Raw genomic sequence first — 576,716 nt, forward strand, 5'->3', positions numbered from 1 at the left:
GGAATGCAGTCTAAAAGGGAAAGTAGCATGGCAGGTAACTGAAAAAAAGCAGAATACAACTACATAAGCAATGAAAAGCTAGATTTCAAATACAAAAAGCAAGCAAAAGTCCGAACAAAATGCTTGTCTTCATTATGAACCACAGAATACAAAAGCAAAGAGGTTTTTACAGCCGTTATACAAAACAGTGGCCAGACATCACTTGGAATACTGAGTTCAGTTTTATGTGCACTACCTTAGGAAGGAGAAACTGGCATTGGAGAAAATCCAGCAACAATTCACCAGGATTGTAACTTGAATGAAGGAACTTAACTGTGATGACAATTAAATTTGGGTTATATACAGATGAGAGGGTTAAGGGGTGAACAGATTGAAGTTTTTTTAAAAATCAACAAGGTTAATGGGAAACAATTCTTCCCTCTCAAAGGGGAATCATGAACAAGGAGACATATCTTAAAATTCTGATCAATATCATTTACAAAGAAATCTTCAAAAATGTTCTTTTTTCTCACAAAGGATTATGAGAACATGGAATGCACTGGCCCATAAGGTCAGGGTTACAAACTCAATTGAGGTGTTTAAAAGTGCCATTAATATTTAGTTGAGAAGAAAGGTTGTTAGGGGATATAGAGAAACGACAGAGAATTTGGGTTCAAAAAATAGAAATGCCATGGTGGAGCAGGATCAATATGCTGAGTAACCTGCACCTTATATACAGACATATAACCTGTCAGAATAAATTGAGATTACTGTCACAAACATTTTCATTAAAAATGATCCTTTATTTATAAATGAAAATGAAAAAGCCATAATGTTAACTATTATTATATATGTAATTCATAAGACAGATCCCACATTTAGGACAAGTTCACAAGAAAAAGGAGAAGCATCCAGTTCAATATTTGTGATAGGCTCTGTGATGTTAAAGATAATATATCTCTCACCCAAAAAGGCCTTCTGCAAGAAGCAGCCAAATGTCATCTAACTGACCACAAATAGGACCCATTCTCATTCCTGTGCCACACAAAGCTTTTTGATTCCATGGGTCTCACCATGTTAGGAACAAACTTAAACAACTTAAAAACTACTGTGGCTGATTACCATTGGTAATAGCTAACGCTGCACAGATGAGCAATTGAACCTGGGACCTTTCCATCTCAATAACTCTGTATCACATTACTCTGGGACATAATGCACTGTACTGTCACTAGGAAAATCTTTTCTCAGCCATTGTTCTCCCTTAATTTCTTGCTGGGCTCATCTGGTATCTTGCTGAAGTGGACATTTTTCATGAATGAGCCATGGTGTAACTATTTGAACTGACGAGCCTAATACATGAAGTCGAGCAAAACTTGCTGGGAAGTTAGGGGCGTAGTTCGCAAGTTTTTTTGTGATAATGAAATATACCAATAAATAAATACATAAGTATATAATTAAAATATAGCTGGTTGTTATGAAATCAAGTGAATTTTAAAGCGTCACAGTCTTAAGTTTAATTGTTGGTTGCAGAAAGGAAGTGCAAACCTAAATGCAGGATTAAGAGAGCACATCGACGGTGCAATGGGTGTTACACCCAGTAGTTACACCGCCAGGCCGCAGCAGCGCTCGAGCTCTCGTGCCGTCCATTTGAGCAGAAAGTTGCCGTTTTTGCACATGCGTGTTGTGTGAAAGGTGAAAGGGCAGAAGTGCTGGACTCTGACGAATCAATCGCTTGTTCACCGACTCATTCGGTCTTTACAACACAGAAAAATGGCCGTAAAGAGCAGTGGTGAAATTGTGAGGCGATCCGGCGTGATTTTGAATAATGCCGCCCAAGATGAAGCGGCGCTTCTGGGCACCACGGCTGACAGCGAGGCTGCTAAAGGTGACGGGGGAAATGGTGCGTCCGGGGAACGCGAGGCAATATGATTAATGTTGATAAATGCGGGTAAATGGAGTCTGTAGCGAGGACGAGAAGATCTCTCAGTCTCTGGGAGCAGGACTGGAGAGAATTGGTCGAGTATGGAGGTTACTAAGGTCTGAGTGAGTGTTCAGCAGCTTCTCTGATGGGGAGCCATCTGATGCCAGCAGCTCAGCTTAGGGTCTAATAGGAAACAGTGACCAGTAAATGGAGTTTATGATGATGTCTTTGATGTCCCCATTGTCTAGGAGGAGAGTACAGCCTACCCAAGGGTGGGTGTTAGATAAGTAGCCTGACAGTACAGTGGTCAAGAGATGGATTGGCGAGGTCAAGCTGGATGCCACTGAAATACATAGTTTGTCTGGCAATTTATATTGCGAAGGGGCAGTATGTAGATGGGAAAGCAGGAAAGTTATATAGTGCCTTCACAACCTCAGGACATTCCAAATTCTCTTTTAATTTTGGCAGAGGCGAGTGAAGCCCAGTAATGCTTGATGTGGCCTGACTGGCTCTGGTGATGGATGGTTAAGCCAGTTGTATACTTAAGTTTGTGGTCAGAAATGACCATGAGAGAGGGGGCATGAGATTAGAGAGGCTGAAATAGTTGGTAAGGTTGAAGGGGTGGTGGTGAGCAGGGAGAACAGGAGATTAAATTCAGAGGAGAGAGGGCAAGTGAAGCGATGATGGAAATTGCAATAAGTTGCTCAGTGCAGTGACTGGTGGAAGAATGGAGGAAGGATATCTTGATGAAATATATACTACGGGGAAGTGATGGACAACAAGGATTTTAAAATAAACTTGAGTGGATTGAAACAAGGTGAAGTGCCCAAAGGAGAAGATGCTAGATGAATAGGCAGAGAGAACAAAGTGTTATTTGGCATTAAAGACCATACCACCAGCACAACAGTTTAGGTGGAGCAGTTAATGATAAACATACAGTATCTAGGCAGGGAGACTTCAGTAAGGGACAAGTTGTCACCGACCATGAGCCAAGTTTCAATCAAAGCTGTAACATCGATATAACCATTTACAATAAGGGTGTGAATTATGCCTCTAAACCACTCTTTGGATTGGACATTGAGATGAATTTGGGAGAAAGTTTAGGCAGAAAATCTTGAGGGCACTTTTACCTATGGTAGAATGACAGAAGGGAAGATATCAAATAAGTCCAAAATCAGAAGAATGGAAGGTGTGAACTATGATGTCCAATCATTTGAGAAATTATAAGAATATTACTTAATGTTTAATGAAGCTTGTTCTGCTTAACTTTGGCCACCTTCATTTGAGCCCTATGTTGATCCTCATGTGTTCCAGTACTGGCGTGTTGAAGCCTTGCATTGGAAATTTTCCTCAACATGCCAACACCTACTTCAAGTTCTTTTGAATGGTTCTAGTGATTGAGACACATGACTCCAATCTCTTTCTGGTATTCATGTTGTAATATTTCCAGCAGTTCAAAATTCGTTCTAAATTCAAGAGTCTTAGTATAATGGTCTCTTGTTATCAGGCCAGCCTGTATGCAGGTATGGTCAAATTCAAATCATAGCAACATTGGACTTAAGAGCAGGAGTAGGCCATTCAGCCCTTCTAGCCTGCTCGGTTATTCAATAAGATCATGGCTGATCTGATTGTGGCCTCCATTCCACTTTCCCCTCTGTTCCCCCTGTCCCTGCCCCTGGCCCCTTGACTCTCTTGTCTATCCAACTCAGCCTTGAATAAATTCATTGACCCAGCCTACACTGCTTTCTGGGGAAAAGAATTCCACAGACGGACAACCCTCTGAGAGAAAAAAGTTACCCTCATCTCCATCTTAAATGGGAGACCCCTTATTTTTAAACCTTGTCCCCAAGTTCTATTCACCCCAATAAGAGGAAACATCTTCCCAGTATCCAACCTATCAAGTCCCCTCAGGATCTTGTATGTTTCAATAAGATCACCTCTTATTCTTTTAAACTCTAATGGGTATAACTCAACCTTCAATAAGATAACCCCTTCATCACAGGGATGAACCGAGTGAACCTTCTCTGAACTGCTTCGAATGCAGTTATATCCTTTTCAAATAAGGAGACCAGAATTGTACACAGTACTCCAGATGTGGTCTCACAAGGCCCAGTACAGCTGTAGTAAAACTTCCCTACTTTTATATTCTATTGCCATTGCCCTTGCAATAAATGCCAACATTCCACTTGCCTTCCTAATCACTTGTGGTACCTGCAGACAAACTTTTTGTGATTCATATAACAAGAGCCACCAAGAGGCACTGTGGGCCATTAGCAGCAGCAGAATTGTACTCGACCACAATCTGTAACCTCATGGCCCAGCATATCCCACACTCTGCCAGTATCACCAAGCCAGGGGATCAACCCTTGTTCAATGAAGAGTGCGGGAGAGCATGCCAGGAGCAGCACCAGGCATACCTAAAAATGAGGTGTCAACCTGGTGAAGCTACAACACAGGACTACTTGCATGCCAAGCAGCATAAGAAGCAAGTGATAGATAGAGCTAAGTGACTCCACAACCAATGGATCAGATCTAAGCTCTGCAGTCCTGCCACATCCAGTCATGAATGGTAGTGGATATTTAAACAACTCACTGGAGGAGGAGGCTCCACCAATAACCCCATCCTCAATGATGGGGGAGCCAAGCACATCTGTGCAAAAGATAAGGCTGAAGCATTTGCAACAATCTTCAGCCAGAAGTACCAAGTGGATGATGAATCTCTGCCTCCTCCAGAGGTCTCCAGCATCACATATGCCAGTCTCCAGACAATTCAGTTCACGCCACGTGATATCAAGAAACAGCTGAAGGCACTGGATGCTACAAAGGCTATGGCCCTGACAATATTCCGGCAATAGTGCTGAATGCTTGTGCTCCAGATCTTGCCACACCCAAGCCAAGCTGTTCCAGTACAGCTACAACACTGGCATCAACCCAGCAATGTGGAAAATTGCCAGGGTATGTCTGCTGGTTGGAGTCATACCTAACACAAAGGAAACTCTTTTGAGTTACCAACAGTCACAGATTGCAACTTCTTTCGAGTACAATCACAGTTCTTGGTTTCCGGGAGTGGGACATGAACCCACAACCCTCTGATTCAAAGGCGAGGGTGCTATGAACTGAGCCACAGCTGACACCAAGATGGATGTGGTTGTTGGAGGTCAATCATCTCAGTTCCAGGACAACATGGCAGGAGTTCCTCAGGTAGTGTCCTAGGCCTGATCATCTACAGCTGCTTCATTTAAAAAAAAAATTTGTTCGTGGAATGTGGGCGTCACTGGCTAGGCCAGCATTTATTGCTCATCCCTAATTGCCTTTGAGAATGTGGTGGTGAGCTGCTTTCTTGAGCTGCTGCAGTCCATGTAGTGTAGGTACATCCAAGTACTGTTATGGAGGGAGTTCCAGGATTTTGACCCAATGACAGTGAAGCAATGGCAATATAGTTCCAAGTCAGGATGTGAGTAGGGGAACTTCCAGGTGGTGGTGTTCCCATGTCTCTGCTGACCTTGACCTTCTAGATGGTAGTTGTTATGGGTTTGGAAGACGCTGTCTAAGGAAACTTGGTGAGTTCCTGCTGTACACCTTGTAGACGGTATATACTGCTGCCACTGTATGTTAGTGCTGGTGGGAGTGAATGTTTGTGGGTGGGGTCAAATCAAGAGAGCTGCTTTGTCCTGGACGGTGTCAAGCTCCTTGAGTGTTGTTGGAGCTGCACTCATCCAGGCAAGTGGAGAGTATTCCATCACACTCCTGACTTGTAGGTGGTGGACAGGTTTTGGAGAGACAAGAGGTGAGTTACTCGCCGCAGGATTCCTAGCCTCTGACCTGCTGTTAAAACCACAGTATTTATATGGTTAGTCCAGTTCAATTTCTGGTCAGTGGTAACCCCAGAATGTTGATAGTGGGGGATTCAGTGATGGTAATGCTAAGGGGTAATGGTTAGATTCTCTCTTGTTGGAGATGGTCATTACCTGGCACTTGTGTGGCGTGAATATGACTTGCCACTTGTCAGCCCAAGCCTGGATATTGTCCAGGTCTTGTTGCATTGAAACAGGGACTGCTTCAGTATCTGAGGAGTCATGAATGGTGCTGAACATTATGCAATCGTCAGTGAACGTCCCTACTCATCCCCAACCTGAAAAAGACCCATTTATCCCCTCTGCTTCCTGTTAGCTAACCAATGCTTTATCCACGCTCATATGAACACAATTTCCCCTTCACAAAGCCATGTTGACTCTGCCTGATCACATTATCATTTTCTAATTATCCTCCTATAACCTCCTTAATAATGGATTCCGGCAATTTCCCTATGACATATGTTAGGCTAACTGGCTTATTGGTTCTTGCTTTCTGTTTCCCTCCTTTCTTGAATAAAGGTGTTATATTTGCTATTTTCCAATATGCTGGGACCCCTCCAGAATCAAAGGAATTTTGGAAGTTTATAGCCAATGCATCTACTATCTCTGCAGCCACTTCTTTTAAGATCCTAAGATGCAGGCTGTCAGGTCCAGGGGCGTTGTCACCCTTTAGTTCTAATAATTTTTCCAGTATCTTTTCCCAGTGATGGTAATTATTTGAAGTTCCTCCCTCCCTTTCACCCCTTGATTTTCAAGTATTCTTGGGAAGTTTTCTAAGCCTTCTACAGTGAAGACAGCCGCAAAATACTTTTGCCATTTTCTTTTTTCACATGATGAATTCACCAGACTTGCTCTCTAGAGGACCAATTCTCATCTCAAGAAAAGACCTTATTGAGTGTTATGGCAAAGTGAATGGTAAACGCTGAGCTGTTCAAATCCCAGAGGGAAACTTGAAACAACTGCCACAACTATTTTTACAATTTGTATATATTTCGAGATGTGTGCCTTGAATTCAGTAGTAATAAGACCACCTGAGTCTTATACGTTTCTTACACAACTAAATTAAACCTTTATTAAATTTTTTTAAATGATTTTAAGCACATACATAGGTTTAGAAATTACTACTATAATAACTTCTAATCCCCAGTTATTCTGACTCTCAGTTACACCTCTGTTAAGGCAACAGTAAAACAAGTGATAAAAGCAAAAAACTGCAGATGCTGGAAATCAAAAACAAAAATAAAAATACCTGGAAAAACTCAGCAGGTCTGGCAGCATCTGTGAAGAGGAACACAGTTAACATTTCGAGTCCGTATGTCTCTTCAACAGAACTAAGTAAAAATAGAAAAGAGGTGAAATATAAACTGGTTTAAGGTGGGGGGGTGGGACAGGTAGAGCTGGATAGAGGGCCAGTGATAGGTGGAGATAGCCAAAAGATGTCATAGACAAAAGGACAAAGAGGTGTTGAAGGTGTTGATGTTATCTAAGGAATGTGCTAATTAAGGGTAGAAAGGTCAAGCAAGGTACAGGTAGCCCTAGTGGGGGTGGGGTGGGGTGAAGGGAACAGATCGAAATAGGCTAAAAGGTAGAGATAAAACAATGGATGGAAATAGGTGGGAAAAGAAAAATCTATATAAATTATTGGGAAAAAAATGGGGGGGATTGGAAAGGGGGTGGGGATGGAGGAGAGAGCTCATGATCTAAAATTGTTGAACTTGATATTCAGTCCGGAAGGCTGTAAAGTGCCTAGTTGGAAGATGAGGTGCTGTTCCTCCAGTTTGCGTTGAGCTTCACTGGAACAATGCAGCAGGCCAAGGATGGACATGTGGGCATGAGAGCAGGGTGGAGTGTTGAAATGGCAAGCGACAGGGAGGTCTGGGTAATGCTTGCGGACAGACCGAAGGTGTTCTGCAAAGCGGTCACCCAGTCGGCGTCTGGTCTCTCCAATGTAGAGGAAACCGCATTGGGAGCAGCGAATGCAGTAGACTAAATTGAGGGAAGTGCAAGTGAAATGCTGCTTCACTTGAAAGGAGTGTTTGGGCCCTTCGACGATGAGGAGAGGGGAAGTAAAGGGGCAGGTGTTGCACCTTCTGCGGTTGCATGGGAAGGTGCTGTGGGAGGGGGTTGAGGTGTAGGGGGTGATGGAGGAGTGGACCAGGGTGTCCCAGAGGGAACGATCCCTGCAGAATGCCGCCAGGGGGTGTGAAGGGAAGATGTGTTTGGTGGTGGCATCATGCTGGAGTTAGCGGAAATGGCGGAGGATAATCCTTTGAATGCGGAGGCTGGTGGGGTGATAAGTGAGGACATGGGGGATCCTATCATGGTTCTGGGAGGGAGAGGAAGGTGTGAGGGCGGATGCGCGGGATATGGGCCGGACACGGTTGAGGGCCCTGTCAACCACCGTGGGTAGAAAACCTCGGTTAAGGAAGAAGGAAGACATGTCAGAGGAACTGTTTTTGAAAGTGGCATCATCAGAACAGATGCGACGGAGGCGAAGGAACTGAGAGAATGGGATGGAGTCCTTACAGGAAACGGGGTGTGAGGAGCTGTCATCGAGGTAGCTGTGGGAGCCGGTAGGCTTGTAATGAATATTGGTGGACCGTCTATCACCAGAAATTGAGACAGAGAGGTCAAGGAAGGGAAGGGAAGTGTCAGCGATGACCCATGTGAAAATGATGGAGGGGTGGAAATTAGAAGCAAAATTAATAAATTTTTCCAGGTCCAGACGAGAGCATGAAGCAGCACCAAAGCAATCATCGATGAACCGGAGAAAGAGTTGTGAGAGGGGGCCGGAGTAGGACTGGAACAAGGAATGTTCCACATCCCCCCATAAAGAGACAGGCATATCTGGGGCCCATGCGGGTACCCATAGCCACACCTTTTACTTGGAGGAAGTGAGAGGAGTTTAAGGAGAAATTGTTCAGTGTGAGAACAAGTTCAGCCAGATGGAGGAGAGTAGTGGTGGATGGGGATTGTTCGGGCCTCTGTTCGAGGAAGAAATGGAGAGCCATCAGACAATCCTGGTGGGGGATGGAGGTGTAGAAGGATTGGACATCCATGGTGAAGAGGAGGCAGTTGGGGCCAGAGAACTGGAAACTGTTGATATGATGTAGGGTGTCAGAGGAATGACAGATGTAGGTGGGAAGGGACTGGACAAGGGGAGAGAGAATGGAGTCAAGATAGCAAGAAATGAGTTCCATGGGGCAGGAACAGGCTGACACGATTGGTCTGCTGGGACAGTCCTGTTTGTGGATTTTGGGTAGGAGGTAGAAGCGTGCCATCCGATGTTGGTAGACTATCAGGTTGGAAGCTGTGGACGGAAGATCTCCAGAGGAGATGAGGTCAATAACAGTCCTGGAAACAATGGCTTGGTGTTCAGTGGTAGGGTCATGGTCCAGGGGGAGGTAGGAGGAAGTGTCTGCAAGTTGACGCTCAGCCTCTGTGAGGTAGAGGTCAGTGCGCCAGACAACAACAGCACCACCCTTGTCAGCAGGTTTGATGACAATGTCAGGGTTGGACCTGAGAGAACGGAGTGCAACAAGTTCAGAGAGAGACAGGTTAGAATGTGTAAGAGGAGCAGAGAAATTGAGACAACTAATGTCACGCCAACAGTTCTCAATGAAAAGTTCAAGAGAAGGTAAGAAAAACAAGTAAAACAAGTGGATTTAAACAGACCCAGGCAAAGAAACATGATACCCTGAACAATCCAATTCAAAGTGAGCTTTCTTAACTTCAGTTCTTTTTAGACAGCAGCTTGAGGCTTAGATGCCGGAGGCTTTTCACCCTTGTGTTAGATACACAGCCTTCTCTCCTTTGTACATATTTTCCTCTTTGAAAGCAAATTCCCATAGTTTCACTGTCTTTGGACTTTCCTTCCCTAAAGCATATTAGTTGCACAAGTTTGGTTTTTCTATCGATTCACCAGCATCTTAGTTAGTCTTGCTGTTGCCAATCTTTTATTTTATTTCCAGATCTGTCCTAAAAAAACACTGAACTCAAATTCACAAATGGCCGCGGTGGGATTTGTACTGACATTTTCTGGGTTCTTAGTCCAGGCATGTAGATTATTAATCTAGTAATATAACACTTCATTGCTGTGCTGTAACAATGGTAGATGTCTGTGCAACTTTTTTATTGCCTAGAAACAATTTGGGCAACTTCATGCCCATTCTATCTGTGCTGTACCACACTTGTGAATCAATCTGTAAAGAACTTTTATTCAAGATTTAGCAGGACAGCCATTTTGAGCTAGTTTAACTGATTTCACGTTGCAATAATTGTCTTGATTTATCAAATTACACAGTTGGTGCTTCAGTGCTGCAATGCTCCTAGCTGGTATACACATTTAGGAGAATCCCAAACCATACTTGAAATATTTTGGTGTACACTTATTTGTATGCAATATTGAACAAAGAGACAAGGATGTTAGATTATCAACTACAACAACAGCTTGCATTTATAAAGTGCCTTTAATGTAGTAAAATGTCCCAAGGTGCTTTGCAGGAGAGTTATCAAATAAAATTTGACACTGAGCCACATAAAGTGATATTAGGACAGCTGACCCAAACCTTTGTCAAGGAGAGAGGTTTTAAGGAGAGAGGGGGAGAAAGAGAGATGGAGAGATTTAGGAAGGGAATCCCAGAGTTTACGACTTTGGCAACCATGCCTTCAATTGCCTATGGTGAAGTGATTAAAATTGGGGATGTGCAGAAGGACATAATTGGAGGAGCTCAGAGATCTCAAAGGGTTTGATGGGACTGGAGGTGCTTAGAGAGATCAAGAGGTGCAAGGCCATTTGGATTTGCAAACAAGGATGAGTATTTCAAAATTAAGGCATTGCTCAACTGGAACCAGTGTAAGTCAGTGAGCATATGGGTGAAGGATGAATGGGACTTGGTGTGAGTTAGGATATAAGCAGCAGAGTTTTCAATGAGCTTAAGTTTATGAAGGATGAAAGAAGGAATGCAGGCCAGGTGATGATTGGAATAATTGAGTCTGGAAATAACAAAGGCATGGATGAGGGTTTCAGTAGCAATAAAGTTGATCATCAGTTGTATGGTCTTCCGTATTCCAGGAATGCAATTTAGCTCCCTCCATTTCTGTCCCTTGACTTCTGATTATGGTTACTTGAAATAGTTCCTGTGTGTTTTCATTCAATATTATGGCCTCTATTACCTGTATCTGTCAACAGCTGAGATTCTTGATCACAAGACTCTGAATAAACAGACATGGGAATAACACCTCATGAAATTGTGGTATAGAGCTTGCAAAAAGATTGTCCCTGATGGTTTTTTATTAATTCCATGAACAAAATTCAATCACACGCAAAAATAAATCACACTTTGTCATCCATCCATTTGGAGAATTTCATTTTACTTGAGGTTACACTAAATTAACAAGGAAGACTATGATTACTACAGGTAATCTAATAATTATAAAGCTGTGATTTTAGATTAAATTAAATTGTGGGAAATTAGGTGAAATCATTACAAGTATCATGCTAACTAGTGCTCAAACCTCTGAGTCAAAAGGTTCTAGGTTCAGGACTTGCATAATCAAGGCTGTCACTGTGCAATAGTTAGGGAATGTGTTAAGATCACATGGTGGCCAGCGGAAACATTATCAAACATAGCCTGAAAGCCTACTTGAAGAAAATAGGCTTTGACCTCAACAGCTGGGAAGTGTGTATACTGGACTACCCATGATGGCAAGCCCTACTTCATCAGGTTTTAAGCAAGGCTGCTGACGAAAGCCGAAGAGGTGAGAGCAAGAAGAAAGCTCAAGCATGTGCGCAAATCCTCATTAACCACGGAATGAGCAACTGACCAATGACTGCTGAAGTGAAATGTTGACTTTGTTTTTTTCCCCTCTTAATGCTGTTTCTCCCTTAACTTTTTACTTTTCCAGCTCCTTTACCTTGCCCTGACTTCACCTCTATCTCTTACAGTCTCTCTCTCTTTCTCTCTACCTTTCTTTTTCTCTCTCTTGCCCTCTCTTTACCCTAGGATTCCGTGGCAAACACCCTCCTTGCTCCAAGGGAGTGCTGCATTGCCAGAGAGAGCCTCAATTAACCAACACACTTGTATAAGGGTATTTGCCTGTTTCAATCGTTCAGATGCATGTAAAAGATTCCATCACATTGTTTGAAGAAGCACTGATCTGGCTGACATTCCTTTGTAACTGAACTGCAGATTCATCTCATTGCTGTTTGTGGGCTTTTGCTGTGTATAAATTTCTGGCATATTTATCCCGATATTTGACAACACTTCAAAAAGATAATTCATTGGATATGAGAATTTGGAAGGTTTGAGAGATGTGATAAGTTACTTTCCTGCTTTTTTTCTTTCTCTTTAGAGGAGGCTACAGAGCTAAGATAGGAAGAAGCTATGGAAGGATTTGAAAACAAATGGGACTATTTTAATATAGAGGCATTGTGGGCCAAGAACCACTGTAGATCAGCAAGCACTGGTGATGGTTGAATGGGAGTTGATGTGAGTTAGGATACAGGCAACAGAGTTTTGGATGAGCTTAAGTTTATGGTGGGTTTAAGGTGGGAGGTACGTCAGCAGACTTGTGAAATAGTCAAGCTTGAAGGTAACAATAGCACCAGTGAGGATTTCAGCAGATGATGAATTGTTGCAGGGGTGGAGATGGGAAATGTTATGGAGGTGGTAATGGGAGAGGTTATGGAGTTGAATGATCAATTTGGTTACATGAGATGCTGAGTTTGCAAATAGTCTCAACCTCAACAGGGCAAAGGATGGAATCAGTAGTGACTAGGGAAGGAGTTTGTGGCAGGGATGAAGACAATGGTTTTGGCATTCACAATATTTAGTTAGAGAAAATATCTGCTACTGGAACACTGGATGTCAGATGAGCAGCATGATAAATCGGAGACAGTGGAGGAGTCATGAAGTTGATGGCGATGTGGAGCTGGGTGTCATCAGTGAAGACGTGGATCTTGACATTGTGATTTTTGGATGACGTCGTTGAGATAGAAATCTTGAAAAATGACGGTGCTTTTGTTTATTCAGGCAAGTAAGAGATCAAATTTCGAACAGGCAAACTAATAACGTTCAGTCCTTCAGGTTAAATGTTATGTGCACAAAGTATCTTTCTCTGTACAAACCCACTTTGACAGCCTAAAACATCCAACACTGGTTATGCTGAAGCTGTGACTGAAAAAAGGCAACTCTTAAAGAATTGACATATAATGAGTATGTGGATTGTTGAAGACATTGTTTTAGAATAACTTGTCTGGGAAAGCTGTATCCGATTGTATTCATTCATTGTAAATCTTTTAAAAGTTCTCTTGTGTGAGTATCATTTTGAGAAAGTCCCTGACAAAATTGTAGAATTGGGGAAAATACACCTTTTTTATTCTACTACTGCCATAATATCTGAACTAGAATCCTGATGTTGGAAAATGAATAAGAAAAAAAAATTGCAAACATCGTTAAAGCAAATCCTCAAAAAGATTTCTTGTTTGGTGAAATTTTACTTGCTCTGAAGACCATATGATATTTTGCCTAGTTATGTGATCCTACTAATGATTGGTTCCCTTGAATATTCTATGAATGTGTCAGACATGTCCTAGGTTTTAGTAACACTGTGGCCAACCAGGCTTTGGCAGAAGTTTAGGGATCATCCTCTGGTTTTCAGAAATGGAGGACTGTTGTTTGGACAACATTGGAGAAAAAAAAGAGAAAGTGAGAATAAAGGAGAGATCATTTTGGTTTTGTGTCACTGTAGAAATGAGATTTGGCAGAACTTTGAGGAAATATGAGGTTTGTTGAATTGGGAAATTGAGTTTGAGGTTTGGTTCGTTGGTGATTTCCTGATATTTCCAAACAGAGAGTGTAAGGGCCAGGGCACAGACCACTAGACGTAGGAGCAGAAGTAGGCCATTTGGCTCATCGAGTCTGCTCCACCATTCAATGAGATCATAAGTGATCTGATAATCCTCGACTCCACTTTCCTGCTTTTTCCACATAACACTGGATTGCCATACTAACTAAAAATCTGTATCTCAGCCTTGAATATACTTAACGACCCAGCCTCTGGAGTAAAGAATTCCACAGATTCTCTACCCTCAGAAGAAATTCCTCCTCATCTCTGGCTTAAATGGGCGACCCCTTACTCTGAGATTATGCCCTCTGGTCCTAGACTCTCCCATAAGGGGAAACAACCTCTAAGCATTTACCCTGTCAAGCCCCCTAAGAATCTTATATGTTTCAATAAGGTCACCTCTCATTCTTCAAAACTCCAATGAGTACAGGCCCAACCTACTCAAACTCTCATCGTAAGAAAATTCCTCCACACCCAGGATCAACCTAGTGAACCTTCTGTGGACTGCCTCCAATGCCAGTTTTTCTTTCCTTAGATAAGGGGACCAAAACTGTTCACAGTATTCTAGGTGTGGTCTAACTAGTGCCTTGTATAGCTTTAGTAAGACTTCCCTATTTTTATATTCCATTCCCTTTGAAGTAAAGGTCATCATTCCATTTGCCTTACCTATTACCTGCTGAACTTGTATGCTAGCTTTTTATGATTCATGCATGAGGACCCCCAAATCCCCCTATGCTGCAGCTTTCTGCAGTCTTTCTCTATGTAAATAATATTCAGCTTCTCTATTCTTCCTGCCAAAGTGCATAACCTCACATTTTCCCACGTTATACTCCATCTGCCAAGTTTTTGCCCACTCACTTAACCTGTCTATATCGCTCTGTAGATTCTTTGTGTCATTCTCACCACTTGCCTACCCACCTATTTTTGTGTCATCCGCAAACTTGACAATAGGACATTCACTTCCCTCCTCCAAGCAATTAATATATATTGTAAATAATTGTGGCCCCAGCACTGATCCCTGTGGCACTCCATTAGTTAAAGGTTGCCATCCCAAAAATACCCCCCGCCCACCGAGGGTTTCAGATCTGGCTTCAGTGGTTTCTAAGGTTCCAAGGGATCTTTAAATATTCAGTTCAATGTTTTGTTTTCCATCCCTCTCCAAAGTCCTTGAACATGTTGTCATCTCTTAAATTTGGTTCCAGCTTTCCCAGAACGCCATGTTTGAATCCCTCCAATCGAGTTTTTGCCCTACCACAGTACCGAAATGGCTCTTACCAAAATCACCAATAACATTCTACGTGACTGTGACGAAGGTAAATTTTCTCTCCCCGTCCTTCTCAACCTGTCTGCAGCCTTTGACATGGTTGACCACACCAGTCCCTTTCTACTGTCTTCCAGCTGAGTGGGGCTGCTTTCACATGGTTCCCTTCTTATCTATCTAATCACAGCTAAAGAATCACTTGCAATGGCTTCTCTTCCTGATCCTGCACCATTACCTCTGGTGTCCCCCAAGGATCAATCCTTGGTCCCCTCCTATTTATTATCTATGTGCTGCCCTATGGCGACATCATCTGAACGTTGTTAGTTTCGCATGTACGTGGATGACACCTACTCTACCTCCCCGCCATCTCTCTTGACTCCTCCACTGTTGCGAAATTATCAGACTGCTTATCTGACAGAGTACTGGATGAGCAGAAATTTCCTCTAATTAGATATTGGGAAGACTGAAGTCATTGTTTTCGGTCCTCATTTCAAACTCCGCTCCCTTACTACTGACTCGATCCCTCTCCGTGGCAACAGTTTGAGATTAAGCCAGTCTGTTGACAATCTTGGTGTCACATTTGATCCTGAGGTGAGCTTCCGACCTAGTATTCGTGCAATCTCTAAGACCGTCTGTTTCCACCTTTGTAACATTGTTTGCCTTCTCCACAGCTCATCTGCTGAAACCCTCATCCATGCCTTCGATACCTCTAGACTCAACTATTTCAATACATTCCTAGATGGTCCTCCACATTCTACCCTCTGTAAACTTGAGGTCATCCAAAACTCTGCTGCCCATGTCTTAACATGCAGCAAGTCGGTTCCCCATCGTCCTTGTAATCGTTGACCTACATTGGCTCCTGGTGAAGCAATGTCTTGATTTTAAAATTCTCATCCTTGTTTTCAAATCCCTCTGGTACCACATCCCTTTGAGATATCGGTGCTCTTCTAATTCCTGCCTTTTGTGCATTCCCAATCATAATTACTCCACCATTGGTGGCCTAGACCCCAAGGTCTGAAGTTTCTCCCTACAGCTGTCTCTCAAACTTGATTTGCCTTCTTTAAGACACTCTTCTTAAAACCTACCTCTTTAATCAAGCTTATGGCCATCTGACCTAATGTCTCTTTATGTGGCTCAGTGTCATATTTTGTTTTATAATGCTCCTGTGAAGCACCTTGGGGCATTTCGAGATGTTAATGGTGCTATATAAATATAAGTTGTTGTCGGCATTTCAACTTTATATGGTAAAGCATAGAGGCATTATTGAGGTGCAAGAGAATTGTTACACAGGGCATGTCCAAATTGAATCATAGAATGTAATATATTGATAGATGTATATTTTAATCTCTGTATTGTCATGGAAATTATTTCTAGAATGTCAGTTGATTTTAATGGTTCTGAATTTTTCTGCTAATGATCATCATTTTGTACTTTTAGGGAAAACATCATTGGAGGGAGGATCAGCCCGGATGTCTATCTTTATTCTTCTTTCTACCTTCTTCTCGGCTGCTTTTATTATGTACCTAGTATACAGGAATTTCCCAGAGCTTGATGAGTAAGTATTTGTAAAATTGAAAGGAAACCTACTTCTTCCAAGCAACCTGCATGTATCATGTTAAAATGCCTCAAGAATTTCATGCAATTAATTACTTTATGCAATGTATGCTGTTTCCATAAGCAAGTACAGCAATCCTTAAGTGCCACAAAAAGCAAGAAAATAAATTACAGTAGATTGTATTTATTTTTGTTGAGATGCAACTGGTTAACAGCACACTAGAATGTCCCTCTTCAAGCAGTAGCATTGTATCTTTAATGTAAAATCTGTATAGGCAAACAGTGTATTTTATCCAAAACTAAGTCTATTTGTCTGTTTAAACAATGCGCTATTGCAATAAGTCTACAGAATCTACTTAAAAAGAATTTCTATGAATCACAGAAAACAGAACTTGTGATAGAAACTGGAGAAATATCTCCTGATTAAAGGCAGGGTGAATTCACGAGCAAAATACATGAATAGAGGATAGTTACACAGGGATAATATATGTAAAATAAATCCCAATCATTTACAGTTCTGTGTTTTCTAGTTTGATCACTGGGGTACTTAGCCAGAGCGGAGATGCTTGGTTGGGAATAGTGGTGTCACTGTTTGCAGCCAAAAGAAATTTTAACTGAATAATGAAATGAGCATCTATTAATGGCTGTATAATGTGAAATCCATTATTTAGATACACCAAGATCCTTGAAAGAATATTCATGAGCATTTCTCATGTAACTTTATTCCAATATGTAGGTCATCTTCGTGTTGAATCCTCTGGCAGCCTTCTGTCTGGTGAGACGATGGTTTATGCCTTGGTGGTCAACTCTGCGCTAAACATCACCTGGTGGGCTCAGACGTCCCATTCTGGTATTGCAGTCTCTGCCACACTTGCTGCAGATGAAGGCAGTGGCCTGAGACGGTGCGAGATTCACTGGCCTCAGTTTTCTCTGGGCCCTCTTCTCAGCCAGGTGGGCTTTCTGATTCTCCTTGTCTCTTCCAACGCCCCTCCGAAGAGTCACTCCCCAGAGGTCTGGCCATCAGCTGCTATCTTCGAGTTGTCTGTGCCAATGTCACCCATCTTCACATCTCGTTTGCAGGTGTCCTTGTAGTGAAGGTATGGATGTCCAGTAGGCCATGACTCACTGGCCAGTTCACCGTACAGAGGGCCTTTGGGCATATGACCAATATTCATCCGATGAACATGACTGAGGCACGACAGATGTCAATGGCTTAGTAATGAGTGTATATTGTCTGAATTAACATGCTCCAGGATCTCTGAGTTGGTGACCTTGTCCTGCCAAGAGATGCCAAGGATATGTCTGAGACACTGAAGGCGGAAACTGTTCAGCCTTTTCTCCTTCTGGGTCTCACCACTGTTGAGGAGTACACTGAGGACGCAGGTTTGGTACACTTGCAATTTGGTGTTCTCTGTTGTTTCACAATCTTATTTAGCTTGGACATAACAGCTACAGCTTTTGCAATGCACGTATTGATTTCAGCATGAAGTAACAGATTGCTAATGATTGTGGATCCTAGATATATAAAGCCATCAACAACTTCCTGTATCACATTATCGATGCTAATTCATGATCATATTGTAATGTCCTGGACCATGACATTTGTTTTCCTGATGCTGATAGTCAAAGCAAACTCCTTTCAGGCGTGAGAGAGTCTGACCATTTGCCACTGAAGGTGTTCCTCGGTATGGATTGCTATTGCAGCATCATCAGCATAGAACAGCTCTCTGAGGACTTAGCACAATTTTGTCTTGGATCGTGTCAGATGCAGTGCGAACAAGATTAGTATTAAGGCTGCATCATAAGGAAAACCATCATCCTCTGCAAGAATTGTTTAAGATCAGATGATGTAGCTCCTTTGATAGCTCAATGGGTAATTGTACCACCTTAGACTAATAACGTCTCAGCTTGGATTCTTGATTTGTGCGGAGTTCTGGCAGCTCTGATTACTGCTGTCAACCTTAGTATGCCAAGGAGGATAAAAATCGACCTGGCATTCATCTCCTGATTTCCATTCAATGACCCCTGCTGGCAAGGTTCTTTGAATGTTGGATGAGAACAATCACTCCTAAGGTTATGATGTTCCCACAATTAAGTGGCTTATTTTTGAAGTTCAATCATGACAAATGGTCAAGAAGGAGAGTTACCAGAGAGCTATCAGCTATATTGGAACAACACCCCAGGATGAAATATTCAATAATGTCCAACTGTTTGTATACTCCTGTATTTTAGCACTTATCCTTCATTTATTCTGGTTCTTAAGTGATGCATTTTCAGTCGCACATATTCTCAACAACATTCTCCATATGAATTTAGCAAGTATCTATGTTTATGTTGAAAATTAAATTCTGAAAAATCAGAAAGTTAATTAAATTCAATTAACTAATCCTACACTGGTTCTGTCCTGAAACATTACCTTTAATTCCTTGTCCCCATCTTCAAATCCCTCAATGACCATGCACTACTCTATCTCTGCAAATTTCGGCCTTGAATTCATGTCCACAATCATCAGTCTTCCAAACCTGTATTTTTGGTGCAATCTCTGCCCCTACCTTTGGTGATAGACCCAAAATCCTATCATTTTAAAAATCCTGTCCAAAACCTTTTGTCTTCTGTTTCTTTATTTTTAAAAGCTTTCCTGAAATCTTTATTTTTCAAAAAACCTTTGGTCACCTGCCCTAATTTTCACACTGTGAATCAATGCTGGCTCATATATATGTATATATATTTTTTCTTTCCTCTCCCTTCCTTTGTAATACCCCTTTGGAATGTTTTCTATGCTAAAGACAATATATAAATTAATTATAGAATCATACAGTACAGAGGGGACCATTTGGCCCATGGTGTCTGTGTCAACACTTTGAAAGAGCTATCGACTTAGCTCTACTCCATTGCAATGGTGGAGGCTGTTTGTTTGACTGGTTACTTAGAATTGGGTCTGCTCATATTGAAGGCAGTGTCCCTTTCAATTCCCCACTGTCTCAACCCCCCCGCTCCCCCACCCAACACCAACACCCCATATATCTCCATCACTATCAATCAAATGCAACAAAGATTATTCATAGATGTGATTCAAAGAATATAGTGTGAGAAGCTGGACCATCAAACAGAAAAAGGATGTACTATGGGAAATCTTCTAAAAACAAAAATGTATTCTTATAAAAAATGTTATTTTCTGTCAAGAAATGGCATTCAAATAATGTTTGCTGCAAAGCTGCTCATTAACCTTGTCATTCTGCTTTTTGATCTTGTAGAGAGGAGCAAAAGACCATTGTAATTCCTAAAGACATGGACGATGCCAAGGCATTGGGAAAGGTTCTTTCCAAATACAAGGACACCTACTATGTACAAGTATTAGTAGCGTACTTTACCACATATATTTTGTATCCTTTTACTTGTGATCAGCATTATGTTTGCATAATAAAAAGGTGGAGCACTATATTAAATAGATGCACAACTCAAAAAAAATTAGAAATGTCCTTGTATCCTATGTACTATGGAAGACTGCTTGGGTTTATGCTCACATAATGTGCTCTTGATTTTGCTGGTGCTACTTGTGGAGGCATAAAACAGATGTGAGACAGATACACACAAGGAAGGAAGGAAAAATCAAAAGAGAGTCAACCTGTGCTTCATCTGTAATTCTTGGCATTAGACTAAAGTAGTTATGGCGAAGCCCCCAATGCTAGGGAGTAATTGTGAAGGGAACTGAAAGCAGGCAAAAAAAAATACATGTAAATGGCTTGGAAAAAATATAGTGTATCTCCTGTTCACATTGCCCTCTGTATAAAAGTAAGATGACTTCACTTTACAGATGAAGGCTGCAGAATGTTCGAAAAACACATTTCACTGTTATTATTAGCTAGACTTCATGCAGATTAGCATAGGGACCTTTGAGTGATTAATAGACAACGTCAGTAGAACATTTTTGTTTTGCCTCCTTGATGGAAATTATGGTAGATCCATTAGCTCAGCTTATGAGGTTACCTTTTACAAAAGACTGCAGGAGCAGGGTGGATATTAGTACTTTTCTGGTTTAATATTGCATGGAACATATTTATTTACTTTGCCTTTGAAGAATGTCTCCTGTGTTTTAACTTGTATATACAGCATAATATTTGCTGGAGAGTGTTTTCCCTGTTGGAGATATGCCATCCTCATGCAGGATAAAATGATTGTGTTGTCCACTTTGTCTCCATTATTCATGTATGAGCCTGCAGACTGAATATTAGTATGCTACTTGACTGCAAACAACCACATGCACGCTTTCGGCAGGAGTTGCTATAAAATGAGCAAAGGCTGTAATAATGGCTGATTTCATTTTCTCCTGAAGCCATGGCACTGACACCAATTGTAGCACCCTGTTGCCAACTGACAAATCAGTTAAATCAACACCGACCAAAGAGTGAGTTTCGTCTGAATTCTGGTGGTGTAGCTTTTTTCCCCTGGTATAATGGTAACAACTTACAATTGTAGAATGGTCATAGAGTGCTGTTAAATAAAATTTGACACCAAGCCACAGGAGATATTGGAATAGGTGACCAAAATCTTGGTCGAAGAGGTAGGTATAAGGAGCACTTTAAAGAAGGAAAGAGGACAAGAGAGGTTTGGGGATGGTTTCCAGAATTCACAGCTAGGCAGCTAATGGCATCGTTGCCGATGGTGGAGTGATGAAAATCAGGAATGGACAAGAGTCTAAAATTGCAGGAGGGCAGAATTCTCTGAGGGTTGTAGGGTTGAGGGAGGTTACAGAAATAGGGATATGTAAGACCATGGAGGAATTTGAAAACAAGAATTGAGAGTTTTTAAATTGACAGACAAAAATTGCCAGACTGAGTGTAAATGTCAGTCAGTGTGTACAGAGGTGGTGGTTGAATGAGACTTGGTGAGAGTTATGATATGGGCAGCAGAAATTTGAAGAGCTCATTTATGGAGGGTGCAGAGTGGTTGGATGGCTGGAGAACATTGGAATAGTTGAATCTAGAGGTAACAAAGGCATGGATAAAGGTTTCAACAGCAGATGAGCTGAGGTGAGGAGAAGATGGACAATGTTAAAGAGGTGGAAGTAGGCAGCTGTGATGATAGAGAGGATGGGTCGGAAGCTTATCTCTGGGTCAAATAGGACGCTAAAGTTGGACAAAGTCTGATTCAGCCTCAGACAGTTGCCAGGGAGAGGGATGCAGGCAGTGCCTGGGGAACAAGGTTTGTGGTTGGGACCAAAGAGAATGACTTTAGCCTTCCCAATATTTAATTGGAGGAAATTTTCTGCTCATCCAACACTAGATGTTGGTGTGACAAATGAGAGGCAGTGGAGGGACTGAAAGGGTGTGATGGTAGAGCTGGGTGTTGCCAACATAGATATGGAGCAACACATCCTCCTTGTTTGACAATTGGAGTTTGTTTTGTCATTACTCTTGCTGAGTTTCAAATCTTTCAGTGCAAACTTTACTTTCCCTCTGGGGAACACTACTATATGTTTCTCACACACTGTTTGTGTAAAAAAGTGAGTTAAAATGTAGTTAATCATTTCAGATATATTTGCTTGTAGGAATGAGTGTAAGTAGAGAAGTACAGGACAGTCTTGGTACCAAACCTCTTCCCTTAAACTGGAAGAAAAAAAGGAAATAATTAGCAATGATGTAGCACCTTTCATGACCCCAGGATGTCCCAAAGTGCTTTACAGCCAATAAATTTATTTTGAAGTATAGCTGCTGTCTTAATATAGGGAAATATTGCAGCCAATTTATGGACAGTAACATCCCACAAATGACAAGGAGATAATGAATCTGTTTCAGTGATGTTGGATGAGGCACAAATATTGGCCAGGACTATGGGGAGAACTCTGCCATAAAATCTTTTACATTTACCTGGAAGGGCTGAGAAGAGCTTGGTTTAATGTTTTATCCAAAAAACTGCATCTCAAACAGTTCAGGACTCCCTCAGCTTGGACAGTGTGTTCCAGTCTCTGGAGTGGCAATTGAACCCACAAGCTTCTGCCTCCAAGGCAAGAGTACTACCACTAAACCAGCGCTGACAATTTTCAAGTGCTTGTTTTTGATTCTCACCCTACCCCTTAGATGATGTGTCAGGTTCACTGTTTAAAGCATGCTACCACGGGGAGTACTGATTGGTGACCAGTTGTTTTCTCTATAGAGAAAGGAGAACTGCTCTCCGACCAACTGGTAGAGGATGACACAGGAAGACTCGAAGCGGGCAAGGCAGTGACTGCTTTGTAAAGATCTAACCATAACGCAGTTCTCACTCTACAAATATCAGCAAATTGTTTGAGGCACAAGGAGATCTATTTTTCCTTTATCTTGAGCTTCTCCCACTCATTGTCTACAAATTCATTGATTACTTTGAGATTCTCAAACATTATTAAAATCTTTTAATTTAACTGTCTCCACTTCATGATAAGGTTGTGATTAGCTGTTTAAGTTGCATGCCTAATGTTAACTTGTGATTTGTTCAATGTTCAGGTCATTGTTCCAATATCATCACATGACTAAAACACTGATATTGAGAACAGGGAACCTTTTGTGATTGTTTGTTCTTGTTGATATGGCGAACATTTAAGAATACATTAGTGGCAGTTGCAGGATATTTAAAATGACAGGATACGTGATATAGTGCAGCTGCGTGAATTTAAGATCTTGTTGCACAGCATACCATATTTTGCATCACAATAATCCTTGACCATACTCTCTCCAGTTTACAGACTTTTGCCATACCAGGTTCCATATTTCTTAGCATCCTTTCAGGGTTCCTGTACCCATTCCCGTTAGCCCTGTTCCTCGTCTGTCTGGTAAGCTGATAAGAAAATAGAATAAATTAATTGTTGCTAACATGGAACGAAAACCTGTTCTCACATGCTAGAACTGTATAAAACACTAGATAGACCGCAGCTAGAGTACAGTGTATGGATTTAGACACCACATTACATTCACACCAGAGAGGCTACAGAGAATATTTCTGGGAATAGAGGCTTTTTGCTAAGAGAAAACTGTGGATAGGTGAAGGTTTTCTTGGGAACATAGGAGGCTGAGGGGAGATTTATTCATGACAATCATATTTTAATAGCCTCTAGCTTTGGTTTCCTCCACAAGTCTACCCTATGAAGCATTTCCATAATTTTAAAAGATCTCTATCAGGTCACCATTCAGTCTTCTCTTTTGTAGTGAAAAGAGTCCCCAGCCTGTTCAGCCTCTCAGGACAGGCATAACTTCTCAGTTTTGGTATCATTCCAGTAAATCACACCTTCTCCATTGCCTCTGTATTTTTAAAAATAATATGGGGACCACAGCTGTTCACAGTACTCCAAGTTTTTTTTATTCATTTATGGGATGTGGGCGTTTTTTGCCCATCCCTAATTGCCCTTGAGAAGGTGGTGGTGAGCTGCTGCCTTGAACCGCTGCAATCCCTGTGGTGTAGGTACACCCACAGTGCTGTTAGGGAGGGAGTTCCAGGATTTTGACCCAGCAACAGTGAAGGAACAGCGATATAGTTCCAAGTCAGGGTGGTGAGTGGACTGGAGGGCAACTTCCAGATGGTGGTGTTCCCATGTATTGCTAACCTTGTCTTTCTAGATGATAGTGGTTGTGGGTTTGGAAGATGCTGCCTAAGGAGCCTTGGTGAGTTTCTGCAGTGCATCTTGTAGATGGTACACACTGCTGCCACTGTTCGTCAGTGATGGAGGGAGTGAATGTTTGTGGAAGGGCTGCCAATCAAAGGCTGCTTTGTCCTGGATGGTGTCAAGCTTCTTGGGTGCTGTTGGAGCTGCACTCATCCAGGCAAGAGGAGAGTATTCCATCACACTCCTGACTTGTGCCTTGTAGATGGTGTACAGGCTTTGGGGAGTCAGGAGGTGAGTTGCTCGTCGCAGCTTCTAGCTTCTGACCTGCTCTTGTAGCCACAGTATTTATATGGCTAGTCCAGTTCAATTTCTGGTCAATGGTAACCCCAGGATGTTGATAGTGGGGTATTCAGTGATGGTAATGCCATTGAATGTCAAGGAGCGATGGTTGGGTTCTCTCTTGTTGGAGATGGTCATTGCATGGCACTTGTGTGGCGTGAATGTTACTTGCCATTTGTCTGCCCAAACCTGGATATTGTCCAGGTCTTGCTGAATTTGGACATGCAAATCTTCAGTATCTGATGAGTCATGAATGGTGCTGAACATTGTGCAAACATCAGTAAACATCCCCACCTCTGACCTTATGATGGAAGGAAGGTCATTGCTGAAGCAGCTGAAGATGGTTGGACCCAAGGCACTGCCCTGAGGAACTCATGCAGTGATGTCCTGGAACTAAGATGATTGACCTCCAACAACCACAAACATCTTCCTTTGTGCAGGTATGATTCGAACCAGTGCAGAGTTTCCCCCCTGATTATCATTGACTCCAGTTTTGCCAGGGCTTCTTGATGCCACACTCAGTCAAATGCTGCCTTGATGTCAAGGGCAGTCACTCTCACCTCACATCTGGAGTTCAGCTCTTTTGTCCATGTTTGACCTACCTAAGATTGTATACAAGGTTAACACAACATCTCTGCTTTTCAGCCCAAGAAGTGAACCCCAGTGCTTTGTTTGTTTTTTGAATGGCCTTTTAATATATGTTGCTGCTTTAGTGATTTGTTATCAGTACCCCCAGATTCCCCTACTCCTTACCTCTGAGCTGTATGTTAAATATAGTTATTTGTCTCTTTATGGTGCATAGCTACACACCACCTCTCTGGTCTATACAGGAAAGCTATCTAGGACGATGTTTCTTCTCTTTCCTGCACTTGACTTCTGTTGTAAAGGCAGTGACTCATGGAGTATGATTCCAAAAGTACAGTTTGCCCCAAGTAGTCACTTTTCATTTGTGAACAGAAACAATTAGCTTTGAAAAGTGATTTAATTGCACTGTGTGAAATCATAACTAAACCCAGTTGTTTCCTTGTGCAAAGTTCACTTGTGCAAAGTTCACTAGTGCATTTTCCAACAGGAAATGGTGATTAAGAATGATAATCCTGATTATTTTCCCATCTTTTCCATTCCCAGGGCACTGAGGCCGATTGTAATTCTCTGGCCATTTCCATGGCTGAGAGCCAATGCTGAACAGACAGGAGATCAAAAGTTATGTGGGACTTTCTTGGTCTGCATGACCTATAAACATGGCTTCCCAGCAGCTGCTTTTAAGTAGAGTTGGGCAATTTAACTTTTCACTTGTAGCCAGCAAGATGTACACTTCAGAAACTGACAGGGGCAGTATAGATTCCATACATTATAAAAGCAGTTTGTGCACCAGTGGTTACTTTTTTTTAAAGAGAGACTTTTTGTCTTTTGCTAAATCTCTCCTTTCTGATTATTCCCTGTTAACTGTCGCAGTTCTTAATCTACCTTTTTGAGGATTTTTTTATGCTCAGATTTGCAGCTAGAATTTATTTTGATTATTTAGATATACTACTATTGATGAAACTGGCAAAGTTCAGGCAGAATAATTTGGCAAATAATGAAATTAAGCCCAAACCATAAGAGGATTAGAGATCTTGAAAATGCTGTATGCTTATATAACTTTTTCCTGCTTTAACATTATGCGTTTAATGCTTTAAGAAAAAAGTATTTGTATGTCTCCTCTATATTCCATGTATTACGATTTAGGGTAGCAGTTCAATCTCAAAGCTTGCTTTATAAAATATGTTTAATTTCTGCAATTTTTAAATATTTGCTCTCTTGTAGAGAGTTGGCATGAACACAGGCTGAATGGCCTCCTATACTTCGTGTAACTAATTAGTACAGAGAAATTCATTCTGGGATTTGTGACTTGGTTTGCTAGAGGGGAGGGATGGGAATATCTTGCCCAAGAGCCAGCAAAACAGTTTCAAAGCACTAAAAGAAAAGCAAAATACTGCGGATGCTAGAAATCTGAAACACAAAAATTGCTGGAAAACCTCAGCAGGTCTGACAGCATCTGTGGAGAGAAAGACTGAGTTAACGTTTTGAATCTATATGACTTCTTCAGAATGAAAGAGAAGTATAAATGTGGTGAAATATATACTGTTTATATATACTGTTTAAGGGAGGTGGGACAGGTGAAGCTGAATTGAAGGCCTGTGATAGGTGGAGGCAAAGGAGAGGTTGCAAAAGATGTCATAAACAAAAGGTCGAAGGGGTGTTGTTAGTGGTGATACTGGCTAAAGGAGGTGCTAATGGTGACATTAAGAGTGGAAAGCAGGATGAGCAAGTGATAGATGACCCTAATGGGGTCTGGGGAGGTGAAATTGTGGGGAGAAAAGATCAAAATAGGCTAAAAGGTGGGGATAAAACAATGAATGGAAATAAATTTTAAAAATAATAATTGAAATAGGTGGGGGAAAAAAATATATAAAAATTAAAAAATAAATTTTGAAAAAAGGGGATCAAAAAAGGGTGAGGATGGAGGAGAGAGTTCATGATCTGAAGTTGTTGAACTCAATGTTAAGTCCGGGAGGCTGTAAAGTGCCTAATCGGAAGATGAGGTGCTGTTCCTCCAGTTTGCGTTGAGCTTCACTGGAACTAATCAAAGTTCTAATTCAAAGGACTAATTGGCCTACTCCCGTTCCTATGTTCCTAAATGCTTTCTGTAGTGAAGGCAAGTTGACATCAATTTGAGTTGTAAGTAGCGAAATGTAATCACATTGTGAAGTAACCGTTTTTTGAAATTATTAATTCAATATGGATTCTGTTTTTTTTGTCCAATCATTGCAGTGTTCTGGGCTTGGAGCTTCCTTCTGCTACATGCTTTCATATTTAGTTGGACGACCGGTTGTTCATAAATACTTGACAGACAGGGCAACAAAATGGTCACAACAGGTAACATAACTCTAATTTTCAGTGATTTATACTTGAGAGGTTCCACTGTGAGTGAAGTTAAATAATGTGAAGTTTAAAAGAAAAATGCTAAATAATGTAGCAACTGAAGCTTGATTTTAGAGTGATTTTATAATGCCAGATGCTGTTCTCGAGGCTTTAATTTATGTTGTGGGGCATTTTGTTTAGCATATACTCGATCTTCTAAAAGCACTTGACTTGCACAGCTGTATCTAAAGTCATTGTTTGGCATCTTATCTGGGTTGCTGTATTCCCCACTGACTGATAGATATAGATGTACAGGCCAGTGAACTAAAGAAATATATTATTATCCTTTACTAAGCAGGCATGAGTGTTAGCTATTCAATCCCCTCAACCAAAAACTTAAAAAGCAAAATACTGTTGATGCTGAAAATCTGAAACAGAAACAAAATGCTAGAAGCACACAACAAGTCAGTCAGCATTGATGGAGAAAACACGCAAGTTTACATTTCAGGTTTGGACCCTTCAAATTGAAAAAAATGGGGAGAAATTATGTTCTAAAACAACTAAACGTAGAGTGGAATCAGGCCCAAAATAATGTGGCAGATCATTTCAGTTCTGAAGAAGGGACTACATCCAAAATGGAAACTTGCCTGTTCCCACCAACAGATGCTGACGGACCTGCTGTGTTTTTTGAACATTTTCTATTTTTGTTTCATGGTTGTTTCCCTTGAGCATTAATCCTGTTGACTTTTTAGTGTGCATTGCCTTGTTTACTTTGCTGACAACCTCAGGGCTGCCATTCCAGGCTAAATTAATGGAAAATTAATGTCAACATTTATTCATGGTGATGAGATAGCGATACCAAAATGCATCTTTTATTTAGTTTAACTGAGAGATTATTGGAAATTAATTTGCTTTTGTTTAATATGTTTGACTAATGCTATTTTAATCAGTATTTTTAAGATGCAAAAAAAACCAATGACAGGAAAACCTTCAAATTTGGAAAGAATATTTGCTATGAATGTTCATGCCTAGTAAATTTCAGTCAGACAACAGAATTTATTGTTTTGATCTCCATTTGAGGCAGACTGCATCTACATAAATTGTTTTTTCTTGATCTTTAATGGAGAGTTGTTAAATGTGTTATAGGATGTTCCCCTAATCTCAAAGTTACAAATTGAAATCCCAAGTTAGGGTAGTAAGATGGTGCTAAATGTTGGAGCTCTAACATTAAATGACAGAAGTAAATCTGCTACCTGATCTGAATGACCTGTACAAGGGAGGTATAATAAAAATTACAACATCTCAAGCAATGAGGGAAGATTAAAGTGTGAGTCATGACTGATGGTCTCTAGGGCCTCCTTTCAGAAGGTTGGCGGGAGACAATAGTGGCGTTCTGGAATAGGCTGGCTTTCTATCCTCTTAAACGCAGCCAGTGGGACTGAGGATAAGGATAGGTTAAAAAGAAAATTACTTCAAAGGACAGTATTAAAAGAAAATTGCAATATCGAGTGATATTTGAAGTTATCTGTCAGCACTAGGTCAAATACCATTTCTGAGGTTGGAAGGAAAGAGAGGAGGAAAATTTAGAGTCTTGCCCTGCAGTAGCATGTTGGAGCAGTAAGCTACGGGCTCATTCCAGATACTTTACATGACCAATGGCCACTGTTGCCCTAGTTATTGTAGGTGAAAGGGAATGCACATAATATGGAAGTTTCCTCAAGGAAATAAAATGGATGCGTGAAATTATTTGGTTATACTTTCATGTGTTTTCCAGTGATGTGTCATCAGGGGAGGTCACCAGTTCACCTATCGTGACATGAGCAAATATATAGCTGGTATATTGAGAATGTAGTCTATCAAAGGTGTCACTAGTCAGTGATGCTTTGTTCTGTGTGTAGTGTGGCAATGTCATATAACTTAAATCTGTTATAGACTTGTTAATGCAGTTATCTTTAAAGAAGGGAGTTCAAGAAAAGTATTCATGTCTGAATGTAGTGGACTGCAAATTGTTCACATTTTGCCTAATTTGCATTTTGTTTTTATGAACATTTTCTTGCAGGTTGACAAGCACAGGGAGCATCTTATAAATTATATCATTTTCTTGAGAATAACACCTTTCCTGCCGAACTGGTTCATTAACATTACCAGCCCTGTAATAAATGTACCTCTGGGTGTCTTTTTCGTTGGCACATTTTTAGGTAAGTCTGTGTTTTCATCGTGAGTCATTTTCTAAAATCCCATTAATTCAATTTTGAAGTAAGAATGCTAAATCTTGTTTTTTTTGAGGGGGGGGTAGTTATTAAGTTATGCAACTCAATCTACTGCACATTTCTGGTATTAATTTGCTGTCTTCCTATTGAATGCTTAAACCCACACCCTGTGAGTTATTTAATGACTGCCAACCTACCACGTGGAGAACAAAGGTAACCTTTCTTTAGATTTGAGATGGCCCTAAAGGGAAACGTGATGATGGAAGATTTAAACCATATTCTCCATGACGGAGGGTGGAATTTTCCATTCTGGAGACTGCAGTGGCGGGCGGGAAAGTCAGCATGATTCCTGCTGGGTGGCAGGGCAGGTAGACATGTGCGATCTTCCACTTTTCAGCTCATTAATTATGCATCCATGAGGAGCGAGTAGAATCTCGTGGAGGGGTAGGCAGGAAGTCGTCTGTCTTGCCGTTACCTCATGGGGTCAACGGTCCTGGCGCATATTTAAAGGGCACCCAGACAGATATTCACATATTGCAGACCAGGAGCTCTCAACTACTCCTCCAGAGTCCTTGCGTCCTCACTTGTACTGGAGAATCTGGCAGACCACATCCCAGGACATATGAGGGCACTTCCGGCATTGCCTTTCACTTGTCTGTAGATAGGAGCATCACTGGTGATACACCATGGTCGTGCCATTGTTCACCATTGCAGTGGAGCATGTTCACCAGCCTCTTGACCTTCTCAAGGTCCCGTTACCTCTTGCTGCTCAGGCCCTTGCTCCTCCTGGCTCCCTGTGCCAACCTGCAATGGGCCCTTCTTCTCCTCATCTGGATGAGAACCATTACCAAGTCAGCGTTGCCAGCATCCTGCATCATTGACGTCTCAGTGGATGCCTGAACGAATTGAAGTGATACACTAAGTGAGCACATCTTTTACAGGTTTTTCTCCATCTCAAAGCCAGCTGGCAAGTGCTTAGTCCTTCACCAGGCTTCCATCTAGACATGGCATCCCCCTCCCACTACTCCCAGGTAAAGGACACCCTGGAGGACCAGAGGTAGATATTCCTTGCGTTCATACGTGAATGAGTATGGAGACTTTGCTCTTTGATAGGGTAATGAGACCCATGTGCAAGAAGCCTCAAGCGGACATTTTTTCCGCTTGTCTTCACTACCCTCGAAGCTCTATAGAGAGACCATTGCCTTGGCAGCATTGAAAGACTAACCGCATGACCATTCAATGGGAGGATGGAGGTTTGGAGCCGCAAATTGACTGCCCTCCACCAGCCGTGCCCCTTGGAGGCTTTCCGCTTCCCTCCCTCCGTCCCTGCCTCTGACTGCAGCCAATGGAAAATGGCACAGAATGAATGCAGCTCTACACCTTACTGGGACCTTAATGTTATGAGACCCATTTAGTCAGGAACAAACCTGCTGTAATACAGGCTTCACCATAGATAGGAGAACACATGAGCATCTTTGACATCCAGTTACTTCATAATTATTAGGGTGTTCCTTTAGTAAGCCACGTGCTGACCTTGAACTCCACCTACCCGAAAAGATTCTCCTCCCACCTCGAAGGATCGCACTGACTGACTGCATGGTCAAGGTCAGTTGGGAAAAATGGTGCCCGCACCTTTCAAACTTGTGCTACCACCTTCTACCCTCCCCCTGTCACCCACCAACTTCTCTCCAGTCACCATCGACCCACTCAATGTCACCATTCCTCTTCCCCACTGTCACCCTGGACCCTATCATGATCTACCTCCACATGCCTTTCCTCTCCTGAGAACCGACACCCATTACCGTCCCCATGCCCACCCTGACCCTGCCGCCTCTAGGCGTCCAAACCACCTGTCTATTCCCCCTCTGACTACCTCGCACACCCCTGCCAAATGAGACCTTCATCTACCAGACTTTCACCCTAGACCTGTCGCCCTACCACATCCCACTCCTCTCTCTGACTGACTGTTCCCTCCTATCAGTTCCAATGAGTTCTCCCAACTTTAACGCTCCAACTCCTCTGAGTTCTCTCCCTCCACCCCCCCCCAACAGACTCCACCGTTGATGCCACCCTCTCAAGATGCTCCCCTCTCCCTGGACATTCTCAGCACCACTTCCCCGGACACCCTCCCTACTCCCCCACTCTTCCCCGGAAAGACTGCCTCCACTGTCCAACCTTTGCTCCACTCTTCCACTCTTTCCCCCACCACCAACTCCCCTCTCCAGCCTTTGTCTGCCTCCCTTGTCCAGCCTTGGTGCAGCATTTGATAACTTCACTCATATTGAGTGCCGTTATGCGAGGTCCCCAGGAAGGAGAAAGCAACATCTACGGATTCCAAAGTCGTGGAAGAGGTGAGTTAGCCTGGTGCATGCCACTTATACATAGTCGTAAACTGAGCATTCTAAATTCTAGCTGGCGGGGAACTTAATTTAGAGGGGGAGCTTATTTCCGGTGAGGTGGCCTTTTAGTGAATGTGCATGTGATGCTAATGCATGTAAATAGGGTTCCCAACATTGTTCGTCGGGAAGCTCGACCCACTTTTAACCTGCCTTGAAAGTTAGGAGAACACAATTCCAACAGTTTATCCCACCATCAGGAAACAATTTGGTGGGAGGCAAAAAATCTAAGTGCCCCCCGTCTGCCATGATGGGAGTGGAAAATTTTGCCCAGACTCACCCAGTCTGTGTTTCTAGTGGTTGTGTTGATTATTAACTCACCACCCTAGTTCACTGATAAAATTTGGATGGATAGACCTGCAGCTAGTGTCCTAACTGGGAGGCTGGTCCTGGCTAGAAAAACAGCAGAAACCTTGCCAATATGATGTAGCTTAAACACCTGCAGCATCCCTGAACAGCTGTGAGACCCCTGAGACTTGGTGTTTGCACCAGAGTTTTCTGGACTAAGTATGTGGAATATCTCCAGGGGAAAGAGTGTATACTCTGTATTGCCCAAACAGAAATTCTATTGGCATGGATTTCTCAGTAGCTTGGTTTGGAGATTCTTGAGTATGATTGGGGTTGCATGTCAGTTATCTGGGTGAACAAAAAGAAAATGATTTGGGGTATTAAGGATAGGGGTATAGAGTACATGATTAAGCATGTAATCAATTTACATAGAACAGTAGTTAGGTCAGAGAGTACTATATGCAGCTTTGCATATGCTGTTATCGAAGGAACATTAAAACTATAGAGACTGTTCAGCGTAGATTCACCATGATGATGCCAGGGGTGGGAAATTATAGTTATTTGGAGAGCTTTTAGATATTAGGACTATTTATACTGGAGGAGAGAAAGTCAAGAAGAGATTTAATTGAGCATTTTAAAATTATGAAGTGCTTAAACGGAATGAATAGAGAAAGACCAATTCCTGTGGTTGGAAACCCCATCTACTTTCTCAACTCTTATGCTTTATCTGTCTTTTCTAATCGTTCTTGGGACGTGAGTGACACTGGCATGGCCGGCAATTATTGCCCATCCATAAGTGCCCTTGAAAAGTGGTGAGCTGTCTTCCTGAACTGCTGCAGTCCATTTGATGTAGGTATAACCACAGTGATGTTCGGAAGGGAGTTCCAGGATTTTGACCCACTGACTGTGTAGGAATATAGTTCCAAGTCAGGATGATATGTGACTTGGAGGGGTACCTGCAGGTGGTGGTGTTTCCATGCATCTGCTGCCCTTGTCCTTCTCGGTAGTACAGGTCATGGGCTTGGAAGGTGCTGTCGAAAGAGCTTTGGTTTGTTGCTGCAGTGCATCTTGTAGATGGTACACGCTGCTGCCACTGCGTTGGTGGTGGATGGGATGCCAATCAAGTGGGCTACTTTGTCCCGGATGGTATCAAGCTTTTTGAGTGTTGCACTCATCCAGGCAAGTGAACAGTATTCCATGAAACACCTGGTTGTGCCTTGTAGATGGTAGACAGGCTTTGAGGAGTTAGGCAGTGAGTTACTTGTCACAGAATTCCCAGCCCCTTTAGCCACAGTATTTATATAGCTCAGTTAACTGGTTCAGTTAAATTTCTGGTCAATGGTAATTTATCCAGGATGATGATGATGGGGGAATTAGCAATGGCATTGCTTTTGCCCATCAAGGGGGAATGATTGGATTCTCCCTTGTTGAAAATGGTAATTGCCTGACAATTGTGTGGTGCAAATGTTACTTGCCACTTATTCGGCGAAGCCTGTATAGTTGTTGCTGTATGTGGATGTGGGCAGGACTGCAGAGCTTTAATCTGATCTGTTGGCTATGGGATAGCTTGGATCTGTGTGTAGCATGCTGCTTCTGCTGTCTAGCATGCATGTAGCCCTGTGTTGTAGTTTCACCAGGTTGGCATCTAATCTTTTAGGTATGCCTGGTGCTACTCCTGGCATGTTCTTCTACACTCTTCATTGAACCAGGGTTGGTCTCCTGGCTTGATGATAATGGTAGAGTGAGGGATATGCTGAGCCATGAGGTTACGTGATGTGGTTGTTGAATACAATTCTGCTGCTGATGACTGATAGCACTCATGGATAACCAGAATTGATCTGCTAGATCTGTTCAGAGTCTATTCCATTTAGCACGTTGGTAGTGCTGCACAACAGAGGATGTTCTCAGTGTGAAGACAGTCTTCATCTCCACGTGGACTGTGGAGTGGTCATTTCTACCAATACTGTCATGGATAGATGCATCTACAACAGGTAGATTGGTGAGGACAGGGTCAAGTATGCTTTCCTCCTTGTTGATTCCGTCAACATCTACTGGCAGCTGTGTCCTTAGAGCTTGGTCAGTAGGAGTGCTACTGAGGCACACTTGGTGATGGGCATTGAAGTCCCAAACACTATGTCCATGCTATTCTTCCAAGTGGTGGTCAACATGGAGGAGCACTGATTCATCAGCTGAGAGAGGATGGTAGATGGTCATCAACAGGAAATTTCCTTATCCATGTTTGACCTGATGTCATAAGACTTCATGGGACCCAGAATCCCATGAGCCTCTCCGTTACACCTGTATGCCACAATGCAGCCGTGTCTGGTGGGCCTGTCCGGCTTCTGGTACAGGATGGTGGTATCCAGGGATGGTAATGGAGATGTCTGGGACACTGGCTGTAAGGTATGTTTCGGTGAGTATGACCATGTCAGGCTGTTTGTTGACTAGTCTGTGGGACACCGCCCCAATTTTGGCAGTCCCAGATGTTAGTGAGAAGGACTTTGCAGAGTTATCTGGGCACAGTGTTCTTTTGTCATTTCCCATTCCTAGGTTTATGCCACGTGGTCCGACCAGTTTTATTCTTTTTTGACTTTTCTGTAGTGGTTTGATACAACTGAGTGGCTTGCTAGGACATTTCAGAGGGCAGTTAAGAGTCAACCATATTGCTATGGATTTGGGGGCAATTGTAGGCCAGAGCAGGTAAGGACACCAGGTTTTCTCCCCTGAAGGACAGCAGTGAACTGTGGAAGGAAAGCAGTGAGCAGTGAATGGGTTTTTACAAGAATCTAGTAGTTTTCATGATCATTATTAATGAGACCAGTATTTTATTCCAGATTTATTAATTAAATTTAAATTCTCCCAGCTTCTGTGGTTGGATGTGAACTCGGAGCATTTTTATGGGCCTCTGGATTACTGGTTCAGTAACATTAACGCTCTACTACTGTCCAAGCGTGATCTGTTCTGTGTCAAGACCAAATTCAAATTGAGAATTTTCCTTGTCAATTTTATCACAAGTTTAATCTTTGCCTCCTTCTTCTATTTTGAATCCCTCCTCTTCCTCTTTGGCTTCCTAAATGTTCCAGCCATTATCAATGCAAACTTCAGGAACAGTATCGCATAGAACACATAGGAGTTACAACACAGAATCAGGCTATTTGGCCCAGCCAACCCCTGTTAACATTTATCCTCCATAAGAACAGTAGATCTAATCACATCTAATCAATCTGTTGTGTTCCCATGTCAATTCAACCCCTTACCTTTCATTTACTTATTCAATCAAAGCTTGAATGTTGACCATTTCGGCCTTAACCAGTAACCCAAGAGTGAATTCCACATCCTCACCATTCTCCATGTAAAGTCTTTTCTCCTGCACATTGTTTTAAACCTAATGCGCTTAATCTTTTAATAGTCCTTGATTTGCAACTTCTTGGTTACTGATACTGTCTACTATGCCATTTTTTTGATCATTTTAAACAACCCTAACATTGTTCTATAACCTGTCACTCAAACTAAGAAAATGACTCAATTTTCAAAGTCTCTGTTTGTACAGTATTCATATTTCCTCATACTGGCAGGAGCCTTGTGAACCTGCATCATTCCCTCTAAAGCCTGAATATTCATCCTATCATCTGAAACCAAAGTCACAGGATTCTTAGACACTTATGGTTTTATATAGGCTCCTTACCTCTTGGTTTTTGTATTCTGTACCTTTTGATAATGGAATTCTAAGTTTTTATTAACTCAGCCTTATCAACCTGAGATGCTGCCTTTAATCTCATAGACGTCTACAGCACAGAAGGAGGCCCGTCATGTTCGTGCCAATCAACAAAGATCTGACTACACTAATCCCATTTTCCAGCACTTGGCCCATAGCCCTGGAGGCTATGGCAACGCAAGTGAATATCTAAATACTTCTTAAATGTTACGAGAGTTTCTGACTCAACCACCCTTTCAGGCAGTGAGTTCCAGACTCCCACCATCCTCTGGGGAAACAATTTCTCCTCAACTCCCCTCTTAGCCTTTTGCCTTTTACCCTGAATCTATGCCCCCTGGTTAGTGACCTCTGTACTAATGGAAAAAGTGCCTTCCTATCCACCCTATCTATGCCCCTCATAACCCTGTTAATGCCCTGTGAATCTGTACTCCCAAATCCCTTTGCTCTTCTGCAGCACTGAACCTGATTCCATTCAGTATATCATTTTTTCCACCTCAAGAATCTGCCACACTTTAGCTCAATTTCCCCATTTATCAATATGCTTTTTGCAGCCACCTTTGGTCATCTGGGGAATGAATTGTGCCTCATATTTTGACAACCTACAAATTTCAACAATACTTCTAGGTCCAAATCAAAATCATTGTACACTGAACTTAAGTGCCACTGGAACAGAAGCTCATTTTGTTTCTTCCAGGAATCCTGTATTGACCTCCAACTGTTGTACGCCCTTGGGATTGCTTTAATCAGCACACACCAAGGATTGAACCTGTTCTGTATGATATAATATAACATCACAATATATTTACTCACTAGGCTATTCAAGTTTTTTGTATTTGTTCCATGTCATGAAGTGTATTTAGTTTGAACTTATTCATTACTCAAATGTTGAGTTGGGAACAACCTAACAGCTCTCTGTCCTGTTTATCCCTTTGAGAAAACTAATTTTTGTAATATTACTGATGGTGTGGTTAATTGAATCATATTATCATAAATTGGAGCAGGTGTAGGCTATTCATTCCTTGAGCCTGCTCCGCCATTCAATATGATCATGGCTAATTTTCTGCTTCAACTCCACTTTCCTGTCTACTCCCCAAACCTCATGATTTCCTGAGGGACCAAACATCTATCTGTCTCAGCCTTGAATATACTCAACGATGAAGCATCCACAACTCTGGGGTAGAGAATCCCAAAGATCTACAACCCTTCTGAGTGAAGTATTTTTCCACATCTTGGTCCTAAATAACCCCTTATCCTGAGATTGTGCCTCCATGTTCTGGATTCCCCAGCTACAGGAAACAACCTCTAGGTATCTACCCAGACAAACCTCTCCAAATTCTTGTATGTTTCAATAGATCACCTCTTATGCTCTCTAGAATTGAGGAGAATAAGCCCAATTTACTTGACCTTTCATCAAAGGATAACCTTCTCATTCTAGGAACCAACCTTTGCTGTACTGCCAAGGCATATACATTGTTCCTTAGATATAGGAATCAAAACTACATACAGTACTCCAGAAGTGGTCTCACCAAAGCCCTATACAATTGCTGCAAGACTTCTTGTTCTAGAATCTAGATAATTTTGGAAAGTCATAACCAGCATATCTACTACCTCTACAGCTCCCTCTTTTAGAACCCTAGAATGCAGGCCATTAAGTACTGGGAATTTATCGGCTTTTAGCCCCTTAAGTTTCTCCAACTTTTTTTCTGCTGATATTAATTACTTTGCCCTCCTCACTCTCTTATTAGCCCCTTGCTTACCCTCTCTTTCTGGTATGTAATTTGTGTCTTCTAAAGTGAAGATAGATACAAAATAGCTGTTCATTGTCTCTCTACAATTTCCTTATTCCCCAGAGTTTCTTCTGTCTTTGCCTCTTAAGGGGCCAACTTTAGCTATTCACTTTATATACCTGTACTCAAAAGCTCTTACAATATTTTTATATTCTGGCTAGTTTACTATCATTCTATTTTTTCCCTTTTTTAATCAACTTTCTGTTTACCCTTTGCTGGATCCTCAGGCTTACTACTCTTCATAATATTATAAGCCTCTTCTTTTATCCTAATGCCACCCGTGCCATGCCAACTTCCCTAGTGAGCCATGGATGGAGCTTTCTCTCCTGAGTTTATCTTTTTTTAATGGCATGTATTTTTGTTGAACATTTTGAATTGTTTCTTTAAATGTTCCCCACTGTTGATGTACCACCATATCTTTTGGTCTGTTTACTTAATCAGCCTAAGCCAGATCATCGCTCCACACCTATGTAATCGACTTTAAGTTTAAGATTCTTGTTTTGGGCTTGAGTATATGATTCTCAAACTTAATATGGAATTCAACTGTACTATGATCACTTTTTTCCAGAGAATCTTGTACTATGAGATTACTAATTAACCTTGTTTCATTACACAATACTACATTTAAAAAAACTTTATTCCCAGCTGGTCCCACATGATTTGTTCTAGGAAACTGTCGCAAGAGCATTCTACAAACTCATCTTCCAAGTTACTTTTGCCAATTTGATTAATCCAGTCTACCTGAGGCATAAAGACTGTCATGATTATTACATTGCCTTTGTAACAAGCTCCAATTATTTCTTGCTTAAAGCTCTGTGCAAAGGTATAACTGCTGTTAGGGTGCCTTTAAGATCCTCCAACAATTGGTTTCTAATCTTTGTTGTTCCTAATCTCCACCCATAATGATTCTACTTCTTAATCTCCTGAGCTAAGATCCTTTCTTACTACTGTCCTTATGTCATCCTTTATTATCAGGCCACTCCTCCTTTTCCATTTTGACTGTCTTTTTGAAATGTTGCATACCCTGGAATATTTATTTCTAAACCTTGGTCACCTTGTAACCACATCTCTGTAATGGCGATTAGATCAAACGTTTTATCTCTGTGTCACTAATTTTCCCATCTTGTTACAGATGCCCTTTAGGAAAAAATATCTTTCAAATATCAAAGGTCCTATGTGATGATCAGGCTGCTTTTCAAGTTTCAAAGAGGGTTTTATTGGAATGGGTACCGCAGACCTGCTGTTTGTTTTATTGGATGATGGAGGTGGTTTTGTGTCTGATGCCAAGTCCTATCAAAGTTGCATGTGGATCTAAATTAGGATAAAGCAAAACCGAAATTGTAGAACCTGGGTGATTAACAGGATTTTAATAACCAGTGTCACAGTTAAATTGACTCTAATGTTTTATCAAATTTTTTTCCAGTGCATAAATATGAACTTTTGTTTTATCTAAACTGTGACATTGATAAGCTAGTAAATTTGTATTAAGTATAACTGTCACAGATTTTTCTGTCAGCAGTCTTGCAGAAAGTAACCTCTGTGGTGTGGATTTCACCTTTTCCAATGTTAGTTTAATTTTGGCACCAACTATAGGGGATCTCTGACATCCAACAACAGTGATGTTAATACCAAGCAGGCTAAGGAGCCAATCACAATAGTGAATTCTCAAAGCTAATTAGAAAGTGACAAGTGGGTTTTATTGTTTGCTTTTTATAACATTACAGAAATAAAGATTGGAACATACACATGCAGAATCAAAACTTTACAAAAAGAAATTTATGATTAAAAATCTATGGATTTTTTAGCATGAGATGGAGAATTGTGATATTCTACATATATAAAATTAGTTTATCATGGCTAGAGAGGTTGGTCAGCACTATTTATAACTTAGTATGGCATTAAAAATTCAGTTACACCTCATTCGAAAAGGTGCAACTTTTTCAAGGGTAATTTGATAGTAGGACTAATAGCATAAAAGGTGGATGTTCATTTCAGTGATCTTTTTAAATCAATTTTCACCTGTGAAGACTTTAACAGCGTATCCTGTGGAGGAGCGGGAATCACTGACCGCAACTTCTGGATTTCCACATTTAACTGGGCATGTCAGGACACCAGAGCTCACTGTCAGTTTTGCAATGTAGTGGCAGTGAACGCTGACAGTTTTGCATCATAAAGACTGTAAAATCCAGGCCTATATGTCAGTTCATCTTTATTAAACCTGCCCATAGGATCAGGCCTGACTTCTCTCTGGAAGAGAAAAATTCAACCGTTTTAAATGCTGCTGTATGAAAATATGAGCTTGTAAGATTGAACGGTAGTTAATGCTGCTAAGTTTAAAGATGCTTCTTGCTGTTTGTTGTGAGCTCATGTTTTAAAATAAGCATTTAAAATTGTTGTGTTTTATACATTTTTTCTCTTGCACTGCATCCCATAATAGAAGAGTTGGGTAAGATTATTATTTGTTTAAATGTCTACACATTTGTAGACATTTGTGCATGCATACATCTTACACATGTGTAAAAGCACCTTTCTATTGGCATCAGGAAATAGTGTGCATTTAAAAAATTACTATTGCCACAGTTTTAGTCTAACTCTAGCAACTTGGTTCTCCCCCTTACCTTCCTGATCCCTCCCTGCTCTAGTTTGCTCCTCTTTTTGAAGGTTGATTTGTGTTGGCTACAGTTCCATCCCCACCCAAACTCCTCACACAGCTATACTTTGTTTATGAGCAGTGGCAATATCTGTGTAGAACATGAACATGCTCAATCTTGTCCTTGCTTAACATCTCTGCTCCCTACTTACTGGTCCAGTGAGATTATCTGATTCAGTACAGATCAGGAATCAAACCTAGGATCTTCTGGTCTGTATGGCTAAATACTTATCCTTTTGAACAACATACACTCATTACTAAGCCAACAGCATCTTTGCTGACTTGGCCGTGTTTGTTGGATGGATGATGGCTATATACCCAAAGACCATCTGTACAGTGAACTGGCTACTGTGTTATAACCTGCTGGACATCCATAAATCTGCCACAAGGGCACCCACAAGCGAGATATGAAGATGGCGGACATTAACACAAACAACCTAGAGTCAGTCACTGACGGCCGTGACCTCTGGAGGCTGGCTGTCTGGAGGGGCTTTGTAAGAAAAACGGAAAGTTCAGCTGGCTGGGAAGAGAGCCCAGAGAAAAGAGAGGCAAATCTGGCACCTCCTCAGGCCACTGTGTTCATCTGCAGCAAATATGGCAGGGACTGTCAGGCTGGAGTGGGACTCCTGAGCCCTACCTGCAATGTTTAACAGAGTTAACCACCAAGGTACAAATCATTGTTTCACGAGATGGAAACCTGCCAAAGAATTACCCTTCTGTATGTTAGTCAAGCAACCTCACCAATTTGCTTTATTATCAGTCCCATCACTGTTCTTTTCCATTGTAAAACTTCCATTGAATGAATCAGGAGCCTTTTTGAAGCTTCTGTGTTAGTGATGATCCAGAATCTGGTAATTTTTCATGTTAAGGCAGTGGTTGGATGCCTGTTCAAGGGAATACTTTTCATCCAGGTGTTTTGCTTACTGAAGTGATGGTGATTTCTAGTATGGCTCTCATGTTCTAGTTTTTGCATTCTAGGAGACCAGATGAACCACTCTGTCATTGGAAAAGCTGATTTCAGTTCCCAGGCATGTCTATGCTGTGTTCTGTCACTAACTTCTGATTTATGGAGCCAGCAGTGCTATTAAAGATAAAACTAACTATCCTTATAAATTTAGCTGGAGTGACTATCCAGTTTTCCAAACTGCAAATGGTTTGCACAGCACGATTCAGTCTGATGCATCTTTCTATAACATGATATCAGCAAATGGAAGTACAGGGGATAGGATAATTCCGTATACAACAACACCTATAATTTATTTGGCATTTTTAACATAGGAAGACATCCCCAAGCATTTCACAATCTAACAATAATTGACACAGAGCTAAAGAAGGAAGTGTTAAGAGGGCAGACTGAAAGCTAGGTCAAAGAAATATTTTAAGGAGAGTCTTAAATAATGAGAGAGCGTGGAGACGTTTTGAAGACCAAGGGGGAAGTGGCTCCATAGTGGTAATATCACTGGACTAGTAATCCAGAGGCCCAGGGTAATGGTCTGGGGACACGGGTTCAAATCCCACAATAGCAGCTGGTGGAATTTAAATTCAATTAATTAATACATTAAATTAATTTTAAAAATTTGGAATTGAAAGCTAGCCTCAGTAATGGTGACCATGAAATTAACATCGATTTGTTGCAAAAACCCGTCTGGTTCATTAATGTCCTATAGTAATGGTGACCATGAAATTAACATCGATTTGTTGCAAAAACCCATCTGGTTCATTAATGTCCTACAGTAAAGGAAATCTGCGATTCTTAGCTGGCCTGGCGTACATGTGACCCCAGCAATGTGGTTGACTTTAGCTGCTCTCATGGACACTTGGGGTGGGCAAAAATTGCTGGCCTTACCAGTTATGTTCACATCACATGAATAAGTAAATAAAAATGCCAAGATTGCTGAAGGCATGGCTGTCCTTTGTGGGGCAAAGAGGGTGGAATATTTGTAAATGGCCAGTATTGGAGGAAAGTAAAGACCTTGAAGTTTGTAGGGTTCTTTTTGTGAAAAGGGTGGAGCGAGGTTATGATGGGACTTGAATACAAAGATTAAAATTTTAATTTGATGGAATCTGGGATAGGGAGATAAAGTGGATCATTGAGAACAGATGTTGGGTGAAAGCGTATTGGTGCAGGATATAGGCAGCAGAGTTTGGATGAGCTGAAGCATTTGGAGGGAAGGATTTGGGAAGCTGGCCAGGAAAGCATTGCAATAGTTCATTTTGGAGATGTCAAAATCAGGGATGAGGTTTCATCAGCAGATGGACGAGGTAGGGCAGGTGATGTGATGGAAGTGGCAGCGGTGGCAAGCAAACAACATTTGTGGTGGAGATGGTAAGGGTTTGTTGGGGTCCCAAGATGCAAGCTTTGTTTTTCCCGGTGTTTACCTGATGGAAGTTTTGACTCATTCAGGACACACAGGCTGGCAAGGCAAACAATGGAGAGGTCAAGAGATGTGGTGGAGAAATAGAGCTTGGGTTTCATCAGCATGCATGTGGGACCTGATGCTACATCTTTTGATACGGAATGGCAATTTGCAGATGAGGAATAGGGGAGACCAAGGATAGATTCTCAGGACACTCCAGAACTGGCAGAAAGAGAAGCTGTTGCTGGAGATGTTCTGGCTATTGATTAAATGAGAACGGGACTAAGTGAGGGCAAATCCATTGAGGTGGGCAACAAAGGAGAGGCATTGGAGGAAGCTGCTCTGGTTAGTCATATCAAAGACTGCAGAGAAATTGCGATCAACAAGAAGAGATCGTCCCGAAATGGTCAAAGACATTGTCATTTGTGGTTTTAAATAAAGCTGTTCTAGTGCTGTGGCAGGAGCAGAAGCTTGAGTGGAGAGATTCAATCGTGGACTTGCAGGAAAGGTATGCACTGATTTGGGGGGTGACAACATATGGTCTTTGGAGAGAATGGTAGGTTGGAAATGGGGCAGGAATTTACAAGGACAGAGGTAGAGTGTAGGCTTTTTGAGTAAGAGTTGAGACGGTAGCAATTTTGAAATGAAGGGGGGCATTACCTGAGAGGAGGGTCCATTTACAATGTCAGCCAGCTTGATTGCTTTCTTCTGTCCTTTATCATTCATCTTCTTTCCAAACAAACTTTCTTTGTCCACCCCTAAGGAAAAAAAATGCTTAACCCTTGTCACTTGCAGGGAGGCGATGGCATAGTGGTATTGTCGCTGGACTAGTAATCCAGAGACCCAGGGGTAATCCTCTGGGAACTAGGGTTCGAATCCCACCACAGCAGATGGTGGAATTTGAATCCAATAAAAATCTGGAATTAAAAGTCTAATGATGACCATGAAACCATTGCCGATAGTCATAAAAACCCATCTGGTTCACTAATGTCCATTAGGGAAGGAAATCTGCCTTCCTTACCTGGTCTACATGTGACTGCAGACCCACAACAATGTGGTTGACTCTTAAATGCCCTCTGAACAAGGGCAATTGGGGATGGGTAATAACTGCTGGCTGAGTGACGCCCACATGAATGAATTATTTTTAAAAAACGTTAAAATTGCACTTTTAAACTACCAGCTCACTTTTCCAGGAGCATCTTGGAGTGCAAAGAAAACTCTTCACTTCTGGATAGTCAGCAGTTTAGTGTGAATTGAGAGAGCAGGAGATGGTCACATTACCTATGCGAAGAGGTAAGACGGAAACTAGCTAAAGACTTGGGTTCAGGGCTGGGATAGGGGGTCCTTGGCAGATGCCTGACTTCCTTGGTGAGTTGAAGGGGAAATGCTGCAGAGGCAGCTGAATGGATGTTTTCAGTCTAAATGACAAGTTAATGAGCTCATTGTACTTGTATTTAGAAGTGAGGGTAGAAGGGCGTAAGAAAATGGTTGATAGTGGAGAAAACAAGGGAGTTATCTTTGCAATCCAAGATGATGCTGGAAGAGTGAGTTGGTAGTTTAAAAGTGCAATTTTAAAGTGACGTGGGGTAAGGGTTTTTTTTCTCTTAGGGGTGGACAAAGAAAGTGGGTTTGGAAAGGAGATGAATGATAAAGGATATAAGAAAGCGCTGGCCTCGTATGTGCCTGAAATAATAGGAATAGGACGCCCTATGAGACGACAAAGCCCAGAGGGTGGATGTGAGTTTAGGTAGGAGGGATTAACTGGAGGAAGGGGCTAAGGAAGGACAGAAGGGCAGTGAACACTGAGGAAAGAGGGCTAGGGTGAGCTGAGGTGGAGATTGAATTCACCTAGGATGAGAAATTGTTTGTAGAGGTTGTGGGAGGATATCAGGGATAATATATTGGTGAGAAACTTGGTGTGGTATTTGGGTGGACAGTAGATAATTTTTTTAAAATTCATTTACGGGATGTGGGCTTCGCTGTCTAGGCCAGCATTTATCGCCCATCCCTAATTGCCTTTGAGAAGGTGGTGGTGAGCTGCCTTCTTGAACTGCTGGAGTCCCTGTCAGTAGGGAAACATTGGAAGGATCAAAAACAAGAGGGTACAGATTTAAAGTAATTTGCAAAAGAAGCACTGGAGACAGTGGGGAAGAAACTTTTTCACACAGTGAGTGGTTGGGATCTGGAATGCACTGCCTGAGAGTGTGGTGGAGGCAAGTTCCATAGAGGCATTCAAAAAGGAATTGGATTATTTTCTGAAAAGGAAGAATATGTAGGGCTACAGGGAAAAGGCAGGGAAGCAGTACTAGGTACATTGCTCCTATGGAGAGCCAGCGCAGACATGATTGGCCAAATAGCCTCCTGTGCTGTAACAATTCTCTGAGGAGAAGGTTCCAGTGAAGAAATGGGAAGAGATGTCGTGCCATGCTGCTCTTCTGCCCACTTCCACCCTTCACTTTAAATAACGCATGTCACAACTTAGGTGCTTTTATACGGTAAATCCTGGAGTTTGGGCAGCATGAAAGCTGATGGGTGCTCTTTTGCCTGTATTTAAACAAAGTAGAGTTGGTAGTTTGCACATGTGTACCAGCCATATTGCCAAAGCCATTCAGGAGTGGGTTGGTCCAGGAACTAATTAACATAAAGACTCTCGGCAAAATGGTGTAGCTGGGTCACTTTCCTGATTTGCAAACCAAAGAGGACCCTATTGTGAACACACCTGTGGGAAAGCCAATATCCCACTCCTTGAGTTAGAAGGAAGTGATAAAGTATGGAAAGGCGAAAGCCAAACAAATATTTTTAAATTGTATACCCTCAAGCAAGCACATTCCTTTCAAGGCAATTAGGTTAATTTTGGCTTTGAAAAGGCAATGCTAATGCAAGCTGAATGTAGACTCCAAAGGATTAAGCCTTATCTTGGCATACAGATGTTTAACACACTTTCGAGCAATTGGATAGAGATCAAGAAAGCTGGGTTTTCTGCCATCATGTCCTAGAAATACTGAACTTCCTCGGTGCTCTTCTCACTGCCCTGCCTGAGATTTGCTAATTCAGCATGGACCTGGGTGACTTTTAACTTGTATGGCTTAGTATACTCTTGGGGAAGCATTGAATCAATGTTAGTCAAAATAACCCAAACCATTAAAATATCATCAAAGTTCAAATGGCCTGGATATTTTAGGCTACTAAAGAAAATCTTGAACCAGCTCCTTTTTGTTTCCCTTCAGGTGTAGCACCTCCATCGTTTGTGGCTATTAAAGCTGGCACAACCCTTTACCAACTTACCACGGCAGGAGAGGCTGTTTCCTGGAATTCTGTCTTCGTTCTCATGATTTTGGCAATAGTCTCCCTCCTTCCAGTGTTTTTTCAGAAAAAACTGAAGCAAAAGTTCTCGTAACCAGAGCACAATCTTACATCTTGTCTCAAAATTTGCCTTTGTTACCTTCAGTTACATGGGGCGTAGTGAATGTCCACTAAGTGGGATTGTAGTAAAGGTTATATTTCAGAGATAAATTACTTTTAATTTTTTTCTAATTAATGTGCTCACTTCAAAAATGTGATTTACATCTTTTCTTTGGTCATAAAATTTTTAGTTTCCCTTTTCATTCCCATTGTCTAGTTCATGTACTGGATGTTGATTCGAAAGAATGTATATGGCTTGTCTGATTTTCTGTTTATTCTTCACAATGGAATTTGTTGCAGAATGTAATGAACTGGACTGAGCACACAATGGAATTACAGCAAGCTATTCCCAATTCCAAATATATTTTCAGTTCACTTCCACAGCCTTTCATGTTTTAAACACAAACAATGTGCTGTGGTTGCATGTAATAGAAGCACTTGTGCAAAGTGATTCAGATTTTAAAATTTACTATCTGCAATGTTATGCCTGTAACAGTATTAAGAACATTAACACTGCAATAAACACAAATTCTTAGCATATTATTTGTATCATAGATGTTTTTGGCTCCTAAATGGTTACATAATATCAACTGTTTTAGCATTCTGGTAAAATTATTTATTGGATTGGATGGAGGCTGGATCTTTTTACCACTTCTGTGTTCACTTGGCTGAGTGCTATTTGTCCATTTTTAATTGGTATAATATGGATATATATTCTAATTTTAATAAACAAGTGTCTGTAAAGATCTTTCAGAACAAGAAACACATGCCTTAAGTGCATTGTAGGTAACTACATGTTTTCTGAAAATGTTTTTTATAATTTCTGTTCTGTACCGATGGTAGTAATAAAATGCCCTCTAGGTGGCATGGTGACTCTGAACACCTGGTATTATCAAGTGTAATAAGGTATGCTCCATGGTGAATTGCTTAGTTATTTGGAGGTGCTATTAAGTAGACACTAATGTCTCCCCACAGAGTCATGGTTGGGTGGAGGGTGGGAGGGAACACGGAGGTAGGAGATGAAAGAAATCCAAGAGTCATAGAATTTCGGGCTCGGCATGATGCCGAACTCTTCTTCCGCCGTCTTCGTCTCCGTGCTCACTTCTTTGGGCAGGAGTCCTCTCCCCGTTCAATGGATCCTTTTACCCACCTTCAATATTCTCCCTCCACCTGGACCCCTCCCTCTGGATTCTTACCTTCTCTTGATCTTTTCATTGAGAACTGTCGGCGTGACATTAGTCATCTCAATTTCCCTGCTCCCCTCACCCATTCTAATCTGTCTCTCTCTGAACTTACTGCACTCCGTTCTCTCAGGTCCAACGCTGACATTGTCATCAAACCCACTGACAAGGGTGGTGCTGTTGTCTGGCGCACTGACCTCTACCTCGCGGAGGCTGAGCGTCAACTCGCAGACACTTCCTCCTACCTCTCCCTGGACCATGACCCCACCACTGAACATCAAGCCATTGTTTCCAGGACTGTCACTGACCTCATCTCCTCTGGAGATCTTCCTTCCACAGCTTCCAACCTGATAGTCGCCCAACCTCGGACGGCCCGCTTTTACCTCCTACCCAAATTCCACAAACAGGACTGTCCCGGTAGACCGATCGTGTCAGCCTGTTCCTGCCCCACGGAACTCATTTCTCGTTATCTTGACTCCCTTCTCTCTCCCCTTGTCCAGTCCCTTCCCACCTACATCCGTGATTCCTCTGACACCTTACGTCACATCAACAATTTCCAGTTCCCTGGCCTCAACCGCTTCCTCTTCACCATGGACGTCCAAACCCTCTACACCTCCATCCCCCACCAGGATGGTCTGAGGGCCCTTAGCTTCTTCCTTGAACAGAGGCCCGAACAATCCCCATCCACCACTACTCTCTTCCGTCTGGCTGAACTTGTTCTCACACTGAACAATTTCTCCTTTAACTCCTCTCACTTCCTCCAAATAAAAGGTGTGGCTATGGGTACCCGCATGGGCCCCAGCTATGCCTGTCTCTTTATGGGGTATGTGGAACATTCCTTGTTCCAGTCCTACTCCGGCCCCCTCCCACAACTCTTTCTCCGGTACATCGATGATTACTTCAGTGCGGCTTCATGCTCTCGTCGGGACCTGGAAAAATTTATTAATTTTGCTTCCAATCTCCACCCCTCCATCATTTTCACGTGGTCCATCTCTGAAACTTCCCTTCCCTTCCTTGACCTCTCTGTCTCAATTTCTGATGATAGACTGTCCACCAATATCCATTACAAGCCTACCGACTCCCACAGCTACCTCGACTACAGCTCCTCACACCCCGCTTCCTGTAAGGACTCCATCCCATTCTCTCAGTTCCTTCGCCTCCGTCGCATCTGTTCTGATGATGCTACCTTCAAAAACAGTTCCTCTGACATGTCCTCCTTCTTCCTTAACCGAGGTTTTCCACCCACGGTCGTTGACAGGGCCCTCAACCGTGTCCGGCCCATCTCCCGCGCATCCGCCCTCACGCCTTCTCCTCCCTCCCAGAAACATGATAGGGTCCCCCTTGTCCTCACTTATCACCCCACCAGCCTCTGCATTCAAAGGATCATTTTCCGCCAACTCCAACATGATGCCACCACCAAACACATCTTCCCTTCACCCCCCCCTAGCGGCATTCCGTAGGGATCGTTCCCTCCAGGACACACTGGTCCACTCCTCCATCACCCACTCCTCAACCCCCACCTATGGCACCTCCCATGCCCATGCAGAAGATGCAACACCTGCCCCTTCACTTCCTCTCTCCTTACCGTCCAAGGGCCCAAACACTCCTTTCAAGTGAAGCAGCATTTCACTTGCATTTCCCCTAACTTAGTCTACTGCATTCGTTGCTCCCAATGCGGTCTCCTCTACATTGGAGAGACCAAACGCAAACTGGGCGACCGCTTTGCAGAACACCTGCGGTCTGTCCGCAAGAAAGATCCAAACCTCCCTGTCGCTTGCCATTTTAACACTCCACCCTGCTCTCTTGCCCACATGTCTGTCCTTGGCTTGCTGCATTGTTCCAGTGAAGCCCAACGCAAACTGGAGGAACAGCACCTCATCTTCCGACTAGGCACTTTACAGCCTTCCGGGCTGAATATTGAATTCAACAACTTTAGATCTTAAACTCCCTCCCCCATCCCCACCCCCTTTCCGTTTCTTCCCCCTCCCTTTTGTTTTTTCCAATAATTTATATAGATTTTTCTTTTCCCACCTATTTCCATTATTTTTAAATCTATAACTGTAATACCCTGTCAGTCTTTCCACCCCACCCCCACTAGAGCTGTACCTTGAGTGTCCTGCCATCCATTCTTAATTAGCACATTCTCTTAGATGATACCACCACCTTTAACACGTCTTTGTTCCTTTTGCCTGTAACATCTTTTGATTATCTGCTCCTATCACTGCTTGCTTGTCCCTACAACCACTCCCCCCCCCCCAACTTCTCTCCCCCCTCAACCTTAAACCAGCTTATATTTCACCCCTCTCCTAACCTCAGTTCTGCGGAAGGGTCATGAGGACTCGAAACGTCAACTCTTTTCTTCTCCACCAATGCTGCCAGACCTGCTGAGTTTTTCCAGGTAATTCTGTTTTTGTTCAAGAGTCATAGTAGGCCACTGTTGTTTTGAGAATATCAAGTTGCGCTTTGGAAAGGCATGTAGTGGAAGGGTGAAGATTTCCTGCCTAGTCAAGAATTGAAGTATGACTAAAGGAATCCAATGGAGTAAGGAATATGTACTTTGAAGTGGGATCATAGAAGATAATAAGTGATGCTTGAGAATTTGCAATACAATTCTGCTGTCTTTGTATATCTTGAACAGTGAACGTGAATTATCATTAATTAACAAAGTATTATTGGTTCACTTAAAAATGCTGCAAAATATTCTGTGGAAGCAATTTTCAAGTTCTTGCTAATTTATAATTCTTACACTATGTCAATCATCATCATCATCCCACTCATTGTTTTCAACAATTGCAGTTTAAAAACCAAACAAAATCAGAATCCTTGAAATATATAGCAGGCTTATTGGCTTCTGTAAAAAGGAAAGATATTATTTCTGATTAGAGGTTGAAATACTAGCTCAGCTTATCACTTTACTGATGCTAACAAACCTGTTGTCTAACACCAGCATTCCCATTTTTGGGAAGATATTGAAGTCAAAAGCATTTGCCTTTCAAATTCTACATTGAACGCGGTAAATGTAGAAGCAGTTCCATGTATGTCACCACTTGCAAGGAAACTTTAATGCAAATCTGGTATGAGCAGATACAATTCTAGAATTAACAATTTTGTGCTATTGATTGTCACTTCCAAATGGATCAGAATTGTGAATTATGGACAAAGTTTCAAGGTCGCCCATCATCACTATATCTGTTCAGACACTTAGTTGGAGAGGGGGAAGCAAAGTTTTTAATTCTTTGTAATTAGTAGTTTTATTGTAGCCTTGACCTGAATGGGTGAGGAGCCCTTGTTGGTATTGTTAGTGTTATAATGAAGGTTAGCAGGCAAATGTCTTACTGTGTTACTCAACAAACTGTCAAAAAAAATGCAGTGAATAAAAGGACAAGATCATAAGAAATAGGAGCAAGAGTAGGCCATTCAGCCCATCAAGCCTGCTCTTCCATTTAATAAAATCATGGCTAATATGATTGTGGCCTTGCCTCCACTTTCCTGCCTGTTCCCCTTAAACCTTGACTCCCTGTAGATCAAAAATCTGCCTAACTCAGTTTTGAATGTATTCAATGACCCAACTTCCACTGCTCTCTGGGGAAGAAAATTCCAAAGACTAACGACCCTCAGAGAGAAGTTGTTCCTCCTCTTCTCTGTCTTGAATGGGGGACTCCTTTTTAAACTGTCCTCTAGTCCTAGATTCCTCCATGAGGGGAAACATCCTCAGCATCTGCCCTGTCAAACTCTCTCAAAATCTTATCTTTCAATAAGATCACCTCTCATTATTCTAAATTCAAATGGGCATAGGCACAGTCAAATCCTGCTATCTGAAAACTGGCAATGTCCAAAAACTGGACAATTTCTAAACTGCCATTGAGTGAAATAACTTACCGACTGGTTGGTCTAGGTGCTGCATTCGTGTGGTGCCACATTGACTAGTTATTGGCTTTGCAAACCTGTCTTTTCCCATGATCCGATTGGTCTGAGGGACCCTTCAGCCAGCTCAAACCATCCGACCTGAAAACACGCAAAATCTGAAATCTGGCACAGACTCGGTCAGTCCCGTTGCCAGTTTTGAGACAGTGTACCTGTGTAGGCTCAACCTTTCCTCATGAGACAATCCCTTCATCCCAGGAATTATTTTGGTGAACCTTCTCTGAACTGCTTCCAATGCAAGTATATCCTTCCTTAAATAAGGAGACCAAAACTGTAACTGTACTCTAGGTGCATTCTCACCAATGCCCTGTACAGTTGGAGCAAGATTTGCCTACTTTTATACTCCATTCCCTTTGTAAAAGAGGCCAACATTCCATTTGGCTTCCTACTTGTATGCAAGTGCTTTGGTGTGGTGCAATAGCTCATGATATGCCAAGAAAATTTCTAAAATTACCACATGTTGTGCTACTTCCTTCCTGTGTACTAGGGTATTGCTAAAAGTGTCTTGAAGTGTCAAGTTAAGGTTTCTGGGCATTTATTTTCAATCACTTGCCCAAATAACCTAAATTGCTATTTTCACATGAGAGAGCTTAGTGTCTGGCCATTAAATTTCTCTGTCAATGCCAGCCTTGAACTGCCTTTATACTGTGGTAAAATCCATCTTAGCGTTCTTGACTCCAAATACACGTGTCCCAAAATATTAAAGCAGCTTGCGTTTACTGCTGGGCAACACGTGAATGTTGCGGAAGGTCTATTTGTATGGTTTTCCACAATCTCACTCTCCATGGCAAGCTCACCTCAGAGAGGAAGTGCAAGATGAAATCTTGCTAATATGCTATGACTGTCTGTTTTATCATTCACAGTCTTATTATGAACCCAAAGCAAAAAAGTAAAGTTTAAAAAATATCCTGAGACTTAAAAAATAAATATTGATCAAGAAATATGTTGACTAGAATAACCTGCCTCATGCTTAATTTTTATATTTGGTTTTGAAAGAAAGCTGGAGTAAATTGAACTACCTGATATTATCATCTACTTATCTCTTAATAAAGCACAGATTTTGATCAGAACCACTTGAATCATATAAAGCACTAATTAGATGTCTATATGTTAGCACTCTCTGTGGATTTCCTGTTTATCCAACAGCATTATGGGTTAATTTAATTTGACAAAAGTAACATTTTGGTAGCTCATTTTGGGGTCTGTTCATCTAAATTCTATTTTTGCGAACACAGCATGAAGTAAATGTTTTTATGTAGAAAAATAGTAACTGCCCACCTCATAATAAGGCATCACATAAATTATGTATCCCCAGCACTGCAACAATTGTGTTTTTCAGATAGGTTTTTAAATGAACAATGAATAAACACCTTATTTCTGTGCCACTGAAGGATGAACCTTACACTTTTTCTCCCTCTCAACAACTACCTGCCACCAACAAGACCTGTGATATCCTCCAACATTTGCAAATCATATTGAAGTCACTATGGAATATTAATGTTTGCTTTAAGAGCAATATCTAAGTTAATTTGTTAAAGTTAGAGTGCATGATTTTGGTTATTTTAAGAGCTCACATCACAGCCCCCCTGCCTTCTCTCCAAAACAGTTGTAGTGTAAAAGATAAAGTTTAATGACATTTTATTAAATAGTATTTCAAAAAGCATAACCATGTAAAATACAATGTTATGTTTGAAACAAACTTGCTGAGAAGGAAGTGGAATTCTAAAATTTTCTCCACTGCTCTCGTGAAAGATGCAATTCACACTGGGCATTAAGCAATCATTCTTCAGATGTGAACTTTTTTTCGTTCATGGGATGTGAGCGTTGCTGGCTAGGCCAGCATTTATTGGCAATTCCTAATTGTCCTTGTTCAGAGGGTGTTTAAGAGCCAACTGCTGTGCATCTGGAGTCACATGTTGGCCAGACCAGGTAAGGACAGCAGATTTCCTTCCCTAAAGAACATTAGTGAACCAGATGGGTTTTTATGACAACTAACAAAGATTTACAGTTGGAATTGGATGGAGCCATATGGCATATGAATGGGTCTCACAATGATCAATTCACTTTGTAGCTAGGAAACTGGGGTCAGATTTCAAGTGCCAGAAAACAATGATTTGATCATATTGTTGCTAGTTGCGAATCCAAATCTGATAAACTAAAGAATAAAATTCCTTTTTTAAACTGTTTGTTTCCCTTCTGTGTTCTTTGCAATGCCCCATGCTTCTAATATCATTTCCCACTCAGCTAAGCTTGTGTCAAACTATTTTATTTTCAAGGTTTTGTTCATTCTGTCCATCACTCAGAGATACACAAAAGGGGCCTGGGTGACTCGGGTTCTTTTCTTTTTAACCTTTGCCTGGCACTTCCCCTTAATATTAGTACCAAAAAAGAATGAGAAGGGAACTGCAGGTGAGATACCAAATGCAAGGACTAGTCTGTTATCACAATGGGTACTGGCAGTCTTTTGGTACTATGCCCAAGTGGCCATTCATGTGTGAGACTAGGCAGTGTTGTTGGGAGGATATTTTGCAATGGAAAAATTGCCAAGTGACCTACTCCCACCTGACATCCAAACATACATACTATAACAAATAACACTGGATACCAGACAGGAGTGAGAGTTCTTACTGATTTTTGCTTGGAGACCATGAAGTTAATTACAATGCCTCAGTTAATGCAGTTAACTAAAAATCATCACAGAAGAGGAATGAAATTTGGGACATTTTGATCTGTGCAGCTTGTTACTTTAGTGGACCATTGGTGATTAATTCAGGGTTACTAATCAAACGGCTCGAGAATCAAATGGGTTTGATCTTCACACTGTGGAGTGTTAGTTCCACGAGGTTTTCTTGATGTTCCAGTGTAACCTTAGCACAAATTACACAAATTCTATCCACATCTTCATGACCAGGTGCTTTAATAGTTTAATGACGTTGATGTTTTTTAAAATCTAAAAACAGAAGATGAATGCAGAAGAGGAAATCCATTTGTTTATTTTAACTCAGCCACTCAGAAGATAAACTTTAGTTCTATCACCCAATCCCATAGGTTGTTGACTAGCATTAATTTTGTCTCTGCTCTTTTTCCTGTAGGTTTATTTTAAGTGTTGATTAATGTAAAGATGAGAGAGGGCTAAAGTTTCCATAGTGTGTTCAGAAAATTTTTTTACATCAGTATGTTTCCAGTCCAGAGAGGAAGGAACCATTGCTGGATTGCCCTGCAATACCCATTATTTCAGCCTGTTCCTGCCCCGTTGACCTGATTTCTTCTTATTTTGACTCCATTTTTCTCCTTTTGTCCACTTTCTCCCTAATTCCATCCATGATCCTTCCAATGCCCTAGATATATCAACAGTTTCCAATTTCCTGGCCCTAACTGTCTCCTCACCATAGATGTCCAATCCCGCTACACCTCTATCCCCCACCAGGATGGTCTGAAAGCTCTCTGCTTCTCCCTTGAATGGAGGACCAAACAGTCTCCATCCGTCACTGCCCTCTGCCATCTGGTTGAACTTATTCTCACATTGAACAACGTCTCCTTTAACTCCATGCACTGCCTCCAAATAAAAGGTGTTGCTGTGGATACCTGTATGGGTCCTACCAAACCTGCCTTTTTGTGGCATATCTGAACTTTCCTTGTTCCAGTCCTACTCAGGCCCCTGCCCAACCCAACTCTTTTTCCCTTCATTGATCTCTGTATTAGTGACAATTCCTGCTCGTGGCTGAACTGGAAAATTTCATTGATTTGCTTCCAATTTCCACCCTTCTCTGACTTTCACACGGTCCATCTTTGATTCTTCCCTTCCCATCCTTGACTTCCCTGTCTCCATTTCTGGCAGTATGCTATCATCCGATATTCACTACAAGTCCATGGTCTCCCACAGCTACCTTGACTACCTCCTTCATCCCCACTTCCTATAAAGACACTCTTTTATTTTCCCAGTTTTTCCTTGTCCATCACAACTGAATGATGAAACCTTCCAAACCAGTGCATCTAATATATTTTCCTTTTTCCTCAGCCAAGGAGTACCCCCACACCCCCACCCCACCTTGGTTAACAGGGCTCTCCACTATGTCCGATCTATTTCATGGGCTTCTGCTTCCTCTCACTCCCAGAACCACGAAAGAATTTCCTTTGTTCTCACCTTCCACCCCACCAACTTCTGTATTCAATGGATGATCCTCTGTCATTTCACCCAGCTCCAACTTGATGCCACCACCAAACACATCTTCCTTTGCCCTCCCTTTTCAGCATTCTGAAGGGACCATTCCCTCCATGACACCCTGGTCAACTCGAGTCACATCCTCCCTTTCCTACAGTATCTTTCCATGCAAGAACAGGAGATGCAACACCTGCCCATTTACCTCCTCCCTTCTCACTATTCAAGGCCACAAACACTCCTTTCAGGTGAAACAGCGATTTACTTGTACTCATTTCAATTTAGTATCCTTTATTCCATGCTCATGACATGGTCACTTCTAGTTTGGACAGACTAAATGTAGATTGGGGGACTGCTTTATGGAGCACCTTAATGCAGTCTGCAAGCATGACCCTGAGCTTCTGTAGCTTGTCATTTCAATTCTCCACCTTGCTCCCATTCTGAGGTTTCTGTCCATGGCCTGCTACAGTGTCCCATTGAAGCTCAACTCGAGCTAATATGAAAAGGGAATGCAAAAAGGGAATCCAAAAGTCGTCTTTAGGCATATAAATGGTAAAGAGATGGTAAAAGGAGGAGTGGCACTGATTAATGCCTATAAAGCAGATTTACGCATGGGGGCAGGGCACTGCTGAGGTACTAAATGTATGCTTTACCAAGGAAGAAAATGCTGCCCAAGTCATTGTGAAAGAGGAGGTAGTTCAGACACTTTGGGGTGAAACATTGATAAAGACGAGGTATTGGTTATTATGGCTATACTTAGGGCAGAATTTTCCCCCCATTGTTGGGGGGATGTTCAGGAGTGGGCGCGTGCAGGTGCGTCTCCGATCAGCGCCCCCGATTGGGGGCGCGCCACCATTTTATGTAGGCAGGCGTGACGTCCGCCAGGAAATGGTATGCGCTCCCTGTGTGGGCAGGGTGGGATTCCCTAAGCCGAGAGTGTGCGAAAGAGTGCACTCACTCATCTCCCTGAGGCTAAGTGCTGCCTCAGGGAGATCGGCTCCAAATTAAAAAATGTTAAAAATAGAAAAATAAAATTTCCCTGACATGTCCCCTCATATGACACTGTCACATGAGTTGGGGACATGTCCTTCACTTTTAGTTAAACTTTTATTAAATTTTTAAAAACCCTCATGAAACCTCATCCCTTAGCTGAGGTTTCATGCTTTCTCTGAAGCCCGCCAGGGCTCCCAGCCTGCCCGCCAACCTTAAGGTTGGACGGGCAGGTCCATTAATGATGTAAATTACTTTTTCAATGGCCTCAATTGGCCGTTGACAGATCGGTGGGCACACAGCTGGATTGGTGGGCACACAGCTGATTCGGCTGCAACCCCACTGATCTGAAAATTGAAATGATGCAGGGTGACATCGGGAGTTCCACCCGACATCATCCCACGTCATTTTACACGTTGGCGTGCGGGTCCCGCCCCCTGCTCGCCGACTGGGAAATCCTGCCCTTAAAGTTTTTAAATTATCAGGACCGGATGTGATGCATCCAAGGGTATTGAGGAAAGTAAGGGAGGAAATTGCGGAGGCACTGTCCATAATATTTCAATCCTCCTTAGATACATGGGTGATGCCAGAAGACTGGAGAATTGCAAATGTTACACCCTTGTTCAGAAAAGGGTGTAAGGATAAGCCCAGCAACTACAAGCCAGTCAGTTTAACCTTGGTGGTGGAAAAGCTTTTAGAAATTATAATTTAGGACAAAACTAACAGTTACTTGGGCAAATGCTGGTTTATTAAGGAAAACATGCACAGATTTGTTAAAGGTAAATTGTATTCAACTAACTTGCACAGAAAAGATTCACGAGAATGGTTCCAGGAACGAGGAGCATCAGGTAGTTTGATAGGTTGGAGAAGCTGGAGTTGTTCTCCTTGGAAAAGAGAATATTTAAGAAGAGATTTGATAGAGGTGTTCAAAATCAGGAGGGGTCTGGAAAGAATAGGTAGGGAGAAACTGTTTCCTTTAGCAGAAGGATTCAGAACCAGAGGACACCAATTTCAAGATGAATGGCAAAGTAAACAAAGACGACATGAGGAAAAACTTTTATGCAGCAGGTGGTTAGTATATGGAATGCATTGCCTGAGAGTTTGATGGAGGCAGATTTAATTATGGCTTTCAAAATGGAATTAGATAATTATCTGAAGAGAAAAAAAATACGGGCCTGCATCAGGAAAAAGGCAAGGGAGCAGATCTAGGTGAGTTGCCCTTGCGGAGAGTTGACTGGACACAGTGGGCCAAATGGCTTCTTTCTTTGCTGCAACCATTCTATTATTCTGTGGTTTCATGTAAAGAACTTGTCAAGTGTTGTCAATAGTCTAGAAAGTTGAGAGATAGCATTGTAGCTTCCAATAAAGATTGGCAAGCATAGCTGTGAGAAATGGAAACAATCAAGGTGATATTTCCAACTTTTTCCTTTTAGCTATATTTCTGTTCTAAATTGTATTTGCTAATTTTTTCTTTATTTTGTATTTTTGTGCAAAGCTATTAAATACTTAAGCCTTTTGAAAAAATTAACACAATTAATAAGCCCGATAACCTCAGTAGTATAATGTCTGCTGAGCTCAACAAAATCCTAGATTTCAGTTTCTTTCTGGTGTCCAATTATACCATTAGGGCGATCAAATTAGAAATGTTTACAGCTTTGTTTTGTGATAGTTTTGGAAGGTCAATCTATTTTGGGCTAAGAAAGCAAATACTTGCCTCCTAAATTATATATTTGGTCTGTAATTATGTCACTCGACTGATTTACTGAGGGAAAATAAAGGTCATTTACATTGAATTTACTTCCTAAAAACTGCACCTGCTGTCATGAATATTATAGATGGTATTGCAACTTGCGTGTTTTTTTTAAAACTTCAACCTCTATAAAGTGCACGAAATGTAACCTATATTGTTTCTTTTTTCTCACTAATTTTCTTCCTCCTCTCCTGAGGGTGTTGCCCACTTGCTGTGGTATGGTTCAATAGGAGCAGAGCTGGTAGTAAATTCAAGTAGTCATTCTTCCTATTGTTAGATACCCTAGTTATTTGCCCCCTCTTACATCCACTTACTGAGACTGCATCCTTGCCAACTTGCCACCTTTCTAACATTCCTGCTTCTAATTATACTCCTACTCAGTTCCACACCAACTTGTTTCTGTATTTACTCATCCCTGTCACCAATCTGACCCTAGTTCATGCCTGAATTACCTTGAGGTCAATTTGTCTAACATAATCCTTGATCACTGAAGGAAGAAAATAATGAATTTGCATTTCCATTGCACCTTTTTGAGCTCAGGAGGTCCCAGATACTTTACAGCCGAATAAGTACTTTTGCTGTGCAGTAACTGTGGTTATCTAGCCTCCACTAACTTCAATTTATCTAAAACATTGTATTCTTCATCACTGGCCCTTCATTATTCCCACCATTCCAAACCCCACTGACTCCCTATGCCTCAGTGAACTGACTTCAAAATTTAATCCTCAGTTTCAATTCAAGAGGGTGAGGGCAATTCTGGATTTAGTTTTGGGGAATGAAGTTGGGCAGGTGAAAGGAGAGCATTTTTGTGGTAGTTCAAGATCAGTTAGCTTTAGCACAGTTATGGAAAATTACAAAGATAAAATAGGAGGAAAAGTTCTAAATTGTGGGAGGGAGGCCAATTTTGCTAGGCTGAGCAGTTGATTTAGCAAAAATGGAATGTAAGCAGCTATTTGAAGGTAAATTGGTGTCAGAGCAATGGGGGCATTCAAGATGGAAATTCAGGGGGTTCAAGGTAAACGTTCCCACAAAGAAAAAATTGGGGCAGCCAAATCTAAAGCCTCCTGGAGGACGAAGTGCATAGAGGGTAAGATTAAGCAAAAAAGGGAAGCTTTTTTCAGGCACTGTGAATGTAATACTGTAGAAAGAAGAGTATAGAAAACATAGGGGGTGAAATTATAAGGGAAATTAGAAAAGCAAAGAAAGGGCATGAAATAATACTGGCAAGTAAAGCAAGGAAAATTCAAAGATGTTCAATAAGGACATAAAGAGTGAGAGGATAACTATGGAAAGAGTAGGGCCTATTCGAACTAAGGTAACCTATAACTGGAGGCAGAGGATGTGGGTAAGGTTCTTCATCAATATTTTGTGGTTGTCTCCACAAATGAGGGGGCCAAAGATGGCTATGCCCTTCATAGTTAGGGAGGAAGTGTGTGAAATATTGGATGAGCTAAACATTTGTAAAGGAGAAGTATTAAAGGGTTTAACATCTTTGAAAGTAGATAAATAACCAGGCCCAGATTAAATGTATCTCAGCTTGTTAAATGAAGCAAGCAGGGAAGGAAATTGCAGAGACTCTGACCATCACATTTCAATCCTCCCTGGTTACAGGAGTGATACCAGAGGATTGGAGGACTGCCAATATTTGTACCTTTGTTTAAAAAGGGATAGGATAATCCATGTAATTATCGCATTTGGCTTAACTTTGATCATGAGCGAATGATTGGAATCAATTTTGAGGGACAGGGCCTTCATTTAGAAAGGCCTAGATTAATCAAGGAAAATCAGCATGGATTTGTTAAGGGATGGTCATATCAGGCTAACTTAATTGAATTTTTTGAGGAGGTGGCAAGTAGGTTGATAGGACAGTGCAATGGATGTGGTCTACATGGATTTTAGCAAGGCCGTTGACAAGGATCCACAAGGCATGCTGGTCAAAAAAGTAAAAGCCCTTGGAATCCAAGGGAAGTGGAAAATTGGGTCCAAAATTGGCTTAGCGGTAGAAAGCAAAGCGTAATGGCTGATAGATGATTTTGAAACTGGAAGCTTGTTACCACTGGGGTTCCATGGGGTGCAGTACCCTCCCTTGTTTTTTGTAGTTTATATTAATGATTTAGATTCAAATGTAGGGGACATGTCAAAGAAGTTTACAAAAATTCATGGTCATGTGGTTGGCAGTGAGGAGGAAAGCTTCACACTGCAGGAAGATATAGGTGGTTTGGTCAGTCTGGCAGAAAAGTGGAAACTGGAATTCAATCAGGAGAACGTGAGGAAATGCATTTGAGAGATGCAACAAATCAAAGGAATACACAAGAAATGGGAGGATACTGAGTAGCATGTAGGAACAGAGGGACCTTGAAGTACATGTCCACAGATCCTTAAAGATAGCAGGACAGGTTGATAAGGTGGTTAAGGAGGCATATGCAATTCTTTCATTTATTAGCCGTGGCATAGAATATAAGAGGGGGAAGGTTATGCTGGAACTATACACAACACTAGTTAGACCACAGCTTGAGTACTGTGTACAATACTGGCCACTGCATTACAGGAAAGATGTGAATGTACTGGAATGGGTACAGAAAAGATTTACAAAGATGTTGCCCAGACTGGAAAATTGTAACTATGAGGAAAGATTTGATAGGCTGAGGTTGGTTTTCGTGGAACGGAGGAGACTGAGGGTAGTTTAATTGAGGTGTATAAAATTGACCGGCCAAAATGGACTGAATAGGGAAAACCTGTTTACCTTAACAGAGGGGTCAAAAACCAGGGTGGGCTTAGATTTAAAGTAATTGGTGGAATGATTAGAGGGGAGATGAGGAAACATTCTTTCATCCAGAAGGTGGTAGCAGCTTGGAACTCACTGCCTGAAAGGGTGATTGAGGTAGAAACTCTCACCACATTTAAAAAGCAGATGTCTACTTGAAGAGCTCTGGACCTCAGAGCTATGGAATTCTATCTTGCAGGGCTACAGAACTTGTGCAGGAAAGTTGGATTAGGCTGGGTAGCTCTTCACGACCCGTGGAACGATGGATTTAAAGGCCTCTTTCTGTGTTGCAAGTGTTCTATGATTTCTATGAATTACACCATGGCCATATATTTTTTACGACTATACATCCATGTACTTACCATCTGCTCCAATATTACTGACTTCTCCCAGTCACCTGATCCTTCAACGCCTGCACTGTGGGCACTCATTCAGCTACAATAGTTCCAGGCAGTACATAGGAGCATTTCAAGCTAAATTTGATACCAAGCCACATAACAAAATATTACAGAAGATAATCAAATGCTTGGTCAAAGACATAGGTTTCAAAGAATGTATTAAAGAAGAAAAGAGAGAGAGGTTTAGAGAGGGAATTCTAGAAGTTAGGGCCTCAGCAACTGAAGGCATGGCAACCAAAGGTGGAGTGATTAAAACTGGGGAGGCACAAGAGGCCAGAATTGGAGGAGACCGGAGTCCTGAAGAGGTTACCAAGATAAAGAGGCAAGGAGGAATTTGTAAACAAGGATGAGAATTTTAAAATTGAAGCTGGGAACCAATGTAGGTCAGCGAAAACAAAGTTAATTGGGTATACTGTATGTTAGATGGAGGGAAAGCTCCATCTGAATATCGCAATGACATATCTTAATCCCTGATTTTGTTGTACTTTTAATGAATTTTTAAAAATGTATGCCTCAGCCTTCACTATTCACTTCTGTGATATAATGTTTGAAGAGTTCTTCAACCGTGTGTTATTGCACCCAGAGGGGTGAATGAACTTCTGAAAAAGACTTGTGTTTATACTATATTTACGTCACATGTCTCAGCAATATTTCATTTTCTATTTTTCTGCATGTAATTTCTGAAATTTTTTTGGTAATTACTATGACATGATGAAATATTATGGGTGAGATTTTAACTCACTCAATACCCATTCGCTTACGCAGAGTTAAAATAGGGCCCTATATAGAAAATTATTTTCTATTGCTAGAATATGGTTCCATGGATGCTAGCAGACTGTCAGTAACTTACTCAGGAGGCCATTCTTCGGAGAAAAAGAGAAAATTAATTAAGAACAGTTGGCCAATATTTAAGTGTACCAAGAAACTAGCAATTCCACTTTTGTGAACTGGAACCATTCGAAGTGCCCAAGTTATAATTATTTGTTGTCAAAGACTGAACATAGTTTTATTTTTAGCAAAGTCTATAACAGCATGTAACATTAACCTTTACAACAAATAATTAAGACATATTTAGCAACTTTGAAATATACATCTTGGAGCAGCTTAATTACCTGTTCTATTCTTGTGGATGGAAATTATCTATTTACTTACAGACATCAAAAATATCCTTCTAATAGCAAGATTTGTAAGTGGATAAAATTCAGTTGTAACAATGTTAGGACAAGATTAGGAGGTTAGCTCATGGTTCTGATGAAAGGTCATCGACCTGAAACATTGGCCCAGATCTTACGTTCCCCGGAGGTACCCTGGAAGATGCACTGGGTGACCCCTCTGGAAGTCCCTATGCAAGGACTACACAGGTATTACCCAGGAAGCTTCAACTTCCACTGGACAATGACCCTGCACCTGGAACCATCCGAAACTCCGATTTAATTGGGAGATTTTGGGTGATTCTGACTCTCTGAGAAGAAGGATTAAAACCACTTCTAACTCCTGGGTAACTATGGTACTGACCACCACACAACCCCCTCCCCCAACCACCTAACTACCCCCACCCCCCAACCATCTGACCCCAAGCCCCTGACCACCCAGCTTACCCCCCACCCCCCCATCAACGCCAAGTGGTCCAGGTGAGAAATGTGTAATTCCAGTCCATGGTAAGTGAAAAGGAGCGTTGTGGCAATCTGATGGTGATTGCTACTCCATGAAAGATTCAGCCCATTATCTCTTTTTCTCTCTCCACAGATGCTGCCAGATCTGCTGAGTATTTCCAGCATTTTCTCATTTTATTTCTGATTTCCAGCAGTTAATCCCATCAGCACATCATAAGAAATAGGAGCATGAGTAGACCATATGGCACTTTGAACTTGCTCCACCATTCATTAAGATCATGGATGACATTTGACCTCAATTTCACTTTCCCTCCTAAACCCCATACCCCTTGATTTTCCTAGAGTCCAAAAATCTCAGCCTTGAATATGCACAACTCCTGAACATCCACAGAATTTCAGATTCACAACCCTCTGAGTGAAGAAACTCTTCCTCATCACAGTCTTAAATGATCGGTCCCTTACCTTGAGGCTATGCCCCCTTGTACTGAACTCTCCAGTCAGGGGAAACAATCTCTTAGCATCTACCCTGTCAAACACCCTCAGAATCTTACAAATTTCAAGGAGATCACCTATCATTCTTCCAAATGCTAGAGAGTCTAGGCCCAATCTACTCAGCCTCTCATTGTAGGAGACAACCTCCTCATCCCAAAATCAATCGAGTGAACCTTTGTTGCACTGCCTCCAAGGCAATTATCTTTCCTCAGATAAAGAGACCAAAATTGTGCACAGTACTCCACGTGTGGTCTCATCAAAGCCCTGTACAATGGTAGCAAGACTTCCTTACTTTTATACTCCATTGAACCCTGCAATAGAAGCCAACATGCTATTTGCCTTCCTAATTGCTTGCTGTACCTGCATACTAACTTCTTGTGTTTCATGTACGAGGACACCCAAATCTCACTAAACATCGACATTTAAAAGTTTCTCACCATTTAAAAAAATGTTCTACTTTTCTACCTAGCATAGAATCATAGATTAGTTACAGCACAGAAGGAGGCCCTTCTGCCCTACATATCTGTGCTGGCTCCCTGCAAGAGCAATTCAGCTCTTGTAGCCCTGCAATTTTTCTCTCTTCAGGTGCTTATCCAATTCTCTTTTGAAAGTCCCAGTTGCCTGTCTCATCTGCCTCCATCAAACCCTAATTTCAAATCCTAACCACACGCTACATTAAAAAAAACTTTCCCTCACTGTTAGGAGATAGAGACAGTTTAAATAAGTTATATTTGTATTTATGGGTGTTAGGAATGAGTTTTAGCTTTAATGTTTAATGTTTAAGTTTGATTTGCATTTCTGTATCTGTGTGTGTTAAGAAAGGTCAAATTGAGTTTTAGTTTCACTTTAAAAGTTGCTTGCATTTCTAATGAGAGTTTTAAGACTGTAAGCTAAATTTAGCAAACAAGAGGCGAAAAAATACTGCTGTTGCCTAGCAACAGGTGTCCAGAGTGGAAGATCCCTCCCACAGACACACACAAACAAGAAGAGAAACAGCAGTTTTGATTTTAGAAGCTGTTGGCATTTGGTTGATTTTGAAAGTAGCTGCCAGGAGAGACTAGAAAAGGGGACAAGCTAAAGAAAAGACCCCAAAATCCAAGGGGGTGCAACAGGAGAAAGTCCCAAGCAGACCTTCTAGTCAAAAGAAGGACAGGAACCTGGGAAAGGTCCTGGTAAGTGAAGTTAAGATTGAGGGGCAGAGAGAAAGGCTCCAAGCTTCAGATTTAAAGAGACAAAAGCTGCAGAAAGCAGATTTAATCTGAGAACAACTTGCAAGAGTCTAGAAGGTCCAAGAGATGGCTGAAGGTCTGTAACTCATTGCTATGGGCACGTAAAGCATTTGTGGTACTATTGACGGTTCAGTCGGTGAGAGAGAGTGCGTGGAAGATGGCTTGAATGCTTGCGGTGACCCAGGGAAGAGGAACATCAGAAGGACAGTTCAAGCCCTGGAGGTGAACCCTTGCAGAAGGTGTCTGAGAGAAAGCATCAGTTTGGGAGAAGATTCCAAAGTGAGTTCATGGGGAGTGGAGATTGGAAACCCTTGTGTGAAAGACGGAGTTCAGTGAGACTGGTTGGCTCACGGTGTGACAAGCATCTGGGGGGGAGTTGAGAGATCCATAGCATCTGGTTGAGGTGGCATCTGTCACTTGGTTTCAGAGTGTGGTGTGTCTGACCACAGGGTGCCTACTGTTTTACATGGGTTGTGTATTTACTGTGAACATTAAAATATAAGAAAGCTTTTGAAACTTGTGTTATCCTTACAAATCTGTATACATCTGTAAAGGCATAGTTGTGGGTGAAGGAGTAATATAATATAGTTCATCTTCTCTTGTCAAATAAATGTTTTATTCTTTTTTTAAAAGTTCATCAGCTGACTCCTGTGACTCTGTTCAATAGCTACTCTCCACGTATCAAAACAAACAAATAAAAGTTAGGATCTATTAAGCTGGGTTCCACTCTGTGAGCAGGCTTGTCCAGGGGTAACTTCAGCTGCGATCGTAACACTTATGACACAAAAGTGAATGACTTCACATTTCCCCACATTATACTCCATCTGACTCCTTATTGACCACTCCCCTAACCTGTCTATATCTCTTTGCAGCCTCTTTATATTTTCCTCAAGGCTTGGTTTCCCACCAAGATTTGTATTGTCAGTAAATTTGGATACATTACTCTCAGTTCCCCCATCTAAGTCATTCATACAGATTGTAAATAGCTGAGGCACAAGCACTGGCCTTTACTAGCGCCCCACTAGTTACAATATCCCAACTTGAAAATGCCCCGTCTATCCCTACTCTCTGCTTCCTGTCATCAAGCAATCCCCTAACCACGCTAATATATCAACCCCAACCCCATGAGTCCTTGTGTGATAACATTTTATGTGACACATTGGCTGGGAATTTCCACTCCCGTTCACGGCGGGCAGGAGCAGAAAATATTGCGGGAAGGTCAAAAATCAGTTTTACGGTGTCATAAAACAAGATCGCAAATGTGCGTTCCAGCCAACAATGCCAGGCGGCGTTTCCTGCCGTGGCACATCAGGAACGTCATTTTAATTTTTTGCATGACATTATATGGTCTCCTTGCCAGAATCATCCCTCAACACTGGATCATCCAGGCACGTCAGCATGCAATTAGAATGATGTGTTTCACAACACTACATAAGCGATGTGCACCTAGCGACGTGCACTTTGCTCCTCACTTCGAGGTTAGTTCGCCTACCCTACTTCATGCAGTTCTCACGGGAATCAACCCCAAGCTTTGCAGCCAAGTCTCTATCTACCAGATCAGTGGTAAGGCGGGGGTGGCTTTTAATGGGCTGCAGGCCTAGGCCTGAACTGGGGAAGGAGGGCAATTGGCCTCAGGCAGGAGAAGGGGCTGCAAGGCTAGGCCTGTACTGTTGGTTACAAGTGGGAAGGTTGCACTCAGACAAATGACTGGGGGGAGAGTGCGGTGGAGGGAGGCAGTATATGTTGAACATTGTAAGTTGCCTCAAGATGGGGGTGGGTGAGGTTCACACGGGCCATAGGCACATCCACTTCAAAATGTTCAGGGGCGAACAAATGAATATGCATCAGGAGCACACAGGATCAAGGAATACAGGAAGTGAATGGGGAGGTCTGTGAGGGAGGGAGACCTGAATGTAAAGCTCCTCCAGGATGATGGGAGGGGTTTCCATACTCACACAGGGAGGGTCCAAGCTGGTCTGGCAGTGGGAGTTCTGCACCACTATCTTCCAACCTGTAGCGATGGTGCAGTACAAATTTAAAATGAGGAGAAGCTCTGCTGCTGTGGGGGCCTGTGGGCAGATTGGAGGGTAGCTGCATGCATTGGCGTGGGGTGGGTTGGGGATGCTGATTAAAGTGGCACCCAACTGAACTATGCATTGCCAAATAAGGAGGGAGGCACAGCTGAGACATGTTAGGAGCCTTTCAATCACAGTGCAGGGAATCAGGAAAGTGAAGCAACGATGCCCATTCATGCAAGGCTAATCCTGCAGAGTGGCACTAATCGATTTCCTTGTTTTAACCCCTGGAAATTCCCCAGTCATAATGAACTCCAGAGCAATTGGGCAAATGGACAAGCTCCAGAAGCCTGTCAGAAAGTTGGCGTTGGACGGTTCACTGAAGAGAAGACTCAGGTCCCCCTCATATAATCCCATTTCCTGAATAAACGTTTACCTCATGCTTATTCCCAAGACTGTAGTATTAGAGTGCAGTGAATTAAACTCCCAACACCTGGGCTGAAAGCAGCACAACAAGCGCCTGGCCAAAGCAATCTCATAGCAGTCGGTCATGTTGTTGTGTGGAGGGGGGGAGGCGGGGTGGTTGGGTTGCCTTGATACACACTCCACACTAACCATCATCTCAGGAGCGAGCACTCTCCCACACAGGAACAAAGCCCTTGAACCCACTTTCACTGACAAGTCATTAAGAGAAAGAGGACCTTTGGAGACTAATGCTGACACTTGTATGTTTCTCATTGATATTGTAGATAGGAGACCATCAGGAAAATAGAGGCTGGATTTATTGCTGCCTGCATTATCGCTTTCAGACAGGAGAGAAGAAGGAGAAGATTGTGATGGAGGCACCTGGATCGCCAAAGGGAGGAGCAATACCTTCAAGACCAAGAGCCAGCAGGGCCTTTTCCAGAGGATGGGGCTCACAGAAACATGGTGCATAAGCAGCTCGCGAGACCCAGGGTCTACAAAACTCACGTCTTATCTGCAAATGAGTGAGAACCAGTGTCGCCGATGGCTCAGCATGTCCACGGATCTGGGGACTCATTTGCCACATTCGCCAGGAATTGGTGCCATGGTGACTGGGAGAGAACCCATTGCCGGTGGCTGTGAAAGTAATGGCCACTCTGAATGTCAGTGGCTCCTTCCAGGGTTCCATTGAGGACCTCTGCGGGATCTCTCAAGCATCCACGCACAAAAACATTCAAGAGGTTACAGACGCCCTTTTTGCCAAGGCCCACAATTATATCAACTTTGACAGAGACCAAGCCAGGGAGCCAGACCTCTGGGCTTTGCTGAGATTTCCAGATTCCCACAAATGCAAGGTACCATCGACTGCACTCATGTGGCTATAAAAGTTCCCAGGCACTCCAATACATAAACCAGAAAGGTTACTACTCACTCAATGTTCAGCTGGTCTGCGACCATAAGAAACTGATCATGCAGGTTTGCGCCAGGTAACCAGGACGCATCCACGACCCATACATCTTGAGTAGATCGCAGATCCCAGATGTCTTTGAGGGACCACACAGGATCCAGGGCTGACTCTTCGGTGACAAAGGGTACCTGCAAAGTGGCTGGTGACGCCCATGCGGCAGCCTCAGACTCCTGCAGAAAGAAGGTACAGCAATGCTGATGCTGCTACCTGAGTATTGATGAAGCACGCCATAGGCATTTGAAAAATGTGATTCTGATGCCTGGACAGACCTGGCGGAGTACTCCAGTACAATCCCTAGAGGGTCTCATGGATCATCGTGGCTTGCTGTGCGCTGCACAACCTGGCACTGCAAAGGGGAGAGAACTTGCCAGATGACGAGATGGAGGAGCTGTACATCCCTTCCAATGAGGAGGATCTCGAAAGGGATGAGGGTGTTGAGTTCAAGGAAGCCGAGGTTGCAGGGGCAAAGGCCATAGCACGGGCCGGATGAGGCAGGTGTGCGCATGAAGCCCTGATAGCCACCAGGTTCCACCAGGAGGATGAAGAGTTGTAGTGAGTATCCCTTGGACAAGTGCCCTCCATCATGGGCCAGCATGAGCACCAGCGTTGCTAATCCCCTTATTTAGCCCATGCACTTCAATATGAGAATAGTTAGACATCATGCTCACATTGTCCAGATCCTTTGAATGATGATTAGCCCTCGACAGCATGTGTCCTTGCTGAGATGAGGTGCTAACTGGAAGAGGGTGTCCCAGCAGCAGATGTCAGGAGGTGATGCCTCTTCAAGTGTCTCTTCAGCATACAAGAGTTGCAACTGCACCTGGCAGGAAGATATAATAATAATTCTCATAATGTGATTGGAATTTATTATAAAATAGTGGTATCTGTGTCTATATGTGTGTGTGTGTGTTTGTGTGTATGTGTGTGAGAGAGAGACTTAATTGGATTAAAGGCAGCTGGTCTGAAGGCTTTGATGTTTTAGAAGAGAAGCTCGGGTTGAAATGTTAAGTAGGTAAACATAGAGGTAAAGGGAACATTTGCATTTTAAATAAACCAGACTAGATTGTTTCCAAAAGAAGGAATGAAATGTGTTACCTAGCCAGGTGAAGTTTACAAAGAGTGTGTTTATTTTTCCCAAAGATTACTGGTAAAACTTAGTGCTATGAGAGATTTTTATTATCAGAAAGATAAAGTCCAAAGACATAGTGAAACAATGGGAATTTGCATTCAAAGGGAAAAATATGTATGAAGGAGCAAAGGCTGTGTGTAAGGGAAGGCATTTTTAAGATCTAACAAGCGTGAAAAGCCTTCAGTATCTATGCCTCAAGCTGCTATTTTCAAAGAACTGAAGTTAAGAAAACTCACTTTGAATTTGACTGGTCCAAGGTGCCACATTTCTTTGTCTGGGTCTTTTAAAATCTATGTGACTTACTGTTGCTTTAACAAAAGTATAACTGGGAGTTAGATTGATTAGGAGTTATCATAGCAATAATTTTTAGATCTATGTTTTGTGCTTAAAAATCATTTTTCTTATTAATAAATGTTTAATTTAGTTTTGTAAAAACCAATAAGACTTGGTGGTCTTATTACTATTGAATTTAAAACACACATCTTGAAATTTATACAAATTGCAAAACAAGTTGTGGCAGTTGTTTCAAGTTTCCCTTTGGGATTTGAACAACTCAGCATTTACCAACGGCTGTGCCCTAACAATAATATTAGAGGGAGAAAATAAACTTTGGGGGTAAACTAGCAAGTAATATAAAAATGGACAGTAAGAGCTTCTTTAAATATATAAAAAGGAAGAGAGAGGCCAAAGTGAACATAGGCGCCTTAGAGAATGAGGCTGGGGAAATGATAATGGGGAACCAGGAAATGGCAGAGGAGTTGAATAAATACTTTGCTTCAGTCTTCACGGTAGAAGATACTAATAGCATTCCAAAAATACTAAATAATCAAGGGGCAAAAGTGGGGCGGAGGAAATAAATACAATAACTATCAGTAGAGAAAAAGGGGGGCATTTTTGGGATGGCAACCTGTATCTAGTGGAGTGCTACGGGGATCAGTGCTGGGGCCTCAATTAGTTACAATATATATAATAATGACTTAGATGAGGGAAGTGAATGTACTATCGCCAAGTTTGCAGATGACACAAAAATAGGTGGGAAGGCAAGTGGTGAGGATGACACAAGGAGTCTACAGAGGGATATAGACAGGTTAAGTGAGTGGACAAAAACTTGGCGGATGGAATATAATGTGGGAAAATGTGAGGTTATGCACTTTGGCAGGAAGAATAGAGGAGCTGAATATTATGTAAATGGACAAAGACTGCAGAAGGCTGCAGCACAGAGGGATTTGGGAGTCCTTGTGCATGAATCCCAAAAAGCTAACATACAAGTTCAACAGGTAATAGAGAAGGCAAATGGAATGATAGCCTTCATTTCAAGGGGAATGGACAGGGCCCTCAACTGTGTCCAGCCCATCTCCCGCGCATCTGCCCTCACACCTTCCTTTCCCTCCCAGAACCATGATAGGGTCCCCCTTGTCCTCACTTATCACCCTGCCAGCCTCCGCATTCAAAGGATCATCCTCCGCCATTTCCACCAACTCCAGCATGATGTCACCACCAAACACATCTTCCCTTCACCCCCCCAGCGGCATTCCGCAGGGATTGTTCCCTCCGGGACACCCTGGTCCACTCCTCCATCACCCCCTACACCTCAATCCCCACCCACGGCACCTTCCCATGCAACCGCAGAAGGTGCAACACCTGCCCCTTCACTTCCCCCCTCCTCACCGTCCAAGGGCCCAAACACTCCTTTCAAGTGAAGCAGAATTTCACTTGCACTTCCCTCAATTTAGTCTACTGCATTCGCTGCTCCCAATGTGGTTTCCTCTACATTGGAGAGACCAAACGCAGACTGGGTGACCGCTTTGCGGAACACCTTCAATCTGTCCGCAAGCATGACCCAGACCTCCCTGTCGCTTGCCATTTCAACACACCAACTTGCTCTCATGCCCACATGTCCGTCCTTGGCCAGCTGCAATGTTCCAGTGAAGCTCAACGCAAACTGGAGGAACAGCACCTTATCTTCTGACTAGGCACTTTACAGCCTTCTGGACTTAATATTGAGTTCAACAACTTTAGATCATGAACTCTTTCCTCCATCCCCACCCCCTTTCTGATCCCCCTTTTTCCAATAATTTATAATTTTTTATATATATTTTTTAATATATATTTTCCTTTTCCCACCTATTTCCATTATTTTTAAATGTATTTCCATCCATTGTTTTATCTCTACCTTTTAGCCTATTTCGATCCCTTCCCCCCACTCTACCCCCACTAGGGCTATCTGTCACTTGCTCGTCCTGCTTTCTACCCTTAATGTCATCATTAGCACATTCCTCAGCTAATATCACCACCGTCAACACCCCTTTGTCCTTGTGTCTATGACATCTTTGGCAATCTCTTCTTTGCCTCCACCTATCACTAGCCCTCTATCCAGCTCTACCTGTCCCACCCCCCCTTCAACCAGCTTATATTCCACCTCATTTCTATATTTCTTAGTTCTGATGAAGAGTCATACGGACTCAAAACATTAACTGTTTTCCTCTCCGCAGATACTGTCAGATCTGCTGAGTTTTTCCAGTCATTTTTGTTTTATAAAAATAGGGAAGTCTTGCTGAAGCTATACAAGGCACTAGTTAGACCACACCTAGAATACTGTGAACAATTTTGGTCTCCTTATCTAAGTAAAGATATACTGGCGTTGGAGGCAATCCAGAGAAGGTTGATCCTGGGTATAGAGGAATTTTCTTATGAGGAGAGGTTGAATAGGTTGGGCCTGTACTCATTGGAATTTAGAAGAACAAGAGGCGAACTTATTAAAACATATAAGATTCTTAGGGGGCTTGACAGGGTAGATGCTGAGAGGTTGTTTTCCTTTATGGGAGAGTCTAGGACCAGAGGCATAATCTCAGAGTAAGTGAGTGCCCATTTAAAACAGAGATGAAGAGGAATTTCTTCTCTCAGAGGGTAGTGAATCTGTGGAATTCTTTACCGCAGAAGGCTGCAGAGGCTGGGTCATTAAGTATATTCAAGGCTGAGATAGAAAGATTTTTAATCAGTAAGGGAATCAAGGATTATGAGGAAAAGGCAGGAAAGTGAAGTTAAGGATTATCAGATCAGCCATGATCTCATTGAATGGCAGAGCAGACTTGATGGGCTCAATGGCCTACTTCTGATACTACATCTTATGGTTTTATGGACACAGAACCGCAGGGTGAGAGACATTCAAGAGTTGGACATTTAAGCGCCAGCACAATAATGTGGCTGAGCTTAGTCAAGGTGGCAAGGTGCTCCCACTTATTGCTGAGCTTAGCAGATGTACACTCTGAAAGTGGAAACATGCTTGGCTGACAGCAGCGCTCACGAACTCTGAGTATGGGCTCATTGCATGAAAACCCTGCCGAGAGACAGAAAGCACATGGAGTAGCAGGATATATGAGCCTTCTCCATGTGTGGACACATCTCTCTATGAACATTACACCTTCGCCTTTCAAGAATGCAGATGAGATAGGAGAACACCTTTGCCTCAATCTTACACAGCCAAGAGTAAACATGACATGACCCTGCCAAGCATGTGAATGAGGTTCGTTGCACAAGCACACTTAACATTAAGTTGGAGGGATCAGTGACATGGAGAATGATCTGGAAAAGGGACACGTTTGGTGGTGATATGGAAGTACACCGTGCAGACAAGAGACCCATGAGAGCGACATTTGTGATGTGGCGGGTGGGGGGCCAAGGTGTCTCATGTGATTGGCAGTGACACAGCTCATCATAAGAAGGAGGCACACACAAGAGGAGGAGATGTGAAATGAATGCGATTCCATTTACATTTGTGTACATTTTATACATGTTATGAATACCCATGCCATGGTAGTGCTCCTAAATCTTTTAAACTTTCCTAACCCTACCGCTATGTCTTGGTTCTTCCCTGACATCCACAGTGGAGGTGGAGGCAGCCTGATAACTGCTACGCCCTGTTGTCTGTGATGACCTTGGCGGGTGTCCTCTGGCGGGCTGAGACCTGGAGAGTACCGGCTGCTTTCGGTGTCTTGCCGTGGGGTAGGTGCACTCTTCTAATCATGTGGAGCTGGAGGTGATGGGGTCACAGGAAGAGGGGGTTTGGATCTGCCAGAGAGTCCCGGAGTCACCTAGCTGGATGGCCCTGGGGTTTCCAGCTGCTGGTCCTCCTCCCTATGGGTGCCCTCGGGCTCCTGGCTGACCCCATGAAGAGAAGGGGATGCTGGAGTGAGATCTAGGTGCCCCAGCCCCCACCCCTTGCTTAGCCACTGATGGATGCCATAAAGGGCTGCAGCGATGGAGTGCTGTTCCTGCAATGGTGCAGGACTGATGTACTGGACCAAGGTCTCTGCACTGGTAGAGGATGTGCATGAGTGCTGTGATGGGTCTTCTGCTGTGTTGTCCTCTGGTTCTTCATCCGAGGTGTAGTCGGGGCTGGAGCTGAGGGCCTGGCTTGTGGATGGTCTCGGGAGCTTTCCAGAAGTGCCAGTGAAAGAAGGGAGAGATTATGAGTGCATGGCAGGCAACTCTGAAACAGGACAAAGCATTCACAGTATGGTTGTCTGATGGACGAACTGGTGCAGGATCCTCACTTGGGTGTGCGCCATCCACCTCACCATTGGCACAGGCATGGGTCGACATCCTCTCCAGCCAGCTCTATTGCAGTTTTCAAACACGTGAGGACCTTGATATCGGGCACTCCACCCCGGTCTGGAACCTCTCCCTTTTATGGTGTGCGAGCTTGTCCTGCATGAAGACAGACGGAGAGAGTGTGAGCAAGACACATGCCAGGGCCAATGATAAGGATGCCTGGCGCATGTGGGTGGTGAGTGGAGCCATGGACAGGATGAGGACACAAGCTCCAGAGGAGATGAGGCCAGATGGAGATGTGAGGGTGTGTGTGAGAGTGAGTGGTGATGTCCCTTGACCTGGCAGTGAGTGAGATGGCAGTGAATCTGTGATGGGCTTGCGTGTGTGTGAGTTGAGAGCGATGAGATGGTTGGCTTACCCTGGCGGAAAGATGAGATCATTCATATCATTCATCCTCTTCCTGCACTGGGTGGCTGACCTCTTTTGCATGGTGTTGGCACTGACCACCGCTGCCACCGCCCCCCAAGCCAGAGTAGTGACCTTGCTGGACTGCCCGCAGCCAGAGCAGGAAACATGGACAATGTTGTGCAGGGGTGCCATTTAAATGTGACATTTGGAGTGAGGGAGCGGAGAGCTGACAGCAGGGTGAGCGAATCAGAGGCTGCTCACCAGTGACCTGCCGTGTTTCACATGTGCGCGTGCATAATTAATGAGGTGGGGAGCGGACAATACGGCGCAAAAACCTACCAGTGGGTAAAATGTCATTTTTCACACCCACTCCCGCACTTAGTGCAATGGGGGGAAATCCCGTCCATTGTCGAATGCCTTTTGGAAATTTAAATATGCTACATCCACTTGTTCTCCTTTGTCGATCTTGTTAGTTATATGTTCAAAAAAATTTTAGTAAATTTGTGAGACACAATTTCCTTTTCATAAAACCATGTTGATTCTGGCTAATCATGTGATTTTCTAAGTGCTTTGTCTTCAGTGCTTTTTCTTCAGTGCTCTTTAAAAATAGATTCCAGCATTTTCCTTGCAACTGATGTTGGGCCCTATTTTCTCTCTCTCTCCTTTCTTGAATTATGTTGTTATATTTGCTTACTTCCAGTCCACTGGGACCATTCTAGAAACTAAGGAGTTTTGGAAGATCACAATCAATGCATCCACCATCTCTTCAGCCACCTCTTTTAGAACCCTATGATGCACTCATTATGCCCAGGGGTTTTGTCGACTTTTAGTCCCATTAGGTTCTCTAGCACTTTTCCTTGACTGATATTAATTACTTTAAGCCACTCCCCTAAACTGTTTATATCTCTTTGCCGCCTTTTTGTATTTTCCTCAAAATACAGAGGAAATTGGTTTCCCATTAATTTAAGTATACTTTTTATCAAAAATCAAAGATCAAAAATATTTGCTATGTTTGTCCATCTTGAGGTACCACCTTGTTCTTCTTTCTGCCTGAGAAATGCCCACCTCTCCCGGTGGGGCTGCCAGCCATCCCCAACTGTAGACCCTCTGACTGGGCCTGCAGCATCAGGAGCCCATCCACCCACCTTTCTTAATTGGATGGCAGGTGAAGGGGCGACCAATTAGGAGGCCGCCTTGCAGAAGATTGCTTTGAAATGCACCCTGAAGATCCGCGTGGGATCCAAATTCAGGAATGGTTCTAACTCCTAAAGAAAACTATCATCAGAAGATTCTATTCTTTTTGTGGCCAAAGCAGATTTTCACTTGCTAAATTATATGGATCTTCTCCAGCCACTGGCAAAGATCTGGTGGCAAGCTATAACTTAAAACTATTTGTGTGCAAGTTTGAACTTGCACAGCTGCTTCTGTGTTGTTTCACTGTCATAGAATCCAGATTGTACACTGCACCTGGAACCTGAGGCAATATCTGTAATATAGAATCGCTTCGAGTAATATAAGTGCAACAGAAAACTCTCTGGGACTCTCTCCTCCAAAACATTATTGAGGCAAGGTCATTGAAAATTTCAGAACTGAGATTTATAGATTTTTGTTAGGCAAGGGCATTAAGGGATATTGAATAGGTAAATCGAGTTAAGTTCAACCATGATCTAAATTGAATGGTGAAACAGGGTTGAGGATGACTGGCCTACTCCTATTCCTAGAAAATAGAAGCAGCTGGTATCAATCATGAGACAGTGCTGCATTTTCAGTAAGTACCTTTATTGCAAGGATGGAGCCTGGCATTCTTTTAATTCTGCATGTTTTTTGACAGTTAATGCTTGTTGCCAAATCAGATTCAAGCCCTACTGTCAAGTAGTAAGGAAGTTTTGACAAAATGAGATATGAAAAGCTCAAAGCACTTCCCTAACAAAAAATCCCTCTCTTTTAATGCTACTGAAATCTGTGAACACTGCAGTCGAGTTGTTTTTGACACAATGACGTTTCCTTGCTGTTTCTGTTAAACATTACTTCATTCTCAGCGTTGTCATTCTACTATTTGTTTTCTTCAAAATATATTAAAAGAAAAATATCAAAAAATGAATAATTATGATTCAAAAACTGTAAAGCCTGTATTATGATCCCCATGGGGGAACTGTAAACCAAAATAACCAAATTTACCAAATTACCCTCAAAGAAGGAATTACCAATAAGATTTCACATTTTGCAACTTTTACATCAACACAAATCTGAATTAATGTAAATTAAACATGAATTAACAGGCAAATGATACTTCAAATAAAAAGCTAAATTTCATTTTAAATAGTCAATACAACAAAGATACATCTTATGCAATCACAAGCATCACTCGCCACACAAATGTGCCATTACATAGTTACATAGTTCCACGATATGCTGCTCTTTATTCATGCAGAGTTGGTGGGGTCCTGTCCAATAACAACTTTCACCTTTGGGTTTCATGGGTAAAATTACCATCAGCAAGACACACTTACACAAACCCTTTCTCCCTTGGGTCACAATAGTCCTGATGGCTTAGCTGTACAGAGTTCCTTTTCAAACAATCAACCAATTACACCCCAATTCATGGTTTGGCCACTTCTGGGAAAACACACAGCTCTTTAGCATCTCTGAGCTACTCATACAGCTTTCCAGGTTTTAGACCTTTTTAGTCAACTTGCACATTGCCTCCTGTCTCCTGTCCTTTTCTGCCAAACAGGAAAACTGACCTCTTCCTGAGAGTGATTTTCTTCTTACGATAATTCTCCATGTTTCTCTTTCTGTATCTGTTTGCTTTCTCTTTGTGTCTGCATTTGTGCACTAACCGCCTTCACCCACCAGTTCCTCTGCTTGTAGCTCTCCTTTGTGTCTGCCACCCACATGGCTTCTTTCTTAATTTCCTTCCTATTGGTACTGCTTCCTGGTCAAGGGCCAACAAGTCACATGGACTAGTATTTCCTATTATCCAAGAAAATTATAATTGTTTCTTTTACAATTGATGCAAACTTTTAAAAGTAATTTTTAAACATTCTTTAAAACAATTTTAGATTCCACAGACAAATTATAAATTTTCCTAACTGCTGTTTTTAGGTTAAAGGTCATCACAACTGTGCACTTGTATCTATAATAATAGGTGTGCAGCTGTAAAAAATGACAAAGCTTCTTACTTCAATTGTAATTGAATTGTTCTCAAGTAGGGAGTAAAAAATAGTGACTTAGTATTTGTGGAAATGTTCAAACTGTTCAGTACCAACTAAAGAATATTTACTAATGAACTGTTATGTGCTATGTCACAAATACAAAATAAGCACAAATAAAAGGTTGTCAAATGGCACCATCTGGTATACCACTAATCTATACAAATCAGGTGGCTGTAGATCAATTCCTGGTCTGTGTTGATTTTGTGGACTGCTCACAACACACACACAAGAACCTAATGAAAATCTAAAATACGTTAAAAATGTCAAAGGTTGAAATAAAGAATAAAATAAGCAAATATGGCTGGTAGCTCACCAGGTTTATCAAGTGAGTAGCTGAGTCAAACAGCAGAAAGATCCCTGATACAATCCCCGGGCTGCCATAAAGTTTGTTGATCTCAGCAGGTGATGATAGAGATGCTACAAATAGCCTGAAACCCTGGTTTAAGAAGGGGGAATGTCGATTCCTCATTACTATCCAGCTGTTCTTACTGGAAGTATGCATGTTTGATGTTGATCAAGAACTGGATCAATCTTGGTTATCATGTTCCTAAAATAGAATAGCTTGCTGGCACTGACTGTCACAGCTCAAACTTGAATAATGGCACTTGGATAAGTTATCAATGAAGATGTAGAACTGTACCCCAGGAAGGATTGAACATCTTCAAAGAAGGAAAGGAAGCTAACTATCTAGACAGAAAAAAAATGTAGTTGCACTTTTTTAACATTGGTATTTCCTGTTCTAAGCAAGAACAAATAGAATAAATTTTTATGTTAACAGCTGTTTTGGAAAATTGACATAGAAGTCATCAACTATTTGATGATAAGCTAAACAAGTAGTAACAGGAGCCAGGTTTTAGAAGGCTGAATAAAAGGGATGATAAGCAGGGCCGTTACAGATTATTATATACACTTGCTGTATGTTAAATATCTGAGCAGCATTAAGGAAATTAAAAATCCACTGGCCTTATTTGTTTGTACGTTCTTCATTTGTTACAGAAATTTGAAATAAGGAATCAAACGTCCTGTAGGTGAAATCATATAATACAGGACAATTTTGACTTTTCAATGGATCATGCTGTTAAGCAAATACTTTGAGTATATATCAGTTTGCCTCACTACTGCCTTTTTGGTCATTGCTATGTGGGTTGAGCTTCATTCCAGAACTTGAGCACATAATTCAGGCTGACATTCCATTGCAGTACTTGACAAAGTGTTGCAGTGTCTGAGGATCAGAAACTTTGGATGGAGCTTTAAACTGAGGTCCTATTTACCTGTTTAGGTGGTGTTAAATAGCCAATGACATTTCTCCCCTCATATGAATTTAATTGGGTTTGTTTAAGTTTAAGATTTTTGTTTGTGATTGGAGAATGTTGCTGTCAAACATAACATGGAATTCAATTGTATTATGATCACTAGTTCCCAGTGGATCTTTTACTGTGAGGTTACTAATTAATCCTGCCTCATTACACAATATTATATCTAAGATAGCTTTATAGTTAATTGGTTCCACAATGTATTGCTCCAGGAAATTGTCACAAAAACATTCTATAAATTCACTTTCTAAACTACTCTTGTCAATTTGATTGGTCCAGTCTATATGAAGGTTAAAGTCCCCAACAATTATTTCCTTTGTTAGACAAGCCCATTATTTCTTGTTTAATGCTCTGTCCAATAGCAAAACAACTGTTGGGGGGCCCATAAACTACTCCCACCAACATTTCCTAAATTTGCTTGTCTTAATCTCCACCCATGCTTATTCTACTTCATGATCTTCTAAGATAAGATCTTTCCTCACTAATGTGCCAATATCATCCTTTACAAGTAGGGTTGCACCTCATCCTTTGTCATTCTGTCTATCCTTTCAAAATATTATTTGTTCTGAAACATTTATTTCCCAACCTTGGTCACCATGTAACCATGTTTTTGTAATGGTGATTCGAACTAAGTCATTTATTTCTATTTGTGCCAACTGGTTCATCCATCTTATTGAGGAAGCTTTGCGCATTCAGATAAAGAGCCTTTAATTTCATTTTTTTACTACTATTCCCTGCATGGACCTTATGCATTGATTCACACTTACTGTTATATTCTGCTTGTTTTTACCCACCTCACTAAACTGTTCTGTTACCTCCACTTTTCTCTTTTGTTATGGACAGGAGGGGGATTAATTTAACAGCCCCGATTTCTCCACTCACCACCCATCCGTAAATAGAAAGGTGTTTTGATTTTGATTTCCTCCTTTATAAATGGTGGCATATTTTCCCAACCCCTCAGTTTTGGGGTAATCCAATTGTTATTAACAAATCTGCAGCAAACTCGAGATAGGGTTAACTAAGAAGGTTAATTTATTTGCACACACACAAGCACAAGAGGAGAGGTCACAACATAGCCTCCTTTTTCACTCATACAATAAAAGAAAGATGGAATAGAGAAAGAAAGGGGTATACAGGGCAAAAACCACAGAATACACAATATTATATCTAAGATAGCTTTATAGTTAATGTTCCATGTGAGTCCAAAGTCCAAAATCAAAGTCCAATGGTGTATTCTTTCACAGAGTCGGCAGGTTGAAGACTGATGCTGGTTAATTCACTTTTCTACTAGAGATGACTTCCATGATAGAATAGGCACGTAGAGATGAATTACCTTTGTAGGCGCTGATACAGAAGTTCATAGGTTCCAGTAGAAATAGTGTTGATTGGGCGAGGCATTTAAACCTGGACAGAGCTCTGGTTCTGCATACTAGATGGAAGATGCAGACCGCTATGCAGCTCTACAAGGCAATATTACAGTTGGAGGGGTCACGTGACTCCAATCTCTCCACTTTGGCTTGGACAAAATATGTATATTCCTTCGTCTGGATTCTTGAGATTAGTAATGTTTCAATCATTAAGGATTTAAAAAGAGATTTCAGGATCCTTTGTCCTGGTAGTGTCTGTTGACCAGGCCTAGCCTCAGAAATGTACAATTCCCTTGGAATTTGGTCTCTATAGTCACCAGGTCATTAGCGTCTCCTCAGAGGTAATGAGGTTGCTGCTGTTCTGAATGGCAGAAAGTTCCTTTTGCCTCAGTCATAGCCAGCCATGGTTTCAGTCATTTTAAAGCATTTGTTCAGTTTTTTTCTAAATTATAAATTAACCCTGATGATATACATATTCTATAAAAGTATAGAGTGAAGTCTTAGCCCTCTGACACTTTGGATTTATAAATCTCCCTTCACATGAACCTGAACCCATGCCCCTTTTTTAAATTTAAAACTCATCCGCTGCTCTTGTTATACGATTCACCAGAACACTGGTCTTGGCCTGATTTAAGTGGAGCCCATCCCAACAGAACAGCTCTCTCTTTCCAGAGTACTGGTGCCAGTGCCCCATGAATCAAAATCCCTTCTTTCCACACCACTCTTTGAGCCACCCATTTAATTCTCTAATCTGCTTGACCATATGCCAATTGGCACATAGCTCAAGTAACAAAGCAGCGATGATTTTTGATGCTCTGTGTTTTAATTTGCACTATAACTCTTCAAACTCTCTCAGCAGTACATTATTCCTAGTTCTACCTGTGTTGTTGGTTTCTACGTAGACTATGACAACTGGATCCTCCACCTCCCACTCCAAGTTTGTTTCTAACTGTGAAGTGAGGTCCTTAATCCTGGCACCAAGCAGGCAATACAACCTTTGGAGCTTGCTGTATTGGCTATAGAGAAGAGTGTCTATCCTCCTGTCTATACTATCCCTTATTGCTACCACATTCCTTTTCACTCCCCCAACTTGAATGGCATCCTGCACCACAATGCCATGGTCAGTTTGCTCATTTACCCTGCAGCCCTTTTCATTCACACAGTTTTCAAGCACATTGTACTTGTTGGTCAAAGCGAAGGGCTGAGGTTCCTCCATCAGTACCTGCTGAACCTTCATACATATATAAAAACAAAAAACTACTGCGGATGCTGCAAATCCAAAACAAGAACAGAATTACCTGGAAAAACTCAGCAGGTCTGGCAGCATCGGTGGAGAAGAAAAGATTTGACGTTTCGAATCCACATGACCCTTCAACAGAACTGAGTGTAGTTAGGAGAGAGGTGAAATATAAGCTGGTTTAAGGTGGGGGGCGGGGGGAGAGAAGTTAAGGGTGGGGTGGTTGTAGGGACAAGCAAGCAGTGATAGGAGCAGTCAAAAAAACAAAAGGGAGGGGGAAGAAACGGGGTGGGGGTGGGGGAAGGGAGTATAAGATCTAAAGTTGTTGAATTCAATATTCAGCCCGGAAGGCTGTAAAGTGCCTAGTCGGAAGATGAGGTGCTGTTCCTCCAGTTTGCGTTGGGCTTCACTGGAACAATGCAGCAAGCCAAGGACAGACATGTGGGCAAGAGAGCAGGGTGGAGTGTTAAAATGGCAAGCGACAGGGAGGTTGGGTCTTTCTTGCGGACAGACCGCAGGTGTTCTGCAAAGCGGTCGCCCAGTTTGTGTTTGGTCTCTCCAATGTAGAGGAGACCGCATTGGGAGCAACGAATGCAGTAGACTAAGTTAGGGGAAATGCAAGTGAAATGCTGCTTCACTTGAAAGGAGTGTTTGGGCCCTTGGACGGTGAGGAGAGAGGAAGTGAAGGGGCAGGTGTTGCATCTTCTGCGTGGGCATGGGGAGGTGCCATAGGTGGGGGTTGAGGAATAGGGGGTGATGGAGGAGTGGACCAGGGTGTCCCGGAGGGAATGATCCCTACGGAATGCCGCCGGGGGGGTGATCTCCACCCCTCCATCATTTTCACGTGGTCCATCTCTGAAACTTCCCTTCCCTTCCTTGACCTCTCTGTCTCAATTTCTGATGATAGACTGTCCACCAATATCCATTACAAGCCTACCGACTCCCACAGCTACCTCGACTACAGCTCCTCACACCCCGCTTCCTGTAAGGACTCCATCCCATTCTCTCAGTTCCTTCGCCTCCGTCGCATCTGTTCTGATGATGCTACCTTCAAAAACAGTTCCTCTGACATGTCCTCCTTCTTCCTTAACCGAGGTTTTCCACCCACGGTCGTTGACAGGGCCCTCAACCGTGTCCGGCCCATCTCCCGCGCATCCGCCCTCACGCCTTCTCCTCCCTCCCAGAAACATGATAGGGTCCCCCTTGTCCTCACTTATCACCCCACCAGCCTCTGCATTCAAAGGATCATCCTCCGCCATTTCCGCCAACTCCAACATGATGCCACCACCAAACACATCTTCCCTTCAACCCCCCTGGTGGCATTCCGTAGGGATCGTTCCCTCCGGGACATACTGGTCCACTCCTCCATCACCCACTCCTCAACCCCCACCTATGGCACCTCCCCATGTCCACGCAGAAGATGCAACACCTGCCCCTTCACTTCCTCTCTCCTCACCATCCAAGGCCCCAAACACTCCTTTCAAGTGAAGCAGCATTTCACTTGCATTTCCCCTAACTTAGTCTACTGCATTCGTTGCTCCCAATGCGGTCTCCTCTACATTGGAGAGACCAAACGCAAACTGGGCGACCGCTTTGCAGAACACCTGCGGTCTGTCCGCAAGAAAGATCCAAACCTCCCTGTCGCTTGCCATTTTAACACTCCACCCTGCTCTCTTGCCCACATGTCTGTCCTTGGCTTGCTGCATTGTTCCAGTGAAGCCCAACGCAAACTGGAGGAATAGCACCTCATCTTCCGACTAGGCACTTTACAGCCTTCCGGGCTGAATATTGAATTCAACAACTTTAGATCTTAAACTCCCTCCCCCATCCCCACCCCCTTTCCGTTTCTTCCCCCTCCCTTTTGTTTTTTCCAATAATTTATATAGATTTTTCTTTTCCCACCTATTTCCATTATTTTTAAATCTATAACTGTAATACCCTGTCAGTCTTTCCACCCCACCCCCACTAGAGCTGTACCTTGAGTGTCCTGCCATCCATTCTTAATTAGCACTTTTCTTAGATAATATCACCACCTTCAACACCTCTTTGATCCTTTTGTCTGTGACATCTTTTGATTATCTGCTCCTATAACTGCTTGCTTGTCCCTACAACCACCCCACCCTTAACTTCTCTCCCCCCGCCCCCCACTTTAAACCAGCTTATATTTCACCCCTCTCCTAACTACACTCAGTTCTGTTGAAGGGTCATGTGGACTCGAAATGTCAACTCTTTTCTTCTCCACCGATGCTGCCAGACCTGCTGAGTTTTTCCAGGTAATTCTGTTCTTGTTTTGGACCTTCATACATGCCTGACTCACAGTCACAACCTCCTGTCCCTGATCATTAACCAGCTCTAAAATTCTACCTAACCTAAGCATATGACTGCCTCCTGGAACAAAGTCCAGATAGCTCCCCCTGCCACTTCCTGATGCTTCACAATGTCTGTGGTTCTAACTCCAGCTGAGCAAGTCTGAGCCAAAGCTGCGCATGCCACAAACACCGCAGATATGATTGTCCGGGACTGCAATGCAATCCACAGATTCCCACATGTTGCAGTCATGGCACACCACTATCCCTACCATGTCTGCCTAACCTTATTTATTTAATTATTCAACTAGTTGTCAATTTACACAGCTAAATTAATAGTAAGTCACATAGATTAGAGACAATCGAAAAACACTGGTTACTGGAGGTTGAAAAATGGTATAAAAAGCAGCATGTTTTTCACCTTCTGCACTAAAACCCAACCTGAACCAAATGTCCAACTTAGCACTTGTTCCTCATTGCACTCAGCCCTTGTCTCACTCTGTGCTCCCATTCTGTGCAGTAGCAAAACCTTTCTGCTTTTATAGAGGACTGATTACTCACACCCAAGTTGCAACTGCTAACATAGCTTACTATAGTAATTAACACCTATTCAGGCAACAACTTTCAGTTGATTGACAGACAACTGCCACTGTCATGCAGTTCCTGTTAAACTAGGTTTCTTAACTAGCTTGCAGTTTTAAAGTTCTAAGTCAGAGTCTGACTGTTAATCTAAATTATAGTTTGAGAAAAAATTACCAGAGATTTCCCACCTGTACCAAATTCCCAATTTAGCACTCATTCCTCATCACGTAGTCCTCGTCTCACTTTGTGCTTCCATACATGAATAACAGCAACAAAAATTTATATTTGTATTGTGTTTTTAAAATAATGAATGTCCCAAGGTGTTATACAGGAGCATTATAAAATGAAGTGAAATAAAGGCACTGACCCATATAAGAAGTGTTACGATCCTTAGCCAGACTTGGGGACTTGGGGAAGGTCCGGTTGGGGACCAGAATGTTTTGTTTAAAGTAGTTAAAGGTTGAAATTCAAAGACACCCGCTTTTGGAATAAAGCCACAAGATGCCACCATGGGTTTTGAACAAACAGAACCAAAATTTACTATGCAAGTTTAGAAAGATAAAACAATTTAAAATATGTATCTTATACTCTAACATTCAGGGTAATTATGAGGTACATGTGAATTAACAAACTATGGTTGAACACACCACACTATAGAGTAAATGACAGATGCAACCAAAACAGAGTCCATAGATTTCTCACAAAATCAGCCAGAAGATAGTCCCACTGTGAATCAACTAATCTCACCGAAACTTTGTCTTTCTCACAAAGAGTTTCCAATCTACACCTTTGAAGATCCTGCCCTGGAATTCTCTCCAAACGTCTCTCCCACTCAGATAGCTTTAACAATGGCCCAACTCACAGGGTTTCAATCTTGCCTTCCGTGATGCCTTCCCCCTGGATTCCTGAATGACTCAATACTAGCTCACAAGCATACTTTCAGATCTATGGCCATGCCAAGCAGAACACCACTTCGCCAGAGGGGTACCTTTGCCCCAACAGCCCACAGTATGGAGTTAGTCTGCTAACTGCAGCTCTTTATTTAATTCAGAGTCTATTTCGTTTCTCCTTTCTCCCTTCTCACAAGGTTATGAGGCTGATTGATATTACAGAGAAAGAGAGCGGTGAGACCATGGACAGACTTGAAAACAAGGATGAGAATGTTAAAATCCAGTTATTACTTGACCGGGAGCCAGTAGAGGTCAGTTATCACAGGGGTCACAGGTGAACAGGACTTGGTGTAAGTAAGGTCATTGACAGCAGAGATTTGGATAACCTGAAGTTTCTGGAAAGCAGATTGTGTGAGACAAGCCAGAAACGCATTACAATAGTCAAGCCTAGAGGCAAAAAAGGCATGAATGAGGGCATCAGCAGCAGATGACTTGAAACAGGGCAAAGTTGGGCGATACTACATAGGTGGATATAGGCAGTCTTAGTGATGGCATAAATATGAGGCTGGAAGCTCATCTCAGGATCAAATGTGACACCAAGGTTGTGAACAGCTTGATTCAGGCTGTTAGCAGGGTGATGGGAGGAGTCAGTAGCTAGGGAATGGAGTTTGGAGCAAGGATGAAAGCAATGGCTCCAGTCTTCCCAATATTTAATTGGAGGAAATTTCTGCTCATCTAATATATAATGTCAGATAGACAGCCTGATAACTTACCAATGGTGGAGGAGTTGAGAGAGGTGGTGGTGAGGTAGAGCTGGGTGTTGTCAGTGTACATGTTAAAACTAATGCTGTGCCTTCAGATGATGTCACTGAGAGGTAGCATGTAGATGAAAAATAGGAAGAGGCCAAGGATAGATCCTTGAGGAACACAAAAGGCAACAGTGCAGGAGAATGAAGAGGAAGCCATTGCAAGTAACTCTTTTGCTCTGATTAGATAGATAAGAATGAAACCAGGTGAGAGCACTCCCACCTAGCTGGATGACAGTGGAGAAGCATTGGAGGAGGATGTTGTGGTCAACTGTGTCAAAGGCCGCAGACAGGATGAAGAGAACAAGGAGGGAAAGTTTACCTTTGTCACAGTCATGTAGGATATCATTTGTGACTTTAATAAGATCTGTTTTGGTACTGTGGCAGGGCAGAAACCTAAGCGGAGGGATTTAAACATGGAGTTCCAGGAATGGATTTGGGAGATGACAACACATTCTAGGACTTTGGGGAGGAAGAAATGTAGGAGATGGCACAGTAATTTGTGAGAACAGTGGGGTCAAGGATTTTTTTTTTTGAGAGGGGTGATGACAACGGATTTAAAAGGAGAAAGGGACAATGCCTGAAGACAGAGAACCATTTATGATATGAGCTAACATGGGGTTCAGGAGGGGAAGTTGGGTGATCAGCAGTAAGTGAGAATAGGATCAAGGGAACAGCAGATGGGTCTCATGGACAAGATGAGCTTAGACAGGGTATGAAGGCAATAATAGAGAAACTAGAGAAAGATTCATGTTCAGAGCTAGGGCAGGGGTGAGTATTAAAGGATGTTTGGCCAGATGGGCTAGCAGAAGGGAGGGACATGACAGAGTCATCCAATTGGATTTCTCAATCATAGTGACAAAGAAGTCGATGAGCTCCTTTGGTTTGTTGGAGGTGAAGGTGGAGAGGATAGGGGAGAAGGGTTTAAGAAGATGGTTGCAGTAGAGAAAAAATGTTGGGGGTTATTTTTGAGAGAAAAATGTTGGGGGTTATTTTCTGTCATGACCATGGATCCTATCACCGAATTACTTATGCACATATTGAACTTTTAAGTAAGACATGTGTTTTTAAAAATAGGACATACCAGCGACACATGGGAAACTCACTTAGGGCAACTAATCCTGTTTGGATTACTTGACCAACTAGTTCAGAGGGAATGGGATGTTGCACCTAAAAGGTGTGACACGGCCTACTTCAGACAGAGGCACGTCAAAGGAAAAGATACAATGCAAACTGAACTGTAATCTCCTGTGGTGGCGGAGATAATGGAAAATGATTACCATCTCAGCCGAAACCACCTTCTGTTGAGTTATATCCCAGACTGTGAACAAGAACTGAGTTGAAAAGAAAACAGATCTGGGTGAATGATATGTTTGTTTTTTTCCCTTTCAGAGATACACAAGAAAAGAGGTTTAAACAAGCCAACTGCAACCCTAGTTCTGTGTGTGAGTCTGGTGTTCTGTTCTGGAATGTGTGTGTGCTGTGAAGGTCACAGCTGAAGAATTCCAATTGGGCATCTCTGCGCTTTTAGGTAAAACAAAACTCCCTGATTGCTGGAAGCAAGTCACAAGTCAGCAAAGCCACAGTCGAAAAGGAAACAGGACAGCTACTTTCAGCTAACCTGTAGCACCAAGAATCTCTACACCAACAGCTCAACTGCCAAAATCAGTGCTGCCGGAATCACCCCAACTTAACAGCCATAACATTTGACCATCTACACCTCACGGACAAGCCAAAGGACTGATTTGTATTTTTTTAACTTTTACTTTTGGACTCAATTTCTCATTTCTAATCTGTGTGTATGCGTGTTGCATTTTAATTCTTTTTCTCTCACATTTTAGTAACTAATAAACTCACTCTTCTTTTTAACTCAAGAAAGCCTGGTTAAATTGGCTCTCTTTAAAACTTAAATACATTTGGACTGGGAAAAGGTCCACGAGGGAAAAGATCCTTCTTAAATTAGCCTTGTTGTGACCAACTGAGCGAGTTAAAGGAGGACAAAGTGCCAGAGCAGTAAAGCTAAAGTATGATCTGGTGATAAGCGCCATGATAGGCTGAGTGCTAGAAGGTGTAGCCAGGCAAGGAGGCTTCATTAAGAGGGAAGGTGTCATCACCTCTCAGCCAGGTTTCTGTTCAGGTCATGATGTCAATGCAATCATCAATAATAAGTTCATCAATGGCAAAGGCCTTGTTAACAAGTGAACTGCTAATCTGGAGGGAGATGTGTAAAGTGAGAGCCGATCTGCTAGCAAAGTCCAGAGAGTCAGCAGTGGAAGAGGTGAGTTGAACAAGGAGAAAGTTAGTAAGAGGGCACATTGGGCGAGAAGGTCCACAAGAGAGTGTGATGTGGCAATTGAATTTCTGCTTATAATTTGTGCCAACGCCGAGTGCCTCAAAGACTCTGTTAGAGGACGACAATAGGGAAGTTGTAGGCTTATCTAACAAGAAGCCAAGTCTGGGATGCTGGCTAGAGAACCATAAGTACTGAACAGTTGGGGTAAGGAATTGGGAGGCTTGATTTCCTGAAAGTGAAGAAGTGAAAAGAGGTATGACAATAGAAGAGAGATTAAGAGGGGTAAAGAGAAAAGAAGTTAAAAAGAAAGAGCAAGAGTGGAAATAGATTGATGGGCTTGGGTCCAGAGTTACAGCCCAAATGTGCATGCAGATGGATGTAGAGAGCGCTCAAGTTACATAAGTCTGGTTACATAAAAATTAGGGTACATAAAAGTATGATAGTAAATGGAAAGTTGGAAATAAATGGTGTTAAGAGGAAGAAGTCTAGAGTTCAATTCAGGGGTTCTGCGGTGGAATAACAATGACACAGGTAGGGTGGAATCAGCATGAAGCATCAACGAGCTATTGTCCAAGTTTGTAGACAGGTGAAGCGAGTGAATAGCGGTCATAAACTGCAGTATTGGAGAGCTTCCAATTTTTGGGCTACTGCAGTCAAGCATGAGTTAGGATGGAGTGGGGGGCATGAGAAGGAATATGTGGCAGGTGAGTTAGTAAAGAAACAACAAACTTAAAAAAATATTTTAACTTATAGCAGAAAACGAGTGAAACAGTTATAGGAAGTGGGTCTAGTTAGCCAGGGTTCAACTCAGATTCAATGTTTTATCTGTATTCTCACAGACATCATTGTCAATTTCATGTTGCCTCTGACAGCCAATGTGCAATATTATCCAGATTATTATTTACAACATCAATAAATAAGAAGAACAGGAGAAATAAAGCTGCAGGGGAAATTAAGGATTTATTTTCTATCAGTGCTTCATAGTCACATTGGGTTTTTCTGCAGATCACCCTTTTATCTGTATTATTCTTGTAATTGCTTTTGGGTCTAAAGATTCCCTGTACATTTTGTATATTATGTGCATATTATATATATGTATGTAATATATTCATGTATCAATTGTTATTAATGGTTATATTATTGTTATTTGTAACTTTTTGTTTACTCTCAAATAGCTTCTCTGCTTCCTTTTCTTTTCCAGTTACTTTATGATCTTCTGTGCTGTTTATGTGTATTCCTCTTCTGTTGTTTCCCCTCTGATGTTATTGTTTTTTTCTTTTTTTCGTCTTTTGGTCTTTCTCACTCTCATACCACTTTCCCTTCAGCATGGATGACCAATGATGTGGTTCTTATTTCATGCCATTTATCTGCTTGATCACTGACGCCTAATGTGTCCATCCTTTTTTTTAATCTTTGTGGGTGACACTGGCAAAGTGATACTTAGAGTACATACGTTGTTTCTCTGAGGGTTTCTCATAGTCAACTAAATCAGATGGACTGGACTCACATGTCTATCAGACCAGGTAGGACTGCCAAGTCCCTTTCCTGAAGGACCCAGTTGGGTTTTAAATGACAGCTTTCATGGTCATATTTACTGGTTCTAGCCTATAAAATGAATTCAATGTTTTAACTTGGCATGGTGGGATTTGAATTTATGACATTTGGGTTGCTGATCTACTATGTTATCTATTCAACTACTTACTGTACCTAGGATGCCTTGTTTTACTTGTACCTCCTGTTACACACAAGATTGGTTATGAAAAGGGTCTCAGAGGCAGAGCCATCCCAGTCACTATGAGTTCAAACTGTTCCATTCCTATTTTTAGGATTTTAAAAATTTGTTCATGGGATGTGGGCGTCGCTGGCTCAGCCAGCATTTATTGCCCATCCCCAATTGCCCTTGTTCAGAGGGCATTTAAGAGCCAATCACATTGCTGTGTGTCTAGAATCACATGTAGGCCAGATTAGGTAAAGACTGCAGATTTCCTTCCCTAATGGACATTAGTGAACCAGATGGCTTTTTATGACAATCGGCAATGGTTTCACGGTCATCATTAGACTTTTTTAATTCCAGGGAACAGGTGACTACCGGTTTGCAGTTATATATTCTTAATTCTCTTTAATATTCTCATTGCAGTCAGCTTTATCATTCTATGTTGTTCACTTAAGATAATTGATCACTGGCTTTGTTGCTCTGAAATGGATCTTTTTTCAATAGAATGGGACAGATTATGGGGCGATATGCCAGAAGTGTTTAAAATTAAGGAAGAATGGGATGGGGTAGATATAATCCAATAATTGAGGCCAAGAATGAGGACCATGGATGCAAGATTAAATGTAAGAGATTTGGAACAGAAGGCAGGAGAAAATTATTTACAGAGTTGTGAGACCATGGCATTCACTTCCAGGATAAGTGGTTGAGGAAAAAACTATGCTAACATTCAAGATTAGATTGGATAGATGGATAAAGGAGGGTTGAAGGGATATGAGAACAGGGTGAGTAAATGTGATTTATGCATAGAGGGTAAATGTCGACATGGGCTAATTGAGACAGAATAAACCTGAAACAACAGAAAAAGCTGGAAAAACTCAGCAGGTCTAACAGCATCTGTGGAGAGAAAAACAGAGTTGACGTTTCGAGTCTGTATGACCCTTTTTCTGTTTTTGTTTGAGACAGAATAGCCTATTTCTACGTTATGAATAATGTTTAATCACACGGACTAATTCTTCCCTCTAATTTTAATTCCTGTATCCTGCGCTTTAATTGATTCTACGTAATTTATTTTTCCTAGTTCTAGGCTAGAATTGAAATATTAGCAACAGCCAAGTCTAACAAGGGCGTAACGAATTAATTTATACACTATACACAAATCGGCAATATCAAAAATGTTAAATATAAATAGTTCTTATAAGAATTTTTGTCTTTTCATTGGTACGTCCTTATACACAGATTGCTCGATGATGAGTAATGCGCAGTACAACATCATTAAAACTGCATTACCGAATCCGTTTTTGGAATTCAAAAGGGGAGAAACAAAAGTAACAAAAATCAGCATTTAAGCAGTCTTTATGTAATGAAGGGAAATGCTGTAGTTTCCATTGAACCAGAGATGGACGAAAAACATCGAGAAATGTGCTTAAATTCCTCTTTCAATAAAAGGGTGTTTTTTTCTGTCTGGATCTGCAATGCAATTATGTCACGATTGATAGTCTGCTGGCGGATGAAAAAAATCATTTCTGCCAATTTACAATCAAGTAGAAAATTAAATGGGTATAAATTTGCATTATAGTTTTGTTAGTTTTTTTTCTGCAGATGGAGAAGGAGTGCTGATTTGAATAGTAGTATTGAGCTGAAGTAAAAGATAAGAAATGTGTGAAGAGGGGAGGTGGTGCAGTCTCTACGAGGCGGGGACTCGTTGCCTCTTTAAGGGGTGGTTTGTGTGGCGTAGCCCAGCATGCAATGCAGCACCGCTCTAACGGCGCTGGCTCGAGCTGTGATGGAAGTGCCGTGCGCCCGCGCTAGCCCGGGCTGAAGGGGCGGCGCGAGCCGGAGTGAGAGGGAGCTCGAGCCGGGAATCCAGGGCCAGTGGCCACCCGCTCGCCGCTAACATGACCGCTAACAACACTACCGCCGGCTGCCGCTTCGCCGATTACTTCGTCATCTCTGGTCTGGACATCGAGACCGGCTTGGAACCGGACGAGCTCTCGGGTGAGCGTCTCTCTCGTTTTTATATGTTATTCTCAATCTCTGTCTCATCACTGTGATTGGAGCCGAGGGAAAGCGGAAACTTCAAACCTCCTAGCTCCTGGCACATTAAAAATACACGGCCACTAATATTTCAGGAGAAGTATTTCGGAATCCGAGCGAATAGAAGACAAGATTTGAATGATTTGGTAGCTCTTTTGGTCCAGATAAAAGGCAGCGTTATAACCATCTACTGTTGCAGGAAGTGATGATATAGAACTGCCTTTTGACAGTTCGCAATCCCTGCAAATGGAGTTCGCTTTGTCCACTCTATTTTACAGCATCACTTAGTTTGATATTTTGAGCCCTGTAGTTAGGCACTTTCATTTGTGCGAATATTTATTAGCGAGCAACATAACATATAGTAGTTATTTGTCGCTTTAAAAAGGATATTTAAATATAGTAAATATATTTAATACTATCTATAGTCTTTAACTAGTGGTACAATTGTAAACAAAGACATTATGTTTAACGTACAGCACCATATATAGATTGCATTAATTCACTATCTTAATATCTTAACTTTACATAGATACGAACACCATCTTTGTGTGGTTAACAGTTTCCTCTTTTGACCATATTAAATAGGTCATATACTATCTCTTTTAAGTGATTCACAGGGCTTCTGGTGGCTCTATTTTAAACTATGACCTAGTTTTACAAATTTTGAAAGCATTTTGAACAAAGTCCTGTTTGGTGCATTAAAGTCTAGCTATTGGAAATACAATTAATCTTGCTGCTGATGTCCTATGTTTTTGGATATGAAAATGGTACAGCAACTAGTTGCTTTCTCTAATCTAATGACTCATATTTTGTGTGGAGTTTAACACACTTCTAATTTTAATATTAATTATGTGATACAAAAAACTCTTTACCATACTTCTAAGTTTATCAAGAACACCAGATTTTCTTGACTTTTTTGCAGATCCATATTTCAAAAAGTGTCTTCAATTCTCGCACTGTTGCATCAGTTATACCTCCTGTGCATGAGCCCTCCCAATACAAAGAACATAGAATCATAGACTGGTAACAGCACAGAAAGAGGCCATACAGCACATTTTTCTTTTACTTGCTTTCAATCAGTTAGCTAAATGAAAATGTTCTTTAAATTTCTAACACTACTTGTTTATAAATGAGTAATACGGTATGGAGGCATGCTCTTTTCTGAATAAACTCAAACTTTTTGTTGTGAAAAATGCTACTGTAGGCCTCAAAGGATTAAGTGCTGCAGTCTGAGCAGAAAGTATCTTTGTGTTGTAGATTGCAATGTGTGTAAGTTAATATGATAGTGCTTTCATTTTTTTGGTATGTTTTGAAGATTAAAATTTTATAAATCTAATGAAGTAGTTGCACAGTTAGTTCTTCCCTTGCATATGCATAGTGTTTAGTATGATTAAAGTTGCTTGAGGTATTTGTTATTTGGCATTGTGGGTGCTGTGCATCAGTGTAATCTAGACAGTCTTGTAAACAATAGAGAGATCCTTAGAAAAGGGGCGGAGGGTGGGCTTGAATCGTCTGCATTCAGATTGTCCTTGGGGTCCTTCCACATCATTTCCTCTCAAGCGAGGCTCGAAAAGGATGATGTCATTGTTACTGAAATTCTCAGGAAGACAGCAATGACTGTATGTTTCTCTTGGGATGCTGCATAGCCAATCCTGGCACAGACTTTGGTATTTAGCTAAAATGTGACTTTGGGGATGAGCTTAGAATATGACTGGAATACCAGTGCCCCAAAAATTAATAGTTTCTGAGTGAACGCATAAAACTGCTCTTGATTTAAACTAGTTTGAATTAAATGCTTTAAAATGTGTACCAGTGTATTCCTTTTCCTGTGCATCTCTGTTGCTAGTTCATCTTACTATGCATGGTGATTATAAATAAAATATACACAGTATAACCAAGCCCCTATTTTAATTCAAAAATTCTGTTAAGAAATCAGTGCACAGACGTGTTTACCAGCTTTGGTTTCTTTTGTCAGAGTATTAATGATTTCAAGATACATTCTTTTATAAATTGCTTCTGCATATTATAAGACATAAGGCATAGGAGCAGAAATTAGGCCATTCGGCCCATCGAGTCTAAGTTTCTCAACCCCATTCTCCCGCCTTCTCCCCGTAACCTTTGATCCCCTAACCAATCAAGAACCTATCTATCTCGGTCTTAAATACACTCAATGACCTGGCCTCCACAGCCTTCTGTGGCAATGAATTCCATAGATTCACCACTCTCTGGCTAAAGAAGTTTCTCCTCATCTCTGTTCTAAAAGGTCTTCCCTTTACTCTGAGGCTGTGCCCTCGGGTCCTAGTCTCTCCTACTAATGGAAACATCTTCCCCACGTCCACTCTATCCAGGCCTTTCAATATTCTGTAAGTTTCAATCAGATCCCCCATATCCTTCTAAACTCCATCGAGTATAGACCCAGAGTCCTCAGACGTTTCTCATATGTTAAGCCTTTCATTCCTGGGATCGGTCTCGTGAACCTCCTCTGGACCCTCTCCAGGGCCAGCACATCCTTCGAGATACGGGGCCCAAACTTGCTCACAATATTCTAAATGTGGTCTGACCAGAGCCTTATGAAGCCTCAGCAACATGTCCCTGCTTTTATATTCTAGTCCTCTCGAAATAAATGCCAACATTGCGTTTGCCTTCCTAACTACCGACTCAACCTGCAAGTTAACCTTAAGAGAATCCTGGACTAGGACTCCCAAGTCCCTTTGCACTCCAGATTTCTGAATTCTCTCCCCATTTAGAAAATAGTCTATGCCTCTGTTCTTCCTACCAAAGTGCATGACCTCACACTTTCCCACGTTGTATTCCATCTGCCACTTCTTTGCCCATTCTCCTAACCTGTCCAAATCCTTCTGCAGCCTCCCTGCCTCCTAAATACTACCTGTCCCTCCACCTACCTTTGTATCATCTGCAAACTTAACCAGAGTGCCCTCAGTTCATTCATCTAGATCATTAATGTATAAAGTAAAAAGTTGTGATCCCAACACTGACCCATGTGGAACTCCACTAGTCACTGGCCGCCACCCTGATAAGGACCCCCTTATCCCCACTCTCTGCCTCCTGCCAGACAGCCAATCTTCTGTCTGTGCTAGTACCTTGCCTCTAACACCATGGGCTCTTATCTTACTGAGCAGCCTCCTGTGCGGCACCTTGTCAAAGGCCTTCTGGAAGTCCAAGTAGATAACATCCATTGGCTTTCCTTTGTCTAACCTACTCGTTACCTCCTCAAAGAATTCTAACAGATTTGTCAGGCATGACCTCCCCTTGATGAAACCATGCTGACTTTGCCCTATTTTATCATGCACTTCCAAGTATTCTGAAATCTCATCCTTAATAATGGACTCTTAAAATCTTACCAACGACCGAGGTCAGGCTAATTGGCCTGTAATTTTCCGTCTTTTGCCTCACTCCCTTCTTAAACAGGGGGGTTATATTAGCGATTTTCCAGTCCTCTGGGACCCTCCCTGACTCCAGTGATTCTTGAAAGATCATCACTAACGCCTCCATTATCTCTTCAGCTATCTCCTTCAGAACTCTGGTGTAATCCATCTGGTCCAGGTGATTTATCCACCTTCAGACCTTTCAGTTTTCCTAGCACCTTCTCCTTGGTAATGGCCACCATACTCACCTCTGCCCCCCGACTCACTTGAACTTTGGGGATGTTACTCGTGTCTTCCACCGTGAAGACTGAGGCAAAGTACCTATTCAGTTCCTCCGCCATTTCTTTGTTCCCCACTACTACTTCTCCAGCGTCATTTTCCAGGGGCCCAATGTCCACTTTTGCCTCTCTCTTACCCTTTTATATATCTAAAAAAACTCTTGCAACTTCTTTTATATTACTGGCTAGTTTATCCTCATATTTAATCTTCTCCCTCCTTATTTCTTTTTTAGTTGTCCTCTGTCGGTCTTTGTCGGCTTCCCAATCCCCTGGTTTCCCACTGCTCTTCGCTGCATTGTATGCTTTCTCTTTAGCTTTTATGCTGTCCCTGACTTCCCTTGTCAGCCATGGTTGCCTCGTCCTCCCTTTAGTATGCTTCTTCTTCCTAGGGATGAATTTTTGCTGTGTCTCCCAAATTACTCCCAGAAACTCCTGCCATTGCTGTTCCACTGTCTTTCTTGCTAGGCTCATCTCCCAGTCAATTTTGGCCAGCTCCTCCCTCATGCCTCTGTAGTTGCCTTTATTCAACTGTAATACCGTTACATCTGATTCCAGCTTTTTCCTCTCAAATTGCAGGGTAAATTCTATCATATTATGGTCACTTCCTCCTAAGGGTTCCTTCACCTTAAGCTCCCTTATCAAATCTGCCTCATTAGACATCACCTAATCTAGAATTGCCTGTTCCCTAGTGGGTTCCACCACAAGCTGCTCCAAAAAGCCACCTCGTAGACATTCTACAAATTCCTTTTCTTGGAATCCACTACCAACCTGATTTTCACAGTCTACCTGCATATTGAAATCCCCCATGATCACTGTAACCTTGCCTTTCTTACACGCCTTTTCTATCTCCTGGTGTATCTTGTGCTCCACATCCTGACTACTGTTCGGAGGCCTGTACATAACTCCCATTATGGTTTTTTCACCTTTGCGGTTCCTCAACTCTACCCACACAGATTCTACATCATCTGACCCTACGTCATTTCTTGCTATCGATTTAATTTCATTTCTTACTAACAAAGCAACCCCACCCCCTCTGCCAAGCTGCCTATCTTTTCGATAGGATGTATATCCTTGGATATTTAGCTCCCAGTCCTGATCCCCTTGCAGCCATGTCTCCGTGATGCCCACCACATCATACCTGCCAATTTCAATCTGCGCCACAAGCTCATTTACCTTATTTCGTATACTGCGTGCATTCCGATACAATACCTTCAGTCCTGTATTTCCCGTCCCCTTTCTCATTGTCGTCCCTTTATCTGATGTGCTTGAAGTTAGATTCCTAGCCCTTTCCAAACACTCTGTCCTACTTTGTGTTCTGGAGAATTTAATAGCCTCTCCTGGGCTCTCCTTTCTTTACAGTTTTTTCATAATTTTCCATGAAGTTGAATCCACCTCCTCACACGCTAACATGCTGCTTTGTTTCCCATTAGTCATACTTCTTGGAGTTTTACCCTTCCCTTCTCCCCCACTTTCTAGTTTCAAGTCCTGTTGACCACCCTATTTACCCTTTTCGCTGGAACATTGGTCCCAGATCGGTTCAGGTGGAGACCGTCCCAAAGGTACAGATCCCTCCTGTTCCAATACTGATGCCAGTGCCCCACGAAATGGAACCCCTCTTTCCCACACCACTCCTTTAGCCACGTGTTTACTTCCCTTATTCTCGTGTCCCTATGCCAATTTGCACGTGGCTCGGGTAGTAATCCGGAGATTATAATCCTTGAGGACCTGTTCTTTAATTTAGTTCCTAGTTCCTGATAATCCCCAAACAGGTCCTCTTTCCTAGTCTTACCTATGTTATTTGTCCCGACGTGGACCACAACAACTAATCCTCCCCCTCCCTCTCCAATATCCTTTCAAGCCGGTCAGAGATGTCCCTCACCCTGGCACTGGGCAGGCAACATACCATGCGGGACTCTCGATCCTGCTTACAAAAGATGCTATCAATTCCCCTAATTACAGAATCCCCTACAACTACCACTTATCTTTTTTGCTCCCCCCTCTTGAATGGCCTCCTGTGCCATGGTGCCGTAGTCAGCTGGCTCAGCCTCCCTACAGCCCTGTTCCTCATCCACACAGGGAGCAAGTACCTCGTACCTGTTGGACAAGGTCAAGAGCTGAGGCTCCTCTGTTCCTGAACACAGGATCCCTCTACCTGCCTCACTTGCAGTCACACTCTGCTGACCCTGACCACTGACCTAATTTGAGGAACTTAATCTACCGGGTGTGACCGCCTCCTGAAACAAAGCGTCCAGGTAACTCTCCCCCTCCCGGATTTGCCGCAGCATCCGGAGCTCCGACTCCAGCTGATCAATTCTGAGCCGGAGTTCCTCCAGCAACCAACACTTGCTGCAGGTGTGTTCACTGCGGCTCGCAATGGGACCTGCCAGCTCCCACATCGTACAGCTACAGCACATCACCTGCCCAGCCATCTCTACTTAGTTAATTAATTTATTAATTAGCTTGCAGTGTTTCTTTTTCAAATTTGGTGCAGATTTCCTACCAACCAATCAGGTCACAGCTTTCCTGTGATGTCACTTTTTTAGTTTTGACTTCAGTTACTTTGTGCCCCGAGGTCACCGTTCCAGTTCTCCTCCCTCCGAGTCTGCTCCCTGGAGACAAGGCTGCGAATCCCCGAGGTAAGCTAGATTTATACTCACCGCTCTGGTGCTCCTCCCTCCGAGTCTGCTCCCAGGATTTACTCACCAATCAGCTGCTTTTTCTTTAAAATCCACTTTCAGAAGAGTGTCCCTCGCAGGTCTGGTGCACTCCTGAAGGCACTGCCTCTTGCTCTCTCTTTTTTTAGGTTTGAGGAGGAGGGAGGGATGGAAACACTACAGCAATGTAATGTTTGGGACTATTCCGTTCTTTGACAGTGGGTCCTCCTTGATTCCCTCCTGAGTCGCGGTGTCTGCGGTGACTTCTCCCAGAATGCTTCAGTCCCTTCTCACCAGCGCCCTCTGTTGGATGCTCTTCCTCCTGTTGAGTGCAAGAGTCTATTCGAGTTATTTGGAAACAAATATCAGCAATAGTTCTACAGTGTTACTTTTAATATGGTGCATTTTGTATTTAGAAGAAAAGGAAAAAGTTTTAGAACTCATGGACACTGGCACCAGTACTGAGACAGAAATAAACTGTACTGTTGGGACAGGTTCCATCTGAACTAGGCTATTGCCAGAGTCTGAACGGAAATGATAAATAGGGCGGCCAAAAGAACTTTAAACTACTACATGTTGGGGAAGGGCTCAGGTGGAGAAGGTAGTATGTTGCAGTAATAGTTCTAAAACAAATGGAAGGGAAGAGAGTAATATAATAATCAAAAGCAGGCACTGCAGGTAATGGGAAAATTTAAAAGATGAAAAGTGATTTTAAAAAAGGAGGCAGAAGTAAGGAATGTGTCAGTAAAACATTGGAGCAGAAGGACAGGATAGGGTTGTGTAGCCCAAATAAGTATTCTTTACACAAATGCACTGAGTATAAGGAACAAATTGAACGAATTTCAAATGCAAATTCAACTTGGTGGGCATGGTATGGTAACCATTATCGAGACATGACTATAGATGGTCAGGACTGAGGCTAAATATATTAGGTTAGAAGATAGGGAAAATGGTAGTAGGGAACGAGCAGCCTTGGGCCAAGACCTTTAGGGTGGGGGGCGGGGCCTGCTCGCCGATGTGGGATGACGTCGGACGGAACTCCGAATGTCACCCCGCATCATTTCAATTTTCAGGTCGGTGGGGGCACAGCCGAATCAGCTGTGCGCCCGCCGACCTGTGAACGGCCTCTTGAGGCCATTTAAAAAATAATTGAGATAATTAATGGACTGGGTGGGCAGGCCGGGAGCCCTGGCGGGCTTCAGAAAAAGCATAAAACCTCATCCACAGGTGGGATGAGGTTTCATGAGGGTTTTTCAAATTTAAATAAATGTATGCTTTAAATTGATGGACTTGTCCCAACTCATGTGACAGTGTCACATGAGGTGACATGTCAGGGAAATTTTATTTTTGTATCTTCACCATTTTTAAATTTGGCGCTGATCTTCCCGAGGCAGCACTTGGCCTCAGGGAGATGAGCGTGCTCTCGGCTGAGGGATCCCCCCCCCCCCCCACCCAACCCCGCGCAGGGAGCACATAGAGCTCCCTGGCAGATGTCACGCTGGGTGGGCCTCAGTTGGCCCACCCACGTAAAATAGCAGCGTGCCTGCTGATCAGGGGCGCCGATCAGAAGCGCCCGCTCCTTCTCTCTCTCTCTCTCTCTCTCTCTCTCTCTCTCTCTCTCTCTCTCTCTCTCTCTCTCTCCCTCTCTCTCTCCCTCTCTCTCTCCCTCTCTCTCCCCAACCCAGTTCAGTGCAGTGATTTCATCCAGTGCAAGCTGGCAAGTTTAGCATTTATTACCTATCTCTAATTGTTCTTCAAAATGGCGGTGAGCTGCCTACTTGACCTGCTGCTGCAGTCTATGTGGTTTAGGTATACTTACAGTGCTGCTGGGGAGGGTGTTCCAGGATTTTGACCCAGCAACAGCAAAGGAATAACTATATATTTCCAAGGTGGTGGAGTTTCCATGTCCCTGCTTTTCTTGTTCTTTTAGGTGGTAGAGATCATGGCTTTGTGAGGTGCTGTCAAAGGAGCGTTGGTGAATTGCTGCTGTGCATCTTGTGGATGGTACACACTGCTGCCATTATGTGCTGTTGGTGGAGGAAGTGAATGTTTAAGGTGGTGGATGAGCTGCCAGTCAAGCAGGTTGCTTTGTCCTGGATGGTGTAAAGCTTCCAGAAAGTTGTTGGAGCTGCAGTCCTTCAGGCAAGTGGGAGTATTCCATCACACTCCTGACTTGTGACTTGTAGATGGTGGACAGGCTTGGGGAGTCAGGAGGTGAGTTACTAGTTGCAGAATTCCCAGCCTCTGACCTGTTCTTGTAGCCACAGTATTTGTATGGCTGGTGCAGTTCAGTTTCTGGTCAATAGCAATCCCTAGGATGTTGATGGCTGGGGTGTTTGGAAGGGAGAAATGTAAAACAGCTATTAAGATTCCAGATTTATGTAAGGCTAACTTCAATGGAATGAGTCAGAGACTGTCCACAGTAAACTAGACAGATGTTAATGGGTAAAATGACAGGAGATCAGTGTGACATGTTCAGAAAATAATTTTAATGTTATACAGAACCGGTTTATACTTCTAAAGGGCAAGAGTTCGACTTGTTAAAAAAGCCAGCGATAGACAACTAAAGAGGTAAGAGACAATACAAAACTAAAAGAAAAACTATACAAAAATCCAAAAATATTATAGATCCTGGAAAATGGCAATGGAAGGAATAGAGGAGGGTGTCAAAATAGATAGTAAGAGCTACAAAAGGAATTATGAAAAGAAACTTGCAAAGGATGTCAAAATCAACACAAATTTTCGCAATTATATTAGTAAAAAGAGGGTGGTCAGGAGTAATGCCAGCCCCTTGAAAACTGGTAATGCTAATATTGTAAATGAAAATAAGGAATTAGCAGACAGATTGAACAATAAATTTATGCCAATACAAATAGCAGAACACAAGGTTAGCGTGACAGACATTTTAAAGAAACTAATATTGAAATGGAGACCGTGACTCACCAAAATGATTGTAACAAAATAAGTGCTGAAGATAATAATGGCCATAAAGAGTGACATATCTCCAGAAATAGATGGTTTCCATCCCATGTTTTTAAAGTAGGTAGGTGTGGACATAGCAGATGCCCTTCCAAAGGTCTCTTGATTTAGGAACTGTTCCTTTTAGATTGGAAAATTGTGTATGTCACTATGCTATTTAAGAAAGATGAGTAAAGGAAACCAGGGAATTATAAATCGATGAACCTAGCACCTGTTATAAGGAAATTACCAGAATGTTGTCTGGGCTGGAGAGTTTTAGTTATGAGGAGAGATTGGATAGACTGGGGTTATTTTCCCTGGAGCAGAGGAGATTGATGGGGTACATGATTGAGGTGTATAAAATTATGAGGGCATAGATAGGGTAGACAGGAAGGAACTTTCCCCCTTGTTGGAGGGATCAATAACCAAGGGAAATAGATTTAAGGTAAGGGACAGAAGGTTTAGACGGGATGTGAGGAAGAATTTTTTCACCCAGAGCGTGGAGGGAATCTGGAACTCACTGCCTAAAATGGTAGTAGAGGCAGAAACCCTCATAACATTTAAGAATCATTTAGATATGCACTTGCGATGCCATGGCATACAAGGCTATGGGCATAGTGCTGAAAATGGGATTAGAATAGTTAGGTACTTGTTTGACCGGCGCAGACTCAATGGGCCGATGGGCCTTTTTCTGTGCTGTAGACCTCTGACTGTATGAGACTGTGTTTAAGGATGTAGTGATTGAACATTTTGAACAGAGAGAACCAACATACATTTGTAAAAGTCATGCCTGAGGAATTTGATTGAATGTTTTGAAGAGATAACAATAGTAGATAGGGGAATGTCTATGGATGTTAATTATATGGACTTCCAGAAGGCATTTGATAATCCCTTATAAGGGACTGTTAGCTAAAGTTGAAACTAATGGAATTGAAGGCAAATTGTTGACCTGATTAGGTGATTAGTTGAGTGGTAAAAGACAGAAAATAGAGATAATGGATGTGTATTGGGGCCTCAGATATTCGTTCAATTTATTAACAATTTAGATGAGGGATAGAAAGCCACATATCCATGTTTGCCATTGGCACAAAGACGGATGGCATTATAAGCAGTGTAGATGGAAATTTAAAATTACAAGAGATACTAATAGATTAAGTAAATAGGCTAAACTATGGCAAATGGATTTCAGTGCAGGCAAATTTGAGGTCATCCACTTTTGACCTTAAAAGGATAGAACAGGGTACTTTCTAGACCACAAGAAATGAGAAACATTGGAAGTTCAAAGTGAGTTCTGAAGAAGAATCATATTCAACCCGAAACATCAACTCTGTTTCTCTCACCACAGAGGCTGCCGGAGCTGCTTGAGTATTTCCAGCACTTTGTTTTTATTCTGGGTCGTCTAAGTACATAGATCATTAAAATATCATGAGCGGATACAGAAAATAATCAAACAAGCTAATGGAATGCTGGCCTTTACATCTAGAGGACTCGAATAGAAGAGGCAGTGGGGGTTGGGAGTAGTAGAAATTATGCTACACCATACAAAAGCTCTGCTTAGATCATACCTGGAGAACTGTGAGCAGTTCTGGCCACCATTCCTTAGGAAGAATGTATTGGTCTTGGAGAGATTTACCAGATCTCTGGACTCCAGAGGTTAAATTACAAAAAGAGATTACAGAAACTAGGATTATATACCCTGGATTTTGGAAGATTAAGGGGTGATTTGACTGAAGTTCTGAAGATATTAAGGGGAATATATAGAGTAGGTAGAGGGAAACTATTTCTGCTGTCTAGGGCACCATCTAAAAATTAGAACCAGACATTTTGGGACTGAAGTTAGGAAGAACTTTGACATGCAAAGCATGATAGAGGTTTGGAACTCTCAGCAAACAGCAATTGAGCAGTTGGTCAAATGTCGATTTTAAATCAGTGATATATTTTTGTTATCGAAAGTTATTAAGGTATATGGGACAAGGGCAGGTGTATGGAGTTCGGTCACAGATCAGCCTCAATCCCATTGAATGGCTGCAAAACAGGCTCTAGGGGCCTTTTTCTATGTTCCTAGAACTCCTCTCATAGCAAGCCTGCCATTTTTAGCAGTAAAATGGGGTATAAGTTGGCGTATCAGTTTGGCTTAGTAGTTTAAGGATTCAGGTACCATTCCAGGAACTGAGTCTTTGTTTGCCTTCTCAGGTAGACAATAGTCCCAAGGCACTATTTCGAAGAACAGGGAGTTCTCTCTCATGTCCTGGCCAATATTTATCCTTCGTCCAATGCCACTATCTTGCTGTCGCACTGTTATTTATGGAAGCTTCCTATGTGAAAACTGGTTATTGCATTTGTAAAACACTTTTATCTTTCCTACAGCATTTTCTTAATGTTCACTATGTAATTGACTTGGTCTCCAAGTTTAAGCTTCTCCAAGCCAAGTTACTAAGAAACTTTAAATTTTTGTTTACTTTGTATGAAAGCACACATTCTCCTCATAAGATCATTCTTTACTTACTTAAATCCAGAGGGTTTGGGTGCGGATTGGTGGAAACTTAGATACCCACAAGTGTGTATTAAGTGTTACGATCCTGTTATGGACCATTAACTTTTAAAGAAACAATCTGGACACCCAGTAATTAACTGATAGAACTATGTCACAATATTCTACCTTTTTAACAAAAACAAATGTTAGTGTATATATAAAGAGAAATTAAACAAAGCAAGCATTAAAACTTATAGCGTTCTACTTTTTTACTCCCCACAAGAATTCCCTTATCCTACAAAATCTTGAAGGTTCATTCAGTTTTCCTGGGACCAACCCCAAAGGTATGCCAAACCTTCTGGAATTTACTTTAATTCTCCTTCGTATTCCACCCTTGAGGTACAAATTACGTGGGGATCTTTCCATTAGCTATGGCTAAGCAATCCACAAATTTTCTTCAAAGACTGTGACTGTGAACTCCTCAGCTCCTGGCTCTGGACATACATAGACTGTTTTTTCCCAGTCTTCTCCTACAGCTTCTGTACTTCTCTTTCCAAGCTAACTATTCAACCTGACTGCTTTCTGCCACAAGGCTCTGTGAGGACCACTGTAGATTTCTTCCACTAGCTGCAAACTAGAGTAAATCTTCCAGCTGTGCAATCCAAACTGATATAGAGCCACACCCACATTCCATGTGATGAACAATGAAGTTAGGGCTTCACTTCAAGCAGACAAAATTCTAATTGACTATTGCTTCCTGTTGGCGCTCTCCATCTGGTGAGATGCAGCCTACATCACGGCAAAACTGCAACTGCCTCTGCCTGTTCCCAGACTGAACTGCTGGCTCCTTTCTTCTGTTTGCAAACATGCACAGATAACTTAACTTAAACAAAATAACCCTCTACCCCCACATCCTGTTTCCATTACGATGTGGTACGCTTTGGGTTGGGCGCAAACAGAAATGAAAATGAATTAATTTACCTGCAAAACAGCCCTTTGATTCTGTAATCCACATGAATAATTTACATATTTGATGGAGTTTTATGGCTCCCTCTTCCAGAATTGCTGGCCTTGTTAAAGAACTCTCTTCTTGATGACTTGGTTTTACCTTATTTTGATCTGAGGACTACATTCATAATTTAAATCTTTTACTAAAGTAAGGGCAGACCTTCTGCCTCCATTACAAGCCCAGAGACGGCTTATTCATTATTCAAGTTTAACATTTCAACCTCTGACCTTGTAAGACAAACATAGATTAGCTTTTAACTGTAATTAACTCCGAGATTGTTTGAATTGCATTTACTCCAGGTTGTTTATCAGCTTCTCAATCAGATGCCCCCATTTTTTACAGTTAAAACTTTAATCCTTAAAACTAAGTTATATTCTAAAACATATGAGTAATGATCTAGATATTCGCAACCAAAGGAAAGGCTCAATTAATCAAGGGAAATTGTGCAGGTTTTGGACTTACAAATTATAAGTTTTTTTTGCTGCTTGTCTAGCAAAGACCATCCTACGCATTATAACATTAGCTTGAAGAGTTATTTGAATCTGAGTATAAAGGTTTCCTTTTTTGAGTACCCTCAATTTCTTCATAACACTTCATTGCTCTCTCCTGTGAGACCAGTTTCATGCCTGTTTTCTCAACTGTCTCTGGGAGCTGAAAGTTGCGGTTGTGCCTTGGTGACCAAAACTGCATGTGCTTACAAATCTTGCTATTCACTGCTTGCCAACAATTTGGAACATGAATTTCTTTGTCCTTATTTGCATTCCAGTACAGACTACTACCACCCAGTATACACGTTACTTTTGTATAACTGCTCTGTGTCATGATTGGTGATGGTGTTAAAAATCTCAGGAATGAGACAATGATGGGCCTTGCCTTTCAGGGATTGGACCATGTTTTAGTGTCAAATTATTTTCGAAAACAACAACTTGTATTTATATGGGGGCTCTAATGTAGCAAAAATGCCCCAAGGAACCTCATGCATGCCAAAGAGCTAGGTTTTAAAGAGCAACTTAAAGGAGGAAAGAGAAGTAAAGAAGTGGAGAAATTTAGAGAGAGAATCCCAGAGCTTGGGGCCTTGACAGCTGCAGGCATAGTCACCAATGGTGGAGCAATTGAAATTGGGGATGTTCAGCATGGCCAGAATTAGAGGAGTGCAGGTTTCTTGGAAGGTTGTGGGGCTGGAGGAGATTCCAGAGATAAGGAGCATGAGGCCTTGGAGGGATTTGAAATCAAGGATGAGGATTTTAAAACTCAGGTGTTGCTTGACCAGGAGCCAGTATAGGTCAGCTAGGACAGGGGTGATAGGTGAACTGAACTTGGTGCAAGTAAGGACACATGCAGCAGAGCTTTGGATGAGTTCAAGTTTATGGAGAGTAGAATGTGGGAGCAGCCCAGGATATCTTGGAGGGTTTTGGGGCTGGAGGGGGCTACAGAGGTAGAGAGGGGAAAGACCAGGGAGAGATTCACAAACAAGGATGATAATTAATTGTGCTACTTAACCAGAAACCAATGCAGAATTGGGCGTGAGTTAGGATGCAAGCAGCACAGCTTTGGATGACCTCAAGTTTACAGAGGATAGAATGTGGGAGGCCAGCCAGGAGTGCATTGGAATGGTCAAGTCTGGAGATAACAAAGACTGGATGAGGATTTTGGCAGCAGCTGAGCTGAGGCAGGGCATGTTGTGTTATTATATTTTACATATTAGCAAGTGCACTCATTTCAATATATGATAATGTAAATAGTTGTCATCACAGGGTGTGATGAAATGTCATGTGATGCAGTAGCTACCTTAGTTAATCTGCACATGTGTAGCAGCAGTAAGAAGAAACTTCCTTTAAAGATCTGTGTTCAACCTCTATGTCTGCCCTTCTAGAAAGAGATAATGGTAGAGGTAGTGAGCGGACAGCATTAAGCAGCAGCTGAAAACAACGATTTACATCAGAACCAAAAACAAAAATTGCTGGAAAAACTCAGCAGGTCTGACAGCATCTGTGGAGAGGAAGGCAGAGTTAACGTTTCGAGTCCGTATGACTCTTCATCAGAACTAAAGAGAAATAGAAATGTGGTGAAATATAAGCTGTTTAGAGGTTGGGGGGTGGGGTGGGGGTGGGGTTGGACAGATGAAGCTGGATAGAGGGCCAGTGGAGGCAAAGGAGAGATTGCCAAAGATATCATAAACAAAAGGACAAAGGGGTGTTGACGGTGGTGATATTAGCTAAAGGATGTGCTAATGGTGACATTAAGGGTAGAAAGCAGGATGAGCAAGTGACAGATGGCCCTAGTGGGGGTGGGGGGAGGGGTTCGAGACAGACTAAAAGGTGGTGGGAAAAGAAAGAGATAGTTCGTGACCTGAAGTTGTTGAACTCAGTGTTAAGTCCGGAAAGCTGTAAAGTGCCTAATCAGAAGATGAGGTACTGTTCCTCCAGTTTGCATTGAGCTTCACTGGAACATTGCAGCAGGCCAAGGATGGACATGTGGGCATGAGAGCAGGGTGGTGTGTTGAAATGGCAAGGGACAGGAAGGTCTGGGTCATGCTTGCGGACAGATTGAAGGTATGATTTATATCCTGTGTATTAGAAGCCCTACCTGAAGCACTGTGGCTGGATCATCGTTTTCACATCATAGCTAGACTGTGACTAGTGTAACCGAGGCGTACTCCTGGTTTTGCAAGAGCCAGTAAAGATTAACAGCGGCAATTTCATCTACAGAGTTCAGCGCAGCCTAACGTTTTGGGGTGCATTCCTTCTCACCATCACATTTGCTAACCTTGATGCCAGGGCCCCTCCCGTCAGCAAGCCAAAAGCCTGGGCTGCAGCAGCACTGCTTGGGATGTGGCTCCTTCTCAGCTCTGCAGCCATTGCATTTTGCTGCAATTCCTAAAGCAACAGTTGGTCCTTCAGGGAGAAAAGAACAGAAGGCTGAGGCAATGTCAGCAAGATTTCTGAGATGGACTGGAAAGCATCCAGTGTCTCAGGAGAGCTCTGACTGTTTAGACAGAGCATTGAGCTACGCTTCCAAGACCACGAGGTTGTGGATGTGGAGACACTAGCTATACAGATTAGATTGCCATTGGAAATGAAGGTTCGTGCAGTATTAATGCCTCGGGCATGTCTGAGAATGACCAGGAAAATCTGGCAAAGCTATGGGCAACATTGGAAAATCGGTTTAAGATTAAATGAATTTCAGGGTACACCACCTGGAATTCATGCGGTACAGACAAAGCCAGCGAATGCCTAGTCAACTTAGTTAACCAGTGCAGGGAAAAGGCAAAGGAATGTGATTTCTTTGGCTGATTTCTCAGGGTGAGTTATGGAGTTGGCTACCGTTTCCATCCCCAATGAAACTTTCCAGAAGGACCTCCTGAAAAAGCTGAAAGGACACAGCGTGGAGAAAATATTACAGGATGGGTGCAGATATGAGTTAACTGTCATAGGGAGACAGTATTTGCAAGCCTTAGGGTCTGTAATGTCAGTAGGTACAATATCCAAGGCACCCAGGCAGAACAAGGTGTGTGGTAACTGTGGACTCTCCCATAAACTACAAAGACGCCTGGCATATACCAACACATGCAAAGCCTGCATGCTTAGTGGTCACAGGGCCAGCTTTGCAGTATATCCAGCAGCGGGAATATGGGAAGAAGCCAGAGAGGACAGCATTCAAACCACAGAAATATGCCACCCAGAGGCAAGAACCCTCCAGGAATTGCTGAAAGCACAGACCCATACATGAAACGGGGGAATGTCTGATGAAAGTGGATGAGGTGGATTGAAGTGAAGACGCTACAGAGAAACAATTATTTTGTATGTTAATCTTCGTGGAACAGGTCAGTTCTTCTGTTAACAACAGAAGCTTTCGGAACGCTCTAGATTGTTTGCCCCAACGAGCTTGGCAGACATAGATTTGAGCGTGAAGGTTGACGCAGGTGTAAATGCCAACGCTCTACTGTTCTGCATTTTCAAAGACGTACCACAAGGCATGGAAGTCTGTGGTCAAGCCCACTAGCTAAAGCTTAGGGCATATGATGGTTTGACAATAAAGTGCCGTCGTTCCCTAGTCCTGGAATATTCAGGAATGGTCTACTCGGATGTTGTACATTGTAGATGTATCAGGATCAGCGGTAGCAGGCCTGCCAGTGTGCAACCAACTTAACATGATCAACATCTATGAGCTGACACAGTCTAAGGACCACAGCAGTCAAAACAGATGCACACCCACAGAATCAATCAGGATACCTTTTTATTGTGCCAAAGATGCTGAAGAAACAATATGACTGCTGTGTTCCTTGTGTTCCAGTTCAAAGCAGTGAGCACCCAGAGAAAGAGGAGCAAGCCAAGGATAAATTCTTGGGGGACACCAGAGGTAATGGCATGGGAGCAGGAAGATAAGCTTTTGCAAGTGATTTCCTGGCTATGTCCAGATAGACAAGAGAACCAGGCGAGATCAGTCCCAGCCAGCTGAACAGTGGTGGAGAGGCAGTGGAGGTTGGTGTGGTCAGCCGTGTCAAAGGATGCAGACAGTTGAGAAATCAAGAATGAAATAGTTTACTTTTGTCATAATCACATGGGATGCTATTTATGACTTTGAGACCTGAGGTAATTTTTATCCCAAATTAAGACTAACACAACAGGGAATTGTTTTTTTGCAGTGTGGAATCTTTTGTTGCCCTTTAATGTCAGTTGAGTTAGACGAAAAGCTATTTTCTTTGGTGTTTAAATATTATACATGATAATTTGGTAATTAACGTTTTTGTCTAATTGGTTTGCTATTTAAATGAATTATGACCTCGTTGGCAATGTTTTAATTTTCATTTACATGACTTAGATCCAAACTCATAGTTAAGCACTATGTACATGGATAAAATATTACCAAAATGGAAAGAAAATAATGTGCATGGAAATTCAAAGACTTTAGGGGGCCTTGATTGATAATAAATTGAAGCTGTCACAAAAGTACTAGGCGGCAAGTCAGATGTAAGAACAGAAAATGCTGAAAAGCACTCAGCAGGTGAGCTGGAGAGAGAGAAAGATAACCTGTCGGGTTGATAAGATGCAAGTAAAATTCATTATTGAGCTGAAATAGTGAGGTAATCTTACCATTTTATAATTCATTACTGCAACGGCATTTAGAATATAGTGTACATTTCCACCACACAAAAAGGGTATCGCAGCTTTGAAAGGTTGCCGAAGAGAGCAACCAGAATGATTGAGGAGATAGAGATTGGATTATGAGGAGCGATTATGTAAATTGGGCAGGTTCTCAATGAATAGAGAAGGTTGAGAGGTGATATGCTGCTCTTGGGATTCTAAAGAGACTAGATGATGTAAACCATGACAAGCTATTTCACCTTGTCTAGAACAATACAACCAGAGGACATTCCCTGTGCTTGAAGGAAGAGACAGTGGAAGCAATTAGTATTGATTCATTCAAATGCATATTTGATTTCTTTGAGCAAATAGCATTTTCGTATATATGATACATTATGTGAGTAATGTGAGACAAGGCATGTGGTAATTGTAGCATGCTTGGGAGGAAAAGGGTGACTTTGGGCCTATGGTTCCCGAAGCTCTCTACCACTCGGTTTGTTGTTCACCAATGATAGCATTCAATCTGTATCAATTAGTTAACACTTATCATTTGGGGAAGAAAAACAAAAAGATGAGGTATTCTTGAGAATTTTATTCCTGTTGTGATTTTTTCTTATTTGCAAGCAACATTTTTTAATGTCCTGAAAAGGCCCAATATTGTATTTTTCCTTTTTAGGAATCTGCATGGCATCTCACATTGGAATTGCCAAATGGTGTTAAGTTAGGGATAGTTTATAACTATCATTTGTCAAGTCTAGGTTCTAAGCACAACTGCTGTTTAAAAGAGCCAACACAGGAATAATGGGCTGAATGACCTCTGTGTTGTAATTTTCTCTTATTCTAGGTGCTAAAAAAAATCTCCAGTGTTTGCTGAATTGGCAAAGTTTTTGATGACAAAATTAAAGTGAGCAAAATTTGACTTTTCTGGCAGACTTATGTCATATCCTCCTAACCTTGATCTCAACCATCAAATGCCCATTTGGAAAATTCACAACTCTGCACAAAATTTCACACCAGCAATCTTTTTATCTTTTCTGGGATTCCTAATTTGTGTTGTATTACAGACGGTTTTGTTCATACTTATTGAGATTTCCCTTTGTTTACACCAAATCCATTTTAACTCCAAAGAAGTGAAAAACTAATGTATTTATGATCTTAATCATATATATTTGCGTATCTATGAGGAACTGGGTGGAGACTGCCTTTCACAACTAAGAGTTTGAGCAAGGCAATGTGCTAATTAACTAATTAACTAATTAACTTTGTTGCATCTTGGTCTGTTCTGATGCTTTGAAGTAATCCCAGATTAGGTACATAATAAAATTTGCGGGGTTGGTCAAATTGAAGAAGGTCGGATATGGAAAATATGGAGTTTTAAGGTTTAATGATGTTTGATAAATAGGTTACTGCACCTTGTATTTGGTATTTTTCTTTGCTTTCCAGCGAAGAACCAATTGTACTTTTTTGTACAATTGCAAATCTGTATCGGTGACTTGGATGAAGGGACCAAGTGTGTCATGGCTGGATTTGCTGTTGACACCAGGATAGGTAGGAATTTAAGTTGTCAAGAGGTGTTAGGGAGTCTGCAGAGGGATATAGATAGGTAAATGAGTGGGCAAAAATTTCACAGTTGGAGTACAATGTGGAAAATGTGAACTTGTCAACTTTGGCAGGAAGAATAGAAAAGCAGTATACTATTTAAATAGAGAGAGATTGCAGAACTACAGAGGGATCTGGGTGTCCTGGTACATGAATCACAAGAAACTAGTATGCAGGTACAGCATGTAATTAGAAAGACAAATGAAATGTTGCTGTTTATTGCAAAGGGAATGGAATATAAAAGAAGGGAAGTTGTACTGCACCTGTGCAGGGCCCTGGTGAGACCACATTTGGAGTACTGTGAACAGTTTTAGTCGCCTTATTTGACAAAGGATATAATTGAGTTAGAAACAGTTCAGAGAAGGTTCACTTGATTCATTCCTGGGGTGAAGGGCTTATCTTATGAAGAAAGGTTGAAGACGTTGGGCCAGAAGAATGAGTGGTGATCTTATTGAAACGTACAAGATCATGAGGGAATTTAATAGTGGATACTGGGAGGGTGTTTCCTCTTGTGTGCAGGAGCGGGGAGCCTAGAACTAGGGGACATAGTTTAAGATATGAGGTTTCCCTTTTAAGATGAGGAGAACGTTTTTTTTTGAAGTTGTTAGTATGTGGAATTCACTTCACTGGAAATTGGTGCTGACTCAGATGATGATCCCAGTGGTGCAGTGCAGACAGGGTGAAGAAGATGGAGGCTAGATCCAGCAGCTGAGAATAGGTAAATATACAGTTACTGCAGCCATTTCTGTTACTTGAAGATAACATTGGATCAATGTCATCCAGATCGTCATAAACAGAGTTGAGGAGGTTCTGCAGATGTGTGCCATTTTTTTGTGAAAACCGTGCCCATGGACTTGGGTTGGTTGTGCATTGCTGTAAAGTTAAACCTCAGAAAAGGAACTGAAATTCTTCGTGATAGAGGACTTTTTAATGGAGATTGAAGACATGTATGCTGAGTGGACTACCAAGCCAATTTGTAAGATTTGTCTTAGTTGTATCTACCATTTAATGTGTAATTTATAGCTTATAATTCATGTTTAACTTTGGTTGATTTTGGGTTTTGGAGTGTGGGTGGATATCCAAGATAGTACTTAGTGTTTGCTTTGTTTGACTCTTGTACAGTAGTAATTCTTTGTTTTGAATCAGGAATCTTGAATCACTCCTTTAGTAAATAACTGGGATTTTGGATTTCTTTTTGTTTTAATAGAAATTACTGGTCTCGACCCAGATCATAACAAGTATATCAAAGAGATTGCAAGGAAGAATGTTAGAGGATAAAAATCAGAATTTCAAACAGTTTAAGAAAATAAAGTTTGACATACCTTGTCTGTGTTTTTGTCAATTCTCTACTTTGTTAAGAAGCTTGCACCTTTCCTACAGGAAACAAAAAATGTCTCAATTAAAAATAACATTTAGTGGAAAATAGAGACCATTGTAAGTGAAGCAGAGACATGGGGGAGGAAGTGAGAAAGCAGGCTCTGATGCTGGAGTGCTTTCGTACAAGTACAGAAGTGGTCAGACTTCCTCCATACATTATAGAGCACTGTTTTTTTTTAAAAAAAGGAATTCTGTACTACCCAGCATAATTCAAGTTATGACTAGAGTGCTATTTGAATAAGATGACTTTTTAAAAAGATGCTCCTTGGCTAAATGTGTCCTGATAATGAAAATAAATTAAAATCAGAATAAAGATAAATTAATCCTGAAATAGAGTTGCTATTCCCAGTATTTGAGTCATTCTCTCTCTTCCCCTTTCTTGACTTCTCCATGCAGCTTCTAGATTATGCCTTCAGATGTAAATAGTGTGATTTTTCTTTTTATTGTGTAAGTTTCTTTCCCCATTATTTTACCCAATGCAAAGTATTACAAACAAAACAAAATTGTTTCAGGGCTTTAAGATACCTGAACTGCATTTAGTCACTCAATTTCTATTTTCTCCTGGGTGATTGCTATTTTCAAGTTAACTTTTTTTTCGTATTTATTGGACAGTCCAGTCACCCTCGCTGATTTGCAGCAGTTTGAGATCCTTGGGAGTAGGAACTATAAATACTGCACTATTAAAGCTGGGTTGAACCTGTACTATGTCAAATATAGGATGAACCTTTTGAAGGGAAAATGGTGAAGCACAATGCAGGACTGAGCCAATAGCTGGCAAAAGTGTGAATGTGTTAGAATTATGCAAGTTGAATGGAAGAGCATTTCTTCTCCCTGGGAAGTTAAATAACTTTAGTCAGTTGTACATATTAAGATTTTTGCTATTGTTTTGCCAGTGAACTTTTCAGTGTTTTTTTTTCTGTCACATATTTTTCTTTTTTCACTGTTAGGATGTCCCCTTTGCGTTTTCCCTTTCCTGAAGTCATTGAATCTTTTGGAGTCCGGTTTCATGGGTGTCAGCTGCTGGCCGGTGCCTTGGCCAAGTTATTTTTCTATGTTGGTGGGCTATATGGCTGCATGGATATTGAACCTGGGGCCTGCATGGTTTGTATGGCTCATAAGACTTGCCACCGTTACCAAATGAAAAACAGAAAACGAGCTTTATGTTTTTGGCTATCAGGTTTCCTTTGTCCGGCGAACGCTAGCTGCGCCCTTGATATTAACACATTAGTTGGTGCTTGAAACAATATAGGCAGAGAGACTGATTAGTTGAACAAACACTGGTGGTTTATTGGAATTAAGAACAGAGCATTAACACCATGTGTGCTTCTTCAATCACCTCCAGCTCTAGACTTAGTTACCCAAAAAGCCCGTGCTGTATAGCGATTGGTCAATACAGTCACATGGTCAACTAACTACATTCTCTTAAAGGTACATAGCACTCTACTTTACATCATCACTCCCCCTTTACTTGAAAGTACAATTGACAAGTATCACAACATCCCAATTATTTACATGAATAACTATTTACAAGTCAAGTCTCTCAGGAGGCTTCCTCGGACGTGTCGAGCATCGTTGCTCAATGGCCCCGGCTGGTTTTTCTGAGACCCCCTTCTTGGGTCAACTGTCCACCAGGCTCCTAAGTTTGTGTCTTTGACCTTCCCAGGTCCAACAGGCCCCACTGGTGCTTCCAAATCGTGGGACATTTCTTCCACGTGCGGTGCAGACTCAAACACAAATGATGATGGCATTCCTTTTTGTGGAACTGTCTTCTCTTCTCTTCTCTGGAGATGATCCACTTGTCATCTAATTATTCGGCCGTTTACTTACACATTATAGGAGAGAGGTCCTGTCACAGCACTCATTTCGCCTAATAGCCAACTGGGCCCATCTCCAAAGTTCTTCGTGAGAACTGTGTCTCCCACCATGAAATTTCTTTCATGATTATGGTCATCATGTATAGCCTTCTGGGCCTCTTGGCTTCTCTCCGTCCCCCTAAATTTGGCTTGATAAGAGTTAGATGGATGTGGACTCGTCTCTTCATTAGTAATTCAGCAGGGGCAATATCAGTGGTCGTGTGTGGCGTTGTCCGGTATGCGAACAGGAACCGTGACAATCTGGTGCTGATGGAATCCCTGTCCAGCTTTTTCATTCCGGACTTAAGTTTGGACTGCCCGCTCAGCCAAACCATTAGAGGCAGGGTTATTCCGTTGTGAACCTGTAGAACTCCCTGCTGGCAGATGCAGTCCCGTTGTCTGACACGAGCACCTCTGGTAAACCATGCACTGTAAAACTCTGTCACAAATGGTCTACAGTGGCACCAGATGTGGGTGACCGAACTTCGTATACATCCATCAACTTGGAGTGGGCATCTATTAGTAAAAGGAACATCGTGCCCAAGAAGTCGACGTGGAGGCGCATCCATGGCCGCCCCGACCATTCCCAGGGGTGCAATGGAGCTAAGGAGGGTAGCTTTTGTACCTGCTGGCATTGAAGACAACTTTTGACTAGGGTCTCTATGTCCGCGTCCACCCCTGGCCACCACAAGTAGCTGCATGTGAGCATCTTCATCCTACTAATGCCAGGGTGAGTGCTATGTAATTCGGCTAGTAATGGCCTTCGCCCTCTTGGGGCCACGATAACCCTTGCTCCCCAGAGCAATATGTCGTCCTGGCAGGTGAGCTCATATCTGCAATTGAAAGAGGGTTTCATGTCATCAGACTTTTGGCTCTCCTGACCATCCGTTCAAGACCTGTTCCCGGACATGAGATAAAAGTGGATCTCGGCTTGTCCACTCATGGGTTTGTTTGGCCTGGACAGGGGAGAAATCCAAAATATTTAGTACTAAAACAAGTTCCTGGGGAATTGGGACCTTCACGTTGCTATCTGACGGGGGGTAGCGGCTCAGCGCATCAGCATGTGCGATCCGGCTTCCCAATCGGTGAGTAAAAGTATATTCGTAAGCAGCCAATATCAGTGCCCACCTCTGGATGCAAATAGATGTGATGGGGGGGGGTATCGCCTTATCCTCCACAAATAATCCCAGCAGAGGCTTGTGGTTGGATATAATGTGAAAATGGTGACCGTGGAGGTATTGATGGAATTTCCGAACACCAAACACAACAGACAAGCCCTCCTTCTCATTTTGAGAATATCATCGCTCTGCAGCACTGAGCGTGCGGGATGTATAGCCAATGGGTCGTTCAGAGCCATCCGATGTGCAAGTACAGCCCCAACTCCATAAGGGGATGTGTCACAAGTGAAAATCAATTCTTTCTTTGGGTCAAGGTGGACCAGTAGGGCCAATGATCTTTGTAATTGCTTTACTTTCAGAAATGCATCCTGGTGCGGAGCTTGCCAAATCCATTTATAGTTTTTCTTAAGCAATGCATATAATGGAGCCGATTGATAGATTTGGGAGGCATCGCCCATAGTAGTTTATCATGTCTAAGAAGGCCTTTAGTTCTGTAGTGTTTCTCGGTGCAGGTGCCTTGCGAATAACCTTGACCTTTTCTTCCATGCGATGTAGGCCCTGCATGTTGACCTTATGACCCAAGTAAACTACCTCTTTGGCTTGGAAAAGCCATTTTGCTCACTTCAAGTGCACCCCCGGTTGTGAGAAGCGTTTCAGCACCTCCTCCAAATTAGCTAAGTGTTCTTCGTCAGTTTGTCCAGTGACTAAGACACCATCCAGATAAACAATGACATGGGGCAGTCCCTGAAGCAGATTTTCCATGGTACGCTGGAAAATAGCACATGCCAATGAGACCCCAAAGGGTAGTTGAGCATATTGATACAATCCTTGATGTGTATTGATGGTAACAAATTCCCTATAGCCTTCTTACAACTCTACCTGCTGTTAGGCGTGGCTCATGTCAAGGTTTGAATATGTGATGCCCCGTTCCAATTTCAAGTATAATTTGTCAATCTTTGGTATCGGGTGTCTATCAATTTTGACCACTCTGTTTACAGTTAACTTAAAGTCATCGCATAAGCGAACACTTTGGTCTGGCTTCAGTACAAGTACAATGGGTTCCGCCCACTTGGAAAATTGCACCGGTTGTAAGATATCCAGTTTTTCCAGCCTGTTTATCTCGGTCTCGACCTTGTCCTGTAGAGCATAAGGGACTGGTCTGGCTCTGATAAATCTGAGATTTGCGTTAGGGTCTACGTGGATTTTGGATTGTAGCCCATGAATCCTTCCTAGCTCGTCATTGAAAATGGAAGCATACTTTTGTAACAACTCCTGTAAGTTTCTTGTTCTGATTTGAAAAATCTCAGCCCATTGCAATATAATCTTTTTGAGCCAGTTGCAACCAATTAAATTGGGGCCTGCCCCAGCTAGGGGTAAATTTGCAGACTGATCCCCATACCGGACCAGGACTTGACATATCCCTTTCACTCTTATTTCTTTACCCGTACATGTTTTTAATTTAGTGTCCAATTCTTCCAAACTTAAAGGATAGACTCCTTTTATTCAAGTGTCTGAATTTATGTTCTCCTATGACAGACACTGATGTCTGTATCGACCTCCATCTTGATGGGTTGTTCATTGACTCTAATGACTACCTGGATTGGCTCAGTTCTACCCACTTTCAGGTTGTATAATGAATAGATGTCATATTCTGGTTCCTCTGGTTCTTCAACGAGACAGATTTCGTGATTTCTACCTTTGTTTTTAAAATGCTGTCTCAGCCTATCTTGACAGTGCCGCATGATGTGACCATTGCAATGGCAGAAAAAGCATTCTATATTTATGAACTGTCGATCGCCTGCAGGCTGCCTGGATGCATTTCTCTCATTTTAATGTTGTGGGTTTTCACTGTAGTACTATTGTTCTTCAATGGTCTGTACATTGTGGGCGTTCCCTGCCTTTCTACAGAGTCTGACGTTTTTGCGCCTTTTGTTACCAGTTTTTCCCGCCCTGCAAGATGTATATTTTATTGCCTCTGAGGCTCTAACAGCGCTCTCCATGGCCGTTGCCAATTCTAATGCCTTACTGAAGTCTAGATTAGTTTCAGATAGCAATCGATTTTGAATAGCATCATCCCCGATTTCTGCATATCAATTGGTCTCTCAACATGTCATTAGTTGAAGTTCCGAACTCTCAGTATTCAGTTAATTCCTTTTAAAGCAGCTACATAGACAGTGTCTATGTATTTAGTGATGTGTAATGAGGCAGATTTGATAAGGGAGCTTAAGGTGAAGGAACCCTTAGGAGGAAGTGACCATAATATAGAATTTACCCTGCAATTTGAGAGGAAAAAGCTGGAATCAGATGTAACGGTATTACAGTTGAATAAAGGCAACTACAGAGGCATGAAGGAGGAGCTGGCCAGAATTGACTGGGAGATGAGCCTAGCAGGAAAGACAGTGGAACAGCAATGGCAGGAGTTTCTGGGAGTAATTTGGGAGACACAGCAAAAATTCATCCCTAGGAAGAAGAAGCATACTAAAGGGAGGACGAGGCAACCATGGCTGACAAGGGAAGTCAGGGACAGCATAAAAGCTAAAGAGAAAGCATACAATGCGGCGAAGAGCAGTGGGAAACCAGGGGATTGGGAAGCCGACAAAGACCGACAGAGGACAACTGAAAAAGAAATAAGGAGGGAGAAGATTAAATATGAGGGTAAACTAGCCAGTAATATATAAGAAGATTGCAAGAGTTTTTTTTAGATATATAAAGGGTAAGAGAGAGGCAAAAGTGGACATTGGGCCCCTGGAAAATGACGCTGGAGAAGTAGTAGTGGGGAACAAAGAAATGGCGGAGGAACTGAATAGGTACTTTGCGTCAGTCTTCACGGTGGAAGACACGAGTAACATCCCCAACGTTCAAGAGATTCGTGGGGGCAGAGGTGAGTATGGTGGCCATTACCAAGGAGAAAGTGCTAGGAAAACTGAAAGGTCTGAAGGTGGATAAATCACCTGGGCCAGATGGATTACACCCCAGAGTTCTGAAGGAGATAGCTGAAGAGATGGTGGAGGCGTTAGTGGTGATCTTTCAGGAATCACTGGAGTCAGGGAGGGTCCCAGAGGACTGGAAAATCGCTAATGTAACCCCCCTGTTTAAGAAGGGAGTGAGGCAAAAGACGGAAAATTACAGGCCAATTAGCCTGACCTCGGTCGTTGGTAAGATTTTAGAGTCCATTATTAAGGATGAGATTTCAGAATACTTGGAAGTGCATGATAGGGCAAAGTCAGCATGGTTTCATCAAGGGGAGGTCATGCCTGACAAATCTGTTAGAATTCTTTGAGGAGGTAACTTGTAGGTTAGACAAAGGAGAGCCAATGGATGTTATCTACTTGGACTTCCAGAAGGCCTTTGACAAGGTGCCACACAGGAGGCTGCTCAGTAAGATGAGAGCCCATGATGTTAGAGGCAAGGTACTAGCATGGATAGAAGATTGGCTGTCTGGCAGGAGGCAGAGAGTGGGGATAAGGGGGTCCTTCTCAGGGTAACAGCCGGTGACTAGTGGGGTTCCGGAGGGGTCAGTGTTGGGACCACAACTTTTCACTTTATACATTAATGATCTAGATGAAGGAACTGAGGGCATCCTGGCTAAGTTTGCAGATGATACAAAGGTAGGTGGAGGGACAGGTAGTATTGAGGAGGTGGGGAGGCTGCAGAAGGATTTGGACAGGTTAGGAGAATGGGCAAAGAAGTGGCAGATGGAACATAACATGGGGAAGTGTGAGGTCATGCACTTTAGTAGGAAGAATAGAGGCATAGACTATTTTCTAAATGGGGAGAGAATTCAGAAATCTGGAGTGCAAAGGGACTTGGGAGTCCTAGTCCAGGATTCTCTTAAGGTTAACTTACAGGTTGAGTCGGTAGTTAGGAAGGCAAATGCAATGTTGGCATTTATTTCGAGAGGACTAGAATATAAAAGCAGGGATGTGCTGCTGAGGCTTTATAAGGCTCTGGTCAGACCACATTTAGAATATTGTGAGCAATTTTGGGCCCCGTATCTCAGGAAGGATGTGCTGGCCCTGGAGAGGGTCCAGAGGAGATTCACGAGAACGATCCCAGGAATGAAAGGCTTAACATATGAGGAACGTTTGAGGACTCTGGGTCTATACTCGATGGAGTTTAGAAGGATGAGGGGGGATCTGATTGAAACTTACAGAATACTGAAAGGCCTGGATAGAGTGGAATTGGGGAGGATGTTTCCATTAGTAGGAGAGACTAGGACCCGAGGGCACAGCCTCAGAGTAAAGGGAAGACCTTTTAGAACAGAGATGAGGAGAAACTTCTTTAGCCAGAGAGTGGTGAATCTATGGAATTCATTGCCACAGAAGGCTGTGGAGGCCAGGTCATTGAGTGTATTTAAGACCGAGATAGATAGGTTCTTGATTGGTAAGGGGATCAACGGTTATGGGGAGAAGGCGGGAGAATGGGGTTGAAAAACTTATCAGCCGTGATTGAATGGCAGAGCAGACTCGATGGGCCGAATGGCCTAATTTCTGCTCCTATGCCTATGTCTTATGTCTCTCCTTGAAGCCTATTCCTTGAATTGAATTTAAAACGCTGCATAGTGACTGAGGGCTTTGGCTTCAGGCAGTTTTTTACAATGTTTACTAATTCGTTGAAAGTCGTTTTATCGGAGGTGCTGGGTGATGTGACACTGCGGATCAGGCCACACGTTTTGCTCCTGCATGAGGACAAAATCGCCACTGCGTTGTCCTCCCCTGCGATGTCATTAGCAGTAAAGAAGAACGCTAGGCATTCAACGTAATGAGACCAGTCATCGGAAATGGGGTCGAATAGTTCAAGATGTCCAAACTATGGCATACTCGATGACTAAGCAGACTATGCTTTCAAACAGCTTTCAAAGTAGTGGCGAAGTAATGTAGCTGGCTTACCGTGGGTTTCTTGCTTGCTATCAATTGATCTGATTTATCCTCGTCGCCAGTTTTATGTTATCAGGTTATTTGGTTATCAGGTTTGCTTTGTCCAACAAATGCTAGCTGCACCTTTGATATTGACACATCAGTTGATGCTTGAAACGATATAGGCAGAGAGACCGTTTAACTGAACAAACACTGGTGGTTTACTGGAACTAAGAACAGAGCACTAATGCCATGTGTGCTTCTTCAATCACCTCCAGCTGTAGACTTAGTTACCCAAGAAGCCCGCGCTGTGTAGCGATTGGTCAGTGCAGTCACATGGTCAATTAACTACATTCTCTTAAAGGCACATAGCACTCCACTTCACCACAACCTTTTCAATTGAAGGAGGGAATCATTCAAGAAAATGATTTGTCACCAGAATTTTCAAAATAACTTATTTTTTTGAAGAGTCATTTCAATAATGTCAAGGTTCCAACATTGGTTCAGCAACCACAGTAAATGGTATGCCAATGAGCAATTCTGACCAGCAACCCCCATTTTGTGCTGAGTTGATTTCAGCTAGTTGGTGCTGGTGCTGCATTTGACCTCTGTGTCCTTTTGGTGGCGGAGCAGGGGGACGGGGAGAGTGTGTGCGGCAGGGGTGGGTGAAAGTAGGAAAGGAGAAGTCAGGATTGATCACTATAGCAACATGCTCATGTATGGGCATCAAGATAGTTTCTTTTAGGCTCCACTCCCCTGCCCTCTGCAGTCAAACAGTCTCAAATATATGAAGAATTATCAATTTAATGTGGTATGTGAGGGCTGCTGGTGCTTTTGGAACTGCAAGTTCCATCATGACCCAATGTTTTCATGACAGTGTGGGAGAAAATTAAGGAAGGGAGAGAAAGGCTAATGTTACGTTTTCTAGGCTTAACTATGTTACTTCCAGGTCACTGCACATGTGAGCTGTACTGCAATGGAAATCAGTGCTTTGGTGAAACCATGTATGCAGATATTAGATGTGTATTCTTCTAAATCCTGCCTTGTTTAGTCATAGTTTTGACATGGGTATTTATCTTTTCAACAGAAAAAAGATTCAGAGCTGGGGAAGACAGAAGTTAATTTAGAATTTAAAGAAAAAACAAATAAGCCAGAATTGTGAAACTGTTGAGTGGTGGGGAGCTTTGATAATGCCTAGCTGATCTTGAAATTGCTGCTGCAACCTCCTGTTTATATAGGCTTCAGTGCTGAGTGTTGTCATTTCAGTTCAAATGTAGTAATTTTGCACTGAGCAGCTGTTAATGGTGTCATTGTGCTCTGATTCATCATGTGATGTTGCTACTACTGCTTTTTATTGTGCCAAGTAGCAGACTCTGAGAACCTCATTGGTTTGCGATGGGAGATGGCTGCCTGCTTGTTCTTGACCTAATGGGATATTTAGATTTTTTAAAAAAATGGATGATATAAAATTTTTGACAATTCAACACTATGCTTAGTCAATATGTAGGTATTAATTTTAAAGTTCCTCCTTTTAATTCTCATCACAATGGTTTATACTTATGTCTGCAGTGAATGTCTAGATTTTACATTGAAATGCAGAAGTTTGAGGTTTTGTATAATACTGTGTGCTTTATGGGGGCATGTTCCCAGTCTACCTGCCTCTGCTCAGCAGTTTATGCCATTTGTTAAATCGGAGGAGTGGCGATGGTGGGTCAGGGAGTGGGGAAGGTTGTTGAATGGAAGGAAGGGAGGGATGGAGGGAAAGTGGAGGTGGGGAAGGAAAAGCTTTATAGGCCAGCCTCCCAGATTATAGCTTCTGTAAACTTGAGGCCATCCAGAACTCTGCTGCCCTTACTCATGCCAAGTACCGTTTATACATTACTGCTGTGTTCACTGACCTACATTGATACCTGGTCAAGCAATGCCTGATTTTATAATTCTCAACTTTGTTTCCAAGTCCCTTCATGGCCTTGCCCCTCCCCATCTCTAGAATCTCCTCCACTGTCAGAACCCTCTGAGATATCTGCGCTCACCTAATTTTGAGCATCCCAGATTTTAACTGCTCTCTACCATTGGTGGCTGCGCCTTCAGCTGCTTAGGCCTTAACGCTTAGAATTTCCTCCCTTCTACGCCTGTCTATTTCTCTTTCCTCCTTTTAAGACTCCTTCAAAACCTACCTCTTTGACCAAGCTTTTGCCCATCTGCCCTAACATCGCCTTGTGTGGCTTGATGACAAACTTTGTTTGCTAAAACTCCTGTGAAGCACCTTGGGATGTTTAATTATGTTAAAGCCGTTATATAAATACAAGATGTTGTTGAAGTGCCATCCAGTTTGAGTATTGCGCTTCTCTTAAGAGCCAACTATAAAGTGATATTACTGGTAGAGCCCTAGAGATCAACTTATTTGCAACCACACTCTTGGATGAGGTTGCTACTCAGCACAGAGATTAAAACACAACCTTGATTGAGAGAATGTTTTCTTAAAATTATATTCTTCCTTCTCTTCCTAAGTTTTAATGCTTTACTTCATTCTTTTCCCCTATCATCTAGAAAGTAGTGTTGGACAAAAATTAGACAGATACATCTTTTTGGTTTTGATTAAGTACTGGGATCTCTACTCTTTGTGGTACAAGTCTCATTGAATAGTGCTGCAGTGTTCACCGAGTTTATTTACTTACTGCTGAGGCAACAGTAACACTGCAAAAGATTAAATTAATTTTCACAAACCTCAACTGTGATTAATAAAACCTTTCAACTAAAATAGCAGAATGTCATATTTTTAATAATGAGCAGCATTCTCATTTCACCTTTTGTGAATAAAGGGAAATATTCTGACCCTTGCAGGTTGAATGAAGTTGTTGCTGTAGTACATTCGTGTGCTGAAATTAGGTGCAATTTGTGAAAGATTTCTTAGGAACAATATATAGCTTGAAGTTTAATTTGTATTTTGTGTTTGGGTGTTAAGAAAGGTGAAACCTGGGTTTAGTTTCATTTATAAGTTTTTGTGAGCTGGGTGCCAGGAAGTCTGGGGCCCTGTTTGTATTGATGCATTTAAATAAGGTTTTACAACTCTTGAAGAGATGGGTTACCAAGAGGTCAGTAGTTCAGTGAAGTTACAAAATAAAGTAGAAAAAACTGTGCTGTTGCCTAGCGACAGGGGTCCAGAGATACACAGAGTGACAGCAAAACAGAAGGGCGGTCAGTTAGTATATGTATACCAGAGAGTGCAGGCAGAAGGTCCAATCTATCTAATAAGAAATCTTGCAAGTGTGCTGGGGAACTGAGTTTACGGAACTCATGCATTTGTTCTGAAGTTGAAGTAATAGCGAGTTTAGATTGTGGTTTTTGGGGTGTCTCAGGGAAAGACACTAACTGAAGAAAAGCATCTAGTGAATGCTCAGAAGTCCGCCAGAAGAAACTGTTTGAAACCAAGCTAACACAACAAGAAAGCTTGGTGTTGGGACAGTGGTAAATCTTCACTGGTGTTTTGTGTATGTAAGGGTTGCTGGGATAAAATGAATTGGAGTTTGAATCATTTTCTGTCCAACCTTTTTTGTCTAGTGAAATATAGTTCATTTTTTCTTGTTTAATAAACATTTTATTCTTTGTGTTAACTGTATATTGGCAGACTCTTGTGAATGTGTTCAGTAACTGACCTCCATGGTTTCTTTAAAAAAGGCAAAGTTCGGATCAACCTAGCCAGTTTTTGTTCTGGGATCTGACTTATCCCAGCTGTTGTCAATTCTGGACCATAACAAAGTGAGGGCTCTTGTAAGATTTTTAAAATCCTTGAATTTTGGTGGGATCTGTGAATCCTTAAGGAAACAAGTACATGGAGGTACTGGGAATAGGAACAGGATTTGCTGTGAAGTATATTACATGGGCTGGGATTTAAAAATTGCTCTGACTGTTGCTAAGACTTTTCTGGGAGTGGAAGATGTAACAGATTAGTGAAATCCTTGGCTAAGGCTAAGCAGAGAGAGTGAGCAGATAAATTGGAGGTAGAAATAAAAGCAGGATTTTGTAAGGATGATATGATCAAAGTAATTAACCAGAATTTCGAATTAAAAGAGGAGATACCTGAAATTGGTGTGTCACAGCAAGAGGCAGCAAAAATTCAGTTGAAAATGAAGTAACTTGAGATAGAAAAAGAGATGAAAAAACTTCAATTGGAAGAAAAAGAGAGAGGAAAAATTTAAAAAAGCTTGAATTCAAAAGAAAGAAGAAAGAAAGAAAGAGTAAAAGAAATGGAAAAGAAAAAGTTCTTTCTAATTGGAAAAGGAGAAAGAAATAGAAGCTTGAGTTTCAAAGAGGGAAAGAAATCAGACAATGTACCTTGGCTAGAGAAAAGCTTTGAATAAAGGAAGAAAGAGGAGATAGTAGCTCAGAGGCTGATGCTGATTCCACTGAGGAATTTGATTTAACCAAAAAGCTTCATTTAGTGCCTAAATTTACAGAGGATGGAGTTGAAAGATATGTCACCTCATTTGAAAAGATAGCTGTGAAGTTGAAGTGGCCAAAAGATGCTTGGACCTTTAATGTTGTCAGGTACAGCTATGAGTGTGTACATTAGTCTGTCAGAGGAACAGTGTGCAGACTATGAAGCAATTAAAAAGGCAATACTCAGTTCAATGCTTACGAGCTTGTTCCTGAAGCTTATCAATTAAAGTTTAGGATCATAAAGAAACCTAATCTGATATTTATAGAATTTGCAAGAGAGGAAGGAAAGATAAATGGTTTTGATCACTGAAGCTATAGAAAACTTTTGAGAATGTGAGGGAAATCATAATTATGAAGAATTCTGAAACAGTATTCCAGTATCCATTAAGACTTATTTAGATGAGTGTCAAGTATCAAAGATCTGAGAAATGGCAGTTTTGGCTGATACCTATGATATCTCACACAGCTACATGTGGTCATATGGGAATCAACAAGGAAACTGGAGGAGTAGAAAACCTGGGATGGAAAAGGTACTAGCTCTAGGGAACAAACAGAAGGACGCCAAAATAATAAAGGACATAGGCTAGAACCTAAATGTGATGTAAAGGGAACAATGTGCTTTCATTGTAATAAGACTGGACATACTAAAACCAATTGCTAGAAACTAAATGGGAGACCTACTGCAGTGCTCAAGGAATCCTCAGAAAAGGTGGTACCAGGAAAGGAATTGGGTATTAAAACTGTAGCAGTGGTACAGGTGAAATGTGTTCTCTCAGAACCTACTAGGAAGGAGGATATGACTCAGGATAATCAAGAAAATCTTTTCTTGATCACTGCTAAAGAGAGTCGGGCTACCAGAGGTTATGGCTGTTTTATCTTGAAGAGAGATGTGTTTTCTTACTCTTCCAACAAAATAAGTAAACCAAGGCTCCTTAGACAGCATCTTCCAAACCCATGACCACTACTACCTAGAAAGACAAGGGCAGCAGAGTGATGGGAACACCGCCACCTAGAAGTTCCCCTCCAAGTCACTCATCGTCCTGACTTGGAAATATATCGTTGTTCCTTCACTGTCGTTGGGTCAAAATCCTGGAACTCCCTTTCTAACAGCACAGTGGATGTACCTACATTACAAGGACTGCAGCAGTTCAAGAAGGCAGCTCACCGCCACCTCCTCAAGGGCAACTAGGGATGGGCAATAAATGCTGGCCCAGCTAGCGAAGCCCACATCCCGTGAATGAATAAAATAAAAAATTATGGAAAGGTTTAAAGCTTTTGTTTATAGAGGAGAGGTATTCCCTTATTCTTCTAATCAAGGAGGCAAACCAATGAAGATATTAAGAGATACTGGGGAAAGTAAGTCATTGATGCTGGCTGATAATAAAATTTTGTCTTCCGTGGGGGCTAATAAAGGAAACAATATTAATTGGAGGTTACAAACTCATCCCATTATATAGAGTTGGATTAAAGAGTGACTCAGTAAGTGGAGAGGTTGCAGTTGGAGTAGTGCATCAAATCCCTATAGAACGAATTGATTTTATTTTGGGGAATGACTTGGCCGGTTCAAAAATATTAGCCTCATCGAGGGTGTTGGAACAATCAGTGGAAGTGAAAGAAACTGAGATGCTATAGGACGAACATCCTGGATTATTTCCTGACTGTGTTGTGACTAGATCTCATACCCATGAAAATTAGAAAGGAAGAGGAGGAAGCTATACAAAAGGGCAATGATGTAGAAGTTGTTATCTGACACTATTTTTGAAAACTTTAGTAAAAAGGAGGAAGGTAAAGAAAATGAGGCTCACATGTTTAACCCATCCTCTTTAGTGAAATGCAACAGGTTGATGCTGAGTTGAGAGAGCTATATCAAGTCCTACTCCGACTGAATCAGAACCAATACCTGAGTGCTATTACTTTACAGACAAAGTGCTAATAAGGAAATGGAGACTGCCTCAAATACCAGCCGATGAGGAATGGGCAGAAGTTCATCAGGTGGTTGTCCCATCTGGGGGTATCGTAACAAAATTTTGAGTGGCTCACGAAATTATAACGGCAGGTCACTTAAGGATTAGGAAAACGTGGGCTAAAATACAAAAACATTTTTATTGGCCAGGATTACATACAGGTGTGTGGTTAAAGTGGGGAAACCCCAATCATCAATTAAACCTGCACCCTTAATTCCGATACCAGCTTTTGAAGAACCGTTTAACAGGGTCTTAATAGATTGTGTAGGACCCCTACCTAAAATCAGAAGTGGGTATCAGTATCTTTGTAACAATTATGGATGTTTCAGTAAGAATCCCTGAAGCAGTGCCTTTGGGGAAAATTACGGCAAAAATGGTAGTGGAAAAGTTAGGTAATCCATACCTTGTAAAGAATTGAACTAAGGAGATAAAATTTGAGCCTTGATCTGATTATATGTCACAAATATTCAAAGAAATAATGAATAATTTGGGAATAAAACAGTTTAAATCTTCAGCTTATTATCCACAATCACAAGGAGCATTAAAAAGGTGGTATTAAACTTTAAAGATCATGATTAAAGCCTATTGTCAGGAATGTTCTAATGATTGAGATAAAGAAATTCCATTTTTACTGTTTGCCATTAGGGATGCCCCTAATGAGTCCACAGGATTCAGTTCTTTTGAACTGATTTATGGGCATGAGATGAGAAGACCCCTTAAATTAATTAAAGAAAAAGTTATAAACCAAAGTTCAGAGACTAAACTTTTCACCTATGTGTCACATTTCTAGGAAAGATTAACCAAAGCATTTGAGTTGAGAGCTATATCAAGTCCTATTCTGACTGAATCAGAACCAATACCTGAGTGTTATTATGTAACAGACAAAGTGCGAATAAGGAAATGGAGACCACCACAAATACCAGCTGATGAGGAATGGGCAGAGGAGGTGGTGGCATAGTGGTATTGTCACTGGACTGGTAATCCAGAGACCCAGGGTAATGCTCTGGGGACCTGCGTTCAAATCCCTCCATGGCAGATGGTGGAATTTGAATTCAATAAAAACCTGGAATTAAAAGTGTGATGACCATGAAACCATTGTCGATTATGGTAAAAACCCATCTGGTTCATTAGTTCCTTTTAGGAAAGGAAATTGGGTCCTTACCTGGTCTGGCCTAGAGCAGATAAAAATGCCAGAACTCAAACTTTTGTTGCTGGAGACCTGTCTCTGGTGAGACATGATGAACCATTAAAAGCAAGGTTCACTGGATCTTATCAAATCAAAAAAAAACTTGATGATGTAAGTTATATACACTCTAGACAGGAGGAAAAATTCAGCAAGTGTCAGCAAATTCAGTCACGTTAATATGTTAAAGCAATATTATGATAGCGAAGATAGTCAGGAGAGGATTGTGTTTACAGTAGTAAAAGAAGTAATGAATTAAAAATATCAGAGCAATTTGAGAATGAATCAGAAATCAGATTGGAAAACATGGAGGTGCTTAAAAATTTAGATGTAATATTATACTATCTTCCAGAAAATTGTTGAGATGGCTATTACAAACTCATAAATCAATTTGTGTAAATAGGCCAGGGAAAACATCTTTGGCCATATATGATGTTAATGTGGGAGATGCATCAGCCATAAAGCAACATCCTTACAGACTCAATTCAGAGAAGTTAGCCCATGTGAAGGAAGAAATCAAGTTCATGATGAAAAATGACATTATTGAAACGAGTCACAGTAACTCGAGCTCACCTATTATAATGGTACCGAAGCCAGATGGATCACAATGATTATGTATAGATTATTGCAAATTCAAATTGGTAACAAAGGTGGCTTCATCTCTGATTCCATGATTAGAAGACAGTATTGAGAAGTTTGGACAAGCAAGGTTCGTTACAAAAATCGATTTACTGAAGGGATTTTGGCAAGTTCCATTGACAAGTACGGCCAAAGAAAAGTCAGCTTTTGTAACCCCAGGTGGACTTAATTAATTTAAAGTCATGCCTTTTGGAATGAAGAATGCACCAGCAACTTTTCAAAGATTAACCAACAAAGCCCTTGAAGGATTATGCAACTGTGTTGTATATATTGATGATTTAGTTGTGTTTAGCCAAACCTGGGGGGAACATTTACAATTGTTTGATCAGTTACAAAGAGCCAATTTGGTCATAAACTTGGCAAGAAGTGAATTTGCCAAAGCAAAAGTGTCTTATTTGAGCCACATGATGGGACAAGGCCAAGGAGCACCTGGAGAAGCAAAACTAAGAGCTGTCTTGCATTTTCCAGTGCCTAAGACAAAACAAGAGATTCTGCGGTATCTAGGCATGAGTGGATTCTATCGGAAGTTTATTCTGAATTTCAGTACTGTATAGCTCCTTTGACAAGCTTGTTTAAAGAAAGGCTAGAAATTTGAATGGACAGAGGAGTGTCAGAGTGCTTTTGACAGCTTGAAAGCTGAACTGACTACCACACTGGCTTTAGCAGCATCAAAGTATACTAAGCCATTTAACCAGGCTGTTGATGCCAGTGACATAGGTGTTAGTGCAGTTTTACTACAGGAAGATGAAATGGGGACTGAACGGCTAGTCAGTTACTTTTCTTGAAAGTTAAATTCTTTCAGCAGAAATGCTCAACTGTGGGGGGAAAAAAGACTGAGTTTGGCGTTGGCTCTACAACATTTTGAAGTCCAACAATCCTGCAGAGACTGTTCTGTATATGGACCATAATCCTTTAACCTTTTTAGCAAAGTTTCGTACCAAGAATCCGAGACTATTTCATTGGAGTTTAATGCTGCAACCATACAATTTGAAAATCATTCATGTAGCAGGAAGAGACAATAACATAGCAGATGCTTTATCAAGAGCAAATATGGGGCAACCAGAATGTCGTGATCAAAATGGACTCGTGTAGAATATGATTTATCTGAAAAAGTCCTTGTGTATTTGATGTAAGTACATTGTTATTAAAGTCTGTATAAGTAAAATAGAGATAATGATAAGAGGAGATTGTAATGGAAAATAAAAATGCCTCAAAAGTGCCTTTTCAACTTTTCTTGTGGGGAGGTGGTAAGAACAATGTACAGATTGAAGTTTAATTTATATTTTGTGTTTGGGTGTTAAGAAAGGTGAAACCTTTTTTTTGTGAGCTGGGTGCTGGGAGGTTTGGGGCCCTGTTTGTATTGATGCATTTTTAAGGAGGTTTCACAACTCTTGAAGAGGTGGGTTACCAAGGGTAGTTTAACGAAGTTGCAAAAAAAAAAAACATAAGTAGAAAAAAACTGTGCTGTTGCCTCGCGATAGGGGTCCAGAGAGACACAGAGACAGGGAAACACAGAGTGGGTTTGTGTGTGTATACCAGAGAATGCAGGTAGAAGGTTTAATCTCGCTAATAAGAAATCCTGCAAGCCTGTTGGGGAACTGAGTTTACGGAACTCGTGTTTGCTCTGAAGTTGAAGTAAAAGTGAGTTTAGATTGTGGTTTTTGGGGTGTCTCAGAGAGATACCAGCTGAAGAAAAGCATCTAGTAAATGCTCAGAAGTCTGCAGGAAGAAAAATGTTTGAAACTGAGCTAACCCAAGCAAGAAACCATGGTAAATTTTGGGCTCGGCCTGATGCTGAACTCTTCTTCCGCTGCCTTCGTCTCCGTGCTCACTTCTTTGGGCAGGAGTCCTCTCACCGTTCAACGGATCCTTTTACCCACCTCCAATATTCTCCCTCCACCTGGACCCCTCCCTCTGGATTCTTACCTTCTCTTGATCTTTTCATTGAGAACTGTCGGCGTGACATTAGTCGTCTCAATTTCTCTCACCCATTCTAACCTGTCTCTCTCTGAACTTACTGCACTCCGTTCTCTCAGGTCCATTGTCATCAAACCCGCTGACAAGGGTGGTGCTGTTGTTGTCTGGCGCACTGACCTCTACCTCGCGGAGGCTGAGCGTCAACTCGCAGACACTTCCTCCTACCTCTCCCTGGACCATGACCCCACCACTGAACATCAAGCCATTGTTTCCAGGACTGTCACTGACCTCATCTCCTCTGGGGATCTTCCTTCCACAGCTTCCAACCTGATAGTCGCCCAACCTTGGACGGCTCACTTCTACCTCCTACCCAAAATCCACAAACAGGACTGTCCCGGCAGACCGATCGTGTCAGCCTGTTCCTGCTCCACGGAACTCATTTCTCGCTATCTTGACTCCCTTCTTTCTCCCCTTGTCCAGTCCCTTCCCACCTACATCCGTGATTCCTCTGACACCTTACGTCACATCAACAATTTCCAGTTCCCTGGCCCCAACCGCCTCCTCTTCACCATGGACGTCCAATCCCTCTACACCTCCATCCCCCACCGGGATGGTCTGAGGTCTCTCAGCTTCTTCCTCGAACAGAGGCCCGAACAATCCCCATCCACCACTACTCTCCTCCGTCTGGCTGAACTTGTTCTCACACTGAACAATTTCTCCTTTAACTCCTCTCACTTCCTCCAAATAAAAGGTGTGGCTATGGGCACCCGCATGGGCCCCAGCTATGCCTGTCTCTTTATGGGGTATGTGGAACATTCCTTGTTCCAGTCCTACTCCGGCCCCCTCCCACAACTCTTTCTCCGGTACATCGATGATTACTTCGGTGCTGCTTCATGCTCTTGTCGGGACCTGGAAAAATCTATTAATTTTGCTTCCAATCTCCACCCCTCCATCATTTTCACATGGTCCATCTCTGACACTTTTCTTCCCTTCCTTGACCTCTCTGTCTCAATTTCTGATGATAGACTGACCACCAATAGCCATTACAAGCCTACCGACTCCCACAGCTACCTCGACTACAGCTCCTCACACCCCGCTTCCTGTAAGGACTCCATCCCATTCTCTCAGTTCCTTCGCCTCTGTCGCATCTGTTCTGAGGATGATGTTCCTCTGACATGTCCTCCTTCTTCCTTAACTGAGGTTTTCCACCCACGGTAGTTGACAGGGCCCTCAACCGTGTCCAGCCCATCTCCCATGCATCCGCCCTCACGCCTTCCCCTCCCTCCCAGAAACATGATAGGGTCCCCCTTGTCCTCACTTATCACCCCACCAGCCTCTGCATTCAAAGGATCATCCTCCGCCATTTCTGCCAACTCCAACATGATGCCACCACCAAACACATCTTCCCTTCACCCCCCTGGCGGCATTCCGTAGGGATCGTTCCCTCCGTGACACCCTGGTCCACTCCTCCATCACCCCCTACTCCTCAACCCCCTCCTACGGCACCTCCCCATGCGAACGCAAGATATGCAACACCTGCCCCTTCACTTCCTCTCTCCTCACCGTCCAAGGGCCCAAACACTCCTTTCAAGTGAAGCAGCATTTCACTTGCATTTCCTTCAACTTAGTCTACTGCATTCGTTGCTCCCAATGCGGTTTCCTCTACATTGGAGAGACCAAACGCAGACTGGGTGACCGCTTTGCAGAACACCTTCGGTCTGTCCGCAAGCATCACCCAGACCTCCCTGTCGCTTGCCATTTTAACACTCCACCCTGTTCTCTTGCCCACATGTCTGTCCTTGGCTTGCTGCATTGTTCCAGTGAAGCCCAACGCAAACTGGAGGAACAGCACCTCATCTTCCGACTAGGCACTTTACAGCCTTCCGGACTGAATATTGAGTTCAACAATTTTAGATCTTAAACTCCCTCCTCCATCTCCACCCCCTTTCCGTTTCTTCCCCCTCCTTTTTGTTTTTTCCAATAATTTATATAGATTTTTCTTTTCCCACCTATTTCCATTATTTTTAATGTATTCCACCGATCATTTATCTATACCTTTTATGCCCTTTTAGTCTTATTTCACCCTACCCCCACTAGAGCTATCTGTACCTTGCTTGTCCTGCTATCCATTCTTAATTTGCACATTCTTTTAGATAATATCACCACCTTCAACACCTCTTTGATCTTTTGTCAGTGACATCTTTTGGTTATCTCCTCCTATCACTTCTTGCTTGTCCCAACAACCACCACCCCCCCGCCTTAAACCAGCTTATATTTCACCCCTCTCCTATTTTTACTTAATTCTGTTGAAGGGTCATGAGGACTCGAAACGTCAACTGTACTCTTCTCCGCCGATGCTACCAGACCTGCTGAGTTTTTCCAGGTATTTTTTATTTTTTGTTCAAGAAACCATGGTGTTGAGACAGTGGGCAGAATTTTGCCCTTGATTGGCGGGTGGGCCCCACCGGCCTGGCGGTGGGCGGGCAGCTGATCGCCGCCACCAAAACGGGCCCCGCCGCCATTTTATGTGGGTGGGCCAATTAAGGCCCGCCCAACGGGCCGCCCGATGGGAAGCACTATGCGCTTCCTGTGCGGCGAGGGGGGGGATTCCCCAACTGTCAGAGTGCACTCTTTCGTGCATGTGCGTGAAAGAGCGCACATCTCCCTGAGACTAAGTGCTGCCTGAGGGAGAGTGCTGACAGTGTTTCAAACTTTAAAAATAGAGAAAAAAAATTATTAACATGCCCCCCTCATGTGACAATGTCACACGGGATGGGGCATGTTAATAAAAAGCACAAAAACTTTATTAAACTTCTTTAAAACAGACATGAAACCTCATCCCGCCGGTGGATGAGGTTTCATGTTTTTTTGAGAAGCCCGCTGGGGCTCCTGGTCTGCCCGCCAACCTTAAGGTTGGATGAGCAGGGCCTTTAATTGCATTAATTATCCTGTCAATGGCTACTGACAGGTTGGCGGGTGGACAGCTGATTGTGCTGTCTGCCGGCCTTCCTGAATATTTAAATGGGGGCCCCACCCCCAGCTTGCCGACGGAAAAATTCTGCCCGGTGATAAATCTTCACTGGGTTTTTGTGTATGTAAAGGTTGCAGGGATAAAAGGAATAACGTGAGTTTGAACCATTTTCTGGTATCTGTAGTGAAATCTTTCCAACCTTTTTGTTTAGTGTGATATAGTTAATTTTTTCTTGTTTAATAAACGTTTTATTCTTTGTGTTAACTGTATGCTGGCAGACTCTTGTGAATTTGTTTAATAACTGACCCCCATAGTTTTTTTAAAAAAAAGGTTAGGATCTAGCAAGCCAGTTGTCACTCTGGGATCTGACTTGTCCAGTATTAACATCAGCTGGGATCATTACAGATTGTCCTTCCTTACTGTGTGGCTGAGATTAATTTAATCGAAGATCTTTCCCTTGCCCTGTAGGATGCTTCTATTGGGCTACTCATTGCAGGGGAAATGATACAAATCCTCCAACTCTTCTCCTCTCCCTTCCTCATTCAAAATCATTGGGGGAGATTTTAACTCGCTCAAAACCCATTCACTTGCACAGAATTAAAATTGGGCCCATTGACTCTGTTATGCTTCGGAATAGCATTTTGATACCTCATCAAAGTGACCATTCACATGTGTGAACCTACACATTGTGTTGGCATCTTATTCAGCTGTTGAGGGCCGAGTCTGACCCTGTCTAAAATATCATGTTCTCTGACAAGAATCACTAGTGATCAGGAGTGATCATCTTAACTGAATTTTCTTCTCCCATTCCTAGCCCAGAAGTGCTGAGGCCAATTGTAACACCCCTACTGTTAAATGGCTGTGAACAGGAATGTACACTCAAAAAATGACCAAATGTGAAGTTTGGATCTCCATTTCTGATACACAGACGGGATGTGCAAATGAAGTTAACAACTTGACAGCTGCTTACACTGGGCACTTAGCATCTTTGTAAAATGTGCAAATTTGTACCCAAAGCATAACAGACTGAAAGTAGTACAACAGCTACTGGCAGACAAAAAGACTTGCTTTCATCATTTTATTGTTTTTATAATGGTCCAGTGAAAATGGAATGATGTTAGAAAAATATATTTTAAAAAATGTTAATAGGACAGTGGTTCATTTTTATTTAATTACTTGAAGCCTAGATGAGTGATCTGAATTCAGTTTGTCAAAAACTTTCTTCCAGCCACATATAATTTAACTCTGCTGGAAGTGGATGACAGTCAAGTAGAGAGGTGGACTACTCCAGTAGAAGTACCAGTCTTCATTTCTAGATGATCTTCTGATGAATGTATTTTAAGGGTTTGTTATTAGTCCATGTGATGATGCTGTGGATAATCTGGTTTAATCTAATCTAATTTAAGATGTCGTTGCTGTTGGAAACAACCTTGGTTATTATAGAGATGGTGAAAAGGCAAAAAAAGTCCAGTTAGATGGTTGGACCCTTTTTTATCTGTCCTTCATAAGTAATCTTTTTCACTTGCTTACAACATTTCTGTAGCAATGGCAGAACCTTAATTTTTGTTGGCTTTTATTCATTATGCGTTCCATTATGGCTACGTTTGTGGCACTGCAAAATTACACAACACATGTAAAACTATTATCTGTAACATGGAGCACTTAATTTGGAAATTGGTCTACAATTGTATATTCCAATTAAGAATGCACACTTTTTGATGATTTACTGATTCTCCATCAAAGCTGTTCTTAATTAAGAGTAATAAAAATGGATTTAATTTAATTGACTGGTAACTTGAAGAATTGCAATGTTGATTTATTTCGTTTTAGCTGTGTTGATCAATAAATGAAACATGTATATGATGCCTCAAGAAGTTTATTTAGGTTAGCTAAACATGACTTTATCTTTTGTAAAATCATGCTGATTCTCCATAATCAGTTTAGAATTTTCACTTATCCTTTCCAAGATAATGGATCTAGCAATTATGCCACTACTAATGATAAACTAACTGACCTGTGGTTATTTGGTTCTGCTCCTTCCTCCTTTTTGATTGGTAGTGTATTATTTGCTATTTTTTTGTGTTCTTCCAGAACTAGATAGACTGGAGAAGCTGGGGCAATTCTTCCATGAGAAGAGAAGGTTGAGATGAAATTTGATAGAACCATTCAAAATCATGAGAGAGCCGATTGGCAAAAGAAGCAATAGAGACATGAGGAACAACATTTTTTACACACTGAGTGATTAGGATCTGGAATGCACTGTCTGAGAGTGTGATGGAGGTGGATTCAGTCGTGGCTTTCAAAAGAGAATTGGATCATTACCTGAAGAGGAAAGATTTTAAGGCTATGGAGAAAAGGCGGGGGTGGGTTGGTGTTACTAGGTGAATTGCTCTTGTCAGCACAGCCACAATGGGCAGAATGGCCTCCTTTTGTGCTGTGACCATTCAATGATTCTATGCTGATGACACTCATCTGTATCTCGCCACCACCTCCTTCGACCCTCCTGACTCTAAATTGTCCACCTGCTTATCTGAAATCCAGTAGCAGAAGAGCAGAAATTTCTTTCAATTAAATATTGGGAAGATTGAACCATCATCTTTGGTTGCCACCACAAAATCATGTCCTTTCCATGGCAACTGCCTGAGGCTGAACCAGACTGTTCACAGCCTCTGTATCAACCACCGTTTCATATTTGACCCTGCAATGAACTTTCAGCCACTTATCTACTGAGACTGCCTATTTCCAACCAAAATAATATTGCCCATCTATGCCCGTGCCTCAGCTGTTCTCCTGCTGAGACCCTTATCTATGCCTCCGTTACCTCCAAACTTGGCTATTCTAATGGACTGCTGGCTGGCAACCCACATTCTACGTGCCGTAGACTTGAGGTCATTCAAAACTCTGCTGCCTAAGTCCTAACTTACACCGAGTGCTGTTCACCCATCACCACTTGTGTTCTCAGACCTACACAGGCTCCCAGTTAAACAATACCTCGTTTTAAAAATTCTCATCCTTGTTTTTAAATCCTTCCATGCCCAGGCCCCACGCTATCTCAAACAAAAACAGAAAATGCTGGAAAACTTAATAAGCCTAACAGCATCTGTGGAGAGAAAAACAGAGTTAACGTTTCAAGTCCGTATGACTCTTCAGAGCTAAAGCGAAGTAAAAATGTGATGAAATTTATACTGTTTAAGGGGGGGGGTGGAGCAGGTGAAGCTGGATAGAAGGCCAGCGATAGATAGGGGCAAAGGAGAGATTGCCAAAGATGTCATTAACAAAAGGACAAAGGGGTGTTAATGGTAGTGGTACTGGCTAAAGGAGGTGCTGATGGTGGCATTAAGGTCAGAAAGCAGAATGTGATAATTGCAGGACAAGGGTAAGCACTCTGAAAAGAACAACATGAACAAGTGACAGATGGCCCTTGTGGGGTTGGGTGGGGGGAGGGGATGGTAATGGGGAAAATGATTGAAAATAGGATAAAAGGTGGGGATAAAACAAGAAATAAAAATGAAAATAAAAAGAAATGGATGAAAAATAAAAATTAAAAACTGAATATTGAAAAAAGGGGATAAAAAGGAGTGAAGATGGAGAAGAGGGTTCATGGTCTGAAGTTGTTGAACTCAATGTTAAGTCAGGAAGGCTATAAAGTGCCTAATCGGTAGATGAGGTGCTGTTCCTTCAGTTTGCATTGAGCTTCACTGGAACATTGCAACAGGCCAAGGATGGATATGTGGGCATGAGAGCAGGATGGTGTGTTGAAATGGCAAGCGACAGGAAGGCCTGGGTCATGCTTACGGACAGACCGAAGAATTCCACAAAGCGGTCACCCAGTCTGCGTTTGGTCTCTCCAATGTAGAGGAGACTGCATTGGGAGCAGTGAATGCAGTAGACCAAATTGAAGGAGGTGCAAGTGAAGCGCTGCTTCACCAGAAAGGTATGTTTTTGCCCTTGGACAGTGAGGAGGAAGGAGGTAAAGGCCTGGTGTTGCACCTTCTGCGATTGCATGGGAAGGGGATGAGGTGTTGGGGGTGATGGAGTGGACCAGGGTGCCCCAGAGGGAACGGTCCCTCCAGATTGTTGATTGGGGAGGGTGAAGGGAAGATGTGTTTGGTGGTGGCATCATGCTGGAGTTGGCGGAAATGGCGGAGTATGATCCTTTGAATGCGGAGGCTGTTGGGGTGAAAAGTGAGGACAAGGGGGACCTCTTGGGGTCATGGTTCTGGGAGGGAGAGGAAGGTATGAGGGCAGAGGTGTGGGAGATGGGTCGGACACAGTTGAGGGCCCTGTCAACCACAGTGGGTGGGAAACCTTGGTGAAGGAAGACATGTCAGAAGCGCAGTTTTGGAAAGTGGCATCATCGGAACAGATGTGACGGAGGCGAAGGAACTGAGAGAATGGGATGGAGTCGTTACAGGAAGCAGGGTGTGAGGAGCTGTAGTCAAGGTAGCTGAAGGAGTTGGTGGGCTTGTAATGAATATTAGTGGACAGTCTGTCACCAAAAATTGAGACAGAGAGGTCAAGGAAGGGAAGGCAAGTGTCGAAGATGGACCATGTGAAGGTGATGGAGGGGTGGAATTTGGAAGCAAAATTGATAAATTTTTTCCAGGTCCAGAGAGCATGAAACGGCACCGAAACAATCATCGATGTACCGGAAAAAGAGTTGTGGGATGGGGCCTGAGTAGGACTGGAACAAGGAATGTTCCACATACCCGATGAAGAGACAGGCATAACTGGGGCTCATGTGGGTACTCACCCTATCTCCTTCAATCCTATAACTTTTTGAGATATCTACACCCCTCTAATTCCAGCCTCTCAAACATCCTGGATTTTAATCGATCCACCATTGGTGGCCGTGCCTTCGACTGGGCTGAATTAGTTGAATGAGGTGGCCGTACTTACCAGTGTTTTATTGGTGGCATTTCTGTACCTTGAGAATATCACTAGAGGCTTTAGAGTGGAGTTAAGGAGGATTTTTTTTCATGCAGAGAATGGCAGGGATCTGGAACTCACTGCTTGAAAGGGTGGTAGAGGCAGAAATCCTCCTTGCATTTAAAAAATACTTGGATAGGTACTTGAGGTGCCGTAACCTACAGGGTTGTGGATTGAGCTAGAAAGTGAAATTGGCTGGATAGCTCTTTTTCGGCTGGTATAGATATGTTGGGTTGAACAACCTTCTTTGTGCCGTAAGTTTTCTATATTAGTATGTTTCTGTCTCCTTCTTTCAAGCAGTTTTTTGTTCTCTTCCACTCACACCCAGATAGAATGAACAAGATAATCTTAAACTGTACGTGTACAACTTAACTTGCAAATTCTACATATGGATATTGCACTTAATTAAATATACATTTTTGGTACAGCTGCCCTGTTGATCTTGTAGCTTTGACAGGTCTCCCGAGGTAGCTTTGACAAGTCTCCCGAGGATGTCTTTTTTGGCTTTCTTCTCTCTCCTCTGCTAAAGTTTGGTGTTGTGGTGATTCAGCACTGTCAGTAGCTTATCACCCACTTGGTCAATTTACCATCTCCCAGCATGGTGCAGTCAGTAATAGAAAACAAAATGCTGCATATACACATTTCTTGTTTCTTGTATGGATTCTGTTATAACTGAATACTAAATGATTAGGTGAGTCTCCTTAAGAGGACCAGAATCAAAGTTTAGGGGCAGGAGGGAGAGAGGAGTGAAGTAATTGGGATGAATAGGTTTTATTGAAAAGCTGGTGAAAGACTTATGACAATTATCTGTGTGGATGTGAAAATACATCAAAAATATATGGAACTGGCTAATGAAAGAAACTGGAGATCTGAGGTAAAATAGAAAATGATGGAAACTATAACAGGCTGTAAGTTCAAGTTGTTGGGACTGCTTTCTTGTTCTAATTCATATTTTTTTTATACCAGAGTGTACATGCAAGCAGTTATAATGATGCAGGATAATTTATTGAGACATCACACTTCAAGATTCCAGTATGAGTGAAGCATATAGAATCTCATAATTCTTCTTGTATTATTTCTACTTTTGATCTCTACATTCCATGCATGCCATTACTAAATTAAAATAAATCAAAGATACATTATAGTGACATCAAAATAACAGCATTGAGCCAGCAAATGCCCTTAGTCCTTTTCCAGTCATCCTGTTATATTGCCCTCTCAATCTCATCCCATCATTTTATGATAATACTGAAGGGTAGATGGTGGCATGGTGGTAATGTCGCTGGACTAATAATGCAGAGATCCAGGCTAATGCTCTGGAGACAAATCCCACCATGGTAGTTGGTGAAATTTGAATTCAGTTAATAAATCTTGAATATAAGAGCTAGTCTCAGTAATGGTCACCATGAAACTATTATCAATTGTTGTAAAAACCCATCTGGTCATCTGGTTCACTAATATCCTTTAGGGAAGGAAATCTGCCAACCTTACCTGGTGTGGCCTACAAGTGACTCCAGATCCACAGCAATTTGGTTGTCTTCTGAAATGACCTGGCAAGGTCTTCTGAAATGACCTGGCAAGGTCAGCTCAAGGGCATTTGGGGATGGGCAACAAATGTTGACCTTGCCAGCGATGCCCTCATCCCATGAAAGAATAAAGAAAAAAAAATTGTCCTTTCAAAATCTTCCTGTTCCCATAAACACTGCTTACATGGTTGAGTGAATTTCAGAGATTCCATCACCCCTTTCATCTGTGAATATATCCTTGTCCTAGGCTTGCTTATATAATGCATCTAAGCTCAGCAGAAAGCTGTTTTATCTCATGTTTAACTCATCTAACAGTCCAAAACATTTGAGGTACTTGGGTAATGTAAACTTTTGTTCCTACACTAACCCTTGGCCTGGACAGTTCTGATCCACATCTATACTGTTAACTTAGTTCCCCCATAGACCTGCTCCACGTCATCCCTAAGAAAATTGAAAGGTTTTCTGAAGTACTAAAGTCAATTCTCTGACCAGAGGACTGCATAGTACTTAAGAGAAAGATGATGTACCTGAAGCCTGCTTTGACTTTGGTTGGAGCAGTGTAGGAAACCTTAGGTAGAAATGCCTGATTGAGATTGGAAGAGGGAATTGAAATGTCACGTCAAGAAGGCCAACATCACAGTTGCAGATGGAATAGAAGTGTTTGGTAAAGCAGTTAACTAATGAATTTTATTTATTTGGTGTAGGGAAGACTGTACCATGAGCATTGAATATTGTATATTTGATAGAAGTACCTATAAATTGTTTCAATCGAAGGAATGTTTAAGATTGAGGGAAGAAGTGAAGGAATAGGTGCTGGCCCTGCTATAATTGCATGGGAACATATTATGGAAAACCAACTGGAAGTAAAGTTGATGGAAGCATTAACAAGTGTATTTGGGAGAAAATGCTACCCTTGGAAAGTGGAGATGGCAGGTGAAAATGGCCTTAGTGGTAGGATCACAGGTGGTAGAAAATTACCTAGGAAATGTGGAGGCTGAAGGTTAGGATGAAGGTTACCATCTTAGTGTGAAAGGTGATATGAGAAATGAGGTGAAGAAGGCCAATGATTTGTCAGCTATTCTAACCTTGGCTGAGGGTGAGGGAGAGAAAGAGAGACTTTCAAAAGCTCATGTGCCAAAAGTTTAGTCATCAAACCAGGAAACCGCGAGAAAAGGTTGGACTGCGCAAGAGGAAAAGAAGATTTAATCTAGGTAGATTTGGAAGTCTGCAAACTATCTGTTGAATTTCCATTTCTTAGATTTCCAGGGAAGAGAGGGAAAGTTAGGAAGGAATGGAACAGTCAGCAATTGGCTGATTTTTGTAAAGGTGGCAGATGGATGGAAATTAGATGCATATAGTCAATAAAATTCTGAAAATTAGGGTGAAAACATGAAGTAGCACCATCAGTCTTCCTTGTGATGAGGAGAGGTTAAGAAGGATCAGAATAAACTAAAACTACTAAAACAGCTATACCTGGACCTGTGCAAGTTCCCTAATGACATTCGTTAACTGGAAGAATTGAGTAAATTTAGACATTAATTCAGATATTCAGGGTGGGAACATGTTCAGCCAAGCCAAGGTGATAGATGGGACTGGTTGAGTTGCTGTTCAGGGAAGAAGCAGAGGCTCCATGGATCATCTCGATGAGGAATGGAAGTAAAAAGAACCAAACATCCGATGTTCAACTATGATGATAGGGATCAGAGAACCTGAAATTGTCAAAATGTGAGAAGAATAATAGTACTGACTAGAAAAGGGCAGGAAGATTAGTCAAGAGGAAATTAGTTCAGTGGAAATAATTGACCTGTTGGGACAGTCCCATTTGTGTATCATGGGCAACTTATAAAACATTATGGAGACACCTAATCTTGGTGGTGATGAGAAGGAAAGATCTTTGGAAAACATGCCATCCATGGTGTTTTGGGAAATGATCACAAATTCTTATGTATTGTAAAATAATCATATCCGGGTATTTAAATAATTGTTGTTAGACTTTTGAATATCTTTTTTGCCCCCAAAGCTGAGAAGTTACGGTAATTTACATGCTTCAAAAAACAAAATACATCAAATTTTGAAGATGAATTGTGAATCTTTTGTTTTCCTAAATTGTTTGTATTTATCTGCCAGTAGGAAATTCCAGCACTTCTCAAGCATGTGCTCAACTGTAGTACATTCTGAACTATGCATACAGGTGTCAGATGTGAGCATCCTTTCAGTAAGCCTCATGCCTATGTTTGAAATCTGAAACCAGATGGTGTATCCAGCCATCATTTAAAGGAATTTATCTAGTTCTTTAGGGCCCTTTATCTTTCTTTGCTGTGTGTGTTGATTGTATGTTTGGCATGAGGGTTTATGTGTGATTTTAAAGCTTGGGGTGTGGTGAAAAATTTAATTGTCAGGGTTCCTGTGACAGATTACTATTCTGTAATTTCTGCTTGAAAGTACCTGTGTGTGGATGTCTTGTGGAGAAGAAATTGTTTTGATGTTCCAACAGTTGTTACTTGCAACAATTTAAAGTTAATGTATGAAGATTGTCCATTTGGGTGAAGTCCAGAAAGGTACCCACCATCTGTGAAACTACCATAGGAAGAGTTGATGCTTGCAGGAAGGAGACCAAAAAACAGAAAACTCTATTCTGTTAACGAGAGGCAGAAACCAAATATTTCTTTTGGTCATAGTTGAAGTTATTAATTTATGTAAATAGTGACATAATATAATCTCTTCTACCTTAAAACTTGCCAAAACGAATTGCTTACATGAAACTATGTTGGATTTTTTTATAAATTGAAAAACATAGGTAAAGAGTCAAAACGCTGAGACACTGCAAAGTTGTACATCAAGATTTGCTGATTGTTATTGGACAATGATGAGTAGGGCTACTAGGTAGTAAATGTACATGCTGAACTCTGGCTTTGAATTTTCCACTTTGAAATGGGATACAGTTCTTATTACGAATGCTTTCTCCCTCTTCAATTTCATCTCCATCTCTCCGGAAATGTTGACTTGTGCTGAGATGCAGTTTCATAATGGCTGTTGTCGTCCTGTACCTCAGCTAAGTTACTTTTTTTTCTAGTAATGTTCAATCCTAAATTTATTTTTTTTAACGTTTATTGACCTTTGGGAATCTTGTGGCTCTTTTTTAATTTGTTCATGGGATGTGAGCATCGCTGGTTCGGCCAGCATTTATTACCCATCCCTAATTGCCCTTGAAAAGGTGGTGGTGAGCTGCCTTCATGAACTACTGTAGTCCATGTAGTGCAGGTACACGAACAGTGCTGTTAGGGAGGGAGTTCCAGGATTTTGACTCGGCAAGTGAAGGAATGGCAATATATTTCCAACGCAGGATGGTGTGTGGCTTGGAGTGTTCAATGAATGGCATGACACTAGGAAGTTCTGAGGAACAAAGGGACCTTGGCATGTGTGTCCATAGATCTCTGAAGGCGGAGGGGCATGTTAGTGGGGTGGTGAAAAAGGCATATGGGACACTTGCCTTTATCAATCGAGGCATAGATTACAAAAGTAGGGAGGTGATGTTGGAGTTGCATAGAACCTTGGTGAGGCCACAGCTGGAGTACTGTGTGTAGTTCTGGTCGCCACATTATAGGAAGGATGTGATTGCACTGGAGGAGGTGCAGAGAAGATTCACCAGGATGTTGGCTGGGATGAAACATTTAAGTTATGAAGAGAGGTCGGATAGACTTGGGTTGTTTTCATTGGAGCAGAGAAGACTGAGGGGCGACCTGATTGAGGTGTACAAGATTATGAGGGGCATGGACAGGGTGGTTAGGGAGCAGCTGTTTCCCTTAGTTGAAGGGTCAGTCACAAGGGGACATAAGTTCAAGGTGAGGGGCAGGAGGTTTATGGGGGATGTGAGGAAAAACTTTTTTACCCAGAGGGTGGTGACGGTCTGGAATGCACTGCCTGGGAGGGTGGTGGAGGCGGGTTGCCTCACATCCTTTAAAAAGTATCTGGATGAGCACTTGGCATGTCATAACATTGAAGGCTATGTGCCAAGTGCTGGTAAATGGGATTAGGTAGGTAGGTCAGGTGTTTCTCACGTGTTGGTGCAGACTCGATGGGCCGAAGGGCCTCTTCTGGCACTGTGTGATTCTGTGATCTGTGGTGTGTGGCTTGGAGTGTTACTGACTGAAATGTTCATCATGCTTCTAACTCATTCTAAAAGACCATTAGTAATTGCTCTATACTTGACTTTCAATTGTCCTATTAATAAAGGGATCCCTTTTTGGCTTTGTACTGTCTAGCAGGATTTCCTGTGCACTGGTCTGATTTCTAGCCTGAGAACTCACTCAGTGAAAGCAGACTGGGTGAGGCAGAGCTTATGCTGATTCAATACCGCAGGATATGTACAGTGCTTGTATCAATTGCGTATTGATTAAAAAATTAAGCAGAATTAGATTTTTTAAAATTTCCTTTGTGTATGTGTAAATGTTTGTTTCCTTGCCATTGCTCAACTTGAAGGATATAGTCCATGCTTTATAATGTCTCGTACTCTAGTTCTCCTTCTCCTTCATGTTTAATGTCAGCTCAGCTCAGCATTGGCACTCTTCCCTTGGAATGAAAATTATGGTTTGTGTTGATTATCTAGGTTGATGTTTAAATGCTGCATTGTCAGAGAGGTTATTTTTCAAATAAGATATTAAATCAAAAAGATTTTTGGTACTTTGTGAAGAAGAGTAGGGACTTCTCTTGGTATTTTGGCCAAGGTTCATTTTTCAGCCAGCACCCATTGGTCTTGCATCTCATTACTTTGAGTGGGTTCTTGCAGTTGTTTGTCTACAAAAGTTATTTTTCTGAAACAAAAACAGAAAATACTGGAAAAACTCAGCAGGTCTAACAGCATCTGTGGAGAGAAAGACAGAGTTAATGTTTTGAGTCCATATGACTCTTCAGGGTTAATTTTTCAGTTATTTTTCTTCTGTGTTATGACACAGCTGATGGTAAATGCTGAGCTGTTCAAATCCAAGAGGGAAACTTGAAACAACTGTCACAACTAATTTTTAATTTGTATGTTTCAAGATGTGGGCTTTGGATTCGGTAATAATAAGACCACTGAGTCTTAAAGAGGTTTTTATAAAACTAAATTAAACATTTATTAATAAAAGAAAAGATTGTAAGCACATACATATGTCTATAAATTACTGCTACAATAACTTTTAAATCCCCTAGTTAATCTGATTTCCAGTTACACCTTTGTTAAGGCAACAGGAAAACACATAGATTTTAAAAAAACCCAGGCAAAGTAAATGATACCCTGAACAGTCGATTTCAAAGTGAGTTCTCTTAACTTTAGTCCCTGGAGGCGGCAGTTTGGTACATACAGGCTGAAGGCATTTCACCCTTGTTGAATCTTAGACTCCCTACCCTTACACACAACCATCACTCCTTTATAAATATTTTCCTCTTTGAATGCAAATACCCATTGTTTCACTATGTCTTTGGACTTTACTTTCCTGATAATAAAAAGCTCTCGTAGCACTAAGTTTTACCAGTAATCCTAGGTAAAAATAAACACTCTGTTTCATAACTTCTGGTTAGGTGTAATATTTCACTCTCTTTTTGAATTCAAGCTAGTCGAGTTTATTTACAAATGCAAATGTCCCTTACATCTTACATCCTAACACTCCACTCATGTTTACCTATTTAGCATTTCAAACCTAGCTTCTCTTCTGTTACATCAAAGCCTTCAGACCAGCTGCCTTTAATCCAATTAAGTCTCTCTCATGCACACACAAGCACACGCACACAGAGACACATACAGACACAGATACCATTATTTTACAATAAATTCCAATAACATTGAGAATTACTATATCTTCCTGACATCTGGCTAAAAGTACATTAAGCTTGGAGGCTGAACTTTTAGGTGGTCGATGCTGAGAGTACTGAAAGGTACATATGATATAATTATTTTGGGACCTTAAACCTTGCCAGCTTATATCCAATGCTTGGGTGTGACAGAAATAGTCTGGCACGGCATTCCTGTATTTTGCAGAACTCTCCATATATTAGAACAGTATCTCCCGTGACATATAAATGGTAAGTAAGAGGATTTGTTACTTTATAGCAGTTTGGATATTTATGCTACTTTGTGACAATATCAGGGCCACTGATTTACAGTGACTGAATAACTTAAATTCTAGTTACCATAAGGATTAACATAATTATCTGTCACAGAACTATTGAACATTATTGGAAGGAATGTTTTTGAAGAACTGAATATCATGTTTTAAGTTCTTTAACAACAAAAATTAAAGAATGTTATTCTGCAGGACCGTTCGTTTCATTTTCTATCTCTATAATATAGCTCCTGTACTTTAAGGCATATAAAGTATTGTATTTTTTTTTCATTCATATGGCTTGGGTTACAGTTATAGTTCTATGTCGAGGTTAACAATCTTATTTAGTGGCTTCAGCTGACGCAGTGTAAATGGTTGTGATGTCACCAGAAATAGATCTCTTGGGGCAAAAGTTCAGTTTATGGGTGATGGTCTGACCTGGATGGCCACAGTCACAACTTGAGCTGTTCCTCATGTTCCGCTTGTGGAGCAAGTGGCCATTGTAGTTTGAAACCCTGAGTGATGCCTGTTTCTTTAATTGGTGAAGAGATTTGTGTAATGAAAATATTTGTGTTTTGTTGATATTGTGAGATAAAAATAGAAACTTGCAATCACTTTACAAGGCTTCATTTACTCATAAAAATAGTAGTTTTTTGGGTGGGGGCATTGCGTTAAATTGGATCACAGGATGCAACTGTTATTTTACCATTGTGCAATTTTGGCCCCAATAAACAATGCCTGAATGATACTGACTTCTGTCAGTTCCAACTCAAAACGTAAAATTTTCTAATGCTGCATTGGTACTAGTAACAGCTGCGTTGGGTTCGGCTTGGTAGTGGTGCTCCCTGTGGTTGATTGGTGTGACATCATTATCAGTTGAGGTGGGGGGGTAGGTGGGATGTGGAAGGAGTTATTATGATGTTGTATCATTCTACCCATTTTTGAGTTTTTTTTTGCCTAGGGATTGTCTGTCTGTTGAAATAAACTCCACTGAGGATAGATGATTTGCTTATATTTCCATCACAAAAGAATGTTGTAATGATATTTGAGCTTTAAGTGGTGAACAGACTTTATGACTTGAGTGTGTCCAAGCACCAGTATGTTCAATGCTAGGAATTGTAGCTTTTTCCTGGTCAGTCTTTCTCCTCTTCTCTTCCCATCCCCTGAGGGCATTGAGTCTCTTTTATCCCCTAAAATATGTTGCTCTAGTGGACACACTTCATGCGTAAGTCTTGACAGCAAGTGTTGGCAAGCCATTTGACTACATGATCATCCTGCCTTCATTTAGGATGTTGGATAAGTCTGAAGATTTAGCAGCAGTGGAGAAGGCGAGAGAGGTGGTGGTGAGATAGAGCTGGGTGTTGTCAGCATATGCATGAAGTCTAATGCTGTGCTTTTAAACAATGTTGCCAAGGGGCAGCATATAGAGGGCCAAAGACTGATCTCTGGGAAATCAAATGTGGATGCAATTGAGCAAATCAGTAGCTGATAATATTTGAAATATTATGGCAAAAGGAATGCCAAAGACCAGACTTTTGGAATTTTGAAAGTGCAATTGAAGCGAATTGGGGGATTGTTCTTTCCAACGATGCATACATAAGGGCCAAATCTTCTGGTCAGTGTTTAAACTTTTAAAAAACATTTTAAACATTAAAAGCGTTTAAACTTCCTGGGTAATTTCTGTGTATGCCTGTGCATCAGAACTTCCGCAGGGTCCTGATGTGTATCTCCTAACTTAAGTCCCATCTCCAACAATCTGGAGAGTGGAAGATTTGGGCCTAGCAGTTAAGGTTGGGGCATGGAAGGGGGATGTTGGTGGAGAGTGATACCAGGAAATGATCAGGTATAAAATACATCTATGCACTTCCTTAAAATTGGAAAATTCTGATTTTGTTAACTGCTTAATAGCTGTTGATTGTTGAACTCTACACTGCTCATAGAAAATTAAAACCTGGAAAACATTGCTTTTACCTACACCCAAGCTGCATTCCGCTTTCTAGAGCGGTACAGGATGAATGATGTCTTTCTAGACATATTTGTGCAAATGCTAGCAAGGTTTTTTTTTTGTTGACTGCTTTGGTAGTTGTACTCCAAATTAAACTGGGTAAAAACAAATAGTGATGCTAGCTAATACAATAGATTTTCTTAGAAAAGTCTGGCCTATTTGTCGCTGTCAAAAAACAAATAACCAATTATTAGTAGTGTAACCTTTCTTGTCAGTCTACAAGGGAGAAATTTCATCTTCCTTGGATCAAGATAATTGAAAGATATGCCAGAAACCCCATGTACAAGCCTGGTGAGCTGTGATCTGCATCTCTTATATAACCAAATGATGACAAGAACATGAAACCCTGTAGCTTCACCTCAACACTCTGTATCAGACTGAGAGATATTGCTCCCCTGGCTCAAAGAAGTGCAGAAATCTAGATACACAAATTGGAAATTATTTTATTTATGTGCTGAAGTTCTTTTCTTCGCCACAGGCAATTGTTTACTGGAGGAGTTATTAATTTAAAAATGCCATCTCATAACAATTTTATTCCCTGGAAATGAAAATGCTTTAATTAAAACCTGAAACAACTTGGAGTTCTAGCAGCCATATCCTCTAACAACCCAGAGCCCACTCCCGATGGTTATCAATTGACCCCTGCTGAAAAGTATATTTTGTGGTCAAGCTGTGAAGATATGATTAGGTTTGTACTGCGCACAGTTGAATAACCTATAGACAACCACTTTCTAGATTTGGACATGAAGACTGGCGACTAGGGTTGTTGATAAGTGAGTTACTGCTTTTAGGAGAGAAAGGAAAAAATAAATATGGCTTCCAAACTGTTGCTCATACAATTGCTTCAAGAAAGTATAACAGCAGTTCTAATTTGGAACCCCTTAGTTACTTCACTGTGGTTTTGTGTCAGGATTGGTGCAGGGTTTTTATTGAGGGAGTCTGTCTTTCTGGATGCATGTCCCAATGTCACTCATTCACATGAGATTATTCATGCTGGGGGGAAAAAAAAAACTTCAAAATTCTAAATTAAGACCAACAGTCAATAAACCTGATGAACGCACTTAATTGACTTTATTAAATTTGTTTGAAATTTGAACCGTAAATGATCCTTGGGGACTCTTAAGTTCTTAAATATTGTGCTCTCAATTTAGTCCTACACAAAATGTTCTTTTCTGGATTTTTTTTATCTTGTTCTTTTCAGTTTGTTTTCATTTTTTCATTTCTTGCATTTAAAGAGCCTGAAAATTTCCTATTGCTGACTGCAATGTGCTGGAAATTGGAAATGCAAACATGAAAATCTGGTTCATTATCCTTCATTACCCTGAAAAAAAATTAATTTGAAATGATTTTCTGCCATGTGATGAGATCCCTTAACTGCAAGTCCCTCCCTTTCTGTCTTTCTTTTGTTTGTAATGCTTAGTTCCTATCATTCTTCTTGTCCACACATGAAACTTCCCAAGCTATACATCCTGAATTGCAGCTTGAATGAATGGACAGCTGGCATCCACTTTATCAAACCCACTGGTGCTGTGTGACCAGCTTATGGGGAGTGTTTAATGTGTAGTGTAAGGTCTAGATTATCCCTTCTCACTGGATTTCTACCTCCTCTCTGTTCAGTACTGTGATTAGGTAGCAAGCTGAAGTCCTTGACTTGCTATTTGGAAGAACAAAGTATTAACTTCAGTGGAGGCAGAAATTTGAACCAGAATCTGGCAGTTCAAAGAAAGTTCACCTAACCTATTTCTTTTTGCAAGCTGGAGCTGAACTTATTTTATGAACTGTCTTTCTTGTCAGGATTTTTTCCTTTGTGGATTGAACATTTAAGAGGACATTTCCATGTTAGTGGTCATCTCCTTTGACAAAAAAAATAACTCATGGGTGTATTTTTTTTCTCCCTCTTTGTCAATTTACTTTCATTTACACCCCTGAAGACACTGATTCCTTACAGTGGTGTACTGCGATGAAGACTGTTGTCCTCTATTGCTTTGTCCAAATAGCATCCTTCCTTCACCTAGGAGCCTTGATGTTGAGCGTCAGTGAGCTTATTTGGTCATGATGGAAATTGTAAATGATGAGGGACATTATTGCTTAACTTGTTTATGCATGCATGCTTGTCAGCAAGTGAGAGCATAATGTCCATTCTCAGGTAAGTTAAAGATGATTTGTTATTGCTCCAGGAACAATACCCCACATGAGTTAATATCTTTGAATGAATGAGGAGAAAAACCCATTTCAGAAAATCCATGTATGGGGAAACCGGCTGCTGATTAACGTGCTATTGTGTAGCTAAAAACTGGAGTAACCTGATATTCAATCTTGCACTTGATTGTAGGATGCATAGCACAGAATAGCCTAATCCTGTACTGAAGTATGACTTATCAGGAGGGAAGTGGCAGTAAGAGAGATTAGAGATAAATAAAAGGCCACTTAGATTTCAGGAAGTTTGGGGGTGTGGGTTAGCTGGGGATGGTGTGTCAGGAATGGAGTGAGGCTACAGGGCAAAGCATTAGTTTAAACTGAACTAGGAGGACATTATTGGAGGTAATTATTATTTAGTTAAGATTAAGGGTAACAGATAATTTTAATCTATAAGCAGGGCATGCAATGTTATTCACAATAAGAGACTGTAGTAGAAGAATTAGTCCAGGTTGGTCTTTAGGTTCAAGCTAGTTTCTTTTTCAAGACAACTCCTCAGTGGTACTGACTTCCAAATAACATCCCCACAAAGTGTTCCAGCTGTATCTTTTTATTGTTTAATTGGAATAATCAATGCCCATCACCTGTTAACTAGCAATTGTCTTTAATAAGGTGATTGTTATGCATTGATAGATTTCCCTTTTTTAAATTAAAACTTTGAAAACAAAATTTTAAAGAACATTCTTTTAGAAACAAACAGAAGGAAATAATTTCACATTTCTATATCTATAGATCCTGTATTTTCTTTACCAGATATATAAACAACAAAAGTCCCCCCCCCCCATATTTCATCACAAGACACTTAGAGTAGGCACTTCTTTTTGTAAAATAGTCTGATAGTTGATGATTTGTCAACCCATTTTATATTAGAGATCTCTCTTCTCTAACATTTCTATTCTTAGCCTTTTTTCAGTGACACTTTGTCACATGAATATTATCCCAAAGAGACCAGTTATCAACATAACATTCTATGGGCAAATGTTTCCTCACATTGCCCCTTATATGATATTTCTGTCAGTATATTGGATAAGTAAACCCTCATATCTAATGCTTCTACTAAGGTGCTTTTCACTATTCTTTATTTCAAGTCCATTGCCACTGCATCATTAAACTCCCTGGGTAGTGGCAAGTCACAACAGGTTGTGGTGGTGTCTTACAATATTTAAGACACATTTCACACTCAGTAGTGATTCGTTCAATAAGATCATATCCTTTATCGACCACTCCCTCATCTCGAAGTAGAGTCTTCAGTTTGTGGTGCCGGATGTGCAATGCAAAATGCAATTTCCAAATGATCTTTTTGTCCACCAAATTCTTATTCTCGGCAGTTAACGAAACTTCATGAACTTTTTGATAAGAAATCTCTAGCTTCCTTAGTGGTATGCAGTAATGGCCTGACCAAGTAAAACATAGATCCACATTTTTTCCCAAACATGACTGTTCTATCATTCTTCATATCTAGCTTCATCTGATCGACTTAACAATAGCAGTATCTCGCTAGAAACCACATCAGTACTGATAACAGATTAATATCCTCTAAACGGGTGGTCTTCCCTTGTAAGGTAGCAGGGATCAATGTATTGTCATCTCTGAACCTGAAGCAGGTAGAGCTTTCATACTCCTTGACCTTCCGCCGGTCTGCCCCATCGAGACACTCCAGATAGCAGTCAAGCTAGTCTATGCCACACATTGTAGAAGTGCAACCACTGCGAAGGAATCTACCATCAAGACACTCAGCACTGGATTCAAACTCTGATCAATACAATTCCACCATGGCAGCCACCATTATCATTTTCAGTTTCAGATGAATCTGTCTTGCAGGTCACTTCAAAAATGCGATTTATTCACTGTGGCCAGTTCATCACGTAATGATACTGGGAAATAACACCTATTAACCATTCCCTGTGCATGTTTTGGGGTTAAACACCTACAGTCACCATCCCAGACATGTTTTTTGTCCCAACTCTCAAATTGGCTAGGGTTACAACTATTTTCAGATCTCTTGTCATTAACCCCATCTTTGTATTGGAATCTTTGTCTAATATTTGGTCAACCTCAATTCAGCCACCGTTGAATCCTCTATCCTTTGTTTCACAGCATGGTTGTTCACATTTGCTAAGAAAGTGGCAGGGAACAACTGTTTCCCCAGAAATTTTTTAGGGTAGCAGCCATTTGATCTAGGAGAGATTTTTCCCCCCAGAATTGAACCCCTGTAAGTACTAAAAGACTATCAATGTGGGAAATACGAGCACAGTCCAGTAATTTAAATGCCAATAGTTTCCAGAATTTCAAGTTCAAATCTGTAGCCTCCTTTACCATTTATCAAAATCCATGATATATTCTTCCATGGACTGATCTGATTTCCTAAACCTATCAAAGATCATCCAATCTTAATGCACTTCCAATAAATTACAATTTTTGGATATGTTTTACAAAAAGGATAACATAAGGTTCAATCCCTCATCATGATCTAAATCATCCATTTTCTACTCTGAAAATACCTTACACCTTATCTTACTTTTGGCTGGTAATGATAATACCAAAGCCATATCTTGCTTCATCTGGGGTATGGAAGTAACACAGGTCTACATTTCAACTTCAGCTTTTCATTGCTGATAAGGTTCAGAGTCGGAAAAAAATTGGTGGATGGTCAATGCTTGCAATTTTGCCCCATCCTGCCACCATTCCATAACTTAAGTTGTCAGCAACAACACATTTCTCTTCCCTCAGAGGACTGAGACAAAAATCTTCATATATAGCAATCAATCAGCAACAATTAAAGTTCATCCTCTGCTACCATGCTATTCACAATAAGAGGTTGTAGTAGAAGAAATAGCCTAGGCAGGTCTTTTGGTTCAAGCTGGCTTATTTTTCAAGGTACCTCCTCAGTATTACTGACTTCCCCACTTTTCAAGGTACCTCCTCAGTATTACTGACTTCCCCACTTTTCAAGGTACCTCCTCAGTATTACTGACTTCCCCACAAAGTGTTCCAGCTGTACCTTTTTATTCTGTTTAGATGGGACAATCAATGCCCATCACCTGTTTATCTTGCAATTGTCTTTAACAAGGTGATTGCCATGCAGTGTGATTATTTTTACCTTGACATGCAAGACTATTAAAAGTATACTTAATTTGTTGTCCATGTTGTTTGTTAGTAGGTTTTCTCTGCCTCAGGGACAGATCATTTATTTTGCACATATTTTGAAAGGGCCAATTGAGCATGTTGCCTCTGCATTTAATCAGTAATCCTGATAGATGAATAATTTAGAAATTGGTCGCTAGCAAATCTGCTAGAGTTTGGACAATTTGCTAACGTAATTTTTACTTTATAATTTACTCCACTGTCTCTGTCTCTGATTTGCTTGTTTGACATAGTGTTGGATGAGAAGAAATTTCTTCCAACTAAATATTGGGAATACTGAAACCATTGCTTGCATTCCCTGCCACTGACTCAATCCCACTCTCTGGCCTCTGTCTGAGGCTGAACCAGACTGTTTGCAGCCTTGGTGACTTATTTGATGCAGAACTGAAATTCTGACTTCCTCTTTGTCAGCAGGACTGTTTCTGTAATGTCGCCTGTCTCCACTTCTGGCTCAGCCCATAGGCTATGAAACCCTCAATGTTTTGGATGAGCTGAAGTTTACGGAGGTGGGAGGCTGGCCAGAAGAGATTAACCATATGAAGATGGCATCGTTGAGCCAAAACTACTGCCAGCTTAATACTGACATAACTAAGGCTATCCTATGGCTCTTACAGCAGAAAGCTTATAGATATTTGGAACTCCATATTTTTTCTTATTCATTCATAGGATATGGGTGTTGCTGGCTAGGTCAGCATTTATTACCCATCCCTAATTGACCTTAAGAAGGTGGTAGTGAGCTGCCTCCTTGAACTGCTGCAGTCTATGTGGTGTAGGTACACCCACATTGCTGTTAGGGAGGGAGTTCCAGGATTTTGACTCAGCAACAGTGAAGGAACAGCAATTATATTTCCAAGTCAGAATGGTGAGTGACTTTGAGGGGAACTTGTTCTTGTCCTTCCAGATGGTAGTTGTGGGTTTTAGTTGTTGTGAGTTTGGAAGGTGCTGTCTAAGGAGCCTTGGTGAGTTCCTGCAGTGCATCTTGTAGATGGTACACACTGCTGCCACTGTGCTTTGGTGGTGGATGAAGTGAATGTTTGTGGATGGGGTGCCAATCAAGCGAACTACTTTGTCCTGGCTGGTGTCAAGCTTCTTGTGTTATTGGAGCTGCGTTCATCCAGGCAAGTGGAGAGTATTCCATCACACTCCTGACTTGTGCCTTGCAAATAGTGGACAGGCTTTGTGGAATCAGGAGGTTAGTTATTCGCCACAGAATGCCGAGCCTCTGACCTGCTCTTGTAGCCACGTTATTGATATGGCTAATCCAGTTCAGTTTCTGGTCAATGGTAACTCCCAGGATGTTGATTGTGGGGGATTCAGTGATGGTAATGCCATTGAACGTGAAGGGATGATGGTTAGATTCTGGAGACAGTCATTGCCTGGCACTTACATGGCACGAATGTTACTTCCCACTTGTCAGCCCAAACCTGGATATTGTCCAGGTTTTGCTGCATTTGGACATGGACTGTTTAAGTATCTGAGGAATCGCGAATGGTGCTGAACATTGTGCAATCTTCAGCAAACATTCCCACTTTTCTGATGTTATGGTGGAAGGAAGGTCTGTGAAGCAGCTGAAGATGGCTGGGCCTCGGCTTCCCTGGCCATTAGCCAAAACTTAGTCCAGGGATGCGGACCTTTGATGAATTGCTCAGCCCCGAGTTGAGCTTCTTTCGGGAAGTCTTTGGGAACTAGTAGATGTAGCGTATTTGGATTTCCAAAAGCCATTTTATAAGATGTCACATGTAAAGTTACTACACAAGGTAAGTGCTTATAGCTTCACAGCGCACAGAGCTTCATAGCTCTGAAGAATAGTCATACGGATTCAAAACATTAACTCTGTTTCTGTCTCCGCAGATGCTGTCAGACCTGCTGAGTTTCTCCAGCATTTTCTGTTTTTGCTTAAGTGCTCATAGTATTGGGGGTGATATGTCAGCATGGATAGAGGACTGGCTAACTAATAGGAAGCAGAGGGTCAGGATAAATGTCATTTTCAGGATGGAAATTGTTTTTTGGTTTCTTTTTCTTTTGAAATTGCTAGTTTCCACTGGAGTTTAGACGAGTGAAGGGCGACTTGATTGAAGTATATAAGATCCTGAATGGTCTTCACAAGGTGGACACGGAAATTATGTTTCCTCTTGTGCGTGAGTCTAGAACTAGGGGGCACTGTTTTAAAATTAGGGCGTGCTCTTTTTGGACAGATGAGGAGAATTTTTTTCTGAGGGTTATGCGACTTTGGAACTCTCTGCCACAGAAGGCGGTGGAGGCGGGGTCATTGAATGTCTTTAAGGTGGAGGTAGATAGATTCTTGTTAGGTAAGGGAATCAAAGGTTATCGGGGGTAGATGGGGATGTGGAATTAGAAATACAAATAAATCGGCCATGATCTTATTGAATGGCGGAGCAGGCTCGAGGGGCCGAATGGCCTACCTCTGTTCCTATTTCATATGTTCTTGTATGAAATGTAACTAGTGGAGTGCCATAGGGATCAGTGCTGGGGCCTTAATTATTTATGATCTGTAGTGGTGACTTGGATGAAGGGACCGACTGTATTGTAGCCAAATTTTTTGACAATACAAAAATAGGTTGGAAAGCAAGTTGTGAAGTGGAAACAAAGAGGCTGCAAAGGGACATAGGTTAAGTGTGTGGGCAAAAATTTGGCAGATGGAAGTATAATGTGGAAAAATGTGAGATTGTTTTTCTATTCTTCCTGCCAAATTTGACAGAATAAATGGAGAGAGAATACAGAATGCTGCAGCAGAGAAGTACCTGGGTGTCCTTGTACATGAATCACAAAAAGCCGACATGCAAGCTGAAGTAATTAGGAAGGGAAACAGTATGTTGGCCTTTATTGAAAGGGGAATGGAGTATAAAAGTAGGGAAGTCTTGCTACAATTGTACAGGGCTTTGGTGAGACCACACCAGGGTACTGCATACAGTTTTGTTCTCCTTTAAGGAGGGACATACTTACATTGGAAGAGGTTTAGAGAAAAGGCTGATTCCTGGAATGTGTGGTTTGTTTTATGAGGAAAGGTTGAGCAGGTTGGGCCAATCCTCATGGGGTTTAGAGGAATGAGAAATGATTTTATTGAAACATAAGATTCTGAGGGGACTTGATAAAGTAGTTGCTGGGAGGATGTGGCCCCTCATGGGAGAATCTCGAAATAGGGGGCACAGTTCTAAAACAAGGGGTCTCCCTGACATGAGAAGGATTTTTTTTCTCCAAGGGTTGTTAATATTTGGAATTCTCTTCACTGGTGAGCAAGGGAGGCTGTGTCATTGAAGGTATTCAAAGCTAAATTAGACAGATTTTTAATGGAACAGAAAATGCTGGAAACACTGAGCAGGTTGTGTGGCACCTGTGGAGAGAAACGGAGTTAATGTTTCAAACCTTTCACGGGGGAAAGTTAGAAATGAAATAGGCTCATGTCTTAGATCCACCCATGATTATTCAGTGTTTGTCGGACTGCTGTTCTTGCCGAATCCTGAGACCCATTCAGCAGCACCAACTTGCTGTCTCTCAAAAGCTGTCCTGCTCCACAGTTTCATTTTATCTTTCAGCTCACCTGACATTTTAACAAAATACTTTTTCTCTTTCTTTCAGGTGTTAAGGATCGTAAGCTCCAACAGCCTTTGGGTACTGGTGCCCCTCTTGATCTCTCTTCTCCTTCACTTTCCTCTGACCTTAGCTCCTTTTCTAATGTCATTCCTTGCCGTGTATTCCTGACACCTTTTCAATCTTCCTATCTCTGAAGCTGAACGATCTATCCTTATCAAAGGAATCAACTTTATCCCATTATGCCCCCACCTTAATGAATTTGAAGCTTGGCATGACGTTGAGCTCTTCTTCCATTACCTTCACTCTTTGCCCACTTCTTTGGCCAGGAGACCCACCCACCCAATGCACTATTTCACCTGTCTCCAATATTCTCCTTCCATCTGAAACCCTCCTTCTGGCCTCTTGTCTGCTCTTGATCTTTTCATTGAGAACTGCTGACATGATATTGACCATCCAATTTCTGCTCCTATGTCTTGTGGTCTTATCGTCTCTACTCCCCTCTCTTGGTCCAACCTGTTTCCCTCTCTGAACTTGCTGTACTCCGTTCTCTCAGGTCTAATCCTGACATTGTTATCAAACCTGCTCTGTTGTTGTCTGGCAAATTGACCTCCACCTTTGCAGACACTGGACGCCAAATCTCCAACACTTCCTCCTTCCTCCCCTGGACCATCAACAAACATCAAGCCATTGTTTCCAGAATAGTCACTGATCTCACCTCCTCTGGTGATCTTCCCTCCACGGCTTCCCACCTCATGGTTCCCCAACCCCTACAGCTCATATCTATCTCCTTCCTAAGATTCATAAACAGGACTGTCCTGGTAGACCTAACATTTCAGCCTGTTGCTGCCCGACTGAACCGATTTCTTCCTACCTTGGCTTGTTTTTTTTTCCTTGTCGAATCTCTTCTTATTTACATGCATGACTCTTCTGATGCTCCATAAGTTCAACAGTTTAATTTCCTAACCATCTCCTCTTTATCACTGATGTTCAATCTCTCTGCACCTCCATCTCCCACTAGCATGGTCTGAGTGCTCTCTTCTTCCTTGAACAGAAGCCCAACCAGTTTCTATCAAAGAATTTATAAAGGAATATGGTTATGTTTAGTGAGTGGGAAGTTGGTAACTTGTGGGGAACAGGCAGAAAGTGAATTTGATGCCAAGATCAGATCAGCCATGATTTTATTGAATGGCAGAACAGGTTTGAGTTTCAAAATGAGTGTTCATATGAAGTACTTTTTGAAGTGTAGCCACTGTTGTAATGTCGGAAAGTATTGTACTTGGTTTTAAGAAGCATCTTAAAGAGGGAGGAAGTGAGGTGTAGATGTTTAGGGAGGGAATTCCAAAGGACATGGTCTTGGCAACTGATGTCATGGTCACTAGTGACTAAAATAAAGAATGCCAGAATTGGAGGATCACAGATACCCTGGAAGGTTTTGAGGGGGTTGATAAAGGCACATTTTTCCAGTGGTTGAAGTGTCAATAGCCAGAAGGCACAGATTTATGCTGATTGGCAAAAGAGCTAGAGGCAACATGGGGAACAACTTTTTATGCTATGAATGGTTAGGGATTGGAATGATAGGGTGGTGGATGCAGATTGCAATGTATCCTTCAAAAGGAAATTGGATAAATTCTTGAAGGAGAAAAAATTTGCGGAGAATTGGGGAAAAAGCAACAGAGTGGGACTAACTGGATTGCTCTTCGAAAGACTGGCACGGACTCAATGGGCTGAAAGGCCTCCTTCTCTGCTGTACTAATCTATGATTCTATGATAACCCCGCTACCCTCCTCTGCCTGGCTGAACTTGTTCTCTCATTGAACAATTTCTCATCCTCCACATAAAAGGTGGCGTTATCGGTCCTTGCCACGTCTGCCTTTTTGTAGGATATGCCGAACATTTCTTGTTCCAGTCCTACTCAGGTCCTCCCTCAACTCTTTTTCCAGTACATTGATGACTGTTTCAGTGCCATGTCCTGCTCTCACCCTGAATTGGAAAACTTCATCATCTTTGCTTCCACTTTCCACCCTTCTCTCAGTTTCACATGGTCCATCTCTGACTCTTCCCTTCCCTTCCCTTCCTTGACTTCTCTGTCTCCATTTCTGGTGATAGAATATCAATGAATATTCATTATAAGCTCACTGACTCCCACAGCTACCTCGACTACATTTCCTGACACCGTACACCTGGTAAGGATTCCATTCCATTATTCCAGTTATTCCATTTCGATTGCAACTGTTCTGATGATGCAACCTTCCATATCAGTGCTTCTAAGATACCTTCTTTTTTTCCTCGACCCAGGATTACCCCACTCTGGTTGACAGGACTCTCGACCGTGTCTGCCACATTTCCCGTTCTTGTGTTCTCACCCCTTCGCCTCCCTCCCAGACCTACAATAGGATTCCTCTTCACCTTCCACCCTACCAGCCTCCATATTCAACAGACCATTTTCCACCATTACCGTCACCTCCAGTGTGATGCCACCAACTGACACATTCTCTCCTCACCCCCCAACCCTTTCAGCATCCTGAAGCGACCATTCCTTCCATGATACCTCGGTCTACCCTTCACTCACCCTGAACACCCCAACCCCTTCTCTTGGAAACTTTTCATTGCAAATGCAAGAGATGTAAACATGTCCTTTTACCTCTTCTCTCCTCATCAACCAAGGCCCCAATTACCGCTTCCAGGTTAAGCAGACATTTACATATACTTAATATTTCAATCTGGTCTACTGTATTTTCTGCTCACCATGTGTTCTTCTCTACATTGGGGAGACGAAATGCAGATTGGGTGTCCACTTTGCCCTCCATTCAGTGTGCAAGATTCCAGTGGACTTTCATTTTAATTCTCCACCTTATTCTCAATGCTGACAAGTCTATCCCCTGCCTACTACACTGTGCTCCAGTGAAGCTCATCATAAGTTTGAGGAACAGCACCTCTTCTTTCATTTAGGCACATACAGCCTTCTGCTCTCAACATTGAGTTCAGTAGTTTCAGGTGCCAATTTTGTTTCCTTTTCTTCGCATGTTTTGGTCTTTCTCTTATTTTTTGCTGTTAGTCAGCAGCACATCTGTTCTAGGCAAGCTTTGATTTCTTTGTTTCTTTTCTTGCCCCATTGCCATTCTCTTCGGTCCTGGAAGACTAACTCTTCTGTCATTCAATCTCTTCTGTTTTTCACCCTATCACAGACTTCCTTTGGTTCTTGTTCCATCCTATTACGTTTCTAACTTTCCCTAGTTCTAATGAAAGGTCACGTACCTGTAAAGTTAATTCTGTTTTTCTTCACATATGCTGCCATAACCAGCTAGTGACAGCATTTTCTGTTTTTATTTCAGATTTCCAGAATCCGTAGTATTCTGATTTTTGATTAGACAGATTTTTGATTGACAAGGGAGTCAATGGTTATGGGGGACAGACAGGAAAGTGGAGTTCAGGCCGCAATCAGATCAGCCATGATCTTATAGAATGGCAGAGCAGGCTTGAGGAGCTGAATGGGCCACTCCTCCTATTTCTTATGTCCTTGTGTATCCTGATGTTTAATCTCTCACCAAGACTGGTTTCTTTCATCTCTGCAATATTGCCTAGTTTCACATCTCTTTGAGAAAACTTTCAGTCCCTAATTGCCCCCTTCTAAGCTTTGTATCAATTTACCTTGTACCTATTTGTGAAGTATCTTATAATTTGCTTCTTTAAAGGCACTTTACAAATGTAAGTTGTCGTCATCATCAATGTTATACTGAATTGATTGAAGGCTATAACCTTCATGACTGCCTCTGTCCCTATCTGTTTTGATCCTTCCCGCCCTACATCCCTGTAGGAATGGTCCAGTTTTCCACCAACAATCTTCTGTCCTATTTTCCATTCTACCTTTGTCAGCTCCTGTTCTACCTTTATCAGCTGCTGTTTGAGCCATCTTGACCTTACCTCTTTTTTTTCCCCCTCCCTTCTTACCTTCAAAAATCAAGTCATAGAGTCCGTAAGACCTTCCTCTTTGACTGCTTTTGCCTCCTGCTGAATCGCTTTTGCTGGGCTCAGTTTCCACTACCCTGTGTTTAAAAAAAAAACTGGTTGTATATAATAAGTGCAATAGCAATATAAATTATTGTTGCCTGCCTATCTACTGGGCACAAAATTTTTTAAAGACTTTGTTTCTGGGCATGCCAGATGCATTGCTGAGTCTTCTATTTCTGTTCTTTTACTATTTGCCTTTTGTAAGGGCCCCATTGGATATGAATTTGGATGCTCTTAATCCAACTTCTGGTAGGTGTGGGCCCATAACACAACTTTTGCTGATTTAATACCAACTTGCAATATTACTTAATGGACACAAGGATACCTGGCGTGGGAAACTGGGAATTGTTACATTGATGCAGTTGGAGGCCCATTTCTGTGTTTGCGGTTAGGAACAGCTTCATGCTGCAGCTGGCTGTTAATGTGCTATGTCTGGAAGAATTAAATGTTGACACGATTGGAAACGGAGGAAGAGTTTAGAATTGGAACTTTGTTTGCATTGATCTGCACCATAACATTTTTTAAAAGTTTGTTTTAGAATTTTGAGTGTTAGGAAAAATACAAGTTTTTTTAAAAAAAAATTAAACCAAGAATTAGAGTAGTAATTTAAAAAAATCCTAACATTTGCTACAGCTCAAATGAGTGTATTAAAAACAAAAATGGACATGTAAGAACATAAGAAATAGGAGCAGGAGTTGGTCATTTGGCCCCTTGACCCTGCTCTGCCATTCAATAAGATCAGTGCTAACCTGGTTGTGGCTTTAACTCCACTTTCCTGCCTGCCCCACCATAACCTTTAATTCCCTTTTTAGATCAAAAATCTGTCTAACTCGGCCTTGAAAATATTTAATGACACAGCCACCAGTGCTCTCAGGGGTAGTAAATTCCAAAGATTAGTGATCCTCAAAAGAAGTTCCTTCTCATCTCAGTCTTAAATGGGAGACCCTTATTTTGAAATTGTGCCCTAAGTTCTAGATTTTCCCATGAGGGGAAACATCCTCTCAGCATCTACCCTGTCAAGCCCCCTTGGAATCTTACATGTTTCAGTAAGACTACCTCTCATTATTCCAAATTTAAAAAAGTACAGGTCCAACCTGCCCAATCTTTCCTCATAAGACAACTGCTCCATCCTAGGAATCCTCTGTTCTGCCTCCAATGTAATTATATATCCCTCCTTAAATAAGGAGATGTAAACTGTATGTAGTACTCCTGGTGTGGTCACATCAATGCCTTGTACAGCTGTGTCAAGTCTTCACTACTTTCATACTCCATCCCCCTTGCAATAAAGACCAACATTCTATTTACCTTCCCAATTACTTGCTGTATCTGTGTGCTACCTTTTCGTGATTCATGTACAAAGACACCCAGATCCCTCTACAAGTACATTCTGCAGTTTCTTTCCATTTAAATAATATTCTGCTTTTCTAATCTTCCCACCAAAGTGGATAACTTTATTTTTTTCCACATTATATGTTAAATGATTCAAGCCAGATGGTGAAGTACAAGCCACAGACCTTTTCCTTGATAGTAGGTTTATTATCAGGATGTGGCAGTACAAATCTCAGCATCCTAACCACTGACCCAGTGTTCCAGTAGACTCTATTTGTACTCTTTTTGAAACCAATTAAACAAAATAAACAAACTAATTAACAACCCCTTAAAGGGGCACCGTAACAAAAAAAAAAATTTCAAAGGAAACAAAACAAAACAAAATGGTGTTCCAGGGACTGATGATGCACTCCAACCTCTGAAGCACCGACTGGTCGCAGAAGGCCTCAAGCTTACCGGTGGACAACCAGGCACGAACATAACTCCAGCCGGGTATAACAACCCCCTCCACTGCCTGCTGCCTGGACCTGTTAATGGCCACCTTGGCCAGGCCCAGGAGCAGGCCCACAAGGAGGTCCTTCGATCTGCCCACCCCTCAGCACCAGGTGGCCAAAGATCAAGAGCATGGGGCTGAAGTGCAACCAAAATTTGAGGAGCAGCCCCTTCAGATAATCAAACAGGGGCTGCAACTTCTGGTATCCTATATAAACATGGAACACGGACTCCTCAAGACCGCAGAAAGTACAGACAGCCTGGGAGTTCATTAACCAATTTGATCTACGATTGCACAGGACATCTGTGTGCAACACCCTCCAAGCCAAATCCTCACGTGTAGAGAGCCCTCCACTGGGGACCCCGCCATCTCTGGATGGCAGTAGATGCTCTTTATTTGTGCTCTCAGCCTTTAATCAAATAACACCCATTATCTGCATCTTTAATGGTTGGTTGATTATATATTAATAGATTACCCTTTCTTTAAATGAAAAAGTTAACATACATAAATAATTACAATGCAAAAGAAAAAATTGGTTTTCTATCTTCCTTATACTCATAACACAAAATGTCCCTCTTCTGGACCTCCAACAATTTCTTGGATCCAGCATTCCACTTTGTAAAACAGTCTGATTATCGGTGAAAAACAGTCTGATAATTGTCGTTTGGTAGTACAGAACTTGAGTACTGCTGAAAAAAAGACATTTTGTTCAAAGCTTTTTTTCTTGCACTCATCAGGACAATCACAAGACTACCAATGTCAGGGGAAGCAACAACTTTATACCGTATGAGAAGAGTGCAAAGATTGGCAAGTGGACTCTGATTGGTAGAGGCATTGGCATGAAGAGTGCACCAGTTAACTGCCAAGCGTTGTTTGAAATTTAAACCAGACAGCTTGACCCTGGTCAAGACATTGCCCTGGGGAATGAACCAGCGAAAGGCTGTCACTTATTTTGTTTAGCTGAAACAGGTGCAATGTGTGTACGTGTTTCTGTCTGCAAAGAACAGGGCCCTGTGTATTAATATATGTAGCTTCCAGTACACGCAAATGCGCCACATTGTGAGACCAACTGACAATCTTAAATTAGTTGTCAGCATAATTTTTAGCACACTGAGGATTTAGTAAATGTCCAATCGTGGAATCACATCAAATGTTGGACACTTTTTTGAATTTTGCAAGCACGGGCTGGTTGGGTACGGTCTGTACCTTGCCCTTTGTGAACAGCGGAAGGGACATGCTGTTTGATATGATCCACCAGTCTTTGGGCCGTACGGCCTACATACCTAGCATCACACTGGCACTGAAATTCATATACTATATTACTTATTTGTGTGATAGCAGAACATTTTTTGGTTTGATGGCAGCATCCCGTTAATAGTGAATACTACCCATGCAGTAGCAGCATGAAACAGCTAACTTTATCCAGCTTTATCCTCTATCCAGCTCTTCTTGTCCCACCCCCCACCCCCACCTTAAACCAGCTTATATTTCACCTCTCTTCTATTTTTACTTAGTTCTGTTGAAGGGTCATGAGGACTCGAAACATTAACTGTGCTCCTCTCCATAGATACTGCCAGACCTGCTGAGTTTTTCCAGGTATTTTTGTTTTTGTTTTGGATTTCCAGCATCTGCAGTTTTTTGCTTTTATCTTAGTGTTTAATTGACTGCCACTTCTCTTCAAGGAATGCCTACCTTGAAGAAGTTTTGTTCTTCTCTCCGTCAGGATTTTCGTATCTCTCTTTTGCCTTGTTCACCTTCATTGCTTTCCATTTCTCTCCTGGTGTTTGACAAGGTGTTTACTAAAACCCGCTTTCACAGCCATATTTCCTTCCTCAGTGACTGTTTCCGTCTCCGACTTACCCCACATGGATTTCAACTGAAGTTCCATCCCTCATGTTTCGAACCCATCCAGGATTACGGGTATCTCCGGGACATACAATGCTCCTCGGACTGCTGTTCTCGTCGCATTCTGAAATCCACACTCAGTGCCATGCGCCGCCATATGAACATACTCGACCTCTCCCTCCAGCAGCACCGCCGCACCCTTTTTCAAAGCGGCACGTGCCCCCAGTTTCATTTTATTCTTCGTCTCATCCGACACCTCAACAAGAAACTTTGTCTCTTTCTTTCAGGTGCAAAGGAATGCAAGCTCCAACAACTCATCGACACCAACACCCATCCTGGACCCGCCACCCCTGCCTGTCCCTCTGTCCCCATCCCGTCTTCCAATCCCAGCCCCGGCTGTGCATTCACCATACCCACTGACCTTCCCCTATCCGATGCTGAACGTTGAGTGCTCAGCAAAGGACTTAGTTTCATGCCCTTACGCCCTCATCTCAATGAATTTCGGGCTCGGCATGATGCTGAACTCTTTTTCCGCCGCCTTCGTCTCCGTGCTCACTTCTTTGGGCAGGAGTCCTCTCCCCGTTCAACGGATCCTTTAACCCACCTCCAATATTCTCCCTCCACCTGGACCCCTCCCTCTGGATTCTTACCTTCTCTTGATCTTTTCATTGAGAACTGTCGGCATGACATCAGTCTTCTCAATTTCTCTGCTCCTCTCACCCACTCTAACCTGTCTCTCTCTGAACTTGCTGCACTCCGTTCTCTCAGGTCCAACCCTAACATTGTCATCAAACCCGCTGACAAGGGTGGTGCTGTTGTTGTCTGGCGCGCTGAGCGTCAACTCACAGACACTTCCTCCTACCTCTCCCTGGACCATGACCCCACCACTGAACATCAAGCCATTGTTTCCAGGAGTGTTACTGACCTCATCTCCTCTGGAGATCTTCCTTCCACAGCTTCCAACTGATAGTCTCCCAACCTCGGGCTGCCCGCTTCTACCTCCTACCCAAAATCCACAAACAGGACTGTCCCGGCGGACCGATCGTATCAGCCTGTTCCTGCCCCACGGAACTCATTTCTCATTATCTTGACACCCTTCTCTCTCCCCTTGTCCAGTCCCTTCCCACCTACATCCGTGACTCCTCTGACACCCTACATCATATCAACAATTTCCAGTTCCCTGGCCCCAACTGCCTCCTCTTCACCATGGACGTCCAATCCCTCTACACCTCCATCCCCCACCAGGATGGTCTGAGGGCTCTCCGCTTCTTCCTCGAACAGAGGCCCGAACAATCCCCATCCACCACTACTCTCCTCCGTCTGGTTGAACTTGTTCTCACACTGAACAATTTCTCCTTTAACTCCTCTCGCTTCCTCCAAATAAAAGGTGTGGCTATGGGTACCCGCATGGGCCCCAGCTATGCCTGACTCTTTGAGGTATGTGGAACATTCCTTGTTCCAGTCCTACTCTGGCCCACTCCCACAACTCCTTTCTCCGGTACATTGATAATTACTTCGGTGCTGCTTCATGCTCTCGTCTGGACCTAGAAAAATGTATTAATTTTGCTTCCAATTTCCACCCCTCCATTATTTTCACATGGTTCATCTCTGACACTTCCCTTCCCTTCCTTGACCTCTCTGTCTCAATTTCTGGTGATAGACTGTCCACCAATATCCATTACAAGCCTACCGACTCCCACAGCTACCTCAACTCCTCACACCTCACTTCCTGTAAGGACTCCATCCCATTTTCTCAATTCCTTCGCCTCCGTCGCATCTGTTCTGATGATGTCACTTTCAAAAACAGTTCCTCTGACATGTCCTCCTTCTTCCTTAACCGAGGTTTTCCACCCACGGTGGTTGACAGGGCCCTCAACCGTGTCCGGCCCATCTCCCGCGCATCCGCCCTCACGCCTTCTTCTCCCTCCCAGAAACATGATAGGGTCCCCCTTGTCCTCACTTATCACCCCAACAGCCTCTGCATTCAAAGGATCATCCTCCGCCAACTCCAGCATGATGCCACCACCAAACACATCTTCCCTTCACCCCCCCGGCGGAATTCCGCAGGGATCTTTCCCTCCGGGACACCCTGTTCCACTCCTCCATCACCTCCTACACCTCAACCCCCTCCCACGGCACCTTCCCATGCAACCGCAGAAGGTGCAACACCTGTCCCTTTGCTTCCCCTCTCCTCACCGTCCAAGGGCCCAAACACTCCTTTCAAGTGAAGCAGCATTTCACTTGCACTTCCCTCAACTTAGTCTATTGCATTCGTTGCTCCCAATGCGGTTTCCTCTACATTGGAGAGACCAAACGCAGACTGGGTGACCGCTTTGCAGAACACCTTCGGTCTGTCCGCAAGCATTACCCAGACCTCCCTGTCGCTTGCCATTTCAACACTCCACCCTGCTCTCATGCCCACATGTCCGTCCTTGGCTTGCTGCATTGTTGCAGTGAAGCTCAATGCAAACTGGAGGAACAGCACCTCATCTTCTGACTAGGCACTTTACAGCCTTCCGGACTGAATATTGAGTTCAACAATTTTAGATCATGAACACTCTCCTCCATCCCCACCCCCTTTCCGATTTTGCCCCTCTTTGTTTTTTCCAATAATTTATATAGATTTTTCTTTTCCCACCTATTTCCATTATTTTTAAGTGTATTTCCATCCATTGTTTTATCTCTACCTTTTAGCCTATTTCGATCCCTTCCCCCCCACCCCACCCCCACTAGGGCTATCTGTACCTTGCTCGTTCAGCTTTCTACCCTTAATTAGCACATTCTTTTAGATAATATCACCACTTTCAACACCTCTTTGGGTAAGTTAACAGTTGGCGGATAAGTTGCAGTTGAGGTTACCTGTAGGGGCAAAGGAAGCAGACATAGTTGAAATGATAGCAGAGTATTTGAAGTTGGAAAGGATACCTGAAATCAGTGAGTCACAGCTGGAGGTAGTAAGACTTCAGTTACAAATGAAGAAGCTTGGACTTGAACAAGCAATGGAAATGACGAAACTTGAACTAGAGGCAAAAGGAAAAGAAAAAGAGAGAAAGGGCATTTCAAAGAGAGCAAGCAGAAAGGCAGGAGAGAGAAAGAAAACAGGAAAGGGAATTGGAACTGGGGAATTAGCAAGGGAGGAAAGAGAAAAGGAGAGAGAGAGAGAATATCCGCTTAGAAAGCTGGAAGTTAAAAGAGATATCAGATGCTGTGAAAGACTCTGATATGGAAATAACTACTTCCAGTCTAAAGCCCAGTGGAGAGATGTTTAAATTCGTACAGGCTCTTCCAAAGTTTGAAGAAAGAGATGTAGAGGCATTCTTTATTTCATTACTTCTGGAAATAAGAGCATTGTGGGTTCTGAGGTCCAGGCACAGGAAAACCCAATTGTTTGTGTACAGGTAAAGCAGGGAGAATAAGTGATAGGTAAAGATTCACAATTTACCCAAGGGAGTTCTGAAGAGCAGGTTGCAGAAATGTTTAAAGCTTTTGTATGTGAGGGGGAAGTCTTTCCATGTGTACAGGATGGAACAGGAAAAAATATTAAAATTTGAAGAGACACAGGGGCTAATCTATCTTTAATGTTATGGGAGAGTGATATTTGTTGTGCAGAGGGAGTATTGCAGGAAAAGGTGATAATAAGTGGGGTTCATGGAGATGTTAAATCTATTCCATTGTGGAAGGTAAATTTAAAGAGTAAGTGGAAAACAGATGAGGTGATTGTTGGAGTAGTGGAAACATTGCCCATTGCAGGGGTTCAATTTATTTTAGGTAATGATATTGCTGGGTCACAGATGTGGGTGATGTCTACAGTAGTTGAGCAGCCTGTGGAGGTGCATTTAACAGAGGTGTTGCAGAAACAGCATCCTGGATTGTTTGCAGATTATGTAGTAATGAGATCACAAACTCACAGGCTGAAACAGAAAGAGGAGGAAGTTAAAAGGCAGGGGAAGGGTGTTAAATTCAATTAGCTAATATTATCTTTGATAAGATTGTTCAGGGAGAGAGAATGGAGGCGAATGAAGCTGAAGTGTTTAGCTCAAGGAAGTTGGCAGAGTTACAACAAAAGGATCCACGAAGAAAGCAGTTATATCAGACAGCTTACTCAGAAACCAAGGCAGAATGTATTCTAGAATGTTATTACCTTAAAGGCAATGTGTTAATGAGGAAGTGAAGGCCGTATCAGGTTCAGCAGATGAAAAATGGAAGTTCATCAGATAGTTATACCATCTGGATACAGAAATGAGATACTGAGAGTAGCTCATGAAATTCCAATGGGGGGACATTTGCATAACCATGTAGTCAAATTCTGTCGAACATGTCACACATGTCAGGTGACAGGGAAACCATAAGCAGTGATTAAACTGGCACCTTTAATTCCAATTCAGGCATTTGAGAAACCTTTTATGAAGGTCCTGATTGTGTAGGATATCACTAAGACTAAAAGTGGGAATTGGTACTTGCTGACAATAATGGATGTGTCTGCAAGGTTTTTGGAAGCGATACCATTGCGAAATATTACAGCAAAGAGAATTCTGGAAGAGTTGATTATTTTTTACAAGGTATGGTTTGCCAAAGAAATACAATTAGGTCAGGGTTCAGATTTCATGTCACAGCTGTTTAAGAAAGTAATGGGGATAAAAGCTTGAGGATAAAACAGTTTAAGTCAACAGCTTACCATCTTGAATCACAAGGTGCTTTGGAAAGATGGCATCAAATTTTAAAAACCATGATGAGGGCTTATAGCCAAGACTATTCACAGGATTGGGATAGGGGAATTCCATTCTTGTTATTTGCTATTAGGGATGCTCCCAATGCATCAATAGGATTTAGTCTTTTGAATTAGTCTATGGTTATGAGGTAAGGGGGCCATTGAAATTGAATTGGGAGAAATTGGTGGGTCAAAATTCGGAAACTACTCTCCTGGATTATGTGACAAACTTCAGAGAAAGATTAAACAGAGCATGCGAGTTAGCTAAGGAACATTTAAAGATATCACAGCTCATGATGAAAGCAAAGGCAGGTTAAAGATCCACAGCTCTTAGTTATGTTGCTGGGGAAAAAGTGTTAGCTTTGTTACCAGTATTGGGTGGATCATTAAAGGCAAGGTTTTGTGGGCCTTGCAGGATTGAAAAGAAACTGAGGGAAGTAAATTGTTTAACAAATACTCCAGATAGAAGAAAGAAGTAGAGGGTGTGCATTGTAAATATGCCTAAAAAGTACTTTGACAGGGAAGATGAGCAAAAGGAGGTACTGATGGTGGTAGATAAGGAGAAAGAGATAGAAATGAAGGATTCTGAAATTGATTTTCCTCTAATCAAATTGGATAATGAAGGGTTACTTAAAAATTTAAATATAATATTGAATTACCTTCCAGACAAGTGTCAAAGTGATTTGGAGTAGCTATTGCAGTCACACAAAGCTATTTGTGGGAATTAGCTGGGGAGGACAAATTTAGCTACACATGATGTAAGTGTAAAGGATTCAGTTCCGATATGGCAATATCCTTATAGATTAACTTCAGAAAAGTTATCACAAGTACAGAAAGAGATTGATTTCAAGCTTCAAAATTACATAGTTGAGTCTAGTTGCAGTATCTGGAGTTTGCCTACTGTGCTGGTACCGAAACCAGATGGAACACTAAGACTGTGGGCAGAATTTTCTGCCTGCCGGGCGGGCCCGACCCAATCTCTGGCGGGCGGGGAGCTGATCTCCACTGGAGAAACGGGCCCCACCGCCATTTTACATGACATCCAGTGGGAAGCGCTATGCGCTTCCTGTGCAAGCGGGGGGGATTCCCCAAAAGCGAGAGTGCGCTCTTTCGCGCATGCGCACGAAAGAGCACACATCTCCCTGAGGCTAAGTGCTGCCTCAGGGAGATCGCTGACACTTCTAAAAAATATGAAAATTAGAAAAAAAATTCCCTAACATGTCCCCCTCATGTGACAATGTCACACGAGGTGGGACATGTTCATAATTTACATTATAAGTTTATTAAACTTTTAAAATCCCTACATGAAACCTCATCCTGCCGGTGGATGAGGTTTCATGTTTTTTCTATTGCCCGCCGGGGCTCCTGGCCTGCCTGCCAAACTTAAGGTTGGACGGGCAGGTCCTTTAATTGTTTAAATGATTCTGTCAATGGCCTCAATTGGCCATTGACAGGTTGGCGGGCGCACAGCTGATTTGGCTGTGCCCCCGCCTTCCTGAAAATTTAAATGGGGCGGGTTGACGTTGGGGGTTCTCCCCGACGTCATCCCGTGTCATTTTACGCATCGGTGAGTGGGCCCCGCTCCCTGCTTGCCGACAGCAAAATTCAGCCCTGTATGTGGACTATCGAAGTGTGAATGCAGTGAGAAAAGCGGATTCATATCCTAAACTATGGCTGGGAGATTGCATTGAGAAAGTGGGACAATCAAAATTTATCAGAGTTTGACTTGCTGAGAGGATATTGGCAAGTACTGTTATCGGAAAGAGCAAAGGAGATATTGGTTTTTGTGACATCAGATGGACTATATCAGTTTAAAAGTTATGCCATTTGGTATGAAAAATGCACCTGCAACATTTCAAAGACTGACAAAGAAAGTAATTGCAGGGCTAAGCGGCTTATATTGACAATTTAGTTTACAGTCAAATGTGGGAGGAGCATTTACAACATTTGGATGAACTGTTTCCGTGGACGAAGTTAATTTGGTGATGAACTTGCACTTTTGCAAACTGACTCTTAGCCAAGTTACATATCTAGGCCATACCATTGGACACGGTAAGGCAGCTGCGAAAGATTTGAAAGTAAAAGCCATTATGAATTTCCCTGTGCCCGCAGCAAAATGACCGTTTTGAGATTTCTGGGCATGAGTGGGGCTTTACTGGAGGTTTGTACTGAATTTTGACTCAGGTAGACTACAAGCTTGAAATTATCAAAAGAAGCTAGGTATAGAAATGTACTTAAAATCTTAATGAGTAGACATGGATGCTGTCTTAGCATGTAAGGTGTGAAGGGAATTTTCATTTTTAGATACATGAAGGAATTGTTTAGATTTCAAAGGGATGCTAGTCTGTTTACAACTAGCTAGATAAGCAAGGTTAAGGATTGTGTTTATTTTTTCCAAGGTTACTGACAATATTGGCAACATGAAAGTTTTTATATTATGGGAAAGGAACAGTTCTAAAGACATATGGAACAATGGAATTTACATCTTAGAGAGAGAAGCATGTATAAAGAAGAATGAAAGGCTATGTTGGGGTCCATTAAAGATCCAACAGGAGTGCGTGAAACAGCCTTGAAGAATCCTTCAGCCATTTGTGCATAAGTCTGTTATGCCCAGTAACTAAAGTTGGATCAAGCCCTTTGGAATTCCATTGTCATGTGGGGACTGTGTTAACTTGCTGTTTTTAAAAATCTAAAATCTATTTTGGACTGTTGATTTAAAGGGGGTTTGTAACTGGGAGTAAGGTTAATTAGGAATTTTGGGAGTTGTTATAATAAGTAATTGTAGTCTAATGTATGTGCTTGAAATCTTTTATTTTGTTAATAAATATTTTAATTTAACTTTTAAAATCTCTAAAGGTCTTAGTGGACTCATAACTTCTGAATTCAATGCACATATTTTAAAAATATTACTGGCTAGGCCAGCATTTATTGCCCATTCCTAATTGCCCTTGTTCAGAAAGTGTTTTAGGTGGAGAAATTTTGTTAGACAGTCAAAGAAACGACCAGCTTAAAGTTGCATATCTATATTCAGAGGACTCCAGGATGCCGAGGGAATATTAAAGTGCTTTTGTAATGCATATATCATTATTCTTGACCACCAGTTGTCTATAGAATATTTTAAGAATGCAAATTCAAATGGGCAAAAAAGAAACCAAGACTTTCTCCCCTGCCTTTCACGATCTCCAGATATCCCAAAGCGCTTTATAGCCAATGGAGTGCTTTTTTCAAGTGCAGCCACTGTTGTGATGCAAAGAAGCACTAAATGTGTAAGGTGTAGACAAATCTGAAAATTCAGAAAATAAGGTGCCGTGGGAGGGGTTTGAGGTGTAGGGGGTGATAGAGGAGTGGATCAGGGTGTCCCGGAGGGAACGATCCCTGCAGAATGCCGCCATCTTCCACCTTCCCATGCAACAGCAGAAGGTGCAACACCTGCACCTTTACTTCCCCCCCTCACCATCCAAGGGCCCTAACACTCCTTTCAAGTGAAGCAGCATTTCACTTGCACTTCCCTCAATTTAGTCTACTGCATTCGCTGCTCCCAATGCGGTCTCGTCTACATTGGAGAGACCAAATGCAGACTGGGTGACCGCTTTGCGGAACACCTTCGGCCTGTCCGCAAGCATGACCCAGACCTCCCTGTCGTTTGCCATTTCAGCACACCACCCTGCTCTCATGCCCACATGTCCATCCTTGGCCTGCTCAGCGCAAACTGGAGGAACAGCACCTCATCTTCCGACTAGGCACTTTACAGCCTTCCGGACTTAATATTGAGTTCAGCAACTTTAGATCATGAACTCTCTCCTCCATCCCCACCCCCTTTCTGATCCCCCTTTTTCCAATAATTTATAATTTTTAATATATTTTTTAATACATATTTTTCTTTTCCCGCCTATTTCCATTATTTTTAAATGTATTTCCATCCATTGTTTTATCTCTACCTTTTAGCCTATTTCGATCCCTTCCCCCCCACCCCACCCCTACTAGGGCTATCTGTTACTTGCTCGTCCTGCTTTCTACCCTTAATGTCACCATTAGCACATTCCTCAGCTAATATCACCACCATCAACACCCCTTTGTCCTTTTGTCTATGACATCTTTGGCAATCTCTTCTTTGCCTCCACCTATCACTGGCCCTCTATCCAGCTCTACCTGTCCCACCCCCCTTCAACCTATATTTCTTAGTTCTGATGAAGAGTCATACGGACTCGAAACATTAACTAAGAGGAATACCTCTCTGCAGATGCTGTCAGACCTGCTGAGTTTTTCAAGGTATTTTTGTTTTTGTTTCAGATTTCCAGCATCCACAGTATTTTGCTTTTATCTTACTGAAAACTCAGAAGCTGCTTCACCTGGCAAAAAGAATTTGGTTGTTAGAAACCCTCTATTTATTTTGTTTGAAACAAATAAATAGTAAAGGAAAGTAGGTTTATGCAAATTTATAAATGTTATTTAAATTATTTAGAGGAGATGGTGGCATTGCGGTAATGTCACTGATAAATCCAGAGGCACAGGAAATGCTCCAAGGATATGGGTTCAAATGCCACCATGCCAGCTGGGGGAATTTAAATTTAACTAATAAATCTGGAATATGAAGCTAGTTTCAGTAATGGTGACCAAAAACTACCATTGATTGTTGTAAAAACCTTTCTAGTTTACTAATGTCCTTTAGGGAAGGAAATCTGCCATCCTTACCTGGTCTGACCTATGTGACTCCAGACCCACAGCAATGTGGTTGACTCTTAACTTCCCTCTGAAATGGCCTAGCAAGCCACTCAGTTCAAGGGCCATTAGGGATAGGCAACAAATGGTGGCCCTGTCAGTGACGCTCACATCCCATGAAAAACTAAGGAAAAAAAAAATTGAGGAGCCTCTAAATACAATCCTTGTTCAGTGGAGGATCATTCCTTATTCCTTTGTAGAGCAAGAGATTAAACCCCTTGGGCTGAATTTTCTTGGTTTTGGAGGCAGAGGGACAGGGAAAGTAGCAGGAAACCCTGTGGGCATGGCTCTCTGACGCTGTCCACCTGCTGACTTTCCAGGAGTGGGCTGCTCCAGGAATCAGCGGTCTGCAGCATGGAGGTGGGCAGCCAATTAAGGCCCAAGCCTAGGACCATTTTCCCCCAACACTTCAACCTTCCAGGCATGGCACGGACCTCTACTGTTTGGGAGCCGGCAACGCTGCAGAGGCGGCCGCTTGCCGGGAGGTCACCGGACCATAGGTAGCTGAATTAATTGGCAGTATCAGAGGGTCACAGTGTTCACAAGAGGCCACAGGCTCACTTCTTGAGAAGGCAACCCTACATCCTAGACAAAAACAGAATTACCTGGAAAAACTCAGCAGGTCTGGCAGCATCGGCGGAGAAGAAAAGAGTTGACGTTTCGAGTCCTCATGACCCTTCAGCAGAACTGAGTAAAGTTAGGAGAGGGGTGAAATATAAGCTGGTTTAAGGTGGGGGGTGGGGTGAGGGGAGAGAAGTTGGGGGGGTGGGGTGGTAGTAGGGACAAGCAAGCAGTGATAGGAGCAGATAATCAAAAGATGTCACAGACAAAGGAACAAAGACGTGTTAAAGGTGGTGATATTATCTAAGAGAATGTGCTAATTAAGAATGGATGGCAGGACACTCAAGGTACAGCTCTAGTGGGGGTGGGGTGGAAAGACTGACAGGGCATTACAGGTATAGATTTAAAAATAATGGAAATAGGTGGGAAAAGACGAAGAATAAAATGAAACTGGGGGCACGCGCATCTTTGAAAAAGGGTACGGTGGTGCTGCTGGAGGGAGAGGTCGAGTGTGTTCATATGACCTGTCATGGCACTTCATCATCTTTTTCGCCACTGAAGAGGGATGACTTTGTGAGCGCCTCCAGTATGAGTTCCCATAAGTCCCCCTCTTCACAGCAGCATTCACCACTCCCAGTGGGGCTCCTATCTGGTCATTACTGCGGATCTTCTTATTGTCCCTCCCAACTAGGGGCTACAGTTTGAAAATAAGGGGTCTCCCATTTAAGATGGACGTGAGGAGGAACTTCTCTCAGAGGCTCATTGGACTTTGGAATTCTCTTCCACAGAGAGCAGTGGAGGCTGGAGCGTTGAATATATTCAAGACAGATTTTTGATTGACAAGGTAGTTAAGGGCTATGGGGGGGTGGAGGGCGGGGAACAGGCATAAAGCTACAGTCAGGTCAGTTTTGATCTTATCAAATGGTGGACTAGGCTTGATGGGCCGATTGGCCTACTCCTGTTCCTATTTCTTATGGTTTTATGTATTAATTGGGGGAAGCCAGTCAACCAAGTGTGATAGCTGAAGTAAGTAAGCCTGCTGGATGTTTGCACTACATACAAGGCTTTTAATATAGAATTAGTAGACCTTCCATTGCTTTGCCCAAGATAAATCAAATAATTAATTGTTCTTTTTTAAATTGGGGTATTATACAGTTGTTAAGTTGGGGTTTAAATTGGCTTGTCCTGTAAGGCCATCAAGTTCAATTATTAACAAACATAGAGCTGGCTCACAGTTTAATTCTTTGGTTAGTGAAATTTTCAGATTGAAATGTGTTTGTAGGTTTCTGATTTTCCTGCATTTTAAAGTCATTTTAATAGTTTTATGGACTTAGGCAGATGGAAAACTAAACTGATCTCTGATGCAACTCCAAAGAAAAATGCTGTCTACAGCTGCTGTTGACTTCTGTGCTATACTATGACACTTGCCACCCACCACCCAAAATGAATGAAGAGAAGAAATCGTACTTCAAAGAAAAGTAAACATATAGAAGCAGTCATTATGACACAACGCGATTAAAGTTCTGTGGGAATTCTCCTGATTGTCAGCTGTAATTTGATGTATTTGGACTATTGTGAACAATTTTTGTCTCCATATTATGGGTTATAGAGACACTGGAAAAGATGAAAAAAAAGATTTACTAGAATTATCCCAGAACTGAGAGGCTATACCAATTGGAAAGATTTAACAGGCTGGTGCTCTTTTCTCTAGAACAGAGAAGACTGAGGGATTATCTGATGGAGGTTTTCAAAATTCTGAACAATGGGCTGACTTTAGAAAAGAGAGCATTCAGGCATAGAGAAGGTATATTCCCACAAGGTCGAAAGGCAGGGCAAATACATCCAGAGCTCCCTGCATGACAAAAGAGATAAAAAATTAAGATGAAGGAAAAAAAAGTCTGCACAAGGCAGATGTCAGGTGAGCGATACAATTGAGAGCCAGGTCGAATATAGAAGGTTCAGAGGGGAAGTAAAAGCATGTAAGAGATGCAAAGAAAGAGTATGAAAAGAGATCAGCAACTAATATAAAAGGGAATCCAAAAGTCTTCTATAGGCATTTGAATAGTAAAAGGGTGGTAAAAGGAGGAGAGGGGCTGATTAGGGACCAATTTGCACATGGAGGCAGGGGTGCATGGCTGATGGATTAAATAAATATGTTGTATCTGTCTTTACCAAGGCAAAAGAAAGCTGTGCAGGTCATTGTGAAAGAGGAGGTAGTCCAGACACTTGAAGGGTTTAAAAATGATAAGAAGGATGTATTAGATAGGCTATCTATACTTACAGTTGATATGGCACCAGGACTGGATGAGATGTGTCCAAAGATACTGAGGGAAGTGAGAGTGAAAATTCCAGAGGCACTGGCCATAATTTCTCAGTTTTCCTTGGACTCAGGTGGCGTCAGAAGACTGGAGAATTGCAAATGTTACGCCCTTGTTTTAACAAAAAAGGAAGCACTGAGGGTGGCAAGGGCGCAGAATGTAGTCTGGGTGGGGGACTTCAATGTCCGTCACCAAGAGTGGCTCGGTAGCACCACTACTGACCGAGCTGGCCCAGTCCTAAATGACAAAGCTGCTAGACTGGGTCTGGGCAGGTGGTGAGGGAACCAATAAGAGGGAAAAACATATTTGACCTCATCCTCACCCATCTGCCTGCCGCAGATGCATCTGTCCATGACAGTATCGGTAAGAGTGACCACCACACAGTCATTGTGGAGACGAAGTCCTACCTTCACGTTGAGGATACCCTCCATCGTGTTGTGTGACACTACCACTGTGCTAAGTGGGATAGATTTCGAACAGATCTAGAAACTCAAGACTGGGCATCCATGAGGCGCTGTGGGCTATCAGCAGCAGCAGAATTGTACTGGAACACAATCTGTAACCTCATGGCCTGACATATCCTCCACTCTACCATTAACATCAAGTCAGGGGATCAACCCTGGTTCAATGAAGAGTGCCAGGAGCAGCACCAGGCATACCTAAAAATTAGGTGTCAACCTAGTGAAGCTATAACACAGGACTACTTGAGCGCCAAACAGCATAAGCAGCAAGTGATGGACAGAGCTAAGCGATCCCACAACCAACGGATCGGTTCTAAGCTCTGCAGTCCTGCCACATCCAGTCGTGAGTGGTGGTGGACAATTAAACAACTCACTGGAGGAGGAGGCTCCACAAATATCCCCATTCTCAACGATGTAGGAGCCCAGCACATCAGTGCAAAAGATAAATAGAAACATACATAGAAAATAGGTGCAGGAGTAGGCCATTTGGCCCTTCGAGCCTGCTCCACCATTCATTATGATCATGGCTGATAATCCAACTCAATAGCCTGCTCCCGCTTTCTCCCCATATCCTTTGATCCCTTTCACTCCAAGAGCTATATCCAACTCATTCCTGAAAACATACAATGTTTTGGCCTCAACTACTTTCTGTGGTAGCGAATTCCATAGGCTCACCATTCTCTGGGTGAAGAAATTTCTCTTCATCTCCGTCCTAAATGGTCTACCCCGTATCCTCAGGCTGTGACCCCTGGTTCTGGACTCCCCCACCATCGGGAACATCCTTCCTGCATCTACCCTGTCTAGTCCTGTTAGAATTTTATAGGTTTCTATGAGATCCCCCCTCATTCTTCTGAACTCCAGCGAATATAATCCTAACTGACTCAATCTCTCCTCAAGATAAGGCTGTAGCATTCGCAATCTTCAGCCAGAAGTACTGAGTCAATGATCCATCATGGCCTCCTCTGGAGGTCCCCAGCATCACAGATGCCAGTCCTCAGCCAATTCAATTCGCCGCATGTGATATCAAGAAACGGCTGAACGCACTGGATAGTAACAATATTCCGGCAATAGTACTGAAGACTTGTGCTCCAGAACTTGCCGCACCCCTAGCCAAGCCGTTCCAGTACAGCTACAACACTGGCATCTACCCGGCTATGTGGAAAATTGCCCAGGTATGTCCTGTATGCACACAGCAGGATAAATCCAACGTGGCCAATTACTGCCTCATCAGTCTACTCTTGATCATCAGTAAAGTAATGGAAGGGGTCGTCATCAGTGCTATCAAGTGGCACTTGCTTATCAATAGCCTGCTCACTGATGCCCAGTTTGGGTTCCAACAGGACCACCCAGCTCCTGACCTCATTACAGCCTTGGTTCAAACATGGATAAAAGAGCTCAACTCCCGAGGTGAGGTGAGAGTGACTGCCCTGGACATCAAGGCAGCATTTGACCGAGTGTGGCATCAAGGAGCCCTAGCAAAACTGGAGTTAATGGGAATCAGGGGGAAAACTCTCCGCTTGTTGGAGTCATACCTAGCACAAAGGAAGGTAGTTGTGGTTGTTGGAGGTCAGTCATCTCAGCTCCAGGACATCACTGCAGGAGTTCCTCAGGGTAGTGTCCTAGGTCCAAGCATCCTCAGCTGCTTCATCAATGATCTTCCTTCCATCATAAGGTCAAAAGTGGGGATGCTCGCTGATGATTGCACAATGTTCAGCACCATTTGCGACTCATCAGGTACTGAAGCAGTCCATGTCCAAATGCAGCATGACCGGGACAATGTCGAGGCCTGGGCTGACAATTGGCAAGTAACATTTGTGTCACACAAGTGTCAGGCAATGACCATCTCCAACAAGAGCGAATCCAATCATCGCCCCTTGATGTTCAATGGCATTACCATCACTGAATCCCCCACTATCAACATCCTGGGGGTTACCATTGACCAGAAACTGAACTGGACCAACCATATAAATACTGTGGCTACAAGAGCAAGTCAGAGGCTAGGAATTGTGCGACGAGTAACTCACCTCCTGAATCCCCAAAGCCTGTCTACCATCTACAAGGCACAAGTCAGGAGTGTGATGGAAGACAAAAACAAAAATAGCTGGAAAAACTCAGCAGGTCTGACAGCATCTGTGGAGAAGAAGACAGAGTTAACGTTTCGAGTCTGTATGACTCTTCATCAGAGCTTCATTTCTCTTTTGTTCTGATGAAGAGTCATACGGACTCGAAACGTTAACTCTCTGTCTTCCTCTCCACAGATGCTGTCAGACCTGCTGAGTTTTTCCAGCTATTTTGGTTTTTGTTTCAGATTTCCAGCATCCGCGGTATTTTGCTTTTATCTTAGTGTGATGGAATACTCCCCACTTGCCTGGATGAGTGCCGCTCTTGCAACACTCAAGAAGCTGGACACCGTCCAGGACAAAGCAGTCAGCTTGATTGGCACCACATCCACAAACATTGACTCCCTCCACCACCGATGCACAGTGGCAGCAGTGTGTACCATCTACAAGATGCACTGCTGGAATTCACCAAAGCTCCTTAGACAGCACCTTCCAAACCCACGACTACCACCACCTGGAAGTTCCCCTCCAAGTCATTCACCATCCTGACTTGGAAATATATCGCCCTTCCTTCACTGTTGCTGGGTCAGAATCCTGGAACTCCCTTCCTAAGAGCACTGTGGGAGTACCTACACCTCATGGACTGCAGCGGTTCAAGAAGGCAACTCATCAACACCTTCTCAAGGGCAACTAGGGATGGGCAATAAATGCTGGCTCAGCCAGCGAAGCCCACATCTCGTGAATGAATAAAAGAAATATGATAAGCCCAGCAACTTCAGGCCAGTTGGTTTAACTTTGGTTGTGGGAAAGCTTCCAGAAATGATAATTTGGGACAAAATTAATAGTCACTTGGGAAAATGTGGGCTAATCAGGGAAAACCAGCATGGATTTGTTGAGGGGAAATTGTGTTTAACTAACTTGTTGGAGATTTTTGATGAGGTAACAGGAGAGGGTTGAGGGTAATGCTGTTAATGTGGTGTACATGGACTTTCAAAAGGCATTTGATACAGTGCCACAAAACAGACTTGTGAGCAATGTTAGAGCTCATGGATAAAAGGGACAGTAACAACATGGATACAAAATTGATTAAGTGACAAGAAAAACAGTAGTGGTTAATGGGTGTTTTTCAGACTGGAGGGAGGTTTGTAGTAGAGTTCCTCAGGGATTGGTGTTGGGACTCTTGCTCTTTCTAATTTTATATTAATGACCTAGACCTTGGTATACAGGGCACAATTTTAAAATCTGCGGATGATACGAAACTAGGAAGCACCTTGAAGGGTGAGGAGGATAGCATAGAAATTCAAAAGTACAAGTTTGTGGAATGGGAGAAAGTGGCTGATGAAATTTAATGCAGAGAAGTATCTGATTCTTTTGCTTGGAAGAATGCGGGCAGACAGTATAAAGTAAAGGATACAATTCTAAAGGGGTTGTAGGAGCTAAGGGACTGGGGTGTATATGTGTATTGATCATTACAAGTGAAAGGGCAAGTTGAGAGGGTGGTCAATAAAGCATACAGCTTTATAGGGGCATAGAGTACTAAAAGTTATGTTGAATTTAAATGGAATACTGGTTTGGCCTTAACTGGAGCATTGCATCCAATTCTGGGCACCACACTTTAGGAAAGATGTGAAGGCATTAGGGAGAGTGTAGAAAAGATTCATGAAAATGGTCACAGAAATGAGGAACTTCAGGAATGTAGATAGATTGGAGAAGCTGGGATTGTTTTCCTTGGAGAAGGGAAAGTTAAGAGGTATTCAAAATCATGAGGTGTCTGGACAGAGTAGATAGGCAAAAAATGTTCCTATTAGTGGAATGATTGTGAACAAGCGGACACAGATCTAAGGTAATTGGCAGAAGAAGCAATGGCAAAATGAGGAAAAGCTTCTGAAACTGTTTAGGAACTTGAATACACTGCCTAAGAATGTGCTGGAGGCAGGTTCAATCGAAGCATTCAAGAGGGAATTGAACCGTTTTCTGAAAAAATAATGTGTAGGGCTACGGGGAGAAGGCAGAGGAGTGGCACTAGGTAAATCTCTCCTAAGGAGAACTGGTGCAGGCAGCCGAATGGCTGAATTTTATAATTTTGTGCTTTGATAGAGTAAGTGTAAAGAAGATTTTTCTACTTGCAGGCTAGACCAGACTTGGAGACCATAAATATACAATAATTGCCACTAAATCCAGTGGGGCCTTCAGGAGAAATTTCTTTGTCCAGAAACTGGTTACAATGTGGAACTTGCTATCGTAATGAGTCATTGAGGCAATGAGCATAGATGCATTTAAGGAATAAACACATGACCGAGAAAGAAATAGAGGGTTACGTTGATGGGATTAGATGAAGAAAAGTGGGAGGAGGCTCATGTGGAGCATAAGCACTGGTTTGAACCTCTTGGACCGAATGACCTGATTCTGCGCTGTAAGTATGATGTAAAATTATGCAAAATCTGCAGAAACCCAAGAAAAATGGCTAAATTTGTGTGCCTCTGGGGTTTTCATGGATCTTCTCGTAGATAGAACAGACAATTGGCTGGAGTCTTAATGGAAATTCAACTCCAAAACCTGTAACCTTTTGAGTGTCTTTGCCACTTTGAGGCCTGTTGTCAAGCAGACTTCAGAATGGGTGACATTAACCTCTCCCCACTCTGTTGGACCATTTCCCTTAGTTTCTGGAGAGTTCCCTTAATCCATGACCAGCAGTAAAGACTGTTCCGATGATTCTTCCCCTTTGGCCACGCCAGCACAAATCTCCCGAAATCCGTAGATGGCTGTGGGATGGGTCTCTTTAACAGAGACTGCCTACCTCCTGCATCTGTGGCAGTTCGCAAAGCCAAGCAGCCACTTTTCTCTGCTGACCACACAAAAATGCTGTCTGACATTTGTTGATTTGACGGGAAGCCTGTAAGCTGATCTCAAAAATAGCTTCAGAAATTAAAGACTCAGTTCTAAAACATACAATTATGAGGTTCATAAGATTGTTAAGATGTGCCATTTTTGAATTGGTTAGTTATTAAGATTACAAGTTGGCTGTTGTTGAGCATTGTTATTGTGGAGGGAGAGAAATGAGGAAGATAGATCCTCATGCCATCAACTTGTTGAGTTGTTAAGATTGTTGTAATGGAGATCCAGATAAGTATTCTGTAGTTTGTTTTTGTTGCTTGATGTTTACTTATTTTTCCGGAGTTCTGGTTTGCCAGAATGTGAATGATGTGTATCAAGATTTTTTCTTTCATTAACTATTTTTTTGAGGTCTTAAATTTGACAATTAATTTTCAGTTTTGGAGCAAACTTTAGTTACGGCGCAACTGACTTTTTAATGCAAATCGTTTTTGTACAACTTTTAGTTTATTGTTTTAGCCATTATCATTTGTGAATGCACTTCTAAAAGTAGAGAAGAAATTTGTTTGTTTTAATCTTTTACCTCTTGGGAGCTGGGTTCAAAAGTGGCCCAAGTTAGGAAGATAGGTTATGAAGAATCCAAATAGATGGTTTTGATCAGCAAAATACTCTGAGTGAATTCGAAGTGCTTATTAATTACTCCAAAAATAATTTTAAAACTATAGATTTGTTGTGAAGTGTATTCTGATATTTCGCTATTGTGTATTAGGAGTAGATTGGATAACAGTTTTTCAAAAAACTATTCTTTGGGAGTTGCTGGCCAGGCGAATATTTGTTGTCCCTCCCTAACTGCCCTTGAACTGAGTGGCTTGCAGGCCATTTCATAGATCAGTTAAGAGTCAACCACATTGCTGTAGATCTGGAGTCACATGTAGGCCAGACCAGATAAGGATGACAGACTTTCTTCTCTAAAGGACACTAATGAACCAGATGTTTTTTTATGACAATGATAGCTTCATGGTCACCATTACTGAGCCTAGCTTTCAATTCTAGATTATTATTAAATGAATTCAAAATCCACCACTTGCCATGGTGGGATTTGAACCCATATCTCCAGAGTATTAGCTTGGGCCTCTTTTCCCCCGCTCCCCTGATTGTATTTATTAAAGTTGTAAATATTATACTGGTTATGGAAAAGTATGCTGATTATCTTTCATTAAAGCACCCACTCAGTATTTGTACTGGTCCAGTAACTTTATCCCACTTGATTAATATTTATGTACTCATTTCCTTTCTCTTATTATATGTACCACAACCAAATCAATTTGTAATTAATTGTTATTTTATTTGTTATATAGCTTTATGCCAGTTCTTACAGGCTTCTAAAGGCAGAGATGGTGCTGGCCGTGTCAGTTCAAGTACAGACGAAGGTAAAATCCCTTCTGATGGTCCTATGTCAAGCTTGTGACTTTAGTGACCTTTTGATCTTTTAACTTTCCAGCTCCTCCTTTTCACAGCAATGCTGCTTAGCAGGTGACGGGACTTCCAGATTGTATTTTAGGCTCCTCGCCTGGATACAGCTCTTGGAATAGCCTTTAAAATTTTTTTTCATGTGGTGATTTCAGAAAGCTCTTCCTCCTTCTGAAAAGATGTCTCTCTCTTGTGCACTTTTCTCTTTATCTAATGCAAAAAAGCACAGCAAGCTTTTAGAACTGATTTTGTTGAATAAAGACTGTCGTTAACAGTGCTTGTAGATTTCTCTTGATCACTCCTGTACAGTACAATAATGGCTAACAGTACCATTTTCAATTGGTGATAAACATTTTAATAACATTACATATTGACATTACTGTTTACTTGTTGACGTGTTGGAATTTTAAAGGAATAGTGTAAAAAAAACAATTGGCTTCTGTTCAAAATACAAATATCAGATTTGCAAAAGAATAAATACTTTCTGATTTGTAACACATACATATTTACATAAAATTACGACTCTTAAAACTTATGCGAAGATCTTTTTAGAGTCTTTTTTCCTAATTAAAGCAACCGAAAAAAGATTGAAACTGCACTATTTTTAACTTGAAATTATGGAAATGAGTACAGTGCTTTTTAAAGCTTTGTTATGCACATTTAAAGCTTTATAAAATTTGGCCTTAAATAATACTTTACTGTGTTTGTTGTGTAAGAATCTTTGTGCATCCTTGACCACTTTTATAACCAGTACTTTATGAATTCTGACTTTCCCTTTTGTAGGGTGACTTACTGTGATTCAGTCTATTCTTTCTTGGATTTTGGTCACTGCTGTACTGTTGTGTTTGTGTCCAGGATGGAAATGTTTTATCAGTCCATATGTTTGTTTTCTTTGTTTCAGGTGAAAACTATGAGCAGAGTCCATTGCGAAGAACTTTTAAATCTAAAGTATTGGCTCACTATCCAGAGAATGTGGAATGGAACCCTTTTGACCAGGATGCTGTTGGGATGGTTAGTATGCAGAGCATGTTCTGAGAAATTGGTCTAAATCCAAACAAACAATTTCTCGAAAAGAAATAGATTTACTTGTTTTTACATTTAGACCCCTGGGTGGCAATCGTGGGACACATTCATGTGGTGAGATTCAGATCTGGGCCATACTTTGAGGTGAAAGTCAAGCTGAAGGCAGGTGCTTCCTCATGTGGAAAGGCAACAATTGAATACCCCCCTTTTTCCCCTAATAGAAGCCTGAAAGCGAAGTCATTTATTATTGAAGTTGGGCAATAGGTATAGCTGAGGCGATGCAGATCAGGAGGAGAAGATAAATTAAATTACCCCACAGCATGTTGTTGTTAACATGATAATCAACACATGGGAGAGAATTTTCTCCCTGCGGACGAGCTGGGCAGGAGCGGGCACAGGCGGGCGTGCAGCCGATTGCCACCCACGATCGGCTACTTGCTGCCATTTTGCGTGGGTGGGCCAATTAAGGCCCGCCCAGTGTGACACGCACCCGGAAACGCTGAGTGCTCCCTGTGTAGGCAGGGGGAGGAGGGAGAGTCGGGGTCTGCGCTCTTTCGCGCATGCACATGAAGGAGCACAGAAATCTCCAAGGCACAGAGCTGTCTCAAGGAGATTACTTTGATGTTGAAAAATTGAAATAAAAAAAAATTATTCAGACATGTCCCCTCATGTGACAGTGTCAGATGAGCTGAGACATATCAATGAATTTTAATGAAAATTTTAATTTAATTTATAAAGCCTTCATGAAACCTCATCCCGCCCGTGGATTAGGTTTCATGATAAATTCGAAGGCCGCCTGGGTTCTTCACCTGCCCGCCAACCTTAAGGTTGGACAGGCAGCCCTGTTAATTATTTCAAGTGGTTGTTAAATGGCCTTTATAGGCCTTAGACAGTTTGGTGGGCGCGCAGCTGACTCCGGTGTGCGCCTGCCGAACTGAAGATTGGAATGACGCGCGTTAACATTGGGACGCATGCCCGATGTCACCGCGTGCCATTTTATGCGTCGGCAAGCGGGACTCGCCCCCGCATGCTGGCCAGAAGCTTCAGGCCATGGAATGGGCATCAAGATAAAGTAGTGGATTTGAAAGTTTTTGAAATACTTTAAAAACAATCAGGTGCAGCAATGTAGGGAGACTAGAGTCTTTTACAGATGGACAAGTTATGACAGGCCAAGTGGTCTGCCTCATTTGGAAATACCTTCTGAAGTTGTGTTGGGTATACTCTGTAGCGCTTGTGTATATTAAATGCTGCCTTTTAACATCTCTTTTAATTCCTTCCATTAATTTGCTTACCACTGAGGTTAGATTCATTGATGTACTGACTCAACAGCATATTGGAACACCATAGAGTGGTGGACCAGTAGCTCAAAAAAGCTTCTCTTAGCCATGCTCTATAAATACTTCTGGAAAAGTCTGATATCGGAAGGTTAAATGTGAGGGGACAGAATAGGATAATATAGCTTAAAACAAAAAGCAAGTGTTATGGCACAGCTGATGGCAAATGCCGAAATGCCTAAATTCCATTGGGAAACCTGAAACAGCTGCTGAAACGGTTTTGCAATTTGTGTAGTATGAGGAGAGGTTCTGAAATCAGGAAGTGATGTCCCCGACCACTTGTGATGACTTTATAGTAAAGTAAACTTTATTAAAAGCATAAAGAAAAAAAACACAATTACACTTAGACACAAGAATGGCTTTACACATTAAACAGTACTTTAAAACAGTTCCACAGGATCTGAGCTTAACTATACTCAGAGCTAACCTTCCTCTTTTATGATCAGCAACTATCCTCATAGATTTTCAAAATCTATAGAATTCCAGCAATTTTTACCACACAGTACCTTTTTTCCTTGGGGTGGCCTCTGAGGCTGACAGTAACTACTAGGTCTTCAGGCCTGGCCTTGTTCACACTGTCTTGGAGTTCTGACCAGCTATCCTACTGTCTTCTGGGAGATCTAAGCAGCTACCCTGCTGACTTCTGGGAAATCTGACCAGCCAAGTCCACCTAGGCATCAGTATTCCCTTAAATGCATCCCTTCCCTTTAATCTCTCCATTGTCTCAACCAGTCTCGTTAGAAATGCATTCTTCCTTGCCTTGATTAGACTATTCTTTACTTTAGCTCTTAGACTTGTAAAAGCAAACTTACCCTTTCTTTACCTTATACCATTTACAACCTGCATATATCCCTTTTAACTAAAACAACTCAATTCAAAAGCACTCCTGTTATTGCTTTATGTAAAACTCTGATTGAAGTTCCTCTTGGTTCATTAACATATCAAAACCACTTCTTACTGTTGACTTTAGACCCTTGCTGCCACTCTAGCTCTTAATCCAATTACAGCCTGACTTCTAGTAGATTAAAAAAAATAAAAACAAAAAACTGCGGATGCTGGAAATCCAAAACAGAAACAGAAATACCTGGAAAAACTCAGCAGGTCTGGCAGCATCAGTGGAGAAGAGTACAGTTGACGTTTCGAGTCCTCATGACCCTTCATCAGAACTAAGTAAAAATAGGAGAGGGGTGAAATATAAACTGATTTAGGAGCGGGGGAGAAGGGGGGTGGGGTGGTTGTTGGGACAAGCAAGCAGTGATAGGAGAGATAACCAAAAGATGTCACAGACAAAAGAGCAAAGAGGTGTTGAAGGTGGTGATATTATCTAAAAGAATGTGCTAATTAAAAGTGGATAGCAGGACAAGCAAGATACAGATAGCTCTAGTGGGGATGGGGTGAAATAAGACTAAAATGGCATAAAAGGTATAGATAAATAATCGATGGAATACATTTAAAAATAATGGAAATAGGTGGGAAAAGAAAAATCTATATAAATTATTGGAAAAAACAAAAAGGAGGGGGAAGAAACGGAAAGGGGGTGGGGATGGAGGAGGAAATTTAAGATCTAAAATTGTTGAACTCAATATTCAGTCCGGAAGGCTGTAAAGTGCCTAGTCGGAAGATGAGGTGCTGTTCCTCCAGTTTGCGTTGAGTTTCACTGGAACAATGCAGCAGGCCAAGGACAGACATGTGGGCAAGGGAGCAGAGAGCAGAATGTTAAAATGGCAAGCGATAGAGAGGTCTGGTTGATGCTTGCGGACAGACCGAAGGTGTTCTGCAAAGCGGTCACCCAGTCTGCGTTTGGTCTCTCCAATGTAGAGGAAACCGCATTGGGAGCAACGAATGCAGTAGACTAAGTTGAAGGAAGTGCAAGTGAAATGCTGCTTCACTTGAAAGGAGTGTTTGGGGCCTTGGACGGTGAGGAGAGAGGAAGTGAAGGGGCAGGTGTTGCATATCTTGTGTTCGCATCGGGAGGTGCCGTAGGAGGGGGTTGAAGAGTAGGGGGTGATAGAGGAGTGGACCAGGGTGTCACGGAGGGAACGATCCCTACGGAATGCCGCCAGGGGGTGTGAAGAGAAGATATGTTTGGTGGTGGCATCATGCTGGAGTTGGCGGAAATGGCGGAGGATGATCCTTTGAATGCGGAGGCTGGTGGGGTGATAAGTGAGGACAAGGGGGACCCTATCATGTTTCTGGGAGGGAGGAGAAGGCGTGAGGGCGGATGTGCGGGAGATGGGCCGGACACGGTTGAGGACCCTGTCAACTACCGTGGGTGGAAAACCTCAGTTAAGGAAGAAGGAGGACATGTCAGAGCAACTGTTTTTGAAGGTGGCATCATCAGAACAGATGCTACGGAGGCGAAGAAACTGAGAGAATGGGATGGAGTCCTTACAGGAAGCGGGGTGTGAGGAGCTGTAGTCGAGGTAGCTGTGGGAGTCGGTAGGCTTGTAATGGATATTGGTGGACAGTCTATCACCAGAAATTGAGACAGAGAGGTCAAGGAAGGGAAGGGAAGTGTCAGAGATGGACCACGTGAAAATGATGGAGGGGTGGAGATTGGAAGCAAAATTAATAAATTTTTCCAGGTCCCGACAAGAGCATGAAGCAGCACCGAAGTAATCATCGATGTACCGGAGAAAGAGTTGTGGGAGGGGGCCGGAGTAGGACTGGAACAAGGAATGTTCCACATACCCCATAAAGAGACAGGCATAGCTGGGGCCCATGCGGGTGCCCATAGCCACACCTTTTATTTGGAGGAAGTGAGAGGAGTTAAAGGAGAAATTGTTCAGTGTGAGAACAAGTTCAGCCAGACGGAAGAGAGTAGTGGTGGATGGGGATTGTTCGGGCCTCTGTTCGAGGAAGAAGCGGAGAGCCCTCAGACCATCCTGGTGGGGGATGGAGGTGTAGAGGGATTGGACGTCCATGGTGAAGAGGAGGCGGTTGGGGCCAGGGAACTGGAAATTGTTGATGTGACGTAAGGTGTCAGAGGAATCACGGATGTAGGTGGGAAGGGACTGGACAAGGGGAGAGAGAAGGGAGTCAAGATAGCGAGAAATGAGTTCCGTGGTGCAGGAACAGGCTGACACGATCGGTCTACCGGGACAGTCCTGTTTGTGGAATTTGGGTAGGAGGTAAAAGCGGGCCGTCCGAGGTTGGGCGACTATCAGGTTGGAAGCTGTGGAAGGAAGATCTCCAGAGGAGATGAGGTCAGTGACAGTCCTGGAAACAATGGCTTGATGTTCAGTGGTGGGGTCATGTTCCAGGGAGAGGTAGGAGGAAGTGTCTGTGAGTTGACGCTCAGCCTCCGCGAGGTAGAGGTCAGTGTGCCAGACAACAACATCACCACCCTTGTCAGCGGGTTTGATGACAATGTTAGGGTTGGACCTGAGAGAACGGAGTGCAGTAAGTTCAGAGAGAGACAGGTTAGAATGGTGAGAGGAGCGGAGAAATTGAGATGACTAATGTCACGCTGACAGTTCTCAATGAAAAGATCAAGAGAAGGTAAGAATCCAGAGGGAAGGGTCCAGGTGGAGGGAGAATATTGGAGGTGGTTAAAAAGATCCGTTGAACGGGGAGAGGACTCCTGCCCAAAGAAGTGAGCACGGAGACGAAGGCGGCAGAAGAAGAGTTCAGCATTGTGCTGAGCCCGAAATTCATTGAGATGAGGATGTAAGGGTATGAAACTAAGTCAAAAACAGAATTATCTGAAAAAACTCAGCAGGTCTGGCAGCATCGGCGGAGAAGAAAAGAGTTGACGTTTCGAGTCCTCATGACCCTTCAGCAGAACTGAGTAAAGTTAGGAGAAACTAAGTCCTTTGCTGAGCACTGAACGTTCAGCGTCGGAGAGGGGAAGGTCAGGGGGTATAGTGAATACCCGGCCAGGTCTGGGATTGGAAGATGGGGTGGGGACAGAGGGACAGGCAGGGGTGGAGGGTCCTGGATGGGTGTTGGTGTCGATGAGTTGTTGGAGCTTGCGTTCCTTAGCACTTGAGAGAAAGATAAAAAGTTTCTTGTTGAGGCGTCAGGTGAGACGAAGAATAAAATGAAACTGGGGGCACGCACAGCTTTGAAAAAGGGTACGGTGGTGCTGCTGGAGTGAGAGGTCCAGTGTGTTCATATGGCGGCGCATGGCACTGAGTGTGGATCTCAGAATGCTACGGGAACAGCGAATTGAGGAACGTTGTATGTCCCGGAGATACATGTAATCCTGGGTGCGTTCGAAACACGAGGGATGGAATTTCAGTTGAAATCCACGTGGGGTAAGTCGGAGACGGGGACAGTCACTGAGAAAGGAAATATGGCTGTGAAAGCGGGTTTTAGTAACCACCTTGTCAAACACCAGGAGTGAAATGGAAAGCAATGAAGGTGAATAAGGCAAAAGAGAGATTCGAAAATCCTGACGGAGAGTAGTACAAAACTTCTTCAAGGTAGGCATTTCTTGAAAAGAAGTGGCAGTCAATTAAACACAGAGATAAAAACAAAAAACTGCGGATGCTGGAAATCCAAAACAAAAACAGAAACAGAAATACCTGGAAAAACTCAGCAGGTCTGGTAGCATCGGCGAAGAAGAGTACAGTTGCCGTTTCGAGTCCTCATGACCCTTCAACAGAACTAAGTAAAAATAGGAGAGGGGTGAAATATAAGCTGGTTTAAGGGGGGGACAAGGGGGGTGGTGGGGTGGTTGTTGGGACAAGCAAGCAGTGATAGGAGGAGATAACCAAAAGATGTCACAGACAAAAGAACAAAGAGGTGTTGAAGGTGGTGATATTATCTAAAAGAATGTGCTAATTAAGAGTGGATAGCAGGATAAGCAAGATACAGATACCTCTAGTGGGGGTGGGGCAAAATAAGACTAAAATGGCATAAAAGGTATAGATAAATGATCGGTGGAATACATTTAAAAATAATGGAAATAGGTGGGAAAAGAAAAATCTATATAAATTATTGGAAAAAACAAAAAGGAGGGGGAAGAAACGGAAAGGGGGTGGGGATGGAGGAGGGAGTTTAAGATCTAAAATTGTTGAACTCAATATTCAGTCCGGAAGGCTGTAAAGTGCCTAGTCGGAAGATGAGGTGCTGTTCCTCCAGTTTGCGTTGAGTTTCACTGGAACAATGCAGCAGGCCAAAATTGAATACCTTCTTGAGTCAGATGAGATCCTATTGGACAGTTTATCTCATTTTGGAATTTGTTTGTCAAAACACTGGCCTGGATTTTGTGGTCAATAGCAAATGACTGGGGCATGCCATTCACTACACTTACAACTGCACACAGACTTTTTGTAGCCATTTGGATAGCAACTTGCTGTAGTCGGCAGCTATTTCAGCCCAGCATCCTCTACAAGGATCTATGGCGAATGTGAGTTGATGGTCAGAAGGGGTGAGGGTGTGAAGCTGATTGCACAGGTGATGCTGTGGGATGGAGGAGGGGGCTGGGGAAGAATGGGGAGCCAATTGCATTGGTCTAGGATGTTCTCGATTGTGGGGGTGGGGTTGAAAGTAGGGGAGAGTGAGGAGCCATTTGTCTGGCTGGGTGGTGATTTAAAAAAAATGACAGGGTTATAAACAGAAGAAAAATATTACAATTTCTTGTTTACTTAACACAAGCTTCTTGCAGCCATTACGTAGGAATACATCCTCCTTGTGAAATGTACAATGGGCTTGATTGTGGTGCCCTCTGGCTGTAGGGAATAGATGTTTTGACATCTTGTGGCTCATGAAAGAAGTGAAAAGGCCAGAAGAAAATTAAGATAGCACCTAAACATGGGAGAAGAACTAAGATTTTAAAGCAATAACTATCCAGCAGTTTCATTTCGTTTAGTCCTTCACATAGTTGTGGACATTTCAGATTCAGTATACAATAAACTCCTGTTAATATAGTCTTTTGTTCAAAGTATTTGCCAGTAATTGAATTAAACAATTTAAATGAAACATCATGGGAGGCAGTTTGTATTTTTTGTTTTAAAAAAATCCGAATTAATGGGCAATTCAATGAAAGGATTTGAATTGTAAGTAGACTGAGTTCAGATTTTTTTTCTAACTTTGTTAAATAATTTTTTTCAAAAAAGTTGATTTCTCGGTGACTCTCTTGAGACATAAGCAATCTTGCTACTATCCTAATTGAATACCTTCTGGAGTCAGATGAGATCCTGTTGGACAGTTTATCTCATTTTGGAATTTGTTTGTCAAAACACTGGCCTAGATTTTGTGGTCAATTGTAAATGACTGGGGCTTGCCATTCACTACGCTTACAACTGCACACAGACTTTTTGTAGCCATTTGGATAGCAACTTGCTGTAGTCGGGCAGCTGATTCAGTCCAGCATCTATGGCGAATGTGAGTTTACGGTCAGAAGGGGTGAGGGTGTGAAGCTGATTGCACAGGTGATGCTGTGGGATGGAGGAGGGGGCTGGGGAAGAATGGGGAGCCAATTGCATTGGTCTAGGATGTTCTCGATTGTGGGGGTGGGGTTGTAAGTAGGGGAGAGTGAGGAGCCACTTGTGTGGCTGGGTGGTGGTTCCAATCACTAAAGAGGCAGGGTGGGGATTGCCTGCCTTTGTTCCACCTACATTAAAACAGCATGTGAGTGGGTTGGATTCCTGTTCCAGTTTTAAAAATATTTTAACCTCTGACCCAAAACTAATCCACCCGTTTTCACAAGTTAGGATTCTGACCATAAAGTGTAAACCAGAAGGTGTAAATTAATTCATTGTAAAATCATGTATAAAAAGCACAGTAATGGAAGAAAAAAGAGAGATAAAAAGACAGAAACTTGAAAAAAATGTTTAATTTAAAAAAAAAACTCCCAACAATTTTTCCAGATTTTTTCTGTTGAGGAACCAACAGGCTATTTTGGATCTAGTATTGTGCAATGAGAAAGGGTTAATTAATAACCTTGTAGTAAAGGAGCTTCTAGGGAAGAGTGACCATAATATGATAGAATTTATTATTGAGTTCGAAAGTGATTTAGTTAAATACAAAACTAGGGCAGAATTTTGCCCTTGGTGGGCGTGCAGACTCCACTGGCTTGGCGGCAGGCGCACAGCCGACCCCCACCACCGAAACGGGGCCCGCCGCCATTTTGAGTGGGCGGGCCAATTAAGGCCCGCCCAACAGCCTGCCCGACAGGAAGCGCTATGCTCTTCCTGTGCCGGGGTTGGGGGGGAGAGGTGGGGGGAGGGGAGGGGGTGGGGGGGAGGGGAGGGAGTGGGGGGGAGGGGAGGGGGCGGGGGGGGAGGGGAGGGGGCGGGGGGGGGAGGGGAGGGGGTGGGGGGGAGGGGAGGGGGTGGGGGGGAGGGGAGGGGGTGGGGGTGGGGGGGAGGGGGTGGGGGTGGGGGGGAGGGAGAGGGATTCCCCATCTGCTAAAGTGCGCTCTTTCGCGTGCTCCCTGAGACCAAGTGCTATCTCAAGGAGAGTACTGACAGGTTAAAAAAAACACCAAAAATAGAAAAATTTAAAAATTATTAACATGTCCCCCTCATGTGACAATGTCACACGAGATGGGACATGTTAATAAAAAGGACATAAACTTTATTACACTTTTTAAAAACGGACATGAAACCTCATCCCACCACTGGATGAGGTTTCATGCATTATCAGGAGCCTGCTGGGGCTCCTGTCCTGCCCGCCAGCCTTAAGGTTGGATGGGCAGGTCTTTAATTATCTTAATTAGCCTGTCAATGGCCTCAATTGGCGTTTTCGCTGTCCGCCCACCTTCCTAAAAATTTAAAGGGACCGGGATGACGTCGTGAGTTCCTCCTGACGTCATCTTGCGTCATTTTCCCGTCAGAGAGCGGGCCGTGCCCCCAGATCGCTAATAGGAAAATTCAGCTGCTAGAGTTTTAAATCTAAACAAAGCAATGGTATGAGGGACAAGTTAGCTAAGGTGGATAGGGAATCTATGTTGAAAGATATGACAGTAGACAAGCAATGACTGGCATTTAAAGAATCAATACACAACTTGTAACAAATATATATTCCATTATAAGGCACGAAAACCCTACAAAAAATGTGGTCCAACTATGTCTAGCAAAAGGAGTTAAAGATAGTGTATTAGATCAGAGGAAGGGGCTTATAGTGTTGCCAAAAGAGTAGTAAGCCTAAGGATAGAGAGAATTTTAGGATTTAGCAAAGGAGGACCAAGACATTGAAGAGGAAAGAGAAAATGATTAGCAAGTGACATGAAAACAGATTGTAAACTTTTCTATAGGTATGGAAATAGGATGAGATCATTGAAAATAAACGTGGACCCATTAGAAGTATAGACAAGTGGAATTGTAATGCGGAATAAGCAAATGGCAGACGAATTAAATTAATACCTTCATTTTTTTCTTTACGGTAGAAAACACAAAATACATTTATGAAGTAATGAGTAACCAAGGGAAGAAAGTTCCCCCTGTCGGGGTGGGGGGATGTCCAGGAGCGGGCGTGTGCGGGCGTGCATTCGGGGGCGCGCTGCCATTTTACGTGGGCGGGCCAATTAAGGCCTGCCCAACGTGACGACCACCAGGAAATGCAATGCGCTCCCTGTGCAGGAGGGGGGATTCCCTGAGCCAGGAGTGCGCCCTTTCACGCATGCTCGGGAAAGAGTGCACTCACCTCCCTGAGGCTAAGTGCTGCCTCGGAGATCGGTGCCAAATTTAAAAATAGTACATGCAGACAAATGAAATTTCCCTGACATGTCCCCTCATGTGACAGTGTCGCATGAGTTGGGAAATGTCCATCACTTTTAAGTAAACTTTTATTAAATTTTTAAAAACCTATATGAAACCTCATCCCGCCCGTGGATGAGGTTGCATGCTTTTTCTGAAACCTGCCAGGGCTCCTGGCCTGCCTGCCAACCCTAATGTTAGACACACAGGTCCATTAACTAGTCTAATTACTTTTTAAATGGCCTCAATTGGCTGTTGACAGGTCGACGGATGCACAGCTGATTCAGTTGAGCCCCCGCCGACCTGAAAATTAAAATGATGTGGGGTGACGTCGGAAGTTCCACCCGATGTCATCCCGCATCATTCTACGCGTCGGCGAGCAGGGGGCGGGGCCCACTCGCCGACCTCAATATCTTGCCCCAAGGGTCTAGCTAGAATTCGGAACCTAAAGAAATCAGTGTTGGTAAAGAAATAGCCCTGGAGAAATTAATTGGATCAAGTGGAGGGTTGTCATACAAGGAAAGATTGGACTGGTTAGGCTTGCATCCACTGGAGTTCAGAAGAATAAGAAGTGACTTGAATGAAACATATAAGGTCCTGAGGGGTCTTGACAGGGTGGATGTGGAGAGGATGTTTCCTCCTGTAAGGTGTTGCCCATTTAAGACAGATGAGGAGAATTTTTTTTTCTCTAAGGGTTGAGTGTCTTTGGAACTCTCTTCCTCAAAAGATAGTGGGAGAAGAATCTTTGAATATTTTTTAAGGCAGAGCTTGATAGAACCTTGATAAGCAAGGGGTGAAAGATTATAGGGGGTAGGTGGGAATGTGGAGTTGAGGTTACATTCCGTTCAGCCATTATCTTATTGAATGACAGAGCAGCTCGAGGGGCTGAATGGCCTGCTTCTGCTCCTAATTCGTGTGTTCGTATGTTTGTGGCAACAAATCCCCCTGGACCTGACAACTTGCATCCTAGGGTTTTAGAAGAGGTAGCTGCAGAGATTGTGGATGGATTGATTTTTGATCTTCCAAAATTCCTTAAATCCTAGAACAGCTCCCAAGGATTGGAAGGTAGCATCATAACCCTACTATCTAAGAAAGAAGAGAGAAAACTGAGAACTGGAGGCTAGTTAGCCTAGGCAAAATGCTCAAAGCTTTTATTATATGGACGTGGTTACAGGCACTTAGAAAATCATAATAGGATTAAGCAGGGTTACTACAGATGCATGAAAGAGAAATTGTGTTTGACAAATCTGGATTTTGAAAATGTAACTGGTAAGATGGATAAAAAGGAAAACCAGTGGATGTAGTGAATTTGAATTTTCAAAAAGCATTCGATAAGGTGTCACACAAGAGGTTATTGCATTAAATTAGGATTCATGAGCCTGGGGATAGTAAATTAGCAGGGATTGAGGATTGGTTAGGGACAGAAAACAGATTACGTGCAAACAGGACATTTTCAGGTTAGCAGGATGTAACTAGTGGAACCACTAGGATCATTAGTTTGGCCTCAGCTATTTACAATCTATATTAACAATTTAGATGAGTGACTGAGTGTAATGTATCCAGCTTTGCTGACTATACAAAGTTAGGTGGGAAAGTAAATGGAGGAGAGGACACATAGAGGCTGTAGAGGGATGAAGACAGATTGGGTGAGTGGGCAAAAATGTGGCACATGGAATTCAATATGGCAAAGTGTGAAGTTATGCACTTTGGTAGGAAAAATAAAAAATAGTGTTTTTTGAATAGTGAGAGAAATATTTGCAATAGAGGGGCTTGGGTAGCATGTACATAATCACAAAAAGTTAACATGCAAGTACAGCAAGCAATTAGGAAGGCAAATAGTACATTTGTTTTTGTTATAAAGGGAATGAAGTAAAACAGCAAAGAAATGTCACTATAATTATATGGGGCATTGGTGAGGCTACACTAGAATAGTGTGTGCAGCTTTGGTCTCTTTTCTTAAGGAAGGAGTTGTCTTAGAGGAAATGCAACTAAGGTTTACTAGAATGGTTCTTGAGCTGAGGGGATTATCCTTCACTAGGCTATAGACTAGGCCTAAGATAAAAGCAAAATACTGTGGATGCTGGAAATCTGAAACAAAATCAAAAATAGCTGGAAAAACTCAGCAGGCCTGACAGCTTCTGATGAAGAGTCATATGGACTCGAAACGTTAACTGTATTCCTCTCCACAGATGCTGTCAGACCTGCTGAGTTTTTCCAGCTATTTTTGTTTTTGTTATAGACTAGGCCTATCCAGCTTTGCTGACTATACAAAGTTAGGTGGGAAAGTAAATGGAGGAGAGGACACAAAGAGGCTGTAGAGGGATGTAGACAGATTGGGTGAGTGGGCAAAAATTCAAGTGTGACTACATGTTTGATGGCGTGATGAGTCTTAATTACTCATTAAGGTCTTGACAGGGTAGATGCTGAGAAAATGTTTCCCCTGGTTGGAGAATCTAGAACTTGGGTCACAGTCTCCGAATAGGGGATTGGCCATTTAGGAATGAGATGAGAAGGAACTTCTTCACTCAACGGGTTGTGAATCTTTGGAATTCTCTACTCCAGAGAGCTGTGGTTGTTCAGTCATTGAGTATGTTCAAGACAGAAGTTGCGAGATTTTTGGTACCAAGAGAATATGGGAATAGTGCAGGAAGGTGGAGTTAAGTTAAAGGATCAGCCATTATCGTGCTGAATTGTGGAGAAGGCTTGACAGGACAAATAGCTTATTCCAACTTCTATTTCTTATGAATGAGACCCCATGTTTCTAAAATTGCACTTCAGTGCCAGAGATTTTATTTGGCAGTAATTAAGACTCATCACTCCATCAAACATGTAGCCACACTTGAATGCAGCAGCCCTGACTTTTTCTCGTATGTTTAGTGGGTAACCAGTGGATAAGTACCGCAACGTTGATTGATGTCAGTGCTGAGTTGAGCAAGTGGAGCACAGCCTGTGGAGCAGCAGGACACCTCCGACAACAACTTCCAGATTTCTGTAAGATAAAAGCAAAATACTGCGGATGCTGGAAATCTAGAACAAAAACAAAAATACCTGGAAAAACTCAGCAGGTCTGACAGCATCTGCGGAGAGGGATACAACTGACGTTTTGAGTCCGTATGACCCTTCATCAGAACTAAAAAATATAGAAATGAGATGAAATATAAGCTGGTGGAGGGGGGTGGCACAAGTAGAGCTCAATAGGGGGCCAGTGATAGGTGGAGGCCAAGAAGAGACTGCCAAAGATGTCATAGACAAAAGGACAAAGGGGTGTTGATGATGGTGATATTATCTAAAGGATGTGCTTATGGGAACGTTAAGGGTAGCAAGCAGGACAAGCTAGTGGCACATAGCCCTAGTGGGGGTGGGGTGGGGGAAGGGATCGAAAAGGGCTAAAAGGTGGAGATGAAACAATAGATCGAAATAAATTTTAAAATAGGTGGGAAAAGAAAAATATATTGGAATACCTTAGGTCTGACGCAAGCATGACCCAGACCTCCCTGTCGCTTGCCATTTCAACACACCACCCTGCTCTCATGCCCACATGTCCATCCTTGGCCTGCTGCAATGTTCCAGTGAAGCTCAACGCCAACTGGATGAACAGCACCTCATCTTCCGACTAGGCACTTCACAGTCTTCCGGACTTAATATTGAGTTCAACAATTTCAGATCATGAACTCTCTCCTCCATCCCCACCCCCTTTCCGATCCCCCTTTTTCCAATAATTTATAATTTTTTTTTACAAATATATTTTTCTTTTCCCACGTATTTTTAAACTCATTTCGATCTATTGTTTCATCTCCACCTTTTAGCCCATTTTGATCCCTTCCCCCCACCCCACCCCCACCAGGGCCATCTGCCTCTAGCTTGTCCTGCTTGCTACCCTTAATGTTCCCATTAGCACATCCTTTAGATAATATCACCACCGTCAACACCCCTTTGTCTTTTTGTCTATGACATCTTTGGCAGTCTCTTCTTTGCCTCCACCTATCACTGGCCCCCTATCGAGCTCTACCTGTCCCACCACCCTCTACCAGCTTATATTTCACCTCATTTCTATATTTTTTAGTTCTGATTAAGGGTCATACAGACTCAAAACATCAACTGTATCCCTCTCCGCAGATGCTGTCAGACCTGCTAAGTTTTTCCAGGTATTTTTGTTCTTGTTCCAGGTTTCTGTGTTTAACTGCCCATGTGCAAACTTTGGAAGTTGCTATCTGATTTACTTCATGCTAACAGTGAGCGCTGTTAGCTTAACCTTTATTCCTAATGCAAAATCTGTGCCAATAAGTGTTTCTCCCTCACACCCATTTTCTGCTATTCCCACAAGGTTTTAACTGGTGAGTATTGTATGAATGAATCCTTCAACTTCTTTTTAATCAGCACAGTGCTGAATAAGCTCTAGGGTAGCTCAAATGACTATGATCTTTTTCTGCTGATGATAAATAAAATAAATGAATAAGAAATTATTTAAAATTAAATTTTAAGAACAGTCATGAACTGAATAGGAGGAGTTACTGATTTCAGCTGACTGAATTACCACTTAAGTTTCATCTTGACCAATTATGCTTTCACATGGGGTGCCAGAGTAGTCTTGTGATTTAGCTCCCTCATGCTACTGGGTTTTGTAATTTATTTCATAACAGTAAACGACATGCCCTAATTTGAAAGGCTGTCCAAAGCAAAACTGTGCCTTCATTACAGAAAATTTCTTTGTGCAGAGCAACAGATAGAAGATGTGAATAGATCACCAGGCATATTGACCTATTCTCCTTTTACTCGCTGTGGTGAGTGCCTGGAACTCGCTACTATATGGAGCGTTGAGGTGAAAACATAGATATATTTAAAGGAAAGCTAGATAAGTTCATGATGAAGAAGAGAAAAGAAGGATATGATGGCACGGTGAGATGAAGTCTGGTAGGAGAAAGCTTGTGTGGCATAAACACTGGCATAGCCCTGTTGGGCAAACGGCCTGCTTTTGTGCTGTAAATTCTATGTAAAATATAGGGAAAAATAAAGAACTCTCAATACATTGCTTGAGTCTCAGGTTGATAAGTATGATGATTTACTAGGTTCATTGTGATTCCTTTGTTGGACCCCAGTTTGTAAGCCTATGTTTTAAAGTCGCTTGTTTTGCATTGTTGTGTTTATAATCTAACTCCCTTGTTTTTTTTGTTCAAGCTCTGCATGCCCAAAGGGCTTTCCTTTAAAACACAGTCTGACAACCGAGATCCGCAATTCCATTCGTTCATCATCACCCGTGAAGATGGTTCCCGCACCTATGGATTTGCCCTCACGTTTTATGAAGAGGTGGCTAGTAAACAGATCTGCAGTGCAATGCAAACATTGTATCACATGCATAATGCAGAACAATATGACATCCTTCATACTTCGTCTACGATCTGCATAAATTCAACTGAGAGTAACTCTGATAATTGCAGTGATATACCTACAGGCATGACAAAACTACAGCGTTTTAATTCATATGATATTAGCAAGGACACTTTGTATGTCTCGAAATGCATTTGCTTGATTGCACCAATGCCTTTTATGCAAGCTTGTAAGAAGGTGCTTGAGCAACTCCATCAAGCTGTGACTTCTCATCAACCTCCTCCATTACCACTAGAAAGTTATGTTTACAATATACTGTATGAGGTGCCTTTGCCACCAGCAGGGAGGTCTTTAAAATTTCTGGGTGTATATGGTCCAATTGTTTGTCAAAGGCCAAGCACCAATGAGTTACCACTTTTTGACTTTCCAATTAATGAGATGTTTGAGCTATTGGGTCTGGAAAATGTACTACAGCTCTTCACGTGTGCACTGCTGGAGATTCAAATCCTGCTGTATTCTCAACGTAAGTCTAGCATTCATTCACTACTTTTACATTTTATAGAAGTACCAGTAACTTTGATAGAAAATATTAGTACATCTGCAACAGATTACAAGGGCAATGATTTAATCAAGGTGTTCAGATCACATCCTGAGTGAAAAGTAGTGCAAAGCTTCAATGTTAAAATAGAGAAGGAAAATACAGAATCAAAAACAGATTGAGAAGACCAAACTATGGAAAGATTTAAGAGGATTTAACCTGAATAAATTGGAGCAAATTAACTGGTGAATCAATCAAGGAACAGTGGGAAATATGGATGTGTGAAGTTATGGTACAGAATAGCATAAGAGCATTCCAATGAGAAAAAAATAGAGCTGCATCCTAAGTTACATTTCCATGAATGAATAGTTAAATGATACCAAAAATTGCTAAAACAGAAACGTGTTGCTAGGTTCAGCTTTTTCATAAAAGAAGTTGGGAGAAACACAAAAAGAGTAAAGGGAACTAAAGGTGAATATGAAAAATATACTTGCAAACAACATAAGGGAAACAGACAATGTTTTTATAAACCTATGGAGAAAGAGAACAATTGAAGAGGATAAGGAAATGTAGAACTGTTTAATGAATGACTGCTTAAGTATTTAAAGAGGAAATTCCAGGAAGGTTTCAGAACCTTGTGAATGAGGACATGGAAAGGCACCCAGTAGATGATATTTGCATTAATAAGCAAATTGTTCTTGAGGTTAATGCTTCTTAAAACTGTGGTCCAGGTGATATTCACCTCAAAATACTGAAGATGCTATGTGAGGAAGTAGAAGGGACTAAACATGATCTTTCAAATTTCATTACAGAAGTATCCCAGAAGTGTGGAGCATATCAAATGTTACATCTTTGCTCAAAAAGGGAAAGGCTACATTTAACCTGTTAGCCTTTATGTCAGTTGTGATTTATGTCATAAATTAATATTAAATTAATTTATGTCATAAATCACTTCAGACCATCATTAGAGGTAAAATAAATGAACACTTGAAAGGACATGGATTGATAAATTAATTTACAATTGATTCGTGAGAGATGGGCCATATATGAGTGACCTGAATTTTTTTTCAGAGGAGAAGAAAATATAGGTGTACTGTGATAGATACTATTTACACTGAGTATTTTTGGAAGTTTGCTTAAAGTACCATGTAAGAACTTGGTTGAGAAAATTAGGGCTATGATGTAAAAGGGAAATTGGTGGCATGGCTCGGGAAAATGGCTGAAAGGCAAATAGTTATGGCAAATTGATATGTCTCTGAATTACTGGAGGGGAGCTCTAGGGATCAAAATTATTCTTCATCTGTCTATAATATATTGCATGTTTTATGATACAAGTGTGTATTAACTCTCAAGTATCTTAACAGACTCCAAACCTGTGATTTTAATCGGGCATTTAGTTAAAAAAATTATCTTTCAAGTTGCTGTGAGTGGTGCAGCAATACTTGCAATGAGAGTACCATATGCTTTGTGGTTATGCAGACAATCTTATAGAGACATCATTTTCCATTCCTTTGTTTTATCCAACATTGTGTTTATTCCCATCAACACCAAAAATATAAGAATACTGGATTTTTAGTATACTGACAAATGTGTCAAGGAACCAGCTGAATTCACAAAATCTTTGTCTAAACTGCTCAAAAAGGAGATTTGAGATTTATCGACCGTCTTAGATCCAGGAGTGAATGATGCTGAGGATTGGCTTGGCGACCTGCATACATCACCTAGTTTGGATTGAATATTCATCTTGCCAATCCTTAATTCAGGTACCCACAAGTTACTGAGTGATTGAATTCACCATTTATTGCTAAATCATCAATGAAGTCCAGTAGCGAGTCATAGCAAGTCATGCACTGACAATCATTCATTGACTTTCAAATTATAATTATCACTACTTAAACATTAAGTATATATATAATTTGGATCTTTTAATAGAGTAATAATTAATAGTCACTTAACAAAATAAATTGACCCAGCATTGGCCTGAATTTTACTGTGGGAATGACAGCAAAGCCGTCATTACTTCAAGATTTTAGACATGTGCAGAAATCCAGTGCAGAAATCAGGAAGCTGCTGTCAGCAAGTCTATGCCCTTCCATATGGCATACTGCAGAGGTTCACAAAGACTACTATCTCCCTTGAAAACATAGATTGACAAGAACATTCAATCTAATGCTGTTAATCTTGCTGTAAAAACCCTGGAAAAAGTTACACCTGGCTCAGTGAGGTGTAACTGGGTTTTTAACAACGTGTTAATTTCATAATTTTTTAAATAAACATTTGAGATGTGAGCATTGCTGGCAAAGCCAGCATTTATTGCCCATCCCTAATTGCCTTTGAGAAGGTGGCAGTGGTTTAGGTACACCCCTGTTGCCGTTAAGGCCGAAGTTCCGGGATTTTTACTCAGCAACAGTGAAGAATCAGTGATGTAATTTCATGTCATGGTGGTGTGTGGCTTGGAGGTGGAACTTGCAGGTAATGGTGTTTCCTTGCACCTTGTCCTTCAAGATGGTAGAGGTTGTGGGTTTGTAGGGTTCTGTCAAAGGAGCCTTTGTGAATTGCTGCAGTACATCTTTTAGATCGTACACACTGAGGTCACTGTGCGCTGTGCATGGAGGGAATGTTTAAGATGGTGGATGGGGTGGTGATCAAGAGGGCTGCTTTGTCATGGATGATGTTCAGCTTCTTATGTATTTTTGGAGCTGTGCTCATCCACACAAGTGGAGAGTATTCCAACACATTTCTGACTTGTGCTTTGTAGATGGTGGACAGGCTTTGGGGAGTCAGGAAGTGAATTTCTCACTGCAGAATTTCCAACCTGTGACCTGCTGTTGTAGCCACATGATTTATATCGCTGGTCCAGTTAAAATTTTGATCAATGGTAACTCCCAGGATGCTGATAGTGGGGGAATGCAGTGAAGGTATTGCCGTTGAATGTCAAGGGGAGATGGTTACATTCTCCGTTGTTGGAGAAGGTCATTGCCTGGCAATTGTGTTGTGCAAATGTCATTTGCCACTTATCAGCCCAAACCTGAATATTGTCCAGGTCTTGCTGCATGTGCACATGGAATGATTCAGTATCTGAGGAGTTGTGAATAGCACTGAACACCATGGAATCATCAGTGAAAATTCCCATTTCTGACCTTATGTTGGAGGGAAGACCATCGATGAAGCAGCTGAAGATGGTCGTGGCTAGGACACTACCCTGAGGAACTCCTGTGGTAAATTACTATTATACACCCTTACTAGCCTTGGAAAAATTAATTTTATATTTATGGAATGTCAAATTTTTCACAATGATTAAAAATTCCACATTTTTAAAAGCATATTTTTTTCTTTAAATGTCGGTTTATCTTTATTATAGCTTCTGTCTTAATTCAGTCATACTTATATTTTGCTAGTTGAAAATTGAATTTAAGTGTGAAGACTTTTAAGCACCACTAATTTCCTGGTTTGCTGTATATGAATATTTCCATTTGATGGATGCCTGCTTGTTGATCACTGCAACTGCACACCAAGATATCCCACTGATTTGGCACCAGGTTTAAACTGCTGTGGCAGAAGGGGAAATTCCTGCCACTGAGATCACTAGACCTTTGTGGGCGGCATTCTTCGCACTCAATAGCTTGTGTCCTTGCTTCCCAACTGATTGAAAAAATCCAGGCCAATATAAAAACAGTTTTGCCCATCACTAATCCAGCTATAACTAGATCACTGATTATAAAATTAAAGTTGAGATCAGTGTTTGAGGCTACTACAAATTAAGGTCAATATAAGACCGACTCCTTAGCAAGCTGATAAGTTAACAACATTAGATAGCCAGCCTATTGAATAGTTTAGCACCTATGTGCAGGTGATTAGATATGTTTTAGATTTTATAGAAACTTGTTACAATAGATGAGTTGATTATTTGCATATTTTTGGATGTTGACCTATGCTTCTAGAATTTTTGGATGATGAACCTCTCTTAATTTTTTTATTCTTTTGATGTGAACTCTCTTTTTCGGGACACCTTCTGCACTAGTAAACCTCATCTGAACTAGCTGGCTTAACTCTTGTTTTACTTAACCTCGGGGAATTTATACATTCAAGTGACACACTTCCTTTGCCTGTAACTGGTTCATACAGCCGTACAACCTGACTTCTATAATCACTTTCTCTGTCCTGGTTACATTTTGGTACTTTTATTGTTTTGCATTTGCTACAAAAGAAGACTAATGTGGACAAAAAAACTCTACATCTAATGAAAACATAGAATCTAAGATAATGCAAGAGATGTGCCAAACACCCTCAAATGTACATTGCTTAAGAACAAAATCCTTTCCGTTCAATTGACTGATACATTTGGGTCAATCACTTCTAACAGTCAGACATATAAATGCTCTGGAAGACCTCGAAATGAATGGATGTCCAGGCATGTCAAATCACACTTTTACACCCTAGTTCCTCAGTCTTTTTTCAACACAGGGTCTTGTACTGGATCAGCTGAAGCATGGCATATTTATATCTCTTGGCCTTCTAAAATAGATTTTCTGTCACTAGTAAGAAATGTTTTGTTTAAATGTACATTTCATGGCTTTAATTAGTTTGGATTCCCCAGTGTTTGGTTTAAATATTGACACCATTTCTTTTAAGTTGAAATTCCATTTTGAGGACTTATTTCAAGCAATGACTAGGGTATTTGCCTTGCAATATTTCAGCACAGTAATATGTCTCCCGGTGCACATAATATTTGCATTATCAAGCAACACAATGTAAAAACATAAACACAATTGTGAAAATAGTCTGAAAATGCACAAAACTGTCTCAACATTCTGTAGTAAAAACAATTTCACTTATTCAAACATATTAAGCAACTCTTATAATTCACTGTATGTAACATTGGACTCACCACAAGCACTACCATGGGAACTAAGTTATGAATCTGGACTTGGAATTAAATTGGTGAAGTTTACTGATACTGGTGGAAAAAGTAGCAAATTGCCAGAAGAAAGTAAGGTACTAAAAGGGAAACGCAAACAGCCAAATAGATTGCAGAGAGAAGTGGCAAATGCAGGTTAATATAGAAAAATGAGAGTTAATATCTTTTGGGAGCAAGAATGGAAAATACATTTAAATCTGTTGATGTAGATACACATATGGGTTTTAGACAAAAAATGCGATTGAAGAAAATGTGACTTTGAAGTCTGTGTCAGGGAGGTTTGTAAACAGGCTACAGTATTACTAAGTATTTGTAGCACAGACATCAGCCATTTGTCCCATCAGGTCTATGAAGGTGTTTAAACTCCACATGAGCCTCCTCCCATCCCTCCTCTTCCCACTATAGATCACTAAAAGTGGATTAATAATACTACAAAAAGGCAAACAAAGCACTGGGCCTCATTTCTAGAGGGATAAAATTGAAAAGCATATGTTATGTTAAACTTATATAGAACTGTGGGTAGGCCACACTTTTGAGTACTGTGAACTGTTCTTTTTTCCATATTATAAAAGGGATAAAAGGTTTACCAGAATGATTCCAGAACTGAGGTTGTTACCTATCAGTAAAGATCGAATAGGTTGGGACTCTTTTCCACTGGAAAGCTGAAGGGTGACGTAATAGACGTCTTCAAGATTATGAAAGGGTTGGATAGGGTAGATGTAGAGAAGATGCCTCCACTTACAGAGGAGGCCAGAACTACTGTAGATCGCGGTGTATATGTTGATCCGGCATATAAAACAACCCCATTTTTTCGGTGCCAAAAATTATGTTTGGATCTATACTCTGTATAAGTTGGACCCTCCCAGCACTTTTCCTGCTAAGAATGCTATACTTGCATTAATTTTTCACCTCAGAATTGTGTGTTTTACTCACCTTATCAGTCGATGCATGGGATCAAGCTGGGGAGCTGTGTTGCCAAGTCAATGCACTTTAGTTTAAGACTCACCCATGCAGAGCAGACCACGTGTGCTGAATGATGAACTGAAATGGGTCCTCTGGCAAAAGAATGAAGTATGAAGCTGGTTTCAAGCTAAAAGTCATAACACTTGCTAATTCATCAAGTAACTGCTGCAGTGAGGGAATTTACTGTTAGTGAATAACTGGTGCAAGAATGGAAGAAGAAGGAATATGCCCTGAAGAAGATGCCCAAGACCAAATGCACCATGAGAACAGGGACCAGCCACTAGTCTGATTCTGAGAAGCATGTATCAGAATGGGTCCTCAAAAGTCGACAGAATGGTTACAACATCACCAGAAATGCAATGCTAAAGTGGACTAAATCAAACCCTGATTGCAACAAAGATTTTGGAGCAACAGACAGTTGGTGTAGCCGCTTTATGGAATGAATGAGTCTATTATCGTGGTAGAAGGCCAAAGCTATTGAGATGACCAAAGGACCTTGTTGCCAAAATTACAAATTTCCAGCGATTCATCATCAGACAGTGGCATATTGGTAACATGGATGATACGTCCATGATTTTCAATATGCCTGGAAGCCAAGCTGTGGAGTGAAAAGGTTCAAAAACAGTTCTGGTGAAAGCCACAGGACATGCGAAGACAACATTCAAGGTAGCACCACCCTGCCTGGCCTACAGAACTAAATTAAAACCTATGGTAAATTTTCAAACAAAACCATGCCAAAAATCAAGTTCCCTGCATGAGTTTTCTTGTCCATGACAATGATTGGATGAATGAGGTTGGAGTGAAGCTCTGGATTGACAATGTGTTGAATAGACGTCCTGGTGGCCTATGCAAAGTACTCAGCTTCTTAGTGTAGACATGCTGAGGTCTCATTTTACCGATGAGATCAAGAGGTACCTGCGAAGCAATAACACCCAAACTGCAGTTATACCAGAGGTCTAACGTCCATAGTTCAACCTTTTGGATGTGTACCTCAAGTCATTCAAGGATCATGTTTGCACAAAATAGAATAGGTGAATGGTTGATGGAGAAAAATCTTCACAAAGAGTGGAAATATACATGCTGCCCTGCTTGATGTTTTATGTGGCTTTGTCATCAAACCGTAGGATGCTATTAATGCACAAACTGTCAACAGATTTATTCAAAAAATGGAGAATATCCAGTTCACTGGATGGAGAGTCAGATGTGATTTGTTGCAGAGGGATGATTCTGAAACCGAAAGTGCCAAATCTGATCCAGAGTGTGTTCCTTACGATTATGCCATAGCCAAAGTGACTCAGAATGAATTTGATGAACTCTTTGCATCGGCTGCCGAAGACAATTAATTTGACGGTTTCTAAAATGTTTTGATTGTGGTTGAAGCTAAATCAGGGCTAATGTGCATGTATGTGAATTACGGAGTGTGATTAATAAGATTGGTGAACTACAGGTACAGGTTGACAAATGGAATTATGATATTATTGCTATAACAGAGACCTGGCTCAAAGAAGGGCAGGACTGGGCATTAAATATTCCTGAGTACAAGGTGTCCAGGAGAGACAGGAAAGGAAGATAAGTTGGGGGGAAGTGGCAATTTTGGTTAAAGTTGGCATTACAGTACTGGAGAGAGAGAATGTTCCAGAGGGGTCAAGGACAGAATCTCTCTGGCTAGAGATAAGGAATGGGAAAGGTACAATAACATTGATTGGAGTAGTAGTGGAAGGGATGTGGGGAAACAAATTTGCAAATAAATTACGGAGAGATGCAAGAGTTATAGAGTAATGAAGGGGGACTTCAATTATCCAAATATAGACTGGGATAAGAATAGTACAAAAGGACGAGGGGCGAGAGTTCCTGGAATGTGTTCAAGATAATTTTCTACAGCATATATTTTCAGTCCAATGAGAGGACATGCACTTTAGGACCCAGTTCTGGGGAATGAGTTGGCCCAAGTGGATCAGATATCAGTGGGAGACCCTCTAGGGGACAGTGACCATTGTATCATAAGGTTTAGGTTAATCATGGAAAAGGACAGAGAACAATCCAAAGCAGGGATAATTAATTGGGGGAAAGCCAGCTTCGACGGGATGAGAATGCATCTGAGTCAAATGAGTTAGAATCAAATGTTGGCAGAAAAGACAATGGCTGAACAATGAGTCACCTTCAAAGAAAAAGTATTGCATGCAATGTCAAGGTATATTCCCTTGAAGGGGAAAGGTAGGGCAAATAAACTCAGAGTGCCCTGGATGATGAGAGAGATAGAGATAAAGATGAAAAGGAAGAAGTACGCGCGCAACAGATGTCAGGTAGAAAATACAATGGAGAATCAGGCTCAATATCGAAGGACCTGAGGGGAAGTGAATAAAGTAATAAGAAAAGCAAGAAGAGAGCATGAAAAGAGGCTGCCAGTGAACATAAAAGGGAATCCCAAGGTCTTCTATAAGCATGTAAATAATAAAAGGGTGTTAAAAGGAAGAGTAGGGCTGATTAGAGCCAAAAAAGGGGACTTGCATGTGGAGGGAGGCTGGAGAAATAGCAGAAGTGTTGAACGAGTACTTTGCATCTGTCTTTACAAAGGAAGAACTTGCTACCCAGGCCGAGATGAGAGAGGAGGTAACTGGTACACTAGAAGAACTTACAATTGAGAGGAAGGTGGTGTTGGAAAGGCTATCTTTACTTAAAATAGATAAAGTACCAGGACCAGATGAGATGCATCCAAGGGTACTGAGGGAAGTGAAAGTGGAAAATTGCAGAGGCACTAGTGATAATCTTGCAGTCTTCCTTAGACACAGTGGAGGTGCCAGAGGACTGGAGAACTGCAAATGTTACACTCTTGTTCAAAAAGGGGTGCAAGGATAAAGTCAGCTGATAAAGTCAACTACAGGCCAGTCAGTTTGACCTCAGTGTTAGGGAAACTCCTGAAAACTATAGTATGGGATAAAATCAATAATTACTTAAACAAGTGCAGGATAATTAAGGTAAGCTAGCATGGATTCATCAAGGGAAAATCATGTTTAACTAACTTGCTGGAGTTTTTTGAGGAGGTAACAGAAAAGGTTGATAAAGGAAATGCTGTTGATGTGTATATGGATTTTCAAAAGGCATTTGATACAGTGCCACACAACAGAATTGTGAGCAAAATTGTAGGGTAGAATCTTCAGCTCAGCGAGCAGGGGGCGGGGCCCACTCGCCGAGGCATAAAATGACGCGGAGTGACGTCGGACATGTGCCCTGACGTTACTGCCCGTCATTCAGATTTTCATTTCGGCGGCTGTGCAGCCGAGTCGGCTGCATGCCCGCTGAACTGTCAAAGGCTTATTAAGGCTATTTAATAATCAATTAAATCATTGACCTGAGCTGCCCATCCAACCTTAACGTTGGCGGGCAGGCGAAGAGCCCAGGTGGCCTTCACATTTTTCATGGAACCTCATCCACGGGCAGGATGAGGTTTCATGAACGTTTTCAAAGTGTTGGAAAATTTTTTATTAACATAGTTTCACAAAATTTTTTTCTCCCTTCATTCAATGTTTGGAACCTTAATTGGCCTGTCCACGTGAAATGGGGGCACCGATCAGGTTCACGCTTGCTTCCGCCCGCCCTGGCACAATCCCCCCGACGGGGGTCAAAATTCAGCCCTAGGTGTTAATTCCTATTCTGATTAATTCATTGTTGAGTTATTTCTGATTTTATATTGATGCAGGATGACAGCAGCAGTATAGATTTACCAGGTACTCGGTAATGAAGGAGCCAATTATTGACAACTGCTGGTTGAATCTAGTCTGCACTGCCTCTGTTTACTTCAGTCAGTTATCTTTGATGTCTTCCTGAAATGAAATATACATTGTTGGTACCTCAGTGGCCTTGAAGGGTCATGAGGACTCGAAACGTCAACTCTTTTCTTCTCCGCCGATGCTTCCAGACCTGCTGAGTTTTTCCAGGTAATTCTGTTTTTGCCTCAGTGGCCTTGTTTAGTAATAACTTGATTTTCAATTGGTATAAAGTTTAAATGCTGAAAACTTGTAAATTTTCAGTGGTGCTTGAACCTTTAGAGTATGAAATATTGTTTCAATGATCTGCAAGATGAATTCCTAATTGAAACAGTATCAGTGTTACTTCATGAATATTGCAATTTTGGAAGAAACCAATTTTTTTTTGTTTGTTTTTGAAACCAAAGATGGCCATCAAGTATCAAGGCAGTTGGAAACTAACGTCATTTTCCTGAGATCAGAAGCTGAAGATATTTGCTTATCTAGTTTCTTCATCTGTGATCGAGTTGAAAATTGCAAGTCTTGCTGTCAGTTTGTACTTCAATAGCATGTGTATTGACCCTTAGGCCTGATATGTCAGTTTTGTTTTGCTGTACCATGAACAAAAATTAAATTTGCATTTGTTGATGTGATAACCCAGTTTTATACACTGCAATGATTTTTCTAGGTTGTTGTGTAATTTGGAATGAAATATGAGCAACATGAACACATTGGTGCTAAGCTGTATTCCTAAGGCACACTAGATGTGCTGCGATTCCTTGTCAAAGGACCACAGTGCACATAGTCCCCAATCTTGGCACTTTATACATTATTTAGTGGTCTTTGATATTCTATATTGGAAAATTATGAGAGTCACATTAACAGCTGTTCACAGGATACCCATGGGTTGATAAGTATCTGAAAGTGAAGATAAGTTACAATTTTGGGTGAGATCTGACAAAATACAGCAGCTTGCGCTATATTACCTAATTTTTTGAATTTTTAGGGCACAGCCAGTGGTAAATGCTGAGTTGTTCAAATCCCAAAGGGAAACTTGAAACAACTGCCACAACTTGTTTTGCAATTTGTATAAGTTTCGAGATGCATGCCTTCAATTCAGTAGTAATAAGACCACCAAGTCTTATAGGTTTTTTACAAAACTAGATTAAACATTTATTCCCAAGAGAAATGATTTTAAGCACATACGTATGTCTACAAATTGCTACTATAATAACTTCTAAATCCTCTACTTCATCTGACTCCCAGTTACACTTTTGTTCAGGTAACAATACGACACAGATTTTAAAAGACCCAGGCAAAGAAACATGATACTCTGACAATCCAATTCAAAGTGAGTTTCATTAACTTTAGTTCTTTGTAGACAGCAGCTTGAGGCATAGATGCGGAAGGCTTTTCACACTTGTTAGATCTTAAAATGCCTACCCTTATACACAGCCTTCGCTCCTTCATACATATTTTCCCCTTTGAATGCAAATTCCCATTGTTTTACTACGTCTTTGGACTTTACCTTCCTGATAATAAAAATCTCCTGTAGTACTAAGTTTTACCAGTGATCTTTGGGAAAAATAAACACACTGTTTCTGAACTTCACCTGGCTAGATGACACTTTTCACACCCTCTTTTGAAAACAATCTAGTCTGGTTATTTAAAATGCAAATGTTCCCTTTACCTCTATGTTTACCTACTTAACATTTCAACCCTAGCTTCTCCTCTAAAACATCAAAGCCTTCAGACCAGCTGCCTTTAATCCAATTAAGTCTCTCTCACACACACACACAGACACATATCGACCACTATTTTACAATAAATTCCAAAAACATTAAATCTTCCTGATATAAGAGAACTAAATTGAACTAGCAAAGTGGCAATTTTGAGCTTAAAAAACTTTGTATTATTAGATCATTTGACTTGAACAACTTTGAACTAAAAATGGCTTTGGATACTTTCATATGTGAATCTGGGTGCTCCGTGCAGGGGAGGAGTTATTGTTTTTCTGCTAATTATTGGATAGTTTACTTTTTGGACAGTGCAAAATCAAACTGTAATAAACTAGTGGGATTTAGGGATTTTCCAGCAGGAATAGTCAACAAGAACCTGTAGCAGACTTTCCATAATACCATTGTGTTGTCTCTTGGAGGCAGTTGATGTACAGGATTTGACATAACATATGTAAAGTAGATGTTCAGCTGCTGTCTTGAAATTGTGTACACTGAAAGTGTGGTGACTTTTCCAGGTTACATTGTCCCTCTAACAAATAGATACTGTAAAACCATCTTACTGACATAAAACAATCTGACTGCAGCATTTAAAAAAAACCAAAGGTGTCATTTTTCTTGTTGCAGATAGAATTGTGCTGTATATAAAATGGCTGATGTGTTTATCTGCACAACAGTAGGCTTGTCACATAATACATGTGATATTTCTGAATGATGTGGCAAGGTGCTTTAGGAGCGTGCAGCCATCCTTATAGCATGTTAGGTAGCTCAGTGCAGTAATTATATGGGGAAGGGGTTTTGATGTAAAATGTTGTATTGAAGGCAGTCACTATAATTTGAATATTGAGATCCTGTATCTCTGCTTTCTCTCTCTCTTCAAGTATTATGTCCTAAGAGGGCATTGGCGACCATAGACCTCCATGTGTTGGTCCATGATTATGCTTGGCAAAGTACTGCGGCGGTTTGACATTGCCTTCTGCAGGTTCTGGTTGACTGGGGGCTCTCCAGTTCTAAAGTGAAAGCAAATACTGCAGATGCTGGAAATTGGAAATAAAAACAGAAAATGCTGGAAAAACTCAGCATCTGTGGAGGGAGAAACAAAGTTAATGTTCTGAAGAAGAGTCATACGACCTTGAAACGTTAACTCTGTTTCCCTCTCCACAGATGCTGCCAGGCCTACTGAATTTTTCCAGCATTTTCTGTTTTTTTTTCAGACTCTCCAGCTTTTACTGCTTGCCATAGGCATATTGGAAGGATTTGCAGGTTGATCATCAACCTGTTTGGCCACATTATGAACATATCTTCTTTGGCCATCAAGTCCTGGAGAAGGTTTTGAACTCTGAGCTTTTGGCTCAGAGGTACGGACGCTACCACTGTGCTACAAGACCTCCCTTGTATCTCTGCTAGGGTTGCACAAATAATTAACTCCTTGCCACTTAACGTTTGTGTTGCTTCTGTGCAAAATCTATGATAATATATAATGAATTGCAGTTTTTGCTCTTATGACTTATAAACCTTGTAAAGAATTCAGAAAAACTCTGAAACAAAAATTGCTATTCATTATATATTGTCATAGATTTTGCACAGAAGCAACACAAACGTTAAGTGGCAAGGAGTTAATTATTTGTGCAACCCTAGCAGAGATACAAGGGAAGTCTTGTGGCACAGTGGTAGCATTCCTACCTCTTATAAACCTTTAAAGAATTCAGAAAAGCTTCTTTGAAACATAAATTGTCCTTAGTCAGTTGATGAATGTGAGAAATTTTATGGAGTTAGGAGCGAGACCTCAAGCTTACTCCACAGAAACACCTTCTGACCAGAGCTTGCAGTTACATTGTGATGGTTGACAGGACAAAATTGAATGGAAAATCACGACCACAGGAAGTAAGATTTTGTGTGCAAAAAGTGTGTGCTATACATAAGATATTTATTAATGTATAGACATTAGTATTAATATAATAAGTGGGACTTTCTTCTGCCACCTCCCCACCCCCTTCCCAATTATTGGGAGTAATGCTAGCAAATGACATTGAAAGCAGGATTGGTCTGATAGCTGCAGTTATCATGTAACCTATACTGTAACTGAACTAGTAATAATGAAGTATAGCTGAGATTTGTTGCAAAGCAGTATGTTATTCAGACGTTCAGATGATACATTGTTTTTTCCACCTATACCTGAGCCAACAGCTTTGAAATCATTCTGATGTACTTTTTTCCCTTCTTGTGTAATCCAGTATGCCATGGAGCTTGCAATGGTGTTTATGTGACGGCTTCCACGTTAACCGACTGGATTAAGAATTGTGATGTAATTACTGGACTTTTTAATAAGCAAGTACAATATTATAAAATTGTCAGTTTTGCTGTTTCAGAGAAGTTTTTCTGAATTCTTTACAAAGTTTATAAGAAGTCATAAGAGCAAAAATTGCTATTCATTATATATTGTCATAGATTTTGCACAGAAGCAACACAAATGTTAAGTGGCAAATGGTGAGAGTGGGATAACATCTTCAGGGTGCTTTTGGGTCAAATATATTATCTTAAATATAGAGTTGAGAGTTACTGTATGGACTTAAAAATAACACTTAACATGGCTGTGTGTTTTTATAAACAGATTACCAGCGACTGATGACAGTAGCAGAAAGTATCACTGCAGTACTCTTCCCCTGTCAGTGGCAGCATGTGTATGTCCCTATCCTCCCTGCATCGCTCCTTCATTTTTTAGATGCTCCTGTTCCTTACTTGATGGGTTTACATTCGAATGGGCAGGATGACCGGTCCAAATTAGAGTTACCACAGGAGGTAAGTGTCTCTTAATTTACTTAACTGCAAATATGTAATATTTCTAGCTGTCAAGGCAAAGATTGTCTAGTTCTCTATAACAGTATCTTTTCCTTTCTGAAATAATTAGCTGGGTACAGCAGTGTCAAGACTATTTTACTGGATAATTAACAAGAGACCTGGACTGATAATCCAGAGAACATGATTTTAGATTCCACTATGGCATATTGAAAATTTGAATTTACTTCTAAAAATCTTGAAATGAAAATTTAGTAGAAGTGACCAGAAAGCTGTCTGTCGTAAAACCAACTTGGTTCACTATAATTTTTTATGTTCTTTCATGGAATGTGAGTGCCGCTGGCAAGGGCAGCATTTGTTACTCATCCCCCAATTGTCCTTGAGAAGGTGGTGATGAGCAGCTTTCTTAATCTGCTGCATTACATCTGATGTAGCTGTACTGACTGCTGTTAGGAAGGGAGTTCCAAGTTTTTGATCAAGTGATATTGAAGCGATATAGCTCCAAGTCAAGATGGTATGTGGCTTGGAGGGTAACTTGCAGGCGGTGGTGTCCCCATGCATCTGCTGCTCTTGTCTTTCTAGGTGGTAAAGGTTCCAGGTTTGGCAGATTCCGTCAAAGCTGGCTTGGCAAGTTGCTGTAGTGCATCTTGTAGATGGTACACACTGCTGCCACTGTACATCAGTGGTAGGGGAGTGAATGTTGTAGGTGGTTGATGGGGTGTCAATCAAGCAGGCTGCTTTGTCCTGCATGGTGTCAAGCTTCTTGAGTGTTGTTGGAGCCACGTTCATCTAGGCAAGTGGAGAGTATTTCATTACACTCTTGACTTGTGCCTTGGTGGATAGGCTCTGGGGAGTCAGGAGGTGAGTTACTCGTCTCAGAATTCCCAGCCTGTGCCACAGTAGTTGCATGGCTAGTTCAGTTAAGTTTCTGTTCAATGGTAACCCCAGCATGTTGGTGTGGGGGAATTCAGTGAGGGTAATGCCATTGATTGTCAATGAGAGATGATTAGAATACTTTCTTGTTGTCAATCTTGTCATTACCTGGCACTTGTATTGCATGAATGTTACTTTCCACTTATCAGCCCAAGCTTGAATGTTGTCCAGGTCCTGCTATATATGGACACTGACTGCTTCAAATGGAATTGACACTGTGCAATCACCAGCATTCCTCCTTATGGTTGAAGGAAAGTTATTGATGAAGCAGCTGAAGATAGTTGGACCTAGGCCACTACCCTGAGGAACACCTGCAGTGATGTCCCGGGGCTGAGATGATTGATCGCCAAAAACCACAAACATCTTCCATTGTGCCTGGTATGATTCCAACCATCGGAGAGTTTTCCTACTGATTCCCATTAACTTCAATATTGCAAGGTTCCAAGGCCACAACCAGTCAAATGTTGCCTTGATGTCCAAGGTAGTCACTCCCACCTTACCTCTTGAATTCAGCTCATTTGTCTATGTTGGGACAAGGGCTGTAATGAAGTCTGGAGTCAAGTTGTCCCTGGCAGAATCAAATTGAACATTATTCAGCAGATTATTAAGTGCGGCTGAAAAGCACTGTTAACGACACCTTCTATCACTTTGCTGATTATTGAGAGTAGATTGGGAGGGAGGTAATTGGCCGGATAGGATTTTTTCCTGCTTTTTGTGGACAGAACATATCTGGGCAATTTCCAATTTGTCGGGTAAATGCCAGCCCTGTAGCTGCACTGGAAGAGCTTGGCTAGGAACGCAAATCTTCAGTACCACTGCTGGGATGTTGTCAGGGCCCATAGTCTTTGCTGTATACAGTGCCTTCAGCCTATTCTTGATATCATGTGGAGTGGATTGAATTGGCTGAAGAATGGCACCTGTGATGCTGGAGACCTCAGGAGGAGGCCAAGATGGATCATCCGCTCAGCACTTCTGGCTGAAGATGGTTGCAAATGCTTCAGCCTTGTCTTTTGGACTGATGTGCTGGGCTCCCCCATCATTGTTGATGGGGATATTTGTGGAGCCTCCTCCACCGGTTAGTTGCTTAATTATCCACCACCATTCATGACTGCATGTAGTAGGACTGCAGAGCTTTGATCTGATTGGTTGTGGAATCGCTTTGCTCTGTCTAATGCATGCTGCTCCTGCTGTTTAGCGTGAAAGTAGTCCTGCGTTGTCGTATCACCGATTGGCACCTATTTGTAGGTATGCTGGTGGTGCTCCTGGCATTTTCTCCTGCATTCCTCATTGAACCAGGGTTGGTCACCTGGCTTAATGGTAATGGTAGAGTGAATGATATGCTGGGCCATGAGATTGCATACAGATTCTGGTTCGATACATTTCTGCCCCGATAGCCCTCAGCACCTCGTGGATGCCCAGTTTTGAGCTGCTAGTTCTGTTTTGAATCTATGCCATATAGCACAGTGGTAGTACCAATGGATGGCATCCTTAATGTGAAGATGGGACTTTGTTTCTACAAGGACTGTACAGTGGTCACTCCTACCAATAAAGTCCTGGGCAGATACATCTGTACCAGGTAGACTGATGAGGGCAGGTTCAAGTTTTTCCCTCTTGTTGGTTCCCTCACCACTTGCTAAAGGCCTGGTATAGCAGATGTGTTCTTCAGGACTCAGCCAGTTCAGTCAGGAGTGATGCTACCAAGCCATTTTTGGTAATGGGAATTGAAGTCCCCTCCCAGAGTACAACATGTGCCCTTGCTGCTCTCAGTGCTTTTTCCAAGAGGTTTTCAATATGGAGGTGTACTGATTCATCAGCTGAAGGAGGGTGGTAGGCGGTAATCAGGAGGAGATTTCCTTGCCCATGTTTGACCTGATGCCATAAAACTTCATGGGGTATGGAGTCACAGGGCAACACCCTCCCACTGTGTCACCACCTCTGGTGGGTCAGTTCTGCCGGTGAGACAGGGCATACCTAGAAATGGTGATGAATGTGCCTGGGACATTGTCTGTAAGGTATGATTTGGTGAGTTTGGTGTGGGGCAGATCTCCCAATTTTGGCACATGCCCCCAGATGTTAGTAAGGAGGACTTTGCAGCATCGACAGGGCTGGGTGTGCCGTTGTCTTTTCCAATGGCTAGGTCGTGTCTGATGGTCCATCCACTTTCATTCCTTTTATTAGGCTTCATACTGGTTTGATTAAAGAGAGTGGCGCTCTGCCATTTAAGAGGGCATTTAAGAGTCAACCACATTGAACTTAGAGGCCAGACTGTGTAGGGACACTAGATTTCCTTCCCTAAAAGACACTAGCATTTTAATGACAAGTGGTAGTTTCAGCAATAAATGCTGGCCTTGCCAATGATACCCATATCACAAGAATTGATACACACAGGAGAAAAAAATAATAAATGAGTTGGTTATTTTCTAATTTTTTACTCTGCAATTCTACCCCCTCCTTGTTGACTGAAGTAAGGTGTGGCTGTAATGCAATATTTTAAATTATTTATTCATTCACTGGACATGGACACACTGTTGAGGGCAGCATTTATTACTCATTGCGAATTCCCCTCGAGAAGGTGATGAGAAGTCTCCTTGAACCACTGCAATCAATGAGGTGAAGATAGTCTCACAGGTTAGATAGATTTTCAAGATTTTGCCCCAGTGATGATAAAAGAGTAGTGGTATATTTCAAACTCAGAATGGCGTGTGACTTGGAGGGAAGTTTAGGAATGGGTCGTGTTCCATTTGCCTGCTGCCCTTGTCCTTCTTGGTGGCAGAGGTTGTGGGTTTGGGAGGTGCTGCTGCAGAAGCCTTTGTGTGATGCTGCAGTGCATCAGTGTGGATGGTACACACTGTAGCCAAAGTTTTACAAAATGGGTGAATTTGAACTGAAAGGAGTAAAATATTGTCAATATCAGTAGGAACATTTGGATTCTAGCAAGGACAAAGATTTTTAAAACCATATTGCACAAGTCAAAAGGATCCTGCTTTTTATCAGGATGATTTTGTGTACCTGTATTTTATGACTAAAATCTTTCATCTGTACACATTTTCTGTTTGCTCAGCATGACTTCCTGTTGTCATGTTTTGTCCGCTTCTTTTTGGAACATAGGAACATGAGTAGGCCATTTAGCCCCTTGAGCCTGTTCTGTTCTTCAGTGACATCATTGCTGATCTGTGGCCTAACTCCAAATATCTGCCTTATCCCAATATCCCTTAACACCTCTGATAGATTTTTTAACAATCTCATTTATAAAATTAACAATTTATCCAGCATCAATTGCCATTTGCGGAAGAGAGCTCCAAACTTCTACCACCCTTTGTGTGAAGAAGTGTTTCCTAATTTTACTCCTGAAAGGTTTGGTTCTAAATGTTTCACTCTGCCCAACAATTGGAAATAGCTTCTCCCTATATATTCAATTTTTGTTCCACTTAATATCTTGCATACTTCAATCAAGTTGCCCGTTAAACTTCTAAATTCCAGGGAATACAGCTCTAGTTTGTTCAAACTCTTCTTGTAGCATAACCCTTGGAGTCTAAGTATCATTCTAGTAAATTTATGCTGTAATCCTCTGACCAATATATCTTTCCTAAGGTGTGGTTCTCAGACTACTTGCTCTAACCAAGACTTTGTGTAGCTGAAGCATGACCTCTTCACCTCTTGTATTCTAGTCCTCTAGATATATAATCCATTCACCTCTTTGTTAATGAATACAATTAATAGTTGAGGCCCCAAAAAGGATCCTTGTGGGACACTACTAATCATATCCTGCCAATTAAATGTACCTGCCATTATCCCTACCCTTTGTCTCCCCCCACCTAGCCAATTGCCTAGCTGGATCAATAATTTGTCTTAAATACTGTGAGCTTCAACTTTAGTCTCTTATAAGGGACTTTAGGACTTTATCAAATGTCTTCTGGAAGTCAATATAAATAATATCCATTAACATTCTCTGTTTACTCGTCACCTCTTCAAAAGAATTCACTCTGAATTATCAGGCATGACCTGCCTACTATAAATTCCCATGTCCTCACTTAACTGCTCCAAAATACAGCTAAATCCCTTTTCCCCTCTGCAGTACTGCTCAATGCCATTGCTATCCAATTCCAGTTGGTGTACCTTGCATACCATCCTGCAGTGTATTATCAGTTTGTAAATCTGAGGTATAAACGATAAATACGTTGGCAAAGAAATAACATTTTCGTAGCATTAGATAGTATTGAGGATACCATCCATTATGTTGTTTGGTGCTACTACTGTGGCACGGATTCAGGATGGATCTGGCAGCTCGGGTCTGGGCGTCTATGGGCACTATCATCAGTGGAGTTGTCTCTGGTGGCGGTCTGCATTTAGCCTCATGGCCCGACATGTCCCTCACTCTACCATTGCCATCAAGTCAGATGATCAATCAGGACATCAGTATACTAGATGGGTTTTTATGACAAGTGGTAGTTTTAGCTTTAAATTCCATCAGCTGCTGCGATGGAGTTTGAGCTCATGTCCCCACAGCATTATTTGGGGCCTCTGGATTACTAGTCCAGTGGCACTGCCACTGCACCACCGTCTTCCTATGTACATTATAGGGAATACCCAGTGTGACTCCAGTTTCACTCCCTGTAAATCAGTGCCCAAATGTTATCTCTCATGTGGCATAACCTCCCATTGTTAGTAAGTCGCAGTGCCTATGCCTTACTGTGAGCTATGCCAGTGGTGATTTACATCTAGTGTATTAAACACTAGACTTTGTATCCATTTTCTGTCAACATTTCCCATTACAAATTCTTCACCCACCTTTAGTGGATATTGCCTATGTAAACTTTTCATACTATATTTACACACTCCAGCCAATGGTAGGAGTGTATTATTACAGTAGGACAAGTTTAGACAGGGAGTTTGTATTATAAATGTGAACATGTTGGGGGGGTTGAATTTTAATGGGCAAGATGAGGTTGGTTCTGGTGCATCCAGGGAGTTAAATCCCCTAAAAGTGGAGTCAGGTTGGGAACCTTACATCATCTTGCCTCTTCTGAGTTTCAACTAGTTGGGTTTGAAGGTGAGTGGGGAGACATTGCCAAGATACTACAAGTCAGATGCCCACAAGTGCATCAACCAGTTCACCAACACCTTGTTTGCCAAGGCTGCTAATTATACCAACTTTTCCAGGGATGAGGCCACTCAAATCCCTAGGGCTGTCGGCTTCACAGCCATTGGCTGGATTTCCACAGGTCCAGGAAGTGATTGATTGCACACAGGGAATCAAACAAGGGTGTCCTACATGGAATGCTATAATTCAGCCTCTAATAAAATTACAGAGCTATGATCGAATCTTAGAAAAACCTGTGGCAGCCAAGGTGGCCTGAGATCTGCAGGAATCTTCGTGGATTGGAAGGGCTTGCACTTCCTTAATGTCCAGCAAGTTTAGGACCATTGCAAAATCATCATGCATGTTTGTGCCAGATATCCGGGGTGCTGCCATGACTCCTTCATTCTTCAAAAATCTCATCTACCTCAGGTTTTCTCTCTACCGCACAGTCTCTGAGGCTGGTGGTTGGGAACCAGGAGCTACCCACTGAAGGCCTAGCTGCTGATTCCTGTGAGGAGCCCTACCACAGAACCAGAGGAGTGCTATAACATGAGCCATATCATCGCTGGTACAATAATTGAGCAAGTGATTGTGTTGCTCAAGATGCAGCTCAGGTGCCAGGAAAGATCTGGAGGTTACCTTCAATGTGCCCAAGCAAGGATTTCTAGGATTGTTTTGGTCTGCCTTGCCCATCACAACATGGCATTGCAGAGAGAAGTGGCACTGCAGCAAGAGGAAGGTGGCATCCTCTGAGGAGGAGGGGTTTGACGGAGGCTTCCGATGTGCCTATGGTGCCTGCAGTTGCACACCTGGCTGCCAGGAAAGCCTGCAATAGACTCATTCAGGCACGCTTCACTTAAAATGTGTCTCTGCAGCCATCATAAAACATGTGACCCCTGCTCCACCAACACATCTCATTCCAACAGTTGACTAGTGAACCATCACACTTGTTCTTCATCAAGGCTAATCATGGCATTCACCAGAAGACCGGGGTGAATGTGGGATGCAACAAAATAGAGGCCATGAGAATGAGTTCACATAGAGCCATACATTCATTGAGTGAAACTCATTATTAGTACATTAACGTTGTTATAAATAATGTGCAACTTGTGCAACTAAAACGTCTTCCTTGACTACTTTCAATCACTTGTATATTGTGCTACCCCTCTAGCTTCAGCTGAGTGGGAGGCAGGCTACACATTATCTTGCTCTTAGACATGAGACGCCTGTGACGGATGTCCTCTGGGTCATGGAGACCATGAGGGCCCTGCCAAAGACTGTTCCACCTGCACTTGTGCAGGGGCCGGCTTGGATATTGGGGCAGGAGATAGCTTGTGTGGCTCTGCCTGAGCAAGGGTAGAGAAACAGGGTGCTGTGAGAACAGTCCCCATTGCCATATACCCTTTCCTGTGTCTTTCCTCTCAGGGCCTACCTAACTGCCAGCGGTAGAGCATTTGGCTGCATGTCTTCTGTAAAGTGGCAGCTGTTAGTCTGGACCAGCATGCAGTCGGTGGCCTGCTGCATCTGATTTCCTATGGAGATGGTGACCAGTGCAATTGTCTGAGAGATTCTGGCACTAATGCTCGGGATGCGCTTCTCTATTCTCTCTCCAAGGGTGTGCACTGCCATCGGAAATGCTGACAGCAGCATACACATTTCCCTTTGTTGCTCCATATGTTTTTTTCATGGCCCATGAGGCTAAGCATCTAGGTCCAGCTGATCAGAACTTGGAGTGTGCTGCACTCTCTGACGGGGACTCTACACTACTTTCCCTTTCTCCAGCACATACTCCTGCTCACATGTGATGTGCTGCATATTTCACTCTATCTGTCATGCATGACCCACCGAGGTGTGTGTACCTGTGTCAATGAAGGGTGTGCAAGAGTCATGTGATGGGGCATCTTCAAAGTGCTCTTTGGCCTGGTGCCTCATCATCTCCATCAGGACACGCAAAGGACCTATGGGAAATGAAAGACATGAGTTAGTGCTGAGAATGAAAAAGGGTAGAAACTCAGCATATGTAGATCTTGACATGTCATTTACTGATGTCATCAATTCAATATGAGTTGTGTCAAATGGCAAATGCTGTCACCAGGTATCCAGGTCAACCCCATAATTCCACTGCTGAGTCCAATACTTGTGCCAACTTGTTGATCTTCAGGCTGTTCCCCCTCCATTGTGGTCAGGGTAGCAATGGCTGTAGTTCCAACCCCTGGTTCTCTCTGGTGTTTGTGGGTGTTGTTCTGCAATGAGAGAAGGCAGAGCGTTATGAGTGTTGTGGGTAGAATGATAACATTTAAGGAGGCTAACCGTGAGGAGTGGGTGCGAGGGGACAATAGGATGAGGGCAAGTCTGAGTGCTGTCTGTTGAGATGGAAATTTGGAGAATTTGTGTAACAGCAAGGTGTGCCAATCAGAGTACTGTGCAGGAGAATGCTAGGGAGGTCAGAGAGTGATGGTTTCCAGCTGAGAGTGGCATGACACTTGGCCTTGCAGACCTAATGAGGTTATTAAATCTTTTCTGGGACCGAATTCATGTACTGGGCATCACACTCCTACTGCTCACAGCATCTGCTATTTCCAGCCACGTCTGCTTCATTAAACTGGCTGGCCTCCTTCTCTTGCCCTCAGGTAAGAGGACTTCTCGTCTAACCTTCTCTGTGTTCATCATTATCTTTGAGAAAGAATCCAGGAATTGGGGAGTGGGTGGGGCAGGCTTCCCGGGTCTTGCTTCCATAGTCCAGGCATTTGGCTTCATAGCAAGATTTCCTGCAGCCTTTCAGGCCCCTACTGGGGTTCATTTGAATAATGACCTTTTATCAATAGACCTGACGTGTGATCCCATCTTCCCCCTCTCATTGGAAAACCCAGAAGCACGATGCTAATGCTGTATCTGGATTAAACAGCTACAGCAAAGCTCAGTACTAAAACAGACTAGTTTCCAACGCGCTACAGGTCTCACTGTTGCTCCAGGGGCTATCTGTTTAAAATTCCACCCAGGATTTTAGAGTGGAAATTTAAAAATGGGCAAAATGATTTACAAACCCTGAGCTAAATACTCCCCAAATATCTAACCCAGCTTCACCTGAAGACTATACTTTGTGTTAACATCCCATGCACAATGCACAGCAGACTGACTACTTTTTAAAGTAAAATCTCAGAAATCATCTTAAGCAATAGATCTGAAGTTGCAGTCCAATCAGTTAAATAAATATGCCATACCATAATTGGACTTGGGACACAGATTGAATGGCAGAACAGGGTCAATGGCCCACTCCTCCTCCAATTGTTCTATGTTCATGAATTAATTATTATTAAGATTTAGAACAGCATGTCAGTGCTGGCTAGAACAGGATGAATTAGTGATTGCAAACTTGAAGGTTCTGTAACGTAACCTGCAGAGACCAATAGTGTGCACGTGTTCAGTTTGAAAAAAAGTTCAATTTTTATCGCTGCCAATTTTTATCTATTTCAATTTTTATCTATTTCAAATGTAGTTTCAGCTGAGCATTTGATTATTGAAACTGACCATGATATTTGAACATGGGTTCTCATTTGTTCAAATAACTTAATTAATTTGTTCTTTCTAAGAGATTTTGCACACTCTGTAAACTGCTGATTCATTCTCTTAATTTCTTTTGGCTTACTGTATAAGTTTGAGTATTACATGTGCCAAGACAGCTTTACAGTTGTATGTGGGGTATAGGATACAGTTGTGCACTATATTTATGTCACCTTTGTGCTGTTACTGAAAGAAAAAAAGCTGGATAAAATAACTACTGTTCAAGAAGGCAGCAAACCACCACCTTCTCTAGGGCAATTAGGGATGGGCAATAAATGTGATGCCCATATCCCATGAATGAATGAATGAATAAATAAATAATTCTATATTATATACAATTCAGGTGCACACACCACCTGGGATAGTTTATTGAGTAAAATGCACTGTGTAATGTAATCCTAAACTATAGAGACCTGGAAGACCCCACGGTTCTACATTTTAAACTGATGAACCAAATCTGTTTACACTCAGAAATCCATATCAGCTATGCATATTTACAGTGGTTGAATACATTTGTGCATTATTCAAAATTATCTTTATGGTAATTGACATTTATGATTGGACCATTTTTGTTTAGGTTTTTTGAGCTTTTTTAATAAAGAAATCTTCTAATGTATGTAACTATTTTTATTAACTGTATGCATTTGGAAGCCTTTATGTAAATAGGAGTGTGCCTTAAATGCATCATCTAGGTGCACTTGTTAATCTCTAATTTAAAGAATACATGCACTAGCTGACCTAATGCATTATATAATTAAAAGAAGTGGTAAAATCTTTTAGTATGCTAATGCAACATATAACAATTCAATGAACAAGTTTGGATTATGATTACTTAAACTGTGAAGTTTATTTACTGAATTGTAAGAGTTCAGTGAGGAAAAGGGAAAGACTTCTTCAGTGCTTCTGGCTAAAACAACAAAAAGTTGGGCCTTATCCTTTCCTTTGCAATTAACAGTGACTTAATATATATCTATGTATATCTTATTTCTTCAGGACATGTGTAATATTCATTGAGACTGAACTAAACAGCTCAGCAAATTTAAAGGAATGTTATAAATAAAGTAAATAATACTTTACCTCTCTCTGACATTTTCTTTTGCAAACCATTGCTGTATTATGGAATGCACTTTAGAACATTCCTCCTTTATCCCTTTAAATCTGTTGTACTGTAGACATGACCAGTGCTTAATAACAAGATAATAGACAATTTGCTGAGCTAAAACAGAATTACCTGGAAAAACTCAGCAGGTCTGGCAGCATCGGTGGAGAAGAAAAGAGTCGACGTTTCGAGTCCACATGACCCTTCAACAGTTCTGTTGAAGGGTCATGTGCACTCGAAACGTCGACTCTTTTCTTCTCCACCGATGCTGTCAGACCTGCTGAGTTTTTCCAGGTAATTCTGTTTTTGTTTTGGATTTCCAGCATCTGCAGTAGTTTTTTGTTTTTAATTTGCTGAGCTGTTTAGTTCAGTCTCAATGAACATTACACATCCCCTGAAGAAATAAGATTACATAGATGTATAGTAAGTGACTGTTAATTGCACTTCAAACCAAAATTGATTGTGAGAAGTTCTTTAAGACATTTTAACAGGGATAAAATGGTATATAAACATTTTTAAAATTTAGTGATGGAATAGATAATAAGGAATGATGTTTATTTGATCCAGTTTAACTCCTTTTGGAATTGGCATGTGTGCATTTTACCAGACAATTGGTGGTCTATTCGCAGTGGAGTGCTTTAGAAAATATTCAGTAGGAAATTGGAAGGGGCTGAGAAATATAAAAGGAACTTTGATAAATCACCTACACATCAGTGAAAGACCCATAATCATGTTTAATTTGTTAATATTGTGACACCTTTTTTCATAACTTTTTCTTTCTTCTGGCCTTTTCAGTCAGATGAGTTTTTTTGTCTATGGTAGTTTTAAAAAATATTTTTAGCAATATTTGGCCTGCCACAGCCTATTCTCATTGAAATAATGCCTGTGGCCTCTGTTGTTCTACCGTTGTCTGGCACCTGGAAATCACTGCAACGTTTATTTTTGGACGAGGACATGCATTTATCCATTTTTACAGACTGACTGGTCAGACTCCAACTGCTCAAGTGGGCCACCAGCTTTTTTATGTGGTTATCCAATGAGACAGCACAATTCCTGTTCTGCCACCCATCATATGACAATGTGATGAGTGAAAGTGGAAAGAAGGGAAAAAATAAACTACAGACAGGTACAGAATATAACACAAAGGTAATGCTAAAAGAGCTGAGGAGAAATCTGTACTGCAGATAGACTGAAATGGGAAAAAGTGGCAATGACCTTTTTAAAAAGTATGTAGAGAAAATGCTACAGAAAAATATCTGTCAGAGACATAATAGAAACTCTAGGAGAGAAGAGATGACACAAGGGGAAAGGAGTGCACGAGTCATGACAAAAAAATTGTGAGCATGTGGAGGGGAGAACAAATGCAAGGAAAAAGCAAGAAGATTGATGGAAATAGCAGATTGGTGATGAAGTACAGGAAATTGACCAAAGCCATGTAAGGCATTCAATAAAAATGCCAACAAGTTGGTGAAGCACCTCCTTGCTGGTTCCCTGCTGAAACCATCAATCTCTTCACACAATTAAACTTCGTGTTTAATTCCCATCATAGACTCGCTCCTTCGTTTCTTTGTAACCCCTTCCAAGTTCCCTCCCAAGTTCCCTCCCTAGATCCTTCTGAGCTATTAAGATCTTCCTCAAAACTCACCTCTTTGACCAAGCATTTTGTCACCTTCCTATTATGAAGCCTTTAGCTCAGTGTTCAATTTTTGGATTATGCCTCTGTGAAGCATCTTGGGGCATTTTTCTACTTTCGGGGCACTACAATGCAATTTAATTTCATGCCTAATTGTTTCCCTATTCTGAGACTATGTTGTACTGTAAGGTTTTCCTTGTGCTGATAAAATTAGAATTGCTAATATTCATAGGGATGATTGTTAGTCTGTTGCTCTAAACTATATTTGGAATGGAGTGTTATGGGCCTAAACCAGATCCCCAAGTTTTTGGTAAGATCTGGTTAGGGACCAATAACATTTTGTTTAAAGTAGGCACATCGCGGGGAGGCGATGGCGTAGTGGTATTGTCGCTGGACTAGTAATCCAGAGACCCAGGGTAATGCTTTGGGGACCCGGGTTTGAACCCTGCAGATAGTGGAATTTGAATTCAATGAAAACATGGAATTAAAAGGCTGATGATGACCATGAAACCATTGTCGATTGTTGTAAAAACCCATCTGGCTCACTAATGCCCTTTAGGGAAGGAAACCTGTTGTCCTTACCTAGTCTGGCCTACACATGATTCCAGACCCACAGCAATATGGTTGACTCTTAAATGCCCTCTGAAATGGCCTAGCAAGCCACTCAGTTGTAACAAACTGCTACAAAGTCACAAAAATGGAATGAAAACAGACGGACCACCTGGCAATGACCTAGGCACTGGAAACAACAACGGCAATCTCAGCCCTGTTGACCCTGCAAAGTCCTCCTTACTAACATCTGGGGGCTAGTGACAAAATTGGGAGAGCTATCGCACAGACTAGTCAAGCAACAGCCTGACACAGTCATCCTCACGGAATCATACCTTACAGATAATGTCCCAGACACTACCATCACCAACACCATCCCTGGGTATGTCCTATCTCACCGGCAGGACCGGCCCAGCAGACGTGGCGGCGCAGTGGTATACAGTCGGGAGGGAGTTGCTTTGGGAGTCCTCATCATCGACTCTGGACCCCATGAAGTCTCATGGCATCAGGTCAAACATGGGCAAGGAAACCTCCTGCTGATTACCATGTACCGCCCTCCCTCAGCTGATGAATCAGTACTCCTCCATGTTGAACACCACTTGGAGGAGCACTGAGGGCGGCAAGGGCACAGAATGTACTCTGGGTGGGGGACTTCAATGTCCATCACTAAGAGTGGCTCAGTAGCACCACGACTGATCACCAGCCTGAGTCCTGTAGCACATAGCTGCTAGACTGGGTCTGCGGCAGGTGGTGAGGGATCCAACAAGAGGGAAAAACATACTTGACCTCATCCTCACCAACCTGCCTGCCGCAGATGCATCTATCCATGACAGTATTGGTAGGAGTGACCACCGCACAATCATTGTGGAGACGAAGTCCAGCCTTCACATTGAGGATACCCTCCATCGTGTTGTGTGGCACTACCACCGTGCTAAATGGGATAGATTTCAAACAGATCTAGAAACTCAAGACTGGACATTCATGAGGCGCTGTGGGCCATCAGCAGCAGCAGCAGAATTGCACTGGAATACAATCTGTAACTTCATGTCCTGGCATATCCCCCACTCTACCATTACCATCAAACCAGGGGATCAACCCTGGTTCAATGAAGAGTGCAGGAGGGCATGCCAGGAGCAGCAGCAGGCATACCTAAAAACGTGGTGTCAACCTGGTGAAGGTATCACACAGGACTACTTGTGTGTCAAACAGCATAAGCAGCAAGTGATAGACAGAGCTAAGCGATCCCGCAACCAACGGATCAGATCTAAGCTCTGCAGTCCTGCCACATCCAGTAGTGAATGGTGGTGGACAATTAAACAACTCACTGGAGGAAGAGGCTCCACAAATATCCCCATCCTCAATGATGGAAGAGCCCAGCACATCAGTGCAAAAGATAAGGCTGAAGCATTTGCTACATTCTTCAGCCAGAAGTGCTGAGTGGATGATCCATCTCGACCTCCTCCGAAGGTCCCCAGCATCACAGATGCCAGCCTTCAGCTAACTCAATTGACTCCACATGATATCAAGAAACAGCTGAAGGCACTTGATACTGCAAAGGCTATGGGTCCGAAAAATATTCCGGCAATAGTACTGAAGACTTGTGCTCCAGAACTAGCCACACCCCTAGCCAAGCTGTTCCAGTACAGCTGCAACACTGGCATCTAACCAGCTATGTGGAAAATTGCCCAGTTATTTCCTGTCCACAAAAAGCAGGCCAAATCCAACCCGGCCAATTATCGCCCCATCAGTCTACTCTCGATCATCAGTAAAGTAATGGAAGGGGTCATCAACGTGCTATCAGGTGGCACTTGCTTAGCAATAACCTGCTTACTGACACCCAGTTTGGTTTCTGCCAGGGCCACTCAGCTCCTGACCTTATTAAAGCCTTGGTTCAAAAATGGACAAAAGAGCTGAACTCCTGAGGTGAGAGTGACTGCCCTTGACATCAAGGCCGCATTTGACTGAGTGTGGCATCAAGGAGTCATAGCAAAACTGGAGTCAATGGGAATCAGGGGGAAAACTCTCCGCTTGTTGGAGTCATACCTAGCTCAAAGGAAGATGTTTGTGGTTGTTGAAGGTCAGTCATTTCAGCTCCAGGACATCACTGCAGGAGTTCCTCAGGGTAGTGTCCTCGGCCCAATCATCTTCAGCTGCTTCATCAATGACCTTCCTTCCAACATAAGGTCAGAAGGGGTGATGTTCGATGATGATTGCACGATGTTCACCATTCGTGACGACTCAGATACTGAAACTGTCCATGCCCAAATGTAGCAAGACCTGGATAATATCAAGGGTTGGCTGACAAGTGGCAAGTAACATTTGCACCACATAAGTGTCAGGCAATGACGATCTCCAACAAGAGAGAATCCAATCATCGCCCCCTGATGTTTAATAGCATTAGCACCGCCGACTCCCCTATTATAAACATCCTGGGGATTATCGTTGACCAAAAACTGAGCTGGACTAACCATATAAATACTGTGGCTACAAGAGCAGGTCAGAGGCTAGGAATCATGCGACGAGTAACCCACCTCCTGACTCCTCAAAGCCTGTCCACCATCTACAAGGCACAGGTTGGAAGTGTGATGGAATACTCCCCACTTGCCTGGACGAGTGCAATCTTGTTGAAACTTTGTCTCCCTCATGAGGGTCTCCAAACTTTTCACTCAAAGCCAGTCCGACTTGAACTGCCCCAACAACTGTACCTCTCCCAGGGTTTCAGTCTTGTCTCCCGAGACTCCGTTCCCCTGGATTTCAGAGTCTGCATTCCAGCCTCTACTTACTGGCACCATTTCAGCTCTTCAATAGCCGTCTAGTTTCACTGGGTTGGCACTGCTCCTGGATTTCACCAAGCTCCAATCTCCCCAGCTACAGAAGCTATAATTGGCTACCAGGGCTTCTTCTGAGCCCTAACCCTTTGCAGCATGAACCAGTAACCTTCTGTCACCTTCTCAACTCCCCAGGACTTCTCCTGAGCCCTAATTGAACAGAGCTATCAAATGGCTCCTGGGACTTCAGAGCCCCAATTACACACAGTTAGCAAACAGCAACACTTTTGCTGCCAGGAGCCTGTTAACAGCACCTTTTTGGTATGGCCTTGTCCCTTGCTGCAGAATACTCACTCCTCTAGCAAACACATGATAATTTGAAACCCTAGCTCCACCCATTCCCATGATGATGTAGCCTTCCAGGACTCTCTGAATGCTTTCAAATTAATAGCAACTCAGACTCCCAAAACAAAACAATTCTCTATGCTGCATTTCTTTGTAAGCAGTATAGACACTTCATTTCCAATTCTCCAGCTCCCAGCTGCTATTTTGTGATCTTACCTTTCTAGCTGTTAACCCCTGTCAACATGGCCCAAACTTTTAAACGTTAAACTTTCACCTTCCCAGAACTAAAAATTACCTCTAAAATTTTACTATGAACCATGAACTAGGTGTTTATAACAGTAGAGTCTCTTGAGTTGAAGGAACTACAATAAAATCAAGCATGTAATTTGCTTCAGTTTTACAGTTTCTAATTTTGACTCAGTTATAATTTCTTTATTAAATTTATATTAAATTATAAGTTGCATACATATATTTGTTGACTGTGTTCGGCATAGATAAAAGTATATATTAAGGTGCAAGGTAGCCGTTAGATTATAAGTAACCTTCAACGGGAATTAACCAGGGACTAAATTTAGGTCAAATGTGTTTTACTAATTATTTAATTGTGTCAACAGTATGAATATTTTGTTCTTACGGAATAAGAGTTCAGCATGCTACTTGAACAGATTTTAACTAAATAAACTGTATTGGGGTTTGGCAGGGATGCAAGAAAGTAACACAGACACCTGCAAACAAAGAAATTGTCAGGAAAATATTCGAATTTGAAGCAGCAAATGGATCATCATTTGCTTTTGAGAACTTGTTTAAATTCTAGCAATGTCTCCAGTGCGAACTGGTGCATGTGGAAGGAAATTTAGACTGTTGGCAGTTGTACAAAATAGTGCTGCTTTGTCTGGCATGGTATATTTTTTTTCTTGCTATGAAGCTGACCTGCCGGCAGAATAAAGTGCTTCACCATTATTAGGATTTTAGCCAAATGGTGACGTATCTATTGAGGAATTTTGAATAGCTACTGTTAGATGTTTATTACAGAGAAATATTTTATGATGTTTCAACTCCTGCAGCAGGAAGAAAAAAAACATGTGAATTCTTGTATACGTAGATATAAATGTTTAAACAACTTTGGGTAGAATAGTGAAAATTTGTACTTAAAGAAACACTGCTCAAGTGCCAGACATTCTTGATTAGGGTACTTGAGTTTTAGCAATAGTATTGTGTTCGGCCAAAAATGTTTTATTATCTAATGCTTTTGGCAGAATTTTAGGTGCTAGTGGGGGTGGGCTCAGAGACTGGCAGGTGAGAAAATTAGTGCTGCTGGCTGGAGTGCCAGTTTTATTTTGCAGTTTCTGCCTCCACCTATTTTCCTGAGGATGGGGAAAGCGAGCCCTAGAAACCTAGCTGATTTGGAAATGAAGCCAGTTTCTTTTGTTAATGAGCTCAATGTTTGCTTCTAAAGGGTCAGTGGGCACACAGGTTGTATGCTGGTTCAGGGACAGTCCAGGTGCATGGAGGTGGCAAAACAGTAACAAACAAGTCATGGCTGCACCATGAAATTAGGTGGGCCCATAAAAGGGACCATGGCTGAGAGAGGCACAAAGCAGTTGGCTCACAGGTGCCATTGGGGATGTAGAGGTTGCAGGGAGAGTAGTCTGTGTCTGTATGGGCAGTGGAGGGAGACTTGAAAGTCGTGTATCAGGGAGCCATAAGAGGAGGCTATTAGGGTTCCGGACATTATTGTGAATGTAGCTGAGCACAAGTAAGGCAACGACAGGTGGTGGGATTAGAGTTCTCAGATATTGGGTCGAGTGGAGAAGAGGATCGCTATCATCAGCAGCAGAGGCAGAGCCCCAGGCATGAAGAGAGCACAGGAAAGGAATGAGGGGCAGGAACTCAATGGAGCCATACCCGCAGCATAGGTGTAATGCCAAAGACTAAGCTACTTGGACATGTTGGATAACCAGTGCCGCAGAAGATTGCGCCTATCCAGACTTCTCACTCAGAATTATACTCTTATAGTGAAAGACCTCATACCACTGCTTTCCATGCCATGTCAGTAGCCGTCAAAGTCACTGTGGCCTTTAACTTCTTCCTTTATAGCTCTTTCCAAGGTTCAGCAGTGGACCTTGGTGGCATCTAGCAAGTGGCGGCAACCATTCCACCCAACAGGATGCCTTATTTGTGAAAATTGGTTAGTATGTTCAATTTCAGATAGATGGGGCCTCGGAGGCAGAAAAGGCAGTAGGATTAGTGGGGTTTGCCTCCATCTCTGGATTCCTGCAGGTGAAGGGCATCTTCAGTTGCGCCCATGTGGTCATTGAGGCACCAAGTGTGCAGCCAGTGAGATTAATCAACAAGAAGGGCTTCCATTCCTTCAATGTTCAACAAGTCTGCAATCAGACCAAGAGCTTAACACACATGTGTGCTTGCAATCATGGCAGCTGGCACCCTCCAGCTGTCCGGTGTGTCGCAGCTCCTCATTCCATCCCCCAAACTTTGTGGATGGAAGCGATGGCTACTCACTCCTTTGTGATTCTGAGATAGAGGTGCTCAACCGAAGCCATCTGCTTACAAGGGCCACCATTGAGGAGGACATCAGGCTTCTGATGAGGCGGGATCAGTGCCTGGACCAGTCAGGTGGTGGCCAGAAGTACAATTCTGTAAGGGATTTTTCATTTTTCACGGGATGAGCACATTGCTGGCTAAGCCAGTTGCCCATCCCTAATAGCCCTTGAGGATGTGGTGGTGAGCCGTCGCCATGACGAATAAGGCAGATGAGTTGAGGGCACAAATTAACACATGGAAGTATGATGTCATTGCTGTCACAGAGACATGGTTGAGAGAGGGGCAGGATTGGTAACTCAATATTCCAGGATATAGGGTCTTCAGGCGAGATAGGGAAGGAGGTTTAAGAGGAGGGGGTATCACAATATTGATCAAGGAATCAATTACAGCAGTAAGGAGGAATGACATCTTAAAAGGCTCCTCAAATGAAGCCATATGGGTAAAACTTAAAAACAAAAAAGGAGCAATCACATTGCTGGGAGTGTACTGAAGGCCCCCAAACAGTCAGAGAGAAATAGAAGAGCAGATATGTAGGCAAATTTCAGAGAATTATAAAAATAATAGGGTAGTAATAGTGGGGGATTTCAACTTCCCCAACATTAACTGGGTTAGTCATAGTGTGATAGGTTTACAGGAAGTGGAATTCTTAAAATGCATCCAGGAGAGCTTTTTAAGCCAGTTTATAGAAGGTCCTACAAGAGAGGGCGTGGTCCTGGACTTAATTTTAGAGGATGAAGCCGGGCAAGTGATAGAGGTATCAGTGGGGGAGCATTTTGCAGATAGTGATCATAACTCAGTTAGATTCAAGGTTGGTATGGAAAAGGACAAAGATGGGCCAGGAATCAGAGTTCTAAATTGGGGGGGAAGGCCGATTTTAATAAGATCAGATATGATTTGGCCAGAGTGGCTTGGGAGCAGCTACTTTTAGGTAAATCTATGTCAGAGCAGTGGGAGATTCATTCAAGAAGGAAATAGGGAGAGTACAGGGCCAACATATTCCAGTAAAGACAAAGGGTGGGACCAACAAATCCAGGGAACCCTGGATTTCGAGGGATATACAGGATTGGATAAAGAGAAAAAGGGAGGCTTATGGCAGATACCGAAGGCTCAAAACAGCGGAAGCCCTAGAGGTGTACAGAATGTATAGGGGGAACTTAAAAAGGAAATTAGGAGAGCAAAAAGGGGGCATGAAAAAACATTGGCAGGTAAAATAAAGGAAAATCCAAAGTTATTTTACAAGTACATTAAGAGAAAGAGGATAACTATGGAAAGAGTAGGGCCTCTTAATGACCATAGTGGTAATTTCTGTGTGAAGCCGGAAGATGTAGGTAGGGTTCTAAATGATTACTTTGCGTCGGTGTTCACAATTGAGAGAGATGACGTGGGTATAGAAATCATGCAGAAGGACTGTGATATAATTAAAGAAATTAGCATAGAAAGGGAGGAGGTTCTAAGTGGTCTGGCAGGCTTAAAAGTAGATACATCTCCAGGCCCGGATGAAATGTATCCCAGGCTGTTGAGTGAGGCAAGGGAGGAGATCGCGGGGCACTGGCAATAATTTCAATACCTCTCTGGCCACAGGAGAGGTGCCAGAGGACTGGAAGACAGCCAATGTGGTACCGTTATTCAGGAAGGGAGGAAGGGATAAACCAGGGAACTACAGGCCAGTCAGTCTAACCTGAAACTATTGGAAGCAAGTCTGAGGGACAGAATTAATCTACACTTGGAGAGGCAGGGATTAATCAAGGACAGTCAACATGGTTTTGTTAAGGGGAGGTCATGTCTGACCAATTTGATTGAATTTTTCAAAGCGGTGACCAGGTGTGTAGATGAGTGCAATGCATTTGACGTAGCTTACTTGGACTTCAGCAAGGTTTTTGATAAGGTCCCGCATGGGAGACTGATAATGAAGGTAAGAGCCCATGGGATCCAAGGCAATTTGGCAAATTGGATTCAGATTTGGCTGAGTGGCAGGAAGCAGAGGGTGATGGTCGAGGGGTGTTTTTGTGACTGGATGCCTGTGTTCAGTGGGGTTCCACAAGGATCAGTGTTGGGTCACTTACTGTTTGTGGTATATATAAACGATTTAGACTTGAATGCAGGAGGGGTGATCAGTAAGTTCACGGATGACACGAAAATTGGTGGGGTGGTAAATAGTGAGGAGGATAAATTACAGGAGGATATAGACTGGCTGGACAGATGGGCTGATCAATGGCAAATGGAATTTAATCCGGATAAGTGTGAGGTGATGCACTTGGGCAGGATAAACAAGGCGCAGGAATACATGATGAATGGTAGGTCCCTGGGAAGTGCCGAGGATCAGAGGGACCTTGGTGTGCATGTCCACCGGTCCCTTAAGGTAGCGGGACAGGTAGATACGGTGGTTAAGAAGGCCTATGGGATACTTGCCTTTATTAGCTGAGGCATAGAATATAAGTGCAGGGAGGTTATGCTGGAACTGTATAAACCGCTGGTTAGGCCACAGCTAGAGTATTGCGTGCAGTTCTGGAATCCGCATTATAGGAAGGATGTGATTGTACTAGAGAGAGTGCAGAGGAGATTTACCAGGATGTTGTCTGGGCTGGAGAGTTTTAGTTTTGAGGAGAGATTGGATAGACTGGGGTTATTTTCCCTGGAGCAGGGGAGATTGAGGGGGGACATGATTGAGGTGTATAAAATTATGAGGGGCATAGATAGGGTAGACAGGAAGAAACTTTTCCCCTTGGTAGAGGGATCAATAACCAGGGGGCATAGATTTAAGGTAAGGGGCAGGAGGTTTAGAGGGAATATGAGGAAGAATTTTTTCACCCAGAGGGTGGTGGGAATCTGGAACTCACTGCCTGAAAAGGTGGTAGAGGCAGAAACCCTCATAACATTTAAGAAGTATTTGGATGTGCACTTGCGATGCCATGACATACAAGGCTATGGGCCTAGTGCTGGAAAATGGGATTAGAATAGTTAGGTACTTGTTTGACCGGTGCAGACTCGATGGGCCGAAGGGCCTTTTTCTGTGCTGTAGACCTCTATGACTCTATGACTATGACTCTATGATTCGCTGCAATCACTGTAGATACATCCATAGCGCTGTTGGAAAGGGAGTTCCAGGATCTTGACCCAGTGACAGTGAAGGAACAGTGATATGGTTCCAAGTCAGGATGTTGTGTGACTTGGAGGGGAATTTGCAGTTGGTGGTGTTCCCATGCATCTGCTGCCTTTGCCCTTCTAGTTTTTAAGGTGCTGTTGAAAGAGCTTTGGATGAGTTGCTGCAGTGCATTTTGAATATATTGCACACTGCTGACACTGTGCGATGGTCAGTGAACATTTAAGGTGGTGGATCAGGTGCCATTCAAGCAAGCTGCTTTGTCCTGGATGGTGTCAAGCTTCTTGTGTGTTGTTGGAGCTGCATTCATCCAGGCAAGTGAAGAGTATTCCATCACACTCCTAACTTGTGCCTTGTACAGGCTTTGGGGAGTCAGGAAGTGATTTACTTGCCACAGAATTCCCAGTCTCCGACCTGCTCTTGTAGCCACGGTATTTATATGGTTAGTACAGTTCAGTTTCTGGTCAGTGGTAACCCCCTGGATGTTGATAGTGGGGGATTCAGTGATGGTAATGCCATTGAATGTTAAGGGGAGATGGTTAGATTTTCTCTTGTTGGAGATGGTCATTGCCTGGCACTTGTGCAGCACAAATGTTATTTCATTTGTCTGGATGTCGTTCAGGTCTTGAGCATATGGACACGGACTGCTTCAATATCTGAGAAGCCACAAATGATACTGACCATTGTGTAACCATCAACGAGCATCCCCACTTCTGACCTTATGAAGGGAAGGTCTTTGCTGAAGCAGCTGAAGATGGTTGGGCCTAGGACACAACCCTGACGAACTCCTGCAGCGATGTCCTGGGAAGAGATGCTTAAGCTCGAACAACCGCAAACATCTTCTTTTGTACTCGTTATGACTCCAACCAGTGGAGAGTTTTCCCCCTGATTCCCATTAACCTCAGTTTTTCTAGGACCCCTTGATGCTATGCTCAGTCGAATGCTGCCTTGATGTCAAGGCCAGTCATTCTTCTTACGATCCTGTTAGGGACCATTAACGTTTGAAGAAGAAATTCAAACACCCTGCAATTAATCAGCAGAATTACATCACAAGGTTTCATTTTTTTTTTGACAAAATTAAACTTTATCGTATGCATTAAAAGAAATTTAAATAAAGCAAACACCACTAATTTGACACTATAGCTTATAAAGACTTATGCTGTAACCCCGCCCCCACCACCACCAACCCCCACCCCCCGTCCAAAAGTGACCCTATCTTACAAAATCATCACAGCCCAAAAAGTATGCCATAGCCCTCTGGTATTTACTTTATATTTATCCTTCATATTCCAGCTATTTCTCCAGGTGAGCTTCTGCACAGGTCCTTCCATTTAACTTTTTGGCTATGCAGCCCTCCACCTTTTTCTTTACAGACGTCACCACTATGGTTGCCCCAGTCCTTTGTTCGGTTTGCTGGCTGATGTCCAGCTGCCTTCCCACAGCTTCCCAAGCTAACTTTGCTGACTGCTTTCTGCTGCAAGGCTCAGTAGATTTCTTCAGTAGCTACAAGCAGAAATCTTCCAGCTGCCTTTCCCTCATGAAACCCAAATTGAGATAGAACCCAACCAAGTTCCATGCAGTGAAGTTAGTATTTTCTCTGCTTCAAATGCAGGCATAACTGATTATTAACTCTTGTTGGCTCTCTCAAACTAGTATGATGCTGATTTAACCAAAGCAAAAGTACAACTGCCTCTGTTCCCAAACTGAACTTTCCGCTTGTGTCAGAAAATACACACACCCAAATTAAACACAAGAATCTTTTAACTAAAGCTCCAACCTGAATCACTATCTCCATGGCAACATGTGATGTTTTGGAGTTGTTCAACCTCTTTGATTCTGTAACCCATTTAAATAAGTTCTATCTCTCATGGAATTTTATGACTCTGTTTCCTAGAATTGCTATCATTTAACTTATTTTATTAAGAGAACAATAGACACCCTGGCTGTACAGAGATGTCCAGAAATGGGTCAGTCATTGTTCAAATATCTAAACCTCTCCCTCTGACCTTGTGAAATAAACATAGGGTAACTTTTAACTAATTAATTCCCAGCTTGTTTGAATTGCATTCACTTACAAGCCCACGACAGCTATCGACTGGAAGGACAAAGGCAGCTGACACATGGGAATGCCACCGCCTGGAAGATCCCCTCCAAGCCACACACCATCCTGACTTGGAAATATATCGCTGTTCCTTCACTGTTGCTGGGTCAAACTCCTGGAACCCCTCCTTAACAGCATTGTGGGTGTACCTACATCACAAGTACTGCAGCAGTTCAAGAAGGCAGCTCACCACCACCTTCTCAAGGGCAATTAGGGATGGGCAATAAATGCTGGCCTAGCCAAACGACACCCAGATCCCATGAATGAATAAAAGAAAACTTCAGAATTATTACCAGTTTCTCAATCAGGATTCTCTATTTATTCTACATGGAACACTTTAACTTCCAAGTGAAGAGTTATATTCCTAAAACTAAATGTTATATTCCAAAGCATATGAATCATGAATGAGATATTCACAACTCTCTCACCTCACCTCTTGAGTTTAGCTCTTTTGTCCATGTTTGGACCAAGGCTGTAATGAGGTCATGGGCTGAGTGTCTCTAGCGGAACCTGGGCATCAGTGAGCTGTGTAAGTGCCACTTGATAGCACCGTTGACAGCACCTTCCATCACTTTGCTGATGATCAAGAGTGAACTGCTGGGTGGTAATTGGCTTGGTTGGATTTGTCCTGCTTTTTGCAGACAGTACATACCTGCGCAGTTTTCCACATTGTTGGGTAGATGCTAATTTTATAGCTGTACTGGAACTGCTTGGCTTGGGGGCGTGGTTAGTTCTGGAGCACAAATGCTATCAGAGTCTATAGCTTTTGCAGTATCCAGTGCCTTCAGCCATTTCGTGGTATCATGTGCAGCGAATCGAATTGGCTGAAGACTGGTATCTGACATGATGGGGACCTCGGGAGGAGGCCGAGACAGATCATCCACTTGGCACTTCTGGTTGAAGATGGTTGCAAATGCTTCAGCCTTGCTTTTTGCGCCGATGTGCTGGTTTCCCCTTTATTGAGGATGGGGATGTTTGTAGTGCGCCTCCTCCTTCAGTTAGTTGTTTAATTGTCCACCACTATTCATGACAGGGCGTGGTAGGACTGCAGGGCTTTGATCTGATGCATTGATTGTGGGATTGCTTAGCACTGTCTCTCACATGCATCTTCTGCTGTTTAGCATGCACGTAGATCTCTGTTGAAGTTTGACGCCTCATTTTCAGATATATCTGATGCTGCCCAAAAATAGAATTACCTGGAAAAACTCAGCAGGTCTGGCAGCATCGGCGGAGAAGAAAAGAGTTGACGTTTCGAGTCCTCATGACCCTTCAACAGAACTGAGTAAAATTAGGAGAGGGATGAAATATAAGCTGGTTTAAGTCGGGGGGGGTGGGGGTGGTGGGGGGGGAGAGAAGTTGGGGGGGTGGGGGTGGTTGTAGGGACAAGCAAGCAAGCAACCACCCATCCCCCCCACCTTAAACCAGCTTTCACCCCTCTCCTAATTTTACTCAGTTCTGTTGAAGGGTCATGAGGACTCAAAACGTCAACTCTTTTCTTCTCCGCCGATGCTGCCAGACCTGCTGAGTTTTTCCAGGTAATTCTGTTTTTGTTTTGGATTTCCAGCATCTGCAGTAGTTTTTTGTTTTTGTTTTTATTCCTGATGCTGCTCCTGGCATTCTCTCTTGCACTTTATGTTGAACCAGGTTACATTAACCCACAGCTTAAAGGTAATGGTAGAGTGAGGAATGTGCTGGGCCTTGTGGTTACAGATTGTGATTAAATATAATTCTGCTGCTGCTGATGGCTCACAGCACTTCATGGATACCTAGTTTTGAGGTGCTAGATTTGTTCTAAATCTGTCCCATTTAGCATGATGATAGTGCAGCACCTTATGTTGGCGGGTATCCTCCCTGTGAAGATGGGACTACGTCTCCATGAGGACTGTGCCGATGGTCATTGCTACCAATGCTCTCATGGACAGATGCATCAGCCACAGATAGATTGGTGAAAATGAGGTCAAGTAGGTTTTTCCCTTTTGTTGGTTCCCTCACCACTTGCTGCAGGCCCAGCCTACCAGCTATGTCCTTCTAGACTTAGCCAGGTCAGTCAGTAATGGTACTACTGAGCCATTCGTGATGATGGACATTAAAGCCCCCCAACCAGAGTATATTCTGTGCTTTTTTCACTGTCAGTGCTTCTTCCAATTGATGTTCATCAGCTGAGGGGGAGCGGTGGGGGTGGAGGTGCTGGTGGTGGGATCAGTAGGTGGTAATCAGCAGGGGGTTTCCTGGCCCATGTTTTGACCTGATGCCATGTGACTTCATGGGGTCCAGAGTCGATGTTGAGGACTCCCAGGGCAACTCCCTTCAGACTGTACACCACTGTGCTGCCACTTTTGCTGGGTCTGTCCTGCAGGACATACCCAGGGATGGTGATGGTGGTGTCTGGGGCATTGTCTATAAGGTACAATTCTGCGAGTATGATTATGTCAAGCTGGTGCTTGTCTATGGGACAGCTCTCCCAGTTTTGGCACAAGCCCCCAGATGTTAGTAAGGAGAACTTTGCAGGGTCGACAGTGTGCTGTTGTTTCTGATGTCTATGACAATGCAGAGTGGTCCATCTGGTTTCATTCCTTTTTGACTTTGATACAGCTGAGCGGCTTGTTAGGCCATTTCAGAAGGCATTTACGAGTCAACCACATTGCTATGGGTCTGGAGCCACATGTAGGCCAGATCAGGTAAAGACAGCAGATTTCCTTCCCTAATGGATACAAGTGAACCAGATGGGTTTCATGATCACCACTACTGGGGCTAGCTTGTAATTCCAGATTTATTAATTAAATGTAAATTAAATGTAAATTCCACCAGCTGCTGTGGTGTGATTTGAACCAGTGTCCTCAGAGCATTGGCCTAGGCCTCTAATCCAATGACATTACCATTGTGTCACTACTTCCCCCTCATGTCTCGTGCATCGTAACGCTATGCCTTGCTCTCCGTAACATGGCCTTCCAGAGAGATGTGGACTTTTAAAAGGTTGAAGCCCTAGCATGACAGAGCTCATCGTAGGAAGAGGAGAAGCAGGATGTAGTAGAGGAGGAGGAGGAAGAGGATGATGTAGAGCATCAGAGGTGGCCAGGGCCAGTGTAGAACTTGTGGGTTTTATCAGGATGCCAGCAACATCAGGGAGTATCTGATCCAGGAACATTTCAGCTGAGCTCTTCTAATCCAGGAGGACAACATGCTCCGGAGCTCATTTTGAGTTGCATGTGAGAACACTTCCATTCAAGGTACAACCTGGAATAGATCCATTCTTACTGCCAATGAATCTGGAGATCTCACTTTCCCTCTTCAAAGACCCTTGATTCTCTTTACCACTTCTTCCCTCTTCCAGTCTCACCATGAAAAAAATGGAAGTTCACAAGTCTGAAATCATGTGACAATATTTACAGTGTGCAGTAGCAACACGAGTGATGTTCGCCACTAACAGGATGCTGCCGTCAAGACAAAGATGTTCTGCCTATCACACAAATGAGTAATGTGGTATATGAATTTCAGTGCCAGTGTGATGCTAGGTATGTAGGTCATACATCCCAAAGCCTGGTGGATTGTATCAAACAGCATCTCCTTTCCGCTGTTCGCAATGGGCAAGGTACAGAACGTACCCAACCAGCTCGTGTTTGCAAAACTCAAAACGTAGTGCTCAATGTTAGATTTGATCCTGCAATTGGATAACATGTGCTAACTAATCCTCAGTGTGCTAAAAATTATGCTGACAACCAATTTAATATCATCAGTCGGGCTCGCATTGTGGCGCATTTCCGTGTACTGGAAGCTACATATATTAATACACAGGGCCCTGTTCCTTGCAGACAGAAAGAACGTGTGCACACATTGCACCTCTTTCAGCTAAACAAAGTAAGTGATACCCATTCGCTGGCTCATTCCCCAGGGCAATGCCTTGACCAATAAGAGTCAAGCTGCCTGGCTTAAATTTTAAACAATGCTTGGCAGTTAACTGTCAGTATCCATTAATTGGTGCATTCTCCATAGAAACACCTCTAACAATCAGAGTCCACTTGCCAACCAATCAGCATTCTCTACTCACAGTACAAAGTTGTTGCTTCCCCTGATGTTGGTATTTCTTGCGATTGTCCTAATGAATGCAAGGTGAAAAGTTTTGAGAAAATGTCTTTTTTCAGCAAAACAGCAAGTTAGTTGAAATGCTCCTTACAATCGTGACTCACAATCATTGGATCATGGTGGCTGCCTGGCTGTCTATCATTGTAACTGGAACGTTGTAGTGAGATTTGCTTTATTTCAAATCCAGTTTTTTTTTTCCTTTTATTCCTCTTCATTGAGGTAATGAAGCATGTTAAAGTTGCAGCCTAACTTGCCATTTTTCATACGAGTCTGATTGGGTATTTGGCTGACCATATGTTCTGATAAATGCCTGATCCTGTTTTGACCAAGTCTCATATGCATGCTTGCAGCAGGGTTACTGGGTCATGAAAAAGATGGAACTCTGGCTGATTTAAAATATATAGATTGTTGCAATCAAGATCATGGAGCTCGAGGCTTATTGTTGACTAACACAACACTATAAAACTTTAGTGGTCTGTTCCTTGGCCCACACTGGGTGAGGAGTTGATAATGTGGATTTTTCTTTGCTTAAAGCTAGTAGCATTATCAGTGCTTGCATTTCTGACAAAAGAGTAACTTCAATTTTTTTCTAAATATATATTGAACTTTTTCAGGCAAATCTATGCTTTGTGGACATAGACAACCATTTTATTGAACTTCCAGAAGACTTGCCACAGTTTCCAAATAAACTAGAGTTCATTCAAGAAATCTCCGAAATCCTAATGGCATTTGGGATTCCACCTGAAGGGAACCTGCACTGCAGTGAAAGTGCCTCTAAGCTGAAGAACTTTAAAGGAAGTGATGTGGTCTGTGATAAGAAGAATGGAAATGTAGCTGGGTCAGCATTGAACACTTACGAATTGCTAAAGGAAAATGAGACCATGGCAAGATTGCAGGCTCTTGTCAGAAGAACTGGCGTCAGTTTAGAGAAGGTTAGTTTTTAATTAATTTTGGGTTATACAGCATGGTTTGAAGTTGTCTCCTAATGATGGCTGTGAAGATCTGAAATAGTCTCATCCTTCGATATATTTATTTGTAAAATATAAACATGATAAATCTTCATAAATGCTTGTTTTTGTTCTTCTTCTGTATTATTTTAATTTGTCCCTTATTGATAATCAGAATGCAAAAATGTTTATAAGGTATGGGAGAAGAAAGGATTTACAGGTGTGTTTTTATTGTCATTAGAGGATTACATTTAGGCCATTAAGAAAAGGTAGACAGGCAAAAGGCATACTTCTCTGTTCTTTTTTACCATGTTACCTTATGGACTGTATCAACATCTATACTAGTAAAGTTATTCAATTTGAGGAGGTGTTCTGTTTATTTCAGATCAATCAGTGTCATGAAATTTGGAATTGCAAACTAGAGTGAGATCTTTAAGATTCTTATCTTTTCTCCCTGCCCCCAACTAATTTGGCTGCTATTTGAGAGTATGAAATGACATATCGAAGACATCTAATTGTTGCTATAACTTGTTGCTTCTTTAGTCAAATTAGCATGTGTATTTGATGTTGGTGATGATTAGCTTTGTGGTGTTTTCAATAATCTGTGAAAATTTTACACTCACTTAATGTGATTGCATCAGGTTTAAGATTTGTCAGTTTCAAATTGGAATAGACGTTTTAAATTTTTCTTTCTGGCGTTTTGCAGCTAGTGAGTGTTGTATTGAGTTGAAAATTTTAATTCCTGCTCTAACTGAGCACTAGTTGACTATTTGAAATACACACATTCTCTGGCTCCAAGTTACATTAAGAGTCTTTGAACAGAGCAAAGAAGGTTAAGATAGAGCTATACAAAATCATGAACAGTTTTGATAGAGTGAACAAGTGGCAGAAGGGTTGGTAACCAGATTTAAGGTGATTGAAAAATGAACCAGAGGCGACACGTGGAAACTTTTCTTACACAGCAAATTGTTGTGATTTGGGATGCTGTGCCTGAAAAGGTGGTGGAAGCAGATTCAATCCTATCAGAAGAGAATTGGATAAACACTAATTTGGTAAATAGGCATAGACATGTCGAATAGAGGTTTTATTGCTACATTTCAGGAGGGCATAGGTATGCTAACTGGATTTTCAGATAGATATAGTTCAAAGTTGATAAAATATAATCATTGGAATTAAGGAAAGAAAATACACCTTGAATGGCAAGATATTAAATGGAGTATAAGTTGAAATAGGAACTTGCTTTTCATGACCTCAAGATATCCAAAGTGCCAAATTACACAGCCAGGTCTCACAAATACAATGAGATAAAAGACCAGTTAATCTATTTTTGGTAGTATAGATTGACCAATAAATGTTCGGTGGCCATTTAAGAAGCTGCCTTTGGGTAACCCATCCAAATAAGGGTGGATCAGGGAGCCAGCAGACCTAATGAGGGCCAGTAGCGATGAACAGCTGGCAGCCCCATCAGGAGAGGTGGTTGCTGCCAATGTAGGTGTAGAACATGAGGCACTATAAAAGTATCAAGAATAAGTGATTCCACAGCTGTCAGCCCATCAGTGGAGAGAGGGAACCCCTCCATCAGATGGCATGTAGGCTCTGCTATAGCTCTTTGGCACCCACAACTCCAGGATGGTGGGGAGGCTGGTGTTGGTCAGACCCTGCCTCTGGCAAGATTATTCGGAGATGAGATTGCGTCTGGGAACCTCCTTGATGTGATTCTCTAATTTTGTTTCTGGTGCTGTCTCCAAATCATCCTCTGCAGGACTGTGAAAATTCAGCCCATAGTCTTTTAAGAAAATGATGGAAGGGACTTCTTTGTTTTTTGCTTGTATCGGCTATGATTAGAATGAGATTTAGTTGATTTTAACCAACACACCATATAGTTTTAATATATTCTGATCTAAAATATATTTCTAAAACTGCAGCTAGCCAATTACTGTAAGCCAGATAACTGAAGGAAAATAATCAGTAATTCATCTTGCCTGTGACTGTAAAGGCGGTGGGGGAAATTTATCTTTAAATTTATCACAGCATTGTTTTGCCACTAGCATTGACCACTGTTAAATTTATTTCCTCTATTTGCTAATTTATTCAAATGGTGGCATCTAAAAGTGATTACACACAACAACTGGAAGTCGAAGACAGACTTTTTAATTGCACTTCGAAGCTTAACATTTCATGATGGCATGCTTGTTTCTGTTGTTTAATCACAAACCTCCAGCCCTCTGGAAGGATTTTGATATCACAGCAACATTTCGGTAACGAATAACTTTTGGGGGAAATGTCCTGTTTTAGATCATCGCATTACACCAAAAAGAAAATTCAAAATGATTTGTGGAAAAAGCATTGCGCTGTTGATGTACATCAACATGATGCATTTTGCAGTTGGTTTAAATGAGAGGCGTATTTTTCATATAAAAGAAACAATGAATTTTGCAGAAAGAGGTACATTTTGTTTGTGATCTTATAGTTGGCACCTTCTTTCATCTACTTTTCCTCAAATTATATGCCAATTATTAATCAATTTCTTCCTTACCATTGCGTTGCTGATTTTTTCAACTCTTTACCTGTCCTTGATCCCAAACTTTGGAGATGTTGGGGTCCTTTGCCAGTAACTCTTAGCGTACACATTAGTCTGCTCTGAACCTTTTGCTCTCTGTGTACTGTTTTCTTGGAAGGACTGTTTTTCCACTGGCCCATCTGTTTTCTATACTGTAGTTTTTAGGAGTATGAGAGGACTAAGTCTGTGTACATTTTTATAAAATAGATATCCTCATGGTTATTTCTAAAATTTTAAAAACTGGACAAAGATCTTTTAAAATGGCTAAAGCTGTGTCTGTCTGGAGCTACCATGGCAGTATTGAAGAAGCTTGCACCTCGTTATCCCTGTGGGCTGCAGAGACCAAATTCAAAGAGAACTATACAAAGGCCATCTGCATTTCATAACCCAGGCTGGCCAACCGGAGTCTACTTGTCTGCTAGGTTAAAGGGCCCCGCAACCTTCCTTTCAATTCTTAATGGTTGGGACATTTAACCACCTTGGGAACTCAGACGAGGGATACACATCCTTTGTCAAAGACAATGTGATGAGGTGGGAGTCATGTGACATGGACCTCTAGCTTGTGTAACCAGTAATATTGCCTCGCTATACTGTAAAATCTCTGTCTGCCGTTTACCATTCTATAAGCAGCCTCATAGAAAAAGTGCTTTGCCAGATTGAATATCTGGCCCCATCTACACTGTTTCTGCTGGAACTTCTTACCATCACCTACAAGATTGATTCATCTCTGCATGCCTATCTCATCATATGAAGTCAACTCCACCAGAAAAGTGAATTATACAGCATTGATTTTCAGCCTGCCAATCTCCATGAAGGAATAACCCATTGGACTTTGATTTTGGGTTCTGAAACCCACGTGAAACGCCATTCCTTTTCTCTGTGGTCGCTGCACTGTAAACTTTCTTTTTCTCCATCCTTCTTTTACTATAACTGCAATGTTGCGACCCCCGAACCCTTTGAGTTCATCCTATCTTGAGTTTGCTGTGGGGTTATTAATAGAAATATGTAAACAGAAAGGTGTTTTGATTTGCTTCTCCCTTTCTGTTTATGGATGCGTGGTGAAAGGAGAAATTAGTACTGTTTAAATTAACCCCCCTCCTGTCCGTAACAGAGGTTGAGCTGCTTTACTGTTATGGGATGGAACTAGCAATATAGTTCAGTTGTGTGGCTACTTCAATGAAACTAAGTTTTCATGTAAACTATAACAATAAACTTAGGCAGTGATTTACAGTCCAACTCAGGCTGTATACTTAGTGTGTTATCTTGGGCGGAGAAATGCACAATTTATCTTGCAGCTTTTAGTCTTTGGTGTCTTCTTCTGTTTCTTTCTCTTCTCTCTTGTGTTTTAAGTTTGGTTTTTCTCCAATGCACGGACCCAATCAGAAGGCTTTCTTTGATCCTTGCTCTTATCTGATTAAGCCCTCCATGTGCCCAGTCATAGTTCTTGTGAGCAGTGCTAGCCTTATTTAATTACATAATGCTCTGTGTATCATCATCATCATCGCCCTATTCCTACTTATCTCAGGATTGTTACATCTTGTTGTTATTTGTTTCATGGAGGTCGATGTATTAGCTTACACAACCAGCTTCAAGGTTTAGTTTTCAGCTACAGTAAGCATCTTTTTAAATGCTTGACATTATTTCCCATAATCCCTCTACCTTAGCATCAATTGATACTGTACCCTACTTCTAAGTCTTCCCACTGTATGATACTACTAAGACTAAGACTTGGAGGATTGCTGGAGACCAGGCCCCTGCTCACTCTGAGTGAAATGTTTATAGCCTAATAATCTTACAACACCAATGTTTGTAGCTTTATGCAGATTTTATGTTTGTGTTTGAAATTAAACAAACATAATGTAAGGTAATCTTGTACCTACTGATATTTTAACAATGTCATTTTGTTTTCCAAAGTTGTTTTGTTTTGTAAGATGAGTGGAATTTTCAGGCTCCGTGCACCTTTTATGTAACCTCAAGAATTCATTGTTAAACATGGTGAATCTATTTTTCTATTTCCACCCTTTGAAGAGATGAATTTCAAAATCTGGTTGAATCTGATTTAAAAAGGAAGATATTAACAATTTGTGGCAGCGTGTGCAGTTCTACTGTGGTAAATGCAACTACTTTTAATCGGCGCAGGAAACACTTGATCCCCCTGTCTCAAGAAATGCCATCAATGTAGAGTGCACTTTTGGTCACATATGAATGACTCAGTGAAGTGTTGTGGAAGAGGAGCAATGGAGGATGCTGTTAATGATGTATACCACATCCTTTTAGCATTATACTTTGTGAAGACAGTGGGCAGAATTTTCCACTCTGGAGACTAAGTGCAGCGATGGGCGGGAAAGTCAGTGTGATTCCCACTGGGCGGTGGGTCACTGAACACGTGTGATCTTCTGCTTTTCTGCTCATTAATTGTGCATTAGCAAGGAGCTCGGCAAATCTTGTGGTGGGGCGGGTAGGGATTAGTTCGCTCCTCTGTTACTTCATGGGGTTGAAGGTTCTGGTGCCATACTTAAATGGCACCCACACAGACATTAATTTACTGTAGCCCAGATGTTCTGTCGGACTGGTAATCCATGACGCGAAAGCGATCAAAACCATCAGCACCTTGGTTCAGCAAAGCTTCCCTGGGGATTTTCATCCAGCAAAGGTGGGAAGGCCCTCGTTCCAGGGATGGGAGCAGGAGGTCTTCCCACCTGACCATGCCGGCTTGGGAGGAGGTCACTGGGGAAGTTAGTGCCCGTGTAAAACAAAAAAGGACCGCCCTCTAGTGCCAAAAAAGGATGAATGATCTGCTCTGCTCCTCCAGGGTAAGTGAAACGTCTTCTCGCTCCAAACTCACACTCCCATAAGGGCATCAGATAGTCTAATTGTTGGAGCCCATAGGGGTGTCACACTCCACCAGCAGATGCTTGAGCATTAAATGCCTGCAAGCCATTTTAAGGTCACCATCTCATGTAGGAACCCGGGCAAACAGTTTCTTAATCCCTTACTGGGAAGGGCTCGGCATGTATGCTTCAGATACTGGTATTGTCACTCTAGTAATCTAGAGACCCAGGGTAATGCTCTGGTGACGTGAGTTCGAATCGGGCCACGGCAGATGGTGGAATTTGAATTCAATAAAAATCTGGAATTAAAAGTCTAAATGATGACCATGGAACCATTGTCGACTGTTGTAAAAACCGACCTGGTTCACTAATGTCCTTTTGGGAAGGAAGTCTGTCGTCCTTACCTGGTCTGGCCGACACATGACTCCAGACCTACAGCAATGTGGTTGACTCTTAAATGTCCTCTGAAATGGCCTAGCAAGCCACTCAGTTGTAACAAACTGCTACAAAGTCACAAAAAAGGAATGAAACCGGACGGACCACTCAGCATCGACCTGGGCACCAGGTAAAACAACGGCAATCTCAGCCTGTTGACCCTGCAAAGTCCTCCTTAGTGATATCTGGGGCCAGTGCAAAAACTGGGAGAGCTATCACACAGACTAGTCAAGCAACGACCTGACAAAGTCACCCTCACAGAATCATACCTTACAGAAAATGTCCCAGACATCACCATCACCATCCCTGGGTATGTCCTGTCCCACCTTGCAGGACAGGCCCAGCAGAGGTGGTGGTGCAGTGGTATACAGTCGGGAGGGAGTTGCCCTGGGAGTCCTGAACATTGACTCCAGACTCCATGAAGTCTCATGGCATCAGGTCAAACATGGGCAAGGAAACCTCCTGCTGATTACCACGTACCGCCCTCCCTCAGCTGATGAATCTGGACTCCTCCATGTTGAACACCACTTGGAGGAAGCACTGAGGGTGGCAAGGGCACAGAATGTACTCTGGGTGGGGGTCCCTGATGTCCATCACCAAGAGTGGCTCGGTAGCACCACCGCTGACCGAGCTGGCCGGGTCCTGTAGGACATAGCTGCTAGACTGGGTCTGCAGCAGGTGGTGAGGGAACCAACAAGAGGGAAAAACATACTTGACCTCATCCTCACCAACCTGCCTGCCGCAGATGCATCTGTCCATGACGGTAGGAGTGACCACTGCACAGTCGTTGTGGAGACGAAATCCAGCCTTCACATTAAGGATACCCTCCATCGTGTTGTGTGGCACTTCTATGGGATGGATTTCTAACAGATCTAGCAACTCAAGACCAGGCATCCATGAGGCGCTGTGGGCCATCAGCAGCAGCAGAATTGTACTCGAACACAATCTGTAACCTCATGGCCTGGCATATCCCCCACTCTATTATTACCATCAAGCCAGGGATCAACCCTGGTTCAATGAAGAGTGCAGGAGGGCACGCCAGGAGCAGCACCAGACATGCCTAAAAATGAGGTGTCAACCTGGTGAAGGTATCACACAGGACTACTTGTGTGTCAAACAGCATAAGCAGCAAGTGATAGACAGAGCTAAGCGATCCTGCAACCAACGGATCAGATCTAAGCTCTGCAGTCCTGCCACATCCAGTAGTGAATGGTGGTGGACAATTAAACAACTCACTGGAGGAGGAGGCTCCACAAATATCCCCATCCTCAATGATGGAAGAGCCCAGCACATCAGTGCAAAAGATAAGGCTGAAGCATTTGTTATAATCTTCAGCCAGAAGTGCTGAGTGGATGATCCATCTCGACCTCCTCCGGAGGTCCCCAGCATCACAGATGCTAGTCTTCAGTCAATTCAATTGTCTCCACATGATATCAAGAGACGGCTGAAGGCACTGGATACTGCAAAGGCTATGGGTCCGAAGAATATTCCGGCAATAGTACTGAAGACTTGTGCTGCAGAATTAGCCACACCCCTAGCCAAGCTGTTCCAGTACAGCTACAACACTGGCATCTACCTGCTTATATGGAAAATTGCCCAGGTGTGTCCTGTACACAAAAAGCAGGCAAATCCAACCTGGCCAATTATCGCCCCATCGATCTAATCTTGATCATTCTACAAGATACAAGTCAGGAGTGTGATGGCATACTCCCCTCCTTGTCTGGATGAGTGCTGCTCCCACAACACTGAAGAAGCTTGACACCATCCAGGACAAAGCAGCCCGCTTGTTTGGCACCACATTCACAAATATTCACTCCCTCCACCACCAACACACAGTAGCAGCAGTGTGTACCATCTACAAGATGCACTGCAGGAATTCACCAAGGCTCCTTCAACAGCACCTTCCAAACCCACGACCACTACCATCTAGAAGGACAAGGGCAGCAGATAGATGGGAACACCACCACTTGGAAGTTCCCCTCCAAGTCACACACCATCCTTACTTGGAAATATATCGCTGTTCCTTCACTGTCCCTGGGTCAAAATCCTGGAACTCCCTTCTTAACAGCACTGTGAGTGTACCTACACAACAGGGACTGCAGCAGTTCAAGAAGGCAGCTCACCACCACCTTCTTAAGGGCAGTTAGGGATGGGCAATACATGCTGGCCCAGCCAGCAAAGCCCACATCCTGTGAATGAATAAAAAAAAGGACTGCTCATTCATCCACAGTGCTCACAGTCAATTTACCTGTCTTTATGCAGGACAAGTTTCCCTATAACAAAAGGGAGAGAGCCAAGACCAGAGGGGGGACCCCAGAGTTGAGGGCATTCTTCCCTTAAGAGGAACAAGCTACAGAGCTGGCTAGAGAAGATAGGGATTGATTGGCTTCCCCCAACAAGTTAGTGAGAATGCATCCTGCATACATCGGCCACATGCAGACCACGACTGTGAGCGATCTTTAATATAGGAGTATACCTAATCAATCACTAGTTCTCTCTTCTTTCTTTTCCAGGTACCAGCAAGAAAAGTTAAAGGACATCCTCCTGCAGATGACTCAGCCCCAGGCCACCTCAGATGAGGAGGCAGACCAAACATACCATGAAGAATCGTCACTGCGTTCACCTGCATCCTCCACCAGTGCAGATTTATGCACCTCGGTGGGACCTAGTTCTAGAGTAGGCTTGGTTTTACAACCTGCTGATCACCTCACCGACGCAGCAGTCTCAGACAGTGACAGCTGTGGCCTCCAATACTTGGAGTACTGCTGGAGACCAGGCCCCTGCTCAGTCCGAGTCTGATGACAAGCCTTTGGAATTGGCCTTAAGAGAAGTGTCAGAGATGCAGAGACAGGCAGGGGAACATCAGGCAGAGTTGTCGGATGCCATCAATAGACTGGAACAAAGGATGGAGGAGTCTATCCACATTCTGTCTGATGTCGTGGCTCCAGAATGCAAGTGCAGCAAAGTCTCCATTGGAAGGGTGATGGCCACCTTGGAGACCCAGCTCCAGCAGTTTCTGCTAGATTTGTGCTCAGACTTCCACACCATCGCTCTAGCCATGGGTGCATTTCAGCAATGGCTAGGCAAGAGGGGGATGGGGCATCTCGACCTTCCTCCAGGTGCCTCTTTTCCTCAAGGATTCATGGAGGGGACATTGGGCAACCAAAGGTGAGTATGGTGGCCATTACCAAGGAGAAGGTGCTAAGAAATCTGAAAGGTCTGAAGGTGGATAAATCACCTGGACCAGATGGATTACACCCCAGAGTTCTGAAGGAGATAGCTGAAGAGATAGCGGAGGCGTTAGTGGTGATCTTTCAGGAATCACTGGAGTCAGGGAGGGTCCCAGAGGACTGGAAAATCGCTAATGTAACCCCCCTGTTTAAGAAGGGAGTCAGGCAAAATACGGGAAATTACAGGCCGATTAGCCTGACCTCGGTCATTGGTAAGATTTTAGAGTCCATTATTAAGGATGAGATTTCAGAATACTTGGAAGTGCATGGTAAAATAGGGCAAAGTCAGCATGGTTTCATCAAGGGGAGGTCATGCCTGACAAATCTGTTAGAATTCTTTGAGGAGGTAACTTGTAGGTTAGACAAAGGAGAGCCAATGGATGTTATCTACTTGGACTTCCAGAAGGCCTTTGACAAGGTGCCGCACAGGAGGCTGCTCAGTAAGATAAGAGCCCATGGTGTTAGAGGCAAAGTACTAGCACGGATATAAGATTGGCTGTCTGGGAGGAGGCGGAGAGTGGGGATAAGGGGGTTCTTCTCAGGATGGCGGCCGGTGACTAGTAGAGTTCCGCAAGGGTCAGTGTTGGGACCACAACTTGTCACTTTATAGATTAATGATCTAGATGAAGGAACTGAGGGCATCCTGGCTAGGTTTGCAGATGATACAAAGATAGGTGGAGGGACAGGTAGTATTGAGGAGGCAGGGAGGCTGCAGAAGGATTTGGAAAGGTTAGGAGAGTGGGCAAAGAAGTGGCAGATGGAATACAACGTGGAGAAGTGTGAGATTACGCACTTTGGTAGGAAGAACAGAGGCATAGACTATTTTCTAAATGGGGAGAGAATTCAGAAATCTGGAGTGCAAAGGGTCTTGGGAATCCTAGTCCAGGATTCTCTTAAGGTTAACTTGCAGGTTGAGTCGGTAGTTAGGAAGGCAAATGCAATGTTGGCATTTATTTTGAGAGGACTAGAATATAAAAGCAGGGATGTGCTGCTGAGGCTTTATAAGGCTCTGGTCAGACCACATTTAGAATATTGTGAGCAATTTTGGGCCCCGTATCTCAGGAAGAATGTTCTGGCCCTGGAGAGGGTCCAGAGGAGGTTCATGAGAATGATCCCAGGAATGAAAGGCTTAACATATGAGGAACGTTTGAGGACTCTGGGTCTATACTCGATGGAGTTTAGAAGCATGAGGGGAGATCTGATTGAAACTTACAGAATACTGAAAGGTCTGGATAAAGTGGACATGGGGAAGATGTTTCCATTAGTAGGAGAGACTAGGACCCGAGGGCACAGCCTCAGAGTAAAGGGAAGACCTTTTAGAACAGAGATGAGGAGAAACTTCTTTAGCCAGAGAGTGGTGAATCTATGGAATTCATTGCCACAGAAGGCTGTGGAGGCCAGGTCATTGAGTGTATTTAAGACCGAGATAGATAGGTTCTTGATTGGTTAGGGGATCAAAGGTTACGGGGAGAAGGCGGGAGAATGGGGTTGAGAAACTTATCAGCCATGATTGAATGGTGGAGCAGACTCGATGGGCCGAATGGCCTAATTTCTGCTCCAATGTCTTATGGTCTTATGGTCAGAGAGGAGGAGTGCCAGCCAGGCACCCTAAGGGCATCCACCCAGGATACTGCTGCTCCGACTCCCCTCTGCCAGTGACTCCATCAACTCTAGCAGGTGAGACCGAGGAAGGTGCACCTGCCCCAGAACAGGCAACACTTAGCAGACCGGGGCCCTCAAGGCCTCAGACCACCAGAGGACCCCTGTCAAAGTAATCTCAGACAACAGAGCATAGCAGTCAGCATGGTGTCTCCACTTCTGCTGCGGATACTGGGGCTGCAGCTAGATGTAGTGGTAGGGTGAAAATAATCAAGAAGTTTTGAATGCACACTGGTGGCACGGGTGCTCACTCATTGTATATACTTTTTGCTTTTGTAAATATATTTTGCATTAATCCATTTCCAAGTCTCAGTGGTTCAATGGCTAATCGATCAAGGTCCTGCGTTCATTCGGGGTCAAAAATGTACTCCCCAATGAACCCCCATCTCGACCCTCAGTTGCATCAATTCTCACACAATCTCACTACAGTGAATAGCCTTTATTTCCACGGTCTGCGACATCACCAACGGCAGATCATATGTAACAATGATGGCTGGACAATACACCTGTGAACCTTAGATCTAAGGCAGACACAATTTGGGCTCAGGAGAATTGTTCATCAAGGTTGGTGATTATGCTGCTGCTATCGCCTGTTGTTCCTGGATGGCACAAGTATTTGTTGTGATGAACGTTATAATCGTTTCTCCAAAGTGTATTTTGAAATGGCGTTTATTTTATGACAGTTTTGGAAAAAAGTGGTATTCATTGTCAAGCGACGTAGGCTTTCATGCCTCCCTGCAGCTTGTTATTTCCCTGTGTTTAAGGCTGATCATTATTCCATTCTCAGTTCCCACTCTCCCCATGCATGACGCTGAACTATGGAAGTTGGGAACATTCTGTGACATTATAAATGTCTGCAAGAGGGGTATGAGAATGTGATGTCATAGGTCCTAAGAGATAGGCGAACGCCGTTCCGAAGGGACCACGCAGTTTTATCTGGTAAAGCGAATGATTAGAGGTCTTGGGGCCGAAACGATCTCAACCTATTCTCAAACTTTAAATGGGTAAGAAGCCTGACACGCTGGCTTGGAGCCGGGCGTGGAATGTGAGTGCCCAGTAGGCCACTTTTGGTAAGCAGAACTGGTGCTGCGGGATGAACCGAACGCTGGGTTAAGGCGCCTGATGCCAATGCTCATCAGACCCCAGAGAAGGTGCTGGTTGATATAGACAGCAGGACGGTGGCCATGGAAGTTGGAATCCGCTAAGGAGTGTGTAACAACTCACCTGCCGAATCAACTACCCCTGAAAATGGATGGCACTGGAGTGTCAGGCCCATACCCTGCCGTCGCCGGCAATGCAGAGCCCGCGGGGACTAGACCACGATGAGTAGGAGGAGCCGCTGCGGTGAGCATGGAAGCCCAGGGCGCGGGCCCGAGTGGAGCTGCCGTAGGTGCAGATCTTGGTGGTAGTAGCAAATACTCAAACGGGAACTTTGAAGTGTTTCTCACGTGTCGGTGCAGACTTGATGGACCGAAGGGCCTCTTCTGCACTGTGATTCTGTGATATAACTGTGATATAAGGGTGTGTGCTCATCTTGATGAAACCGCCTCCTTACCTGTGATAATCTTACTTTGCTCCTGAACAGCTGCCTAGCGGTGCTTTACATGATCCTTCTGTAAATGCACAGCACGTAACCTGATATGGAATTCAATGCATGACTGGGAACTCATTGACTTAGGGTATTTAGAAAGGATTGGCCTTTGTGAACAGGAGGTGGGTGAACTGACAGGGTGCATTCATGTGTGCATTGGCGTTTCAGACCCTTGAAAGCTACCATGCCTACTGACTTGTTGACGCCATGGCTGGAAAGACTGCACTATTTAGAGTTGTGCAAGGAGGTTTGCTAATGGAGGACTAATCATTTTCCACAGTGACCACATGTTGCCAAGGCTACTATGCCTTCCAAGGATGACCCCATCGTTAAGGCAGAAGGTGACTTATGCTGCTTCTGCGATCATTGTGAGATTTATGACCTTTCCTGATATGTTCACACTGAGAATGAAGGTGTTGTTGTGTCTCCTGCATTGAAGGCTGATGAGAACTTTGATTGTGAGAACTTGTCCTGCCCTTATTACTCCTGGAATCTGGTAGCTATTGGGCTGCACATCTGCCGTGTTGTGCCTGTGCCGTGTCATCCTCACTTGGCTTGTCTGAATCCGTTCCCTCTTCAGAGTCTTCCCGTTCCAATTCCTCCTCGTCCAAGGAGACATTTAGCCCTTCAATGTCTCCTCCTGACAACACATCCCCCCCTTTGCAGCGCTAGGCTGTGCAAGGTGCAGCAAACAACAATAATGTGGGACACACTCTGTCGTGAGTATGGAAGAGGTGCGTCTGACCGGTCAAACATTGGAACCACATTTTAGGAGGCCAATATTTGCTCTATTAAGGACCTTGTGATGGAATGTGCAGCATTGTACCTTTCCTTCACTTTGTGGCTAACGCATGGGCGTATTTAGCCATGTCTTATGGGGTTGCTCCCTATCACTGAGGAGCCAACCCTCTAAGCACTGAGGTCCCTCAAGGAACTGTGGCACCTGTGAGTGTCTCAAAATGCAAGAGTCGTGAGAGCTCCCTGGCTACCTAGCACAAATATGCTGGATCTGCTTTCTATGATTATAAATTAGCTGAACATTCAGAAAATTAAATCCTTTTCTATGAGTGATTCTCACAGACTGCTGCCAGGGAGCTCCCAGGGCCACATTTGTGCAAGCGGTGGAGCCCTGCCCTTGCTGGAATCCTGAGGCCGCAGCGAATCCAAAATTTCTGGCAGCCTGGCTTGCTTCATCCATGCAGGACTGCACGTAATGGTGAGCTTTACTGTCACTCCCCCGCCTTATGCATTTGTGTGTCACCGATTGTGAGATACCGTAAAGGTTGAGCCCTGGAAGGATCCGCTGGCAAAAATGTTCAGTGCAGTGGTAACCTTCAAAGTAACCGGCACAGGCTGCCCTCCAAGTCCTTGCGGTATGAGGTGGAAAATGTGAGCTACCACATCCTTGTACAAGTGAAGACGCCTGTGGCATTGTCTTTCGCTCCTTTCCATGTATGAGCTGCGGCTTCTATATACCCTTGGTCACACCAAACACCTTTGTGAATTTTGCCCCTCCATGGCAGCATCTGGGACTTCCTGGGGCCCTGCTGGCTCTTGCTCCTTAGGGTGATGGTCTGTACCCAGAACTGCGCCAATCAGTGATGAGCCCTTCTCATTCTAATCATAGCTATTAACAAGGCAACGCTGCCTGCAGCCTGCATTCTCCACTCCTTGTACCTATGAACAGATACAATTGAGCAATCAATAGTAGTTCCCCTTGAATGGTCTCCCTTGACCCCTCCCTCTACCCCATATCCAAGGCAGGAATCCAGTCTGTAGCCCTTGACCTTCCTTCAGTCTGTACATGGCATCCCCAAGCCACCCCTTGCAGGAGGCTGACAGGTGGCTGAGCATTCCCCTCAGACGTGACTGCACATTCACAATGAGGGTCTTATTTAGGCTCAATAGACCATGTGCTATAACCCTCAGTCAGGCTACTGTTAGTTGTGCACCAGCAGCTTTGGCAATAACTATCGATACCCGATCCTGACACCTATGTCATGACTGCAAGCATGGTGCCTTGAAAGCCATGACCACTGGAAACATTGAGGCTTGTAGGGTCCATTTCGCTGCTGTGTAGCAGCCTACATCCCTTTTCATATGTCTCTGTAAGGATCAGATGCCAAGTAAGACCACTTGCACTGCAGCACGTGCACCGCAGCACCTGATTCTTGTCTGAATATGGACCATTAGTAAAGGAGCAAAGCTTGTTCATTGTGCATTAGACCCTTGAGTCCAGCACTCAGTGAGTAGTTAGGGTTTGGAAAACATTGCCTGGAAGTGTGGTGGAGGGAGGTTCAATTGAGACATTCAAGAGGGCATTGGATGATTATTTAAATAGAAACAATGTGCAGGGTTACGGAGAAAAGGCAGGAGATTGGCACTGTTAAAATGCTGGTGCAGACACAATGGGCCGAATGGCCTCCTTCTACACTGAAACAATTCTGTGATGCTCAGCTGAGCCATGTTTTTCATGGTTTGAGCAGGAAATTTATAGGGTGCCCCTTCAACTGGCCCTAAATTGTTTTGGTGAACTCCTCCCACATGCCCTCAGACCCTCCTCTATCGATTTTTTTTTCCTAGCTTGTTTTTCAAACTGCATTATTCTTCGGTGATTGCGAAAATGGTGCTCTTAACTTTAATAAATAAGACTAGCTTCCAACCTCCCCCTATCATCCACCAAATTCCTCCCATCCTCCTCCATACTCATTGCCTCTTAATTCCCATTCCTCCTGTCACTATCCAGTCTCCCACTGTTAACCCTTAACTCCATCATTGTACCTGTTGATATTCCTTTTCTCCCCCCGATCCCTTCAGCGTTGATGCCCCCTTGCCCTTTGTCGATCTGACCCTGCCCCCGCTTCTTGAGGCCACATACACACTTACTTTTCAGGACCTGCCCCACAGGACCATCGAATACCTACCCCATGACTTTTCAGCTGCACATGCAGAATCCAGATGCCTCCCCTGAATGTAACTGTGCCCTTTGTCTCTCAGTGCCATGACTCAAACCCCCAGGACCAAATGCCTTTGGTGATTAGCAACACCCTACACACAGTACTGTCACTGTCACTGCTCAGAGAGGCCTTTCCATGCCTAAGACTGGGATCAAGAAATATGTGCCATGCAGAGCCCTATAGCATGCCTCAAACAGCCCCGGGACAGTCTCCGATATATGTCCCTGACAGCATGGTCTCAGCACCAGGGCACACTCTGATATATGCCCTCGATAGTGTGCCTCAGCCCCAGGACAGAGGGTTGTGGATACTCCATCATTGAATACATTTAAGGCTGGGATAGACAGATTTTTGGTCCACAGGGAATTAAGGGATATCGGGAGCGGGTGGGAAAATGGAGTTGAAGCTCAAGATCACCTTCCCCTCTCATGTCCCAACCCCAGCCCTGCCTCCACCTCACCTTTCCCTTTTGTGTGCCGCCCCGCCCTAGTCCTGCCTCTGTCTCACCCCTCCCTGCTGGCCCTGCTTCCTGTGCCCAGCCTTGGAGCAGTTTGTGCTACAGGCACCTGATATTTTGCAGTTACGGCCTTAAAAGGCGATAGCAGCACCTACTATCCTCCAAGTCATGAATGAACTGAAGCCCGCCAGATGTGTGCCACTTATACAGTCATAAAACAGACTGTTCTAATTGTTCGCTGGTGAGCCACATAATTTGGAGGGGTAACATAATTCTCGTGAATTAGCCTTTTAATGAGCATTCTTGAGCTGCAAATGTGGTTCTCAACATAGCTCAGTGGGAAACTCGATCCACCTTTAACCCGCAATCAAAGTCAGGAGAACAAAATTCCAAACTAATTTTCTGCTGGCAGGAAACTGTCTTTTTCCTTCATGCTAAATTTAGTGCCCTCACCTGTCACGATCCCTGCTACTGGCAGGGGCAGAAAATTCCACCCAGTGTGTCTATTATTTAATGTTTTATTTCCTCCCAGAATTGTGTTGCTAATGAAAACTTAAAAAACATTACTCCCAAATGATTTCAACTTTTTTTTCTCAAATGCAGAAAACAAAAGAAAAACCAGTAATTAGAAGATTACTTTCATCAGTGAACAGAGTAGTAGACTAGACCTGGAGAAGATGATAGGAGCTTGGATGAAGCATGCCTTCTGTGGAACTCCTTTGTTGCAATAACATTATTGCCAATAATTGCTTTAGAGAGTTCATGAATCATTTTTTGACAGTAGGTGACAAAATTATCTCCCTTTTTAAGGAAGGTACATTTATTTATGGGACAGAACTGCTATTAACTAGCAGAAGACGATCCTACTTCAGTTAAATGCTCAATTATTATTGCCACAAAAATACCACTGTGTATTTTTTAAAAGGCTGGTATTAGTGCCCTTTTCCTCCCCAATAAATCTCAGCCATTATGTAGCTTTATAGTGTTATCATCTGGGTGGCAAAAGGCTACATTTTCTAAAGTTTGTTTCACATATTGTTTCAGTTGGAACATGAACTGATTGTAAAAACAGACAAGCTCCCAGCATGTCTGAGTCTGTGGATCTTAGATAGGGCAATTGTGGAAGTGCAATAATTGATCTCGCTGTCCTTTGGTTTGGGAGAAGAAAATCAACAGTTTCTGTTCCTCATTACTGTATCGTAATCCTTCTTGAAAGTTTTGAGTGTGGGTCCTTGGCTCTTATTTTTCCCTTCTTCCATACAGTTGAAGCAGTTAACACTTACTGTCTAGATTCATACATGAAGATTGTTGAGTAGGGAGCCAGAGAGGTGAGTAGTGCCCATGAAGTTGTATCTTGGCATAAGTTGGCCCCTTGGGATCATTGTGGGTGAGAGTATGTGGGAAGAAATAGGGATAAAGAGAGATGATGATTGTGGAGTGTTATGACCCTTGACCAGAACCCCAGGTTTTGGTAAGGTTCGGTTAGGGACCAATAACATTTGGTCATAGACAAAGTTTAAGATTTAAGACACTTGCTCAGTGAATAAAGCCACAGGATTCCATGGGTTTTGACAAACAAAAATAGACTTTACTATGTAAGATTGATAAAATGAAAACAATTTACAGCATCAATCTTATACTCTAACATTCAGGGTAAATATGAGGTACATGTGAATTGACAAGCAAACAGTGGTTGAACACACCACACTATGCAATAAATGGTAGTGACAATGTCTTATTAATTACATTGTTAAGGTTTAATGGCAATTACATGGTTAAATAGGTGATGAGTATTTGTACATCTATAAATGAGGTTAGCTGTGGCACTGGGGATTGGAATAGTGTTGACTGTGAACTAAGTTAATAAACTCTCTCCAGCAAAGAAAGCAGCTATGTCTTTGTTTTAACTACACCAATCAGCGTGGATCCGTCTAACAGTTCTAGCAGAGAATGGTTGGCCTAAAGGTGAAGATTGGAAACTAAGATAGCTTTTCAAACAAAAGATTGTTATCGAAGAAGAATGGCTGAAACCAAGTGTAAAGTATTAGAGTATAATTTTCCACCATTGTTCTGTGAAGCTGAACCTTATGACCAATGGAAAAATGAAGTGGATACATGGACATGGGTTATACCCTTACCAAAGAAAAAGCAAGGTATGGCTTTAGCACTTCCGCTTCCCACCAGAAGCAGAATCAGGTGCAAAGTATTTTCAGAGGTAGAAACTTATCTTTTGAAAACTGAGGAAAATTTGGATAATCTCTTAAAAATTATGGGTAAAATTTATAAGAAAGATGAACTGTTAAATGCATATGAAGCTTAAAAAAAAATTTCTGAGGGAACATTGATTTCCAGCCACTTTCCTGGCACCAAAGGAACATTCAGCAGTAACACAAAAGATGGACGAATCAATGTGGGCAGCATTTTGAAACCGTTTAGATATGGGGTGCAAGCATCAATATGAAAGAAGAACCACAAACAAAAGAAATGAGGCTAGAGACCCTTTTGGCATCTCTAACAGATGACAGGAAGTAGGTAACAACAGTAGGAGAATGAGCCCAGGAATAACTGAGGAACAGAAACAGGTGCTTCAGATGTGACTCGAAATATCAATATGCGATGAATTGTCCGAAAGGGAATAACAGGGTTTTTGAAATGACACATGACAAGGAAGGATCGGAAAGGGAAGATGATGATACTGATCAGTCAGACAGAATTACACTGGTCACCTGAAACTTTAGTCTGGTGATGGGTGTTCTAGTGGAAAACCCATTCAATGTTGCTATATTAGACAGTGGGTGTACGTCCACAGTATGTGGAGTGGATTGGTTAAAGTGTTACCTGGATTCTCTAAATAGCAAAGACTGAAGTTAAGGTTAAGGAATATGAAAGTTATACTTGAGGTTCGGGGACGATAAGATGTTAAAGTTACTAAATGGAATGGTTATTCTGTGTAACATAGCTGGAGTAAACCATTTTATCAGCACAGATGTAGTATCCAGTGAAATACTCTTACTATTGAGTAAGCCATCGGTGAAAAAGGTTAAAATGAAATTAGATGTGCAACACAATAAGGCAATTGTTTTTGGGAAATCTGTCGATTTAGAGTTTATGCAATGGGGACATTATTGTATTCCCTCAACAAGATCTAACATTTCTAATCACAATGGTAAAGAAGTGTTGATGGCATCAGGGGTAGGAGTTTAATGGGAAAAATGCAAATTGTTTTAAAACTACATAAGCAATTTGCCTATCCATCTTGCCATAGGTTAAAAATCCTTCTAAAGGATGCAGTGGTAACGGATGATGAATATAATAAACTTGTAGAAGCGATCAATGAGGAAAAAAAATATACTGTATGTAGAAAATATAGGTGGACACCATAACACCCTGCAATGAGTCTCCCTTTAGCGAGAGACTTTAATGAAGTTGTAGCAATGGACTTGAAGGTATGGGATAAGGACAAAAACATTTTTCTCTTATGCATCGTGGACATGGCAACTAGATTCATTCTGTCAACAGTAATATATTGTAAAGAAAATAAAAAGGTAATTGTGGACAAGATAATGGACAAATGGATAGGAACTGGACTGGGAGCACCGGCTAAATTCCTAATCGCCAATGGGGGGAAACTTGCCAACAGTGAATTTAAAAGCATGTGTGAAAATATGAAAATCGTTGTGATGAACACGACAACGGAAAGTCCCTTTGGTAATGGGATTTGTGAAAGAAGTCACGGAGTAATTGATGAGATGCTTCACAAAATCTTAGCTGACCAACCGAGTGGTAAGCTGACATCTGCCCTGGCATGGGCAGCCCAGGCTAAGAATTCACTTCAAATGGTTGGGTTGTGTTAAAGTCCCTATCAATTAGTTTATGGGAGAAACCCAAAAATAACTTAGGTAATGTGGGATCATCCCCCGGCCTTGGAAGAGACTACGATTAGTTCATCTTTTTCCTGTGCGTTTGAATGTCCTGCATGCAGGGAGAAAGGCATTCATCAAAGCTGAGGTTTCAGAGAAAATTTGGCAAGCCTTACGGCACTTAAGGCCATCAGAAATACAGTTTAATCCAGGGGACATGGTATATTACAAATGAGAAGGACAGAGAATGGAAAGCACCTGGGAGAGTTATAGGCAGTGATGGAAAGCAGTAATTTTACGACATGGGAATCAAGCTGTTAGGGTACATTCCTTGCAGCTAACTGGCACTGATTGTACATTTACAGAATCTGAACAAGGCATAGAAAATGAAGAGGTACCATGCACTTCACAGACACATATGTTGGCCAATTACGAGGAGCAGATTACGGCAGATAAAGGGATGATTGAATATGAACGGAGTGACACTGAAGTGCAGGATAAGGCTAATTATCCCAAAGGACAAGTACCCAAAGTTGGCACTAGAGTAACATATAGGCCAGTAGGGACCAGTGTGTGCAGGGATACCACCATTTTAGGGAGTGCAAGAAAAGCCATTGGTAAATACAAACATTGGCTGAATGTGCAAGATGAGGGACAGGAGCTGAGACCCATGGATTGGCAAAATGAGGTAAAGATGTGGAAGGCCAGAAAACGCAGTGTGTGTTCCAAAACATAGGACAAGGAAATGATCATGGCACTAGGAAAGGATCACAGACTTGCAAAAGGGACTCTGATCATAAGAGGGAGAAATTATGTAGCAGTAGTCCAGAAAGAGGAGAGCGAGTAAAGGTTGTAGTTTGATAAGAACAAGGACCATAGAACAGGCTGGGAATGTCACTAGAATTATAATTGAGAAGTCTTAGTGACTACTAACAAATTAGAAGATAAGTTGATAAAGGATGCCAAGCAAAAAAAGAGTATACACTGACATACCAGACAGGGGACAGCCTGCCTTATCAGATAGATGGATATGCATAGAAAAATTACTTAGTGATGGCACATAAAAGGCTAAAGCTAGATCAGTCGCTCGGGGCTTCGAAGAAAGACTTGGTGATCAAGATGTCAGGATGACTCCCTTGTTGCAAGAAAAGTGAGCTTGAAGATTTTCTTAGCTCTTTTAGCAACATATTCCTGGGAATGTAAATCGATTGATATAAGAGCTGTATTTTTGTAGGGTGAGAAATTTCAAAGGGAAGTGTTTTTGAAACTAGCTAAAGAAGCTGGCAATATAGGAGGGAAACTGGAGAAATTCAACAAGTATGTTTATGCATTGAATGATGTGTCACGAATATGGTATTTCTCAGTTGAGTCTGTCCTGTTGAAAACGCGTTGTATTCAGCTAAAGGCATACTCAGCAATGTTCTATTGATATCACAAGATGTGAGGTTTGTCATTTTTAGTGATGCTTCACATGCCAATTTTCCAGATGGATATTTTAGCACAGCAGGGTTTATCATATTCTTGGTGGGAATGAATAATAAATGTTATCCATTGGCCTGGGAAGCGAAGAAAATATAAAAGGGCAGTTAAAAACACCTTAGCTGCTAAAACACTGGCGTTAGTAGAAGCAAAAGATATAGGGGTACTTTCCTAATATACTGAAGGAAATATTGTACAAGGGGCAATATGAGAAAAGTTTGCCGGTAGAATGTTATGTGGATAACCGCCCTCTTTGGGACAATGGGACACTGAAAAAATGTTGAGAATTGACCTTGCTAACATAAAGGAAATGTTAGAAAGAAAGGTTTCTAAAATAAAGATGGGTGCATGCAAGTCACCAATTGTCAGACTGTTTTACAAAGAAAGGTGCTTGCTCCAAGAAATTATTAGATGTACTGGAGGAGGGACACCTTGTGTTATAATGAGGATGTGGAAAACTGATATTTTCTTTGATTGCTTTGTAATTATTTATATATGGTAAAGGAGAAAAAAATGTTTAAAGAAAGGGGAATATGGGATCTATTAAAGTTGATTATAATATAATGTGAAACATAGAAGATGAAAAAATACATATAATTTTGTTTAGTTTGAAAGATTGTTCTTGAGTTTTCAAAAGTTTAATTTAAAAGAAAAGGGGGAATCTGTCAATGCTTATTAATTACATTATTAATGTTTAATGACAATTACATTGTTAAACAGGCGATGGGTATTTGTACACCTATAAATGGAGGATAGCTGGGACACTGGAGTGGGAATAGTATTGACTGAGTCAATTAACTCTCTCTCCAGCAAAGAAAGCAGCTTTTTAAAAATTTGTTCATGGGATGTGAATGCCACTGGCTAGGCCAGTATTTATTGCCCACCCCTAACTGCCCTTGTGAAGGCGGTGGTGAGCTGCTTTCTTGAGCTGCTGCAGTCCATGTGGTACAGGTATACCCACTATGCTGTTAGGGAGGGAGTTCCAGGATTTTGAGGGCAGTGACAGTGAAGAAACAGCAATGTATTTCCAAGTCAGGTTGGTGAATGGCTTGGAGGGGAACTTCCAGGTGATGGTGTTCCCATCTGTCTGCTGCCCTTGTCCTTCTAGATGATAGTGGTTCTGAGTTTTGAAGGTGTCGTCTAAGGAGGCTTGGTGAATTCCTGCAGTGCCACAGTATTTATATGGCTAGTCCAGTTCAGTTTCTGGTCAATGGTAACCTCCAGGACATTGATAGTGGGGGTTTCAGCAATGGTAATGCCATTGAATGTCAAGGGGCGATGGTTAGATTCTCTCTTTTGTAGGAGATGGTCATTGCCTGGCACTTGTGTGGTGAGAATGTGACTTGCCACGTGCCTGCCCAAGCTTAGATATTGTCCAGATCTTGCTGCATTTGGACAAGAACTGCTTCGGTATCTGAGGAGTCGTGAATGGTGCTGAACATTGAGCAATAACCTGCGAACATCCCCACTTCTGACCTTATGATGGCAGGAAGGTCATTGATGAAGCAGCTGGAGATGGTTGGGCCTAGGGCCTAGCTGTGTCTTTGTTATAACTTTACCAACCGACGTGGATCCGTCTAACAGGCAGATGTAACAAATCGATTGCTCAACAACCCACCCAGATGTTAGTAACACAGTCAACCAATCTCACTTAAATTCTGTCTCTCTCATGAAGAATTCCAGTCTTCACCTTAGAAGATCTCGCCTTAGAAATGCCTCTAAGAAGTAGCTCCAACTTGGATGGTGTCAACAACAGCCCAACCCATTTCAATCTCATCTCCCAAGATTCCATTCCCTTGGATTCCCACGTATTTACCCAAGTACCAACTCACAAGCACAACTTCAAACCTTTGGCCACACCGAGCAGAGCACTACTGATCCAAAGGGGTACCTTTGCTGCAATAGCCCTCAGCATGGAGTTATCAACCTTCGGCTGCCTTCTTGGATCTTCAGGGCTTCTTCTGAACCCTCTTCAATTACCAGCCTCAGATGGCATCAACAACAACCCACCTTGCAAGGTTTTAATCTTGTCTCCTGAGATTCTATTCCCCTGGATTCTGGAGTGTGCACCCAAGCACCAACCCAAAAGCACAACTGCAGCTCTTTGACTGCACCGAGCAGGACACTACTGCTCCAAAGGGGTACCTTTGCCTCAGTGGCTCACAGCTGAGTCACCAACCTTCAGCTATCTTCTTTGCTTAAAGTCTGCTCCATGCAGCCCTTTTCTTGTTTGGAGCCTGTTTCTCTGCTCCTCTCATTTTAACTGAACTGGGACCATTCCCTGTCCCTGAACCCTCTCCGGGACTCCTCTTCCGTGTATGTGCAAAAGCTCTGAGGTCCATCAGGAGTTGAAGTTCCCGACCTTCACTCTCAACGAGGTAAGTACGGTTTTCATAACAGGAGAACATAAAAAAAAACTTTAGGACATATAACTTGGGAGTCTGGATTTTTACTTTAGTGCATAGTATTATGAACAAGCCATTATGCAAAAATACATGAACTATTCATTTTATTTATATAAGCTTTCTCTGTTCCAAATTCCTTAAGAGCTCATTAAGGCTGTTTTGAGTTTAACCACACAGTAATTTATCAAAATCTTTGTTATTTTCTTCCTCCTCCTCATTTAGAGGGCACTGGTGACCAGGGACTTCCATTGGATTGGTTCATGCTTATACTTTGCATAGTACTGCAGTGGTTTGCTGTTGCCTTCTGCAGTATGGGTGACCAGGAAACTTTCCCGCTCTTACTGTCTGCCATCAGGCATATTGCAAGGGTTTACAGGATGATGATCAACCTGTTTGGCCATGTTATGAATGTACCTTCTGTGGCCATGAAGTCCTGAAGTGGGACTTGAACCAGAGCATCTGGTTCAGAGGTAAGGATGCCATCACTGCCACAAGACCTCCCTGGTATTTTCTTACAGGTGCACATTTCAATTTTCCTATTGATTAGATGGCAGGTTAATTAAAGTTATGAGCTGCAAATTGTATTCAATGCAGGTGTTGAATATGAATGGTTTGAGCTCCTATTGCACTGGAAGATCACCAGTTTTCACTGTGAAGACTTCTCTTAATTCCAGTCAGATGCTCTTGCTGGGAGCTGAACAAAACTTTTAATTAAAAACTGCCAGAGAAATAGATAATTTTGCAAGTACTTGGCAGCTGTATATTTTTTTTTAAAAAGTGCAACTGATTGCAAAGCTTGAGCTCTGCATAGCTTCTGCTGTGGTATCAGATTTGCTGTGATGTCAAACTTTAATTTTTCATTCTGACTACAGTTCACAGGAGCTTTATTTCACCATTATTGGTTGAATAAAATGATTTTTTCAGCTGCTGTTCTTTTATAAAATAATCTAGATATTGTTTCATGCCATTTCTTTCCTATGAGCTTGATTTAGTTCTGACATTGCTTATTTCCATAAGTTCAAAGTGCAGGGCATGTTCTTAGTAAAAAGAAAAACAAATTAGTAAATGTGTTATTCAGTCACAAGCTTTGTACATTAACTTTTTTTTTGGATTAACGCCATTGTTTAACGTGAAACAAAAATAGCTGGAAAAACTCAGCAGTTTTAAACACCATTGTTTAATGTGATCTCAACAATAAGCAGATCAAGTTGTTCTACATGATGTCAGTTAGTGATGTCCTAAATAGTGTTATGAAGTAGACTTAGCCAAAAGCTATACCTGTTTAATTCAGATTGAGCATCTTGCCTCAATGGGAACCTTTTACCCCACATATAGTATGGTTGTAAACTATATGTAATGTTTTTGAAGAATCAGAAATTCTACACCGTGTTCTTTAAATGAGCAGCAGTCTTTCAGCAAATGCATTATCGAAACAGTAGCTAAATATCTTCATCAGTGACATCAAGGTGGCTTCAAGGATTCCCATCATCCCTACAAGCAGTGTGGTAAACTTAAGGAATGATTGACCTGTTGCCTGTTGTATTATTGCAGTTGGAATTGAGAGAGGAAGCTGGAAGTAACAAAGATTTGAAGGTTCACTGTGATGAGGAGGAGCTGAAGATTCATCAGCTTAACATCCAAATCAGGGAAGTCTTTGCCAATCGGTTTACTCAGATGTTTGCAGATTATGAGGTGTTTGTAATTCAGCCAAACCAGGACAAGGAATCTTGGTTCAGCAACCGGGAACAAATGCAGAACTTTGATAAGGTGAGTTAAATGCGAAAGATACCTTGTTTGCTAAATGTCTCTTAAGTGGAGCTTGGAGGGATGCATACAAGGTTATAGTTATTGAAGACATTATGTTATTGTTTTTTTTTATAAATCAGATGTTCTTTATCCTCCACTTTTTCTCCTGCTTTTCTAGTCCTTATCACCCTTCTTCTGAAAGTAGTGTCTCACATTGAGAAAGAATTCTTTGACTGGGACTCTTAAATAAGACTTGTTTAAAAAAAAATGTTTTTTTTTGTTAACCTCTGTTTCTTCTCTCCGTTTGTCAACACTGAATTGCACCGGAGGCTTTGAGACCATGTGATTTCACACCATTTTTGCAAACTACTTTTTGGATGAAGGTTATAAAATGCAGCTGAGACAGACTGTGCTCAAGTAATAGCATCCTCATGCCTGCATTTAAAAGGTAGAGGCACACCTACCTGAATTTATCAGAGCAGCTTTGCCTGTAGTTGTTCAGAATCACCAGGAAAGCATTGACAGCTGTGCCATCTGCTGCAAGAATACCTACAGCTAGCATGCAGTAATGGTCAGCTGTGCCCTTAAGTTCTCCCCTCTGCTCCCTTTTAAGCATGCTGCAAACCTGGACATCCTGACAAATTGAGATAACATCTCCACTCATGCAGCAGTTCTTCTTCAATCCTCAAACAACGTGTTTTCAGTGTTGCACAGTTTTATCCATGGCCAAAGACCCAATTTCCTGCCACTATATTTATTGCATGAACCATGGCGCTCTTAAATTGTTTTGTTATCCAGTCTTAGCAACGTCTGAAATACAGGTACCAGACCCCATATCTGGGAAGCTTGGGACTGGACGTGCGCCGGATTTGGGGATTTTGGGTCCTGTACTTATAATCCATAAAATACTTATAATACAGGAAATAAAGTATGAAAAATAAAGTTACAAACAACAGCCTCCTCCTGTTGAGCTCTTGCCTCGTTACAGTTGGTGAGCCACTGAAGCTCTACGGAACCTGTGGACAAAATCACAATTAATGACCCCCAATATAGCCTGAATTAGATACTTGCCACTGGCCTGAAGGCTTCTGTTCTTACTCGCCAGCTGTCCCTGGGAAATTTGACTAGCTGTGGGAAGTAGTAAGGGAGCCGTCCAGATGCGTTTTCCCAGCAACCCCGATACAATCGGAATGCTGGTTGTAACAGAAATAACACTCCCATACTTCTTTGACAAGGTCACCTGTCAGTTATGCTTCTTAAGAAGAAGTGGACAGCTGAAGGAACCAACATACGAACATATGAAATAGGAGCAGAAGTAGGCCATTTGTCCCTCGAGCCTGTTCGCCATTCAGTAAGACCATGGCTGATCTGTTTGTGTTTCGAATTCCACATTCCCATCTACCCCCGATAACCTTTGATTCTCTTGCCTAACGAGAGCCTATCTACCTCCAACTTAAAAATATTCAACGATCCCGTCTCTGCCTTCCAAGGCAGAGAGCCAAAGCCATACAACCCTCAAAAAATTTCTCCTCATCTCTGTCATAAAGGGCGACTCCTAATTTTAAAAACAGTGCTCCCTCGTTCTGGGCTGACCCACAAGAGGAAACATGCTTTCCACATCCACCTTGTTGAGACCATTCAGGACCTTATATACTTCAATCAAGTCACCCCTCAATCTTCTAAACTCTGTAAACAAGCTCAGTCTGTCCAACCTTTCCTCATAAGACAACCCGCTCATTCCAGGTATCAATCTAGTAAATCTCTTCTAACCCATTTACATCCTCCCTTAAATAAGGAGACCAAAACTGCACATAGTATTCGAGATATGGCCTCACCAATGTCCTGTATAACTGAAGCATGACATCCTTACTTATATATTCAATCCCTCTCGTAATAAAGGATAGCATTCCATTAGCCTTCTTAATTACTTGCTGTCCCTCCATACTAACTTTTTGTGACTTATGCACTAGAGCATCTAGATCCCTCTGCACCTCGAATTCTGCAGCTGTTCTCCATTTAAGTAATACTTTTTTTTTATTCTGCCTGCCAAAGTGAACAACTTCACATTTTCCCACATTGTACTCCATCTATCAGATTTTTACCCACTCAATCTATATCCTTCCGCAACCTTTTTACGTCCTCTTCACAACACACTTTCCTACCTCTCTTTGTCTCATCTGCAAATTTAGCTAACATGCCTTTGCTCCCCTCATCTAAGTCATTGATATAAATTGCAAAAGGTTGAGGTCCCAGCACAGACCTCTGCAGACTCCATTCGCCACACCCTGCCAATCAGAAAAAGACCCATTTATGCATACTCTGCTTTCTGCCAGCTCCTATCCATGCTAATATGTTACCCCCTACACAATAAGCTCTTATTTTCCACAATAATCTTTGATGTGGCATCTTATCAAATGCCTTCTGAAAATCTAAGTACACACGTCTACAGACTCCCCTTTGTCCACAGCACGTTACTCCTTCAAAGAACTCCAATAAATTGGTGAAGCATGATTTCCCTTTCACAAAACCATGCTGATTCTTGCCAATTACCTTGAATTTTTCTAAGTGCCCAGCTATAACCTCCTTGATGATAGATTTCAACACCCTTTCCCTCTGACAGACATCAAGCTAACAGGCCTATAGTTTCTGGTTTTCTGCCTTCCTCCTTTCATGAATAGAGGCGTTATATTTGCTACTTTCCAGTCTGATGGAATCTTTCTGGAATCTAGTTAATTTTCCAAAATTCACACCAACGCACCTACTACTTCATTAGCCACCTCTTTTAAGACCCTAGGGTGAAGTCCATCAGAACCCGGAGATTTGTCAGCCTGCAGCTCTATCAGTTTGCTCAGTACCGCTTCCCTAGTGATTGGTATTTCACCAAGTTCCTCTTTCCTTTCAACCTTCTGATTTACCACTATTACTAGAATGTTTTTTTGTATCTTCTATAGTGAAGACAGAAGCAAAATATTTGTTCATTTCATCTGCCATTTCCTTATTATCTACTATTAATTCCCCATTGTCACCCCAAAGGGGACCAAAACTCACTTTACGTACTTTTTTTTTCTTTTTAAATACCTGTAGAAACTCTTGCTATCCATTTTTATATTTCTAACTAGCTTCTTCTCATACTCCAATTTCTGTCTCCTGATCAACCTTCTTGTCATTCTCTACTATTCTTTATATTCTGATCAATCATCTGACCTGCCACTCATCTTTGTGCAGTTATGCTTTTTCCTTAACTTTTAGTTAACCACGGATGGTGGATCCTCCCCTTAGAATTTTTCTTTATAGTAGGAATATACTTATTCTGAGTATTCTGAAATATCCCCTTAAATGTCTGCCACTGCTTCTCTATTGATCCATCTCCTGGCCAGTTCACTTCAGCTAGCTCAGCTTTCATGCCCGCATAGTTGTTCTTATTTAAGTTTAAAATACTAGCCTTAGACCCACTCTTCTCCCTTTCAAAGTGGATGTAAAATTCAATCATATTGTGCCTTCACTCTGAGGTCATTAATTAATCCTGTCACATTACACAATGCCAAGTCTAATATAACCTGCTGTCTAGTTGATTCCAGAACATGTCGCTCTAAGAAACTCAGAAGCATTCTATGAACTCCTCATCCAGGCTACTTCTACCAATCTGATTTTTCCAATTTAGATGTAGATTAAAACCACCCATGATTATTGCCATCACTTTATCACAGGCACCCAATATTTCTTCTTGTATACTTTGTCCTACATTGTGGTTACTGTTAGGGGGCCTGTAGACCACTCCCACGAGTGACTTCTTTTCCCCTACTATTCCTCATCTCCACCCAAACTGATTCTACATCCCAATCTCCTGAACCGAGGTCATCTCTAGCTATTGCACCAGTGCAATCCTTGATTAACAGTACTACCTCTCCCTCCACCTTTACCTAGCTTCCTGTTCTTCTTTAATGTCAGTTACCCTTCAATACTAAGGACCCAGGAGGAGATACAGCATAGCTTTTCCTGAAACCAAGATAACAAAATATCACAGAATGAGGAGAATCAAAAAGAATAATTGGGTTTGCATGCCAATTTCAAGTTGCTGGTTTTCAGGTCCTTCTGGATTTTGGGATGCCCCAGATAATGGTTTCTAAAATCTTTCCCACCATCAAGGCTAAACTGACTGACCTGTACTTTTTCTTTTAAAAAAAAACAGGGGTATAACATTTGCAATTCTCTAGTTCTCTGACGCCACCCCTGTATCTAAAGAGGAGAGCTGGCATAGACTCAATGGGCTGAATGGCCTCCTTCTGTGCCGTAAATGACTCTGGTTCTATTGTGACGAACTCTGATACTTACCTTAATCGGCAGTCAGAGATCAGGAGTTTGGAGATCAGGAAGTACAATTCCCAGCTGGCCTCAAGCATCCTACACATGCGCCAGCTGGGAGATGGCCACACATGCATGGGTTTCTTAATTTCATGCATGTGCTGGATGGGAAATGTTTGTCTTTTTTACATTCTTTAGACTGGCAATTGGCCTTGCGCACATGTGCAAAAGTAAAAGAAGGAATGTAAAATGGCATGAAACTGCAGTTCTGGTGACCTGAAGAAGAGCACCATTGCAGAGAAGGTGTCCCAGGGAGCAGGACACAGGGAAGGGGACAGGGAGATGGTCCCAAACCAAGAAGAGAGTCCAAAACAAGGGAATAGGACAGAAACTGATCCAAGAAGGCAGTCCTAGGTAAAGAACAATGTCGGAGATCAGAAATATAACCTGTTAAACGAAGTTGAGAGAGGAGCAGAGCATTTGATTCTGAATTAGACAGCTGTGGGGAACAGACTTAAAGCAAAGTGGGTTCGAGAGAAGCCCTGACAATCTGAGAGGGCAGTCAAAGTTGGTTACTCCATGTTGCAGGCTGTAAGGACAAGGGTACCCTTTTGGAGCAGTGGTGTTCTGCTTGGCATGGCCGAAGATCTGAAAATGTACTTGGAAGGTGAAGCTTAGAGTGTACATGGAGATCCAGGGGAGAAGAATCTCAGAAGGCAAGATGGAAATCCTGCAGGCGTATTCTTGTTGAAACTGTCTGAGTGGTAGCGACCTTTGGAGAGAATTCCAAGACAAATTTTTCAAATGTGGAGATTGGAAACCCTCGTGTGAAAGATGGAGTTTCAGTGAGACTGGTTGGCTAACAGTGTAACAAGTGTCTTGGTGGGTTGTTGAGAAATCCATGGAATCTGATTTGGTTGCATGTGTTATTTACTTTGAAGTGTGGTGTATCTGTCCATAGCTCACCATGGTTCACATGTACTGCACACTTGCCCTGAATATAATATAGATATAGTAAATTGTTTTATCTTTCCAAGAATTTCTATGTGTCTGTAAAGAAATAGCTGGGATGAAGGAATAGTGAATATTTGAATCGTTTTCTTGTGTTTGTATTGAGATTTTTCCAACCTTTTTGTCTGGGGTAATATAGTTCATTTTTCCTGTTTAATAAATGTTTTATTCTGTGTTAAAAGTTCATCAGCAGACTCCTGTGAATGTTATTTTTTCTTCCATGGATTCATTAAAAAGTTAGGACCTTTTCACTTTGGGATCTTACTTATCCAGTATTAACATCAGCTGGGATTGTAACACTGCGACCTTCAAAATTTCCACCCCTACTTTTCTGAGCATCCTGTTTAGCATTCTTGGATGCATCCCATCTGGTCCTGGTGATTTATCAATTTTGCATACAGCCAGCCTTACTAATATCTCTTTTATCAGTTGTTAGCTCATCCAGTATTTCAACAACCTTCTCTTTTACTCTGACTTTGCCATTAGTATATTCTTTGGTAAAGACAGATGCAAAATAGTCATGCAGTACCTTAGCTATGCCCTCTGCCCCCATGCATAGACTCTTTTTGGTTCCCAAATGGCACTACCCCATCTCTTACCACCCTTTTACTATTTGTATGCCTATAAAAGACTTCTGAATTCCATTTTATGTTACTTGTCAGTCTCTTCTCAGACTCATCCATTGACTCTCTAATTTCCTTTTTCTTTTCCCCTCCGAAATTTCTATATTCAGCTTGATTCTCACTTATTACCAATCTGACATCTGTCATACATTCTCTCTTTCTGCTTCATCTTACTGTCTTTTATCACCCAGAGAGATCTGGCTTTGGTTTCCCTATCTTTCCCTCTGGTGGGAATGTACTTTACTGTATCTGAACCAACTCCTCTTTAGAGGCAGCCCGTTATTCCATTCCAGTTTTGGCTGCCAATCTTTTATTCCTAATTGCCTGGGACATGTCCGTTCTCACCTGACTGAAATTGACCCCACTCCAATTAAGTGTTTTTACTCTAGATTGCTCCTTTTCCTTTTTCCATAGCTAATCTAAACCTTTTGATACTATGATCACTGTTGCATAAATATTCCCGACACTTAACCCATGTTAAACTTCTGACAGCCAGTTGGTGCAGGAAGAGATCAGAAGTCAATCTTTACTCAGTTTTAGATTTACATATGGACATACGAATTAAGAGCAGGAATAGGCCACTTGGCCCCTTGAGCCTGCTCCTCAATTCAATAAAATCATGGCTGATCTGAATGCAACCTCAACCCCACATTCCTGCCTATCCCCAATAATCTTTCACCCCCTTGTTAAACAAGAATCTATCTAGCTCTGCCTTAAAAATATTCAAAGACTCTGCTTCCGCCACCTTTTGAGGAACAGAGCTCCAAAGACTCTCAACCCTCAGAAAAAATTCTCCTCACCTGTCTTAAATGAGTGACCCTTATTTTTAAACAGTGACTCCTAGTTCTAGATTCTGCCACAAGAGGAAAAATTCTCTCATCATCCACCCTATCAAGACCCCCCATATCTTAAATGTTTCAATTAAGCTGCCTCTTATTCTTCTAAATTCCAGTGGATACAAGCTGAATCTGTCCAGCCTTTCCTCAAAAGACAACCTGCAAATTCCTGGTATTAGTCTAGTAAACCTTCTCTGAACTGCTAACGCATTTACATCTCTTTAAATAAGGAGGCCAGTACTGTACACAATACTCCAGGTGTGGTCTCATCTATGCCCTGTACAACTGAAGCTTCACCTCCCTACTTTTGTAATCTATTCCCCTCATGATAAATGATAGCATTCTATTAGCTTTCCTAATTACCTGTTGTATCTACATACCAGCTTTTTGCGATTCCTGCTGAATTCAGAGTTCCTCATTCTTTCACCATTTAAATAATAAGCTTTTCTTATTCTTCCTGCCAAAATGAACGATTTGCCCACATTATACACCAGATCTTTGCCCACTCACTTAATCTACCCGTGCCACTTTGTAGCCTCCTTACATCCTCTTCACAATTTACTTTCCTACCTATCTTTGTGTTGTCAGCAAATTTAGCAACCATTCCTTTGACCCCTTCATCGAAGTCATTTAGCTAAGTTGTAAAAGGTTGAGGCCCCAGCACTGATCCCTATGGCACACCACTTGTCACATCCTGCCAACCAGAAAAAGACCCATTTATGCCAACTGTTTCCTGTTAGCTAGCCAATCTTCAATCCATGCCAATATGTTACCCCCTATACAATGAGCATTTTATTTTCTGCAATAACTTTTGATGTGGCACTTTATCAAATATCTTCTGGAAATCTAAGTACAGTACATCCATCAGTTTCTGTTTATCCACAGCACATGTGACTCCTTCAAAGAAATCCAATAAATTGGTTAAATATGATTTCCCTTTTACAAAAGCATGTTGACTCTGCCTGATTGCCTTGAATTTTTCCAAGTGCCCTGTTATAACATCTTTAATAATAGCTTCTAACATTTTCCCTATGATAGATGTTAGACTAATTGGCCTATAGTTTCCTGCTTTCTGTCTCCCTTGAATAAAGGAGTTATATTTTCTATTTTCCAATCTAATGGAACCTTCCCCAAAACTAGGGAATTTTGGAAAATTCAAACCAGTGCATCAACTATCTCACTAGCCACTTCTTTCAAGACCTTAGGGTGAAGTCCATCCGGTAATTGTAATTTTCCCAAATTTCTCCCCCTCTCCCATTTCCTGATTTATAGCTATTTCTGGAATGTTATTTGTGTCCTCTATAGTGAAGACCGAAGCAAAATATCTGTTGAATTCATACACCATCACCCTACTTTCCATTATCAATTTCCCAGACCAGATCTCTATAGGATCAACGCACACTTTAACTCTTATTTAAATATCGATACAAACTCTCACTATCCGTCTTTATATTACTAGCTGGCTTTCTCTCTAATTTTTCCCTCCTTATTAATCTTTGTCATTCTTTATATTCTTTCAAATCTTCTGACCTGCCACCCATCTTTTTTTAATTATATGCTTTTTTTTAAGATTGATACTGTCTTTAACTTTTCTAGTTAACCACGGATGGTAGTCCTTCCACTCTTCCTCATCGGAATGTACGTATTCTGTGTATTCTGAAATGTCCCTTTAAATGTCTGCCACTGAACTTTTATTGACATATCCCTTAACCTTATTTGCCAGTTCACTTTAGTTAGCTCTCCTTTCATGCCCTCATAATTGCCTTTATTTCAGTTTAAGATACTAGCCTTGGATGCACTCGTTTCTCCCTCAAAATGAATGTAAAATTCAATCATATTATGATCGTTGCTACTAAGGGGTGCCTTCACTAGGAGGTTATCAATTCTATCTCGTTGCTCAATACCAGGTCTAGTATAGCCTGCCCTCTGGTTGGCTCTAGAATGTGCTGTTTTAAGAAATCAACCTGAAAATATTCTATGAACTCCTCATCTTCGCTACCTTTGCCCATCTGATTTTTCCAGTCTACATGTAGATTATAATCCCCCATGATTGTTGCTGTACCTTTCTGGAAAGCTCCCATTATCTCTTTTATACTCTGTCCTACTGTGTAGTTACAATTACGGGGCCTGTACACCACTCCCACAAGTGACTTCTTGCCTTTATCATTCCTCATTTCAACCCAACCCAGTTCTACATCCTGGTTTCCTGAGTTTAGGTCATCCCTCTCTAATGTGCTAATACCATCATTAATTAACAGGGCCACCCCCTCCACCTTTTCCTAACTTCCTGTCCTTTCTCAATGTCACATACCCTTCAATATTCAGGTCCCAATCTGTCATCCTGTAGCCATGTCTCTAATGGCTACCAGATTGTACTTATTTGTGCTGTCAGTTCATCTGTTTTGTTTCGAATGCTACTTGCATTTAGATACAGAGCCTTTAGTTTTGTCCTTTTATTTTTGTAGTGTCTAGCCTTGCCTGCTGATCTACGCTTAGATTTGTACTCTGTCCCTTCCTGTCACAGTTTGTTTATCATTTCCCATATTAATACCTGTTTGCCCTGTCTTGCCTCTACTCTTTGGTTTACCATATCTTCCCAAGTTTGATCCCTTGCTCCCACTATTCAGTTTAAAACCCTCTCTACTTCCCTAGTTAGGCAGCTTGTGAGGACACCAGCCCCAGCGTGGTTTAGGTGCAGACTATCCTAATGGTACAGATCCCACTTTCCCCAATACTAGTGCAAGTGCCCCACAAACCAGAACGCACTTCTCACACACCAATCTTTGAGCCACACATTCATTTCTCTAATCTTATTTGTCCTATGCCACTTTGCATATGGCTCAGGTAATAATCCAGAAATTATTACCTTTTGAGGTTCTGCTTCTTAATTTGGTGCCTAGCTCACCATACTGACTATGCAGAGCCTACTTCCTTATCCTGCCTATGTCATTGTTAGCTACATGGACCATGACCACTGGATCTTCCCCCTCCCATTGCAAGTTCATCTCCTAACCTGGCACCGGATAGGCAACACAGCCATCTGGACTTTTGCTCTTTGCTACAGAGAACCGTGTCAATCCCTCTTACAATACTGTCCCCTACTACCACTACATTCCTTTTTGCTCCCTCCACTTGGCTGCCTTCCTGTACCACAGTGCCATGGTCAGTTTGCTCATCCACCCTGCAATCCCTACTCTTATCCAAACAAGCTGAGAGAACCTCAAACCTATTGGACAATTGCAGAGGCTCACACTCCTGCACTCCGGCTCCCCTTACCTGCCTCACTCACAGTCACACCCTCCGATCCCTGGCTACTGACCAAATCAGAAGACCCTATCCTAAGTGGTTTGACTGCCTCCTGGTATAAAGCATCCAGGTAACTTTTCCCCTCCCTGATGTGTCAGAGCCTGCAGCTCAGTGACTTTGAGCCAAAGTTCCTCAAATTGCAAACGCTTACTGCAGATGTGTTTGCCCTGGATCACAATGTTAACCAGGAGCTTCCACATCCTGCAGCTTTGGCACATCATCTGTCCTGCCATCCTTTAATGTGTTTTAAATAATTACTTTATTATATTAATCACTTATTTATGTTGCTTTCTTAATTCGGTGGTAAAGTTAATAAAAAATATATACTATTTTAAACCTTAGGGATAGAATAGAATTTACCAATTTACCAGATACTCAGCAAACAGCTAGCTACTTTTCCTGTATAGAACAAAAACCAATTTTTAGAGGGTGAGAAAGATAGAAAGAGGAAACAAACTCTCACCAAACTCCAAGTCTTCACTCAGTTAGTCAAGGCTTTACTAACGAACCCTGAATTTATAGTAAACTGAACTAGTCTATAGTAACCAGATTCAACCAGTTAACTACTCAGCTCATGCAGCTGAGAGTGAGTTTACCCTATCTAAACTGCAAGAAAGAAAGAACTTCACCTGCTTACACAGTACTTTCCATTTACTACTAATTACAGACTAGATTAGATTTTAAGAGCAAAACTTAATAACAAATTTAACACTTAAAACTCCCCTCTCACCAAACTCCAAGTCTTCACTCAGCTAGTTGGCTGCACTCCGTAATGTTTCAATTTATGAATAAGTGTATAACTCTTAAGTATACAGCCCACGCTTGTGTCAATAAGTGTCTCTTTATGTATTTTTCTTTTTATAAGGAGAGACAACTCCTTAAGGTCAAGTGACCAGGTGAGACACACCTGCATGTTGTAGTCTGGAGCTATGGATAATGATGGTAGAGGCCCCAACATTCTTTCCATCATATGGCTGACCAGGAATCTCTCTCACTCTTAGCACCTGCTATTGGTGTGTTTTGGAAGTATTTGCAGGTTGATACATTGGTTGCATCACAAATGTACCTTCCTTGGCCATCAAGTCTTGGGAGTGGGACTTGAACCCGGAGCTTCCGGCTCAGAGGCTGGGACGGTACCCATTGTACCACAAGACCTCCACAGTGTGTCTTTATACTCTTTTGGGCAAAACAATTAAACAAATTATCTAATTAACAATTCCTTAAAGCAGCAGTGTAACAAGTCTCAACAACTTTAACAGAAGCTTATTAAATTAAAATATCACTTTGAGGACTGATAATCCACTCCGGCCCCTGTGGTGGCTAGCACTCGTGGAAGGCCTTAAGTGTACTTGTGCACACCATGGGTCTCTCACCAAGGATACCTGGGCATGGACGCAGGTGTCTGTCTATACTCCTTTGCGTATACCAATAAAATAAACAAATTAACAAATTGACGGCCTCTTACAGGGACAAGTGTCTCTTTCTACTCTTTCGAGTATACCAGTAAAAGTAATAAACTAATTAACAAATTGACAGATCCTTAAAGGAGCATAAAGTCTACTGCACCTGGTATTCCCAGATAGTCTCCCATCCAAGTAGTAACCAGGCCTGAGTCTGTTTAGCTTCTGAGATCAATGGTTTTCAGACTAGTATGCCTGTAGAGGTGTCTCTTGAAATTATTTTGTAAATCATAAACCAATTAAAAAAAAAACTAATTGACAAATAAACTAATAAACAAATTGACAGCCCCTAAAAGGGGCACATTGTCTTTTTATAATGTATCAGGTCTATGACATTCCCGGAGAACTGAGGAAGCTGCAGTTACAAGGAAAAGCATTAACCCCTGTACAATCACAGCATAATACAACAGCTAGTGTCTCTTTATGTATGCACAAGTAATTATCCAATGTGTGCCCCCCACTGTATACACTTATCCTTAATCCATACAATTGACAACCCAACTCATTCCCTTTAGACAAGATTCAGCAACACCACCTTCCTTGTTGGGCAGAAGCATACTAATTAAGAAGCTTCTCCTGCACAAATTCAGAAACTCTTCCCCTCCCTGACCTCTACAATACTAATATCCTAGTCTATATTAGGATAATTAAAGTTCCCCTTTATTACCACTCTATAGTTTATGCATTTCTCTGTAATTTCCCTGCAAATTTGCTCCTTTATATTTTTCCCAACAGTTGGTAGCAGATAGAATACACTCAGTAGTGTAATTGGTACCTATTATTTCTTAGCTCTAACCAATAGATTCTTTTCTTGACCCTTCCAGGACATCCTCTCTCTTCAGCTCTGTGTTATTCTCCTTAATCAAGACTGCCACCCTTTTTCCTTTCTTTCCTTCCCTATCTTTCCTGAACACCTTGTATTCAGGAATATTTAGTATCCAGTCCTGCCCTTTTTGAGCCTGGTATCCGTTATCACCACAACATAATATTCCCATGTGGCCATCTGTGCCTTCAGCTCACCAACCTTCTTTGCATCGTTTTGTGTTTTTACATGCATGCACTGTAAACCTAATTTAGATCTTATTGCATTCCATCTTAGTATGATCACAGCTCGTTATATTTCTTACATTGGCGTTTTCTGTCTGTTGGCATCCTTTGTGCACCTTGTTCCTCATTTCTGATGCTAAATCTTGGTTCCCTCCCAAGTTAGCTTATATTCTGCCACCCCCACTGCCCCAACGCCCACCCCAGCCACCAACAACAACACTAACAAACCACCCTTTGAGGACATTGGTACTGGCTCCGTTAAGGTGCAACTTGTTGGCCTGTACAGGCCCCCAACTCCCTTAAAATCCAATGCAGGAATCTAAACCTCTCCACCTGTGCTATCTTTCCAGCTGTGCATTGATCTGTTCTCTCCTCTTACTTCTATAGTCACTGGCTAGTGGCACTGGGAAGTAACCTGGAGACTACTGTCTTTGAGGTCCTGCTTGCTTGTCTTCTTCCTGGTTTCCTAAAATCCTCATGCAGAACTTTATCCCTATTTCTACCTATGTTCTTCATACTGAAATGGCCCCTGATCTCTGGCTGTTTTCCCTTTCTCCTTCAAACTGCTTGACAGTCATTCAATGAAATCCTTGACTGTGGAATCACATCTGTAGCCACAGAAATGCCTGTCGGTTCCCAAATATAGAATCCCCTATCGCTTTTCCAGTTTTCCTCCTGCTCCTTTGTACAGTTGAGCCACCTGCTGTGATGTGGACATGGCCCTGGCTATAGTTCCCAGAGGAAGCATCGTTCTTACCAGTATCCAGAACTGAATGCTGGTTGAAGAGCGAGATGTACTCTGGGGCTCCTGTACTACCTGTCTGGTCCAACTTGACTGTCTGGTTGTCACCCATTCCCAATCTCCCCCCTACTTCTCCAATCCATACAACTGAAGCCCTTCATCTCTGGAACCATTCTTTTGAATCTTTTCTGCACCCTCTCTAAAGCCATCACATCCTTCCTAAAGTGTGGTGCCCAGAATTTGATGCTGTACGCTAGTTGGGTGCCAAGCCAGTGTTTTATGCAGGTTCATTATATCTTCACAGGATCCCATATACCTCCTTAAGCGCTTTCTCATCCTTGCCATCCAGTCCTGCCACATTCAACAACTTAAGCACAAATACCCATGAGTCTCTCTTTTCCTGCACCCACAGCAGAATTGTACCCTTTACATTGCTTCTCTTATTCTTCCTAACAAAATGTATCACTTTTATATGGTTAAAAAAAGTTGTCTACATTAGAGTAGCAGCCTTGACTCAGTGGTGACACTTTGCATCAGAAACATGTGGGTTCAAGCCCTACTTCAGAGACTTCACATAGTTGAGGCTGACAATTCAGTGTACTGCGGGTGTACCACACTTTTGGGGATGTTGCTTTTTGGTGAGAAGTTAAACTAAGGCCCTGCCTACCCCTTGTGATTCTTCAGTCTGCTTCCCTTCTTCACTGTCTAGTCGCATTGCCAAACATTGTGGCCCAACTTCTGTCCCTTCTGAGACACCCTTCATTGCATCCCATTGAGATATTTTTCATCTTGGCTTCTGGCCTCCCTTCATCCTCTCCCAATGATGCCCTGCTTGTAACACTTCTTGACCTGGATACTGCTTGATCTTGATTCCCCATGTGCAACACTAAGGAAGAGCAACTTGGTTATTAAAACTACTGGATGAAAATTCCAGTTATGCCAGATAATTGTTTGGAGAAGTGCCTTTATGCAATATGGTCATGGGCTTACCATAGTTATGTGACTATTGTCATCCTCCATGTATACAGGCTTGAGAACAGAGACCATTTCATCCAGCACTTGGAACATGGTGTCAGGGGTGTGCAGCTGAAAGCGAGTGGATTTTGACAGCTGTAAGAGAGCCAGCAGCTGTAAGAAACAGCCAAGTATAATTAAAACTTCAATCTGCAACTTTGTACAGGACACCGGTCACTGGGTAACTCAGTATGGCTTTGCATTTTCCAGTACCTGCTGTTATGGAGGGGACGGCATGTTTGAACATAAATTGGAAATTCCTTCAGTTTCAATGGCAAAACTATGAAACTGCCACAGAGTTAAACAAGAAACCTAACTGAATAAGAATAGCAACTCTGTTTTCAGTGCTGGGGAAAGAGTGCTACAAGCTGTATTACCCCTTAGACCTCACTGAGGAGCAGAAAAGCCACACTTGTGAAATTTTGGAGGCCTTAAGGACCCACTTTGAGCCCTCTATTAATGTTATGTATGAATGCCGTGTTCAACACCAGAGCTCAGAAAGAGGGGGAGAACACTGGATGTAAGTATTGCGGAGGACATCACAATAAAGAAAGGAACCCAGCATGGGGAAACAGTGCTCTAACTGCAAGAAGCTGAATCATTTTGCTTGTGAGTGTTTTGTTGGAAAGAAGAAAAGCAAGCCCATAAAAAATGGTTGCTGGAGAGATGTTGGACGATTAACCTGACGAATCACTCTACACCCTAGAACAGGTCGGCACCCTCAAGTATCAAGGAAAAAAATGGTTTGCGACTATTGGAATGGTGACTGTAGAAGGACAGCATCAAGTTAATATGGGGCAGAATTTTCCAGTTGGCGTGCGGGGGCGGGCCGGACATGCTGACACGTAAAATGACGTGTGATGACATCGGGCATGTGTCCCGACGTCATTGCGATATTTTGTTCGGCGGGCACGCGCTAGAGTTGGCTGCGCGCCTGCTGAAATGTAAGTGGCCTACCGAGGCCATTAAGAAATTAATTGAACAACTTGTGAACGCTGCCCATCCAACCTTAAGGTTGGCAGAAAGCCCAAGCGGCCTTCATGTTTTTCAGGAAACCTCATTCACGAGCGGGATGAGATTTCCTGAAGCTTTTATTGAATAAATAAATAAATTTTCATAAATATAAAAACATGAGGGGACATGTTTAAATAAAGTTTTAAATCAATTCTTTAATTATTTTAACATCCATTCAATCTCCCTGAGGCAGCTCCGCGCCTCAGGGAGATTGCTGTGCTCTTTCACGCACATGTGCGAAAGAGCACTGGCCCTGACTCTCCCTCCTCCCCCCGCCCGCACAGGTAGCGCTGAGCGCTACTGGCCATGTATTACACTGGGCGGGCCTTAATTGGCCCACCTGCGTAAAATGTCGGCACGGAACCGATTGCAGGCGGCGATCAGGCCCGCCCCCGCTCCCACCCAGCCCGCCCGCCATAGGAAAAACCCTTCCCATGAAGTGTCAGATAGACACTAGTGCTACATGCAACACCATGAGCTTTGCATACCTGTTTGAAGTTGCTTAAGATGGTGACTCAAAAATTAATCCGTTGAAGGTAAAGTTGAGGCTATGTGATGGAACAATGCACACCCCAAGCGGGCAAATCAAGAAGAGACCCCAATGGGTAGAAAGAAAATTTGCAGTTCCAAATAGTAAACACTAAGCAAAATCCACTCAACTCAGCTGAAACAAGACAAAAGCTTTCACTGGTAACCTTCCAGGTACCAGAAGAGGTTTGCAGTGTTTCGCACAGCACAAATCCTAAAAAATTACCAAGTTTTTTCACGAGTCTCGGATGTCTTCCTGGTGAATTTCATCTTGAAGTAGATGACTGTGTGATCAACTCAGTATCTTTCGAGGAGTGTTCCGGTTACCACCAAGTCCAGTCTGAAAGTCAAGATAGACGAGCTTGAAAAGGTGGGAGTAATCAAGAAAGTGACATCCCGTACAGACTAGGTTAGCCATGAAACAACTTGGAAAGCTGAGAGTGTGCATAGATCCAAAGGATTTCATTAAAGTTTTGAGGAGGTCTCACTACCCTGTGCCAAACATTGAAGAAATTTTGCCACAACTTGCCAAGGCAAAAGTCTTTACCACCCTTGATGCGAAGGATGGATACTGGCAAGTGAAGTTGGATGAAAGCAGCAGTTTCTTGACTATGTTCTGGACACCATTTTTGGGAGGTACAATGGTTGCGCATGCTGTTTGCATTTCTACTCCTGTGGAAGAGCATAAATGCCAACAACATGAGATAGTCAAATGATCTTCCAGGAGTGGAAGGGATTGTGGATGATCTGCTCATCTATGGATATGGAGATACGATGGAAGAAGCCATGATCAGAATCTCGTGAAACTGCTAAAGATAGTTTGCCTGGTGGACCTGAAGCTGAAGATGACTGAAGTCAAGTACATAGATCATGTACTGGCAGCAAAAGGAGTCCTTCCTGATCCTGATAAGGTGAGAGCTGTAGCAGAGATGCAGCAACCAGCAGATGTGAAAGCAGTGCAACAGATTGTTGGATTTGTGAACTACCTAGCAAAGTTCTTGCCCAATTTGCCATCAGAGTGTGAACCTCTACACAAGCTCACTAAAGGATGTTCAGTGGTTTTGGGCAAAGAACAAGAAGCAGCTTTCACTCGCTTCAAACAACTAGTGATGACAATGCCAGTGCTGAGGTACTACGATATCAATGATTAGGTCACCCTGCAGTGCGATACCAGTGAGACAAGACCTGGAGCAATCCTCATGCAGCAAGGATAACCAGCTGCGTTTGCACCTAGAGCATTAATGCAAACTGAATGATGCGACATGCAGATTAAGAAGAGTTCCTGGCTATTGTCTTTGCTTGTGAGCATTTTAATCAGTACATGTTTGGAAGAGACAAAATGACAGTAGAATCTGACCACACACCACTTCAAAGCATTTTTCTCAAACTACTACTTTCTGCTCCAAAGCGTCTACAAGGATGTTACTTCATTTGCAGAAATATCATTTGGAAGTGAAGTACAAGCAGGGGAAGCAGATGTACATCACTGACAAGCTGTCAAGAGCTGCACTCCTTTTGAAGAAAGTTGCTGATAGTACAGAGTGTGAAAGCTTCCAAATTCAACAGAAGCAGCAGCAATACATGCTCTGGAAGTCATCAACCCAGCAGAGACGTTGAATCTGACAGACAAGTATCTTTCTCAGATCAAGCAAACTATGCAATGAGATGCAATTCTCCAAGTGCTACAGAAAGTAGTGATGAAAGGATGGCTGGAAACCATCAAAGACACATCTGTTCCTGTAAGAGAATATTGGGCATGACGGGATGAAGTGATTGCCCAAGATGGCATCTTGTGCAAAGGAACTAGAGTCATCATATCGAACGAGATGAGGAAAGAGATGCTGAAGTGCATCTAAGCAAGCTATCAAGGAATCGAGTCTATTCTGAGGAAGGCAAGAGAAATATTCTGCTGGCCAAACTTGTGCAATGAGTTCAAGGACATATCAGTCAATGAGTGCTTGTAATGAACAACAAGCTGAGCAAGCTAAAGAGCTGCTCATGACTCATGGCAATGCAGACCGACACTGGATGAAACTTGGAATAAACCTCTTTAGTCTCTTGGAACTGTGTATCTTGTCACCGTTGGCTACTATTCAGACTACTGGGAGTTGGACAAGCTGACATCAATGAGCAGCAGTGACCACCATTCCTGACATTGTGAGCAGTGACAGTGGCTCTCAGTTCATGAGTGAAGAATTCAGGTGCTTTGTAAATGATTGGGAAATTTAGCACTACACATCATCTCCTCACTACCCCCAGTCAAATGGAAAGGCTGAGGCAGCGGTGAAAATTGCCAAAGGGATCATCAAAAAATCGAGTAGATCCAGCACAGAGGTGTACAAGGCAATCCTAGAGTGGAGAAACACACCACCTGAGGGCATGGAAAGTAGTCCAGTTCAGCGACTAATGTCACACCACACCCAAACTACTCTTCCAATTGTTAATACACTATTGATGTGGAAGTAATAACAAGAGTGACTGACAAAATCAAAGCGAAACGACAGCCAAATTTCACTTTGATAAAGCTGCCAAATCATTGCCAGAGCTGTGAATTGGAGAGCCGGTCAGAGTTCAAGCATTCAGTACTCTCAACAAAAGTCACTTGGGACCTATGTGGAGAAGTTGTTACCTTATTGTACATAGTGAAAATGAATGACCAGATACATCATCGTAACTGCAGACATGTACATACAACTGAAGAAGCTGCTCCTTCATAGCAGACAGATGACGAGGAAGATGTGAGTTCACCAACTGCACAAGGAACTGAACAGCCATCAGTCCCAGAGGCCAACTATTCCCCACCAAAGGCAATGGATCAGCAACAATACTTGCCATGGCAGCAAAATTCCCTGGAGAGGCAACATCGCTCCAGGAATGAACAGACAGTAGACAAACAGCCAATAACAACCCGCACTTGTATCATTAGAGGACCCGAATTCTTTAAAGATTATGCGTGCAATGTGTGAGTAGTGACAAATGAAAGTGGGTCAGACTAGAATGACCAATTTTTTGTACATGGACGATGATTTTCATTGTAGCTCATGTATGTGCCTGTCTTGCAGCGGCATATGATAGGATTTGCAAGTTTTTTCCTTTTTATGAAAAGGGGGATGTTTGGAGAAGTGCAATGTGGCCATAGGCTTTCCAGAGTCATATGACCTCTGGTGTCATCCTTGGTGTACAAAGGCTCAAGAACAGAGCCACTTCATCCGCCACTTGGAACAATAATAGTGCCCAAAATAGTAATTTTATTGTAATATTTCCCAGGAACTGATGCTACCCAAAACAATGAAGTAACACATTTAAGTATACATGCTTAGTATCACACCTGGTACTCACCTGGTGCATGTTGCATTATAACTAAACTGCAGCAACTCCAGACCAAGTTTAGGTCATTAGGCTTTTCATTAATTGTCAACTGAAATGCTTCTTTCATCTCTAATTGGTTGTATGTTTTTTGAGTCATTCTTGAATTTTTTTTTCCACAGGCCTCTTTCCTTTCAGACCAACCAGAGCCTTACCTGCCATTCCTGTCCAGATTCCTTGAAACGCAAATGTTTGCCTCATTTATTGACAACAAAATAATGTGCCATGATGACGATGATAAGGACCAAATCTTAAGGGTATTTGATGCCCGAGTTGACAAAATCAGAAGTTTGAATGTTAGAACACCAACGCTCCGTACATCAATGTATCAGAAATGTACTACCATAGATGCAGCAGGTGAGGGGGTCATGGGATGTCCAATGTTTGATGTATATTCCACTTAATTCCTATTTTTCAGTGGACCGTTGTCTGTTTTGATTTCACTTAAGCACAAGAATTCCTGGATTCGAAAGACATTTTTGAGTCTACCTGCACATCTGTATTGACTCCTTCATACTTGATACTTCAATTTTAGCCTTGGTACTCTAAATGTATCACACCAGAATATAATGGAGATTCATTTATCTGGGTAGGTAGATTTGACTGATACTGATACCATCTTGAGTTTGAGTCAATTCAATTTCTAGTTTTGATCTGCCCAGTAGTCAGCTTTCTGCTGGAGCATGATGTAGAACATGTTGTCAAAAACAGAGGAAATGGGCATTTCTTTTCTTTAGCTGTACATGTACATTCTGTGAGTTGAGCACAGATAGATCCACATCTTCCCAAAGATAAATTCCACATCTTCCCAAAGATAAATTCCATTATGTAAAGATACTGATTGGAGGCAAATATTCATATTTTTAAAAACATTTTTCCCCTCAAATTCTTTGCTTGGTAAGGTGAGGAATTTTGTTCCAGAGGAATGTGGCTTCAAGCACACTTAGGCCACATATATGTACAGTAATCGTCCTCTTACTCTGCCCTAACAATATATCTCAAGTATAACAATATAAATTTTCCCATTTCCCAAATCCGTTGCGATTTCGCTTTTCTGAACAAGACTTACAATGTTGAATTAGTGGTGGGTATCATCCAACATACCTGGGCAACAAATTAAGCCTTGCCAGCAAGATTCAAATCCTGCCAACAAGTTTTTTTGCTTCAAACAGTGCCCATTCATTTCATATTGAATGTGTAAAAAAACTTTCTTTATAGACAAAAAAATGTGAGCAGATGAATGCTTAGTAGCCACATTTGCACCTAGTTGCTTAGTACCAGCAAAACTTAGTATGGTGATGACCTGTTGAAGCACAATTGTGATGCAGAATGAGTAAATTACTCAATTGCTGGCAATATTTGACCAAGGAAAACTGTTTCAGAACATCTCTGGTGGAGCTTGAGTGAAGTATTTAATTGTTTTTCAGTTTAATGACTTTTTAATATGCTCATATTTTGATACATTTCCGGCGTAGTAGTTCTAGTTGCCTGTGGAAAAGGCTGTATTGCTGCCCTGAGAGATAATCAGGGTCATCTGCTCATTTCATGATGGTCAGTGTGATGCAGAATACTCACTCATCAGATACCTTTCTTGTCAGCAGTGGCACCAAGCAAGGCTGAGTAATGGCTCCAGTTCTGTTTGCCATCTACTTTTTGGGCATTCTCTTGTTAACAATCAAAAGTTCTTGACATAGGGCTACACGTTCAGTTCAGGACAAGTGGCAACCGTTTCAATCTCAAAGGCCCAAGCTTGCACAAAGATCACAGAGCAATTACTAAGTGAACTCTTGTTTGCCAATGACTATGCTTTCATAGCACACACCAGAGAATATCCAGCTGTCTGTTGGCCATCCATCAGTTCCAATTGAAGCCTACAACACATTGTACTGTAATGTATGGAACACAAATTTTGACTCATTATATAGGGCAAATTCTCAAACCTGGCCTTGTGAAAGGAAGTACTCAGCAGAGTGTAATCTTTTCCTGATAGGGGGATGAAAATTTTAATTCATTGTTGTTTAGTTCTGCTAGCCTGGTTGACTCTGGAATTTGTAGGGACCCCGGAGCAGGGCGCTTGCAAGTCCCTTCAATCAGAGGATGTAGTAAGGGACAAAACAGCAGAAATCAAAATAGAGGGATTTAAATATATTTAAATGGATAGGTGATATTTATTTCAAAAATACTTATCTAAATATAAGTTTACAATATTAACAGAAGTTGAGTCATGGTGCACATTAACAATATTTAACTGAATTCTCAGGTCTCTTCCACTAACAGGTTAAAGGTAGTGTGCATGTTGGTCCTTCTACTAAATCACTATATATTTAGTTATCTAAATTTAAGCATCCGTAAGGACATACTGACCCAGTAGCTTAGGGGAACAGAAGATGCAGATTTGTCACCTAATATAAATATTTTTATTTTAGGTTCAATGATGAACGACTTTGTGAACTTTTAGTCGAGGCTGAGAATGTAAACTTGTAAGCAAATTAATTAAGATGCCAGAAATTATAACAATTACAGTCAAACAAGGCTACCCTTAAATTAATTATTCTTTTATTGGGTAATCTTCAGGGTATTGGCTGATGAAAAGGCTTAAGCTGCCATTAATTTCTAATCAAATGTTGTTGTTTCTGATCTGATATACAGTTACAAAGAATGAGAAAAATTGATGTGTGGCAGCTAGTGAACTGAAAGGCTTGTGTTTATTTAACATCTTTTTCATATAATCCTCATAACAGTTGTAATGGGAGTTGAATTGGGCATTCTCCAGACCTTCATTAGGTCACATTTTTTCTCCCTCTCTGCATCCTTCACAATCTGGCTACTTGTTCAATTGAGGTAAACTAAGTAGAAGCTATGAATCTTGCTTTTAGAAGTTTTAGCTGATGGTGTTTTAATTCTTTATTTGTTTGCCGTTTTCAGATGCACTACTTAAAAAGAGATTTGAAAATATTGACATAATAGCACCAATGCCTCATGTTGTTGGAATGGAAAACTGCAGAGCTCAACTTAGTGAATACAGTAGTTCTGCATTCGGGTGTAGTGGTGTTAAAGCTCCATTTTTACTTTTTGAAAATTTCTAATGTTCATGTAATCAAGGATTTATTGGAATTTTACACATAGTAGAGTACTATGTTCTGGCTTCTCCAACTCCATTTATGTTATCAGTTTGAATTCTGATTTTAAGATGGATTGAGAGCAAATGTCAAACAGTACAGTTTAAAAAGGTTTAGGTTAAATTTGGATTGACAAATATTGGACAAGGGATCGGGGTGGTGCAGGAGGTGGAGAAAGGAGAGGTGATTTCAGTACTGTGCTAACTGGGAACCAAAAAGAGGTTTTTTTTTGCAGTAATTGCAGCAGACATGAGCTGAAATAATTGGCATTTGATGATGATCACTGAATTTTTATAACACAGAAGGAGGCCATTCGGCCCATCGAGCCTTTGCTGATTCTCCGAAGGAGCAAGTCATCTACTGGCACTCCCCCTCCTTCTCCCTGTAGCCTCGCACGTTCTTCTTCTTCTTCAGATAATACTACAATTCCTTCTTGAATGCCTTAATTGAACCTGCCCACTCTTAGGTAGTGCATTCCAGATCCTAATCACTCGCTGCATGAAAACAGTTTCCTCATGTTGCCATTGCTTCTTTTGCCAATTACCTTAAATCTGTGTCCTCTTTTTCTTGATCCTTCCACCAATGGGAAAAGTTTTTCCCTATCCACTCTGTCCACCTCATGATTTTGAACACCTCTATCAAATCTCCTCTCAACCTTCTTTTCTCCAAGGAAAACAGTCCCAACTTCTCTAATCTATATATGTAACTGAAGTTCCTCATCCCTGGAACCATTCATATGAATTTTTTCTGTGCACTGTCTAGTGCCTTTACATCCTTCCTAAAGTGTGGCACCCAGAACTGGACGCAATGCTCTTGTTTTGTATTCTTTTGTACTCTATGTCCCTATTAATAAAGCATAGGATACTGTATGCTTTATTAACCGCTCTCACAGCCTGTCCTGCCACCTTTACCAATTCCCTCTGCTTCTGCATCCCTTTTACAATTTTACCCTTTATATTGTCTCTCTACGTCCTTCCTACTGAAATAAATCATTTTGAACTTCTCTGCATTAAATTTCATCTACCACTTGTCCATCCGTTCCAGCAACCTGTCTATGTCATAGAAACATTGAAACATAGAAAACAGGAGCAGGAGTAGGCCATTTGGCCCTTCGAGCCTGCTCCGCCATTCGTCATGATCATGGCTGATCATCCAACTCAATAGCCTGCTCCCGCTTTCTCCCCATATCCTTTGATCCCTTTCGCCCCAAGAGCTATTTCTAACTCTTTCTTGAAAACATACAATGTTTTGGCCTCAACTACTTTCTGTCCTTTTTGAAGTTCTACTCTACCCTCCTTACAGTTCACAATACTTCCAAGTTTTGTGTCATCCACAAGTTTTGAAGTTGTGCCCTATACACCAAGGCCGAGGTCATTAATATATAAAGGAAGAGCAGGTATCCTAGTGCCAACCCCAGGGGAATTCCACTGTAAACCTTCCTGCAGCCCGAAAAACATCCATTAACCACTGCTGTGTGTTCCCTGCCGCTCAGCTAACTTTGTATCCATGCTGCTACTGCCCCTTTTATTCCATAAGCTCTAACATTTCTCATAAGCCTATTTATCAAATGCCTTTTGGAAGTGTAGCTAGGGTGTTACTTTAACTTGACATCACCACCAATCTGCAGGGAAATAAACTTAAAAATAAATTTTAGTTGTCCTGAAAAAATCTGATTTTGTAAATGAAAACTGAGCAGCTGTGACTTGATTGACCTTTTTGATAATTAAACAGTGTTTATTTTTACTGTAATATTTTAATCTACATTTCCAAAACTAACTTAGCTTACATCAAAACTCTATGAACCAATTTACACAAAAGCTTTGTGTAATTTCTGAAATACTGAGTTCCTGGTCACGGTACGTTTTGTGGAAAATGACCAGAGGAGCTGAGGCACTCTGAAAGCTGGAGAAAAAAACCTGTACTGTTGCTGAGGAGCCTCCTGATGGCTTACTCAAACATTGCAAAAGCCTGGCAGCAGTTAGTTTGTTGGGAGGAAATACCTTGGTAGATTCAGGAAGAAGGGTTAATTGTGAGACAGTGGATGGAATATGGTGACAAGTCCTCCAAACTAAATTTGTCAGCTGACATGATGAAAATGATTCAGATTTTTTAATTGTACAATTATTTAATGATTATTATAATAAAAGATGGTGTTTTAGATTGTCTTCAAATTGGTTTGTATTAAAACAGTTTTCTCATATTGCCATTGCTTCTTTTGCCAATTACCTTAAATCTATGTCCTCTTTTTCTTGACTCTTCCACCAATGGGAACAGTTTTTCCCTATCCACTCTGTCCAGACCCCTCATGATTTTGAGCCTACACAGACCTAGAAACGAAAACTACTTTTTGGAGATGGGCGATTAAACAATGTTTTCAACTAAACATTGGTCTTTCAATTCTTTCTTACTACTCACTACTTTTAATTCATTTTCTTGTTGTATCCTCTGGGCATTCTGACATTCTTCCTTTCTCCTTCTCCCATCCCCTCAGTTTTCTTCAGTTTTAGCACCCCCTCTCTTGAGGTGCTGGTCAAATGCTCTAGATCCTTTGGATCCATGGTCCTGTACCCATGTGACTATTTCCTGTTGTTTGCCTTTAGAGGCCATCACTGTTGAACCAGGCTACCTGCCCTCACTCAATAATGTCCACATATATACATTTTTCATCAACAGCCTCTGGATAGAAAGAAAGAATTTGCAATTATATAGTGTCTTAAAAATTTCAGAAAGATCGCAAGGTACCACACATACAACTAATTCTTATTTGAAATGCAACTAAATACAGCAACTGTTTTATGCACAGCTGAGTTCTACAAACAACAATGTGATTAATATAAATCTGATAGCAATGATTGAGAGAAGAATGCTGGTACCAGAAAGAACTTTTAAAAAGTGCTTTAGGATCCTTTAGCATCCACCTGAGCCATTGGAACTAGTTTAAAGACTGTCTAATTGATATCATTTCTGACAATGTGTCAGTGCCTCAGTAGTGCACCAGAGTGTTGGCCCAGTATATGTGCTGGAGGCTTGAATTCTCAAAATTCTGATTTGGGTCAGAGACGGCTACCAACTGCCCCAAGTTGATGCATAAGGCTCAGGAGTGGGAACCTGGCTGGTTCATCTCCCCAGTAGGGGAGCATTTTTTTTTTTATTCGTTCATGGCCTAGGCCAGCATTTATTGTTCGTCCATAATTGCCCTTGTTCAGAGGGCATTTAAGAGTCAACCACATTGCTGTGAGTCTGGACATGTAGGCCAGACTAGGTAAAGACAGCAGACTTCCTTCCCTAAAGGGCATGAATGAACCAGATGAGTTTACGACAATGGTTTCATGGTCATCGTCAGACTTTTAATTCCAGATTTTTACTGGAATCTGCCGTGGTGAGATTCGAACCCTGGTCCCCAGAGCATTACCCTGGGTCTCTAGAATACTAGTCTAGTGAGAATACCATATGCCACTGCCTCCTCATTTGGGGAACAGTGATCATAGTATCATAAGGTTTAGGTTAGCTATGGAAAAGTTCAAGGAGTAATCTAGAGTAAAATATACTTAATTGGAGGAGGGTCAATTTCAGTGTGGTGAGAACATATTTGGCCCAAGCAAATTGGAATCAAGGATTGGCAGACATAACTGCAATAGAACAATGGGCTGCCATTAAAGAGAAGGTGGTTCAAGTATTGTCAAGGTACATTCTCATAGAAGTAAAGGTAGGGCAAGCAAAGCCAGAACTCCACAGATGATGAAAGAGATAGATCGCCAAGATGAAACAGAAAAAGTGAGCATCTGACAAATTTCAGTTTTTATAGTACAAGTAAGAACCAAGCTGCATATAGAAAGTTTAGAGGGGAAATGATAAAGGAAATTAGAGGCAAAGAAAGAATATGAGAAGTGAATGGCAGCTAAAATTAAAGGGAATCCAAAAACTTTCTGTAGTCATGTAAATAGTAAAACAGAAGTAGGAGGAGGGGTGGGGCCAATTAGGACCAAAAAGTGGATTTATGCTTGGAGACAGGTCGTGACTGAGATACAAAATGAATACTTTGCATCTGTCTTTACCATGGAAGGTGCTGCTGCCAAAGTCATGGTGAAAGAGGAGGTAGTTGGTTAGGCTAACTTGATAAAAGAGGAGGTTTTAGAAAGACTGGTTGTACTTCAAGTTGATAAGTCATCGGGGTTCGACAGGATGCATCCGAGGATGCTGTGGGAAGTAAGGATGGAAACTGCGAATGTACTATCCGCAATCTGCCAATCATCCTTAGAAGCAGGGGTGGTGCCATAGGACTGAAGAATGACAAATGTTACACCTTGCTCAAAAAAGGATGTAAGGATAAACCCAGCAACTGCATGCCAGTTAGTTTAGCCTCAGAAGTGGGAATGCTTTTAGAAATTATCATCTGGACTAATGTGGATTAATTAAGGAAAATGAGCACAGATTTATTAGAGGCAAATTGTGTTGAACTAACATGACTGAGCTTTTTGGTGAGCTTACAGAGAGAGTAGATGAGGGTAATGCAGTTAATGTGGTCTAATGGACTTCCAGAAGGAGTTTAATTAAACACGATATAATAGGCTTGTAACCAAGGATGAAGTCCATGGAATAAGAGGGAGAGTGGCTGCATGGATACAAGGTTTACTGAATGACAGGAAACAAAGAGTGATGCTGAACGGGTGTTTTTTGAACTGGAGGAAGATATACAGTAGGGTTCCTCAGGAGTTGGTACTAGGATCACTGCTTTTCTTGATGTATGTTAATGACTTAGACTTGAATTTGATGTACAGGTGACAATTTCAAAATTTGCAGATGATGCAAAACTTGTATTGTGAACTGTGAGGATAGGAAAACAACAACAACAACTTATATTTATATTTGTTTATATTTAGGAGGAGATGGAGGCGTAGTGGTAATGTCACCGGACTAGTAATCCAGAGGCCCAGGCTAATGCTGTGAGGGGCATGGGTTCAAATCCCACCATGACAGATAGTGGAATTTAAATTTAATTAATAAACCTGGAATATAAAGCTAGTCTCAGTAATGATGACCTATAACAGCCATCATCGATGGTTGTAAAAACTGATCTGGTTCAGGGAAGAAAATTTGTCATCCTCATCTGGTCTGCCTAAATGTGACTCCAGACCCACAGCAATGTGGATTACTCTTAATTTTCCTCTGAAATTGCCAAGCAAGCCATTCAGTTCAAGGGCAATTAGGGATGCGCAACAAATGCTGACCTTAGCAGCTATGCCCGCATCCTATGAAAGAATATAGAAAAAGAATCTAGTGCTTTTAACGTAATAAAATGTCCCAAAGCACTTCACAGACATTACAAAACTAAATATGACACTGAGCCACATAAGGAGATATTAGGTCAGATGACATAAAAACATTCTCAGAGGTAGGTTTTAAGGAGCATCTAAAAGGAGGAAAGTGAGCTAGAGAGGTGGAAAGGCCTAGGGAAGGAATTCCAGAGCTTGGGGCCTAGGCTACTGAAGATGTGGCCACTATTGGAGAAGCGATTAAAATCGTGTGTGCCCAAGAGGTCAGAATTAGAGGAGTGCAGAAGTTGTGGAGAATTGTGGGACTGGAGGAGATTACAGCGATAAGGAGAGGTGAGACCATGGAGGGATTTGAAAACAAGAATGAGAATTTTTACATCAAGATTTTGCTTCATTGGGAGCCAATATAAGTCAGCGAGCATGAGTGATAGATTAGTGAGTCTTGCTGCGAGTTAAGACATGAGCGGCAGAATTTCGGGAGACCGCAAGTTTACAAAGGGTGGAATGTGGGAGACCAGCCAAGAGTATATTGGAATAGTGAAGCCTAACAGTAACAAAGACATGAATGAGGGTTTCAGGTTGCAGAGGAGCTGAGGCAGGACCCAAGTCGCAATATTACGGAGGTGGAAACAGGCAGTCTTAGTGATGAAGCAAATATGAGGTCAGCAGCTCATCTCTGCTTCAAATGTGACACCAAGGTTGTGAACAGATGAGCTTAATCTCAGACTATTCCCTGGGAGACGGATGGGGTCAGTTGCTAGAGAAGGAGTTTGGAGCAGGGGTGAAAAACAATGGCTTCAATCTCCCAGTATTTAATTGGAAGAAATTTCTGCTCATCCAGCCCCTTCTTACACAGTCCTTTGGGGTCGAGGATGACTTGCTTCTACTCGAATTTGATGGGATCTGCAATGGCTGATAAGTCCAAAGATCTGCAGACTCTGCCACATGCAGGGCATGTGGTGTTAGAAGGGTTGGGTGGTTGAGTTGTTTGGATGTTTGTGCGTTCTCTCCGATGCCTCAGCTTCATCCCTGCGTGTTCCCAATGAAGTATCTCAATGTTTTTGGTGTGTTCTCCATTTTGGTTGGTCACAGGCCAGGGACTCCCATGAGTCGGTGGGCATGTTTGACCACCTCAGGGATGCTTTGAGGATATCCCCAAAACGCTTCCACCATCCTCCTGGAAGTCTCCTGCTGCAGCAGAGTACAGTAGTTGCTATGGGAGTCTGGTGTCAGGCATACAAACAGCATGTCCTGCCCAGTGGAGCTGGTTTGATTGATTAGTGCCTTGTTACTGGGCATGTTGGCTTGGGAGAGGACTCTGCTGTTTCTTGCCACTGAATTTGGAGGATCTTGAGAAGGCGCTGTTGGTGGTACTTCTCTAGTGCTTTATGGCGCCTGCTGTAAGTTGTCCAAGCCTCTGAAGTGCAGGGATCACTGCTTCCTGGTAAACCATGACCTTTGTCTCAGGTTTGAGATCCTCGTCCACAAATACTCATTTCCTCAGTTGTCCGAAGGCTGAGAAGGCACATTGGAAGCGATGATGAATTTCGTTGTCTATGTCTGCCTTCGTCGAGAGGAGGTTTCCAAGATGTGGAATATGGTCTACATTTTCCAAGATCTTGCTGTTTAATCTTAATCGATTGGGCAGGTGTTGTGTTATGGGAGCTAGTTGGAAGAGGACCTTTATTTTCTGAGTATTTAGCGAAAGGCCCATTTTCTCATATGCTTTGATGAAGGAGTCAATAATGACTTGGAGCTCAGTTTCTGAGTGAGTGCACAATGTCATCTGCATACTGGTGTTCAGTGACTAAAGTTGGAGTGATTTTGGTTTTGGATTGAAGGCTCTGTAGGTTGGACAGTTTCTTGTCTGTTCTATGAATTATTTCCACGCCTCTGGGTAGTTTGCTGGAGGTGAGGTACAGTATTGCCAAGAGGAACAGGGGAACGAGGGTTGGTGCATTGAGACAGCCTTATTTGATCCCAGTCTTCACTGAGATAGGGTCTGTGGTGATTCCACTGGTGCGAATCATGACTTGCTTGTCATTGTGGAGTAGACAGAGGATGGTGATAAATTTCTCCGGGCAGCCAAATTTGAGGATACTCTACAAGCTTTCATGATTGACAGAGTCAGAGGCTTTTGTGAGGTCGCAGAAGGCCACTTACAGCGATTGGTGCTGTACTTTGCATTTTTCTCGGATTTACCACTCAATGAACTTCATGTCTGTAGTGCCTCGTGATGGGTGAAAGTCACGCTGCAACTCCGAAGGAGCTCTTTGGCCACTGGGTGGAGGTGATTAAGGAGGACCCTTGCAATGATCTTCCCTGTGGTAGACAACAGGGACACTGTTGGACTTGTCTCCCTTCTTGAATATAGCCACGATCACAGCATCCCTGAGATCCTGCAGCATGCACCCATCGTCTTCCCAGATGAAGGATATGAGATTGCGCAGTTGTGCTAGGAGTGTATCTCTGCTGTTTTTCAGAATTTTGGCAGGGATTCAATCTGCTTCAGAGGCTTTGTTGTTTTTCAGCTGTCAAATAGCTTTTTCACCTTTGCTTTGGACTGGGGTGGCACTGAGCCTGAGTGGGACAGGATTTTGTGGAATGGAGATGAGGATGTTCAAGTTGAAGACAGAGTCTCGGTTGAGGTGTTCTTCAAAACGTTCTCTACAGTGAGCACTCACTGCCTCCCTGTCCTTATTGAGCTCCCCTCCATCTTGGCTCCCAACAGGGTGGGCCCTTGAGTACTTGGGCCACAAATCATCTTGACAACCCACAAGAAACTGTGCATAAAGTTCAAAACAGCATGAGAGGGGAGGGATCAGCTAGTTGTGGTGGGGGCCCAGTCTTTGAGCCCACCACATTTGGAGTAAAATAAAAAGTGACATCACAGGGAAACAGGTAAGTGATTGGTTGGTACTTTGCTCATTTATCTTTCAAAACTCAGGTAATTTATCAGTAATTGTATAGCTTTATTAACATTAGTAATGTTTACTAGCGGTAATAAGCTTATTCGGAATAGTAGGGTTTATTAATTATAAGTTAATTAAGTAAAAAAATAAATTAATTATCACATAATAAAGGCGGCAGGGCAAGTGATGTGTTGCAACTGTATGACGTGGGAGCTCCTAGGTGTCGATGTGATCCAGGGCAAACATGCCTGCATTCAGTATCTGCGGTTGAAGAACTTCGGCTCAGATTCATTGGGCTGGAGGCCGAGCTGCAGACACTGCAATGCATCAGGGAGGGTGAAAGTTAGCTGTACAATTCATACCAGGAGGCGGTCACATCCCTTAGGATAGGGTCTTCTTATTTGGTAAGTGGTCAGGGACATGAGGGTGTGAGTGCAAATGAGGCAGGTATGGGGACCCAGAAGGTAGAAGTGGAGGGAAGACAGCCTTTGCAGCTCTCTAACAAGTTTGAGGTTCTCGCAACCTGTATGGATGAAAGCGAGTACTGCAAGGTCGGTGAACGAACTGACCATGGCAGCATGGTACAGAAAGCCATTCATGCAGCGGGTGGGGATAGCATAGTCAGGGGTATAAACACAGTTCTCTGCAGCTGAGAGTTTTGTTGCCTGCTCAGTGCCGGGGTTTTGCTCTGAGCTGGTGAGGACCTTGCAGTGGGGAGGGGAGGATCGAGTGGTCGTGGCCCACGTAGGTACCAAGGACATAGGTAGAACTAGGAAAGAGGTTCTGCTGAGTGAGTATGAGCAGGGAGTGTCGTATTAAAAAACAGATTCTCAGAGGTAATAATCGCTGGATTATTACCTGAGCCATGAGCAAATGGGCATAGGGTAAATAAGATTACCGAGTTAAACACATGGCTCACAGATTGAAATAGAAATGGGTTTTGATTTGTGGGGCACTGGCACCAGTACTGAAGAAAGTGGGAGCTTGGGACGGTCTTCACCTGAACCATGCTGGGACAAGTGCTCTGGTGGTTATATGGTAGAGAGGGCTTTAAACTAAATATTGGGGGTGAGGAATCAGGATTGAGAAGATGTGATAAATTAAGTCGAGAAGGCAAGGCAAGAGACCGAGGTAGCAATAAAAGAAATGATGATCAGAGTGTGGCAAGAAGGGACAGAGTGTACAAACCTAAGAATAGCCAGATAAGGCTAGAGGTTATAAAAATAGTAAAAAGATAGAACTAATGTCAGAATGCACAAAGCATTCATAACAAAGCAGATGAATTGACAGCTCAGATAGAACTAAATATTACTTTGATCCCTGTTATGTTACAGTTGGACGAGCCAGATCCCAGGGTGGGAACCGGCTTGATAGATCCTAATTTTTATTTTTTGTTTAGAAACATGGAGGGCGGCCAACGAACAGTCACAGGAGTCAGCTGATGAACTTTTAACCAAAAAAAAACATTTATTAAACAAGAAAAGATTACAACAGTTTTTCACCCACAACTATACCTCTACAGATATATACGGGGCAAAATTTTTCAGTCAGCGTGTGGGGGCGGGCCTGACACGCCAACATGTAAAATGACACGTGATGACGTCGGGCGTGCAGCCCGATGTCACTGCACGCCATCGTGATATTTCGTTCGGCGGGCGTGTGCTGGAGTTGGTTGCGCGCTCGCCGAACGAAATATCGGAGTACCCCCCCAACGTCACTGTGCATCATTTTACATGTCGACGAGCGGGCCCCGCCCCCAATTGCCGACTTGTAAAATTCTGCCCTCTGAATCCAAGAAACCAAGTGACAGATGCCAGTCCAAATAGATCTCTCATCAACTCCCCCCAGATGCTTGTCACACTGTGAGCCAACCGGTCTCACTGAACTCTCTTTCAAATGAGGGTTTCCAATCTCCACTCTCGAAGAACCCGCTTTGGAATCTTCTCCCAAACCGACACTTTCTCTCAGACGTCTTCCACAAGGGTCCAACTCCAGGGTTTCAAACTCTCCTTCCCATGTTCCTCCCCTCTGGATTGCCATGTGCATTCAAGCTGTGCTTTCCACACACATTCTCTTAAATGCTCAGCTATGCCAACAGAACACCACTGCTTCACATGCCCATAATAAAGAGCTCCAGACCTTCAGCTGTCTCCTTGGATCTTCTGCTTCTTGTAAGCCTATTTTGCTTTAAGTCTGTTTCCTGCAGCTTTCTCCCTTTAAGCTTGGAGCCTTTCTCTGCTTCTTCCTCTTAACTTCACTTAACAGGACCTTTTCCGGATTCCTGTCCTTGTCCTTTGACTTAACTTAAAGGGGTTCTTGGGACCTTTCCCTTTTTCCTTTAGGACCTGCTTCCTGCAATTCCTTCTTCCAGTAGATTGCTGACAACTTGGTATCTCCCATGAGATCCAGAACTCACTCGACATTCACTGTCCCTTTACCTTTAAAGTGACTCATTTAAGATTCTTAGACTTACTTTTCTCAGCAGCCTGCTGTTAAGTCCAGCTCGAAAGAGACTTAAACTGCTCCCTTCACCTTAGAACAGAATAACCAACTGAACTCAAATGTTTTCAGTTTCTTTGTCTGTGGGCCTCTCTCTCTCTGGACCTCTGTTGCTAAGCAACAGCACAGCTTTTTCTATTTTGTGTTTGGTTTAACCCTCCCTTCAAGAGTCGTAGAACCCAATTATAATGCAGGCATTTTTAAAAATGAATCTGAAACTCAAGTTCTCCCTTTCTTAACACATCAAAACAGAAGCACAAATCAAACTTAAAACTAAAACCAAAACTCTTTCCTGATACCCACAAATACAAATATAACTTACTTGAACTATCTTTAGTTCCTAACAATATGTATGATCTGTTAGCCATTACAGAGACATGGCTGCAAGATGACAAAGACTGGGACCTGAATATTCAAGGATACATGACATTTAGGAAGGACAGGAAGGTAGGAAAAGTGGAGAGGAAGCTCTGTTAATAAAGAATGACATTGGTACAATAGAGAGAGAGAGAGAGAGAGATGACCTTAGCTCTGGTGATCAAGATGTAGAATCAGTCTGGGTAGAGATGGGAAATAGTAAAGGTAAGAAGTTACTTGTGGAAGTGGTTTATCGGTCCCCTAACAGTAACCACACTATAGGATAGGGTGTATAGGATGAAATAATGGGGGCTTGTGAGAAAGGTACAATGATAATCATGGGTGATTTTAATCTACATATATATTGGATGAATCAGATTGGCAAAGGTAGCCTGGATGATGCTTCATAAGTGTGTTTTTGGGACAGTTTCTTAAAGCAGCATATTCTAGAGCCAAGAGCAGGCTATACTAGATTTGGTACTGTGCAATGAGACAGGCTTAATTAATGACCTCATAGTGAAAACACCCCTAGGTAGAAGTGATTATAATATGATTAAATTTCACATTCCGTTTGAAGAAGCGAAGGGTGAATCTAAAACTAGTGTTTTAAACTTGAATAAGGGCAATTTTGAGGGCATGAAGGCAGAGCTAGCTAAAGTAAGTTGGCAGATAAGTTTAAGGGATAGGTCAGTAGAGAACCAATGGCAGACATTTAAGGAGATATTTCAGAATACTCAGAAAAGATAGATTTCAGTGAGAAAGAAAGACTCTAAGGGAAGGACGCACCGTGTGTGGCTAACTAGGGAAGTTAAAGAAAGCATCAAATTGAACGGAAAAGCATATAATTCTGCAAAGATGAGTGGCAGGTCAGAAGATTGAGTGGAGAATGAGGAACAGCTAAGAATGACTAAAAGGTTAATAACGAGGGAGAAATTCGAGTACAAGAGAAAGCTAGCTAGAAATATGATAATAGATAGTAAGAGTTTCTACAGATATGTAAAAGGAAAAGAGTAAGTAAAGAGAGCATTGGTCCTCTAAAGAGAGAGTCTGGGGAATTAATAATGGAAAATAAGGAGATAGCACATAAATTAAACAGATGTTTTTTCATCAGTCTTCACTGCAGAGGATACAAATAACATCCTAGAAATAATTGTGAATCAGGAGGTGAAAAGGAGGGAAGAATTTAAAATAATTACAATCAGCAGGAAAAGGGTACTGAACAAATTATTAGAACTGAAAGCTGACAAGTCCCCAGGTCCTGATAGACTTCATCCTAGGGCCTTAAAAGAAGTGGCTGCTGAAATAGTAGATGCATTGGTTTTAATTTTCCAAGATTCCCTAGATTCTGGAAAGGTCCCATCAGATTGGCAAATAGTGAATGTGATGCCTCTATTGAAGAAAGGAGGGAGACAGAAAGTAGGAAACTACAGGCCAGCTAGCTTAACATCTGTCATTGGGAAAATGCTGGAACCTATTATTAAGGGGGTTATTGCGGGTCACTCGGAAAACCTCAATGCAATCAGGCAGAGTCAACATGGTTTTATGAATGCAAAATCATGTTTGACTAATTTATTGGAGTTTTTTGAGGAAGTAACAGACAACATGGATAAAGGGGAACATGTGGATGTGCTATACTTAGATATCGAGAAGGCATTTGATAAGGTGCCACATCAAAGGTTACTACACAGAATAAGACCTTGTGGCGTTGGCGGTAACATTTTGGCATGGATAGAGGATTGGTTAGCTAACAGGAAACAGAGTAGGTATAAATGGGTTATTTTGGGGTTGCCAAGATGTGACGAGTGGAGTGGCACAGGGATCAGTGCTGGGACCTCAGCTACTTGCAATCTGTATCAATGACCTGATGAAGGGACTGAATATATGGTTGCCAAATATTTGATGGCACAAAGATAGGTAAGAAAGTGAGTTGTGAAGAGGACATAAGGAGTCTGCAAAAGGATATGGATAGGTAAGTGAGTGCACAAAAATTTGGCAGATGGAGCATAATGTGGGAAAATGTGAATTTATCCACTTTGGCAGGAAGAATAGAAAAGCAGCATATTATTTAAATGGAGAGAGATTGCAGAACTCAGAGGCACAGAGGGATCTGGGTGTCATGGTACATGAATTCAGGCAAAGTTAGTGTGCTGGAAAAGCAAGTGATTAGGAAGGCAAATGGGATGTTGTCATTTATTGCAAGGAGATTGGAATATATAAGTAGCTATGTTTTGCTACAGTTGTACAGGGTGTTGGTGAGGCCACATCAAGAGGCTATAACCTGCACTGTGTACAGTTTTAGTCTCCTTATTTAAGAAAGGATATAATTGCATTAGAAGCAGTTCAGGCAAGATTCACTCGACTGACACCTAGGATGCGGAGCGGGGGGAGGTCGGGGGTGCAGATTATCTTATAAGGAAAGGTTGGACAGGCTGGACTTATATCCATTGGAGTTTAGAAGAATGAGAGGCGATTTTATTGAATCATATAAGGCCCTGAGGGGACGTGACAGGGTGGATGCTGAAAAGATGTTTCCCCTTGTAGGAGAGACTAGAACTAGGTAATGCACTTTTAAAAAAAATAAGGGTTGCCCATTTTTGTTCTATTCATTTATGGGATGTGGGCATCGCTGGCTAGGCCAGCATTTATTGCCCATCCCTAATTGCCCTTAAGAAGGTGGTGGTGAGCTGCCTTCTTGAACTGCTGTAGTCCCTGTAGTGTATATTAGGAAGGAGTCCCAGGATTTTGACCCAGCAACAGTGAAGGAACAATATATTTTCAAGTCAGGATGGCGAGTGGCTTGGAGGGAAACTTCCAGGTGATGGTGTTCCCATGTACCTGCTACCCTTGTCCTTCTAGATGGTAGTGATCATAGGTTTGGAAGGTGCTACCTAAGGAGCCTTGGTGAGTTTCTACAGTGCATCTTGTATGTGGTACACACTGTTGCCACTGTTTGGAGATGAGGAGAACATTTTTCTCTGAGGGATGCGGGTCTTTGGAACACTCTTCCAGAGAGCAGTGGAGGCAGGGTCAATGAATATTTATAAGACAGCAGGAGATAAATTGTTGACTAACAAGTGTTATGGCAGGTGGTAATTGCTGGGCTGACCTAACCCTAAAGGGAAACTTGGTCAATTTATCACAACGATTTGCAATTTGTATATATATTACGAGAAGGTATGTGTACTGAAGTCAGAAATAAAGATTCCACTACCACTTTTGGAGGTTTTAAATATTAAATTAAAATAATTATTAACAAAAGAAAACTTAAACACACAAGATTACAGTTACACAGTTACATTTAGTCTTATAACATTTCCTAAAAGATTTCTACTTAGCTAGACTCACAAATAAACACCTTTTTCCAGGCAACAGCCCCTATAGATTCTTAATTTATAAAACATCCAGTAATATTACTGCAAGGCACCCACTGTTGCTATAGGGGAGGTATCTCAAAGGGCTCCTTTCCCCTCTCACTCGACAATGGAAATCCAAGGCTTGTAACAAAACCTTGACTTCAGGAACAACCAAGCACTTCTACGGGGTGGCTAGAGGCTGCATCCTTCACAGATCTGTTTTTACACAGCGCACTCTTCAAGATTTCACATGGCCATACACCATACAGTTTTCAATCTTTTTTTAAATATGTTTTCATTCTCTTTTACCTTTAAACCTATTGTTCTTAACTTTCCTTGGAAGTTACCTTTCCCAGAATATAAAAATCTTTCATGTTGTGTTCATGGTCACTACTTTTGGGAAACATAAACTTAATAACTTTGCCTTATTCATTTATGATCTTTGACAGTGGTAAAACTTCCTTTTATTCTCTCTTTGAAATTCAACAGCTAAAAATTCAACTCCTCATTTATCTCCTAATGCACATTACTGTTCATGTCCTATTTACTTGTATCCCATCTTAGCTTGTCCATTTCCACTTCAAAATGCCCACTTTTGCACCTAACTCTTTGATGATTTAAACCTTGCAGTCTGACTGTCTTCAGTTTAACTAAATAAGCTACATACACATGCAAACATACACACAGCCCCCACAAGCCTGCTTCACAATATTCCACAGTAATATTGGAAAAAATTATATTTCCTTCACACAAGGGAGTCAAAGGGGTTTGGGATTAGGTGAGAATGTAGATTTGAGGCTACAATCAGATCAGCCATGATCTTATTAAATGGCAGAGCCAAATGGTTTACTAATTTGTATGTTTGTATGGTGTTGAGTGTTTGGATCTCCGCACTCTTTTTACCTAGCATTTGTTGTTTATGTCATGGGTTTTATGCTGTACCGTTGCCTTCAGATGCCTGTAGGATCACTGCATTTTCCTTGAGGTTTGGTGATTAGTCCTGTATCTCTTCGTCTAGAACATCATGTTGTCATAATCAACCATAAGTCCACCACAAATAGCACCTGTAAATAGATCCTTGGCCTGCCTACCCACGAAACATTGTGACTGGTTTGATGAAAATGACCAAGAGATCCTAACCATCGATAAGTAGTCTGATAATTTAGCAACAGTTGAGAGAGATGGTGGTATGGTAGAGCTGGGTGTCATCAGTATATATGCAAAAGCTAATGCTGCGCTTTTGGATGATGTTACTGAAGGGCACTATGTAGATGAGAAATTGGAGGGGGCCAAGAAATGAGGGAGCACCAGAGGTAACAATATAATGATAGACTCCAAGAGGACAGAGACGAGCTGGTGGAATGGGCTGACCCATGGCAGATGAAATTTAACGCAGAGAAATGTAAACTGATGCATTTTGGTGGGAAGAGTGGGGAGAGGCAATATAACCTAAAGCTTACAATTCTAAAGTGGGTGCGGGAAGAGAAAGTTCTGTGATACCCGTGCACAAAGTGATGAAGGTAGTAGGGCAGGCTGAGAAAGTGGTTAAAAAGGCTTATGGATTCCTGGGCTTTATAATTGAAGGCAATGGAGACAAAGAGTACAAAATCAAGGAAGTTAGAATGAACCTTTATAAAGCACTAATTCGGCCTCAACTGAAGTATTCTGTCTAACCCTTGGCACTGCACTTCAGGAAGAATGTGAAGGCTTTAGAGTGGGTGCAGAAAAGATTTATGAGAATGGTTCCAGGGATGAGGGACTTCAGTTACGTGGATAGACTGGAGAGGCTAGGGCCATTTCTTTAGCATTCAATAGAGGTATTCAAAAGCACGATGGGTCTAGACTGAGTAAATGGAGAGAAACTGTTCCCATTAGTGGTAGGGTTGAGAACCAGATGACACCCATTTAAGGTGAATAGCACAAGAACTAATGGCAAGATGAGAGAAAACTTTTTTTTAATTCAGTGAGCTGTTGGGATCTATAATGCACTGCCTGGGAGTGTGGTGGAGGCAAATTCAATTGTTGCTTTCAAAAGAGAATTGGATATTTACCTGAAGAGAAACAATTTGCAGGGCTACAGGGAAAGGGCAGAGCGGTGGGACTAGCTAAGTTGCTCTTGCACAAAGCCAATATAGACACGATGGGCCGTATGGCCGTCTTCTGTGTTGCACCATTCAACAATTGCGTGATTCCATCTATTTTCCTCCTTTCTTTTATTCCCCTATCTCCTATCTTGCCACCTTTCCCTTCTTGCTACTTGCCCTCTCACCTTCTTTCCCCCTTCCATTTCTCTTCCTGCTCCCGTTGCTTGTTCCATCTTACAACACATCCCCTTTCTTCCCATGCTACTAGGATCAAATGTAGCATCTCCACTGCTGCACTGGTTGAGATCATATACCAGGATTAAACCTGTGATCATTCTGATCTGTATGACTCAGTACTGCATCATGCAGGACATCTACCTATTTAGGAGCTTAACATTTTTCAAAATCATTTTCCATAGGACACAACTTTGGGGCATTAATATTCCAACATTGCCTGTTGTCACACTTGTTGAAGGGATGTCATATAAAAGGTCCAAAGCAAGCAAATCACAAATGACATTCACTTCATCCCTGCATGGATAATCCACTCTTAATAATTAGCTTTGCTGTATCAAAAATGGAAATTATTGTGGTGAATTTTGAATTAATAAAACCTGGTGAGAACATAATTGCATGGTATTTGTGTTGGAACTTTACAGTAATTGCATTGCCTATGCTATGATTCAATAAAATTCTGCCGATCTTTGAAGTGTTTAATTTTTTGCTATTGCCTACTGGACACAACATTTTTTTCAATTTTTTTTGTGCCAGCATTATGATTTACTTAAATTCTCAATCATGAAAATGATTTGTGTTCTGCAGAGAAGGCCATTGAGCAAAGACTTGCAAAAATTGACCACACTGCTGTACACCCTCACCTGCTGGATATGAAGATTGGCCAGGGAAAATATGAATCTGGATTCTTTCCCAAACTGCAGTCAGATGTACTTTCCTCTTCACCAGCTAGTAACAAGTGAGTAACTCTGGTGTCTCCTAGTGTACATGGGCTGCTCAGTTACATTGTCCTGCTCTTCTATCTACAGTGCACCCTCCTCTGATTCAGTTCAATTAGACAGAAACCTATCATGAAGCAATACAAGCATGTAACATTTTTAAAAATGTGTTCTTTTATGGCTGCACATTACAATTGTGACAGAAATCACTATTGAATTGTATTGATTGGTGGAGCAAGCTCGAAGAGTCGAAGAGCCTACTCCTGCTCCTATTTCTTATGTTCTATAAGACCCTAAAGTGATCAATATACCTTTGTGCCCATTGCTGATTGATAATCTACCTAGTTTTGTTTTTCACCATTCCTATATCATAATTGATATACGAAATATTGCATTAGCCTTACAGTTGATTGACTCAAATTTCATCTCCATGAAACAACATTCAGAACTGAACAGATAAGTAGCATATCAATTGAACATAGGAAAGACAGGCATAAACATGCAATGGAAGAATACTCAGGATGTATGAAAACAGTCAATTCTGATTCACTAGTCAGCAAAACCTACTGTGAAAGGATAAACTAAGTGTATGGAAGGACGAATGAGGTAGGCGGACCCTATGGCTTTCCTGATCTTTGCTGATCTTTATTGACCTTTATGGTCAAAGCAAGAGATCAATGAAATCACTTGCATATTTTATGTAATCACGTTTTGGCTGCCATTTTGGTTGGTCTTCTGCAGCCAATTGTACAATAATTTACAACTTATTACATAGAAAACATGTAAAAACATTACTAATTTATTTAATTTATCCAGATAATTGCCTTATGTGACTGGAAATGCACCAGCTAAATTTTTCAGGTGCTTGGGGTTTGTCTTTGGCTCTAAAGCCATTGCCTGGTCCAAGTGCTGTGTCCCAGCCAGAAGACAGGAAGGAAAATGTATATATGTCAACCTGGCTACTTTATAAAATTATTATTTTTATTTTATAAATGGTCAAGGCTTTACCCTGACTAGCCATGACTCATACCGGAGGAATTTCTAACCTTCAGAAATCAGCAGGGCCCTCATTATCTTTAAAGATGTGCAAGTGCCCTCTGTGACTGCCAACAATCAAATTCCAAAGAAATGCACCAAATCCATTTACATTTCTGAGGCAGAGCTCTGGCCAATGGAGACAGTATGTCTGCAAAGGACAAAAGGGACCCTGGCACCTCTTTTATACACCTCAACATTTCAGACCTGGAAAAATACATCCTTTGTCCAACGCCCAGGAGAAGAAGTGGGAGGTATGTCACATGACCTCCCCCAAGGTGCTAGATCCTAATAATATTGCCGTGTGGAACTGAACCCAGACAGTCTACCATTTTACCATCAAACAGGTAGCAGCAGCAAGAACTCTGTCCAGGCAAATTGCCTGGCCCTCACCTACACTGTGAACCACTAGAACATTGGAACTGCTGTATCTGTACCTTCAAGGCTAATTCATCTCGACATGCCTTCTCCCATCATGAAAATCCTCACATCTGGAGAGTCGGATCACCCTGCAAAAGTTTCAGCCTGCTAACCTCTGAAGGAATATACCACTGAACTTGATTCTGGAGTCTGGACTCACGTGAAACTGTAACTTGTAATTTTATCGTGGTCTTGCCCTGTACCCCTTTCTTTCTTGTGTGTAAAAGGGGCGGATGTTGGGAACCCCCTTATTGCGTTTTGTGTCTGTGTTTTACTTTACCTCAAGTTTGCTGTGGGATTATTAATAGAGGATTGGATCATCCCAAACTGAAGGGTTGGGGAAAACATGCCACCACTTATAAAGGGGGAAATCAGAAATCAAAAACATCTTTCTGTTTACGGATGGGTGGACAGAAGAGAAATCAAGGCTGTTTAAATTAATCCCCCTCCTGTCTGTAACAGCTGCTTTCCAGCAGCTGTCGTGTGGCCTTGAGGTACGCCACACAATGTTCGCTATTTTGTTTTTTGAAACAATGTCATCAGAGTCCAAGAGCAGTCATCCTATTGAAGTGGCTTTTTTTGGATTATTATACAGTGGGGGATATGGCAGTAATCGGGAAAGTAAATATGCAATTGCTTATCCCATAGTACTGTTATAATGTGTTTACTCTCTTTAAGGTGGGTAAAGCGGAGTGCCCCAGCTCAGTGGAGACGAAAGGACAGGCAAAAGCAACACACAGAACACCTGCACCTGGATAATGATCAAAGGGAGGTCAGTAATTTCATTTGCAGTAATTTATTTAGATTTTCTGACAATAATTGCCATTTTTAAAAGAAAAATTTAATGATTCAGACTTTATTGCCATGTAGCATGTACCTACTGCACTATTCAATAAAGGAGGTTGATTGATGAGCTTCTGATTGCTTGTGGTATTTTCAGAAATATTAAATGATGGGGCATAAAATGAGCAGAAGCAGTCTATCCTTGCTTGGACTTTAAAGGGATTCAGTTTGCTTCATATGCTATTTTTAGTATACTAGTTAATTTGCTTGCAAGGGTTTTCACCCTTGTTCCCCTTCTGTGTTGGCTGTATTCAAAGTAAATTTGTGCATTCCATTACCTTGAGAATAATGAAACATTATGCTCCCATTGAAGAGGCTTACAAGACACTTACAATGTAGAAATATTGAGTGGGCAATTTTGTTCTAATTCAATCGTACATGCAAACTTTAAAAAGCCCACTAAATCATTAAATTAGTGAAACAGTTCAGAGAACTGAATATAGTGAGGAACTCTAATTAATTAATAAGAATATTAATTCAGCACAGACATTTACAATATGGTAAAGTAATAAAGGTTTGCAGGAAGATGCAATCATTTTGTATAAGTAACATTCCATTTTACTGTTACTTGGAGAGCCATCTTGAAAAGGATTTTAGAGAAAATACTGTACAGGTTTAAAATCTTACCTTGTGTTGGTGTGGAATTTTAACTCACTTAAAACCCATTCCCTTGGACAAAGTAAAAATTGGGCCCTTAGTCATAAAATCATAGAACAGTTATTGTACATTATGAGGCCATTCGATCATCAAATCTGTGCTGACTTTCTGCAAGAGCAATTTAGCTAGACCCATAATCCAGCCCTCTCCCTGTCACCCTGCATTTTTTTCCCTTCAGGTACTTATCCAATTTTCTTTTGAAAGCCACAATTGAATTTGCCTCATATCATCCTTTCAGGTAGTCCATTTCAGATCCCTTAATTAGAGGTATCATCTTCCCAACAGATTGAAGTGTAGGTACAGAGACTTACCTTTTCTATCATTTGGGGCTAGTGGATTGTTGAATGGTGGGATAACAAGACTAGAAATGTGCAAATGGTTACCTTTTTTGGGCTTGATTGTGTTCAAATGGCAGTACAAGAACACCCCTAGGGTGCAGTAATTGAAAGTACTATATGTTTAAATGTCTAACTATTGCAAACAGCAGCCAGTGTACAGTTTTTGTTTTGAAAATTCTTTATCTGATTTCAGTTTTACTTTTTCTTATTATGTAACTTTTTCTGTTTTTGTTGCTTTCTGTGATGATTTCCTTTCATGCTCTTTTTCTATCTGTTTGTCTTTATAAGGTTGAACATTTGTCTGTGTTGCTTTATTTCTTTTCCTTTTGATACTTTGGTTGTTTGTCTGTCTCACCGTATCTCGATCGCATGATTCCTGTCTCGTCAGTATGTGGATTGTCTGATGCCTGAACTGGAGATCGTATTGTATTTCAACTTGGACAGGCATAACCAGACTACTAGGACCTCTGTAAAATCTGTGTCTGAGTTTTATTTGGTACGTTATAGGGGCTCACCTGCTGCTCAGTCAAGTAGCACCTTTATGAATGTTCCTGGTCATTTCACACACCCTGTGCAACCTTCAGAACTTTAGCAAATCCATTAGTTATAATGTTTGCAATGTTGAGATGTGACTGCTTTTTTGTTTGTATGTTTTGGTTATTAAAGGCACTCTTACATTATACATAAAACTTGAAAGAGAGATAAAAGAACCTTTGGAGGCCATTTTTGAGCATTTTTATTGCAATTTGCTTCTGCTGTTCTGTAGATCCATTAGAGGATGACCTAGACAGAGGTTGATGGAGGCAATGGTGACAATATAAATGATTTAAAAAAACTTGTTCCCAATGCCCCTGTAAAATAAAAAAATTCTATTAGCCTCCAAATATTATAGTGGACTTGGGAAGCAATGCTGAGGTCTTTCCATGTGTCAAAATGCTTGCCAGTATGTGAAACAATGGGGCAGCCATGATGGACCAACTGGTCTTTTCTTGCCAGTCATTTTCATATGTTTGTATGTGAGCATGAGCATTCTGACACAATAAACTGAGTGCATTTACAGGGCAAAAGGAGGACATATTTCATGGATGGCAGGTTCTAAAATGTATGGAATTAAAAAGTGGGTCTGCATGTAGGTAACAAAACATGCATATGACATTAGGGCTACTGCTCATGGGGAACGTAAGTGCCCCATAGACTTGTTGGGTCAAACGGCCTGATTCTGTGTTCTAATTTCTAGTAATTGTATGAAGTTCAGTGTTGAGGATGTGGTGGCAATGAGAGAACTGTGTCTCTGCAGTCAACAAAATGCTGTAATAGCCTCAAGATGAGGAATAGTGCTGCTGAGAAATGGAATCGTTTGTTCTGTTGGTTGAGAAGGCATGGTAGATACAGCAGGGCCACTGAGTGGCATGGGGGGATGGAGGAGACATGGGGAATGGCAGGGGTCGTGAAGGGGTGTGAGGGGTGGGGGCATCTGACAACTCATAGCATTGATTAAACTGCCTTGTCAAACATTCCTTTACATAACAATCTACGAGACATTTATACTTAGGTGTCCTCTTTTCCTGAACAGAATCCATGTCTGGTTGTCAGAGCTGAAAGGGCAGAACTTGGAAAACAGTGTGCCTCCAGTTTTCAGGGGAGGTGTGAAGCAGTCCTTTGCTCTGATAAAATTGAAGAATTGCATGTGTTTGTTTCATTTCAGAGGACCTTTGACTTGGCATGTTTCATACAGCAAACATATAGTAAATTATCAGCAATACCTAGCAACTAAATTGAATCTATGGGCTGGGTTTTCACTATCAAAGAAGGCAGACCCGTCTCTATATAAATGCCACCCCCCCCCCGCCCCCCCCGCCCCCCCCGGCCATGCACTATTTTCTCTCTGGGGCGGCAGAGGCGGATTGAATTGAGACCTGCTGATGCGGGAAGCAGTTTGGATATAGCCAATGGAAGTGGGCGAGTGTGAGGTGGACTGGTTAGAAGGCCTGTCTCAGTTTTCTGGAGCTTCATTATTAAAGGCTGTTAGGCTCTCTTGCCCTCACCCCTCACAGTCCTTCATGCCCCCACCACTCCCCATGCTTCCTTCATCCCCCCATGCCACTCAATGGCCCTGCTGTATCTACCATGCCCACTCAACCAATAGAACAAATGAGCCATACAATAATAATGGCAAGTCTTGAAAGGCACTTACAAAACCAAAAAATATCCTTTGGAAAAAAAACTGCAGATCTTCTGTATCAACAGAAGCAGATCACCAAATGGCCTTGTTAGGAATGTTTGGCTGAGCTCCAAGAATGGCTAATGGATTAGCTCAGCAGGGATCTGTTTTCACAGGCTGAAGTGGAGTGTTTGCTTTGATTGATTGACATCTTTATGATATAATAAGTTATTCTTTCTTTGATCTGTTTTTTTCAATGCCTGGATGTTTATTTTCATGAGATTGAGGTGTGAAGTGATGTAAAGCCTCTGTTATTGATACTATAATGGCACTGTCTGATTGACACTTCTATAAGGTTATAAGAGCAGCAGTTTTTTTCAAAGGATATTTTTGAGGTTTTTTAAGTGCATTGGAAGACTTGCCATTGTTATTATGGCTCATCGTTTCTATAATGCATACTGTATGAGTGGGCATGGAGGATGGAGAAGGCATGCAGGTGGCATGGAAGACAATGGAGGGCGCATGGGGTGCAAGGCGAGGGCATGGGTAAGGCCTTTTAAATATACCCTTCAAAAAATTCCTGAATCCAGAGTATGGCTCACAACTCCTCTGAGGGATTGCCGCCTGACTCCATGAAAATTGCAGAGGAGGTGGGGGGCTGGTGGGGTGTGAGATGCCTAAACCTGCAATGCAACTGGCCAAATCAAGAGTGCAGGGTGTGGGCTTGTTAGCCGCATCCTTATCCTGGACCAGTGAAAATTGCCGGTGCTGGGAATGGGGATGGGAATGCTGGAATTGGGTCCCGCCCACTACTTTTAAAGGCCTCCAGAGTTAGCCTGTCTGCACAAAAATCCAGCCCTATGTCTGAAAAATCAATTAAGTTGACCAAAATTGAGTTCCATTGAGTTGAATTTTTAGTATTTCGCAACTTGCAGTTAAGCTTCCAAAGCAAAGAAAGAAATGGATTTTCAAACTAGAATGTCCTGTAGGGTCTGTATAATTACATTCTTGATTTGGAGCTAAAGAAGTTAACCTGGAGTTAGGAATGGGGGTCGGGAAAGAGTTTTTGTTCCATTTCTTGTGAAGATATTTAAACAGATGCATGAATTTGACTGTTAAAAAGGCAACCAGTAAATGACACCAGGAAGGTTCCAGACTTTTGGTTCCTTTCTTAAGTGGTTGCTCTTTATGTGTGAGGCAGAACAGTAGAGTTAATGGAGATGATTATGGAAGGTATCATAACCAAGCTGCACCCTTGGAACTTTCCTCAAGTAACTGGATAATGATCAGGAGTGGGAAGTATGTCTGTTTTATCTTATTTTTCCTAACCTACATTCACACATTGTCCACCCCAGGAGCACTGAAGCCAGTTACAGCACCCTAACTGGCACCCTGATCAGCTAACTCAATGCAGGCCATTAATTAAAAACAAAATTATTAGTAGATTTTACAAGTCACTTTCTCTGGTTGTTAAGTTTAGTTGGAGAGTGGGAGAAGTACCTAAATTGACCCCAAAAGTTTATGACAAATTATAACTGTCAAATGTTTACATATGTGTTGGATTGCTCACCTTGATGCTGAGTTTATGTTAAAAAAGACCATAAAATACTTAACCTTAAGACCAATGCAATAATTTTCCTAACAGAATTAATAATGAATTTATTTTTTATAAAATGCTTCCAGGATTGTTTATGGTGTCATTGAAAATATTTACCTATGTGATACTGAGCCTAGTACTGATCTGAGATGAAGTAAATAGCATGGGAGGAAGCTTGTATGGAGCACAACCACTGGCGTAAATTGAATGGCTTGATTCAGTGCCATAATCAAGGCATGTAAAATTCTTAAACTGTATGAACAGCGGGCATGGTTAACTTGAACTAATTCTCTGAATTTTTAACAGTTAGATTATTTTTTAAATAATGAATGAAATAGAACAGCAGCAAATCCATATATCCATATACTTCAGCACCAAAGCTATCCTATTGGACAGCACTGCAGTTAGTGCAAAGAAAACCATAGCAACAAGCTAACAAGAGTTTTCAGGCTTTTTAACCTAAGGAACTTTCAATGCAGAGTTAAGTTCCTTAGCTGTATAGTGTAAAATCTTCCAATTCCTGAACTGGTTCTCCTTGACTTTAAGTAAGTTTGCTTATTTGTGCTGTGTTACAGGCGTAATCTTTTTTTTTAATGCTGTGGTGCTCTAAACCCTTTGGAAACCCGTGGAAACTTATTTCATATCAGACCCCTGCTGTCAAAGGGAGGAGAAACTATCATTACTTACTAATGGATCTAAAGCTAGGCCCAAGCGATTAAATGGAGTTTCTTGAATTAATTTTGTTTTTTTTAAAGAAATTTCAGATCTCTTTGTTTTAGAATTTAGGATCTGATGGATAGGATTTATATTTCCAGCAGTTTGACAAAATGCAAAAACCCACTCCACACAAACGTGTCAAGAGAGCCCAGTCATTTTTACATATACAGCTGCCCATAGCTGAAAATATTTGTTCTTCCCTATGTATGTTGTCAATACATGTGTTCTAAAGGCTTTTTGGGGAAATGGGTCAATATGTACAATAGCACACTTGAAATTACAACATGGGCAGAATTTTCTGCCTGCTGGGCGGGCGGACCCGACCGAATCTCCGGCGGGCAGGGAGCCGATCCCCGCTGGAGAAGCGGGCCCCGCCGCCATTTTATGTGGGAGGGCCAATTAAGGCCTGCCCAGCGTGACGTCCGCCGGGAAGCGCTATGTGCTCCCTGTGCAGGCGGGGGGTATTCCCCAAAATCGAGAGTGTGCTCTTTTGTGCATACGCACGAAAGAGCGCACATCTCCCTGAGGCTAAGTGCTGCCTCAGGGAGATTGCTGACACTTTTATAAACATTAAAAATAGAAAAAAAAAATCCTTAACATGTCCCTCTCATGTGACAATGTCACATGAGATGGGACATGTTCATGAATTACACTAAAATTTTATTAAACTGTTTAAAACCATACATGAAACCTCATCCCGCTGGTGGATGAGGTTTCATGTTTTCTCTATTGCCCGCCGGGGCCACTGGCCTGCCCGCCAACCTTAAGGTTGGATGGGCAGGTCCTTTAATTGTTTTAATGATCCTGTCATTGGCCTCATTTGGCCATTGACAGGTCGGCGGGCGCACAGCTGATTTTGCTGTGCCCCCGCCTTCCTCAAAATTTAAATGGGGTGGAATGACATTGGGGGTTCCCCCCGACATCATCCCGCGTCATTTTACAAGTCGGCGAGCAGGCTCCGCCCCCTGCTCGCCGATGGCAAAATTCAGCCCCATATGTGGGAGAGTTCAACTGCAATATTGAAGGTTATAGCAAAATTAGTTCTGGTATTTCTCTTCAGTGGGAGGTTAAAATTCCTTGTCGCTATATCTGAAGCTTTTTTCTGAATGCCATTCTTGTACACATTCAGGGTAGGATTTTCAGGTTGTCGGGCGGACGGGCCCAGGAGTGGCCGTGAAACGGCCCACTGCCTGCATCGGCCCCCAACTGCGATTTCATGCTGGCTGGCCAATTAATGACCAGCCAGCGTAAAAGGTACGCTGAGAATCTCAGTGCTGCTGGGATGGGGGCAGGAGGAGTCCGAGCGCAAAAGTCTGTGTATGCGCGGGGGATGTGCAGTGAAAGCACCCTGAAGGCAGGGATCTGCCTCAGGGAGCTGAAGACTTTTAAAATCCAAAATAAAGCTTTTGAAAATTGGAAAAAAATGTCCCTACCTAGGACTCTCACATGAACATAAACATAATAAAAATTTTGTCAAAACATTTAAAAAAAAATTAATGTTGGAAGCCTCATCCTGCCCGTGGATGAAGCTTCCTAAAAAACCCAAAGGCCGCCTGGCTGATTCGCCCGCCCGCTAACCATAAGGTTGAATGGGCAGCGATAAATGGCAGTTAATTGAAACTTTAATGGCTTTAATAGACCTCTTAATTGTTGGTGGGCGCACTGCCAACTCGTGTGCGTGCCCGCCGACTGAAATATTGTACGAATGCTCGATGATGTTGGGATGCTCACCCGACGTCATCATGTGCTATTTTACGCCTGATCAGATCAGGCGCGTGTCCGCCCGCCCGGGGGACATAAAATCCTGCCCTTGTTGTTGTTAATTGACTTGAACATAATATGCTCATATAAAATTTCAGTTTATAATGTAAAGTATTTGCATTCTGGTTTTAAAACATAGTTTTTCGCTAGTTTGTTATCCTTATCTACTCATCAATCATTTAAAAAAAATTTAAGCCTCCCTCTCCCAACATAGAAATCCCCTCAAACCTATTTGTACATGATGACCTGTTGAAGTTGAATGCACGTTGTTTTGTACATGCACTTTCTGATAACTAAAAACAATATTTGTTCTTCTGTTTCTCCAATTGAAGAAATACATACAAGAAGCTCGGAATCTTGGAACGGGCATGCGTCAGCCTAAGTTGTCCAACCTGTCTCCATCAGTAATTGCACATACCAACTGGAAATTTGTTGAGGGCCTGTTGAAGGAATGTCGTAATAAGGTACTTTTGTTCTATGTAGTTTTTCCCCATCCCTTCCTGAAAACACTGCCTGTGGCTGGGGGTATTGTGCCACACCCACTAGCAGCCTTTTGGGAGCTCTCCAAAGTTCCTATTTTTATGTCTAAGTCTATACTTTGATTGTTATATTAGTTGAACATGTTGGTTACTCCAGCCAAGCTCAACCTTGTCTAAGCTTGCTGGCATCTTTCAGCAGCTGCCACTGGAAACAGGAAAGAAAAGGTGGCTGGCTTTTTTGTGTCCTTCCCGTTCCTCAATCCAGAAACATTCAGGCCAATTGTTTCCAAAACTCGAACTGTTTACCTTGATGCAATCGGCTAACTAAGCACAGGCCAGAAACCAAACCTGGGATCATCCTTGTCAGCATAATTTTATACTATACCAGGTGGTGCACCTGCTCACAAAGCTAATAAGAAGCTCTCATTTTTTTTCTAAAAGGCCAATATTATAATTCTGAGTCATTGTTTATTTTTGGATGTGCTTATGAATCCACAAATGTATTTTTTGCAGACTAAGCGCATGTTGGTAGAGAAAATGGGGCGAGAAGCAGTGGAACTGGGTCACGGTGAGGTGACTATCACAGGAGTGGAAGAGAATACACTGATTGCCAGTCTCTGTGATTTGTTAGAAAGAATATGGAGTCATGGCCTACAGGTCAAACAGGTAAGTAACCAAGGTACATCTGAGGGATTTATGGAATCATAAAATGATTAGAGCACCTTTGGGCCGCTGTATCCGTGCTGGCTCTCTGTAACAGCTGCTCAGCTACCATTCCCTGCCTTTTCCCCATAGCCCTGCAGATTTTTTCTCTTCAGACATTTATCCAATTTCCTTTAGAAAGCCACAGTTGAATCTGCCTCCATCACACTCTCAGACAGTGCATCCTAGATCCTAACCACAAAATAAGGCCCTTCTTCATGTTGCCTCTGGTTCATTTGCCAATCACCTTAAATTGGTGTACTCTGGTTCTTGACCTTATCATTAATGGGAACAGTTTCTCCCTATCTACTCTATCTACACAATTTGAAAACATCCATCAACCTTCTTTTGTACAAAGAGAACAGCCCCAGCTTCACCAATCTATCCATATAACAGAAGTCTCTCATCCTGGGCATTAATCTTGTGAATCTTTTCTGCACCCTCTCCAATACCTTCACATCCTACCTAAAATGTGGTGCCCAGAATTGGACACACTACTTAAGTTGAGGCTGAAGTAGTGTTTTATAAAGGTTCACCTTAACCTCCTTACTTTCTACTCTATTCCTCTACTTTTAAAACCCAGGACCCTGTATACTTTTTAACTGCTTTGTCAACCTTCCCTGCCATCTTCAACGATTTGTCCTCCAGTTCAAAAAAAAACATTCACCACCACTCTCTGTAACCTGTCACTTAGCCTTGTATCCATGTAGCTGGTGGCCCTTTAATTTCATGGGCTTCACTTTGCCCCAAGCCTATTATGTGGCATGTATTAAATGCCTTTTGTAAATCCATGTAGACCACATCAACTGCATACCCTCATCAACTCTTTCTGTGACCTCATCAAAAAGCTCAACCAAGTTGAGCACAATTTGCCTCCAATAAATCCATGCTGACTTTCCATTATTAGCCCATATTTGTCCAAGAGACTTAACTTTTCTTCCAGATTATCATTTCTGAAAGCTTTCCTTCCATTGAGATTAAACTTATTGGCCTGTAGTTGCTGGGGTTATCCTTACACCCTTTTTTTGAGCAAGGGTGTAACAACATTTGCAATTCTCCAATCCTTTGACACCACCCAGGTTTCTATGGAGAATTGGGAGATTATGGCCAGTGTCTCTCCAATTTCCACCCTTAGTTCTGTCAGTATCTTTGGATACATCTGTCCATTCCTGGTGGTACCAGCTTAAGTATAGTCAGCCTTTCTTATGCCCCTCTTTATCAGTTGTTAGCCATTGAATTATCTCTTCTTTCATTGTGACTTTGGCAGCGTCTTCTTCTTTGCAAAAGACAGATGCGAAGTGGCGATTTAGTACCTCAGCCATGCCCCAGCCTCCATGCATAAACCCCGTTTTTGGTCCCTAATTGGCCTTACTCTTCCTTTAATCGCCACTTTTATTATTTATATGCCTATAAAAGATTTTTGGATTCCTTTTTTATGTTGGCTGCCAGTCTCTGCTCATACTCTCTCTTTGTTGCTCTTATTTCTTTTTTTGTTTCCCCTCTGAACTTTCTATATTCAGGCTGGTTCTCACTTATATTATCCACCTGACATCTGTCATACACATCCTTTTCTTGCTTCACCTTACTCTCTATATCTTTCGTCATCTAGAGGGTTCTGGCTTTGTCCGTCCTACCTTTGCCCCTTGTGGAAATGTATCTCAACTGTACCTAAACTATCTCCTTTTTAATGGCAGCTGCCTATTGTTAAATTATAGTTTTGCCTGCCAGTCTTTGATGGCAATTTACCAGGACCAGATCCTTTTTCACCCCATTGTGATTGACTCTTCCCCCAGTTAACTATTTTAACTCTAGATTGCTCTTTGTCACTTTACACAGTGAACCTAAACCTTATAATACTGTTTCCATACCGACACTTGATCCACTTGTCCCACCTCATTCCCAAAACCAGACCAGCATTGTCTCCTTCCTCATTGGACTGGAAACATGTAGAAAATTCTCTTGAATGCACTTTAGAAACTATTCCCTCTCTCTGTCATTTACCTTTTATAAATATTTAATTTTGTTATGATCCCCACAGAGACCAATGGCTTTTTAAAAAAAAAAGAAATTCAAACTTCCAGTTGATAGCTGAAAGGATGACACGACAAGATTTCACATTTGTGACTTCTATTGTAGCAACCAGACTAAAAGTATTTTTAACTAAACTGCTTTTGTCAGCAACTTATCCTTTAAACAACAGAACAGAACTTTTCCTTTTTGAACACAACCAGATAAACTTTACTCTGTCCCTTTAGCAGCTATTCAAGTTTCCTGGACCCAGTCTAAAGTGATTCTTAGCTCTTGAGGGTTTATTTCTGTTCCTTTCATTTCCCATTCTGGTAGGTTTTAGCCCAAGAACTATCTTTCATGGTGAGGTTTTTTTCCTGGCAGTTCTCCCTCTGGCGCAAGCTAGGCGAATCCTTCAGTCATTTCAAATCCTCATGAATTTGGTTCACAAAATCACAGAATCTTTACAGTGCAGAAGGAGGCCATCGAGTCTGCATTGGCTCTCTGAAAGAGCATTCTACCTAATCCCACTCCCCTGCCTCATCCCTGTAACCTTGCACATTCTTTTCAGATAGCAATCCAATTCCCTTTTGAATACCTCGATTGAACCTGCCTCCACCACCCTTTCAGGAAGTTTGTTCCAGACTCCAACCACCCTTTGGGTGAAAATTTTTTTCCTCACATCACTTCTACTCCTTTTGCCCATTATTTTGAATCTGTGCCCTCTAGTTCTTGATGTACTCTTGAGCGGGAACAGTTTCTCACTATTTACCCTGTCCATACCCCTCAGGATCATGAATACCTCTACCAAGTCTCCTCTCAGCCTACTTTTCTCCAAAGAAAACAGACCCAACCTCTCCTCATAGCTACAGTTGTTTATCCCTGGAATCATTCTTGTGAATCTCCTCTGTACTCTCTCAAGTGCCTTCACATCCTTCCTGAAGTATGGTGCCAAGAACTAGACGCAGTACTCCAGATGAGGCATAACCAGCATCTTAGACAAGTTTAACATGACACCCTTACTCTTGGACTCAATGCTCCTATTAATAGAGCCTAGAATACCATATGCTTTATTAACTGCTCTCTCAATATGCCCTGCCACCTACAATGACTTACGTACTTATACATCAAGCTCCCTTTGTTCCTGCACCTCCTTTAGAGTTTCTCCCTTCACTTTATACTGTCTCTGCATATTCTTCCTGCCAAAATTAATCGCCTCAGACTTTTCTGCATTGAACTTCATCTGCCATTTGTCTGCCCAATCTACCAATATGTCTATTGTTATGATCCCAGGTGAGGTTACTCCTGGACAAGCCTGATCCTAGGATGGAACCCAGCTTGATAGACCCTAACTTTTAATTTGTTTGTTTAGATATGTGGAGAATAGCTACCATACAGAGTCACAGAAGTCAGCTGATGAACTTTACAAAAGAATAAAACACTTATTAAACAAGAAAAGGTGAATTATATTACAATACTCCTTCACCCACAATTATACCTTTACAGATATATATAGATTTGTAAGGAAAACACAAGTTACAAAAGCTATCTTATACTCTAATATCCACAGTAAGTACAGCCCATGTAAACCAATTGGCAACCTGTGGTCAGACACACCACACTCTGAAACCAAGTGACAGATGTCACCCCCAACAGATGCTATGGATCTCTCAACTCCCCCCAGACACTTGTCACACCATGAACCAATCTATCTCATTGAACTCCGTCTTTCACACGGGGGTTTTAAATCTCCGCTCTCCAAGAACTCTCTTTGGAATCTTCTCCCGAACCGACGCTTTTTCTCAGACTCCTTCCACAAGGGTTCACCTCCAGGGCTTCGAACTCTCCTTCCGATGTTCCTCACCCCGGGTTACCACATGCATTCAAGCTGTCTTCCACACACTCTCTCTCACCAGCTCAACTGTCAACAGTACCACAGCTTCACACGCACGTAGCAAAGGGTTATAGACCTCCAGTTGCCTCTTTGGACTTTCTGGCCCCTTGCAAGCTGTTCTCGTTTAAAATCTGCTTTCTGCAACTTTTGTCTCTTTAAATCTGAAGCTTGAAGCTTTCTCTCTGCCCCTCACTCTTAACTTCACTTAACAGGACCTTTTCCAGGTTCCTGTCCTCCCCTTTTGACTAGAAGGTGGTCTTGGGACTTTCTCCTGCTCCAGTCCCCTGGATTTTGGGCTCTTTAGCTTGGGACTGGCTATCTGACCTCTTTGCTACAGTCTCTCCTGGCAGCTACTTTCAAAACCAACTGAACTCAAACAGCTTCCAAATCAAACTGCTGTTTCTAGTTTCTTCTGTGTGTGTCTGTGGGAGGGACCAGCCTCTCTGGATATCTGTTGCTAGGCAACAGCCCAGTTTCTCTACTCTTATGTGTTTAACTTAACTTGCAGTCATAAAACTGTCATAGAAATGCAGGCGCCTTGAAAAGTGAAACTAAAACTCAATTTGACCTTTTTATCATGCAGACACAGAAATACAAATCAAACAAACTTTAAAGCTAAAATGCATTCCTAACAACCACTAAATACAAATATAACTTACTTAAACTACCTCTATCTCCTAACACTATGGGCAGAATTTTCTGGCTGATGTGCGGATGGCGGAGCCCACACATCAGCACTTAAAATGTTGCGCACTGACGTCGCGTGAGCGTCCCGACATCAGCGCGCGGCATCACGATATTTAGATCGGCAGGCGCGCTATGCAGCGGGAAGCGCACCCGCCATTAATTAAAGGCCTCGTTAAGGCCCTTAACTTGTCAATCGTTGACAATTTTGAGGGGCCCGTGCGAACTTTGGCTCGTGCATGGGCCCAATGGGCACGCAGGTAGGTTATTTTTTATTAAAACTCATGCACTGGTGGGATATGTGGACTCAGAGGGGTTGTTCATGTTTTTCATGAAGTATTTAATGGAGAAAGTGTTTTAAACTTGCCTGTGTGATTGTTAGCAGTTCACATCGATTTCCAAGAGCTTTTTGTGTACTTTGAAACCAGTCTGCAGACAGTTATCTTTATCAGGCCTGCAGCTTTCCGGAGGCCTCATTTAGCCTGGGTATGGGTTCTGACATCTCCACTGGAGGCAGCTCCTTTGAGGAGGAAGGGAGGGCTAGAATAAGGAGGAGGCCAGGAATGCGCAGTCAGCCTCCATGGGCGCCACCTTTGGGAAGCCAGGCGCAGAGCCAAGAGGTTGTCCAAGGTGGAAAGGGCCACAGAAGACGCCACTACCCTGCTGCCAAGGTATACAGGCGGCGAAGCAGCTACCTCAATATGACCGAGGTGCAGTGCCGAAGGAGGCTCCGTCTCTCAAGGGAGACAGCCAACTATATCTGTCAGATGATTGGCCCTAAGACCTCCCCTAACCGTGTGGGTGGACACCCCATGCCAGCGGCTCTGAAGGTCACAGTTGCCCTCCACTTCTATGCCTCTGGATCCTTCCAGGGCTCGGTGGGTGATCTTTGCGGTGTCTCCCAATCAGCTGTCCGCACTTGTGTCAAGCAGGTTACAGACGCTTTGTTCAGACGGGCATTGACCTTCATCCACTTCCGCTGTGACCAGGCAAGTCAGGCACAGTGAGCCAGAGGCTTCGTGGCCATTGCTGGCTTCCCCCGCGTCCAGGGTGCAATAGACTGCACATATGTGGCCATCAAGGCGCCAGCAGGTGAGCCCGATGCCTTCGTCAACAGGAAGGGCTTCCACTCCATAAACATGCAGATAGTGTGTAATCACAGGATGCTGATTCTGCAAGTTTGTGCAAGGCACCCAGGCAGCTCCCACGACACCTACACCCACAGACACTCTCAGGTGCCGGGGCTCTTCAGTGCTCCAGCTCAGCTGGATGGTTGGCTGCTGAGTGACAAGGGCTATCCCCTCAGAAGGTGGCTCATGACGCCACTCCGCCGTCCAAGAACAGAAGCTGAGGAGCGCTACAATAGGAGCCACGGTACCACAAGGGCTGTGGTGGAGAGTGCCATCGGTCTTCTCAAGATGCGCTTCCATTGCCTGGACCGCTCAGGGGGCGCAGTCCAGTACCCCCCAGATCACGTCTCTCCGATAGTGGTAGCATGCTGCGCTCTGCACAATCTTGCGCTGGAAAGGGGGGATGCAGTTGACGATGAAGACCTTGGCGCACTGGATGAGGCTGCACATGATGAATCCAGCAGTGGCTCAGAGGATGAGGGTGCACAGGGCGATGATGAAGGGCAGCACGCCGACCCGCTACTATACCAAGGAGGCAGGGACACCCGGGACAATTTAATGTAACGAACCTTCAGCTAGCTCCACACACATCAATCAGCAGGACCAGCAATGTCTGGCGCTTCCACATGTGTCACTTAGGCGGTACATCTTCCACCACATCAGCTGCAACTAAGGGCTTAGTACAGAAACATCAATGTCCACTCAAACACTCATGATATGTCTGTGAAACATACAAATGCAGTGCAAAGGAAACACCCTCAGTCATGGTCAGAAAAGTGGACTTTATTCCATCCAACATAAAACAGAAACGTCTCTATGACAAACATAACTATTTTTTCCCTAATCTAGGGCCAACACAAAATCACCAGTGACGTACCCGTGGAGTGCCTAACGTGCCTTATGCTTTTGTTTACGGGTGCTACTTCTAGGTGCCGCTCCATTGCTCGGAGTGGTTTGTGAGACAGCCTGCTGACTCTGCTGTCCTGTTGGCGTCAATGACCTTGGAGGGTGTCCTCTGGCCCATGGAGCCTGTGATAGCCTCGCCTTGGAGGGATTGGCCAGTTCCAGAACTGGCACCTCCCCAGTTGTCGCAGCTTCAACGGATGCAATGTTGACAGGCAGAGGGGTGGAGGAGCTGCTGCCCTCATCCGGAGCGCCCTGAGAGGAGCTCGCAGCGACGACAGGCAGCTGCTCCGCCGACGTGAGGTCACATTGGACCTCCCTACTCACCGCAGATGCATGGGCACTGAGCGCTGACACTTGGTGCCCAGAACATCTCCCACATTGGGAATGACCACCCGTGGCCATTACTGCTGTGAGGGCTGGCAGGTCAGAGTGTAACCCAATCAGAAGAGTCTCCATCCAATCGAAGCCCATCCCCATGAGAGTCGCCAATCTCTCAGAGGAGGAAGCGTGAAGCTCTGTCCTGAGGTTCATGCCTTCACTGACACTCTGCCTGGACTCCTCCACTACAGAGACCAACTGAAGCACACCCTCATGCAACCCTGCCAGATGCAAACACGATTCCTGCCGCTTGTCCTGCAGCTGCTGCTGCATTGGTAACAACTCCAGAGGCACATCATCAGTGCTGAACTCAGCATGTGCCTGGTCCCCTGCAGCCCTTCGGCTGCTGGCGCCAGCGGCACTCTCTGTCCCTGCCATCTCCTCTAGCGATTGTGAAGTGCCCTCTCCACTGTGACCTGGGACACTAGCTGACATTAAATTCCCCACCGAAGTGTTTGTGGCTGCGCTGGTGCTTGGCTGGCTGAAATGACGTGCCACAAGTTGCACGTCTTGGCCCTCAGGTGTGGAGGGGGGGCTCCGGTGTCGTTGCGCCCGGCCATGTGGTGGTGATGCTGAAATTAACAAGGACAGTGCATCAGTTAGCGTTCAGTCAGTTAAACCTTTCATCCCTTTCCCCCCCAGCCTCATAAGTCGCTCACCCTTCAGGACCCTAAGGAGACGAACATTGGTGGGTTGGAAAAGAGTCAAGAGGAGGCCCAAACATTAGACGCGCATACAGACAGGCTGGTCAGATGGCCTAAGGAATGCCACATGGAATGTTATATTCCATTGGAGTGGGGAAAGTGCAGAGGCATGCTGGCCTGGATAGTTGTGGTGATGAGGAAGCATTGCAAGTACTTGCGACATTTGCAGTGGAGCACAGGAGATTGACAGGTCACATTATTGACCTTTATACCGTTAAGAGGGGCATAGAACAGGTGGGCAGAAGGCAACATTTCCCCTTGGCGCAGGGATGAGTAACGTGGTGGCGTTTATTTAAGTTGAGTGCAATGAGGTTGACAGGTGAGGTGCTGAGGGCCTTTTGGACAGAGTAATGTGGGGTGCACTGACTGAAAGGGTGGTGGAGGTACCAACCCCCCTAAGATGCAAAATGTCTTTGGCTGTGCAGCAGCGATGCCATGGCATGTTAGGCCATGGGGATAGTGGTCACAAATGGGATAAGGCGACTTTGGAAGGTGCTGGAGATGCACATCCTCAAGGGGACGAGGGACCTTTGTGTATGACCCACACGTCAGAGTGTCTCGGTCTGTGAATGAGCAGTGTTGCAGCATTAACAATTGCAGCAACCATCAGTGGTTTGGATGGTGGGCAGACAGAGTGGATGGGACTGTGGACCTCAAATACCTGGCCGCTGCACCCCAGCCTCGCCACCACCTGCCGCCCTGGCCGCCTGCCTCCTCCCCAGCTCCATAGCCTGCTCCTCGAAGGTGGTGAGGCGCTGGAGCAGGGCGTGCCCACCACCAGTCCGCTCGCACTCTCTTAGATTGTGCTCAGTTTTTGCCTGCAGAACAGAGAAGAGGATTTATTGGGGCTGATCGCTCATGTACTCTGCACGCGCACACCGCACCCCAACCACAGTGGCCCATCTGAGGCCTCCAGAGGCTCCTGTCCACACTACTGGTGATCAGTCCCCAGAAGATAGTACAGCTGGTCCCAACCCCCTCCCCAACGGACACCTTGGACACATTCAGTGTCCATCACTTTGAATAACACACGGGTCTTAGCGTCCATGGCAAGGAGGCACAACTAGGTGCGGCGCCGAGGCCAGCAGATGGCACTTGGCCACGACACCTTAAGGCCCCCCTTCCACCATCTCATCACCATCAATATGACATGTGTTGGAGTTCTGAGTATGTGTCTAGCTGCCTCCCCTGCAGGTTGCCCCCAAATGTGACAAACACCAACATATTCTGCAGGGAGAACCCATCTTCTCCTCAACCACTAAGGCTGATGTAAGCATGGTCACTAGCTGTTTGCCCACCCAGTGTGCGCCAAATGCCCAATGCAGTAACGACACTAAGACGTGGGGTTGCGGGGTGGCGGGGGTGGGGGGGTGGTGGGGGGCGCTCAAAGGCTAAGGCTACCTGCTGGGTCAATGACCAAGGCCGACATGGTACTCACCCTTTCAGAGCGCAGCAAATTATTGAATCGTTTGCAGCACTGCGTTCCTGTGTGCCGCACATCGTCATGGGCGCTTACTGCGTCACCCACCTCCTGCCACGCCTGGCTGGTGACATGGGGGGCCCTCCTCCTCCCATCCTCCGGACACAAAATATCCTGATGGCTGGACACCTCTTGGAGGAGGACAACAAGGCATGCATCTGAGAAGCGAGGGGCACATTGGCCCCCTGCTGGCCTCTCCTGCAGCCTTTCCCCCTCCTCTTGCTCCTGCTCCTGCTCCTGTCCTCTGAGAGCAGCCTGTCTCTCTCTTTGAGTGGCCATGGTGCACTGTCTCAACGAGGCTGCCTGGCCACTCTTTATATAGACTGCTGGTTCCCCATTGGAACCGGCAGTCTGAGCACGCCCGCCTCCGCAACGACTTTCCCGTTCTACACGGGAGTTGCTAACCCGCTGGGCGGGCCTTAATTGGCCCGCCCACGCAAAATGGCGGCGCGGCCCATTTTGGCGGCGGCAATCGGCTGCCCGCCTGCCGCCAAGTAGGTCGGGCCCGCCCGCCTGTCAAGGGCAAAATTCTGCCCCATGTCTTTTTGAAGTTTAAGACTGTCTTCATCACTGTTGACAATGCGTCCAATCTATGTATCATCCGCAAATTTTGAAATCATGCCCTGCATACCACAGTCTTGGTCATTAATATATATCAAGAAGAGCAAGGGTCCCAACACTGAATCCTGGGGAACCCCACTACAGACCTGCCTTCAGACCTACTCTGTTTCCTGTCACTCAGCCAATTTCTTAACCAATTGCCTGCTTTCCATTTTATTCCATGAGCTAGAATTTTGCTCACAAGTCTATTGTGTGGCACTGTATCAAATGCCTTTTGAAAATCCATATACACTACATCAACAGCATTGCCCTTATCAACCTTCTCTGTTCCCTTCTCAAAAAATTTCAAATTAGCTAAACATGATTTTCCTTTAATGAATCCATGCTGGATCTCCTTAATTATCCCACACCTGTCTAAGTGAATATTGGTTTTGTCCCGAACTATAGTTTCCAGAAGTTTCCCTACCACTAAAGTCAAACTGACTGGTCTGTGGTTGCTGGTGTCCTTGCACTCCTTTTTGAACAAGGGTGTAACATTTGCAATTCTCCAGTCCCCTGGCACCACCCCTGTGTCTAAGGAAGACTGGACGATTATCACCAGCGCTTCTGAAATTTCCACTCTCTCCTCCCTCAGTATCCTTGGATGCATCACATCTGGTCCTTGTACCTTATCAATTTTAAGTAAAGATAGCCTTTCTAACATCTTCTCAATTGTAAATTCCTTGAGTTCATCTCGGCATGAGCAGCATACTCTTCCTTCGTAAAGGCAGATGTGAAGTACTCGTTTAATACCTCCGCTACTTCTCCTGCTCCACATGCAAGTCTCCTCTTTTATCCCTTAATGGATCTGTCCTTCCTTTTAACACCCTTTTATTATTTCCGTGCTTATAGAAGCCTTGGGATTCCCTTTTATGTTAGCTGCTATTTATGTTAGCTGCTAGTCTCTTTTCATGCTCCCTCCTTGCTTTACTGATTAGATTTTTCACTTCCCCTCTGGCCCTTCTATATTCGGCCTGATTTTCCATTGTACTTTTTACCTGACATCTGTCATACGCGTACTTCTTCCTTTTCATCTTCACCTCTATTTCTCTCATCATCCAGGGTGTTCCAGATTTATTTGTCCTACCTTTCCCCTTCAAGGGAATATACCTTAACATTGCTTGCAATACTATCTCTTTGAAGCTAGCCCATTGTTCAGCTACTGTCTTTTCCACCAACATTTGATTCCATTTCATTCAGATGCATTCTCATCCCATCAAAGTTGGCTTTCCCCCGATTAATTATCCCTGCTCTGGATTGCTCCTTGTCCTTCTCCATGGCCAATCTAAACCTTATGGTACAATGGTCGCTGTCCCATAAATGCTCTCCCACTGTTATTTGATCCACTTGTACCAACTCATTCCCCAGAACCAGGTCCAACAGTACCTATTCTCTGGTTGGACCATAAACATACTGCTGCAGAAAATTATCTTGAACGCATCCCAGGAACTCTCGCCCTTCTTGTCCCTTTGCACTATTCCTATCCTAGTCTGTGTTTGGATAATTGAAGTCCCCTGTTATAATTGTTCTATAATTCTTGCACATCCTTTCTGCTAGTTGGTGGCCTATATACTACGCTGATCAATGTTATTGAACCTTTTACATTCCTTAGCCCTAGCCAGAGAAATTCCGTCCTTGACCCCTCTGGGATATCCTCTCTCTCCAGAACCGTAATACCATCCTTAATCAATACTGCCACCCCTCTTTTCTTCCTTTACTATCTCTTCTAAATACCTTGTACCCAGGCATATTTAATGCCCAGTCCTGCCCTTCTTTGAACCAGGTCTCTGTTATAGTAATAATGTCATAGTTCCATTTGTCAACCTGTGCGTGAAGTTAACCAATCTTATTAACCACACTCTGTGCCTTCAAATACATGCACATTAATCCTGATTTAGGCTTTTCCCCTTGCTCTGACTCCATCTAATGACTCACTATAGCCTACTCTAGTTCTATCAAACTCTCCAAGTATTCTATTTACCTTGATACTACTCACTGATACATCCTCCTTATCAGCTAATACTTCTCTACTTCCCACTGGCAGTTTTTCTCCTTTCCTCTATGAATTTCCCCTCAGTTCCCATCCCCCTGCCAATCTAGTTTAAACCCTCCCCAACAGCACTGGCAAACTTCTCCGTGAAAACATTAGTCCCAGTCCTGTCAAGGTGTAACCCATCTTTCTTGTACAGGCCTCACCTGTCTCGGAGTTGGTCCCAGTGCCTCAGAAATCTAAAGCCTTCTCTCTTATTCCATTTCTCCATCCACATATTGAACTGCTCAATCTTCCTATTCTTATGCTCACTAGCACGTGGCACTGGGGGTAATCCTGAGATCACTGCTCTTGAGGTCCTGCTTTTCAATTTCATTCCTAACTCCTTAAAATCCACTTTCAGGACCTCGTCCCTTTTCCTGCCTATGCCATTGGTCCCAATGTGGACCACAACCTCTAGATGCTCACCCTCCCCAAAAAGAATGTCCTGCAGTTGCTCTGTGACATCCTTGACCCTGGCACCAGGGAGGCAACATGCCATCCTGGAGCCACATTTACAGCTGCGGAAACCAATTATGGAATCCCCCACCACTATAGCACTTCCACTTCCCCTCCTGTACAGCTGAGCCACCTGAGGTGCCACAAACTTGCTCTTGCTACAGTCCTCTGAGGAACCATCTTGCTCACCAGTATCCAAAATAGAAAAGCGGTTAGAGAGCGAGATAGCTTTGGGGATTCCTGCACTACCTGCCTGTTTCTCTCAGATACCCCGGCGGTCACCCATTCCTTCTCTGCCTGTGTACTTCTTAGCTGCAGTAAACATGTTATCCACATAACCCTCAGCCTTGCGGATACACCACAGTAATTGCAGCCGCCGCTCAAGATCCGCAACCCGGAGCTCAAGTTTCTGCAGCTGGTGACACTTCCTGCAGATGTAGTCATCGAGGGTACTTTGTGCCTGCATGACTTCCCACATCCCGCAGGATACACATTCCACATGGCCGAGCTTAGCTGACATATCTTAAACTTTATGTGAAGTGCTTACTCACCTGTCACTCACCAATCATCGTCTCCTCTTCCTCTCGTGCTCTTTATGAAGTCTCGCTGCTCTTTCCCTCTCATGCCCCTTTTTGAAGCCTCGCTCTTTACAAAATGAAGTCTTCCCGCTCTCCGCACTCTTTATAAATGGAGTCTCCCCGCACTCTGCGCTCTTCTTAAAATGAAGCCTGCTTGCTCTCTGTGCTCTTTTTAAAATGAAGTCTCCTCGCTCCCCATGCTCTTTTTAAAATAAAGGCTCCCCGCTCTTTTTAAAATGAAATCTCCTCGCTTTCCATGCCCTTTTATAAAATGAAGTCTCCCCACTCTTCGCGCTCTTTTTAAAATGAAGTCTCCCTGCTCTCCATGTTCTTTTTCAATCCGAGTGCAAGGTGCCATCCGCATTCCTAAACAGTGAACCATAATCAGCCTCTAGCTGCTGGCCCCTCCTTGATTTTGGAAGACTGTCTTGTCTATGAGTTTCAGGAATATCTTTAGGAAGCCCTTTTCCTCTCAAAGCCTATCTCCATGGTACATGAATCACACAGGCCTTGTATCTAGGTAGAAATACTGATTAGCTGTCCTTGAATGCTTCTTCAACTCTCTTTTTCTTGGAGTAAGATGACAGTTTAAAGTATAACTGTTTATAACCTGACATTCTCAACATCTCCCTGGGACTTTGAAGGCTTGCAGTCTAACCAGTGTAAGCATAATGCTGCTGCCATTGTTTCCAACTGTGAACACCTTACACCTTCTTTCCAGCAAACACCTAGGCCACCTTTTGGTCTTTAAGAGCCATATCATCTAGGCCTGTTATCAGGCAGACTTCAGAACAGGTCACATGGTCCCCTTCATTTTATCACAAGTTAAAGACACAGTCCCAAAACATAACAATCTTATAAACATCATGTTGGTAACAATTGCCTCCCCTGTTCATCAATGAGGCCTGTTTCGAAGTGAAAAGAGCATATTTTACTGAATATAAAGTAGTCATTTCTGTGTGAAATCCATGCACATCTTCATGACATTGCTTATGATGAGTCAAAGGATACACTGTTTTATAGCAATAGATGTCTTTAGGCCATGTAGGGGTTAATATCAAGAATACTGATTTACAGTAGCCGAATAAGACACTTTGTATTTTTAAAGTGGCATTTTGCAATTTTTTACTGATTCTTTGGATTAACTTCCATGACGCCATATATTGCTTTGTGAAAGCCGCAAGTGAGTCGTACACATAGTAATTCCCTTAACTGTGTATTTAATTTTTATCCCTTACCAATTTTAAGCCTGAGAATAGGCAGCAAGATAACATGTAGGATGTCCAGTTGGAGTTAGATACCTGCAGTAGAAGTTTCCTCAGGTGCATCCTGATTAATCACTAACTCTGGCAAAAATTCATGACAATGGGGTTTAAGCCAATCACAGCAGTCAATAGGGAGAACCCCCCCATCCTGAGGAAGTTGCCAGTGTTGATGTTTAGTAATACTGACTAGGGGAAGTGAGATTAAGTGCACTAGAGATGGTCCAAAGGATTGGTAGCATTTGGACAGAGCTGGGCTCTGGGAATATTGAAGGATAGACCTGGCGTTTAGTAGAACTGGGGCAGAGGTTGACATTGCTGCAGTGGAGCTGCTGCAGTTTGTTTATTTATTTTATTCCTCCCTTATCTTTTTTTATTTCCTTCCTTTCTTCTTTTCTCTCTGACCCTCTTTGGCTCCTCTCATCCTCTCCCTTTTGTGCACTCGCCTGCTTTTTTGTGCATTCTTCCGGTTTTCTTTGTGTGCTCTCCCTTTTTTTGTGTGCTCTCCCGTTTTTTGTGTGCTCTCCCGTTTTTTTGTGTGCTCTCCCGTTTTTTTGTGTGCTCTCCCATTTTTTTGTGTGCTCCTGTTTTTTTGTGTGCTCTCCCTCTTTTTTGTGCGCTCCCCCTTTTTTGTGCACTCTTCTGTTTGTCATGCGCTCTCCGTTTCTCTTTTTCTCACTCCTTTTTTATTTCTCTTGCTTTCTACCTTTTTTGCTCATTCCATTTCTCCCTTCCCTTTTTCCATTCTCTTTTTCTGCTGTGTCATGAAGTGATGATGTCACATATTTAAATCTCCATTTCTTAACAAATACTGCAAATTCTACTGATGTAAATTGTGGACCATTACCTATTATTAGGATATTTGGTAACTCCAACCTCTCAAACATTTCCTTGATTTCTCTCAGAACACCACGTGGTGTAACTGAAGTCAGTCTGGCTACTTTGATGAAGTTACAGGAGTAATCACACATGATGAACAGGGTGTGGTCATGTACTTTACACAAGTCACTCCTTAACCTTCGACCAAATCCTAGCCACAACAGCGTGCTCTTATTTGAAAAACTCTGGTGAGCCCAACAGATAACTCACTTAGCAATGTCTAGTTTGAGTTTTTTTTGACATCCAAGGCCAGTATCTCTGCAGATACAACCTTCTATGCTGATGTGTGTTGAATGTGTGACTGCCTTTAGTTCCTTATGTAGTTTTTAATTAAAATTCTTTCTTGGGGTGGTAGCATTGCTCGCAAGGCCAGCATTTGTTGCTCATCCCTAATTCCCTTTGAGAAGATGATTGGATAGATACACCGGCACTAGTGTGAGGAAGGTAATTCCAGATTTTTCACCAAGCAACAATGAAGGAACAGCAATATAGTTCCAAGTCAGAATGATGTGTGACCTGGAAGGGAACTTGCAGGTGGTGGTGTTTCCATGTGTCTGATGCCGTTTTCTTAGGTGGTGGAGGTAATGGGTTTGGAAGGTGCTGTCGAAGGCAAGTTGCTACAGTGCATCTTGTATATTGTAAACTATGCAGTGTGCATCAGTGGTGGAAGGAGTGGATGGTTAAGATGGTGGATAGGTCACGCAGGCTGCTTTATCCTGGATAGTGTTGAGCTTCTTGTGTGTTGTTGCAGCTGCACTCATCCAGGCAAGTGGAGAGTATTACATCACACTCCTAACTTGTGCCTTGTGAATGCTTTAGGGAGTTACTTGCTGCAGAGTTCCCAGCATCTAACCTGCTCTTGTAGCCACAGTATTTATATGGCTGGTCTAGTTCACTTTCTGGCCAATAGTAATCCCCAGGATGTTGATGGTGGAGGATTTAGCGATGCTAATGCCATTGAATGTCAAGGAGAGATGGTTAGATTCTCTCGTCGGAAATTGTCATTGCCTGACACTTATGAGACATGAATGTTACTTGCCACTTTTCAGTCCAAGTCTGTATTTTGTTTAGGTCTTGCTGCATGTGGGCATAGATTGTTGCTTCATCTGAAGATTCGTGAATGGAACTGAACACTGTGCAATGTCAGTGATCATTCCCACTTCTGAGTTCATGATGCAGGGAAAGTCATTGATGAAGCAGCTAACAATTTTGGGCCTGGGAACTCCTGTGGCTAAGATAATTGGCTTCCAGCAATCACAACCATTTTCCTTTGTGCAAGGTACGACATCAACCAGTGGATTCCCATTGTCCTCAGTTTTGCTAGGGCTCCTTGATGCTACACTTGGTCAAATGCTGCCTTGATGTCAAGGGCAGTTACTCCCATCTCACCCCTTGAATTCAGCTCTTTGTCCATGTTTGGATCAAACCTGTGATGAGGTCAGGAGCCAAGTGGTCCTGGTGGAACCCAAATTGAGCATCAGTGAGTAGGTTATTGTCATTTTGGCGGGCTGTTTAATGGCTTGAGCACTATTGATTCCAATGCATGATGGTCAGTTTCAACACTTACAACCATCTGACCATAGATGTGAGCTTCAGATTTATCACAGGTGAACATAACTACTACAAGCTCTTTCTTGATCTAGGCATATCTTGTCTTTGCTGAAAATGTGTATGACTGGTTGTCTGTTCTGCACCATTGCTGCTCTGATCCAGATTGAGCTGTGCTACATTGTATGGCAATTTCTTCCCTGAGATTTTCATAGCAAAGCATTGGGGTGCCTGTTTGAGTCATTGCAAAGTCAGCTCTTGTGATTTGTCCCAGAACCATTCTGCTTCCTTCTGTGCCAAATCTCTAAGTATTTTTGTAATGTCTGACAGATGCAGGAGAAATTTACTCAGCTGTTGAATAATTTTAAGCAGTCCTTGGATCGCTGTTAAGTAAGTTGGTGATGGCAACCCCAAAATTGCTTTAACTTTGGCTGGTTCAATACAAAATCCTCGTCCTGGCAGCAATGTGTCCAATAAAAGGTATTTCTTGCCCAGGAAGTTTCAGTTTGCCCATGTTTAACACAACTTTGTGTCTGTAACATCACTAAAGAAAACCTTCCGGGTGTTTGTCTTGAAGAATTGCCTCTTCAAGCACTTGTCCAAAACCAATAGTTATAAAATCAACTACGATTAGCTCCATCTCGTGCAGCCCTCCACCAACTTGCGTGTTTTGTGTTGGAGGACTTTGGATGGTGAACTGATCCCAAATGGCATGTGCTTTCAACAGCATTGACCAATAGGCATGTGGAATGTGGTTAGATGTAATGATTGTTTTTCAAAACTTGTGCCCAAACCCATTGCAGATGTGGAGAATCATGAAGGCATTTGTATCTTGTGGGTGTGTAGCTACAGTTTTTGTAGTCGGTAGAGGATAATTTTCCCACTTGATAACTTTGTTTAAACCTTTGGGATCTAAACAGATGCATAGTGTGCTGTTCTTCTCTGCTTTGACTACCGTTGAACTGATCCATGAAGTTGGTGTTCTTACAGGAATGATGAAATTTCAGGGTTCCCTTCAACTTAAAATCACTGGTACGTGACATGTGGCATGTCGGTTCAGATCTACTGCCTTGTCAAGCCTGATTTGGCACTTTCCATCAACTTATCCTGCACCATCACTGAAGACTCAAGGATGTTTCTATACTAAGCATTCCTTGGACAGTGGTTTGTAGTTGTCAAACATGTATACTGATACATCAGTAGATGGCGCTCTGTTAAATTCCTTGGTCATCTCTTGCCTTGTGTTTTCTGCCTGAAGGCAGATCCATGGCTCATTGTCTGCTGATGCTTCATCCTGAGTTATTTTTCTTTGCTGTTTTAATTTCCTCAGTATCTGTAGATTTAATGGGCTGAGCTTTTGTTCCAGGGCTGTAATTCTGATGCCAGGCTGAATTCCAGGTCAGGAACCCAGAAATAGCCATGGTAGAATCCTGGAGGAGATTTTCGAGGAGGCAGCCAATTTCTTCTGGGAGCCCTGTTCAATTAAAAATGGCAGCTGGGCTCTGCAGCCGGAAGGGCCAGTGGGAGAACCTGAGGGACTGGGCAGCTGACAGCCCACTGGGAGAGGTGGGCACTGCTACTGGAGGTGGGAAACTGCAAGTGTGCCTCAGAATGGAGATGCCCTCTGAAGACTTATAAATGGTCTGGCAGCCGTGGCCACCGCATATTTTGTACCATTATTGTGGTGAGGGAACCCCTCCAGAGAGTGGCTGTGGCTGCAGACTGCTGCTAGTTTGCTGGTTATGCCTCTGACCCCCACCCCACAGCAATCTGGCCTACCTCCCGCTTGCTGCCACTATGCCATCTAGGGGCTGCAGCCACATCAAGTGTCCTGCCTGCCATCTGAAAAATACAGACTGCGAGTGAAGAGTGCCCTCAATTTGCATTTTGATTGACCTAATTTGCTACTTGTTCTGGTGGATGGATAACCGCCACTCTCCCATAAGCCGCCTCCCTGGTAGTAGGCCAGAGGTGGAATGTGCTGGCACCCCAGCCGATAGCGAGATATTGCTGGCAAGCCCATCTTCAAACCCACCTCTGCTATCCTATTAAAATTCCCACCAATGATGTTCATACCCACATGGGCTGTTTTACAGAGCAGAGGGTATATTGTTGTGCTAGCGATGAACTTACTGTCCAGTTTATACCTAAAATCACCACATTTGACCCTGATTCTTAATTATCCTTTAAGCTACAATCTCTGTCTTAATTGGCTCAACCTCTGCTAGCTTAAAATCTTGTCTTTTACAGACAAGAAGGGGGTTAATTTAAACAGCACCAATTTCTGCTCTCACCACCCATCCATAAACAGAAAGGTGTTTTAATTTGTTTCCCCCTTTGTAAGCGGTGGTGAATTTCCCAATCCCCTCGGTTTTGGTCTGATCCAATTTCTATCAATAACCTTACAACAAACTCGAGATAGGATGAACTCAAAGGGCTAGTTTATATGCACACACTCGAACGAGGGAGGAGGGTCGCAATGTTTCCTCCTTTGCATTCATACAGTAAAAAAGGGATAGAGAAAAGAAAGGTTCACAGTGCAGAGACTACAGAGAAAAGAAATTATGTTTCATGTGGGTTGCAGAATCCAGAATCAAAGCCCATTGAGGTATTCCTTCATGTAGGTTGGCAGGTTGAGGACCGATAATGTATAATGCCACTTTTCAGGTGGTGTTAACATGTTGAGACAGAGATGCAGAGATGAATCAGTCTTGTAGGTGATGGTACAGAAGTTCCAGTAAAAACAGCGTAGATAGGGCAAGGTATTCAATCTGGGCAGAGCCCCTTTTCTGTGATGTTGCTAGTTAGATGGTAAAATTGCAGCTGAGATTTTGCAGTGCAGCCAGGCAATATTATTGGTACATAAGCTAGAGGTCCATGTCACATGACTCCCACCTTTCCACATTGTCTTTGACAAGGGATGTCCATCCCTCACCTGGGTCCCCAAGATGGTTAAATATCTCAATCATTAAGAATTGATAGGAAGGTTGTGGGGCCCTTTGTCCCAGCAGACGAGTAGACTCTGGTTGGCCAACCTGGGTTATGAAATGCATATGGCCTTTATATAGTTCTCTTTGAATTTGGATTCTGCAGCCCACGGGGGCCGGGGGGTGGGGGGGGTGGGGGGAGGGTGTTTGTTAGTGTCTCTTCAAAGATAAAGAGGTGCAGGTTCTACGATACTGCCATAGTGGCTCCTTTAGTTTAAGGGTCACAGACAGACATAGCTTCAGCCATTTTAAAAGCTCTTTGTCCAGTTTTTAAAATTTTAGAAATAGCCATGAGGATATCTGTATCTATTTTATTAAAAAAAATGCAGGGTGAGGTCTTAGTCCCCTCACAAGTTTTTTGATATTGGTGAAATGGAATCACAGCACATTCTGTGCCAGTGTCAGTTTAAAACCTGAGTTAGTTGCCTGCAACATGCTATGAATCTTTGAAACTAATAGCACTGGCCTCAATGATGATGGAGACTTTTTCTGTCCTTGGTTTGTCATGTATTGCCCTAGCTGTATGCATATGCACTGTCATGACCACGGATCCTATCTCCAAATTACTTATGGACATATTGAACTTTTAGGTAAGACCTGTGTTTTTATTAAAAGAGGGCATACAAGCAAAAGCTGGCTAAGACTGTAAGGTAACCATTTGCTGGAAAACTCCTATGTGGGTCATTTGACCAACTAGTTCAGAGAGAACACACCTAAAAGGTGCGGCACAGCCTGTTTCAGACAGAGGCACTTCGATGGAAAAGATACAATACAAACTGAACTATAATCTCCTGTGGTTGCAGAGAAAATGGAAAATGGAAAGCTCAGCCAAAACCACCACTTGTTGAATTATATCCCAGACTTATGAAATGAACTGAGTTGAAAGGAAAACAAATCTGGGCGAAAGACATGTTTGTATTTTCCCTTCCAGGAATACACAAGGAAAGGGGTTTAAAAAAGCCAACTGCAACCCTAGTTCTGTGTGTTAGTCTGGTGTTCTGGTGTGTGTGTGCTGTGAAGGTCACAGCTGAAGAACACCAACTGGGCATCCTTGTGCTTGCAGGTTAAAAAAATACCTTTCTCTCTGATTGTTGGAAGCAAGTCAGAAGACAGCAAAACTACAGTCAAAAAGGAAACAGGACAACTACTCTCAGCCAACCTGCAGAACCAAGAATCTCCAAAACCAACTGCTCAGCTGCCAAAGTCAGCGCTTCCAGAATCACCCCAACTTAACGGCTGCAACATTTCACCATCTGCTCCTCAAGGACAAGCTGAAGAATTGATTCATATATATTTTTAAGTTATACTTTCGGACTCAATTTTCTCATTTTTAATCTGTGTGTTTTGTTTGTGTATGTCTGTTGTGTTTTTAATATTTTTTTCTCGTGTTTAGTAACTAATAATCTCACTCTTTCTTTGACTCAAGACAGCCTGGTTAAATTGGCTCCTTTTAAAACATAAATACATTTGGACCGGGAAAAGGTATCCACGAGGGAAGGGATCCTTTTGTAAATTAACCTTATTGCAACCAACGGAGGTGGTTGAATAAAGAAGGGGTGCCACCTGGGAGCATAACAATTTGGGGTACCTCATCCAGGATCACAACAAATCAGGGGACCTCACCTGGGAACCAGTTGTAACAGTGCTGGTGACCCTTTTCCACAGTATTTCACTGTGAAATAGTTGATTTTGCTACATTTGCTGCACATTGTCCCAAAGGCTGGGCACAGCTCTGTTCTGTGAAACTCATGTCTCTATCCACAGTTCCAACACTGATGAGTCTTTGGGATGTGCTCTGGTGATATTGCAACGCTTGCCTTTGTCGTGTCTTGAGATTTCCTTGGCTTCCTGTATTTATGGAACATAGAACATAAGAAATAGGAGCAGGAGTAGGCTGTTTGGTCCTTTGAGCCTACTGCTCCAATCAATACAATTCAGTGGTGATTTCTATCACAATTGTGATGTGCAGACATAAGAACATTTTTAAATGTTATATGCTTGTATTGCTGCAAGGTTTTTGTCAAATTGCACTGAATTAGAGAAGGGTGCATTGTAAATAGAAGAATAGAAGAATGTAACTGAGCATCCCATGTACACTAGAAGACACCAGAGTTACTCACTTGTTACTGGCTGGTGAAGAGGAAAGCACATCTGACTGCAGTTTGGGAAAGAATCCAGACTCATACTTCCCCTGCCAATCTTCATCTCCAGCAGGTGAGTGCACTCATATTCTGCTCATATCCCCTATGACTTTGAGTTGCATCACCACACTTTTAGATGTATAATAAAGTCTTCAAAAGGTTTGCATTAACCTCTGAGTATTTTTTTATTTGCACCTTTGTATCTGCAATTCTGAACACAAGTCAATCTCTGAGTATCTCTTCTGGCATTAGAATGGAAATTGCAGTCTTCAACAAGTTTTTGAAGTACTGTATGATACTGGTCATATGTCTACCCAGTTTCTTGTATTTATCTGTTAAACTTACATCTCTCAAACTAATTGTTCTTACACAGTTGCAGTACTGAGAAAACTTTGTCAGCACTAGTAGCATCTTGTCTCTGTTTCCAGCTTTGGCTCAATCCAGCAAGGTGGAATAGTGTATCTTCCCTGATCACTGTTAGAAGTTTCAGCATCTGCACTTGTTCATTCTTCTTGTTGACCTCCATTGCAAGGGTTTAGTTTATTCAGGCTGCTTCAGATCTCTTCTACTTTTCTGAAGCATTAGAGCTGTGGATATAGAGGATGACAGGTGATGGCAAAACATATCCTGACTCCATCTTGAACATGTTGCAATTGTCGAGCAACTATTTTTAACTTGTGCAGGCCATTGATATGCTCACCAAAAATGAGTTGTTTTAAACAATCACTACTATCCCTGCCATGTTAGCACTTACCTCTTTGAGAGCAGTTGAGGCCTAGCATTGTTAAGTATCAATGTTTTATGAACAAACTAATTGTTATAAAAAATGATTTGCGGGAGCCAGCGTTCAGAACTCCGCAAGTTGCATGAAAAGTATTATATAAACATCAAGTATAATATTGCATTATGCTGTATTTTCTATTGATAGGGTAAATCAGCACTATGGTCTCACCTGTTACATTACCAAGAGACTAAGGGAAAAAAAGAAGCTGTATTAGGAAGCACCAACAGCACAGGTAGGGAGTTTTCAGCCTTGAATATACATTAATAGAAATTTGCCAAGTGTTGATTACATGTGAATAAACTTCCAGATAAAGTAGTGGAATCATTTAAGAAACAATTGGATGTTACAGGTGAGTCACATTAAAATTTTTCAGGGTGGTTGAATTCAGATGAGCCAAATTGCCTCTGTAACCGTAATTCTCTTTCAGATGTTCACAAGATAAAGGTAGGTAAATATGTCAAGTAATAACTTTCTTCTCCATGTAAGGATGGGCATTCCCTAAAGACATTGGCTGGGTTTTCCAACATTCTAACAGCTTCATGTTCACTTTTTGTGATACAAGTATTTTATTTCCAGACTTTTGTTTTAATTAAATCAAGTTCTCAAACTGCCATGGTGGGATACAAACTCATGTTCTCTGGATTATTGATCCAGCCCTTGAGTTTATCAGCCCAGTAACTAACACCACACTGCCATAGCCCATTATGACAGTACCATAGTCCATTCCTGTATATCAGTGCATTTGATACCACCTGATTAAGGATGTAAGGAGCAGAAATGAAGCTGTAAATATGTTAAAATCCACATATCCTTGTTATCCTTAGGAATCATCCAAGATCTGGAGAGGAGAAAATTTGATTGTCCTGCCATGCCTCCCTTAAAGATCTCTCTGACCCAGGATATGAGGCGAGTTCATTATCCTAACCTGTTTGTTACTTGGCTCCAAAGAAGTTTTAATTGTGTGTTTAAATTATCTTCTGGAAAAAGTTTGCTGACTTACTTTGAATTGCGTGATTCACTATTTGGTGATAGTATGATAGAACAGCACACAAGGAAGATATTGTTAAGCTCCCTGATGAGGGAGTTTGATAATTGGAGTAAGTTTTTAAAGCTTCTTGATTTTACAGAATTAGTTACACTTTAATCATACAATCTAGAAGGAAGCAATTCAATCCATCATGCCTTTTTAAGTTCTTTGAAAGAGCTATCCAATGTAATCCACTCCCCTGTTCTGACTTTATATTCCTACAAATGTTTCTTTTCTATAAAGGGTTGTTCAGATCCATTGATCCATGATGGTTTACTGAGCCTGTCCCATACTGTCATGGTGTAACTTAACAGCATGACTCCCGTCGCCCCTCTCCCATGTCCTGGGAGAGGATTAAATAACAGAGATAGAAACTCTGGATCAGTTCTGTGGGAAAAATCTTGGAAATTGCTTCTTGACCCCTGAATGTTCACAGACTTTGTAAACAGTGCTCTAGGAATCTTTGTGTATCAACTTTGCTTCAGATAAGAAGGCTAACAGTGCCATCTGCTGGGCAATAGTGCAAACAAGCTTGAATTTGAGGAACAGAAAAAGTAGCAATCTTACCTTTGTAGTTCGTTGACTGCTGCAATGCAAATACTGCTTAAAAATACAGTACTTACCGTTCTAAGAACCTCCCACCCTAGTTATGATATTTTTTGTTTCTCATGGCTCGGATGCACTATCGTTTTCAAATAGTTTCTATAACTAATTTTAAATAATTTCCATGAAATTGAGTTATTGCTGCCATTAAGTTCTAGATGATACTTTCTGTTAGAAACACCCCATTGGGCAGCTTTGGCTCAATGGTAACACTCTGGCCTCTGAGTTCAAACTTGTGGGATCAAGCACCAATCCCAGGAACTTGAGCATGAGATTTAGGTTGACGCTCGGAGCAGTAAATACTGAGAGAGTGCTATACTATCGGAGTTGTGATTTTTCAGATGTGATGTTAAGCTGAAGCCCCATCTGCCCCCTTGGGCAGATGTCAAAAATCGTATGGCAATATTTTGAAAATTATAGGGTAGTCCTGGCAAATATTTATCCTCACCAATAACAAAAACAGATTATCTGGTCATTATTAGGTGGGATTATTTTTGTGGGATCTGCTGTGGGCTAAATAGCTGCCACATTTCCCACATTCCAACACCGATTAGACTTCAAAAATACTTCTTTGGCTGTAAAGAAATTGGGAGCCTCCTGCATAAGATGCTATATAAAAGAAAGTACTTTCATTTTCTTCCCCTTTCTCTCTCAAAGTTGCTGATTCATGCTGTAGTACAGTTCTGCAGCTCCCAGTATTCAAGTATTGTGCCCAGATAGCCATTCTTCATGTGTGAGCTCAGACTGTTTGCAAACTATTTGCCAGTGGAGACTAGTTGAGTCCAGTCCTGTTCTTGCTTACTAAGCACATGTGTGCACTTCATTGGAACTTGTTCATCTCTACAGCTCAGCTGCAGCAAGCTTTTGTGCAATTAAATTGTGTCCTTGTTTTCTGTTACAAAATACTCATAATTGGCATGCTATTTTCACAAAAATGGAGAATGCACTTCTGGTTTACAGAAACTCCTTTTTTCAGACCTTACTTTGAGCCGCGAATATTACCATTTTTAAGGGTACAACCATTACTGTTATCGGGGATGGTGAGTCCTAGTAGTCCAGGTATATTGTACTGCACATGTGCCCAAATTTTATCCTGTAGAACACACAAGTGTCTTTTCATTTTAGTTGCTATAGTAAATGCAGGTAAACCAATAACGAATCCTACATTTTGCTACGGTTTGCCGGTAATTCAACGTTTCACTTGATCCTCAGAGCATTTAATTATATAACTATTGTTGTGAGCCTGGCACTTGGTTATAGAATGACTTGCAACCCCTGATTTGATGCTGTTCTATGAATGAAAAACACTACCGCAGTTATGTCAGTTTGTCTCATTCAGTCTTGTGTTTCGCTGACTCGAATTGAATATTTCTCTGGCATCATCTTGAACAGAAATACCAGTTACCACATGTGATTTATTTCTTACAAAGGAGTCTTATGGATGAGTACTTTTGACTGCAAAGAATATTTCCGATATAATGTAATATTAATTGCACCATTTTAAAATAAAGTTCATGGTGAAGCAGTGAAATCAATTGCACACCATTTAAACAAACTGTACGGAGTGACATATTAGAATTGGTTTTGTCTAGTTTGGGAACCAAAAATTAAGTCTGATGGGAATTTTTTTAATAAGTATATAGGTGGGTCATTTTGTATATTATTGACCAACTTAGAATGTAATTGAGTTTATTTTTGTTGTTGCTGCATCAGTTTCCTGAACTATTTTGTCATTTGAACACTCCTAGCAAGATTTTGGGGATGTCACCGAGACGCATTTTACTTTATGCATAAAGTTAAGTGTAGATTGTCGAATGGCATTGAACATACCACCTGAACCAACGGTCTGGAATTTTCACTTTTAATGATGGCAAAACTGTCAGCGTTCACCATCATTACTGGTTAAAATTGACAGCAACTTCTGTGTTTAGTTAAACATAAAAATATGCAAGTTACTGTTGGTGATACACTTCTCCTCCAGAGGGTGTGCTTTTGCAGTCTTCATAGGTGCAATCAGCAGAAAATCACTGATTTGACTTGAACTTCAAATTTTTAATGCATTATTCTTGTAAAAACCATAGAAAAAGTTGAGCCATGTTGAATGAATGTAAGTGAGTTTTTAATGGTGCACTACTTTATAATTATTGCTAAACTCCAACTCTGGCCCTGAAAAACTGATTTAATAAGTCTGAAATATTATAGATTTTTCTACTTGTTAAAGTTTAATTGCAGTATTTCATTTTCTATATTAATTCTAATTGTATGTCCCAATCTTTATTTCACTCTCTATAAAATGGTTAAAAAATGAAGGCTAATCAATGCTTTGTACATCCTGGTTTGCTGTCTGAGAATTCTTCAATCTGGCTGCTCAGTCTGTTTGATGACTTCACTGTTCTTGGACAGTTGTGGTCCCTATAGATGGCACCAGAATGAAATTGACATTGCAATAGGGGAAATCAATGCCACAGAGCCTGCTAAATCTTTTGTAGGCAGTTTTCTTTAAGGTCAGTGGTGAGTGCTGTACCTTTGCCGCTGAATGCAAAATTCAGCGTATATCTCTGGGGCTTCAGGACAGAGTCAGACTTTGTGACATTAAAAACTCTCAAGTGAGGCATGAAATCAATTTGTGTAAAGTAATTTTTAGTCTCTGAAATTCATTCACCGAGTTTGTTTGGTGGGCATTGTTGGCATTTCCACATTCTTTGCTTTTGATCTTCCACACCAGTGCAAGTGAAAACAATATTATACACTGACATCGCCAAAACAGACAGACAAATACAAATGTCATGAAATGATGGTTATAAGAGAAAAATATTCCATTTTCATTGGTGTGATTGAATCTAAGGTCCAGTTAAACATAGATAATTTTAATTAAAGCTTGTTATTTTAAAGTGAGATTTACAGGCTTAGAAAAACATTCTTCCAACTTTTTCTACCAGTTTTTCTTCTTTCTGCCATCCACTCTGAAAGCGTCAAGTTTCACGTTTTTGCCCAAATGGCCATTATCCTCATGTGAGCTTTGACAGTAGATTGTCAGCAGCTGGAGAGGGACATCATAGCTGAACCAAATCCTGAACTTGACCAACAAACATGCACACACGTGTCCAGAGGCAGTTGCTACTTCAGGAATGAGAACCCTAACTATTATTTTTTACATTTTTATGCTCCCTCAGCATTGGGGTGAGAATATTTTTAATGTCTCTGCAGCTGGTGAGGCTGTGATTAATTATATCACTAAAGACAAGGGATCAAACTGGGACCTCCTTTGTTTGTTTTGCTTAGCTATGGAGTAATTAAGCACAGAGCCAGCACTGAAAGCAAAATAATCAGCAGCAACTGAAGTCCAAGTCTGTTAATTTCTCCACAGGCCATCTCTATGCTTTTCTTTCTGTCCAATTTTCCCCTCATTGTCAACTCCCTACTCAGGTTTAATCAGTTTTAAACCCTACCTTTGCAATCCTGCTTGCACTTAACTGGACATGCACCTCACCACCGAGAATTTGAGGCATGTATTCAATTTGAATAGTCGAGCACTTGTAAATTAGGCAATGAAGTGTTATTTTCTGAATTATCAATGTCTAAAAGAGCCATGTAAATTGCTCTATGATTTTATTTAAAATTTCCGGCTTCCGCAGTATTTTGCTTATGTAAATTGCTTAGTTTCCATCAAATGTACTAAGGTTACAACAGAGCCTCTACTTGTACCTAACAAGTAATGGGTTACCAACTTTCTTTGAAAGTTTGAATCAAGGCACTTAATATGTCATATTTTGTGGGCTTGTTATTCTTGTTTATTTGTATTCCTTTTTACCAGCAGTGTTGTCTTCAAATGGCAAGTGCACTGTTGAGGGCATTCCTGCACTGCAAAAACAGTGGCAGTATCATTGCAAACTCTGAAACTGTTAGGAAATAGAGATAGTTTAAGTAAGTTATATTGGTATTTGTAGGTGTTAGGAATGAGTATTAACTTTAAAGTTTAAGTTTGATTTGTATTTCTGTATCTGTGTGTTGAGAAAGATCAAATGGAGTTTTAGTTTCACTTTAAAAAGGTGCTTGCATTTCTAATGAGGAGTTTTATGACTCCTATAAAGTAAAGGTAAACGTAATGGGGTAGAAGGATTGGACTGTTGCCTAGCAACAAGGGGCCAGCAAGGCAGGTCCCTCCCACAGAGAGAGAGAGAGAGACGCACACATACACACACACAAGAAGAGAAACAGCAGTTGTTTTGGAAGATGTTTGATTGCAATTGGTTCTGAACGTTGCTTCCAGGAGAGACTGGAGCAAAGGTAACAGATAGCCAGCCCCAAGCTAAAGAAAACCCCCAAAAGTCCATGGGAGTGAAGCGGGGGGGGCGGGGGGGGAAGTCCAAAGAAGACCTTCTAATCAAAGGAAAGACAGAAACCTGGGGAAAGGTCTTGTTAAGTGAAGTTAAGAGTGAGGGGCAGAGAGAAAGGCTCCAAGCTTCAGATTAAAGATACAAAAACTGCAGAAAGCAGATTTAAAGTGAGAACAACTTGCAAGAGTCAAGAAAGTCCAAAGAGACGGCTGAAAGTCTGTTACTCTTTGCTATGGGCATATGAAGCAGTGGGTGTACGGTGACAGCTGAGAAAGTGCATGGAAGACAGCTTGAATGCAAGTGATGACCCAGGGAAGAGGAACATCAGAGGAAGAGTTTTAAACCCTGGAGGTGAACCCTTGCGGAAGGCGTCTGAGAGAAAGTGTCAGTTTGGGAGAAGATTCCAAGACGAAGCCTTGGAGAGTGGAAATTGGAAGGACAGAATTCAGTTAAATTGGTTGGCTCATGGTGTGACAAGCATCTGGGGGGAATTGAGGAGAGATCCAAAGCATCCATTTGAGGTGACATCTGTCACTTGGTTTCAGAGTGTGGTGTGTCTGACCACAGTTGCCATAGATTTACATGGGCTGTAAATGTACATTAATGTACATTTACTGTGTACATTAGAATATAAGATAGCTTTCGTAACTTGAGTTATCCTTACAAATCTGTATACGTCTATAAAGGTATAGTTATGGTTGAAGGAGTATCGTAATATAGTTCATCTTTTCTTGTTGAATAAATGTTTTATTCTTTTGTTAAAAGTTCATCAGCTGACCCCTGTGCCTCTGTTCAGTAGCTACTCTCCACATATCTACACAAACAAATAAAAGTTAGGATCTATCAAGCTGGGTTCCACTCTGGGATTAGGCTTGTCCAAGCGCTACCTCAGTTGGGGTTGTATTAAAGTAGGATTTGTACCCGGGACCTCTTAGTCAGCGGGTGATTGGATGCGGAATAATAATTGGTCTGGGACTGGAAATCCTTGACATTGGTGGGACCTGTGAATCCTTTTAACAAGTACGTGGAGGTAAAGAAGTACTGGACATCGGAATTGGAGTTGCTGTGAGGTATGTTGTACAGGTTGGAATTTGAAATGGTGTTGGAGGTTGTTAAGACTTTTTTAGAGATGGAAAACATAACTCTGACTGTTATACAGAAATTAGCAAAGAGTAAGCTGATGGATTTGGCAGAAAAATTGGAGTTAAAATTACCTGAAGGGGCGAGGAAAGTAGACATAGTTGAGATAATAGCACAGCATTTAAAACTGGAAGGGATGACAGAGAGACCACATTTTCTAGGGAGTGAGTCACAGCTGGAGTAGTGAGACTTCAATTAGAAATTAAGAAGCTTGAACTTGAACAAGCAAAGGAAATGACAAAAAAACGGAACTAGAGGCAGCAGAAAAAGAAAGGGCATTTCAAAGGGAGCAAGCAGAAAGTCAGGCGAAAGAAAGGAAGCTGGAACTGGAATTCCAGGCAAGAGAGAAGGATAAAGAAAGAGAGGCAAGGGAAAGAGAGAAGGAGCGGGAAAGAGAATATCAGCTTAAAAGCCTAGAAGTCAAGAAAGAGATCTCAGATTCTGAAGAAAGTTCTAATGAGGAAAAAACTTGCAACCTAAAACTTAGCGGTGAGATGTTGAAGTTTGTGCAAGCTCTCCCAAAGTTTGAGAAAAGAGATGTTGAGGCATTCTTTAATTCATTTGAAAAGGTAGCTAGGCAAATGAAGCGGTAAAAAGAAACCTGGACATTACTTTTACAGAGTAGGTTGGTAGGTAGAGCTTATTGGGTTTATGCTTCACTTTTGGAAGAGATATCGGTGGATTACGATGCAGTAAAAAAGGCTATTCTGAGTGCATATGAGTTAGTCCTTGAGGCATACAGGCAGAAATTTTGGAATGTAAGGAGACAGCCTGGGCATATCTTTATTGAATTTGAAAGGGTAAAGCAAGGTCCAAAGAAGACCTTCTGGTCAAAGGAAGGACAGAAACCTGGGGAAAGGTCCTGTTAAGTGAAGTTAAGAGTGAGGGGCAGAGAGGAATGCTCCAAGCTTCAAACTTCAGGAGACAAAGGCTGCAGAAAGCAGATTTAAAGCGAGAACAACTTGCAAGAGGCAAGAAGGTCCAAAGAGATGGCAGAAGGTCTGCAACTCTTTGTTATGGGCACATGAAGCAGTGGTGTACTGTTGACAGCTGAGACAGTGAGAGAGAGTGCATGGAAGACAGCTTGAATGCATGTGATGACCCAGGGAAGAGGAACATCAGAAGAAGAGTTTTAAACCTTGGAGGTGAACCCTTGCGGAAGGCATCTGAGAGAAAGTGTCAGTTTGGGAGAAGATTCTAAGTCTAGGGCTTGGAGAGTGGAGATTGGAAACCCTCATGTGAAGGACAGAATTCAGTGAGACTGGTTGGCTCACGGTGTTACAAGCCTCTAGGGGGAGTTGAGGAGAGATCCGTAGCAGCTGTTTGAGATGGCATCTGTCACCTGATTTCAGAGTGTGGTGTGTCTGACCACAGGGTGCCATCGATTTACATAGACTGTGTACATTAGAGTATAAGATAGCTTTTATAACTTGTATTATCTTTACAAACCTGCATGTATCTGTAAAGGTATATTTGTGGGTGAAGGAGTATTGCAATATAGTTAATCTTTTCATGTTGAATAAATGTTTTATTCTTTTGTCAAAAGTTCATCAGCTGACCCCTGTGCCTCTGTTCAGTAGCTACTCTCCACGTATCTACACAAACAAATAAAAGTTAGGATCTATGAAGCTGAGTTGCATTCTGGAATTAGCCTTGGCCAGGTGTAACCTCAGCTGGGATCTTAACAGAAATTCTCTTTGGGAGGTGGTTTCACTACATCCTAGAGGGAAAATGTCAAAGTGGTAAAGGAAAACAAATAGTCATTTGGTTGTAAGTTGGTAATAGAGGTGTTACCATGGAGAATGCAGCTGGGAACAGTGCCGCTGTGATACCAGGTATGTAGGCCGGACTGGAGGATTGTATCAAGCAGCACATCCCTTCGGCTGTTCACAACAAGAAATGTACTGATCATACGCAACCATCCCATGCTGACAAAACTCAAAACATAATGTCCAATATCAAATGTGATTCAGCAATTAGACAACACTTGCTAAACAATCCTTATTGTGCTAAGAACCACTTTGAAAAACAAATTGAAGATTATCAGGTGAGCTAGTAGTGTGGCTCAATTAGGCATGCTAGAAGCCTCATATATTCACACACAGGGCCCTGTCCTTTGCAGACTGGAGGTGCATGGCCATGTATTCTGCCTTTTCCAACTAAACAAAAGTTTGAGGGCAGCCATTCATTCCCCATGGCAATGCCTTGACCAATCAGAATCAACCTGCCTGGTTTGAATTTGAACATTAGGGACCAAGGGGGCAATCTATGGGTGGAGCCAGAGGACATCGGTAGAATGTTGAACGAATACTTCACATCCGTCTTCACCCAAGAGAATAAGGATGAAGGTATGGAACTCGGGGAGAGAGACTGCGAGGTTCTTGAGCAAATTGATATTGGAAGTGACAAGGTATTGGAGGCATTGGCAGGCTTAAAAGTGGACAAATATCCAGGTCCGGATGATTTGTGACCCAGACTGCTGAGGGAGGCAAGGTAGGAGATCGCAGAGGCTCTGACCCAAATTTTTAATTCCTCTCTGGCCATGGGGGAGGTGCCAGAGGACTGGAGAACAGCTAATGTGGTTCTGCTATTTAAGAAGGGTTGTAGAGATAAGCCAGGCAACTACAGACCAGTGAGTCTCACGTCAGTGGTAGGGAAACTATTGGAGAAAATGCTGAAGGAGAGAATCTATCTCCACTTGGAGAAACAAGGTTTGATCAGGGATAGCCAGCATGGCTTTGTCAGAGGGAGGCCATGCCTAACAAATTTGATTGAATTTTTTGAGGAGGTGACCAGGTGTGTAGATGAGGGTAGTGCAGTTGATGTAGTTTATATGGATTTCAGCAAAGCCTTTGACAAGGTCCCACATGGGAGACTTATAAAGAAGGTAAATGCACATGGGATACAGGGTAATTTGATAAGGTGGATTCAAAATTGGCTTGGTTGTAGGAGACAGTGGGTGATGACAGAAGGCTGCTTTAGTGACTGGAAGCCAGTGTCCAGTAGCGTACCACAGGAATCTGTGCTGGGTCCTCTATTATTCGTCATTTATATAAATGATATAGATGACTCTGTGGGGGGTAGGATTAATAAGTTTGCAGATGACACAAAGATTGGCCGGGTGGTGACAGTGAGGTTGAGTGTCTTGGGCTACAGGAAGATATAGACGGGATGGTCAAATGGGCAGATAAGTGGCAGATGGAATTTAACCCTGAAAAGTGTGAGGTGATACACTCTGGAAGGAGTAATTTGACAAGGAAGTATCCAATGAAAGGCATGACACTAGGAAGTTCTGAGGAACAAAGAGACCTTGGCGTGTGTCCATAGATCTCTGAAGGCGGAGGGGCATGTTAGTGGGGTGGTGAAAAAGGCATGTGGAACACTTGCCTTTATCAATCGAGGCATAGATTACAAAAGTAGGGAGGTCATGTTGGAGTTGTATAGAACCTTAGTGAGGCCACAGCTGGAGTACTGTGTGCAGCTCTGGTGGCCACATTTATAGGAAGGATGTGATTGCACTAGAGGGGGTGCAGAGGAGATTCACCAGGATGTTGGCTGGGATGAAACATTTAAGTTATGAAGAGAGGTTGGATAGACTTGGGTTGTTTTTGTTGGAACAGAGAAGACTGAGGGGCGACCTGATCGAGCTGTACAAGATTATGAGGGACATGGACAGGGTGGATAGGGAGCAGCTGTTCCCCTTAGTTGAAGAGTCAGTCACGAGGGGACACAAGTTCAAGGTGAGGGGCAGGAGGTTTAGGGGGGATGTGAGGAAAAACCTTTTTACCCAGAGGGAGGGTGGTGGAGGTGGGTTGCCTCACATCCTTTAAAAAGTACCTGGATGAGTACTTGGCACTTCATAACATTCAAGGCTATGGCCCAAGTGCTGGTCAATGGAATTAGGTAGGTAGGTCAGGTGTTTCTCACGTGTCGGTGCAGATCGATGGGCCTCTTCTGCACTGTGTGACTCTATGAAAAGCTTAGCAGTTAACTGTTCTCTGCTGCATTCTCCTTGGCAACGCCAACCAATCAGCACTCTCTTCTCTTGCAGTATGATTGTTTGTTTCCTTACTTCAGCAATACTCAAAGGGAAACAGTTGCAGCTAGTGCCATTTGTGTTGGATCCTTCATTTTGAATCTGTTTGCTTTTGTCATTGATAGCTTGTTGAAGTTTTGCCACTACATCAGGAAGGTTAACAACCAGGATAGGAACATTGTGAATGTAACTCTGCATAAGCTATGTAGCACAAATGATTATTGTTTTGTAAGAATTAACCTTGCAACAGACCATCCGAGTTCTCTTTGGCCCACAACTCTTGCTATCAGATTCACCTTGCCTTATTTTTATAGAAGGGTGAATAGCTCGAACAGTTATAATTACACTGGATTTTTAATTAAGCTAGCTTTGCTGAAGTCTTGAAACATTTCTTCCACTCTTTTCTAACCGAGATGGCCTCTTTTGTCTCGGTCTGCATCATGGCCTTGAGCACAAAGCTCTCTTCATTTATCTTGTATTAATACATTATTTTCATAGAGAAACAATATAAATAAGGTTCAAGGAAGCTGAAAGACCAAGTGAGGAACAAAGAAAACACTTTTTAAAAAATGCTTCTCAATGAAATGAAATTGCTGCCTGGATAATTAATGGGCTGCCTCATGGACAAGTGATAAGCTTTCCCGAAGCATAGTGCAATCATCCCTTTCAAGATTTGTCGTGATTTTTCTTTCCTTGCCTGACAGAGAACATACCATTAAATCAGCGCTCTAGATTTTTCTTCAAAGAACGTTACAATTACAGAGTTCTCCTTGGAGATAATGGCCTTTAAATTTGGCCCCATAATGTCTAGTTTTTGATATGATGTATGCCATTTTGCCTCCTCCTGGTGCATGCTATAGCAAATGAGGTGTGGGGGTGTTAATGTGTGCACAGGGAGTCTCCACAGGAAGTATGCAGAACTCACAGTTCGTGGTGTCAATCACTGATTTGACCTCAGTGCCATGATTTTTGAGCTTGGTGCTCCAACTAACACCCTCTTTTATGGTGAACATTCATTCAGGAGCAGGAAAAACATCTCTACTCTACTTATAGGGATTTATCAATGATTTTTAGGTTAGTTTAACTAGGTTTTGGCTCGCTGTTCACCATGACATTTCTTCAGCTACTGATCTGCTCAACCACACTCTCACCTCCACCTTTGATGCCATTATTTCCATTAAAACCATTACTATATCTCACTCCAGCTGTTCCCCTAGTACAGCCCTCATTCCACTTCCTTAAATCTCAGGGATTCAGACTTGATGACGGACAGCTGGCTTAACCATTCAACATCAGATCTGGCTGGGCTACTTAATGCACTATCAGATCCTGCTCTCATCTGCCAAGACTGCTTGCTATTTCAGGATCATCTTGGAATGCAAAGATAACCCTAAGCTTCTTTTCTCCTCTGCAAGCCATCTCCTTAAACTCTTCTCCCCTGTCTCCTCTACCTTCACCTCTAACAAGTGTCAGGAGCTCATGGACTTCTTTGCCACTGAACTGAGACTTTCTGATTAGCTGCCTTTGCTGAATCCTAGTCCCCTCCCTTCCCCAACCCACAGAGCCAAACTTCCTCTAATGTTTCCTCAGGCCCTAGCCCAGAAGCTCATTTTGTCCATGAGATCCCTCTTCTGCTTCCTTGACCCTATTCTCACTAAACTGCTGACCACCCTGATTTTAAATTAAGGGTTGTTCCTTTAAGACAGAGATGAGGAGAATTTTTTTCTCTCAGAAGGTTGTGCAACTTTGGAACTCTGCCTCAGAAGGCAGCAGAGGCAGGATCACTGAATATTTTAAGGTGGAGGTGGATAGATTCTTGTTAGGCACGGGAATCAAAGATTATCACGAGAATTCGAAACACAAACAGATCAGCCATAATCTTATTGAATGACAGAGCAGGCTCGAGGGGCTGAATGGCCTACTTCTGCTGTTATTTCATATTTTTGTATGTTCACTCAACTTCCCTTCCTGGGACAGACCTTCCCTATGGGCTTCTGAACCCTGTCGTCTGGGTCAAATGGGGGTCAGAAGGCCATACTGTGTAGGGCACTGTTACTGACCTGTGAATTTTTTTTTCCCTAAGTTGGCCAATCAATAGCCAGAGGGTTAGCTCACCACCCAATTAGGGAGAGCAGGTGGGCTTGAAGCTGGAAGTCCTTGGAGGCAACGGCAAATGCCATGGCAGGTAAGTGAGAGAGAGGGTGTACTAAAATGGAGGTGCTCTCTCTCAAACATTTTGAAATGTAAACTCAAAAAACAGATCAAGTGGATGACCACTGCTGTAGAGGGTGGCCTGTGGCTGCTGCTGAGCCCAAGCCTGGAGGCCATATCCAGGCAGCTGTGCTAGCCTCACTGCCTGCAGGGACTTTGAGGCTTACTGGAAAATCCCAGTCACCCTCCAACAATTGACAATCTGGAACAATGATCCAGAGGGATTATGGAGATGGGGAATCAGCAAACCGGCCATTGAGTGAAATTTTGTACCTGCCCACCTTCGTTCTTGTCCCTCACAGGGCCTAAAAATCCAGTCCTGATCCTCATGTTAGATTATATTGTTAATGGTTTTCTCTGTTCAGATACTGTTCCCTCTTTCAAATCTGCCATCAGCCCTCTCCTCAAAAAACAAGCCCTTGACCCCTTCATCCTTGCAAACTAGAATCCGCTGCAATCACTTCCCTTCCCACTCCTGCACTGTTAGTTCTGGTGCCCCCAAGGATTTACACTTGGCCGCGCTTCTATTTCTCATCTACATGCTGATCCTTGACGACATCATTTGACAACAAAGCGGCAGTTTCCACATTTATGCAGATGGCACCCAGCGTTATCTCACCATCACCTCTCTTGACCCCTCCACTGTACCCCTTCACTTGTCTCTAAGTTGTCAGCCTAGTTATCCAACATCCATGTGCAGAAGCCTCTCTTCAATTAATACCAGGAAGATTGAAGACATTGTCTTCGGTCCCTGCGACAAACTCAGTTCCCTAGCTACTGAGTCCATCCCCAACCTTAGGCTGAACCAGATTGCTTGAACATTTGATGCCATATTTGACCCCAATATGACCTTTCAACTTTATATCCATAACATTATTAAGATTGCCTATTTCCATCACATCTGGCTCCATCCCTGCCTCAGCTCAACCATGCCTTTCTTACCTCTACACTTGACTATTCCAATGCACTTCTGGACAGCCTCCCATATTCTACTTTTTGTAAAGTAGAATTGACTCATTGAGGTCATCCAAAACTCTACTGCCCATGCCCTACCTCACAATGTTCCCCATCACCCATCAGCCATGTACTCAGTGACCTACTTTGACTCCCATTTAAACAAAACCTTGAGTTTAAAATTCTCATCCTTATTTCGAAATTCCTTGCTGGCTTGGCCCCTACCTATCTCTTGTTATCTTCTCCACCCCTACAACCCTCTGCTAACTCTGGTCTCTTGATCAGCTTTGATTTTAATTGGCCCACCATTGGTGGCTGTGCCTTCAACTGCCAAGGTTCTAAGCTCTGGAATTATTACCTAAATTCCTCTGCTTCTACTTTTTTTTCCTTCTTTAATACACACTTCTTTAACCATGCTTTTGTCACCTGTCCTATGATTTCCTGATGTGCCTCTGTGTCAAATTTTGCTTTATAATGTTCCTATGAAGCACCATGAGACATTTTATTCTGTTAAGGGTGCATGTAAGTATGAGCATTTGTTGTTGTTAGTTGCTGATTGATTTCTTCTGGCAGTTCCTGTGATTGTATAAGTGTTTGGTGGTTTCTAGAGTTGTTTAAAGTTGCTAAAGTCTACAGAGAGTGGTATGACATGTACTGAAGAACTTTGGTCTTGACTTCAAGGATTCTGCATAAAACAACTTGCTTCAGACATGGCTGTGTAGTATGCATTCTTCTTGGACTACAGCATGACAGGGGGGATGAGCAGAGGCAGAGCAGGACAATTTACTAGAAGAGAGAGGAGAAGGAGGGGAAAAGGGCTCTCAGCACAAAGCTATGTGCACTCAGGCCTGTTCAGAGAGCAATTAACCTACCTGAAGCTCAGCAAGGAACAATATGTTGGACATCTCTGCTTCACTAAGGACATCCTCAGTGAAATCTGCCACCTGCTGCCTAGCAGGGGATATTTGCAACATTTCCCATTTTGTCATCTACTGTTGCCTAAGGGAGAATACTGATGCTCTGTATTTCAAGAGAGCTGAATACATTTGATTTTATCTTTACAGAGCAAAGCAGGCACGGTGCATGCCTGGCTTCGCAAGGATTGCAGTCTGGCCCATTGGGCAGGATGCCAATGGCTGCATGCATGTTGCTTTCCAGACTATATTTTAACTTTGTCATATACTGCAACCAGGTGGGATTCCACTCCTTCGATGCTTTGCTGGCATGTGACCATATGCAGCGTATCTTGCAGGCCTGTGCCCAGTATCCTGGAAGCAATCATGATGCCTTCATTCTGGGACAGTCCGTTGTGTCAACTGCATTTGAGCTACCGTGACAAACTAGTGGGTTGCTTTTGGGTGACGCACTCTGCTTTGCAACATGGCTCATGGCTTTGGTGTGCAACTCATGCACATGTGGGCACCATGCATACTATGAAAGCCATGCTGCCACAGGAAATGCAACAGAACAGGCAATTGGGGTGCTTAAACAATACTTCAGTTGCCTGGACTGCTGTGGAGCAGCCTTACAGTACTCGACGGAGTGTGTGACAAGACTCGGAGTAGCGTGCTGCATTCTGTATAATTTCACCATCATGAGGGCACAGCCCATGCCACCAGCTTTAAGATGTTAAGTTTAGGAGGAGGAAGATCAAGGGAGGAGGGAACCAACACGGCCCCTTTCTATCCGGGCTGTCCATGATAAACTCATCTAACTGCGATATCAATAAACACAACCTCAGTCCCCCATTTTACCAACAGTGCCACATCTTACCTTCTATTACTGACCACCTGTGTTCACTTGGCCACAATGCAAAAATAAAAACTGTCACAAAGCAAATATACCAAATTAAATTTATAAATTGAACCATGCTATTTTGCGTACAAACATAAACTAATCATTTTTGTCCACTCCCTGGATGCTTGTCTTCCATGTGCCTTGCCTGTCCTGGTACTCCTAGGCAATGCTGCCCAGTGACTGCGTCATAGTTGACAGAAGGACCTGACTTTCAGTGGGGAAAACTGCAAATGCATAAATGATAACTCTCCTCCTCTGTTCTTCCACATTAAAGCCTCCTGAGCAGCGTCAGAAAAGATTGGAGCTCAATCTCTGTCATATTGTACCATTATAGAGTGTTCCGTACATTAAAACTATTTGTAGAATGTTATGGTATGGCACGTGGTATTTGCCAGGCTGACCAAATCCACAATAGAAACTTGGCCACGCTATCACAATAGTTTTGCAACTTGTATTTATTATGAGAAGATTTATGCATTGAATTCAGAAGTAATGAGTCCACTAACACCTTTAGAGATTTTAAAAATTAAATTAAAACATTTATTAACAAAAGAAAATAGTACAACACGTACACAAAATTACAATTACAGTTACTTAATGTTATAACAATTCCCAAAATTCCTAGTTAACAAGATTCCCAGCTGCACACCCACTTTGAGGCAACAGCCCAAAATTTATACAGACAATCCAGCGACGGTACCACAAGCACCCACCTGACAGTGGAATTCCAAAGGCTTTTAACACAACTTTGGTTACTGGAACAGCAGACTTCTGCAGAACGGCTGGAGGCTTTTTCCCAAGTCTGTTTCACATGGTGTACCTTTCAGATATTACATGGCCACCCCCATAGCCTTCAAACCCTTCTTTAAATATGTTTCTTCCTCTTTAATCTGTAAATCCCATTGTCCCCCCATGTCTTCGGAATTTACTTTTCCCATAATATAAAAATCTTTTATGTTGTCATTCTGGCCAGCTTTTTTGGGAAAAGTCAGTGTGATAACCTGCCATATTTATCTTGTTATTGTAAACATCCTACCATATCTCTTTGAAAAACAAACACCTCTCCACTTATCTTAAAATGCAAATTTCATTCACACATGTCTGCTGAGACTTTACCTAGTTCACTCATTAGCATTTCACGTGCCCTTTAACACCTAACTCTTGATAATTTCAACCTTGCAGTCCATCCGTCTCTAATTTAATTAAATCAGCCACACAGGCAGAATCATCCACACACACAGACACACATGCGCAAACATAAGCCTACTTTACAATATCCCACAATAATATTATGAAAAATATGATAGTTTTGTGACAAGAATGACTTCCTGCACTTGTTACAGCCACAGCGCACTTCTGCTTTAAGAGATGTAGGCTGACTTTTTAAGACAGTTTCTCATGGTTTTGTGCCCTTGCTAAGGCATGCAGCCACGAAACAGAATGCTTAGTGCTGGGTGCACACTACAATCATTTATATTATTGGGCAGCATTAAGTATACATGCTACCTGCATCGAAAGCAGTGGGCATGTAGTAATCACGCATCAAAATCCCAGCGCCTTTTATCAGCCCCTGTCCAATTTCAAGACATGATTTTTCAAGTCTTGAAGACTGGTAGTAGTTTATGTCAAGTATAAACAACATAACAAAAACGAACAGATTCCCTTTTCTACTATTCTTCAAAGTATAGTCAAATTATCTTTGCTTTTCTCCTTCACATTAAATGGAAAATGAAATTCTGATTGAAAACTTCTTCAGGATAACATCAATGATTGGATTTAGAGAGGACCATCCTGTTGGGACGAGCCTTGGTGCTGTTTGAAACTCTGTTCAGTAGAAGCCTAAGACAGCTTTCAATTTTTGTAATTGAAAGGAAAAAATAGCTGCACCTAGAGCATGTTTGATTTAAGTCCGAGCTCAGTTTGCAGTTTCCTTCTTTGCGTATAATATGCAATGAGCGCTGTTCAATATGGTTCTTTCACAGAACAGGCATATCTAATTACTTACCATCAGCCTCACAAGTTTCACCAATGCAGTAACATGTTTTCCCATGGAAGGAATTTCCTGAAAAATCTCTTAGCTCCCATTTCTAATAGGGGAGCCAGACATTAAACAATGCCATTGAGAAAAAGCAGCATGATGCACAAAACATCTTCACTGCCAAAATTACCTCATTTCTGCTGCTACAGTCCCATGGCAAAGCTGATTTGCAGCCTCTTGGATTATAGAAAATTAAAGGGCCTTCCAGACTCAAACATTTTCAAATATTGCTTAAAAAAAGAGATAGGCTGCCAAAGCTTTTCGCCTTGCACTCATCAGGTTAATTTGAGATAGACTGGGAACTTTTCAGGACCAAATGTGACGGCCTTAGGCCCATTCTTGAGTTTGCGTGATATACAGTGAGCAATGATCTGATCAGGGTAGCCATTATCCTGCAGGATAGCTTTGATATTTCGGCATCAAGCTTGCACAGTGAGCAAAAGGCCCGGGCCCTATTTACGAGGTTGTCAATAAGGCCACCTATATAGTGGTTGGAACTGTAGGAATCCCAACACATATTGACCAGTGAAGCTTGCAGTGGACATCGTAGAGAACCCATTGGCAGATTTCTCAACGAGCACATCGATTACCCTGGAAGGGTAAGGTGTCTCAAACATTTAAGCAATAAGTGAAGCTAACTGTCTCACCCTGCTACTATGCAGTAGCAACACGAGTGGTGGTCTCCACTAACAGGATGCTGCTAAAAAGACATTTTGCCCATCACACAAATGAGTAATGTGGTATATGAATTTCAGTACCAGTGTGCTGATAGTTATGTAGGCCATACATCCCATTGACTGGTGAACTGTATCAAACACCATGTCCCTTCAGCTGTTTGCAATAGGAAAAGTGCTGATCGTACTCAACCAGCCCGTGCATGCAAAACTCAGAACATAGGGTCCAACATTAGATGTGATTCTGCGATTGGGCAACACTTACTAAACAATCCTGATTATGTTCAGAATTACACTAACAACCAATTTAAGATTTTCAGTTGGGCTCGCAGTATGGCTCACTTACATGTGCTAGAAGCTACATATTTTCACACAAGGGCCCTGTCCTTTGCAAACAGAACATATTCATGCATTGTGCCTTTTTCAACAAAAGGCTGGGGGGCAGCCATTCCCTGATTCATTCACCATGGTAATGCCTTGGCCAATTAGAGTTGACCTGCCTGGTTTGAATTTAAAGAAAAGCTTGGCAGTTAACTGTTCCCTGGTGCACTCTCCATAGCAACACCTCTACCAATCGCAGTCCACTTGCCAACCAATCAGCACCATCTTCTCATGCAGTATAAATTGTTGTTCCCCTTTGAGATTTGGTGTTCTTGCAAAACTGTCCTGATGAATGCAAGATGAAAAGCTTCGATAGCATATCTTTTTTTTCAGCAGTACTCAAGTTCTATACTACCAACCAACTATTTTCAAATATAGTACAACCATTGGAAACAATTGCTATTACCTGCACTGAATCTGTGGGAGGAAAAGATTGCTATGACCTCACCTCCCAAAGTACAGCTTTTGTGCAATATCCAAATTATCACACACTTGAATGGCTCAGTTTAGCATGTATTGAAGTACATCTGTCATCAGACATGCTGTGTTGCACAGCATAATCGCTTCAGCTTGATTCATTTGAATGTAGTTCATCTGCACTATTTGTGTGGAGAGGATTTTGCTTCACTTGTCTCACAGCTGTCTTATGTCTGTCACCAGTTAACTCATTCTGTCCATTGTGGGGCATCTAGCCTGCAGAATCCTTTGTGTTCATCTTCATTTTATTTGTTTCTTCAGTCAATCATTTCACAGTTACTTGGTTGTTTTCCAAAAAATCTGCATGCAGTCTTATTTGTGATCAATGCCAAAAAATGTAATTTTGTTTAATATTTGAAATGAAGATTGAAATATTCTACTAACAGTGAAGTATTTATTTTTTAAAACTCTCTGAATTATTGTCATTTTGAATCTCAGCGTGTCTCTTGTAATGCTACATTGAGTTCTACTGTTTGTGTGGCAGTGCTAATATTGCAATTATTGGAAAAGATGACAGATCATCCCATGCATATTTAAACCCATAGATTGCAGTGAATTTGCTCCCTGTCCTTCCACTTTATTTTACTTTATTTTAATAACACATGTCCACAAAGTAAGCAACAGAAATATAAGTTCATAAAAGAAATAATGAAGAATGGTACAAATATATAGGCCATGAAACTATATAGGCCATGATGATGTGACTCTTCTCTGTTTTCTAGGCATGTTACATGGTCTGTTGAATTAGTTTAATAATTGGATTAAGTTTTTGTAAAAAAAAAGTTGGGTATTAGATACACTATGATCACAGAACCATACAACAAAGAAGGAGACCATTCAGCCATTGTGCCTATGCCAGCTCTATCTAGTTGGCTCCACTCCCCAGCCCTTTCCCCGTGGATTTTTTATTCCTTTTTAAGTACACATCCAATTCCCAACTGAAAGTTACAATTGAGCCCGCTTCAGGCAGTGCATTTAAGATCAGGTCAGAATAGCTTGCTGTGTGCGGGGGGTGGGGTGCAGAGGGATCTCTCCTCCTGGTTTTGTTTTGCTAATTCTCTTAAATCTGAGACCTCTGGTTACTGTGGAAACAATTTCCTCCTATCCATCTTATTAAAACTTCTTATAATTTTGAACACCTCTATTAACCCTTTAACTTTCTGTACCTGGAGAACAATCCAGCTCCTCTAGGCTCCCCACTAAATCCCTCATCCCTGGTATCATTCTGGTAAATCAACTCTGCACCCATTCCAAGGCCTTGGCATCCTTCCTAAAGTGTAGTGTGCAGAGTTGGACACAATACTCTAATTGAAACCTAGCCAGTAAAACTTAGCATGACTTCCTTGCTTTTGTACTCTTAAGCCTTTATTTATAAAGCCAAGGTTCCTGTTTGGTTGTTTTAACAGCCTTGTCAGTTTGTCCTGCCACCTTCAAAAATTTGTATTTGCATGCCCACCAGGTGTCTCGCTTCCTGCAGCCAAGTTGAAGATATAATGAAATGCTTTCTTTTTTTCTGGAAAAAGCTGGACATTTGATTATCTGGCAGTCATGTCCTTGTATTTGCACAGCGCTATGTCATATTAAAACAACTCAAATCATTTCACATATGCACTGGCCATTTTCCTTATGACTTATTATTGTGCTTTGCAGCCATCCAGCATGGTTTAGCTTTTGAATTTGTAGCAATTAAACTTTTTTTTTAGTCATTATTTGTAGCAGAGTGACCATATAATATCCAGTTTATGCTGAGCCTTGTTAGAATAATTTGGGGATGGACTTTTAGCCCTGCTGGGAGAGGGGGAACAGAGGCAGGCGGGTGATGAAAATACTGTTGCTGGCCGGCGTGCTGGTTTCCACTTGGACTTCCAACAGCAGGGGAGTTTCGTCAGGGCAGGGGGCTGTCAACCACTGAGAATTGCCCTATCAATTAATAAGTGTAATTAAGGTTGTTAAAGAGTTCAGTGAGGTGCATGTTCAGATTTTGTTGGGGGGGGCATGCTGGGTCAGGGCAGACCAGATGCACGAAGGCGGCAACACAATGGGGAAGCCAATCATGGCTGCCCCAAAGATTTGGAATATGATGTAGAGGGTGACACAGCCATTGGCATACAGATAGCATCGGGTCTGCGCAGGTTGCCGAGTGTTGACTAAGTAGCCGGGCAGTGCAGGAGTTGTCACTCTCCAAGCATTGTGGGGGCATAAGAGAAGAGGGATGCCTTCCAGGCACAATTGGGAAGCCACCTGAGCACAAGGAAGCAGCAGCTGACATAAGAGTACAGCTCTCATATTTCAAATCCGGTGGCAATGAGGAGATACAGCCTCTGCAGGAAGGGCAGAGACCTGGACATAAAAAGGGGAGAGGAGAGGGGCGAGAGCAATGAGGTACACAGGGGCCGTTCCCTCACCATAGGATAAGAACACGAGATAGGAACAGGAGTAGATCATACAGCCCTTTGAGCCTGCCCCACCATTCAGTATGATCATAGCTGATCTTGGGCTACGACTCCACTTTCCTGCCCACTCCCTAAATTCCATGATTCCTTGAGAGACAACAAATTTGTATATCCCCAGCCTTAAATATAGTCAACGATGGAACATCCACAACCCTCTAGGGTAGAGAATTCCAAAGATTCACAGTCCTTTAAGTGAAGAAATTTCTCCTCATCTCAGTCCTAAATAATTGATCCCTTACGCTGCAACTGTGTCCCTGTATTCCAGAATCCCCAGCCAGCAGAAACAACCTCTGTGTCTATCCTATTGAACCCATTCAGAATCTTGAATGCTTCAATAAGATCACTGTATTCAAACTCCGGAGAATATAGGCCCAATTTACGCAGCCTTTCATGATAGGACAATCTTCTCATCCCAAGGACCAATCTAGTCAAACTTCGCTCTACTGCTTCCAATGGAAGTATGCTCTTCCTTAAATATGGAGACCAAAACTGTGTGATCTCAACAAAGCCCTGTACAGTTGTAACAAGACTTCTGTTATGGACAGGGGAGAGATGCAAACCTGAATTCCTTTATTTAGTGGAATTTCCCATGCCCGTTGGCATCGGGCGTGTTCAGCAGAGTAAGTGGACGATATGGCGAGAAGGCCAAAAATCGGTTCGACGACGTCATGAAACCAGTTTGCAATCATTCGCTCAGCCCGTTGATGGGGGGCCACATCTCCTGCTGTCGGATGTGGGGAACCGCATTGTAATACATCTGCATATCATTGTAAGGCCAGCCCACTAGATCATCCACCCACATTGGTGGGAAACACGCCGGTAGAACATGTCTTGACAATGTGACATGACTTACCGCCAGGGCCTTGCTTTCATCACAGACATCCGAGGAGCAGAAGATGCTGTAGCCCAACAGCAGTGGGACCCTGGAGGAGCATCCATGGCATGCTGGGTGGATTTTCATGGACATGGCTCCACTGCAAAGCAGCTCATGGAAGGTGGAAAGTCATCATTGAGGGTCTGCTCACAATGGATGACGGTTGAGGGGGTGGAGAGGAAGGTCCAGCTGTGTTTGGGAGAGGAAGATGTAATGGAGGGGTGGGAGAGGAAGGTCTAGGATTGACTGGGAGAGGTAGAGGTGTCTGGGTGGGTGGGGGGTGAGTTTGGGAGGGGGTAACGAAAGTGCCGGGAAGGGTGAGGTTGGGGGGGAACAAAGCTGTTGAGTGAGGGGCGGTTGGGGGGTAGGGACTACAGGGAGAGGAGGGGATAATGGGGGAGAAGACAGTAACTGGGGAGGTAGATATAAGTGGGATGGAAGGTGTAAGGGAAGGAGTTTGGAGGAGGTAAGCAGTGCAGAGAGGGGAGGGAGTCCAGGGGGAGGATGGAGTCTAGGGGGAGGAAGAAGTAAGGTTGGAGGAAGGAGTGTGGAGAGGGGAAGGAGTAAGGGTGGAGGAAGGAGTGCGGAGAGGGGAGGGAGTAAGGGGGGAGGAAGAAATCAGGCTGGAGGAAGGAGTTGGGATGGGGGAAGGATTAAGGGTGGCGGAAGAATTAATGGTGTCTGAAGGAGACAGGAACGGGGAAGGACTAATGGTCAGGGAGTCTGGGCTGGGAGAAAGACAAAGCCAGGGGTGGAGGGGAGTCCAAAGGGGGAAGGGGTTCCGGGAAAGGAGTGCTGGCAGGGAGGAAGAAGTTCTGGGGGCGAAGGGGTTCCCAAGGGGGAAATGGGTTCCCAAGGATGCTGCATGGGAGTGTGATCAGTGGGTGGACGGAGATGCAGGTCAGCACAGATGGTCAACTGAAAGCAAACCCCAGCAGGCAGCATTGAAAATGCTCAGGGCATTGAGATGAGTGCAATATGGGAAAGATCCGCGTGCATGGAAGAGTGCTTGCACAAGTCTCCGAAAGGCCCTGCCACAAACAAACATCTCCCTCCAGAGTCACTCATGGGCTGGCGACGTGCAGCTGAACTGCTAGTGTGGGGGATGGAGTGGGAGAACTCGCAAAGCCAGTCAATGAAGCTGAAACACACCATTACACATTATTCAGTGAAAGTGCATATATTTCCAGATTGTAAAGTGACAAAATGTGTTCACCCTTGTAACCAACTGTGATCAAAATTTCTTAACTTCTGAACACCTTAGACTTCATGTTGCTGCTCTGACATCCACAGCAGGGGTGGAGACAGCCTGTGCAATGGTTGGCCTTGTTGCCTCTGATGCCTTTGGCATGGGTCCTTTGGAGAGGCGAGGCCTTGGGGGTCTGGCTGTCCTCCTGTGGGCCAGCTGCTCCCTCTGCAATAACAGAGGATGAGGTTGAAGGGGTCACTTGGAGGGAGAGGACAGTCCCTGAAATTCCTGAATGGAGACCCAGGAGTGTCCAGCTGCTGCTCCTCCCTTTGGGTACTTGGGCTCAGCCTGACTCCTTGAGGGGAATGAGCTCCTGGGGGATGTCGATGTGCTCCATTTCCCCTCTTGTGTCACCACTGTAGGAAGTCACCCATGGCTCCCACGATGGGGTGCAGTTCTGTTGGACCAGGGTCTCCATGGCATCCTCCATCCTCCCCATGGAGACCTCTATACATGCATATATGTGCACCACTTCATCAGAGAGCGGGTGGACGCACTCCTTTGACTTGCACGCCACTCTGTTGAGGGCTTCCAAAAGCTCTGTGTGATGTTCCCCCACCTTCCGCTGACTCTCCAGGATGAGTTGGAAAGCCAAATCCAGAGGCTCACCATCTGAGTCAGACCTCACAGGTGGCTCTTCCCCAGCAGTCCTCCAAGTGCCGGGGAGCTTGGCCGAACTTGCTTCCTCCTGCTGCGGACGCATGTCAGTGTGGTGACCACCAGATTGTGAACCCGTGTCTGCCCTAGATCTAGATCCCACCAAGGTGTGAGGTGTGTATCTCTGCGCTGGTGGAGGGTGTGGAAAAGTACTGTGATGGGTCTTCCAGGTTGCTTATTTCCAGCTCTTCAATGGAGAAGGAGGCCTCTTGGCTGGAGATGAGGATGTGGATGGAGCTGAGGGTGAGGGTGTCGGTTGCTTGGCAGAACTCCCTGTGTACCAGAGTAGAGATAATCAGTGCATGTCAGCACAATCAAGAGCAGGAGAGAGAGCACTCATATTTGCGTTGAGAGAGGGATGACGTGGTGCAGGATCTTCACGAGGGTGTCTGCCGCCGAACCCACCGTCTCCACAGACACAGTCCACTTTATCACCGGTTAGTGATGGCATGCTCCTCAAAGTGAGTGAAGGGCCTAATGTGGGCCACTCCACCCCAAGCCTGGGACCTCTCTCTGCTGATGTGTGCAGGCTTCTTGTCATGTTTGTGTTTAATGTTAATGCTGTTTTTGTATAAGGACATTTTAGCTAAAAAGAATTGTTACATAAAACCTGCCAGTAGGGTGTGCTAAGTCATGGATGTATGGCCCTCTGGTGGAGAATAAGGAATAAAGGAACCTTCTATTTTTCACACAGGAAGTTGGAGTTCAGAAGCAGATAGCTGTGTGTGTATTCTTAATTGTTAAGAAGTGACAAAACACTTCAAATGGTAACGAGGATGGGATCATCATTATTAGGGGCTTTAGAGGCTTTTGATCCAGCTACTATGGACTTTGTAGTTTATGTCGAGCAAATGGAACAGTTTTACATTGCGAATGAGATTGAAGCGGTAAAGCAGGCCTCAGTGTTTCTTACAGTCATCGGAATGAAAAATGTCACTTTATTGTGAAATCTCATTGCTCCTGACAAGCCAGCAAATGAAAGCTTTAAAGAGCTTGTGGACGTTTTGAAAAAGCAGTTTGATCCCAGACCAGCAATTATTGTCAAGAGATTCAAGTTTCATCGAAGAGTACAGCATGACAGTGAGTCGGTTTCCCAGTTCCTGGCTGAGTTGAGAAAATTAGCTGAACATTGTGACTTTAAGGTTACCTGGAAGAAGCGTTGCGTGATCGCTTGGTTTGTGGACTAAGAAATGAAAGAATTCAGTGTAGGTTGTTAGCAGAGCAAGAGTTGCCACTGAAGAAAGCGTTTGAGATTGCGCAAAGCATAGCAATGACAGAGAAATAAGCTGGAGATTGGAAAGCGCATTCTAACACTGCCGAAGTTAAAATAGTTAAGTTAGGGTATACTCGCTTTCAAACATGTTACCACTGTAAAGGAATAGGGCATAATGCAGAAGCCTGTAAGTGGAAAACTGCTGATTGTCACTACTGTGGGGGAAAAAGGACATACACAGCGTGCATGTAGATCAAAGGCTGGTCACAGTAAAGCAGTACCATCAAGAAAAGGGCATCACGAGCACCCAGACAAGTTGCGCTTGAAAATAAACAGGCAGTTTAAAAAGACGCACTATTTGGAAACAAAATACAAAAGTAATGCGAGTCCAGATGAGACAGAAAATGAAACTAACATCAACAATGAGGAAGAGCATTCAGAGTATTGCATTCAGTCTGACCAGAAACTAGATGAAGGACTAAAAGTTGGCTTTGCCTTAAATGGTAAAATGGTTGAAATGGAGATTGACGCTGGAGCATCTGTTTCTATTGCTTCAGAGAAGACATGGGAGAAAATTTTCAAGAAATGCCAATTGGAGAAAACCTCCTCCAACTTAGCACCTACACTGGTGAGCCTGCGAATATACTTGGAAAAATGTCTGTTCAAACTAGATATGGAGATCAAATAACAAGGTTGCCACTTATCATTGTGAAAGGGGATCGTCCATCAATTATGGGCAGGAACTGGCTAAAAGAAATTCGGCTGGACTGGAATAAAATAAATAAAGTGCATTGCAACCCCAACTCTTTGTTAGACAAGCATACTGATGTCTTCAAAGAAGGCCTTGGAGTTATTAAAAACATTGAAGCCAAACTTGCTGTGAAGTTCGAAGCTTCTCCAAGGTTCTTCAAGCCACGTTCAGTTCCCTACTCAATGAAACAGAAAATCGAGCAGGAACTAGAACGACTTGAAAACTTCCAGATAATTGAGAAAGTTGATTTCGCAGAGTGAGCAGCTCCAATAGTCCCAGTAGTGAAGGATGATGGGTCTATCAGAATATGTGGTAACTATAAAATCACCATTAATCCTTTTCTGGAAGTGCATCAGTGCCCGCTACCGAAAATTTAAGACCTGTTCTCTGCTCTGAATGGAGGTGAATTATTCACAAAGCTTGACCTATCACAGGCATTTTTGCAAATGCAGCTGAGTAAATATTCCAGGAAGTATACAACCATCAGCACACACACAGGTCTATATTAATACAAACGACCACCATTTGGGATCGCGTAATCACCAGCCTTATCCCAGCAGGCCATGGACAAAATACTGCAGGGCCTCCCTGGTATAATCTGCTCCTAAGACAACATGCTCATCACCGGGAAAAACCTCCCAACTCATTTAGAGAACTTAGGCAGGGTCCTGCGTAGACTGGAAAATATGGCATGCGCTGTAAGAAATCCAAATGCTTGTTCCTGAAACCCTCAGTGGAGTACCTGGGACATGTGATTGATGAAACTGGCCTCTCAACCTCACCTGGAAAGATGGAGGCCGTGGTGAATGCACCACAGCCCAAAAATGTTAAGGAGCTTTGTTCGTATTGAGACTTGTGAATTACTATGGCAAATTCATATCCAGTTTGGCTGCCAAGGCAGCACCACTGAAGAAGAATGCAAAATGGGATTGGTCACAAGCCTGTCAGGAAAGTTTCAAGGAACTCAAGCAAGTGCTCATTTCTGTTAAAGTCCTGGCACATTTCAATGAAAAGTTACCTGTCAGCCTGGCTTCTGATGCATCTGGATATGGTGTTGGAGTTGTCATCTCCCACACATTTCCTGATGGCAGTGAAAGGCCCATTGCATATGCCTCATGCAATGTGTCCAAGGCAGAACAAAATTATGCCCTAATTGAGAAGGGAGCTCTTGGACTAATCTATGGAGTCAAGAAGTTCCACCAATATTTGTATGAGCGTAAATTCATGGTAATTACAGACCACAAGCCTTTGACCTGGTTGCTTAGCCCGAAGTCACAAACCCTGACACTTGTCACTGCGCGCCTACAAAGGTGGGTACTGATCTTATCTGCTTACCAGTATGAAATTACATTTCACTCTACTGAGAATCGTGGAAATATGGATGCACTTTCCAGGCTTCCGTTACACCACAGCTCCACAACCCAAGTGATGTCACTGCTTTCAATGTGAACCAGATAGACATGTTACCTGTTAAACGGATCAAATCCGACTTGAAACACAGAGGGATGCTGTGCTCTCCAAAGTTTACCGGAGTAAACACACAGACGGGTTGGTGTGTACCTCAAAAAGTGACCGCTGCTGAGCTTAAACCTTACTACATGTGTAGATTTGAGCTCACTCTGCAAGACGGTTGTTTGTTATGGGGAATCAGAGTTGTTATTCATACAAAATTTCAAACACAAGTGTTAGAAGAACTTCACCTCAGTCACATGGGAATCGTCAAATTAAAACATTAGCTCGTCTACATGTATGGTGGCCATACCTGGATAAAGACATTGAAGGCATGGTCAGTGATTGCCTTCCATGTCAAGAAATGAGGCCTTCTCCTGCACCTGCCCCATTACATCCATAGGCTTGGGCTTGACCACCCATGGCAGAGACTTTATATGGACTTTGCTGGACCACTTCTCGGACATACGTTCCTGATTGTAGTGGATGTCCACACAAAGTGGTCTTATGTTATTCCCATGAAGTCGACTACTTCAGCAAAGACCATTGATGCTCTCTTGAATGTGTTCACTACTTTTGGATTGCCTGAGCAGATTGTGTCTGATAATAGCACACAGCTCACATCATGTGAATTTCATACATCCCTGAAAAAACAATAGGATCAAGCAGACCCTCACTTCGTCTTACCATCCATCCTCAAATCGTGAAGTGGAGCGCTTTGTCTAGACATTCAAAACGGCCATACTGAAGGAGAGGATACGAACAGATTGGAAGTTGAAGCCAAAGATCTTTTTGATGATGTATCGTAACACTCCACATTCAACAACAGGCGTATCTCCTGCTGAGCTGATGTTTGGAAGATGACTGTGTACCAGAATGGATTTGCTGTGTCTGGATTTGAAAGCAAAAATTGGTTCAAGGCAACTTGATCAGAAAAGGTCACATGACACAAGTAAACCAGCTCATGAGTTTAATCTGGATCAGTCTGTTTGGGTCCTAAATTACTGTGGGACACCAAAATGGCTCCTGGAAAGAATCATCAAGCATTGAGGACCACTGACCTATGATGTTGAATCTTCCTGTGGAATCTGGAAGAGACACACTGACCAGATTAGAGAAGCCAAATCCAAGGAACTAAATTCCAGAGATCTCCAGTGACAGTGGAAGATTTCTGGGAAACCTCTGCTCCAGTTGGTGAAACCTGACTTGATTCAACTGACAAATCTGTAGCACCTGTAGCTGCAACTGTTGAACCTGAACAGTAACAAGTGGAACAGCAGAACCTTCCATTTCTAAGCAAACAAACTGAGATACCTAAGCCAACATTCTCTAGACCAAAGTGAATCTGCAAACCACCTGACTGATTTGTTCCTGGCTAAAGGAGGAGGAGATGTGATGTTTGTGTTTAATGTTTATGCTTTTTTGTAAAAGGACATTTTAGCTAAAAAGAATTGTTGTATAAAACCTGCCAGTAGGGTGTGCAAAGTCCTGGATGTATTGCCCTCTGGTGGAGAATAAGGAATAAAGGAACCTTTTGTTTTTCACGCAGGAAGTTGGAATTCAGAATCAGATAGCTGTGTGTGTATTCTTAGGGCAGAATTTTCTGTCTGTTGGGCGGGCGGAGCAGGAGCAGCTGCGGGCAGGCGCGAACTCGATTGGGGCCATGCTGCCATTTTGCGTGGGCGGGTCAATTAAGACCTGCCCAGCGCATTTCCGACTTCGTGAATAGGCTGCTCACAATGGCCACTTGCAGGTTACACTGCAGGGGGTCTGCTGAGCAGGTCACGTTGAAGGGAAGGGCAGAGGAACAGGGCAGGCTGCAGGATCTGCCACAGGAGCAGGGCAGACTGCAGGGTAGGCCAGGAGGAGCCAATGTGCCCCTCGCTTTTCTGATGACTGCCTTGCTGCTCTCCTCGAGGAGGTAGCAGCACGGCAGGAGGTGTTGGTCCCCCAGGATGGGAGGAGGAGGCCCCTCACATGACCAAACGTGCCTGAGAGGAGGTGGCGGAGGTGGTGAGCTCCCGCGATGTGGTGCGGCGCACCTGGATCCAGTGCCGTAAGCGCTTCAATGATTTGTTGTGCTCTGGAAGGGTGAGTACCATGTTGGCATTGGGCATTTAATCCAGCAGGTAGCCTTAGACTTTGAGGCCCCCCCCCCATCCAAATCTTACTGTCGTGACTGCATTGAATCATGTTGGGCATTTCTCGTACGCTGGGTGGGCAAGCAGGTAGTGCCCATGCTTAGATCAGCCTGAGTGGTTCATAAGCAGATGAGTTCTCCTCCGCACCATGTGTTGCTCTTAGTCGCACATGACTAGTCTGGGGGCAACCTGCAGGAGATGCAGCCAGGTGCATACTCAGAACTCCAACACATCCTATTCACGCTGATGAGATTGTGGAAGGGGAGCCTCAAGATCTCGTGGCCAAGAGCCATCTGCTGCCTTCGATGCTGTATGTAGTTGCACCTCCTTGCTAATGGGAGCTAAGACCGTGTGTTTCCTAAAGTGATGGACGCAGAATGTGTCCAATGTGGCCGTTGGGGGAGTTGGGAGCAGGCGTAATATCTTTGTGTGACTGATCAGCAGTAGCGGGGAGAGGAGGCACTGGAGGCCTGATATGGGCCATTGTGGCTGGGGTGCGGCATGTGCATGCAGAGTCCATGTGCAATTAGCTGCAATGAATGGTCTTCTCTGTTTTTCAGGAGAAGAATACTCACAATGCGTGTGAGCGTTTGAGGACTGGAGGCGGCCAGGCCCAGCTCATGATGTTGAGCCTTTTCGAGCAGGAGGCCCTGAAGTTTGAGAAGCGCTATACACCCAGGTCCACTGGTGTTGGTGAGGCTGGGGTGGAACGGCCAGGTATTTGAGGTCAACAGTGACATCCACTATGTCCTCCCACTATCTATAGCACTGATGATTGTTTGATTTGTTATTGTTGCAACATTGCTCATTCACAGACTGATAGAGTCAGAGGTGTGGGTCATAGACAAAGGTCCCTCGGCTCTTCGAAGATGCGCGTGTCAAGCACCTTTCAAAGCCGCCTTATCCCATTTCCCACCACTATCCATATGGCCTTATATGCCATGGCATCGCAACTGCACATCCAAATACTTATTACATGTTAGGAGGGTTTCTGCATCCACCACCCTTTCAGGCAGTGCGTCCCACATTCCCAACACACTGTGTGTACAAAAGTTGTTTATCACATCAACTGTCAACCTTATGCCCCTTACATTAAGCCAATGCCACCTGGTTACTCATCCCTCCGCCAAGGGAAAAAGTTCCTTTCTGTCGACCCTATCTATGCTCCTCATAATGTTATAAACCTCAATAATGTCACCCCTCAATCTCCTCTGCTCCAGGGGAAATAACCCCAGTCTATGCTATGTCTCCTCATAAGTCAAACTCTCCAGCCCAGCCAGTATCCTGGTCAACGACTTCTGCACTCTCTCTCCACTCCAGTCACATCCCTTCCGTGACACGTATATCACAACTGCACGCAGAACTATAGCTGTGGCCTAGGTAGCATTTTCTGTACTAGCAACATGACCTCCCTGTTCCTATATTCTATTCCTCGGCTAATAAAGGCAAGTATGGCATTTACCTTCCTAAACGCCTTATGTACCTGTCCCACTACCTTAACGGGCCTGTTAACATGCCCAGCAAGGTCCCTCTGATCCTTCTTACTTTCCACGGTCCTACCATTCCTTGTGTATTCCAGTACCTTATTTCTTCTGCCCAAATGCATCATCTCACACTTATCCACATAACATTCCATTTGGCATTCCTTAGGCCATCTGACCAACCTGCTTGTACCCACCTGTAATGTAAGGGTGCCCTCCTGACTATTTGCCACCCCACCAATATTCATCTCCATAGGTTCTGGAAGGTTGAGCGCATAATGAGCCAGGGGGAAAGGGATGAAGCATGTCTCTGTGCACGCTAACTGATTACCTGTCCTTATTGTTAATTTCAGCATCATCAGAGCCTGTCCGCCAGGAGGAATTCCAGAAGCCCCCTCTCACACCTGAGGGCCCTCAACTGTCACCTGCGTCACACCATTTCTACGAGGCAGGCACCAGCGCAGATACAAGCACCTCGGTGGGCATTGCAACATCGGCTAGTGTCCCAGGGCACAGTGGAGAGGGCACTTCACAATCGCTGGAGGAGCTGGCAGAGACAGAGTGCCAATGGCGCCAGCAGTCGGAGGACTGCAAGGGACCAGGCACATGCTCAGTCGGTGCATGATGTTGTGCCACTGGAGTTGTCCGCGACGCAGCAGCTGCAGGAAATGTGGCCGGGTGTGTGCGAGCATCTGGGAGTGTTGCATGAGACTGTGCTTCGCTTGGTGTCCGTGGTGGAGGAGCCCACCCGGAGCATCACTGACGCAACGAGCCTCATGGCAGAGCATCATGCATCCTCCATGGAGAGAGTGGCGACTCTCATGGAGGGGGGCCTCCTGGAGAACAAGCAGGTTCTCCTGGGGTTACGCTTGGACCAGAAAGTCCTCACAGCGCCAGTGGCCGCAGCTGGTCATTGACAATGTGGGAGATCGTGTGGGCTTCAAGCTTCCCAGCTCGTTGCCCATCCATCGCCGGTGAGCAGGGAGGTCTGGGGCGACCTCACGTCAGCGGAGCAGCTGCCGGTCGTATCTGCGGGGTCCTCTCACGGCGCTCCAGATGAAGGCATCATCCGCTCCGCCCCTCTCCCAGTGACCGCTTCATCGGGTGAGGCTGCGACGACTGGGGAGATGCCAGCTGTGGACCTGGCAGATCCCTCCCAGGTGGGGTCAGCATAGGCTGCATGGGCCAGAGGATGGCCGCCAAGGTCATCGAGGCCAACAGGACAGCAGAGTCAGCAGGCTGTCTCAGATGCCACTCCAAGCAAGACATAGCATCCGTAAACGTAAGCATAAGGCACCTTAGGCACACCACGGGTTTCTCAATGGTGCTTTTGTGTTCGCCCTAGATTAGGGACTTATTATTTGTTTATGCTTGAATAACGTTTTGTTTTGACTTTGTGTGAATTTCTGATGGTGAAAATTAAAACCAGAAGTGTTACCATGGCTGAGGGTGGCTCCTTTGTTCTGCATTTGTATGTTTTGCATCATGTCATGAGTGTTCGAGTGGACATTGAAGTTTATGTCCAAAGCCCTTAGTTGCAGCTGGTGACCTTGCAGATTTAGCACTTAAGTGCCGAGTATGATCGCGCCAGGCAAGGCTGGTGCTGCTGATCCATTTGTGTGGAGCTAGCTGAAGGTTCATTGGATTAAAGCCTCTCATGTGTCCCTGCCTCCTTGGTGTAGGCCCGGGTCAGCGTTTAGCCCCTAATCATTCCCGCGTGCTTCCTCATCCTCAGAATCAGTGCTGGACTCATTGTGTGCAGCTGCTTCCACTGCGCCAACATCTTCATCGTCCACTGCGTTCCCCCCTTTCCAACACAAGATTGTGGCAAGCGCAGCATGTAACCACCATCACTGACACACGACCTGGGGGGTACTGGAGTGCACCCCCTGAGCGGTCCAGGCATCGGAAGAGCATCTTGAGAAGACCGATGGCTCTCTCCACCATATCCCTTGTGGAGGTGTGACTCCTATTGTAGCACTGCTCAGCTACTGATATTGGATGGCGGAGAGGTGTCATGAGCCACCTTCTGAGGGGATAGCCCTTGTCACCCAGCAGTCATCCATCAAGCCAGTCCGGAGCACTGAAGAGCCCCGGCACCTGGGAGCGTCTGAGGATGTAGGTGCCGTGGGAGCTGCCTAGGTACCATGCACAGACTTATAGAATCAGCATCCTGTGATCACACACTATCTGCACATTCATGGAGTGGAATCCCTTCCTGTTGGCAAAGGCACCAGGCTCACCTGCTGGCGCCTTGATGGCCACACGTGTGCAGTCTATTGCACCCTGGACACAGGGGAAGCCAGCAATGGCCGCGAAGCCTCTGGCTCGCTGTACCTCTTGCCTGGTCCCAGCGGAAGTGGATGAAGGTCAATGCACACCTGAACAGAGCGCCTGTGACCTCCTTGGCACAAGTGTGGACAGCTGATTGGGGGACATTGCAAAGATCACCCACCAAGCCCTGGAAGGAACCAGAGGCAAAGAAGTTGAGGGCAAGTGTGACCTTCAGAGCCACTTGCTTGGGGTGTCCGCCCACACAGTTAGGGGAGATCTCAGGGCCAATCATCTGACAGATGTAGTTGACTGTCTCCCCTGACAGTCGGAGCCTCCTTCGGCACTGCACCTCAGTCATACTGAGGTAGCTGCTTCGCTGCCTGTATATCCTGGCAGCAGGATAGTGGCGTCTTCTGCAGCCCCTTCCACCTTGGACTACGTCTTGGCCCTGCGCCCCTTGTGCATGTGCCTGTACTCCCAAAGTTGGCTCCCCTGGAGGCTGATTGTGCACTCCTGGCCTCCTCCTTATTCTAGCCCTCCCTCCTCAGAGGAGCTGCTTCCAGTGGATATGTCAGAACTCATACCCAGGCTGAATGGAGGCCTCCGGAAAGCTGCAGGCCCGATAAAGATTACAGACTGCAGAGTGCTGACCTGAAGGCTCAAAGTACACAGAAAGTTGCTGGAATTCGTTCTGAATTGCTGCAGATCACACAGGCATGTTTAAAAAATCTTTCTGCAATAAATACTCACAGACCAGCTTGAGCCCTCTTATCCCACCCGTGGATGAGTTTCATTAAAAAGCCTCTTACCCGCCTGCCTGTTGCGCCCGTGCACTGAAAATCGCCGTCAATTGACGATTTAAGGGCCTTAACTAGCCCGTTAATTAATGTTGGGCGTGCGTCGAACTTCATCGCACGCCCACCCAGTGAAATATCACGATGGCACGCAGTGACGTCAGGACGCTCGCCCGACGTCACCCCGCGTCGTTTTACGCGCTGACATGCAGGGCCCGCCCCCCACACGTCAAGCAGAAAATCCTGCCCTTAATTGTTAAGAAGTGACAAAACACTTCACTTCTCCTGCATGTAAACAGACGGAGAGAGTGTGAATCATGTGATCTGTAGCAGCCATATTTTGGTCCAGCAAAGTCCACTTTTTAAATAAGTAAAACAGTAAGGTTTGATTTAAACAGTTTATGACCCCTTTCATGTCTTAGGGACACACTTCCTTAGTCTTATACTCCAATCCCCTTTCAATAAAAGCTAACATGCCATTTGCCTTCCTAATTGCTTGTTGTACCTACATGCTGACTGAGTTTCTTGTGCGAGCACACCCAAGCCTCTCTGAACACCATGCCTTTTAAAAAATATTCTGCTTTTCTATTCTTAGAATAAAAAGTGAATAACCTCACACTTCCCCAGATTATACTCCATCTGCCATCTTGTTGGCCACCTACTTAACCTGTCTATATCTCTTTGCAGCCACTTATGTCCTCCTCACAACTTACATTTCCAGCTAGCTTTGCACCATCAGAAACATTACTCAGACAAAGAGTAAAGTATGAGGCGTTAATATGGATTGTAATTAGCTGAGGCCCCAGCACTGATCCTTGCGGCACTCCACTGTAAGGTTTCCTGTCCTTGGGACATGACATAAAGGCAACAAGCAATGATTTCAGTGTAACAAGTTAACAGAATTTATTATGTAAATGATTGAACAAAAATACTGAATAATGGGTGACAGTAGAAAAGCTGCTTTCGAATTTTGTTCCTCAAAAATCTGCCTGGATACAGGTGATGTTGTCTTTGGTTCTTTCTGATATCATCCCTTCAATGTTTTCTCTGGCTCCTCTTTCTCCTATGTTCCTGTGTGCCTGTTTGCCAAAGTCCTTGAGGTCCGTACTTTTGTTCCCTCACCATGTCTGCCGCGTGCAGTTTTGCACATAGCCCCCTGCCTAATTTCAGAAGGCTTGCCTCAACCATTCTCTTGTGAATAATGTTTGGAGCATTTTGAAAGCCTTGAGTGCTGAGGCTTCCCAATGCAGCTGAGTCTTCGACATGCTGTCAAATGGGATAGAGAGGGCAATGCATCCTTTTAATCTACATGTTGCATTTTCTATTCACCCTTTCCACCAAGGATGCCCATCTTGCCTTCCTTGCTCGTGGTCAGTGACCCTGGCCATGTCTACGGCTCCCTCTTCCATGATGGTGACTAGTGACCGTGGTGACCCCTACTACTCTTTGGGCCCTTCCGCAGACGTTGTGAGCCCGTTTCTCCTGTAAGGGCAAGAGATAGAGGGCAGTAGTGCTTTACCTTTATGTCTAATGCCAATGACTCATATTCACGAGAAGCTCTATGTATCAGTCCTGGCAATCCTTGATAGCATTGACTCTGAGCCTTTCTGACGTATCAGCAAGTGCCTGAGGTGCACATTCCTCCCATGACTGGAGCAGCATGTGCCATCAGGCTCCACATTTGGAGTGTCTGCTGGAGTTTGAATACCTGGAGGCTTGTCCTGAGGATCTGGCGTTATGAATGAAGTCATTGAACTTCTTCCTTCCCTGGACCCAGTTCTTCGCAGACCACGCTCTGCTCAATTTCTTGGCAATCTTGATCCAGGCCTGCTTGGTCTGGGAAGATAGCCTTCACCTGCCACCTTCCAGAAAGAGTACCTCCTTCCTCTCCCTTACTACCTTGCAGAGCATATACAGATTGGCATCAGCAAAGCAAGGAGCAGCCCTAAACTGGGTTCCAGCCTTTCCTGCTCCATGTGTACTACCACAAGTAAATCTCTAAAATGGCAGCCATGATAATGGCTGTCATGATGGGCTTAAATCTGACCCTCTCTCTTTCAGTCCCGCCTCCGTTCCCACCCCTTTAGCTGCTGATTGGCAGTCCAAACCACCCTCCAGCCAATTAATAGTCCGCCTCCATGAAAATTGAGACCTGTGATTACTTCCCCCCAAAGCGGGATCAGGACCCAGAAACAGCCTGATTTCCATTCCCCAACCCCGGAAGGAAAACCAGGCCCCTGGACTTGGTTATATTACTCTGCGCGTGGAAGTTGAAATGAGGTGCACCACTTATACTTTTTTTCCCTTTTTTGCAACTCTCCAGTGTGTGATGATCTCCGTAGAGAGGGATAATGTTCAAAAAGAAATTTGAGCTTCCAGTTAATAGCTGAAAGGATGATTTGACAAGATTTCACGCCTCAAGACTTTTACTGTAACAAAAGGCTAAAAGCATTATTGACTAAACACTATCTTTGTAGGCATCTTATGCTTTAATCCACAAAACAGGACATTCACTTTATTCTTTTAGCATAACCAAAAATACGCTTCACAGATATCTACTTAAAGGATAATGTAAAGTATATTCAATTTTCCCGGAACCAACCCAAGGTGATTCTTAGCTTCTGAGGGTTTACTTCTGTTCTTTTGCTCCAGCTGGGAACTTTTAATCTCAGAATTTTCTTTCACAGTGAGAGTTTTCCTCCAGATTTCCTTCCTCTAGCACACGCTAGGCAAACCTTCCATCCTCGTTTTATCTCCTAATGAATTTGGTCTTTTCAAATCGAGCATGATCTCCATGTGCATTCCTGCATGATGAACTACAGTGTATTGCTGCCTACAGCTGCTCTCCCTCTCAGGAATCCTAGCAGTCTAACTTTGTTGAGTGAGTTTTCAGGGATATTTTAGAAACCTTCCGCCTCTCAAAGCCCATCTCCATGGCAGTGTGAATCACATGGGTCTTGTTATCAGATAGAAATGTTGAGACCCCAACTCTCTTTTATCTTGGAGGTAATGGAAGGTTTAAAGCACAACCTTTTACAGCCCAACATTCTCAACATTTTTCTGGGACTTTGGAGACTCTCAGTCTATCGAGTGTTAGCACACAAGCTGCTGCTATTGTCTCCAAGCATAAACATCTTGCACCTTCTTCCCAGTAAAACAATCTGGGCCCTTTTAACCTCCAACAATCAAACCACCAATGTTTGCTGTCAGGCAGATTTTGGAATAGGTCACATGATCCCTTCATTTTTACATTAAATCAGAGATACAGTTTTAAAACATATCAATCTTATAAACTTCATAATTCGAATAAGTGTTTCAACCATATAGCCATTTTCATGTGTGAACATAAACAACAAGTACCTATAAGATAATTGACCGTGGACAACATTATTGCCTTAAACTGCAATTAGAGTGTCACAATTGACCTCAAGTGCTTTAGGACAGTAAACGAAAAATGATGGCCTGGATCTTGCAATCCCAATAGTCGTGAGTGCTGAGAAGTTCGCCATTGTTGAGGTTTGCAATGGCACTGCAACTTCTGGGAATATTCAACCAAGATCTGTCAGTGTGAAAACTTGGGCTGTTTACTCAGCACTTACAATAGTCTTTACGTTGATTTATTTAGAGCTGCGCCTATGAGTTGTAGAGCCTGCTCAAGAGTGCAGCCTTTTAAATCAGTCAGAGTGTGAAAACACTTTCACTTCTCTGGCACTTCTGGTTCCCCCTTATCCTGGTTCCTCAGACCCGCGGATGTCAGAAACAGCACTTTCATCATGCGCTGGTTCCAATATCGGCAGGACTGAGAAACAGGGGATGCAGGAGTGGGGGCGGGGTGTCGGGTGAGGGAGACGAGGGGATGGAGCCTGGAGTGCTGCTGGGAGGAGCTGCAATTAAAAGTACAAAATTCAAAATCATTACAAACCATTTAGCTGTCATTGAGCTGAAGACAGACCTCAAGGGGAGTGTCTTCAGCTCCTGATGTCAGAAGTGGCATGGCTTTGCTCGGAATACGCTATGCCACTAGGCCTCTCCAGTCATTTAGTCATTAGATGCACACTGAAGTGGAGAGAGCAATTTCCACTGCAGTCTTAGGAACAGGCTAGGGCCTGAAGTGCTTCTGTTTTGCTGCTAACTGCAATATTGGCAGTCCAAACCACCCTCCAGCCTGATACTTAGTGACTCTGACTGGGAAATGCGTGTGTGGGCAATGGGCGAGAACATTTTCACGCTTGACTGTGCTGTTCCTATGGTTAAATTAACAGGCTAACATATGCTGTCTGAATTTATATGTAAATAATGGCCGCCTGGGAGTGCTGATTCCTGTGGCACCTTATCTCAGCAAAATTGGGGTGGGGAATAGTGCAGTGAAAGAATGCCGGGACTTTTGCATCTTTCTGCAATCCACCAATCCAGGATGGAAATTTACAGGTGTGGATGTTGGATGAGCAGTAACTTGCTGGATTCTGTGTCCAGGTTCACACATGAATACAGTAAAATCTTTATTTTCCAGCATGCGCAGGGAATGGATGGTGTCGGTTAATCAAAAATGCCGGTTAACAGAGTTCCATTTACCAATGGAATACAGCGCAATACTTGTACTATGACCATTCAAAGAATAAAGTGTAAAATAATATGCAAGTATTCAGAAAGTAAAGAACAGTATTCTTTTTAGTTCTAATCTTCAACAGTATATTAAAACATAAAGTATAAAATAATAGTGTACAGGTACTCAAGAGATCTAATCCTCAGCATCTCTTACAATTGTCCCTGAAGATGTGGAAGGTGTAGGAGATTATGCCCTAGTACAAGCACTGGATGCTTTATTGAATAAATCCCTGATGTCAGCTCATCTATTTGACTTCAACATTTTCTGCATGAAAATAGAATGCAGAAGGTGCAATTTCATAACCTCTTATGCTACTTGGATGGGAGACCGCCTGGAATTAACGGGTGCAGTAAGCTTTATGCCCCTTTAAAGGGCTTTGAATTCATTAATTAGTTTATTTGTTTTATTGGTATGCTCAAAAGAGTAGAAAGAGATACTTGCCCCTCTAAGGGGCTGTCAATTTGTTTATTTGTTCATTAGTTAATCAGTTTATTTCATTGGCATGCACAAGACTATAAAGAGACACTTGCTCGGGTGTCCTTGGAGAAGGAGCATGCAATGTCCACAGGTACACTTGAGGCCTTCCGCGACCGGTAGGCACTGCAGGGGCTGAAGAGCACATTCACTCCCCAAAATGATAGTTTAGTATAATAAGATTCCATTAAAGTTTTTGAGTCTTGTTACAGTGCCCCCTTAAGGAGTTGTTAATTAGATAATTTGTTTAATTGTTTTGCTCAAAAGAGCTTATAGATACACTGTGGCAGTCTTGTGGCACAGTGGATAGCGTCTCTGCTCTGAGCCAGAAGCTCTGGATTTAAGTCCTACTCCCAGGACTTGATGGCCAAGGAAGATGCCTTCATAATGCAGCCAAACAAGTTGAGTATCAACCCGCAAATCCTTCCAACACATGTCAATGGCAGGCACTAAGAATCGGAGAAATTCCTGGTCAACCATTCAGTGGAAAAAAATTAGAACCTCTACCATCACTACCATAGCTACAGACTATAGAATGCGTGTAAAAGTGCATATTGCAATTGCAACTCAGACTCTGAGTAATCTGTAACATACCACTGTTGGAGGATGAACATCATCTGTGGAATCAACAATTCCAGGAGATGAGGAGAGAAAAACATTTCCATGTTACTAATAGTTGTTGGCTGAGTATTATTATGATTTTGCTCTTGTACCATTTCAATACCTTGATTTTAATAAGTTAGCCTGACGACAACAACTGGGAAATACATTAAGTAAGTACGGGGAAAAATACATTTACCATAGAGATTTCCCATCATTTCCAACCTAGTTAACACTAATGCTGCAGAGATATAAATAATGAATGCCCAAGCCCATTTTTTGAAATGCAAGACTTTCCATTTCAGGGCTCTCCTGAAATTGTCAGGAAGATATAAAAACATTATTGAATTTATTGTATAATAGTGGTATCTGTGTCTATATGTGCCTATGTGCATGTGAGACTTAATTGGATTAAAGGCAGCTGGTCTGAAGGCTTTGATGTGTTAGAAGATAAGCTAGGTTTGAAATGTTAAGTAGGTAAACATGGGGGAAATTTAAAATGTAAGGTGTAAAAGAACATTTGCATTTTTAAATAAACCAGACTAGATTGTTTTCAAAGGTGGAGTGAAATATGTCACCTAACCAGGTGCAGCTCAGAAACAAGTGGCCAGGATTTTCCCCTCAGCGATTTGGGGGCGGGGCCTGCTCGTCGAGGGGAAAATGACGCGGGATGACATAGGGAGGAATCCCCGACGTCATCCTGGTCCATTTAAATATTTAGGAAGGCGGGCGGACAGCGAAATCAGCTGTCCACCCGCCGACCTGTCAATGGCCAGTTGAGGCCATTGACAGGCTAGTTAAGATAATTAAAGACCTGCCCGTCCAAGCTTAAGGCTGGCGGGTAGGCCAGGAGCCCCAGCGGGCTGCAGATTATTCATGAAACTTCATCCACTGGCGGGATGAAGTTTCATGTCAGTTTTTTAAAAATGTAATAAATTTTAAGTGTTTATTATTGACATGTCCCATCTCACGTGACATTGTCACATGAGGGGGACATGTTAATAATTTTAATATTTTTCTATTTTTAGACTTTACTTATCTGTCACAAATCTCCCTGAGACAGGACTTTGCCTCAGGGAGCAGTGCGCTCTTTCGTGCGCATGCGCGAAAGAACGCACTTTGACAGATGTGAAATCCCTCCCCCCTCTCAAAGCACTTCCTGTTAGGCAGGCCGTTAAGGCCCGCCCACTCAAAATGGCAGTGGGCCCTGTTTCGGTGGCGGGGGTTGCCTGCCTGCCGCCAAGCCTGTGGGACCCGCATGCCATCCAAGGGCAAAATTCTGCTCAGTGTGTTTATTTTGCCCAAAGGTTACTGGTAAAGTTGGTACTATGATGAATTTTTATGATCAGGGAGGTAAAGTCCAAAGACAGTAAAACAATGGGAATTTGCATTCAAAGGAGAAATATGTACAAAGGAGAGAAGGCTCTGTTAAAGACTGGTATTTAAGATCTAACAAGTGTGAAAAGCCTTCAGCATCTACACCTCAAGGTGCTGTCCACAATGAACTGAAGTTAAGAAAATTCACTTTGAATTGGATTGTCCAGGATATCATGTTTCTTTGCCTGAGTGTTTTAAAATCTATGTGTCTTACTGTTGCCTTAATGGAGATGTAACTGAGAGTCAGATTAACTAGGGGATTTAGAAGTTATTATAGTAGTAAGTTGTAGACATTTAAAATCATTAATAAATGTTTAATCTAGTTTTATAAAAACCTATGAGGTTTGGTGGTCTTATCACTGAATTCAAAGCCCACATCTCGAAACATACAAATTGCAAAAATAATTGTGGCAGTTGTCTCAAGTTTCCCTCTGGGATTTGAACAACTCGGCATTTACCATTGGCTGTGCCATAACAAGCATTCATTGCCTACATATGAAAACTTTGGACTGTTAACAATGTCGTTTGTGGAGAGGGAGCGTTGACTCTTTTTATCATAACAGTCAGATGACTTGCATTTCAGCTCTTTCCCTAATGGAGAAGGTTGATTACATTGCAGATTATCTTTTTATGAGTTTTCTTTGGGAGGGGCAGGATAGCAAAGGAAGAAGTACAGGTGCTAAGAGCTGAAGCAGACAAACTTCTAGTGGAAAATGATGGCATAGTAAAACATTTTCTCTGAATGTAAATGTGGTGAGTGGTGTTTCACAAGCATCCACATATAAATATATAATCTTGAATAAGGTATTGAGAGATAATATCAAAATTTGTTTATTTAAAAATATGGGGTTATGGCAAATTGTTACAGGGATAGACAAAGACAGCAGGAGGATGTAGAAAGGCCAGTGGATTGTTAAGATAGTTGGTAGTTGTAATTCTATGTAGGGTTACATTTTGGAAGTAACAATAGAACAGGAAATACTGGTATGATTTTCAACTGATCAACTGATGGCAGAGATCATTATAACATCAAGTAGATATTGCCATATAAAGTCAAAATGATCTTCGTTTTGTATTCTAGACAAAAAAAATGATAAAATAGGATCTTTAGACCACAGTTGGAGGAAGTTTTTTATGCACCCCATTATAAGGAAATGATAAAAACAATTTAAAAGGTGCAGTGTGTATTGATGTTGCCAGGGATGATGGGTTCCAGTCTTAAGAAGAGAGATTTGAAAAGTTAGGGTTTTCTTCACTAGTGCTGGAAAGGTTAAAGAGTGACCTAATAAAAATGCTTTATGTTATGGAGGTTTGAGACAGGGTACATAGTGATAGATTGATTTCCCCTGGTCATTGAGATGATGATAAAAAAACAAACATGAGGAACATACTGCAAATTGAAACACAAAACATTTAATATGCAACAGTCCTGTTATAAACAGCTTCAAAAGCACTAGTTTTGCAATGAATAGAGGTTATACAAGCTGGGCAAGAGATTGATAGGAGTCAGGTTATCTGGGGGGTTTGACCACGTTAAAAAGTATAGTTGTTAAGTTTGAGGTACAAGTAAATAGGTTGGATCTAACATTTATATTTTTAGATAAGTTGAGAGCTTGTTTGAATAAGGGGAGTCAAAAGTGACAAGAAATATGTTTGCATCTTGCAGGAGTTCCAAAAGTAAACAGTAATGGGGATATTATAGTTTCTTGACACAAAAACAAAGACAAGATGGAAACATGAAAGATCTCTTATTAGAAGGGTTTGAATTTCAAAGAGGTGGGAGAACAATGGAACTAAAATGAAAGGGAAATAATGGTATTTTAGAGTTGCTATTGAGCTGGAGTTATGGAGATAGGTGGAGATAGCTGGAGCTATTGAGCTATAGCTGGAGCAGGATGCAGTTTGAATTCAGTCAAACCAGAAGAGTGTTGGGCTGCAGCAAACAGTTTTATTTTGAAGGGGATTCCACCGCAGAGTGGAAGAGGATAAGAGGCCTTGTGGTATGCCGTTATTGAAGCTACAAACCTTTGCCTTGTGTAATATTACTGGATTTCATAGTAGACATCTATAAGGGAGCGTTGCCTGGAAGGTGTTTACTCGTGAGTTTAACCAAGTAGAGAGTTTTTGGGGGAATGTTTTGCAAGACTAGCCTTAATTGTGTAACTGTAACATTGTGTGCTTAAGTTTTCTTTTGTACTTGTTAATAAAACTTTTACTTTTAATTTTTAAAATCCCAAAAGTGTTACTGGACCTCTTGCTGCTGATAAGTGGCAGAATGCAAAAAAAAAGGGTAAGCCAAGGTTCACTCTGGGATTTGGTTTGCACAGCAAACCTGCTGTAGCCATAACATTGTACATGTGTATATAGTAATGGGGGTGGTGGTGATGCTGGTTAAATTGAAATCACTATGGAAGAATTAATTGATAGTTTTGAAAATATCAAATGCAATACCAAGTTATTGGTGCTGATTTGTTTACAGTTTAACCACTGAACACAGACTAAAAGAAATTACTGCATAGAAGAAAACCTATCTGGAACATTTTACCTGCACTGGTCTTGAAATTGAAGTGAATACACATCTTGAAATTGTCTTAATGAGCATTTGTGTTTTGAAAGGTTTTTTTTTATGCTAGAATCTTCTCATTCGTATACCTGATAATAAATTAGTTACAAGATTGGCAGTTCCTTCATTTAGTTTGGGCTGTAAATGGCTATAAAAGTTGCAGTGTGTTATGTTTGTTATATTTGGTATAAAGAGGGAATTTTTTATATTTGTCATCAGTCTATGTATTTTATTCACTTTTTCCTCAATAATTGTCAGATTTTGTAGAAGCTACAATGTGTTTCTGGCAGAAATCCACAGAACCACTAGAGATCACAAAACTAGACTATTGTGACAAGCAGGGCTGGAATGGATTGATTTACTATCTGAATCATTTTTTCCTATTTCAGACACATCCAGAATATTGGTGAGATAAAAACTGATGTGGGCAAAGCTCGAGCTTGGGTGAGACTCTCTATGGAGAAGAAACTGCTGTCCAGACATCTCAAGCAGCTCCTCTCAGACCATGAATTAACCAAGTAAGGAATACAGTATACTGTTCATATAACTATCCAGGGTTATCTTTGTTGTATACTTCATTGTATCCAGTGTAAACCATTAAGTTATATAAAAAAAAAGACTAGTATGGCCAGTAAAAAATATAAAATTATGCAGCATATATGATTACAGAATTCCCAATATAGCTGAGTCAACCTGATGGCACCACAGCTTACACGATGGCTGATATCCAATGCAAGTTGTGTTCAAATGGACTAGAATTAAGTTGTGGTTCCAAGATGGTGTCAAAACTGGAAAAAGATTTTTTGCAATTCAGAATGCAGTCACTGCATTGAAGCAGTATTTGAACCTTGTAATATGGAAGTTAAGTTATGATATTTGATTTTTTTTTGAGCATTATATTTTATTTTTGCCTTTAAATTACAGTAGAAAACTCTGATTAAATCCACTAATATTTCCTATTTTTATCCCACATACCAGGGAAATGCATAGAATGAAATAGGCTTGCTTGAATTATTAGCCAGATTGGAGACTTGATTAACAGAAAGTGTCTGTTATAACTCTGTTGACAGGACAAAGGTGGTGATGGTATGTTATGCAATGAGATAAGGGCACTTACAATGATGCTGACTTCAGCCAACTCAGTATAAACTGGGAATGTGCAGAAAGAAGTGAGGGTAACGCAACAGAATTAGGACTAGTAAATGGTGTTCTGGATTAATTTTTGTCTACTGTGGTCCTCATTAGTTCCCAATGAGGGATCAACATAATAACCGTTACAAACAAGAAGAACTTGCATTTATATAATGCTTTATGTCCTCGGGACTTCTCAAAGCATTCCAAATCTAATAAACTACTTTTGAAGCTTAGTTACTGATGTGTACGAAAATGTAGTCGCTTATTCTGTGCACAGGAAAGCCCAACAAACATGTCGCAAATTAGTTAGAGTTAAAATGACTAGAACCTTGGGAGAACTCCCTGTTTTTTTTTGACAGTGACAAGGGAGCTTCTATATCCATCTAAACAACTAGAGAGGGAGTTATTTTAATATTTCATGCAAAAGATAGACCTTTTATAGTGCAGCAATCCCACAGTACTGTAGTGAAGTGCTGGCCTAGATTACATCCTAGATCATAGAATCACAGAAGACTACAGCAAAGAAGGAGGCTATTCAACCCATCATGCCCATATCAGTTCTCTGCAAGGGCAACTCAGCTAGTCCCACTTCCCTACCTTTTCATTCGTATGTGTTCTGTACCTCTATTTATAAAACCCAGGATCCTGCATACCTTTTTAGGTAAAGGAATGCCTTGTCATCTTTTCCTTGTGATTTCCCTGCTTAGTTCCTGTTTCCTGAAAGTTGTGATGACTAGTTTTTACTTCATATAAAGCAGATATCAGACCAGAGACCTTCAAGGTTTATATGGCTTGGCTGTTTTAGATAAATTTATTACATAAGTCTGTGAAGTTAAACGCTGATCTGCCTGTCAGCATATATCAATCATTTTTGACCTATTTAGCAAAGAGGAGAAATTGCTGGTCTGAATAACACAAAATATTATGTTGAAACCAATCAAATTAACAGAGCTATTAAAACCACAAGTGCAGGGGTTAGAGTGGGCCATATACACACTGGCAGAAGTGTGAGAATTGGCCAGAGACAACCCTGCAGAATAGAAAAATGTCTTGTATGCATGGGCTAGTGTGTTTAACCAGGCATGTGCAAATTATTTGCCAGTTTACAATTTGATGTTGAGACTGTCTCAGAATCCTACTTTCACAGCATTTGTCCTGTCAGCTCTGTGTTACATCATCTGCACGGTTGGATTACCATTATCAGAATTAATGTTAGTGGTTTCAGAAAAAGTAAGCTGATATTAACGTCAATTAACAATCCAAATTATCACCAAGTAATTTAACTGGTGAGCTTGCTATCAGCAGGAGCCCATGTCTGCGATAGAAGGATGTCTGCGAATGAGAATTCAAGTTGACCGGGATTGGAGTCAAGGTATGGGAAGCCCTTATTGCTGACCTGGAGGCAAGCAGTCAGCAAAGGCATGGAAAAAGCAGAGGGCAAGAGAAATGACCAAATGGGGGAGAAGAGAGCCCGCCAGAAGGATAAAATATCGGTCGGCCTTGGGCCAATGATATTTATCTGTGCCAGCTGAGGAAGGAACTGCCACTCACGAATCAGCCTCTACAGCCACAACAGACATGTTCAGTACAGAAGTGACATACACCCTGGGCACAGTCCATCGTCTCCAAAGACGGATGGATGCCTAACTAAATTTTAACTGTATCACATCTCAGTCCTAGCTGCATTTTACTTAGTAACTATCACAAAGTCATGCTCAATGGCCAAGATTACAATATGCATTTATCAAAATTAAGGTTACAATCTATATTCAGTGCATTGTTACTGTGTATCGCCACTTCATTTTCTCCTCTAGCAACTATTTTATCCACAGTACTGTGATTTTGCCATGTGGCTGGCTTTCTGAGTTGTTGACATGTTGTCATTCGGCACTGAATACCTATTTGTCAAAACCCAGCGACAGTGAAGGAACAGCAGTATAGTTCCAAGTTAGGATGTAGTGGCTTGGAATGGCACTTGCAGGCGGTGGTGTTTCCATTCATCAGTTGCTCTTTCCTTAGGTAGTAGTAGTTGTGAGTTTGGAAGTTGATGTTGACAGAGATCTAGTGAGTTGCTCTAGTGCATCTTGTAGATGGTACACACTGCTGTCACTGTGTGGCAGTGGTGGAGGGAATGAATGTTTAAGATAGTATATGGGGTACCGATCAAGCAGATTGGTAATTGAATGGCCTACATGGAGACGGCCAATTCAGGACAGCGGGCAGGTGGGCTTGCAAGGTCGCAGGCCCAGTCAGAGGGCCCACGGCGATGCCAGGCTGGCAGTCTCACCAGGAGAGATGGGCATTGCCAAGGCACACCAGGACACCTAAACATGGAGGTGCTTTCAGTTGCCTGCATAGAATGCATGAAATAAAGAGACCTGAAGCAGGTAGGGACATTGGGTCAGCGGGAAAACCCCTCCATGGGACTAATCCAGGAAAACCCCTCCACTGGAGAAGGACTACTCCAGGGATCCCTTCCTAATAGTACCTTGGGTGTAACTACACCACATAGACTGCAGCGGTTCAGGAATGCGGTTCACCATTGCCTTCTCAAGGGTAATTAGGGATGGACAATAAATGCTGGCCTAGCCAGTGGCGCCCACAGCCTGTGAAAGAATAAAAAAAGTTACAGATAGGGCTGTGGTCTTTCATCCCCGAGACTTCTTCATTGGGTCCTAGAGCCAGTGGTTTGCCATGGGAGGTTGCCTTGATTGAGCTGACAGCCTCTGCAAGCAGCGGGGAGCTGGTCCAACCTTGGTAAACTACCAGTGCAAAGTGGCCCCAACGTGAGGCCTTAATTGGACTAATTGGCTGCTTGCCTCTGTGGAGCAGGCAGCTGACATGTTTCTAGCCTGTTCCCCCCGACCGAGAATGCATCGGGGAGCGGTCCGGGCATGGCTGTTGTTATGACCGATGCAGTTGGAAAAGCGGAGTTATTTAAAAACCCCAGAGGGAAACTTTAAACAACTGTCATAACCTATAATTTTAAATATTATGCTTGAGATGCGACTCTAAATTCAGGAATCAGACCATCAGTTCTTGAGGTTTTACATTAAACTAATTGAATCATTTTATTAAATTAAGTTAAGAATATATATGCACATGGCTACAAATTATTACTATCATAACTTATAACAAATTCCCAAACTAATCTCCATTAAGGCAACAGCAACCCATAGACTTAACCAAACACCAGGCAAATGAGGTTCAGAACGTGGAGCCAGTTGTAAGCTCACAGCTGCCTTTTGATTTTACATTGCCTCTGCTCTGCGCACCTGAAAACTACTGAAGTTATACCTACCACCACTGATTGAATTCAAATTCTCATTGTCTCACCAGTCTCTTTGAATTTTACCTTTTAACAATGAAACCCCATTCATTGTACCAATTTTATTAGTAATATAAACATATTGCTTGGTATCTGCTAGATAAGCGTCAAGTTTTCACCCCACTTCTTGAATGCTCTGTTCAGAAAATGCAAATGCACGCTATCTCTCTTCCATATCAAAACTAGTATCAATCAAAGCACCCAGACTAGTTGGCTTTAATCCAATTAAGCCACATCTATTTTAAAAGAAAAATATTTTCCAAATATTATATACATTAATAGCTTTATGACAATGTCTCTGTTTTCCTGGTCCGCCTGCCACCTATCTCATTCCAGAGGGCTGGGAAAATCCAGCTCATTATGCCAGTTTCAGAATCAAACTAGAAATAAAACTCCTTTAATTCTTCTGAATCCAATTCTGAATGATGGACCCAAGTTTGATTTCAGCATATCCTGAAAAAGACATGATGGATTTTAAAGACCAAAGTAATTAACATTTCATCGCGCTCTGTTTTTATTTTGGGGTGAGGCCCCCAATGAAGAGTGAAGTACCGGGTCCCAACACTGCATCATGTTGATGTCAGGTATCTGACACAATTTCTGTAGGGTTGGCCAATTCGTGGACAAAGACTGCGCTTGCCATTGGATGGCTCCTGAGTCTGAAAGGTTAATAGGAGGCCCTTCAGCAATGACACATCGACAGCCCCACCATTCAACGTGGGAGCTACTGATGCATGTGAGAGAGAGATAGGGCATGTTATGGTGAGGGGGTTCCTCTGAAAAGAAGGTTGAGAAAAGTTAAATTTAAGAAAGCCAGAGTTGCCAGACCATTATCATGGAGGGGTAACCCCTTCGTTGGATGACCAGTGACCTCATCTGGTGTTGGGACAGCTGGTCCCTAGCTGAATGGAGTGCTCCCTCACTTCCACTGTCCCCCACCCCCCCAGATCTTCCACCAGGAGGCCACCTTAGTGGGGAGCCCGCAAGCCGATTGGTAAATTCCTGTCAGCTTCCGTTGAATGGCCATCACTCTCTCACCGCTCTGCCCGGAGCGAAAAATGGACCAGTGGCAGGAAGATACCGGCATCCTGGCAAGCCACTCTCTGAATACCAGTTTTCAGCCTTCCTGCCTTCAGTCTCACTTCCAGGAATCCAAAATTCTGTCCATATTTCATCCACACAGTTAAACAACTACCATCAATTTGGTATATATTTATGCTTCAGGTGCAGCATGTTATTCAATCACTTATCAATTCTCAGCTTAATTAGGTTGAGCCTGAATGAGAAGGTTGTGGGTTCAAACCCCATTCTGTAACTTGAGCGTGCAATCTACACTGATGATTCAATGCTCTGTTATTCTGGCATTTTATTTCATTTGTGATGTTAACCGGAGTTTGGCTTTACCTATTTGGATGGACTTAAAAGATCCTATGGCAGTGACTAAAGAAGAACAGAGACTTCTCTAAGTGTCCTCCCCAATGTTCTTCCTTCAACCAATACCACCAAGAACACTTCATGAGACCTTACTGTGGTCAAATTGCCTACCATATTTCCTTACAACAGTGACTACATTTAAAGAATAATGCATTGGCCCTGAAGTGCATTGGGATATCCTGCACATAAGGCACTATCTACTTGTAGCATTAGTTGACTTTGTTTTGAAAAGTCAATTTTAAAAGTGTGAGAATGGGAGACAGCACAGAAATAGGAGATGCAAGATTCTGGTGAAATCTTTTTCTGAGGTCATTTTAGAGATATATTTTCAGTACTGCGTTGAGAGTCTAATAGAATCAGTGACCTGTCCATGCTGGACATAACTCTACATCCTGCTGCTGAGCAACTAGCAGTGACCTTAATGTGGACAAGAGTGCAGATATTCTAAAACTTTGTAGCTATATAATGACTGGTGTATTTGAAGTTTCAAAAAATCTTTAATTTGTTTTTATCTACTAAATAGAAGTTGCATTGGTTATGAATATGGCACGAGCCTGACTTTACCAATTCCATCAAACATTGACTGTAAGATGCACAAGTACAAAAGGAGACAGGGATGGTGAAGGAACCTATAGCATTTGAAAAAAAAAAGTCAAAAATTCAAAACTTCTATTGTATTTTAGTTGAGCTTTACAATTTTGTGTCTTTGGTATTAAACTCTTAATGAAGAGCAATTTATGTAATTTTGCACTTGTCAATTGCTATTGTCAGAAATGCATGATTCCACTACAATGAACTGAAAAGATATGAAATTATCTAATTTAAAGCAGCATCTAACATTCAACTTGGGATAAATTCAGATAACCGAAAGCTGCATCTTAATCTGAATTTTTTTATTTAGCTAATTTGACTTTAGAAGCTATAATTTTTCCCACCTTTATTGCTGTCCACTCAGAAACGAGAAGATATTTGAGCAGCCGAGTGGGCACAAATACGAAAGAACTGTACTACTGGAAGGCCTGCTTATGTTCCTAGCAATTGTATTCTGCTCAGTACTTCGAAAGTGTTGCTATCTTAACCTCATGGATGATTTGTTAAGCCACAATGATCAGATAGTCATTTCCAGGTTCCTCAGGCTAGACATTCTCCAATGGCTGTACTAGAGACACCTGGGTATCACCAGGTGCACGACTAGAGCCCGTAATTTAGTCTGGTGGATGGCATCTCCAAAGCTATTGAGGAGATTAGTTCCAATTGTACTACTTGTGCCATCTATAAATAAGACCACAAGGAGCCACTGATGCGTCCTGCATCCCATCCCAACCATGGGAGCGTTTCAGAGTGGACCTTTTTGTCTTCAAGGATCAAACCTTTATTGTCATGGATTATTACTGTCACCGGACCAAGATCAAACGGCTACACGGGCACATTTCGATGGCAGTTATTACCATGTGGAAGGAAATTTTTGCCACACGTGCTAATGCTGATTTGGTTGTCTCTGATAACAGCTCCCAGTTCGCCAATAACCGCTTCAACACTTTCAGAGACATACAGCTTTGTCCACATCACCAGCTCACTTCGGTACCCACAGGCAAATAGTGAGGCCGAAAGAGGGATCCTAAGTGTCAAAACCTTGTTGAAGAAAAAATGATGACGTCGACCTGGCCTTACTGAGTTACCGGTCTATACCACTGCAGAACGGACTTGCTCATCAGAACTTTTAATGGGTAGGAGATTACTTACACAGCTCCCGAGTCTCCCACATACCCTTTGTCCATGCCTCAAGGTGACAGAGATCAACAATGTGTGAGAAAAGAGGACCACACCAGCCCCTGACGTATAACGTTGTCACAATGCACAGGATTTATCAACACTCTCACCAGTCAACCCACGCAGAGAGGTGGGGACTAATTTGTCCTCACCTGCAAGGATTCATCTCTACAGAAACTCACTCTCAACTTTGTCTAGAAACCCAGAGGCTTCCAACTTCCGTTCATCCAAAGAACCACGAGAAAGAACCCATCCAAGTCTGCAATGCATGCATCTTAAAGGACCAAATTTAAATAGTGATTCCCTCCTTGTATTTCTGTTCATAACTAAAATGCATGCTTTGTCTCTAGAATCCAGCTTTACTTGTGCATGTGTGCTTGAGGGAGTGAGTTTTCTTCGTTGCGTTTATATTTCAGGGTGTTATGTGGATAAACGTTATCTTTGCTACTGTTTTAAATTTACCCAAAAGCTTACTTTGTGTCTATTGCTAAAAGACACAACGCTCAAAAGGTTGAAAACACTCTGTCTAAACATACACCTTGTTGCAGACAACCAAGAGGTGAGGAGAAAGGGGAAAGATATGCCACCATCTCTCTCCTGACTGTAAGAAAAATCTCGGTAAAGAAATGGCTTAAAGAAGGGCAGGAATGGCAGCTCCACATCCCTGGTTACAGGGTTTTCAGACTGAATAGAGAATGGAATAATAAAAGAGGGTGGATTGCAATATTGGTTAAAGAAACAATTCCAACTGTGAGGAGGGATGATAAACTAGAAATACATCAAATGTGACCATATGGGTTGAACTGAAAAACAAAAGGGCAATCACACTCCTGAGAGCGTACAATGGACCTCCAAACAAACAGTTGGGGCTGAATGTTATGGAGGTTGAGCAGCCGTGTGCCCGACCTGATCGAGTGAGAAATTGTGAGAGAGTGACACCGGGCAAGCGTTCCGACGTCATCCCGCGCTCACGCAATGTTTTGGACGGCAGGCATGCGCATAAGTCGGAAGCTGACAATTAAGAGGGCAATTAAGCGCACTAACGGTGCAATTATTTGTCATTTTACATGGCCCTTTCAAACTTACGGTTGGCGGACGGGAAAATTGGCCCGACGGCCTTTCCATTTTTCAGTAAACCTCATCCAAGGGCAGGATGAGGTTTCCATAATTAAATAAAATAAACATAGAAATCTGTGGACAGCATTTTTATAATCTATATGTTCAGGTGCCTGTTTGGATGCTTGGACAGTTTTTTCCTGATTTTAGAAACTTTATTCCCTGGGTTTCGGGTCTTCGGCTCCCTGAAGCAGCTCGCTGCCTTCAGGGAGCTTTCTGTCAGTGCTCGCCCGTGCCCGCATTGACGTCATCACCCACCCTCCTTCCGGCCCCACCCGGCAGTGCTGAACTTTTCAGCATGCGTTTCACACTGGCTGGCTGATAATTGGCCAGCCAGCGTGAAATCGTGGTTGGCGGTCCGTTTCCCGACTGTCCCCAGGCCCGCTGAGCTGAAAATTCAGGCCTTGGAGATAGAAGAGTAAATTTGTAGGCAAACATCTGAGAAGCCCAAAAACAATGGGGCGGTAATTGTAAGTAAGGGTGGAATTTTCTATCCTGGAGGTTAAGTCTGGTGGTGGGAGCAGAAGTTGGAGTGACTTCCGCTGGAGAGTAGGGTGGTTAAACACATGAGATCTTGTGCTGTTCAGCACATTGATTATGCATCTGTGAGGAGCACGTCAAATCTCTGCCCCGCCGTCATCTCATAGGCTGCAATGTCTGTGGACCATATTTAAATGGCACCCGCACAGCCATACAGTCACTGCAGGCGATATAGTTCAAGTCAGATTTCATTAAAACAAAGTACAGAAGGAGGCGGCAACCTTCAGCCCCACAGTTCAGTGCACGCACCTTGTGGATTCTCCTCCAGGCGTTTGTGGAAAGAGGACTTCCTGCTTTTCCAAGGGATGGGAGCAGGAGGTCCTCCCGTCTGACCATGGCAGCCTGGGAGGAGGCTGCCAGGGAGGTGAGTGCCTGTGAGGTCCAAAGAAGGGCCTCTCGGCAGTGCAGTAAACGGATGATCTCATCCGCTCCCGCAGGGTAAGTCAAACTTCTACTCACTGCAAACTCTCAATCTTAAAAGGACATCAGGCAGCCTAAGGGCTAGAGTCCACATGGATGTCACACACTATCAGCGGATGGGGCATCAGCACTGATGTTTTCTTCTTATTCTTTCACGGGGCGTGGGCTTTGCTGGCAAGGCCAGCATTTTTATTGCCCATCCCTAATTGCCCTTGAGAAGGTGAGCTGCCTTCTTGAACTGTTGTAATCCATGTGGTGTAGGTACATCCACAGTGCTGTTAGGGAGGGAGTTCCAGAATTTTGACCCAGCAACAGTGAAGAAATGGCGATATAGTTCAAGTCAGGATGGTGTGTGGCTTGGAGGGGAATTTGCAGGTGGTGGTGTTCTCATGCATCTGCTGCCCTTGTTCTTCTAGGTGGTAGAGGTCGTGGTTTTGGAAGGCGCTGTTGAAGGAGCCTGGTGAGTTGCTGCAGTACATCTTGTACTGCTCCCATTGTGTGTTGGTGGTTGAGGTTGAAGGTGGTGGCCAATCAATCAGGCTGCTTTCTCCTGGATGGTGTCAAGTTTCTTGAGTGTTGTTGTAGCTGCACTCATCCAGGCATTTGGAGAGTATTCCATCACATTCATGACTTGTGCCTTGTAGATAGTGAACAGGCTTTGGGGAGTTAGGAGATGAGTTGCTTCCCACAGAATTCCCAGCCTCTGACTTGCTCTTATAGCCACAGTATTTATATGGCTAGTCTAGTTCAGTTTATGGTCAATGCTTGCCCCCAGGCTGTTGATCGTGGGGGATTCAGCGATGGTAATGCCATTGAATGTCAAGGGGCGATGGGTGGATTCTCTCTTGTTGGAGATGGTCATTGCCTGGTGCTTGTGTGACACGAATGTTACTTGCCACTTATCAGCCCAAGTCTGAATGTTGCCTAGGCCTTGCTGCATTTGGACATGGCCTGCTTCAGTATCTGAGGAGTCACGAATGGTGCTAAAAATTGTGCAATCATCAGTGAGTATCTCCACTTCTGACCTTATCGTGGAAGGAAGATCATTGATGAAGATGGTTGGGCCTAGGACACCCCCCTGAGGATCTCCTGCCGCGTTGTCCCAGGACTGAGACGATTGACCTCTAACAACCACAACCATCCTCCTTTGTGCTAGGACACTCACCCTATTTAAAGAGCAGGCTGCAGAACTGGCAGTGGAGGACACTGACCATGCCTGTGAGGATGTGAGGTTGACCTCCCCGAGCAACGCAGTGAGGGGGCATCCATTATGCAGAGACAACATGCGGACAATGACAGTGAGTGATGGTAATGTTTGAGCCAGCCTAGTCAATCACCAATTCTCTCTTCTCTCCATTCCAGGTACCAGCAAGAAGAGGGGGAGGACATTGTCCTCCAGAAGAGGAAACCCCAGCCCTTAGGCCACCTCAGAGGAGGAAGAAGAGGGTCCTGCACCTGTACAGCATTACTGCACCCAGGTGCTTTTCCCCTTGAGGATCCAGGGAGGGGTTATAGGGCACCCACAGGGAGGAGGAATGCCAGCTTGGCACCCCTGGGGTATCCACCCAGGTCACTTCACAGGTGACCTACCGCATCAAATCCCCTCTGCCAGTGTCCCTACTGCCTCCATCAGGTCAGGGCAATGAGGTTGCACCTGGCCCAGGGCAGAACGCCCTTAGTAGGCCTGGGCCTTCCAGTCCTCGGGTCCCCAGAGGACACACATTGAAGTCATCTCAGGCAACAGGGCATAGCAGTCAGCAGGCTGCCTACACCTCTGCTCCAGATGTCGGGTCTGCACCTAGATATAGCAGTAGGGTTCGAAAAATTTAAAAGTATTGAATGCATACTGGTGGCATGGGTGTTCACTCATTGGGTGTAATTTTATGCCAGCAGGATTTTACATTCCTGCCGAAGTCAATCGAGTTTAGAATGGCTCGCTGCATTTTCTGTCCCCGTCACGACGGGACTGTGGAATTCCGGCTATTGTATGTACTTTGCACTTTTGTAATTATATTCTCCTCCAGTCCTTCTCCAAGGCTCATGGATTCAATGGATATTCAAGTGATGCAACATTCCATGTGCATTCAGGGATCAAACATGTACCCCCCACCATCCCCACCACACACAGAACTTCCATTTGGAGCTTCAGTTGCATTGATTCCCACATGATCTCACCACAGTGAGTAGCCTTATTTCCACACCTGCGCCATCAGCAAAGGCAGATAATGTGTGACCATAATGGCTGGCCAATACACCTGTCACCCTTAAATCAGGCACACATCATTTGGGTGCAGAAGAATTGCTCATCAGGCTTTTTGATTACTTGCTGCTGTTGCCCTTTCTGGGTTAAAGGACATCCTGGAGGACTAGAAATGGGTGTTCCTCCCATTAACACATGACTGCAAATGGAGACAATGCTCTTTGACCAGAGTAATGAGAGCCATATGCAAGAAGCCTCATGCCGACACTTTTCCGCTTGTCTCCACTATCCTTAAAACCCTATAGACCATTGCTTCAGCAGCATAGAATACCAACTGCATGCTCCCTTGTCAGCCATGACCATTCACCCGGGAGGGAAGGTTTGGAGTCAACGAGTTGACTGGCCACCACCAGCCACGCTCTTGTTGGCATCCACCTCTCACCTTTCCTTCATCCCTGTCTCTGACTGTAGCCGATGGCAAACAGCTCAGTCTGAACGGCAGCCCCACACTTTGTTGGGATCTCAATGCTCTGAGACCCATGAATTGGAAACAAAACTGCTGCTGTGTGGACTTTACCATAGACTGAGGATCACAACTGAACATTGTTCTCATACAGTTTCCCCATTATTATTAGGTTGCCCCTTCAATCGGTCAATTATGCTTGAACCCCATGCATCTGAAAAGACCCTCCTCCCATTTCGATGGCACTGCCTTGCTGCTGCAGAAATGGTGCGTGTTATTTTCCACCACCTTTTACCCTCCCCCGTCCCTCAACAACTCCCCACCCATCTCTATTGACCCACCAATGTCACCTTTGCTTTCCCCTCTGTCACCCTTGAACCATCCCCGTTACTCTGGACCATATCATCATCCACCTGTACATGTCTTTCTTCTCCTCGGAGCCTGCACCCATAACCATACCCATGCCCACCATGGCCCTACCCCTCCCTTTATCCGTGCCATCCTTGTCCCCCTCCATGACCCACCTGATGATACCTACACCTGCCACACACACACCCTGAACCTCCCATCTTACCGCATCCCACTTCCCCCTCTGACTGTCACTGTTCCATCCTACCATCAGTACCGAGTCCCCCCCCCCCAGGACCTCACTGTCAACACCACAGACTAAGCCCTCTAACACACTCTATCCCCATTTACCCAGACACACACTGCCCCCTTCCCTGGACACTCTAACCACCCTCCTAGCCTTTGCCCACCTCCACTCCACCCTACCACCACCCTTCCGGCCTTTGCCTGCCTCCCCTGCTCAGCCCTGCTCCACCCTTCCACCCCCACCCTTCCAGTCTTTGCCCGCCTTCCCTGCCCAGCCTCCACTCCACCCATCCACCTTTCCACCACCCTTTTCCTGCACACTGTTTCCAGCCTTGGTGCAGCTTTGGCTACCGGCACCTAAGAGCGGTCTGCAAAAAGGCAAAAGCAGCATCGACTGACCTCAAAGTCCAGGAAGATGTCTACCTCACCAGGGCACGCCACTTATGTACAGTCATGAAACAGAATGTTCTAAATTCCAGCTGATGGGGTGCTTAATTTGGAGGGGGAACAGGATTTCAGTGTGTTGGTCTTTTAATAAGCATTCATGAAATGCAAATGGGGTTCCTGACATAGCTCCGTTGTACACTTGACCTGCCATTAAGCTGCCATGAAAGTCGGGAAAACAAGATTCCAAACTAATTTCCCAACGTCGGGAAACTGATTTTTGGCCTCCTGACAAATCTTGCTCCCCTGCGCACCCTGATTCCCGCTGCTGGTGGGAGCAGAACATTCCGCTCTAAAAGTATCCATGACCCAAATATTAACAGAGATAGTTCCAGTGTAAAAGGTATAGAGGGGATGGAATTCTTAAAATGTGTTCAGGAGAACTTTTTTTTAGCCAGCAGGTAGCAAACCCAGCAAAAGATGGGGGAGTTCTGGACTTAGTTTTAGGGAATAGAGCTGGGAAGGTGGAAAGGGTATCCATGGGGAAAGCATTCTGCTGTTTGTAGGAACCGCTGTATGCAAATTGGCTGACGTGATTCCTGTGTTACAGCAGTGACTACATTTCAAAAGCATTCCATTGGCTGTAAAGCATTTAGCAATATCCTGAGTTCATCAAAGGAACAGTATGAATGCAAGTCTGTCTTTTGCTTTCTTTCAGGACTGGAAAATTTTAGCTACGAGAAAAAATTGGATAGCCAGGGGTTGTTTTCTTTGGAACAGAGGAGAAGATTTAACAGAGATATACAAAATTGAGGGGCCTAGATAGCGTGAATAGGATGGCAGAGAGGTCAACAACTAGACGGCGTTGATTTAAACTCATTGGTAGAAGGATCAGAGCCGAGTTGAGGAAAATTTTTTTCACACACAAGGTGGCGGGGCCTGGAACTCACTGCCTGAAAGATAAAGATAGAAACCCTCACCTCATTTAAAAAGTACTTGAACTGTGGTAATATAGAAGGCTAAGAGCTGGAAAATCAGATTTGGCTGGATAGCTCTTTTTATGGCCAGCATAGACATGATGGGCTGAATGGTTTCCTTTTGTTCTGTAAATTTTCTATGCCTCTATGAAGGATAACCCCTTCAACAATGTAGCACTGCCTATATACTGAAGTGGTGGGGGCTTGAATCCACATCTCCGTAACTCAGAGGTAAGAATGTTAATAGAGACAAGCTGATACTTATGAATATAAATATGTTTACTTATAAAATGCAAGATGAGAAATATTGGATAAGGCAGTAAAACCTTTTAAAATGTAATGGACAGCAAGGAAATGGAGCATGTATTTTCTTCAAATTGACAAGCTGTAGAGGATTCTGTCTCAGCCGTTCAACCTATCCATAGCACAGCAATCTATATACACTCATCAATTATTACTTCTCCTGGAGCTTTTTTAGTACTCATTGATTCATAGTGATCTGAAATAGTTATGAATTTTCATTCTGTTTAAAAGTACAGTTTCAAAAGCTTTTATTGTTTGTTTCCCTAAGTTGCAAAGTCATCTCTGTTGATCTGAAAATTTACTTAATGTATTATGATTTGATTAATGTTGAAAAATAGTGCGGCTTTTGTAAAGCTTAAAATCATGAAAGCAATCTTTCTTCTGTCGGAATGTTTTTGATTATTCTCAGATTTTACATTTCATGTTTATGCTGCTAATAGTAGATATGTTGAAACTGCAGCTTTCAAAAGAATATACTTGTTCTTGGGATGTGGGGAATACTGACAAGATCACATTTCTTGCTCACCCCTAGTTGCCTTAAAAATGTGATGGGACATCTTGAATCGCTGTGGTCTGTGTGATTGTGCTCCCACAATGATGCTTGCTTTCATCACCATTTATCAATTTTCAATTTATCTTTTTTCCCTTTTTATTTTCTTCTCATCTTCACTTTGTGGCTCAAAAAAAAAATCATCCAACATGCGAAAAAAAACCATGCTGGTTTCCATGTTGCCTAAACTGCAGTGGCTGTAATTTAAAGTGGGCAGCCTGCTTGACTTTGATTATATTTGAATAATCCATGATGCAAGCTGCTCCATTTTATTTATTCATAGTATGCAGAGAAAATAACTGGGTCATGTCTGCCATGTAGCTTTGTGACTGTTATGAAAAGGGAAGTACGATTCTTTCGGAATGTGCATAAAACATATTTGTGGTAGAAAATGACGAGTGAAACTTCAACCATTCTTTTACCTGCCTGCTACCTTTCTGGCTTTACAAACAAAGCAATAAACAGCAGAATGTACAAATGATGGTGGCCATGCTACAGAGTAATACTCTTCCTTTGAATAGTTTTAGTTAAAGACAGTTTCTTGCCCATATTTTTCCCCCTTCCATTCTTTCTTTCTCTCCTGAGGACAATGACAGAAGGATGTGAGAATGGATGTTATTTTTAAAAATATTTTTGAGGATATTGTGTTATTCTGTGAAGAAGTGTGTGTGTGTGTGTGTGTGTGTGTGTGTGTGAGTGAATGATTAATTAATTAAGCTGGGGAAAAGTTACTAGAAGACAGGGCGTCTGGAAGGCTTAAGACATAAAAGGATAGAGGCATTAGGATTGAGGTACAAGTGAACACGTTAGATCTAACTTTTGCATTTTTAGATAAGTTGAGAGTTTGTTTGAATATCAAAGGGAAGCCAAAGGTATCAAGAAACATGTTTGCATCTTGCAGGAGTTCCATCGGTTAACAGAAGAGGGGATATTACATTTTATTGGCCTAAAAGCTGAGACAAAAGAGAAACAGGAAAAATTTTATGTTTGGAAGGATTTGAGTTTCAAAGAAGTATGAGAACAATGGAACCTGAGATGAAAAGGGGGATAAGGTATTTTAGAGTTAGCTGTAGCTGGTTGGCGGGTAGCTGTTAGCTATAGCTGTTGGCTGTGTGAGGAATACCTCCTGGAAATAGCTCTTGGCTAGAAGAAGATGCAGTTTGAATCAGCCCACCTAGTCAAGCCAGAAAAGTCTTAGGCTGCAAAAAGCAATTGTGTTCTGAAGCTTTGGATTTCCACAGTAGAGTGGGAGACAGTTTAAGAGGTCATGTGGTATGCCTTTATTAAAGCCACAAAGTTTGCCTTGGGTAATATTACTGGATTTTTATAGCTAAACATCTTTAAGGGAGTGTTGCCTAGAAGGTGTTTACTTGTGGGTCTGACCAAGTAGAGAATCTTTTTGGGGAATGTTTTGTAAAACTAATCTTAACTGTAACTGTAATCTTGTGTGCTTAAGTTTTCTTTTCTTCTTGTTAATGAAACTTTTACTTTTAATTTTTAAAATCCCAAAAGTGGAACTGGAGTTCTTGCTGCTGAGATCAATACATTTTCTTCTTGTTTTCAGGAAACAAAAAAAGGGTGTGGCCTGTAAGCAAAGTTTCCCTCTAGGATTTGGTTTGCGCAGCAGTTAACATCTGCAGTGGTCATAACAAGGAGCATAAGAACACAAGCATTCATCCAGTGTTATTTCCAATTACTATTTCTTATTTGCGAACCTAGACAGTAAACATTTGCTACATTTGGGGCTTTTTCCTAATACTTGTCCATGTGTTCAAAGCTAGATCTTAAGCACACAGGAGATCCTTATGAACTGAAGCCAATGTCCTTACTTAGTGTATTGTACAGGGCTAGCACATATAGGTTTAACAATTAACCCCTAATTGTCGTAAATGGTTTTTGAAGTAAATATGGTAACACACTGCTAGACCAATGCAATGTATAAAACTGCTTGATTTGATTGAGTTTCAGATGAAATATACAGAAGCAAAACACCTAGCAATACTGACACTGTAAAATGCTTAATAATCTCTTGTAATTTTTTTATTGTTATTGATGTGAGCTACATCTTAGTCTGTTGTCAGCCAATGGTCCTCCGAATAGAAGTCTTGACTTTTTTGTTTTGATAGAGCTTCAAGATGAGATGTTGCAAATGGATGACACAAGTTCCGGTTTGTCCAATGAGTTTGCCACTCTTTATGTTCCTTGAAGTATTACCTTTGATCCCAGTGTCTGCTACCTTTGAAATAAACCCTGCTTCTTAAACATTTGCTCTACTTTAATAGATGTACAACTATTGTACTGCTGTGTTATATTGATAATTGCAATGTGTACACTACAGTAATGTTTGCTATTCATTGTATTTCTGGATTCTTGGGAATTGTTTTACAGTACATGGTTATGATCCTAAAGACATTTCAACCTTTGAAATCATATTACTTTTTAAATGGGAGTCCCTTTATTTTAAAGTATACAGTCCAGGTAATGCTCTGTGCTTGATTGTCAGTGGGTATAAATCCTGGTGTCCCTTACATGACCATTTTGGAAGAACAATCGGCACAAGAATTGCAGCAGTTCAGGAGAAGGCCCATCACCACTTTCTTGTGTTAAATCGGATGGAGAATAAATGTGGTTTTGCTTGCACCACCTACATCCTGTTAAAAAAGACAAAATGATATATGGTTCCATGTACTGCTGGCACAGAAGGATTTTCTTTTTATTGTTACTTTGGATTTCTCTATCCACATGGCTGAGGATAGTTCACACAAAAAAAATCTTTAACCTGCTTTTCTGTTTCAGATGTTTGCATTTCCATATAATCATAGAATGGTTACAGTGGAGAAGGTAGCCATGCAGCCTGTCATGTCTGTGCTGATCTTCTAAAGGACCAATTCAGCTAGTGCCACTCCACTGTGTTTTCCCCATCTCCATGCAAATTTTTCCTTTTCAGATAGTGATCCAATTCCCTTTTGGAAGACTCAATTGACCCTGTCTCCACCACATTCTCAGGCAATGCAGTCCAGATCCAAAACACTCGCTGCGTGAAAAAGCTTTTCTCATGTCACCATTGCTTCTTTTGCCAATCACCTTAAATCTGTGCCCTCTGGTTCTTGACCCTTCCACCAATGGGAACAGTATTTCACATTCTACCCTGCCCAGACCCCTCCTGATTTTGAATACTTCTATCAAATCTCCTCTCCACCTTCTCTTCTCCAAGGAGACCAATCCCAACTATTCCAGTCTTTCTACGTAACTGAAGATCCTCATTCTTGGAATCATTCTCGTGATTATTTTCTGCACCCTCTCCAATGCCTTCACATTCTTCTTAAAACGAGGTGCCCAGAACTGGGCACAGTACTCCAGCTGAGGCCAAACCAGTGTTTTATACAGGCTTAACATGACTTCCTTGTTTTTGTTCTCCATGCCCCTGTTGACAAAACCAGGAACCTGTATGCTTTATTAACCCCTCTCTCAACCTGTCCTGCCACTTTCAATGATTTGTGTACATATACACCCAGATCCATTTGCTCCTGCAACCCCCTTGGAATTGTACCCTTTATTTTATATTGTCTCTTGTGTTTTTCCTACCAAAATGAATCATTTTACACTTCTCTGCATTAAATTTCACCTGTCACTTGTCTGCCCTTTCCACCAACCTGTCTGTCTTTCTGAATTTCTACAGTATCCTCTTCATGGTTCACAACACTTCCAAGCTTTGTATCATCTGCAGATTTTGAAATTGTGCCTTTATACCAAGATCCAGCTCATTAACATGTACTGTATCAGGAAAAGCAGGGGGCCTAACATCAATTCCTGGGAATTGCAGTCTAAACCTTCTTCCAACCTGAAAAACACCAATTAACCGAGACTCTTTATTTCCTGTCTCTCAGCCAATTTCGCATCTGCAGCATAAGGGTCTGGCACATAAAGGGTTAATGTGGGATTGAGTACAGTATCACCCACACAGTGATGTAAGAGAACACATGACCTGCACCTACGGGTCAGTGTAGTGTTGGACAGAGTTGTGTGTAGAAGCAAGCATGGGAGACTGCTTCTAGCTTGGACCTATGTATATAGTTTCTAGTACTCAATAAATACTTACTATTGAACTAAGACTACGAACACCTTAATAAGATCTACCAAACTTCACCCAATACCTTACAACATGGTGGCAGTGAATGGAACAACTCGTAACCTCACGGAGATTGCAGAAGAAAATTAAAATCTTGGAAAACTGAAGGAAGAATCAGTGGAGAATTCTGACCTGATGAAAAGCTCAAGAAGCGAAAATGAAGAAGGAAATCATCAGAGAATAGCTCCAAAGAAAGGCCTGGAAGCTGAAGGCAGAAATTAAATTCCTCGCTGCACCAGAAGACTCCATTCAGTCCTGTGGAAGTCCAGCTTCAAAATCCAGAGTGTGCAGAGTCAGCAGACCTAGCAGAGGTGAGCTAAAAATGTTAAATCTCTGGACAACACAGATCCTAAAAAAAAGTTAAGTACTGCAGTCAGAACTTGCCGTTCGAATCACAATCCGAGAAAACTAATTCCCGTGGCAGCCAAGCTCTCTCCGAACAAAGAAGAGAAATTAATTAAAAATTAATCACAACTGAGTAGGCAGCTTAAAAAACCCAGCAAAGGCCAGGGTTTGATGCTTGCAAGACCTGAGAACATTGTGCTAAAGCGGAGAAGACTCTAACCAGTCGAACCAGGCAGCCATTGTTGAAAAATTTGAAACAGTGAGATAGCAAATTCCATTACTGCGAGAGCCCGTCAAGACTGGCAAGCACGGGAAAACCCTTTGTGAGAAGCGTACAACGGTGCCATCCTGGATTTTCGGAATCCTCTTAAAGCTGAACCTGCATTTTAAAAATTTTAACCATGGATCAAAGATCCACTCTTCCAGATCAATTTGGACTTATCCAAGGCCCAGATCAGTCACAAAATTGGAGACTTTGGAGAAAGAGATTCCTTAGATACATGATTGCTTCAGGTCTGGATAAAAAGACAGAAGCTTGAAAAGTTACACACTGCTTTATTTAGTGGGCCCAATAGCCAATGATATAATGGCTAGACAAGAAATCACCACATCATCCACAAAATTTGAAGTTTTAAAATCTTTCGACGCTTATTTTAACCTCAGAAGTAATAAAATCCTTGAAAGCACTAAATTTAATAAACGTGTCCAGCAGCAAGGAGAATTTGTCGATTCCTTCATTAATGACCTGTACAGGTGGCTGATGGTTGTGATTACTTTGATCTGAAATCTGATCTAATCAGGGATTGAATAGTTGTAGAAGTGGTGGATGACACACTCTCAGACATTCTTCAGGCAAAGGAAGATCCGGCCTTTGAGAAAGCCATCCAGATTGTCAGGCAATCTGAAATCCATTTGCAGCACAGATCCATATTAAGAGGAGAAAGCAAACTGTGATACAAAGTAAACCCCACTGTCCAGTTAGTGAAACAGCACAGAAGCAGGGACACTCCAGGCCAAGGGAAGCAATAGCCTAACTGACCAGCATAGGAGTGATGAACATCCGGCAATTTCCCCATGCTTTCAATGTAACCAAATAGGACACTTTGGGAAGCTGTGCAAAGCCAAAACCTTAAAATGCACAGAAGATCCCATGAGGATTCACGTGGTTGAGACAGCACACCAAGAGGACACACAACCATGCTTCTTGAGTGGGGTCAAAGATCCTGGATTTTAGTTCTGGAATACGGACATCTCAGTTAATGGCCATCTCACAGACTTTAAATTGGACACAAGAGCCAGTGTTATGGTCCTATAGAACAAAGAACCATGGCTAAAAGACCTCTAGCTTCAAACAACAGACATGGGTCTGGAGGAATCCAGCTTCTAGTCATAGGCATGATTCTGAAACCATTAAGGTATGGCGGTAAACCGAGCAGATGTACGTCATCTGTAACCAGCCTTTTTCCCTCACAGTGAGCCACGTGAAGGAAGAAGAGAAAAAAACACTATCGAGGAGCCCAGAGTTCGCCCGCCCCGTAAAGAGCGGGATAAACCAATTGCCATCTACCATACAATTGGGAAATCAACAAAAAGCGATTCAGTGCCAAAGAATAGAAAAAGAGGATGAAAATGTAGATTGAAAGAGAATGAGTCAAAACATTGAAAACAGCGTGAGTGGAGAGGCAGTCGGGAGATATAAAACAGCAGGAGTGGAGAAGAAAAATTTTAAAATTATGTCACAGGAGTCCTGTAAATTGATTGGTTGTTAAGTATAGGCTATTCCAGACTCGGCACAGAAGAGATGATTGGTGAGTGACAGGTGAATTATTGTATTATACCATACTGTAGTAAACAATTTATGTAAAGTTTAAAGTATGTCAGTGCAGCTTGGCCATGTGGAATGTTCATCCTGCGGGATGTGGGCAGTCGTGCAGGCCCAAAGTGCCCTCAATGACTACATCTGCAGGAAGTGTCACCAGCTTCAGAAACTTGAGCTCTGGGTTGCAGAACTCAAACAGCAGCTGGAGTCACTGTGGTGCATCCATAAGGCTGAGGATTATGTGGATAGCACAGGAGTGCACAGGTAGAAGTGCACAGGTAGAGAGGGAATGGATGACCGCTGGACTATCTAAGAGAAACGGGCAGGTAGTGCAGGAATCCCCTGAGGCTATCTTGCTCTCTAACCGCTTTTCCATTTTGGATACTGGTGAGCGAGATGGTTCCTCAGAGGACTGTAGCAAGAACCAGGTTCGTGGCACCATGGGTGGCTTGGCTGTACAGGAGGAGAGGGGGGCGAGTGGAAGAGCTATAGTGGCAGGGGATTCCATAGCTAGGGGAGCAGACAGGCATTTCTGCAGCCGTAGATATGGCTCCAGGATGGTATGTTGCTTCCCTGGTGCCAGGGTAAAGGATATCACAGAGCGGCTACAGAACAATCTTTTGGGGGCGTGTGAGCAGTCAGAGGCCGTGGCCCACAGTGGGACCAATAATATAGGTAGGAAAAGGAATGAGGTCCTGAAAGCAGATTTCAGGGGGTTAAGAAGGGAATTAAAAAGCAGGAGTTCAAAAGCAGTAATCTCAAGATTACTCCTAGTGTCATGTGCTAGTGACCGTAAGAATAGGAAGATTGAACAGTTCAACACATAGTTGGAGAAATGGAGTAGAAGGGAGGGCATTAGATTTCTGAAGCATTGGGACCGGTTCTGGGATGGTTGGGACCTGTACAAGAAGGACGGGTTACACCTTAACAAGATAGGACTAATGTCCTTGCTGGGAGGTTTGCTAGTGCTCTTGGGGAGGGTTTAAACTAGATTGGCAGGGGGATGGGAATCTGAGGAAAATTCAAAGTGGAGAGGAGAAAAATTGGCAGTGGGAAGTAGAGAACTGATGAGGAGGATATATCAGAGTAGTATCAAGGTAAATAGAATACTTGGAGAGTTTGATAGAATTATAGTAGACAATAATAAGTCATTAGATGGGGTCAGAGTAAGGGGGGAAAGTAGAAAAGCCTAAATCAGGGTTACTGTGCATGTATGTGAAGACACGGAGTGTGGTTAATAAGATTAGCGAACTACAGGCACAGGTTGACAAATGGAAATATGATATTATTGCTATAACAGAGACCTGGCTCAAAGGAGGGCAATACTGGGCATTAAATATTCCTGGGTACAAGGTGTTTAGGAGAGACAGGAAAGGAAGAAAAGTGAAGAGGGTGGCAGTATTGATTAAAGATGGCATTACAGTACTGGAGAGAATGTCCCAGAGGGGTCAAGGACGGAATATCTCTGGCTGGAGGTAATGAATGAAAAAGGTGCAATAACATTGACCGGTGTTGTATATAGACCACCAACTAGTGGAAGTGATGGAGAGAAACAAATTTGCAAAGAAATTAGAGAGGTGCAAGAATTATAGAGTAATTATAATGGGGGACTTCAATTATCTAAATATAGACTGGGATAGGAATAGTGCAAAGGGATAAGAGAGGCAAGAGTTCCTGGAATGCGTTCAAGATAATTTTCTGGAGTAGTATGTTTCCGGTCCAACCAGAAGGCACTGTTGGACCTGGTTCTGGGGAATGCATTGGTCTAAGTGGATGAAATATCAGTGGGAGAGCATTTAGGGGACAGTGACCATTGTACCATAATGTTTAGGTTGGCCACAGAAAAGGACAAGGAACAATCCAGAGCAAAGATAATTAACTGTGGGAAAGCCAACTTCGATGGGATGAGAATGCATCTGAGTCGAGTGAGTTGGAATCAATGTTGGCAGAAGAGATGGTGGCTGAACGATGGTTCACCTTCAAGAAATGGTATTGCAAGCAATGTCAAGGTATATTCCCTTGAAGGGGAAAGGTAGGACAAATAAATCCAGAGCGCCCTGGGTGATGAGAGAGATAGAGGTGAAGATGAAAAGGAAGAAGTGTGTGTATGACGGATGTCATGTAGGAAATACAAGGAGAATCAGGCTGAATATACAAGGACTAGAGGAGAAGTGAAAAAAACTAAGAGAGCTTGAAAAGAGACTTAGCTAACGTAAAGGGGAATCCCAAGGTCTTCTATAAGCATATAAATAATAAAAGGACGGTAAAAGAAAGAGTAGGACCAATTAGGGATTATAAAGGGGACTTGCACATGGAGGTAAGAGAAATAGAGGTATTAAACAAGTACTTTTCATCTGTCTTTACAAAGGAAGAAGATGCTACCCAGGTTGGGGTGAGAGAGGAGGTAACTGGTACACTAGAAGAATTTACAATTGAGGAGGAGGAGGTGTTAGAAAGGCTATCTTTACTTAAAATGGGTAAAGTACCAGGATCAGATGAGATACATCCAAGGGTACTGAGGGAAGTGAAATTGTAGGGGCACTAATGATAATCTTCCAGTCTTCTTTAGACACAGGGGTGGTGCCAGAGGACTGGAGAGTTGCGAATGTTACACCCTTGTTCAGAGGGGTGCAAGGCTAAAGCTGGCAACTTCAGACCAGTCAGTTTGACTTCAGTGGTAGGGAAACTTCTGGAAACTGTAGCTTGGGACAAAATCAATCATTACTTAACAGTACATGATAATTAAGGAAAGCCAGCATGGACTCATTAAGGGAAAATCATGTTAACTAATTTGGAGTTTTTTGAGGAGGTGAAAGAGAAGGTTGATAAGGGCAACACTGTTGATGTGGTATATTTGGATTTTCAAAAAATATTTGATACAGTGCCACACAACAAACTTGTGAGCAAAATTCTAGCTCATGGAATAAATGGTAAAGTAAGCACTTGGATAAGAAATTGGCTGAGTGACAGGAAACAGAGAGTAGTGATAAATGGTTGTTTTTCAGATTGGAGGAAGGTTTGTAGTGGAGTTCCCCAGGGGTCAGTGTTGGGACCCTTGCTCTTCCTGATAGATATTAATGACCTAAACTGTGGTGTTCGGGGCATGATTTCAAAATTTGCAGATGATACAAAGATTGGAAACGTTGTCAACTGTGATGAGGATAGTTGTGAACTTCAAAAGGACATAGACATGTTGGTGGATTGGGCAGACAAGTGGCAGATGAAGTTCAATGCAGAGAATTGTGATGTGATTCATTTTGACAGGAAGAACATGGAGAGACAGTATAAAATAAGGGGGAAACTCCTAAAGGAAGTACAGGAACAGAGGGACCTTGGTGTATATGCACATAAGGCATTGAAGATGGCAGGGCATGGTGAACTTGTGTAAGACACCAGTTAGGCCTCATCTGGAGTACTACATCCAGTTATGAGCGCCATACTTGAGGAAAGATGTGAGGCATTGGAGAGAGTACAGGGGAGATGCACAAGTATGATTCCAGGGATAAAGAGCTAATGCTATGAGAATAGATTGGAGAGGTTGGGACTGTTTTCCTTGGAGAAAAGAAGGCTGAGAGGAGACTTGATAGAAATTTTCAAGATCCTGAGGGGTATGGATAGTGAGAAACTGTTCCCTAACAAGAGAGCATCAAGAGCTAGAGGGCACAGATTCAAAATAATTGGCAAAATGAGTAATAGTGATGTGAGGAAAAGCTTTTTCACCCAAAGGGGGGTTGCACCTGAGAGGGTGGTGGAGGCAGGTTCGATCGAGGTATTCAAAAGGGAATTGGATTGCTATCTGAGAAGAAAGAATTTGCAAGGTTAAGGGTTATAAGGCAGTGGAATGGGACTAGGTAGAATGCTCTTTCAGAGAGCCAGTGCAGACACAATGCGCTGAATGGTCTCCTTCTACACTGTAAGGATTCTGTGATTCTGTGAAAAAACACTCAGATGCCAGAACAACCTCAATAAAGTTCAACAAACTTTATCTGTAGCGACAGAGCCTACCACTCCTCCAACAGTAGTGAGAGCAAGATATGGAAGGGTTATAATGCCTCCAGGCTGCCTGAACTTATGAACTCAGATACTTGAGGGGGGAGATGGGTTTGTAGTAATGATGTAATACATGGGGTAAACTGGGATAACTTGTAAATATATTGGATAAAAACTTGAGAGGTGTAGTATAAGGATGTGGCACATAAAGAATTAACGTGGGACTGAGTACAGTACTGCCCACACAGTGATGTAAGAGAACAAATGACTCTCACCTAGGGGTCAGTGTCGCGTTGGACAAAGCCATGTGTAGAAACAATCATGGAGACAGCTCCGAGCTTGGAACTTTACTGTACCTATGTATATAGTTTCTAATAGTCAAAAAATACTTACTGTTGAACTACCTAAGACTATGAATACTTTAATAAGACTTACTGAACTAAGCCCAACACCTAAGAACAGTATGATAAAAGCTGATGCTGCGGATGCTGGAAATCCAAATCAAAAATAAAAATACCTGGAAAAACTCAGCAGGTCTGACAACATCTGTGGAGAGGAATACAGTTAATGTTTCGAGTCCGTATGACTCTTCAACAGAACCTAAGAACAGTATCCATGTTGCTACCGTCCATTTTATTCCATGAGCTCTAACTTTACTCACAGGACTGTTGTTTGGTTCTTTATCAAATGCTTTTTGGAAGTGCATATAGACCATATCAACAGCATTACCTTCATCAATCCTCTCAGTTTCTTCATTAAAAAACTTAAGCAGGTTAGTTAAACATGATTTTCCATTAACAAATCCATGCTAGCTTTCCTTAATTAACCCACTTTTGCCTAAATGACTACTCATTTTGCCCTGAATTGTCATTTCCAAAAGCTTCACTACTAGCAAGATTAAACTGATTGACCTGTAGTTGCTGGACTTTTCTTTACACCCTCCTTTGAAGAAGGGTGTAACGTTTGAAATTCTCCAGTCTTCTGGCACCACCCCTGAGACTAAGGAAGATTAGAAAATTATGGCCCACATCTACGCATTTTCCACAATCACTTCCTTTAGAAATAATCTCATTCCATCCTGGTGCCTTATCTTAACTTTAGATAGAGACAGCCTATCTAATATCACCTCCTAAGCAATTTTAAACACCTCAAGATTATGAATTACCTCCTCTTTCACCATGACTTGGGCAGCATTTTCTTCCTTGGCAAAGACGGATGCAAAGTATTAATTTAATACCTCAGCCATGCCCTCTGCCTCCATGGATAAATCCCATTTTTAGTCCCTAAATGCACTCCTTTTCTTGCCACCCATTTGTTATTTATGTACTGATGAAAGGGAATCTGAAGTCTTCTATGTTAGCTTCTAGTCTCTTCTCATACTGTCTCTTTACTTCTCTTATCTGCTTTCGATTTAGCCTAGTTGACAATTGTATTTTTCACCTGACATCTGTCATAAACACACTTTCTCTGCTTTATCTTAGGGTGGGATTTTCTGGCCCCGCCCACCACCGGGATTGTCCAGTCCCAACGAAGTGAATGGACCTTTCGTTGACCCACCACATCCCTGCCATGATGGGGCCGGAAAATCCTGGCCTTAATTGCTATAACTTTTAACATCCAGGGAGCTCTGGCTTTGTTTGCCTGACCTTTCCTCTTCACAGGAATATACCTTGACTGTACTTGAACCATCTCTTCTTTAAAAGCAGCTGATAGTTCAGTTATAGTTTCCCCTACTAACCTTTGATTCCAGTTTATCTGGGCAGAATCCATTCTTACCCCATTGAAGTTGGTGTTCCCCTAGTTAATTATTCTTACCCTGGATTGTTCCTTTTCCAAAGCCAATCTGAACTTTATGATACGATGATCACTGTCCCCTAAATGTTCCCCTACTGACACTTGGTCCACCTCATTTCTGAGAACCACGTGCTACAATACCTCCTGTTGTAGAAATTCTGTTGTAGAAAATTCTCCTGAAGACATTCTAGGAACTTTTATCCCTCTCTGCTCTCTGTACTACCTCTACCCCAGTCTATATTTGGATAATTAAAGTTTACCATTAAAACTGCTCTTTAATTCTTGCACTTCTCTGTAATTTCCTTGAAAAATTATTTGTCTTCACCTTTCCCAATAGTTAGTGGCCTATACACTACACCAAATAATGCAACTGCACCATTTTTGTTCCTTAGCTCCAGCCAAATGGATTCTGTATTTGACCCTGTTGCACATCGTCTCCAGAACTACAATGTTCCTCCTAACCAATGCTGCTACCATTCCTCCTTTCCTTTCTTTCCTGAACATTGTGGATCCAGGACGATTTAATACCCAGTCCTGCCCTTCTTTGAGCCAGATCTCTGTTATCACCACAACATCATGTCTTCAGGTGGCTATCTGCACCTGCAACTCACCAATCTTATTTACCACACTCTGCCCATTTTCTTACCTGCGCTGTAATCCTAACTTAGACTTTAGTATTTTCCCTCTTATGCTGAATCCACTTGCCAACCAATCAGCACTCTCATGTACAGTATAAATTGTTGTTTTCCCCTTCTTGCGAAGTGTCCTGATGAGTGCAAGACAAAAAGCTTTGATATGTTGCTTTTTTCAGCAATATTCAAGTTCTGTACTACCAAACGACTATGTTGTTATTTCCTATTCTAGTACCATCTGTCTCTCAATATCCTTTGCACCTTGGTATCCCTCTCCAGTATTACCACCTGGTTCTCACACCCCTGCTAAGTTAGTTTAAACCCTCCCCAAAAGCACTAACAAATCGTCCCACAAGGAAATTGGTCCCGGCTTTGTTTAGGTGCAATCCGCCCTGGCTGCACAAGTCCCTTCTCCTCCAGAACTGATCCTAATGTTCCAAGAATCTAAAGCCCTCCCTCCTGCACCATCTCCCCAGTCATTCATTTTCTGCTCTATCCTCCTATTTTTATACTCAATTGTGCATGGTACTTGGAGTAATCTGCAGATCCCTACTTTTGAGGCCCTGCTTGCTAATTTCCTACCTAGCTCCCTAAATTCTGACTGCAGGGCCACATCCCTTTTTCTGCCTTTGTTGTTAGTGTCAGTGTAGATCACTACTGCTAGCTGTTCACCCTTCCCCCCTCATGGTGTTCTGCAGCCGTTCAGTGACCTCCTTTACCTCGGCACCAAGGAGGCAACAGACCATCCTCGATTCATGTCTGCGGCCACAGAAATACCTATCTGTTCCTCTAAATACCGAATCACCTATCATTATTGCTCTTTCAGTCTTTTTCAAGTCCCTTCCAGTATTTTCTTTTTTATTTATTCTTGTATCATAATTTTTAACCTATTATCTCAATAGCTTAAGATATTAAAAAGTATCAGATTTACACTTGGTAATTAACTTGGATGCACTGGTTCCATTTGAAGGTTACTTTGCTGGGTTACATCAGTGTTGTCTGTCCTTCCAGAAGCAATTACCAAGAATCAGTATCTCCATGTGCGCTGCAATGGTTGGTTATATGATCCGTATTAGGAAAATTATATTTCATATTGACCAACATTTTGTTGGATTGAGCATGTAAAGAGAGATCCTAACACAATGTTAACATTTGGTCAAAAACTTAAAAGGTCTACTTCAACTATTTCCTCAAATGAAGATAGTCTTGCTTGAATGTAACTTCTTTTTTTAATTTCAGAAAACTATATAAACGTTATGCCTTCCTTCGCTGCGATGATGAGAAGGAACAATTTCTTTACCACCTTCTTTCATTCAATGCAGTGGATTACTTCTGCTTCACTAATGTCTTTACAACAATCAGTAAGTACCTGTTGAAGTGCTAAAAATGCCTGATTCATAAATAGGAATTTCTAGGTGTTAATAGTATTGCAGCTATAGAGTATCGTTGCACTTTACTGTCAATACATTGTTGTGGTAACTTTGACAAACGAACCACAAGAGTCTCAGGTACAGGCTACAATTGTTTATTTGAGCAATTGCAAGGAGAGAACCACCTCAATGCAGCTTGAGGTAGCACTCTACCAAATTACAAGCATACAGCTTATTTATACATCACTGACAAGAACATCGTTCAGCCTTCACCCAGGCAGAGCCTCCTCCCTCTATCTAAGCTGGGACCATCTGTCCTTTCCTTATCTGTTGACGAGCACACTTAATCTATCCTGTTTTCATCCTCCATCTCCAGTCTAGTTCCCAGGATCTTTCTGGTGATTGCAGGCCCTAAGTGTGTACAAAGTTCATCTGGTAAACCTTGATGGCACTGTCTTCCTGGAGATTCTAAGTAATTCCCTTTCAATAAATTCTTGCTGTATTCCCCCTAATAGTCCCCCCTTTTGGCCCTTGGCCTAGTCCAAGTTAGCCAACTACAGTGGTACTCTCTGTCCCTTTACATACCGCGAACCACTGTTACTGGCCAGGTATCCAGCTTTGGATTGTAAAGGTACTAGGTCAGACCATCTGTATCATCCGGCCCTTCAATTCAGGCCTCTGACTTGTTAAACCTCTTCTCCACCTGTTAAAGTTCCCCCAGCGCCACCTCCTTTGTGGCCTTCGGGTACGATGAATCAAGTATGTTAAATATATAACTAATATCAGCTGAATCACAACCAGGGGATGAGATAACCCGAATCCACGGGTGTATTTGTACATTTGAGCCCCAATTCCACAGATCCTCCCACAATGTGGAGGAATCTATTTGCTCAATATCCTCTTTTAAGGCTCTAACCTGTTGCTGCAGTGTACAGTAAGTTCTATATATCTGAGCCTGTCTCCGAATCGCGGTTAGGTGCGCTGGTAATAAGGGAATTTCATAGGAGAACTGGTTCAAATACTGTGTCAAGTTATCCTTAAGGCTTTCCATGACCTGAAAAGTAGCCGCTCTTCTCTTGTATATTTCGACCAGTTCCACCTTCCCCACACTTGCCGGCACCTGCGGGTGTAGGGTGAATGATTGATTGTGGATGGGGCACATCCGGTTTCTCCCGTACTGGATCTTTTGCTGCCACGTGGTAATACAATATATCCCATTCCTCATACATGCAACATGGGTCATTCTTTTGCAGCCCATATAGTTTCCATTGTACAATTTGCTGCTTCTTTTTTTTGCAAAAATATACTTTATTCATAAAATATCTTCAATCACATTCCAAACCATTTCAAAAACACCATTACAAGGGTACAATCCAGGTTAAACTTTTACAAAATGTATCACCAGGTGCATCAGTACAAACAATATTACAATCATTTACAGCCTTTCATTTTGAGCTGTACAGCCCGAGGGGCTCTAAACAGTTCCCAGTCTCTCGGTGCGCTGTGGCAGAAAGGTCTTAGACAGCGACCCTTCCCCATTGCGCCTTTGCGGCAGCTGCCCCAAGCTTTAGTGCGTCCCTCAGCACGTAGTCCTGGACTTTGCTTTTTTTTTGTAAAAATATACTTTATTCATAAAATATCTTCAATCACATTCCAAACCATTTCAAAAACAACATTACAAGGGTACAATCCAGGTTAAACTTTTACAAAATGTATCACCAGGTGCATAGTACAAACAATATTACAGTCATTTACAGCCTTTCATTTTGATCTGTACAGCCCGAGGGGCTCTAAACAGTTCCCAGTCTCTCGGTGCGCTGTGGTAGAAAGGTCTTAGACAGCGACCCTTCCCCATTGCGCCTTTGCGGCAGCTGCCCCAAGCTTTAGTGCGTCCCTCAGCACGTAGTCCTGGACTTTGGATTGTGCCAGTCCACAACAATCGGTCGGAGACAACTCTTTGCGCTGGAAGACCAACAAGTTTCGGGCAGACCAAAGCGCCTCTTTCACCGAGTTGATGATCCTCCAGCTGCAGTTGATTTTTGTCTCGGTGTGTGTCCCTGGGAACAGCCCGTAGAGCACAGAGTCCTGTGTCACAGAACTGCTCGGGATGAACCTCGACAGCAACCACTGCATCTCTCTCCAGACTTTCTTTGCAAAGGCACAATCCACAAGGAGGTGAACAACGGTCTCTTCCCCACCACAGCCACCTCGAGGGCAACGTGCAGAGGGGGTGAGCCTCCTGGCGTGTAGGAAGGATCTGACGGGGAGGGCCTTTCTCACCACCAGCCAAGCTACGTCTTGGTGCTTGTTGGAAAGTTCTGGCGATGAGGCATTCTGCCAAATGACTTTGACAGTCTGCTCGGGGAACCATCCCACAGGGTCCACCCTCTCCTTTTCCCTCAGGGCCTCTAGGACGTTACGTGCTGACCACTGCCTGATGGACTTGTGGTCAAAGGTGTTTTTCTGCATAAATTTTTCCACCAGGGACAGGTGGTACGGCACGGTCCAACTACTTGGAGCGTTCCGCGGCAGCGTGGCCAGACCCATCCTTCGCAACACCGGGGACAGGTAGAACCTCAGCACGTAGTGACACTTGGTGTTTGCGTACTGATCTGTAGTCCTGGACTTTGCTGCTGCTTTAAATCCGCACCTAGCTTCTTCCATCTCATATATTGGATGTGCGCATACTACTGTGGTGGCCTCTATACTACACCCTTCTAATGTGGTGCTAACTATATTCCCTTCTATGTCTACTGCATATGGTGGAATGTCATGGTACCTAATACCTAATATAATAATCCCCCCATATCACCCCAATATTTTTTACTCTATATAATGTTCTGCTAGGTGTTGATATAGGTATAACAGGTATCACTAAGACAATGCCTATTAGCATATTATTATTCACTATACATTCAACATTCATTCTATACGCAGATGTTAAACCTCTGAGCTGGCAACCAGTCGTCATGATCCTTATGTCGTGAAAGATTAAATAAATGTTCATTAGTTACCCATAAATGAACTACCCCTTCATTATCTGTCTTAAATTCTCTCTGGCTTGTTCCAGTGCCCAGGATCCATAGATGCTGCAAACATCATTTCTGCTTGCTTCATCTAAAATATTTTCTATCCCGATCAGTTCACGGTAACCAGGTTTTGAATTAACTGTGCCATGTCCTGGTCTGTATTTAATTGAGTATTATGAATTCCCTGTCCCGGTTCTAAAATTTCCTTAAGCTTGGAGCTGAAGGTCCAGACCTGGACTCATAGCTGGGCAGTGTGGGTCAGTTGGTGTGGGTTGAGAGGCTTCAATTGCCTCTGCTCGGATTGTTGATACAATTGTGGGAGGTGGCTAGGTAGTGGTACTAATCTTCCCTCTAGGGTGTATCTCCCATGTCCATTTACCATCACTATTTCCCCAAGTCGATACATCATTATCGTCTGGGCCACAAATGTTCCATTTGGAATTCTTAGGGCGGGAATGAGCAACCATCGATGCATACATGCTACATAAACAAAACTCTGTTTCACAGACAAAACCGAACTTCTCTGCCCACTCCTTATGCTTAAAACACACAGTAGTTAGATTTGGAAACTTAACATAAGAGCCAGCTTTACCGAACAGTCCCCACTAACCGCTCATGCGTGTCATATCCCTGACACTGCCACGCCTGATCTGAAGCAAACCCTTGCTACAATTCAAACTCACTTGTTCTTCTACTGTTACATTTAGCATTCCCCGTTGTATATTGAACCCAGTGGTTCTGCTTGGGGTAGCCCTAAGGCACATCAGAATATTGGGCAACACTGTTGCCCAGTTGTTCCCTGTCTCTTGAATTGCTTTTGCTATTGATGTTTTTTTTAAAGCTCGGTTCATCCTTTCCACCATCCCTGAGCTCTGTGGGTGGTAGGGAATGTGGAATTTCTGATTAATCCCCATAAATTTACACATTTCTTTAATGACTCTTCCTGTGAAATGAGTTCCCTGATATGAATCCATCTGGTTAGGCACCCCCAACTCCTTCCAGTCTACTATCTCCTGCTGCTGTCCCACGTCGGACCTCAGTTCCTTAAGCTGTCTACACAACTCTATGTTTCAATGGCACAGTATCTTCACTTCCAGTAGCAGTTCTCTCTGGGAGCCGCTTAACTCTGCCTGTCATCAGGGTATTAATCATGTGGTCTTACTTTTTGTAGCTCGCAGGTGCACTAATATAGTCAGTAATACATCTATTTAGCCTTTTTCTAACTTTCCCTTTACCTGTCTCCATCTTATGGTAAATTGTTGTTAAGTATTACTTCTCCTTAACCTTCAATTGCCTCAACTACAGATTCCACATAATTTTACCTCTAAGTCTTTTTTTCCTGACCATGAGCATCCTAAGATTCTCTTGAGGTCAGTTTCTCTATTGTCTTGATCGTTTAAAATGTTTCCTTACTCTTTAGGCCATATTAACTATTCCATGTCAGTAGGGATCTCTGTCTCTAGATCTTTGCTTATCTCCCCCTGTGTGGTTCCAATTTCTCAGTTGATGGCCAGATTATCAGATTCAATTCCCTTAAAACAGTTTGTATATTGTGCCCTCTTTCCCTAACTCTTTTTCTCCTGCCCTTAAGCCTTTCCTCATACCATTTTACAAATACAATAGCTACCATCTCGTTCAGGTGAGACTTTACAGTCCAATAAAGTATTCTCATAAAAGTTTTAAAACAGAAATCAGGCATTGACATGTTTTGCTTCCTTATCTTCTTTTCAAACAACATTTTATGGTCTCAAAAGTAACCCACTAAATTGTGTCTGACCCTTTTTTTAGAATTATCCCAGATTCATTAACTCAGCCAAAAATTAGATTTCTGCCAAACTTTGTCAAGATCTTGAGCTTAACTTAATATTTTGGGAACAGACTGACAATTACAAAAGCTTGCAGCATTTGAATTAGTGTCAATTGTTGTCAAACCTTTTAAAATAAAAATTCCCTTTTGAGAACTTCATTGGGAACCAAACCGCAATTTTAAAAAACTTTGTAAGAACTGTATTTTACGCTATCAAAATTAAAACTACCTCTTCCTCATGTGTATTGATTTGTATCCAGATTAAAAGTCCCACATGTTTATCAACACATTCTTTATCTTGGGTAGCATCCTAGTTACTCAAAAATAACCTGTTAAATTACACTGCGCTTTACATCTCAAGATTGTCCCAAATTCAAATAACAGTGCTGTTGGGATGCAGATTTCTTTTCATATTTAATTCATCTCTTCAAAAGAACCCCCTTTTTATCCATTGGAACCACCTAGAATGTGTGTTTATGTCTTTTGGTTTCCTAGAATCCTTTTGAATTTCAGGTAATTTTTTTCCCCTCAGAACTTTACAATACAAACTCATATGAGCTAATGTAACTTGTATGTATCAATCCCAATCAGCTTGGGAGCTGGTGATAAGGATTACCCCCTACTAGTCTGCAAGGGGGTGGTACAATGGTTGGTTCATCTCAAACAAAGGCAAACCCAGTTTTATCTTTACAATACCTTCGAATTGCGATTTTTGCCAGAAATCTCAACTCTAACCTTATACTCAAAACTTTGAAATGTTTGAGTATACTTTTTCTTCAATCTAATATGGGGCTTTCGACTCTAAAGTGCTGAACTACACACACAAATGACAATTTAGGGCTGAACTACACACACAAATGACAGTTTAGGGATGAAAACACATGAAAGCTCACATATAAATGCTTCCTTGTGCACAAACACATGCATATATAGAGGTATGTATTTATATTCCTATAATATTGAACTTAATGCATACTCTAAACAAAACTTCAAGTAGCAGTGGGGGGGAATAAAGAGATCTTGGAGGCTCCACCTATAGGGACAATCAAACTGACTGAAGCTCATATTTTCTGTGCTCCTGCCTGTCACTGCTCATTAACCCCCCCACCCTAGGGAATACCCCCTTTCTCTCTCTCTCTCTCTTCAGCACAAACAGCTCTTTTAACTTAGATCAATTCATTTTTTTTTAAAGTTACAAAAAAATTCAGTAGGGGACCTCTTGGGTCCCAATCATCTTTCCACATATTCCCATTCTCTGTCGTTTCGCTATGAACCTCGTGATGGAGTCCACGGCTTCCCAGTCGAGTTCCATAGCACTTTCCTGTTTTCCTGAAGGCATTCTATTCTTCTATTCCGTCTGCCTCTGCGCAGTTAGTTCATGCGGCTCTGACAACTTAGTTACTTGTGGCCTACCTGTTTTCCCTAATGGTCCGGCCCCTGCGCAGCTTCAACTATGGTTCTATTTCAAACCGTAGCCTGCCAGTGCGGCTCTGCCTCCTGGGTTTCTCTAACCAGTGGTCCGGCCTCCCTGCGTGGCTTCGGCACCGCTAGCCCGCCAGCGCGGCTCCGCCTCCTACCCCGGCGCCTTCTGTCTTGAGTCATCCTCCCGATTCTTTTGATACTCAACCAGACCGTTCTCAGGTAGGCTTACTGCACTAACCACAGGTGATAAATAAAGTATACTCACCCACTTTGCAGAGCCGTCCTGAGGATCTGATCTGAGTATCCTGCCGACTACGCCATTTGTTGTGGTAACTGTGACAAACGAACCACAGGAGTCTCGGGTACAGGTTTCGATTGTTTATTCGAGCAATTACAAGGAGAGAACCACCTCAACGCAGCTTGAGGTAGCATTCTACCAAATTACAAGTATACAGCTTATTTATACATCACTAACAAGAACATTGTTCAGCCTTCACCCAGGCAGAGCCTTCTCCCCCTATCTAAGCTGGGACCATCTGCCCTTTCCTTGTCTGTTGACGAGCACACTTAATCTATCCTGTTTTCATCCTCCATCTCCAGTCTAGTTTCTAGTGTCTTTCTGGTGATTGCAGGCCCTAAGGGCGTGCCAAGTTCATCTGGTAACCCATAACTGTTAATGTACTTGATGGCACTGTTTGCCTGGAGATTCTAAGCAATTCCCTTTCAATAAATTCTTACTGTATTCCCCTAACAACATTTATTTGAGATTTATTTTCTTGATGTGTATTAATTTTGGGATTGATAAAATAGTAATATGTAGCGCAGGGCTCCAAAACTGTGGGTCATCACCCCAGTGGGTCACGAGATGAGATTTTGAGGTTGCAAGCTCCAAGGCTGCAATGGCTGCTGTGGAACTCAGACTGATTTCTGACAATGACGAGGCCACTTCAAATCCTGTGTTTTTTCTGTTGGTGGGCCTAGCCTAATGGACTACCCTTTGAGGCCTGATTGCTGCTGTAAAAAAAATGCCTGTGAAAAGGTAGGGATTCGTTTTTTGTTTTGTTGAAACATTGCCTTTTCATCAACAGCCCCAATGCGATCAACTCCTGTTCACCCCACCTGTCCCCCCAAGTCAAGAACTATAGCCCCTCCCCAACTCAACAACTGAAGCCTCTCACCGCTACCCCCCCACCTCCTCAACAGCTCTCCTACCCCCAAATTTTTCAATCTGGGGTCACACGAAGACTAAGGCATTAAAATAAGGTCACACCAGGAAAAAGTTTGGGAAGCACTGATGCAGCTATTGATGCATTTTAATATTTCTAAATCTATAAGCTCAGGAGATCTACAATTTTAGAAAAAGTACAATGCTGTATGTTTGTTGATGAAGAAAATCACATTTATTTAGAGAGAAAAAAATCGCTTTTATTAAATTTTGACAAATACTGTACATGAATTATAATGAAATGTAGATTTGCGTTCACTTATTAAAACCATGTTGTATTCCCCACTTTGTACCTAAAAGTTCTACAATGAGTTCAGTTGTAATTAACAAAAGTCCTTGTTCAAAAGAAGAACTAACCTTTAGACCAATACTGATTACCTGTAAAAGAAACCCCTAGATATTAAAATCACAGATATTTACAAATTAACCCTATAAATTGATAATTTAATAACTCACTTTAATTTTGCATTGGAAGAAAAAGAATCACAATATAAATAGAAAGGAGCATACTGCAGATGCTGAACATCCAAAGCAAAAGCAGAAGTGCTGAAAACACTCAGTCAATCAGACAGAATCAGTGGAGAGGCAGAATGGATGGTGTTTTGGGTGGTGACTTTCTCAAAACTGGGAGATAATATTGATGAACACATTTAAAGTTTAGAATGAATGGAAGTGCGAGGGAAATCATATGCACACACATATATACCTACAAGCATATGTGTACATGTACATATACATATATCTCCAAAAAGAGAGAGTCTAACCATTGCCCCTTGACATCCAATGACATTACCATCGCTAAATTCCCCATTATCAACATCCTGGGGCGTTACCGTTGACCAGAAACTGAACTGGACTAGCCACATAAATACTGTGACTACAAGGGCAGGTCAGAGGCTAGGAATCCTGCAGCAAGTAACTCATGTCCTGACTCCTCAAAGCCTGTCCACCATTCACAAGGCACAAGTCAGGAGTGTGGTGGAATACTCTCCAGTTGCCTGGATGAAACACCAAAACTCCAAAAACACTCAAGAAGCTTGACACCATCCAGGACAAAGCAGCCCACTTGATTGGCACCTCATCCACAAACATTCACTTCATCCACCACTGACCACAGTGGCAGCGTTTGTACCATCTACAAGATGCACTGCAGGAACTCACCAATCCTCCTTAGGCAACACCTTCAAAACCCATGACCACTGCCATCTAGAAGGACAAGGACAGCAGACACATGGGAACACCACCACCTGGAAGTTCCCCTCCAAGCCATTCACCATCCTGACTTGAAACTATATCACTGTTCCTTCACTGTCGCTAGGTCAAAATCCTGGAACTCCCTCCCTATTAGCACAGTGGGTGTAGCTACACCACATGGACTGCAGCGGTTCAAGAAGGCAGCTCACCACCACCTTCTCAAGGGCAATTAGGGATGGACAATAAATGCTAGCTTAGCCGGTGACGCCCAAATTCCATAAACAAACAAAAGAGAAAGCAGCTTTAATGTAGGAAAATATGCCATAGTCCTTTACAGAATCATAATCAGACAAAAAATTGTCAGTGAGACCAAGATATGAGGGAGAGAGGCTAAAAGCTTTGTCAAATAGATGGATTTAAAGATGGGCCTTAAAGGATGAAAGAGAGTTGGAGAGGTGTGCCGGTTTAGAGAAGGAATTCCAGAGCTTAGGGCGCAGACATTGAAGGCATGGCTACCAGCAGTGAAACAAATGCAGTGAGAAGATGCATTAGAGGTCAGTAATCCTGATTTCTCTGAGGGTTGGAGGACTGGAGGAGGTTACAGAGATAGTGAAGTGAAAATTAATGAACATAAAGAAATAAAATGAACTGTAAAATGCTTAAGTGGCAAACAGAAGATGCTTAATGAATATGCTTAGTGTCAACTGTGGCTCAGTTGGCAGTATTCTCATTTCTGAATTAGAAGGTTGTGGGTTGAAAACATGCTTCTGGACTTGAGCCAAGGCCAACACTCCTGTGCAGTACTGAACGAGGCATTGACTTTTGGATGAGATGTTAAATTGAGGCCCTGTCTACCTTCCCTGATGGGCTTAAAAGATCCCATGGCACTATTTCAAAGTGAAAACTTGCTGTGCACAAATTATCCGCCACGTTTCCTACATTACGACAGTGACTACACTTAATAAGTACTTCATTGTCTGTAAAGTGCTTTGGGACGTCCTGGATTGTGAAAAGTGTTATATAAATTAAATATTTTTTTGCCTTTTGAGAAGTGAGATTAGAATGAGATAATAGAGGCATAATGAGAGAAATAATAGACATTTACAAGTTACAGGGAAATGTCAATAGCTTGTCATTGAGATTATCAGGTAGAAATGGGAGCATGAAAAACTGGTAAAGCAGACCAATCTCCCATAGCACAGCAGCCTGATATAACTAATGTGCTCATTTCTTCTATGGATTAAGACCACTTGACAGCATAAAGTTCTGATAGTGTTCCCATGTCAAGCATCAATCTGAACCTTCCTCACCAACTCATTGCCTTTGCCAGTTTGAGTGATGTAAAACATAACTTTATTACTGCGAGGAGATTGTCAGCTGTTTTCTTATTTTTTGAATGCCCCCCCTGCCCCCATCCAGCAGCAAAAAATCTAACTTTTATTAAGATGAGACATTTGGAGTGTTCATATTTTCTTGAGTTAATGTTAACTATGTAACTGAGTAGCTGTTAACTAAGTGTCAACCCCATTTTACAGCAAATGCACCATAAGGGTAGTTTTCATGGTCACATCAGTTTTCAAGGTTTGGTCAACTCTTAAATGACCATAGACCATAAGACATAGGAGCAGGAATTAGGCCATTCGGCCCATCGAGTCTGCTCCGCCATTCAATCAAGGCTGATAAGTTTTTCAATCCCATTCTCCCGCCTTCTCCCCGTAACCTTTGATCCCCTTACCAATCAAGAACCTATCTATCTCGGTCTTAAATACACTCAATGTCCTGGCCTCCACAGCCTACTGTGGCAATGAATTCCATTGATTCACCACTCTCTGGCTAAAGAAGTTTCTCCTCATCTCTGTTCTAAAAGGTCTTTCCTTTACTCTGAGGCTGTGCCCTTGGGTCCTAGTCTCTCCTAATGGAAACATCTTCCCCACATCCACTCTATCCAGGCCTTTCAGTATTCTGTAAGTTTCAATCAGATCCCCCTTCATCCTTCTAAACTCCATCGAGTATAGACCCAGAGTCCTCAAACGTTCCTCATATGTTAAGCCTTTCATTCCTGGGATCATTCTCGTGAACCTCCTCTGGACCCTCTCCAGGGCCAGCACATCCTTCCTGAGATACGGGGCCCAAAATTGCTCACAATATTCTAAATATGGTCTGACCAGAGCCTTATAAAGCCTCAGCAGCACATCCCTGCTTTTATATTCTAGTCCTCTCGAAATAAATGCCAACATTGCATTTGCCTTCCTAACTACCGACTCAACCTGCAAGTTAACCTTAAGAGAATCCTGGACCAGGACTCCCAAGTCCTTTTGCACTCCAGATTTCTGAATTCTCTCCCCATTTAGAAAATAGTCCATGCCTCTATTCTTCCTACCAAAGTGCATGACCTCACCCTTCCCCACGTTGTATTCCATCTGCCACTTCTTTGTTCATTCTCCTAACCTGTTCAAATCCTCTTGCAGCCTCCCCACTTCCTCAATACTACCTGTCCCTCCACCTATCTTTGTATCATCTGCAAACTTAGCCAGGATGCCCTCAGTTCCTTCATCTAGATCATTAATGTATAAAGTGAAAAGTTGTGGTCCCAACACTGACCCCTGCGGAACTCTACTAGTCACCAGCCGCCATCCTGAGAAGGGCCCCCTTATCCCCACTCTCTGCCTCCTGCCAGACAGCCAATCTTCTATCCATGCTAGTTACTTGCCTCTAACACCATGGGCTCTTATCTTAATGAGCAGCCTCCTGTGCGGCACCTTGTCAAAGGCCTTCTGGAAGTCCAAGTAGATAACATCCATTGGCTCTCCTTTGTCTAACCTACTCGTTACCTCCTCAAAGAATTCTAACAGATTTGTCAGGCATGATCTCCCCATGATGAAACCATGCTGACTTTGCCCTATTTTATCATGCACTTCCAAGTATTCTGAAATCTCATCCTTAATAATGGACTCTAAAATCTTACCAACGACCGAGGTCAGGCTAATCGGCCTGTAATTTCCTGTCTTTTGCCTCACTCCCTTCTTAAACAGGGGGGTTACATTAGCGATTTTCCAGTCCTCTGGGACCCTCCCTGACTCCAGTGATTCCTGAAAGATCACCACTAACGCCTCCATTATCTCTTCAGCTATCTCCTTCAGAACTCTGGGGTGTAATCCATCTGGCCCAGGTGATTTATCCACCTTCAGACCTTTCAGTTTTCCTAGCACCTTCTTCTTGGTAATGGCCACCATGCTTACCTCTGCCCCTCGACTCTCTTGAACTTTGGGGATGTTACTCGTGTCTTCCACCGTGAAGACTGACGCAAAGTACTTATTCAGTTCCTCCACCATTTCTTTGTTCCCCACTACTACTTCTCCAGCGTCATTTTCCAGGGGCCCAATGTCCACTTTTGCCTCTCTCTTACCCTTTATATATCTAAAAAAAACTCTTGCAATCTTCTTTTATATTACTGGCTAGTTTGCCCTCATATTTAATCTTCTCCCTCCTTATTTCTTATTTAGTTGTCCTCTGTTGGACTTTGTAGGCTTCCCAATCCCCTGGTTTCCCACTGTTCTTCGCCACATTGTATGCTTTCTCTTTAGCTTTTATGCTGTCCCTGACTTCCCTTGTCAGTCATGGTTGCCTTGTCCTCCCTTTAGCATGCTTCTTCTTCCTAGGGATGAATTTTTGCTGTGTCTCCCAAATTACTTCCAGAAACTCTTGCCATTGCTGTTCCACTGTCTTTCCTGCTAGGCTCATCTCCCAGTCAATTCTGGCCAGCTCCTCCCTCATGCCTCTGTAGTTGCCCTTATTCAACTGTAATACCGTTACATCTGATTCCAGCTTTTTCCTCTCAAATTGCAGGGTAAATTCTATCATATTATGGTCACTTCCTCCTAAGGGTTCCTTCACCTTAAGCTCCCTTATCAAATCTGCCTCATTAGACATCACCTAATCTAGAATTGCCTGTTCCCTAGTGGGTTCCACCACAAGCTGTGCCAAAAAGCCACCTCGTAGACATTCTACAAATTCCTTTTCTTGGGATTCCAGTCTACCTGCATATTGAAATCCCCCATGATCACTGTAACCTTGCCTTTCTTACACTCCTTTCCTATCTCCTGGTGTATCTTGTGCCCCACATCCTGACTACTGTGCGGAGGCCTGTACATAACTCCCATTATGGTTTTTTTTATCTTTGCGGTTCCTCAACTCTACCCACACAGATTCTACATCATCTGACCCTACGTCATTTCTTGCTATCGATTTAATTTCATTTCTTACTAACAAAGCAACCCCACCCCCTCTGCTAACCTGCCTATCTTTTCGATAGGATGTATATCCTTGGATATTTAGCTCGCAGTCCTGATGCCCTTGCAGCCATGTCTCCGTGATGCCCACCACATCATACCTGCCAATTTCAATCTGCGCCACAAGCTCATTTACCTTATTTCGTATACTGCCTGCATTCAGATACAACACCTTCAGTCTTGTATTTCCCATCCCCTTTCTCACTGTCGTCCCTTTATCTGATGTGCTTCAAGTTAGATTCCTAGCCCTTTCCAAACACTCTGTCCTATTTTGTGTTCTGGGGACTTTAATAGCCTCTCCTGGGCTCTCCTTTCTTTTCAATTTTTTCATAATTTTCTATGAAGTTGAATCCACCCTCCCACACGCTAACCTGCTGCTTTGTTTCCCATTAGTCATACTTCTTGGAGTTTTACCCTCCCCCCCCACCCCCAACTTTCTAGTTTAAAGTCCTGTTGACCACCCTATTTACCCTTTTCGCTAGAACATTGGTCCCAGATCGGTTCAGGTGGAGACCATCCCAATGGTACAGATCCAAAAAATGAATCCATTGAATTTTATAAAGTTGACTGCATTTATTTATAAACCTTGAGATCTTTCTGGCCTGTGACAAATCCCTGCGCTACACACTATACTAACTGGGGTGCATTGTAATTGTGTGGGCCTCTTCAATGTAACCTCATTGATAGTCTACAGTTGGCTTGGTCTCAGATGCTGCTAATATAAAGTGGTGTGTTCTAATTCTCAAGGCAATTTTTTTAAAATTACGAGTGCTGCCACGACTAAACAAATTAATGGTGGTACTTATGAATCACCATTCATCTGTGAAATTGTACAGAAGACTACACACCTTTTAAGGGGAGATCGTGGCACAGTGGTAATGTCAGTAGTAATCAGAGGCCCTAATGCTCTGGGACATGGGTTCAAGTCCCACCACAGCAGCTGGTGGAATTTAAATTCAATTAATAAATCTGGAATTGGAAGTTAGTCTCAGTCATGGTGATCATGAAACTATCATTGATTGTTGTAAAGACTAATGTCCTTTAGGGAAAGTAATTTGCGGTCCTATTCGGCCTGGCCTACATCTTACTCCAGACCCCACAGCAATGTAGTTGACTCTTAAATGACCTCTCAGATGTTCAGTTCAAGGGCAATTAGGGATGCGCGCAACAAATGCTGGCTATGCCAGTGATGCCCATCTCTCACGAAAGAATGGAGAGAAACACTTGAAGAGGTAATGTGCTATTCAGTCAGCAAAAGCAACAAATTTTGAAAATTTTGCATGTCCACTGCTGAACCATTTTAAAACAAAATTCTTTCTATCTTCAATAATAATAAATGAATAAGTGCTGAAAGTACTCAGTGAGACTGGCAACATCTTTGGAGAGAGTAACAGAACTAACCATTTGGATCGATCACCTTTCATCAAAACAGGACTTTTTTTAACTTTGTGACTGTTATGTTTTCCATATATTTCAGGAATGTTAGACACTAAACTTTTTTTCTAAAAATGTTTTCTAAATATGCTTTGAAAAAAATGCTGAAAGCAAAAGCAGAATGGGTGAGATAGGAAATCGCTACTAAGGTTATGAATGAGTTACAAATATGTTGAAGTCCATTATGATAGTCTTTAAATAATCATTTGGTAGTCCAGTACTTGAGTATTGATGTCTCTTTTTCAATATACAGTATTTTTAAAAAAACTGAGGGTGTACAATAACTATTGACCCTGAATTTGCAGGAGTGAGCATCTCATGGCGTGCCCTGTTAGACTTTTTCCCTCATCCATCAGCTGAAACATTTATTGCCTTGTAAGTCACTGGAAGCGTAAACTGATATAAGCGAGATGGCAGAAACAGCATCAGAACATTTGGGACCATGGTGAATAACAGGACCAACGGTCTATCTCCTTAACCAATTCAGTTTATAAGTTGAAATGAACAGATTTGGTAAATTATAGTAAAATCAGGTACAGAAAGAGAAGTAGAGGGAAAGAAAGATTGGATTGAGAGAGAGAGTAAAAATCACAAAGGAAGAAGGGCAAAAAACATTTTGAAATTTAAATTTTTAAAGAACCTCTAACAACAATTTACTACCTTAGGAATGAGACCCCAGAGTTTAAATTGTTTCTGGAGCCGAGTGGTTGATCGGCAATGCAGGAACATAAATCTCCTTATTAAAAAGGTATCTTCATTCTTAAGTACTAGCCCTAATTTTTACGGTGAGTTTAATTGTTAATACATGAGTTCATGAAGCTCACTGAGAGATTGACATGAGTTGCTATTTCCTCGAGGCTAACAGCAGAGTAGTGCAAATTGTCCATGAACTTGTAGCATTTCACAATTCATAGGATATCTCTTCCTTGCCACAAGTTGAAGGACAATTTATACATTTAATGCCGACAAGTGACATTAAACCACTGCTATGTTGACAGCAAATTCTGGGCTATTATCGATCAATAAGATAACAGGGAGAAGATTTCTGTACACTGTACTATACTAATAAGGGTGTTACATACAGTATATTTTATATAAATTATGTATTTTATATTGACAGTGATTCCGTACCATGTGTTGGTCATTCCCAGTAAAAAGTTAGGTGGCTCCATGTTTACAGCCAATCCCTGGATCTGTATATCAGGAGAACTGGGAGAGACGGGTATCTTACAAATACCCAAAAGTATCCTTGAAATGACATTTGAGGTCAGTAGAAGATATAACTACACGTTGGTTTGACTTTTTGCTCCTTAAAATTTCAATTTATTATTCATTGCAAAATTTGGTGTACTTCACTTACATGTTTTTTGTTGAGATGCACAAAATGTTCAGAAAATGTCTTATCCATCGGTCCCATTTTAATTGTTTTTTGCTACGCCATATACTGTTTCCCAGCTGAAAGGGTAGATGGATGATTCATTTCATAGCCTTTGCAACTAATCTTAAATAGGTGTGTGAGGATGTCATAGATTGTTCTGTAGGAATTAGGATTTAAAATTTAATTTTGTTTCTCCTGTTTTTATCTGTTCAGTTTAATGTAGGTCTTAAATTCTGCATAATCCTAACCAAAATGACATTAAAACTTTGGCTCATTCTGAAGAAAGCAAAGGCTCAACAGGTCACAGATTTATGTGGAACTACTAAATATTTTGTTACACAACTTCTATATAGTTTGGATTTTTATATTCATTCTTGGAATGTGGGGATCCCTAGCCATATTGGCATTTATTGCTGATCCCTAACATTTTCCTTGAGGGGTGTCGCGGGCATTCTGGTTGAACCAGTGCAGTTAGTGTGATGAAGGTGTTCCTACAGTGCTATTAGTTAGGATGCTCCAGGAGTTTGACACAGCAACAATGAAGAAACAGCAATATATGTTCAAGTCAGCATGCTGTATGGAAAACTTAGGAGGTAATGCTATTCCCATGTACCAGTTGCCTTAGTCCTTCTAGGTAGTGGAGGTCGTGAGTTTGGGCGGGGCTTCCAAAACTATCTTGGCAAGTTTGTGCAGTGCAAACTGTAGATCGTATCCGCTGCAGCCACCATATGCTGTTCGTGGATATTTAATATGGTCAATAGACTGCTGATCAAATAGACTACTTTCTCTTGATTGGTGTCAAGCTTATTGTGTTGTTGTAGCTGACCCATTCTGGCAAATGGAGAGTATTCCATCACCCCCTGATTTGTGACTTGTAGTCAGTGGAAGGGCTTTGATGAGTGAGGTGGTGAGTCACTCTGGAGAATATCTGACTTGCATTAGTATTCACAACATTTAAGTGGCTGGTCCAGCTGGGTTTCTGGTCTAGTGTGACTTTTCCTGGATGTTGGTGGGGAACTCAACAATGGTATTTTCATTGAATGTCATGGGATTATTCTCTCTCTTGTTGAAGAAAGTTATTGCCTGGCACTTGCCTGGCAAATGCTCCTTGTCACTAATCAGCCCAAGCTTGGATGTTGTCCAGCTCTTATTTTGTTCAGATTTTATTATTATAAGACATGGAAAATGTCTTTACTGTCTCTCCCATTAGTTTGATTTGTCGATGCCCATACTATTTCCCAAAAGGATAGGCGGATGACCCGTTTGCTAGCCTCTTTGTCTTTGCAACTAATCTCAAGTAGAGTACGAGAATGACGTAGATTGTATTACAGCAATAAAGGGGCTGGATTTAGAGCTCCTGACGTGCATCCTGCCCACCAATTAGAGAATGAGTGGGAGACCTGTGTCTCTTCAGTGGGAGAGGCCCGACTGAATTGTGGTTATCAGGCACTTAAGTGACTAGCATCGGGCCTTCCCCGAGATTTAGAACCCCAGCGGTGAAAATCCCGCCACCTGAGAGCTGCTGACCAGAGGGTGGCAGTTCCTCATTGCCCATCAGCACCATTGGAAGCGGGCAGGCTGGGGGGGTTACAGGGAAGGGTATTGTTGGTGAGCAAGATGTCAGATGCAAGGGCAGACACGTGGGTCTGAGCAGGCACTCCCTTCCCGAGGCCAGGTCCCTCGATTGGGCACTAATAACTTTTGAAAAAGGCGCCCCCCCCCCACCCCAGAAGGCTGCTGTCAAACTGACAATGTTTTTACTGGGAGGCCTTCTGGAGGCACGGGGAAACTGCTGTGACTTAGCAGTTGCTCAAGGATTCTCCCTAAATCCTGGTGGGAGTAGGGATAATGACCTTTGAGTGGCTCATTAATGAGCCTAATTAGCTAGCAGGCAGATTCCCGTGTCTGCCCATTCCTACTACTGACTTAAGGAGGATCAGGTTTCCTGCCAGCAGGAATGGGTTGCGCACCCTCCCCTGCGATAATACTGGTCTGCCTGCCACCTCGCCTGCTCCAGTGGGCTCTATTAAAACCAGCCCCTCGGTTTAAGTTTCAATTTGTTTCTCAGTTTTTAAATCTGTGATGTCTAACTTAGCTCTTACAATTAAGACAACTATCAAGGATATTGGGAAAAATCTATAAATTCCAGTAAAGTCTTTTTTTTTGTGTTATTGCCGAAGCGAGTTGTTTTCTGTTTTGACATAACAAATCTTATCAAATATCCTCCTGTTATTTCTTCATTTCTCTAGTGTCAGAACTTGGGAAAGCTTACAACAGTGTTGATTGGCCACGATAACTCAGGGTTGTATGCCAAATGGCTGGTGGACTATGTTGTTGTCAGGAATGAGATAACTGGTCACGCATACAAGTAAGTAATTCTGAGTGTTAAGAAGTAGGGAGGTTTCAGGGACTTTCTTTAAAACTAAAGCTGTAGAAGAAAGTAAGAACACAGTACTTTTTGTCCAGCCATGTCTATCCCTTCAACATATCAAAAACAATCTGCTGTATTCTGGACTCTACCTAGCCTACTTCCTCTTGGCAAGCAAGGAAGATGGGGAAGGCATCTGCCAAAATTACTTCCCCAGCTAATGAGAGAAAATCAAACAAAACCCCAAAATATGATTACAATCTGATGTTCTGAACTATAATTTCTGGAGCAGTAACTTGACTTGCTCATAGTCCCAACAGCACAAGTACCATTATGTTCTTCACAGCGTTTGCTTTTTATCTCCTATGATGATTTTAAGGGACTAGGCATATCTCACATGCTTGTGAATATTTGGAGTGGATTGAAATTTTTATATTTTCCAACTGTTACATCCTGCTCTTTTTGGTGCTAAATGATCCAATTAGCTGCATTTTAGCCTTTGATCACTAACTGTATTCTGGTTGAAATTGTTTACAGCTACTCAAAAATAATGACAACACAATCGGTATTACACATTGGAGTCATTTTAATATCAATCTCATGGAAGCAAAATAAATAGATTTTAAGACATTCTATTTTGAACTATCTTGACTGGAAAAAATAAGTTGGTTTATAAATGACAAGAACTTAAACACATTCTAGAGACGTCTGGTCATAATGATAGACGACTTCATTAGCCTGATTTCTACTCACCAAAAAGGATTTGTCAGAAACTTTAATTTGTAAATGGAAAGAAGGAAATATATGCCCTATATTTCAGATTTGAAGTTTTTGTGCTGAGTTCTTAGGTGGTGGATGACTGATATCGAAAATTGTGGTATAACGATGTTATTAATGGGCAATGATTGGATGTACAAAGTATAAATACACACCAGTGGGTACAGAAGATAAAACGGAAATAAAGTGAGCTGAAAACATACAGTTAGAACCTGCAAATCCACAAAGAAGAATGTTTCCATCCTTTATCGCTTCATATTTTTTCAAATAATAAAACTTAGGCAGTACAGAACTTGGCTATTGCTGAAAAAAATAACTTTTTTCACTGAAGCTTTTTGTCTTGCACTCATCAGGACAATTCACAAAAAAATACCAATGACAGTATAAATATGTTATTTCCCCTGACATTGGTACTTTCTTGCGAATGTTCCTGATGAGTGCAAAATGAAAAGCTTCGATAAAAAAGTCTCTCTTTTCTGCAATAATAACATTTGTTGTATTTTTGAGTATCATTGGTGGATCAATTTAGTTTAGAATGTTTTTAGACCTTACTGGAACAGTTCTCGTTGGCAGCCTCCATTATCGTGAGTCATGGTTTATGTGAATGCACACTCACTCCTGAGTCAGTTGGTTGTGGGTTCCAAATCCTACCTCAGAGACTTGAGCACAAAAGTTCGGCTGACTGTCCAGTGCAGTACGGAGGGAGTAGTGCACTCAGATGTGCTATCTTTCAGATGAGATACTGGATGGGCTCTCTCAAGTAAGCTAAAAAGCACTACTTTGAAAAAGGACAAGGGGGTTATCTCTGATGTCCTGTCCAATTTTTATCCCTCAATCAACAACAGATTATCTGAGCTTGCTGTGTGCAAATAGAGTGTCGCATTTCCTACGTTACACCAGTAGCTACACTTCAAAAAATTACTTTGTTGGCTTTAAAGCACTTTTTGACTTCCTGTGGTTGTGAAAAATGTTGTATAAATGGAAGTCTTTCTTTTTTTTTCTTCTTTTTCAAACATGAGTCCAAGAAATTTATACTGGAAACTGCATGGAATGGAAAGAGTGATTGATGATGCTCCCAACTTATGGGTTCATGAGGCACAAAAAAAAGATTCCTTATGTATAAATGCAAAATAACTCAATGAAGTATTACTGTGCTCAATGCAAGATAAGTGTTTGCAGAACTGAGCACATATGGCCTTTTTGGATTGTTCACTATAGGGATGTATAGATGGTTGGGAAAGAGGCCAGACAGACTTTAATAAGCAACAAATTCACAATCTTTTGCAGTACAAGAAAGATAATAACCTTATACATTATAATTTATGCCTGGGATAATATAACTTTAAATTTTAAATGGTGTTTTATATCAAACAGTTCATCTGGGATTTATCTGGTAAGACAGTTGGTAAAACCATTGTAAGCCAGAGTCCCTGCTCCAGGTAACTAACTATTCCATGATGCATATTGGAAATGCATGTGTAGATATAATGTGAATAGTCTACTAATGTGTATTGACTACAAAGAACAGCCAGTTAGTTAAGGCAATTATGAACTGCTGCCATTCTTGGAACAAAATGTCTTCAAGAGATATATATTTGTCAGCTCTGCAACATAATGGAGCCAATTGTGTTTATTCTGTTGCCAGGTTCCCATGTGGTAGGTGGCTAGGAAAAGGGGTGGATGATGGGAGCCTGGAAAGGATCCTGGTTGGAGAACTTGCATCAGCCACTCAAGAACCTGATGAGCGTCACTGTCGGACACCCCCAATGCAGCAATCTCCAAGTATGATCAGGCGATTTGTCAATATAACGCCTACCGGCAGGCAGAGTGAGTAAAGATGGGATTTCTAACAGGAAATTAAACCACAATAAAAGGAAAAATATTTTTAATCCTCAACTGGGTATGTGCTTTAGCAGCAAAACACTATTATTAGTACTATTGGAAGTTTGGAGATTTTAAAGAAATATTTTCCAATCATAGGGTTAAATTTGCATACTGCCATGAGTGCTGTGGAATCTGCTGTGCAGTATAATGGAGTGGATTCCCTAGAAGGGCAAGACGTGGACATTCTAGAATTTATTTATTTTAATTCTTTCACGGGATATGGGCATCACTGGCTAGCTCACCATTTTTCTTGCCCTTCCCTAATTGCCCTTGAGAAGGTGGTGGCAAGCCACCTTCTTGAACCGTTGCAGTCCATGTGGTGTAGGAACACCTGCTGTTCTGTTAGGTAGTTCCAGGATTTTGACCCAGCGACAATGAAGGAATGGTGATATTGTTCCAAGTCAGGATAGTTAGTGGCTTGGAGGGGAATTGCAGGTGGTGGTGTTCCAATGCATTTGCTGCCCTTGTCCCTCTAGGTGGTCAGGGGTTTGGAAGGTGCTGTTGAAGGAGCCTTGGTGAATTGCTGCAGTGCATCTCGTAGATGATACACACTACTGCCACTGTGCTTTGGTGGAGGGAGTGGGTTTTGGAGGTGGTGGATCTATTTAATTATAGTGTATCTAATGTTAGCTTGGGCAGGAGTCACAGATTTAAGGTAAACTGCTATATACTTGCCAGTCAATCTTGTACTTGTAGCAATGGCAGCTCAGTAAGAGCATTGCAGAAACCAAGGATTATCTCCTATCTATCCTTTTGACTTGACAACATTATTGTTTGTAAAGGGGAAATGAATCTGATTAATTTCTGAGCAACAAATGATCATTGATAAATTATCATGTTTGTAGGGCTGCTAACTTGCAATACTTTGGTGTCTTTCCATTTATTAAATTTGTCTCTCTTTAGTAGTTAATGATCTTAACACTGCACTCATCACATCACATTTGATAAGTTAACAGAGAAAAAGCAGAACATATTCTGAAGGGATTATTTTATTTGTTGCAGAGCTAAATACTGGTCAGATACAAGAATCTGTCGGTGAAGCTATTAATGGAATCGTCAAACACTTTCACAAGCCTGAGAAGGAGGTATGAAACTGGTGTTTAAATAATTAAATGAAAACTTTTACCTATAGTGTAGTGGAAGCTTGATATTGTCCATTTGGGCAGCTCACTTTATTGAAATTTTCTTTCAAAAGCAGATTTTTCTTGCAGATAGGTTACAGATAAAAATGGAAAGTAATTAAGTTTTCACATTATAGCATTGTTTAAATTGACAGCTATGCTGATGGTGACTTTGTGATATATAAAATTTTCTTTTGGGCTAATTGATCATCTTTTAAGGTTGGGTGCCAAGCTGTTGATGTCACATGACCTAATTTCAACCCATATTATTAAGTACTTTTGTGTAACACAAATACTCTACTTGACACTTGTGTTATAGAAAATCCCACTCGAGACATTAGAAAATCCCACTTGAGATATTAGGGAGTGCGTATCCCAAATACTCATACTCTCATTATGTGGACAATGAGTGGGAAAAATATATAAGAGCAAATTTTCAGTGAAATTACTGAGATGCAAGAGCTGTAGTGTAGTGATAACAGCAGACTTCAGTTTTCCTAATACTGTATAGACTTTGTCGTAACTCACTGGGGATTGTGTACTGCAATATCAAGCCCCACTGCTCCCCGAGCCACAACAAATGTGAGAAGTTTGATCAACCCACCTAATTATTTAATTTAGGTTAACAGAATATGAGCACCAGGTTTGTAAACTTAATGTGTAGAATTTTCCCCCCGTTTGGTGGGGGGGAAGTTTAGGAGTGGGTGCATGGAGGCGCAGGCACGCTGCCATTTTACGTGGGCGGGCCAATAAAGGCCCGCCCAGCGTGACGTCCACAAGGAAGCACCATGCACTCTTTGTGCGGGCGGGGGAATCCCTAAACTGAGAGTGCGCTCTTGCGCGCATGCGCGTGAAAGAGCACACTCATCCCCCTGAGGCTAAGTGCTGCCTCAGGGAGATCGGCGCCAAATTTAAAACTGTTAATACTAGATTAAAAAAAATTCCCCTGACATGTCCATCACTTTCATTGACGCTGTTATTAAAAATTTAAAAACCTACATGAAACCTCATCCCGCCCGTGGATGAGGTTTCATGCTTTTACCAATGCCTGCCAGGGCTCCTGGCCTGCCCACCAACCTTAAGGTTGGATGGGTAGGTCCATTAAGTACTTTAATTACTTTGTCAATGGCCTCAATTGGCCATTGACAGGTTGGAGGGCGCACAGCTGATTTTGCTGAACCTCCGCCCACCTGAAAATCGAAATGAGGCGGGGTGATGTCAGGATTTCCGCCCGACGTTATCCCACGTCATTTTACGCATCGGTGAGCAGGCCCCGCCCCTTGCTCGCCAACCAGGAAATCCTGGGCAATAAGTAAATAACAAATTGTCTTTAACCAGTGGCAAAAGAAGGAAATATGAACGGTTAATTTCTAAACCTATAACCTAAACTCTATCCCTTTTTCAATCCCTATATATATATACACACACAAGACACATAGGACACACAAAAACATGGATTTTAAGGATGGGGGAAAACAGTTAAATAGCACCAATTCCAGAGTTCAGGATTTGATGGGTTGATTTTGATTGATGTCTTCCAAATTCCTTTCAGTTCTTTGTTGATGACATGAGGTGGTCTTCCCAGCACTTTCAGTCTTCAGTTCATTGGTTGAGCACTTGCTTTTCAATGCCTCTAACGGTGATTTTCCCCTTGCCCTCTTGACAAGGGTTTTTCAGAGAGAGAGCAGGTTATAGAGGTATGAGGGAAAAACATGGAGCTAGCTATTATTGTAGAATTACTGGAACCTTACACACACAGGAGAAAGAGGTTTTAGGCCTTTTCTCTTTTCAGGTTAGGAGCTTCTTCTCTGCTGTACTGCTCTCACACAAAACCCTGGTCACCTGGTTAGGAGCCAGTTAGAATGTTGTTGCCAGGCAGTTCGCTATTAGACTGGACTTCTCCTCACCACCATCCTGTCTTTCATGGCACATTCTGTTCCAGAACAGCACATTGTATATACCCCTCACACTGTTCCAGTAGACATGCCTTTCAAACTGCAGCTATTGTAATTTTAATCCACAGTCCAACAGAAATAAAAAGATATGTTCTTTACAACTGAGATATTAATTGTGTAAAGGGTGCAGAGGGAGATGAGTTTCTGAAGTGTGTTCAGGAGAATTTTCTTGATCATTACATTTCTGTCCCAATGAGGAAACAGTCATTGCTGGATCTGCTTTTGGGGAATGAAGTGGGGCAAGTGAAGCAAGTGTCAGTGAAGGAACATTTAGAGAATGCTGATCATAGAAGCATAAAGTTTAGATTAACTATGGAACAAGACCAATCTAAGGAAGAATCTAAGGTAAAAATAATTAATTGAAGGAGACCCAATTTCAATGGTTTCTGAATGGACATGTCCCAGGTAAATTGGAATGAAAGATTGGCAGACAAAACTGTAACAATAGTTTAAAGAAAAGGCTGTTTGGGTACAGTCAAGGTACGTTCCTACAATGGGGAAAAGTAGTGCAAAGCAAAGCCAGAGCTCCTTGGATTATGAAAGAGATGAAGAGTAAGCTGAAGCAGAAAAAGAAGGAGCATGGGACACCTGTCAAGTTGATAATATGTAAGAACCCAGGCTGACTATAGAAAGTTAAGTGGGGAAGTAAGAAAGAGAATAAGTGCAGCAAAGAAAGAGTATGAGAAGAGACTGGCAGCTAACATAACAGGGGATCCAAAAGTCTTCTATAGTAATATAAATAGTGAAAGGATAGTAAGAGGAGGAGTGAGACTGATTGGGAACTACCAAGGGGATCTCTCCATGGAGGCAGGGGGCATGGCTGAGGTACCAAATGAGTACTTTGTACTTGTCTTTGCCAAGGAAAGAGATGCTGCAAAAGTCAGAGTGAAGGAGGAGGTAATTGAGATACTGGATGGGCTGACAGTTGATAAAGGTATTTAGAGGTATTAGAATGACTGGTTAATCTTTAAGTTGATGAATCACCAGGACTGGATGGGGTGTATCTGAAGATGCTGAGGGAAGTAAAGATGGAAATTGCAGGTGGCGTAAAATATGGGAAATTCCAAATGTTACACCCTTGTTCAAATAAAGCAAGTATGGGTCAGTCAGTTGGTGGTGGGAAACAATAATCTAGACAAAACTAACAGTCCATTGGGCAAGGGTGTATTAATTAAGGAAAGCCAGCATGGAATTATTAAAGGCAAATCGCGTTTAACTGACTTAATTTGAGTTTTTTGATGAAGTAAAAGAGAGAGTTGGAGAATCTGTAGCTGTTCTCCTTGGCGAAGAGAAGGTTGATATGAGATTTGATAGCGATGTTCAAGTTCATGCGTGGCTTTGACTGTGTAGATAGGGAGAAACGGTTCCCTCTGGCAGAGGGTCGAGAACCAAAGTATATAGATTAAAGGTGATTGGCAAGAGGACCAAAGGCAACATGAGAAATATTTTTATGTGCAGTGAGTGGTTAGGGTCTAGAATGCCATGCCTATGAGTGTGGTGGAGGTTTACTTAATTGTGGCTTTTAAAGGGAATTGGGTAAGGACCTGAAGAGAAAAGAAATTGCAGTTACAAAGAAAAGTTGGGATGGGGTGGACTGGGCCTATCTGTTGCAGGGAGCCAGCATGAACTTGATGACCTTGAAGCCAAATGACCATCTCATGTGCTGTGATTCCAATTTTAACTTAAAAAAACATGGGCTTGAGTGGGGTGGGGTGGTAAGGGGCTGTGGTTAAAGTCTCAGAAATCTGTTTCCTGACCTAAACCTGACTCCAACCTGTTATTTTGCGGCAACTGAAGCCACAAGGTGTATGGGTGAACAACGCATCCAAGGAGGTAGATTTGAATTTTAAATATGATAATGAGGCTGTGTTTTTTATCGTCACTCTGCTTTTGAAATTTAACTGTCATCTGCTGGGTTCCCAAGTATCATGTGTCTGGTAGCTTCCTCGTGGAGAAGACTTGGTGGATTCACAAGGTAGGTGCCTTCACATCTGCCTCCTGTATCCAAGTGCCCGGCTGAGGATCCTTTGCAGTCGTGGTTTCCATGAGGTCTCCAACCTCACCCCTGCCAACTTCCTCATCAGTTAAAATTCCACAGCACATGGGGGAATCCTGAATTACAGGCACCACCCCCCACCGCCCCCACCAACTCCCCTGTTTTCCCCCTAACCAACCCCACCCCCCCCCCACCAAACCACAGACTTTCTGGCCAACCTGCTCCTTGTGGATCAAGTCAGTAAAAATTCTGTCTAATCTCATTTATAGGTCACAAATTCTATTTGTTTATTTCCTTATAACCTACCACTTCAGTTAATGCATTGATCTTAATGTAAGTCATCCAAGCTATGCTGTCCTTAAAAATATATTACAACATCTTTTATTTTGTATTATTGCAATATAGAGGGGAAGTCTTATGTTACTGCTCTGTGGAGAAAATGGACTCGTGTCAGCTTTAGAACAGGTATTCCATCATGGATTCAAGTCCCCTCGACTCTTCAAAAGTACTTTCATTTGGGACTTTATGGGTAAATATGATACTTTTTAGTTTATTTAGATAAAACCCATGGCTTTTTTTGGTAACATATCATGGTTTTATTCATAATGATACATAAGACTGAATATAAGAATATGTTGTTGGTAACAATTAGTCGTGGAATAACTCTGCAGTAATTTTTCAGAGGGAGACACTTGTCAGTTGGATCCATTTCAGTAGAATGGAATTCAGTGCCATTTCATATCCTTGTGCTTGGTCTCTCATTGGTTGATGCAATTTGTTTTCATTTTGGCTGAGGATGTGTCATTTTACTAATGGAAAACCCAAGTGCTTGGCCACTGAGCCAGTATTTTAAATGATTTAAACTTTGTATTAGAAGGATGAATTAAAACAATCCAAATTTGCATAAACATTTGGCTGGATATTCATCATTGGCCCGGGAATTGCATGTCGGGCCATTTCCTGACCTTGTGTTCACAAGTTCAGAACAAACATGCATACACTTGTAATTCTCAACCCAGGGAGTCAGGGACAACCAAGAATCGGGCTACTGCCTCCCAAGATGGTGGATACGGGTGCCAGCAGGTTAGAAGGCTGTCTCCATTCGCTGGGTCATTGGCCCAGTTCTGTGGATGACTGTTAGGCCCCCTAGCCCTCACCCACTCCCATGCCTCCTCCATACATCCATACACCGTCATATTTTCCATATATCCTTCATACCCGCTCACCCAGCATCCACTATGGACAGAACTCATGAGCCCTATAATAATACAGGGAAGTCTTTGAAATGCTAATGAATTAAAAAAATAAACATTCAAACCGCAGCTGAAAAAAATGATCCTCTTATGAGCTCATAAAACTGCCAATCAAATATACAGCCGTTCAAACTCCACTTGCTCATAAATCTGTCAAAAAAGCCATTACAAGACCTTTTCAAAACACTTAATCCTATTAACTGCTCACAAAACTGTCAAATAAAGCTCACTGTTCCCCTCAGCTGTGTAAACAACCCCTGCAGAGCTAAACCTATTAGTGAAGCTCTGCAAAGCATTAATAATGGCAGTACATTGTACAACTGTTTAAACAAACCTTAGAGAGTTCAGTACATTGGTGCCTTTGAAGTTGCCTGAGCAAATGGCCATCTGCTCAATTTTTCAAGGGCTTAACAGATGGACTTTCAATCAAAGAAATCAGGCATCTGTTCAGCTATTTTAAAGGCTCAACAGATGTATGGACTTTAAATCGATGTAAAAATCAAAACAGGGTCCAGATGCCGCATTAACATCAGATTTGCAATTCTGTTGACTGCAAAAGAGTACTTTATTCACTGGAGAAAGTACTCTAATGCAAGTGAATGATGGTCAACTTAATCGACATTTACCTTTTATGGACAGAACCTCATGATGAATCACTGCATTAAAAACATAATTAACTTATACAGCATCTAATTATGACATTTGTAGTTGGTAAGACCTTATCCGTCAATAGTTCCTGACTTTACAACTGATTTCCCCCAGGGTTCACAAGCTAACTCACCCAACAAGTTTCTCACAGGCTTCAGGAACCTACCCAACTTGCTGAAGATATCAGTTTGAGAGAAATTCAAAATTGAGCAGGCATTTAAAAGGCTGAACCAGATGTCACTTTGAGTGCACATTGCATCGCTATCTGCCATGATTCCCATGTTGATCAAAATGACAGCTGATGGGAATTAGTTGAGAAATTTAAATTTAAGGTCCCCAATGCCTGGAACGCCTGACAAAGTTTGCCCCATTTCAGGATGGCCCATTGTTTGTGGTTAAGAAGTAGTTAGCAGTGCATTTGTGTAACAATAACATGTAACCACGGTTGTGTGATTCATATTTTCTTCAGAAAAAGCCTATGTATACTTTGAGAGCTTGGAACGTACTGAACTTACCCAGGAAGAGAATTGGCAAACCAGGGCCAAGAATTTTTGTAAGTTTGTTGCTGCTATAAATGGTGCCCCCAGGAATATTGGAAAGGATGGGAAATTTCAACTTCTGGTGTGTCTGGGAGCAAGGTAATAAAATTGCTTTTACTTTGTGTACAGGTGAAAACAAATTATTACTGAAACCTACATGATCTTGTCTAGAGTTATTGGCTTATTTGTTTTAAATTCAAAATAAAAATATAATTTAGCTAGTTTTATGGTGGGGCTGAAGATAATGAGTTTGATTTTCACAACTTTTTCAGTTGGAGAAAGTTGAGACTTTATCCAAGACTTCATGTCAGGTCAGCAATCTGACTGCACAGAAGCAATGGAGGGGTTGAATGAAGTGGCAGAGAGGTAGAACTAGGGTTAGAGCCATTGTGTCAAAAGCACACATGTGGAAGTTGACTCTATATCTACAGATAATATCGATGAGGGAAAGCATGTAGTTAAGGAACATGAAGAAAACAAGGGTGGTGCTTGGGGACTCCAGAGGCAGTGGGCGGAATTTTCCGAGCCCGCTGATGGCGGGCGTGATAGGTGGCATGCGCTGAAGATATGGCGGGACCCACTTCACGTCGACGTGAAGGCAGGTCGTGATCTTCTGCATTTCCCACCATCGGTTGGCGGGGAGCTAATTGTAATACATTAGCATACAATTAAAAGACCATCCCGCCAGGCTCTTGGAACCCTGCCATAATGTCCATCCACGTCGGCAGGAAAGCACACCGACGCGTTTCACAGCAGCATGCTGGCGATGTGCACTTGGCAGCCTTCATTTTGGGGGAACTGAGGTGAGTGAGCAGCAGTGTTGTCCACAGTTCGCCTGTTGTTTACAGGCCTCAGGGGTGGCGGGGGAAACTGATGCATGGCCCCGCAGGTAACTGCCGAGGGGTGGGGGGGTGTCTCGGGGCAAATGCCAGCCAGCCTCGGAGGCGACCGCTGAGGGATGGGGGGGTGTCTGGGGGCAAGTGCTGGCCAGCCTCGGAGGTGACTGCTGAGGGGTGAGGGGATGTCTGCGGGCAAGTGCTGGCCAGCCTCGGAGGTGACTGCTGAGGGGTGGGGGGATGTCTGCGGGCAAGTGCTGGCCAGCCTCCGAGGTGACTGCTGAGGGGGGGGAGGCGGGGTTCAAGTGCTGCCCTGGTGCTGCATCCCGCACACAGGCAATCGAGGTGGGGGGCAGAGTAAGCGAGGGAAATGGCCACGCATTAGGGTCATCTATATAAACTGACCATGCCTCTGCAACTAAGACAGATCAGGCGCAGCCACAGTGATGTGATTAGGGTCATGCTCCTAGCCTGTCCGCCCATGCAAGCATCGCAAAGACACCAAAGGGCCACCAAGCGCTCCATACTTTAGCCCCCCCACCCCCCAGTACAGACTTCGAGTCCGCCACCACTTTATTGGACCGCAGAGCAGTTGGACTGCACATGTGCAATTTCCTCACCAATGCTGGCCATGTAGCAGTCACTGCTGGGGGTGCTCACAGACCCTTGCAATCTCAGCATCCTGGTTTGGACCAGTGTCCCATGTGTCACAGGTCGAAGGGCAGCCATGCAATGCATTCATCTCTGGCCATCTGAGGGGTGACCAACACTCTCCGGGAAGCTTTAAGGGGTGGTCACACAGGGCCAGAAAAGGTGCTAAGTGCAGCCATGATAACCACTTTTGTCTCTCTTTCATGCTGCAGGAGGACCACATCAGGATCATGGATCCTGGTGATCTAGCTGTATGCCTGATGGCCTACAGAGATCGTAGAAGACGGAGGAGAGAGCGACTGAGGCACCTGGCCACACAAAGGCAGGAACAACAACCTCATGAAGAAGTGACAGCGAGCCATGGCTGGTCGGCGCCTAGCGACATCCAGGGTCTTTGGATGCCGCCTGCCATTCCTGCAGATGACTGAGAACTGTGTCGCTGAAGACTACGCATGTCTAGGGATCTGGTGGCTCACATCTGCCACTTACTGCAGGGCTTGGTGCCGAGGGAACATGAAGGGCATCCGCTGCCGGTGGCTGTGAAAGTAACCGCGGCGCTCAATTTCTATGCCAGTGGCTCCTTTCAGCGCTCCACAAGTGACCTTTGTGGGATTTCACAATCCGCCATACACAAATGCATCCATGAGATCACGGATGCCATCTTCCCCATGGCACACAACTTTGTGCGTTTTGCCCGGGACCGGGACAGCCTGGATGCAAGGGCCATTGGATTCGCGCTGATCTTGGGATTCCCACAGGTGCAGGGTGCGATTGACTGCACTCAGGTCTCCATCGCTACACTCAATGGACTTCATCAACTGCAAGGGCTTCCACTCACTGAACATGCAGCTGGTATGCGACCACCAGAAACGCATCCTGCAGGTTTGCGCATGGTTTCCAGGGAGTGTGCATGACGCCTACATCCTAAGTCGCTCGCAGATCCCTGCAGTCATCCATGGTCCACAGAGGCTGCAGAATTGGCTCTTTGGGGCCAAGGGCTGCCCACAGAGGCCGTGGCTGATGACACCCGTGCGTTGGCCTCAGACTGCAGCAGAGCGACACTATAATGAGGCTCATGCAGCAGCTCGCAGACCATCAGGATGCTGAAGATGCGGTTCCGGTGCCTGGACCGGTCTGCTGGAGCCCTGCAATACAGTCCGCAGAGGGTGTCACGCATCGTTGTCGTCGTCTGCTGCACCCTTTACAACCTGGCGCTGCAATGGGGTAAGGAGCTGTCTGAGGAGGAGATGGAAGAGCTGCATGTCTCCTCTGATGAGGAGGACGCTGATGGGGTTGAGGATGAGGGGGTCCTCGGTGGTGACGACGATGGGGATGAGGCTCTCGCATTGGCTAGATATGAGGAAGGCGCACTCGGGAGGCCGTCATAACTGCCGTATTTGTGTAGGATGATGACAAAATGCAGTGAGGTGTCACCGAAGATTCTCATATCGTAGCTGTGAACATTTCACTCCAATCAAGCTTATCTCACTGCCAATACCCTCTGTGAGAATGCTTCTGTCATGGAGATGCAGCGGAGTCCCTAATAGTCGCTTGATTGCAGGGGGATGGTGACAACATGCAGTGAGGACACTCCATAGATATTCACATGGCTTTTGAGAATGTCTGACTCCTGTCTGACCGAGGGCAGCTTGCTTACGCTCCATGATCAGGGCCATCTCAGAGATGCAGCCATGAAACTTTAAACACATCTGATGCGCATCAGCTCTTCAGGAGCTGGCACACAGCGTCACTGGTCACAGATGCTGGTGTGACGGGGGCCAGCCCCACCTTAAAGGTGCTGAGAGCACACAGAGAGTATGAAAGAACTGTGTGGCGCTTGCCCACTACATTCTGGCAGCAATGACCAGCACTGCTGAGGTGCAGGCATCAATAATGTTTTCAGGGAGTGTGAGGCTGGACCATCACTGTGGTCTGAAGACTGCACAGAACACAGGAAAGAGGCCCTGGACTGAGACACCTGCCTTTATCTTGTGCAGAAAGGTTCACATCTGAGTGACAAGAACACTGCGCATCAGAACAAGGAGCCATAGGCAGGGAGACATTCTTGGGAGCTTATTGACAATAGTGAACATTATGTACAAGTGATTAACAGCCGTGCCCAGGCTGTGCAACTAATTCTCCCTCACCTGGTGCGTAGGGGGACTGGGAAGGAGGAGGACCTCCTTGTGAACCTGCTTCTGGGCCTGGCCAAGTTGGCCATTAACAGGTCCAGGCAGCGAGTGATCGAGGGGGTCGTCCTGCCCGACTGTTTGGCCCTCTTCCGCGGCTACGTTTGCGGCCGGGTGTCCCTGGAGAGGGAGCACGCGGTATCTGCTGGCACCATCGAGGCCTTCCATGCCTGGTGGGCACCGGGGGGGCTGGGGTGCTTTATCGACCCCTTTAATCACATTTTGATTTGATGTTTGTAAGTTTCCTTTAAACTTTGTCTTTGGTTTTACAGCTACCCTAAGTTAGGGGCTGTGTTTACGTTATCCCTCATTTTGTTAATTTAGTTTATTTGGTTGACTCCAAAAGAGTTAATTCTCCCTCACCCGTTGCAGAGGGGGGCTGGGAGGGAGGAGGACCTCCTTGTGAACCTGCTCCTGGGCCTGGCCAAGCTAACCATTAATAGGTCCAGGCAGCGGGCGATGGAGGGGGTTGTCTGACCCGACTGTCTGCCCCTCTTCCGTGGCTACATTCGCAGCCTGGTGTCCCTGGAGAGGGAGCACGTGGTGTCTGCCGGCACCGTCGAGGCCTTCCGTGCTCGGTAGGCACCGCGGGGACTGGGGTATTTTATTGACTCTCTTAATCACATTTTGGTTTAATATTTTAAAGTTTCCTTTAAATTATGTCTTTGTTTTTGCAGTTTCCCTAATTTAAGGGGCTGCTTTTACTTTGTCCCTAATTTTGTTACTTTGGTTTGCTTGGTTGAATCAAAAGAGTTAATTCTCCTTAACTGTCCTAACCCTGTTGCTACATCTTGGTGCTCCCTGGACATCCACAGCGGAGATGGAGGCAGCCTGTTGACTTTGACGCCCTGTCTGTGATGACTTTGGCAGGCATCCTCTGGAGGGCCGAGACTTGGAGGCCTGCTTTCGGGGTCCTGCTGTGTGGCAGTGGCACCCTCCTCAGCTTGTGAAGCTGGATCTGTGGAGGTCACAGGAAGAGGGGAGTCAGATGGGCCGGTCACTCCCAGAGTCACCTGGGTGGATGGCCTTGGAGCGTGCACCTGCTGATCTCCTCCCTATGGGTGCCTGAGGGCCCCTGGCTGACTCCATGAGCGGAAGGGGTAGCTGGAGTGAGATCGAGCTGCCCAGCACCCCTATCGCGTACACACTGTTGGAGGCCAACTTTGGCATCAGCGATGGAGTTAAGCCCACGCAGCAGTGCAAGAGTGATGTCCTGGACGAAGGTCTCCATGGTTGACCTGCCAGTGTTGACCTCGGTGCATTGCAATGCCAGCACTCTCACCTCAGCCTGAAGACGGACAGATTCCTCCATCGTGCCTTGCAGTCTGGGGAGTGCAGCGGCCATCCCTTCCTGATGCTCCCGAGCTTGCCTTTGCAGCTCCAGCAACTGTGCCATGACTGAATCCAGAGGCTCGTCATCTGACTCTGACTCAGCAATGTTCTGGCCTCCAGCAGTCCTCCGAGTGCTGGGGACCTGGGAAGTCCCTGCCTCTGCCTGCTGTGGATCAGAAAGTGCGATGTGCTCACCAGATTGTGATCCCGAGGCTACTCTAAAGCTGGGTCCCACCGAGGTGTGTGTCTGCGCTGGTGGAGGGTGTGGGTGCGCGCTGTGACGGGACTTCAGGGAGGGTGCCTTCAGATTCCTCTTCGGAGGTTTTTTCTGAGCTTGCTTGGAGGCTCTGGGTTATGGACTCTGTCTGCTGCTTCCCAGATGTGCCTGAGAAAGCAAGGGGAGATAATTAGTGCATGGCAGTGGCCTGTGAAAGAGGACACATCACTCACAGCATGGTTATCTGATGGATGTTGCACTGCTGGATCCTCACTTGGTAGAGCAGTGCCAACCTCACCGTCAGCACAGGACTGGCCCTGCAATTTGAGAGGAAAAAGCTGGAATCAGATGTAACGGTATTACAGTTGAATAAAGGCAACTACAGAGGCACGAGGGAGGAGCTGGCCAGAATTGACTGGGAGATGAGCCTAGCAGGAAAGACAGTGGAACAGCAATGGTAGGAGTTTCTGGAAGTAATTTGGGAGACACAGCAAAAATTCATCCCGAGGAAGAAGAAGCATGCTAAAGGGAGGACGAGGCAACCATGGCTGACAAGGGAAGTCAGGAACAGCATAAAAGCTAAAGAGGAAGCATACAAAGCGGCAAAGAGCAGTGGGAAACCAGGGGATTGGGAAGCCTACAAAATCCAACAGAGGACAACTAAAAAAGAAATAAGGAGGGAGAAGATTAAATATGAGGATAAACTAGCCAGTAATATAAAAGAAGATTGCAAAAGTTTTTTTAGATATATAAAGGGTAAGAGAGGCAAAAGTGGACATTGGGCCGCTGGAAAATGACGTTGGAGAAGTAGTAGTGGGGAACAAAGAAATGGAGGAGGAACTGAATAGGTACTTTGCATCAGTCTTCACAGTGGAAGACACGAGTAACATCCCCAAAGTTCAAGAGAGTCGGGGGGCAGAGGTGAGTATGGTGGCCATTACCAAGGAGAAGGTGCTAGGAAAACTGAAAGGTCTAAAGGCGGATAAATCACCTGGACCAGATGGATTACACCCCAGAGTTCTGAAGGAGATAGCTGAAGAGATAGTGGAGGCATTAGTGGTGATCTTTCAGGAATCACTGGAGTCAGGGAGGGTCCCAGAGGACTGGAAGATCGCTAATGTAACTCCCCTGTTTAAGAAGGAAGTGAGGCAAAAAATGGGAAATTACAGGCCGATTAGCCTGACGTCAGTCGTTGGTAAGATTTTAGAGTCCATTGTTAAGGATGAGATTTCAGAATACTTGGAAGTGCATGGTAAAATCGGGCAAAATCAGCATGGTTTCATCAAGGGGAGGTCATGCCTGACAAATCTGTTAGAATTCTTTGAGGAGGTAACGAGTAGGTTGGACAAAGGAGAGCCAATGGATGTTATCTACTTGGACTTCCAGAAGGCCTTTGACAAGGTGCCGCACAGAAGGCTGCTCAGTAAGATAAGAGCCCATGGTGTTAGAGGCAAGGTACTAGCATGGATAGAAGATTGGCTGTCTGGCAGGAGGCAGAGAGTGGGGATAAGGGGGTCCTTCTCAGGATGGCGGCCGGTGACTAGTAGAGTTACGCAGGGGTCAGTGTTGGGACCACAACTTTTCACTTTATACGTTAATGATCTAGATGAAGGAACTGAGGGCATCCTGGCTAAGTTTGCAGATGATGCAAAGATTGGTGGAGGGACAGGTAGTATTGAGGAGGCGGGGAGGCTGCAGAAGGATTTGGACAGGTTAGGAGAATGGGCAAAGAAGTGGCAGATGGAATACAACGTGGGGAAGGGTGAGGTCATGCACTTTGGTAGGAAGAATAGAGGCATGGACTATTTTCTAAATGGGGAGAGAATTCAGAAATCTGGAGTGCAAAGGGACTTGGTAGTCCTAGTCCAGGATTCTCTTAAGGTTAACTTGCAGGTTGAGTCGGTAGTTAGGAAGGCAAATGCAATGTTGGCATTTATTTTGAGAGGACTAGAATATAAAAGCAGCGATGTGCTGCTGAGGCTTTATAAGGCTCTGGTCAGACTACATTTAGAATATTGTGAGCAATTTTGGGCCCCGTATCTCAGGAAGGATGTGCTGGCCCTGGAGAGGGTCCAGAGGAGGTTCACGAGAATGATCCCAGGAATGAAAGGCTTAACATATGAGGAACGTTTGAGGACTCTGGGTCTATACTCGATGGAGTTTAGAAGGATGAGGGGGGATCTGATTGAAACTTACAGAATACTGAAAGGCCTGGATAGAGTGGACGTGGGGAAGATGTTTCCATTAGTAGGAGAGACTAGGACCCGAGGGCACAGCCTCAGAGTAAAGGGAAGACCTTTTAGAACAGAGATGAGGAGAAACTTCTTTAGCCAGAGAGTGCTGAATCTATGGAATTCACTGCCACAGAAGGCTGTGGAGGCCAGGTCATTGAGTGTATTTAAGACCGAGATAGATAGGTTCTTAACAAAAACAGAATTACCTGGAAAAACTCAGCAGGTCTGGCAGCATCGGTGGAGAAGAAAACAGTTGACGTTTCGAGTCCTCATGACCCTTCAGCAGAACTGAAGCAGTTCTGAAGGGTCATGAGGACTCGAAATGTCAACTCTTTTCTTCTCCACCGATGCTGCCAGACCTGCTGAGTTTTTTCAGGTAATTCTGTTTTTGTTTTGGATTTCCAGCATCGCAGTAGTTTTTTGTTTTTATATAGAAAGGTTCTTGATTGGTAAGGGGATCAAAGGTTACGGGGAGAAGGCGAGAGAATGGGGTTGAGAAACCTATCAGCCATGATTGAATGGCGGAGCAGACTTGATGGGCCGATTGGCCTAATTTCTGCTCCTATGTCTTATGGTCTTATGGTCATCGCCAGCCAGCTGGATGGCTCTGTTTTCAAATTCTGAGAAAACTTTGATTTCCAGCATCCCTCCACCTGTCTGCGACCTTTCCCTCCTGTTGTGAACCAGTTTGTCCTGCATGGATAGAGATGGGGAGAGTGCATCAGGATGCCTGCTGGGCCTGGCTGACCTGTGTGGGTGGTGAGTGGTCCCATGGACGGGATGAGGACAATGATGGTGTGTGTAAAAGAATGAATGGTGATGTCCCTTGCACTGGCAGAGTGAGGGCCCTGTGGGTGTGTGATGGGTTTGTGAGTATGTAAGTTGGGAATGATGAAAAGAGTGACTTACCCTGCTGGAACTGAGGAGGTCATTCACCCTTTTGCGGCACTGGGTGGCTGTCCTCTTCTGAAGGGCGTTGATGCTGACCACCATTGTCACCACCTCCCAAGCCAGGTTGGTGACTTTGCTACCCATTCTGCGGCCAGAGCAGGGGTAGAGCACATCCCGGCAGGCCTCCACGGCATCCAGCAGTCGCCTGAGTGACCCATCATTGAAGCAGGGGGCTGCAGTCTTTTTGCCTTTGCAGGCCATGTCTCCCAGGCAGCAGTGGTGAGCTGGTGGCGATAAGCGCTTTGCTGGCGGCTGCCTTTTAACGATGGTGGCTGGTGTGATGCAACAGAGGGGTGATGGCAAGCGGATGAATGAGATCCCGCCCGCCATGGAAATGGCGTGTTTCGCGGGAATGAATATATACTGAGGCAGGCTTGGGCAGATACGGTGTGAAAATCCGCCGTTTTCATCGGCGGGTAGGACTCCATTTTACCCACCTGCTACCGCACTTAGTGCAATTCTGGAAAAATTCAGCCGAGTATTGAGAGGTAAGAAGGGACGGCATTGCTGGAGATGCTCTGACCATCATCAGATAGGTAATAGCTCAATCAAATAAAACAGAGCTGGACAACAAGGGATGGTTAGACAATAATGGGTTGTAATTTCTGAACTCCCCAGCATCGGATCGGGGGTTACCCCAAAGATACGCTGGGAAACCCCCTTCAGAAGTTCACAGGGAAGGTTTACATGGCAATTGCCCATAAGTGCAAACCTTCTTCCCCCACCCACCGAGGCCAGACATCCTCCCTTCCCACTTCTGACCCCCCCGACCTCCCTTGACCTCTTCAACCTTCTCTAAACCCCTCTGACCCCCAAACCTCCTGACCTCCAATTTCCCCCCCAAGCCCCCAAATCCTATCCATTTACCTTTGACACTTACTTCTCCCTGGCATATCAAGGACCTTTAAATTTCAATGGACCTTTAAACTTACCTGGTTTACAGTAGCTAGTGCCGTAAAAATGAGGCGTGACCTCCTTCTCTTTGACTCTTCTGGACTTAACTGCTGGGCCTCGTGGACGTGCTGCACTGCCTGGATCTCTCCCGGCATGAGTCGAAAGGCCAGGCAAGATAGGATCGAAAAATATTTGACGGAAATAATTGGGCATGGAGTAGCAATCTGACGATGATTGCCACTCCATGGAAGTTCAGGCCCAATGTAACTAGTTTAGAGTCAAATTTATAAATTTGCAGGAGTTGATACTGATCCATCAACAAATAGATGTGTGTGAAATTTTACTTGTATAGAAGTTCCCATAGGTAACATTTATGTATAAATGTTTAATGTGGTTGTACTACACTCCTGTGTTCACTATTGTTACTTGGTGTTTTGTTTAAAAATTATTTAACATAGTTAACTTTATTTGCATTAACCATAAACAACCTCAAAGTTGCAAAATTAAAGGCTTTGGGAAGTTTTTGCACTTTATTCTTATAAAAGAGAAAGTGACACAAAGAAACTTCATAAATATAGATTTTTTTGGAGAGGAAAATGTTAACAAGGTGCCTGCAATTTTTGACGCTGACTGCTTTGTTCAGGCAACAGAGTTGCTCCACTAGTTGTCCAAGTCTCCAAGGACTGTTGTACCAGATGGAGAATAAGAGGCCTATAAAACATTTCAGTTCTCTCTAAATATTTCATAAAGAATTATTCAAAACATATTACTAATTTAAATGTTAGTGCCATACTAATCTTATATTTATCTCTCAGTTTGATCAAATGCATATATGTCACTTGGTTTTGTATATTTAAAAGCTCATCTGCAATTCAGCCACTGAATGTTGTCCTTTTCATTCCTGCCTATACCAATCTGATACCTGGTTTACAATCCCAATGCTATACTTTTGTTTTTTTGCAGTTGTACCTCATTCCCACATTTGATTAAATGGATTGATCCATCCTTGTGTCTTTTTTTAACTTGACAGGGATCATCTCTTGCATCACTGGATTGCTCTGCTTGCCGACTGCCCCATCATCGCTCAGATGTATGAAGATATAGCTCTGATTAAAGACCATACCCTAGTTAACTCCTTAATTCGAGTGCTGCAAACCTTGCAGGAATTTAATATCACACTTGAGACATCGCTGGTCAAAGGAATTGATATTTAAAGCCAATCGCCAGCATCCAACAGAAGAGTTTGCAGAAATGGTGCATACATGACACAAATTTTGAAATTAAAAATACATGCAATGTTGGAATTCAGCAACTTGTTTTGAAGTTGCAAGAACTATTCGCCATATTATATGTGCAGTGAGCCTTTTTGAACCTGTACCTGAGGACACATCAGGCTATTCTAAGGTTTGAAAGAATGCACATACACTCCGATTTTTAATGTTTACTGTCAACTGTCGGTAGGTTTGCTTGGTTGAATAGTAATGCGCAGCCTGTTCAAGAACGATGCTTGTTTCAAACTTGTTTTTCTAAAGGAAGTAAAAAGTATTAAGTTTGTTTTATTTTTCTGTAGATGGCCAATATTTGCACTGTTAACTTGCAGTTTAAATAGTGTCTGAATTTTTAAAAAATGTACATATATCCAGTGCACTGAATTGTGCATAGCATTTACTTTGTAGCTGCTTAAAAAAGTGTACATATATACATATGTTTGTAAGAATATATATATGTGTGTGTAATATGTATAATATACAAACATACACATAGACAGTATTCTTGTAAATTTAATTGGAGTATAGGTAGTATTTTTTCAAATGTTGATGGGTTAAAGATAAGAGACTGATATTGTTCTGAGAAAATACACTCATTTGTATTTCTTTTTGATAAAAAAAATACTCATTCTTCCATGCCCCTTCTTGGTTGCTTTCATTTGCCTTCTATAACAAAGTGGAGATTTGATTGCCCATAATTAAACATGTTCCCTTGACATTCAAGTTCCTATGAACTTTCTATGGGAAATATTACCTTTAAACAGAATTTGCTTATTGTGGCTAAAGTTCAAGAATAAGGAGGGTGTAATTATCACAATGGGCTCGTCATAAATTGACAGTCTTTTTTTCACCGTGCCAAATCTTCTTTACATTGAAGTTCACAGAATGATATTTCAGACCCTTTTTGGAAATACGTTTCTTATTCTTACTGTTGCTTTCACCTTGGTTTGAAATTAAAAATCTTGGCAATATTTTCCAAATTAATGGAAAATAAAAACGGCCATGGTGAAAAATTAGCTGCTGATTTGTTATGAGCCCATTCCATGCTAATGGCATAGACCAATTTTGCCTCCATAATGTATTGCAAAAGATCGTACATTGACGACACAATTTTTCTGTGTGCATGCAGGAGTATTGGTGTTCAGTGCATTTTCTAATTGGCTGCAACAACCTATTGCAGTGCTACCCGTAGTCCAGGGAACAGAGGAGGAAATTCCACCCAGACGGTTATCACCTTTGTATTCAAGGCTACTCTGTTTTTGGTTAGATTTTAACATTTCCGGACTTGCTGTCCACAAAACCTGGAGGCAGCAGCACTAAGTAGGCATATTGACTTCTCTTCTTCCATACCGTTTTGATGGTTTTATACAGTGTATCTCAGTTGTGTCAGAACAGTACCGTAGAACTTGCCTAATGCTTAATATGTTTCCACTTGTGGGAGATCACATTTATAAATATAAAATAGTCAGTAATAAATTCAACAGGGAGTTCAGGAAAAACTTCTTTACCCAGAGTGTGCTGAGAATGTGGAACTTGCTACTACAAGACGCAGTTGCGGCAAATAGCATAGATGCATTTAAGGGGAAACTAGATGAACGCATGAGGAAGAATGGAATAGTAGGTTATGCTAATAGGGTTAGATGAAGAAGAGTAAGAGATGACTCATGTGGAGGATAAAAACCATGGACCAGTTGGACCAAATGATGTGTTTCTGTGCCGTACATTCTATACAATTTTAAATTCAGGTTTATATGTGAGGTTGACATCCAAATGTGATAATATCAGTTTTAAGAACATTTACCTATTCCAAATAATGCACATTCAGTTAGTGTATTTAACAGACTTTCCACTTCACCTATATTCAGGCTTGTTTGGACATGCACATACAAAAATTACCAAATAATCTGCATTTCTATAATTAAAATTGATCTCTTGCTTTAAAATGATTTGATTCTTCATTGATACTTCACAACAAATGTTCCAAACTAAAATAGTACATAAACACTTTTTTGTGTTTCTAGGAATTAAATTGCAAATAAAATTATATATAGCATATTCCCATGCAAATGATGTGTGCACCATTTGAATCAGGGAGATTTTTGCACCTGATTTTTAAAAATGTTTATATAGCACACTTTCTATACATATTCAACTTATTTCTCTGTCCTGAGTTAACATTTTTGGCATGAACAATTTTGGCGCCAACACTTCACTGTTCCAGTTTGTTGATTGGCTCTAGATGATACAGCACCAAATCAGAAAAAGTAACTGTGGACAGACATATTGGAAGCAAGAAAGAAAAGAAGCTTGAAATTGACCATTATTAGCAACTACTAAAATCTTGTGAAACAACCAATCTTGAATGCTCAGTCAGAAGAACCTACAGTTTTTTCTTAAACTGTGAACTTATGCAATCATTTAAAGCACTTTTTCAAATTTTTTGACCTCCATTTTTCCTCAATAACTGAAATTTCTATGTTCAAAATATGATTTTAAACAAAATAAAAAGCTAAAAAATACATACATGGCTCTCAAATTTATCCACTGAATTGGCCAGTTGCATATTGTGGTACTTTTCTGCAAGCTTTGATTTAAAAGCTTTAGGAAGTTTGGGCTTGGACTTGATACTTTTGCTAGAAGAAAATGGTTTGTACTTATTTCTAGGAATTAATCACAAAACATTCCCAAATGGTGGAGATGTTAGAAACTTACAATTCTGTGCTGCCAGACCAAGTGCCTACCATAATGTTGTCGAAGCTATATTTTCCTGCCAATTGCTAATGGATTTAAGAGCAGAATCTTCATAGAGTAGACAGGCATGCAGCGGGAAGGCCATTAGTGCGTCGAGAACCTGTTTGCCATGGTTCTTTAACTCAGCCATGGCATTAGCATCCCGCTTTTGGCTTTTCTGAACAATCACAAAGTGCAGGCATGATGATGACCAACACTGTCAATGAAGGTTCTATACTTAAAGGGGTCCTAGCAGTGGTCAAAATGGCTGCAGGAAACTTGCTTTTGAAGCCAAGAACAGGGAAGGAAAACATTGCAAAGCTGTCCCTCATAGTTCTCTGACTCTTTTGGGTGGCTGGCCTCCAGCATGACCTAATGAAGGTGGTGTGGCTGGATGTAGCAGAGACTGTGAACTGCAAGAGTGTAATGCTCAGGACCTGGATTCAGTGCTGAAAAAGATTTTATGATCTCATTAGACCTGGAAAGGTGCATTCCATACTACTTTCAGGTGACTTCATCATTCTCTGACCTGCTTAACGTTCTCCTGCATTGCACACCACCAACCAACACAGCTTTCACACATTCATTTCTCTCTAGGCACTTCCTCAAATCTCCTACATTCACCCTCATCCTATTGCTCACGTGCACCCATCCCTCACAGCTACACTCCTCAAATGTTCTCCATTCTACCTTAGCATATTCCCCTTCTCACACTCATAACTCTCTGCTCTCTTTCATTGCAGGAGAAAAGAGCGCACAACTCCAGGGAGAGGCAGAGAGCCAGGGTGGACTAGCAGCCATATCCATCCTGATTGAATTGGAGGAGGACACTCTGGAGATCGGTGAAGTGGCACACACAATGTCAGCAATGGAGAGATGAGGGTGGCCAAGAGAAATGACTGCAAATAGATAATGCACTGCCACTTGGCACTTAACAGTCACTCATTTTCTTTGGCTATCGCCAGTAACTGAAATGTCATGATATTCACAATGTTGAGTTTATACCCTTTCTCAATATCAGCACTAATTCATTCTTTGATCTCCCACAAGGGTAATGGAGGAACCTAATGAAGGACCTGGCCGAAGAGTTCTCAAAGGAGATCAGGCATTCTGAGGATGCACTGTCACATGATTTATGCGTACCCTTCACCACTGCAGATAAATACTTTGGTGCGTACGGCAGTAGAAATAGCTAGGCTATAACACTCCAATATCTGGTAAGCAGGATGTAGATACTGAGCCTAATTTATTATCCACGAACAGGGAACTTGTGGAACAGCAATGGGAGATGTGTACTTCTGGTAGCATTTCCAAGTGACAGTGTGCATCCTTGGAGAGAGATTGAATGATTCCATCTCTAGCATGAGTGCCATGATGCCTCAGAGCTTTAAATTTTTGTGCTGATGTCCACCTCCATGAAAAGAGTGACCTCCTGTGCTTTTACATTCTTCTTTTCGACATAAACATACCAATCAGACACAAGGATTGGTGAAACAATATGTGGATTCTTGATTTGAAAATGAGACTATTATACATACATCTTACCCCTAGTCCAGCTGCTTATAGGCTGATTACAAGTCATGGGACTATTACATCATATCCTGTTGAGGTGGTAATGATTGACAACAGTTTAAGATACACCTTGTAGGTGCATGTCACCATATCACATCACAGGCTACTAAGTGTATGCTGGCCAGACCAATAGCCTGCACACTCTGTGCAGCCCCTTTTCTTCCTAGTCATTTTCTCATCCCTCCCCATGCCGTTCACCCCCACCTCCCTCCAGCCAGGGTAGTTTTGTTGGACTCCCCTTATCTTCCACCCACCTCCTACCCCTCTGTCATCACTGTTGCTGCTGCCACTGACCATTGTCAACAGCAGGTGCATCATGCACTCCAATCCTCCCAATGCCCCACATCCCTGTATATTAGGCTCCACCCACTAAATCAACCCACTGTCAAATCAAAAAGTTTAAACAAAAATTATTATTATTATTACAAATTGCAAATACAAAATGGTGATAGGATATATAAAGGGAAATGAAGAGAGGATTTTTTTAAACAAACACATTCCAAAAATATTCAGCATACTTGACTACTCATTTTAACTTCATTTTGTAATCATTGTTGGGAGCAATGAAAGCCCACAAAACACTATTGTACTCTTTTACATAATGCCAACAAAAGTCCATTGTTACTTTACTAAAAATTACATTTTTAAATAAGTTTTTCTTACAAGTTTATTGCATTCATTGTATCAAAATGACCCAATAAACATGATGTGAAATTTGATGGAAGAGATGTATCATGTGTAAAAATTTGACATGGCATGACCATGGGGAATATTGCTGTTGTTTTCTAAGATGTGTTTAATGTCACAATGATTTGTACAGTCTTGTACAATGTGAGCTGTAATCCAATTGTTCGTTATATGTTATGTACATATTCATTTATACTTGGATACTCATTTTAAATGTTCTTTCTACATATCCCGAACTGTAGAATGCAGCATGAGCTACAAGTGTTGTTCATTTATTTTTTAAAAATCAAAATCATTATATTTCTACCTAAGATCATAAATTTGGTCATTTTTGATGTACTTAATTCTTTCCTGTTCCGTTTAAGATATCGCCAATCAAATATTTGCATGATTTGTTGATCCATTGATTTAAAGTGACACTACGGCCAACACATTAATTTTATTGCTTTAGTGTGAAAGTAAATAAACTGACCACAGAGCAGAGCGCAATCCAGTCTTTACCATGAATCCCCCAGTTACACTTTAAAAGTGGAGAGGGGCACTGTTGAATTAAATTCATAGAAAAGCAGCATTCAATTCAAAAGCATAGCCAATAATTTTGGTTGGACATTTTATTGCAGAAAAATGCCTTTTAAAAATTGAGGTAAAGAGAGAAATGAGAGATTGTTGGGTTGTATTTATACAAATACATAGATATTAAATAACTTGAGTAAAATTATATTTGAAGTATAACATGATGGAACACTGGCTCCTATACTATTAGTTTCTTTAAATATTGAATAATGTTTCATTTCAATTAGTGCCTTGACCTTAATTTTTTTACCTTCAGTGACATTACCTTTCCAGCATTTTGAAATATAATGCAAGTAATAAAATGGATTAGTGGGGGTTACAAACATAGGCAGCAGGAGTAGGCCATACAGCAGCTCAGGCCTGCTCTGCCATTTGATAAGATCATGGCTGATCTGATTGTGGCCTCAACTCTACCTTCCTGTCAACCCACTATAAGCTTTGACTCCCTTGTTAATCAAGAATCTATCTAACTTAGCCTTAAAAATATTCAATAAGCCTGCCTCCATTGCTCTCTGGAGAGGAGAATTCCACATACTAACGACCTTCAGAGAAAAAAAATTCTCCTCATCTTAAATGGGAGACCCCTTATTTTTAACTAGTGTCCCCTAGTGCTGGTATCTCCCAGAAGGGGAGACATTCTCTCAACATCCGCTTTGTCAAGTCCCCTCAGGATCTTATATGTTTCAATAAAATCAGCTCTCATTCTTCTAAATTCCAAAGGATACAGCCCAAACTGCCCAACCTATCCTCATAAGATAACCACCCCTATCCTTGGAATCAGTCGAGTGAACCTCCCCTGAATTGCTTCTAATGCAATTACCTCCTTTCTTAAGTAAGGAGGCCAAAACTGTACACAGTACTACATATGTGGTCTCACCAACGTCCTGTACAACTGTAACAAAACATCCCTACTTTTATACTTGATTCCTCTTCCAATGAATGCCAACATTCTATTTGCCTTCCTAATCACTTGCTGCACCTGCATGCCATCTTTTTGTGATTCATATACCAGGACACCCATATCTCCATTTAAATAATATATTGTTTTTCTACTCTTCCTGCCAAAGTGGGCAAGTTCATGTTTTCCCACATTATATGCCATCTGCCAATGTTTTGCTCAATCACTTAAACTATCTCTATCCCTTTGCAGACTCCTTATGTCCTCTTCACAACCTACTCTCCTACCTATCTTTGTGTCATCAGCAAATTTAGCAATCATATTCCGTCCCTTCATCCAAGTCATCAACATCTTTGTAAATAGTTGAGGCCCCAGCACTGATCCTTGTGGCACCCCTGTTAGCTAACCCATCCTCTATCCATGTAATTTGTTATCACCTGCACCATGAGCTTTTATTTTGTGTAGTAACTTTTGATGTGGCAGCTTATCAAATGCCTTTTGGAAATCCAAGTACATCACACCTAAAGGTTCTCCTTTATCCACATTTCTTGTTATTTCCTCAAAGAACTCTAATAAATTCATCAGCCATGATTTTCCTTTCACCAAACCATGTTGAATCTGCATGATTGCATTAATATTTTCTAAGTGCCCTGGCAGTAACCTCCTCAATAATAGATTCTAGCATTTTCTTTATGACAGATATAGGCTAACTAACCTGTAGTTTCCTGCTTTCTGTCTCTCTCCTTTCTTGAATCAATGTATTACATCTGCTATTTTTCATTCTGATGGGACATTTCCAGAATCTAGAATCCAGAAAATTACAAACAACGTATTTACTATTTCTGCAGCCACTGCTTTTAAGACCCTAGAATGCAGGCCATTAGGTCCTGGGGATTTGTCAGACTTTAGTTCTGAGCCTTTTTGAAATGCAGATTTGACATCTCATTAAGACATTATAAATGACATTTTGGATTATATTGCCTCAATTTGCAAAGGTCCATTGCGTTTTCCTGTGACAAAATATATATTTGGACATTGGTTCTTTCATCTCCATTTACTGATTCCATTCCCATCAGATCCAAATGGGACATTCAGCTCAGAGTGACATCACTATGCTGATTGGTGAATTCAATCAAAATTCCTGACAATTTGGTATTTACAATGACAGCTCTATAGTTTCCTTTTCTTTCCCTACCTCCAGCACCCCCTCCCCCAAAATCCCACAGATTTATAAAGCATACAGTTGGCAGTATGAGATTGGCAATGGAAGCCCTTGTATAGAGCTTTTTTACTGGAGCACAGTAGAGTTACCTTTATACTGGTTCTTGTCCAGCTCCAATTCTGGAAAATTGGTAGCCATGAATTGGCTCCTGGTAGCTATAATATAAAGTCCCTCTATCCCAACTGAATCAATGATCAAGTTTATTCCTGGGTCTCCATTTCAGTAACTGGGAGAAGAAAGTTAGATTTAGAGATTTGAAATCCAAACCAATTTATAGACTACAGTTTCCTGAGGATCAGACCAAATCATCCAACAGTAAAAAAGCAGCAGTGGGTATTTTTGGATATGTGGGGTGAATTTATATGGGTTATAAGACGACATGGCTCAGGATGAAGCATCAGCAAGCAATGAGCCAAGGATCTGATTTGGGCAGAGCACATATGAATGAATGAATGCCATAATGGACAGGGAATTGCTCTCCTGAAAAACACATGGGGCTGGACTTTACCGGGGGGGTCATATTCCCCACCTCCCCCTACTGAAAAGTTTGTCGGCAGCCTGCCTACCTAAAACCTGACTGCTGCACAGCAATATTGTGCTGAGGACAGCCTTAATTGTTTCAGAGTGGGACTTCTGTTAATTTCTGAGAGGAAATCCCACCCGAGAGAGTTGCCAGCCGATCTGATTGGCTGGCAGCTCTTTTGTCTCAGCAGCACCAAAATCAAATAGTGGCCACTTAAAGGCAGTCCCTGGAGAAGAAGTATCATGGATCCCGAACTTCAGATAAGTCTGGGGATTTTGGACAGACCTGCCTGGTAGACCCCTGTGATGGGTTGGGGGAGGACCTGGGGGCTGCGTTTTAGAGGCTGGTGTGGAGGCTTAAAGTGCGGGATGGGGTGGGGTAGATGCCACTGATGGGCACAGGGCACATAGTGAAGGCTGTCGGGCTGCCCACCTTGTTTCCTTCCACCTTCTGCTGCACATCATCTTGTGGCGAGCAGAGATGGAGTGAGGCTCTTAAGTGGCCATTAATTGGCCACTTCAGGGCCTCAATAGGCCCAAGGACAGATGTGCTGCTTGACACCTTCTCTGCCCACCGTAATATGGGAGACAGGTCAGGGATGGGTGGAAAGGTGGCGGGCAGGCCACCTATTTTATTTTATAAGCCCGTCACCTTTAAACCAGCTGGGGAGTGGGGGACGTAAAATCCAACCCATGATGTGACATAGTTCTATGTTCTATCTGTATGAAACTTCTACTAAGCTGTCATTTAGTTACATTCTGGAAGTTATGTTTATCACTTTGTTTTCCCCTCACCAATTCTCTCCTCTTCTCTCAAAGATTTTGACTGCATGTTGGGGTATGATTTCAATTGGTTCCAAATACCCTGAAACCTCTTAAAACTGACCATTATTGTCAACATTGATTATGGACATCCCCCTTCCTCTAACTCAAGAATCCCACACCCCTACCAGTGCCCCAGTTGAGACCAGCTAACTAAATCTCAAGCTGAGACAATTGGTTTACAATGTAGTGCATTCAGAGAAGGTGGAAGAGATAGAAGAGTTAAAAATAGGGCCAATGCCAGTGCAAGCAAACAGGAAGCCAACTACTCTGTATAGCTTGTTCTGTGATTTCTGTGATTTTCTAAAGTCGGCAGACACGAGGAAAATGATGAGGTACAGTTCTAAAGTGTCCACCTTTAACACATTATGGACTTCTTAAGCAAAAATGCCCTGTTTCAGGGCCAAACTACTTCAACAAATTTCTATAGTAAAAGATCCAATGTTAATAATGAGGATAGCTTTGGTGAAATCTAGAGTTTGGGGATGGTTTGGATGTGCCTGGCCTGGAAAAGATGATAAAGCAGTTTTAATTTGGAATGGAAGTAACAGGGATGGTGGCAGCATGTTTCAACTGACAGTGTTCCTGGACTAGGAGAAGTTGGGGAGGTAGGAGCAAGTCATTCCACCACCACCACCACCCCCCCACCCCCCCTGTTAAAAAGTCCATGTATGCGGCTGTTGGATGAAAACATGAAAACTAGATTGATTTTTGGTTGTGATGCTCCTATGTTTTTTTTATTCATTCACGGGATATGGGCTTTATTGCCCATCCCTAGATGCCCTTGAGAAGGTGGTGAGCTTCCTTCTTGAACCGTTGCAGTCCATGTGGTGTAGGTACACCACTGTTGGGAAGGGAGTTCCAGGATATTGACCCAGCGACAGTGAAGGTGGTGGTGTTTCCATCTATCTGCTGCTCTTGTCCTTCTAGATGGTAGTGGTCATGGGTTTGGAAGGTGCTGTCTCAGGAGCCTTGGTGAATTCCTGCAGTGCATCTTGTGGATGGTACACACTGTTGCTACAGTGCATTGGTGGTGGAGGAAGTGAATGTTTGTGGATATGGTGCCAATCAAGCAGGCTGTTTTGTCCTGGACAGTATCAAGCTTCTTGAGTGCTGTGGGAGCTGCACTCAACAAGGAAAGTGGAGAGTATTCCATCACACTCCTCACTTGTGTCTTGTAGATGGTGGTCAGGCTTCGGGGAGTCAGGAGGTGAGTTACTTGTTGCTGGATTCCTAGCCTTTGACCTGCTCTTGTAGCCACAGTACTTAATTGGCGAGTCCATTTCAGTTTCTGGTCAATGGTAACCCCCAGGATGTTGATAGTGGGGGATTCAGTGATGGTAATGCCATTGAACATCATGGGGTGACGGTTAGATTCTCTCTTGTTGGAGATAGTCATTGCCTGGCACTTGTGTGGTGCGAATGTTACATGCCCCTTGTCAGCCCAAGCCTGGATATTGTCCAGATCTTGCTGCATTTGTTCATGGACTGCTTCAGCATCTGAGGAGTCGCGAATGGTGCTGAACATTGTGCAATCATCAGCGAACATCCCCACTTCTGACTTTATGAAGGAAGGAAGGTCATTGATGAAGCAGCTGAAGATGACTGGGCTGAGGGCACTACCCTGGGGAACTCCTGCAACGATGTCCTGGAACTGAGATGATTGTCCTCCAACAACCATCTTCCTTTGTGCTAGACATGACTCCAACCAGTGGAGAGTTTTCTCCCTGATTCCCATTGACTCCAGTTTTGCTAGCGCTCCTTAATGCAGACTTTGAATAGCTTGTCTAGGATCAAGTATGGAGGAAGTATCTCACCCTAGTGACAATGCTCTAATCTAAGTTTGTACCTTCAGGAGGAGGGAAGAAAGGGGAATAAATGTATCTTTTAGATTGTTGATGGTAGGAGTGCATTAATGGCTATTACTATACCTACATAAGAGCTTACGAGTGTTGCAACAATCACATATTTGAAGTTCTTACATCAACTGCCCATAGTGTGAATTTCATTTTATTCTAAATGGTTGTATTATTGTATTAACTTATATGATGCTTAAACAAAACAAATAATATTTTTGTCCTTCAGTGACAGAAACTAAATTAGGGCTACATTTTAATTTTGCTTGTTGTAGTTGGACCAGTTGTGTTTATTAACATGTCAACATTTTGTGTTTTCCTGTCATAAGCTCCTTAGTGATTAATATTCTTATGGAGAATACTTTATAACAAGTTGCACAATATCAGAAGTTAGTGTAAAAGGATTTAATTGTTCACAAATACTGTGTTTCCCTTATAGACAAAAGATTAATTGCATTATGAATATTTTAAATATATTTTGACATGGAGCAAAATATTATGCAATGTATGTATTTTTTTCTTAAAATTTACTGCTGTGGAATTATTTACATGAAACTATCATCAGTTAAATTTAAAAAAAACTAATTACATCTTTGTTATAATGTTCCTTGAGTGGAGGCAGCTGAAGAGAATTACATTTAATACAAACCAGAATTGATTATTCAACCAGGATTATGGTGGGTGAGTGTATATGTATGTCATAATTAATTGGTAATTGTGTACAGTGTATTTAAATTTTATTAATAATGAAGACATGTTCATAGTGATAAGTCTGTATTTATAAGTGTATTGTATATTTTTACAAGATGAATTCACTCCTGTGACTAGATAATGACTAACAAATGTATGGGGGATTGGGTTTATAGAAGGAATAGTTTATTTATATCTGTTTAACTGCCTTGGTTATCTATTCTGTAAAAAAAACCTAGATCTGTACAATATAGATGGTCTAATGGTGTTGTATTTCAGGTTATCCTTATAAATAAACTGTAAATGTTTGATAATTACCTTCTGCCCATCTCTGTGCTCTACAACTTGCATTTATATTTTGCCTTTAATGTGGAATACTCCTATTCCAAGTTTTGTTTTCAAGTATTATGTGAGCACGTTTCATAATTATTCATCAGTCAATAACAATACAGAAAATGGGTCATATAACTACTTTGACTATAACTGGATGAATAAACTTAAGTTGGCCATAAGTTTGTACCAACAGGTTGTTAAATTGACGCATAACATTGTAGTTATCTCACTGATAGACTTAGCAATTTACAAAATAAATATGCTCAACCCAGCCAGTTCCCTGGACAGACATAAGCACCTGGCATCACCAAGACCTGCAGGTTACCGCACGTGATTAAAATTTCCACTTTTATTTCGAGTATTTATTTCAGAGTTTGTTCTATCTAATAGTAGTTTGACATCAGTTCTATCTGTAATTATTCTGCAATCCCTGAAAGATCCAAAGAGCCGGAATTCACGGAATTACACGTTCAACTAAATTAACATCCCACTCTACTTTTGAAGTTTTATATAACTGATAAGGAAAAGAAAAAAACATGCATTTTACGTTGTATTTTAACATGTCCACAGGATGTACCAAAATGTTCAGCATTCAATGTTTTGGAAGTGTTGTCACCATTGTTTTTTAAACTAGTGTAACTAGTACAGGTACAATGTCCCAAATTCGGTACCCTCAGGACCAAGACCATGTGGATTTCCCCAGATTTTGGACACCCAACCTGTACAGTGCCTGAAACTAATAAAGACCCTGAATATAATAAGAAACCTGTGTATGATAACGACCCTGAAGCAAATATTAGAGAGATCTGCATCCCAGGTTAACACAAAAGTAGATACTTCCGTCCTTCTCTTGGGCCCAGGACCCTAAGTTGTCAGAGGGTCAAACTGCAAAGGAGCAGTCCCAAGAGCCCGATCACCCTCCCCAGGCTGTCTTGCAGATGCCAGTAGTAACCCTCAGGCTGGCGGAGCCACATCATGTTCTTCAGTGGTCGTGCGTTTTTCTCACCCCATCACCATCTACTCACTTGCATTCTCCTGGTGGTGAAGAACCAAGACCAAGGAAAGCCCAAGGAAAAGATTCCCCCAGAAGTCTGGGACAACAATTCTGCTCCACAACAGGAACAAAAATTTGTAGGTCCTCTTTCTGAGAGGGCAAATCTAGACATAGCAGAAGTGAAGGAAGAAGACTAGCAAAAAACTGAGCAGAAGAATAATCAATAAAATAGACCCTGAACCTAAAACAGGCCCTGGAACTAGACCAGCGCACCATTTCAAAAATGTCTGGTTTTTGGGCATCACTGGTTTTCAGATAGCTGGATTTGAGGTACTGTACTTGTAACAGAGCTGGTAGTTTTTATTTTTGAAAAGCATGTTCTTTAGAAGCCATTCATCAAATCAAGATTTAAAAAACCTGAATCTCTAGTTCTTCAAGTTACCAATAATAATGGCCTGAATTTCTTTTGCTACCCTCAGCTAATTTTTCTCTTTTCTATCTCAATTTCTTTTTTAAAATTCATTTATGGGATGTGGGCTTTGCTGGCTCAGCAGCATTTATTGTCCACCCCTAATTGCCCTTGAGAAGGTGTTGGTGAGCTGCCTTCTTGAACTGCTGCAGTCCATGTGACATAGGTAGACCCACAGTGCTGTTAGGGAGGGAAATCCAGGATTTTGGCCCAGCAACAATAAAGGAACGGCGATATAGTTCCAAGTCAGGATGGTGAGTGGCTTGGAGGGGAACTTCGAGGTGGTGGTGTTCCCATGTATCTGCTGCCCTTGTCCTTCTCAATGGTAGTGGTCGTGCGTTTGGAAATTGCTGCCTAAGGAGGCTTGGTGAGTTTCTGCAGTGCATCTTGTAGGTGGCACACACTGCTGCCACTGTTCATTGGTGATAGAGGGAGGTGAATGTTTTTTGACGTGGTGCCAACCTGAAGACAATTACTCATAGTTTGGTGTTTTCATAGTTTCTAGCTGCCCTTCAATATCATGGTTATGGAAGGGAAGGCAGCGGGGAGATGGGGTTTGGGATCAGTCCAGTTGAGTTGAATCCTGCCCTCATGCATCATACATACCATAGATTGTGGCATATTAGTCATTCTTTGAAGCCTCAAAAAATCCTCTCAAAAACAGGGTCGATTTATATGCCAAGCATAAAATGTGAACTGCTGGTGTTGGTTTGTGAAAAAAAAGATGAAAAGGAAATATAACACTGGTCAAATTAAATCGATGTAGCATGTTATATTGAATGAATTAATCCTACAAGGATATCTTTAAACACAATCAAAATGTTCTAAAAACTGTTAATGTGTTGTCTTTGATATCCAATGCAAAGAGTTCATCAAATTCACTGAGTCATTTTGGCTGTGGCATCATCGTAAGGATCCCACTCTGAATCAGATTTGGCAGTTTTGGTTTCAGAATCATCCATCCACAACAAATCATCTTCATCTCCACCCATCACAATGGATATTCTGCATTTTTTGAATGATCTGATGACAAGTTGTATGTTAGTAGCATCCTGCAATTTGATGATGAAACCACACAAAACATCATGCAGGGGGGATTCAGTGATGCTAATGCTATTGAACATCAAGGGGCAATGGTTAGATTCTCTCTTGTTGGAGATGGTCATTGCCTGACACTTGTGTGGCGCGAATGTTACTTGCCACTTGTCAGTCCAAGCCTGGATATTGTCCAGCCTTGCTGCACATGTGAATGGACTGCTTCAGTATCTGAGGAGTTGAGAATGGTGCTGAACATTGTGCAATCATCAACGAACATCCCCACTTCTGACATTTTGATGGAAGGAAGGTAATTGATGAAGCAGCTGAAGATGGCTTGACCAAGAACATTACCCTGAGGAACCCCTGCTGTGATGTTCTGGAGCTGAGGTGACTGACCTCCAACAACCACAACCATCTTTCTTTGTGCTAGGTATGAATCCAACCAGTGGAGAGTTTTCCCCCTGATTCCCATTGACTCCAGTTTTGCTAGGGCTCCTTGATGCCACACTCGGTCAAACGTGGCCTTGATGTCAACAGCAGTCACTCTCACCTCACCTCGGGAGTTCAGCTCTTTTGTCCATGTCTGAACCAAGGCTGTAATGAGGTCAAGAGTCAAGTGGCCCAGGCGGAACCCAAACTGGACATTAGCGAGCAGGTTATTGCGAAGCAAGTACCGCTTGATAGCACTGTTGATGACCCTTTCCATTACTTTACTGATGATGGAGAGTAAACTGATGGGGCGGTAATTGGCCAGGTTGGATTTGCCCTGCTTTTTGTATGCAGGACATACCTGGGCAATTTTCCACATAGCCAGGTAGATGCCAATGTTGTAGCTCTACTGGAACAGCTTGGCTAGGAGCGTGGCAAGTTCTGGTGCACAAGTCTTCAGTACCATTGCTGGAATATTGTCAGAACCCATAGCCTTTGCAGTATCCAGTGCCTTCAGCCATTTCTTGATATCACGTGGAGTGAATGGAATTGGCTGAAGACTGGCATCTGTGATGCTGGGGACCTCCGGAGGAGGCCTAGGTCGATCATCCACTCGGCACCTCTGGCTGAAGATTGTAGCATATGCTTCAGCCTAATCTTTTGCACTGATGTGCTGGGCTTCACCATCATTGAGGATGGGAATATTTGTGGAGCCGCCTCCTCCAATGAGTTGTTTAATTGTCCACCACCATTCATGGCTGGATGTGGCAGGCCTGCAGAGCTTAGATCTAATCCGTTGGTTGTGGATTGCTTGGTTCTGCCTATCACTTGCTGCTTACGCTGTTTGTCACGCAAGTAGTCCTGTGTTATAGCTTCACCAGGTTGACACCTCATTTTAGGAATGCCCAGTGCTGTTCCTGGCATGCCCCCCTGCACTGTTCATAACCAGGTTTGATCCCCTGGCTTGATGGTAATGGTAGAGTGGGGGTATGCCAGGTCATGTGGTTACAGATTGTGTTCAAGTACAATTCTGCTGCTGCTGATGGCCCATGGCACCTCATGGATGCCCAGTCTTGAGTCGCTAGATCTGTTCGAAACTTATCCCATTTAGCATGGCGGTAGTGCCACACAACACATTAGAGGGTATCCTCAATGTGAAGGCGGGTCTTCGTCTCCACAATGACTGTGTGGTGGTCACTTCTACCGATACTGTCATGGGCAGATGCATCAGCAGCAGGCAAGTTGGTGAGGATGAGGTCAAGTATGTTTTCCCCTCTTGTTGGTTCTCTCACCACCTGCCGCAGACCCAGTCTAGCAGCTATGTCCTTTAGGACTCGGCCAGCTCAGTCAGTGGTGGTGCTACCGAGCTACTCTTGGTGATGGACATTGAAATTCCCCACCCAGAGTACATTCTGTGTCCTTGCCCCACTCAGTGCTTCCTCCAAGTGGTGTTCAACATGGAGGAGCACTGATTCATCAGCTGAGGGAGAGTGGTACGTGGTAATCAGCAGGAGGTTTCCTTGCCCATGAGACTTCATGGGGTCCGGCGTCGATGTTGATGACTCCCAGGGCAAATCCCTCCCAACTGTGTACCACTGTACCGCCACCTCTGCTGGGTCTGTCTTGCCGGTGGTACAGGATATACCCAGGGATGGAGATGGTGGTGTCGGGACACTATCTGTAAGATATGACTCTGTGAGGATGACTATGTCAGGCTGTTGCTTGATTAGTCAGTGAGACAGCTCTCCCAATTTTGGCATTAGCCCCCAGATGTTAGAAAGGAGGACTTTGCAGGGTCGACTGGGCTGAATTTGTCATTGTCGTGTCTGGTGCCTAGGTTGATGCCGGGTGGTCCACCTGGTTTCATTCCTCTTTTGTGACTTTGTCGTGGTTTGATACAACTGAGTGACTTGCTAGGCCATTTCAGAGGGCATTTAAGAGTCAACCACATTGCTGTGGATCTAGAGTCACTTGTAGGCCAGACCAGGTAAGGGCGGCAGATTTCCTTCCCTAAAGGACATTAGTGAACCAGATGGAATTTTAATTCCAGATTTTATTGAATTCAAATTCCACCATTTGCCATGGCGGAATTCAAACCCAGGTCCCCAGAGCATTACCTTGGGTCTCTGGATTACTAGTCTAGCAACCATACCATTATGCTTTCGCCTCCCCACTGAATTCCCTCACTGCAGCACAGTTACCGTATTTGACAAGTTCCCAGAATCACAGAAATGTTACAGCATAGAAAGAGGCCATTTGGCCCATCTTGCCTGCACAAGTTCTCCCAATGAGCAATTCGCTTTGTGACATTCTCACTTCTTTCCCCCATAACCTGGCACATTCTTTCTTTTCAGGGAACAGTCTAATTCCCTTTCGGATGCTTCAATTGAACCTGCCTCTACTATACTCTTAAGTAGTGCATTCCAGACCTTAACCACCCAATGGGTGGAATCATCCCGTTGTTTTACCTGCTGGCAACAATGGCAGATTCTCGTGCTGTATCAACCCAAACCCGCCGTACTAATTATGCATTTCTAGGAAACACGGCAGTTCCATGGCGGGCGGGGCCTCATTCATCCATCATGCCATCACCTCGCTGCTTCATCATGCCAGGCGCCATATTTAAAGTGCAGCCACATGCACACCTCTCAATGCTTCCGGCCCAGGACTGCTGCATGGAAGTCAGGATGGCCCTGAGGTCAGTGGTGCTCTACCAAGTGAGGATCTAGCAGTGCAACATCCATCAGACAACCATGCTGTGAGTGTTGTATTCTGTTTCACAGGCCACTGCCATGCACTAATTATCTCTCTTTGCTTTCACTGACACATCTGCCAATCAACCAAGAGAACCCAGGACCCAGGGCCTTCAATCATGCCCCGAGGGAAGCTCAGAAGAGGAATCCACTGAAACCCTCCCTGAAGACCCATCACAGCGCTCACCCACACCCTCCACCAACTCAGAGACACACACCTCGGTGGGACCTAGCTTTAGAGTAACCTCGGGATCACAATCTGGTGAGCACATCACATTTTCTGATCCATAGCAGGTAGCAGCAGGAACTTCCCAGGTCCCCGGCACTTGGAGGACTGCTGGAGGCCAGAAATTAGCTGAGTCCGAGTCAGATGACGAGCCTGTGGACTTGGTCATGTCACAGTTGCTGGAGCTGCAAAGGCAAGCTTTGGAACATCAGGAAGGGATGTCCGCTGCACTCCTCAGATTGCAAGGCACGATGGAGGAGTCCATCCACCTTCTGGCTGAGGTGATAGCGCCGGTATGCCAACGCACTGAGGTTGACACTGATAGGATGGTGGCTGCCATCTTTACACCATTTCTTGTAATGTTCCAGTCCTCAGGCACCACCCCTGAGTCTAAGGAAGACTGAAAAATTATGGCCAGTGCCTCCACAATTTCCACTCTCACTTCCCTCAGTATCCTTGGATGCATCTTATCAAGTCCTGGTGTCTTATCAACTGTAAGTACAGACACCCAATCCAATACCACCTCCTTATCAATGTTAAATCCTTCTAGTATATGAATTACCTCCCCTTTCACCATGTCCTGGGTAGCATCTCCTTCCTTGGTAAAGACTGATGTAGAGTATTCATTTAATACCTCAGCTAGGCCCTTTGCCTCCATGCGTTAATCCCATTCAGCCTTACTCCTCCTTTTACCACCCTTTTACTATTTATATGCCTATGGAAGACTTTGGGATATCATTTTATGTTAGCTGTCAGTCCCTTTTCATACTCTCTCTTATTTGCTTTTTCATCTCTCCTTGGAATCTTCAATATTCAGCCTGTTCTCATTTTCTACATGACATCTGTCATAAGGACACTTCTATCTTAATTTCTATCTCTTTTGACATCCAGGGAGCTCTGACTTTGTTTGCCCTACTTTTCCGTTTCGAGGGAATGTATCTTGACTCTGCCCAAAGTACCTCTTCTTTGAAGGTAACCCATTGTTCAGATGCCGTTTTTTCTGCCAAGCTTTGACTCTCACCCTCAACTTCTCTCTCCCCCCGCCCCCCACCTTAGACCAGCTTATATTTCACCTTTCTCCTAACTATACTCAGTTCTGCCGAAGGGTAATGAAGACTCGAAACGTTAACTGATTTCTTCTCCACCGATGCTGCCAGACCTGCTGAGTTTTTCCAGGTAATTCTGTTTTTGTTTTGGATTCCCAGCATCCGCAGTAGCTTTTAGCTTTTTGTTTTTATTTTTGACTCCAATTTATTCGGCCTAGATCTGTTCTTATCCCATTGAACTTGGCTTTCCCTCCAATTAATTATTCTTACTCTGGATTGTTCTTTATCCTTTTCCAGTCAGTGTAAACCTTGTGATGCAATGATCACTGCCCCCTAAGTGTTCTCCTACTGACACTTGGCCTGCCTCATTCCATAGCACCAGGTCTAGCAGTGCCTCCTTTCTATTTGGACTGGAAGGATACTGCTGTAGAAAATTTTCCTGAAAACACTCTAGGAACTCTTGCCCCTCACTGCCCTTTGAACTATTCTATTGCAATCTATAGCCGGATAATTAAAGTTCTCCATTTTAACTCTCTATAATTTTTACACCTCGCTGTAATTTCCTTGCAAATTTATTCCTCTTCACCCTTCCCACTAGTTGGTGGCCTATAGGCAAAACCATACAATGTAATTGCACCTTTTTTGTTCCTTAGTGCTAGCCAGATAGATTCTGTTCTTGACCCCTTTGGGGCATCCTCTTTCTTCACCTTTGTTATGCTCTCCTTAATCAATGCCGCCACCCCTCTCCCTTTTCTCCCCTTCCTACCTTTCCTGAACACCTTGTATCCAGGAATATTTAACATGCAGTCCTGCCCTTCTTTGAGCCACAACAGTGTAATGGCAATCTGCGTCTGTAATTCACCAATCTTATTTACCACACTCCGTGCATTCACATATACACACATTAACCCAAATTTAGACTTTATAACGTTCTCCCTTGGTCTGACACCACCTATTCATTTACTATTCCTTGTTCTAGTGCTAGCTAGCTCTCCCAGTACTCTGTGCACCTTGGTAATCCTCACTGATTTTATCTCTTGGTTCCCACACCCCTGCCCAGATACTTTAAACCCTCTGCAATAGCATTAGCAAAATTGCTTGCAAGAAACTCAGTCTCAGCTCTACTTAGGTGTAACCTTTCCAGCCTAACAGGTCCCATCTCCCCGAGAGCCAGTTCCAATATCCTAAGAATCTAAGACCCTTCCTCCTGGACTATCTTTGCAGCCATGCATTCTTCTGCTATCCTCTTATTTCTGTACTCACTTGCACATGGTACTGGGAGTAATCTGGAGATTACTACTTTTGAGCTCATGCTTGTTAATTCCCTACCTATCTCCCTAAATTCTGACTGCAGGACCACATCCCCCTGTCTGCTTATGTCATTCATACCAATGTGGACCACGACTGTTGGCTGTTCACCCTCGCCCCTCGAGATCCTGTGTAGCCGCTCAGTGACATCCTTGATCCTGGCACCAGGGAGGCAACACATCATCCTGGATTCAAGTTTGAGGCCGCAGAAACATCTGTCTATTCCCCTAACTATTGAATCACCTTTCGCTCTTGATCTTCCAATATTCTTTGCACCCCACTGTACGGCTGAGCCACCTGTGGTGCCATGGACCTGGCTCTGGCTCTGGCTGCATTTCCCAGATGAACCATCACTCTTATCAGTATTCAGAACTGAGAGTGGAATGCACTCGGACTCCTGCACTACCTGCTTGTTCCTTTTTGACTGCCTGGTGGTTGCCCATTTCCTCTCTTCCCGTATTCTCTTAAGCTGTGGGATGACCATATCTATAAACATACAATTCACAAAGCTGTCAACCTCACGAATGCACCGCAGTGATGCCAGCTGTTGTTCAAGTTCCAAAACCTGGATCTCGAATTACTGCAGGATGATACTTCCTGCACAATGGTTATCCAAGAGATTTGAAGCGTCCTGGAGTTCCCACATAGCAAAAGATGTGCATTCTAGAGGTCGGAACAGCTCTGTCATTTCTTTATTTATTAGTTAACTTTGCTATTGTTAATAAACTTTACTATTGTTGATAAAACTTACTACAATTAATAAACCTCACTAATACTGATAAATGCTACTAATACTCAACATACCTTAATAGTAGTACTATACAGTTTTTAAAATAAAAGATAAAAGACAATACCAGCTACTCACTGGGTTACCTATTATTACTACTTAATAGTTTATCATTTTTAATTTGCCGGTTGTTTAGAATCAGTCCCTGTTATTACCCAGCACTTGGTAAAGCAGAGTTATTTTAAAATCCCAGAGGGAAACTTTAAACAACTGTCATAACCTATATTTTTAAGTGGTATGTTTGAGATACAGCTCTAAATTCAGGAATCAGACCACCAGCTCTCGAGAGGTTTTATATCAAGCTAAATGAAACATTTTATTAAGTTACAACACATTAAACACATATACATGGCTACAAATTACTATTATCATAACTTTTAACAAATTCCCAAACTAATCTCCATGAAGGCAACAGCACCCATAGACTTAACCAGACACCAGGCAAAGCATTTTCACCTTACAAATTCAAAATGAGGTTCCTTTCACTTTGGTTCCTGTGGAGACAGTTGTAGGCTTACAGGCTTCTTTGATCTATATTGCCTCTGCCCTGCACACACACAACTGCTATCGATTATATCCAGCATGTCTCACTGAATGTAAATTCTCGTTATATCACCAGCCTCTTTGAAATCCACCTCACCAGTCTCTTCGAACTCTACCTCTTCTAACAAAAAAACCCATTCATAGTACCAATTTTATTAGTAATATAAACATATTGCTTGGTCTCTGCTAGCTAGGTGCCAGATTTCACCCCACTTCTTGAATGCTCTATTCAAAAAATGCAAATGCACTCTACCTTTCTTACATCTCAAAACTAGTACACATCGAAGCACCGAAACTAGCTGGCTTTAATCCAATTAAGACACACCCACAGACTAAACCTCTATTTTAAAAGAAAAATATTTTCCAATAATATATACATTAACAGCTTCATGACAGTCCCGAAGCAGCAACACTCACCAACTTATGACTTTCTTGTCCTCAGTTTTTGTTTCCGAACATGGCTCTGACTGCCCAGTTCAGGCTGGACCTGAACTCTCGCTCCTTTTTTGGCCTCCAAATCCCATTGCTTCTTGCTGCTTTTAGGGCCCAAACTCCCGCTGCTTCTCACCACTTTATGGTTAGCACTTAGCTTGAAATCAGCTTCTTACATCTTTATGCCGGAGGAATAATTTCTGTTTGTCATTCCCCACACCCGGTCTGCTCTGTGTGGACGTGTCTTAAACTCCCATGCATTTTCTTGGCAAAATAGCCCATATTGCCTGCTTTATTCCTTGAGCTGACTTATAAGGTGAATAAAGTGTGCATTTCTGAGGTGAAAAATTGGAGTCAACTCCTAATGTGAGCATGGCATTTCTTAGCAGAAAAGAGAGGTTGACTTATACTGAATATAAGCTGAAACCTGATTTTTGGCGCTGAGAAAATGGGATCGACTTATATGTTGGGTTGACTTATATGCCATGATCTACGGTATATGCTTTCAGATACAGTTGGTGGGGGACCCCTGGATAACTATATTGTATGATTTGTCAGCAAAGTTAAGATCAATTGTAGTTTAGACCACTTTTATTGCAATTGTTTAACTGTCCTCATAAATAAACTGTAAATGTTTGATGATTATGTTCTGCCCATCTCTGTCAACAACTTACATTTATATTGTGCCTTTGATGTAGAATACTCCATTGGGTACAGTGTCTCGAATTGAGCTATCCAAAAGCCAGCAATGTCTGAAAACCACATTTTTTAAGCTGTCATGCACAAATTTTTATTATTATTAGATAAGTAAAATAATACTGGCTTGTTGGGCTAGGTGTTGCATTGGTGTGGTGGTGCGCTGACTGGTTATCGCCTTTCTTTTTCACTCCAAGTGGTTCAAGTGACCCAACCCGAACTATCTGACCCGAAAACTGGCAAGATCCGAAAACCAGCAGGGACTCAGTCTTGAGGTTGCTGGTTTTGAGACACTGTACCTGTATTTCCATTTTTGTTTTAAAATGTTATGTTAACAGTATGGAGTTTTGCGCTTATTCATCAGCCAATGACAATCGTTCATATGCCATATTTTGTGCAGCGTAATCTGTCGCTAGCCTATCATTTCAATAAAGGTAGATATGCAAAGAACGCAGTATGTGATGTGCCACAAAGACAGAAAAATATTTTGTGAATACCATGGAGCCTTATAAATGAAAGAACCTTGTATTTGTGCCTGTGGCCTTGAAATTTGAACCATAAATATTTCTGATTACAACAACAGATAGTTGTATGGCAATTAGCTTTCTAAAGACCAGCTAGTCTCTTGGACCAAAGCCAATGTTACTACCTTAAATGTTTCCCCATTCTTATAACTGTCCCTTTTGTGGGTTATATTAAGGGTTAAGAATATAGAGTTTTGGTTTCAGCTTAAGGTAAATTGAGGGTTGTTTACTTTCAGTTTAGTTTAGTATGCCTGCGTGCGTTTACAAATAATGCGTGAAATTTCGACCAAACTGAGAGACTTTTAGAAGCAAGAAAGCCCTGAGGTTGCTATGGAAAAAATTGCTGAGGGTGGAGCTATTCTCTAAAAGGAAAACTGGTTGGTTTGGGTTTTTTTTAAGGAAAAAAGTAACTAAGAGAAGCTGACCTGGAGGCTTCAGACTGTCGTGTTTAACAAGATAACTCAGATCTGAATGCTTAGAGAGAAAAAGAGGGAGTCCTAGGGAATTGGGTAGGACCAAGTAGCTCTGCAAATAGAGGAGAAGTCCAGCTTTAGAATACACACCAAGGGAGTGTCTGGTGAGTCATGGCATGTGACCATCAGCAAAGCCTATAATTGAACCAGGAGGTTGTGTTGCTAGGAATATACCATAGACCTGAACTGTGACCTGTGCAACCAGACCCAGAGAAGAAAGAACTGCCTTCCAGAGTAGGAGCATGTTTAAAAGCCTGTCAAAGGGAAAGCCACAGTAAAAAGTTAAGCTGGGCTAAGTCTGTTGGATTGAGTTTAAGGTATATACGAACATACATACGTACATATGAATTAGGAGCAGAAGTAGGCCACTCGGCCCCTTGAGCCTGCTCTGACGTCCAATAAGATTATGGCTGATCTGAATGTAACCTCAAGCCCACATTTCTGCATACCTCCAATAACTTTTCATCCCCTTGTTAATCAAGAATCTAGCTAGCTCTGCCTTAAAAATATTCAAAGACTCTGCTTCCACTGCCTTTTGAGGAAGAGAGTTCCAAAGACTCACGACGCTCTGAGAGAAAAAACTCCCCTCATCTCTGCCTTAAATGAGCGACCCCTTTTTTAAACAGTGACGCCTCGTTCTAGATTCTCCCACAAGAGGAAATATCCTCTCAACATCCACCCTGTCAAAACCCCTCAGGATCTTTAAAGGTTTCTTTGCCGTTTACTCTTCTAAACTCCAGTGGATACAAGCCTAACCTGTCCAACCTTTCCTCATAAGACAACCTGCCCATTCCTGGTATCATTCGAGTAAACCTTCTCTGAATTGCTTCTAATGCATTTATATCGTTCCTTAAATAAGGAGACCAGTACTGTACACAATACTCCAGATGTGGTCTCACCAGTGCCCTGTACAACTGAAATACAACCTCACTACTTTTGTAATCAATTCCCCTCACAATAAACAATAACATTCTATTAGCTTTCTTAAAAAGGCTAATATTGTTTAGAATCAATATCTTATTTGCTCAGTGTACTTATTTAGTCATTACTGCTTATGTTTGTTTTGTTCATGTTTGTATCGTAAAGATTTTTTTAGTGTTTCAATTTAATCTTGGAATCCTGCTGCTTATTTCCTTACCCTTGGCTCTTCCACACATTACATTCTTTAAATGATTATGCTCTGTCAATCCAGACCCTAACAAGTATCAGGCTTGTTCAGTATTCTCATAGCTGGAATCATAACATCTTCTGGAACAAATTTGTTCATTGTTCAGAGATTGAAAATGGAACAAAATATTTTACATTTAGGGTTGTCCGAAAACAATGGGAAAATACGGCATCCCTTTCCTGATCTGGTTGAATCTATTCTATTGTGGAGAAAATAATAGATCATCAATCTTCATGGACCAATTGTATTCATCAGCTGGCTCTCTCAAGAATTAGACCTAGGGCAGAATTTTCCATTCTGGACACTAAGTCCAGTGGCGGGCAGGAAAGTCAACGTGATTCCCGCTGGGTGGCATGACAGCTGAACACATGCGATCTTCCACTTTTCAACCCATTAATTATGCATTAGCGAGGAGCTCAGCAAATCTCGTGACAGGGCAGGCAGGGAATCGCCTGCCCCACCGTTACCTCATGGGGTCGAAGATCCTGGCACCTTATTTAAATGGCCCGGACAGACATTCACTTGTTGCAGGCCAGGTGTTGTGGTGGAGAGGGCCCTCAAGGCCTCAGGCCTGCAGAGAAGGCCTGCCAAAGGGATCTCAGACAACAGGGCAAGCATATGTGGAGAGGTGATAGCATAGTGATAGTGTCACTGGACTGGTAATCCAGAGGTCCAGGCTAATGCTCTGGGGACATGGGTTCAAATCCCAACATAGCAGCTGGTATAATTTAAATTCAATTAATAATAAATCTGGAGCTAGTCTCAGTAATGGTGACCATGAAACCTTTGTCGATTGTTGTAAAAATCCATTTGGTTCACTAATGCCCTTTAGGGACGGGAATCTGCCATTTCCTGGTTGGGCCTACATTTGACTCCAGACCCACAGCAATGTGGCTGACTCTTAAAAGCACTCTGAAATGGCCTAGCAAGCCATTCAGTTGTATCAAACCGCTATGAAGTCTAAAAGGAATGAAACTAGACGGACCACCTGGCATCGACCTAGGCATTGGAAATGACAGCGGCACATCCAGCCCTGTCAACCCTACAAAGTCCTCCTTACTAACATCTGGGGAATTGTGCCAAAATTGAGAGAGCTGTTTCACAGACTAGTCAAGCAACAGCCTGAAATAGTCATACTCACAGAATCATACCTTACAGACAATGTCCCAGACACCACCACCACCATCCTTGGGTATGTCCTGTCACACCTACAGGACAGAAACATAGAAAATCGGAGCAGGAGTAGGTCATTCGGCCCCTCGAGCCTGATCTGCCATTCAATATGATCATGGCTGATCCTCTATCTCAACGCCATACTCCCACTTTATCCCCATACCCATTGACAGCTTTAGAGTGCAGGGCCTGAATTTTACCCTTGGCGGGCGGGCGTGATCGGCAGGCCTGCAACTAGTTGGGAAATAGGCTGCCACCGCCCGCAATCGGCCCCCGACCACGATTTCACCCTGGCTGGCCAATTAAGGCCCGTCCAGCGCGAAATGCGTCTTCCCAGTGGTCAGGAAGGACCAGGCGGGGGCCTGTCACCATTGGACCCAGCGGCCAGTTTAAAAATGGCACAGGCAGCTCCTGGAAGGCTGCCAGGGAAGAACATATTTGCAGAATTCTGAACACCAAAGTTATGTCTTCAGGCGCGGTTGGAGATGCTAGGCGGGAGGGTGGATCAAGTGGGCACTCGGCCCCCAGGTTTTTTGATGAGTGCCTCGCGGTCTTGCTGGAGGAGGTGGCTGCCAGGAGGGACACCCTTGTATTAAGGGACAGAAGGAGAAGGCCACCGCACCTAACAAAAAGAGCTTGGTCAGCAGCCATGATGTTGTGCGGCGCACATGGGTGCAGTGCCACAAAAGTGACCTGCTGTGCTCAGGAATGGTGAGCACCATGTTGGCATGGATCAGTGTGGAGGAGTGTTGAGGGCTGGCCATCCTCCTGTGGACCTCAGGGTTGTTAGGGTCTGAGTGCCAACTGTCAATGATGCTGTTGGCCAAGGGGGTGAGTCCTGTCTGCTTGGACAGAGTGCCTTGTGGCTTGAGGGCCACAACTTGGATGTGCCCTGCAAGGCGTTCCTCAGGTGAGGTTGGCCAGGCTGCATTGGCACTGCAGGTAGAGAGTGGACTAATCCATGCTCCTCTGTCCTTTCAGGAGAAAACGATCTATGACAACACTGAAAGGTCGTGGACAGGAGGAGGCCCCCAAACCTCCTAATCCTATCCAGATATGAGCAGGATGCCTTGGAGCTGGAGGGACGCAATGTACTTCGGTCAACCGGCTGCAGAAAGGCTGGGGTGTCAAACGAAGGTAAGAGTGCAGTGCACAGAGGTGAGAGTTTCGGATGGTGCAAACATTCTTGTGTAGTCTCATCATTGATGGGAGCCTCAAAACTGGATTCCCCAATGATCATTGAAAGATGATGGCATCATGATGCAGATCTCCATTGCCTCACCAGGGTGCCTGTCATGACTTAAACTAGTGACATGTTGTTGTTTTCCCTTAGAATCGCTAGCACGCACTCAATCCCAGGGTCCCGAAGAGGCACCCCGGCACCAGGTTTCACATGCACCTGCATCACATCCGCTTTCTGAACCAGGTACCAGCACAGATACCAGCACCTTGGTGGGTGTTAGATCCTCTGCTAGAATGTTGGAGCACAGTGGTGAGGGCACTTCACACTTGCTTGAGGAGCAGGGGCAGGCAGAGATTGCCCAGGGTGCTGGCAGTCAAAGGACTGCTGGAGACCAGGACGATGCTGAGTCGAAGGCCGATGATGAGCCTCTGGAGTTGACAATTAGGCGGTAGATGCTGGATGTCCAGTGTGATGTGCGGGACGATCTGGCGGAGATCCATGAGGGTATGCGTGTCATGGTTTCTGTTGTGGAGGAGTCCATGCGGAGCATAAGCACTGCGTTGACCCTCATGGCCAAGCGCACTGCCTCCTCCATTGAGAAAGTGGTGAGTCTCATTGAGAGGCAGCTCCAGAAACAGACTCAGGGGCTTCTAGGGTTGCGCTCGGACCTGTAAGCCCTCACAGAAGCAATGACCTCAGGTGGTTAGTGTCAGTGTGGGAGATGGATGAGGCACCCAGCATCCCAGCTAGGCACCCATCCATCAATGGCAAGCAGGGAAGTCCAGAGCGACCTCATGTTGGTACACGAGCTGCTTGTTGTCTCTACGGCACTCTCAGGGCACTCTGGATTACGGCAGCAGGTCCTCCGCCCCTCTGCCAGTGACCATGACATCTGATGAGGCTGCGATGACTGGGGAGATGCCAGCCATGGTACTGGCTGCTCCCTCCCAGGCGGGGCCGGCACAAGCTCCACTGGCCAGAGGACAGCCGCCAATGCCATCAAAGCCAACAAGACACCAGAGTCAGCAGGCTGACTCCAATGCTGCTGCCAGCGAGGTTGGGGGTGGGGTGGGGGAGGTGGGAGGGTGCTGGGACTGGTCACGGTTGGTCTTCTGTTGTGTAATGTTTTGTTTATGTTTGCTGGTCTGGGACTGAACACCAGAGAAGGTTATATAAATTTTTTTGGATTGTCAAAATTAGATAAATTTTGTTTTTGTCATAATGACCTGAGCATGCTTCACCTTATATTTTTGGTGCAGAGTACGCCACTATGTAATGCTGGACATGAATGGCTCTAAACTTTAGTGCACAGGCACTGAGTGGACTTTGGGTTGAAATGAAAGGGTAATTTCAGACATCCGGACAGAGGTGGCAGCACTGGCATGAGGTGGAAGCAGATCTTTGGCAGCCTAGCTGAAGGAGCATTGGATCAAGGCGTCCCTGGTGTTCCTGCCTCCCTGAAGGATACAGAGGTCTGCCTCCATGTCTTCAGTGCTCTCCTTACCGTGCTCCTCTTCTGACTTACTACTGGATTCACCCTTTGTGGTCTGTGGAGCTGCGTCAACATCCTCTTTCTCCAGTGGGTCCCCCCCTTGCCAGTACCAGATTGTGGAGAGCGCACTATGTAAGCACGATCAGTGACACCCGCTCTGGGGGATATTGTAGTGCTCCCCTGAACGGTCCAGGCATTGGAAGTGCATCTTCAGAAGACCTATGGTCCTCTCTATCACTGCCCTTGTGGAAGCATGACTCCTACTATGACACTGCTCTGCCTCTGTTTTTGGGTGGCAGAGAGGCATCTTGAGCCACCTTTTCAACGGATAGCCCTTGTTACCCAGCAGCCATCCGTCCAGTCGGGCTGGAGCACTGAATAGCCTCGGCACCTGGGAGTGTCCCGGGATATAAGTTTCATGGGAGCTGCCAGGGTACCTTGCAAAGATGTGCAGAATCTGCGTCCTGGGTCCAACACACTATCTCGATATTCATGGAGTGGAATCCCCTCCTGTTGACGAAGGCACCTGGCTGATCCGCTGGCACCTTGATGTCCACATGTCTGGGAAGAGTGTCCTCTGCAGTCACTGTCGCCATGAAGCAGCCTGGGAAGAGTGTCCTCTGCAGTCACTGTCACCGAGTGAAAGAAAACAAAGAGTGACATCACAGGAAAACTGTAAGTTCATTGGTTGGTAAGTAACTGCTAGTTTGAACTACCTATTCTAAGTTGATTTCAGGTTAAAGGTGACTACTGGGGCCCAGGATCGGAGGCCTAACACTTCAGTTTCAACTTAGCAGAGAGAGCGGGTTCCAGTTGATTTTAAAAAGTGTATTTTGAATCTCTATTCTAACTTGCTTTCAGATTAAAGGTAAATAGGAGAAATATTTTACAGATTGATAAACTAAAGACCAGTAGGAAATTTAAAAACGAATTGAAAAACTAATTAAATAAAATAGAGATGCAGGGCCAGACGATGTGTTGTGGCTGCATGATGTGGGAGCTGGTGGACCCCATTGTGGTTCCGAGTGACACATCAGGGAGGGGGAGAGTTACCTGGACACTGTGTTTCAGGAGACAGTCACACCCCTTAGATTAACTATGGAAAATTCGGCCAGTGGTCAGGCACAGGAGGGTGTGACTATGAGTGAGGCAGGTAGAGGGATCCAGGAAGTAGGACTGCAGGAGCCTCAGCCCTTGCCCTTATTCAACAAGTTCAAGATACTTGATCTCTGTGTGGACGAGAGCAGGGACTGTAGGGTGGATGAGCAAACTGACCATAGCACCATGGTACAGGGAGCCATTCAAGTGGGGGGAGAAAAGAGAAATGCAGTTGTAATCGGGGATAGTATAGTTAGGGGAATAGATACTGTTCTCTGTAGCCAGGATCAAGAGTCCCGAAGGCTGTGTTGCCTACCTGGTGCCAGGGTTAAGGATATCTCATCTGGGCTGTAGAGGAACTTGGAGTGGGAGGGAAAAGATCCAGTTGTCGTGGTCCACGCAGGTACCAACGATATAGGTAGAATGAGGAAAGAGGTTCTGCTGAGGCAATACGAGCAGCTAGGGGCGAAATTAAAAAGCAGAACCAAAAAGGTAATAATCTCCGGATTACTACCTGAGCCAAGAGCTAATTGGCACAGGGTCAGTAAGATTAAAGAGGTAAATGTGTGGCTCAAAGATTGGTGTGGGAGAAATGGGTTCGAATTCATGGGACGTTGGCACCAGTACTGGGGAAAGAGGGAGCTATTCCGTTTGGACGGGCTCCACTTGAATCATGCAGGGACCAATGTCCTGGCGAATTGCATAACTAGGATTGTAGATAGGGCTTTAAACTAAATAGTGAGGGGGAGGGTTCAGTTGCATGGAGATATAAAAAAATCAAAGTTTAAGGAGAGGGTAAGAATGCAGGTTAGTGACGAGGCTGATTGTTACCAAAAAGTGAAAGGAAGGGACAGAGTGTGTGAACGTTATGTTGCGCCAAAGAATCATATAAGAGTAGGGAAAATTGACAGTAGGGCTAACTTAAAGGCTTTGTATCTGAATGCGCATAGCATTCGGAATAAAACTAGTGAGTTAACACTGCAAATAGAGATAAAAAGGTATGATTTGGTGGTGATTACTGAGACGTGGCTACAGGGAGAACAGGTTTGGGAGTTGAATATCCAAGGGTACTCAGTGTTTTGGACGGATAGGCAGGAAGGAAAAGGAGGTGGTGTAGCTTTGTTGGTAAAGGAAGAGATCAGTGCTATAGTGAGGAATGACATAGGCACTGGAGAGCAAGACGTTGAATCAGTCTGGGTAGAAATAAGAAATAGCAAGGGAAAGAAGCCCCTGGTGGGAGTAATCTATAGGTCCCCAAACAATAGTTCAACAGTAGGGAACAGTATAAACCAGGAAAAACTGGGAGCATGTAAGAAAGGCACGGCAATAATCATGGGTGATTTTAATATGCATGTAGACTGGACTAATCAAATTGGCAAGAGTAACCTCGAGGGAGAGTTCATAAAGTTATTAGAGATTGTTTCTTGCAGCAATATGTTGTGGAACCAACCAGGGAGCAGGCCATTCTGGATTTGGTTTTGTGTAATGAGATGGGATTAATTAATGATCTCAGTGTAAAGGATCCTCTAGGGAAGAGTGATCATCGCATGCTAGAATTTCAAGTTCAGTTTGAGAGCGAGAAACTTGAGTCCCACACCAGTGTTCTGAAGTTAAACAAAGGTAACTACATAGGCATGAGGACAGATTTGGCCCTAGTGGACTGGGCAGGAAGACTACAAGGTTGGACAGTTGATGAAAAGTGGCAGATATTTAATGAGATACTCAATTCCTCCCAAGTAAAATATATTCCAAAGAGGAAGAAAGATGGTAAGAGGGGGAAAAAGCATCCATGGCTAAGCAAGGAAGTTAAAGATAACATAAAGGCAAAAACTAAGGCATACCAAATTGCAAAGGTCAGTGGCAGGCTGGAAGATTGGGAAACTTTTAAAGATCAACAAAGGGTTTCTAAAAAAATAATAAAAAGAGCAAAGGTAAATTATGAAAGAAAACTAGCGCAAAATGTAAACACTGATAGCAAAAGCTTCAACAAGTATATAAAAGGAAAGAGAGTAGCTCAAGTGAATGTTGGTCCCTTGGAGGATGAGATTGGGGAGTTAATAGTGGGGAACGGAGAAATGGCAGAGATGCTTAATCAATATTTTGCCTCATTATTCATGGTGGAGGACACTAGTACCACCCCAATAGTAACAGATAGTGCAGAGGGTATAGAGAAGGAGGAACTTAGAATAATCACCATCACTAGAGAAAAAACACTGAGCAAACTATTGGGATTAAAGGGTGACAAGTCCCCAGGATCTGATGGCCTACATCCCAGGGCCTTAAAGGAGGTGGCAGTGGAGATAGTGGATGCATTGGCTATAATATTCCAAAATTCCCTGGATTCTGGAAAGGTTCCAGTGGATTGGAAAAATGCTAATATAACGCCTTTATTCAAAAAGGGAAGGGGAGGCAGAAAGTAGGAAACTATAGACCAGTTAGTTTAACGTCTGTCGTTTGGAAATTGTTGGAATCCATCATTAAGGAAGTAGTAATGGGGCATTTGGAAAGTCAAAATGCAATCCATCAGAGTCAGCATGGTTTTATGAAGAGTAAATTGTGTTTGACTAACTTGCTAGAGTTCTTTGAAGATGTGACAAGCAAAGTGGATAATAGGGATCCTGTAGATGTAGTATACCTGGACTACCAGAAGGCCTTTGATAAGGCACCATACAAAAGATTAATACACAAGATAAGATCACATGGAGTTCAGGGTAATATATTAGCTCGGCTAGAGGATTGGCTAACCAACAGAAAACAGAGAGTCGGGATAAATGGGTCTTTTTCTGGATGGCAAGCTGTAACTAGTGGGGTGCCACAGGGTTCAGTCTTTGGGCCCCAACTATTTACAATCTGTATTAATGACTTGGATTCAGGGATAGAAAGTACTATAGCTAAATTTGCAGATGACACCAAAATAGGTGGGAAAGTAAGTTGCAATGAAGAAATAAGAAATTTACAGATGGATATGGACAGGTTAGGTGAATGGGCCAAAATTTGGCAGATGGAGTTTAACATGGATAAGTGTGAGGTTATCCATTTTGGTCGGAAGAATAAAAAAGCAACTTATTATTTAAATAGAGAGAAACTTACAGAATGCTTCAGTGCAGTGGGATCTGGGTGTCCTCATGCATGAATCGCTGAAAGCTAGTATGCAGGTACAGCAGGTAATAAGGAAGGCAGATAGAATTTTGGCATTTATTGCTAAAGGAATAGAGTATAAAAATAGGGAAGTGTTGTTGCAACTGGAGAAGGCATTGGTGAGACCGCACCTGGAGTACTGTGCACAGTTTTGGTCCACTTACTTGAGGAAGGATGTAGTTGCATTGGAGGCGGTTCAGAGGAGGTTCACTAGATTGATTCCAGAGATGTGGGGCTTGTCTTATGAGGAGAGATTGAGCAGTTTAGGCCTATACTCGCTAGAGTTTGGAAGGATGAGAAGAGATCTAATTGAGGTATACAAGATGTTAAAGGGGATAGACAAAGTAGACATGGAGTAGATGTTTCCTCTTGTAGGGCATTCTAGAACAAGAGGCCATAGTTTTAGGCTAAGGGGTGGTAGATTTAAATCAGAGATGAGGAGGAATTACTTTTCTCAAAGGGTCGTGAATCTGTGGAATTCACTACCTCAGAGTGCAGTGGATGCCGGGACGCTGAATAAATTTAAGAGATAGACAGATTTTAAATTAGTAACGGGTTGAAAGGTTATGGGGAGAGGGCTGGAAATTGGAGTTGAGGCCGAAATGAGATCAGCCATGATCGTATTGAATGGCGGGGCAGGCTCGAGGAGCTGAATTGCCTACTCCTGCTCCTAGTTCTTATATTCTTATGTGCAGTCAATTGCACCCCTGGAAGCTGCATTGGGACACCTGGCCTCCTCTCCCTCCTGCCCCTTTCTTTCTCCTCAGAGGAAGTGCCACTAAGGGAGACCACAATCCCCATTACCAGGGTAAAAGAACGCTGTCTGATATCTGGAAGGGGCCGCATGGTCAAAATCCTCCAGGGGCCTTGGAGTCCTCAAATGAAGCCTAGAAATGCTAAGAATGAAGCTCAGAACTGAAATGAAGCTGTCATGTCAAATAAATGGCCAGCAGAAAACTATCACCTAAACTCTTCAGTACTCACACTGGCAATGCTGCTTACCCTTTTTATCCCACTCTTGGATGAGGTTTTGCAAAATGTGGGCTGTCCACCTGCCCGTTTTGCCGTGTGACGAGCGCGAAGTCACAAGTGTAATGTAAAATCGCGTTCAATTGGGTTTTTAATGGTCTTAAGTGGCCTCTTAATTGATGGCGGGCGCAGCTCCAACACCCACGCATGCCCCGACACCCGTGCATGCCCACTGACCTGAAGATTGCGCGTGTGTGGGATGACGTCGGGAGGCTCGCCCTATTGGGTCAGACATGTGCCCACATGCGAGGCGTAAAATTCTCCCATAGGAATCTATTTCCTCCTTAAATATATTCAGTGGCTTGGCCTCCACAGCCCTCTGTGGTAGAGAATTCCACAGGTTCACAACTCTTTGAGTGAAGAAATTGCTCCTCATCTCCATCCTAAATGGCCTACCCCATATCCTGAGATTGTGACCCCTTGTTCTAGATGCCCCAGCCAGAAGAAACACCATCCCTGAATCCAGTCTGTCCAGCTCTGTCAGAATTTTATACAGATCCAGCAGAGGTGGTGGCACAGTTATATACAGTGAAGGGGGAGTTGCCCTGGGAGCCCTCAACATCGACTCTGGACCCCGTGAAGTCTCATAGCATCAGGTCAAACATGGGCAATGAAACCACCTGCTGATTACCACTTACCGTCCCCACTGAGCTGATAAATCCTCCATGTTGAACAGCACTTAGAGGGAGCATTGGGGGTCGGCAAGGGCACAGAACTTTCTGGGTGGAAGAATTCAATGTCTATAACCAAGAGTGGCTCTGTAGCATCACTGCTGACCGAGCTGGCTAAGTCCTAAAGGACATGGCTGTAAGACTGATTCTTCAGCAGGTGCTGAGGGAACCAACAAGAGGAAAAGCCTACTTGACTTCGTCCTCACCAATCTAACTGTTGCAGATGCATCTCTCCATGATGGTATTGGTAGGAGTGACCACTGCACAGACCTTGTGGGGACGAAGTCCCATCTTCACATTGAGGACACCCTCCATTGTGTTGTGTGGCACTTCCACCATGCTAAATGGGATAGATTTCGAACCGATCTAGCAACTGAAAACTGGACATCCATGAGATGCTGTGGGCATCAGCAGCAGCAAAATTATATACAATCTGTAATCTCATGGCCCAGCATACCCCCCATTCTACCATTACTATCGAGCTGTTGGATCAACCCTGGTTCAAAGAAGATTGCAAGAGGGCATGCCAGGAGCAGAACCAGGCACACCTAAAAATGAGGTGTCAACCTGGTGAAGCTACAACACAGGACTACTTGCATGCCAAACCGCATAAGCAGCACGCAATAAACAAAACTAAGTGATCCCACAACTGACAGATCAGATCTAAGCTCTGCAGTCCTGCCATTTCCAGTCATGAATGGTGGTGGACATTTGAACAACGAACTGTAGAAGGAGACTCCACAAGTATCCCTATCCTCAATGATGAGGGTGCCCAACACATCGGTGCAAAAGGCAAGGCTGAAGCATTTGCAGCCATCTTCAGCCAGAAGTGCTGAGTGGGTGATCCTGAGGCCCCCAGCATCACAGATGCCAGTCTTCAGCCAATTCGATTCACCCCACGTGATTTCAAGAAACAACTGAAGGCACTATACTGCAAAGGCCATGGGCCCTGACATCATTCCAGTAATAGTATGGGAGACTTGTGCTCCAGAACTAGCTGCACCCCTAGCCAAGCTGTTCCAGTAAAGCTGCTTCACTGGCATCTACCCGACAATGTGGAAAATTGCCCAGTTATAGCCCTGTGCACAAAAAGCATGACAAATCCAACCCAGCCAATTACCTGTCTTCTTTCTTCCTTAACCAAAGTTTTCCACCCATGATGGTTGATAGGGCCCTCAACCGTGTCCAGCCCATCTCCCGCGCATCCGCCCTCACACCTTCCTCTCCCTCCCAGACTCATGATAGGGCCCCCCTTGTCCTGACTTATCACCCCACCAGCCTCCACATTCAAAGGGTCATCCTCCACCATTTCTGTCAACTCCAGCATGATGCCACCACCAAACACATCTTCCCTTCACCCCCCAGTGTTGGCATTCCGTAGGGACCATTCCCTCCGGACACCCTGGTCCACTCCTCCATCACCCCCTACACCTCAACCCCCTTCCACGGCACCTTCCCATGCAATCGCAGAAGGTGCAACACCTGCCCCTTTACTTCCCCCTCCTCACCGTCCAAGGGCCCAAACACTCCTTTCAAGTGAAGCAGCACTTCACTTGCACTTCCCTCAATTTAGTCTACTGCATTCGCTGCTCCCAATGCGGTCTCCTCTACATTGGGAGAGACCAAGCGCAGGCTGGGTGACTGCTTTGCGGAACACCTTTGGTATGACCGCAAGCATGACCCAGACCTCCCTGTCGCTTGCCATTTCAATACACCACCCTGCTCTCATGCCCACGTGTCTGTCCTTGACCTGCTGCAATGTTCCAGTGAAGCTCAACGCAAACTGGAAGAACAGCACCTCATCTTCCGATTAGGCACTTTACAGCCTTCCGGACTTAACATTGAGTTCAACAACTTCAGATCATGAACTCTCTCCTCCATCCCCACCCCCTTTCCGATCCCCTTTTTTCTAATAATTATTATATTCTTTTAAAATATTTTTCTTTTCTCACCTATTTCTATTATTATTTTTAAATTTATTTCCATCCATTGTTTTATCTCCACCTTTTAGCCTATTTCGATCCCTTCCCCCCACCCCACCCCCACTAGGGCCATCTGTCACTTGCTCATCCTGCCTTCTACCCTTAATGTCACCATTAGCACATCCTTTAGCTAATATCACCACCATCAACACCCCTTTGTCCTTTTGTCTATGACATCTTTGGCAATCTCTCCTTTGCCTCCACCTATCACCGGCCCTCTATCCAGCTCCACCTGCCCCACCCCTCTTAAACAGCTTATATTTCACCTCATTTCTACTTCTCTTTAGTTCTGAAGAAGAGTCATACGGACTTGAGATGTTAACTCTGTCTTCTTCTCCGCAGATGCTGTCAGACCTGCCGAGTTTTCCAGCTATTTTTTTTTTTGTTCCAGCCAATTACCACCCCATCAGTTTACTCTTGATCATCAGCAAAGAGATGCAAAGTGTCCTTGACAGTGCTATCAAGTGGCATTCACTCAGTAAATACCTGCTCACTGACGCTCAGTTTGGGTTCTGCCAGGGCCACTCAGCTCCTGACCTCATTACAGCCTTGGCACAAACATGGACAAAAGAGCTAAACTCCAGAGGTGAGGTGAGAGCACCTGCCCTTGACATTAAGGCAGCTTTTGACAAGTGTGGCATCAAGGAGCCCTAGCAGCACTGAAGTCAATGGGAATCAGGGGAAAACTCTACACTGGTTGGAGTCATAACTAGCACAAAAGAAGATGATTGTGGTTGTTGATCAATCACCTTAGTCTCGGACAATGCTGCAGGAGTTCCTCAAGGTAGTGTCCTCGGCCCAACCATCTTCAGCTGTTTCAACAATGACCTTCCCTCATCATAAGGTCAGAAGTGGGGGTGGTCGCGAATGATTGGACACCGTTCAACACCATCTGTGACTCTTAAGAAACTGAAGCAACCCATGTCCAAATGCAGCAAGACCTGGACAATATCCAGGCTTGGACTGACAAGTGACAAGTAAAATTCACACCACACAAATGTCAAGCAATGAACATCTCCAACTTCAAACACTCAGGACCCTGCAATCATCGGAAACCTGACAAGCCTCTATCCTGGATGACCTTTGCATTAGGGAGAAACATGGTCTAGCCTGTATTGACACAGCAGCCAATATTTCCCTTCATAGACCCTGCTGAGGACTTAAGAGATTTGCAAATGCATTGCTTTCAGAGCATGACAGGCCTTGACATGGTCCAGCTCACAAAGGCCAATCCTTTTTTATATACCCTAAGTCAATGAGAGCACTGTCATTTTTCTTTGACATTCAATGGCATTATCACCACTCAATCCTCCACTATCAACTTCCTGGAAGTTACCATTGACCAGAAACTGAACTCGACCAGCCATATAAATACTGTGGCTACAAGAGCAGGTTAGAGGCTTGGAATTCTGTGGACAGTAGCTCATACTGAGTCCCCACAGCCTGTCCACCATATACAATGCACAAGTCAGGAGCTTGATGGAATACTCTGCATTTACTTGGATGAGTGCAGCTCCAACAACACTCAAGAAGCTCAATATCACCCAGGCCAAAGCAGCCCACTTGGCTGGCAGCCCTTCCACTACCATAAATGTACACTCCCTCCACCACTGATGCATAGTGGCAGCAGTGTGTGCCATCTACAAGATTACTACAGCAACTCACCAAGATCCCCTAGGCAGCCCCTTCCAAACCCATGACCGCATCCATTTAGAAGGACAAGGACAGCAGACATGGGAACACCACCACCTGGAAGTTCCCCACCAACCCACTCACCATCCTGACTTGTAAATATATCGCTGTTCCTCCACTGTCACTGGGTCGAAATCCTGGAACTCCCTCCCTAACAGCACTGTGGGTGTACTTACACTACAGGAACTGTAGCAGTTCAAGAAGGCAGCTCACCACCACCTTCTGAAGGGCAATTAGGGATGGCAATAAATTCTGGCCTAACCAGTGATGCCCACATCCTGTAACTGAATAAAAAAAAGGTAGACCTTGTCTCCATGTTTAAGGCTGAATGTCATTACATGCTTAGTTCCCACTCTCCCCATGCATGACAAAGAAGTAGGGAAGTAAGGATCAAACAAGAAACTTACAAATGTCTGCAAGAGGGTATGATTGTATGATGTCCGAGGTGCGTGCTCATCTTAATTATACCTTCTCCGTACTTGTGATGATTTGACGGTGCTCCTGGATGGCTGCTTAGCAGTTCTTAACGTGGTCCTTGTGTGAAGGCACAGCATACAACTTGGTCTGGAATTCATTGCATGACAGTGCTCTCATTGACTTCAGGTATACAAAAAAGGATTGGCCTTTGTGAGCTGGACCATGTCAAGGCCTGTCATGCTCTGAAAGCATTGCATTTGCAGATCTCTTAAGTCCTCAGCAGGGTCTATGAAGGGAAGATATTGGCTGCTGTGTCAATACTGGCTAGACCATATTTCTCCCTAATGCAAAGGTCATCCAGGATGGAGACTTATCAGGTTTCCGACGATTGCAGGGTCCTGAGTGTTTGGAACTCATCAAATTATTGCCCTGGTGAGGCACTCTCTGTGAGCACAATGCAAACAAATTTCACAGCTTTGCTGCATGATGTAGAGCTAAAGGTCATTGCATCCTGATGTGCAAAGGGCATTTGGGGGTCAGTAGCAAGATGATGCCTCTGCATTATGCATTGATAAGAGCTCGCGATAGGAGAAACGGCGTTCTCTGGATGCTGCTCCCTCTTGAGACGTCCAAGCACAAACCATTGAGGAATGTTTTTGTGTTCATCCGCCTTACTAAGCTGGTGTCACATTGACATGAATGCATCCCTATGTGATCTGGCTTTTCAGTCGCATAAAAGCTGCCATACACACTGACTTGGTGACGTCATTGGTGAAAGGACTGCATGTGGAGTTGCTTAAGGACATGTGCTAAGGGAGTGCTAATCACATTCCACAGCAGCCGCATATTGCCAAAATTACTCTCCCTTCCGAGGATGACCTAATTGTTAGGGTATAAGGTGACTAATACTCTTCTTAGGCAGTCCCTCGGGATTGAGGATGACTTGCTTCCACATTAAAAATGAGTTCTCAGGTGACTGAAGAGGTCAATGCGCAACCTACAGTCTCTGTCACAAGTGGGGCAGGCGGTAGTAGAGGGAGTGGATGGTGGGGGTGCTTGGGTTGCCATGCGCTCCATTCGCTGTCAAAGCTTGGCTTCAGCTAGCCTTTGGTGATGAGATTCGATGTTCAGCTCCTTCCCAGATGCTTTTCCTTCACTTCAAGTGGCCTTGGGCCAGGGATTCCTAGATGTCGGTGGGGATGTTGCAGGTGTGAAAACAGTGGAATCTCAGAAGAAACGGGGAAAAAGGTATTTTAGAATTATCGTGAAGAGCTTAAGGGAACTGTTTGAGCTGTGGTGGCTATTGTGAAGCTAGCAGTTGAGTTGGAGCTGAGTTAGGAGTTGTGGCTCTGGGCTGGGAGAAGATGCAGGTTTGAATCAGCCATCCAGTCAAGCCAGAAAAATCTTGGGCTTCAACAAGAAGTCTGTTCTAATGCCTTGAATTTCCATAGCGACGTGGAAGAGAGTTACAGGTCATGTGGTATGCCTTTATTAATGTTACAGCAGTTTGCCTTGGGTAATATTACTGGATTTTTATAGTGAAACACCTATAAGGGAGTGTTGCCTGGAAGGTGTTTACTTATGGGTCTGACCAAGTAGAGAGCCTTTTGGGGGGAATTTGTTGTAAGACTAACCTTAATTGGGCACCTGTAATCTTGTGTGCTTAAGTTTTCTTTTATTCTTGTTAATAAAACTTTTAATATTAATTTTTAAAACCCCAAAAGTGTTACTGGACTTTTTACTGCTGAGATCAGCAGGCCGTCTTCTTGTTTTCAGAATACAAAAAAAGGGGTATGGCCCGTAAGCTAAGTTTCTCTCTGGGATTTTGTTTGCGCAGCAATTAACATCAGCTGTGGGACACTGTCTGTGATGAGTATTGGAGAGCCCCACCTGTCCAGTCCAAACATTAGAAATGCATCTTCAGGAGGCCAATTATTTGCATTTTTAAGGACCTAGTGGTGGGATGAGCTTCATGGTATCTCTCCACAGATGCACTCTGAAATGGCAAACAATCGCCAGTAGCCAAGCCTTCTGGGGGTACCCTTTGTCCCCTAGGAGCCAACCTTCTAAGCGCCGAGATCCCTCAAAGATCTTTGGGACTGTGAGTGAGTCTGGAAGCACGAGTCACGAGAGCTCCCTGGGTACCTAGCACAAACACGCAGGTTCTGCTTTTTGTGATCACAAATTAACTGGATGTTCAGAGAGTGAAATCCTTTCCTATTTATGAATCTCACTGGCTGCTGCCAGGGAGTTCTCAAGGCCACATCTGTGCAGTCGATGGTACCCTGGACTTGCGGGATACCTGAGATTGCAGCAAATCCCACAGCACTGGCAGCCTGGCTTGTGTTATCTATGCAGGACTGAATGTAATGGTAAGTTTTATTGAAAAGAGCATCTGTCTGCTTCATTGTGCATTTTTGTATTGCTGATTATGATATTCCACAAAGGTCCCCAATGGAGCCCTGGAAGCACCTGCTGGCAAAAATGTTTAATGCAGCGGTCACCTTCAAAGCAACCAGCATGGTTCTTGTGGCATGAGTTCTCCTCATGGAGAAGGTGGCAAATGTGAGCTACCATATCTCTCGACAAGTAAAGGCACCTGCAGCACTGTCTTTCGTTCATCTCTATTTATGAGCTGCATCTTCTATAGACCCTTGATTGTGCCAAACGTCTTTGTGGATTTTGCCCCTCCTCTGCAGCATCTGGGGCACCCTGGGGTCCTGCTGGCTCTTGCTCCTCAGGCCAATGGTCTTCCTGGATCTTTGCCAATTGGTTATGAGCCCTTCTCTTTATTCTAATCACTGCTACCAACAAGGCAGCATTGCCAGCCTGCATTCTCCACTCTTCCTTGTATCCGTGAACAGATACAATTGAGAAATCATTACTACTTCCCCTTGAATGGTCTTCCTCAACCTCCAAACCAGGAATCCATTCTCAAGCCCTTGGCACTCCCAGGCCACCCCTTATAGGCCCATAACATCCTGGAGGTCCACAGATGGCTGAGCAGCCCCCTCAGACATTCACAACAAGGGTCTTGATTAGGCTCAATGACCTATGTGCTATAAGTCAAAACCTTTGAATTTCCATTCTTCCTGCATCCAACCTCCCACTGTTACCCTTGACCCCATTATAATGACCTCATTATACCTGTTGATATTCCTGTTCTCCCCCCTAATCCCTTCAGTGTTGATGTCCCCATGCCCTTTGTTGATCTGACCCCTACCCTTCTTGAGGCCACATGCAAGTTCCTCCCATCCTCCTCCAGAGTCACCACCTCTGAATTTCCATTCTTCCTTCATCCAGCCTCCCACTGTTACCCTTGACCCCATCATTATACCTGTTGATATTCCTGTTCTCCCCCCTAATCCCTTCAGTGTTGATGTCCCCATGCCCTTTGTTGATCTGACCCCTACCCTTCTTGAGGCCACATGCACCCCTTACTTTTCTAAACCCCACCAGGAGACAATCCAATACCCCACCATGACTTTTGTCAAGCTATTAACAGCTTCCAGTAACCTGGACAATAACTATCGATACCCTAGCCTGGTACTCATGTAAGCATAATGCCTTGTAAGCCATGACCAGTACACGGGGAATAATGAGGCCTGTAGTGTCCATTTAGCTTCTGTGCAGCAGCCGTGACCCTAGATTGTTTGATCCTCCTCTTTTCACATGTCTCTGTGAGGATCAGTTGGCCAATAAACCAAATGCACTGCAGCACCAAAACTTAATGGATTCTCTCCTGAGTGCACACCATTAATAAAGGAACAAAGTTCATTCATTAGATCCTTGAATCCAGCACTCAGCTGAGCCCTGTTCTCCATGGCTTGTGCAGGAAATGAACAGGGTGTCCCTTCAATTGGCCCAAAATAGTTGTGCTGACCTCTTTCCACAGCCTTGACACCCCTCCCATATCATTTTTTTCAACCTTGTTTTTCCAAATGTGTCATTGATCACTGAAGGTGAACATGATGTTCATTAGATTCATGGGTGTGGCCAGCTTCCAACCTCCCCCATCACCCATCAAGTTCCTCCCATCCTCCTCCAGAGTCACCACCTCTGAATTTCCATTCTTCCTTCATCCAGCCTCCTGTTACCCTTGACCCCATCATTATACCTGTTGATATTCCTGTTCTCCCCCCTAATCCCTTCAGTGTTGATGTCCCCATGCCCTTTGTTGATCTGACCCCTACCCTTCTTGAGGCCACATGCACCCCTACTTTTCTAAACCCCACCAGAAGACCATCCAATACCCCCACCATGATTTTTCAGCTACTGACATACAGAATACAGATGCCTCCCTTGAATGGTACTGTGCCCTCTGTTTCCCAATACCATGCCTTGAAACTCCAGGACCAAATACCTTAGTTGACTGACCGTGCCCCACACACCATTCTGTGCATGACCGTCACTGCCCAGAGAAGCCTTCCCTCGCCCAAGACCACGACCACAACACGTGTGCCATGCAGAGCCCTCTAACATGTCCCATACGGCCCCAGGACAGCCTATTCAATATGCCCCCGACAGTGTGGCCTCAGCCCCTGGACAGTGTCTCAAATATGCCCCCAACAGCATGGCCTCAATCCCAGGACTGTCTTTTCAATATGCGGTTAGGAACTAGAGATAGATTAAGTAAGTTAAATTTGTGATTGTGGGTGTTAGGAAAGAGTTTTAGCTTTAAGTTCAAGTTTGATCTGTGTTTCTGTGTTGGTGTGTTAAGTGTTGGTGTGTTGACTTTTAGTTTTACTTTAAAAGGTGCCTGCATTTTAATGAGGTTTTACGAATCTTGAAGGGAAGTTAAAACAAACACAAGGTATAAAAACTGGGCTGTTGTCTAGCAACAGGAGGCCCACACAGAGTGACAGAGAGAAACGGAAAAGCAGTTTGAGTTCATTTGGTCATTATGCTCTAAGGTGAGGAAAGCAGTTTAAGTCTCTCTCTCGCTGGACATACTAGCAGATTGCTGAGAAAAATAACTTTAAGAATCTTAGATGAATTCCTCTAAAGTTAAAGTAACAGTGAATGTCAAGTGCGTTCTGGATCTCAAGGGAGATACCAAGTTGTCAGCTGCTTGTCAGCTGGGAGAGGGAACTGCAGGGATCAGGTCCTAAAGGAAAAGAGAAGAGTCCCAAGAAGGCCTTTAAGTTAAATCACATGACAAGGACAGGAATGTAGAGCAAGACCCTGTTCAGTGGAAGTGAAAGCAAGGAACAGAGAGGAAGGCTCCAAGTTTAGAGAAAGAGAGCTGTAGGAAGCAGATGCAAGGCAAAGTGGGCGTGTGAGAAGCCAGAAGATCCGAGGAGACAGTCGAGGTTGGTGACTCCTTAATTTGGGCATGTGAAGCAGTGGTGTTCTGTTCTTACAGCTGAGTATCTGACAGAGAGTGTGTGGAAGATCCAGGGGAGAGGAACATCGGAAGGAGAGTTGAAAATGCTGGAGGCGGACCCTTCTGGAAGGCATCCGAGAGAAAGCATCTTTGGGGGTAGATTCCAAACTGGGTTCTTTGAGAATGGAATTGGAAACCCTTGTGTGAAAGGTAGAGTTCAGTGAGACCGGTTGGCTTACAATGTGACAAGCGCCTGGGGGGAGAGTTGATGTGAGATCCATAGCATCTGTTTGGGGTGGCATTTTGACCAGAGAAGAAATTAAATGTTAATGCACAAAAATGACGTTTTGACTTTGCTAAATTGAAATGAGAATTTACCACACTTGAGTTTGGAAAATGAGCTTGAAGATGGAATTATGCCTACAGCTCATGAAAAGGACGATTGGGCTATGGGCTTAAATGAAACATCCTTTGCTGAGTTAAAGACTGGGAATAAGAGGAAAAAGAAACACAAGGGTTGAATTATGACAATGCTATGATGTACAAATTCTGCTAATCTTGTTATATTTATTGACTTTGTTTAAATGCACTTTTGTAATTGTATAATATGGGGCAGAATTTCCAACCCAACCAATTACCACCCCATCACTTTACTCTTGATCATCAGTAGAGTTATGGAAGGGGTATTCAACAGTGCCATCACGCGGCACTTGCTTAGCAATAACCTGCTCACTGATGTCCAGTTTGTGTTCAGCCAGGGCCACTCAGCTCGTGACCTCATTACAGCATTGGTTCAAAATGGACAAAAGACCTGAACTCCCAAGGTGAGGTGAGAGTGACTGCCTTTGACATTAAGGCTGTGTTTGACCGAGTGTGGCATCAAGGAGCCCCAGCAAAACTGGAGTCAATGGGAATCAGGGGAAAAACTTTCCGCTGGTTGGATTCATACCTAGCACAAAGGAAGATGGTTGTGGTTCTTGGAGCCCAGCCATCTCAGCTCCAGGACATCACTGCAGGAGTTCCTCAGGGTAGTGCCCTCGGCCCAACTGTCTTCAGCTGCTTCATCAATGACCTTCCTTCCAGCAATAGGTCAGAAGTGGGGATGTTCGCTGATGATTGCACAATGTTCAGCACCATTCACGACTCCTCAGATACTGAAGCAGCCTATGTCCAAATGCAGCAAGATCTGGACAATATCCAGGCTTGGGCTGACAAGTGGCAAGTAACATTCATGCCATACAAGTGACAGGAAATGACTATCTCCGACAAGAGAGACCATCGCTCCTTGATGTTCAATGGCATTACCATCACCGAATCCACCACTATCAACATCCTAGGCGTTATCATTGACCAGGAACTGAACTGGACTTGCCATATAAATACTGTGGTTACAAGAGCATGTCAGAGGCGAGGAATCCTGCGACGAGTAACTCATCCCCTAACTCCCCAAAGTCTGTCCACCATCTACAAGGCACAAGCCAGGAGTATGAGGGAATACTCCCCACTTGCCTGGATGAGTACAGCACTCAGGAAGCTTGACACCGTCTAGGACAAAGCAGCCCACGTGATTGGCACTACATTCACTCCCTCCACCACTGACACACAGAAGCAGCAGTCTGTACCATCTACAAGATTCACTGCAGGAATTCAACAAGGGTCCTTAGACAGTACCTTCCAAACCCACAACCACTACCACTTAGAAGGACAAGGGCAGCAGATAGATAGGGACAACACCACCTGGAAGTTCCGCTCCAAGCCCAGTCAGCATCCTGACTTGGAAATATATCGCTGTTCCTTCACTGTCGCTGGGTCAAAATCCTGGAACTCTCTTCCTAACAGCACTGTGGGTGTACCTACACCACATGGACTGCAGCAGTTCAAAGGTAACTAGGGATGGGCAATAAACATTGACCCAGCCAGCGAAGCCCACATCCCATGAACGAATTTTTTAAAAATGGGGTCCCTGATATTGCTGAGCTAGAAACTCTACCTGTCTTTTACCTGCCTTGAAAGTCGGGAGATCAAAATTCCAAACTATTTTTCTGCCGGCGGGAAACTGTATTTTTTCATTCATGCCAAATTAAGTGTCCCCACCCACCACGATTCCTGCCACTGGTGGGAGAGGAAAATTCTGCCCCTAGTTATTAAAGGCTATGCCCTTGGAATTGCACATCTGGAGAGAAATCTGAGGAACTTTATAATGCTAGGTGGTCATGCATAATATTTCAGCATTTGTATGCCAAATGTAAGTTATTGCTGCTTATTATTTCTTTGTGACATTTTGGAGAATTTTTTTTTTATTTTTCAGAGACATTGGCCACAGTGTCAAGCTCAAAGATTTTTTAGGATAAAAGCTACAAAAAGATCCAGTGGCCTGCAATCCACACCTTGCACAAACATTCAATATTTCCAGTGGCATAGAACCATAGAAAAGTTACAGCACAGAAAGAGGCCATTCAGCCCATTGTGTCTGCGCCAGTTGAAAAAGAAAAATTTTTAAAAAACTAGCTGCCCATTTTAATCCCACGTTCTATCACCCGGTCCGTAGCCTTGCAGGTTACAGCACTTTAGGTGCAGATCCAGGTGCCTTTTAACTGAGTTGAATGAATTCCAAACACCTAACACCCTCTGGCTGAAGAGGTTTTTCCTCATGTCCCCTCTAACCCTTCTACAAATCACTTTAAATCTGTGCCCCCTGGTAATTGACCTCTCTGCCAGGGGAAACAGGGCATTCCTGTCTACTCTGTCTAATGTTATGACATGGTAGACGATATATGCCAGGCAGACCAAATCCACAAGGGAAACTTGGTCACGCTGTCACAAGGTTTTGCAATTTTTATTTATTACGAGAAGGCGTGTGCACTGAATTCTGAAGTAACGAGTCCATTAACACTTGTAGAATTTTAAAAATTAAATTAAAGTATTTATTAACAAAAGAAAATATTTCAAGCACATACATAAGGCTACAATTACTTAATACTGTAACAAATCCTAAAATTCCTTATTAACCTGACTCCCAATTACATACCCCCTTTAAGCCAGCAGTCCAAAATAGATTTTAAATTTAAAAAGCAAACCAGCAAATTACCACAGTATCCACTTGACAGTGGAATTCCGAAAGGCTTTTCTCCAACTTTAGTTACTGGTCACAGCAGGCTTGTGCACAAATGGCTGGAGGTTTCCTGAAGGCTGTTTCATACAGAATCACACAGTGCAGAAGAGGCCCTTCAGCCATCGAGTCTGCACCGACACATGAGAAACACCTGACCTACCTACCTAATCCCATTTACTTGGACCATAGCCTTGAATGTTATGACATGCCAAGTGCTCATCCAGGTACTTCTTAAAGGATGTGAGGCAACCCGCCTCCATCACCCTCCCAGGCAGTGCATTCCAGACCGACACCACCCTCTGGGTAAAAAGGTTTTTACTCACATCCCCCCTAAACCTCCTGCCCCTCACCTTGAACTTGTGTCCCCTCGTGACTGACCCTTCAACTAAGGGGAACAGCTGCTCCCTATCCGCCCTGTCCATGCCCCTCATAATCTTATACACCTCAGTCTTCTCTGCTCCAGCGAAAACAACCCAAGTCTATCCAACCTCTCTTCATAACCTAAATGTTTCATCCCAGGCAACATCCTGGTGAATCTCCTCTACGCTCTCTCCAGTGCAATCACATCCTTCCTATAATATGGCGACCAGAACTGCACACACTACTCCAGCTGTGGCCTCACCAAGGTTCTATACAACTCCAACATGACCTCCCTACTTTTGTAATCTATGTCCCAATTGATAAAGGCATGTGTCCCATATGCATTGAACTTGTGTCCCCTCGTGACTGACCTTTCAACTAAGGGGAACAGCTGCTCCCTATCCACCCTGTCCATGCCCCTCCGCTTTCAGAGATCTATGGACACACGCCAAGGTCCCTTTGTTCCTCAGAACTTCCTAGTGTCATGCCGTTCATTGAATACTTCCTTGTCAAATTACTCCTTCCAAAGTGTATCACCTCACACTTTTCAGGGTTAAATTCCATCTGCCACTTATCTGCCCATTTGACCATCCCGTCTATATCTTCCTGTAGCCCAAGACACTCAACCTCACTGTTAACCACCCAGCCAATCTTTGTGTCATCCACAAACTTACTAATCCTACCTCCCACATAGTCATCTATGTTGTTTATATAAATGACGAATAATAGGGGACCCAGCACAGACACCTGTGGTACACCATTGGACACTGGCTTCCAGTCACTAAAGCAGCCTTCTGTCATCACCCTCTGTCTCCTACAACCAAGCTAATTTTGAATCCACCTTATCAAATTACCCTGTATCCCATGTGCATTTTCCTTCTTTATTATAAGTCTCCCATGTGGGACCTTGTCAAAGGCTTTGCTGAAATCCATATTAACTACATCAAGTGCATTACCCTCATCTACATACCTGGCCACCTCCTCAAAAAATTCAATCAAATTTGTTAGGCATGACCTCCCTCTGACAAAGCCGTGCTGACTATCCCTGATCAAACCATACCTCTCCAAGTGGAGATAGATTCTCTCCTTCAGATGCCTGTCAACTTACATGATCCCCCCCCCCCACAGCATAGCCTTTCATTCCCCTTTATATATGTTTCTCTCTCTTTAACCTGTGAATTCCATTGTTCCATATGTCTTTGAAAATGTACTTTTTCCATGATATAAAAACTTTCATGTTGCCAATATTGTGTGTAACCTTTGGGAAAAATAAACACACTGCTTTGCCTTGCTTATCTGGCAATTTGTAAACATCCTAACATCGTTTTGAAATCCAAACAACTCCTTCACTTATCTAAAATGCAAATTTCCTTTACACCTTATATGCTAAGACAGCATCCATGTTTACTCATTAGCATTTCAAGTACACTTCTATACTGAACTTCTTTTGATAATTTCAAGCTTGCAACCTACCTGTCTCCAGTATAATCAAATCACATGGAACCATCTACACTCACACCCATAAACCTACTTTACAATGAACCAGAATAATATTATGAAAATTATCATACTTTCATAACACTAGGCCCCTCATAATCTTTTACACCTCAATCAGGTTACCCCTCTTCCTCCTCAGCTCCAAGAAAAATAACGCCAGCCTATCAAATCTTTCCTTATTGCTACAATTTTCAAGACCTGGCAACACTCTTATGAATACTCTTTCCAGAGCAATTATATCCTTCCTGTAATGTGGTACACAAAATTCCAGCTGTGGCCTAACCAGCGTTTTATACAGTTCCATCATTACACCCCTGCTTTTGTATTCAATACCTCGGCTGATAAAGGAAAGCATTCCATATACTTTCTTTATCACCTTATCCACCTGTCCTGTCACCTTCAGAGACCTGTGGATATGCACTCAAAGGTCCCTTACTTCCTCTACTCCTCTCAATATCATCCCATTTACTGTGTATTCCCTAGCTTTGTTTGCCCTCCCCAAATGCATTACCTCACACTTCTCGGGATTGAATTCCATCTGCCACTTTTCTGCCCATTCAACCAAACCATTGATATAATTCTGGAGTCAACATCTATCCTTTTCACTGTCAACTATACCTCCAACTTTTGTGTCATCTGCAAATTTCCCAATCATGCCACCCGCATTTAAGTCCAAATCATTAATATATACAACAAGGGACCCAACACTGAACCCTGTGGAATGTCACTGGAAACCATTTTCCATTCTCAAAAACATGCAACTATTACCATTTGTTTCCTGTCACTGAGCCAATTTTGAATCCAACTTGCCACATTCCCCTGTATCCCATGGACTTTTACTTTTCTGACCAGACTGCCATGTGGAACTTTGTCAAATGCCTTACTAAAATCCACGTAAACAACATCCACTGTGCTACCCTCATCAATCCTCCTTGCTACTTCCTCAAAAAATTTGATCAAATTAGTAAGACACGACTTTCCCCTAACAAAACGATGATGGCTACCCCTGATTATCCATCCCTTTCTAAGTGACAGTTTATCCTGTCTCTCAGAATTGATTCTAACAGATCTCTAATCCTCTCGTACCTTGCCTGTGTCTAGTGAGGATTGGAAAATAATCCTCAGAGCATCCGCTATTTCCTCCCTGGCTTCCTTTAATAGCCTGGGATACAATCCATCCACCCCTGGTGACTTATCTACCTTCAAGGATGTCAATCCTCTAGTACATCCTCTCTCACTATGCTTATTGTATCTAATGGGCAGAATTTTTCAGTTGGGGTGTGGGCCGACACGCTGACGAGTAAAATGACGTGCAATGACGTCGGGCAAGCGTCCCAACGTCATCGCACAGTCCCACGATATTTTGTTTGGCGGGCATGCGCCAGTGTCGGCTGCATGTCTGCCGAAATGTTAACGGACTATTAAGGCCATTAAGAAATTAATTGAAGTGCTTGTGAACGCTGCCCATCCAACTTATTTCTATGAATTTTGCCATGTTTCTTGAGCATTGAAAATACATTTATGCAAGTTATAGTGGAGTGTGGAACAGAGCTATGCTTCATTGAAGACTTTCTAGGCTCAGTAGTCCACAGGGCCAGGATTTTGCCCTCATTGGGTGGGCTCAGCAGGGGCGAGCGGGAGTGGTCAGGAAGCCGACTGTGATTTCACACTGGCGGGTCAATTAAGGCCCCCCCCAGTGTAAAACACGTGCAGCAGCACTCAGCGCAGCCTGTGTTATTGGGGGGGGGGGGGGGGGCGGGGGGGGGAGGAGGGCAAGTGGGGAACTTTGTGCATGCGTGCAGGAAAAGCTCCCTGAGGCACAGAGCTGCATCAAGGAGATGAAGATTTAAAAAATTAAAAATAAAGAATATTAAAATGTTAAAAAACATGTTCCCTCATGCGACTCTGTCACATGAGCAGGGACATGTTATTAATGAAATTTAAACATTTTTATTTAATTTTTATTTGCTGTTGAAAACCTCATCCCGCCCATGGATGAGGTTTCCTGAAAGGCCAAAGACCACTTGGCCTTTTCGCCTGCCCGCCAACCGTAATATTGAACGAGCAGCAAAAAAATTAACTTAATTATTACTTTAATGGCCATAATAGGCCTTTTAATTGTTGGTGGGCGCGCTGCTGACTCCCGCGCGCATCCGCCCGCCAACTGAAATATCGCGCTAGTGCGCAATGATGTCTGGACGCTCACCCAAAGTCATTGTGCGTTATTTTACGCTCGTTCGGTTTGGGCACACGCCCTCCCCCGCCCGATGAGTGAAAAATTCTGGCTCAGGATTGATCTCCCAAAAATTGCTATTTAGGAATTTTAGAAATCCTAAACTGTACCTCTGTATTGGAGGCTTATTTAGCCAAAATTGCATAATTTTCTACAATTGCATAATAAACTTATAATTATGTAATGGAAAGATGCCCTGGCATATTTGATCCAATGCACCTACTTGGTCTGACTCACTTTCTCTTCCACGTCAGTGTTCAAATCACCGTCAGCCCAGATTAAGAGCCTAAGAATCTGCCAGGAAGATGTTTATGGAATATAGAATTATGTCACTTTTCTAAGGTAATCACTTTACCTATTTGCTTACAGCTGGTGAACTCAAATTTGAAGAATAAAAATTTATTTTATTGCTACAAAGATGTGCTATGCAAAATATTAATTTATAATTTCACCTGCTGGTCCTATATATATATATTTATATGAATATTGAGAACTTTTTAAAGAAAACTGCACTTTTACTAAACAAACTACTGACTTGAAGTAGCTGCCAACTTGTACCTATGAATTCACATTCCATTCCATGGAAACGCAAAGTCTACAGAGATCCCAACAGAGCCAGTGGCACCCCTGGAGGTGTGAACAGCTCCTTCCTATCTCACCAAGATGGAGGATGGATCATTTAGGAATTAATGGCTGGGACATTAAAAATATTAACCATCTCAGCTATGAAACAATGACTAAAGGGAAACTATGCAAGACATGAGCTAGTCCTCTATATTCTTTGGAATGTGCAACCAACATGGAAAGATGTCATGTGATACAACATTTTGTGTGGATGCTGGAATTGGATCTAAGCGGATAACGCAGACTGTCACAGGGAGCAGGGATCTCCTTCTCCCCCTCTCCCTATGAGATTTCATCTAAGTCTGCACCCTGCTTTGCTGAGAAAAGTGTCTACATCTCTGCAGCAAACTGAGGGCAGAATCGTTCCAAATGTGCACTAAGTGTGGTAGCAGGTGGGGAATACAATGTTTTACCCGCTGGCCGTAATGGCGTCTTCTCATGCTGTATCATCCAAAACCCACCATATTAATTGTGCATTCCTGGGAAACACACCATTTCCATGGTAGGCGGGTTCTCATTCGCCCACCACGCCATCACCTCGCTGCTTCATCATGCTAGGCGCCATATTTAAAGTACAGCCATGGGCACACCTCTCAGTGCTCCCAGCTCACGACTGTTGCACAGAAGGCGGGGTGGCCCCGAAAGGCAAAAAGATTGCAGCCCCCTGGTTTAGTGACATGTCCCTCGAGTGCCTTTTGAATGCCGTAGAGGCCTGCTGTGATGTCCTCTACCCCCACTCTGGCCGCAGGAGAGGCTGCAGCATCACCAATCCAGCATGGGAGGCAGTGGCAGGAGTGGTCAGCGCCAATGCCATGCAAAGTAGGACAGCCACCCAGTGTCGCTACAGGATGAATAGTCTCATCCGTTCCGCCAGGGTAACTCACTATTCTCATCACTGTCAACTCACACACTCACAAATCCACCACACATCCACATGGATCTCGCACCTCAAGCGACAAAACCACTAACTCTCACACATCTCTACCAGCCTCATATCCTCTCAAGCTCATGTCCTCATCCTGTCCATGGCTCCGCTCACTACACAAACATTCCATGCAGTGCCATGTGTCCTGTTTACTCTCTCCATCTGTTTCCATGCAGGAAAGGCTTGCTCACATCAGCAGGGAGAGGTCCCAGACTGGAGGTGGAGTAGCCCACATTAGGCCCCTCACTCACTTCAAGGATCATGCCTTTGCGCTGACTGGTAAGGATGTGGACTGCTCCTGTGGTGATGGTGAGGTCGACGGCAAACACCCTCGTGAGGATCCTGCACCACATCATCCCCCTCTCAATGCAAATGTGAGTGCTCTCTCTCCTACTTTTGACTGTGCTGCCATGCACTAATTATCTCTAGTTCACAGGGAGCTCTGTCAAGTGACTGATGCCCTCAGCCATCCAGTCCCTCAGCTCCATCAGGTCCTCATCTCCAATCAAGAGGACACCTCCTCCATTGAAGAGCTGGGAATAAGCAGCCTGGAAGATTCGTCACAGTGCTTACCCACACCCTGCACCAGTGCAGGGACACACACCTTGGTGAGACCTAGATCTAGAGCAGGCTTGGGTTCACAATCTGGTTGTCACCACACGGACACGTGTCTGCAGCAGGAGGAGGCAGGTTCAGCCGATCTCCCCGGCACCCAGAGGACTGCTGGGGAAGAGGCATCCGTGAGGTCCGAGTCATATGACGAGCCCCTGGGTTCGGCCTTCCAACTCATCCTGGAGAGTCAGCAGAAGGCATGGCAACATCACACACAGCTGTTGGAAGCCCTCAGCAGAGTGGCACATGAGTCAGAGGAGTGCATTGGCCTGCTCTCTGATGAAGTAGTGCCCACATATGCGCTTATGGAGGTCTCCATTGGGAGGACGGCGGATGCCATGGAGACCCTGGTCGAGCAGAACGTGGAGATGTGTGCAGACCTGCACTTCATCGCGGGGGCCATGGGTGAGTTCCTGCAGTGGCTACACGAGAGAGAAACGGGGCACCTCAATGTCCCTGCAGGTGTTCCTTCCCCTCAAGGAATCAGGTTAGGACTCCTGGGCACCCAAAGAGAGGAGGAGCGGCAGCTGGATACCACTGGGTCATCCACTCAGTAATCTCAGACATTGTCCTCTCCCTCCAAGTCCCCTTTGCTTGTGAGCCCCTCACCTTGTCCTCTGTCACTGCAGAGGGAGCAGCTGGCCAACGATTGATTCTGAAGAGAGACGTGTGTGTGTGTGTGGCAGGGCCTTTCGGGGCCTCGTGCAAGCACTCTCCCACGCACGCGGATCCTTCCCGTATCACATTCGCCTCAATGTCCTGAGCATTTTCAATGCTGTTTGCTGGGGTACACTTTTAGTTGTCCACCTGAACTGACCTGCACCTCTGCTCACCCACTGATCACACTCCCATGCAGCACCTGATATTGCCCACCACAACTCTTGTTTCACTTTTGATTTAGACTGAATGGTGGTGATTCAGTTTTTCATTCGCTCACCTGTCTTTTCCCCTCCCCCAGTCGCCCACTTCCTTTTCCTCATCACTGTTAACCCTCCTGGCATCACCTTTCACCTCCCCTCTATGGCCTACCAGCCACAACCCTTTTCCTTTGGAGATACCCAGGTGAACATGCACGTTCCCTTCCTTCCTGAAAAGCCCACCCCTTCCACATTAACTTCCCGGACTTCCTCCTACCCACCCAGGGTCCGTGTTTGCCTTCAAGTCCCCACCAACCATCCTCACCATCCTTTCTGCCGCCACTGTCGAACTCTCACCCTCCTACCCTACTGTCTCATGCTACCCTTGATCATTCTCACCATTCCCTTGTACCACGCCCATCCTTAGTTCGCTCCCCGGGAGGCAGTCATGGACTAATCAGAGCCCTCCCTTGCACAATCGCCTGGACTCCCCCCCGCCGCCGAACCCCTTCCCCCCTTGGAATTCCTTCTCCAGCCCCCCCACCCCCGGACTCCACCTCAGCCATAGCCCTGTCCCACTCCCCCACCCATCCCCCTCCTCCCGCCTTACTCCTTCCTCCTTTCTGACTCCTTCCTCCACCCTTACTTCTTCCTCCAGCCTTACCCCCTCCCCTTTCCGCAGTCCTTCCTCCCCCCAGACTCCTTCCTCCCTCTGGACTCCCTCTCCTCTCCGGACTCCTTTCCCGCTTTGCATATCTTCCCTTACACCTTCCACCCCCCCTTACACCTACCTCCCCAGTTGCCGTCCTCTCCCCTGTTACCCCCTCCTCCTACGTACTCCTTACCTCTCAACCTTGTCCCCAATAGCTTAGTTCCCCTCTTCCAACCTCAACCCTGACACCTTTCCCCCTGTCCCAATCTCACCCCTCTGACACCTTTGTTCCCCCCCTCCCAACCTCACCCCCTCACACCTTCATTCCCCACCCTCCCAACCCCACTCCCCCGACACCTTTGTTCCCTCCCCTCCCAACCTTAACCGTCCCTTACACCTCTTTCTCTCCCAGTCAATCCTAGACCTTCCTCGTCCACCTACCAGTATATCTTCCTCTCCCAAACACAGCTTGACCTTCTTCTCCACCCCCTCAACTATCATCCGTTGCGAACAGACCCTCAACAGTGACTTTCTGACCTCCATGGGCTGCTTTGTAGCAGAGCCATGTCCATGAGAATCCACCCAGCATGCCATGGACGTTCCTCCAGTGTGCCGTTGCTATTGGGCTCCAGCATCTCCTGCTCCTCGAGGTGAGCAAGGCCCTGGCACTAGGTCCCAATCTGCCTGTCACACTTGTCAAGACGTGTTCTGCGCGGCGTGCAATCACGCCGATGTGGGCAGATGACCCAGCGGGGAGGGATGATTCTAGCGGGCTAACCTTATAATGATATACAGATGTATTACAGTGAGGTTCCCGATGTCCAACAGTGGGAAACGCGGCCTGGCATCAATGAGCTGAATGGACAATTGCAAATTGGTTTCATGCCATCGTGAAACTGATTTCTGGCCTTCTTGCCATATTGTCCCTCTCATGTGGCCGAGCATGCCCGACGCTAGTGGGCACGGAAAATTCCACCCAGAGATCCTACAAAAAGGCTGTTGGATTTTCTACAACAGTGAATCCAGAAGAAAAGGAGATCTTCCAGCCAAGACGGAAAAGCAACTGCTTCAGTGAAGAGCCAGAGTCTGGACACAATTATTGAACCTTGATTGACTTTGGGCGGAATATTCTGCGCCCACTGGCATGGGTGTGTTCAGCGGCATGAGCGGACAATATGGTGAGAAGGCTGTATTGCCTGTTGGACTTCAAGGTTGAGGGGGAGGGCAAGACTGCCCTGTGGTTAAGGCCCATTGCTGGGGGGTGGGGGAGGGCAAGGGCTGCCCTGCAGTTGCGGCGACTGGCAGGGGGAGGCATCGGCTGCCCTGTGGATAAGGCGCGTTGGAGGAGGGGGTGCAAGGACTGCCTGCAGTTGATGGTAGTGCACAAGCATACCCAGGGTTCGGGGGAGGGAAGTGGCCGCGCATTAGAGAAACCTTGTATGAACTGACCATTCCTCTGCAGCTGAGATGGTTCAGACGCAGCCATATTGCCATGTATGGTACCAGGCCTCTAGTTTATCTGCCCACTCAAGCAACACAGTGGCATGAAAGTGCCACCAAGCGCTCCAGAGCTTTTCACCTCTTGGGCAAAGGCTGCAAACTAATCAGTGTTTTAGTAGACTACAGAACAGTTGGACGACTGGCACATTGTACAATCTCCTTGCTAAAGCTGGCCATGGAGCAGTCACTGGTGGAGCTACTCACAGCCCCTTGCAATGTCATCATTCAGCTTTGGACCAGTCTCCCCCATGGTTCAAGCTAACAGTGCAGCCTTGCAGTGCAGGTTAGGAGAATGCCTGTTTCTGAGCTGAGGGCACAGCCTGCAGTCCAGTGGACAAAATTCCCACCAATTGGTCAGGTGCAGTGGGGCGGAGGTGGTTGGGGTTTCGGGCAGTAATGCAGCACATTAAACTCTGGCCATCCAAGTCGTGGCCAGCACTCTCTGTGATGCGTTAAGGGGCCTTCAGATTTAACCAAGAGAGGTTCTTAGAACACCCAAGCTAACCCACACGTCTCTCTCTTTCATCCTGCAGGATGAGTACAGCAGGAGCATGGAGCGTGGTGAACTAACCGTATGCCTCGTATGCATACAGAGAGCAAAGACGACAATGAAGAGAGCGACTGAGGTGCTTGGCTATGCAGCGGGAGGAGCAACACCCTCAGGAAGAAGGGGCAGCTGGGGCTCCTGCACACACCGCCAAAGAACCACAGCGAGCCATCACTGGTCGGTGCTTAGCTAGAGCCAGTGTCTATAGACACTGCCTTTCATTCCTGCAGAAGACTGAGATCCAGTGTCACCGAAGACTGCGCATGTCTAGGGAACTGGTCGGTCACATCAGCCAGCTACTGCACCACGAGAATATGGAGGACATCCACTGCCATGGCTGTGAAAGTGACCGCAGTGCTCAATTTTTACGCCAGTGTCTCCCTTCAGGGCTCCACAGGTGACCTCTGTGGGATATCACATGCCTCCACCCACAAATGCATCCACGAGGTCACGAATGCCATCATTGCGAGGGCACACAATTTTGTGCATTTCACCCGGGATCAGGAAAGCCAGGATGCAAAAGTGCTTGGATTTACTCAGATCTTGGGTTTCCCACAGAAATAGCGTGCAATCGACTGCACTCGCTTGGCGCTCAGGTCTGCGTCACAACAAGCGGTCAACTATCTCAACCACAAGGGCTTCCATTCGCTGAATGTGCAGCTGATGTGCGACCACTACAAATGCATCCTGAAGGTCTGCGCATGGTTTCCAGGGTGTGCCCACGACTCTTAATTTCTCAGTCAGTCACAGATCCCTGATGTTTTCCAGGGTCTACAGAAGCTGCAGGGATGGCTTCTCTGGGACATGGGCTGCTGCAGAGAATGTGGCTGATGAAACCTGTGTGGCGGGCTGAGACTGCAGCAGAGTGGAGTTATAACGAGGCTCATGCAGCAGCTAGCAACTTGGTGGAGCAGACCATCAGGATGCTGAAAATGAGATTCTGGTGCCTGGACCGGTCTGGTGGAGCCCTGCGATATAACCCACAACGAGCGTCACGCATCGTCGTCCTGGTGCTGCAGTGGGGAGAGGAGCTAGCTGAGGAGGAGATGGAGGAGCTGGAGGTCTCCTCCAATGATGGGGATGATGGTGAGGTGGTCCTCAAAGGTGACGATGATGGTGATGAGGCCTTTGCACTGGCCAGACGAGGCAGACGCGCTCAGGAGGCACTTATAACTGCAAGATTTGTGGAGTTTGATGACAACATGCAGTGAGGAGACACCATTAGATCCTCACATTACATCTGTGAACGTTTGACTCCAGTCAGGCTGATGGCAGTGCACATATCCTCTGTGATAGGGCTCTTGTCATGGAGACACAGCAGAGGTAGTAACAGTTGCTAGATTCCAGGAAGATGATGACGACATGCAGTAAGGACACTCCATAGATCTTCACGTAGCCTCTGAGAAAGTCTGTCTTGTGTCTGTGCGAGGGCAGCTCGCTTGTGCCCTGTGATCAGGGTCATATTATGGAGAAGGAGCCATGAAACTTTAAAAGCACCTGATCCTTTGTCAGCCTTCAGCACCTGACCCCTTCAGGAGCACAGCGTCACTGGTCACAGATGCTGAAGAGATGAGAGCCAGACCTACTTTAAAGGTGCTGAGAGCAAAAAGAGAGAATGATGGAACTCTGTGACGCCTGCCCACAACATTCTGGCAGCAATGACAAGCACCATCCCTATGGGTGCCCCAGGGCCCTTGGCTGACTCCTTGAGGAGAACTGGGAATTGGAGTGAGATCGAGCTGCCCTGTACCCCTCTTGGGTACACACTGTTGGAGGCCAACTGTGGTGTCAGTGATGGAGTTCAGCCCACGTAGCAGTGTAGGGGCGACGCCCTGGACCAAGGTCTCCATGGCAGCCACCATCCTACCAGTGTTGACCCCGGTGCGTTGGCATGCCGGCACTATCACCTCAGCCTGAAACTCTTTCGAGTTATCAACAGTCACAGATTGCAACTCTTTCGAGTACAATCACAGTTCTTGGTTTCCGGGAGTGGGACATGAACCCACAACCCTCTGATTCAAAGGCGAGGGTGCTATGAACTGAGCCACAGCTGACACCTCTACCTCAGCCTGAAGGCGGACACACTCCTCCACTGTGCCTTACAATCTGAGGAATGCAACAGACTTTTCTTCCTGACGTTCCTAAGCTTGCCTTTGCAGCTGCAGCAACTGTGACATGACTGAGTCCAGAGGCTCGACCTCTGACTTGGACTCAGCAAATTTCTGACCTCCAGCAGTCCCCCCCGAGTACCAGGCACCTGGGAAGTCTCTGCCACCGCTTGTTGTGGATCAGACAGTGCGATGTGCTCACAAGTTTGTGATCCTGAGGCTACTCTAAAGCTAGGTCCCACCGGGGTGTGTGTCTCTGCGCTGGTGGAGGGTGTGGGTGAGGGCTATGATGGAATCTTAAGGAGGGTGCCTTTAGATTCCTCTTCAGAGGTTTTTTCGCGGCTTGATTGGAGACCCTGGGTCATGGACTCCAACAGCTTCCCAGATGTACCTGCGAAAGCAAGGAGAGATAATTAGTGCATGGCAGTGGCCTGTGAAAGAGGACACATCACTCACAGCATGATTGTCTGATAGATGTTGCACTGCTGGATCCTCACTTGGTAGAGCACTGCCGACCTCATCGTCAGCACAGGAACAGTGCAGATTGATGAAGCAGCTGAAGATGGTTGGGCCTAGGAAACTACCCTGAAGAACTCAAGCAATGATATCCTGGAGCTGAGATGACTGACCTCCAAAAACCACAACCATCTTCCTTTGTGCTAGGCATGACTCCAACTAGCGGAGAGTTTCCCCCTGATTCCCATTGACTCTAGTTTTGCTAGGGCTCCTTGATGCCACACTCGGTCAACTGCGACCTTGATGTCAAGGGCAGTCACTCTCATCTCGGGAGTTCAGGTCTTTCGTCCATGTTTGAACAATCTAATTTAATCTAACAGTGGTTCGCTAGCCCTTTGTATCTTCTCATTGTATAGTTACAAATACATTCCACATTGGATAGCAAAATTCTGCAGTGTATAGTAAAATTATTGCTTCAGGCTCCTATGGGGTGCTTGGCAGCAGCTAGGCTTTTGACATATTGTATTTGCACTTTTCTGGTATCCAGTTAGGGCTATTGGGCATGGCTTTGCAAAGCAGCCCTGGTATCCCAACAGTCACCAGTTCATTCTCTTGGAATTTTTCAGTATGTCAACTACTGTATATTAAAAAAAAGTCATAGTTGTTGCCTGGAGAATGACATTGGTGTGCAGGATCACATTTCTCTGGTTGAACATTTAGAGAGGTACCCCTTCCTGTTGATGCATACATTTGGATTTATGTGTAGGGTTTCCAACCTACCAGGATTGCCCTGGAACTCCCAAGAATTGAAGACTGATCCCCTGGACACTGCTGCAAGCAACCCAGGGGAAAAACAATCAGAGAGGCATTAAAATATTGATTCTTTTTCACTTTCTTTCAAAATATTTTTATTAGTTATAACAGTATTGAAGATGCGGTAGAGGGAGTGAAAGGCCATTGAGTGGGGCAGTTGTGGGAATTCATGTGATGAAACCTCCAGCAATTCACACAATTTGAATTGGCAATCTTAATGGGTGTGGAGTTCTATTGGCCATGTTGATCCATTTTATCTTGTACTGGAGTCCCGCCAGGAAGTGAAAGTTCTGTGTATTCTGAAATGACACCAGGCACTTGCTTTCCACAGGTATAAAAGGTAAAAATGGTGGCTTATGTGGTTGGTGTTGACCTGAAGCTACATAATCATGAGCAATTACAGCTGTTCTTGATTTAACCATATAAATCTGAGAATGTCTGGATTTGTTTATTTAGAGTGGGACCCTTAAAGCCACAGGTCAGGTTAACAGTTGTGCTGCATCTCGGTTTGCTATCCCTGTTCGTGCTTCTGTTTAATATTCCTTTTAAAAAAATAGTTTAGTAGTTTTTATCCTGGGCCATATGGTCCATCATTCTGATATTTACTGTAAATTGGAGTCTGTGGTGATATCCTTTATTATATTCAGTGTACATTTCAATGATAAAAGAACTCATTGTTTGCTCTGTGATCCACTGTCCCAATTACTTAATGCTTAAGGTCACATTCGGATAATAGGAAGGACAGTTATATTGGGCCCACTATATTGGATATGAGTGAAAATTACTAGGAAGAGGTCCCACAGCCAAGATCATGAGGCTCAACATATGAAAGTTATGGCTGTGAAAGTTCATTAATCCCATTACTGGGATATGAATCTGTGTTCCTTTCTTGCTTCTGACAGTTGCCAAGTCAGTTTCATTTAAAGATTTTACATAATTTGCTTCCGGTTTACATTTTTCTGATTTGTTTCATTGCACTTCAATGTTTTAAATTTAAACAATATATAATCTTTATTCTTTGACAGGACTTCCCTGAATGACTTCATTAGGTTTCATTTAGCTCACAGGTCAAATCTCCATCCACGAGTTGAGTCTGTATTGTTATTGCTGGCACCTGCAATCAGTTGGGGATCAAAACTCTTGATGTCTATATTAATTGAACCAACTCTGGAGTCTTACAGCACCTTTTCCACCAATCAGATTCTGTTCCATAAGGCTTATTAACTCATAAAAATATGTCTAAATTTCATACTTTCTACTTTTGATACTGACTCTTCTTCCATTTCCTCCATTTATGAAACTAACCTCAACAGAGAACTAATTTTATGATCCCCAGGATTGTTTCAGAATGGCTGAATTCCCAAATTGGCCCAAAAAGAGTGAGGGCAATGCCTCACTTAGTGGAAAAGCCACCAGGAGGTACAACAAGAGCTGACCATCCACCAGAGGGCAGTAGTGCCCCAAATGCCATGGAGCCTACCACCCAACTGACCAGCAAAGGGATCCCAACCAGATTGGACACCATACTCATCCACCTTAATGCAGAAGCACAAGGTGACCAGATGGGGTTGCCCCGTGCAGTTAAGATGATCCATAACAACACACCAGGCTACAACACTGTAGCCCTACCTGGTATGAATGCAGGAGAGGCCCCTTCCACAAAGCCATCTTCCTATCATCTGAACCCAGAAAGGCTGGCCCAAGGTCAGGAGTGGGCTGCCCACCTGTTGCCATGCCAACCCAAAGCACCTAGCAACAGAAGCAGGAACATTCCAGTTGTGCTAGTGCCCAAGCCAGACACTGAACTCTCGGAACCCCCTAAAGAGGCCACAGTCTCTTTAAAACACCTCAATCTCCTGACAATCAGCCTAACCACAGTCCCTGTGTTTGAATGGCTGAACCTCCAGGTTACCAAGGTGGACAGGCAGGAGCTAAACTGGAAAGAGAAGCTCAGCCCTATGAACAAATGACCTAGCACTTACAGAGTGAGATACCCAGCAATCCCCTGCAGATCATCGAGAGCAGCTTGACCATTTCTCACCCCCTGAGTGCTAACCACCCTGTAAAACTCCCAGACCTTTTAGAGGATACTTAATCAAGAGTTAGACTGGCATAGTTCTGAAATCAAGGGCTTTGCCTATGCCTGATTCCCAACAAAGGGAATTCAAAACTCTGGCCCCGAATAGACTTCTTCATGAAGACAGATTGTGAACCTTCACAGGTCACCTAAACCTTTCAAGTCCCAGGACTGGAAAATGTCCTTGCTGATGCACTACCATGTTTAAACCTCAGAAAAGGAAAATGCAACAGGGAACTGCCCCTGCTAGAGGTGTGTCTGGCGCATCAGTAGGAATGAGAGAATGTATGTATACTTCTTTACTTCCCATTCTTCCTTCACAAAAAAAAAATTCATTTTTTTCTGCAACTCTGCGAGGACTGTAACGGAGCTCCTCATAGCTAATTTCTAAAATTTTAAAACTGGATAATGACCTTATAAAACGACTGAAGCCATGTCGGACTGTGACTCTGAACAATAAGAGCTTTTTGGCAGTATTGCCTTGTTATCTCTGAAGAGACGCTAATGACCCTATGGACTGCAGAGACTAAATTCAAAGGGAATTATACAAAGGCCATCTCGAATTCATAAGCCTGGCCTGGCCAACTGGAGCTAAGTCATCTGCTAAGACAAAGGGCCCTTCAACCTCTCATTTAGACTTAATTTAGACAATCTCAGGAACCCAGACAAAGGAATATACACACTTTGCCAAAGCCAAAGTGGAGAGGTGTGAGTCATGTGACATGACCCCCCCACTAGCTGGTGGAACTTGTAATATTGCCTTGTGGAGCTGCATTGCAGTCTGCCATCTTTCCACCTACCATGCAGCAACACAGAAAAGGGGATTTGTCCAGGTTTGAATGCCTGGCCCCATCTACACTGTTTTTACTGGAACTACTAGACCTTTTGTATGATTGCCTACAAGACTGATTCATCTCTGTGTGCCTATCTCATCATGGAAGCCACCTTTACTGGAAAGGTGAATTATCCAGCATTAGCTTTCAAACTTCTGCCCTCTGTGAAGGAATTCACCACTGGACTTTTGATTCTGGACTCTGGACACACGTGAAACAATAATTCTTTGTTCTGTGGTTTTTGCCCTGTAAATCTTTCTTTCTCTATCCCTTTTTTATTGCATAAATGCACAAGGAGCTACGTAGCGACCCCCCTCCTGCATTTTGAGTGTGTGTGAATAAACTGATCCCTTTGAATGCATCCCATCATTAATTTGCTGTGGGGTTATTAATAGAAATTGGACCACACCAAAACTGAAGAGTTGGGAAATAAGCCACCATTTATAAAAGGGGAAATCAAAATCAAAACACCATTCTGTTTACGGATGGTTGGGGAGAGGAGAAATCAGTGCTGTTTAAATTAACCCCCTCCTGTCCATAACACTAGTGAGGTACCTCAAAGATCAGAGTTTGGGCCTCAGCTATTTAAAGTCAATATCAATGACTTAGATGAGGGAACAGAGTACAATCGAAGTCAAGTTAGCTGATAGAAAACTAGGTGGGAAAGTAAGCTGTGAGGAGGGCACAGAAGCATATAGCCAGGTTTAATGAATGTGTAAGAATGTGGCAGGTTGAATATAATGTGGAGAAGTGTGAAGTCATTCACTTTGGTCAGAAAAAATAGAAGAGGCATAATATTGTTGAAATGGTGAGACGCTCAAAAATATAAGTATTCAGAGGGACCTTGGTGTCCTTGAATCACTGAAAGTTAGCATGCAGTTACAGCTAGTATTAGGAAGACAAATAGTATGTTAGCCTTTATTACCAAGGAATTGGAGTATGAATGTAGAGTTCTCACTGAAATTATATAGAGATGAAATTGCATCTGGAATACTGTGCGCACAGTTTTGGTATCCTTAACTAAGGAAGGATGTACTTAGAGAGAGTGCAATGTACGTTCACTAAACTAATTGCTGGGATGAGGTAATTGTCCTGTGATGAAAGATTGAGTAAACTAGACCTATATTCCCCAGATTTTAGAAGAATGAGAGTTGATCTAATTGAAATATATAAAAGTCTTAAGGGGCTTGACAGGGTAGATGCTGAGAAAATGTTTTCCCTGGCTGGTGAGTCTAGAAATAAAGGACTCAGTTTCATAATAAGGGGTCAGACATTTTGAACTGCGATAATGAGAAATTGCTCACTCAAAGGGTTGTGAATCTTTAGCATTTTCTACCCCGGTGGGCTGTGGATGCTCAGGTATCTCAAGACAGAGGACAGAATCATCCCAGATTTGCACTAAGCATGGCAGCGGGTGGTAAAAAGAACATTTTACCTGCCAGCCACAATGGCAGCTTTTCATGCAGTATCATCCCAAGCCCACCTCATTAATCATGCATTGTTGGAAAACCCGCCGTTTCAATGGCGGGCGGGCTCTCAATCGCCCACCACGCCACCACCTCATCGCTTCCTCATGCCAGGTGCCATATTTAAAGTGCAGCCACGTGCTTCCAGCCTAGGACTGCTGCACAAAAGACATGGCCCTGAAAGGCAAGAAGACTGTAGCCCCCCGATTCTGTCACACATCCCTGGAATGCCTTTTGGATGCCGTGGAGGCCCACCGTGAAGTCCTCTACCCCCACTCTGGTTGCAGGAGGGGGCAACAACATCACCAATCCGACCTGGGAGGCGGTAGCAACAGTGGTCAGTGCCAACATCCTGCAAAAGAGGACAGCCACCCAGTGCCAAAAGAGGATGAATGATCTCCCCTGTTCCACCAGTGTAAGTCACTCTTCTCGTCACTTTTGACTTACACACTCACAAACCCAACACACATCCACAGGGATCTCACTCACTGCCAGTTCAAGGACATCACCATTCACTCTCTCACACACATCTTCACTGTCCTTATTCTGTCCATGGCACCAGTCACCACCCACACAAGCCAGGCATTTTTATCATCTGGCCTGGCAGATGTCCTGCTTACACTCTATCTGTATTCATGCAGGACCAGCTGGCACACAAGAGGGAGAGGTTGCAGACTGGTGGAGGAATGCCCGACATCAAGGTTCAAACAGACTTTGATAATAGAGTCATACAGCTGGCCGGCAAAGATCAAGACCATTCCTGTACTGACGGTGACGATCCAGCAGTGTAACATCCATTAGACAACCATGCTGTGAGTGATGTGTCCTGTTTCACAGTCCCCTGTCACGCACTAATTATCTCCCCTTGCTTTCATGGGCACATCTGGGAAACAGCCAAGGGAATCCAAACCCAGGCCCCCGACTCAAGCCCTGAAGACACCTTGGAAGAGGAAGCTGCTGAAACCTCAATTGAAGACCCATCACAGCACTCACCCACACCGTCCACCAGCGCAGACACACACACCTTGGTGGGGCCTATTTCTAGAGTAGCCTCATGGTCACAATCTGGTGAGCACATCGCACTATCTGATACACAACAGGCAACGGCAGGGTCTTCCCAGGTTTCTGCAAATCGGACGAATGCTGGAGGCCAGAAATCTGCTGAGTCTGAGTCAGATGACGAGCCTCTGGACTCGGTCGTACATCAGTTGCTGGAGCTGCATAGGCAAGCCCAGGGACATCCGGAAGGGATGTCCACTGTTCTCCTCAGATTGCAAGGCCCAATGGAGGAGTCCGACTGCCTTTAGTCTGAGGTGACAACGCCAGCATGCCAATGCACAAAGATCGATACTGGTAGGACGGTGGCCGCCATGGAAACCTTGGTCCAGAACATTGGTCCTGCACTGCTCAGTGGCTGAACTCCATAGTTGGCCTCCAGCAGTGTCAACGCAAGAGGGGTTCGGAGCAGCTCGATCTCACTCCAGTGTCCCCTTCTCCTCAAGGAATCAGTCAGGGGCCCTAAGGCACCCATAGGGAGGAGTATCAGCTGTTGTATATCTGGCACCATCCACCCAGGTGACACCAGGAGTGTCCAGCCCATCTGAATCCCCTCTTCCTGTGACCCCAGCAGCTCCAGCTCCACAGGCCAAGGAGGGTGCCACTGCCACACAGCAGGGACCCGTAAGTAGGCTGAGGCCCCCCAAGTCTCGGCCCTCCAGAGGACACCATGGCCATCACAGACAGGGCATAGCAGTCAGCAGCTGCCTCCACCTCCGCTCTGCATGTCAGGGGAACACCAAGGCTTGGCGGTAGGGTTAGGAAAGTTAAGAAGATGTAGTTGCATAGCTTGGGTGTGGGTGCTAATCATATTTACATAATATTCATTATTTTAAATAAGCTCCCTAGAATGTCTCCTTGTCTATGATGAACAGTAATTGTGTCACTCAAATGTGAAACCTTGGTTCCTGCACAAGATAAAGGCAGTCCAGGGCCTCTTCCCCGTGCAATGTGTAACCTTCAGTTCAAGGTGATGGTCCAGCTTCATACTCATTGTACACATTAGTGATGCCTGCACCTCAGTGGTGCTTGTCATTGCTGCCGGAATGTTGTGGGCAGATGTCACAGAGTTCCGTCATTCGCTCTGTGTGCTCTCAGCACCTTCAAGGTGGTGCTGGCCCCTCCATCTCTTCAGCATCTGTGACCAGTGATGCTGTCCTCCTGAAGGGGTCAGATGCTGAAGGCTGACAAAGGGCCAGGTGCTTTTAAAGTTTCACAGCTGCATCTCCGTGATATGACGCTGATCACAGGGCGCAAGCCCTCGGCCAGACACAAGTCAGACTTTCTCAGGGGCTATGTGAAGATCTATGGAGTGTCCTTACTGCATGTCGTCATCATCTTCCTGGAATCTAGCGACTGTTAGCTCCTCTGCTGCGTCTCCATGACAGAAGCATTATCACAGAGGGTATGTATGCTGCCATCAGCCAGACTGGATTCAAACATTCACAGATGCAATGTGAGGATCTATGGTGCCTCCTCACTTAATCCTCCATTAATCTGGCAGCTATGAGGGCCTCCTGAGCATGCCTGCCTCGTCTAGCCTGTGCAATGGCCTTATTGTCAGCATCCTCCCCCTCGAGGACCACCTCACCCTCATCGAAGGAGACCCCCTCCTCAACCAGCTGCTCTCCCTGTTGCAATGCCAGGTTGGTGAAGGGCACAACAGGCAACAATGATGCCTGACACCCTCTGTGGACTATATTGCAGGGCTCCACCAGACTGGTCAAGGCACGGGAACCTGATTTTCAGCAGCCCGATGGTTTGCTCCATCCAGGTGCAAGTTGCAGCATGAGCCTCGTTGCACCTTCTCTGTGCTGTACTTGGAGGCCGCCACACGGGTGTCATCAGCCACATCCTCTATGGGTAGCCCTTGTCCCCGAGGAGCCAACCCTGCAGCCTCTGTGGACCCTGGAAAACGTCAGGGATCTGAGACCTATTGAGGCCATAGGAGTCGTGGACACCTGTAGGATGCAATTGTGGTGGTCGCACACCAGCTGAACATTCAGCGAGTGGAAGACCTTACGATTAACATAGTTGACCACATGTCACCACTGAGATCCGAGTGCCACTTAAGTGCAGTTGATGGCAGCCTGCACCTATGGGAAACATGAGATCTGGGTAAATCCCAGCGCTCTTGCATCCTGGCTTTCCCGGTCCTGGCCAAAATGCACAAAGTTGTGTGCCTTCGCGAATATGGCATCTGTGACCTCATGGATGCATTTGTGGGTGGAGGCTTGTGATATCACACAGAGGTCACCTGTGGAGCCCTCAGAAGTGCCACTGCCGTAAAATTTGGGGGCTGCAGCCACTTTCACAGCCACCGGTAGTGGATGCCGTCCATGTCCCCAGGTTGCCAAATCCTGCAGCAGGTGGCAGAAGTGACTAACCAGTTCACTAGACATGTGCAGTCTTCGACAACACTGGTATTTGGTCATCTGCGGGAATGAAAGGTGGCATCTATAGATCCTGTGTCTAGCTAGGCACCGACCAGTGATGGCTCGCTGTAGCTGTTCAGCAGCATGTGCAGGAGCACCAGCCACCACTTCTTCCTGAGGGTGCTGCTCCTCCCTCTGCCCAGCCAGGTGCCTGCACCTCTCTCTTCTCCTTCATCTCTGTTCTCTGTAAGCGCTGAGGCATACAGCTAGGTCACGAGGCTCCATGCTCCTCATGTGCTCCTTCTGCAGGATGAAAGAGAGAGACGGGTGGTTTAGCTTGGGTGTTCTGGGAACCTCTCTTGGTTAAGTTTGAAGGCCCCTTAACACATCACAGAGGCTGCTGGCTAACACTTTGATGGCCAGAGCTTAGTGCGCTGCATGGCTGCCTGAAACCCCACCTTCCTCCGCCGCGCTCCACCTGACCGATTGGTGACAGCTTCGCTCACTGGACTGCACGCTTTGCGCTCAGCTCAGGCGCAGGCATTCTCCTAACCTATGTTGCAAGGCAGCACTGTTAGCTTGAACCATGGGGGAAACTGGTCCAAACCTAAATGACAACATTGCAAGGGGATGTGAGCGCTTCCAGCAGTGTCTGCTCCGTGGCTAGCTTTCGCAAGGAGATTGTATAACATGTGCAGTCGTCCAATTGTTTCGCAGTCCACTAATTCACTCATGGCCAGAATTTTACATTCAGCGTGCGGACCCATGCCCAAGCGTAATATGACGCGCGATGACGTCGAGCGTGCGGCCCCAAGTCATTGCGCATTTGCGCGATATTTCGTTCGGCAGGCACGTGTTGGAGTTGGCTGCGCGCCCGCCAATAATTGAAAGGTCTATTAAAGCCACTAACAAGGTAATTAACTTGAAATTTACGCTGCCCTCTAACCTAACAGTTGGCGGGCAGGTGATAAGGCCAAATGGCCTTTACATTTTTTAGGAAACCTCAACCACGAGCGGGATGAGGCTCCCTAAAGCTAATACACATTAAATAAAAAAACAGTCACATGAGGGGAAATGTTTTATTAAATTTTTATTGCCTTTATTAATTTTTTTAAAAGGAGCTTCAGCCTCCCTGAGGCACGGAGCTGCCTAAGGGAGATTGAAGCGCTCTTTCACACGCAAGCGTGAACTGAGCGCAAGGCCCGGCTCTCGCCCCTTCCCCTGCACAGGTAGCGCTGAGCGCTGCTGCTTGCGATCCACACAGGGCGGGCCTTAATTGGCCCACCTGCATGAAATCGCAGAGCGGAGCCAATCGCAGGTGGTGGCCGGCTTCCCGACCGCCCCCGCCGAGCCTGCCTAACAAGGGAAAAATTCTGGCCCATTAGTTTGTAATCTGTGCCCAAGGGGTGAAAAGTTCTGGAACATTTGGTGGCACTTTTTAGGACTCTGCGTTGCCTGAGTGGGCAGATAAACTAGAGGTTCGTCTCCAAGCATGTCAATGCGGCTGTGCCTGAACTGCCTCAGCTGTGGTGGAATGGTCACATTATACAAGGTATCCCTAATGCATGAAACAGAAATAAAAATAGCTGGAAAAACTCAGCAGGTTTGATAGCACCTGCGGTGAGGAATACAGTTAACATTTTGAGTCCGTATGACTTCATCAGAACTGAGGGAATATAGAAATGAGGTGAAATATAAGCTGGTTGAGGGGGGTGGGACAGGTAGAGCTGGATAGAGGGCCAGTGATAGGTGGAGGCAAAGGAGAGATTGCCAAAGATGTCATAGACAAAAGGACAAAGGGGTGTTAACTGTGGTGATATTAGCTAAGAAATGTGCTAATGGTGACATTAAGGGTCAACTGCATTTGCTGCTCCCAATGCGGTCTCCTCTACATTGGAGAGTCCAAATGCAGGCTGGGTGGCTGCTTTGCGGAACACCTTCGGTCTGTCCGCAAACGTGACCCAGACCTCCCTGTCGCTTGTCATTTCAACACACCACCCTGCTCTCAAGCCCACATATCCATCCTTGGCCTGCTGCAATGTTCCAGTGAAGCTCAACGCAAACTGGAGGAACAGCACCTCATCTTCCAATTAGGCACTTTACAGCCTTCCGAACTTAACATTGAGTTCAACAACTTCAGATCATGAACTCTCCCCTCCATCCCCACCCCCTTTCCGATCCCCCTTTTTCCAGTTATTTATATTTTTAAAATATATTTTTCTTTTCCCACCTATTTCCATTATTTTTAAACGTATTTCCATCCATTGTTTCATCTCCACCTTTTAGCCTATTTTGATCCCTTCCCCCCCACCCCACCCCCACTAGGGCTATCTGTCACTTGCTCGTCCTGCTTTCCACCCTTAATGTCACCATTAGCACATTTCTTAGCTAATATCACCATCGTTAACACCCCTTTGTCCTTTTGTCTATGACATCTTTGGCAATCTCCACCTATCACTGGCCCTCTATCCAGCTCTACCTGTCCCACCCCCCTCAACCAGTTTATATTTCACCTCATTTCTATATTCACTCAGTTCTGATGAAGAGTCATACAGACTCGAAACGTTAACTGTATCCTCTCCGCAGATGCTGTCAGACCTGCTGAGTTTTTCCAGCTATTTTTATTTTTGTTTCAGATTTCCAGCATCCGCAGTATTTTGCTTTTATCCCTAATGCATAGCCGCTTACCTCCCCCACCCCCGCAACCGCACGCGCTTGCACACTACCGTCAACCAGAGTGCAGCCCTTGCCCCCACCCCCACAACGCGCTTCAACCGAAGTGCTGCCCATGCCCACCCCGCCACCACCCCCACCTTGCCTCAACTGCAGTGCAGCCCTTACGCCAGCACGGCACTGTCAGCCAGCCGGGAAAAAACAACTTGCCTGTGCCCTCACCCTTGAGCCTCAGCCTTGAGGTCCAACAGGCAACCCTTGCAAACACTGTGGAACATTATTGTGCACTCACCTCCGAGTTCCCCTTGAGGTACAGCCCACCAAGTGCATGCCTTATAAGTGCTGTTGTGAAACACACGTACTCAAATGATCCAGTGTGGGGGACAATTATGGCGAGTTGGGCTTATAATGATGTGCAGATGTATTAGAACGAAGTTCCTGACATCTGGCAGCTGAAAATGTGGCCTGCCATTGACGGGCAAAGAGGACGATTGCAAACGTGTTTCAAGACGGTGTGAAACTGATTTTTGGCCTTCCGGCCATATTGTCCGCTCCCGCCTGCTGTCAATTGGAGTGGGCGATTCTGCCCAGAGATTGATAGATTTTTGGATACAAATGGAATCAAAGGATATTTAGACAGTGCGAGAAGGTGGATTTGATATCAAAGATCAGCCATTATCTTAGTGAATGGGTGAGCAGGTTAGATGGGCTGAACGGCCTACTCCTGCCTCTATTTTTATGTTTTTATCTTCTTAATTTGAATCTTGGTTGAATAATAGTGATCACATAGAATCCACAGCAGAGAAATGGGTCATTAGGTCCATGCTTGATTTTATGCTCTGCATGTGACTCCTCCCACTCTGTTACTTCATCTAATCATATTAACATATCCTTCTATTCCTTTCTCCCTTATGCACTTATCAGTCTTCCCCTTAAATACATCTTTACCTCAACCACACTGTTGTGTTACTATTCTGATCATAAACTTCCTATTCCTTTTGCCTTGTACCTTTATCATTTAATCCCTCCTGCCATCCACTATATCAGGCCTTTCCTTTTGTTTTTTCTTACCCTCATTCCTTTCCACGACTTTTTAAAAAGCTGTTACATCTCGAGTACTCCCAGTTCTGATGAAAGGTCATCGAACTGAAACATTGGGACTGATTTTAACCCTGTGTGAGTGAATGGGTTTTGAATTAGATAAATTGTCTCCAGTTAGCTCTATTTCTTTCTCCACAGACGCTGTAGGATCAGCTGAGCGTTTCCAGCATTTCCGGTTTTTATTCCAGATTTCCAGCATCTGCAGTATTTTGCTCCAATTCTAATAAAAATTATCTGAAATTATTGAACTCAGTGTTAAGTCCAGAAGTCTGTAAAATACCAAGATGAAAGATGGGGTGCTGTTCTTGAAGCTTATCTTGAATTTCATTAGAACTGGGAGGGTGAGGACAGAAAGGGTGGAGAATTAAAATGACAGGAGATCAAACTGGTCACCTAATCTCTGTTTGGTCTCACCAGTGTAGAGGTATACAGGATGCTCCATCATGTGCAGCAAGTGCAGTATACTAAATAGAAATGGGTACAAGTAGATCACTGTTTCACCTGAAAGGGCATTGGATGATGAGAAGGGAGGTGGTAAAACGGCAAGTGTTGCAGCTCCACTGTGCCAAGGGAGGAAGAGTGGATATTGGGGCTGATTGAGGAATGCACTAGGCTGTTGCAGTGGGTAAGACCCCCTGGAAGGCTGAAAGGAGCAGGAAGGGGAAGATGGTTTTGGTGGTAGCATCATGCTGAAGATGGTGGTAATGGCAGAGGATTTAATTACTGTGGTGCTGGTGGGATGGGACGTGAGGACAGGAGGAATTTTATTGTGGTTCTGGGAGGGGAGGGAAGGGGTAAGAGCAGAAGTGCAGGAAATTGAATGGATGTGGCTTAGGGCCCTGTCAACCACAAAAAGGAAGAGATATTTGAGACTGTACTATGGAATGTCATCAGCACGTCTGTGACAAGAGACAGAAAAATCAAGAGACTCAGACCAATAGAGGGGGATAGGTTAGAGTGGGTGAGGGGATCAGCGAAATTGAGACTGCTGTTGCCACACCAGCAGTTCTCAATGAAAGGACTTCCCAGCATTTCAACCAGTTCTTACCCTACAGAATTGATTTCTATCTATCTTGACTATTTTTCTCACCTTGTCCAGACTTTTCCCATCTACATTTGTGACTCATCAGTCATTCTCCATCACTTTAATGGTTTCCACTTTTTTGGCACCAACTATATCCTTTTCACCACGTACATTTAATCTCTCTACACTTCCATCCCCCACCAGGACAGTCTTAAGGATCTCCATTCCTTCCTTGAATAGAGGTCCAGCAAGTCCCCATCCACTACCACCCTTGTCCACCTGGTTGGCCTTGTTCTCACATTGAACAAGTTCTCTTTTAACTCCACTCACTTCCTCCAAATAAAAGGTGTTGCTATGGGAACCTGTATGGGTGTTAGCTATGCCTGTCTCTTTGTGGGATGCGTGAAAGATTCTTTGTTCCATTCTGAATCAGGACCCTTCCTTCACCTCTTTTTTTAGTACATTGATGACTGTATCTGTGTTGTTTCCCGCTCTTGCTCTAAACTGGAAAATTTTGTCAACTTTGCCTTCAGTTTCTACCCTTCCCTCACCTTCTCATGGTTCATCTCTCATGCTTCCCTTCCCTTCCTCAACTTTTCCATCTCCATTTCTGAGAATAGGCTCTTAACCAACATTCACTATAAGCCCACAGCTGCCATGACTACACTTCCACAAACCTCCCTTCCTGCAAAAATTCTATTCCATTCTTCCCAGTTTCTCCATCTCCATTGTATCTGTTCTGATGATGCAATCTCCATACCTTTTCTGATATGCCTTCCTTTTTGCACAACCATTGATTCCACCCCCACCATCATTGACAAGGGTCCTCGACCATTGTGTTCCATTTACCATACTTCGTTCATCCTCTCAGTGTGCCACTGGGACCAGAATAAGGTCCCTCTTGTCTTCACCTTCAACCCCAACAGCCTCTTTGTTCAACAGATTGTTCTCTACCATTTCTGCTACTTCCAGTATGATGCAACATCAAATACATCTTCCCATCTCCTCCCCTTACTGTTTTTCGAAGGGATTGTTCCCTCCTTGACTTCTTGGTCCATTCCTTAATCACCCCCAGCCCTCTCACACCACCTGCCTATGCAAGCACAGGAGATACAACACCTGCCATTTTACCTCCAACCTTCTCAATGTCAATGTACCTAAACATTCCTTCCAGGTGAAACATTGATTTACTTGTGCTTCTTTAAATTTAGCATACTGTATTCGCTGCTCATGTTGCAGCCTACTCTATTTTAGGAGATCAAACGCAGATTGGGTGACTACTTTGGGGAACATCTCCGTTCAGCCTGTAATCATGAACTTGAACTTTCCGTCACCTGTCATTTTAATTATTTTCCCCACTCCCATTTTGATCTCTCTGTCCTCAACCTCCTATACTGTTCTAATGAAGCTGAGCATAAGCTCGAGAAAGAGCACCTCACATTTTAATTAGGTACTTTTCAGCCTTCTGGAAAAAGCATTAAGTTCAACAGTGTAAGATCATAACCTCTGCTCCCTTTTTATTTTGTTTTTGGATGGTAGCTGTTTGATTCTGCTTTGCCTATTTACACCTCCTCTGGGCACATCTTTTGTTTCTTTACTTGTCCAATGCTCAGGGTGTAAGAAAGTGGGATATAGTGGATTGGCACAGGATGAAGATCTCATGGCAGTTACCACCTTTCTCATCACTCCCCACCATGCCGTTTTCCCTGACAAAGGCCATATCTACCTGAAATGTTAACTCTGTGTCTCTCTCCACAGATGCTGCCTGATTTGCTGAGTATTTCCTGCATTTTCTGCTTTGTGATTTAATGTAATGGAGAGAAGAAGTGTAGTCACTGCTGGGATATAGAATATACACCAACCAATTTGCGCATGGCAAACTCCCACAACCAGCTATGAAATAAATGGCCAAATCATCTGTTTTAGCTGTTGTTTGAGGGAAAATCATCTGGAGAATTCTCTTGCACATCTTTGAATGCTGGTATGGGATCTTTTATGTTCACCTGCGAGGGAAACTTTAACATTTCAACTGAAAGATGACACCTTTGACTGTGCATCAGTCCCACAGTTTTGCACAGAAGCTAAAGGAAATGAAGGGCATGTTGTATGTGAGCCATTGGTTCACATATTCAAAAGCTCATTAAAGCCTAGGCTGGTTTCCATGGAGGTAAATATGGTCTCATTACTTAAAGGGAGAAAAAAATCAAAGGCGAGGAATTGTAGCCCTATTACGTTGACATTACTTATAGCAAAGCTGCTGGAACAGATGATACGATGTGTGATTTATAATCATTTAGAAAGTTTGATGGTTTTTTAGGATCCACTTCATGGTTTCAGGAAACATTGCTGCTTCATTAAACTGTTCAAGTTCTTTGAGAATTTGACCAGAATAGTGGATAATGATAGCCCTGTTTATATTATATACCTTGATTCCAAAAGGCCTTTAATTAAGTGCTACATGGAAATGAAATCTTACAAAATTATGAACAGAATTTGTAAAAAGATTGCAGGATCAGTAATTAGTTTAAATCTTGTAGGCAGAGCGTTGTCATTAATGGGACTACATCTGAATGGAACTTAGTCATGCGTGACATTCTACAAGAGCCTGTTGTACATTGCTGTACATCAACCTCATTAATGGTTTGGATGGGGATTTATCCAATTTGTAAATTCGCAGTAGACATGCAATTATACACAAAGGATAGTAATTAAGACTAAATCAATAGACTGCAGGACAATTTAAAATAAGTTAGTGAAATGGGTTCATTGGTTTTAGATATTCCTCATTGTGGAAACTCCAGGTATATCTATACTATTTATACTGTTAAGGCTAACAGGTCAGGGAAGTGACCTACCTGTAATCACTGATAACTTAAATATGCACATGGAGTGTAAAGTTGGTCATGCAGAAGACACTTAAGGTTTTACATTGTATTGCTATGATCAATTTTTGTACAAAAACATGCAGAGCATCATGCAAGTCTGGTAGCTGCCATGATGTCGTCATCCGATGCCCATCTTCCAAACCCCATTTTCTTTCACCCCGAGCATTGGGTCAAGGGCTGGGTGCTTAGGGTTAAAGGTTACCAAATTTCCAAACCTGGCTCATGACACCTCTCAGAAACCTGAGCACAGATGCAATGCTTCCCTTGCCTAGATAGATCTAAAAGTGATCTGCAGTTTTGCCCTCAAAGAGCCTCAAGGATCATTAGTGTCTGCTGCCTGCTGCACAATTTTGCCACCCAGAGAGTTGAATCCATCAAGCCTGCTGTGAAGAAACACATCAAGGTGGAGGGGCATCCACAGCAGAAAGATACTGAGGAACAACAAGGCCCACCTATGCTGCCAGCTGAATGAACTCTTTGACAGCAGCTCATTGAGGAGGACTTTAGCTGTAAACTCACAATTGCCCTGCATTAACAGTACTCCCAACATCAGTCCCAATCCTTCCATAACTTTAGGACTACAGTGAAACCAAACACAAGCATGGGGCTTTCAGGCAAAACATATTGGGTGGCCATCAAAGATACTTCAAGTAAATGTGGTACAGAAGAATTTTGAAAAAAGTGCAATTTACATTGATCTTTACACCTATCATTAACTACTGTTCACCCTAGTGCAAGCCTGTAGCTCCTGTATTAAGTGCTTTTCTACCTGTTCTACGACTAATTCAGAACCTTCCACAGTAAAACATCCCTAGGTGCTTCAAAGGAACAATAACAAACAACACTTGACACTGAGCCGTTGAAGGACACATAAGGATATGTAACCAAAAGCTTTATCAAGAAGGTAGGAGTAATGTTTCACTGTGTGGTTGGGGTCTAGATGGGGGATTTGGGGATTGTCTGTTCTCCCAAAGTATGCTGCTCGAGTCTGTAGTTTCCCAAAACCATGACTCTTTATTTTCAGCAACTATTTACACATTTGGACCTCTACATGAGGTTGGAGCTTTCCTCCTTCCAGATCGCTCTTACTTCTCTGTCATGTGATCTGACATCAGTATTACATCAATATCATGTATGCTTCTGATATTAACCCTTTACATCACCCCCTCCCCCCAGTCTTTATCCCCATCATATTTACATCCTCTGGCATCTCCCCCCAAAGTCTCAGACCTCTCAGGTGCCTTGACCAATCTCCCTAATCTCATCTTGATCTTCTTTTGGGGTCGAGGATGGTCTGTACTCTCCCCCTGTCGATTTGAGTGATCTTCTCTGGGTGGCTGTATAGCTTGTAGTAAATCTTTCTTCTTTTTCATCAGGATCTGAGTAATAAGCCGAAGTTTCTATTGTCTTTCTCTCCAAGGATATTAAGGCACTGCAGTTTCTCTTTATGATACCCTGGTTTATCAAGTTTTTTCAATGATTGTGCCTTTTGTTGGTCTTGGATCCATACTCTCTCCCTGGGCTTCATCACTGGTAACTCATGTGCTCTTTGGCTGTGATTAAAGTTCCAGGCCTAGTTGCTTCTTTGTTCTTCTTCATACTATCTTAACCTCTTGTAGTCATTCATGGTGATATTGGGTTTGAGTTTTTGTGCTAGAAATCAAAGCCGTGTTCTCAATCTCCTGCCCATTAGTAACTCTGGTGAGAAACTATTTTTGCAGTGGTGAGGTCCGATAACTCAGAAGAGCTGGATTAATGTCTTTGTTTCTCTTCAATAAATCTTTGACGATTTGTACCTCCCTCTCGGTTTTTCCATTCGCTTGAGGATAGTGAGGTGAACTGGTTACAAGAACAAAGCAACATTTATGTGCGAAATTGTGGAATGGCTCATTAGCAAATTGCAATCTATTGTCGGACACTACGATATCTGGGATGCCATGTTTTGCATAAATTGTCTTGAGAGATTGGATGACTGCTTCTGCTGTGATACTATGCAATCTGTTTATTTCAATCAACTGTGAGTAGTAATCAATGAGGAGGGTTTTCCCCCTAAATTCAAATAAGTCCATTCCCATGGCCTTGATGGGTAAGTAGAAGATAATAGTGGTTATTTTTGTTCTTGGCTGTTTACAGCACAAATAAGACAGTTAGAAATCATTTCTTCTATACTCAGTGATGCCGTCATAACTCATCAATCTTAGTCTGAATCATTGGATTCTGGGCAGCATCTTCACAATTTCTTTCATGTTCAGAAGGATGACTAGTGGCTCATGGACAGTTTCAATTTTGAAACACAATGCCATAACAGTCTGAAAATTTTTTGTATGCCACATTGCTGTCAATGCTTCTTTTCCTATTCTGATGCATTGTTGCTCTACTTCCCTTTGTCACCTAGAGGCATAATAGCCTTGTCTATGCTTGTTGTCTCTGCATTGCAAATAAAACTGCCCCCAGATGTGTAGATGTTGCATCTGCTGCTACTATGGTCAGGAATTCTGGGTTGTAACATGACCCAGAACAGATTAAAAGTTGTTTAATCCTTTTGAAAGCATTGTTGGTCCACTTTCCAGCACCACTGTTGATCTTGTCTTAACAGCTGTCTCAAGGGCTCGTTGACCTCTGCTCAATCTGGTAGGAAGTTGCCTACTTGGTTGACCATCCCAAGGAATCTTTGAAGCTCAGTTATGTTCCTTGGTTGTGGAAATTCTCTGATTACTTTCATTTTTTGTGGATCAGCTGTGATTCTAGTGGCTTGTACTATGTGACCTAGAAACTTGATCATAAGTTTAGCAAACTCACATTTTGTATTCAATGTTAGGCCTGCATCCTGCAAGACTCTCAGGACTGCTCTGACTCTATGACCATGCTCTTCTCTCGTGAAGCCATGTATAAGTATGTCATCCATAATTGCATATTATTCCTTCCATGCCTTCTATAGTGTGAGACATTGATCTCTGGAAAATTTGTTGAGTGGACTTTATTCAAATGGCAATCTATTGAAACAATAACAATTGAATGGTGATATAAATGTTTTATTTTATTCTTTCACAGAATATGGGCATCATTGGCTAGGTCAGCATTTATTACCCTTCCCTAATTGCCCTTGAGAAGGTGGTGGTGACCCGTCTTCTTGAACCGCTGCAGTCCACGTGATGTAGGTACACCCATAGTGCTGTTAGGGAGGGAGTTCCAGGATTTTGACCCAGTGACAGTGAAGGAACGATGATATATTTCCAAGTCAGGATAGTGAGTGGCTTGGAGGGGAACTTCCAGGTGGTGGTGTTCCCTTGCATCTGCTGCCCTTGTCCATTCAGGTTGCAGAGGTCACGAGTTTGGAAGGTGCTGTCGAAGAAGCCTTGTTGAATTGCTGCAGTGTATCTTGTAGATGATACACACTGCTGCCACTGTGCATCGGTGGTAGAGGGAGTGGATGTTGAAGGTGGTGGATGCAGTGCCAATAAAGCGGGCAGCTTTGACCTGAATGGTGTTGAGCTTCTTGACTGTTGGTAGAGCTGCACTCACCTAGGCTAGTGGAGAGTATTCCATTACGCTCCTGACTTGTGCCTTCTGGCTGGACGACAAGCTTTGGAGAGTCAGGAGGTGAGTTACTCGCCGCAGAATTTCCAGCCTCTGACCTGCTCTTGTAGCCACAGTATTTATATGGCTGGTTCAGTTCAGTTTCTGGTCAATGGTAACCCCAAGGATGTTGATAGTGGAGGATTCAGTGATGGTAGTGTCAAAGGGAGATGGTTGGATTCTCTTTTGTTGGAGATGGTCATTGCCTGGCACTTGTGTGGCACGAATGTTATCAGCCCAAGCTTGAATGTTGCACAGGTCTTGCTGCATATGGGTTTGGGCTGCTTCAGTATCTGAGGAGTCGCGAATGGTGCTGAACATTGTGCAATCATCAATCACCACTTCTGACCTTATGATGGAGGGAAGGTCATTGATGAAGCAGCTGAAGATGGTTGGGCCTATGGCACTCCCCTGAGGAACTCCTCCAGTGATATCCTGGGACTGAGATGGTTGATCTCCAATAAACACAGCCTTTGTGCTATGTATGACTGCAACCAGTGGAAAGTTTTCCCCCTGATTCCCATTGACTCCAGTTTTGCTAGGGCTCCTTGATACCACACTCAATTAAATGCTGCCTTGATGTCAAGGGCAGCCACTCTCACCTCACCTTTTCAGTTCAGCATTTTTGTCTATGTTAGGACTAAGTCTGTAATGAGGTCAGGAGCGGAGTGGCCCTGGCGGAACACAAATTGAGTGTCAGTGAGCAGGTTATTGCTGAGTAAGTGCCACTTGGTAGCACTGTTTACAACACTTACCATCGCTTTGCTGATGATTAAGAGTAGGCTGATGGGGGTGGTGACTGGCTGGGTTGGATTTGTCCTGCCTTTTGTGTACATGACATAACATACCTGGGCAATTTTCCACATTGCCGGGTAGGTGCCACTGTTGTAGCTGTATTGGAACAGCTTGGCCAAGGGTGCGACAAGTTCTAGAGCACAACTCTTCAGCACTTTTACTGGAATGTTCTCAGGGCCCATATCCAGTGCCTTCAGCCATTTCTTGGTATCACATGAAGTGAATCGAATTGGCTGAAGACTGGCATCTGTGATGCTGGGGATCTCAGGAGGAGGCTGAGATGAGGCTGGGTGGGAGGGTGAGCTGTGAGGAAGGTGCAGAGATGCTTCAGTGTAATTTGGACAAGCTGAGTGAGTGGGCAAATGCATGGCAGATGCAGTATAAAGTGAATAAACGTGAGGTTATCCATTTTAGTAGCAAAAACAGGAGGGCAGGTTATTATCTGAATGGCTATAAATTGAGAGAGGGGAATGTGCAACAAGACCTGGGTGTCCTTTGTTGCCGGAGATCACTGGTAATGGTTATTGGCTTAGTACACTGAGGAGAAGAGTCAATTCTCTCTCGACATGAATAAAGCGAATTTAGAGTTGTTAGATCATCTACATATAGCTTATACGTCTGGTTAAATATAGACATGCAGTTTACAGCAGGTTATGCAGTTTTATACCCAAAACTAGGATCTAAACACACACCCACTAGGTTTCTCTGACACTCTCTGAGTGGTCACAGAATATAAAAGCTAATACCCGAAAAGGAGAGCTGACGCTGGCCAGGCGTTCCGTTCTCTCTCTCTTGCATCTCTACGTTGCTGACGTAGGTTCTTCCGCTTCTGCGATGGTTGGTCTCCGGAGTCTCGCTGCCCCATGCTCGAAATCCTCTCAGTATTATACTGAATCGTATCTCTTCAAGCTGTGCTGTCTTTCTTCCTGTTGGTTTAGGCCTGCTTGCCTGATCTGTGGCATCTTCTCCATTGGCTCTGTTCCAAGACTTGCAGGATCACCTTGTTTCCCCCTTTTCTAAATAAGGACTCATCACATTTCCTTTGTCTTCAAGACAGTCAGCTACTTCAGAACTGGTTCCAGCCAGTTTGGACCCAGTGATTGGAGTCAGGTTTCAAAAGTTACTCAGGCCAGCAACTGGACTCAGGTTACTTCAGGTCAAAGGTTGCTTTTGCCTGTGTCTGGCAGTTCAGCTGCAGCCCCTGGCCAACATCTCCCCCCTTTTGATCCAAAGATACTTATCTTAGGATCATTATTGTCCCTTTCTGTGTACCACTTCTGAGGTTGTCATTGTCCCCCAATGGGCATGTTACATCCACGATATCATATGGTTCTATAAAAATATAAAAAGAGAAGCGTATATAAAATATACTTCACACAGTATCCTTATAGTGATAATCGTTTCTTCTGTTTCATTCTAGCACTAACATTCAATTGGTGCAAAATTTCAATTTTCCACCTTCTAAGCTGATATATGTTGAATATGACATACGATCACAACTACAGCAGCATGTGATACAATCCTGACCCATGGATGTATTTGAACATTAGAACCCCAATTCCAAAACTTATCCCAGAACTCGGGGTCCCGTAGCAGTTCCTCTGCTTTATCAGCATAAGTTCTAATTATTTTAGTATGTTTAGTCCATTGATGAATTATCTCATTGGCTTTCTCCGCTATTTCCGTCCAATCCGCAGTCAGGTGCGGAATAGGTGGTAGTTCAGTAGGAACATATTTCTGCAGATCTTGGTCTATATCGGTACGTTGGACTGTGAGGTTTTCATTTATTACCATCCTCATTATTGGCTTAGGCAGAACTTGTCCACCGATAACCAGGTCTAAGGTAACATTGTTAATGGTCACATTGTGTCCTTCTAGAGGGCACTGTTTCCATCCTTTGCTATAGTTCGTAGCCGCTGTGGCTATGTAATACGTTTGTCCCACAAGGGCGAATTGTAAAAAGGACTGGCTGTTAACAGGCAGAATGGACATCTCTGGTATGAGTCGCTACCCCAGTCAATATTCACATAGATGTGGTCCCAGTGGACCATAATTTTACCTCGACCGTCGCTCCCCGATGGTCGATCAATAAATGGACCCACAAATTGACTAATAATTTTTCCCTCTGGGATTACCGACAATGTCACCTCTAGAACTTTATTGCATGAAAACTGTACTCCCACTCCCTCCAGTATACCCAAAGTTTTTCCCGCGCACGTTAACCCATCCATTCCCATATAATACAAATTCCTGTCCACTTACAGCACCTCGTTTAGCTAGTTAATCAGCTTTCCTGTTCCCTTCGGGAGATAGTTTTGAATGAGCTTTCACTTTTGTGACCCCAAATTCTTTCCCCTGTGCTTCTTCAAAGATGTACCGTAATAGCGGGGACGAAGGAAGGGGCCTTCTATCCGCTGAGACAAAACCTCTCGCTTCCCATAGGGGCAAATGTTCTGTGAGGCTATTACAGACATACATGCTATCAGAATATATGACTGATCTAGGCGGAAAATATTCCGGGTGACTAACCATATATGCGACAGCTGCTAGTTCTGCTGCCTGTGTACTCATGATTTTAGGTAATTTCAAAGCCGTACTAAATCTTTCCTGTCCGTGTTCATCCTCCATGTATATCCCACAGCCAGTTCTCCTTTCTCCATCCTGTACTGATGAAGAGCCATCCACAAAAATTTTAAAATAGGGTTCTTCCTTTCCTGTTTCCTTTGTTTTTCTACTTTCAGGCTCTGTCTTACTCCCTCCCTTTTTCTTTGATACAAATGGGCCCTTGGGGTCATTTACTATCATCAATTGACACTCACGTTTTTCTCCCTGATAAACTAAGTTATCTGCTAACATAGTGGTGGTTTTTACCCCCTTTACGGTTATATTTCTCCCTTGCAGCAACAATGTCCATCTATTTTAGCTAACTGCACCATCCTTAATCCTTCCGTCTAACAGTAGCTGTACAGGGGTGTGTTCTGTTAATATTGTAAGTGGGTTTAGTCCCACTATTTAGGTAAAATGCTGCACTGCCCAAAAGACAGCTAGCAAGTGTTTTTCGCATACCGTATACCCCTGCTCTACCAGTGAGAGCATACGTGAGGCGTACGCTACTGGTCGCAATTTCCCATCTGTCTCCTGTAATAGAACTGCCGGAAGTGTGGTCTCTGTAGTAGCCACCTCCAATGAAAACGGTTCAGTTGGATTTGGGGTTTTCAGAGCAGGCGCGGCAGCTAGTGCTTGCTTTAGAGCGGTCATGGCCTGGGTGTGTTCTGTTTTCCACTCCCAGGCCACATTCTTTTTTAATAATTCCATTAGCGGGGCAGTTTTTGTGGCGAATCCGTCAATGTAGTCCCTGTAATATCCCACCAAGCCTAAGAAGGACCTTAACCCTTTTACACCCTGCGGAACAGGGAGTCTGCCAACTGTCTCTAGCCTTCGCTTGTCAATGTCCCTCTTCCCCGTCAGAATCATTCCCAAGTAAGTAAGTAATTTTTTGTTTCATGATCTGCGCTTTTTTAGGATTAATCTTTAATCCCAAGTCATGTAACAACTGCAGTAATTCACTTAACAGTTGATAATGTTCCTTTTTGGTTTTAGTTTGTAGGAGTAAGTCGTCTACATACTGCACTAGACATTCAGGCCTCGAGAATCTTTTTAACCCTTCCCTCAGCTGTTGGTGAAATATGGATGGGGAATTGTGAAATCCCTGTGGCAGGTGGTCCATGTATATTGCTGTCCTTGGAAAGTAAACGTGAATTTATAGTGACATTCTATCTCCAGTGGAATAGACCAAAAACTGTTACTTATGTCCAAAACCGTAAACCATTGCGCATCCTCATTTTGTCGAACTACTGTCTTTGGGCTAGTTGCTACAGTAGGGGCTGTTAACGGGGTGACTTTATTTAATTCTCTGTAGTCTATCGTTAGTCGCCAGCTACCGTCGGGTTTCCACACCGGCCAAATAGGCGCGTTGTTAGTAGAAGCTATTGGTCTTAATATCCCTTGCTGCAGCAGGCTCTGCATCACCTTCCCTATCTCTTCTTCTGCTTGTTTTGGGAAACCGTACTGCTTTTGTGGTTTGGGGTCTGGACCTTGTATATACACACTCCCGGACATTTTCCCACAATCATGTTTATGTCGGGCAAATACTATTGAGTTTTGTGCGATAATTTGTTGTACTTCACGATCATCACACTGGTTCTATCCACATTTCCCCGATCATGTATATCCTATCCTGATATTCCCCCACCGGAATGAGTGTGTGATTTATACTGCCTATGCCCAAAGGCATTTGCCAAATTATACAATTAACGGGGTCAAAGCAGAGTCCCACTTTGGCCATATAGTCGCTCCCTAATATATGTTCTTGTTCTCTGGGTAATTTGATAAGGACCACTGAATGCTCTATCAATATGTCTCCCACACCGACTTCCAACGGTACACTCACATATCCTACTTGTGAATGTCCTGTGAATCCATTTAGAACAATTTTGTTTTGAATTTTCCAATCTACGTCATTGATCTGAGTGGTGTTAACGGTGGTGCGGGATCCCCCTGTGTCCCAAAGGAATGTAATAGGGCAGCCTCCAACCCTACCATTCACTAGAGGTCTCCCCGTGTCATCCCACTGCGTATCACACACTCATAACGGAGAGGCCTGAGACCGTCATTGCAGTTCGGGGTACAACCCGGAACTCGGTGGTATTTCTATCATATCACACTGAAGACTTGGTCTATTTGGCCCTTCCACGGGTAGGCTCTGGTTTCCTCCCCAACCTGCATTCTCTCATCTCGAGATCGGGCAGTCCCTTGCGAAGTGTCCCTCTCGGCCACAGTTATAGCATCTGAACATCTCGTCCTGAGTTCTCCCCGTTCCCGAGAAGTTTCTTTTTCCTCTACCTCTACCCACTGTCTGATAAGCTGGAGGGGGTTCCCTCTGAGTAGGTCCCCTCCCTTCATTTCTCCAGGTTGTCGCCTGATTCTTAACAGGCATTGCTCTGTCCCTGAATGCCTTGGATAGTTTTGGTGTTTCCCTTTCCCATACTCTAACCATCTTCCTGATTATCCAGGGCTCTGTATGTGTGTCATCAGTGGGATCAAACTGATCTAATCTTTCCTCGACTCCTCAGTGCCATGCGACATTAGCGTTTTTAGCCATCGGTTCCTAATCTCCGGCTGTAAATTATCCTTATCCAGGCCTGTGCCATAGACCCCCTGAAACACCGCCCAAATGCGAGCCGAAAATGCAGTAGGGTGTTCACCTTTTCTTTGATAGCATTTCATCAGCACCTCCACTGGGTCCCCTCTGTTATCGCCCATGACAGATAATACTTGGTCCTTTAAGGCCTTATTTGTGCCTCTACCAAGTTTTTGTTCCTCCGGTAGGGCGGAGTGTATATGTGGGTGTAGGCACATTAGAATTAATTTTCTTTCCTCAGCATCGTCTAAACCGTGTACCCCTCTCTGTTGCCCGACCGCTAGGAACAACTCCCTAGGATCATCCCCAGGCGCACACGTCCCTATATCTTTCGCAATATCCCTCAGTTCTTGTATCCCAAGTGGGGTGGAATATGTCATATTCGGGCCGGCTTGCCCCTGGCCATCTGCCCCTACTGTGCTCTAGTGGTTACAAGGGTGGCCATTGGGGCAGACGGTTTTTCCGGCTCTGGAATTTATGCCGGCGGTGTATCCTCTGGTGGAGGTTCCCCATTACCGTTGCTGTATCTATCTGCCCCGTCTGCTAAATCATCCCAATCTATATCCCCTTGACCGTTTTCTTCACCTCTTCCGGGTGCAAAAGCACACAGTATGCCCCTCTGTGCAGCTAGCTAATTTTGCAGCTTCACTATCAGTTTCTGACACTTTGTGTGATCACCAGTACTGCTCCTCTTTTCCTGAGCTGCTCTGTGAATCACATTCATAGCAGTTTTTAAATCACTACATTGTTGTTTCCATCCCTCCGCCTCAGCTTTAGCTGCTTGAGCTTCTCCCTCTCTCTTACTCTTTTCATCAGCCAATTTTTCGCACTATAACTGATATTGGTTCATGTGCATCAAATCCGCACTTCTCTGTTCCTTTAAATCAGTTACCTTCTCACTAAGGCGGGCTATCTCCTCACGGAGTTTCTTATTCTCTTCCTCTAGTTTGTCTCGCTCTCTCCTAGCCTGCTGTTGGCATTCTATCCATTCCTCAAATAAACATCCGATCGCTACGGACTTCTGTACCTTTTTAAATTTCTTATCTGACATCTTTGTTTGCGCAATTCTCCAAAGGGCTTCCCAGTGGGTTTTTCCTTGTCACCAATGTGACCCGCATACTCCCCACATTGCGGGAACTTCCCTATTACGTATTTTTGAAGGAGTCCCTTTCATTCAAAACAGTCCAAGCCCCCGGGGCTTGGAGATTCCCTTTGATTCATCGTCTTATATTAACAGCTATGAATTAACCCAAACTCCTGTTCTCTGTGTACTTTGCCAACTCGGTTCAGCTCGAGTCTCCCGCTGACTCAACGGAGAGATTTATCCTCGAGCCTACCCAGGGACGCCAAATATGTTGACCGGGGGTCACCGGTAACGGTTATTGGCTTAGTACACAGAGGAGAAGAGTCAATTCTCTCTTAACTCTAAATTCGCTTTATTCACGTCGTTAGATCATCTACATATAGCTTATACGTCTAGTTAAATATAGACATGCAGTTTACAGTAGGTTATACAGTTTTATACCCAAAACTAGGATCTAAACGCACACCCACTAGGTTTCTCTGACACTCCCTGAGTGGTCACAGAATATAAAAGCTAATACCCAAAAAGGAGAGCTGACGCTGGCCAGGCGTTCCGTTCTCTCTCTCTTGCATCTCTACGTTGCTGACGTAGGTTCTTCCTCTTCTGCGATGGTTGGTCTCTGGAGTCTCGCTGCCCCACGCCTGAAATCCTCTCAGTATTATACTGAATCGTATCTCTTCAAGCTGTGCTGTCTCTCTTCCCGTTGGTTTAGGCCTGCTTGCCTGATCTGTGGCATCTTCTCCATTGGTTCTGTTCCAAGACTTGCAGGATCACCTCGTTTCCCCCTTTTCTAAATAAGGACTCATCACATTTCCTTTGTCTTCAAGACAGTCAGCTACTTCAGAACTGGTTCCAGCCAGTTTGGACCCAGTGACTGGAGTCAGGTTTCAAAAGTTACTCAGACCAGCAACTGGACTCAGGTTACTTCAGGTCAAAAGTTGCTTTTGCCTGTGTCTGGCAGTTCAGCTACAGCCCCTGGCCAATACCTTGTACACCAGTCGCTGAAGGTAAGCATGCAGGTGCAGCAGGTGGTAAAGTAGGCAAATGGTATGTTGGCCTTCATAGCCAGAGGATTCGAGTACAGGAACAGGGATGTCTTGCTGCAATTGTACAGGGCCTTGGTGAGACCACACCTGGAATATTGTATGCAGTTTTGGTCTCCTTATCTGAGGAAGTATGTACTTGCTATAGAGGGAGTGTAGCGAAGGTTTACCTGACTTATTCCTGGGATGGCGGGACTGACATTTGAGGAGAGATTGAGTCGATTAGGATTATATTCGCTGGAGTTCAGAAGAATGAGGGGGTAATCTCATAGAAAGCTATAAAATTCTAACAGGACTAGACAGGGTAGATGCAGGAAGGATGTTCCCGATGGTGGGGGAGTCCAGAACCAGGGGTCACAGCCTGAGGATATGGGGTAGACCATTTAGGACTGAGATGAGGAGAAGTTTCTTCACCCAGAGAGTGCTGAGCCTGTGGAATTCGTTACCACAGAAAGTAGTTGAGACCAAAACATTGTATGTTTTCAGGGAGTTAGATATAGCTCTTGGGGCGAAAGGGATCAAAGGGTATGGGGAGAAAGCGGGAGCAGGCTATTGAGTTGGATGATCAGCCATGATCATAATGAATGGCGGAGCAGGCTTGAAGGGCCGAATGGCCTACTCCTGCTCCTAGTTTCTATGTTTCTATCCACTTGGCACTTCCGACTGAAGATTGTTGCAAATGCTTCAGCCTTGTCTTTTGCACTGATGTGCTGAGCTCCCCCACTATTGAGGATGGGGCTATTTGTGGAGCCTCTTCTTCCTGTTAGTTGTTCAATTGTCCACCACCATTCACAACTGGATGTGGCAGAACTGCAGAGCTTAAATCTGATCTGTTGGTTGTGGGACTGCTTAACTCTATTTATAGGATGCTGCTTTTGCTGTTTGGCATGCAAGAAGCCCTGTGTTGTAGCTTCAATGGTTTAACACCTCATTTTTAGGTGTGCCTGGTGCTGCTCCTGGCATGCCCTCCTGCACTCTTCATTGCACCAGGATTGATCCCCTGGCTTGATGGTCATGGTAGAGTGGGTGATTTGCCAGGCCATGAGATTGTGGTTGTATATAATTCTGCTGCTGGTGATTGCCCATAACACCTTATGGATGCCCAGTTTTGAGTGTCGAGATCTGTTCAAAATCCATCCCATTCAGCATGGTGGTGGTGCCACACAACACAATGGAGGGTATTGTAGGATTGGAATCCCCTCCAACTGGGAAATGTGTGGAGTATAAAACTCAAGCCCACAGATATGTTTTGGCCTTATGTTTTCCACCACATAATATAGGAACTAAGCTGCAGCCAACAGCACAGGGCTGTGCAGCAAGGGATTAATTCAGACATTTAGCAAAAGACAGTGGCTCATCAAAATGGTTTGGACATTGATTGTTATCATGGAACAATGGCGCAAGGAACATGCCATTTATATAATACAATCAAGGAATTGTAATGCAACTAAGGCCTGCATCACAAACAATGGTGCTGGAATCTGGCATTGCAAATATGATTGGTTCCTCTCAGGGAGAGGAATAAGGTCATTCAAACCTTCATCAACCTTGGAGCCAAGTGCCTCAAGACAGCAGGAGAAATTTTTAAACAATGTGAGAGCTGATCATATTCATCTGGGATATATTTTCCATGGAATGACTATTGTCTCAAGCAGCATGAGCTGATCATATTCTTATGGACTATGCATAGAATAAACTAAGAGTGCTAACTACTGGTTAACTAACTGAATGAGTTGGCCAGGCCAGCAGCAGAAATGGTCTAACTGGGGACGGAAATCGTACGACGCGGCTGTTTTCTGCAGGCAGTCGAGGAAGTCAGTAGAGTCTGGTCAACTCCACCCTGGGAACTACAACACCATTGGAAGACCAACTCGGGTGATTGTAAGTATTAAGTTAGGATATAAAGTAAGTATTAAGTCAGGAACAAGGTGGAGGTTTAGCCTATGATGGGACAGGGTTCTGGGTAACTGTATTTTGTGATTGCTGAATGGAGCCCTTCTCTGAGGGCTGTGGGTAATTCAATAAAGCGATTGTGAATTATCAGAAGAAACTTGTCTCGCTGAAAATTCTGTTCAAGCCATGCACCTGTGAATCTTGTCACAACCATGAGCATGGAGAGGGTCTCTGAGGAGGAAAGGGGGCACCCCTGCAGTGTCCTCAATGTAAAGACAGGACTGCGTCTCCACAAGAACTGTGCAGTAGTCACTCCTACCAATACTGTCATGAACAGATGGACCTGCGACAAGTAGATTGGTGAGGACGAGGTCAAATAGGTTTTTCCCTCTTGTTAGTTCCCTCACCACCTGCCACAGAATTAGTCTCACAGCTATGTTGTTTAGGACTCAGCCAGCTCAATCAGTAGTGGTGCCACCGAGCCACTCTTGGGTATGGACATTGAAGTCCCCCACCCAGTATACATTCTATGCTCGTGCCACCCTCAGTGCTTCCTCCAAGTGATGTTCAACATGGAGGAGTACTGATTCATCAGTTGTGGGGTGGTTGCAGGATGGGGTGGTGCAGAGTGCAGTAGGAGCTAATCAACAGCAGGTTTCCTTACCCATGTTTGGCCTGATGCCATGAGACTTCATGGGTTCCAGGGTCAATATTGACAATCCCCAGGGAAATTCCCTCCTTACTGTATACCAGTGTGCCACCACCTCTTGTGAGTCTGTCCTGTCGGTGGGACAGGACATACCCAGGGATGGTGATGGTGGTGTCTGGCTCATTGTCTGTAAGGTTTGATTCTATGAGTATGACTATGTCAGCCTGTGGGACAGCTCTCCCAATTTTGGCTCAAGCCCGCAGATGTTATTACAAGGTCGACCAGGCTGGATTTACTGTTGTCATTTCCGGTGCCTAGGTTGATGCAGGTTGATCCATCCAGTTTCATTCCTTTTTATAGTGGTTTTGATACTACTGAGTGGCTTGATAAGCCATTTAAGAGTCAACAGTGCTGTGGGTCTGGAGTCACCTGCCAACCAGGCCAGGTAAGGACTGCAGATTTCCTTCCTTAAAGCCAATAGGGAGCCAAATGGGTTTTTACAACAATCATCAATGATTTCATAAAAACAAAAAGCTAAAAGCTACTGCGGATGCTGGAAATCCAAAACAAAAACAGAATTACCTGGAAAAACTCAGCAGGTCTGGCAGCATCGGCGGAGAAGAAATCAGTTAACGTTTCGAGCCTTCATGGCCCTTCGGCAGAACTGAAGCATAGTTAGGAGAAGGGAGAAATATAAACTGGATTAAGGTGGGGGGGGGGGGAAGAGAGAAGTTGAGGGTGTGGTGATTGTGGAGATAAGCAGTGATAGGAGCAGATAATCAAAAGATGTCACAGACAAAAGGATCAAAGAGGAGTTGAAGGTGGTGATATTTGTCTAAGAAAAGTGCTAATTAAGAATGGAAGACAGGATACTCAAAGTACAGCTCTAGTGGGGGTGGGGTGGACATGAAGGGCCATGAAGGCTCGAAAGGGAGGAAATTAGAAATTGGCGACCCATTTTACTGTTAAATGTGGACTATAAGATTCTGTCAAGGGTCATCGCCAATTGGGTCAAATCCGCTCTGGAATTGGTGATCCACCCTGACCAGACCTGCACTGTGCCCGGCAGGAAGATCTCTGACAGCCTGGCGCTGCTCAGGGATACGATTGCCTATGTACAGGACAGGGGTGTGGATACCTGCCTCATCAGCTTGGATCAGGAGAAGGCCTTTGACAGAATATCGCACACCTACATGGGGGATGTGCTCTCCAAAATGGGGTTTGGGGAGGGAATTCGCAATTGGATCCAACTGCTCTACACTAACATCAGTAGCGCAGTCTCAATCAATGGGTGGGAAACAGATAGCTTTCCGATTAAATCTGGAGTCAGGCAGGGCTGCCCTCTCTCGCCTGTTCTGTTTGTGTGTTGCATAGAACCCTTTGCTGAGTCCATCAGGAAGGATCCGGGCATAAGAGGAGTGACAATCCCAGGCAGTGGAGGCACTCAGGTCAAAGCCTCTCTGTACATGGACGATGTCGCCGTTTTCTGCTCAGATCTGCTGTCGGTGCGCAGACTGATCCACATCTGCGACCAGTTCAAACTGGCCTCGGGAGCCAAGGTAAATCGTGGGAAGAGCGAGGCCATGTTCTTTGGGAACTGGGCTGACCGATCCTTTGTCCCCTTCACCGTCAGGGCTGATGGTCTGAAAGTGCTGGGGATATGGTTCGGAGGGACCAGAGCATGCATTAGAAACTGGAAGGAGCGAGTGTCTATGGTGAAAAGGAAACTGGGCATGTGGGAGCGACGCTCCCTCTCCATTGCGGGTAAGAACCTGGTCATCAGGTGTGAGGCACTCTCGCTGTTGCTGTACGTGGCGCAGGTCTGGCCCATTCCACACTCTGCGTGGTGGCGATCACCCGAGCCATCTTCCGCTTTATCTGGAGGTCGAAAATGGATCGGGTCCACAGGGACACGATGTACAAGCCTCTAGATAAAGGGGGAAAAAACGTACCCAACATCGCCCTCATACTGATGGCCACCTTTGTGTGCGGCTGCATCAAGCGGTGTGTAGACCCTCAGTACGCAAACACCAAGTGTCACTACGTGCTGAGGTTCTACCTGTCCCCGGTGTTGCGAAGGATGGGTCTGGCCACGCTGCCGCGGAACGCTCCAAGTAGTTGGACCGTGCCGTACCACCTGTCCCTCGTGGAAAAATTTATGCATAAAAACACCTTTGACCACATGTCCATCAGGCAGTGGTCAGCACGTAACGTCTTAGAGGCCCTGTGGGAAAAGGAGAGGGTGGATCCTGTGGGATGGTTCCCCGAGCAGACTGTCAAAGTCATTTGGCAGAATGCCTCATCACCAGAACTTTCCAACAAGCACCAAGACATAGCTTGGCTGGTGGTGAGAAAGGCCCTCCCTGTCAGATCCTTCCTACATGCCAGGAGTCTCACCCCCTCTGCACGTTGCCCTCGAGGTGGCTGTGGTGGGGAAGAGACCGTTGTTCACCTCCTGGTGGATTGTGCCTTTGCAAAGAAGGTCTGGAGAGAGATGCAGTGGTTTCTGTCAAGGTTTGTCCCGAGCAGGTCGGTGACACAGGACTCTGTGCTCTACGGGCTGTTCCCAGGGACACACACCGAGACAAACATCAACTGCAGCTGGAGGATCATCAACTCGGTGAAAGACGCTCTTTGGTCTGCCCGAAACTTGTTGGTCTTCCAGCGCAAAGAGTTGTCCCCGACCGAGTGTTGCAGACTGGCACATTCCAAAGTCCAGCACTACGTGCTGAGGGACGCACTAAAGCTTGGGGCAGCTGCCACAAAGGCGCAATGGGGAAGGGTCGCTGCCTAAGACCTTTCTGCCATAGTGCACTGAGGGACTGGGAACTGTTTAAATCCCCTCGGGCTGTACAGCTCAAAATGAATGTAATATTTACTGTATGTATCAATGGATTTCGTGATACGTGTTGTAAAAGTTTGAACCTGTTTGTATTTTTGCGTTGGTGATTTTGAAATGTTTTGGAATGTTGTTTGAAGATATTTTGTGAATAAAGTATAATTTTGCAAAAATAAAAGACTACCTTGCCAAGGTCAAAGCTGACCTGTTGTTTCTGCAGGAGTGTGCGATACCGCACCTCAGCTCCTACAGTCAATGGTCACGATGGTGGTCCCATGGGCCATCGATCTGGTTGGGCGGAAACGGCTCTCGGTCCTCCGGCCTGGGTATTCTGCTGCGGGGAGGCAACTTCACCGTCTCCGAGGTTAAGGAGGTGGTGGGCGGGCGCCTCCTCGTAGCAGACGTAATGTACAAGAACGCTCCACTCCGGTTAATTAACGTGTATGGCCCGTCACAAGGGGCCGAGCGGCCGGAGGTTTTTCAGCAGCTCCCACTGCTGCTGGCGACCTCCAGGCCGGTCATTCTGGGCGGTGACTTCAACTGCATCATCGATGCGGCTGGACGATCCAGCAGGGCCGACAGCAGATTGGACGCTACGTCCAGATCCCTGATGGAAACAGTTAAGGATGCCAAGCTGCACGACGTCTTCAGCAACCCTACAGACGGAGCGCAGTGCAGATACACCTGGTCGCGGCCAGACGGGTCCATTTGTTCCAGGATAGACTTCCTGTTTGTGTCCCGTGCATTCACAGTCAGATCCACCGACGTCAAGCCGGTGTTTTTTTTCAGACCACTGCCTCCTACTGGCGGACTGCCACGTAGAGAAGGACCTGAGGGTGGGCAGGGGGGCATGGAAGCTAAATGTGCAACTGCTGACCCCAGAGAACATTGAGGAGATCAAGAGGGATTACAAAGGTTGGAGAACCGTGAAACCCCTCTTTGAGTCCCTGACACACTGGTGGGAAGCGATCAAGGGAAATATCAAGAGGTTTTTCATCCTCAAAGGCACCCAGAAAGCTAGAAAGGAACAGAGGGAAATGTCTCGACTCCAGAAAAACATGCAGAATCTGCTCCGGCTGCGGTCGATGGGGCTCGATGTCAAGGAGGAACTCCAAGAGGTGAAGAGCCACCAAGCCTCGCACTTTGCCTCGGAGGCCTCTAAGATCATCTTCCGTTCCAGAGTCCGCTCCGTGGAGCAGGATGAGACGTGCTCACGTTTCTTCTTCCAAAAGGTACACAGAGAGAGCTCTGTGATCAGCAGCCTGAAGGAAGAAGACGGCTCAGTAATGTCATCGCAGTCCGACATTTTGAGGATCAGCAAATCCTTTTATGCTGGATTGTATGACGTGAAGCCCACGGACAGCACGGCCTCCCAGTCCTTCCTGTCCTCTATCACGGAGGTCTTAGACAACAGTACGCGGGAGAGCCTGGACAAACCGCTAACTCCTGATGAACTGACTAAGGCCCTTGAGTCCTTCGAGAAGAGTAAAACTCCCGGAAGCAACGGCTTGCCGGCGGAGTTGTATTCGGCTCTGTGGGGCTGGATGGGCCCAGACCTGCTAGAAGTGTACGAGAGTATGCTCCTGGCCGGCAGTATGTCAGGATCCATGAGGAAAGGCATTATCACCCTCATCTACAAGCACAAGGGGGGAAGGGAGGAAATTAGAAATTGGCGACCCATTTCACTGTTGAATGTGGACTATAAGATTCTGTCCAAGGTCATCGCCAATCGGGTCAAATCCGTTCTGGAATTAGTGATTCACCCTGACCAGACCTGCACTGTGCCAGGCAGGAAGATCTCTGACAGCCTCGCGCTGCTCAGAGATACGATTGCCCATGTACAGGACAGGGGTGTGGATACCTGCCTCATCAGCTTGGATCAGGAGAAGGCCTTTGACAGAATATCGCACACTTACATGGTGAATGTGCTCTCCAAAATGGGGTTTGGGGAGGGAATTCGAAATTGGATCCAACTGCTCTACACTGACATCAGTAGCGCAGTCTCAATCCAGGGGTGGGAAACAGATAGCTTTCCGATTAAATCTGGAGTCAGGCAGGGCTGTCCTCTCTCGCCTGTTCTTTTTGTGTGTTGCATAGAACCCTTTGCTGAGTCCATCAGGAAAGATCCGGGCATAAGAGGAGTGATGATCCCAGGCAGTGGAGGCACTCGTGTAAAAGCCTCCCTGTACATGGACGATGTCGCCGTCTTCTGCTCGGATCCGCTGTTGGTGCGCAGACTGATCCACATCTGCGACCAGTTCGAACTGGCCTCGGGAGCCAAGGTAAATCGTGGGAAGAGCGAGGCCATGTTCTTTGGGAACTGGGCAGACCGATCCTTTGTCCCCTTCACTGTCAGGGCTGACGGCCTGAAGGTGCTGGGGATATGGTTCGGAGGGACCAGGGCATGCGTTAGAAACTGGAAGGAGCGAGTGTCTATGGTGAAAAGGAAACTGGGCATGTGGGAGCGACGCTCCCTCTCCATTGCGGGTAAGAACCTAGTCATCAGGTTTGAGGCACTCTCGCTGTTGCTGTACGTGGCGCAGGTCTGGCCCATTCCACACTCCTGCGTGGTGGCGATCACTCGAGCCATCTTCCGCTTTATCTGGAGGTCAAAAATGGATTGTGTCCGCAGGGACGCGATGTACAAGCCTCTTGATAAAGGGGAAAAAAACGTGCCCAACATCGCCCTCATACTGATGGCCACCTTTGTGTGTGGCTGCATGAAGCGGTGCGTAGACCCTCAGTACCCAAACACTAAGTGTCACTATGTGCTGAGGTTCTACCTGTCCCCGGTGTTGCGAAGGATGGGTCTGGCCACGCTGCCGCGGAACGCTCCAAGTAGTTGGACCATGCCGTACCACCTGTCCCTCGTGGAAAAATTTATGCAGAAAAACACCTTTGACCACAAGTCCATCAGGCAGTGGTCAGCACGTAACGTCTTAGAGGCCCTGAGGGAAAAGGAGAGGGTGGATCCTGTGGGATGGTTCCCCGAGCAGACTGTCAAAGTCATTTGGCAGAATGCCTCATCGCCAGAACTTTCCAACAAGCGCCAAGACGTGGCTTGGCTGGTGGTGAGAAAGGCCCTCCCCGTCAGATCCTTCCTACACGCCAGGAGTCTCACCCCCTCTGCACGTTGCCCTCGAGGTGGCTGTGGTGGGGAAGAGACCGTTGTTCACCTCCTTGTGGATTGTGCCTTTGCAAAGAAGGTCTGGAGAGAGATGCAGTGGTTGCTGTCGAGGTTCATCCCGAGCAGTTCTGTGAAACAGGACTCTGTGCTCTACGGGCTGTTCCCAGGGACACACACCGAGACAAACATCAACTGCAGCTGGAGGATCATCAACTTGGTGAAAGACGCTCTTTGGTCTGCCCGAAACTTGTTGGTCTTCCAGCACAAAGAGTTGTCCCCGATCGAGTGTTGCGGACTGGCACAATCCAAAGTCCAGGACTACGTGCTGAGGGACGCACTAAAGCTTGGGGCAGCTGCCGCAAAGGCGCAATGGGGAAGGGTCGCTGTCTTAAGACCTTTCTGCCACAGCGCACCGAGGGGCTGGGAACTGTTTAAACCCCCTCGGGCTGTACAGCTCAAAATGAAAGGCTGTAAATGATTGTAATATTGTTTGTACTGATGCACCTGGTGATACATTTTGTAAAAGTTGAACCTGATTGTACCCTTGTAATGGTGTTTTTGAAATGGTTTGGAATGTGGTTGAAGATATTTTATGAAGAAAGTATATTTTTGCAAAAAAAAAGCGCGGAGAGCATGGGGGAGATCATTTGAAAAAGAGCGCAAATCTTGAAGGCAGGTCAGTTGAAAAAAAGCGCGGAGATTGAAAATAAAAGGAGGGGAAGCTGAAGAGGAGCGGCCAGCCTGTGAGCGGCCAGTGGGCGAGTGGCCCAGTGAAGGAGTGGAGCTTTGAGGCTTTGGCTCGAAAGGCATAGGCGAGCAGAGGCTGAGTACGAGCTTGCTCCCAGTGGGGTAGGGCCGGGTAAAGTGCTTTAAAGTAAATTAGGAGTAGGTAATGGAGGCAGCAGTTGGGGCAGTCGAGTGCTCCGAATGCAGCATGTGGGAAGTCAGGGACAGCACAATTGTCCCTGATGACTACACCTGTAAAAGGTGCATCCAGCTGCAGCTCCTGAGAAGCCAAGTTAGGGAGCTGGAGCTGGAGCTGGACGAACTTCGGATCATACGGGAGGCAGAGGCAGTAATAGACAGGAGTTTCAGGGATACAGTCACCCCTAAAAGTCAGGAGGCAGGCAGCTGGGTGAATGTCAGGAGAGGGAAGGGGAATAGACAGAAGGAGCAGAGCACCCCTGTGGCCGTTCCCATCAACAATAGGTATACCGTTTTGGATACTGTTGGTGGGGACGACCTACCAGGGACAAGTTGTAGTGATCGCACCTCTGGCACCGAGGCTGGACCCTCAGCTCAGAAAGGAGGGAGGGAAAAGAGGAGAGCAGTAGTGGTAGGGGATTCGATAGTTAGGGGGACAGATAGGAGGTTCTGTGGGAGAGATCGAGAATCCCGGATGGCCTGTTGCCTCCCTGGTGCCAGGGTCCGCGATATCTTGGATCGAGTTCTCTGTATTCTCAGGAGGGAGGGTGAGCAGCCAGATGTCGTGGTCCATGTAGGGACCAATGACGTGGATAGGAAGGAGGAGGAGGTCCTGCAAAGAGAGTTTAGGGAGTAGGGTGCAAAGTTGAAGGATAGGACCTCCAGGGTTACGAGCTCAGGAGTGCTACCCGAGCCACGTGCTAGTGAGGCTAGAAATAGGAGGATAATGCAGCTAAATACGTGGCTAAGGAGTTGGTGCAGGAGGGAGGGCTTCATGTTTCTTGACAATTGGGCTCTGTTCCAGGGAAGGTGGGACCTGTTCCGACGGGTTGGTTTGCACGTGAACTGGAGGGGGACTAACATCCTTGCGGGTAGGTTTGCTAGTGCTGCTCCGGGGCGTTTAAACTAGATTTGCAGGGGGAGGGGAACCAGAGTGTTAGAGCAGATAGTGAGGTGGAGGAGGATAAAGGTCAAGCGAGGAATGCATGTATAGACAGAAATCAAGGGTCCGTATGTGATAGAAATGTTCTCAGGTGCATCTATTTCAATGCAAGGAGTATTGTCGGAAAGGCAGATGAGCTTAGGGCGTGGATTGGCACGTGGGATTACGACATTATTGCTATTAGTGAGACTTGGTTGCAGGTGGGGCAGGACTGGCAGCTCAATGTTCCGGGGTTCCGTTGTTTCAGACGTGATAGAGGGGGAGGGATGAAAGGGGGAGGAGTGGCATTACTAGTCAGGGAAAATATCACAGCTGTGCATAAGCAGGACAGCCCGGAGGGCTCGTCTACAGAGGTCATATGGGTGGAGCTGAGGAATGGGAAAGGTGTGACCACACTAATAGGGTTGTATTATAGACCGCCCAATAGTCAGAGAGCAAATCTGTAGAGAGATAGCAGACCGATGTAAGAAACAGAAAGTTGTGATAGTAGGAGATTTTAACTTTCCACATATTGACTGGGACTCCCATACTGTAAAAGGGCTGGATGGCTTGGAGTTTGTCAAATGTGTTCAGGAAAGTTTTCTAAATCAATATATAGAGGTACCAACAAGAGAGGATGCAATATTTGATCTCCTATTAGGGAACGAGATAGGTCAGGAGACAGAAGTATGTGTAGGCGAACATTTTGGGTCCAGTGACCACAATGTCATTAGTTTTAAGCTAATTATGGATAAGGATAGGTCTGGTCCTCGAGTTGAGATTCTAAATTGGAGAAAGGCCAATTTTGTGGAAATGAGAAAGGATCTAGGAAGAGTGGATTGGCATAAGTTGTTTTCTGGCAAGGATGTGTTCAGTAAGTGGAAGGCATTCAAAGGCGAAATTTTGAGAGTGCAGAGTTGGCATGTTCCTGTCAGGATTAAAGGTAAAGTTAATAGGCATAGGGAACCTTGGTTTTCAAGGGATATTGGCGATCTGGTTAAGAAGAAGAGAGAGGTGTATAGCAGGTATAGGCAACAGGAAGCAAATGAGGTACTTGTAGAGTATAGAAAATGTAAGAAAATACTAAAAAAGGAAATCAGGAAGGCAAAAAGAAGACATGAGGTTGCTTTGGCAGATAATGTGAAGGTAAACCCAAAGGGTTTCTACAAGTATATTAAGAGTAAAAGGATAGTAAGGGACACAATTGGTCCCCTTGAAGATTAGAGTGGTCTTCTATGTGTGGAGCCTCACGAGATGGGGGAGATCTTAAACAGTTTTTTTGCATCAGTATTTACTCAGGAAACTGGCATAGTGTATAAGGAAGGAAGGGAAAAAAACAAAAAGCTAAAAGCTACTGCGGATGCTGGAAATCCAAAACAAAAACAGAATTACCTGGAAAAAACTCAGCAGTTCTGGCAGCATCGGTGGAGAAGAAATCAGTTAACGTTTCGAGCCTTCACGACCCTTCGGCAGAACTGAAGCATAGTTAGGAGAAAGGAGAAATATAAGCTGGTTTAATGTGGGGGGGCGGGGGGAGAGAGAAGTTGAGGGTGTGGTGATTGTGGAGATAAGCAAGCAGTGATAGGAGCAGATAATCAAAAGATGTCACAGACAAAAGGATCAAAGAGGTGTTGAAGGTGGTGATATTGTCTAAGAAAAGTGCTAATTAAGAATGGAAGACAGGACACTCAAGGTACAGCTCTAGTGGGGGTGGGGTGGAAAGACTAACAAAGTTTTAGTTTTAGATTTAAAAATAATGGAAATAGGTGGGAAAAGAAGAATCTATATAAATTATTGAAAAAAAAGGGATGGGGGAGAAACGGGGTGGGGATGGGGGGAGGGGGAGTTTAAGATCTAAAGTTGTTGAATTCAATATTCAGCCCGGAAGGCTGTAAAGTGCCTAGTCGGAAGATGAGGTGCTGTTCCTCCAGTTTGCGTTGGGCTTCACTGGAACAATGCAGCAAGCCAAGGACAGACATGTGGGCAAGAGAACAGGGTGGAGTGTTAAAATGGCAAGCGACAGGGAGGTTTGGATCTTTCTTGCGGACAGACCGCAGGTATTCTGCAAAGCGGTCGCCCAGTTTGCGTTTGGTCTCTCCAATGTAGAGGAGACCGCATTGGGAGCAACGAATGCAGTAGACTAAGTTAGGGGAAATGCAAGTGAAATGCTGCTTCACTTGAAAGGAGTGTTTGGGCCCTTGGACGGTGAGGAGAGAGGAAGTGAAGGGGCAGGTGTTGCATCTTCTGCGTGGGCATGGGGAGGTGCCATAGGTGGGGGTTGAGGAGTAGGGGGTGATGGAGGAGTGGACCAGGGTGTCCCGGAGGGAACTATCCCTACGGAATGCCGTCAGGGGGGGTGAAGGGAAGATGTGTTTGGTGGTGGCATCATGCTGGAGTTGGCGGAAATGGCGGAGGACGATCCTTTGAATGCGGAGGCTGGTGGGGTGATAAGTGAGGACAAGGGGGACCCTATCATGTTTCTGGGAAGGAGGAGAAGGCGTGAGGGAGGATGGGTGGGATATATATGATATAAACAACAAGCAGTTGTTTCATGGAACATATAGAGATTAAAGAGGAGGAGGTGCTTGCTGCCTTACAGCGAATAAAGGTAGATAAATCCCCCGGGCCTGACATGATATTCCCTTGGACCTTGAGGGAGACTAGTGTAGAAATTGCAGGGGCCCTGGCAGAAATATTTAAAATGTCCTTAGCCCCGGGTGAGGTGCCGGAGGATTGGAGGGTAGCTCATGTTGTTCTGTTGTTTAAAAAAGGCTCCAAAAGTAAACCAGGTAATTACAGGCCAGTGAGCCTGACATCAGTAGTAGGTAAATTATTGGAAGGTGTTCTGAGATATCGGATATATAATTATTTGGACAGCCAAGGGCTGATTAAGGATAGTCAGCATGGCTTTGTGCATGGTAGGTCGTGTTTAACGAACCTTGTAGAGTTTTTCGAGGAGGTTACCAAGAAAGTAGATGAAGGAAAGGCTGTGGATGTTGTCTACATGGACTTTAGTAAGGCCTTTGACAAGGTCCCACGTGGGAGGTTAGTTCAGAAGGTTCAGACACTTGGTATCCATGGAGAGGTTGTAAACTGGATTCGAAATTGGCTGTGTGGGAGAAGACAGAGAGTGGCAGTGGATGATTGCTTCTCAGACTGGAGGTCTGTGACTAGTGGTGTACCTCAGGGATCTGTACTGGTACCATTGTTGTTTGTGGTCTATATCAATGATTTGGATGATAATGTGGTGAATTGGATCAGCAAGTTTGCTGATGACACTAAGATTGGAGGCATTGTGGACAGCGAGGAAGGCTTTCAAAGCTTGCAAAGAGATCTGGACCAACTGGAAAAATGGGCCAGAAAATGGCAGATGGAATTTAATGCGGAAAAGTGTGAGGTGTTACATTTTGGAAGGTCAAACCAAGGTAGGACATACACAGTAAATGGTAGGGCACTGAGGAGTGCGGAGGAACAAAGGGATCTGGGAGTTCAGATACATAATTCCCTGAAAGTGGCGTCACAGGTAGATAAGGTTGTAAAGAAAGCTTTTGGCATACTGGCCTTCATAAATCAAAATATTGAGTATAGGAGTTGGGATGTTATGGTGAGGTTGTATAAGACATTGGTGAGGCCAACTTTGGAGTATTGTGTGCAGTTCTGGTCGCCTAACTACAGGAAAGATATCAGTAAGATTGAGAGAGTGCAGAGAAGATTTACTAGGATGTTGCCAGGTCTTAAGGAGTTGAGTTACAGTGAAAGATTAAACAGGTTAGGACTTTATTGCTTGGAGTGTAGAAGAATGAGGAGAGATTTGATAGAAGTTTACAAAATTGTGAGGGGTATAGACAGAGTAAATGCGAGTAGGCTCTTTCCACTTAGATTAAGAGAAATAAACACAAGAGGACATGGCTTTAGGGTGAAAGGGGAAAGGTTTAGGGGGAACATTAGGGGGAACTTCTTCACTCAGAGAGTGGTGAGAGTGTGGAACGAGCTGCCATCTGATGTGGTAAATGCGGGCTCACTCTTAAGTTTTAAGAATAAATTAGATAGATACATGGATGGGAGAGGTCTGGAGGGCTATGGACGAGGTGCAGGTCAATGGGACTAGCGGAATAATATTTTGGCACAGACTAGAAGGGCCGAATGGCCTGTTTTCTGTGCTGTAGTGTTCTATGGTTCTATGGTTAAGTTCCTTTGCTTGTGTTTCTTCCACTTATTGTATGTGGCTCTGTTTTAAAATTTTCTCCCTCTTTTTACAGGTTTTCAACATTTTCGAGTAACAAACAGGTTTGAAATGGCTTATTTTTCCATGGCTCTGTCACTTGTATGCCTTTAATGGATAGCAGCATGCCATCCCTGGAAGGGAAGTGTGTTATGTGATCCAGTCTCAGTTTCACTTTGGCCTGTGAGTAGAAAACAGCACACACAGCTCTGCTGCTGATGTCTTCAAACTTTCTTCCTTTGTATAGCTGTTCTCATGTGCCTAGTTTAAATAAATGAAACCAGAATGTGTTTGCACAATCCATAATGAATGATTGGTGTCTTCATATCATTATAAAAACATGACATGGTGTTCAGCGGTGGTCAAACAGTGTGGCAGCAAGATTAACTACAGGCTTAACTTGGTGAACAGCCTTAGATCATACTACATGACAGGAGACAATGCTCAACAGTTTGATCAGACTGCAATGAAGCTGCAGCATCAGAGAGTGTTGAAATCGCAGCCTGACGTCTGCACAGAAAAGCTTTGATGACACAGTGCTCAAATAAAGGGCTGATAAGCAGATGGATCCTTCATGGTGAGTAGGACTTGTGTCATGATGACTAGCACCAGGTTAGCTTAATCGGGAAAGGCAAGTGACCGGTGTGTGGGCCGGATCGATAGTGGACGAAGGAGAGTCAAACACAAAAAAACAAACAAAGCTGTCATAAAAATTGGGCCAGAGAAGGTTGTGATTATAATAGGTGGCATCGGTAGTTGCTGAACAATAAATTGAATAAGACAAGGAGAGAGGTTAAAGGGAGATTGCCAAAATGTCCACAAAACTCCCCAGTTTGAATTGGGATGCATCTGACTTACTATCCGAATTTAAAATGTTTGAACAACGTACAGATCTATGGTTTCTTGATTCAGGTGTGCCTGAACCAGGCAAGTGAGCCATAAAAATTCACCTAGCAATTGGGAATGAAGGTCTATGCAGGCTGAACATGTCAGGATTAACAGCAGAAGAGCTTAAGGACCCCCAAAAGATATAAACTACATTGGAAGACCTGTTCAGTATCAGGTTAAACTTCCATATTCATTGACTAGAGTTCATATAATTTTGAGTAGTTTACTGACCTGGTCTTTCTGATCTTTTTTGTGTAATCCTGAAGCAGTTCTGTACCTTGTAAACAAGTCTCTCCAGTTGTTCCAGTTCCAGACCTGTTACAAGCTTTCTGCGCTCTGAAATGGTTCTAGGGGTGGTACTGTGGATTCCATGCTTCTGGTGAACCCTGGAATTGTACCTACTTCTGTGCTGCTGATGCTTGTTGCTTCAGGCCTATGCTCACTACTCTCTGGTCCCCGGGGCTGTGTCTCAGCCTGCATCTGCTGCTCCTGTGATGTTCCAACGTCTTGGTGAGCCTTAATTTTTTTTCTTTTGTTCTTCCTTTAAGGATCCCTTCTTGCCAGCCCTCTATCTTCCTTTTCAGGTCTGCTGGATCTTTCACTTGCTGCCACCATGTTTTGTTGTGTGGTTGGTGTCTAGATGGGGGTTTTGGAGATTGTCTATTCTCCCAAGGTGTAGGCTGCTTGAATCTGGAGTTTCTTAAAACCATTACTCTTTATTTACACCAAGTATTTAAACATTAACTCACCTCCTGGCTCCCCAAAGCCTGTCCTCCATCTACAAGGGACAAGTCAGGAGTGTGATGGAATACTGTCTGCTTGCCTGGATGAGTGCAGCTCCAACAACACTGAAGAAACTTGACATCATCCAGGACACAGCACTCCTTCCACAAACATTCAGTCCCTACACCACTGACAAACAGTGGCAACAGTGTGTACCATCTACAAAATGCACTGCAGAAACTCACCAAAGCTCCTTAGGCAGCACCTTCCAAACCCATGACCACTACCATCTGGAAGGACAAGGGCAGCACAGATGGGAACACCACCACCTGGAAGTTCCCCTCCAAGCCACTCACCATCCTGATTTGGAAATATATCATTGTTCCTTCACTGTCGCTGGGTCAAAATTCTGGAACTCCCTCCCTAACAGCACTGTGGGTGTACCTACACCACAGAGACTGCAGTGATTCAAGAAGGCAGCTCACTATCCTTTTCTCGAGGGAAATTGAAGATGGGCAATAAAGGCTGGCCTAGCCAGCAATGCCCACATCTCGTTAATGAATTTTAATAAAATTTGGACCTCTACACAAGGTTGGAGCTTCTCCTCCTTCCAGATCTCTCTTTCTTCTTAGTCATGTGTTCTGACGTTATTATTAGACCAAGGGCTGGGTTTGTCATTGTCATTTGTGGTGCCGAGGTCAATGCCCAATGGTCCGTCCGGTTCCATTCCTTTTAGGTATTGTACAACTGAATAGATTGCTAGGTCACTTCAGAGGGAATTTAAAAGTCAACCACATTGCTGTCGGTCTGGAGTCACATGTAGGCCAGACCAGGTAAGGACGGCAGATTTCCTTCCCTAAAGGGCGTTGTGAACCAGGTGGGTTTTTACACCAATCAACAATGGTTTCATGGTTATCAATAGACTTTTAATTCTAGATTTTTACTGAATTCAAATTGCATCATCATTATTTATGCTTCTGATGTTAAGCATTTGCTCTACAATTAAAAGAGGCGAAAGAGATAGAGATCTGTAAGGAGGTGGTGGTATAGTGGTAATGTCACTGGACTAGTAATCCAGAGACCCAGGGTAATACTTTGGCGACCCAGGTTTGAATCCCACCATGGCAGATGATGGAATTTGAATTCAATAAAAATCTGGAATTAAAAGTCTGTTCATGACCATGAAACTATTGTTGAATGGTGTAAAAGCCCATCTGGTTCATGAAGCCCTTTAGGGAAGGAAATCTGCCGTCCTTACCTGGTCTGGCCTACATGTGACTCCAGACCCACAGCAATGTGGTTGACTTTTAAATTCCCTCTGAAGTGACCTAGCAATCTATTCAGTTGTACAATGCCTAAAAGGAATGAAACCGGACAGACCGTTGGGCATCGACCTCGGCACCATAAATGACAACAACAAACCCAGCCCTGTTGACCCTGAAAATCCCTCCTTACTAACATCTGGGAGCTTGTGCTAAAATTGGGAGCTGACCCAATTTTGCTGTCCCTAGTCAATCAACAGACTGACATGGTCATACTCACGGAATCATACCTTTCAGAAAGATATAATAATTCTCATAATATTATTGGAATTTATTGTAAAATAGTGGTATATGTGTCTCTAGGTGTCTGTGTGTGTGTGAGAGAGAGAGAGAGGCTTAATTGGATTAAAGGCAGCTGGTCTGAAGGCTTTGATGTAAACATGGTAAACATGGGGGAAGTTTAGAATGCCAGGTGTAAAAGGATATTTGCATTTTTAAATAAACCAGACTAGATTGTTTTCAAAGGAGGGGTGAAATGTGTCACCTAGCCAGGTGAAGTTTAGAAGCAGTGCGTTTATTTTTCCAAGAGATTACTGGTAAAATTTAGTGCTAAGAGAGATTTTCATTATCAGAAAGATTAAGTCCAAAGATATAGTAAGAGGATGCTTTCCCCCTCGTGGGGGGGATTCCAGAACGAGGGGGCACAGTTTCAGAATGAGGGGTCTCCCGTTGAAGACAGAGATGAGGAGGAATTTCTTCTCTCAGAGGGTTGTCAGTCTGTGGAATTCTCTCCCCACAGAGAGCAGTGGAGGCCGGGGCATTGAATATATTCAAGGCTTAAGTTCGACAGGTTTCTGATTGACAAGGGAGTTGAGGGTTTTGGGGGTTGGGCACAGGCAGGGAAGTGGAGTTAAGGACACAATCAGATCAGCCATGATCTTGTTGAATGGCAGAGCAGGCTCAAAGGACCTAATGGCCTACCCCTGCTCGGATTTCTTGCATTTTTTTAATATAGAAACAATGGGAATTTGCAATCAAAGGGGAAAATATGTATAAAGGAGTGAAGGCTGCATGTAAAGGTAGGCATTTTAAGGTCTTACAAGTGTGAAAAGCCTTCAGCATCTATGCCTCAAGCTGCTGTTTTCAAAGAACTGAAGTTAAGAAAAATCACTTTGAATTTGACTTGTTTAGGGTATCATGGGCATAATTTTTCAGTTGGCATGCGGGGGTGGGCCCACCACATTAAAATGACGTGTGATGACGTCGGGCGTGTGTCCTGACATCATTGCGCAGTCCCGCAATATTTTGTTCAGCGGGTGCACACCAGATTCAGCTCCGCGCCCACTGATATGTAAACGGCCTATTAAATCCATTAAGAAATTAATTGAAGTACTTGTTAATGCTGTCCGTCCAACTTTACGGCTGGCGGGCAGGCGAAAAGGCCAAGCGGCCTTCGCGTTTCTTCGGAAACCTCATCCACAAGTGGGATGAGGTTTCCTAAAGCTTTTATTCAATAAATAACAATTTTTTCATAAATATAAAAACATGTCCCATCTCATGTGACACAGTCACATGAGGGGACATGTTTAAATAAATTTATGGGTCTTTGATTTAATAATTTCTGTGCCTCAGGGAGATTGAAGCGCTCTTTGGTGCGTATGTGTGAAAGAGTGCTGGCCCTGACTCTTCCTCTTCCCCTGCACAGGTAGCGCTGAGTGCTACTGGTCGCATCTTACATTGGGCGGGCTTTAATTGGCCCACCCGTGTAAAATGGTGGCGTGGAGCCGATCGCGGGTGGCGGTCGGCTCTGTGACTGTCCCTGCCCGCTTCTGCCGAGCCTGCCGACCATACAAAAAATTCTGCCCCATGTTTCTTTGCCTGGGCCTTTTAAAATCTATGTCTCTTACTGTTGCCTTAATGAAAGTGTGACTGGGAGTTAGATTGATTAGGGGATTTAGAAGTTATAGTAGTAGTAATTTGTAGATCTATGTATGTATTTAAAATCATTTCCCTTATTAATAAATGTTTAATTTAGTTTTGTAAAAACCTATAAGACTTGATGGTCTTATTACTACTGAATTCAAGGCACGCATCTCAAAATTTATACAAATTGCAAAACAAGTTGTGGCAGTTGTTTCAAATTTTCCCCTGGGACTTGAACAACTCAACAATTACCAGCGACTGTGCCAGAACATAGTTGGGGACTCTTTGCAGGATATATTTGAAATTCCTTGACTGGATTAGAGTTCATGAATCTTAAGGTTATGAGTACGAGAAGCGCTTTGAATTCAGGAGTTGATGTGAGGTTTTTTTTTAAAGTGACAAGACTGCAATATGGCTTTGACAGTTGCTCAAACTTGTCTGGGAGTTGAAGTTATAGCTTTGGCCGGTTTACAAAAGGTAACTAAAGTTAAGTTAATGGAATTGGCGGATAAATTGCAATTGGGGTTACTTGCAAGGCTAAGAAAGCAGATATAATTGAAGGTATAGCACAGTATTTAAATTTGGAAATGATACCTGACACTAGTGAGTCACAGGTAGTGAGGCTTCAGTTAGAAATGAAGAGGCTTGAATTTGAACAAGCAAAGGAACTAAGAAAGCGTGAATTGGAGGCAAATGAAAAGGAAAAATAATTGGAAATGAAAAAGCTGGAACTTGGGGCAACAGGAAAAGAAAGGAAAAAGCGAGATTATTTCAAAAAGAAATGGAAACGTGAACACGTGATCTCCAGAGGGAAAAGTTAGCAGTGGAAGAGAGAATGAAAGAAAGAGACAAAGAGTATTGACTTAAAAAGCTGGATTTTAAAAAGGAGACATCATATGCTGAGGAAAGCTCTGATGATGAAAAAATATTTAACCTAAAACCCAGTGGGGAGATGTTTAAATTTGTCCAAGCTCTAGCAATGTTTGAGGAAAGAGATGTTGAAGCATTCTTTATTTCATTTGAGAAGATAGCTAAGCAGATGAAATGGCCACAGGAAAACTGGACATTTTTGTTACAATCCAGATTGGTGGGTAGAGCACATGAGGTTTATGCTTCACTGTCAGAAGAAATATTGGTGAACTATGATGTGGTAAAAAAAAGGCTATTTTGAGTGCATATGAGTTGGTTCCTGAGGCATACAGGCAGAAATTTAGGAATATGAGAAAACAGCCTGGGCAAACTTATATTGAGTTTGAAAGAGTAAAACAGTAATTTTGACCGGTGGATACAGGCATTAATAATAGAGACAACATATGCAGCTCTTAGAGAAGTATTCTTTTGGAAGATAAAGATTCAATTTCTTCGGTAGTGAGAACTCATGTGGAGGAACAGAGGATTGAAATGGTAAGACAAGCAGCAGAGATAGTTGGCGATGAGTTAGTTCATAAAGGTAAACCTTTTTTTCATCACTCTTTTAAATCAGAAAAGGATAGAAAGTGGGAAGGTAAAAGGAAGATGGGTAGTCAGGGAAGAGAAGGAGTAGTGGAATTTCTCAGGATGTTTTCTTCTCAGAATAAAAAGGAAGGTGCTGAGGGTAGAAGTGACATTCGAAAATTGAGGTGTTTTCATTTTGATAAAGTTGGACACACGAAATCTGTGTGCTGGAAATTGGAGGGAAAATCTGTTGGAATTATAATAAAAGTACTGTGGGTCCTGGGGTTCAGACACAGGAAAAAACAGTGGTTTGTGTACAGGTAAAACAGGAAGAATCAGTGATAGGTAAAGAAGTGGCAATGTGTTCACAATTTACCCAAGAGAATCCAGAGGAGCAGGTTGCAGAAAATTTCAAAAATTTTGTGTGTACAGGGTGGAGTAGGTAAAGATGTTAAAATTTTAAGAGACACAGGAGCTAGTCAATCCTTAATGTTGTGGGATAGTGACATTTGTTGTTCAGAGGGAGTATTTCAGGCACAGGTGATAGATAATAAGTGGGGTTCATGGAAATGCTAAGCCTATTCCATTGTGGAAGATAAATTTAAAGAGTAAGTGGAAAACAGGTGATGTGATTGTTGGAGTAGTGGAAAAATTGCCCATCGCAAGATTTCAATTTATTCTGGATAATGATATAGCTGGATCACAAATGTAGGTGATGCCTACCGTAGTTGAGCAGCCTGTAGAAATGTTTTCAATAGAAGTGTTGCAGAGAGAGCATCTTGGATTGTTTCCAGATTGTGTGATAATGAGATCATAGGCTCATAGGTTGAAACAAGAAGAACAGGAAGTTCAAATTCAGGGAGAAAGTGTGGAAACCCAATTAGCTGACACTGTGGCCAGGACTTTTCCTTCATCGGCGGACTCGGCAAGGGCAAACAGGAGTGGCTGGGAAGCCGACCACCACTCGCGATCAAGCCGTGACAGTGTTTTCACACTGGCGGGCCAATTAAGGCCCATCCAACATGAAACGCACACGGCAGGTAAGGCCCTTTAATCTTCAATCGATGGAGATTTTTAGGCACCCGTGCAATCTTCGGGTTGGCGCACGGGCGCAACGGGCAGGCCGGTAAGAGACTTTTCTATGAACCTCATCCACGGGCAGGATAAGAGGGCTCAGTGGAGTCGACAATCTGCTTTGTGGAGTATTTATTGGAGAAAGTATTTTAAACTTGCCTGTGTGATCTGCAGTAGTTCAGAACACATTCCAGCAGCTTTCTGTGTGCATTTAACCTTCAGGGAGGCACTCTGCAGTCAGGAATCTTTTGTGGGCCTGTAGCTTTCCGGAAGCCTCCCCTTAGCCTGGGTACAGGATCTGACATGGCCACTGGAGGCAGCTCCTCTGAGGAAGAAGGGAGGGCTAGAAGGAGGAGGAGGCCAGGAGTGCACATTCAGCCTCTAGGGGAGCCACCTTTGGGAGTACAGGCGCAGGCACAAGGGGCGCAGGGCAAAGAGGCAGTCCAAGGTGGAAGAGCCACAGTAGATGCCGCTATCCTGCTGCCAGGGTATACAGGCGGCGAAGCAGCTATCTCGATATGTCTGAGGTGCAGTGCCGAAGGAAGCTCCGACTGTCAAGGGAGTCAGTGGACTATATCTGGCAGATGATTGGCCCTGAGATCTCCCCTAACTGTGTGGGTGGACACCCCATGCCAGTGACTCTGAAGGTCACAGCTGCCCTCAACTTCTATGCATCTGGCCCCTTCCAGGGCTCAGTGGGTGATCTTTGCGGTGCCTCCTAAACAGCTGTCCACACTTGTGTCAAGCAGGTCACAGACACTCTGTTCAGGCGTACATTGACCTTCATCCACTTCTGCTGGGACCAGGCAAGCCAGGCACAGCGAGCCAGAGGCTTCGCGGCCATTGCTGGCTTCCCCCGTGACCAGGGTGCAATAGACTGCACACATGTGGCCATCAAGGCGCCAGCAGGTGAGACTGGTGCCTTTGTCAACAGGAAGGGCTTCCACTCCATGAACGTGCAGATAGTGCGTGATCACAGGATGCTGATTCTACAAGTCTGTGCAAGGTACCCAGGCAGCTCCCACAATGCCTACATGCTCAGACACTCCCAGGTGCTGTGTCTCTTCAGTGCTCCAGCCCGGCTTGATGGATGGTTGCTGGGTGACAAGGGCTATCCCCTCAGAAGGTGGCTCATGATGCCTCTCCGCCATCCAATAACAGAAGCTGAGCAGCGGTACAATAGGAGCCATGCCTCCACAAGGGCTGTGGTGGAGAGAACCATCAGTCTTCTGAAGATGCACTTCCAATGCCTGGACCGCTCAGGGGGCGCACTCCAGTACCCCCCAGATCTTGTGTCGGTAATAGTGGTTGCATGCTGCGCTTTACACAATCATGTGCTGGAAAGGGGGGATGCTGTGGACGATGAAGACATCGATACATTGTCTGCGGCTGCACGCAATGAGTCCAGCACTGATTCTGAGGATGAGCATGCACAGGGAAATGCTGAGGGGCTAGACGCTGACCTGGGACTATATGAAGGAGGCAGGGTCACCCGGGAGGTTTTAATCCAACAAACCTTCAACTAGCACAATACAAATGGATCAGCAGGACCAGCCTTACCTGGCACTCCATACTCGGCACCTAAGTGCAAAATCTGCCGGGTCATCAGCAGGAACTAAGGGCCTTGTACATAAATTTGAATGTCCAAACAAACACTCATGGCATTTTTCTTAACCATACACATGCAGAGCAAACGAGCCACCCTCAGCCATGGTCACACATCTGAATTTTAATTTTCAAATGAGATGTTCTCCTAATTGCAAAACAATACTGTAAGCAAGCAAAAATAAATTCTAAGGATTTAATCTCGGGCCAATACAAAAGCACCAGTGAGAAACCCGTGGTGTGCCTAATTTACCTTACGTTTCCATTTGCGGGTGCTACGTCTTGGTGTTGCCGCATCACTCAGAGTGGCATCTGAGACAGCCTGCCAACTCTGCTATCCTGTTGGCATCGATGACCTTAGTGGTCGTCCTCTGGCCTGTGGAGCCTGGGCTGGGACCGTCTGGGAGGGATCTGCCAGTTCCATAGCTGGCCTCTCCCCAGTTGTCGCAGCCTCATCGAATGATACGGTCACTGGGAGAGGGGCGGAGGAGCTGGTGCCCTCATCCAGAGCGCCATGAGAGGAGCCCGCAGATATGACAAGCAGCTGCTCCGCTGATGTGAGGTCGCTCCGGACCTCCCTGCTCACCGTGGATGGATGGGCAATGAGCTGGGCAGCTTGAAGCCCAGACAATCTCCCACATTGGCACTGACCAGCTGTGGCCACTAGCGCTGAGGGCTTGCAGGTCCGAGCGTAGCTCCAGGAGGACCTGATTGTTCTCCTGGAGGCCCCCCTCCATGAGAGTTGCCACTCTCTCCAGGGAGAAAGCATGATGCTCAGCAATGAGGCTCATTGCATCAGTGATGCTCCGTGTGGACTCCTCCACCACAGACACCAAGTGAAGCCTAGCCTCATGTAATCACACCCAGATACTCTCTCACACCCGGCCGCATTTTCTGCAGCTGCTGCATCGCTGACAACTCCAGAGGCACATCATCAGGCATCAACTGAGCATGTGTCTGGTCTCCTGCAGTCCTCCGGCTGCTGGCGCCATTGGCACTCTCTGTCTCTGCCAGCTCCTCCAGCGAATTTTGAAGTGCCCTCTCCACTGTGCCCCGGGACACTAGTCGATGTTCCAATGCCCACTGAAGTGCTAGTATCTGCGCTGGTGCCTGCCTCGCAGAAATGGTGTGACACAGGTGACACTTGAGGGCCCTCAGTTGTGAGAGGGGGCATCTGCAGCTCCTCCTGCTGGCCATGCTCTGATGATGCTGAAATGAACAACAAGGACAGTGGATCAGTTAGTGTGCACACAGTGACAAACTTCATTCCTTTTCCCCTGGCTCATTATGCGCTCAACCTTCTAGAACCAGTGGACATGAACATTAGTGGGGTGGTAAATAGTGAGGAGGATAGCCTTACATTACAGGAGGATATAGACGGGCTGGTCAGATGGGCTGATGGATGCCAAATGGAATTTAATGTGGATAAGTGTGAGGTGATGCTCTTGGGCTGGACAAACAAGGCACGGGAATACACAATGAATGGTAGGACCGTGGGAAGTAACAAGGATCTGAGGGACCTTGATGTGCATGCCGACTGGTCCCTTAAGGTAGTGGAATAGGTACATAAGGTGTTTAAGAAGGCATATGGCCTACTTGCCTTTATTAGCCGAGGCATAGAATATAGGAGCAGGGAGGTAATGTTCGAACTGTAGAAAACACTGCTTAGGCCACAGCTACAGTACTGCGTGTAGTTCTGAAATGCATTTTATGGGAGGGATGTGATTGCAGTGGAGAGAGTGCAAGAGGTCGTTTACCAGGATGTTAGCTGGCCTGGAGAGTTTCACTTATGAGGAGAGATTGCATAGACTGGGGTTATTTCCCCTGGAGCAGAGCAGATTGAGGGGTCACATGATTGAGGTGTATAAACTTATGAGGGGCATAGATAGGGTAGACAAAAAGGAACTTTTCCCCTTGGCAGAGGGATCAGTAACCAGGTGCATAGATTTAAGGTAAGGGGCATGAGGTTTACAGGGGATGTGATGAGCAACTTTTCACAGAGGGTTGTGGGAACCTGGAACGCACTGCCTGAAAGGGTGGTAGATGCAGAAACCCTCATAACATGTAATAAGTATTTGGATGTGTGCTTGCGATGCCATGGCATACAAGGCTATGGGCCTAGTGCTGGAAAATGGGATTGGAATACTTAGGTACGTGTTTGACCCGCACACCCTCGAAGGGCCAAAGGGCCTTTTGCTGTGCTCCACACCCCTGACTCTATCATTCTATGACCGAGCAATGTTGCAACAATAACAAATTTAACAATCATCAGTGCTATGGATGTTGGGAGGACATTGCGGATCTCACTGTTGGCCTCAAATACCTGGCCGTTCCACCCCAGCCTCACTGACACCAGCTTACCTGGGTGCATGCCGCCTTTCCAGCTCAAGGGCCTCCTGCTCAAAGCAGCTTAACATGAGGAGGTGTGCCTGGCCGCTTCCAGTCCTCGCACGCTCCGAGGCATTATGAGCATTCTTCTCCTGAGAAAGAAAGAAAGAACACCATTCATTATGGCAAATTGCACATGGACTCTGCACGCGCACGCCGCACCCCAACCACAGTGGGCTATATCAGGCCTCCAATGCCTCCACTCCCTGCTACTGTTGATCATTCACACAAAGATAGTGGGTAGTAGCTACCCACTGCGCCACAAGACATCCTGATCTTGACTCACTCTTCATGTAACACTTGTGTTACCTGAGAAAGTTAGTACCCCTGCTCCCAACCCCCTCAACGGCCACCTTGGACACATGCTGCGTACATCACTTTAGGACCCACATGGTATTTGCTCCCATAGCAAGGATGCGTAACTACGTGCAACGTCAAGGGCAACAGATGGTTCTTTGCCATGACACCTTGAGGCTCCCCTTCCACCATCTCATCACCCTGAATAGGACATGTGCTGGAGTTCTGAGTATGCGCCTAGCTGCAGCTCCTCCAGGTTGCCCCCAGACTAGTCATGTGTGACTAAGAGTAACACATGATGCGGGGGAAACTCATCTCCTCATGAAACACTCAGGCAGATCTAAGCATGGGCACTATCTGCTAGGCTACCCAGCGAAGGAAAAATGCCCTAAATGATCCAATGCAGTCACAACATTAAGACTTGTGGGGGAGGGGGGAGACCTCAAAGGCTAAGGCTACCTGCTGGGTTAAATGCCCAATGCCAAGATGGTACTTACCCTGCCAAAGCGCAACAAATTGTTGAAGCACTGGATCCAGCTGCGCCGCACCATGTCGTGGGAGCACACCACCTCCGCCACCACCTCCCAGGCACGTTTGGTCATGTTGGGGGGGCCTCCTCCTCCCATCCTGGGAGACCAGCACCTCCCGCCGCGCTGCCACCTCCTCGAGGAGGGCAGCAAGGCATTCATCTGAAAAGTGAGGGGCACATTGGCCCCCCGCTGGCTTACCCTGCAGCCTGCCCTGCTCCTGTGGCAGACCCTGCAGCCTGCCCTGCTCCTCTGCACTTCCCTCCAGCCTGGCCTTCTCAGCTGACCCCCTGTGGTGCGTCCTCAAACTGGACATTGTCACCAGCCTACAGGAGGCTGCCAGGCCTTCTTTTAAACAGACTGCCGGGTCGCCATTGGACCCGGCGGTCTGTGCACACCCGCCACTGCCCGCACACTCCCGCTATCCGTGGGAGTCGGCAAATACGCTGATGGGCCATAATTGGCCCGCCCACGTAATATGGCAGCGCGGTCCTGATCACGGGTGGCGATCGGGTCCGCGCCCGCACCCGCTTTCTTCCCCCCCTCTCCCCCACAATGAAAAATTCTGCCCAATATCTGGAAGAATTATTTACTTGATTACAATAAGCTCACTTGGTGATGAGCTTGGCTAAAAGTGAATTTGCAAAAGCGGAAGTTATGCATCTAGGCCATACCATTGGACATGGTAAGGTGGCTCTGAGAAATGCTATTGTGGATTTCCCAGTGCCTACAACAAAATGAGAAGTTTTGAAATTTCAGGGCATAAGTGGGTTTTATCAGAAATTTTTTCCAAATTTTAACCAAGTAGTTGCTTCATTGACTGAACTATTAAAAAAGAACAAGAGATTTCACTGGACACAAGAGTGTCAGAAAGCATTTCACAGTTTGAAAACTGTATTGACTATGACACCAGTCTTGGCAGTATCCAATTACGCCAAGCAATTTCAGTTGGCCTTTGACGCAAGTGATATAGGCATTGGGGCCGCACTGTTACAAGAAGATGACACTGGGATTGAAAAACTGATCGGATATTTTTCATGGAAGTTGAATGTACAACAAAGAAGATATTCAACGATCGAAAAGGAGACTTTGGGTTTGGTGTTAGCATTGCAGCATTTTGAGATTTATGTTGCAAACAATTCATCAGAAACAATTGTTTATACAGACCGCAATCCTTTAAAGTTTCAGGACAAAGTCTGAGACAGACGTACAAGGCTATTCAGATGGAATTTATTACTGCAACCATTTAATCTATAATTATATGTGTAGTGGGACGAGAAAATCTGATTGCAGGTGCGTTATCAAGAGTTGAAGCTTAAAGGGAAAATTGGACATTTAAAACCTGGACACTGAACTGAGGTGATGCCTGTTGATACAAAGGATTAGTGTATATATTGTTATGTTAATGCATGCATCTGGTAATGTAATAGTGAAAGTATATAGATAAGTATAGGAGATAGTATAAAGTGGGTTAATGAACATGAAGCCATCTTTTTAAATTATGACGGTTCATTTTCTTAATAAGGAGGGGGATGTCAGGAAGATTTGATAATTCTCATAATGTTATTGGAATTTATTGTAAAATATAGGTATGTGTGTGTGTGTGTGTATGTGACTTAATTGGATTAAAGGCAGCTGGCCTGAAGGCTTTGATGTAAACGTGGTAAACATGGGGGACGTTTAGAGTGTAAGGTGTAAAAGGACAGTCACATTTTTAAATAAACCAGACTAGATTGTTTTCAAAGGAGGGGTGAAATGTGTCACCTAGCCAGGTGAAGTTTAGAAACAGTGGGGAAAATTTTTGGGCAGGCTGGGCGGGAGTGGGCTGCAAACGGCTGCGCGCCGCCATTTTACGTGGGCGGGCCAATTAAGGCGCTCAGCGCTACCTGTGCGGGCGGGGGGAGGAGGGAGAGTCAGGGCCTCCGCTCTTTCACGCATACACGTGAAAGAGCGCAGAAATCTCCCTGAGGCACGGAGAGTAATTTCATCATGAAAAATTGAATAAAATAATTTTTTTAATTATTCATGTATGTCCCCTCATGTGACAGTGTCACATTAGCTGGGCCATGTTTATGAATTTCAATAAAAAAATTTATTTAAGTTATAAACTCTTCATGAAACCTCATCCCGCCCATAGATGAGTTCCCATGAAAAATGCAAAGGCCGCCTGGGCTCTTTGCCTGCCTGCCAACCTTAAGGTTGGATGGGCAGCCCTGGCAACTACTTTAATTGGGTTATTAATGGTCTTAACAGGCCTTTGACAGTTCAGCGGGCTTGCAGCCAACTCTGGTGCGTGCCCGCCGAACGGAAGATCAGAATGACGCGCAGTGATGTTGGGACGCATGCCCGATGTCACTGCGCATCATTTTATGTGTCGGCATGTGGGACCCGCCCCTGCATGTCGAGCAGAAGATTCTGGCCAGTGTGTTTATTTTTCCCAAAGATCAGTAGTAAAACTTAGTGATATGAGAGATTTTTATTATCAGAAAGATAAAGTCCAAAGATGTTGTGAAACAATGGGAATTTGCATTATTCTATGTATAAAGGAGTGAAGGCTGTGTATAGAGGTAGGCATTTTAAGATCTTACAAGTATAAAAAGCCTTCAGCATCTATGCATCAAGCTGCTGTTTTCAAGGCACTGAAGTTAAGAAAACTCACTTTGAATTCGACTTGTTCGGGGTATCATGTTTCTTCGCCTGGATCTTTTAAAATCTATGTGTCTTACTGTTGCCTTAGCGAAAGTATAACTGGGAGTTAGATTGATTAGGGGATTTAGATAATTTGTAGATCTATGTATATATTTAAAATAATTTCTCTTATTAATAAATGTTTAATCTAGATTTGTAAAAAACCTATAAGACTTGGTGGTCTTATTATTACTGAATTCAAGGCACGTATCTCAAAATTTATAAAAATTGCAAAACAAGTTGTGGCAGTTATTTCAAGTTTCCCCTTGGGATTTGAACAACTCAGCATTTATCATCAACTGTGCCATAACAATACCTTACAGACAATGTCCCAGACACCACCATCACCATCCCTGGGTATGTCCTGTCTCATCAACAGGATAGACCCAGCAGAGGTGGCAGCACAGTGGTATACAGTCAGGAGGAAGTCGCCCCAGGAGTCCTCAACATTGACTATGGACCCCATGAAGTCTTGTAGCATCAGGTCAAACATGGGCAATGAAACCTCCTGCTGATCACCACGTACTGTCTCCCCTCAGCTGATGAATCTGTATTCCTCCATATTGAAAACTACTTGGAGGAAGCACCGAGGGTGGCCAGGGTGCAAAATGTACCTTGGGTGGGGGACCTCAATGACCATCAGTAAGAGTGGCTCAGTAGCATGACTACAGACCGAGCAGCTGAGTCCTAAAGGATGTAACTGTTAGGCTGGGCCTGCGGCAGGTCGTGAGGGAACCAACAAGAAGGAAAAACATACTTGACTTCATCCTCACCAACCAGCCTGCTGCAGAGGCATCTGTCTGTGAGAGATCGGTAGAGGTGACCACCGCACAGTCCTTGTGGAGATGAAGTCCCGTCTTCACATTGAGGATACCCTCCATCATGTTGTGTGGCACTACCACTGTGCTAAATGGGATAGAAGTCAGACAGATCTAGCAGCTTAAGACTGGGCAACTATGAGATGCTGCGGGCCATCAGCAGCAGCAGAATTGTACTCAGCCACAATCTGTAACTTCATGGCCTGGCATATTACCATCAAGCCAGTGGATCAACTTTGGTTCAATGAAGAGTGCAGGACGGCATGCCAGGAGTAGCACCAGGCATACCTAAAAATGAGGTGTCAACCTCGTGAAGCTATAAAGCAGGACTACGTGCGTGCCAAACAGCATAAGCAGCAAGTGATAGACAGAGCTAAGTGATTCCACAGCCAATGGAACAGATGCAAGATCCAAGTCCTGCCACATCCAGTCATGAATGGCGGTGGACAATTAAACAACTCACTGGAGGAGGAGGCTCCACAAATAACCCTATCCTCAATGATGGAAGAGCCCAGCACATTAGTGCAAAAAATAATGCTGAAGCAACAATTTTCAGCCAGAAGTGCCAAGTGGACGATCCATCACAGCTCCTCCTGAGGTCTCCAGCATCACAGATACCAGCCTTCAGCCAATTTGATTCACTCCACATGATATCAAGAAACAGCTGACGGCATTGGATGCTACAAAGGCACTGGGCCCTGACAATATTCTGGCAACAGTACTGAAGACTTGTACTCCAGTACTTGGTGCACCCCTAGCCAAGCTGCTCCAGCACAGCTACAACACTGGTATCTACCTGGCAAAATGGAAAATTACCCAGGCACGTCCTGTACACAAAGAGCAGGACAAATCCAACCAGGCCAATTACCACCCGATCAGTCTACTCTCAATCATCAGTAAAGTGAGGGAAAGGGTCATCAATGTTGCTATCAAGCGGCACTTGCTCAGTAATAACCTGCTCACTGATGCTCAGTTTGTGTTCCGCCACGGTCACTCAGCTCCTGACCTCATTACAGCCTTGGTTCAAACATGGACTAAAGAGCTGAACTCCAGAGGTGAAGTGAGAGTGACTGCCCTTGACATCAAACCAGCATTTGATTGAGCGTGGCATCAAGGAGCCCTAGCAAAACTGGGGTCAATGGGAATCAGGGGGAAAATAATCTGCTGGTTGGAGTCATACTTAGCACAAACTAAGATGGTTGTTGGAGGTCAATCATCTCAGTTCCAGTCCCAGGAGTTCCTCAGGGTAGTGTTCTTGGCCCAGCCATCTCCAGCTGCTTCATCAATGACCTTCCTTTCATCATAAGGTCAGAAGAGGAGATGTCCGCTGATGATTGCATAGTGTTCAGCACAATTCGTGACTCCTCAGATACTGAAGCAGTCCTTGTCCAAATGCAGCAAGACCTGGACAATTTCCAGGCTTGGGGTCACAAGTAGCAAGTAACATTCGCGCCACACAAGTGCCAAGCAATGACTATCTCCAACAAGAGAGAATCTAACCATCGCCCCTTGGCATTTAACGGCTTTACCATCACTGAATCCCCCACTATCAACACCCTGGTGGTTACCATTGACCAGAAACCAAATTGGACTAGCCATATAAATACTGTGGCTACAAAAGCAGGTCAGAGGCTAGGAACCCTACGATGAGTAACTCACCTCCTGACTTGCCAAAGCCTGTCCACCATCTACAAGGCACAAGTCAGGAGACTGATGGAATACTCTCTACTTGCCTGGATGAGTGCAGCTCCAACAACTCTCAAGAAGCTTGACACCTTCCAGGACAAAGCAGTCCAGTGATTGGCACCCCATCCAAAAATATTCATTCCCTCTATCACTGATGAACTGTGGCAGCAGTGTGTACCATCTACAAGATGCTCTGCAGGCACTCACCAAGGATCCTTAGACAGCACCTTCCAAATCCATGAACACTACCACCGAGAAGTATAAGGGCAGCAGACAGTTGGGAACACCACCTGGAGGTTCCCCTCCAAGTCACACATGATCTTGGTCACACCGTTCCTTCACTATTGCTGGGTCAAAATCATGAAACTCCCTCCCTAACAGCACTGAGAGTGTATCTACACAACATGGACTGCAGCGGTTCAAGAAGGCAACTCACCACCACCTTCTCAAGGGCAATTAGGGATGGGCAATAAATTCTGGCCTAGCCAGTGACGTTCACATCCCATGAACAAATATAAAAACAAGAGGAAATTCCTGAGATTGGGGTCAAGGCAGCTGAATGTTTGGTTGCCACTGATGGAGCTATTAAAATGCAGAATGTGCAAGAGCCCAGAATGGGAGGAGTTCAGAGTTCTCTGAGGATTGTAGGCATGTAGGAGGTCACCGTGATAGTGCGGGATGAGGCCAAAGATGAGAATTTTAATATTGAGGTATTGTGTACCAGGAACCAGTGTAGGCCAGAGAGGATAGGGATAGTGGATGAATGAAACTTGGTGCAGGGCTGATATACCTATGAACTGCTTCCTGAGAGTCTTCAGTTTGGGATGTAGAAAGTTGCTGGGCTTTCAATGAAAGACCTGGAGATGATTGCAATCAATGACCTTAAGTACCTTAAACCAGAGAACCTGTGGCACCTTGACTGCTGTCAGGGAAGTTTGGTACAACTTGCATTGCAGCACCATTACTGGAACTGGACAAGGATATACTGGGGGACCAAACATGTTGAAACCTGGCCATCACCATCAATCAGCTATATACATCCGGTTGTTCCAAAAAATCTATTGGTATCCTTAATCACAATAAAAAGTAGCTTTATTTCTCAAAGTGGTATCTAATGCAGTATAATATCTCAATCTGAGACACACCAACATGCTCTTTTTGCATGGCGCCACTGCCACTAGAATGGGGTGGTGCTTAACACATCCATTGATGAGCAAGCGGAAGAGCAGACTGTAGGAGAACTGTGACCTTTTGGATTTCTCACGCTTGCCCCAAGTGGGGCACAAAGAAGACTGGAAGAGCAATAGTGATGGGAAATCCAGTAGTAAGGGGAGTAGAACAATGTTTCTGCAGCTGCAGACATGAATCCATGATGGTGTGTTGCCTCCCTGGTGCCAGGGTCAAGAATGTCACTGAACAGCTGCGAAGCATCCTGAGGGGGAAGGGTGAACAGCCAGCTGTTGTGGTCCTCATTGGTACCAATAACATAGGCAGAAGAAGGGATGCAGTCCTGCAGTCAGAATTTAGGGAGCCAGGCAGGAAATTAGCAAGCAGTGGTAGTAATCCCTGGATTACTCCCAAAAGTAGTAATTCCTGGATTATTCCCAGCACCACATGCAAATGAGTACAGAAATAGGAGGATAAAACAGATGAATGCATGGCTGGAAAGATGTTGCAGGAGGGAGGGCTTTAGATTCATGGGGACTGACTCTAGACGGTTGCACTTGAACAGAGTCGGGACTGGTTTCCTTGTGGGGTAATTTGCAATTGCCACTGGGAGGCAATTAAACTAACTGAGCAGGGGTGTGGGAATCAAGAGGTAATATCAGAAAGGAATACCATGTTTCACAGAACAGTGGGAAAGACAGATAGCATTAGAGTAAGAAATAAGAAGTAATTAGCTGGATTAAGAGCAAGGAAGAAAGTAATAAAGTCTAAATTAGAGTTACTGTGCCTGTATGTGATGCGCAGAGTGGGGTAAATAAGATTGGTGAGTAACAGATGCAGATTGCCCTATGGAAATATGGGCTCAGATCTTCCAGTCTCCAGATTGTCAGAAACCAGACGTACTCCCCAGGATGTACTTCAGGACCCTGCTGACATCCCAATGCACTGACGTCGGAAGTTGAACTTCCGATGGACAATTCCCCTGCTCCCTGGGACCCTCCAAAAAAGTTACCAACTTAGAGTTAGAGTCGGAGGCTTTGGACAGTTCTGACTTACTTCTCTGGATAACTACCCAGGACACTAAAATGCTAGCCTAACTCCTGGGTATCTCTACAACTGATCCCCACCCCTGTTTTGCTCTCCAATTACCCCCTGACCCCCCACAAACTCCCCCTCGAACCGACATGACTAGCCCCCCTCCCTGACTTCCTCCAACCCCTCCTGACCCATTTAAGATCTAACCAGCCTGCACTCTTGTATTGTGTCTGCCCCTCCCGACCCATTTAAGATCTAACCAGCCTGCACTCTTGTATTGTGACTGCAAGGAACCTCATCTTGAATTCGTAATATCAAATGTACTTTGTCTGGGGTCTTTTAAAATTTATGAGTTTTACTGTTGCCTTAATGGGAGTGTAACTGAGAGTCAGATTAATTCGGGGATTTTTGTAGTTATTATAGTAGTAATTTTGTAGACATATGTATGTGCTTACAATTTTTCTTGTATTAATAAATGTTTAATTTAGTTTTATTAAAAACCTCTTGAGATTCAGTCCTGTTACTACTGAATTTAAAGCCTGCATCTCAAAACATACAAATT

General features: G+C 43.2%; 2 protein-coding genes and 1 long non-coding RNA gene across 8 annotated transcripts; 2 read left to right on the forward strand and 1 right to left on the reverse strand.

The window, feature by feature from the left end:
- Positions 1-1,638: 1,638 nt before the first annotated feature.
- On the forward strand, positions 1,639-46,916 carry tmem41b (transmembrane protein 41B). 2 transcript variants are annotated; one of them, XM_078549180.1, is made up of 7 exons: positions 1,640-1,864; positions 16,301-16,418; positions 19,672-19,800; positions 23,129-23,222; positions 27,144-27,248; positions 29,293-29,431; positions 45,864-46,916. In XM_078549180.1, the coding sequence occupies exons 1-7, from the start codon at positions 1,750-1,752 to the stop codon at positions 46,031-46,033; spliced, it is 870 nt and encodes a 289-aa protein (XP_078405306.1). In that variant the 5' UTR covers positions 1,640-1,749; the 3' UTR covers positions 46,034-46,916. The 2 variants fall into 2 exon arrangements, with proteins under 2 accessions (XP_078405307.1, XP_078405306.1); XM_078549181.1 differs by lacking the exon at positions 23,129-23,222 and having other exon boundaries at positions 1,639-1,864; positions 19,672-19,768.
- A 44,643-nt stretch (positions 46,917-91,559) lies between these two features.
- dennd5a (DENN/MADD domain containing 5A) lies at positions 91,560-459,372 on the forward strand. Of its 5 annotated transcripts, none has more exons than XM_078549185.1 (24): positions 91,560-91,791; positions 183,711-183,782; positions 184,724-184,833; positions 200,003-200,675; positions 214,662-214,849; positions 243,272-243,589; positions 268,620-268,835; positions 288,186-288,420; positions 308,483-308,633; positions 310,747-310,840; positions 312,295-312,402; positions 318,475-318,606; positions 319,135-319,287; positions 341,918-342,005; positions 342,598-342,679; positions 386,794-386,922; positions 415,566-415,687; positions 431,217-431,362; positions 433,724-433,842; positions 436,265-436,446; positions 437,506-437,588; positions 441,981-442,104; positions 443,946-444,114; positions 454,350-459,372. In XM_078549185.1, the coding sequence occupies exons 1-24, from the start codon at positions 91,692-91,694 to the stop codon at positions 454,531-454,533; spliced, it is 3,978 nt and encodes a 1,325-aa protein (XP_078405311.1). In that variant the 5' UTR covers positions 91,560-91,691; the 3' UTR covers positions 454,534-459,372. The 5 variants fall into 5 exon arrangements, with proteins under 5 accessions (XP_078405311.1, XP_078405314.1, XP_078405313.1 ...); XM_078549188.1 differs by lacking the exon at positions 454,350-459,372 and adding an exon at positions 445,715-445,814; XM_078549187.1 differs by lacking the exon at positions 312,295-312,402.
- LOC144684864 (uncharacterized) lies at positions 222,947-288,515 on the reverse strand. The gene is made up of 3 exons (XR_013577578.1): positions 288,407-288,515; positions 242,623-242,670; positions 222,947-223,102 (listed from the first exon to the last, which is right to left on the reverse strand). It is a non-coding gene; the product is annotated as an uncharacterized LOC144684864 (long non-coding RNA).
- Positions 459,373-576,716: the final 117,344 nt, after the last annotated feature.

Source organism: Cetorhinus maximus, chromosome 9, assembly GCF_964194155.1.
Source record: "Cetorhinus maximus chromosome 9, sCetMax3.hap1.1, whole genome shotgun sequence".
Taxonomy (NCBI): domain Eukaryota; kingdom Metazoa; phylum Chordata; class Chondrichthyes; order Lamniformes; family Cetorhinidae; genus Cetorhinus; species Cetorhinus maximus.

Bases quoted from the DNA above. Each gene is read 5' to 3' on its own strand.
- tmem41b (XM_078549180.1), top strand. From the start codon at position 1,750: ATGGCCGTAAAGAGCAGTGGTGAAATTGTGAGGCGATCCGGCGTGATT. The intron at 23,223-27,143 runs GTAAGCTGATAA...CAATCATTGCAG, and splicing joins CCCTGTTCCTCGTCTGTCTG to TGTTCTGGGCTTGGAGCTTC. The intron at 27,249-29,292 runs GTAACATAACTC...ATTTTCTTGCAG, and splicing joins CAACAAAATGGTCACAACAG to GTTGACAAGCACAGGGAGCA.
- dennd5a (XM_078549185.1), top strand. From the start codon at position 91,692: ATGACCGCTAACAACACTACCGCCGGCTGCCGCTTCGCCGATTACTTC. The intron at 214,850-243,271 runs GTAAGTGTCTCT...GAACTTTTTCAG, and splicing joins AATTAGAGTTACCACAGGAG to GCAAATCTATGCTTTGTGGA. The intron at 433,843-436,264 runs GTAAGTAATTCT...TTCTGTTGCCAG, and splicing joins ATAACTGGTCACGCATACAA to GTTCCCATGTGGTAGGTGGC.